The sequence below is a fragment of the Zalophus californianus genome, chromosome 14 (genome assembly GCF_009762305.2).
Source record: "Zalophus californianus isolate mZalCal1 chromosome 14, mZalCal1.pri.v2, whole genome shotgun sequence".
NCBI lineage: Eukaryota > Metazoa > Chordata > Mammalia > Carnivora > Otariidae > Zalophus > Zalophus californianus.
Genome location: NC_045608.1, coordinates 63,311,663 through 63,888,378, shown reverse-complemented (window position 1 = coordinate 63,888,378; position 576,716 = coordinate 63,311,663). Strand labels below are relative to the sequence as shown.

At 37.0% G+C, this 576,716-nt stretch overlaps 2 protein-coding genes, 1 long non-coding RNA gene and 1 pseudogene across 4 annotated transcripts; 3 read left to right on the top strand and 1 right to left on the bottom strand.

The window, feature by feature from the left end:
• Positions 1 to 12,417: 12,417 nt before the first annotated feature.
• On the bottom strand, positions 12,418 to 13,209 carry LOC113913231 (annotated as a pseudogene).
• A 33,459-nt stretch (positions 13,210 to 46,668) lies between these two features.
• Positions 46,669 to 56,659, top strand: SYT4 (synaptotagmin 4). The gene is made up of 4 exons (XM_027577617.2): positions 46,669 to 47,000; positions 49,976 to 50,790; positions 52,478 to 52,598; positions 53,912 to 56,659. The coding sequence occupies exons 1-4, from the start codon at positions 46,967 to 46,969 to the stop codon at positions 54,217 to 54,219; spliced, it is 1,278 nt and encodes a 425-aa protein (XP_027433418.1). The 5' UTR covers positions 46,669 to 46,966; the 3' UTR covers positions 54,220 to 56,659.
• A 52,823-nt stretch (positions 56,660 to 109,482) lies between these two features.
• Positions 109,483 to 150,020, top strand: LOC113912301. Its single transcript, XR_003516800.1, has 4 exons — positions 109,483 to 109,585; positions 123,775 to 123,825; positions 146,163 to 146,272; positions 149,928 to 150,020. It is a non-coding gene; the product is annotated as an uncharacterized LOC113912301 (long non-coding RNA).
• A 13,323-nt stretch (positions 150,021 to 163,343) lies between these two features.
• On the top strand, positions 163,344 to 555,010 carry RIT2 (Ras like without CAAX 2). Of its 2 annotated transcripts, XM_027576578.1 has the most exons (5): positions 163,344 to 163,665; positions 242,761 to 242,817; positions 294,544 to 294,617; positions 353,462 to 353,653; positions 554,523 to 555,010. In XM_027576578.1, the coding sequence occupies exons 1-5, from the start codon at positions 163,563 to 163,565 to the stop codon at positions 554,748 to 554,750; spliced, it is 654 nt and encodes a 217-aa protein (XP_027432379.1). In that variant the 5' UTR covers positions 163,344 to 163,562; the 3' UTR covers positions 554,751 to 555,010. The 2 variants fall into 2 exon arrangements, with proteins under 2 accessions (XP_027432379.1, XP_027432380.1); XM_027576579.1 differs by lacking the exon at positions 242,761 to 242,817.
• The last annotated feature ends 21,706 nt before the right edge of the window (positions 555,011 to 576,716 follow it).

Genomic DNA, 576,716 nt, shown 5'->3' with positions numbered 1-576,716 from the left:
TAGGAGATTAAGGGATCCCAGGCTGGAAAGCAGATTGTTCCAAAGGAATCTAACCATATCACTGGAAATGTGTGATACAAGCTCACTAAAGTGGGGAAAGGTGGAGAAATTATGGTTTAATGGGTACAGAGTTTTGTTGGAGATGATAAAATGGTTTTTTTATTGTTATGTTAATCACTATAGATTACATCATTACGTTTTGATGTAGTGTTCCATGATTCATTGTTTGTGCATAACACCCAGTGCTCCACACAGAACATGCCCTCTTTCACACCCATCACTGGGCTAACCCATCCCCCCACCCCCCTCTCCTCTACAAACCTCAGTTTGTTTTTCAGAGTCCATCGTCTCTCATGTTTCGTCTCCCCCTCCGACTTACTCCCCTTCATTCTTCCATTCCTGCTATCTTCTTCTTCTTTTTTTTTCTTAACATATATTGCATTATTTGTTTCAGAAGTACAGACCTGTGATTCAACAGTCTTGCACAATTCACAGCACTCACCATAGCACATACACTATCCAATGTCTATCACCCAGCCACCCCCTCCCTCCCACCCCCCACCACTCCAGCAACCCTCAGGTTGTTTCCTGAGGTTAAAAATTCCTCATATCAGTGAGATCATATGATACATGTCTTTCTCTGATTGACTTATTTCACTCAGCATAACACCCTCCCGTTCCATCCATGTCGTTGCAAATGGCAAGATCTCATTCCTTTTGATGGCTGCATAATATTCCATTGTGTATATATACCACTTCTTCTTTATCCATTCATCTGTCGATGGACATCTTCGCTGTTTCTACAGTTTGCCTATTGTGGACATTGCTGCTATAAACATTGGGGTGCACGTACCCCTTCGGATCCCTACATTTGTATCTTTGTGGTAAATACCCAGTAGTGCAATTGCTGAATTGTATGGTAGCTCTATTTTCAACTGTTTGAGGAACCTCCATACTGTTTTCCAGAGGGGTTGCACCAGCGTGCATTCCCACCAAAAGTGTAGGAGGGTTCCCCTTTCTCCACATCCCCACCAACATCTGTCGTTCCCTGACTTGTTAATTCTAGCCATTCTGACTGGTGTGAGGTGGTATCTCATTGAGGTTTTGATTTGGATTTCCCTGATGCCGAGCGATGTTGAGCACTTTTTCATGTGTCTGTTGGCCATTTGGATGTCTTCTTTGGAAAAATGTCTGTTCATGTCTTCTGCCCATTTCTTCATTGGATTATTTGTTCTTTGGGTGTTGAGTTTGATAAGTTCTTTATAGATTTTGGATACTAGCCCTTTATCTGATATGTCATTTGCAAATATTTTCTCCCATTCTGTCGGTTGTCTTTTGGTTTTGTGGACTGTTTCTTGTGCTGTGCAAAAGCTTTTTCTCTTGATGAAATCCCAATAGTTCATTTTTGCCCTTCCTTCCCTTGCCTTTGGCGATGTTTCTAGGAAGAAGTTGCTGCGGCTGAGATCGAAGAGGTTGCTACCTGTGTTCTCCTTTAGGATTTTGATGGACTCCCGTCTCACGTTTAGGTCTTTCAACCATTTGGAGTCTATTTTTGTGTGTGGTGTAAGGAAATGATCCAGTTTCATTCTTCTGCATGTGGCTGTCCAATTCTCCCAACACCATTTGTTGAAGAGACTGTCTTTTTTCCATTGGACATTCTTTCCTGCTTTGTCAAAGATGAGTTGACCATAGAGTTGAGGGTCCATTTCTGGGCTCTCGATTCTGTTCCACTGATCTATGTGTCTGTTTTTGTGCCAATACCATACTGTCTTGATGATGACAGCCTTGTAATAGAGCTGGAAGTCCGGAATTGTGATGCCGCCAGCTTTGCTTTTCTTTTTCAGTATTCCTCTGGCTATTTGGGGTCTCTTCTGGTTGTATACAAATTTTAGGATTATTTGTTCCATTTCTTTGAAAAAAGTGGGTGGTATTTTAATGGGGATTGCACTGAATGTGTAGATTGCTCTAGGTAGCATTGACATCTTCACAATGTTTGTTCTCCCAATCCATGAGCATGGAACGTTTTTCCATTTCTTTGTGTCTTCTTCAATTTCTTTCATGAGTATTTGATAGTTTTCTGAGTACAGATCCTTTGCCTCTTTGGTTAAATTTATTCCTAGGTATCTCATCGTTTTGGGTGCAATTGTAAATGGGATCGACTCCTTGATTTGTCTCTCTTCTGTCTTGTTCTTGGTGTATAGGAATGCCACTGATTTCCGTGCATTGATTTTATATCCTGCTACTTTACTGAATTCCTGTATGAGTTCTAGCGGTTTTGGGGTGGAGTCTTTTGGATTTTCCACATACAGTATCATATCATCTGCAAGGATTGAGAGTTTGACTTCTTCTTTGCCAATTTGGATGCCTTTGATTTCTTTTTGTTGTCTGATTGCTGTGGCTAGGACTTCTAATACTATGTTGAATAGCAGTGGTGATAGTGGACATCCCTGCCACGTTCCTGACCTTAGGGGAAAAGCTCTCAAGCTTTTCCGCATTGAGAATGATATTCGCTGTAGGTTTTTCATAGATGGCTTCTATGATATTGAGGTATGTACCCTCTAACCCTATACTCTGAAGAGTTTTGATCAAGAAAGGATGCTGTACTTTGCCAAATGCTTTTTCTGCATCTATTGAGAAGATCATATGATTCTTGTTCTCTCTTTTGTTAATGTATTGTATCACGTTGATTGATTTGCAGATGTTGAACCAGCCTTGCAGCCCAGGGATAAATCCCACTTGGTCATGGTGAATAATCCTTTTAATGTACAGTTGGATCCTATTGGCTAGTATTTTGGTGAGAATTTTTGCGCCCATGTTCATCAAGGATATTGGTCTGTAATTCTCCTTTTTGATGGGGTCTTTGTCTGGTTTTGGGACCAAGGTAATGGTGGCCTCATAAAAGGAGTTTGGAAGTTTTCCTTCCATTTCTATTTTTTGGAATAGTTTCAGAAGAATAGGTATTAATTCTTCTTTAAATGTTTGATAGAATTCCCGTGGGAAGCCATCTGGCCCTGGGCTTTTGTTTGTTGGGAGATTTTTGATGACAGCTTCAATTTCCTTTGTGGTTATAGGTCTGTTCAGGTTTTCTATTTCTTCCTGGTTCAGTTTTGGTAGTTGATACATCTCTAGGAATGCACCCATTTCTTTCAGGTTATCTAATTTGCTGGCACAGAGTTGCTCATAATATGTTCTTATAATTGTTTGTATTTCTTTGGTGTTGGTTGTGATCTCTCCTCTTTCATTCATGATTTTGTTGATTTGGGTCATTTCTCTTTTCTTTTTGATAAGTCTGGTCAGCGGTTTATCAGTCTTGTTCATTTTTCAAATATCCAGCTCCTAGTTTTGTTGATCTGTTGTACTGTTCTTTTGGTTTCTAGTTCGTTGATTTATGCTCTGATCTTTATTATTTCTCTTCTCCTTCTGGGTTTAGGCTTTATTTGCTGTTCTTTCTCTAGCTCCTTTAGGTGTCGGGTTAGGTTGTGTATTTGAGACCTTTCTTGTTTCTTGAGAAAGGCTTGTATTGCTATATACTTTCCTCTCAGGACTGCCTTTGCTGTATCCCAAAGATTTTGAACAGTTGTGTTTTCATTTTCATTGGTTTCCATGAATTTTTTTAATTCTTCTTTAATTTCCTGTTTGACCCATTCATTCTTTAGTAGGATGCTCTTTAGCCTCCATGTATTTGAGTTCTTTCTGACTTTCCTCTTGTGATTGAGTTCTAGTTTCAAAGCATGTGGTTTGAAAATATGCAGGGAAAAATCCCAATCTTTTGATATCGGTTGAGACCTGATTTGTGACCTAGGATATGATCAATTCTGGAGAATGTTCCATGGGCACTAGAGAAGAATGTATATTCCGTTGCTTTGGGATGGAATGTTCTGAATATGTCTGTGAAATCCATTTGGTCCAGTGTGTCATTTAAAGTCTTCATTTCGTTGTTGATCTTTTGCTTAGATGATCTGTCCATTTCAGTCAGGGGGGTGTTAAAGTCCCCCACTATTATTGTATTGTTGTCCATGTGTTTCTTTGCTTTTGTTATTAATTGCCTTATATAATTGGCTGCTCCCTTGTTAGGGGCATAGATATTTACAATTGTTAGATCTTCTTGTTGGGTAGACCCTTTAAGTAGGATATAGTGTCCTTCTTCATCTCTTATTACAGTCTTTGTTTTAAAATCTAATTTGTCTTATGTAAGCATTGCCACCCCAGCTTTCCTTTGGTGTCCATTAGCATGGTAAATGGTTTTCCACCCCCTCACTTTCAATCTGGGGGTGTCTTTGGGTCTAGAATGAGTCTCTTGCAGACAGCATATTGATGGGTCTTGTTTTTTAATCCAATCTGATAGCCCTTGTCTTTTGATTGGGGCATTGAGCCCATTTACATTCAGGGTAACTATTGAAAGATATGAATTTAGTGCTATTGTATTGCCTGTAAGGTGACTGTGACTGTATATTGTCTGTGTTCCTTTCTGACCTATGCTGCTTTTAGGCTCTCTCTTTGCTTAGAGGACCCTTTCAACATTTCTTGGAGGGCTGGTTTCGTGTTTGCAAATTCCTTTAATTTTTGTTTGTCCTGGAAGCTTGTTACCTCTCCTTCTATTTTCAATGACAGCCTAGCTGGATATAGTATTCTTGGCTGCATATTTTTCTCGTTTAGTGCTCTGAAGATATCTTGCCAGTTCTTTCTGGCCTGCCAGGTCTCTGTGGATACGTCTGTTGCCAATCTAATGTTTCCACCATTGTAGGTTACATATCTCTTCTCCCGAGCTGCTTTCACGATTTTCTCTTTGTCTCTGAGACTCATAAGTTTTACTATTAGATGTCGGGGTGTTGACCTATTTTTGTTGATTTTGAGAGGGGTTCTCTCTGCCTCCTGGATTTTGATGTCTGTTTCCTTCCCCACATTAGGGAAGTTCTCTGCTATAATTTGCTCCAATATACCTTCTGCCCCTCTCTCTCTTTCTTCTTCTTCTGGTATCCCAATTATTTTAATATTGTTTGGTCTTATCGAATCGCTTATCTCTCGAATTCTGCCCTCTTGATCCTGTAGTTGTTTCTCTCTCTTTTTCTCAGCCTCTTTATTTTCCATCATTTGGTCTTCTATATCACTGATTCTCTCTTCTGCCTCCTTTATCCTAGCAGTTAGTGCCCCCATTTTTGATTGCACCTCATTAATAGCCTTTTTGATTTCGACTTGGTTAGATTTTAGTTCTTTTATTTTCCAGAAAGAGTTTCTCTTAGAACTTCCACGCTTTTTTCAAGCCCAGCTAGTATCTTTAAAGTCATGATTCTGAACTCTGGTTCCGACATCATACTAATGTCCATATTGAGTAGGTTCCTGGCAGACGGTACTACCTCTTGTTTTTTTTGCTGAGTTGATTTTTTTCATCTTGTCATTTTGTCCAGAGAAGAATATATGAATAAGAGAACAAAATGCTAACAGGTTAACAACGTTCCCAGCAAATATACTCTATACAAATCAGAAAAGACCTGAAACCAGGGGAAAAGAAAGGGAAAGAAAGAAGAAAGAAAGCGAAAAAAAAAGAAAAAGAAATAGCTAAAGATAAAAACAAACAAAAACAGAACAAAACAAAAAAGAAAAACCAGAATATGATCAAATATGATCAGGCTAGTGTATAGATCAGTGCCACACACTAGATTTCGGGTGTATTTTGGTCTGTTAGAAGAAAGTGCCTCCTAAAATTTTAAAGGAAGAAAGACTTATATATGCACAAAATAAGGGTTGATACAATGAAGGGATGGAAGATGACTGTAAAGATGAAAAGTATAAAAGGTTTTATAAACGGAATTGATAAGAAGTTGTTTGAAAGAAGAAAAAAGATTAAAAAAAAAAGAAAAAAAATGGGAGAGACTGTGATCAGGCAGGAGACTAGAACAAAGCCATACACTAGTGATTTAGGGTATATTTTGATCTGTTAGAAGAAACTGTATATCAAAATTTTAAAGAGAGAAGAACTTATATATATATATATATATATATATATATATGCCAAAAATAAGGGTAACTACTATGAAGGAATAAAATATGACTGTAAAAATGAAAAATAAAAAATGTTTTTTTTAAAAAAGGGATTGATAAGATGGTTGAAAAAGGGAAAAATAAAAATTCAAAAAAATAAACAAAAACAGTTAAAAAAATTAACTTTGAAAAACTAATGTATCATGGTAAAAAAGCCATGAATTCTATGTGCAGTATTCCCCTAGCGTTGGAGTTCTCCCGTTCTCCTTGATCGGTAAACTTGGTCTTGGCTTGCTGGCTGTTGATGCTGATCTTCTGGGGCAGGGGCCTGTTGCCGTGGTTCCCAAATGTCTTTGCCGGAGGCGGAATTGCTCTGCCCTTGTCGGTCCAGGCTAAGCAAGCTGTTCGGGTTTGATCTCAGGAGCTTTTGCTCCCTGCAAGCTCTCGGTACAGCTTTGGAGGACCAGGGTGAAAATGGTGGCCTCCCACTCTCTGCCTGGAGGAGCTGAGAACTCGGGGCCCCGCTCCTCAGTGCGCGCCCAGAGAAAAGCAGTCACTCCCGTCTCCCCGGTCTCCAGCCGCACTTCGTGCTCACCTGGCCTGTGACCGAGCGTTTCTATCTCTGGCACCCGACCCCGTGTGGAGTCTCCAAACCCAGCAGATCCCTGTGGTGTGCTCCCGCGCCACTCCTCCCCGGGAAGGGAGGGGAGTCTCCCCAGCTCTGCCGCTTGTTGGGTCCCTGCTGGAGGAGCAGTGGCCCGACTCGGCCACGGATCACAGTTCATGGCAACCCCGAGCTGAGAGCCCGCGCCTCGACTCCGTCTCTGCAGCCGGCTTCCCGGCTCCGATACCTGGGAGCTCTGCCACACTCAGGCACCCCCGGTCTTTCTGTGACCCCGAGGGTCCTGAGACCACACTGTCCCGCAATGGTTCCACTCCCCGCTTAGCCACTGGAGCGACGTCCCTCAGCGGAGCCGACTTCTAAAAGTTCCGATTTTGTGCTCCACGGCTCTAGCACTTGCCAGAAGCGGGCGACAGAGGTCCCCTCCCCCGCCGTCTATCCTCCCTAATATCGCCTCGGATTCACTTCTCTGCACGTCCTACTTTCCAGTAAGTGGTTGCTTCTCTGTTCAGAGAGTTGTTGCTACTCTCTTCTTCGGTCTCCTGTTGAGTTTGTAGGTGTTCAGAATGGTTTGATCCCTATTCAGCTGAATTCCTGAGACCAGACGAAATCCAGGTCTCCTACTCCTCCACCATCTTGCTCCACCAGCGTAAAAATATTTTTTAATAAATTATTCCCATGTTATTAATAAGGAGCATGTGCGTTATATCCTACTCAAAGTCGCAGAGCTACATGGAGCTGAATTTCATTCTCAGACTGGGGGAGAAAATGTTCCTTTTGTAATACTCACAAAAAAATCCTAGGTGCTAGCAGCCCTTATACCAGAGATTCTCTGACCTGAAATGATTAGCTCAGTTTTCTTGAATTAAGGAATTGTGGAGCCAGGGGACCAAACAAGTTCTCTGACTCCAGCTATGCTTTCCTCATGATATCAAAAAAGTAGTGTTTACTTTTTGGCCAGTGGTCTATACCCATTTCAGAGGTATCGGGTACTGAGGAGGTAGAAGTTCTCTTTGAAAAACTAGTCAAATCTCTAAACTTTCTCCAGACACACACACACACACACACACACACACACACACACACACACACACACTTTTCTTTTTTTTAAAGATTGATTTATTTATTTGAAAGAGAGAGAGTGAGAGAGAGAGAGAGAGAGCACATGAGAGGGGGGAGGGTCAGAGGGAGAATCAGACTCCCTGCTGAGCAGGGAGCCCGATGCGGGACTCGATCCAGGGACTCCAGGATCATGACCTGAGCCGAAGGCAGTCGCCCAAACAACTGAGCCACCCAGACGCCCCCCACACACTTTTCTACACAATTTTTAAAAGTTCACAAGAGGACCTGAAGCAAAGATTAAGGATTCTTAACTTAGACATTGCTTTTGTATAATCATTAGTCTTGCCTACTATGAGCCAGGTTTGAAATTGTACTAGAACACCTCCTTTTCCTCATAAGCACCTATACTTGATTTTTAATGCAGAATCTGAAAACAAGTTCAATTTTTCTCACTAGCTCTGGAAACCTCATGGGTCAGTGTTCTGCTGTTCTATCCCTCCTTTGACCCCTGGTCAGCTCCTAGTACCCTACCCTCCCACAATGAGCACTGAGAAGTACACACTGCAAGGGCAAATTTTATTCATAAGAGTGCAGCTAGTTTTGAGGTGTCCCTTTTTTTGTCTTAAACGGTGTAGCCATGATGTCAGGATTGTGACAGTTCCAACCATATGCAACACAGGGAAATTCATTCATAATAAAATGGAAGATATGTACCTAATTTTAATATGTAGATTTAGCTTGAAATCTCAGTAGAGATTTTTAGTATTTGAAAATAAAATCTACTCATGAATGTAGTTCCTTTTTGGATTGAACATCCTGCTTTTATTCCTAGGAATCTAAATTAACAGAATGATAAACTTTTAAAAATCAGAAAACATTTATGAGCTGGACTTATGCTCTTAATACCTGATTTACTGACCTAATAATTGGTCAGGAGTACATTTAGCCAAGGAGCCTACTTTTGATCCAAAAAGGAAAATAAGAATATTTGTTATGGAACTTCATGGTTGCCATTGAGAAAATCTCCAAATGGTAAATGACATCACTAAAAAAGTTCTTACTTAACAACTCACTGGAATTTGGTCTAACATCTTTTTCGAACTAGTCATTATTTACAAAGAGAATTACAGAGTGATCTTCTTGCTAAGCAAGTTTTTGTTTGTTTCAAGATAAATGATTTTCATAGTGGCATTTCCTGGTAGCTTCATTATAGCCACATAAAGACTATTTCCTGGACAATAGTTACTTCATTTGCTTATATCTTAAATGGCTCATGGATTTTTCACCTCTTATTTAAATCTCTTAAATGTGAGTTGTAATAGAGCACATAAATGAGATGAGAATAACGTCTTTGCAAAGTATTTTATACTAACAAGTATAATGATCATGTGTTTTTGCTCATTTCTTATCTAAATCCTGATTGCATTTCTACCCTGAATCTTGACACAGTAATTTGTATCTCAATGAATTCCTAATTTAAGCATTAAAAATAAAGGCAAAATCTGTTTTTGGTTCTTGAATAAAAAGCACCATGGCACCATAATTGTAATTAGGGACAAACACTGCTGTGGTTTTCTTATTATAGTGATAGATAAATACTATAACTACAGTGTTGTCTCCTAAATGAAGTATAATAAATTAGCTCTGTCAGCAGAAGATGGTTCTTTTTTAGATATGAATACATTTTGCCCTGTAAAAACAAAAATACATTTTGCTGCTACTAATTTCTTATTATTTATTAGTATACATTTAAATCATATTCTGTAAGATAGCTTCACATTGTCCTGCTTCCTTTGGCCCCAAAGAATTTTCCCCCCTCCTACTAATGTATAAGAACTAGGATAACAGAAATCTAGTCAATTTGAGTATTAAAGACAAGCATAGAAGTTAATCAATTGGGAATAGCTGTTGGTCATATGCTTGAGATCATCTCACCTCATTTCATTCTTTGTTAATGTACTGATTGTTCATTGCCTGATTTGTAGGGTAGAGTGGTAACTGACCTATAGAGAAATGAAAAAATGACAAGATCAATCTCCTCTGGCTGTAGTATAAATGGTCACTAATTTAAAAGTCATATCCAAACAGGTGATTCAGTCACTGGTGTGTGGAGACTCCACCTCAAGCTGTTATGCATTCCTTGATTCTGGCTGAGAAATCTTTTCCTCTACCAGGCCTTTGGGAATATCACAGGTTCATTAATTTTCAGTTTGCTTTTACAGCAAGATTTCTCATGCTTATGAAGAGGGAACTGGACTCTGTGCCCCTTAGTAATTTGTTTTTTTGTGTTTGGGATGGAGGGCAAGGGGATACATTGGAATGCATTTATATCCAATCAATATTTATTACTTATACAATATGGTAAGGTAAAACCTGGCAGCAGTTAAGCCACGGGCTGTTATAATCTTCCCAAATTCTGTTATATGAGCAACCAGAGGAAAAATGAATAAAGGTACAACCCCACACCTTAGAGCTTCTTTATAGAAATCAAATGGGAGCTTGTAGAAAACATCTGGGGTACTGCGTTGTCTTCTTCCCTTGATTCCTCCATCCTCTATACCCACATACATGTAGGTGCAGCTTTCTGGGCAATGTGTAACACATACATCATTCCAGAGAGCACACAACTTCAGCGGAAAATTGTGGCTGCAGAGAGTACATTTTGAACTCTCCTGAAGCTGAAAAGCTGTTTACTGGAGCATTAGTTGATTTGAGCACGGGAGATTCAAGTCAGATTCATTCTTCTTCTTCGCATGCCAAGAAGGCAGAGGCCACCCAGAGCCTCCCAGCCCACAGCTGTTTCAGAGAACTACTTTTCTGCTTCTGAGTGCCGAGGTGGTGCCATCTGCACTGCTTGAGGTTTTCTTGTGGGCACATTCTGTACTCCGCTACAGGCTTTTTAATTAACTGAAAGCTAGCTAAAGGGATGCTCAGCCATTGAATCTAGAGACTAAGAAAAACAAAATCACAGAAGATGAAGAAAATGAACGTTTTTTATTATTGGGAGACTAATATTCTGCAACAGTACCTTGGACGCAGGCCCAGTGTTTTGAGCCAGCCACCAGGGAACAAGATCAATTGCATAAGGACAAAAACATTTATGCTGTGTTAAAAAGGGGAGCAAATCATCATAGTTATGCAAAGCAGACTGAGCATTATGCTATAGGGCTCCATCCATAAAACATAAGTGTTTGATAATTATCATAAAGGTAAAATGCATTTGCTAAAATAGAGTGCCCTGGAAAGTAGAATGCACCACACAGTTTACTTTTGATTTTGCTGGAGGTGTTTTCTAAATAGCTCAATTAAAATAATTTTCTCTACTTATGAGTTAAACTCACGTAAGTACAAATCTGTGCATATAATGGCATAATTCAAACCTACATCCATATCTAAGTACCGTGGAAAAAATTTCATAATTCTCTCCTTTCATACTGCTTCTGCCCACTCCCTGCCCTGTGGTCCTCCTTCACAATTTTCCCCGCCTGCTCCCACCCCAGCATACCTACCTCTCCCTGCTCTTCTGGAATTTTCGCTGCCATCTTACAGAAGGCTTTTTTAAAGCAGTAACATAAGTTATTCAAAGGTCAGTTTTGATGGAATTATAATAAAAAAGACATAGTTATTGTTATTAATACTCAATGTTTGCATACCATAAGTACTATTCATCACAATTACTCTTTTTTTTCAGACCTCCACCATGAATGACTCTGAAAAAATCTATGCCTGGTCTGATACAGCTTTGAGGTAACCAAGCTGTATTTTCCTTTTGATTTTTAAAAAAGAGGGGAAAAAATGGACCACTGCTGTCAGATTTAGTCTGTGTAAATAATCCTCACTGTTGATAAGAAAAGATTCCATAAAAAGACAGGATTTGTTAGTCCAACAATTTCAATCAATAGTCTTGGACAATGTATATTCCTGGAATTAACCAGTATTTACTGAACATATTGAATCAAATAAATTACTACTTCTTCATGGGTTTTCATCTTGAATCTCAGTTTCAACTCTAAGCTTCTACCCTGCCTTTCTAGAGGCTTGTTGGATGTTTCTGTTTGCAGTCAGCTCTGCTCTCTCACTTAGCAACACTTTTACCACTAAACGGACTTCCCCATGACTACCTTTGATCCAGTTTGGCATCATTAATGGGATGAATCTACCAGCAGCCAACATTCACAAGTTTGGTGATTCTCCCATCTCCCTCTGATCGTGTGTCTCATTTGGGTTACTGTCAGCTGGGGTCCTTGAGAGAATGCAATGAGCACTTCTCTGCTCTCCCTTATTAGACAGGTAGTGTGAATAAAATATAAGTTCTTGTTTTTTAAGCTTCTGAAATTTTGTGGCTTTTTATCACAGAATAATCTAGTCACTCCAACTAATATAATCCTACTGAAGTTCTAGATAAATAATTTATCTCTCAAGAATAGTAACAATTTAATGTCTTCCTTTTAATTAACCATATTTTATAGGTTTTTTTCTTGCCCTAGAGCACTAGCCAAAACCTGTGCTATATTATTGTAAGAGTGAGGATATGGTACAATGGTACTGGTATGGTACTGGTCTTGTTCCTAATCATAAAGAAAATACCATTTACTATGTGGTTTACCTTGAGCAATTTTGTCCATACTGTAAGATGAAAATAATTTTCTCTTCCACTCCTAGTTTGCTGAAAAAGAGTTTAGATTTAAAAAAAAATTTTTTTTGAAAGAGAATTCTTTCTCACTTTCATGTACAGAAAATTCAACAGTGTACACTTAGCCCAATTTAGTGGCCAGTACTTTAGCCTTTGCCTTTTCCAATTTGGCGATGTGAGCTACCAACTTTGGACCCAGGATGTTGCCTCCCTGGTGACGGCAGGTCCTGCCTCTGTCATTGTAATTGGTCCCGATACATTCCACCAGCTTAGCCAGAGCTCCTTTTTCTTCCGAGTTAACCTGTGTGAAGGCAACAGTGGTGCAGGTCTTCCTGTGGACCATATATTCCAGCCTTGTCTTCCCCCTTGATAATACAGTAGGGAAGCCCCATCTTGTGACACAGAGCAGGCAGGAAGACAACCAGCTCAATGAGATCCACATCATGTATAATCATTACCAGCTGAGCCTTCTTGTTTTCCACCATGGTGGTGACAGGAAAATCCCCAGCTCAAAGGACAGGCACCCTCTTAGTGGGGACACCCTCTTTCCCAGCAGCTTTCTTCTCAGCTGGGGCCAACAATCTCTGCTGCTTCTCTTGCTGTATTTGTGGGCCAGCTTAAGCATTTGAGGAGCTGTTTGGTGTTCCAAGGCCTGGGTGAACTGGGTAGTCAGGGGAGGCACTTTTAGATGCTTAGAGAGAATAGCCCTTCTGCATTGCAGCCAGATATAGCAAAGCCATTTGACAAAGTGGGTAAGGTCCCCTTTGGGCTGGATGTCCTGTCTGATGCCAAAATTCTTGGGCCTTTTCTCAAACAGGGCACTGACCACCTTCTTGGTCTCCTGCTTCTTGATGACAGCAGGGGCCAGGGCTGCGTTCTTCCCCTTCACCTTCTTTATTTTAGGCATCTTGGGTGGCTGGAGGAGAGTGCTAGATTTTATTTTTAAATCATCAGTGGGTTGTTGAATTTTATCAAATGATTTTTCTACATCTATTGGCAGGCAGATACAGTTTTTCCTCTTTTAATTTTTTAACGTGGTAACTTTATTACTTGATTTTTCTAATGTTAAAAGAACTTAAATTTCTAGGTTTACTTTAACTTTACTATCCTTTAAAATGTATTGCTGGATTCAGTTCATTAACATACTTTTTAAATTTTTGTCATTTAGAGTCTTGATCAAGATTGGTCTGTAGTTTTCCTTGCTCATATTTTCCTTGAGAGGTTTAGGAATCAAGATTATAAAATGAGCTGGAAACTATTCTCTGTGTATCTAGACCCTAGAGAAGTATATATAAGATTGAATGTATTCCATGTTTGTACAATTCATAAATGAATAAATATTCACATAGTGGGGTTGTACTAAACTTTTTTAATGATGAAGGGATGTTGAAACTCTTCGGTGACCAGTGATACATATAAAAGGTATAAATTCCCTAGTTTAGCATTGGAGGTACTCTACAGTCTAGCTTTGATCAGATCTTAAGACTCAGGGAAAATATTATTCTTGATTTCCATTAGCTATATTACTTTTCTTTTCATAAATTAGTACAATTGATATTTTTAAATCCACAAGAGAAATTGTATGGTCTCTGGCAAAATCTTATCCATTTTCAGATGAATTTATCTGGACTCAAGAAGGTTGAATTAGTTCTCCAAAGTCATATAACTAAGGAGTCACCCTTTAAGTTCTAACCTCCCCTGTGAGGTTGTCTCTTGTTTTTCTTGCCACTTTCCTGCACCACTGCAGTTACAATACACTACACCAAACTCATCGTCTCTCATAATACATGACCTCCTCAGAACACTTATAGTACTTAAGACAGTTCATTATTTATGTGGGTAGAAATGGCAAGGTATACTATAAGCATACAATAAATACTTGTGGATTGGATGCACAGTTGAATGAAGGAGTATGTCTCTGTGTTCCATTACATTGTAAACTTCCTGAAGACAAGTTCGATGCACAGAAGGTGCTCAGAACATGTACATTAAGTAAGGAATGCATGGAATAAACCATATAGTTTGGAATAAACCATAAAGTGCTAGAACCAACCCAGTGATTTTTTTCTACTCTCTCTTCCTACCCTGTAGACAAAAGGCATAAATTCACAAACAGTATATGTTTGAAACACCTTTCTTTATTTTCTGAAAGAGAACTGATTATTCAGAAAGAGTTAATAGGAGAAGGGATTCCCTAAGGAGATTTTTTTTTTCTTTCTAAAAACAGCCTGTTTTGAAAGGCTGCCTCAGGGATTGTTTTGCTAAATGCTCACAGCAAAATGCAGACTAACAGGCATCCATGTGTTCTTCATGTAACCAAAAGGACTATGCTGTTCATGTGTGTGAGTTTATGTGGAACAAGGTAGGATATAAATAAATATTTACAAAATATAATCAAAAGTGACGTGTGCTTCCACAGTTAGAAATCCTAAGTTGTGCAAAAAGACTAAAAGTGTGGTCTTTTCTTTAATTAAGTATTTACAAATTAACAGCACAACCTAACATATTCTATGTAAAGCTAAGATTTTAAATAACTAAAGTTTATAATGGGCTCTTTGTTTTTATTTATCTGTGCATTTCCAGAGTGCCTATCAGTTATGGAAAATGAAAATGTAATTGAGACACCATCCTAAAAAGTTGAGTCATTCGTGTTTTATAGAGGACACAAATGCAGACAAATTTCATGTATTTGGGTGTGATCCTCATTATCACCTGGTTGTGAATCAACTCATGTAGAGATTCTCTAGGGCCATGAAAGCAGCATGTACCAAGGCCCAGTCAGAACCTTTAGAAGGGCTGGAGAGAAAATGTGATGCAGAAGTATTTGGACTTTATTTATATTCTGAGATGACAAGTTTGGATGTTATTCAAGAAATTATGGAGTGGCAGGAATAATATCAATTTATATTGTTTATATGTTTCTCAGTATAGTATATGGTTATGAAAAGCTGTACTGAGTAGTAGATAAGATCATGGACCCTGAAGTCAGATCGTGTGGGTACACACCAAGCTCTACTTTTTTTTTTAAATTTTTTATTAACATGTAATGTATTATTTATTTCAGGGGTATAGGTCTGTGATTCATCAGTCTTAGACAATTCACAGCGCTCACCATAGTACCTACCCTCCCCAATGTCTATCACCCAGCCACCCATCCCTCCCACCCCCCTCCACTCCAGCAACCCTCAGTTTGTTTCCTGAGATTAAGAGTCTTTTATGGCTTGTCTCCCTCTCCAGTTTCATCTTGTTTCATTTTTCCCTCCCTTCGCCTATGATCCTCTGTTTTGTTTCTCAAATTCCTCATATCAGTGAGATCATATGATACTTGTCTTTCTCTGATTGACTTATTTCACTTAGCATAATACCCTCTAGTTCCATCCATGTCATTGCAAATGGCAAGATTTCATTTTTTGATGGCTGCATAATATTCCATTATATATATATACCACATTTTTTCTTTTCTTTACTTTTTAAATTTAATTTTATTATGTTAATCACCATACATTACACCATGAGTTTTTGATGTAGTGTTCCATGATTCATTGTTTGCATATAACACCCAGTGCTCAATTCAGTACGTGCCCTCTTTAATACCCATCACCAGGCTAACCCATCCCCCCCACCGCCTCCCCTCCAGAACCTTCAGTTTGTTTCTGAGTCCATAGTCTCTCATGGTTCATCTCCCCCTCTGATTTCTCCCCTTTCATTTTTTCCTTCCTATTATCTTCTTCTTCTTCTTTTTTTTTAATATATAATGTATTATGTTTCAGAGGTACAGGTCTGTGATTCATCAGTCTTACACAATTCAAAGCGCTCATCATAGCACATACCCTTCCCAATGTCTATCACCCAGACACCCCATCCCTACCACCCCCCACCACTCCAGCAACCCTCAGTTTGTTTCCTGAGATTAAGAATTCCTCATTATCAGTGAGATCATATGATACATGTCTTTCTCTGATTGACTTATTTTGCTTAGCATAATACCCTCTAGTTCCATCCATGTCGTTGCAAATGGCAAGATTTCGTTTTATTTTTTTTAATGGCTGCATAATATTCCATGGAATATTCCATAATATTCCATAAATATACAAATATCCATTGTGCATTTATCCATTCATCTGTTGATGGACATCTTGGCTCTTTCCATAGTTTGGCTATTGTGGACATTGCTGCTATAAACATTGGGGTGCACATACCCCTTCATATCGCTACATTTGTATCTTTGGGATAAATACCCAGTAGTGCAATTGCTGGATCATATGGTAGCTCTATTTTCAACTTTTTGAGGAACCTCCATACTGTTTTCCAGAATGGCTGCACCAGCTTGCATTCCCGCCAACAGCGTAGGAGGGTTCCCTTTCTCTGCATCCTCGCCAACATCTGTCATTTCCTGACTTGTTAATTTTAGCCATTCTGACTGGTGTGAGGTGGTATCTCATTGAGGTTTTGATTTGGATTTCCCTGATGCCGAGTGATGTTGAGCACTTTTTCATGTGTCTGTTGGCCATTTGGTTGTCGTCTTTGCAGAAATGTCTGTTCATGTCTTCTGCCCATTTCTTGATTGGATCATTTGTTCTTTGGGTGTATTTCATAAGTTCTTTATAGATTTTGGATACTAGCCCTTTATCTGATATGTCATTTGCAAATATCTCCTCCCATTCTGTCAGTTGTCTTTTGGTTTTGTTGACTGTTTCTTTTGCTATGCAAAAGCTTTTATCTTGATGAAGTCCCAATAGTTCATTTTTGCCCTTGCATCCCTTTTCTTTGCCGATATTTCTAGGAAGAAGTTGCTGCGGCTGAGGTCGAAGAGGTTGCTGCCTGTGTTCTCCTTTAGGATTTTCATGAATTCCTGTCTCACATTTGGATCTTTCAACCATTTGGAGTCTATTTTTGTGTGTGGTGTAAGGAAATGGTCCAGTTTCATTCTTCTGCATGTGGCTGTCCAATTTTCCCAACACCGTTTGTTGAAGAGACTGTCTTTTTTCTATTGGACATTCTTTCCTGCTTTGTCAAAGATGAGTTGACCATAGAGTTGAGGGTCCATTTCTGGGCTCTCTGTTCTGCTCCATTTATCTATGTGTCTGTTTTTGTGCCAGTACCATACTGTCTTGATGATGACAGCTTTGTAATAGAGCTTGAAGTCCAGAATTGTGATGCCACTGGCTTTGCTCTTCTTTTTCAACATTCCTCTGGCTATTCGGGGTCTCTTCTGGTTCCATACAAATTTTAGGATTTTTTTGTCCCATTTCTTTGAAAAAAGTTGATGGTATTTTGATAGGGATTGCATTAAATGTGTAGATTGCTCTAGGTAGCATCCAGCTCTACTTCTTATAAACTGTGTGACCTTTAGCAAGTTTCACAACTTCTCACTTTCTTCATCTCCAAACAAGGACAATAATTTTAACTACCTCCTTGGGTGGTTTGGGCATTGATGAGTTAATAAATGTAAAGCACTTAAGACAATGCCAAGCATACTGAAGCAGCATATATGCTAAGTTGATGATGATGATGATGATGATATAATATTAAAATAGAATTAATAGTGAGCTCCATAGTTGGGAGTGGGGAAAGTATTTAAAGAAGCAAGATTTCACCTTAAAGAAAATGACTTTGAATAATTACCAGATATGTTATATTAGTCCTTCTCTCTTCTCTTCTGGTCAAACTGGGATCAGACATAAGTCTTGTTAAACAAAGGTGTTGGAAAGAAATGTGACTGGAATATAAATCTGGAATTCAGATAACTGATATTTGGAATGGACAAGAAAATGTGACCTTACAGTAGCAACTTCTCCTAAAAAGTTCTTTTTATTTCTTCCTATCAAATAGATGAAAGGATTATAAGATATGCTAAGAGGAGAATAACATTGAAGAGAGAAGATTTGGGAAATTTACCTGAGGAAATCTTTGTGAAAGGTTCTCTTTCAGTCAGCTTCCATCTTAATTAACTCTCTTGGAATGGCAGTCAACACAGTTCTTCAAATAGGCCCTAAACACTTGCTGTTAAATATTATGCTACACATGACTGCTAGGGGTGGGGTGTTGAGAGATAAATAGTTCTAAATGTTCAAAACAAATAGATCCCTTTTTAGTAAGATCACTCTGGAACAGTGTGAAACATGGTCTGAAATTGGAAAGCACTGGGACTATGTAGTCCAGATACATGCTCAATAGTCCAAGGCAAGAAATGGTGAAGTTAGAGACCATGTCAGTAGAGAGGGAGACAAATCTGAGGACCAGTGCTCCATGTTCATTGACAGCATGTGAGAATGAGAGAAGTATTTTGGGTAGATGTGGAGAGTGTTCATTTTCCTTGAGAGCACAGAAGTTGAGGCTGTTGCTTGGGCAAAATAATTAAGTGAGAGGCATATTAAGTTTATGTTGTCTGGAGCTGGTCCTATTTATGATCAATTGGAAATATATTAGAATTTCCGAAAAGAATGTGTCTGGAAATTTCATCAACCTGGAGCCAAAGGCAAAAATGGATAAAATCACCAAGAGAAAAGCACGTGCAAAGAGGGGAACAATAGCATAACCCTGGAAAACCTCAACATTCAAAAGGAAGTTGAAAAAGTAATACAAAAGGAAAGATATGCAAGCCTTCCTTCAATGATCTCTTTCTTCCTCATTCTCTTATATATTGATGTTCCCAGGGTTCCATCTCAACCCGTCCTTTAATGTGTACACCTATCTCTTCAGCTCAGAAGCCAAAGAGCCAACTACCTACTAGACATTTCCACTTTAACATCCCCCAGGCAATTTAAGCTTCTCCACAGAGCCCTTCATCTGACCCTATTGAATCAGAAAACTCCTTTTATGACCCCTCTTTTAGTGAAGGGCACTATCATTCACCTTGTGGCTCAAGTCTAAACAATGCTCTGGATCATTCTATGGTACTTTCCCTTCCACATATTCTACATTTAAGTTTACCACATTCCGAGAATTCTATACCCTTCAGAGCTTTCTAACCCACTCCTTGCTCTTTTTTTTTTTTAAGATTTTATTTATTCATTTGAGACAGAGAGATACAGAGAGAGAAAGAGCATGAGCAGGGGAAAGGCAGAGGGAGAGGGAGAAGCAGGCACCCCACTGAGCCAGGAGCCAGACGTGGGGCTGGATCCCAGGACCCCGGGATCATGACCTGAGCTGAAGACAGATGCTTAACCATCTGAGCCATCCAGGTGCCCCTACTTGCTCTTAATAACCATAGTAACTCCCCTTTGAGTGAGGCTTTCATATTTTGTTACTCTGGTTGCTGTGCAATTTCTTAATTGTGTGTTCTGCAGGCTCATCTCCTTCTGTACTGCCCCTATGACTGTTTATGTCATTTCCCTGCATTAAACATAGTACTGATTTACCGTGGATAAAATTCAAATTCCTTGGAATTGGATATAATGATACTTTGAGCCTTGGCTACCTATTGAGCTTTATCTTTCACAATTTTGTAAGTGTGAAACCCCTAATATTTATACCATGCTGGCTTGAATTTCAGAATGATCTGATATAACTGACTATGCATATGTATTTGATTGCTTGAAATGTCTAAATCAGTGGTCATCAACTATGGCCTATGGGCCAAATCCGGGCAGGCATCTGCTTTTATAAGTAAAGTTTTATTGGAATACAGCCATGCCTCTTCCTTTACATGTTATCTGTGGATGCTCTCTCACAGAGTTGAGCAATTATGATAGACATTATCTGGCTCCCCAAATCTACAGTGGTTACTCTCTGGCCTTGTACAGAAAAAGCTTTACTAACTTGGGTCTAAGCTGATGTTGTAAATACTAAGGAAACTTGATCCAAAACAGGATTTCAGAAGTCAAGGGATGTTGTTTTGGCAGGGAACTATTCATCAACTTAATACAAGTGCATACGTTTAAAACAACAACAACAACACTTTAGTTTTCATTTATTACAGGTAGAACATATGTTTATTTTGTCCTCTTTATACACAAGAACTGAGATTCTTATGTCATCTTCCAATTCTGCACTCCATTCTGACCACAGTACTGTCCTCATTAATGGCCAGAAATCTGAAAATCAAATACTTCCAGGCTTGTGGGAGCTATAGGAAAAGGCTTCACAGACCTCCAATCAAGGCTGAATGTGCTGAGCCCTGATATCCATGGCTGCTTTTACAGAGAGGCCATGCCTCCCCTGGCCTGCTGATAGCTGATGAGTTCAGTATCAACTCTAAGGGAGACTGTTCCTGGAAAACACATGCTCCTTTGATGCTGGCATTGGCCTGAGAATATCTTGAAGGCTTGTCAAACATTCCTTGGCTTGCATGGTGGTCTAGGATACTTATACCCAATCTTCCTTTTTCCTTCATTCAGAGACAGACTTGCCTCACTACTTGACAGGTCTGCCAGCCTTCCATTGCTCCCACTCCATTTTTCTCTCATGGGTCTTTTCCTATTAAATATTTGCATCTTCGGGTGCCTAGGTGAGTCAGTTGGTTAAGCATCTGCCTTTGGCTCAGGTCATGATCCCAGGGTACTAGAATCGAGCCCAGCATCAAGCTCCCTGCTCAGAGGGGAGTCTGCTTCTCTCTCCCTCTGCCTCTGCTGCCCACTCATGCTTGTGCCCTCTCTCAAAATAAGTAAATAAAGTCTTTAAATACATACATACATACATACATACATATTTGCATCTTTGCTCTCTTTTAGTATCTTCTGCTCAGGGGACCTAGACTCTTTCCCCTTCTCCACAGAGCTGGTTGTACATTTTAACTTCCCCTCCTTTCCTCATTTCCATCTCCCCCTCTCCCCACACTATTTCAAAAAAGAATTTTTTTTTTTTTTGCCAAAATGGTTAAAAGTGCATAGTGGTACATTCTCAGTTAAACAATATAATGGAGACATTCTGGACCTTATTACCTCCTTAAAAGCATCACAGTCTGCAGAATCTCAGAGTGAGGTGAGCATTATTCTCTGTGACCTATCCATACAGCGTTACAAATAGTAGGCTAATGGAACACATGTGTTTCTTTTTCATCTGGGGGTTTTCTACTCTGATTAATGAAAGAAGTGGAGAGAACTAAACTGGGTTATTCTTACGTGGTGCCCATTCATTGATTTATTAAGCAAATATTTATTGACTGCCTGCTATGTGGAAGTTAGGCACTCTTCTAGGTCTGTGAATCAGGCCCTTCATTCCCAGCTTTTGAGAAGTTAGGGCCAAATATATCATGCTATGCTCTGCCTCTTAAGAATAGCTTTGATGGCTCAGAGATTAGTCAAGAAATTATAAAGTACCCTTTGCCAAAATCTACTAGCCCATAATCTACAAATTAGAAGTTAATTTGTGTCTTACTTTTAAATTGCAGATTAGTCAAGAAATTATAAAAGTACCCTTTGCCAAAATCTACTAGCCCATAATCTATAAATTAGAAGTTAATTTGTGTCTTACTTTTAAATTGCAGATATATCTTTGAAGATTTAAGGCTAAAATTGGACCACAACCTGAAATATTTTGATTCAATCGAACAATTATATTTCAGCTAGTGACTTGGGAAATCTGCCAGTGTGAAGTTTAGCAATGTAAAGTAAACTCAAGAAATTATAGAAGAACCAGACATATGAAAACTATAATAACTAAAATACATTTTTAAAAAGAAAAGATTAAATACACCTGAGGAATGAATTAGCAAACTGGAAGAGTAGATTGAAAAAATGCATCACCCTCCCCACCAAAAACAGAGAGAAAAAAGGAAACAGGTAGAAAAAAATACAGCAATGAGAGACAGAAAATAGACATAAATGTGATGGCATACATGAGGTCCAAGAAAGGGTGAAAACTAAAATTAAGAGGAAGAAACACCCAAGCAAATGATGGAAATCCATTTCTAAAATTAAAAAAAAAAATGATGACAGATCTCAGATTAAAAGTACCTATAAAGTGCCAATGAGGAGAGACACTTAGACATCATGAAATGTAAGAATACTACAGATGCCAAAAACATTCCAAAAGCTTAGAGAAATAACAGATCATATTCAAAGGGAAAGACATTTTTAAGATTGCACTAAATGTAGCATGGAAATAGTTTTCAAGATATTGAAGGAAAAGATCTGAGAACATAGAATTTTTATCCAACAATACTGTCATACTAAAATAGTCTGTCATATAAGTCCTTAGAAATTTTAGTCCACATCACTGACTATTAGTATAAAAATGTATATAAATTCTAACAAATAAAAGTACCAGTAACCTAATTTTAAAATAGGCGAAACAAACAAACATTTCTAGAAGATGGAACAACATATGACCAGTAAACAAACTAAGACATGATCGAGATCTCTCATAATCAGGGAATTGCAAATCAAGATTGCAATGAGATAGGATTTTAAACCCATTCAATAAGAAAAAAAAGAAGATTTAACAAATGCCAAGAGGATGTAGAACTACATAATTTGTTATACACTGTTGGTAAGAATGAAAATTTTTGCAACCAATTGGATAAGAGTTTGAATATACCTTTTACATTCGACCATTCTTACATCCACTGATGCAGCAATTTCATGTCTAAGTAAATATCTGTGAGAAAAGTGATCATGTATGCAAAAAGAGATGTGTACAAGAATGTTTTCAGAATCACTGTTCACAGGAACAACAGCATGGAGACAGCATAAGCATCCCTCAGTGGGAGAGTGGCAGAGTAAACAATGGTATATTCACTCCATTAAACAGTATATGAATTAGTTTCCCATTGCTGATATAAGAAATTACCAAAAACTTTGACTTAAAAAAACACAAATGTATTATATTACTGTTCTGGAGGTCAGAAGTCTGAAACAGTCTTACCGGGCTAAAGTCAACGTGTCAGCAGGGCTGTTTCTTTCTAGGGAAAAAATCCATTTTCTTGCCTTTTCTAGCTTCTAGAGGTTTCCTACATTCCTTGACTCATTGCCCCCTTCCCTCTTAAAGCCATCAATACCTGCTGGCATCTTTCTCACGTGATATAATTCTGATATGCCTTCTCCAGCCTCCTTCTTACAGTTAGAAGCATGTGATTACATTGACCCATTCTAATAGTTCAGAATAATCTCAACATCTCAAGGCCCTTAGCAACTTTATTTTCACCTACAATCATAGTTCTCCTTTGTCACATAATTTAACATATTCCCAGGTTCTGGGATTAGGACAGGGACATTTTTGGTTGCCACTATTCTACCTGCCACATATACAACCATCAAAATAAATAAACTACAGTGATGTAACATCACAGAATGAACCCTAAGAATATAATATTAAGTAGAAACAGTCATTCTCAAAAGATTATATATAGCAATATTCCTTTTTAAAAATAAATAATAATAATAATAATAATTTTTAAAATGTATATTCTTGAAAAGCGTTGCCAAAGGAGATAGATGGTGAATGGGGACTGGGATGAAGGAGATGACATTTTGGGACATCTACAGTGATGCCCTCAGGTACAGCTTAGTTTGTCTTACTCCATCAGCAAATTTTTAACAGTGTGGATTTTAAATCTACTGGTTATTTGTGATCGGAAAAATTTCCTACAACCTACAGAAAAATTTAGATCAATATTGCTGCTCTTTAGGTAAAAAAGAAAAGAATGTGTATATTCACTTTTACATATACAACTCTATATGTGCAAACAATTATAATGAAAGAAGTAGAAAAGTGGATTAGTGAATTTGAAAGCACTGCTGTGTTTTCAGAGTCAGGCCATCAGCATCATCTTACTGAGTACTTATATCACACGTTGGTGTTTTTCTCATTTGCATGTCTACTACAGTGAGATTAATCTTATTTAGGCCTGACTGAAGTTGTAGATTAGATTACGATTGACTTTAGTTTTTAATTTAGTGTTTTCCCTTTGAACAAGCATGCACAGGGGAGTATCTTGATACTGTGGTGTGAAAGGCAGGGATATATGGAACCAGGTGCTAACTCTCTCTTCAGAACATCATGATGCTTCATCTCTAATATTTAGAATTTCAGAAGCTGAGCAGGAAATCATTCATATGTAGAAGAAGCAAGATCAGTTAGTCACAGAGTGGATGTATTAATTCAATTTATTGGTCACTTAAGAGACCTGGACACCCTAAATTATTTTATAATTCCCTGCACACATATCATATGTCATGCTTTTCAGTGTTCTCTCAGATCCATTATCTTATTATGGCTCTCCCGTGACCCTATATGATGGGTTGAAAAAGCATAATTAGTGCCATTCTACAGATGAGGATGCCAAAATATGGCAAGAGTAAATACTTCATCTGAGTTTAAATCTCATCACCATCTGATGATCAAACTCAATCCAGAATTCAAGTCTTCAAAATCCTAGCTGTATCAATTAAAGTAATGTTGTTTTGTTTCAACAAATACCAAAATGCGTAACAGCTAATATATGATAGAAGTTTCCCATTCAGGTCAAGTACAAAGTAGGTGCTCGTAGGCAATTTTTTCAAAGTGTGAATAAAGGACACAGACTTCACCAGTGGCTTCCAAAGCCACTGTCGCCATCTGTACAAGCTAGTGTAGGAGGAAAAAATACAGAAGATTTATACAAAGTCAGGCCCAGAAGTGGCATGCCTTACTTCTACTCACATTACATGGGTAAAACTCTGTTTAATGTCAAGCAAAGCCAGGGAATGTCAGTCATCTTGTTGTTTCCTGGGAGAAGAAACTGTTCACAAGTATGGTGGACACATAATCTCTTTCTGCCATACTAGCCAAGTACCAAGTTACTGCAAAGGTTAAGTATATCCATTTCCCCAACCCCTGCAAAGTCATAAAACGCTGAAGAAGTTATTCCTTGTTAGAATCTGTAACAGAGTAAGTGAGTTAACATGTTCAATGAGTGTCATGAATGTGTTTGTTGACACAGTTCCAAAAGGAGTTTTCTAATAAGGAGACACAGGGTTTTCATGGTTAACATTGCAATAGGGACTTAAATAAAGATATAGATAACAAATTGATCTATTTCTACTTAAAACACTTCTGACACAAAATGTGTGTAGAATTTTTTCCACACCAAGTTCTGCAACTCTCTGGACACCAGCTGGATGACCTACAATTCAATTCAATTCTGGCACTAACTACCCAGAGCAAGAGATGCGTGCAGCAAGGTACAGAGGAAGAGGTGGAGGCCTCCCTGCCCTCTCTGAGTGTGTTAGCCTCCAGCACTCATGTTCACCACTGCAGAAGCTATCTGAGCCCTTTGTTTAGGGTTTTGATGGAGGTCCCATTACATAGGCATAGTGGATTAAATCACTGGTCATTAGTGACTGAACTCACTGCCCACCCTGGAGGTCCAAGGATAGGGCTGAAAGTTCCAACCCTCTAATCACTTGGTTGGATTTTCTGGTGAATAGTTCCCATCCTGAAGCAGTGCTAGTCATCATGCTGTACATTAGCTCCCCAATATTTATTTATCCTCTAACTGGAACTTTGTACCTTTTGATTGCCTTCCTCCAATTCCCCCTTCCCCCTACCTCCACATCTGGTAACCACAAGTCTGGTCTCTTTTTCTGCAGTTTTTATTTGTGTGTTTGTTTTTGAATTCCACGTATAAGTGAGATCATATAGTATTGTCTTTCTCTGTTTGACTTATTTCACTTAATGCCTTCACGGTTCATGTTGTTACAAATGGTAGGATTTCCTCATTTTTTATGGCTGAATAATATTCCATTGTGTGTGAATATAATTAATGTAATATGATATAAATGGGTAAGGAAATTGTGGTATATATTGTATATGTATGTATATGTGTGTGGGGGGATGTATATATCATAACTCCTTTATCCGTTCACCCATAGATGGACACAGGTTGTTTCCATACCTTGTCTATTGTAAGTAATGTTTCTATGAATATGGGGATACAGATATCTTTTTGAGGAAGTTATTTCATTACCTTTGGATATATTCGCAGGAGGGGAATTGTCGGACCACGTGGTAGTTCTATTTTTAATTTTTTAAGGATCCTCCATACTGTTTTTCATAGTGATTGTACCAAATTAGAATCTCACCAACAATGCACAAGGGTTACCTTTTCTTCATATCTATATCAGCATTTGTTATCTCTTGTCCTTTAGATGATAGACATTCTAGCAGGCATGAGTAACAACTTGTTGTGGTTTTATGTGCATTTCCCTAATAATTAGTGGAGTGAGGCAACTCTTTGAGCTCTGAGGATGGGAATGGGGTGTGCCACTGGCTGTAGCCCACAATGCTGGGGAGATCTGGCTATACCCTCTAGGGTTCTTTTTTCCCACTGGAGGAACTGAAGGCTCAGGAAAGACCTCTCTGTGTGGTGCTGCACTGATCTGGGGGAGGGGCAGTCATACAGTGTGATGCTTCAGCCTTACCTTTGTGTTCTAGGACTCTCTCAGTGGTGTCTTATTGTTGAATAGTTGTTAGTTGCTTTTCTTGTGAGGGGGAGTGAAGTCAGGAGGAACCGGTGTTGCCATCTTGGTGGTTTACCTAAATCCACTTAGAGTGCTTCCAAATTTGTATCACTCAGGAAAGGCAGGAGGCTGCTGTGTACAACTGTGGTGCTGGAAAATCCCAATTCCATAAGGTAGGCTGACAGTCTAGAAACTCGCACATGTTTTTATATTACTGTTTGGAGGTGGAATTCTTCTTCCTGTAATTTCTAACTTTAATTGCTTGTATAAATTACCATACTTCTAATTGGATAAATCACCCTTTTACTTTCCATCAACCTGCTTATGAACCCCCTTCCTGATGCAATTAGAACTTCAAAGGAACCTTCCTGAGTCAGGAGGAAAGGGCCAGGAATTGAATGAGAAACCTGATACAATCTCAAAAAGATATTTCCTGGACATTAACACAAATCTTCCAAATCCCCACTCCTACATGATTATTGCAGTAGGAATTTGTGCAAATTATTTTAGTAGGGGGGGTTTTGCCATGAAATGCAAAGTTTACCAAAAAGGACTTGTTTTTACAATACAAGAATACATCCATTTTTTGGGCATCTTTTTGGAAAAAATATAATTAGAATTTCTTCTTAGCAGCAAAGATCTGGCTCAACTTGTTTTTCTATGATAAAAATTATTATCTCTTTAGATCCTCTGCCAGGTTATTTTTTGGGGGACACTATGTGGGTGACCTTTTGAACATATTTGCCCCATTGCAAATATGTCATTTGTCTTGACTTTTCTTAAGCCCTGTTTGAATAAATGAATATTTCATGAACAGCTGCAGCTACAATTATCTATAGTTCAGGGACGATGTATAAAGAAAATTGTACAGTGATCTGTGATGCTTTTAACCTCTTCATGGAAATTGAATTAAGTCAGTAGATTGGATAAAGAACCCATGTACTTTTACTTGTAGAATTAGAGTCTGATCAAATCCCCAGCCTTAGTCCCTGAGAGCACAGCATACACCAGCCCGTGTACCCAACCCACTCATTATTCCTCACGGCCTCTAGGAGTACCCGTTTATCTCAGCAGCCCCTGCCTGTCCCCTTGCTCTTGTCTTTCCCAGAGAGCCACCTCTGCAGAGGCTACCTCCGTTCCTGAACCTGTCACAAGAGCAGCAGAAGCCTACATGTCATGTTTGGAGGTGAATCATGTTGCTCACCAGAACAGTGTCCAGGTCTGGTTTCTGAGATGCTGCATTCCCATCACCTTTGTGGACTAGTCAAGTATTTTTTAGAGGCTTTTTTAATGATTGAGCTCTTTTTTCAAATGAAATCTTTCATGAACATGTACTCTGCGTAATAGATAAAAGGTACCTGCTAGGCAGAGTAGATAAAATAGGTAATAGCTGGCTTGGGGTGCCCAGATTTTCCTTCCTTAACTACTGCCCTTACAAATGGCCCCTGAGACATTGACATAGGACCCCATGGCTTTGTGGTGTATGGTCTAAATCTGCTGGACTAGGCCAGAAACCTCATTGGGCCTTGATTTCTTACCATCTCTGAAAATTCTCAAGCACTCTTCCTGCTGTGCCAGACGTCTTTTCAGACCAGTGTCTTATACCAATCCCTCAATAACGTGGGTAGGGCTTTTGGACCTCCTGCAATACCTCTTCCCATGAGACTGGGGCCCCCTTGTGAATGCACAAATTGCCTGGAACTCTAATACAGCTTGAAACTTCCTGCTTCCACACTCTCCTCCACCTCACTAGACCTTGGAAAGTGACTCTTGTTTGCTTTTATTGATTTGATCCTCCAGCTTGGACTCTAGCTGAGGACATATAAGCTCCAAATGGCTAGAAGCAGCCAATATATGTGAAGACAGATCCAAATTAGGGATAGTCAGAGATTTAAGATCTCAGCCTGGGACTCCTCCCAAGCCTTCATCCTCCATCCCAGTTGCACTTTGACCTGGGTATAGTGCTCTTTACACCTGGCTCACAAGTTCTTCCAACAGTTCGTTAGGCCACCCTTCCCATGAAAGATTGTTAAACACCTTGTCACTTTGTCACTGGCCCCAGAAGTGGGTGTTTGTGTGACAGCACTTCCTCCTGGCTGCACTCTGCTCAGTGAGATGGAATATCAAGTCTGATTTTACTCAGTACACCTGTTACAGTGGGGACCTTGTAGCGAATCATGAAATCTGGGCTAAAGAGTCCTAGATGAAGCTACTTGTTGCTGGAGGGGTTACCCAGAAGATTGGGCTGCCTTGGATCCAGCATGGCTGCCCTAGGGGCTGATAGGATTAAGATCTTTATACACATAGAGCTCAGTTCTGCCCAGTGTGCATCACAGGGTCCACAAGTTGGATTTAATGGTAAGAAAAAGGAAGAAAGAAGAGTCAACTCTGGGACCCTGGTGGCATCTTCTCATAAGAGGTTTAATCAGTTGTGCTGAAGGATCAGAAGGTACAAAGGTGAGATGACAATGGTGGATCCCTTTAAGAGCAGACATGGTAGTTTACCCTCATTTTAAACACTTTCTTAAATTTCATTAGATAGAAGTCCATCTACCCAAGCCATACAGCAGCAGACACACACAGGCTCACATACATGCATACACATGTATACCTGCTCTTGTCTGAGCAAAATAACACCTCATTAGTTAATTTGGCATTTTCTGTGGTTTTATTTGAGCATTGCTTTTTGTTCTGAATGTTTGACCTTGAGGTTCAACCATTTTAACATCACTCTTATTATTATTCATGAGATGCATACAGAATGAGGAATTCTTACTGAAAATTTTCACTGAGGTCTGATTAGGACAACCAAACCCAGTTGACCACCCCCATAGTTTTGATAGTTTTGTATTAGCTCAGAGAACAATGGCTGTTGATACCATGGGGCTTAAAGGGATAGAAATTCTAGTAGTTGGGGTATAGAAAGAAAACCAATTTTCTCATCTTGGTGAACATAATCAACAATGCATTACTTTAAAACCAAGAGTGAAAGGGGTACAGCTGCAGAACCATTTCTACCACCAGATGGTGTTTGTCTGCTTCTGTGTACGAATTGCTCTCAATAATTAAACACAGGTCTCTGATTCATATGCACAGAGGCAGTGATTCTTAAATTAAACATTTTAGAATCATTAGAGTACATTTTATAGGTTCAGCTAAACACAGCACTCTGGCTGATTATGATTAAACATACTGATATTAAATTACATATTGATCCATAAATATCAATGCATGCAGAGAAGCAATGAGAATAATGCTTGTAACTAGAAGGAACATTTTAATTTTAAATGATAATGGGGACAGTTTTTAATGGAACATCAGGCAGAGGTTTGGGTTCTTCCAGTTGACTTTCATCATGTAGGAAATAGATTTAATTTTTCCTTTTGTAATATTAAACATTAATTATAGACTATATCTACTTTTCTGAAGTACATAGCCAGCAAAAGTAGACTCAAGTATCTTAAAAATGAAGAAAAGAAATAATTTGTGTTTTTTCAGCATTTTCTTAGAACTTTAAATAGAATAACATAAACTTGTTTCTACTTCCTTGAATGTTTATCAATAAAAGAGACAGATGTATTGAATTTATCAAACACAGAAACTGAAAAAGTCATTTTGAAAGGAGATAACATGGGTTGGTTAAAAAAGAATGTTGTTCAAACTGGATGCTATGCTCTGTGACCTTTTACCCAAACTCTTTATGATCCTGAGTGTGTTTGTCCTAAGATTTTATTTTATTTTATTCTATTTTTTAAAAAAATTATTTATTTTAGAGAGAGAGCACATGAGTGGGGGGGACAGGGAGAGAGAATCTTGAGCAGACTTCCTGCTGAGTGTGGAGCCCCACATCGGGCTCAATGCCACAACCTGGAGATCACCACCTGAGCCAAAACCAAGAGTCAGTCACTCAACCAACTCAGCCATCCAGGCACCTCTGTCCTCACCAAGATTTTAAAAAAGATCTCTGAAGTCTCTTACAGCTCTAAAATTGTATGATTCTATTATCTTAATAAAATCCACAGCTATTTGAGAGGAAGTTGCATTAATCCAAATGGAAACTGAAGTTGCTCATAGAAGCCAGAAGTTGCACTTGATGATTCATTCATTTCCAGTCATTTCTCCTGCAGATCCATTGACTAATGCAGATACTTTACACATTCTGCATCATCATCCTCAATCAAAGCCATCAGATGATGCCACATGTCTAAAGAACTATCTCTCAATTATGAGTCATGTTTTCAACTCACTTGAGCAGACAATAAATAATAAAAACATTTATATTAGTAGTGGAAGGACACTGTTCTTTACAAAAATAGATAAATGAAGCAATATTCTTATTGCTAAATTGTTAACTGTTTTGAAAACTATTGTGTCCCAGTGTTACTCAGGTGATTAAAAATCTGTGGGAAATTATAGTGTATGAGGTACATAAAAAACAGATAATCCTTTCTTAGAGCCTCAGATACTTTTATAGAGTTTTTGTCTTCAAGGGGTTCCAAACACTTTGCAGTAAGTTTTAAGTGTCACAGTTGGTTTATTTTCCTTTCTTCTCCATCACTTTGGTTTGCGACCAGAGTGCCTGCGCCAGGTTGGAGAGGAGACGGGCAGTACAGCAACAAGGCACATTGTCTCAACAAGGCCAAAAGATGAACAAAAATGTATGCAGTGTAAACAAAGTCCAATTTACTCAATTTTATCAGGTTTTTTTTAGTATGGTTTCAGGGGCTTATCAGTTCCATCAGCATCTGTGGGATTCATTTTCTAGGGGTATATTTATAAAGGTAGGTAGGCTACAAAAAGGAAAACCCCTATACTTTTCATGCTGTGCCTTAAAAATCTTATCTGTAAAATAGGTCTATTAATATTCTCACAAAAATATTAAATATATTCAGTAGTAAGGTTTATAAAGGAATGGAACTATATCAACTTCATGTTGTAGCCCACCCTAACCATTGTACTTTAATCCCCTTTCTGCTTTATTTAGAGGTAAACATTATGCCCACTGTCCTCTGTAGCCTTTTCAAACTCTTCCCACCCAAGAGTTATAATGACAATTCTCCGGTTTTGTTTTTTGGGAAATTTTCACTGATGTTCATGAAATAATGTTAATGATGTTGTTATTTTAGGTTGATATAGTCATCACAAATAAGCATGTTAGGTTTCAACATAAATGTAGGATCATTTTAGATTACTTGCCCAGGGTTTTGAAGTAGCCAAGAGCAATGGCCATGTGAAATTTTTAATATAATGATAGGTATTTTATGAGTTATAAAAAGACACATTGCCTAATAAAACAAAAAAAATAACAAGAATGGGCAAGAAACACAGTAGGTTGTACATGTTACAGAGAGGTCAAATATGGTATGGAAGTGCCCATCCATGCCAAGTTTGGTGATGTAGAAAAATAAGAGAACATACTTGTATTTTTCTAACACTGTGCTTCAGAGTGAAACCCCAATAAATACTGACACAAAGTAGACTAAAGCAAACATCACAACATCACAAGGAACCATAAAAATGATACAGAGATTGGATGATTGTAACTAAAGCTACAGAGACCTGAGAAGAGAAAATGCCACTTGTGGTACATGCACAGATAAAAAGAACCACATTATACATATAAGCTGCGGCCCAGGCAGATAAGGAAACATTATTTATTATCAGTTATCTATTCTTAGGTTTTAGTTTTGACTCCAGAGTTGCTGAAGATATTGCAAAAGCAACAAAGGAAAATTACTTTTATCCTTGCCTCCTTGAATAAACCTGTGTTTTCAAGATTCATCTGAGTTTTTCCTAGCTGCTCAATGACTTCAAAATGTCATGACATAGAGAAAACATATATCCTCTCCTCTGATCACAGAGAAAAGTCAACTGAAAGAGAGATTTGGGGAATTATCAAGACAGGGACAATCCTTACAGCAAAGACTCACCAGTGTGATGTTGTATGTTGTATGTAGTGTCCCCCACCATAGCACTCAAAAGGTTTTCCAGCTTTTCCTTACAAGGTTCATGTCGCTTATTTTACATGGTTTTGCAAATACAGTAGCTATTAAATTATAAATAGTACCTAAGGGGAATAACTACAGAAGGCCATTATGACTCAATACTGAGTTGAATCTAATCAATCAGATAAGTCCTAGGAAGGTTGGGGAAAGCCCAGAAAGATTAAAATAAAGGTGAGAAAAGTGAAGGGGAAGCCAAGTTTGGGTTGTAGGTAAATTCTTTTTCTAGTATGGGTGCTATGTGGTAAATTCTGAGAGTTTCTGATGCTTGAAAGATGAAGAGGAAAGAGGAAAGGTCAAAAGTAAATAGGAAAATGCTAAAGATGAATTTTTCTTTCTTCATTTTTATACCAAGGACCACCTTTAATTAATCACTGCCTTAATCTGATTATCTGGCAGAGGGATGTTGCCGCCAAAACAGGTCTCAGAGTTAGAAATACCCTTAATACCTTTTAACTCTCTGTCACTCATTTTTTGAGGATAGCAGCAAAAGGGAAACCTTAGAAAAAGTTTAGTAGAAGATGATATTAAGTATTAAAAGATCAAAATACAAAACCAGAATGAGAAGCTTACAGAACTGGATTCCTTCTGGTAGCACTTTTGTTAGAATGTGGTAATAAAATCTGTTTATCCAATAGAATATCAGTTCCTCAAAGGCAAACCATCATTATGCTTCTCATCTATTAACCCACACTTCCTAAAACATATCTTTGTCTCTGTGGATGCTGAATAGATGTATGTTGTTCTCTTTGTTAACTCCATAAATGGAGCTGAGAGGAGTCTAACAAAGGCTTACAATTCTAGAAGTAAGCATGGATTGTAAATTCATACAGCATGAAGTTTGGTGAAGACAACCCAGATTTAAGACCACCCCAAGTGCTGTTAGTAATAACCTGAAGACTAGCTGGTAGAGGTTGATAATTTCTGAGTAGGAAAGGCATAATTCATGAGTGACTGAGTTTGGGGAATAGACTAAAATAAAATTCGCTTACTCTTATGAAGGAGTTGGAGTCATTTAAAGTTACTTTAGACAGACACTTTTTACCCCTTGAAAGCATACAATATTTTCAAATAATCACTGGGTTAGAATGAATAAATGCTCGTGTCCATTTATTTAACACTTATTGCATATTACTGTGACTCTTTGATGATGTTTATAACCTTATCTTCCTCACTGGAATATATACTTCCTTAGTATAAACTCAGTTTAATTCATCCTTTTAGCTTCAGTTCTTACAGGGGCCCATAGGTAGACACATACTCAATAAATGTTTATTGAATGGACAACTCAAAAAAGTAAAAGTCTCTTAAGTTGGTGGTTAAGCTGTACCACAGACTCTTACCAAGCCATTCCCAATACTTTAACCATTTCTGTCCTGTATAAACACCACTAAAAACTAATTTTTATATGCAATAAGCCTGTTTAAACCCTTCCATTTCAGGGAAACATTTGTTGGTACAGATATTTATATACATACACACACACACACACACATATATATACACATACATATAATACAATTATTTGTACACATTTCCTTTGCTGTATCATGGTTAAACCAGATGACCGATGACAGTTTACATTTGGGACTAATATTCCAAAATGGACTTTGTCCTACCTAACAACAAAAAAATCCAAAAACTGGTGTGTGACATTGGTATGTGTACCTCCTATTAATTTTTCCCCCAACATTGCCATGTAAAACATCATTGAAATATTTTTATTATTATGTTCAGTTAGCCACTGTATAGTACATCATTAGTTTCTGACATAGTGTTCAATGATTCATTAGTTGTGTATAACACCCAGTGCTCATCACAACTAGAGAAATGTAAGTTAAAACCAAGATGCAGGATCTCTACATACCTTGCACACCTAATAGAAAAACTAAAATTTAAAAATGCTAACACTAGCAACTGTTGGTGAGGATGCAGAGCAACTGAAACACATGTGTTACTGATAGAAATGCAAAAATGGAACATTTAACTTTGGAAAATGGTTTGGCAGCTTCCTATCAAATGAAACAAACTTACCACAGGACCCACCTATCCAACTCGTGGGTATTTACTCTAGAGAAATAAAAAATATTTACCAAAATCCTAAACATGACTGTTTCTAGCGGTGTTCTTTATGTTCGGGATTTTGGAGCTGTTACCTCTGAGGTAGTGGATTGTTTCTTGGCATTAAATAATTGGAAGGACGTTTAAGGTCATAGAATTCCAAACCGTCCCATTCCTATCCCTCCAGTCTGATGCTAGATAATGGTTCCAGCTCCCTGAACTTTACCCCCAACTGAATTATATACATAATCAAACTTCTCACATGCTATGGGGCTTCTAGGATTGCCAGGTGAAATATATGACTTTTATCTTGTTCATTTCTTTTGGTAATGTTGAGACCATGGGAAGAACATTTAAAATGCATATTCATTTTATGTAGAAGTTCAAGAAGTTCACATTTCATATACATTTTCTTTATGCAGAGCTGATTCCTAGTACTTTCAGTTTTCATACCATCTATGTTTATAACATCTGCACCTGGGTAAGGAAATAGCATAGAACTGATATGTTACTGTAACTCCACAGGGGAAGAAGTGAAGATCTTTGTGAGATAGGATCCAGACTGAGTAGATACTTGGACAGTGAAAGTTCAGAAGAATACTCGACTTGGGGGGAAAAAAGCATAATTGCATAATAAATTATGCACTGTCCATCTCTAATTTAATTTATTTTTCTGCCCTTTGTCCAATTACCAGTGATATCTTCTTCCCTTACATGCATTTACTTTAATATCTACCCTAATGTGTTTGTATATGTCCTTGATAATACATTTACCCTTGTAAAATATGTAGCAAACTTAAGGCAGACACAGCATATATATAGAAGAGTACACAAACTTACTGAACAACTCAATGAAATAAAAAAACCCAAAAAACTAAAAATGTAGTAACTACTGTCCAGATCAAGATAGGGAATATTAACCCCACAGAAATCTGTGCTCCATCTCAGTTATTACCTCCTACAGAGATAATCACCAAACAACTTCTATTAACACTGATAGGTTTTTCTTAACTTTTTTGAAATTTAAATAAGTGGATCTTATAGTGCCTAATCTTTCTTGTCCGGTTTCTCTCATTCAACATTATATTTATGAGATTCATCTTTGTTGCCTATAGCAGCATTTTGTTCTTTTTCATTTCTGAATAGTGTTCTAACATACAGATTTATTTATTGAATCTAGTTGTTTCAGTTTTTGGCTACTGCAAATAATGCTGCTATGAACATTCTTGTATTTGGATGTAGTCACTTCAGTTTAAAATTTAGCAATGGTTGAAATTGCAGGGCCATAGCTTATGTCTATGTCCTGCTTTATTAGATACTGTCAAATAGTTTTTCAAAATGTTTGTACCAATATAAGGCCCAAAAGCAGTGCCTCCACGTTCTTACCAACATTTGGTATTGTAAAAAAAAAAAAAAAAAAAAAAAAAAAAAAAAATTGGTATTGTTTCCCCCACCCCTGACCCTTTTAAGCCTTTCAGTGGGTGTGTGGAACTGTCCTGTGGGTGGTTTTAATTTGCATTTTCCAAAGACTACTGCTGCTAAGCTTAAGCTCCTTTCATATGATCATTAGCCATTGGAATATTGTATCTTTCTTAGTGAAGTGTCTATACAATCCTTTTGCCTATTTTAAATTGGAATGTGTCTTTTAAAAATTGATTTTTCTTCACATATTTCTGGATACAATTCCTATGTCAGAAATAAGTATTGCAACTATATTATTCTCTAACTCCTGTTCTGTGGTGTGCCTTTTTTACTCTCTTGAGTCATTTGTGATTTGTATTTTTCTTTCTTCTTTCTTTTCTTGTCATTGTTGTCAGAAATTATCAGTAACATTAATCTTATCAAAGAAGTTATTTTAGATTTGTTACGTTTTCTTACTGCAGTGTTTTTTTTTAATTGTATTAATTTATTTTTCTGTCATTTTTTTCCTTGTCAGCATTCTTTGGGTTGAGTTTCCTTTTTATTTTCTAACATTTTGCAGTAAATAGTTAGATCACTGTTTTCCACATTCTTTTCTATTCTATTTTCTATTCTAGTATGTGCACAGAAGTCCGTTACTTTCTAAGCACATTTTAAGCTGTATTTCATAGTTTTTATCTCCGCTTTATAATGTTATCATTATCATTCAGTTCACATTTTTTTTCCTAATTTCTATTGAGGTTTCTCCTGTGACCCATGGGCTATTTATATGGGGTTTGCTTAGTTTTCAAACAGTAGAGCTTTTTCCAGATAGTTTTTTCTACTGATTTCTTTTTTCTTTTCTTTTGTTTTTTAATTCTTTATTTGAGAAAAAGAGTGAACATGAGCAGGGGGAAGGGGCAGAGGTAGAGGGAGAAGCAGACTCCCCGCTGAGCAGGGAGCCAGACGTGGAACTCTATCCCAGGACCCTGGGATCATGACCTGAGCTGAAGGCAGACACTTAACCAACTGAGCCACCCAGGCACCCCTCTACTGATTTCTTATTTAATTCCTCTATGGTTAGAGAGCAAACTGAATTATTTCTGTCCTTTGAGGTGTTTTGAAACTTGTTTTATGGCCATCTCATGGTCAATTTTGCTAAATGTTTTATATTAACTTGTAAAGAATGCTCTGTGTGGCATTTGATAATTAATTCAGATTTATTAATTCATTTAGATACTGTGTTTCTGTATTGATCTGTGTCTACTTCTATCCAATATGAGAAGGACTTGGAAAAATTTCTCTATTTCTCATCTAGTGCTTTCAATTTGAAGCTATATTAATGAGCACATATGAATTTAGAAGTTTATCTTCCTGATAAAATTATAAATTTCTCATTTTAAAATATCCTTTATTATCTTTCCTAATGCCTCTTTGTCTGACTTAAAAATCTACTTATCTAATATATGTATATCAGAAAAATAAATGTTACAGCTTTCTTTTGGTTGGTGTACAGGAGGTATATTTACTATTCTTTTGCTTTGATGCTTTCTGTCTTTTAAAATTTTGTCTCTTGTAAAGTGCCATAGAGTTGGTGCACTGGGTTTGTATCTTTTCCTCCAGTCTGACAATCCTTTATCCCCATTTAAATGGTATATTTAGTTCATTTTAGTTAATGTAATTACAATATCTTTGAGTTACTATCCTCCAAAATATAATTTGTATCCTATTGGACCACTTGTTTCTTTTATCTACTTTTTCTTTTTCCTTTTAGCTTTCACTAGCTTTTTGGCATTTGCTAACTTCTTAGATACACATTTCCCCCTGCTACTTGTTCAGAGCTTTCCTGGATAACAAATTATTCCTTTTACCATTTCCCAGATTTTAAAACAATGGAACTCAATTTACTTCCTCTTATCCTCTGAATTGTTGTTAGCCCTACATTCAATTCTACAATATTTTAGATACCACAGTACATTTTTACTGTTTTAAGCTGCTAATATTCATTTACATTTAGACATGTATTGACATTTTTCCATGTCCTTTAATTTGCTTAACATTTCTGTTTTGGTCAGTGATCATTTTCTCTCTTTTAGTTAACATTTGCTGTCAATGAATTATCTCAGCTTCTGCTTTTCTAGAAATTTTTTTCATTCACCTGGAGTTTTGCTGATACAAAATTCTAGATTGACAACTGTTCTCTTTCATCATTTCAGAGTTATTGTCTTCAGACTTGTCATCTCTAATGAGGCATTAGATGAGTCTTGCTGCTGCTTTTTGAAGGTAATATATTGTATTTTCTGATTGGCTTTCAAATTTTCTCTTTTTCTTTTGTTTTTAGTCATTTAACCATGATGCACTATGTGGTTTTCTTCCTATTACCTTTGCTTGGATTTCTCAGTACTTTTTGAATATATGAATTGATATTTTTGGGGGGGTTGGGAAATTCCATTATTTTTTCTTCAAATATTACTTCTGCCTAAGTTGCCAGATTACAAGTATGTTATTACCTTTTATCATGTCCCATTTATCTCTGAAGTGGTTTTTTGAATTTTCATTACTTTTAGTGCTCTGTGCTTTAGTCTGGATATTATCTATTGACTGTTCTTCTGGTTCATTAATATTCTCTATTACTTTATTTAGTCATTTGTTCATTATATCCATTAATTTCTTAATTTCAAAAGCTCTATTTTTCAATTCTAGAATGTTAGTCTGAGTTTTATAAATTCTAGTTCTCTAGTAAATATCATTTCTTTTATCAAAATATTAATGACCATTATCTCTGTCACTAATCTATGGACCATTTTTTAATTATGCATTTTCTCCTTGGTTCACTTTCTCATTAGATCTGATTTTTTTTATTAAATGATGGACATTGTATATGAAAAGTTATAGCCACTCCATATGATACGATCTTCTTCAGCCTGGGTTCAAAGATCCTCTGATAGGCTACCTTTGTGTGGAAATACATCACATTAATCCTTTTAGGAATTAAGCTAAATGGGTTCTAGTTTGGTCGGGCTCATTCTACTGCTGACTTGTCCTCTCTTCTTGATGTTTTTCAGTGCTTCCGACTGAAGCCTGAGGTGATTACTAAGGAACTTTCACATTGATGAATAATAAGGCATAATTTTGGTCTCCTCAGCCTCATGAGTCAACTAAAACCATAATTTTGTTTTTCAGCAGTTTTCTGCTTAGCTTTTGAGCCTTTTGCCCGCAAAGTTGAAGAGCTGTGCATGTGTCTTGGGTGTAAAATCACTCAGTGCAGGAGCTATCTCTGTACCTCCTTCCTTTCTAGGATCCCAGCCACTTTTCTCCTCACTGTCTAGACTTTCCCTAACTATAATTATTGCCTCTCCAGTCCTGTGAGATTGCCAAAAAATCTGTTTGTTTTTCTATTTCTTAGCACAGTTTCTTACCGATTTTTAAAGAATCAGCCAATTTCCTGAGAGGAAAAGTGACTTGCAGAATATCAGCTCATCTCTCTGCTGTTTCACTTATATCTTGGCCCTTGAAGCTTTAGTTGCTTCATCAATTCGTAAATGCTTTAAAACAAACTTTTTAAAACAGATTTTATGTGGATTTTCTAATTATTCCTGGCAGGTCTGCCACAAATGAATCCACTAGAACCTGAAGAAAAGTCTGTGTTTGTTTTTTATTTATGAAAATGTGTAGTGATATTTGTGTGTTTATTTTGCATAAATGATATTTTTATGTAACTCTATGTAATATTTTATAAGATATATGTATGTATATATATAGTTTGTATATGTAGGAATATGTGTGTGTGTATATATGTATATATGTGTACATATAGTTAGTATGGTTTGTTGCTTTTAACTCCGGGATATTATCATATAATTTGCTTTCAACACAATTTACATATTCATTCACATTGTGATGGACATTCACATGTTGCCTTCAACTCCCCGCTACCACAAACGGTGTATAATAACATACATATTGCCTCATGGTCCTGTGTGAAAATTTCTTTGTGATATATATGTGCTAATGAAGGGATGATTGAATGATTGTATATACACATATAATTATTTACTTCTTTAAATGGTGTTCTAATATATCATCTTTGAAAATCACTTTGTATTGATGTTTAAGTCCCCTTTTTAATGAAATATATATTTTAGTACTGTCTCACTTTTAAAAAAATTCTTAATAATCCTGCATTACATATTTGAGAAATTTTCCCTGCTTTCCAAGAATTTGTATGCTTTAAAAATTACTTGTTTATGGTTTAAAAGGCACTGTCAGTAAAACTGATCCACCTTAGATAAATGGTCTAAGCCTGAAATTATGATGATCTGTAAGTGGCTGAAAGAAATGATTATAATGTCTACTAAAAAGTTATGTTTTTGTTTATTTTTCTTCAGCATTTATTACAGTTTTGCTTTATGTGTTTGATGGTAAGTTATTTGGAACATAAGCCTTAAAAACTGTTGCCTTTTTGTCAGTATATACTTTTATCAATATAAGTTGCATATTTTCTTCCTTTTGATGTTTTTTTCTTGACTTTTTAACTTAAATTTAATTTTTTCATCTCCATATTTTTTAAAGATTTATTTATTTATTTGAGAGAGTACATGAGCAGGGGGAGGTGGAGAGGGAGAAGGAGAGAAAGAATCCTCAAGCAGACTCCCCACTGAGCATGGAGCCAATGTGGGGTTCGATCCAAAGACCCTGAAATCATGACCTGACCCCAAATCAGTAGTTGGCCACTTAACCAACTGAACCACCGAGACGCCCATCATCTCCATATTTTTAAAAAATCATGATACATTCTATTATTTTAATTTTATAGTCATTGTCTGGTACTTTTCTGTGAACAGTATATTGTTCAATTTTATTTTTTAACTTATTTTGAAACCATTTATCTTGGAGTTTGTAAATCTATGCTTACTTAAATTACAGTTTACTTATTTTGTCTTTTTTTATCTTGTTGATAATCATTTTAATTTTGTCCTTGCTTCCTGTTGTATTTTATAGCTATTTTATGCTAGAATATATACTATTCAATGATTTATTAGACATTAATCTTTATTAGTTGTACCAGTGTTTATTTTTATATTTTGAAAATAAATATATATTTCATTAATTATTAAGTAATAAAATATTTGTTAAATCGCCACTATTTCAGTTGAAAATTTTAGTATAATTTTGCTGATCCCACACTTCCCAAAAACATAAAATATTCCAATTTTTATTGTTAATGGAAGGCTAAGAGAAGTCTGACTTAAGAATAATAGATTGGAGGAGCTCCTGGGTGGCTCAGTCAGTTGAGCGACCAGCTCTTGGTTTCAGCTCAGGTCATGATTTCATGGGTCATGGGATAGCGCTCCACATCAGCTCCATGCTTAGAGGGGAGTCTGCTTGAAGATTCTCTCCCTCTGCCCCTCCCCCCACTCACTCTTTCTCTCTCAAATAAAAATAAATAAATCTTAAGAAAAAAGAATAATAGATTGGAAATGGGAGGATAGATGTGTTTTGAGGAGCTAACAAGAAATATCTTCAAGGTAAACTGAAACAGGACAAGCTTCTAAAATGGCTCAAATTCTTTTTTTTTAAAGATTTTCTTTATTTATTTGACAGAGAGAGACACAGCAAGAGAAGGAAAACAAGCAGGGGGAGTGGGAGAGGGAGAAGCAGGCTTCCTGCTGAGCAGGGGGCTTGTTCCCAGAACCCTGGCATCATGACCTAAACTGAAGGCAGAAGCTTAATGACTGAGCCACCTAGGTGCCCCTCCAGGTCAAATTCTTTTTAGAGGACCAAGATCGAAAAATTAGAGAAGTCACTTCAAAGACCACAACTTAAAAACAGGCCTGGAATGTAAAAATAAAATGAGGTCAGGAATCATGAAAAAAATTGGTGCAAAGAAGATCATGAACAAATGGGAACCTTGTAGATTATTTGGAATGAGCATTGATGGAGGCCTTTGATTTATCTTTTTGGCAGTTGTTGGTATATAGCTAATAATATGTCAAGCTGACTTAAAGGATTTCAGTAGAGCTAGTGCTATAAGAATTTAACTCAGAATGAATTCTTGAGGACTGGTAAGTCAGAAACTTCATAGTATAATGAAACTTTGACTCTTAAAGGAGAGAAAAGATGTGGGCAAACAGAAAATGGAAGAATGCAATCTGACTGTAACAATAATAATGAATCTACAATTATGAAGAAAGGGGTCAATAAGGACAGACTGAATAGCTATGGTATATTGCTGATCAATCTTTTTCTTTTTTTAAGTTTTTATATTAATTCCAGTTAGTTAACATACAGTGTTATATTAGTTCCAGGTGGACAATATAGTGATTCAACAATTCCATAGAACACCCGGTGCTCACTCATCACAACAGGTGCCCTCCTTAATCCCCGTCACCTATTTAACACATCCTCCCACCCACTTCCCCTCTGGCAATCATCAGTTTGTTTTCTATAGTTAAGAGTCTGTTTCTTGCTTTCTCTCTCTTTCTCTCTTTTTTCCCTTTGCTCATTTGTTTTGTTTTCTAAATTCCACATTTGAGTGAAATCATAGATACTTGTCTTTCTCTGGCTGATTTATTTTGCTTACCATTTTACTCTCTAGCTCCATCCCTGTCGTTGCAAATGGCAAGATTTCATTCTCTTCCATGGGTGAATAATATTGCATTGTATGTATATACCACTTCTTCTTTATCCATTCATCAATCCTGGGCTGCTTCCATATCTTGGCTATTTAAATAATGCTGTTATAAACATAAGGGTGCATGTATCCCTTTGAATTAGTGTTTTTGTATTCTTTGGGTAAATACCTAGTAGTGTGATTGTTGGATCATGGGGTAATTCTATTTTTAACTTTTTGAGTAATCTCCATATTATTTTCCACAGTGGCTGCACCAGTTTGCATTCTCACCAACAGGGCAAAAGGATTCCTTTTTCCCCATATCCTTACCAACACCTGTTGTTTCTTGTGTTTTTGATTTTAGACATTCTGAGAGATGTGAGGTGATATGGCATTGTAGTTTTGATTTGCATTTCCCTAATGGTAAGTGATGATGAGCAACTTTTCATACGTCTGTTGGCCATCTGTATGTCTTCTCTGCAGAAATGACTGTTCATGTATTCTGCCCATTTTTAATTTGATTATTTGGTTTTGGGGTGTTGAATTTTATAAGTTTTTATATATTTTGGATACTAACTCTTTGTCAGATATGTCATTTGCAAATATCTCCAATATCTCCTCCTATACTGTAGGTTGCCTTAGTTTTGTGGATTGTTTCTTTCACTGTGCGGAAACTTTTTATTTGATGTACTCCCAATACTTGATTTTTGCTTTTGTTTCCCTTGCCTCAGAAAACAAGTTGCTATGGCTAATGTCAGAGAAGTTAATGCCCTGTGCTCTCTTCTAGGATTTTTATGGTTTCAGGTCTCACATTTAGGTCTTTAATCCATTTGGGGTTTATTTTTGCATATGGTGTAAGAAAATGGTACTGCTGACCAATCTTGATAGGAAATACCAGACAAAAGAAATATAAATGCAATTATCATCTATTTTTCCCAGTTCTAGAGGAAAAGCTGTCCAATCCTCCTTTAGGCAGTAAGCTCCATTAAGACAAGGATCATTTTTATCATCTTGACCAATATAAATCCCCTACTTACCAAAAACCTAAGAGTTAGTACATGTTTAATAATTGTGTGTTGAAAGAAAGAAGAAAAGAAGGAAGATGATAAGCTTTTTCGTGGTTTGGGCTAATGAATTTTTCACTCATGAGCCATCAAATCTTAATTTAGGTTGTCACAGAGTTAATACTGAATATGTTGAAGAAAAACAAATGTAGAAATGGTTCATAGTGGAAGGATTTTTGTGATATCAGTTGGGAAAGCATTTGTCTTGCAGGATTTGGAGTTGGGTGTGCTTGTAATATAAATCTTTTCCTTTAACATCAGAGCCAGCATTCTTAATAGAATGATTGGAACATTAAAACAATTATCCATTATCAGATACTTCATTCTACTCCACCCACATACCAGTAAAATGCCTTTGTATTACTAATCTGGGCATTACTAAAGATTACTGAAGATCACCACAACATTCTCAAAACCTTTTGAAATTTTCTTTTGCCTGGCAGAAGATCCTAAACACATCCAACAACACTGTTTTTAAGTAAGAGACCAGAGAAAATACAGACTAAACTATATTAATTAATAAACTATATAAGCTTTATCAATCAAACTATATATTAAGTTAAAAAATTTTTAATGGATGGAAAAATGATATAATGAATCACCAATAGTCTTAAATTCAACTGGATTTCTTAAAACCAAACAGAACTCAAGTGTTCTGTTCATTGTTTCGCAAAGTATGTATAGATGTTTGTAATCGGAATCCAAAATAAAGTAGGGTAAATACTGAACCATTTCAACAGTTGAAGAATCATTCTGAAGTAAACACTGCCACTTGTACAGAATGGTCTGTTTCCCAGGGCGGGAACTTGTTTGAGGCTGTGTGTTTTGGGTGGCAAAAAGGTGGTTACCTAGCAACAACCCCTCCTCCCAAGTCTCTGCCGCTAGAATGGTATTGTTCACGTCAGCGAATTGATTACTTGTTTGCTGACTCGAAAGAGAACAATGTAATAATGTGGTAGGGTATAAATCTCAAACATAAGAAACTTACAGGTTTTTCCTCTGTGTTGGATCATCTTCCCACTCCTCATCTGGTGCTGGTAGAAGCTTGTCTAAAGAGATTGGATAATAAATAATACGCTATTCATCAAATGAAAATGAGGGAAACCTCTGACATTTTAATTAATAACATTTATTTCAGTTTGCTTTTAAAGCAAGCAATGAAACAGTTACTATATTCACAATAGCATTAGCTCTGGGCAAGAGGTAATTTTATCACAATGTGTCCTTAGAAATGAGACAGTCCAGGGTGGGATGGGGTTCTGTAGAAACAGAGTTTAAACATTCTAGACAGGTTTTAGATGACAGCATTTTGCCACCTTAAGGTAAAATTAATGAGATACTAATTTATATAAAACATACAAATAAGGTACTTACATTTACAACAAATGAGTTTGACCATATGTTAGCAATAACTTAGCCAGGAAACACACATTCTGGTAAGCCTCATACCATATATTTTGTTTACCTCTGGTATATGCATAACAAATAAATGCCACTTTCATCTAATGAATGTCTATTCCTAGGGACAATCCCACTATGTTCATGCATAACTGAGGAAGCAAGTAATCTGAATGAAGTGAAAAGATAAGGACACAAAACACAGGTTCTGCCAATGGAAAAAAAATAAATACAGTAAATTAGTTTGTGTGTTTTCATAGCATGACAATATAAGGTTTTTAAAAATCTGTTAGAAAAATGTTAAAATGCCAAGTATGTGGGAGCAAGTAGAAAGGGAAAGAAAAGGACTTTGGTTTATAAAATTTTCCATGATGCAAAAGACTGAAGCTAATTTTTCCCCAGACACGGTCGCTCAGAGCGACTGCCTGCCAATGTGCAGGAACCTGTCACTTGTACAGTAGCTTTCTGAGAGCCACCCAGTGCCCCCTCCTCCCCCATCCCAACACACACTGAATGTCATTTTCTCACTGAGCTCCAGAGCAAAGGAATTCTTTGCGGAGCACTAATTGACAGTTGGAGTTACAACCTGAGTTCTCTCCTTTGGAAAATTGCTAAACATTTGTTTTAAAAGACACAGTCTTCAGATTAAAATTAATCAGAATCTGACACCATATATTCTCCAGTTCCTCAACCCCAGAAATATCATCGGTTCAGGAAAAAAAATATTTTCCTATGAAAATAACCAATAATTATCAATTTCATTCATTTTCAGTTTTGGTCTGATTCTTGTAACTAGTTTGCACAATCCTATTAGAAGTCAGGGCTTTTAAACAGAAATGTCATTCCAGGAGCAGTCTCATTATATGCAAAAGTCATAACTGAGAGTGAGTCTGAATACAGAAGGGATTATTCCCATCTGTTCCTAAGTACTTTAACTGGTCAAATGTCAGATATTAAAGGGAAGAGAGCTGATAGACAGATGGAGCAACAGCATAAGCAAAATGTTTAGACTATTTATTAGAAAATAAGTGATTATAGTGGGAAAATTGTCTTATTTCAAATGGATCAATGTGCAGTGGATTCTTTTCTAACATAGGTATAACATATCCAAGAAAAATTTAGAGAGCGAGAAACATATTCCTTCATGTTACAATGTTCGTTTGATGCAGAAATTTCTCTCTTCTCACTCTTACCCTAAATCGTCTCTGTAAATTGCATTATTCTGATAACTCACAGACAGGCTTTTACTGAGCTTGATGATCAGAAGATTTTATATTAGAAACTGACAGGAATGAGTTTGGGGGCTCATCTCCATGTGCCTCTGAGCCCCCACAGACTAGCAAAGCTAATCTCCAGTAGTCCAACAGTTAAAATAATTGATGAGTATGTGTTGAATCCTCAGGAGAGAAGGGAGGAATTAAAAAGGAGAGGAGAGGCTTGGAGGGCGGAGGGGAGGAGGGCAGGTGCTGATTTCAACCCTGTAGCGTCAGGATTGCGTCAATTCGGGCTTCAGCCACGTCTAGAGTCTCCGAGACGAGCTTCTCAGAAGAGCCAAAACAGGAACAGGGGTGGCAAATCACTGTGCGAAGGCGAGTGGACCTCCCTCTTTGCCTCCTCCCGTTCCAGGCGCAGGTCCCCTGAGCTCTGCGCTGTTGTTTTCAGCACTCGGGAAAGCCGGCGCTTCAGATCCAGGCAAGTGAATCAAGCCAGGGAGTTTTCCGTTCAGCACCTCGGACAGAACACGCAGCAAAAAATGGCTCCGATCACTACCAGCCGGGAAGAATTTGGTAAGCAAGTTACTCAACTTAAAACGGCGGTTGTTTTTTGAATACTCCAGGGTGGGCTGTGATGTTGTGGTTGTTGTTCTTGTTGTTCTTCCAGAGGTTGTTGAATATGGATTTCCTAGGTAGTTAATCTGAAAAGAAAATGAGAACTGTAAAGAGGCAGTCGTGGCTTATCTCTCTGTTGTTTCTCCCTTCCTTGCTATCTTTCTCCTTAAAATTGCCTTCTGCTAGGGAGATTTTACATCCAAGAAGTTTCTAAACGTTCAGGTAGCTCTGTAAATTGCAGCACGCGCTAAGTAAAGGAAGAGGAGTCTGCTGTTTGTTGTTGGTTTCATTAATTCTGTAGGTAATTTTTATTTGTGGGTAAATCTGTTTTTAACTTACCAGGAGAAACCAATGTTTCTGTGATTACATAAGGGTTTGATCTCGGTATAAAATAACTTGTGTGTTGGGGGTTTGGGATGTATATTTTATTATAGAGTGTACCATAAGGTGGTTTTTCTCTGCTATGTTTTTCTTGTATCCTTGAAATATGTTGCTAGTGGAAGACACAGAATCCTATGACGCTAGGATTAAAGCGATATTTGAAATGAACTGGCTTGGTCCATTGCATTTCGCAGGTGAGGTAACCAAAGCCCAGAGATATGAGGGAAGTGTTGCAGGTCAAACAGTTAACTAAAAGATACTGGAAAGTAGAATTAGGAATCCTGTTTTCCAGTTCAATTTCCCTTTTCCTATACCAAATTTTTGGCACTATTGATCTCCTTCTCTCAGTAAATAAAATCAGATGTACTTCAAATTAAAAAGTAGTATTTTTAGGTCCCATTATATTCCAAAGATAAGAGATGGAGTTTTACTTACTTTACAAGTATTCAAAAAAAAAAAATCAGGGAATTTTATGGAAGTTTGTGAATAAGGAATGATATCTATGAGTACATGATAATTGTTACTAAACTGAGTGAAATGACTGAGGTCTTTACTCTCAAAAGCTTAAGACCTTATCAGTAGAGAATACACAGGGAGTACGTGCGTCTTTCCGTGATATATTGAATATTTTGCCTTGTGACATAAGTATTGGATAGAGACAATCTGTGACATTATATTCAGAAATGAGTTTCCTTTACAGCCTTCCATTTGGGTGATTGAGTTTATATTGTTGTGATGTTTATTCCCGATTTCTGATTTGAAAATAAGAAATTTTCTAATACTGAGGCATTTTCAGAGATGGTGCTAGGGAAAAATATGTCCTAGCTTGGGCTATCCATCTACTTAGGAAAAAAAAAAAGGATCATTTTTCTATTGTTTTTATTGTTCTCCTAGCACTGGCTAAGAATTGGATTAGTTCATGATTTTGGTTTTGCTTCCTGGCCTTGGATTATTAGAGAGTCCAAGAGTGGATTTTTTTTTCCCCCCACAAAGACTTGAATAGGAGGAAAAACTGAAAAGCTGATACTAAGTTTAGCTGATTATCTTTAGCTCTCGCCTCATTCTTTCTCTGTAGCATTTGCTGCTTTTTCTACTTGGGGAATTCGAAGGTTTATTTTTCATCTTTACATGATCAATTTCTTGATCTAATTAAACTATGGAATTTTTTATTGTTACTTTTTAATTTTCTTATATATGTCTGCTCTTGTTTGTCGTTACTGATTCTTATATTGAGTTCAGTTTTGAAATTATGAAGTAGATAGGCAGAAGATTTGGGGGGAGGGGAAGGGGAGTAACAAAAGATTGTTCTTTCAGGGGTTATTCAAACTAGCCTTAACCCTTTCCTGACTGGGACTTCTAACTTTACTATTCACTATTTGGGATAAAAATAGATAAGAATGAAACTAAATGCAGATAATATTACATTAGTTATATTCACTATGATTATATTGAACATTGACTCAACTGATGCACTGTGTCCAGATATAGCAATACTGCTTTTACTTACACAGTGTTACTGATCATTTGTTGGAGGGCTATGCTTACATATGGGACATGATAAGCTTCATGCATAATCGATGTTACCTAATGTCAGTAATTTAATGTGCCCTCATTCAAGGAAAGAATGCCAAATTCAATTTTATTATCATTTGCCATGTGGAAAAATGCTAGACAAAAATCAGTTATGGATAAAATTGAACTCTAAATTATCTAAACTCACTTTTCTCAATACATGTTAAGGAATGATGATTCATTTGTAGCCATTGTTTTATTTTTATCCCACTTAGGTATAATTAATTTGTACTTTGGATAATTCAGTGTTTGAGAAATTTTGGGTCTGTATACAAGGAGTTTGCAGTGGTATAAGTTACATAATATCAATACCCTGTTGTTCATCTTTTTTTTTTCTTTTTTCCCTAATATATGTAACATTTCTCTTACCAGTGTTCCATAATTGGGATGGGAATTATTGACAAGTTTGTGATAATAGCAGATAATGTTCCTTCATTTCTTAAAATTCCTGGAACCACTAGCCCCTAGATGTTTCCTGCTTGAATCCAGGATAAATAATGAACTATTAAGAATACAAAATTTCTCAGTATTTGAAGAATGTGCATTTAGAGTTTCATAGTCAGTAAAAATTGATGCTTCTGGAAAGCCTCCAAATGTCAAGAAGGCATAATGAAATTAGTACTGACCTATCATGCTATAGTTGACTCATGTTATCTGAGAAAACAAAGGTAGGTCAGGGTCATTTAGCATCCCTCATCCCTGACCTAAGCCCAGTTTCATCTTTTTATTTTATTTATGAAAAAACTACTGAAATGAAGAAGTTTCTATCATAGTGTATTTTTTTTCTGTATGTCACACAGTGTATGTGTTTATTCCTGAAGGTGATATGAAATGTGTACATAACTCATACCCAGAACAGTCAGAAAGTAATCCAATCTGTGCAACCTACAGCAATTGCCAGCTCCAGCATACTTTTCAAATAGGCTCATATCTCCAACTCCGCTCCTTTAATATATATTATTGGTCATTTGATTTTTCAGATGAAATCCCCACAGTGGTGGGGATCTTCAGTGCATTTGGCCTGGTCTTCACAGTCTCTCTGTTTGCATGGATCTGCTGTCAGAGAAAATCATCCAAGTCTACCAAGACTCCTCCATATAAGTTTGTGCACGTCCTAAAAGGAGTTGATATTTATCCTGAAAATCTAAGTAGCAAGAAGAAGTTTGGAGCAGATGACAAAAATGAAGTAAAGAATAAACCAGCTGTGCCAAAGAATTCATTACATCTTGACCTTGAGAAGAGAGATCTCAATGGCAATTTTCCCAAAACAAACCTCAAAGCGAGTAGCCCTTCTGATCTGGAGAATGTGACCCCAAAGCTCTTTTCAGAAGGGGAGAAAGAGGCTCTTTCCCCTGATAGCTTAAAGTCCAGCACTTCCCTTACTTCAGAAGAGAAGCAGGAGAAGCTGGGAACCCTCTTCTTCTCCTTAGAGTACAACTTTGAGAAGAAAGCATTTGTGGTGAACATCAAGGAAGCCCGTGGCTTGCCGGCCATGGATGAGCAGTCGATGACCTCTGACCCATACATCAAAATGACAATCCTGCCAGAGAAGAAGCATAAAGTGAAAACCAGAGTTCTTAGAAAGACCTTGGACCCAGCTTTTGATGAGACCTTTACATTCTATGGGATCCTCTACACCCAGATTCAAGAGTTGGCCTTGCACTTCACAATTTTGAGTTTTGACAGGTTTTCAAGAGATGATATCATTGGAGAAGTCCTTATTCCTCTTGCAGGAATTGAGTTATCTGATGGAAAAATGTTAATGAACAGAGAGATTATCAAGAGAAATGTTAGGGTAATTCATTTTTAGTGCTTAAAGTATTTATAAACAATCTTTTATGTAGCTTTTTCTTATCTAGGGGATTTTCATTAAACTGATAAGTTTTATACATATCATCTTTACTATGTTTAATTATTATTAATCATAATCAAATGGGGAGCAAGGGACTAGAGTAGATGAAAGAAAATTTAATCTACAACTGAAATGCTTAAAGTATTTTAATTATATAAAATAAATAGGCATCCTTTTTGGATATTTAAATAACACTTATATAAATATTTCTGTTAATTTCTATCATAAGTATTTTGACTGGGACTGTCACTTAACCTAAAATTCAGGCAAATATTTCTTATTCATAAACAAGTTAACAAAGATGTCTCAAGGTCAGCATAATTGAATTTAAAATTGATATTTAAAATTGAGTCAGTTTATACTGAGGATTTGGAAGTTGTATTGACTTTTCATGGAATTGCTTTTCAAGGAGGAGACATCACATCATATTGAGTTATAAATGTTCATTACTATGTTGTATGACAAGAAGTGAGTTACTCTGCCTTTGTAGTTATACTGCTTTGGTAGTTCTGAGATTATTGGACAATGATAAGATACCAAATTTAATCCTATTTCCCCTTTAAATATAGAACCCAATTGATTTAAACTGTAGTACTTCAGAATAATTTGTTTCTATAAGGCATGATTTTATAGAATACCATAAAGTTCACCTTTGTTTCTTTGTTGAAATTAATGAAAAGTCAAGGTTCAGAAAAATCAGTAGCTTGTTTGAGACACTGAGCTGTTTAGCGGCACAGTAGGAATAAAGATCTATTCCCTACTCTTATTCTTCTTGGACTGCTTATTCATATAATGACCCCATGTCCGTTTTTGTACATAGATTGAAGTTTTAGGAGCTCTGGCCAGCCATCATTCTTAGTTATAATCTAGCCCTGAGTTTACATTTTATTAGTATCGGGTAAAACTTGTAATTTGAGTTATTGGTCTTCTTACCTAATGTCTTTAAAGTACAAATAAAATCTAAGTAGCATACAAAGAAGGATGTTGTGATGCTTTCCAAAAACAGAGTATTAAAAATTGGGTCAGTTCCTTCCAATATTTAATTCATTTCTTGGATTTGAATGAGGACTTCGAGTCGGGACTGGGGACAGAGAATTTTAACGCCCTCTGGGGCAGGAGATGGTAGCAGTCAGAATAAATTTCTGTTGGTCTGAATTCGAATTCCAATAATATCAGTACTTTTTTAAAAAATTGAAATCAAGTCAAACTTAACATGAATCATTTTGCCCTACACAGATCCATTCAAATGATTAGACAATTTTTATTACTATTAATAACTTCAAAAAGTAGTTATTTAATTAAAAATCAAAAGTAAAGAACAACACCACCTCTGTATAGGCTGTCCTCTACCCTTTTATAGATTTCAGTAATGGGTGTGGCTCACTCATTACATATTTTAACATCCTGTAGTACCTAAAACCATCACAAGATGGCAGCCAGTTGTTTTTAGAAGGTGATAGTACTGTACAAGATTGTAGTTACTCTTGAATTCCTTAGCATATTAAAATAAAAATAAGTAGGAAAATTACACTTAAATAACAATGTTATATTGCTTTAAAATGTTTCTATAAGTACACATTTCAAAACAAAAAATAATAAGAGTACTTACACCACATCTCTCTTTGTTTAGAAGTCTTCAGGACGGGGTGAGTTACTGATCTCTCTCTGCTATCAGTCCACTACAAATACTCTCACTGTGGTTGTTTTAAAAGCTCGACACCTGCCTAAATCTGATGTGTCTGGACTTTCAGGTAAGAATGCTTCTGAAAGATTCAGTCTCAGGTATAAGTGAGTAATACATTGGCAAAATAGTTAGCAAGGAACATGATTTTAATTTACCTTTTACTCACAAGCACAAGTGATGTGATTGTTTTTCTGTTTTGCATTTAATGAAATAACAATGTGAGCCAATGCCATTAGCAAGAAAAAGAAAACTACATACTCCTAAGATCTAAGCCGTTGCTAATCCATGGTAGATGTCTGACTGTGTGGGTTTGAAGCAGAAAGCAGTGATAAATGCAGAGGTGAGAGGTCATTGCCAAAAATATAGCAATGGTTTGGGAGAAGAGTTCTTAATTTTAGTATTTTTGTGAGCCTGCCTACACTTACACTTCTATTGTTTTTTATTATTTTTCCTTTAATTCCTTATGTATCTGCTTTAAGCACTAGCTTTTAGTTTTGTGACTAATTAAAAAAAAATTCCTTGTTGTATCACACAGTGAAAAGAATACATGACCTATGGGTTAAAATGATGAGTTCAAATTCTAACCCTTCCATTTTAGCATATAATCTTGGCTATGTTTCATAATCTCTATACAAACTAGATGTACTAATACCTTGAGGGGGATTGTGAAGACTGGAAGGATATACTTCATTAAATAACATCTAGTTCTATTATTATTACTACTGTTGTTCATTAATGGTAATTGAACACATGATCTTGAAGGTTTAGATTAGGAAGCTAAAATGAACTCACATGCTTCAACCAGAAAAAGCCAAAAGTAATATAATTAAATGTATGATAAGGTATTATGATCCTACAATTCACACATTAAGGATGACACAGGGAAGATCAACACCGGAAAACAGGAAGCAAACCCAGCTGGTGATTAAAGCACAAAAGGACATTGCCATTGTGAATTCTAAATGCCTGTACAACGGAAAAGCAGAGGGTAGAAAGACTCACCCAAAGTCATACAACTCAGTTAGGTTAGGTCTTGTCCAATATTTTTTTCTTCCATCTTATTTTCTGGACTGAGTTATACGTAATCAGAATGAACCATTAGAACTTTTTTGTATATATTATCTCTTCTTCTTGCCATTATACTTCATTTCCCATCCTGTGGTTTAAAACTGTTTTCTCTTCACATTGCACATTCCTCCTTGTTTTCAATTTGTTGATAATAGAGAGGCCAAGCTTGATCCATATTTTCACTTTGTTCTGACTCATTTTCATTGCAATCTCACTTTATTGGCAGGCAGTGATCTCTAAGGGCACCATTATGTTGAGACCAACTCTCCAGCCAGGTTCTGCCAGTATAACGTCTGTCATTTACCATTGCAGATCCCTATGTGAAAGTGAACCTGTACCATGCCAAAAAGAGAATCTCGAAAAAGAAGACTCATGTGAAGAAATGCACCCCCAATGCAGTGTTCAATGAACTGTTTGTCTTTGATATTCCTTGTGAGGGTCTTGAAGAGATAAGTGTTGAATTTCTGGTTTTGGATTCTGAAAGGGGGTCCAGAAATGAGGTAATAGGGCGGTTGGTCCTGGGAGCAGCAGCGGAAGGAACCGGTGGAGAGCACTGGAAAGAGATCTGTGACTATCCCAGGAGACAAATTGCCAAGTGGCATATGCTCTGTGATGGGTAGCGTCCTAGCCATGATGAGTTGGAACAATGATTTTTACTAGGCAAGGAACAATTTTCTTTCTCTTTTTTTCCTGATAACGTGATTGCAAGCTTGTGACAACAAGCTGCCCTTTTTTTGTTGTTGTTAGAAATGGATTGAATTAGCAGACCAGAAAGTAACTGTAAATGTGTATCATGATATTTTCCCCCAATATTCGAGAAGTTGGATAAATTTTCATGAGGTATTCAGTCTCTTCTGCAGGTTACCAGAGTAGCCAAGCATTTTATGAATCCTGCGGTGCAATCCCAAGCTATGGATGTGGTTTAGAAGGTGATGATCTCATGGGAACATGTCACTGGAAACAATGTGATTTTTTTGGATTTAGAAATGAAAAGCATGCTTTCTCTTATGAAAATTCATCCATTTTTTCTTCAGACGGGGAAATCAATTTTTCTTTAAATCCAAAGATATTAAAGAAACGTTCTCTAGTTTGTTTTTATTCATTATGTCATGTGCAAATGGTTGTCTTGCATATAAAAGTATATGGTCGTTTCTCTTTAGTTTTAATTATTTGATATAATTTTATTATACAAGGAGTAACTTGGTTTTGTTTCAAAAGGACAGTGAACAAGCTGAGAAACCATTTTATTAAAGGGCTGAGTTGAGAACACTGTGGCTGAAATATTATTTTCTCCCTCCTAAGGTTATATGTGAGTCAAATTGTTGGAAAATATGATCTCACATAAGAACCACGGCCTTGAATTATTCACTGCCCTTCACAAACATCAGTGTGGTCTAAGAAAGCCCTGTTTACCTTTGTGAAATTGTGGAATTAGTTAGTGGGTAAAGAAATAAACTTCAGCTAGAAATCCAGTTAGAAATGCAGTTTTCTGAAAGGAAATATGTATAGTACACAAGTGTGCATTCAAGGCCATCCCTCGTCCACAGAAAGGGCATGACTAAGTCTGCACGTAGCTTGTCCTCCCCCAGAAAGGACTAAGCTACTATTTGGAAAGAAACAGACAGGACTGAAGTTTTAACCACTGCCAGATAGAAAGCATCACTTAAACCAACAAACTAAGGAATGCCTGAAAAATAGCTATACAGCAAAGCCTAATATAATTTACACGTTTTCACACAAAATCTCTTTAGGCTGTCAAATTAGCACAACAAAGTATGTTTCACTATCTTTCCTAGGCTAATTTGTCTTGAGCTGTTGTCTGTGGAGCAGTTTATAGACTAGTGTCTCACATGGTTTGCCAGTACCAGGTCTCTGAAATTCAATGAAAACCTGCTTGAGCAAAGCAGCACCCTGGGATTCCTTGAAAGGATGAACTTGAGGTCATATCACCATATTTGAGTTTTTAGAGCGTATCAGTGAAACTGGATACAGTCGAATTATTAAATATGCAAGTTAGAAATAAAGTCTACTGAAAAATTTACATTTTGAGTCAGGTTTTGTGTCAGTACCTTAGCCGTTTTCGAGAATGTGTTTGATATCACAGTGTTTGTAAATTCTATGACAAATGCATTTTCAAAACAACATACATGCTCTTTATGACTCTGCCTAATGTAAAGAAAATGTTTTACATTCTATATGTACAAAGATTGAAGTCAGCCTCTTTTTTGTGCTTTAAGATGACTTTGGGATTAAAAAAGAATATTCCCTAATCATTGTCTTTATCCACCAGAATGTCACCTCATGGCATTTCTATGAAAGCAACACAAAATGAGTCGTAGTCAGTGTGTGGTTTGGGGAAGTTAGAGGGCCCTTTTATTGTATGTATATTTGGTATCATGGGCCATGGAATAGAATATATTTTGGAGCTCTGCAAAGTTGTGAGGAGTCGATTTGAAGTATCCTTCACAGCAGCCGGAAGGTAACGGTGGTACCGAGTAAAGTATGGTTGTTGGAGGGTGATTTCTTTTTTAAGTGGAACAGCAAAACCAACAATGAATACTTTTAAAATTACAATGAATAATTTGTAAATAGTTTTTAGTTTTTAAATTTTAAAGTGTTTCTGAGTGTGAAAAGTTGAGTAAAACTCTTTGTAATTGCTTTTAAGAAAAGAAAGAAGGAAAACTAGAATCGAAAACAGGCAGGGACATCTGCGATCCCATCATCTTCCGAAAATTATACTGTTTTATAACGTATTATAATATCAATGTGAATATCTTGAATTCTGTTGCAAATCCTGCACTGTATGAAACATGTAAATTAACTGTTCGTCCGATTAGCCAATCCAGCCACCCTCATGGGGGGGGTCTCTATGTTTGAAGAACCGTGTAACTCAGTAACTGACTTGTTCTGATGTCGTAACTCAATAGAAGTGACTTGGAAGGAAGCATGGCGTATGAGATGGTGTCTGTTCTTTCGTGCCAGCTCTGTATGATGTTTGTAAGACCATGTTTGTAAGACATGAATAAACTGCTGCTTTTGCCCAACCCATTTCAACTCAAACTTTTTGCCAATAGACTCTGTACTAAGAATTTTCTTCTTTCTTTCTAAGCTTTAAGTTTCCTGAATGGATCTCATGGCATAGAATAGGGATCATTAGTGATACAGCACCAAGGTCTTCCATATATCTTATTTTGTTTAATCCTCATAACAATCATCTGAGACAATTATTATTATCCCTATGATACAGAAGCAAAAACCAAGACTTGAGGAGCTTAGGCAATTGACTCAAATTCTTGGCTGACCATGCTCTTCCTTCCATAGCATACCACTCTCCTGAAGAAGTCCTCATCAACTGGATTGCTAGACCCTTAAAGGGGATAATGCCCAAATTTTTTGACTTTCCCGTTCTTCTTTTTTTAAAAGATTTTATTTATTTATTTGACAGACAGAGAGAGAGAGAACATGAGCGGGGGCAGGGGTAGGGGCAGAGGGAGAGGGACACACAGACTCACTGCTGAGCAGGGCTTGATCCCAGGACCCTGAGACCATGACCTGAGCCGAAGTCAGATGCTTAACGACTGAGCCCCCCACATACCCCAAGACTTTTCCTTTCTACAGTATACTCACTTTTCCATATTTTATTTACTTTTTCACTATTTTCTAGCACCATTCTTACTCTATTTTTTTCTCTTTGGTCATCTTATTTCTCATCTTAGTCTCTTTCATTACCTATTTTCTATTACTAGCTTTTCTTTTCTTTTTCATTTTGCCCATGTCCTTGCACCAGATAGACCTGGTTAGAAAAATGGTGTGGAAATGGAAGTCTTATTTCTTCTTAGAAAGGGGGAGAAAAAACTCTCAGGACATCTGCAGTGTTCCCATCAAACATGAGCTAAGGTGAATGGGAACTATGGGGCCCACAACAGGCGGATCAGCCACTGTTTATAACCTCAATCTATATGGAGGTGTTCCATGTTAACACACTTGGAAAAACAGTCCTATAAATGGCATGCAGCCAGAATCTGTTGCCATTATATTTTTGCTGCAAATCATATTAACTGTAAGGAGAGTGCACAGGTATGTCGAAAGAGTTGGCCATTATATTTAAGTGTTCAAATATATTTTAGTTGCCAAAAGCAACCAGAGACACTGAGGAGATTTTCCAAGGGCATTAGTCATCAGGGAAATGCTAAGTAAGACCACAGTGAGATACGCCTGCATATTGATGACAGTGGTTGAAATTTAGAGTTTGAACATGTCAAGTGTTGGTGAATATTTAGAAGAACAAGGTCTCTCCCACACTCCTGGTGGGGATGTAAAATGCAGATGGAGAGAGAGAGACAACTGGTTTGGGGAACAAGCGGTCAGTTTTTGGTTTTTTTTTTTTTAAGATTTATTTATTTATTTATTTATTTGAGAGAAAGAGAATGAGAGACAGAGAGCACGAGAGGGAAGAGGGTCAGAGGGAGAAGCAGACTCCCTGCTGAGCAGGGAGCCCGATGTGGGACTCGATCCCAGGACCCCAGGATCATGACCTGAGCCGAAGGCAGTTGCTTAACCAACTGAGCCACCCAGGGGCCCCAAGCAGTCAGTTTTTAACAAATTAAACATACACCTACCATATGACCCAGTCATTCCACTTCTAGGTATTTACAAAGAGAAATTAAAGCATATGTTTACATAAACACTTGTACATGAATTTCCATAGCAGCTTTATATGTCATAGCCAAAAACTGTACTCAACCTAAATGTTCATCAACAGGTGAAAGGGTAAATGAATTGTGGTCTGTCTACACAGTGGAATACTACTGAACAATGAAATTAAATGAACTATTGAAAGATGCAACAACATATATGAGTCTTAACTCAGGAAGCCAGATAATCTCCCCTACCCCCCAATGTAGAATATATAATGTAGATTTCATTTATAGAAAATATTTGAAAATGCAAACTAATCTGTAGTGATAAAAAAGCAGATCAGTGTTTACTTGGAATTGAAGGGGTTGTACGGAGAGGTGTGACTGAGAGAGATTAAAAAGGAAGAGGAGGAAACTTTTGGGATGATGGGTATGTTCATTTTCGTGATGGTGATTATGGTTTCATGGTTATATACACGTATCCAAATTTATCAAATCCTACACTTTAAATATGTGCAGTTTATTATATATAAATTATACCTAAATAAAACTGTTAAGACAAAAAAGCATAAGATAGAAGCCACTTATAACAACTTTTTAACAAAAAGGGTTAATACTAACATTACTACCAGCAATATGATTTCTGAATTTTAGTAATATTTAACACACTTTGGGGGCAATTCATTTTTCTTAACATATATCTCCCTAGGGATATATAGTTAGGTGACTGCTTTGTAAGGTCTTTTGGGATGGTTCCTATGTAAGTATGCCACCGACTCATTCATTAAAGCAAATTGTTTGTTTGCTTTTATTTCTGCTTTTAAGAAATTGATTTCTAAATTCAATTTTGTTTTATAGTTCTATGAAATATATACATATTTTTATTTATTTATTTTTATTATGTTCATTTAGCCAGCATAGAGCACATCATAAGTTTGTGATCTGTTCAATTCATTAGTTGCATATAACACCCAGTACTCATCACAACACGTGCCCTCCATATTTAATATTTACAGTTTTCTAAAGATCCATTTACAAAACAAAGTACATTAACAGAAGCCCACCTTCTTTTTCCACAGTCAACCATTTCTCCTTTCCCATACATAATGACTTTTAAAGGTTATAATTTAATCCTTCTAATTTTTAATATAAACAGATGTGTACATTTATTCATATTTCTCTGTTAGTTGAATAAAAGCATGCTATACAATATATCATGGAGATCATTCCCTGACTACATATAGAGCAATTCCTTATTCCTCTTTATGGCTGTATAGTAATATTCACAGCATCAATTTTAAATGGCTATTTAGGAACATGTATTTATTCTTCCATTATAACATAAGGCCTTCATGTATTTTATTGATCTTTACATATCTAAAGTAGCTAGAATTGCATATAGAAGTTCAATGAATATTTAATTAAGGGTAAGCCACCATAAGTGTCAGATTTTAATCAAATTTGTTTATTATATGGGAAAAATTATAAAAACCACTATTGTTAAGGAATAATAGTAGAAAAAAAGCCACTACAAGAGATAAAAGGGTTTTTTCGTCCTTCTGATGTAATTAATTATATATGAGAAGGAATATGAATATAATAGACATCCCAGACATTTTCAAATTAGTTTTGGGATGAACTCTGTTTTATTGTTTATTTCTTAGAACTGGATTTATACTCGCAATTTCTAGTATTAAGCTAGTACTAAAGTGATTCTGTATTCCCTGATAGGACATCATCTGAGCTCAAGGAAAGACAATTTAAAATCAAGTAGGATATGGATTTCACTTGAAAATTTACTGTGGATGATAAAAAAAAAAAGAAAAAAGAATATTTCCTGTGAATGATTTGAAATCCCAACTTTGAGGTTGTATAGCACACATGAGAGATAGCCCAGTGAAATACCAAAGCTCATCTAAGGGAAAGATTTTAAGATCAGGGAATTCCTGAAGGACCTACTTAGGTGGCCTGTGCAAGGTCATGCAGAAGCAGTTGGGAAATCGGAGCAAGCAAGTAGATGCCCAGGTCCGCACCTCGAATGTCCACACGGCACAGGCGGAGAAGGCAGGAGCACCGAAAGTACTGTCTCGGGCTCTGCTACAATGATAAGTCATTCATTCAATGGAGAACTCATAGAGACACATGACCTTTGGATGGGAAATACATCTAATTCTCAGCCCCAAATTGCCACCCTGACCCAGGTCGCAAAGAACACTGATGACACTAGTAAAGCTTCTGTGTTACCTCTAGTGCTAACCTTGCACTTAGAAATACTTGTCTGAAGTTTGTATTCTTGTCTGATGGGGAGTCTCTCTGTGATATGCATTCCTGCATCCCCCATATCTGTTCGTGGTAGTAGGTAATGCAAACATTTATTGGATTGAAATTTAAAACAACAATACAATGCATTTTCTAATTTATATCATCTCATTTAGTGTACAGCACAAGATGTAGGTAATATTCCTTTAGTTCTACTGATGACGAAGATAAATCTCAGAATCTCATCTAATTTTGAACCACAGTGGCAAAGATGGGATGGAACCTAGGGTTTCCTGATTACCAAGTCCTCATTGTGTGTACAAGCATCACACTGACCTGCTTTTAAGCTGGCAGAGAATCATGTGTTTTGCTTCTTTCCCAGTTCTTGTGATAATGTCAGATATATGGCAAACACTGAAAACACTGTGAAATTATCGTTGCATTAATTCCCTAGGTTCGTTCATTCATTCTTCCTTCCTACCTTCCTTCCTTCCTTCCTTCCTTCCTTCCTTCCTTCCTTCCTTCCTTCCTTCCTTCCTTCCTTCCTTCCTTCCTTCCTTTCTCCCTTCCTTAACACAGATCATACAACAAAGACTCTTTTTGACCAAACTTTAGTCAGGCTTCCACAAGCCCTCTTCTTGTTATGCCTCAACCTTAGCCTGTTGGAACCAAGTTTTAGCAAAGAATCCTACTAAGCCAGTTTATTGAAAATCCCCTCCCCCACTCTTGATATCTGATCATGTTTCTCATCCCCATCTTTGATATCTAAGTCCTTGACCTGCCTTTAGCAAGAATTCTGTCAAGCCAATTAACTAAGAATCCCTCTACTCTCGATAACTAATGAAGTTCCTCTTAGTAATCTTATATCCACTGACCCTGCACTCTGCTCATTGATTATAAATCCCCAGTTATCTTTCCTGTATTCTGATTAGAGTTCAATCTCTCTCTCTTATTACAATAATCTTGAATAAAGTCTGCCTTGCTATGTTTAACAAGCATCATAACTTTTTAACGGTGATAGAAAATGAAACTGAGTATGTGTGGGTTTTCCACTAAAAGTTTTTAAGAACTTCGTTTACTTCTCTGAACATTCATGTTTGAAAGTTTGACACAGAGGTGACAACTCAACATCATTGTGAATACCACTGCTAATCCAGGAGTCATGCCTATGTGGAAAACTGTGCTGAGGTAGATTATGAGGCCAAATCAGGTCTGTAACAGAAACCTGATGGGCTTAATTATCTATGTACTAGGGAGTGTTTTTCTTAGTTTAATGGAAACATTTCCTTTCAGTCTCTAGTAAGTAAAATTCCATAGTTCTTGATTTTATGTTAGTAAAATGTGAATTGGTTAAATTGCTTTATTAGGTCAACCTCTCTTTCATATAAAATATTTTCATTATCTCTTTGTCTTAATGGATAAAAAAGAAAAAAGCACAAGTTCCAAATTAGTTACCCTTGGTCTGAATCTTGACTTCATTTCTTATTAGCTGTGTGAGGACCATTTGTTATTGAACACTTTTGTGTCTCCATTTCTCCCTCTCTAAAAAAGGGCTGATAACAATTCCATCATAAGACAATGTCCAGATTGCATAGAAGGATAGTGGTGAGAATGATTAATTCTGTGTGGAGATGGGTTTTAGAAAATGTGTATTGAATTTCTTTGGATCCAAAGAAGCAAAAAAAGAAAATCTAGTAAATTAAACTGTAAGTCTTTTAAAATAGGTATTGATATCTGTTAGTAGTTCATCTGCTTCTATAAACTTAGTTCTATTTTACATCATATTGTTATTTAATATTTAATATTTAATAACATATTTAATATTTAATCCTTACAATGAATTCATGAAGATGGTAAGAAAGATATTGTTTTTCTATTGTTTGCAAGTTTGGTGATTTATCAGAGATTAACTTTTTTATTTCACCAATGGAGGCAAATGGGGGAATGGAAAAAGTCGTAGGACTAGAGGGACAGAGCATTTCAGAGTTTAGGTTTAAGGTAGGACAGAGCCAAAACACACAGAAAACAGAGAAAAAGAATTATGATTTAGATAAACTCCAAACCATCATGATGAGGACATGGCATGAAAGATGGGGAGAGCAGATGGGGTCAAGGGAACAAGATAATACTACCTTTATGAAAAAATATTTTATTTAAAATAAATTAGAAAAATGCTTTATTTTGGAAAAATTGAAACATCACTTATTGGTCAACCTACTTTATTGCTATGTTAATGCAGCTCTGCCTTCATCCATGCATATTACCATATACCTGCAGAACCCTGGGGGCTTTGTATCAAACGGGTTACTAGGAACAAAAGCAAAATTTTTGACTTTCTTAAGTTTCCAACACTGTAAAAGGAATTATACTAAGGCAGATGTTTCTGGGGTATTTGTAAAGATGAACATCATTAAGTATCATTAGTTTTATGTAATAATTTTATTTAAACAGTTATAATGGAAGCAAACAATCCAACTTAATTATACAGTGACAGTGTATAGATTTGCACTCTGTGGAATGTAAAAAAGATAGATGGTATATTAGTTTGTTAGGGCTGCTGTAACAAATAGCACAGATCGGGTGCTTAAACAACAGATAATTATTTTCTCACAATTGTAGAGGCTAGAGGTCCAAGATTAAGGTGTTCACAGGGCTGGTTTCTTCAGAGGTCTCTCTTGGCTTGTAAATGGTCGTCTTCTTCCAGTACCTTCACCTGGTCTTTGTGTATGTTCTGACTCTCTCTTCTTATAAGCAGACCAGTCATATTGAATTAGGGCTCACCCATGTGACCTCATTTACCTTAATTACCTCTTTAAAGGCCCTATCTCCAAATACCATCACATTCTGAGATACAGGGGGCTAGAATTTCAGTATATGAATTTGGGGGAAGGGGCGTAATTCAGCCCAATAGAGAAAAAGAAATTTATTCCCCCAAATGTATACTGAAATGTTTATTTTATATCCACTGTAGAACTTCTGGATACCATACTGATATCAAGACTTTCCTTATTCTATTTTCCCTCCCCTTGAAGTATGTGGGCAACAGGGTCTGTTTAATTATTCCCAAAAGCCAGTCACAAGGACAATCACTTTGTCCAGAGAGAGTTAGTGTAAACACTGTAACCTTTTTCTGAAGATATATTTTGTGGGAATAAGCTAGTAACAAGCATTTCACTGTTACTAATACTTATAATAATATTTTTAGTAAAATAAAAAAGGAGAGGCAGATATCATGCTGGTTGGCTTTTTCACTACCAAGAGAAAAACTAGTCATTCCATGAGCCACAGGCCAGATTTTTTGCTAAGAATAATAATGAATTTGCTATAAAATATGAAAAATTATTTTCATAATTTTATCATGTTAATTATCATAGAAATGTGTATATTAAATTAAAAAATCATAAAGAGGTAGTGTGAAACAGTGCTGCATTGAATAGGACTGGAGGTTTCAATATCATTTTAATCCAATCTCTATTATTAGCATAGGGAATCCATTTCATTCTAATATTTTAAGGTCCTATGATTATGTATGACCCAAGATAATTTAGTTCTATTGTGATACCATTTAGTCCCTTAACAGCTCTGGTCAATTCAATTCTTCCACATTTTCATGAAGGACAGTCCAGAAAAAAACAAAAGACAGGAGAGAAATTTCAAGCAACGATGTTGAAATCAAGACTTACATTTGGTCCACGTGGGCCTTTTTTTCTTCCTGTAGTGGTTTCTTCCCAGCTGCTCCTTCATCGTCCTCACACAGATATGACCAATGAGAAATAAAAGAATCCGGTGACTTCAGAGACAGACCTGGGGCCTCAGACTGATTGAGATCTATTTTCTCTGCAGGTAAAAGAGACTACTTCCCAAACAATATGGTATAAAAAGTTAAAAAATAGTGCCTTCCTGTAAATAACTACCTATTGGAAATACTTTGTTTTTTTGTTTGTTTGTTTTGTTTTGTTTTGTTTCTGTTTCTTCCTTAGGACTCAATATTAACTCTTGCAGATGCTCACTGTGGAATATGCTGACCTATTACTCAACAGTACTTAAGATACACAAGATGTTCGGAGCTGGCGTGAATGAGGGTAAATCACTCAGGTTACGTGGACAAGAGTTCCTGGGCTTCTCTCTGTGAAAGAAAGATGTCAAATGAAAAGGGAAGGAATGTGTGAAAGAAGGGTAGATTCTGAAGGGAAACTTGATACTCTTCAAAAGTGTCCTGTAGGTTTGGCCATAGAGTTGTTACAGAATTGTGTTATCCAAAGAACATGCCCATAGGAAAACTTTTAACAAAACAAAGTTTTGTGTATAAATCCTATTTAATACTGACTTGTTTGGAGTGCCTGGGTGGCTCAGTTAAGCGTCTGCCTTCGGCTCAGATCATGATCCCAGGGTCCTGGGATCGAGCCCCGCATGGGGCTCCCTGCTCAGCGGGGAGCCTGCTGCTCCACCTGCTTGTGCTCTCTCTCTCTCTCTCTTTCTCTCTCTGCCAAATAAATAAATAAAAATTTCTTTAAAAAAAAGGAAAACGTACAAATAAACAACAGACCAGAACCGAATGAAACCTCAGCAGGCACTTTTTACTGCCAACAACTTTTAAGCAACACTGATTTATAAAGTACCCTGATACACTTTTAACTCATCCAATATTCAATAAAAAGGTCATGTGAATAATTTAGGATAGTTTTTTTTGTGCCCATTTTACAGTTGGGGACACTGAGGCTCAGGGGGCATTATATAGCATATTGTCCAAAGTGGAAGAAAGGAGGATTTGAGCTTAAGTCTTCTATTTTTAAGTTTCATATCCATTCTTCAGTATCATGCTACAGAGACTATTTTTAAAAGTATGTCCTTTTGAGATTGAAGAATTTCCTTCTGCATAAAAATCAGAGATTTTTTTTTTCAGTTCGCATTTCCTTCTGTCTGCTTTCTATAGGAATTCTACCTGGATGTTTAAATTTGGTGTCTCAAATTTAGCACACCCCAAAACAGAACTCACAGTGAGTCTGCTCCCTGCCAGTGGCAAACCTCTTCCCATAGTCTTCCTCTTCTCAGAAGTGGCCCTTCCTCGCTTCCAGTTACTCAGTCCCCAACCATAGAGTCATTTTAATTCCTTTCCCTCTTTCATACCCACAAATGCAGCCTGTAGCTCATCTGGCCACTGAAAACACCTCACCCTCACCGTCTCCACCACCACCACGCTACTCCGTGTGTTGGAAGCACTTCAGACCCCTGCTCTCTCAGAACCCCAGCCCCGGAAATTCCAAGGTGCCTTGTTCCTTCATTGCCTCCAGAGGTAAACTCCATGTCCCTTCATCAGGGGAGCTTGCTGTGAATTCCATCTCCTGCCCCCACCTCCGCCTTCACAGTTCTTTCTCTGTAGCTCTTATTTCCTCCTGAGTAAGCATTTCTGTGTTGATTTTCTGTCTCCAGTCACCAGAATGGAGGCCCCACCTTAGAGTAATGGCACAGTTTCTTCATTGCCACGTCTTATGTCTTCTGAGCACTTGAGTCAACATTCGTTAAATAGATGCATACATGAGAGAAACCAGGCCCACAAATGTGAAAAGCAACCTTTTTGAACTTGCACTTGATATTTATGAGTCATGCCTCTTTCCTCCAAACCCCCTCCTTTGTGTGGCAGTTCTGGAGCCCATGGAGTGCAAAGAAAGAGACCCAGAGGTTAGAATTCCCTGGGATTCTTTAGGAAGTGATTTGTATTTTCTGATGTCTAAGAGTGGATGAGAAGAGCCAGTCCCCTCATTGTTTTCTCAATACGGATTTTATTCCCCACCTCCTTCTAGGATGCCTTTTAAAGATGTATTTAGCAATTTGCAATTTAACAATATTTGGGCATCTTTGGAGCCTAAGTCCCTAATTAGTAACCATGTAAGCAAGTAGGTGAAAGGAATGTCAGCAAAGTAGCTGAAAACAAAGGAATGTAAGCAAGTAGCTGAAATCAAAATTTGGACTCTTCAATTTTCACTTCTACCCAATTTCTTAATTTAGGAAGTCCAAAAGAGGAAAAAAAAAAAAGTTGAAAGGCAACTGCATGCAGGACCTTCTCTCCTGAATCTTAAGCAGAAAATACTCTCAGAAATTGTGCCTGACCTTTGGAACATGACTGTCATCTGCTTTCAATTGACAACTCCCGTGTTGCAATGAAGGTGAAAAGGCTCAATCTGTCATGGGCATTCTAGAAGCAAAGTGGGATGCAATGCAATTCCATCCGGTGACAGGAGACTGCCCTTCTGTTGGGTTGTGATTTGAAATAACTTCCAAGAGATGAAAATATTACCCACTACCATGCTATGTTATATAAGACTTACAGATCAACAGAAGGGGTTTAGGTCTGTGAGCTGAAAGGTGGCTGAAGGCAGATAGCTCCGCTCTCCTGTGTGAGATGCCCCATCCTGCAGCATCCTGCAGCCCTGAAATTTCCGTGAGTGGCAACAAACATGCAGGGCTCTCTTACAAAATCTCAAGCTTGAATCAGAATACAAGTGATAGAAATTGAGGACTTGCAGATAAGCTAGAGATCTAGCTAACCTAACATCCTCAACTAATAGGTAACGGGACTTCAGTGAGGTGCCTGATAAACAACATTGTCACCGGGGAAACCTACGGACATGCAGATCGGGGCATTATATACGACTTCACAGGGCTGGGTGTACACACAGGCAAGGCACTGTCCTTTTCCAGTCCCTCATGTTTCAGACTTTCTGAAGAGCTTATGCATTGCCCTTTGCATTATCACAAAGGAAGAGCCTGATTTGGTGAATAGTTTAGTTGGATGTGGAGTCAGAGGTTTGGAAATAAATGCATTATGGAGAATGGGAAGTCAGATCCCTTGGCCAGATGAAGAGCAGCATGAGGGTGTTTGATTCTCTGTGTAAGTGAGGGTGGGGAAAAAGAGCTCTAGAATCCACTGCAGAAAGATTAGGAAATGAAATGTCAGCTTTCACTCACTGGTTGTATAAAAATTCATTTTCCTTGGCCTGAGTTTGCTGATCTCCAAGATGCTCTTATTTTTCTGGCCATACCCGTTAGGGATGGCGATAACCATCACACCCACAGCCAGAAGCAGTAGCTGTTGAGATCCTCCCTCAAATGCTTCTTGGCTCATCTCCCATCTCTCCTTCCCAGCCCCACACGATCTTCTGTTTGTGAGAGCTCCCGGGGAACATCAGCCAGATGCACACAAATGCTCTATTCTCAACACTGGCCATTTGCTCCCACTCACTGGACAGGTGCTCTTTCTGTGGTGACATTCTGGAAGCATCAGGCTCTCTAGGGATTCTTCCCTAAAAGTTAAAGCAAGTTTCCTCAGCTCTGCTGACAGTGCTCACAGAGCAAACAAATGCTTCCTGTTTGAAGCTGCTTCATCGGGCCGGACGACCATTACTGCCAGGGCGAGTAGTGTGGTACTTTCCAGAGCCTGGAGGTCAGACTGGAATCCGATCTTCCACGGACATGTGGAAAATTCCTCGCCTCTTAATTTTGTGTCAATTTAGGTGAGTCCTAGAGATTCTCCCTCTCCTATAGCCAGATTCAGATAGTCCATTTCAGAGGTCTCCTGGTTTTCACTCTGCCAGTTAGCTGTGGCCATAATTTGTATGTGCAGTTGCCCAGGGATAATCCCAAAGGGGCTGAGGTGGAAATGAAGCTGAATGAGTTCTTCTTGTGGTACTAACAATCTTCCTGCAATGACCCCCGTTTCTGACACACTACCTTTGGATTTAATTTATAGGTCTGATTTTTTTCTCTCTTTGGATTCTACGGCATCATGTAAAAAGAACCCTAGCAGGACCCTTTTAAGACCCCTATGTGTTTTCCAACCATCCCTGAATCCCAGGGTAAGCAGAGGCCAGCTTTGTGCTGGGTAGACTCCTGTTGCTTATAAATTGGGACAGTGTGTCAGATGACCTCTATTGTTCTCCCAGCACTAAAGTGCTGACCTCGAGTTAAGTATTTGGCAACATTATCATGGTGATATCACGAGTCATCAAATTCTTATCTCTGAGAAGCTAAACCAGGGCTCTGAGATTTTAAAATTGCTCAGTTACCTAGATCTAAAAATTCTGGTCTTAAAAAGATCCAGGAATGTTTCAAAAGTAGCAAATGATACTTGTGGAGTGGCAGGGTACTTTGGAGCCAAGTGGTATACTGGGCACGCAATGGGAATTTCTTTCAAGTCAAGGAAAGTGTTAGGCACACCAATGCTTGTAGAATTGTAAGTGATGGGATTAAGAGATCAATAAAACATGGTTCTTGCCCTCAAGGCCTCCACAAAAAGAAAGTAGACATATGTACAAGACTTAAAGTACAGGGAGAATGTGTCCCATGCTGTAATAATGATATAAAGGAAGGCGAGATTGTAGGAAATGGACAGGGTAATTATAACACAAAAACTACCGGCATTGCAGAAGTAACTTTAAGCTGAAACTTTAAAGTTTGGTATCAATGGGCATTTATACAAGGAAAAATAAGGGTAAAAAAAAAAGAGAGGGCATGGCTTGTCAAAAATTATCGAGTAATCCATTGTGCTCAGGGGTTAAGTGTGGTTGGGAGAGAGAATTAAAATGTATGTTTTGATCAGATTTTGGAAGGCTATGAATGATCTGCTAAGGCATTTGAATATTATTCTGTATATACTGAGTAAATGGAAAGTTGTTTGTTATTATTTCCCTATGCCTTAGGGTTTGGTCTTTAACCAAAAAATGAAGGAAACAGATGTAGAGTTTCACATATCAGGTGTTTTGATGTGTTTATTTTTTATTTCTTCCCAATAAAATATAATCTCAGTAAGTGGCTGAAAAATTATCTTTCTCTTTAAATATGTATCTCTGATTCTAGTTGAAACTGAAAGTTAAATTTCACGTCATGTATTTTTTCCCAGGGTTGCCTATAAATTGGGAGGGGTGCAGTGACAGTGTATCTGGATGAGTAGTTGCTATGAAATCATAGAATTCCTTTCCTTCCATCTTCTGCCTGCCAAGTGGACGTCTCAGTTCTTGGTTTTCTTTCTGTATGAAATGTATCATTTCTTGGGACTGTATTGTACGTTAATCAAATGGGCCTGGTTTAACCTCTCTAAGAGTTCCAAAGAAAGTCACTTCTGTCTCTCATAGTTTCTTACCAGATCAAGTGTGATAATAATGTAAATGTATAGAACTTCCAGATATAAAATTATAACTACCATCATGATTACAAACACCAACAATAAGAAGAAGAATTATTAATTTCAGGAAATGTCCTGCCTCATTCCTCTTTCCTCAAACTCCAGAATTTTAGACTATTTATTCACTACCCTCTATCACATGGAACCCCCTGACACTTTAGCTCCCAGGACTGGAACTTCCCTCCCTCTTACAAAAATAGACTTTGTCCATTTCTTATTATGACCAGGCTCTGTTTTTGGTGTGGGAGAAATAGGTATTTATGAGTTGATCGGGTAAGCCAACCTACTCAATTGTTTTGGCTTGTTTGTGCTACCATCCTAGGATCTGGAAGGATTGATTAAGTGAAAACCAACCCATTTCCTGAAGGCTTCTGGGAGATAACTCTACTTTCTGGCAGCGATGGTAGCTGATGCCACGGCTCCTTTTGGCTGGGTGGGACGCATGTAGATCATTGCCTCTTCACGCTCCATCTGCAGTCTCAGGAATAGGGTTCCCAGGGTGTGGTAGGAGATAACCGATAACTCTTCCCAGCTTCCAGTCTCCCACTTCTTTGCCAGCATAAAAAGATTATACTTATCCCACATACCTAAAGACGGGTGAGGCCATATGATTTATTTGGGCCAATTAAATGTCTAAAATAATTGTTATCATTTGATGTGGAATTCTGAAGAGGCTGGAATGCTCTGCTGGGTTCCTTTTCCTTCTGCCCTGGTTGGTATGCAGTGATATTTCAGATGGAGCTAGTGCTCTGTGCTCCTGGCTCCTAGGAGGCAGAGTTGAGCCCAGGGATCCTCTGCTGTGGTTAAAGCCACTGAGATTTGGGAGTTGTGTGCTATTGAGATTATTCCCCAAGTTTCAAAACTGCTCATCTAAGAAGGAACATGACTTCCCCAAGGTCAGCCTAGGATGAAGCAAAGTTCTCTAGAATCCTACGATCAGTTTTGGGATTTTCTCACTCTGCTCTTCTTCCAGACTTAAATTCTAACCTTTCCTTGGCAACTCTGTTCATCTAACCTGTCCTTTTGGAACCATCCTAAGTTCAGCCTTTCTCAAGGCCAATGTCACTATAGAAGGGCCTTCCTTGAATGCTACTAAATTTGCTCCCTTCAAGCCTAATTTTAACACACCATAGATGTGTTTGAAGAGTGCAGCATTCCAACACGAGTGGAGGACCCAAATACTATTTTTAAACCATGAATTTAGGACAATTTACTTGTGTGAGATGAAAGGAGAAGCAGGCAGTGCTGAAGGCATATGTTAAAAGTACAACTGGCGACAGAGCTCAGGTCGTCCCCTGCCAAGCCCATTTATTTTCAGATCAGATAGCATGCAATTCCAATTATGCATATTTCGTTGAGATGTATTCCAGAGAATAGAAAGATAGGCATAATTCTCTTCAAATACTAAGGAATCTGGAAAAGAATGAAATCAGTCAATCATTTCATCATAGTGGGGGGAGAAATTTATGTTGCATTTATTAAAATGTTTACTCACATATTTCTGGTTATGTTTGTTGAGAAGATGTTGTTTCTCAGTATTTTAGAGCAGAATTTCTTTATTATTAATCCTGAGTGTCACACTTTGTCATCAGCATCACAGCTTTCCAAAACATTTATTATTATTATTTATTATTATTATATGTTGTTGTCTTTTGAGGGGGTTAAATTTGCTGTATTGGCAGTCCCCTTATTACATGTAAGCATGTTATAAAGTTATAAAGCTTTTATTTTCCTTATTCCCAGTCCTCATCGACTTCAGATAACAACCCCCTGATCATGTAGCTAGGACTCTGACTGACCAAGAGGCAGCTTGGCATGGCTGAAAATTGTATAGACTATGCCAATAGACTGATCATGTTTTGAAAATTATCTTTCTCAGTTATTGGCTCTGTGACTTTGAGGAACTTATTCTGAGAACTGTTTCTTTCAGCTGTAAAATGGTGCAATGAATACCTACCCTGCAGGCCTTCATGAGAAAATGCATGTAAAATGCTTGACAAATTATAGATGACCAATGATTGGAAGCAATTAAAATTTCAGCTCCAGATTTGAATTTGCTCTCTGTTCTACTGCAGTCATCAGGCCTAGCTGGTAGAATACTGGCTACCTTGCAGAATATTCACGCTTGTCAGCTACTCTTTCATTTTCCTCATACAGCAAGGCTGCATGACACCAAGGTCAAGAAGAGATAACACCTGGCTAGAGTCATGTTTCCTTGACATAGAGATGTTTTTATGTGCACCTGCACATGTGAATCACCGGGGATCAGCAATACTTAACCAAGTCTCCCAGTCTTATCTTCTTTTCCTAATTTTTTCCTCTCCATATTTTGGACACAGATTCCTTCCAAACTTTATAAATGACATTTTACCATCCTTGCATTATTTTTCTCTTGACTCAACATCAGCACACCTAATAGATACACACATTGTATCTTATCATTTCTTCTGCATGGGCCTTCTCAGATACCAATATAGAATCTCCAGAATCAAATGCAACCTTAAGTTCTTACCTGATATTTACCCGCTGAAGTCAAGTTGGCTTCACATGCATTCTTTTTTTTTTTTTTTACTAACTCTCCCCAGAAGCCCTTGTACACTGTATCTCAGCCACAGAGCCATGTCTAGTCCATCCTGCATTTGTTTGCTTACTGCTATCAATAGCAGTGCTGATACTGAGAAATACAAAATGTGGGCTAAAATCACAGGCACTCAACTGTCGATTATAAGCACATAAGTATGTAAGCACAAGAAATGGACCCAGAGAATTAAATCATGACCTCATTTCTTTTTACTTTATATATTCCCACTCTCCATATGTTTACATCTTTCAACATAACTTAAGTCCTATTTCCATCTGGAAACTGACCTAAATGGCATGTAGGTTCTGCAAGCTGAGCACGTCTGCACACTTTTCCATCCAGGCTGAGAAGCCCAGGGAGTATTCACAGAGAGGCTGAGTTCTATCTCTCAGCAGCCTTAGGATTGCAGATCCCATTTAAATAAGCAATTTTTCCAAGGTTGAGATCCTGACCCTGGAGGGCTCATCGATATCCATAATGTCAAAAAAGACACTACATTTGTGGAATGCCTAGCATAAAGACATTGGATCTAGTTTCTATTGAGAATCAGTGAAAATTCTCTGGCTTTGTGTTAAACTTTCATTCATTGATTGCTTCTCTTTTAGTCAAATCCAACTACTGAATTTATGTGCTTTAAAGCCATTAGATTAATTTCCATGCAAGCAGAGATTATGTTTAATGTGACATCAAACATTTGCAGGTAAATTTAAAAATGAAGAAGTCTAATTCTTGGATGTTTGAGAAGCATCCAGATGACTGGAGCATTCACTATTTCTCTCCCATCCCCCAGAGTCATGGGAAGCTCCAGATGGACTGTGGAGCTCCAGTAATTATGAGGATCCTAGTGACTGTGTGTGTGTGTGTGTGCGCGTGCACGTGCGCGCACGTGTGCGCACACATGAACATACATGCATGGTGGGGCAATGAACAAATATTTGTTAGATACATGGGTCTGATTTTACTGGTTTATAGAAGAAGTAGAGAGATAGGTTATAGCCATCCCATTGTACATGTATCCCCTATTTACCATGATCTGATGTGCATGTTTCATAATGGTTTATTAGAAACTCAAGTCTTGAATCTGAGGACTTTGATTTCTAAGCTTAGCTTTGGAATTTCCTAATTGCAAGACTTTCTTTTTCTTTTTTTTTTAGTATTATTTTATTATGTTATGTTAGTCACCATACATTATATCATTAGTTTTTGATGTAGTGTTCCATGATTCATTGTTAATTGCAAGACTTTCAACAAAGCATTTACCTTCTCTGAGTTTCAGTTTTCTTATCTATAAAGTAGGGTAATAACATTCTACCTTTCCAGTCTGTTGAGAAATTCATGGCAGAATATATTAAAGTGCATTTTCAAGTCATTGTTGGGATTAAGGAAAATTCTTCTGTAAAATTAGCAATTATCCTCACAATTTCCTTTTGCAGATAAATGGATCCCACAGGCCATGACATTTGCTCATGCATAATATATTCTATTTGATTCAGTTAAATTCACATCCATTTGCTCAGCAATAACTAAATGTTTGGTCCTGGGCTATTTGTGATGTATGGTTCCTACCTGAACCAGAGGGGAAGTTAAGATATATAGAATTAGCTGGAGTGTAGTATACAAACATAACATTTTAGAGCAATGCAATAAATAAATGTAGGCACACTGAAGAGTGAGCCATTATTTCCATCTGGATTATTTAAAGAATGGAGCAGAGGAAACCAAAGTCAGTGTTAAGTCACTGGAGGAATTTTGAAGACTTGGATATAGGAGACACACTCTAAGCGAAGGCCTCAAACCAAATATGTTCTAGTAAAAGCAAAATCAGATTGGACTAAGGTCCAGGACACATCTGGGGAAAAGTGAGAGATATTCTGGGAAAGGTAGATTACAGCTACATCACTGGAGGGCCTGATTGCAAAGACTAGAACTGTGGACATCATTCGCCAGGAAATACTTAAGAGTTTAAGCAGGGAGCTGACAGAGTCTAAGCAGTGCTAGGTTAAGCAAATTAGCAGTAGTCTATAGGAAAGACAGATGAGTCACTAGGATGCAGACAATGGGGTAATTTTTTCTCTTCCCATTGTTATAGTCAGTAGTCAAAACAACGTCATGTTATACAGTGTGAGAAAAAAGCCACAGGTGGAGAGCTGGGCTTTGTGTCTGTATTAATATATGCCTTGTTACATTATTACTTCATGACACCTATCTCCTCCTTTGACATAAGATTTCAGTTTGTTTTATTTGTGTTTGTGTCCTGCCCACTAGTCTCTACCATTGTTCCTCTTCCTTTCTAAATTTAGCTCATCGCTTTGATGTCAGATAGAGACCCGCCATTTCTGCGAAGCCACTCTTTGCTCTTCTAGCTCTTTGTTATTCTTCTGCTTCTTTGAATACATTCTTAATTTATAATCTAAGACACATAAGTAAATATCTAGCTGTGCTTATATGTTGCATGGTTAACTAATTTATTGTGTATTCATCTTGAATCTCTGATTTATCTCTCACACCTTTGTATGTGTTGTTCTGTAATTTACACTTACTGTTTTGAGCGTGTCACAGATACCTGGGGAATTGTGCAGAGAAATTATTTGATAGAGTTATGGTAATCCCATTACTGTAATATCACTTATTCTCCTTCTCCAGCACTTCGAAATTAATCTGCACAGATAGAAATTTCAATCTGAATAGAGACAAAGAGATATTCAACTTTCAAGTCTCTGGTTTTGTAGGAGAAACAAAAGAGGGACTAGAAAATAAGGACAGATCAGGGAAAGTACTTCAACCTCTGCTGATACTTGAAATCAAATCTTCAGATGCTGGAGAAAACTGGATCTATGGATGTGTGTTTAACCACTTATATTCTTACTTTTGGGGTACACAAGCATATGGATATTTCTTCTCAGGGGCAGAGAAGAGGAAAAAGTTATTCCTTTACAAATTTCACCTTATATGAAAGGTGAAATTTATTTGTTGCTACATTTATATTCATAACTTGAAAGATCTAAACAGAAATTCATCTGAGTTTATAATTGCTCCTGCCTGCTTCATGGCTTAGAGAAGTAAGCTGATTTTAATTAAAGGACATCTTACATCTTATAAACTATAGGAGAAGGAAAAATGGAAAACTTCCAGATGAAGTCAATTAGGTCTAAATTATCCAGATAATTTGTATAAAAACACACACTATAAAAAGTATTAATGAGGAAATAGAAGCTTGAAGAGATTATGTGACTGGTCTATGGTCATTCTTTAAAATATGAAAAAAAAAACAAAGCTATCAAATACGTTTAAATTCATGACATGAAATTCATGACATGATAGCTTCTTTCCACCTCATTTTGTACTTATTTTATATGGCATCATCACTCCAAGATTTAAGACATTTAAAAGAATTCTGAGGGGCACCTGGGTGGCTCAGTTGATAAGTATCTGCCTTTGAGGTCCTGGGACCAAGTCCCGCATTAGGCTCTCTCAGGGTCCTGGGATCAAGTCCTGTATCAGGCTCCCTGCTCAGCGGGGAGTCTGCTTTTCCCTCTGCCCCTCACCCTGCTCTCATGTTCTCTCTCTCTCTCTCAAATAAATAAATAAATAAAATCTTTGAAAAAATAAAAGAATGTGAGCCTGTAAGTGGATCTAGGAGGAAATTTTATGGGGCATATACAGATGAAGGAAGTAAAAAAATCCAACTTTCTCATGCTTTTCTCTATAAAAACAAGAAATATATGGTTTCTACATCACAAAATTTGGGATGATGATTGAGTACAATCATTTCTTGCATTGATGGTGGTGGGGTGGATACACAAACAAACCAGTGTAGGACTTTAATAGTAAAGGCGGCAAAATATTTTTCAAGTTTCTTTAATTTAATCTAAATTCTAAATTTATTTAAAATTTATTAGTTTTCTGAAGATAAAAAGCAAATTGAATATCTGAATTTAGTGATAATGTTCAAGCTCCAGATGTATTCAAAACACAAAATTTGACCAGGTCAACATGGGACTACTTAGATCAGTCTTTTACTCCAAAGTAGTGCATATGTTTTCTTGAGAAACTGACAATGAAAATCAAAAAGATCAAAGAGTAGAAGTAACTGAGTTGGAATTTTATTTATTTATTTATTTATTTTTAAGATTTTATTTATTTATTTGAGAGAGAGAGAGAGAATGAGAGATAGAAAGCACGAGAGGGAAGAGGGTCAGAGGGAGAAGCAGACTCCCTGCTGAGCAGGGAGCCCGATGTGGGACTCGATCCCAGGACTCCGGGATCATGACCTGAGCCGAAGGCAGTCGCTTAACCAACTGAGCCACCCAGGCGCCCCTGAGTTGGAATTTTAAAAAGAATTTGAGGGGCCCCTGGCTGGCTCAGTCACTAAAGCATGCAACTCTTGATCTCAGGGTTATGAGTTCGATCCCCATCTTGGGTGTAGAAATTACTAAAAAAAAGCATTTAATACAGTGTGATATAAAAGAATAACATGTAAGTCTGGCAGGTGCGTGACCTTGATGAAATAGTGAATTGGCTGGGATACAGAAGCCAGACTCTGTCGGTAAGCAGCCCTCCTAATGGAATTAGCAAAAATTCTGTTGCTAGGGTCATTTACAATTGAGTTGATCAAAGTATTAGAAAATATTTTTCTGATAACAATTATCAAAGAGATGTAGTAGACATTCTAGTAGGTTTTTCTTTTCTCTACTTAGGACTACAAGTGGCTAAGAATCAAGTAAGAAGTTCACAGGTAGAATATTCAAGAGAATAATTTACAGCCCGTTAATGTGAGACAGTGTGAGAGTAAGAGAAAAATAGTGTTGAACTGCCTCATGAAGGAGGTAATGACACCATATTACCTAAGAAATAATACCTACACCATTTAAACCTAAGAAGACCAGGGTAATTCAGTAAATCTAATTCAGTAACTAAAAGTAAGTAAGTAAATAAAAAAATAAATCTCTTCCTCCAAGTTTGTCTCAATTAAATATATAGAACCAGATTAAGCTCACAACAATTTATAATCTGCTTCATAATAAGAACTGTTTTCTTATTAGGCTTTGCATTTCCAGTCTCTAGCATAGTGTCAGACATGGAGTAGACATTAATGATTTAATGTTCATTCATTAATGAACTGATAATTGATATACCACACTGTAGAAACTATATAAACTGTATGAAACTATAGATGTGATGAAGTTGTGAGAGGGCTAAAAAAATGCACATAGATATGACAATAATGCTATTTACACTATAGTAAGGACTAAAAGCATTCATTCAAATGAGCTTCGAAGGGGAGAAATTAACATCTGGCTAGAGAATTTGGAAAGTCTTCATGGAGGGCTGTGTTTGTGATGGACAGGACATTAATAGCTTGGGATAGAGAAGTTGTCTATAAAAAGAGACAAATGAGAACAGGAAAGAAGTAAATAGTATGTGTATGGACAATACTAAGCGGTTGAATTTCATTAGCTTATAGATATGTTTAGAGAAATTAGAGGAGACAAAGTGACAGAAGAAACTTTGGAGTACAGTATTCTTGTGGCTTTTCTCCCTTCCCCCTCATGTGCTTTCAAAGATCACCTTTCAGATAAATTAATTGATTTCAGGAGAACTTAAATAAAATCATGTGGAAACACAATAATAAAATAAACATCTACATTTTTATCATATCAGTTGTCAATGTTTTGTTACATTTCATCCAGATGTATTTATATTTGTATATGTATGATATAAAACACTATCTCTTGTAATTCCATTATTATTTCCAGATATAACCTAGATAGATAATTTCAGGGATAGTCTCCCAATCTGATTTTAATTTTTACAATCATATATATGAGAATATAAATAATATATTGGATTTTCTTGTACATTTTGTAAAATACATATGCAATATTATAACACCATGTATAATTTTTCATTTTGCTTTTTTTCATCCAACATTGGGTTTTTTAAATTGCATCATATGTATAGTTTTCCACTGTGTGAATATAGCACCATTTGTGTATCTGCTCCTTGCTATAGGTCATTCAATTTGTTTTCTTTTTTTCCTAAACTTTGTGTGGTTTCCTTTTTTTTTTTAAGATTTTATTTATTTGAGAGAGAGAGAGAATGAGAGATAGAGAGCACGAGAGGGAAGAGGGTCAGAGGGAGAAGCAGACTCCCTGCCAAGCAGGGAGCCCGATGCGGGACTCGATCCTGGGACTCCGGGATCATGACCTGAGCTGAAGGCAGTCGCTTAATCAACTGAGCCACCCAGGCGCCCCTTTGTGTTGTTTCAAACAATGCTGCAATCAGTATTCTTGTAAACATCCTGCTGTCCTCAATTTAGAAGTTCCTCTAAAGCAATGGTTCTTAAACTCCAACATGAATCAGAATCACCTAGAGGACCTGATAAAACAGATTTCTGGCCCCACCCTTGGACTTAAGTAGAAAAAGAGTGGAACTCAGAATTTGCATTCTAACAAGTCCTTGTTGATGCTTATTCTGCTGACCTTGGGGACCAAACTTTGAGAATGACTTCTCTAGAGAATAAAACTAGAAGAATTTCTGCAATGTAGGATAAGTATATCTCCAGTATCACTAGGTACTGCCAAAGTGCTCCTAAAATTGGCTCTTCCCTTATATACAACAATAGAGTATTAAAAAATTATGGTTTTCCTCATCTTGGCCAATTATTGATATTATCGATATTATTGTCAGTGCTTTGAGTGAAATTATAACATAACTGCTGTTTTTGTTTGTGTTTAGATGGTGCTGGTGAAGATATATAATTTGCCATATATTTTGGGCTCATCGGTTTACCTCTTTTAGTGAGTCTCTTATTCACATCTTTTGTTTATCTTTCCCATTAAATTTTCCTTCAATAATTTATGTGATTTTTTATTGAAGATAGAGTGTTTTCTGTTATATATGTCGCAGGTAACTTTGACCAGTTTCTATCTTATTTTTATCATTTCACATTTAATCTTGCTGCTTACTTGGTAGCTGGAATGTTTTCCCCATTTTACAGGTGATGACACACACGTCCATGTGTATGAGAGTATGGTCACAAGGTGGGCGTAAGGGCAGGGTCCAAGGCGAGTCTTGTCTTTTCTGCCCTTCTTAGACTTCTGCCATGCCTTTCTAGCATATTTATTCTGCTCATCTGAGATCCCAATTAGTACACCTGGATTCTTTTGAATGTTCTCGAGTATGTGTCCACATTTTGGCATTTTCCTTTGGATAGTTTCTGTGAAGGGTATCAAAATGGTACAGTATCAAAATGGTACAGGCTCAGCATAAATAATAAAACTCATGTGCATAAGCTAGAAATCTCAAGCCTGCATTACACCATGAAGTAGGCAGCAGTGACATTTAAATGGGTAAAATGTATAAATTGAAATGTATATAAGGTTTAATTGTTCTACATTATGTTTGCTTAGCAGAGTGGTTTGTTAGACATCCCTTAATTAAATTAAGGGAATGCATTCTCCAATACAAAAGTAGTTTTAGGCAATTGTTCAGAGACAGGCTACCTTAAAATTTCTTTTTTGACGATTTTAGTTAAAGTAAAGATTCACTCTATGCTAATTACCTAATTATCTCACTTAATCCTCTCAAAACAATCCTGTATTTCTCACTAAAGTGTTTCATTAAATAAGTAATATAAATGTGGCTCAAAAATGTTAAGCAACCTGACTAATGCACAGAGCTAGTAAGAGTGTGAAGCTGGGATTAAATCTTGGTCTCTTCCATTTTGTTTTTTTTTAAGCCTGTATTCTAGTAATACCAAAACTGCTTCGGAGAAGAGAACACTATTTTAGTTTCCAAAGGGAGAACTAGACTCCTTGAATTGAGGACATGCAAGTTCCATTGTTCTTTTCCTTGGTTTGAATCACATCCTGAGCACTGAATTAACTGGAGGAGAGGAGAAGCCTGTCCAGGAAAGAACTCAGCTGGTGAAGTTACAAAAAAACCATATCATGGAGGGAAGAAGGAACTAAAGGTGTTCAGCTACAAGAGGAATTTTGTCTTAAATTTATTCCAAATCTTTGGAAGCCTGCAGTCTTGAAGGGAGGTTCATTTTATCTTGTGAAGTAATTAAACAAAGAAAAGAAGTTATGGAAATTATTTCAATATATGAAAGGGTTTTTCTCTTCTAGAAAAGTTATCTGGACATATATTCTATCCATGGCTTTATTGCTTTGTTCCAGACAAGTATAGTAGAATGGGGTATTATACCGACTTCTCACAAGATCAAATGTAAACCATCAAGAGAAGTTTTCTCTCTGACCAAAGGTTATTTAAAAACTTATTTTCAGCAAGAGATGGCTTTCATCAAGGAAGTTACCACCAAAACACATGCAAAGAATACTGATGTAGACTATCTACATTTCCATTTTTCCTAGGTACACAGTCAAAATGGACCCAGGGATGATTATATTCTTACATGACTTGCTTTAATGCTTATTTCTATATTATCAGATATGCCCATTCTTAAAGAAGTCTATGCCGTCCAAAGTTCAGTGAAGTTTCATCACTTAGAAATCCACTTTAAGAGCAAAATTCTTAACATGGAAATAAAACAAGGTAATAATCTCAAATACAGATTAGTGTGAATGACTTAAATAAGCAAAATATTAACTCTGGAGTGATAAACTGTCAATCTCAGATCTGCTCAGCTAAATTTGGATTTTGCCTTTGACTTTCTAATTTCCTTTTTTAAAAAAAATCAAGCATGATTAACATACAGTGTTAATTTCGGGTGTACAATAAAATGATTCAACAATTATATACATTTCTCAGTGTTCATCAGGATAAGTGTACTCTTTTTTTAAAAAGATTTTATTTTATTTATTTGACAGAGAGAGAGCACAAGTAGGCAGAGTGGCAGGCGGAGGGAGAGGGAGAAGCAGACCCCCCTCTGAGCAGGGAGCCTGATGTGGGGCTCCATCCCACGACCCTCTGGGATCACGACCTGAGCTGAAGGCAGATGTTTAACCCACTGAGCCACCCAGGAGCCCCAGGATAAGTGTATTCTTAATCCCCCTTATCTATTTCACCCATCCCCTCACCCATCTCCCCTCTGGCAACCATGAATTTTGTTTTCTGTATTTAAGAGTCTGCTTTTTTGTCTCTTTTTTTTTCTTTGTTTGTTTGTTTTGTGTCTTAAATTATACATCAGTGAAATTATATGGTATTTGTCTTTTCTCTGACTGACTTACTTCACTTAGCTTTATACCTTCTAGGTCCGTCCACGTTGTTGTAGATGACAAGGCTTCATTCATTTTTTTATTTATTGTATATATATATCAATGCTCATTGATTTCTTGACCACCACCTATTCTTATCCTCCATGTTCTCTACCTATACTTAATCTCTGATTCCCCTGGCCAACCTCTCAACCCCTTCTATTTTTCAGTCTATTTCTGTCAACTGTAAGATTTATAAGTGGGGAGACTTCAGACATGTGCATGAAATCTGATTAATCTAATGAACCAAAATATCCTCTTCTAATAGTTCTCAAATGTTAGTATACGTAAAAATCAGGTGGATGGAGAGAGAATGTACAAATGCAGATTCTGTGGACCATCCTTCTAAAATTGACTCAGTAGATACAGGATGGGGAACAGAAATTTGCATTTTATCAAGTATTCCAGGTGAACCTGATGCAGGAGCCCCATACCAGTTACCTTATCATTGAATTTGGTAATATAGTAATAACATCGCTTCTGCTTATCTCAAGGGTTTTTGTGAGGCTTTAAATGAGATAATATTTGGGCTGATGTCTATATTTATTATGATTATAATTATTAGAAATAATTAGAAATTATTAGAAGGGTTTCCTACCAGTAGCTGGATAATGTCAAGAATTGTAGAACTTTAGAGATGCAAGTCATTGTGCAGATTCTGTACACCAAACCTTTTCATTCATTAATTCATCCATCTGCTCATTTGTTTACTCAGTTACTGTTCTGGAGGCAGGTGCAGCATTTACAGAAAAAAAACATGGAAAAGAGTTACCAGCTTCTAGGTGAAGCCAAGAGAGGATTTTCTAAAGCAAACCTTTGGTCTGGGTCTTGAATGAAAAGTGAAATCTTGGCAAACAATTAAATGTGGTATAAGCATAAGGAATGACTTGAACAAAAGGCATCTTAATAGAGAAATATTATCCTGTCATGCTGTTGGGTGGGTTTGGACTTTGTCCAGGAGGCAACAGAGAATCATTGGAAGCTGCTTCTATTGCACGCGCGTGCACACACACACACACACACACACACACACACACTGTGTGATAATTATGTTCATGTGAAGAACTGAGTGGAATGTGGAGGTGAGGAGATGAGTTAGGAGTTTATTATAGTAGTCTAGGTAAAGAGTACAGAAACCTAAATTAGATCTGTAGGAGTAAAATGGGAGGAATATGACTCAGGAAACACTAAATTAAAATGAACATATTTGTCAATGATAGTCCCTAACAGGGGATAGAATCCGGAGCTTCCTGGTATCTGCTATACTTCATGGTGAGAACTGAGCCAAAGTCTGAGAAGATGGAATAAGTTGGGGAAACTAGGGAAAGTCAAGAAAAATAGGTGGCAGTTAAGCTCTTGAGAGAAGGTACCATTTATCTAATGAGGGTAGTACTGGGTCTGTGGCTAAGCTGGATTAGATTCTGAGGTACAAGCTCAGGAAAATCAATTTACCAAAGCAAAACTAGCAAACAAAGAAGCATGGCCATAATATGGATCTTTTGTCCCTAAATTATATACAATATTGTTTTCTTTCTTGTGCCTACTTTTTTTAAATGCAAATTGGTCATAGATCAGTAGATTTAAAATGGTACTCTTTCACATCTCCCTGTAGCAGGGGTTTTAATTATATTTAAATTATAAATTAAATATAAAAATATTTAATTAATTTAACTATAATTAAATAGTTGTTAAGGTGAAAGGAAATTGAAACAAAACAAAATGAAAAGGAACTCTTAGTTGTTAAGGACACCAAATTATTCTTTAATTCTTTCCTTGTTATTCCACTTGTTTTTTTATATTTTTTAAAATTTTATTATGTTATGTTAATCACCATACATTACATCATTAGTTTTTGATGTAGTGTTCCATGATTCATAGTTTGCATATAACACCCAGTGCTCCATTCAATACGTGCCCTCTTTTAAGTGTCAACCTGACTTGAATTATTTACATTCTGGACTGGGCCTGATGGTGAATATGTTCTTGTTTGTCCAGGGAAGAAAGACCAATGGACTTAGAGATAAGATAACCATCTACAGGTCCATACAGATGTAAATATCAGGGGAAAATGCTGAATTACTTGTGATACAAAAGGGTATAATTAACTCTCTGGGTAATGTGAGGAAACTGCAAAAGGGTAAATTGAAGGAACTGTCAGGGAACTTGTCCCTAAGGGTGAGATATTGTAGAGTCTGATGCAGAAACTTCCAATGTATCATAGAAGCTCTGGCATTTTAACTACTTCATCCATACCAGGCAGAGGCTGACAATATTTGTCAGAGAAAAATGATGCCTTAAAAAAGGAAGAGACCAAGAAAAAGTTAAAATCCAATCATGTTGTGATCCTTGGAATCATCACATTCTTTTTCCATTACTTTTGGAAAAGAGAGACAAGATTGAGGTGATTAGGGCTACACATATCATTACAGTAGAGGGTCCAACAAATGTCTAGAAAATTGAACTGAATAAAGCAGTGGGTATATTGTCAAAGCCATTGAAGGAACTTGGCAATTTGTGACTCTTCTCTATATCTCTGTATCTCATTTTTTTGGGGGGGGAATTTTTACCTTGAACTGTGCCTCCATCATTTCTACACACACACACACACACACACACACACACACACACACACACACACCCTACATATTTCCTTCTCTGGGATAGCACTGAGAGTTATTGTAAGCATAATGAGGAAAAATAAATGGGAAAGCTGTTTGCAAACAATACATGGCACTATAGAGAAGCTTGCTAATAATTGAGGGTAATTAACTATTTCACAATAAAACCACATGCCTATAAGTTAGTAATTGCACTTTTTTTTTTTTTTACCCTTAACCTAAATCCAATTAGGTGAATTTGCTAGCAGTTGCCATTGCAATCTTGGTATCTATGGTAACCCCTGAGAAGGGAAAAAAAGGGGGGGTAGGCTTTGTGTTGTTCTGTCTTCATATTTAAGGAGTTCTTGGAATGTGTATGTTTTAAGCTATAAGAACTACGATAAATCACAGAGTGTTTTTGTTTAGCAGAGAACCATGTCTCTTAGGGATAAAGTATCATGTTGAAAGCAAGCGCTACTGAAATTAGTGGTACCAAAGAGAGAGGTGATACGATGTACTGCAGATGCCATGATGCCCTGCTTTCTGACATACAGGATGAACGAGACAGAGAGAAGGAAGGTGGGCTCAGACATCTCCAAACATTCAACAAACTCTGCCCCATGGAGTTTGAATAGCCTTCATTTCTTCAGTGCTCCGTTGGATGTTTTCCCTGTCTCATAAAGGGTGGTAGAAAGGGCTTCCATGTATTCAGCCATTTCTTTCCATTGTTTAGAATAAAGGAGAACATGCTTCTGATGTCCCTATCCGTTCACTCTGATCACGGTTTCCGTTCACACCAGAGTAGCAGAGTCTGTTTCAAGGTGACAGCAAGAAGGAACTTTGGAGATCTGATTTGGATTTTAATGTGGCTACTGAGTAAAGTGTGAATGGTAGTGTGTAAGATGTGAGCCCCAGAGAGGGAAAACAGCTGTCCCACGATTTATGGAACTAGTCCATGGGAAAGCTCTTTCAGCTGGTCCTCATATTGCCCCACTCCAATATCCTTATAATGAGAGAGGATATAAATATATGTCATGGAAGGCCTTGCAGGAGCAAAATAACATCCTCTTGAATAAATTGTTTTCCTCACAGTTCAGCAGGAACATGCTTGGGTTCATATCTGATTAGAATTTCTGGTTCAATTGCATTTTAATTCTCTAACAATTATTTGGAATTCAATTTTATCCTGAACTGCATCATTTAATTTTCCACCTGCAAATTACTTTGAAGTCCCCAGAGATAATGCTAACTAAGCAGAGGACATCATTACAATGTTCCTATTACTTGATAGCCACAGGTACTAATGAATAACTTCAAGCATGGCGGTATTTATTTTTCCGTGAGGCCAGATGTCGGCAGTTCTCCAATGGTCTGACTAAGGTCAGAAGTTCCCCCTCAGTGATGTAAGAGAGAGGGGAGCATATGTTCTGGTTTTCTGTCTAGATTGAAATATTATTGAAAGGATCATCTCTTACGTACTTATAATTCTTCAATTCCTAGTATTAATAGCTATCATTTATTGAATCATGACTCTGTGTTAGGGACTTTACAAACATTGCTAATCCCCATACCAATGCTACAGAGATGATATTAGCCATCTATCTTCCCCTTTTTTATTACAGATAAAGATACTAATGAACATAACAGTTAAATAATTTATTCAAAATCTCACAGCTAATGTGGGGCAGAGCAGAATAAAAACTACTGGAATCGATGAGTCCGGGTCTTCCAATGTTTTCCCATTATATCACACACAGAGTATCTCATCCCACATAGTATAATTTCAACATTTCTGCAACGTGTAGTGTACTGTATGAGAGCTAGGGCTTAGGGGCATGGAGGGGCTCTACAAGGAAACAGATGTCATGATCAATTCCAGAAAGAATTTTGCAATAATAATACCACATTGCATTCGTCAACATTTCCAATGCATTCTTTGAATTCACAGTAATTTCTTTTTTTTTTTCTTTGTTCATAAATGTTGTTATCTGTGTTTTTACATAAAATGGTCCTGAGGCACAGAAAAAAAATAAATAAATAACATGGGATCCATGACTGCCAGCCCTGAAAAGGAGACTTTTGGGATTATTAGGTACAGGTATATCATTTCACAGGTAATAAAAATGGAGAACATTTGCTAATTGTCTCCACTGTGCCCACTACCGTGTTAAGCATGGTAAACGTTTTATTACATCTAATCCTCACCTGCCCCTGTGAGGTTGAGGATCCAGGAGGTTACAGAGGTTAAGCATCTTACCCACGATTCCTAACTAGTTAGAGACAGAGTAAGTATGAGGATTTCTCATGAGGCTTGGATTCAAACCTCCCAAAATTTGTTTGAGTTTTTCCCTGGATACATAGTTACCACACAAGATACGGCCACTTCACTCATTCTGTGGCCCCATGGTTTAGAATGATAAAGAAAAAAACAAAAAGCTCTCCTGTAACCTCAGCTACATTCTCACAGCCTTTAGGTCACATGGAAAGCTTTCTCCTACAGACTGAGTAGCCAAAGAATAATCTCAAATCATATGTCCAAATATTTTGGGTATCAAGGATGATTTGCTTGTGAAAGTAGGGGGCTTCACTGCCTTCTACATGGTTGCAGTGATGGAAATTATACTTTACGGCAATCCATGGCACAGAAGTCACCCTCCTCTGAAATCTTTTTCCCAGAACCAGTGAACCAAATTTGAAAACATGATTTTCAAAATGACATTTCCCTGCTTAAAACCATTCTATGTCTCTCCCTCTCATTACAATGCAATCCAATCTCCTTCCTGTAATGTGAACATCTGCTACAGTTTCAGTGATTTTTTTTTTTTTTTTTTTTTTTTTTGGTCTCTTGCTGGGAATTTACCTCAGCCCACATGATTGGAGCAGGGCGGACTTTATGCCCGGTACTGTTTGAGTCATGTGTGCTCCATCAGCACACACCAGTTTCATAGCCTCAATACATGTTTATGGACATGCATGTGACCAAAGCTTGACCAGTGAGAATCTTCACAGGGGAGAATGGAAAGAGGATCAATTTCTCTTCTGAGGATGTGCAGAAGAAGGAAGAGGAGAATTGCTGATGGCTATCTTTCCCAGGACATATGAATGGAGAATGTGGTTGAGAAGAAAGGAAACAGTAAAATTCACCTGAGAGAGAGACACAGAGAGAGAGAGAAATAAAGAGAGAGACAGAGACAGAGAGAGAGTCTCCTGGCCGCTTGCTTTCATTCCTACCTCATGCTGCACTTTTAAGCCAGCCCCACATTGGAATTTGCAGCGATTTAAGTTAATACATTCCCTTTTATCACTTTGCTTAGTTTAGGTTGGGCTTCTAACACTTGAATCTACAAGAGTTACATCCAACCCACATGGACTATAAATTCCTCCTTGATCTTGATGCTGCCTACTTGTCAGTCTTCCTTGACGTCACTCTCCTATTTGCTTACTGTACTTGAACCATATTGACCTTTCATTTCCAGTGTGTCAGTGGCTTTCCCAACTTTACACATGCAGTCCCTCTGCCTGGAATTCCCTCTCCCTGATGCTTTACATGGTCGGGCCCTCTCAATATTTAGGTCTCAGCTCAAATTTTACCTACTCAGACATTCCCTGACCTCTCTCTAAATAGACTTGTCCCACATATTGTCAGCTATAGGTTTTCTGTCTGTTACTTTGGTACACATTCCTAATTTTAGTTTCATAGACATTATTTGTGCATCTGAGTTTGCCTTGCTTCCTCATCTCTAAAAGCCTGTGCCCTCTATGATAGTTAGAACCACATGTGATTTATTCACTACTTTGTCAGAACATAACAGTTTCTGGTGCATGGTAGCCATTCATTTTTGAATGGATGAATAAAAAACATTATCCTCCTAAACATAGGCTGAAACTATCTGAAGGAAATTAAAGATAGAGAGAGATGGAGACTGCGACAGAAAATGTCAAAGTTTTCCTATAAGCAAATCAGATAGCAATCATAAGACTTCAAGAAAAATTAAAAAAAAACTTCACACATGATTATTTAATTTTAAGATTTATTTATTTATTTGAGAGAGAGAGAGCAAGAGCAGGGGGGAGAGGCAGAGGAAGAGCCTACAGATGAATGATAGAGAAATGCTTTTTCTCTATCTCTACAGTGGTTTTTCCTCAGAACTATTGCACGTGAGCATCTTTTCCAATCATTTTAGCAACGATGTAGGCCTTGCCCTTAAGTAGCCTCCTATTCTTACAGATCTCCTCAAATTAGGTGAATGATTTTTCCTTCCATGGAAGTTTCCACAATGCTGAGCATATCCACCCTTAACTATTTGGGGGGGGAACATCAACTGATTTATTGGCCTTGCAATAAACCTAGTCATGCCAACTAAGTTTAAGCAGTTTGTAGTAAAATTCAGGAAAAATCTCTAAGCCCGTATTAGAATGTTTAGTCTTATCCATAAAAAGAAATATTGGTAAAATCATCATATCAAATAAATTTCAAATCAATTAAATTTCTTTCTTGTAAGGACCTGATCAGAGACTATAAAAGGAGACAAAAACAATTTTCTACAGAGTTCAGATGCATTACAATGCCAGTGTTGGGGGGGGGGCGTGATTGAAAAGAGGTGACCTGCAATTGGCCCCTGAGCTGAACCCAGGCACTCAGAGGCTCCTCACCCCTCCCTGTGGGAACCCCTCTCCACCCCTCCCCTGTGAGAACCCTCAGACTATGAGTTCTGCTTGCCTTTCCTGCTCCCAGAGGCTGCTGCAAGGACACAGCCGTGAGATGGTGATGTGATATTGAAAACACCTACATGGTATACATGCCTGAACCCACTTGGACCTCTTGAAAAGCTTTTAAGTTTTAGAGGATGGGTCCATGGGTCCATTTGTCTTGCTGCCACAGAAGACAAGCTTTGTAAGTAAGTTCCCTCTTCTGTCATTAGAATTGCCATCTGCCAACCTGGAGTGCCTGCCTCTTTGGTCTCTCCCTGCCCTCTACATTGGGAGCTGGTTTCAGATGACACCAGGAAAGCTCCCAGAAGATTGTGAACCTACAGCCAGGAAAGGAGTTTATAGATCAAGGTCTAGTCAACTGTGATTATTTGTGGTGCTAGAGTTTTATGTTATACACCCCTATCACGTTTCAAATCTAGTGACTTTTCTTCTGGTATGAGACATAATTGACAATGCTCAATTTTGTAAGAGACAGACTAAAACAATTGCAAAAAACAAAACCCACCACGGTTGGAGATTAAGGAGGACCTGCCAACAACCACAATACTAAAATAATCATCCTTCAATCAGTAAGAATGATTTTACTTGGGGACCTATTATTCAATAGTCACTGTTCAGAATCAGAGTTTTATTGGGGCAGAAGGGAAAAAAACTAAGCAATAAACAGACTGTAAGAAACACTGTAGTCTGTCTGATTAGTGCCGTTTTGTGAGAAAATCATGACACAAAGAGCAATCTTTGAGAAATTTCCTCCATGACTTATAAAAGCATTTGCTTCTGATTGTCTTCTCTTATTTTTATATACACAATATTGAAGGATGAATTATTTATTAAATATAAGAGGCAAAAAGACTAATGAGCAGTTTCTGGGTACCTTGTTAAAAAAATAACTCCGTAAACTCTTCCTGCTGCAACAGGGAACATGGGCCTTCCTGGGAAAGAAATGCCCATTAACTTCTGTGTGAACTTAGAATTCCACTCATTTCTGGAGTTTTACATCAGAAAAGAAAGGGAGTTCATCCTTGCCACGTGTCTATATGACCTTTTTTGACCTATGTCTTCCATAGTCAGAGTGGGTGACTTAGCTGAATAAAGATCTTATGTCCCCAAAATGGTCTAATTGCATTGAACAAGAGATGACCATTTAAACCACATTTGGTGGCCAGCTTCTTCTGCTCAGGGCTCACCAAGAATCGTAATATACACTGCCCCCCCCCACTCTGTGTTTCAGTCGATTCCTGATCCTTCCTGCTATCCATCCATCACCTGATACCCTCTTCTGATGCTCCTTTCATTCTCTTCAGTTATTACAGAAATAGAATTCTAGAACTTAAAATCTCACCACCATTGCTACTGCTTCCCCCTCCTTCTCATAAATCATAGAATAACAGAACTGTGTATTTGGAAGAAAAATTTTAGGTATGCAGTCAACTGATAATGTCTTCATTACTTCTCCTTGGGAAGAAAATAAGGAGAGAGAGAATATTTTTACAGGAAACCAGAGAATCCAAAACAGACTTTTAGGATTGACGGAAGAGTCATTGTGTACATCCAAGAGAGATTTTAATAAAGGGGAAAGAAGGGAAGATGTCTGAAAGTCCCAAGGAGAGTTTAGGGAATGAACACTACCTTTGGAGGAATTAGGCATTTTATTATAAAAGAGGCACAGATGAGCAGAGATATTAAATCTCTTTGATTTTGATTGGATGCGTGCATATTTAGAATATTAAGCTTCTGTGAGATGGTGAAAAAAGCTAACCATTGAGTAATTGTTAGAGTGAAGTGATCAGAACACGTTTGTCACTGCCTGCCCTCGCTGTTGAGTGGGGCGGGCTCTGGACGTGGAAACCATTCTCTGCACGTGTCCCGCTCGGCTACAGAGCTGGAGATCAGGAAGGAAAGGGGTAGGGTAAGGGACCGAGCCAGAGCTTCTGTGCGAGTTTTAGTACAGCTGCAGGTCTGGGCAATTCTAAGCCAGTCCTCAAAAATGAAAACCTTCTCTTCTGTGTCCACAATCTGCTAGGGGAAGCTGTGCAGGGAGAGAGTGTTCAGAGGTGGGGCAGCAGCATGTCCTCAAGTGAAGAGCTACTGAATTGAAGGTAAGAAAACAAGGTTCGCTCCATAGCTGCATGATCTCGCAAACGATTTAAACTTGCCTAGCTCTGGGATCACATCTGTAGGTAATGATAACTGCGTTTTATTCACACCAGACTTAATTAACTTGAAGTCGGGTGGGTAGCAATAACTAGCACTTCTCTGGTTTGTGCCTGTTGTCTACTGAGGGAATTCCTGCTTGCTGCCTGTCCGCCAGTCTCTTCATCATTTGAGAGGGGCTTTTTTGTAGAAGGCGCACATGTGTATCCATTCTCTCTCTCTCTTTTTTTTTTTTTTTGCCTCTCCCTATTCCGCATCTATCATGCTTCCCATGAAGCCATGAAAAATGGGAGCTACTGGTTTCTCCTCTTACAGATGTCCACATACATGAAAAAGATGCTTACCCACTTGTACCTTTGAGGCCCTTACAAATCTTTTCTCACAGATTGAACTGTTCTATTACTAGATTTTACTAAATTCCCTGAGGGGGTGTGTGTGTGTGTGTGTGTGTGTGTGTGTGTGTGTGAGAGAGAGAGAGAGAGAGAGAGAGAGAGAGAGAGAGAACATCTGTAGAAGCATGGTAGGATGAGGTGGTCTCTACCCTCTCTCTGCAATCTATTTTTAAAAACAGACCACACCTGGAATAATTTACCAACAAGAGCCTTGCAGAAAAACATAAGCCAGTTACAAATGACTATTTGGAGTCAAAACCCTGCTGGAGGTAAGTCACAGCCCGGCTGGTGAAAGGAATTGAGCACATTACCTGCAAGAAGTCAAACAAGAGGAAATAGAAAATACAGACTGTGGCTAAGGAAATACAGGATACTGCGTTTGGATACTGAGTAGAATCTTGCTTTACTTCATGATCTGACCTGAACAGCCCCCCAAAATTGAAAGGTCTTCATGGACTGCAAATTGGAGTTCAAGGAATTTGAAAGATTATGAACACTAAGGGGTGATGAGAGAGAAATTTCAATATGTACCTGTGCCATGACATCAACACCGCAGGGGCCGTGGAACAGAAAGCCGTTAACAGGCTGAGGGAAGGCCAGAGAATGTGTAGGCTGAAGGGAAGAGAAAACAGGAAAGACTGAAAAAAGTGAGTCACAAACTAATGAAGGAGATCCTGGGGGAAAATGTACTGTGAATAGTAGCCAATATTCAAATGACCACAGAGAAAGCAACCCTGCTAAGAAGGGGATACATTCACATTTCTTTTGAGAGAAAAATGACTTTAATGGAATACGATAGTACATCATAAGCTTCTGAGTGGGGAAAATGGGAATGTTGAAGAAAGGATCAGCCAAACCCCAGAGCAACTGGAGAAATAATTGTTACCCAAGTCAGCTGAAGAAATCTCCGTGATACCAGGTTAGTAAAAGGTCTCTTAGAGAAGTCTCATAGGGAGTGCTATAAGTAAAACAAAGTGATGAATTTGTGCAGTGGACAATCCCCAACCTAACCAGCCGAAAAACAGTACAAGTCAGTTTGTGGCAGCTCTATGTATTCATAAATGGCTTAAGGGCATTTTTGAAACGCCAACATAATAACAGTGTAATTGTGAAGATAATTGAGATCACATACAAATGAAAGTTTTTGAAAGTCGTATACATTATTAACATAAATATTGTGATATCGATGAATGGGATTTTAAAAATAGAAACCAATTACTGTATGAAGCCAAACTATTATAAAAATAAGTTGTTTACCAAGGAAAATGGTGGATAGAGGTGTCTACAGCAGACAAAAATGCTCTATTTTTACCAACCCATGTCACTGATTTCCTGAGCACATGGGGAAATTCCATTTCCCACTCCCACTCAGTTACACTGATGTATAACTCATTCTGGCCAATGGATTGTGGAGAGCAGTGATATAAGTCACTTCTAGGTCTTTAGCTGTAAAACTTCTCTTGGTTGCTTTCACTTCTTTCATGCTGGAGGCAAAGAACTGTGGATGGCAGTCCTCTCTCTGCCAGAGGAAGTCAGAATCCATGAAACAGCACATGGAGGATAATGGCCCTGGAGAACACGACCTGTAGCATCCAAGTTGGATATTACAAGCTGATGATAAAAACCTTTGTTATGCTCGGTAACTCTGGGGATTTATGTATTATCACTGAACACTATCCTACTTGGAATAACATATCGCTAATTACATACACTTTCCAAGACTTAGAATTGTCTTTTGTCCCAGGAAACACTTCCGGTTTTCTTTTTTTCTGACAATGGAAAATGCCTTTGGTGACGCAAAATTTAAAATGTCAACTCTACCCAAGAATTTTATAATTAACTTTGTCTCTTTCTCTCACTCTGATATCATCCCCTTGGCATATTCATGTGGCAATGTGGAAACAAGCTCAAAGTGACACACTTCTAATGTGGTTTGTGTAGCACAGACTACATTGTAATTTTATCTACTTTTATTCTGAACAAACATCATCAATGAAGGGAATCTAAGATGTGCTTAGACATTTTTAGTAGCTGCTGCTACATTTTTTCCATTTGACTCCTGTAATATTGTGCATTATAAATATATATTTGGTCTTCAATTCCTTTCCTGGCAAGTGGCTCTTAAAACCCTTGGAAACTCTTGTTAGGTTAATAAGGTGACTTTTGAAAAGCGTCTAAGGATGGGGGCTGGTTGCAATGGAGCCAACCATGTGATTAGAGGATTGAGATTTAAGTACCACTCTGACCTTTCGGGAAGATAGAGGGGCTGGGGTTTGAATTTGATCACCAATGGCCCATGCCTGTGTCATGCCTGAGGAATGAAGTCTCCCCATAAACCCAAAAGGACAGTGTTTGGAAAATAGTGTTTGGAAAACTTCTGGGTTGGTGATAATGTGGTGATCTGGGGAGAGTGGTGCTCTTTTGGAGAGCGTATGGGAGCCTCTTGCCCTTTTCCCATACCTTGCCCGATGCATCTCTTCCATCTGGCTGTTCTGAGTTACAACTTTTTGTAATAAACTAATAATCTAGTAATTAAAATATGTCTCTGAGTTCTGCTCACTAGCAAATTAAACACAAAATGGGGTTTTAGGAACCTTGGATCTATAGCCAGTTGGTGAGAAGCACAAGTGATGACCTGGACTTGCTATTTTCTCTTTCTTTCTTTCTTTCTTTCTTTCTTTCTTTCTTTCTTTCTTTCTTTCTTTCTTTCTTTCTTTCTTCTTTCAAGATTTTATTTATTTATTTGACAGAGAGAGAGAGAGAGAGAGTACAAGCAGGGAGAGAAGTAGAGGGAGAGGGAGAAGCAGACTCTCCGTTGAGCAGGGAGCAGGATGTGGGGCTTGATCCTAGGACCCAGGGATCATGACCTGAGTTGAAGGCAGATGGTTAACCAACTGAGCCACCCAGGTGCCCCTGGACTTGAAATTTTCTTAAGTGTCTGTATGGCAGTCAGTCTTGTAGGACTGAGCCCTTAGGCCTATGGCATCTGATGCTATCTCCTGGTAAACTGTGACAGAATTGAGTTACATTATAGGATAACAGCTAGGGTCTGAGAATTGCTTGATGTGGGGGGGAAACCCAAACATTATAAATGGGTGCAAAATTGTAATTCAGATAGGTTTGTAGTCCTAGCATATTACTTATACGAATTGTAGTTAAGACAGATTTTTCATAATTATCTTTCAGTGTGTATTTTTACTCATTTCTTTTGAAGTTAATATAGGTTCACTTTTTTTAAAAAGACTTCATTTTTAGAGAAGTTTCAGGTTTGCAGGAAAATTGAGCAGAAAGTGCCTATTTCCTAAGTAACTCTATACCCCCACCTGTACAGCCTCCGCCACTAGCAACATCCTGCACCAGAGTGACACATTTGTTGCAATCAATGAACCTACACTGAACAGTATCATCATCCAAATCTGTAGTTTATGGTAGGGTTCAATCTTGGTGTTGTACATTCTGTGGATTTTGAGAAATGTATAATGAAGTGTATCCATCATGATAGTACCATATATGGTGGCTTCACTGACCTAAAAATCTTTTGTGGGCTATCATTCATCCTTCCCTCTCCTCTACATCTTATCACCCGCTGATATTTTTGCTGTCTTCATGGTTTCACCTTTTCCAGAATGTCATAAAATTGGAATCATATAGTATGCATTCTTATTTCATTTAGTATTATGCATTTAAGATTCCTCTATGTCTTTTCACAGTTTGATATCTCATTTCTTTTCAGCACTGAATAATAATCCATTGTCTGGATGTACCACAGTTGATATATCTATTCACCTACTAAAAGATGTCTTGGTTATTTACACATTTTGGCAATTATCAATAGAGCTACTATAAACATCACATGTAGGTTTTTGTGTGGACATAAGTTTTTAACTAATTTGGGGAAATACCAAGGAGTATGTTTGTATATGGTGAGGATATGTTTAATTTTGTTAAGAAACTGCTAGATTGTCTTCCAAAGTGGCTGTACCCTTTTGCATTCCCATTAGGAATGAAAGAGTTCCCCTTGCTTCATATATTTGCTAACATTTGATTTCTGTGTTTTGGATTTTGACTATTCTAATTGATGTGTAGGGTACCTCCTTGTTTTAATTTGCAATTCCTTAGTAACATATGATGTTGGGCATCTCTTCCAATATTCATATCTTCTTTGGTAAGATTTCTGTTCAGATCTCTTATTTCTTAAAGGATTATTTTCTTATTCTTGAGTTTAAAGAATTCCTCATGCATTTTAGATAACAGTCCTTTTATCAGATGTCTCATGTAAGTATTTTCTCTCAGTTTGTTGCTTGTCTTCTGATTCTCTTGACAATGTCTTTTGCAGAACGAAGTTTTTATTTCATGAATTTCAATTTATCAATTACCTTTTAAGTGGATAATTAATGTTATCTAAAAGTCATTGTCAAACCCAATGATATCTAGGTTTTCTCCTGTGTTATTTGCTAGGAATTTTATAGTATTGTGCTTTACATTTAGGTCTGTGATATACTTTGAGTTAACATTTTTCTGTGTCTAGGTTATTTTATTTTTTTTCCCCCACATGTGGATGTCCAGTTGTTCCAGGACCATTTATTGAAAGAACTATCTTGTCTCCATTGTATTTTCTTTCTGCATTTGTCAAAGATCAGCTGACCTTATTTGTGTGTGCCTACTCTGGGCTTTCTACTCTGTTACATCAATCTCTTTTTCTATCCTTTTGGTTAGTCCAGGTTTTGAACATTGCTGCTGATTTCTATTACAGATAAGAAAGGGCTTTAAATTTTGTAAGAGGAGAGTAGGCTGATTTTTAAGTCTTCCAAGACTTACTATCTTTTGAAAGCCATCCCAGTTTTCCACCCTTGGCAACTTCATTCAAATAGTATGCACACACTAGCATATAGGACAAGGTAATCCAGTTTATTTCATCCAGTCTTCTAGTGAATAAATATATAGTTAATTGCTCTTAACAATATACATAGAAGTCTTTAAATCTAGAACTGAATCATAGAAAAGAGTAATATTTTACTTAAATATTATGGTTAATAAAAAATTAAGTATGAAGTGGAGATTGACCAAAATGCTAATTTGCCAATTTTCTTCAGTGTTAGAGCATTTTTTTTTATTATCCAAGTTGAAATACAGCCATTTTAACCTTTCCTTTCAAATCTATTTTTAATTTAATCACGAATGTGCTAAGAAATTGCTAATATTTTCTCCCACATTCAACACACTTTCAGTTGTTTGCAGAACTTGATTATTGCTATTTCATAAAGTATTTATTTTAAGATATAGGAGTGAATCGATTCTAAGTATACTTAAAATTGATTAGATTTGTTTCATTGAAATAGTATTTAAGAAAGGCTTTTTATTTTAGCTTTTTAATCTAGAAAGAAACAGAAAAATTTCCTTATAAGGTGCTTTTTGACCTCATTGGTTAATTCATTAATTTGAATAATTTAGATAGTGTTTTCTTCATTGTGAGCCCAATACTAGGTATGAATCCAGGTGCAAAACCACCTCTGATAATTATACTCTTGGATAAATGAGACTGAATTGCTATGATTATGAGGAGATTCTTCTGCTTTCCCTTCTAAGGGCAATCAAGTAGCTGGAGAAGTAGATTCTTCAGCCTCTTAGATGTAATGCTTTTTGAATACTTGGCTGAAATACAGTTATTGCTAACAGAAATGATTTATAAATCTAAATGTAACTTATACTTCAATATTAGTTTTAGACAAATTTCAAGAAATTCCAATGTATTATTTTTGTTTATATAAGTTGATTATATATCTTTGGTTTATCATTATAAAAATATATCAATGTTTCTTTACAAACCCTTTAGCACCTGATAAACACGGAAAACAAAAATTACATTGCAAAGAAAGTAACTTCTATATTCCAGATTAGAACTGGGAAAGAACTTAGAAATCAATCAATATTACAATTTTAATTTTCTAGGTTAGAAAACCAGGAATCAGAGAAGAAAAGGCAAAGTCACAGGCAACAGGCAGAGCAAGATTGCAAGTCCAGAGAGGTGGGAAACTCAAGAGATAAGTTCCCAAATTATTCCAATTCTTTGCTTGGAGAAATAACTGACTACAGCATGATGAGCTAGAATGTAATCAGAACCCAGCAGATCTGCTGAGAGGAGGAGACACAGACGTGTGGGAAGGGAGGCTGAAGCAAGTCGGTATCTACAATGCAGATTGTAGAGGGGGAATTGAGGAAGAAGGTAATTTCCAGAAAACTATTTGGGTCTCAGGTGAGTCTTCAGCTGAGGATGGGGCAGCACATGAACAGAATAAGGCTACTTGAGGGTCCCCAAGAATAGGCGTCATGTAGCTGAGAACAGAACAGAGATACCAAAAGGTCTAGTGATGGTGGGGGGCATTATATTTTCAAAGAGAGGCAGAAATACCTAGACTTCATTCTCCGATATCCTGCTGAGACTTCAGAAAATTCTCCTGTAAGAAGCAACCACACCCTAAAATAGGACCTATTCTAGGTCCACTCTAAATCAAATCCTTACAAGATAGGCAAGAAAGACAGACTTTGAATACCATCTAGTTAGAGGGGTTTGAGAAACATTTTAGGTTTTCCAGAGACCTGTCCTAACAATGCATGAAAGCAAGCCTACAGTAAGATAGGGTAGTCACTCAGTAATTTTACTGCCTACTACCAAAATCAGCAGTCTTCAGAGAAAGATAACCCAAAATTTTTACAACATACTATCTACATTGTCCAGGATGCAACAAAGAATTTGCTACATAAGCAAAAAAACTGGAAACTCATACCCATAGTTCAGGAAAAAAGGCACTTAATAAAAACTGACATTGAAATAATCTGGATACTAGATTTAGCAAACATGTTAAAGAAGCTATTATAAAATATACTCACATAATTAAAGAAAAATATGATTTTAATGAGGAAACAGGAAACAACAGAGGAAATAAAATTATAAATAAGGAAAATGGATGTTTTATAATGAATTTGGTCTAAATAAAATAATAATAAACTTAAGTGGACATAATAACAGAAATTTTATGATCTATAAAGTTACAGATGTTTAATAATAGTCATATTCATATAGAAATATATATATATGTCAATGGAACAAAATAACAATCCAGAAATAATTCACATGTATATGTTCAATTGTTTTTTTAATCATGGCAATATGGTAATTCAGTGGGAGAATTGATACATTCTTTTAAAAGACATGGGACTGGCATAACTGAATATATTAAAAATGTGAATATTGAATCTTATCACATACCATAAACAAAAATTATTTCAAAATGGGTATTAGACCTAAATATAAAAGTTGAAATATAAGAATACTGGTAGAAAAAATAAGCACAAAAAAGTTGGTAGGTTGAAATTTACCAAAATAAAAAAAAGTCTTCTCTTTAAAATGAATTATCATGAAGGAGTCTGGGTGGATCAGTCATTAAGCGTCTGCCTTCAGCTCAGGTCAGGATCCCAGGTCCTGGGATCGAGCCCCACGTCGGGTTCCCTGCTCCACGGGAAGCCTGCTTCTCCCTCTCCCACTCCCCCTACTTGTGTTCCCTCTTTCGCTGTGTCTCTCACTGTCAAATAAATAAAATCTTATATATATATATATATATATATACCTTTAGAACTCAATAAAAACAACTGATTTAAAAATGTGCTGATGAATGGGTAAAGAAGAGTAATATATTATTACTCAGCCATCAAAAAGCATGAAATCTTGCCATTTGCAATGATGTGGATGGAACTAGAGTGTATTATGCTAAGTGAAATCAGTCAGGCAGAGAAAGACAAATACCATATGATTTCACTCATATGTGGAATTTAAGAAAGAAAACAGATGAACATAAGGAAAGGGAAGGAAAAATACAGTAAGACAAAAACAGAGAGGGAAGCAAACTATAAGAAACTCTTAACTATGGGGAACAAACTGAGGGTTGCTGGAGGGGAGGGATGTGGGGGGAGTGGGGTAATTCGGTGATGGGCATTTAGGAGGGCACTTGATGTAATGAGCACTGGATGTTATATGCAACTGATGACTCACTAAATTCTACCCCTTAAACTAAAAATATATGTTAACTAACTTGAATTTAAATACAATCTTTAAAAAAGTAGGCTGAAAAGAAGACATAAGAAAAGTCATTCGAAGGTACGTAGTACCATTATTCATCTGTTAATTTCATATTCAAATGCAACAAGATACTACTAGATACCATTAGAGTGGCTAACATAAAAAAAGAAAAAGCTTGACATAAATATCAGTGAGAGTTTGGAGCAACTAGAACTCATATATTGCTTGTGTTTTGTAAAATTGTAAAATTAACCAATGTAGAAAACATTTTGGCAAGTCTTGATAGAGTTAAACATGCATTTAGCATATAAGCCAGCAATTTTTCTCCTAGGTATTTATCCCCAAATGAAAATATTTTTTTACAAAAAAGACTCGTTTGGGAGTATTCATAGTAAATTTATTCATAACATCCAAACCTAGAAAAATGTCAAATGTCCATTGATAGGTAAATAGATAAGTTAATTGTGATATTGCTAGACAATAGAATATTATTCCATAATATAAAATAACAATCCACAGATACATACAGAAACCTGAGTGGTAGTCAAAAACATTAAAATAAGTGAAAATAATTCAGTCGCAAAGGAGTATATGATTCTATTTATATTGTTTTTCTAAGTCAGGTTAACCTAATAAATAGTCACAGAAAATGATCAGTGGTTATCTAGAGCCAGTGAGTTTGGATGAGTGAAGGAATTGGGTTAAAAGTCATTTCGGAAATTTTTTGGTTGATGAAAATGTGGAAAGTTGTATATCTTGATGAGCGGTGGTTACTGGGTAATAAACATTTAATAAAACTCATCAAACCTAGTCTAGCTAAAGGTTTGTCGATTTTGCTTATCTTAAAAAAAAAAACAACTCTTGGTTTGTTGATCTTTTCTATTGTGTTTACTAGTCATTACTTCATTTACTTCTGCTCTGCTCTTTAGTGTTTCCTTTCTTCTGCTAATTTTAGGCTCAATTTATTTTTCTTACTTTTCTATGCTCTTTCTCTTCTATCTCATTTGTTCTAGTTCCTTGAGGCGTAAAGTTAGGTTGCTTATATGAGATCTTTCTTCCTTCTTAAAGTAGGCATTTATCACTAAATGTCCCTCTTAGTATTGCTCTTGCTGCATATGGAATGTTTTGGTATGCTGTGTTTGTACCTTTCAAATGTGTAATTTTATGTAAATTATATCTAAATGAATTTGATTAAAAACAAAAATACCATGTATGAATGAAGCAATCGAACAAAGAAAGCCAGATTGAACCTACTCTTCATTATTCATTTACTTACACAGTAAGTTCTGTGAAAAGCTCAAATCTAAGAAGGGAATAAAAATAAATATACAGAGGAAAAAGAAACATTAATCACCGGAAATGTAAGTCTGTAAAATTTGACTATCAAAAGGATAGCACTTTGAACAAAAGCTTGTAAGTGGTAGGTAAGATGTCTAAAGTCACCTTTTAATCTCTGGAGTAATATGATTAAGAAAAAATTATCATAAAAGTTAGAGTTGTATTTATATAAGGCTCCAGTATGGGAGTACAGGCTGTGAAGACTGTTTTATGTCTTCTCATTTCTAAGATAAATAATGAAAAATCTACTTTCATTAGGTAAAAAAAATCATTACAGTGAGAAGGAGAATGGAGATTTGAAATAGTACACTAAGATACCGAAACGATTTTGTTCAATGGAAAATCAAATGGTGAATGGCAAGGATTTTGTGGTTTGAAGGGATATTTAAAACTATGTATTTACAAAGTGCATTAATGCAAAGATATCACTGATCATTGTCTTATAAGACCTAGAAACATAAACTAATAAATTAAAAAGTAAATTAATAAGCAAATTAAGTACTTTATTAATAATAAACTACCTGATACATTGATTAACCTTTTGACAGCAAAAAGACTTCATAACTCAATTGAAGAGCTAGTTCTTTGAATAGATAAAAATATAGAAGTGGCCAATACATTTTTTAATTGAGAAAAACACAACAGTAAATGAAGAAAAATTAATAGCATATCAATGTAGCAAAGATGGAAAATTTTTAAGCGATTATCGCATTCGAATCTATGTAATAAATTTGGAAGTATTGATATAGTTAAGAATTGTATGGAAATAGATAAATGATTAACCTTGATTCAAGAATGAGTTACCAAAACCAAAATGAATAGACCAAGTAATTAAAAAAAAAAAGAGGAATTTTTTTAAGTTCTTTTTTTTAAACTTTTTTTTTAAAGGTTTTATTTATTTACTTGACAGTGAGAGAGAGAGTGTGAGAGAGAGAGAGTGTGTACACACAGGCAGAGGGAGGGGGAGAAGCAGGCTCCTGCCGAGCAGAGAGCCTAGGACCCTGAGATCATGATCTGAGCCAAAGGCAGACAGACACTTTAACCAACTGAGCCACCCAGGTGCCCTTTTATTAACTTCTTTAAAGACCAAATCATTTATTCACTTCTTATACTGTTTAAAAGCCTGGAGAATAAGAAAAAAAATGCATATTCATTTTAAAATATATCTGATTCCAATATTGTATGTTGAGATGCAAATTTCATTAAAAAATTAGTATATTCAGTCAGAATACTGTTACAAGATCAGTTAAGTCTTATTACAAAAATAAAGACTAGGATATTAGGAAATATAATTCATTATATTAAAACTTCAGAAGAGAAAAGTCATAAGGATAATGGATGCTAGAAAAGTATTTAATAAAATCGATACCCATACCAAATCTAATAATAAAAGAATGTCTTCTTAATATGAATAAAATATCTAAATCAAACCAATGATTAGATTCATGTGAACAGGTGAAACCCTAAAATCATAGAAAAAAAATATTTCATCTATTTTTCAGCTTCTAGTGGAAGATAGGAGCAATGTGAGTAGACATGAAAAAATAAAGAAAATATGATAAAAATATCATTATTCTAGATTGATATAATTGTTCACCTAAAAACCTTTTTAAAACTCAATGAGGGGCACCTGGGTAGCTCAGTCAGTTAAGCTTCTTACTTCAGCTCAGGTCCTGATCTCAGCATCCTGGGGTTAAGCCCTGCATCTTGCTGTGCTCAGTGGGGAGTCTGCTTCTCCATTTCCTCTCCTTCTGCCCCTCCCCCTGCTTTTGCCCTCTCTCAAATAAATAAATGAAATCTTTAAAAGAAGAACCACTGAAAAAGTTGAAATAATATAAATGTTTAGTAATCAAATGGTCAATAAATGTGCAAACATCAAAATCATTATTTTTTCGTTTATCAATAATAAGCTATAGGAAAAAATATATAAACAGATAATTTGCTATTTCAATATGATATATGTATTTTTGAATAGCATACAATTATATATTACATACATAAATTGTATATACATAAAAATATACATTATTATATACATTATATATGTATTATATACATTATGAATGTATATATACATACAATTATATAAATGATTAATATTCACAGCATCTTTTTATTTAAATTGTTCTATATATATGAAGAAAATTATACTGTATCCAGGAATATAAAATAATACTTGAATAAATAAAGTTGCTGTTTCCAAGATAGTAATACAGACTATTATAGAGATAAAATTATTTTAAAATTAATCTAAATAATATCATTAAATGTCAGTAAAAGCTTTTTTTAAGTTAATAAACCTAAATTTCATGGGAAATAATATATATATTTCATGGGAAATAATATAAATTTAATAATATTTCATGGGAATAATATAACTTCTAGAAGTTTTTGAACAAGAATATTACCAGGCATATTAAAATATATACATTAAGTACAGTAAAATTGATGCCACAGTATTTAACATGATGTGATGGTAGAATCATAATGTGCTATCTATAAGACGTTACAAAATATTCAACATTTTAGTAAGTTATAAAAGTGGCATTTAAAATAATTGGAAAAATAATTGGTCTCAAGATGACTGCCTAATGATTTGATTTTATAGGTCTTATGTTACATATGTTTTACATCTCAAAAAAGCAAGATACATAAAGAGGCATATAAAGATGAACTATGAAAATCTTGAGTTTGCTTCTGTCTTAGCCACTAAGGAAAATACTTCAAATTGGAAAGAGTAAATAAATCCACTAACATCACATTTAAACTAAATTGGAGCTTGCTTTAATTTAACCAATTCCTGATAATATGTCAGATTTTTATCTATTTGACCTCTCCAATTTTTATTCCATATCTTCAACCTGTTACATTCTGATGAAATGAACATCTCTCTGTTAGTCCTTAAGTAACACTTTTCAAATAGTGCTCCTTCATATGTTTATACACAAGTGCTTACTTAACAATCAGTTTTTAATGTATTCCTAATAATTTAGGGAATTAACAAGATCACTTTACAAATGTTATGTATTAAATTTAACAAACAGGAAATGACTGACAAATTGGTTTGGCATGCCAAGTTTCATTTGTTTCCATGAAGTTTAAAGAATAAAACTTCCCCTAGTGCTGTACATACAGTTAAGTTTCTTGGAAATATTTCATTGTGCAAGTTTTCAGCTCTTTAATGGGTCTTTTTCTTTGGACTCTTTGTTTTGTTTGTCAGTTGTGCTTATTCAGGCCAACTAACTGAAGAAAACCGAGACCACATGGACAGCTTACTTACACTGAACATGGGAAAGGACTCAGATGAGCCTTCTAGTCTCAAACACTCTTGTTTTGGTGTGATTGTTGTGCAACAACTGGTGAACATGGAACCAGCTTCCTTTTCATAATAGTGCATTATAACTCATTAACTTCCTGATTATAATTGAGTAGGATAAAGAATCACCATTCAGATGTGCTGGGTCTTAAAGTCAGCCTGTTTAAAATTAGCCTCAGTCGGGTGTCTGGGTGGCTCAGGTCAGTTAAGTGTCTGCCTTTGGATCAGGTCATGATCCCAGGGTCCTGGGATTGAGTCCCGTATCAGGCTCCCCATTCAGCGGGGAGTGTGCTTCTCCCTCTACCTCTTCCCCGTGCTCATGATCTCTCTCTCTCACACTCTCTCCCTCTCTCTCAAATAAAATCTTTAAAAAATAAAATTAGCCTCAACATGCAACACTAAATAAAATTTATTCCTTGGAAATTTTGGATGAACATCTGATAGTTATGAGCACGGAGATACCTGACCTTTCAAAATACTACATTTTTCATTTATTGATGAGAATATGGAATGAACTTTGACAAAGTGATATCAATTCTAGAATTTATCTGTGATAGAGATGCCTATTGCCCCCACACATCCACCTCTTTCCTTCTGGATAAATGAGAGAGCTATCATTTTACATCCCTTGGCAGTTAGATTCCTATAACTAATTCTGGCCAAAGGGTTGCAGAAGTGATGAGTATCATTTACATTTACACACTGAAGCATTTAGTTACTGCTGTGATTCTTCAGTCTTTCTTCTCTTGCTGTGGTGATCATGGAGTTAGCCACTAGTTGAGATAACAGAACAAAAGTTCAAAGTAACATAAACACTGTGTCACTGCTTGGAGGATTGTTCCTTAGGAGATTCCTTGAAACCACAGCAGACTTTGTGGATGAGAAATAAGCCGGTTGAATCACCGAGGAGTTGATATTGTAGCACAACATACTTCACAAAAACACTCACCCATGCGCTCTAAAATATATGTACAAGGATATTGATTGCAACATGGATATCATAAAAAACTGGGGAAAAACTAGTATCATAAATAGGAAACAGATTAAATAAATTATAGTATATCTCTACATGTGTATGGAAGAATACACAATACATTTTTGACAATAGTAATTTGTGATGAGTCAGGATTTGTGTCAAGGTGGAGTGAGACTCATTTTACACAATATTTTCATTTTTTGAATTGTGTAATGTGCTATGTTATTTCTATAATGATTCTTTTTTAAAAGTTTATATTGACAGCCTGCTATGTATCTGACATTTTCAAACCTTAAAACTTTAGATGTTAGAAAACTCTTTTGGCTAAACATTGTATATTTATAAATGTCTGACTAAATTACTCAATAATCTCATTAGAAATTAGCAAATATGTAACAAATTAAAATTAAAAATAAAACATTAAATTTGAAAATTCAAAAGAGTGTTCAAAACTAAAAGAAAATTCCATTTTTTATAAAGTTCATTCATTTACTTAACACCTGACATATTAAGTGTACCTCTTCAAAAGAGCTTAAATCTGAAAATTATTACCTTTTTTGGCCTGGAAAACTAACATACATGATGCACAAATTGCTTAGTGCTTTCATAATTCTCTCAGTGAGGAAAATGGAGTTAAAGAACATTTGACAGGTTTTGAAAGAGTGGTCTTCAGGGGCAGTACCCTGTTTATATTCATTTGTGAGGCTCCTAGTAATAAAAGCTTTCCTTAAAATACTACCAATTGTTTAACAAGGGAATCATTACTGAAATGCACACAGCCTTAAGTTAAAATAACTTTTTGTAACTATTCTTGAAGCATTATGTTCATTTTACACAGCTTTTATTGGATCCTAATTTCAAAGAAACTTAAACATAAAAAAGCCCCAATTTACAGACTCAAAGCACTCATCTCTAAGCTTTTAAAGTGCTTTTTATTGGACAACAAAAACATGCTAAGATGTGATTCCCCATGGTAAGTTACTGACCCAACAATGTCTCTGTTCTCTCATAAATTACCTATGGCCGGTCATTTCAACCATATTTTATTTAAAAATTTTCCTAAGTGCCAAGCACAGTGCTTGGCTTGAAAACATGATTGTGGTAGGCCTCTGCCATTGAAACTAACTTCCTGCCTATGTGTTATTCTGGTCTCTAATGCTTTCTGTTTGTCTGTCCTATACAGACATACACAAATTCATGCACACAAATAAACACACTCAGACTCTTGCCTAAAAGACTGCACACCCACTCCACCCCCACTAGAGCTTTTTACTAGTTTTTGCTGAAGTTCTTTCTTGCATCATTAATTTTCAGCGTTATAATAGTTGTGCACAAGTAGAGTACTTGGATGCCACTCAGGAGAGGCATGGTTTCCCGTCACATTGCATATTAGTTTATCATTCTGTTCCTCAATCTAGAGGATGGGTTGCTTATAGGAGGATAAATGGCTCATAGAGTTCTCAACGAACAAATAGTCCAACTATCTGTGGAAGACGTTGTTGCAAGTGTTGGCAGGGGGGAGATTTCAACTAATCCTGCCTTCTTGTGATCAGCAAGGTACCTCTGGAATGAGTAAAGCTGATTATGATGAGTTTTCAGGAAGTGTATGTCTTCTCTCTTTTTTTATAGTCAGCTTCTGTTCATTTTATGTGGCCAATAGTTACATTATCAGCCTCTTCTGTCCATTTATATTGATTATCCCAATTATCAAAAGTCAAGGGTGAGGGTATGGGTAATAAGTTGAATACTATTACCTGGTATGATGAATTATACTGACTAGTTCTCATCAAAACGTTCATATTTCTCTTATTTTTGCCTCATCTGTTTTGCTGTTAGCCATGATTTGGAAGCAGAAGACAGAAAGATGCAACTCTGAGAGCAACAAGGAACATTTGAGAATTATGCAAAAACGTCATCCAAAAGTTTTACCAGGGATTTGAGTTAAAAACAGAGTGAAATTCTAGCCTGGGATGCTGACTGAATTTTAATGATATCATTTGGTTCCTAACTTATGTCTCAGGCAGTCAAGTTTAGAAAAATGTAAAATATCTTGGGAACTGAAGATGACAAAGTTTGACAACACCTGTCTCCTCACTTCATTCTGAACGTTTGTCAGCTTTACCTGCACGTGGCATCTTTTTGTCATCAGCTCATAGTAGCTAGGGTTTCTAGTTCCAGTTGCATGAAGTTTTGCTCAAATTAGTCTTTTCATTAGAAGAAATCACTGGTGAAGTAGGGTAATCCAAAATGCATAAATAAGCACCACTGAAGTTCAGGTCTCCGGTGTAATAAAATTTAAAATTAGCTCAAATGTAAAAACAAAACCACAACTTTTTATTTACTGTTATGAGAGTATAAACTATGGACACTGAGAAACAAACTGAGGGTTCTAGAAGGGAGTGGGTGAGGGGAGGGTTAGTCTGGTGATGGGTATTAAAGAGGGCATGTATTGAATGGAGCACTGGGTGTTATACGCAAACAATGAATCATGGAACACTACATCAAAAACTAATGATGTATGGTGATTAACATAACATAATAAAATAAAAAATTCACAGTAAAAAAAAAAGAATCCCTGATATCTTTTGAGTTAATAGAGTTAAAAAATATTTTTAAATAGACATGCCAGCATTAAACTAAGATAAGTGTAAGCCTTCATAAAGCTCCCTTTGAGAGGTGTATACTCATTCTATCAGTGCTGCTTTTCCTAAACCCATCTGAGAGATATCCTTGGAGTTTATCTTTAAAATATAATTACAGGGGCGCTTGGGTGGCTCAGTTGGTTAAGAGTCTGCCTTCAGGTCAGGGTCTTGGGATCGAGCTGCGTGTCAGGCTCCCTGCTCAGTGGGGAGTCTGCTTTTCCCTCTGCCCCTAACCCCTGCTTGTGCACTCTCACTCTCTCAAATAAATAAAATCTTTAAAAAAATAAAATTAAAATTAAATTATAAATTGTATAAGAATATTAGACTAATTTATCTGGGTTCCTATTTTTGTCAGGCTCAAAAGAAATCCAACTCCGCTTATACTGGTATGCATGTGCCATGCACCAATCTTAAGTGTAGGGGATATAAAAACAAAATTGTCCACTGATGAACATTCTGGATGTTATTGTTCTCATCATAAATAATGCTGCAATAAAATTTACATGCTATTGGCAGACATGGATATTAATTAACTAAAAAAATAGGCCCCAAGCTTCCTTTGAGATAAATGCTTTAAAGGACAGAACATAGTGATAATGAAGATGTGTAACAGGTGGACCTAATTTAGAATGAAGAAAGTGATATTTTATCTGGGATATAGAAGATAAGTTTGTAATGTTGGAGGATATTGGAGTTAAACAAATTGCACTGGAAGGTAAATCATGTAAAAAGTGTCTAAACCTTGAAAAGAAATGTATGTACAAGGAACTAAAATGTGTCCTGGGGCTAACTTGTGAGCCACATGAGGGTAGTGGTTTTTTTTCCTAAAAGCAGTTATGTTCCACTGAAGTATGTTAAGACAGGAATGACATGTAAATGACAAGGAGAAAACAAAAGCTTACTGACTTGGTAGGCTTGACCCCACCTGACAATGGTTTTATTTCTATACTTCCATATCTCTTCCTCATTGAGAAGAAATTTCACCCGCTTCTGTGGGTATTGGTCCAAAATTTCAGTAGGTTGAATCTTGGTAGGAAGTTTTGGCTTCAACAATGGGTGAGGCTGAGGTGCAATGGGGTCCCCCTAAAGATGAGTCAAATGTGTATTCTGTTCCTAAACTAATTATGGTTTGAGATGGAAATGCCATGGTCATCATTGGTAAAATTTGTACAATAAGTGCTTGCTGTTCTTTGAGAGTATTTTATTCAGCTCTAGTAGGGAAGAAACAATGGGACGGATGAAACTCACGAGAAGAGATAAATATACATAATGATTAGTAACTTGTGAGACATATTAGTCACAGAATAAAAGGAACACATGCGTTTTGAATGTAGATAAGAAGGATGGAGCAATCAAAAAGTGTCTTAGGAAAGGATAGAGCCACCAAGTAAATCTTAACTATAGGGAATAAGTCATGACAGCTCCTGATGGACAACATCATTAAACCTAAATAGACATCCATGGATGTCGGATTGCCAAATTTAGCAAATGAAAATATAGAACACCCAAATAGATTTGAGTTTCAGATAAACAATGCAGTGTTTTTTTCTGTTTTACTTTAAGAATGACTCAGGCAATATTTGGGACATACTTCTACTCAAAATAAAGATTGTTTACCCAAAATTTAAATATAACTTGGGGCCTGTGTTGGCAAACTTGGGCCAGTTGGGCCTGCCTTATTTGGCAAAACTATACTTGTGACACCCATTATGACCCAGTTCTGGCCTCATGCAGATAAAACCTAGAGCGGCTAAGCATCTTAGCTAGTAAGCTACAGCTGTAGCAGGTGTCAACACCCTTCCATTCTTTAACCGAGCAAGTATGACTTGTTGGTTCTTAGCACCTTCCATCTGTCAGCCTCTTGTCTCAGATCTCAACTCTGGTCCTTGTCACCACACCACCAGTAAGGTAAGCTGAGAGTTAAAAGACATATGACCATTTAAGACAGAGGATTCAGGCAGTGTATTAGTCCACTTGGGTTGCTCTAACAAAATACCACAGACTGGGTGGCTGAAACAATACACATGTATTTATCAGAGGTCTAGAGACTTAGAAGTCCAATATCAAGGTGCTAGATGATTTAGTTCCTGGTGATGACCCCCTCCCATGTTTGTAGATGGCGGCCTTCTTGCTGTGTGCTCATGTGATTTTTTTTCCTTGGTTCCTGAGCTTTGTGGTGTTTCTTCTTATAAGTATGATAATTCTATCAGATCAGGGTCCCACTTCTATGTACTCATTTAACCTCAATTACTTCTGTAGAGGTCCTAGCTCCAATTGCAGTCACTCTGGGGGTTAGGGTTTCAACATAGGAATTTGGTGGGGGACACAGTTTGGCCCACAATAGACATAGTAGTATTTCAATCATATGTATACTCCACTCCAAGGGTGTTAGCTTACCCCATCTCCTTTTCCTTGATTCCTGTTGTATATTTTAAACTGGTATAATAAACACATGTGCTTTGAGCATCTTAATTTGTTCTTCCAGGCTTTCTGTCCTGTTATACTGAATAGTTTTCTAGAAGATGAACCAACTATCATTTAAAAAGTATGTCCCAGATACTAGACTATTGACAGACAGAAGCTGTAGATTGTTTTTTAATGTACTATCTTGTGTTGTCTAACAGGAAAAGGACTTCATAAAAGGAAAAAAAGTCACTTCCATAAATCTTTACCTGGAATGGTGATTTTCAAACATTATCCTGCATCAGAATCACTTGTTAAAACAGCTTGTTAAAACATGGATTTTAGGACCCCACCCCCAAGTTTCTCATTCAGCAGGTGTTTGGTGGGGACTGGGGTTTCGCATTTCTTACAAGTTTGCAGGTGATGCTGATGGTGTAGATTTGGGAACACACTTTAAGAACCAGAAGCCTAGGAGATATGCAAATTGAATATTGTTCATTACAATTATTTTTAACAAGATGGGATTAATAAAAGACCATGAACTATAAGTGATTCCAGGACACTAGACCTTTATTGGACCTAACATATTTTTCCTTCCAATTCTTTTTGTGTATGTGTGTGTACAGTTGCACAATGTTACATATATGTAGTCACTCACCTCTCCGGATATGTCAACATGGCACAGTCACTCTCTAATTATTATATATTTTAGTAATTTGACAGATTTATACATTATGCCATGTTCACTAAAATTGTAGCTACCATCTGTCTCATTACCTCGCTATTACAATATCACTGACTGTATTCTTTATTCTGTGCCTTTTACTTCCATGACTTAGTCATTCCATCTCTGGAAGTCTGTATCTCCCTCTCCCCTTCACCCATTTTACTCAACCTTTCAGTCCCCTCCCCTCTAGCAACCTTCGGTTTGTCCTCTGTATTTATAGGTCTGATTTTGCTTTTATTTGTTTATTCACTGTTTCTGTTTTTTAGATTCCACTTTTGAATGGAATCATATGGTATTTGTCTTTCTCAGTCTGACTTACTTCAATTAGCATAATACTCTCTAGGTCCATCCATGTTGTCTCAAATGGCAAATATTATTCTTTTTATGGGTGTATAATATTCTAGTGTGTGTGTGTGTGTGTGTGTGTACATGTGCGCATGTGTGTATACTTCACATTTTTCTTATCTTTGGGTAAATATTATTGGACCATATGGTATTTCTATTTTTAATTTTTTGAGGAACTTCAATACTGTTTCCATGGTGGCTGTACCAATTTTTATTCCCACCAAACAGTGCATAGGTTTCCTTTTTCATATCCTTGCCAACACTTGTTATTTCTTGTCATTTTGATTTTAAGCATTCTAACTGGTATAAGATGGTATCTCATTGTTGTTTTGATTTGCATTTCCCTGTTGATTAGTGATGCTGAACATATTTTAATGTTCTGTTGGCCATCTGTGTATCTTCTTTGGAAAAGTGTCTATTCAGGTCCTCTGCCCATTTTTTAATTGGATTGTTTAATTTTTTAGGGTTAAGTTGTGTAAGTTCTTTAAATATTTTGGATATTAACCCCTTATTGGATATATCATTTGCAAATATCTTCTTTCATTCAGTAGGTTGTCTTTTTTGTTGTTGATTGTTACCTTTGCTGTGCAAAAGCTTTTTATTTTGACATAGTCCTAATAGTTTAGTTTTGCTTTTTTTCACCCTTGCCTCATGAGAGATATCTGGAAAAATATTGCTATGGCCCATGTCAAAGAAATTACTCCCTGTGCTCTCTTCTAGGATTTTTGTGGTTTCAGATCTCATATTTAGGTCTTTAATCCATTTTGAGTTTATTTTTGTGTATAATGTAAGCAAGTGGTCCAGTTTTATTTTTTTGCATGTAGCACTATTTATTAAAAAGACAGTATTCCCCATTGTATATTCTTGCCTCCTTTATCATAGATTAATTGACCATATAATCATGGGTTTATTTCTGGGATCTCACTCTGTTCCATTGATCTGTGTGTCTATTTTGTGCCAGTATTATACTGTTTTGATTACTACAGATTTTTAGTATATTTTAAAATCTGGTATTGTGATACCTCCAACTTTGTTCTTCTCAGGATTGCTTTGGCTATTTGCGAGGGTCTTCTGTAGTTTCATTCAAATTTTAGTATTTTTTGTTCAAGTTTTGTGAAAAGTGCTGTTGGTATTTTGATAGGGATTGCGTTGAATCTATAGATTGCTTTGGGTACTATGGACATTTTAACAATATTAATTCTTCCAATCCATAAGCATGGAATATCTTTCCATTTGTTTGTGTTATCTTCAATTTCTTTTATCAGTGTTTTATAGTTTTCGGAGTATACAGCGTTCACTTCTTTCGTTAAGTTTATTCCTAGGTATTTTATTCTTTCTCATTCAGTTGTAAATTTTTTTTTTAATTTCTCTTTCTGCTACTGGACCTAACTTTTAACCAACTGTGGGCAAATCTGTGGACTCATTCTTTCCTATCCAGTGTGCTAATATGTATGACAACCATGAACTCCCACTTTTTAGCACTTACAGAAATTATGACTTCTTTTCCCCTCAATGGGCTACTGGATGAACTATTTCTTTGTTAGTATGTATTTCCTTCCTGGTAAATTAATAGACTCAAGTTGAAATGTTTTATCTCTGGTTGTCCTTCCTATGTGATAAATTCATGATCATTTTAGAAATCTTGTAATCTTGGAGGTTCTTCAGAGGAGCCCATTTGGATGTATATTACCAAGTAAAACCTTCTTAATATCTAGTCACTCACCTCTCCCAATATGTCAACATGGCACAGTCACTCTCCAATTATTATATATTTTAGTGTAATTATATGATTAATATTTTTGTTCTTTAAATAAACAAGGAAATAGGAGTCTGGTAGTGCTTATTTAGTCATTGATACTCATGTGTATTTTTCTGTCTTCTCCCGCTAGAAAGAACCTAACATGCACCACCCCCTTTGAAAGATGAGATGTCCAGAAGTTGAAAAGATGAATATAACTAAGATCACAGAAAAATCAAGTGGCACAGAGAAAACATAAACTTTAAAATTTGACTCTTAACAACATTTACCAGTCAGCAACAGAATTACTTTTTCTTTATCTTTTTCAAATACTCTATAAGAACAATAATTCAATTTAGGTATCTCATCACTAGAGTTCATATAAATTTGGAATTCTAACCCATAATTCAATATCAAAATAATAGCTTTTATTATTTAGCATTTATAAAAAAACAATGTTTTAGAACAATGTGCCAAGCTTATTCTATGGCTTCATGGGATCCTTCATACTTCTGTCTATGACCAGATGTATTTTTATTATATTTGGAAAGTATAGCCATATGGGAATTTAATAATCTGTTTGTGCTTAAAACATTACATCCTCCTTCTAGAAAAAATGAACTCAGAAGACAAATCAACTATAATTAATAAGCAATAAGTGGAATGATGTACATTATATCAAAAGGTGATATTTGAGCAAAGTTCTATTTATTAAGGTTCCCCTTAACTGGATCTGGTAACACTACATTCTTGTGCTCGATATTTGTCTTTTAAACCAGAATTTGGATGAGATTTAAATGTGCAATTGGGTAACAAAGTTTGGGGTTTTGTTCACTGAGTGTGTTAATTTTCCTGAGTGTTGAAATAATATCTGAAAAATATTAATAATGATGACAATGGTGATGAAGATGATAATACTAGTGTGTGTAATAATGTCCAAATCTTTCATAGCCCCCACCTAAATTGATGGTCTTTTCTTTATTGCCAGATGATTATTTTGTTTCCATTCAACTCAAAGAGTTTGGTTCTCTGATTCAGAAATTGACTTACCCATGAGCTTAGGCATACAAACTGGTCATTTTAGAGACTTTACACAGATAATCTTACTGAACATTTTCTTTGGAATTTTACTTTATCTCTTTATTTATGGAGCAACTTGACTTTGACCCTTGTAGATTATTAATGAGGTGTGTAAGCTTATTTTTAGAAGAGAAGACACAAATTCACACAGATATTTTATTCTTTCAGACTGTATAATGAGCTGTTATAAGACCTGTTTTAATTCTTTGGACATGAGATAAAACTCCATTGTGAAGAAACCCATTTCCAAGGAAAGCAGGCGTTTTAATGATGTTGATTTGTTGATTCTACTTCCAGGGGCCTATTACAAACTAAATGCTTATCTCACCTATTTACATTAATCATAATCCTATCCACTTACGTACCTGAGTAAAACAAACAAGCAAATATGAGCCTGTTTTTAATTCAAGTATATAAATAAAAGACACTAAATAAATTAATAAAAAGGAGAAACCAGCCTGAGTTAGTTTGAACTCCTTTGAAGGACATTGAGTTTATATGCTTTAGGAAACCAGACTTTATTAGGTTAATCAATAAACCTTTAATTCCAATTAATTAGCTTATATGTACGTATCTGCATCTCCGTGTGCATTTAAGAAAGTAGCTCCTTTTCAGTCAAGTTCTTTTCAGACTTAAATTGTGCCTAATTTAAATTGAACTTCAGGGACTCCTGGGTGGCTCAGATGGTTAAGCATCTGCCTTCGGCTCAGGTCATGATCCCAGGGTCCTGGGATCGAGTCCCGCATCGGGCTCCCTGCTCCTTGGGAGCCTGCTTCTCCCTCTGCCTCTCTCTCTGTCTCTCTGTCTCTCATGAATAAATAAATAAAATCTTAAAATAAATAAAGAAATAAATAATCTTAAAAAAAAAAATAAATTGAACTTCACTCCCAATGGTCTCAAATGTGTTGGATATGAGTTGAGTTCCACATGCTGACAGATGTGGAAATTGATCCAAGAGAAGAATGTCATTTTAAGCTCTCCCAGCATATCTACACTGTAACTTAAAAATGAATTCTCAGAATAGTAATATCTGTTAATATTTGGCCCATGGTCCTACAGTAATCCGATTTGCTTGTTTAGAAGGCAGTATGACTAATGAACTGAACAAATGATGAGAACCAGCCCTTGGAAAGTCCATATTGAAAGTAGCATGCAGCTTTGTGGATAACCATTCCTTGGGGCTCCTCTTTCGCAGACACTTACTGAACTGTGATGGGTTTAATTCAGAGCCCACCTACAGTGGAAATGGTGCTCATAAATTACTGCTGGGATTCATTTTTATTGGCTTTGAAAGTAAAATCTACAGACACTCAAGTAAAAACTCTGTAATAACAGTTATAATTAAAAAATATGGGCCAAGTTAAGTTCATCATGTATGCTATCTTGTCAAAGCAAAATAGGGACATATTGCAATGTTACCAGCCAAATTAATATTTTAGTTCAATTGATTTTACTAGTGATATATAGACATAATTCTCCAAAGTTTCCGTAAAAACAGTGTAGGAAAATGAGCCTTAGTTCAAACTCAGAACAAAGAATCATTTTCCCTGAGAAAAGTTATAAAAAGAAAGATAAAGTTGTCTACAATGAAACTAACATTCGTTCATAAAGAATCTGATATTATTAGTTCTTAGGTTGATTTTTTATTCCACAAATTTGAACTGAGTGTCTGTTGTGTTCCTGACACCATTCTAGGTCATGGGGAGAAATCAGGGGAGGTTATAGAGAATCTACAACCTGGGGGGAAAGAGATCTGTGTCTGTGGCCAGGTTCCCTACATATCAGTTCTTTAGCATTAAAGGACTTATGGCTCAGTAAGAGTTACCAACACTTAAGATATCTGGAAAATGTTTAATGGAATGTATGACACATAGTAGATGCTCCCTTAATACTGATTTATTCTACTGTTGACCTTATTTTGGTGAGTTAAGTATGAATAACACATGATCTTCATCCACAAGGAGCTCATAACCTACCTATAAGAGACTTACTCCAGTTTTTTAGCTCCTTGTGGGTCAAGATCATGTATTATGGTCCAACATAATCTAAACCTACAGGAGATGATGGTGATGATGATGGTAACAAAGAAAATACCATGCCTAACAGTGCATTAAATGCTTTATGTTATTTTAAGTATCTTTAAAATGGCAGAATTAAATTTAAATTATTAAGATTATTGTCATATATAGAAATTGAATATTATAAATGTAAAATGACTTTCCCCATATCACACAGCTAGTGAATGCAGAAGGGATTAAACTCAGCTCATGTTCATAAAAGACTAATCTTTTATTAACCTTCCAGCTTAGCCCTACAAACTCTGATGTCACGTTCTCAACATCATTTATTATCTAAAATGAAAAGAAAAATATATTTTAATGTTTGTAATATTAAAATATAGTCAGTGCAAACCCAGATTATAACTAGACATTGTCAATATTATTCACTTGTAATTTTTTTAAGAAAGACAATTTCAGGGGCATCTGAGTGGCTCAGTTGGTTAAGCTTCTGCCTTTGGCTCAGGTCAGGATCCAAGGTTCCTGGGTAGAGCCTCAGGTCTGGCTTCCTGCTCAGCAGGGGGCCTGTTTCTTTCTCTCCCTCTGGCACTCCCCCTGCCTGTGCTCTCCTGCTCCCTCTCTGTCAAATAAATAAATAAAATCTTTAAACAAAGAAAGAAATTTCATATTCAGAAATTAATATAACCTTTCTAATTTTAAATACATTTATTGCACACAACGTTGTCTTAATTGTGAGACATCTTAAAAACAACCTAAAATACACATACATCTCTACATTGGAATAACCTAGAAATTACTGAATTCAGCCAACTAGGGGCTTTCCAGCTGTTTTTATATATAAACTAATCTGACTTTCATTTCTTTCCCACTGACTTTCTTCTCTGAGGTGAATTTTTTCATGATATTATATTGTTTTTTTCCTCCTGAGGTGCCAACAATAATATATTTTTTATACTGCAAAAGCATGCATTTCAAGTGATATCTTCTTGAAATTACTTTTGTTTTATTAATTTAACAAATTTAGAGACTATCAGTAACCTAAAATATTTTAAATAATATATGTACATAATTTCTCTATATAATGCTTGTTATCAATATCATATAGCTTTTTCCTGTATAGAGATATTGCATACTGTTATAAGATTGTCTGTATAAGAACTCCCAGTGGTTTATTGCTGTGAGAAATAAGTGTGGCAAAAAATAATTGAAATACACTGATAATCCTGGGGGGAATATATATATATATATATATATATATAAATTTTTAGGGAGTTTTATAATAATAGAAATAAGAAATAAAGTGGACATGAATAGCACAGTGGATGTGGAATTGAAAGAGTGTACAAATTGAGAAACATTGTGGACTTTACTAAATTTTTAGAAATGGTTGGACATCCGTGTAAGGAAGGAGATTAAAATTATTTTTGAATTTTGAACTGACTTGGGACATTATGAAATCATTCCAACACAAAAACAAAAAGAACCTTAGAGTTCATCTAGTTCTGGGATTTGGCTGTTGACTGAGCTAAGGTTTCCAATTTGTCAAAAAAAAAAAAAGAAAGAAAGAGAGAATCAGGATATTGGAGTGAGAACCCCAAGCTGCCAAAAGTTCAGTCAAGTGTGCTTTAAGGTATTTTTTATTCATAAACAAAAATGGGACAAGGGGCACTTGGATGGCTCAGTCAGTTGAGCGTCTGACTCTTGATTTCAGCTCAGGTCATGATCTCGGGGTGGTGGGATTGAGCCCCGTGTCAGGCTCCACACTGAGTGGGGAATCTGCTTGGAATTCTCTCTTCCTCTCCCTGTGCCCCTTCCACCTCCCATCTCTCACATAAATAAATAAATCTTTAAAAAAATGAGACAATCAGGGACACCCGGGTGGCACAGTTGGTTAAGTGGCAGACTTGATTTCAGCTCAGGTCATGATCTCGGGGTTCTGGGACCCAGCCTCATGTTAGACTCTGGGCTCAGCGGGGCATCTGCTTGAGGATTTTCTCTTTCTCTCTCTTCCTCTGCCCCTCCCCTCACTCAGAGTTTCTCTCTCTCTCTCTAATAAATAAATAAATCTCTTAAAAAATGGGACCGTCAGCAGGTAGAGGTGACAATGTGTGTGTGTGTGTGGTGGGAGCTGCAGGTCATGATTTTTATTTGAATCAACAGATTGTAATCAGAAAATTTAAATCTTTTCCAGTCTACTCTGATTCAGAAGCAGTGAAAGGTATAATATTATTTGTTTCTAATCGGATTTACCATTATGTTACTTTATTTTTAGAACTTTGACATGTGAAGGTATACTGTGTAGTTTAAAGAGACTCTTTCCTTTAAATATCTGATAAATATGATGGTGATGGTTTGTCCCGTGTGTGTGTGTGTGTGTGTGTGTGTGTGTGTGTATAGAGAGAGAGAGAATTTAGAAATCTGACTTAAATTTCAGTGTTCAGCTCTCCCACTTGCTGATTAGAGTATCAATATACAACTTCTGCTGAGGACAATGTGGGCAGCATACACCGACAGAGCAGTTCCAGGCCTCAGAATGTTGTTTCTTCTATACCTCTAAAGGTGAAAAAGAGTAGGGATATGTGACTATTGATTTCAGCATTGATTGAAGGAATGAAAGGTTGGAATCTTTCCAATGTCTTAAGGCAGAGTTTTAAAAGTATAGAAGAGGGTGCCTGCGTGGCTCAGTTGTTGGGCGTCTGCCTTCGGCTCAGGTCATGATCCCGCGGTCCTGGGATCGAGCCCCGCATCGGGCTCCCCGCTCCGCGGGAGGCCTGCTCCTCCCTCTCCCACTGTGTTCCTGCTCTCGCTGTGTCTCTCTGTCAAATAAATAAATAAAATCTTTAAAAAAATATATAGAAGAAACAGAATCTCTTTTTTACTGTGGAATGCTACCCAAGATGCATTGTCAAATAAAAAAAGCAAACCACAGCAAAGTATTTGAGCATTTTTCTAAGACTAAAGGAGATAAAAGCATACAGTTCATGCACAGGCATGTGTGTACACACACACACTTGCATGTGTATAAAAACTCTGGAGTTATAAACAAACAAAAATAATAATAGATTATATGTTCGGGAACGGGAAGTGGGGTGGATAGCAAAAATTATGGGTGTGAAAGTTTTTACTGAAATCTTTTAATATTTTCAAGGGTTTGGTAAATGTGAATCTATTAGCTATTCAAGAAATAAATTTAGTTCTCTACTTAAAGTTTTTTTTAATTTTGAGATAAAATCTTCATCTGGTTAATTTTTTCTTTTTTCTTAGAAGTCTTTATACGTCCAAATTTTACAACTTGGTATTTAAGATCTTCTGTTATCTCCTGACAACTTAACTTTGTAACATAGGCTTTTCATCTTCACGCACCCTATACTCCAAGTAAACAGAACAATACAACTACTGTGGTAAAGATGCTGTCCATGCCAGCCTGCATTTCATCTCATGTATTACCTCTATAGGGATTGTTGTGTTCCTTGTTTTAATTTATTCACGTTCTATCTTTAGATATCCCTTATGGACCAGTGAGGCCTGGTATATAAGAATAGCCAGGTTAGGAATAATACCTTTGCCTGTGGTTGTGGTGTATCATACTGAGAATAAAGTATTGGAAGAAGTCATGAAAGAGGGAAATCAGGAAAGAATAAGAGATATCCTAATAATATTGGTTACTGAATTCAAACCATATTGGGTAGTGTTAAACAAATTGGGTTCCCCATAAAAGAAAGACATTTGAAAAGATTAAAGAAAGGCTGGTGAGGGCAAATGCCCTGATCACAAACATGGATTGTTCTTGGTGTCTTAATTTAGGCTGCTCAAAGACAACCTGTGAACAGCCAGAACTCTTGAGCAGCTAAAATGCAGTATACTCTCATCATGTATGAGTCCCAGGACCAATGTTAGAACTTCTATGGAAATTTCCTTGATTACTTCCTTTAAAAGTTAAGCTTTCTTAAAAAAAAAAAAAAGTTAAGCTTTCTTTTTCTGAACTCCCGTTTACCAAATAACTCCTATATATGATTTAATGTGTATTATATTTTTTGTAATATTCTTATTTATATACGTATTGTAACTCTTTCTATAAGTCATTTACATACCAGAGTTTAAAAAAAATAAATAATATATCTAAAGCATCAATGTAATACTGAGTATACAGTAGTAGCTCAAAAATACACACCCCGGAGGATCCCAAACTCCCTGCCTTCTTTGTTCCTTACAAAAGAGTCATTCAAAAAATATTTTTAAAGAACAAATCAAAGTAATGCAGTAGGTAAGATTAGGAGACTAGTATGTAATAGTAATGACAGAGCCACTTATAAACTATGACCTTGGGTGAGTCACTTTCCTCATGAGTTAATGAGTGTTGAACAAGAAGCTCTATAGGATCTTGTATACTTGTACTGTGTATTGTTTTCTATTGCTTTTTTATTAAGTAACTCAAATTTAGTGACTTGAAGCACCACCTATTTATTATCTCACAGTTCTGTGGGTCAGAAATCTAGGCATAGCGTGGCTCAACTGGGTTCCTTGCTCAGGGTCTCACGAGTTTGAAATCACCACATCAACTGAGCTGGGATCTTATATGGAGGCCCTGGAGAGGAATTTGCTTCGTGCTTTTTCAGATCGTTGGCAGAATTTCACTCCTCAGAGTTGAAGAACTGAAGTCTGTGTCCTTGAATGGCACATTGAATTTTTCTCATGCTTTTGATCTCTGACTTCCTCTTTTGCTTTCAATTACATCTGCAAAGTTCATTTGCCATGTAACATAATATAAGCCATGGGAGTAAAACCAAGGACTGAAGCTAATGAAGACCAAAATTCTACCTACCATAGATATTATGGTAGTCAAAGAATCTCTAGGGCTGTACAAAGCCAGAATGAATAGCTTCAGAAGTAATGATGGTTCACTGATTGGAAAGTTTCAAATAGACACATTTGAGAGACAAGGGATAAAACATGAGGTTTGGTGTTGTTTTGTCTTAGGAGGGGCCCTTTCCAACCCTGACAGTAAATGATTATCTTCTATAATTGTGACTTAAAATATTGGCAAATTCAATTTTCTGTTTACTGAAGTCCACTAGCAATTTTTTTTAACCATCATGTGCAGTCTAAGGATGGTACAAAAAGGTACTCTAAGGCATAGCAGGGTTGATAGGAAAGGATTTCTCAGGCTCCTTTGTCTCCTTTCCAAAGCTATGAGCCACAATAACATGTCTTCCACAGAATATTATATAAATGTGCTCTTAATTTATGCCTCCTAGTTAATTCATATATCTAAGCCTGCCTGACATAAGCTTAAATATTAATGTACATATTGCAATACAGCTAGTAAACTTGCAAAAGTATGTGAAATGTATTTAGAAATAATGCAAATTGGAAAAAGAAATTCTTCAAAAATATCTGGAATGCTTCTGAATGCAGAATGAGCATCCTCTGGGAATATTCCAATTTCACCTGCTGTCATCTCTCTCCAAATTATTTCAGAAATGCCATGCTTGGTTGAGTGCTGTATACACAGGTGTCTCTGTATCAATGGTGTTTAATGATGGCATGCATGGGGAAGAGAGAGGAGGAGTAAAATACCATTTTAGAATATGTGACTTTTAGAACTACATTAGCAAATGTAAAGCACATTATAATAAAACCTCCATCATCTGGAAAGCTATCAAACGAGGAAAAGTGTTCTAGCCACCTGAATTTCCTGGTCTGCAGATGATTACCCTGAATCACCTCCCCTCTCTCACACTTGTTGAAATACTTTGTAAAATGCATATATTTACTTTCTCAGATTAAAACGTTGGCATTAAGAATATTATTGAATTGGACTTATAGATCATATTTTTGCCAAATGTTGAGAGTAGACACTAGATGAGCTATAGGGATTGAACTGAACTGCCCTGAGCCTAACACACGCCTAGATATGGTGTGCGCAAGTGATATGCATGAGGCATCAAATATGTTTATAATTCTGACCTGTGTTGTTGCCATTCACCACCACACACTGTAATGTGGCAAATTCAATTAGTTAAGGATATTGGTGAGTAGAAGTGTATTTTGCTGTATGTATATACTAACTTGCAGAGTGGAAAATCAGTGCTGGGTCCTGTACTCTATTTTTTTTAAGCCTTCCTGGCTCTGTGGCCAGGCCAGCTGGAATTTGGTAACAGATATGCATTGTAGTTATTTGGAAATCCTTTTTATAATTCTATATGTAACCAGGGGCATCAAAGGAATAATTTCGGAAATCATAAGGTAAAGTGTCAGCCTAGCCATTAACAAGTCATGTGACTTTGAGTGCCAGTTTTTCATTGTGAAAACATTTGGATTAAATCAATAATTTCCAAATTTGAGTCATGTATATTAAATGACCCTACATCTCAGTTTGCCCAGAAAAGATATGATTTATGCCAGGCCTCACCAAGTAATTATTATTTGTGTTCCCTTTCACTTCCAGAAGTATCCCAGTGGGACAGTAAAGTATATACGTGCCATATTTATGGTCATTGTTGAGGGGGAAAAACTTATTCCTGGATCCTTGGTGTGTAAAAATAAAGCTAACTAAAATCTACATGATTATAATTCTTATATAACCTTATGAGCAAAAAGATTTACAAATGAGATAAAGACCAATCTATAAAACTCATAAATTCTAATAACCAATGTTAAAATTTTGTCATTATGTTTTTTTCTCTGAAAGTAAATCACTAATGTTAGGTATAATGCTATGAAAATGTAGTTTGGGAAGAGGTTCTACATTTAATCTTGGGGTTGTTACATTTTTAAATATATCAATAATATTTATTCTGAGAATAACTATTCTTCTAAGATTTTTCATACAGATGTTACCAATAATTTCAAAACTTTTTTGTTAGGGGAAATCAGATTTCAGGTTTTACTAAACTCTTCATTTTAAATGAAGTTTACTTGATAACTCTATGAAATTTTTCCAGTAATATTGCAACTATACTGAAATCTGTAGTAGTCCTCTAATAAAATTTGCTAACATTGGAAAGACAATACACTTAAGTATTCGTAACTTATCGCCAAGAACTGTCACATATTGACCTTCCTAAAAGACGCTGTGGTTCCGTGACCTCTGTATGCCTTCCCATCACTGTCACCACCGTGAGCTACACCACCACACGCACCAAAATTCTTTCTTCGCTCAGTGGACTCATCAGATGCTAGATGTACTGAGAGATGATTGGGCCTTCACTTGGTGGCAATAATATCTCAGGCCCAGATGCAAAAGTGGGCAATAAAGCTAAGTGGCTGTACTGGGTTACAAATATAACTGGACAAGACAGAATATGCTCAGACTATATGCTATCATGACAAATAAAAGCTCTCAATTAAAACTTTTTACAAAGACCTCAATAACCTCTCAATTTGCTTGAGCACTTCCTTGAATGCTGGACTGAGAAGGAATTCAATTGGAAATTCCAGTTATAATTGGTGAATCTAGTTGTAATTTGGCCCTTGGGAACTGAGTTACAGCACATTTCTCCCACATATTTAAGTTACCTGCTTTAAAATGTTTTGAAAATGATTTGGAGATCAGGTTACATTTTTATTTTATTTTTTTTAAGAGGGAGGGAGGGCCAGAGAGCCCTGACTTGGGGCTCAATTTCACGACCCTGAGATCACGACCCCAGCCGAAACCAAGAGTCAGATGCTCAACCAACTGCACCACCCACATGCCCCTTAAAGTTACATTTTAAAAAAATAGTTTGTAGGTTTCATCATATCCTAAAATAATGTGAATTTTTAAATTTTCTCAATTTTTTTTCAGTTAAATGAGACTTTGGGAGGATTGAACAAAAATCACAGAACAATTTTAAAGGTAATTCTATGAATTCTTGTTGACGATATATTGGGAAATCGAAGTTGTTAAGAATTATGAAAAAAAACCCACCTATAATTCAGAGGCCCTTAGTCTCCCATGTCCTTGTTTTCTATTTGTGATATTGCTTTTGACATGTCATATTGTGTGGTGTCAAACACACCATGCAGTACAAGAAAAGATACAATCAAGAAAAGACAGTTTGAAATGTCTGCAGAAAGATTTGCCAACTAAAATTTTTCCAATGAGTCTCACTCCCTTTTGTTTTTTCCCTCCTATACATTTTCCCTATTCAGCTTTTCAAAAGTAAATCAATGCTTTGAATTATAAGTAGGATTTCTGTTTCATTCCAATAAGCATTCATAAAATTCTCAGTCCCTGCCAGGTAGCTATTCTCACCTACTGGGATTTGGAATGGAACATGGTATAATCACTTCTCTTATTTATAAAATAATTATGACCACAGTGCTTTCCTCAAACTAAAACCAGAGGGCCTGTTTCTTGTAAAAAGATTGTAGGCATCCCTGAGTTGCTGAACACAACTTGGTTTTTAGATTATTTTGAATAAACCTGGAAACAAGGAGGAACATACAAGTGTTTTAAAACTAGAGATATTCTCCCCTGCATTTTGAGAAGGAAGATCCTAAAACATAATATTCCTAAGAGGCAATATAGGCTGAAAAACATACAGTCTCAGATGCTTAACCACTGTGGGAAATTAGGGGGAAAATGAATGATTTTGACCCATTATTGGCTAATAAAAATACCAACACTTTTATAATATCACATTAAATTATAAACTGCTGTCAACCTAAAACCAAGAAACCAGTTCAAGAAGCAAGGTGTTTATTTGGGAATTAAATAATTGCAATTCAGAGAACACAGATGTGGGTAGAAACCCAAATAGTGTCCCATTTACAGGAGGTGAACTTGGGGCTTTTATGGATTTTCTTGTTCTTGCTGACATGGAATGTTGGCGGTTTGCCCCAGTTTAGAGGTTTAGAAAACAGGACATGCAAGGCAGTTCCTCCAAAATGGAATGGCTGCCCTGTATCTATTTTAAAAAATGGCTCAACTTAAATCATTTTTCACACTTCATAGAACCAAAGAATCTCTGTCTTGTTCACTTACGTATCCACAGCGCCTGCACAGATCCTTGACACAGAAGGAACTTAACACCGTTTTTGAATGACCCAGAGTCAGTGAGTGGCGTAATGCTCTGTGCTGGAAATCCAGAGTCCTAACCAGATTATCTAGTTGGGAAGACACAGAGACAGTTAAATGTTCTGGATACAAATGTTCAAGCCATCTTAAATAAGCATGCTGTTAATTTTCATATTTTTAATAACTGCATACTGATTTCTTACTGAGTTTCACCCTCTTTTGTACTGCACTAAAATTCTATCATGGGGAACATTACAAGTCTTCTAGACAAAAACAAATGGGATCATATGATACATGTCTTTCTCTGATTGACTTATTTCACTAAGCATAACACCCTCCAGTTCCATCCACGTCGTATCATATGACCTCACTGATATGAGGAATTCTTAATCTCAGGAACAAACTGAGTGTTACTGGAGTGGTTGGGGGTGGGAGGGATGGGGTGGCTGGGTGATAGACATTGGGGAGGGTATGTGCTACGGTGAGCGCTGTGAATTGTGCAAGACTGTTGAATCACAGATCTGTACTTCTGAAACAAATAACGCAACATATTTTAAGAAAAAAGAAAAAGAAGAAGATAGCAGGAGAGGAAGAATGAAGGGGAGTAAGTCAGAGGGGGAGACGAACCAGGAGAGATGATGGACTCTGAAAAACAAACTGAGGTTTCTAGAGGGGAGGAGGGTAGGGGGATGGGTTAGCCTGGTGATGGGTATTAAAGAGGGCACATTCTGCGTGGAGCACTGGGTGTTATGCACAAACAATGAATCATGGAACACTACACCAAAACAAATGATGTAATATATGGTGATTAACATAACAATAAAAAATTAAAAAAAAAACAAATGGGAAATGATACCCAGGCACTTTAAATTTTTTGATGAGTCACTTAAAAAATAAGTATTAGAGAGGAGACTACCATTGACTCCCAGTACATGATGCCGTGTGTGGCCAGGGCAGTCCCAAGCTGTCGATTCTTGCAGATCATCCAAATTATGACTTGTTTGAGCTGCAAACTGATTGAGGAAAGGGATTTTCCGGGACTAGTCCTCTATATGGATGTCCGAATGACCCAGTGCCATTTACTGATAAAACTGTCCTTTCTTCACTGCTCCGAAGTAATATCTTTTTTGTAATTCTTATTTTCATATCTGCATGGAACCATTTTGTACTAATGGTGATACTGGTGTATTGATGTCTCATTACCACATTATTTTTATTACCATTTTATTTTAATCCTTGTTGATAGCATACCAAAGTCTTCCAGTGTTGTTCTTCTTCAACACTAATTAAGTTTTCTTGATCTTTTGTGTTTTCTTATGGATTTTAGAGTCAGCCTGTCAATATCTACAACAAATTTCTGCAGGGATTATGATTAAAATGGCAGTGAATTTAAAGATCTATTTAGTAAGATTGACAATTTTGTAATATCGAGTGTTTTATACGTAATTTGAATTTAGTTCAGGATTTTATATTTCCCTAGTGAAAGCTTTCCACATCTTTCATTGGATTTATTCCAATGAATTGTTTTTATTTCACATTTATTTTTAACATTTTAAAAAGGCATCCACTTACTAATTTCATTTTTAATTATTTATTATTTGTGTATGGGAAAAGTCTATTATTCATACTGGCCTTATATCAGATAATAAAAATTTCCCCAAGCATCCCTTAAGTTGCACTTCAAAAGTTGGGTATATATTTCCAGTATCATTTTTTAAATTGTATCTTATTTCAAGTGTGGTTTCTTCTTTGACCCGTGGGTTATTTAATTCTCTTTTGCTTAATACCCAAGCTGTTTTTGGTTTTATATTTCTAGTTTAATTCTCTTGTGTTCAGATAATATCTTCTGAATTATTTCAGTCTTTTATTTTTTTAAAGATTTTATTTATTTATTTGACAGAGGGAACGCAAGCAGGGGGAGTGGCAGAGGGAGAGGGAGAAGCAGACTCCCTGCTGAGCAGGGAGACCAATGTGGGACTTGATCCTAGGACCCTGGGATCATGACCTGAGCTGCAGGCAGATGCTTAACAACTGAGCCACACAGGTGCCCTATTTCAGTCTTTTAAAATAGAAGACCAACTTCGCTAAAGTTAATTTTAGTAATTTTTCCATGTAAATTTTAAAGAAATACATATATTGAAAATATTAGATCAATTAGTTCACATCTATGTAACATGTTTTTCGGGTCTTCAATATCTTTGCATTCCCACCAGCTGTGTATATCTCCAGCTCCTTGACAACACTTACTATTTTCTATCTTTTGATTATAGCCCTTCCACTAAGTGTGGAATGGTATCTCACTGTGGTTTTGATTTGAATTTCTCTGGTGATTAACAATGTTGAGCATCTTTTCTTGTGCTTGTTAGCCATTTGTATATGTTCTTTGGACAAATATATTTTCAAACCCATTGACCTTTTCAATTGGGCTCTCTTTTTGTTGAATTGTGGAGTCCTTTATGTATTCTAGATATGAATCTTTTATCAGATATATGATTTACAAATACTGTTTCCCATTCTGTGCGTTCTCTTTTCATTGACAGTGTTTTGGAAGCACAAAAGTTTTTAATTTTGATGAAGCCCAATTTATCTTTTGGTTATTGTTGTTGGTTGTAGTTTTGATGTTATGTCTAAGAATGCCTTGCCAAATCCAGGGTCATGAAGATTTATTCCTATGTTTTCTTCTAGGAGTTAAATCATTGTTACATTTATGTTTCTGATCTATTTTGAGTTAATTTTTGTATATGGAATTCAACTATATTCTTCCGCATGTGGATATTAAGTTGTTTTAGCTCCATTTGTTGAAAAGAATAGTCTTTCCCTGAATTGAATTGTTTTGGGACCCTTGTCAAAAAACAATTGACCATGAATCTGATGGTTTATTTTTGGATTCTTTATATTCCATTGGTCTATATGTTTGTGCTTATACCACACTGTCTTGATTGCTGTCCTTGTAGGAATTTGTTTTTTGAATATATTTGGATAAGGGACAGTTTGCCATAATTTATATCAGGGATTTAATTAATTCAATATTGAATGTACGCTTTTGAGGAATGCTGCTTTACATTTAACCCAAGGACATAGGCCTTAGAGTCACCCTATGAAACTTTGGGTGTTTAAGTTGGCTACTCCATTTTGTGGAGTCTGAACTCCATCCCTCCTTCATCCTGTCAGACTGCCCCAGAGTTCTGTCCAGCTCCTGAGACACTGCTCTTGAATTTGAAAATGCTATGAGGAAAAATGGAGCACCAAGTGTCAGGCTTACCTATCTGTATTTCCATAATGTCAAAGAAGTTAGCGCTTCAGATCTTGGAGGCATGGTAGCTTTCTAAATCCTTCAAAAAGTTTTTTTCTCCCCAAAAATATTTTATCCAGTTCTTCCAGTTCTCCCCAGTGGGGGCATCAGTCAGATATGACCTTCTGCCAAAGCCAGAAGCAAAAGTCAGAATCACCTTTAATGCATTAATAAGAATAGAACAATCTTGCTTGAGAACAATTAACAGATTCAATCTTTGAAAGATATTAGGTAAGTAATTTTGAGGCCTATCATAGAACTATTCTCAAAATTTAAAAGGAAAAAAAAATTGGATTACGTAGGGGGGTCTTCCCTGAGAATGTGGGAACTGAGTTGATCCTAGAAGAAAAATAAAACTCTCAATAGGCAAAGAACTCTGTGGAACAAATTATTCCATAATAGCTTTTTTTTAAAAGATTTTATTTATTTATTTGACAGAGAGAGAGACACAGTGAGAGAGGGAACACAAGCAGGGGGAGTGGGAGAGGGAGAAGCAGGCTTCCCGCTGAGCAGGGAGCCCGATGCGGGGCTCGATCCCAGGACCCTGGGATCATGACCCGAGCTGAAGGCAGACGCTTAACGACTGAGCCACCCAGGCGCCCCTCCATAACAGCTTTTTGATAAACAGCGTAATGAAATAAAATGTCAAACTACAGAGGGGACCTTGGGAAAAAAAGTATACCTAGCAAAAAAAAAAAAAAATCTGATTCATATTATAAATCCTGCAATTATTCTGCTATTGCAATTATATCAAATACTTTATATCAATTATATCTGATGAATTCTGTTATCAGAATTAATGATGGGACCTACAAAAATAAAATGTATCAACTGGGGGAAAATAAAATTCACTAACACAAAATAAGAAGAATAATAATACTAACCTTTCAATCAGTAACTAATGCTAAGTCAATTAATGCAAATAAAGGTCCCTCAGATGCTTTGATGGAAACATCTTTGAACTATCAACCTATTATTATTATGTATTAAAAGAGAGCTTATTTAAGTCGTTGTGCTCTCATCTGGAGGTGGCATATATTGTAATATAAACGGGGGTTTAGTGATTTGTAATACACAGTTTTCTTTTCTATAAAACAACTGCAGTGTTCTTTGGATGAATTCCTGGCAAACCACAGAGCGCTGTTCTTTTCTTTCTATGCCCTTGTCAGAGCATTTGAATCACTCTATATTCTATTGAGTTGCCAAGTGCTCTTCACCAGCCTGCCTGAAGCCAGTGTAGCCCATATTACAAAGCAAAGCCAACCTTTCCTCCAGCATTTCAGGAAGAAATTTCTCTCTCTTTTTGAATGGTTGCAAAGAAGGAGTAAAGAGGAGAGGAGAAAGATGAAGAAAAGCCTTGCTTAAAATTGTACAGACCTGTTAAGGTCACAGTGGCAGAAGCAATGGCTTTTCTAATTGACAATTGTACTATCAAACTTAATGGTGAGGTTATATGCCTCAGGTCTCAGTTCACAGCAGCCTACTTTCAGAATTAGCTTATAGTTCTTTGCCAGGTAAAGGCCAAATTGGCATTATTAACAAATTCTCCCAAAAAGATGTACTAGATCGAAAAACCTGTAAGCCCAACTCAATTGTTGAAAGTCTGATCATCTTCCAAGTCAGATTCATATCTCCTCTTCTTTAAATGTTCCCCGATGTCCTCTCTCCCTCCCTGGCTAGAATTCATTACTTCTTCCTTGGTGCCCTCATGCAATTGTATCTTCCACTTAAAATGCAGCATGTACTTAGAACTTTGCATGAGGTGTCTCCTTTAATGTTCATGACACTGTGATGAAGCAGGTGTTGCTTTCCCTATTTTCCAGATGAGGTAACAGAGACTCAGAGAAGGCTAGTGACTCCCCTGTTGTCCTTTGTGAACTTTCTTCTGACTGACTCAAAACCAGAGGCTCAGTCTACTCTACCATTCTTCTCCTTGGCTTTTGTTATTTCATCAAAGATTTATGTACAATACCCTTTGAAATGATCTAAAGGCCTTCAGCTTTACCACCCACAACCTTTCAGAATACCCATACCAGATAAAAGTTGTGTGGATGATTTTTTTAAGCTTATCAAAATCTGGCATCAGTTGCTCTTAACAAGCCACAAGAAAGTACACACATTTGTCCACCTGATTTTGGGAGCCTGCATGCTTTAGTCCTAAGATTGCCTGTTAGCTTTCTTGATCAATGAGCGCTTATCCTGTCTGATCCTGACTTCTTGTGTCCCTAAAACACTTTGTGTGTTCCTGCCTCCCTGGTTTTGTAAAATTATATTATTATATGATATATATATACACACAATACATATGTGGTACATTATATCTATATATAATGTGTACATATTTATAAACATACATATATATATAGAGAGAGAGTCACATGTAAATCAGTAACATATAGTACCTAAGAACTGTGCATTTCGGGTATTGCAAATTATACTTCAGTAAAAAAAAAAATAACCTAAAAACTAAAAACAGCAAAAATCCCACTGTGGTTTATACTTCTGTGTCCCCTGCATAGTGGTGTGACTGCTTTTCCAAACTGTAGGTGTAGAGGTAGAAATGGATAAAATACCTCCATAGTTATTTCAGTGCATTCCTTGGATATTATCTCTTAAAATATAAAACTAGCACCAAAGCCTCAACTCCTCCATCCTCTAGAATACACAAAGCACAGATAATAGAATTCAGACTCCATTAAAATAAGGGCCCAATTGCGTGAACCCCAATAAACTGAGGATCTTGCCACGAGGAAGAAGGGCTGCTGAGCACTTTCCCAGTCTGTGATGCTGCCTCCTGATCAGCTTAACCTTTCCATCCCTTGTGTTCTAACTCGTGAAGAAGAAGATAACCCTAAAATCGTGGCAAAGTTTTTTTGAAGCCATGGGATAGAGTCAGTAGAAAAGTGAAAATCATATCTGGTAGTAACAGATTTGGAAATCATGTGGTATTTAAATAAGATGTAATAGTAAATTGTTCTAATAATAATGTTCTAACACGTAGATTTCTGAATGCCAGATATGTTGATAGTCTTTTCTTATCTCCCTTTATGTTACATTATTTCGTTGTGAAGTGGTTTTATTATTCTTCATACATTAAGTTTAAACCAGTAACCATATTTCAAGCCTTATCGTTGTGAAGCAGCAATCTTCAGTACATTTCAGATGGTATTAAGACACCAGACTGAAGTTCCCCTGATTTCAGTTATGCAAAATTTCCTGAGAGAGCCTGTCTTATTGCTGTTCAAAAGTAAAATTGGGATATAAAGTATGAATTCTGATTAGTCTTCCCTGCAGTCAGCCCCTTTATGGTGAGGAGTGTGACATTGCGGACATAGCTGCTCAGAATACCTCATTGTTCCCTATTACAAACCCACTGACACCAATACCCTTGCTTGAATTTGCCAAAAGAATTAAGAATAAAAATATAGAGAGCTTTGTTTAATTCACAGGGTATTCTAACACCAAAAATATAATGCTATTAGATTTCTGCTTTTTATAGGAGAATGGCATGTGACAGAGTAAAGAAATTTCCTCTTCTATGACCTAATAATAATGTCAGATAAAAACAAATCTTGACTTAGGTAAGGAGAAACTTCATTTTTAAAAGGCTATTACAATAATGTCCCCACCACAGGATTTGCAAATGTCTCAGAATCAAGCAGAAAAAGACTTTTCTCTGCAGGGTAGGGCAAGCAGGGCTAGTGGGAACTTTTGAGGGAAAAATGGATGAGAGAGTGGAGGTGATAGTGTGATCACGGTGGTCTGATGGGAAATATTTTTAGCTCTGGTCAGTTGATCCTCTAAATGAGCTATTAAGAGGGGATGTTCTGTGCTTTGGGGTTGCTTAGACTCAGAGGCAAGCCAGAGTTCAGGGACCTATGGGGAAAGCGAGAAGTCCGCCTGAAGTTTGGCCAAGTTAAATCAGTGGGTAAGTGATGGGCAATTGTGAAGAGCTGGTCAATGTTTTGCTAGAAATCCTATTTTTAAATCAAAATGAAACCAAATCAACAAACATATTTGAATGCCTACCATCTATGGGACACCATGTTCTGTGGAGAATGATAAACTCTGAGGTAATCTTATTGGCCATGACTTTCTCTTCCTCCTTGGAATTGACCATGGGGAATTTTGTGTCCTACTACCCCTTGATCACACTTGTTCCCTGATGCTTGAAATGCTTTAGTGAATGAGGGATGACAAAGCAATAGAAGTAAAACAAAGTTATGATTTGTGAGTTCACAGAAGTGCCCAAAGACAGTAGTAGGCAAATTGTGCCAGTGAGTGCATTTTTCTAGGCTGAACTTACAAATAATTTATGCCAGTTAAATGTCATGGTATGTGTTTGTGTGTGTGTGTGTGTGTGTGTGAGAGAGAGAGAGAGAGAGAGAGAGAGAGATGTTGAGATGGCACCAAAAGAGACAAAGAGGCAAGATACAAAGTTTCTGGCAGGGCAAGTGGTCTATGGTTGGAATTAGTGTCTTTTCTTTAGAACATAAACTGAGGACTCCCTAAGTAGAATGAACCATATGTATTACCAAAGAGATGATGGGAAGGAGCATCAGGCAAGAAGCTAGATATTCATTTTCTTCCTGGAATTGCCAGTAATAATTAGGATGATGTTGTGCAAGTCACTTACACTCTTTGAACCTCACTGCTAATATCTACAGAATGAAGGTATTTGATAAACTTTAGGGTTGTTGCCCCCCAGGCTTAACAAACTGTGATCATCATTAATGATTATACAGTTGCATGAGAAATTGTACTTACATTCGTAGTGGTATGAGAAAAGTTAACGAGCAACATTGATTTGCTTAGAGACAACAGAACAGATGTCAAATAGTACCTGTGATTAGTTATAAAATAAATGCTACAGATATTCATGTATTAGCAATTCATAGAAGAGTGAGAACACTTTCAAAATACATCATAAAAAATGAAAAGAGGTATTAGAATTTTCGATTTAGTAGTTCTTTTATTTTTGTTTTATTTTATTTTATTATTTTTTTGAAACACATTAGGCAATCTTATAAGCTGTGTGTTTGGAAGCCAGTATTTCAGAAAAAAAATGCACAAGGCTTATGATTTCTCTGTTTTGAGAACCACTTGTGAAAATATTTTCTTAAGCTAATCCATGTTTATTTATGACAATTGGGTCTGAAATGTGTAGATCCCCCTATATGCCTGTATGGCTGAAGTTTTAATCAACATGTATAATATTTATATTTACTAGCAGGGTGATATAATGTCTAACCATAAAATACCGCTTATAGGTAATAATAACATCAACTTTCAAAATCTAAGAAAATGAAAAATGAATCTTGATAGCTTTTTGATGTTATCAACCTAGAGAAAAATAGGGGTTAATAATTAATTGTTTAGCCTCATATTGGGCTGAATTTTTAGCAGTTTTAATAGAATCTCTTCAAATATATCAGATGAAAAAATAAATTTCTAACAACACACATGTAAGCTATAAATACAATTCACTTAAATGTACTGACGTCTAATACAAGCAGTCCCCTTAAAGAGGCCTTAAACATGACATATTCAAAATAGGATGTGGTTATTATAGCTGAAATAAGAATGAGCTTATGAGTAGCCATAGAAGGTGGGAGAATATTAATCTATGTTTGAAGAGACTATCTGACATTTGGGCAGTAGTAGTTTGGTGCACGAGAAGATCAGCATTACATGATTTGCTATGGGCCAGAAAACAAGATTAATCTGTACCCATCTATCAGGAAGACTGATGGCCCCCTTTTGCTGGTTAATGCAGGGTCCTTTTTCAAGTATCGGATGTCTTTGTGATGTGAATTTTATGGCTCAACAATTTTCCAAGGTTACTCTCTTTATGGTGGAGAGTAATTTGCCAATTCAACCACAGTTGCTTGGAATAACATTCATTCTGATCTTCAACTCTAAGTTTATATTTATTGTGATATATGATGAATTGCCTGTCACTGCTCAGTAAGGCCCAGAAAGTTTACTGTGATCACTCAAAAGCAGTCAAAACTCACCACAAATTGTTCTTTGGATATAAAACATAAATGAGCTTACTTTCACATTCATTGTTAACTAATTCTCACCCTTACCTGTTGATGCTGCATGATTTCCAAGATCTTTGTTCTGTTCTTTGTTACAGTTCCTGCAAATAGGGCCAGTACTTTTCAAAACTTTTGGAAATTTATGTCAAAATTCAATGAATTTAAATTATGCTTTATAAAATACACAGGTAGAGAAACATATAGATAACATAGAGCTAACATCATTTGAGAGCTTCCTGTATAATGCGCACTGTGTAACAGAGTATTTCATTTAAATCACAAAACTTCAGGGCACCTTGGGTGGCTCAGTCAGTTAAGCATTGGGACTCTTGATTTCAGCTCAGGTCATGATCTCAGGGTCATGGGATGGAGCCCTGCCATAGCATCGGACTCCCGTCTCAATAGGGAGTCGGCTTGTCGCTCTCCCTCTATACCCTGCTCTCTCTCTCAAATAGATAAACAAAATCTTTAAAAAAATAATAAAACTCATTACTGTGAATATTCTATGAGTGGCATAATCCTGGCCAATCCAGAAATATGGAAGACCATCCAGAGAAGTTTCTGAACTCAACAATTTTTTACAAAATGCTGCTGAGTATCCAGCACCATCAAAGTGTGGGTGGGTATCAAGTGACGATTGAAGAAAATTTCAATGTAAGAAATTTTAAAAGGAAGAATCCTTAGTAAAAAAAAAAAAAAAGAGGAAGAAGGTATTAAGGAAGGTTATCACTAAATAATCAATCTCTAATCTTCATCACCTCTAATTTTCCTATTTCCATGGTTGTATAGTCATTGTAATCATATTTTACTGTCTCTTCTGGTGAGAGATTGATTTATGTTTTTCACATTGAAAATGATAACCTAGGGTGCCTGGGTGGCTCAGTTGGTTAAGCGACTGCCTTCGGCTCAGGTCATGATCCTGGAGTCCTGGGATCGAGTCCCGCATCGGGCTCCCTGCTTGGCAGGGAGTCTGCTTCTCCCTCTGACCCTCTTCCCTCTCGTGCTGCTCTCTATCTCTCTCATTCTCTCTCTCCCAAATAAATAAATAAATCTTTAAAAAAAAAAAAGAAAATGATAACCTAGTTAATCATGTATAATAGTGATTTGACTGTTTATAAATAGTAAATATATAAAAGACTGGAAAAAGAAAGGCCATGTAGATTAGATGAATGAGAAATTAGCCAATGGGCGAAGACAATATATACACAGAGCTGAAACACAGTAGCCTATGATTATTGTTGTCAGTAATTAAAACGAAGACCAGGTGAATTAATGTTAGGCCAAGATCAGACCCAGAAATTTGTAGATCAAATCAAGTTTTCTGTATTTTCATCATAATGACCTTGACTGCTGGACAAAAAGTACAGTGTGGGCACAGAGTTGAGGTGTTGTCACATCGAAGATAAAAGAGATTATTTTAGTAAAGATAGGAAGGAGCAGCTTTAGGGGATTTTGTGGGGGGAGAAGGGGCTGGTAAGTATATCTGACTGTGAGGTTTCAGGAGGTCTGAAATGGCTATGTAAGGTCCCATGAGATTGTTTCTAAAGCTGAACTGAATACTGGAAGAAGGGCTCGTTTGGAAGTTGTGTTCACTCTGTTACTCCAGATACCTAAAGAGATGTCAGTGATTGTCTGGACAGAGTCTCAGAGATTAAAATTCTCTCTGGATTTTAAAATCCTCTGTGGAAGGAATTTTTAGATGTTTTAGCTACTGTTTATCTCTAGAACTCTAGTAACTAATTTAGAACTTCCCGAGTGAATTTGTAAGGAGTTCAAGAAAATTTCCAGGGAAAGAAAAGTAGTGAAAATATTTCTCAATAAAACAACCGTTAATAAGTCCTAGATCCAAATGAACCTGACTATCAAGCCCTAAATTTGGTTACTCTATTGCAGGGGAAATTAGATGGTCCATATACTTCTCAAAACTCAAACTACAAATGATTTAGATTTCTTGACTGGTTTAGACAAAAGGAATCTAATGTTTTGGACATCTTAGAATATTTTATGCCTTTCTCCTCTAGTGGTCGTAATTCTTACAGATCGCTTATTGCTAATGTTATAAGCCAGAGGCAAAATTGAAATAGTAAAAAGTAATTTGTGAAAGTCAGGCCTGTTTCACAAGGGCCCTGGGTTAATGTGAACCATTAAGCACGGGCATGTGAAATATTCACTTGCATTTTTTTCTATGTTTTATGGGTTTTTTTTAACTTTATCATCTTAATTTAGCTTAAAATCCTTTTGTACACGGTATAAGATACGATCATTTATTTCCCTAAATAATGTGTTATGTAATAAGTATTATGATGCTTTGCTTTTTGTGTATGTATTTTATAATTTCATATGTATTCATAATTTTATATACATACATAACACGTATGCTTGGTATAGGATTACATGTTTTTTTATTAATCTATCAATTCTTACAAAAGTACCACATCGTTATTTGAATATTGAGTAAAAATGCCACTGTTGATTAATTTTTATTTTTTCAAAATATTTTACCTGTCCATTGTTTTGGACTAATGCATTTTCTTTATTTTATCTAAAGCAAATGGTTACTGAGAATCTAACGAGTTGCTAGGTAGGTGCAATAAAACAAGACCTAAGTGGTCTCATTTCTCAGGAAGCTCACAGTGTAGTACAAGTGTATGTCCCTGGCTAAAGCTTCTGTCCAAATTCTCCTTTGTGTTTCTCCTGAGATGCGCTAAGCCAGACTTTGAAGAAGACTCATAAATATTATTTTATCTTCCTCCCTTCATGTCTTAATCAGAGTGAGAATTTATCAGCCTGCTTCATTCTTGTCCACTCATCGGGAACTTGCAGCTCCTGAGTTGAGGCACTTGCAAAAATAAGTTGAATCTCTGCAGCCCCAGATCCCTGAGGGCAGGAATTCAGGCTTCCTTATTCATATAGTCTCCCCAGCTCATGACACTCTCCCTGGCACAGAGCAGACTGTAAGTATTTGTTTAACATAGCAGACTTGCTGCTGCTATCTTGACATCTCTTACAAATATATAACATTTGCTGCCCGATCGATACTCTTTTAAGCTTCCTCAATTCAGAACCCATTTATTCATTCACTCCTTCACTTGCCAACAAGTAGTTTGGTTCTTCCAACCCACAGGTGTTTTCACACCTCCCCCGAACATTCTATTCCTTAATTGAGATGCAGGGAAAGTCGGTCTTATTCTACAATGGCTTCACACTGAGTGTGCTCTCCTTGTAGACATGTAGTCCTTGGCAGACCTTTCACCCCTCTCTTGAGGAGTTTTGCATGAGAATAAGAGGAAGAGGGTGAATGCAGATATTGATGTCTATCAACAAATAGGTAAATCTATTTTGGATTTCTGTCCATCTAAGAATCCTTTGCCAGCTCTTTCTGTGAATATCATAAAATGGGAATGGATGAGGGTAGCATCAAGCTGTGGTTGTCCCCAAATAACTCAGCTCCTGTCCTGCAGAGGACTCCTTTCCCTCTTCATTGTGCCCCCTTCCTGACCCTGCCTCCTAAGTGTAAGTATTTTCCAACTTTTCTCCCTTCATCAGCTTCTGTGTCCATGAAATCACCAAATCCTGTTTTCCTTTAACACATCACTGGACCTGGCACCTGTTTCTCCCCTGCCCCGATGCTCCTGCAGATCTGTTACCCCACCCTCCCCTCCCTGGCCAAGTGGTCTTCCTGCTCTCCTGTCTCCTCTCCTTAATCTAAACATTCCTACCCAGGTGCTCTTCTAAATCATTGCTCTGATCTTGCTCCTGATTAAAAATCACAAGACAAAAGGCTGTTTCTCCTGACAAACAAATTCTCTTATTATAATATGAGATCAATAACTCATCAGAAATCTAGGTTTCCAGGATGCCTTGAACTAAAATTTATGCCCAATTTCAACAATTGTCCCTGGCTGGGATTTTCATTTGGAATTACCACACCCATTTCAGTTTTGGCTCTCCTCTTTTGTCCTTTTGCAAGAACGTGCAATTAAATACCAGACAGATTTTAAAAATAATAATAAAAATAGCTGTAATTAAAAATTATAAGCATCTCTGTTCCCTTCAGAAAACTACATTAAGTATAAAATAGAATTTACCTTTAAGATAAATTATTGCCTTTTTATTCTCAGAAAAAGTCTTAACAGAGCCAAGTCTCTATGGTCTTTTATTCTGTTTGGGAATAGGAGGCTACATCTGTATAGATTTATACTTTCTTTATATTATAAAGTATCTACTGCCCACACTGAGTTATGTGTTTTAGTGAACATTCTCTGTTGGCTGTTCCAGACCCAGGCTTCAGCCTTCTGTTAGTGCTGACCTTTATAGACTTCCTCAAGGAGGCCCCTTGCCCTTTGCTTCTGGTTTGGTTTAGCAAAGGGCACACGCCAGCAAGAGATCAGAAGAAGAGAGAGGAAAGAATTGGGGTATTTCCTTCCTTACTGATGGGTGGTTGTGCAGTACTGGCTGAGGTTCTTTCTTCTGTGGGGTGAGCATCTCTTATATCTACAGGTCTCACTGGGTCCATAATAGCTTTCTCCACTTATAATGGGTCTCCCTTGCTGTTATTAGCTTTACCATTCCTTGTTGGCCTCCTTTAGTACTGGTCAACTTTGTAAACAGTCTATATTAAACACTCTTTAATTACCTCTTTTGAGTTGCTGTATCTTTCTTATCTGTTTATCATCAATACATGTGAGTTCTTAGTTGCTTGAGCAGGAAAACAGATTTAATATCTGCCCATTTACCCAATCCACCCAAGCTGCAGAAAGTCATGAGCTTCACCTCACATGGGAGAAGTCAGAAAAGAGTAGCTGGATTGGACCAATGATGTGATTGTTTATGAAACTGACTAATTTATAATGTCCTGAACATAACAGATTAGTCCATTATATTTTGATGTCATTGCATTGTCCAGATGAAGGTTCTAGGCCAATGCAAGAACCCATAGGAGTGGAAGCTTTTACTTTGCATCATCAGTGGAAGGAGTTGACTCTATGAAAGGACATGAGAATGTGGATGATGGGTTCTAGACAAGAATAAATAAGAAACATTTTCTTCTCTCTGAGACATATGTAAATTGGGCTTAGAGTATAGGGCATGATAGGTTCTGGGCATTTCTAGTGGGTGTAAGCTGAGCTTGTATGGAATGAGTACTAGATAGCCTTAGAAAGGCTTAGGAAGGCAGCCTTAGAAAGTCCAAATACTGTTATTTCAATTAGTAATGGTTTTCTATGTTATCCTGCTTCCTTGGTGAGATTTTACCAAAAACTTTTGGATTTTTGGAACCATCGGGTCTACTGGTGAATTAAGGTATGGGTGGCCCAGTGGTGATAACTGAAAGAGAGTTGTATCCAGGAGAAAGTAATTTTTGGAGGGACATCATCAAAAGAGGCAGCAACTAAAACACATAGACTCCAGGAGGCTGAGCTCGAGCCTACATGTAGTAGCAACTGTGGGTACTTTCAGAAACCAGGGGAACATTTGAGGTAGGCTAATTTCTGGCAATCAAGTTAGCAAGAGCTCATGCATACAAACCACGGTTCCTAGAACCCTTGACTATTTTCTATTTAGTCATTGATGAGACCAGACCATTTGTATTATAATTGCTTAATGTCTATCTATACTCAAGTTCACTGTAAGCTAGCCTTTTTAAGATTTTATTTATTTGAGAGAGAGAGAGAGTGAGTGAGCAAGAGAGAGCACAAGCAGGGCAAGGGTCAGAAGGAGAGGGAGAAGCAGGCTCTCCACTGAGCAGGGAGCCCGACATGGGGCTCCATCCCAGGACCCTGGGATCATGACCTGAGCCGAAAGCAGACGCTTAACCAAGTGAGCCACCCAGGTGCCCCTGTAAGCTAGCCTTTTACTTTCCTCCAATTCCTTTTGGCTGTCAAGATTCGAGTAAAATTAAATCCTTAGGTACACACGCAATAAATGTGTATAAAAAGGGGAAATGTTGGATAGCTAAAAGAGGCAATATTGTATCGTGGATGAGACTGATGAGTTCCAGTAGCTGTGCGACCATAGGCACGTTGCTTAGCTCCTCCTTGCCTCAATTTTCTCATCTGTAAATGGGCCCAATAAAAGTACTTAGTACAAAGAATTGTTGTGAAGAATTAAATTTTTTAATATATGTAAAATCCTGGGGTGCCTGGGTGGCTCAGTTGTTAAACGTCTGCCTTTGGCTCAGGTCATGATCTCAGGGTCCTGGGATCGAGTCCCGCATCAGGCTCCCTGCTCCGCAGGAAGCCTGCTTCTCCCTCTCCCACTCCCCCTGCTTGTGTTCCCTCTCTCGCTGTGTCTCTCTCTGTCAAATAAATAAATAAAATCTTTAAAAAATATGTATGTAAAATCCTGAGATCAGTGCTAGTCATATAGTAAACTCTCAGCATGTCCGCTATTAATATTATAACTACCTAATTGTTCTTATTGCCATTATGACCAATATTAAGAAAATGACTACAGAATGTAGTTGGATAGAAACTGGTCAGTTGCAACAGCTGAAACCCTTCTGAGACATGGTTCTAATAACTGTCACAAACTGTTTTAGGTCACAGTCATCTCTCCTGTGTTTGAGCCACTCTGATTTTATTATACATACAAACAATTGTGTAGGGAGTGATATGTCCTCTTTTCTTTTTTCTTCACTTGTCTCATGTTTATTGTCATAAAATTTCCTCAAATTCATCATTTCCTTAAAGATGGGGCATTTTCTCGTGCTCCCTTTGCATTCCTCCTTGTTTCTCTTACTTTGCTGACTGAGAGCTCGGGCACAAATTGTACTTACAAAACCACAGAAAGTGATAGACAGGAAATCATTATGAACATTTTTATCATTACTACATATCTCCACACCCTTAACTTAGGTTTAGTAATTGGAAATTACATCTTTTGCGTTAATAATTGTTAATGGACAAACAATTTGATTATTTTTCTCTTTATGTTTATAGTTTCTTTTACTATCTTACATCAGATAAAGCCAAAATGCCGGGGTTAGAAAGCCAGAATGTACCTGTGAGCTTTGGGAGAAATAATGGTGAACATGACATAGATGACACACATTTGTGTCCAAGTACGGCTACCCTGAGGACAGAAGAGCCCGGTTTGCTTGGACTATAGCATTATCACTATACCAGAACGCTCCCTGGATTTAAATAAGCAGAATTGACAGTGGTCTATATTGTTATGCAACTTATGATATTTCAGAGGCCCTACTTAATCAAAACCACCCCCCTCCAATTACTGTAACACCTGGCATTTCATCAATGACTCTCCCTTACCTCCTTAATTAAGGCATCATATAGATTAAATAGTTCTTCGGGCTTTCTCCATAGTGACGAATACTTTGGAGTGAGATGCAACAGATACAGGTGATGAAGGAGAAAGACTCTGGCCTTTTGAGTCAGGCAACCTGCATTCTAATTCCAAGTCTCCCACTACGTGGGCAGACAAACTTCTGCAGATACGTTCATTGATTTTAGTGTTCTTTGTTCACTCATAAAGCACCTCTGGGTGCAAAACTGGGGTAACATGGTTTCCAGTTTTGAGAATATTACAGTCCATTCCAGGAAACAGGATGGCCTATGTCAAAAGTTAAATACCAGAGCAGTGCAATATATGGTTCTCAAATGACTACAACAAAAAAATAAAAATAAAAGGGTAGGGGGTCACTGTGAACCAAGGGGTCGGGGGATGGGATCAGAACAGTCTGAAAAGGGTGAGGTTGGGCGAAGTCTGGGAGAGAATACAATGGGAGTTAGTAAAGTGCATTATATTAGGTAAGACTTTGGGTATAAACTAGGGATACAAACATTTTATGACTCATTTAAAATAATTATAATGAGAGAATTTAGTTTTATGGTCTCATTAAAATTCCTGATAGCTTATGTAAAATCTACACTTCCATTTTCATTCAGTTTGTTAGCCAAGAGTTAGCATTCACTGTTTAACTCAGGATTTATATGAGAAGGGAAATAATTGGAAGATCTAGTTGTTTTTCTCTGCTTTAATAAAATTAAAAAAACCACGATTTTTTAAAAACAATGCCAAATGGAGCCATCGATTTTTATTTCAAACTAAGCAAATGCAGTCTATTCTCTGATAAAAATGAAGAATTCCCTTTTCAGCTGATAAGGCACAGAGTGTTTATCTTTGGCTGATCATAGAAAGAAGTTGGCCTGGGCTATCCATCTGCTTTTATGAGGCTTTGTTAACACAAAGAGACAATGAGGCCAAAAGTGGCTTTTGACTTATTGGGTCCTTATCATATCTGGCATCCCTTCATGAAGGAAAATAAAAGTCAGGTGGCAGTGAAATTAGGTGAACTTTTCTAAAATAAAAACAAATGTGGGAAACGGTAGATTTCTTCCCCCCATTCTCAGGAGCTATGTAAGAATTAATGTTGCTTGTGATCCTGAAGGATGAAGTGCAGTTTATTTCCCCGGCCTTGATGACATGTGCTTAGCATAGCTTATGAACAAGGAAAAAAAAACCATAGGCATTAATTGCACACCAATCTATTTTAAACTCCTCCTTGACAAATACCTCTATGGTCCAGGTTGTCCCGTGTAGCCAAAGGTTGTGATATAGTTACTGCACAGTGAGGCCAAACATACCATGGGAAGACAATGTTGTTTTTGCTCTGATATTGTAAAGTTTGCTCTGTGTTGTATGTAGACCTCAACAAACGTTTTTTTTTTTAACATATTCAATTAGAAAGTCTTTTTTTTTAAAGATTTTATTTTTTTTTATTTATTTGAGAGAGAGAGAGAATGAGAGAGAGAAAGCACGAGAGGGAAGAGGGTCAGAGGGAGAAGGAGACTCCCCGCTGAGCAGGGAGCCCGATGCGGGACCCAATCCCGGGACTCCAGGATCATGACCCGAGCCGAAGGCAGTCGCCTAACCAACTGAGCCAATTAGAAAGTCTCAAAAGCATTGAGTATTTTAATGGTAACTTTGAATTTTATGATGGAAGTGAAGTCCTTCTGGTTCTTTATTTTTTGCATCTGTATTCAGGATGCAGAGAAACAACCTCAAGGGCCATCTTGTCTGTAGAATTCGATACCTTCTTAGGATGTTGAACTGGTGCTTCTTCAATATCTAGTGAGCAGTTCCACCATGAGAAGCTCCTGTCCATGGAGCCATCTGGTCCCACTGTACACAGCTCCACTTGTCAGACAACCTCTCTTTGGCTGAACTTTCTCTTAATATACAGGGATTACAATAGTTTTTACAACACAAACAGCGCTCTGTACCCATATTAGTGCTTCAAATACTTGAAGAACTCCTCTTTATCTTATTTTTCTTAGCTTTCTCTTTTATTGACATCCTTACCTCCTGTAGCTCTTACTCATATAACTTTGTTTCTAAGGCCAGTCTGCTGTACATTTGCCTTAGTGTATCAATAACTCTCTTAAATATCTTATCCAGAACAGAAGACTGTACTCAGATGTGAGTGATGAGTGTAGGATATAGGAAAGTATGATTTAGACTATATTTTTGTTAATGTAAGCTATTATTGATTTTCAGAGAGGTCAGATCTGTAACTTGTAGTCAACCAAAATCTGGAGATTGTTTTTTTCCAGTCTCATCTGCTGATAGATACTTTCTGAAAGATACTTTAGAACACCCACACGTGTGCATGCATGCACACACACACACACACACACACACAATCTAAGTATAAAGGGGCGCCTGGGTGGCTCAGTCAGTTAAGCGTCTTCCTTTAGCTCAGGTCATGATCTCAGGGTCCTGGGATTGAGCCCCACATTGAGCTCCTTGCTCAGTGGGGAGTCTGCTTCTCCCTCTCCCTCTGCCTGCCAGTCCCGCCTGCTTATGCGCTCTCTCTCTCTCAAATAAATAAAATCTTTTTAAAAAATCTAGATGTAAGAGTTAACATTATTTCTGTTAAATTTCAGCTTGTCGTTTGGACCCTTGAATTTGCCACATATTGATTTTGCACATTTATGATTCTAAGGACTTCTGGGACTTTATCTAAAACAATAATTACAAACATCATAGGCAATTGTCATAGAGAGAATTCTCAAATAAAATGAAGCCCTTCAGTATATTCTGGTCACTACTCCTAGCAGAATATTCCTCTCTCAAGGCTTCTTCTGTTATTCCGTAACTCTGCTTAAATTTGGCAGGCCTTAGCAGTCATGTTTCAGTTCAAGTCCAGTGCACACTACAGGGGGAACCTCAGGAACTAAGGCCTGTCTCTTTCTCCCAAACCCAGAGATTTTTGTCCACAATTTCAAGTGTCCAAAAAGAAAAAGAAACAGGAAATATTAATAAAATTGCAGCACTTTCAGAAATAGAATCTTCACACCTACAAGATAAGCAAGTCCATGCAAGGAATCCTCATCGAATTATCAATTAACAAGTAACATTAAACCTATTCATGGTATAGGGCAGATAAAGGAGGGCTAGACAACATGGGCACTCTAGAGGAGCATACATTCTATTCAGGGGATTCAGGGAGACATACCAGCAAGTCAAGAAATTAATATTAAAGGTTTTAAATAGTTATTTTAAACAAAACATAGCAGAAGTTACAAGCAAGTGGATGAGTGATTGTGAAGTGATGTAATAGATAGTGAAAAGACGCAGTTTTATAGTAACATGGTCCAAGGACGCTCTAACAGGAGGGACCACTTGAATGGGGCTTTTAAGGGGAGAATTGGAGACAGCATTCTAAGCAGAAGAGCAACATGGATTATCTTCACTGGCACCTGCTTGGTTCATATCCTGGCATATTTCACTGTTGTTCATAGGATCGGCACCATATTTATTTTGGAAAATGAATTTAATTCCACTCCCATTCTTGAGACAAGTAATTATTAATTATTGGTTCCAAGTAATGTGACTGAGTTTTAAACAAACACTGGGATTACATATTCCATTAAAAATTATTTTTACTTGCTTTCCAAATGAGGATCTTGGGAAGTGACACATCACTTCTGGAATCCTGAGAGAATAATCGGAACCAGGGGCCTGAGCAGGACCAGCCTATGCAGTCATAGAGGCCAGATCTGCAGAGGGCCACGAGTCCCAGTAACAAAAATTCAATGATGCCCACAGAATTTTTCTAGAGAGCTTTGAACCACAAAGTCCAGGAATAAGACTAAACTCAGGAATATTCTACTTTGTCAGGGGTTATGCATCTAAATTCAGTCTTAAATGAAGTTCAGAATTTCTTCAGCTCTCCTTCCTCTGAACTGTTTTTATACAACTCCTCATCTTAGAATGCTGCTAATGGGTACCAATGGGCCCATTATACTATATACTTAGACCAAAGATGCTGTTTTGCTGAAAATAATCTTAGATAGTCTCTTTGGGAATTTCCTTAAGAGTATAAGGTAAATTTTTTGGATATAGTTTTTGGATAGGATAATTAGTAATTCCAAACACAATAAACTTATGAGGCTTTGGCATTCTGCATTGTGTGAGCTGAACCTGCAGATAAGATGAGAAGAATTGCTGAAATATTTAGGCATCTCGAAAATAGCTGCAATAACTATAATAACTATAATAATATTATACAGGGACTACTTTAGAGTAACTACGACTTTAATCTACTTATAAAAATATCAGTCCCATTAATTTAGGATCACATCCAGTATTGTAATTATGAGCCTATAGAATTGAGAGGCAGGTCATTATATGTTTTTGAAAAAAAATTATATTTTCAATTTAGAAATTGTTTTTCCTCATATTAAAAGACAAAAGTTGTAGTAGCCTTCTTATGGCTAAGGCAATGGCAATTTTGAAAAGTGTGGATGATTTTAAATTTGGATGCAATGTTCAAAATTCTATCCATTAAAAATAGTCTCTGGAAACTCCCACAGGGTGTTACACTAAATAATGCTGATGGAGAAGGAGGGTGAAGCAGGCAATGGAAAAACCGTGGGGTATCACATGGATTACGTACCCTTCACCTTGGTACTTTTAAAGTTCAGTAAGTATCACTTCTGTCTCTATCAACAGGGTAATAAAGAATGGAATATGGCAAAATGGGATGGAATTTGATCATCCGGAGGCTTCCTCTGCTTGGGATATTCTTCCTTTGCATGACTTTTCAGTCTCAACACTGACATTTTTTGACCATCTCAAGCTCAAAAGCAATTATCATGGGATTTCCGATCTTTAAATTCCTAGCAAACTATATATGATGCCCAGCAGCTTTTTCCCTTAGTACACTGACATGATGTATAACTTTTGAATTTATGGGCATTTTACTTAGGATCAAAGAGAGAGATAGTATGGAAAAGTAGGCTGTCTTCTACAGAAGAGCAAGTGTATTGAAGAGTTCAAACATAAGTTTTCTGTTGGTTAAAGAAGTGGGAGTCCTTGTGGCCTACAGGAACCAGTGCCAGACTCATGGGAAGGATTGTGTCCGAGGAAGTATAGAGAGATCCTGGGAATGCAGCGGTACTGATTTCTCCTCCAAGTTCCGGGCAAAGTGCCTGCAGGAACTTACCCCTATAAGGTGGTATCTACTCTTACTATTTCATAGCACATAGAAAAATCCTCAGAAAATGTTCTTACATATTTTTTATTTGCTTTACTTGCTCTTTATAATATGCCTATGTAGGAGGAGCCGTGAGGCATCATGGAAAGGCTACAGTCCAACTTTTGTATTCTCTTCCCACCATGGTGGTCTTGGGTGCGTTATTCAGGTCTGTGGACCTCTCTTTCCTCATTGACAAATGGTGATATTAATCCTTACCTCATGCCCACTTAATTGAGGATTAAATGAAAGGGTAGATGCAGTATCTGCCTAAGAGCTAGGTGTGCATCCTATCAGCATTCTGTCAAAGTTCTTTGTCTGGACTAACTCTCCTTTAGTCTCTCCCAGTGCACATGCCCCAGTGAAATGTGTCACCCTCAGTGAGGACATTCTTTCTTTCCCCAAAGTCTAAGGGGTTCTGTCTTAGGAAACAAATCAATGGTCTTCTCACAGCATTGTCAGCATTTACTTTCCCTTGAATTATCTATTTGTTTGGCCATCTTCCCCTGTAAGGCGTTAACACTGAGGCGACAGGACCCGTGCCTGTTACACATACTTGCAGCCCAGGTCCTCCTCCCGCGAACACCACACACAGCTGGGCCGCAGTCACTTCACCTTCCAGCCTGGGTTCCTCCGTGGTGAAATGAGAAGGTTGCACAGGTGCATATTAATAGAGGGAAAAGCTAGCTCCTGCCCAGTTGATTTAAATCCCCTCTGGTGTTTTTCTTTTTCTATTTTCCAGCTGAGTTCCTCAGTCCTTCCTGCCATTTTTAGACTTTTGCCCTCTGGCCACATCCAGTGCATTTGTCAGCCAGTTTATCACTCTGTCTCTAATCAATCCACTTCTGACCCAACAAAAATGAGCTAGTTTTTGCTCCCATTTACATGGATCAGGCATGTGATATTTTATATTAAATACCAACAGAGGCACAGTTATAATGCACTTAATAAAATGAGATGGTGGGGGTGGATCTCTTCATTAACAAAAAGAAAGGGAAGCGTAAGTGCTTGCACACCTTGTAGGAAGCCTCCAGGGCCTGCCTGTGCCATCTCCCTCCGGACTACCTTTCTGCATGCAGGAAACTCACTTCCACCCTGGAAATGACATGTGAAGGTCACTGGCTTCTGCACCTTGGCATTCATGTTCATTACAGCATTTTCTTCCTAGGGGCTGAGGAGTAAGGAATGGGTTAGGGATGATCAAATAGAAAGGGCATCGTCAGAGAATCCTGTCTTGAGAGAGCTACTGTGGTTTGATGTAATATTTCTCAAATGTGGCAGTTTCTCTAAAATAATGTGTTTAGATGGTTCAACCCAATTTGTCTGAGTATCTTTTCACCCTCCTTTTCCAAGTGGGCTGTCTTGCAATTCCCCACCTTTCCCTGCCTTTCATGGGCCCCAAGAGCAAACCCACATTTAGGAAAGTAATAAAGGGAAAAACTCTGGGCTAGTGTCTGAACCTAACTTGTCTTAGGAAAACTCAGATTTTAAAAGTAGAACTTAGGAAGAAGAAGCGGAGTGTGTAGTCCCATCATGAGACTGGGAATCAAGGTACCTGGATTTAAGGTCTTCACCCAGCTACTAACAAGATAGATGAGGAGCCTGGCTAAATCACCAAGTCTTTCTAGATTTCGGATTTTTAATGTGTAAAATGAGGAGATGTAAACAAATCATCTCTAAAAATGCCTCTCAGCTCAAACATGTTGTATCTAAATCACTAGACTTTGTAACACAAGGACATTTGTGTGATGTAGACATTTGAAGGTTAGATTCTAAATCCCTCATAAAGGTGACCATATACTCTGCTTACATGTAAGACCAACTGATACAAGATTCCCACACAATCTCAACTCATAGGCAGTCCTGAGCAAAGTGTGCAAACTCATACACTGATATATGAGTGGATAAGAGGCTGGACCAGGTTGCCATCTCAAGCGATATCACAGAAAACTGCTGTACACATTCCAAATAATTGAGAAGTGTCTTTAAGATGATTTTTAAGTAAAATCAGAAAAAGTACCTGAATTATTTTCCATCTGCAAATTGATCTAATTTTAGCATATTTTGTACATCACAGTAAAATTTTATTTTCCCTTCAAAATGTCCTATTTCCCATTCAAACGAAAATGCATATTTCATCAGGTTGTTATTTAGAAATGGTAATCAAACATTTAAATTAAAAACAGATCATTCACCTGTAGCATGTGCTACTAGGAAGTGTGAGGCAGACTTTTTCCAGTCTCATTGTCAGCTTACTTCATATACAGCTTCACGAAAAATAAGGCCATATCTGGTGGTATTAATTCCCAAATTCACCCTCAAAATGTAAATTTTTCTTTGAGTTTTAATTTTTATTCTAGCCTTCCTGGGCTTTTTTATATCTGTAAACTGTGTACAAATATGATTTTGATTAGTTTTTAAAAGAGCTAATATTTTTATTTAGAGGGGAAAATGACAGGGAACCAAAACTCTTCCCAAAACTCAAAATTAGGCCTGCTTGCATGTAGGGTTGATTTCTGTCCTTTATAAGTATAGGAATAGCAAGAGATGCATGCAAATTTTGGTCATTTTATGAAAATCAATTTTTTTCAACTCAAAATGTGAACACATTTTAGTTCTGAATCTTCCCCCATAGCGGTGTGCCATGCGCTGGACGTGACAGGATGTTTTCTTACACAGGCAGCTTGGTATGGAGACACCTTGCTCAAAGAGGCTTGGCTTCCCTATTTGAAAACTTTTATTTCTCTAAAACCCTCTCCAGTGGAGCTCCCTGGGGGGCTCATTAATCTCAATATCACAATCTGGAGAATCCAACCTGACCTTTTGCCTCAGAAAGCCCTGTGTTCCCTCAGCTGCAAAGTCAGCTTGATACTCCACTGAGGGGGAAATCCCAAGTGCTATCCTTCCCACCACGGGTGCAAGGGGGCAGCTGGGTTATTTCTTGGATTTCTTATAGCCGACCGACTCAGACTTCCCTCTCTGGGACTCCCCTCCCAATCTAAGGCATGTGACAGGAGTCTTCAACTGTCTAAAAACACATGCCTGATCTGAGAAAAATGTCAGAATTTCTGCTACGTAAAAGTTGTTCATTTTCCCAAAACAGCTAAAATGAAGGAAGAAGAAGGAGAAGAAAGGAAAAAGAAGAGCAGAAAAAGAAAATGCTCACAATTTGGAATGTATTGACTTAAGAAGCCTGAGAGGAAAATAAAAGGATGGAAAAAATATAAGAATGAAGCTATAATTCATGTAATACAGATACACACACACACACACACACACACACACACACACACACACACACGAGAAGTTAGAGCAAAAAAGCTATCATTTGTGAAAAGAATGAGCCAGGATCCAGAAGAGCCGGCTGAATGGCAGAGGCATAGTCAGTCTCTGAAACTTCTGAGGAGCAGCCCTGCACAGTGGTGGCCTCGGGGCAGGGCGGGGGTGGGGGGAGCTGGGTGAAGGTTCAGCATCTCCACCCCAGGCAATCATTTCCCCCGCCCAATGCTCCAGGAAGATGACACAGCCTTTACAAGTAAAATCCTTGCTTGCTTTTGACTTAGATCTTCATTCCCAGATGCTCAGTAGTTTTCGGGTGCATGCAAAAGAGAAATTTGCATGCATCTCTTGCTAGTCCTATACCTTCAGTTAGGAGTGGCTCCAAACCTTTAGCTTTAAATTCCACTTCCCCTTCTCCCTATGCCCCATGGTCTCTCAATCAAATAGTTAATGATCTGGAAATAATTAAACATACTGGGAGACTGGGATGCTATTCAGGAATGCAAAGAATGGGATGCAAAGTGGGCTGTTTAAAGGAAATTGTCACTAACATATTAGCAAGTTCTGATCAAGGTGTACCCATTTTCTTAAAGAAGCTAGCCTGTCCTAAGCCTTGACGGGATGCCTTGGCAATGCTATTGTGTGACTTACATATGGACACTGTGAACATTCACAGTGAAGGCTTTCAGGGAACAGAGGTTAATTGCAATCGGAGGCAGGGGGTCTTTGCCAGCTCCTTTTTTCCTTCCTGAGATTCTAATTTTCTTACCTTGTGTGAGAAGAATATTTAAAGGATATTCCTTTAGGAGGCTGCTGGGACATTAGCGAGGCTGCTGGGACATTAGCTAGGCTGCTGTCTGTTGAAATTTCAAGTACAGTTCAATTAGGCTCAATTTAACATATAATCTCTCTGGGGACCCACTCTGAGCCCAGAACTATGCCAGGTAGTATTACAGTTTCAAAGGAGTGATCTCCACTCTTAAAAAGTTTGAGCATCTGTTTAGTGAAGTAACAGTTACAAAATACCCAGTAAAGGGAAGAGGAATTGAATGAACATTCATATGCAAAAATAAAACAAAAATTATTTTAATAAATGCACAGATAACTAGGCTAAAAGATGCCTAAACAAAAGCATAGAATTTTGGTTCTTATTTATCCCACTGTACCCAGGAGCACTCAGTGATACCAGAAGGGTTACGCTCACTTCTAGCCCACCTTTCTAAGCAGCACTGAGAAACCAGATATGATATGCTCAGAGGAAGGTAAGCAGTATAATGGAGAGTGTGTTGAAAGGGAAACCCTGGCAGTAACTTAGGGTACTTTCCTCCAAAAGACAAATCTAAGCTGGAGAAAAATAACTTCTTCCAAACATTTGAACATTTATTTTCGAGAAGGATTGTATTTGCACTCTGAAGCTGTACACAGTAAAACTCAAGCAAATGGGAAGAAATTATGAAGAAACCATTTTTACTTCAATATATTATAGTCCTCAACAAATTAATAATGAAAGAACTATATACCATATGTTTGTTTTACATTTTAGGATAAACAAAACCCACTAATATTTGTATAGTCTATGGGAGATGCTATTCCTAATTTTATTTTTTGTTTGTTTTGTTTTATATATAATGAAAATGTGAAGCATCTTGCTTCATCCTTGGAGTAAATGGCAGAGCTGAGAATTAAATCGTCTTCTGGTGCTGGGTCCCTAACTGAGCCATCGCTGGTACCTTGGATTCATGCTGGAGACTGGTTTGCTGTCTGTTACTGAAAGGATTCAAGAAGACACAGCAGGACCATCTGTGGGGGTCCCTAATTACCTGGCAAATTTCTCTGGGACACACTCTCAAAATTTTTGCTGCTCTGAGACTCTTTTTTTTATTATTAATTGTAGAGTCTTCAAACTAATTCATAAGACAATTTCTGCTAAACTTGTTCATGGCTAAGAACGGTTTAGATAAATTATTTTCAACCAATCCTTCTCTTGTTTGAAAATCTAAGTTTCCTAGTGCTACTGTCTCTAGAAAGCCCAGCAGTGTTTCAGTTTGGGAGACTCTTACTTTCTACTTTAAGCATCTAACGGATATCTAATGATATTTCTGCCTCAGTCCTTAGCCAACTTCATTCCGTTCACAGCCTGCAGAGAACTGAGGGCTGTAATTCTTGGTGAATAGAAATTTTTTCCATCAGGTATCCTGATCTTTCTTCTGCAAACCCAGTAATAACTCAGTAGCATTTTTTGATGCTTTAAGAGCCTTAATGTGTATACTTAGTCTCACAATGAATCAATACCTACCAATCTCAATAAGGATTTTGTCTTACTTTTTAATTTGTCTAACATTTAATCCACATTATTTCTTTGGAGTTGCCAATGTCTTCTCCCATTGGAGATTGAGATTAACCACCAAAATCCACTACACTTTACATTCCTGGTCTATTTTGGGGTATTTATGAGAGGCACTAAGTGCCTCAGCAAGCAAGGAGAAATGCACAGCTAGTGAATATTTCATGGCTTCTGCTGTCTCGGATGTTGATCGAGGCATTTCTGCATCCAAGCGCAAACCCACATTTGGGGGAAAAGAAATGGAGACCATTCTCACACATACATAAGGCAGCAATTAAACCCAAGAATTACTTCAGTTGGGCTTTGGGGCCACAAAGAACAGTGCAGGATGTTTGTTGGATACTACAATTGCAGGTGATTTTTTATCAGTTTCTCCAGTCTCACTGTGAGGAGTGTCATGTTTAGATTAGCTGTCTGGGTGGACAGATATTATGAGCTTTTGGAGCTACAGCAACAGGAAGAATTTAGAAGAGGACCTTTATACGGGGGTTATTAGGATACTAAAAAGTCTTAATCTGTGCCACAAAACTGTCATGGAAATGCTGTGCCTAGAAAGAAGAGCAGAAGGGATAAAATAATTGTGCTAAAGGATGCAAAGGTCTTTCTCATCAAAGTGGGACCAGACTGTTTCCACCTCGCTTCTGAGGACAGAAATAAGATAAGCAGAAGAAAAGAGAAAGATTTCATCTCAATATAAATAAATGAGTTGTAATAATCACAATGATAAAACACTGAATTAGTTCATCTTGAGTTCTCAGTCTCTGAGGTATCAAGCCAAAGCTGGATGAATGAACTCTGGGATATAAAAGATATTGCAGAGATGGAGAAGTAGGTCTAGGTGACTGACAAAGTCTTTCTGGAATTCAGAACCCACATTATCTTCTTCAAAGGGCAAATTGATACCAGAATTCTGCTTGATGTGTGCAGAACTAACATGATCCAAGGCTTAAGGCGGTGGCAGGCTCTGTTGGCTCCTAGAACTCTCCCAATCACAGACAGGGGCTCCTGATCTGACCTAAGGTACATGGGTTGAGGCCCTGGTAACTCTTTCTCCACTGACTTCCATTTCATTTTTTAGGTTTCTTGCTGGCCATCCATCTTCATTTGGACCAACACACTCTTTCTTATGCATCTTAATGAACTATGCTCAGTAACAAAATAAGACCTCTTATGGGGACTCAAAACCTAACTGACACATGAATGAGTTCTTTGGATTTAAATAATTAACTGATATTTTCTGGAAATCAGATTCTCTCTAGGCAAAGTTCACTCCTGGAAGAGCTGTTCCCCATATAATACATGAAGGCACTTAATTTAACATGGATTTATCAGTTCAGGAAATTTCTCCTGGCTGGATCCCACAGTGTCTGATTTGGGTTCTTTTGTTTTTGCTGGAATTCCATTGTTTCCACATTGGTGTTATGTTGAACATCCTCCTCAGAGTAGCTTCTTTTAGCTTCTGTTTGGTATCTTTCCAAGATGCCGTTCCTTATATTTCTTGCCTAAGAAACACACATAGCAGTTAAATGGAGAAAAACAAACATCTATTTCTTCCCTGCCCTTCACTAGCTCCTGCAGGCTTCTGACCTTATGGTTTAACTGGTGCTTTGCATCAAACCCAGCACTGTTCCTAGTGCACTCACCCTTCCTTCTCTAAGAAGAATGAGGAGAAGAAGAATGAGTAGGGTGACAGTTCAATGTCCTCCAACTCATTATTTCTGTCATCATTGTCATCAACTTCCTTTCTTCTGCATCCTAGGAAGAATTCTTAAGCTTCTCCTCCACTTTCACAGATTTAAGTTTTAATAATGTCAAATCTGTTTTTACCATCTTTGGTTTGGGGTTAAACTCCATTATTGAAACAAGTTTCTTTACATTTTCAATATTATTTTCTATTATTATTATTTTTAATCAGTCTGTTGTATATAGGAACTGATATTTAATGAGAACCTACTATGTGCCAATACTGGTACCTGGTACTAAAGTAACATGCATTACTTTACAGCTGCTATGTTGTGTCCCCGGCTACTCTACTTTACTCTGAGATCCTTATCTTTAGACAGTGTTCTACTTTTGTGTAGAGACTCTTCTCATTTTAGAGCTTTCTACTTTTTTATAGAGGCCATATTCTGGCATACTCCTAAGAATTTGTAAATATTCTTTTGGAGCAAAAATCAAAGAGCTTAAGATTTTCAGAGGCCTTAGTTTTCTCTTTGTCATCACAGTAACTTTTATTTCTGGTGCCACAGTATTTTTCAGGAACTCCTTTTTTGGTTACTCATCCATCCTCAGATGTATGGATCTATTTGAACTTGTTTGACCAGACTAATGGTCCTCACTCTTACTTTCTTGAACAGGAGTGCTTAGATAATCCACAGTATCTAGTATGCATTCCTTCTAGGGCTATTCATTTCTCTGGTTTTGGTGAGACTAATTTTCCAGGGTGCAATACTTAAATATCCATACCCCTCTCATGTGCCTGGCATACTGCCATTTCTGTGAGTTGCAGTTATGAATAGATTTTCTTAGAAGATGGTAGGAAGGTGGGCTTCTGACCATCTCAAAATCAGCATTTGGAAAGTGGAATAATCCATGTCTCATTCGTGTTTGGTGCTAACCCCCATCTCTAAGTTGGGGGTGGATGCAGAGAGTATATAGGTTTCACAAATTTCCCTATTAATTTTTGGGACAGCAGACTGATTTCATTAAGCCAAGTCCAGAAATGTCAGTGATATTGTTTTCTCTAGTTAGCCTTATTGTTCCCTGGCTTTGTCTATTTTAATTAGAATGTTAGAAAAGCTATAACTTGGCTCTTTACTAGATATCATTTCAAATTATTAGCTTTCCACCACAATTTCTTCTTGCAATACTGACAAGCTATAGAGATGAGTTGAGAAAAAAAATCAGAAAGTCAACAAAATATATCCCAGGATTAGAGGACAAGACATATGAGTTTAGACATAAGGGACTACATTTACACAGTCTACAAAAGAGAGGTCTCCAAGGGAGGATCTCTATGACATGATCTATAAATATCGTCAAGGTAACAAAATAAACAAAGCAAATTATTTATAGTCACAAAAGATAATAGGACAAGAATGATTGTCTGGAGTTAAGTGAGGGAAAGTTTATAATAGGTTATAAAAAGAGAAAGTTCTTAGCTGAAAGCAAAACTAAACAATATAACTAACACAAAAAAGTCAAAACCTATCACAGAGCTGTAATAAAATGTTGTTTAAAAAATTGACAGGAACAGAAAAAGTGTATTTTTAAAAACTAAAGATGAATGATTATTAAGTATTCATTGTTAAAATTAAGATCAAGTCCCAATATTTCCTGTTCCCTAGTTGTAACATCTTTGACAAGCTATTTTTAAATATGCATAATGAGAAGAACATTAATTGCTACATATGACTATTGTGTCCACTATATTTTAGGAATTATTTCCCATCAATTTTATAACCATTCCAAGTCATATCTTAAACAAGGACAATATGTGATCTTATCACCCTTTTCTGTCACTACCAAATATTTGAAAAGTATATATGTGCTTAATTCCTCAAGTCCTACTCATTTTGTCTTTTGCTATTTCCCTTCCATGCTCACTTTTCTACCAAGATTGCTCTCTTCATGAATGAGCTCTCATTTCCTAAATGGAATGGCACTTCTATTCTTACATGACCAAGAGGATTCACCAACTCTCCTTGCTTGCATTCTATTCTTCTGGTGGCTTTCCTACGTCTCTGTATATTTCTTTTTTATCCTCTTGGCAATATGGATCTACATCTCATAGTATTCTTGTGCAGATTCAATAAGAAAATGATGAAAAAATTCTTACCCAAGTACCTTGCACAGAGAACTCAGCAAATATTATCTTGATTGATTATAGTCCATTCATAAAGATACCCTTTATTCTCTCCTCTTTCTAGCAAGAGATTGGAGAATCTCATCCCTTGCTGTGTTTTCATTTCCCACCAATAAACTGAAGATTTCTTAATCCGTAATCCATATCTCTAAACCTCTGCCTTTCCTCTGAACTCCAAACCTATCTTTTGAAACTGTCCTCCTTATATATCTAACCAGATATTCCAAAAGTACCTTAAACTTAATGCAATAGAAATTTGACTCATTATTCACATCTCTCTCTCTTTGACTTCAGCCCTGCCCACTCTTTCTAGATTCTGTATGTCAAGCAGTGATACTGTTAACTTTCTGGTGTAACCAGTGATCTAAGCAAAACACCTCAGTTAGTTTTGGTTCCTGTCTGTTTCTTATTCCCACAGGCCCATGGAGCACTAATATCTGCCACGTTTCCTCTAGTAATGTGATGTGGATCACATTCCTCTTTCCCAGTTTCTCAGCTCTGAACCTACTGCATCTAGTTCAAATTATTATCTACTCTCTACTGGATGACTGAAAGAGCCACCCAAGCCATTTTATTGATCTCTAGCTTATTCTGATCGTAATCCATTCTCCACACTACCTTTAGAGAGAGCTTTGCAAGTTTTGGAAATAATACACTCATTCATATTACATCTCTGCTTAAACACTATCCCTGGTTTCACATCACCTGCTGGGTAAGTCCAAACTTCTCAGAACTGAAAAAAAAAAAAAAAAAAAAGGCCGTCAGTTTACTTCCAAACTATGTTTCCTAGATTTCTCTTCTGCTACCTCCTACTCATGCATGCCCTCCTATATAGCACACACAAGACAGAGCAATGGCCTCAAGCATTAAATGCTGTTTCCTCCATGATCTGGCACAAACCGTGCACCTCTCCTGCTGATCTGTCCTTGCTTCAACTCAGTACTCATTTGCATGGGACTGAAATGACCAAGACCCACAGACCATTTCTCTCTTTCTTGGATGGTGTTTGATAAATGAGTTTGATAAAAAAAAATCAAATATTCTGATTTTACACCATAAATGAGTGTTCCCAGGCACTGAATTTATGTCATCTCATTTGAACTTCACAAATACCACATATTTTAGGTTTTTGTTTTGCAGATGAGAAACTAAAGTTCTGAGAGGTGAGAAGATTTGTCCACTTTCACACTGTTGCTAAGTTGGTGAAAGAAGTGGGATCAATAATGAGGCCTCTCTTACTCCAAAATCTGTTTTTCCACTATCATAGGTGGTCATAATGGGATACTTTGTAAAGTATTAAACTCTCTGCTACTCTTTATTCAAAGAATTGATCAATAATCAGTGAGTATGAGATCTCTTCCCAGATGGAAGGTTATCCAAAATGTATTCAAGGCACCTCCCCAATTCTAATTTCTTTGCTCTTAGGGGAAACTGAGACAGTTACACAACTAACTCCTGGTAGAATCATAATAATATTTCAATTTTTAAGTGCCAGAGAACTACTATCTTAATGTTAATAACAAGGCTGTGCGGTTGTATTTGTAACAGAATATAAATTATCTGAGTACAATATTAAAAAGCTTGATTATCTATTCAGTCTTATATAGTCCCATTTTTTGTTTTTGATATAGCACCATTTTGTACATTAATGCAGTTTTTAGTAGCCTCTTATTTATCCAGAATTTGAACACAATATATTCTGGATATTCAACAATTCAAACTAATAATAAATTGATTAGCATCTATTATAAGATAAAATCATAGCAAGTAGAATGTATCAAAATTATACTGAATAAAATTAAATATTTCTTGAACATCACATTATCTCACATAGCCTCACAGTTATCATTGCATATATTAGTATAATTGTACCATAGACATATAAAAGTAAAAGACAACTGAAATCTCTGGTCAACAAAATGCTGTTAGAAAATTTGGATATTTCTCTGAAATTTATTAGTATACAATTTTTTTTGTTTTTCTATGGTTTAAATATTCACTCCATTATCTTGTCTATGTATTTAAATAGGCTCAGCCCTAGTATTTTGCTTTTACAAGGTAAAAGTCAGTTTTGATGACTGAATAGTAAAAATTGCAATCTGTAGTAACCATATCAGATTTTACTATGAAGTTTATTGGTCAAAAAAGTCTTAACATTTTTTTTTTTATTGATCTTTTCTGATATGTCAGCACCTGGGCCCAGAACCATGGAAGATAAAAAAATAATAAAAAAAAGGTAAGGGGCTCCCTTCTCAAGTAGATCACAATTCAACAAATAATGGAATGCTAAGTGAAATAAGTGACTACAATGATAGTAAATATATAGAAATTGAGCTTATTTCAAATCACTGGGATTTGAAAAATTCACAAAAGCTTGGTTAAAGAAAAGTAACTCGAGCAAGACCTTGATTTTCTTCTAATCAGAAGCTTGTATTATTTACTGTTCAAAGTTGGGCACCATCCTTTGTTTAAAGATAGAGGTTAAAAAAGAAAGAAAAGAAATCCAAACTCTGCTGCAATTTAAAGCTCGCGGTGATTCATTTACCATCCAAACTTTGGACTATACTCCTATGTTCTTCTGCATCAACAATGTAGTATTAATTTGCAATTCACCAAACACTCTATTCACTAATCTTTGAATACCCCTGTTTTTGTCATATCTTCTATTTGAAGTCCTGTCTTAAATCTAGTCCAAGATATTCCCCTTTCCTAGACACCTCACCTTTTCTTTTTATTTGAATCAGTCTCTCCTCCCCTCATATTGCTGTCAGACTCTGCTTGTTCATCTATTCAATTACCTGCCACATGCTGGCTTATTCCAGAAACTGGTATATAAGTGTCTTTCTCCCACATGAGGACATAATCACTTTGAACTCAGGGACTGTATTGTGTTTTCCTTTATTTTTTGAAAAACGCTAACACGGTTGAATGAATGATTTTGAGAATAAGCAAGTTAATCCATATTTAAAGAATGAATCCATGTTAGAATGAACAAATGAATGAATGCAGGCTATTTGGATCATGTATAAGAGCCCTGTTTTCAGGTATTTCAACCTTAGTAACCCTTCAGGAAAAATGTTAATAATTCCACAAGAATTATTAACACCTAATGTGAATTTTACTGAGTATTATCATGAGGAGGTCAATGCGATACAGAAGTCTGTGCTGTGCAGATGGAACTCTGTCTCCCATTTGCAAAATTAGCTCTTTTCCACTTGACGTTTCTAGTTTTGTTTGTTTATCCTGAGCAGCTGTGCTTTCTTCTGGTTTACAATGGTCTTACATTTCATGGTGAGAATGTGCATGTCAAACATGAATTTACCCAGAGGTTATCAACTAAGTTGTTAACTGTTTCTTCCCTCCATGATTTATCTTTTCATTAGGATACAAATAGTAAATAATACATTTAGAAAGGTTAATTTAATTAATAGTGCAACAGACAGTCACCCACTTGGTACAGTTAATTCCCTCATTAAATAAAAATGGCTTCATCATATAGTATACACCAGGCACCGTGCTAAACTCTGTAGAGATAAAGATGAATATGGTGGCAGGTTCACCACTTTTGAGTGAAGTGAAATGGAAGGTAAATAAATCATTGTAAGAAATATCGTAAATACTCTAATAAAGGGAAGAGTGGCTTATGCTGACAAGGGTGTCAGGAGGTCCGCCTGTAGGTGACAAGGTAAGTAAGAGAAGAACTCTGGATATGCCTAACCTTCCCCTAGAGTATGTTGGCTTCCACAGTGACCGGATACTTTAGCTGAAGAACTTCAGAAAGATATCCATGTAAATAGGTTAATGTATTCCTTTTGAAGGAATTGCTTGTCCTCTAAGTACTGGAAAGGTGAGCAGCAGCTGACAGAAATGAGGTGGAATTTACTTGGATCTTGCTCAGGGAGCTGAGTGGCTCTGAAACAACGGGGAACACCTAGGCCTTCATCTGATGGACACGAGCACTCAAAGGGAATCACATGACATTCAAAAAGGATGGCAAGTGCCAAGGTAGGTTAGAGGAAGCAAATATAAACTTCAATCATTTAATGATTTTCCTAAGAGTTTAGTAATCTGCCATGTAATGACTTTAGTTACTTAACTATTGCATTTCAATTTCATGTATACACCTGGAAGATACCTTTCTCTCTTCACCCCTCCTTCCTTTCCTTTTCCCTTTCTCTCCCTCCCTCTTCCCCATCATTTCTGACATGCAAACACACATGCACACATGTGAACATACACCCCCTTAGACTTCTGGGTGCACAGGTTAAGGAACCAGGCATGCAAATTCACAAAAGTTCACTAACCAAAACTGAAGATCAGTAGCATTAGAATGCTTCAAAGTTCAAACGTCAGGAGTTTTGTGGCCCTTAGTAACTCAAGAGAAGGGATTAGAGTGGAGTACCTTAGAATTTCAAAAAAGAGGTAGACAAAGAAAGCTTTATACTGGGAAAGTACCCCCTGCCCTTCATGTTTTTCATCTTCCATGTAAATAGGGAAAAATCTTGCTGACTTCCATTTGAGGAGTATGGACAGATGCATTAAACATTGAGGAGAAGGCTAACTCACTAAATTTCCCTCTCACAATGCCCGCTGATATTTGACAAGCCATTCATCTATTTACCGTTAAAAGACATTTCCATGGGCTCTTTACTCTTAACCAATATTAAAATAATTGTAAAAAAGAACACCAAGGACACAGCTGGCATGACAATCCCTGTGTTTTACCACCAAATCAGAATGGCTGACATGGAAAACAGAGTAACAGATGGTGGAACAGATAGCCAGAGGCACAAGTGATTTGCTCAAGGTCATAAGAATTTTGCACCAGAAGTAGAAACAAAACCCAGAAAGACCTTGAATCAAAATGCTACTGTTTACATATCTCTTTTCATTGAGGAATAAAGTTTCAATGAATCAGTTAAAGGATAATTATACCACAGCTACAGTTCTTTATTAGATCCAATTATGGAAATGACAGTTTTGTTGGAAGAAAGGCAAGTAGCCCACTTTGCCTGACTCTGTTCTATGGAGTGTAAGGACACAAGACAGGAATAAATGCTTTGTGTTCCTATGTGCCATTTTAGGCTATTAGATTGTGTTATTTAGGCATTTGATTCATGAATATGTGTACAATAGGATTGGTCAGGTTGACATTTTCGGTAGATTTCCCTGACATTAGTATACAGAATGAATTGAGTAGTGTAAAAGGGGAAAGGACAGGGAGACTGTCCTCAGGGAGGATAAGTTGTAGGACTCTTCAGGCACAGAGGTTAAACACAAGAAGAGGCTGAACTAAAGCTAGAACTTGGAGGGTGACATTCTCCCTGCAGAGACCGAGAATGATATTGACCTTGTTGAGGATAAGAGTGATACAAGCAGGGTGTCTGATGGGAGTGTCCGGGAGGAAGGTTCATTTTTAAAGCTTGGAGGGAAAACACAAATTGGGCTCCATCAAAATTTAAAACTTTTGCCCTTTGAAAGACGCTGTAGAAGAGCCACAGACCAGGGGGAAATATTTGCAGAACATATATCTGATAAAACACTTATATAGAATATATAAAGAACTATCAAAACTCAGTAATGAAGAAACAAACATCTTGATATATCTATTTTGAACAGACACTTTAGCAAAGAAGGCATGTAGATGGCAAGTAAACACTTGAGATAATTTTCTCTTCTGGTGAGTGCTTATAAACAGTGGGCCGGGAGCACCATTAACTCAAAATAATCATAATCATATCATACAATTAAATAGTGCTTACAATTTGCCAGACACCGTTTAAAGCACTGTGCAAACATTCAGCTCACTTAATGAGTTAATAGAGTAGGGTTTAATAAACCATTTTATAGATGAAGAAACTGAGGCACAGAGAGGTGAAGTCATTTACCCAAGGTCACACAGCTATTAAGTGGCTGAGTCCAGACCTGAACACAAGCATCAGGTTCCAGAACCTGTGCTCTTGGCTATGACTATTTGTTACCTCTCCAATTACCAACAAAAATATGTTGAGCATCTCCTCTGTGTCCAGTACTTGCTCATACACTCTAGAGTCATAAGGAACTGATTAAATACAGTTCCTTTCCTAGAAGATCTTAACATCTAAATAGAAAGATAAGTCTATGTATACCAAACACTTGACTGCATCTAATCATGATACAATTTCACAGTCAGAAAATAGACAATAAACCTACAGAACATCATAATCACTTGTTTGAAAGACAGGGTCTGACTATGACAATTAGTGATTACTGAAAGCATTATAAGACCTCTATAATTTAATAATTTTTCAAAGAAAAACAGATTAAGTAGAGAAGAGCAGAATTTGAAAGAATTCAAATAAGAGGTAGGAGTTTGAACATTTGAAAAAGAATCTTCTCGGATCTTTAATACTGCGATAATTGTCAGCAAAAATATTTATTAAGTATCTCTTTCATGCTTGGCAGAATCCTTTTGTTTTAGATTATCCTTAACTACTGTAAACAAGGATGATCCCTGTCCAAACATGACAATGACCTAATACAAATACCTCCTTATGTTAGAACTGCAGCTGTCAAGTGAGCTGAAACAATTTCTGGTAGCCAGCTATTATTTCAACAACACTAAAGACCCATCTTTAAGAGCCCTGAGTTACTGGGGTTTTTTTCTTCTCAGTTGGTAACATCTCTTTTCCCAGAATGAAAACCGTGCAAGAAGATGGAAGCAAGGAGATAAGCAACAGACATCTTTCTTAATTAATTGACTCTGATTAAAAGAAAATAGTGTTTTTGAAGCTGTAGCTACAGAAGTCAGCCTGTGAGACATAGCATCTTCTAAGTCTCAGATTCGAGCAGCCTGGAAAGTAGCCAAATGCGTGCTTCTAACAACAGCGACCATGCAGGGGGCAGGAGAGAGAAAGGAGAGAGAGAGTGAGGAAGGGGAATGAAGAAAGAAACGGAGGAGGAAAAGGGGGAGAAAAAACCAACAAACAGAGACAGAGACAGAGAATGAGAGAAATCGTGGGAGACGCCAGAATGAAGGATAGGAAGGAGGAGGGGATGTAAAAGGCAGATTTTTATTGGAGGCAATTGAAGTGGTTGCTATGAGACCCGTTCGAACAAGAGGACCAGCAGCGAGCCCGACGCTGATGGTTCTTACCTCGTACTAAACCTTTCTTTTGACACAGTTTTAGAGTTGCTTAGTATCTGAGCGAGCACCTGACACGGGCGGGCGACTTTTTCTTTCTTTTTTCTCCTCCCGTCTCTCGGGTAAGATGGAGGTAGAAAACGAAGCCAGCTGCTCCCCCAGCCGTGCATCAGGAGGGTCCAGAGAGTACAAGGTGGTAATGCTGGGAGCTGGGGGAGTTGGTAAAAGCGGTAAGTTTTAATTCCAAATGCTGGGGAAGGAGGGAGCTCTGGAGAGGCAACTCTATAGAGTGAATACTGATAATAATGATAATAATAACGTCGTGGGGGGCTAGCTAGCTGTAGCAGTTAAACACAAGTATCTGACAGGATGTTTAAAAGTAATAAGGACTGCTGAAGAGATGTAGACGAGTCAGAATGAAAAGACAGCCAGTGATAATGTATAGAACTTAAAGAACATTTTTTTTCCTTTGATTTCTTGCTGGGTGATATTTGATCATAATTTATATGTCCTTTTTAAAGTTAATAACATGATATTTATGAAATAGCCATGGTATCGGGAAAATATGCTCCTGTTCTCAAAAATACTCACATGAAGCAAGAGGTGCTATGATAGTCAATGAAACACACATACGCAAACACAGACACACAGGAAGGATTATTAGTGCTGATTGTTGTGTTTGTTTCTTGGATTGGGATATTCCTGTCCCCTTTTCCTTGTCTCTGATCTAACATAGTATGGTGTGGTCTTTGAAAGCCTCATGAGGAAAGTTGGTTTTTGAAAGTGACAGGGGTTGAAGGAATGGTATTCTTTGTGGGACCTGTGCAGGGTGATCAAACCAAATTTTGTGGTTAACAGGTTTAGAAGAGAAAGCTACATGCTTAAAGGGATATGGGATGCTAATGGAGGTAAAGACTGGTAAATTTGTTTTGCTACATTTAAAAAAAAAAAACACAGCAGAAGTTGTCAGTGGTCAGGTTTCTTGAGGGGCTCAAAAGGCCAAATATAACAAATTCAAACAATAGATAGGTAACAGTGTTTGAGGCTGATCAAAAGGTGACTATCTTGGGGCTATGGTTATCACTAGAAAATAAAAAAGTAAATATAACTTTTTATATAAATTCAAAAAGATCCCCATGAGGGATACATCTGTGGGGATGCCAGAAGAAATATTAGAGTTAACATGGACAAAATATGTATATATAGTATATATATGTATATATATACCTTTATATATACATATATATAATATATATATATCTTCCATAGTTTTGTGCTTGACAAAAAGATTCAAAGTTGAGGCCAACATTCTTGGTGTAAGAAATATCCCCACCCCAAAAAAGTTGCTAGGTTTGGTAGTGAGTCCACAGGTGGTAAGAAAGTTGATCAGTAAAGAAAGGAGAATAGGGAGTGAGACTCTAGGAAACAACAAAGGTAAAGAGGTTAGAAAAAGAGGAAGAGACATAAAATTGAATGCCCCCCCACATCACCCCCCTAAAAAAAAAACACCATGAGGGATTACTATAAAAAGAAAAGAAATAGGTGAATCTGAATTTGGTCAATCACTAAATGCTTGGTCTAAGTGAGAAAAATAACTCATCTCTTCTCATAAGGAAATGTGAAGTAAAAAACTTTGCAGCTGGGTAAGAATGAGGAATTTTCCTTTTCTTCTTCTTTTTTTTAATGTAATGCTTTGAAGGGGGAAGAATCACACTTGATCTTAGCAAAAGGCCGAGAAGCGATGAAGGGGAAGAATCAAAATAGGTGAGGATTAGGGAGGGAGGGAAAGAAGGAGGAAGGATAAAGAGAAAATAATCCATGCAAAATAAAAGTAGCTTTTGAAAGAATATAGTCAGATACAAGGAGGAAGAACAATGTGAGAAGAAAATAGGAGAGAAACAGGTCTAAGAAGAAGGCAGGAGAGGAGTTAAAGGAAATGCTACCAGCAGTCTGTGAGGTCAGAGAGATGCTGCAAAAGCCCCACAGCGTGCCTGTGGATTACCTTTGCTTGCTGCCTGGGTATTTTCCCGTTTCACCAGGAACTTGGGGGATGTGGGAATAGAGTGACTGGTTTTTAGTCATCTATTCCATGGAGCTGGACTGCGGAGAGAGAAGCTGTAGGATAGGGTATCCTTAAGCAATATACTTATCCTGGAGGTGGTATTATGTCTAGTGTTTTGACCTTCCCCATATACTATTTGTACTGACTAATCATTGTCACCTTCCCAATAACCAGACATTTTTGACATAATGAAATGTTGGCAGAAATTGTTGACATAACAAAATTCTGGGTTGCTCTCACCTTCACTGTGTATATTAAATAGTTGAGCAAAACTTTTTCAGTGTGATTAACACAGGACTAGTCAGCTCACCTCTGAGATGGTTAAGAATAAAAGAGGGTTAATAGTTCTGTTGTGCTGTTACTTTAGAGAGAATATAATTCATAGGACAATTCCAGGTCCAAAAAATGCCGTCTTTGTGGCTAAACGTTGGGAATCAGGGTGATGGAGTCACATCTTCCTCTTGAGCTTTGCCCCTGTGATTCATTTGGTGTTAACAGTATATAAATATTCAGGCACTGATTCTCAACATTAACCTCTTTTGAAAGTTAAAATGTTTTTTTTCAAATGAACTAATTTTTTTAAATAAAAAAGCCACTTTTTGTATTGCTGAATATCTGGAACAACAGAGCCCCAAATTACTTTTCTTCCCACAATTTCAATGGTTTATGTGAAAGAATTGTACAAACCTATTAAGATGGGTTGTATGAAGGGATTTCAAGGAGATATCTGCTGTTCTGAAGAAACGAAAGAAGATGTATCAAGCTATCATCTGTTTCTAATTCTGAGTCATTCTGAGTCTGCCTTGAACATAAATGAGAAACTCAATTTACTAGAACCATAATTTTTAAATGAACAGAATCTTGGAGATTGTCTATGCTTACTGTGAAATTAGTTTTTTTTTTTTTTTCCCCCGTATCCATATTTTACTAAGACATCCTTTGGTGAGTAGGAAATTTTGGAAGGATTTGCAACTTCACTGAAACAGGAATTCCCACAAGATTTAAAATGTATGGGCAAATAACTGTACTGTGCTTGAGAAATATCAAACCACCAATCAACAAGTTATTGAGCAAGTACTATGCATGGGCCCTGTGCTAGTTCCCATAGAGAGGAAGCAAGAAGGAAGTGAACATTCCTGTGGCAGATATGGAAACATGGTTTTCATGCTCATCTCCAATCTCCACAATCTAAATAGCTGTGGCCAATTTGCAAACAGAAAAACTGAGTCCCAGGGTGACCACTTGTGCTTGGTCATGGAGGTAATAATAGATTTCTGTGACGTTTTACCTGACTCTTCTACATTCTATTTAACGCCCTAGAAGGAAGAGCAAAGAGTTCTACCACTTACTATCAAGAAGAAAATAGGGCGCCTGGGTGGCTCAGTTGGTTAAGTATCTGACTCTTGGTTTTAGCTCAGGTCATGATCTCAGGGTCTTGAGGTGGCACCCCACGTGTGGCTCTACGCTGAGCATAGAGCTTGCTTGGGACCCTCTCTCTCCCTCTCCCTCTGCTCCTCCCTAACCCCCATGCTCTCGCTCTCTCTAAAAAAAAAAACAAAACGAGAAAGAGAGAAAGAAAATAGGCCTGTTGGTAATGCATTCTCTACCTCTTGAATGTTATATCTAAAAGAAATTTCTACCATCTAGACTAACATTCTTATTTATGTATCTATACCTTTTTTATCTTTAAATAAAAGTACACAAACATATCTTTAAATAAAAGTACACAAACACATTATTTATAAATAAAATATCTTTATCACATTTACATTTATGTAATTTAAAGTTATACCTAATATTATCCAAGAGTGTTATAAATACTGAGAAAACAGGATAAACACGAAAGAGTCCCCACCCTATTTGAAAGATGGAGGAACCCAGACCCGGGAAGTTGAAGGGACTTGCCAAATTCATGCCACAATTGTGGCAGAGTCACATCTGCAATACAACCCTCCTGAACCCCTTGAATCTGTTTTTACTCCATATCCAAGTTTTTACACAGGGTATTGTAAATAAAAATTGGATCAATTACCCAATGAATTTGGTGTGAATTAGGCACATTCAAGCCTCCATCTTTTTGTTCCATTGCCTACCATCCCCTCCCCTCCCTCAAAACAAAGAAAAATAATAAAATCTCACAGCTGTGGTTTAAGAATTTAATGGAGTCGAAGCAATCCTTGTAGCTGTTTTAAACATGAACATTTCGCTGTCTCTGTAGTTTGAAACATAAGGGCTTTTGCTCCATGACAGAGCATGGCTAGTGTCTGCTTTCTTCCCCTGCATTCCCGTCTGGTTCTTCCAGCTCAGACTCAAATTATTCATCAGATCTTATCCAATAATAATAAGATCTTACTTTCCAAGATAGATTTTTCCTCCTCTGTTTTATGACCTGAATTGAGGATAAAATAATTTGAGGCTAGCAGGTCATCTATTCCCTGTGTTCAGACAAGGCATCCGAGGCACAGAATTATTGATTTTTGTCCAAGAGGATACAGAAGGAAGTAAGAAACAGGAAAGTAACTCACGTTTTCTAACTCGAAATTGTTATCCATCAGATTTCGTGAGAAAAGTAGATAACGTGTTCGAATATCAGATGAGATTGACATGGACTTCTCCACTCCCTAGGACACATTTTGGAATTACCTTGGTGAAATTTTGTCAGGGGTGAAATATGTTTGAAATAGTTGAGAGAGGGTGGTGTTCCTCACTGCTATTCCAGCCATGACCCCTGCCCTCTGGGACCTTACCCTCTCATGGGGGGAAATATATTGTATACTACAAACTGATGTTTATAGTAGGCCTCTGACTAAGAACTCTGGAAGCTCAGGGTAAGCGATGGCTAAATCTGCATGTAAAATCTAAGAAGGAATCTCAGCAGAGGTGATACTTGAATTGTGTATTAAGGGATGAACAGGATTTCTTGAAGTTGAGAAGGAAAAGTACAGAGAAAGTGGGGGGTGGAGAGGAAGAGAATTTAACAGGAACAGGGCACGCAAAGAGAAAAAGCCATGTGAGGGCTATCACAATAATGGAGGGCTCTTGATAACTTGGTATCTTTGGGGACATTTGGAAAAATCTCCCCTGAGTCACGCTTTCAAACTGTCTCAGAAAACTGTGAAAACTAAGACCAAACAAAGCAAATAAGCTGAAAGCATAAAAAGTTTTAGGGGGCTCAGAATTCATTAGAATGCATCCGTTGTGAATTTTTTTATTAAGAGGAAACTCATTTGTAAAATAGGCAATCCTACTCTGCCCCACACTCTCCAGCAATTTGTCTCTTTTATAGATTGAGTTTTGTGAAGCAGGATTTTATAAAATGAAAGCAATAACAATATTTTCTGAGGTAAACAGGAAGCAGCACAAAACCAATTCCTTCAACCACAATGAACTGGTATAAGCAGGTAGAAAATCGAGCCTTTATCTGATGAATTAAATCAAGGCAAACAATCAAGTGCATCATCCCTGTCCCTAAGGCTCTGTGTTTTACCTCATTAGCAGAACTTTGGATCTGACAAAGCTGAATAATTGCCATGTCATGACCATGTGTTATTTGAACCCTCTGAATTGCAAAAGCAAAAGAAAAAATAAACAGGGAAAAATTAAAAGATTTCAAGACTTGGCAGCCCTCTGCTCTCACCCTTAATTGTCAAAACCCTAATCATACTGCACATCATCACTCACCACAATCCTGTCAGCAAGAATTGGCCAAGAGGTCCAAGTAAGTTTCAGTAGAAAAGTAAATTGGGAGCCACTGGCTCAAATAACGAGTGAAAGTGTAATTCGGGTAAAAGATGTTGATGAACAATATTTCCACGATTATAAGCACTCTATAGATTTTAAACTGATAAAAAAAAAAGACTTAGTACCATCCTATGTCCTTATCAGAAAAAGGGCCTGGAGATTAATGAACTTGTATTGATCCCTGACTACCCCTATGCTGCTGGGTGCCTTACACGTACCCATTCACTTTGGAGCCTCAATGGCCAATGATCTGTTGCATTCACCTGACCCCATTTACTCCTCATCTCAGCCTTGTGAGGTAGACATTAGTGTCTGCACTTCATACATGAGAAAACTGGGCCCACAGAAAAAAGTAATGTGCCCAGAGACACAGAGATACGAAATGATGAGCCCGAGGCCCCCACACATCTTTCAGTTCAGTGCTCACACTATTTTCATTTTCCCACGCTGAGAGTTTTCATTGTATTTCTTGAGGAGATGGTACAATGAACCTGAGTTCTGACTTCAGCTGAATCTTTATAGATATATTTCAGACATCAGACAAAATCATAGACACCAAAGTACATGGCAAATTTTAATTTTATATAGAAACTATAGAGAGTGTTACCCTGATGAGGTACAGCCGGGGGAGGATGGGATGTTCTGACCCAACAAGGTTTAGGCACCAAGGACATCTTGCGTTCTGGTTCATTCTGAGACCTGTGGGGGCCTCAACCACATAGGGAAGTGATGACAAGCCCCTCAGCTTGACAAAATCAAGTAACACAGTAATAAGAAATCATTAAAAACTGGAATTATGTTAATGAAGAAAGTAAATGGGGTGCTGGATATATCAGGTGGATTTTTGAAATCTCTTGGGTGCTGATCTGTTTTAGGGAGAATATTTTCTCTATATGTGTATATTACAGAGTAATTCAAAGAAACTCCAGGTCACAAATGGGAAATAACCTTCTCTGTCTTTTATTTAATAAGAATGGAGGGTGTGTGTGTGTATGTCTGTGTGTGTCTGTGTGTGTCTTGCATGTGTGTGGTCTGTGTGCCTAGACCTATGAAAGGCCCAGAACTATTACCAAGAATGACAACCCTCACCCTGTCTAGCAGTGTGAAAGGGATGTGAGAACAGAGAACTGTCGTGCAATGGGGTAGGTGCAAAGGGAGAGATGCACACATGGTATTTTGAAAACAATGTGCACTGTGGCTCAAGAAGTGAGAGGAACCTCCTATAGGTGGCTTAGCTGCTCAGCTATAGCACTGGAACCAGAAGCCTCCTGACTTCAAGGATGATGGGTTTTCCCATTGAACCATGCTGCCTCTTATAAACCAGCATAAATTCTGCTTCTCTTAATTGGAAGCTAGGCTGCTGAGGGTGATTATTTTGTGTGTGTGTGTGTGTGTGTGTGTGTGTGTGTGTGTGTGTGTGTGTGTGTCTTTGCAATGTGGTGGCATCATGAGTGTATGTTCTCTGATGGAGGGCCATCCTCTGCATTGCTTACAAGCATGTCTGAAAGTCTCTGATCCCTGAATCTGGCTATTATTTACAAGGTCCAGCAATGTTCTCAACTCAACCCCTTGGGTTTTGCTCATAAATGGCAGCTCTCTGAGGACCATCCCCGAGCAGTGCCATCTGCTCTTCTGGTTCATCAGTGGGCACCAGTTAAGTGTCACTACTGACAATTGTGCTAGGTAATCCGTCCTGCCCTTTCTGTCTGCTCTGCCAACAGCATCACATTAGCATTGGAATAGGAGCTGTTCTGGTTTCCACACTTGCAGGTACTTGAGCCTCCCGTCACTGCCAAATGTATCAGAGAGAGAGCAGTATGTGCCAGATTCTCCCTGGAGTGTGCATGAAGCATGGAGCAGGCTGGAGGACGTTGGAGGAAGCTAAGGATGTTGTATTGAGAAGGGAATCGGAGATGCACAAGGTTGAGAATCCCAGGGAAAAAAATCTTGACTTGAACTAGAACAAGATTGTAGAGAAAATTGGTGGACTCAAAATGAGACACCATACAAGGATTTTTAAGTGGTTTGATGAGTTATGTGGTAGGCGAAGGTCTTTGTTCAGAAGATGGCTTGTACAGGGAAGGCATTGCTTGGGTGTTTGGGTAGTTACTTACTGAAGGGAGAAGGAAACCTTAGAGCGTTGATCACTCCATACTTTCTCTTCACACGCTTTAAAATGAGAAACATGTCAGTGTTGCCTGTCCTGAAGCCTGTGGACACGCACCAGGAGGGATGATTTTCGTTCTGTCCAAACTATGTCTCTTTCAGTTTCTTACCCCCAATGAAAATAATGTAAATTTTCGAGTCTTTAATGTGCCTGATTCTGTTCTAAGTGCTTTCTGCACATTATTTCATGGGATCCTCCAAGACACTGCAGTGTAGCTGGGATGATTTTCCTTAGATTACAGAGGAGAGAAGCGAGTCTTGGGGAGGCTGAGTAACTCGTGCAGGAACCCAGAACCTGTGGTTGCCCTGCAGGAGTCAGCCTCCACCACATCCTGTGCTTTGAACCATCGTACACTAGACCGCTCACATCCCATGTTCTCCACCTGCCCTGGATCTGTAAGATGACGCCTCAGCGTAGAAATTATGAGAACAATGTGAACCAGAGGCTTGGGCATGCAGAAACCCAGACTTGTGTTTTCTCATCTGTAAATAAGGATAACACCAATACTAACTGCAACGACTCATACTTGAGTATGTATGTATAACAAAACCTCGCACATGATAAGTGCCAGATAATGCATGTAACATAAATGGATAATTTATCTTTAACTACTTGTCCTTAATAGCATTTGAACTTGCAGGGGCCACTCAAACTCTGAGTCTCTGTTTTCCCCATCCAAAAATAAAATGACATTATTTAAAATTACCTCAGAGGGCTGTTACATGGATATTAGAAAATATTAAATACCGTGAATTATAGTGCCCAAGATATTCCAATGTCATTAAATCCCTTGCTTGCTGTCCTCCTTCCTTCCCTCCTTCCCTTCCCCCTCTCCCACAGCTCCACCTAAGGCAGTTCACCTTAGTAGTGTAGGGGAGAGTTAATGGCAGATCTTTCAATGGGTTATAGGAAAATGTGATTTGGGTTGAATATTGTAAATGTGTCATTGTCTCTCCACTTACTCTATGCCTACTCTTGCTCTCTGTATCCTTATATGGATTAGTTGCAGCTTTAGTCTCTTGAGTAGCAATTTCACTGACAATAATAATGGCGCTTTGCTAGCTACCCTAGTAAACAATCCCTGTATTCATCCTAACTGACGCATCACAGGCACAGACGCACCTCGCACCGCCTCAGAGAAAAACGATTTGAGGATTTGAGGACGATAGCCTGGCCTGCTATACTAGCCACAAGAGGTCTGCTTGTAGGGGCTACAGTTCATAACAGAGCAGACCTGTGCTTGAATTTGGACTGAAATTTGTTTCGTTAATACATGTGTTGTTTTAATACATTTTGAATAGCGAGATGTTCCCTTTGTTCTCCACAGTAGCAGCTTTGCTACATTGAAATGGAGAGCCCTCTTTAATGGTTGTAGGAACAGCTAATAATAAGCTACACATATAGATTTTTGTTAAATGGAAGAAATCAGACTATTTAGAAGTACAAGGGGCACACCTGTTATTTGAAATTGAATTGTACTTTAACTAATTGGTCTCCTCCCATCATCTTTTAACCCATGTGGACAGCCCACTGCTTTCTGCTCCCCATTTCACCATCAGGGCAAATTGTCCATTTTGGTTTTCTCTTCTCCTGCTCAAACGTCTTCAGTGGCTTGCCCATTGCCAACAGGCTGACATCCAAAGTCCACAGGACTCCTGATGTGTGAGACCATGTGGGCCTGTCCATCAACTAATCATCAAGGAGGCATCCCCAAGGCTCGTCACATAGGGAGTGGTGTTGTGTTGGATGGCGCAGAGGAATCAATCCAGATAGGGCAGAAATTTGGGAACAGAGACAAATGTCGGAAGTCAGGAAGAATCAATGAGGGGCTGAAGTAGAAAATCAAGAATACCTTGTTAATGGAGTCCAGTGAAGTACAAGCATGAAGATCCAGAACCAAAGTTACAAAAGCCAAGGTGATGCAGAACTGCTATTTTATGTTCGTCCTGGTATGAGAGGATTTGTTGCCCTGAATCTCTCATTTCTCTCTTGGTCTCTCTGTCTCTGTGTCTCTGTCTGTCTCTCCCCCTCTATCAGTGTGAGCTATGCCCTGATCTAAAAAGACCCATACCTACCAGAATGATCTGTCTTCTAGACAAAGTATTCTACTTCTACCTCTCAAATTCTTGAGGCTTCTTCCCTATAGTGTTCATATAATTATTCCAACATAAGCTCTCTCTTCTTTTCTCTCAATTTCTCCAGTTTTATCTTTACTTCCAGATTCTGCAGAAGTATTGTCTGCTCCTTCATATCTTCCCAGTCTCCTTCAGTCTAACATTTGTCCCCTTACACTTAAAATTCTTTCTGACTCTTCATTTCATCACTGCTCACAACTCTACAGGTTCTTCTAGTGTCTGGTTTATGGTCTTAAAATGTTATTTAAATCTTGCATTTTTATGTAACTTGCAGTCTTTTTATACTTGATCTCCCCATCGTGAATGCAAATTCCTGCAGGATAGGAAATAGATTTTATATGGTCTTTTCTCTCCCGTGAAGCCTATTTATAAATTCAATTTCCTTCTTTCATCTTTGAGAAAGGACAGGGAGTAAGACACCACGCTTATATAGTGAAATAAAACTAAGCAGTATTCTAAAATTCTGTGATGTGAAGAACCCTGGATATAGAGAAAGAAACTGGAACCAATAGTAGGTATGTGAACAGAGGGGAGACTGTGGCTTGGGAGGAAGCTAGGCTCAGGCTAGCATGAATACTCTTTGGTGACAATGCATTTGAAGATGAGAATAAGCCCACTCTATGTTTAGGATGCTCAGTAATACAAAGAGGTCAAAGTAAGGTTGTGGGCCAAAATTTGGCAGATAGGCAAGAATAACCAAGATGCATGTGCCATGTTGCCAGAAGTGATGGTGTGCTAGGCAGATACTGTAGAATCAGGAACAGTGCACATTCCTTGAAAGCCACATGACGGGGACAGTTGGCAGCTGAACACAGATGGAACACTGAAAATAACTCAGGTTTTATTTACAAAACCATTTTCCACCTGATACCAAGAGGAAGGTAGGGTGGAAGAAAAATATTTTATGAAATGTTCTCAGGGGCACCTGGGTGGCTCAGTCATTAAGCATCTGCCTTCCGCTCAGGTCATGATCCCAGGGTCCCAGGATGGAACCCCTCCTCAGGCTTCTCCCTCTGCACCTCCCCTTCCCCCTTCCCTTCCCCTTCTCCCTCCCCTTCCTTTCCTCTTCCCCTTTCTCCTCCCCTTCCCCTTTCCTCTCCCTTGCCCCTCCCCTTCCCCCTTCCTCCTCCCCTTCTCCCCTCTCCTTCCCTCTCTGCCTCCCCTGCTTGTGCTCTAGCTCTCCTGCAGTCACTCTCTCTCTTTCTCAAATAAATAAATAAAAATCCTAAAAGAAAAAAAGAAATATTCTTGGAAAACCTTAGTAAAGAGCCTGCAGAACTTTGTTTACTCCTGCATTTTTTAGTTCAAAATGCTTATTAACATCTTAGTGAAAAAATTTTTTCTTGATTAACACTGAGAAAAACTGAGTTAGATTGTGATTATAACTGAATTCTAAAGCAACCACAAGTTTCCACATATTTTTCCTGTGAGGGTGAAAATCATCCCAGGTCATGATTTAATTTTGACAACCTCTACTCTAAAATGAAGGGAAGGAGGAACCCTAAAGAATAGCAGAGAATCACAGGACCAGATTATAATCAAGGTATCACACTTTCTTTCTGGTTTTAGGAAGCTCTAAAATCAAGAAGGCAAGATCCATTTCATAGGTAAAATCGTTGCTGCTATTAAAAGAAAAAAATGAAAAATTTCTGTGCTAGTACTGAGTCTCCCCCCCCCATTTTTCTCCCTGTTGTTTACCTACTTACTTCTTCCTATATGTTTGGTTATAATGAAAGAGCTTAAGCAATCTAATATCAGCTTTCATAATTTCTTTAGACCCACGCCACAAACACCTTTAATATTTTTCTGTCCTTCAAAAATGTATCTCCCACTTACTTCATTCATCACACAAAAGCAAATGGAAAACATTTTTACATAGAATACTCTGCTGTGACAAGTACACAAGTTATCTGCCTCTCTGAACTTATTTGCATTTTCCTTGAGTGTAATTCTGAGACAGCCCAGCATGTTTGAAACAGTGTGGACTTTGGGGATGAATAGACTTGCTCTGAAATTCAGTTCTGCTACTTGTAAGGTGAGTAACTTTGCTGATTTTTCTTTTTCTTCTTCCTGATCTCTCCATGTTGGAGGATCCAGGGTTTATTCCTGAATCTCTTACCTCATCTTTAATTTCTTAGATTATTTCATCCAGCCCTATGGCTGTCTTTATATATCTTTGTATCTTTAGGTGAAATTAAATTAATTTTATATGTAGATTAAAACTGAAGGAGACATCACTAAAATGACTAAAATTAGAGAGTAACAATACCAAATGGAGACAAAGATGTAATAGGAGTATAAATTAATACAACCACCATGGAAAATGAGTTGGCACTATGTATTAAGTTGAAGAAATGTTTAAGTTGACCATATGATCTAGCAATTCTATTTCTAGCTACATATACCCAACAGAAACTCACATATGTGTGGACCAAGAGGCATGACCAGAGTGTTCCTAGTAGCATTATTCCTAATGTCCCCAAATTAAAAGTCTAAATCCCCAAAATGCTCATCTGTATAAGAGTGAAAAAATCAGTTGTGTTAGAATAGATTTAACATTACATATATAAGGTTTACATATATACACATGTCACAAAAGAAGGAACACCCATAAAATTTGGATACTAGTTGCCTGTTGAGGAAGGGAGGAGGCGGTTATCAAGAAGGGCATGGGGGACTCTGCAGTTCAGGAAATGCTCTTGTTTCCAGGTGGGTGGTGGTAGCATGAGTGTTCACTTTGTGATCAGTCATAGAATCGTAAAATTTTCTTTTGTGCACCTTCTTAAAGTATACTAAATTTCACAGAAGAAAAGATTTATGATGGTTTAAAACATTATAGCTCCATTCCAGACTTCTTTCCTGAACTCCAGTCGTGTATTCAACTCTCTCCTTGACATCTCCACTTAAATAGCTAATAGTAATTTCAAACTAAATCGGTCCAAAACTAAACCACTGATCTTCTTCCTAAACTTGTTTCATTTACAACTTCCCTCATATCGGTTGATGCCACCTCCATCTTTCCAGTTGCTCAGGCCCCAAATCTTAGGCTGCCATTGCTCTCCTCCTTCTCTCATACTTCCACATCCAAGTCAAAAGCCCTTCTGACTTTATCTTTTACATGTATCCAGAAGTCTCCTTTTCTCAAAACTCGGCTGTTACCACCTTGGTCCCAGGGACCATCTACGATCTGTCACCACCCTGGTCCCAGGTACCAATCTATAATCTGCAGGATTGCCCTAACTCTTCTTCATGCTTCTTCATTACCCCCTGTCATTTATTCTCAACACAGCACTTACAGTGGTCCTTTTCTTCACATTCCATATATAAGTCATATCATATAGTATTTGTCTTTTTCTCTGTGACTTATTTCACTTAGCTTAATACCCTTAATAAGGTCCATCCATATTGTCTCAAATGGCGAGATTGCTTTCTTTATGGCTGAATAATTTTCTGTTGTGTGTGTGCATATGTACACACACACACACGCACACACACACACACACACACACACCAGTTTATCCATTCATCCACTGATGGACACTTAGGTTGTTTCCACATCTTGGCTGTTGTGAGTATTGTTGTAACACACCTGAAAGTACTTTCATTGAGATTCATTAATTTTCTTTGAGAGTGATTTAATCTCAAAGATAAATACCCAGAGGTGAGAGGGCTGGGTCATCTGGTGGTTCTATTTTTAATTTTTTGAGGAACCTCCACACTGTTTTCTGTAGTGGCCGCACCAATTTACATTTCTACCAACAGTGTAAAGAGATGCCTCTTCTCAGAGTGGTCCTTTTAAACTAAAATTCAGATTTTATTTTTCCTGTGCTTACAACACTGCCATGGGCCATGTTTCACGCACAGTGCTCTTAGTGGCCCTTGTCACTTCTCTGATCTGCCTACCATCTCTCTTGCTTTCTGCCACAGCAACACCAGCTTCCTTGCTGTTCCTAAAATATGCCAGACATGCACACTTTCCCCTTAAGGCCTCTTTCTAGCTTTTTCCTCTTCCTAGAATAATTTTCCCCAGATATCTGCTCGACTTGCTCTATTTCTTTCAAGATTGTTCTATTGTTTTTGTCTCAATGAGCTTATCCTGACTAGCTTATTTTGTCGAAAATCTAACCTGCGTATAACACCTCCTTATAATATCCTTTTCTTGGGTCCATTTTTTTCTTCATATAGCACCTATTATTTTCTAACTCAATTATTTATTATGTTATTGGTTATTGTTAGCTTTCCCCAACCAGGATGTCTTTGTTCTCTCAAGTTCCCTGTGCATCCATGAAATAAAATTACCTAAACTTGAGAGGACTCCATTTATCTCTAATGCACGGATAATAATGCCACCCTTGCCGGGGAATTGTAAGATTCAAGGTAGTTGCAACGGAGATGAGAAGTAATAAGATTCTGGGTAGTTTTTGAAAGAAATGTCAAAAGGAAAGGAAAGAATTGATAGGAAACGGTTGTTGGCCCAAGCAATTAGAAGGGTGTTTTTTGCCATTGAGTGAAATAAGATTATTATATATAAAGTTCTTGGCACTAAAAACCCAGAAGCTTATTTTCTCTCTCCTTTTTAAAAAAGTTTTATTTAAAATCTCTAAGTAAACTCTACACCCAACACGGGGCTCGAACTCACTACCCTGAGATGGAGTTGCATGCCCTTCTGACTGAGCCAGCCTGGTGCCCTTCTCTTAATCTTATGTAGCAAAAGAAAGTATACATAGCTCTTGACATTGTAAAGAGACACAACATAGACCCATTTATAATCACTAGATGCTTATATTCCAGTTGGGTTGGAGACCTTTTCAAACAGAACTTATATTGTAGGTCTGATACGAAGATTAAATCCAAATAAAGCAGTGGTCATCCTTAGAGTAGGTGTTTGATAAATGTGTGAAATTCTTCTTTATATTAATAAAATGGCTCATAGTTGAGGTAAGAAAGAGAAACATTAATAGGTATAAGGTAAATATGCAAATTTACCTTTACACATTCTACTGGAAACAGAGTAAATAAAAACATATTTATAGGTTATAGTAATCTTGGGGATTTTTCTCTCTTAAGGAGGTTTTTGAACCAAACTATTCATGCATTTAATATGCGGTTTAGATGTATTGAGCTCTTGCTTTCCAGCCATTGTTCTGGGAACTGAGAAACACAGTTTCCACCCCTCCCTTCACAAAAGCTAGCATAATGGTAAAGAGAGACTGGAAAAATCACCATCACCAAAGCTTTAAAGCTGATATTGGTGTTCACTTTTCCGCTTATCTTTTCCACACAAATGTGCGTTAGGTGAGTGAGACAGAACCGAAATAGAAAATCAGAAATCTCCATCCTCAGCTGTCCTTTTTGGATCCTTTCTTGTCACAGTCTTTCCCAATAGCATGGAGGTTTCTCCCAGGGGCATGGCCCACCTGTCACCTTCTTTCTTCCTATTTCACCTTCTCTCTTTCATCCCAAACACCCATGCAACTGTTCACTCATCCAAGGCTAGGTTTGTTTTGTACAGTGCTAAAGAGCACATTTCTGAAATCCTGTTCCAACATTTGAACGCTGGGTCATTCACTTAGTAGTGCTGCAATCTTGGGCACATTCCTTGGTGGGTCTGTATCTCACTTTCCTTCACTGTCAAATAGGAAGGATGATACACTGGTCTTGCAAGGAATTAATGCATGTACTTCCAATGAATTAATGAGCATGAAGTGCTTAGAGCAGTACCTGGCACTTCTACGTAAGTGCTAGCTACTTTGTGATCGCTGTCACTCTTCTCACCATTATTATTATGTCTTTCCAAGAACCTATTCCATCTAGTTCAGGCTGAGGACTGGGTTTCTACTTTTTGTCCAGTGCTGAGATGACTTCCATTTCTCCTTATTCCCAGAAAAGCATTTCTCATTTACTTCCCTACCCATAACAACTGCTATTTGAGGTTTAAGGTAAACATTTTGTGTAACCCTGAGCAAATGGGCTAGAGTGATGGGGAGCCAGGGCCAGATTTTCTAACCAGTTTCTAGGGAAGCAGGTGGCTGCTGAATCCCAAGCCTCCAGTACTTTTCAGAAAGCAAGAGACATATTTCTACCCTTTTTGAAAACTCTCTGTTTGACCGTAAAGAGTCGCTGCCTGGAATCATCCCGAACACTCAAAGAAGAACTTTCTAATACCTTTTCCAACACTGCAAGCTTTTGTCTATCATTTTAAGTAAAAAACCCCATGTACAATGAGATTTTAGAATCAAATGAGTTCAAAGGAGAAGTAGAAAAGCAAGGGTAGCTTCAATAGTCTGTTCAGTTTGAGCTTATCATGGAAGGTCACAGCTCGTACGTGTCTCTGGGTTGCTCTCCATCACTTCTGGCATGTGCAATTATTTTTAATTTTCACATTTTATAGCTAGCACTTGAGCTATACCAGCTAATCCCTATCTAACTAATAAGGTCCTCTGCTTCCACCTTTATTGATTAATTATCTGTTGGAGTTTTTAATATCCATTTGTGTTTAATTTGCTGATATTAAAAATGCCTCATTCCTGAAAGTGATGAATGGTCTTCCAAAGGATAGGACTCTGGTTTTGATTTATGTAATATTGAGTTCACTGGAGTCTAGCTGGAAACCTGCCATGGGAGATCATTGTAATAAAGAGCCCAATAAGGGATACTCTTCAGGTCTTTGAGAGCTTGCCTACTGCCAGTGGATAAACTGTTTTGCTTTGGTTTGGTTTTTTACCCAGATTTCCATGTAGATCCTTTAGCACCAACTTCCAGAAGATGCCCCCAGTGGGACCTGTCTCCTAAACAAATTTTATGCATCCCTACCTAACTTTTGCATAAGTAGTCATCCTCAGTGACCCAGGTTCAATGACCTTCTAGAATTTTCTCTGCCTATTTAAAATCCATTTGTTCTTGAAGAACCAGGAGGTGAACATCCAGACCTACTATAATTTATAAACTTGTAATTTGTCTTCCTCTCAATATTCCTAACTTTACTAGAATAGCTATACTGTTCATTTAACACTTAACATATTCGGATTTATATGTTTAACTTTCTCTGTGTATGTCCTACCCATTCATTATACTACAAATTCCTTAAGTTAAAGTCTAGTTTAATATTTTAACTATGCCAATAGTTCTTGAAATGTGGTCTCCTGGTCCTTAGTGGCTGTAGTATCTGAGTACTTGTGAGAAATGCAAATTCCCTCCCGTCCCAGGTCTACAGAATTAGAAGGAAGCTCTGAGGTTGGGACCCAGGAATTTGTACTTTATTTTTTTTTTAAGATTTTATTTCTTTATTTGAGAGAGAGAGAGCGTGAGAGAGAGCATGAGAGGAGAGACAGTCAGAGGGAGAAGCCAACTCCCTGCTGAACAGGGAGCTAGATGTAGGACTCGATCCAGGGACTCCGGGATCATGACCTGAGCCCAAGGCAGTCGCTTAACCAACCGAGCCACCCAGGCGCCCAGGAATTTGTATTTTAACAAGCTGTTTTGGTAATACTGTTATAAACTCAAGTGTGAACACCAAACTTGTCCTGAAATTGGCTGCACATAAGAATCACCTGGGAGAGTTTTTAAAATGCATACCATTCCCAGCGATTTGGATTTTACTTGGTCTGGGGTGCAGCCTGGACATTGGGATGTTTTCAAAGCCCCCCACATGGTTATATTGTGCAATATTTGGGAATCAGTATTCTGTATCACATTTCTTTTTTTTTTTTCCCCATATCTTCTTGATTGTCTTGGTAGGTCATGTGTTTCTAAGAATGTATCCATTTCTTCTAGGTTATCTAATTGGTTGGCATCTAATTGTTCATAGTAGTCTCTTAGGATTCTATACGTTTCTGTAGTATCAGTTGTAATGTTACCACAAGGCTTTTTTTCTCTCCCAGAATGGCCAAGGTTAAGCATGTACTAGAGACTCATATATTTGTTAGTTAAAGCAGTTAAAATTACCCATTTTAACTAACTTAATAAAGATTTTAAATATCTTTAATGACCAAACCAACATGATTTTCAAACCATTTTAGATATTATTATAGTCTGACAAAAGAGAGAGAGAAAGGCAGGAGTATATCTCCAGCAGTCACCAAAACATAATACATATAACATGTTTTCCTGGTAGCACATATCTTTGAATGGAACAAAAATGAGTACACATTATTGTTACTTGAACAGGAATTTGGCATGTTATGAAATAATCTTTACAATCCTATGATATGATGAACATGCTTTGCTTTTCTTAAAAATGTGGATTCATTTTTAGGTTTAGGAGCACTGTCCCCCTTCTAAATCTCAAAGGATAGTGTTTAATAACCTGACAAGGGTGAACATGATCTGTGCCTCAGTTTTATGAATTACTAACATATGGACCATGAAAATTCAAATAGGCCAAATTTTATACTTCTCTTTAATTCTTCTTTGTCTGTTTGGGGAGGGCTGATCCAGACAGTCTTAATTAGAAAATGTTCTTTCCTGGACCTCCCGACAGACTGTAGGTACATACTTGTTGATGCATAGGTGTCTATATTCATTCCTTTGTTTTCTTCTTCCCATACTTTTTTCCAATGTGAAATGTTCTCCCTGCTCTGCTTATTCTGGTTTTTGAACGCATAGCCCATAAGAGACTTTTCTTGATTATTGATATCTCTGCAAAGTTTTGATTATTGTAAATGTAGATGTTGTGTATAAATATTCACTGTGTCTTGTAAATCAGAATCTCTCAACTGAGAGTCAAGGGAACAAACATCTCCTAATTTTAAATTCCTTACCTTTGACATTAGAGGGAAAGAAGCGGAGTAAATAATATCCAAATTCTGTATACCTTTTTTTCAGAAATAATAATGTTAGCTATCTTGTCCAATCAAACTGTCTTGGCAATTGAGTTAAATACTTAGAATCTACATCTTTGAAGTATTACTCAATCAGCCAGTGCATGAAGTTATACTGCAGATAAATGCATAAATATTAGATATTAGAGATATAATTTTCCTTATGCCATTTTGGTTTAGATAATATGATTACATTAAATTTTAAATGAAGTTTGTCTTTTTACATATGAGCTGGTGGTTTGAATACATTTTCTCCAAAGCAATAAGCTTTAAATTTATTTGTGTCTTTGTCTATGTTTTCATACTAGATCTACCACCTCAGTTTTTCTAATTGATGGGAACCATAACTTGTTAATTTATGTCTGTTATTTTGAGTTATTTTTAACCCCTCATTTCTTGGAGCTATCTCTCCATATGCCATTCCAAAGATCTATATTAATTAATTAACTGTGAAGCTTTTATACCAACAGTATGGGCATTTCTCAACACGGTTTCCCCAAACATATTTCCATGTGAAACTCGCTGTCATTTCCTGTGTCATCAAACCCCTCTTGTCCTGAATGTCTTCTTCAGTCCTTTGAATGACATTCAATTCAACCCTAAGTAATTAAAAATTCATAGTGCTACCAAGAACCAGTTAAAGAGGAAATATATTATACATTATATGACCACTGATACATACACAGTAGAGAATGACTGGAAGCAAGAGGGAGATAAATATAAAGCCAATCTATATGCAGACATTTCATATCCAGCTCCAACCAAAATTCTGTAAATACTCCGTCTCTGTAGTCCCAGTGCTATGGTAGTCAATGCCTTGAAAATATATAATCTCTCAATTTCCCTCCAGCTTCCCTTAATCTTCCATGCTCTCTATCAGAGCCATGAGGCATAGGAGCCTGAGGCAAAAATGAAAAAAAAAAAAACACTAATAATGATTTGGTGGGTTTTTTGCATTAATTTTAAAATTTAAAACATTGCATTAAAAAAGTTTTTTGATTATTGAATTTTTTGCCTGTCCTCCTAAATTTTGTGCTTGCCTCACCTTATTCCCATCTTGGCTTTTAATTTTGCCCCACATATACATTATTGCCTATGTAGCCCAAAACTTGATCGCTCATCTTGCATAAAGTCTTTTGATATACTATAAAAATGAAGATTGTGTGAAAGTAAAATTTAGTTTTCCAAGAGACAATGTCAGTAGTGACGTGAGCGGCAACTAGATCCCACAGTCTGCATGGCCTTCATCGGTTCCCATAAATGGCCCTGCCTCGAATTTCTCTCAACCAAAGTGCTAGAAGTAAATCATGCAGAAACCAAGTTTTCTTTCCTTTTTCACTGAGCTACCACAGAAATGACTTCTTTGGAAATTTCAGTTCTGAGGAAGGCATTGTCTTCTCCATGCTGACAGGTTCTATCACCCGTATGATACTCACTCTTTATGCCCTCGTCATGTATTTAAATGTGTCTGCTTCTGAGAAACACATCTCCCACCAGTTCTCAGGTACTAGAAACAGAGAGGGGGGATCAATAGAAGAGCAGGGTCTATAACACTAAATTGGTGGTGGTAACAAACAGTTTAAAAAACATCTTTCTCTGAGATATAACCAAAGTAAGGGTGTTTTATTGCTACAGAAAATCGGGGAAGCACATTTTCATCTTTTCAGTGAAAACCAGTTGTTCGGCTTTGCCATTGTTAGTAGACTGTGAAATATAGCAAACTCTGATGGACTCAGGAAGATAAGCATTTTTCCTTGATTGACAGTGATGCAATTTAATAAGGAATACCACAGTAACCTTCACTCCTGTGGGGCTCACTTCTCTCATTTAAAAAATGAAAGCACTGAATTAGTTTAACTCAAGATGCTTTCCAGCACTTAAAAAAATTCCCCCACCTGCTCCCATGATGCTTAAGAAGTTTCTCTGTTCCACTTAAGCTAATAAAATAAAGGTTATTAGGATTACACTGTAATTTCATTCTTTGTTAAAATTATGATAGCCATTGTGTAGAAAATGTGTAGAAATAACCCTGCTTCCATATAAAAATGCACCATGTCTTTGTCAAATCTTCCATTAGCTAATGTTTGGTGATGAAAATCACATCATTTAAATTGTCTCTTTCACTAACAGAAAGACTGAATCTTCCCCTCGCCATTCCAGACTGGCCCAACACAAAGGCAAAATAAGAGACCTATATCATAAGACCTAAGTTCCAGCCAAAAGTCCTTGCTTTAATAATCCCATATTGTTTGCAGTTATATAATGCCATCTTGCCTCCCTATCAGTTCTTGGGCATTTGCTTGATAATAAGCTGTTTTGAGCACAAAATGTTTCTTGCCTGCTGAGCTTCTATCCTTACAAGTCAGTATGGAGCTTATATATGAAACCATTATCTTCTCAGTTTGCAATCACATTGGTCTCTCATCCAAAAAGTTGTCTAAAATGCTCCCAGAATGCCCCGAGTTAATCTTGAGATGATATTTAAGTTATAGAAACTCAAATATATATTCCACATTCAGTGAGATACCATTTTCATATGGTGAGATAACAAACATTTAATTTTAATTAAATAGATTTCAGAGAATAAAAGCACTTTTAAATATAAAGTATCTCAAGGCATCTCATTCAAATATCATAATAGTGTGAGCTGGTCAGGCAGGTATGATTTCTTCATTTTAAGCATGAAGAAATAGGTCCTGGGTTGTGGTTCTTGAAAATACATGGGACCTCGAGTCTTCTAAATCCAAGAGCCTTAATCTGGGGATTAAGGACTTAGATATCTATGGAGTTCTTGCTACAAAAAGTATATATTCCGAACTGCATGTGCATCTTCAGGCCAAAGACTCTGTTTCTGTGCCCTCTAACAATTTTCCAAAGGTGGTGGATATCCTGCTAGCTTGGTAAGCAGGCATTAAAAAAAAAATATTGTGTTTGCATGCGATGTCATAGATAGAAGAGGGCCATGACCTGTTCTAACTGTAACTATCACTAAAATTATCTGTGAGGTAATGCATATGGAGTGACAAAGGATTCAGGGTATCAATGTTTGGAATTATTTCAATGCTTGGAATTGTTTCATTTAGATACATATGGCTAGTGCTTAGCTAGATGTAGCTAAGATCCAAGGAAGAATGGACTCAGATGTTTTTAAAATAATGCTAAAGAAGGAAAGGTTAAATAAAACAGATGATACCTCCTTTCAGTTATCACAGGCAGGGATGGAACCAGGAGCATTAAGAATGCTAAATAACAGATATCCAAAGGTCATCTTTGTCTTTGGAGCATATAATGTAATTTCTTTTGTAGCACATCTTCTTCCTGCTGTGTAACTGAACAGCCAATTTTGTTTTTATTTCTGGAGAATGATCAGTTTAAGGTGAAGGACTCAGAGGCACATTTGGCTCCCCAGCAATTGGGCTCACAGTCCCAGCCACAGGAGAGGGTCCAAATGAAGATAATCATGAACTATTGCATATAGCCACATTTACAGAAGCAAGGGATTTCCCAGCAGGGCCACAGGAAAGGTTGCATTATTCAGCATTTTGTTTCCTTAACATGTTTCATACCCTCATTTGTTATATCACCAAAGCAAATGCCCAATATAAGTGCCAAGACAGATGTTCAAACTTCAAACAAGTTTGGTCACGGCGAGAAGAAAATAAAAGCATAAAAACAAAGCATGCCTCTGTCTCAAGATTTGTATGAATAATCTGGTCTTCCCTATGTGTTAGCATAAAAACATTTTAAGGGCAACAATTATATTGTTTTATCTTGTAGTACAGCACAAAGGCCAGGGCCTTGAACAGAGTAAACATTCAATGTATGTATGTTAAAAGAAATAATGAACAAAACATAATTCTCTTTATTTACTTTTAAATTTAGGAGAGGGGAGCCTTGGTGTTACAGTCAGTTAAGTGTCCAATACTTGGTTTTTGGCTCAGGTCTTGATCTAAGTGTTGTGAGACTGAGCTCTGCATGGGGATCCATGCTCAGCACAGAGTCTGCTTAGAGTTTCTTTCTCCCTCTGCCCCTCCCACCCTCTCTAGCTCTCTAAAGTAATTAAGCAAATCTTTAATTAATTAATTAACTAATTAAGTTGAAAAAATTGGGAACTTGATTAAAAAAAAAAAACTACTTGTAGAAGTATAGCTTGAGGGGCACCTGGGTGGCTCAGTCCTTAAGCGTCTGCCTTCGGCTCAGGTCATGATCTCAGGGTCCTGGGATCGAGCCCTGCATCGGGCTCCCTGCTCCGCGGGAAGCCTGCTTCTCCCTCTCCCACTCCCCCTGCTTGTGTTCCCTCTCTCGCTGTGTCTCTCTCTGTCAAATAAATAAATAAAACCTTAAAAAGAAAAAAAGAAATATAGCTTGACTTTCAATTAACTTTATTTTCAATGAACCTTGATTCTATATTTTCCCCCAATAATTGATGACAAAACCTTTAGTTGTAAAGGTCTTTTCCCCCACAATTAACACTTTCATATAAACCTTAGATTGCCTCTGTCAGTGACAAATATTATGTGAAGAATATTGAGCATAGGATATGTTGCAGTCGAGTTTCTCTTTGTTGGTTACTATGGATTCAGGTAATTCAATGTGGCTGTTTGATAGTGATCCAAGGAAAGTAGCATGAGAACTGTGAAAATAACCATAAATATATATATATATATATTTATATATATAAATATATATATATATATATATATATATATTTACCAAATGTGCTGTGTTCATCAAAGTTCACTTCAAATTCAAGAAAGTATTTGTGGACAAATTTCATGAATAATTCATTTTGAATTTTGCTATTAGTATTTATGATAGACTAATTTGCTATAATTTAGTATATTTCCTACTATCCTGTTTCTATTCTTGCCCTGAATTACAACAGTTGTTTTATTTTGTTTTGTTTTTTATAATAAGAGCAATTTATGTAAGAGAGGCATCATAAAAGTCTACCTCCTATGTTCTCACAATATAGGGGCTAGGCAACTTTTCATGCTGTTTCATTTTGCTGATTAACTACTCTTACTGTACTGCCTACAAATAAAACACCATTTCTTAGAAATACTTCAACACTGAGGAATTGTAATTGGGCATCATTGTTTCATACATCATCATTTAAAAAAAATGTTAGGTAGCTCAAAACATCTCCAGAAAGACTGCTTCAAATAATATACCATTAATAATCTTTTAATAATATTTGGATGTCTACAAAGTTTTTGCTCTGTTTTTGCAGTCCCTCTAAGAGCCAGTAAAAAGTTGGTATAGAGAGTAACGTGACTATTTCAAAGATGGCAAATCAGAGATACTGTTTTGCTCAAGACTATGCAGCTATTACATGGCTGAGATTGAACTAGATCCCATCCCTTCTGATTGTTGGTTATTAGTTTGTAACTGTTCCTAGATGAGTAACAAAATTTGAGTATGTAAAATTGAAATGCAATATAATTATTAAGACACAAGAGACTAATGTGTGTTTAACTTGAGGCAACTTTGACTTTTGGATGTTTCTCCGATACCATTTTCACTTGGTGTGTTTCCGGAAAGAGATTGTGATATCTGTACATGTCACTGAAACAGCACATGGTTGTTCAAGAGGTGAGGTGTCTCTCCTTCCTCTCTCCACATCTATTTGCTTCTCTACTCCAGCCCTTCTGTGTGTACTTGAACAGTGGTATTTGGACTGGTGAGCAGCCCAATGGCAACAGGCCCCCAGCACTACCCCACTGAGAACCACTGAAGGACTACAGCAACTCTATTGTAGGAATGATAAAGAGCAAGTGCCACTCAATAATCCTATCAGTGGTCTCTGTGCTGGTGGGGTAGGTAGACAAATTCCCTCAGTCTCATTGCTGAAACTAAGAGGACTAAGTGGGTACAAAAAATATATCCTCTGAAGGGCACGTGGTTTTCAGGGCATGGTATTCCTGATCCCCGTTACTGGAATCAGAGATAAGAAAGAACTACTACTTTGCTAAGATAAAATAAGATAAGACCTGCCCCTTTTGGGTGGGTTGGAGTAAGATCAACTCACAATTAATTAAAATTAATTGAAAATCAAAGAGTTGTTTGGGGCTCAAAGGGTACTTAAGTGATTCATAGGGCTGTTTTAAAGATTAGCTACATTAATATGCATAAAATACTCAGAATAGTACCTGCCGCATAGTAAGAGCAGTGTGTTATTATTTATAGCACATACTGAAACATACCCAAGAATTCCCAGGCATGGGCTTCTCACCCAAAGGTCTGGAGTCCATCGGCTTCCTATAGTGTGTTGCAGCCCCCGGGGTGGCTCCCTCTCACCAGCTTTACTTGACTGGTCAGTGTAGCTGCTGAGCCCCGGTTCTGGGCAGCTCTTGAGTGCCTTTGGTGGACTGAGGTGTGGTGTCACCATTCCCAGCTTTCACATTAGAGTGGGCATCGTATAGTGGGTCATTCAAGGTCATTCAAGATCTCCTTTTGCCCCACTAGCCACTTGTAAGTCCTGCAACAGCTCCCTTCATGTAAACTCTCTTCCCTCCTTCTTCAGTTGATCTCCTCCTGCCTGCCTACCCTGCCACTATGGCACTTCCTCAAAGAATTTGCCTTTCCTTTCCTTTCCTTTCCCTCCTTCCTTCTCTTTTTTCTGCCTTCCCCCTCATCCTGCTTCCATCCATAAGTGATAAGGAGCTACCACTGCTCCTCACACGTCACTATGACACAGGCCACAGTAACTCTTGTCTAATAGCTTTCAAACCCCTCATAGAGCACAGGGGTCCCCTCCCCCACATCGGTGCTTTCACTTTCTGCATTTCCGTTATGTGCTGATGTGCAGTCAACCCTGGCCAGCCCAACACAGATCTTCCCGAGGAACCATCAGCAGGTGAATCGTTGCCTAACACTACCTCACAATGCCTGGGTCATTCCGCTCACTTCCTCTCCTCACGTAGGCATCCTCATCTAACACCATCACAGGAAGAGGGGATGAGTATAGTACAGCGAGGTATTTTGAGAGAGAGGCCACATTCCCATAACTTTTGTTATAGTATATTTTATAATGTCTGTAATTTATTAGTTATTGTTGTTAATCCCTTACTGTGCCTAATTTATAAATTAAACTTTTAGCATAACATAAAAAAGTATATGCAGGGTTCACAACCATTTCAGGTATCCAGGGGATATCAGTATAAGAATGTCCATTTCAGGTATTCTTAGCCTATGCTAAGAATAAAGCAGGTCCTCAAAGATGTTGGATGATAGAACACAGGAAAGAAGAAAGGAAGAAAAATGGGAAAGAGGGAGGGAGGGAGGAAAGAAGGAAAGCTCAGGAGTGTAAGAGGAAATGCGGTTGGTGTAGGCCTTGAAGCACACATTAAAGGATCAGAGCATGATTCAGTGAGCTATCGTGTTGATTAAAAATGAATTCACTATTCATAAAGTACTACTTGGCAAAAGGGGGGAAATAGGAAAGAAAAATACCTGAGTTTAGGGGAACCTGGGCGGCTCAGTTGGTTGAGCATCGGAGTCTCGATTTAGGGTCCTGGTCATGATCTCAGGGTCATGAGATCAAGTTCTGCTTGGGGCTCCTCGCTGGGCATGGAGCCTGCTTGGGATTCTTTCTTTCCCTTTGCCCCCCACCTCTCTCACTCTCTCTCTAAAAGGGGAAAGAAAAAAAAATGCCTGAGTTTAAACAGTGCTCTCCCATGTAGTAATCAGTGACAGTTACAAAGGACTTGGCCTCTCTGTGCTTTAATTTGTTCATCTGTAAAGGAAGCAGGAAAGATGATGCGGGCCCTTTTTCTCAGGGTGGAGAAACTAATGGCACATCGTAGTTAAGAATACATGTCTAAGCCCGGTGATGGGTATTAAGGAGGGCATGTATTGCATGGAGCACTGGGTGTTATACGCAAACAATGAATCATGGAACACTACATCAAAAATTAATGATGTAAGGTATGGTAGCTAACATAATGTAATAAGATAGAATTAATAAAAAAAGAATACATGTCTAAGAATCAGACTTAACCAGCAGTTTGACAATGAGGTTACCATACCTCTCTGTCCCTCAGATTCTATCTCCATAATAGAGAGAAAACAATAATACTCACTCCTTAGTTTACTGAGAAAGTTGATTGAGAGAATGCATTTAAAGCAGTTAGAACATAACAATTGCTCAGTAAACATGAATCATCATTACTATGATCAGCATGATAATTATTATATACTTTATAAAATAATTATATTAGCTGCTTACAAGACCAGTATATAAACCACAAAAGTTGTGACATGAGCAGTGCTATAATTATTATTCTAAGTATTTCTGTGTAAAAAAAAATTTCAAAAGCCCAAAGAATAAAATATTTTGAAGTCTTCTGACTAGTGTTTGTACATGTCCATTAATAGATGTATAGATGATGACTGTCATATCCATTATGGAGAAAACTAAGTTAGTTTTCTTACGTAATAGAAACCATCACATGTCACTTGAACTTCTGGCAGTTTGCTTTTAAGCATCATGACTTTTAAAGAGAACTGCAAGTTCCTTACAACTAGGGTGACCATCTGCTCAGGTTTGCCCAGGGATCCTGGTTTATTCCTGTTGTACTGGCTTAATTACTAACAGAAGGCTCTTTGATTTTCAAAAGTGTCCTGGCTTTGGCAATAAATTATATGGGCATCCTTCTTAAGAAAAAGAAACCCCAGGAAAGTACACAGGTCATGATAGGAATAAGGGTCCTGTCCTTAGAGTAAGTGGGTGGCAGCAGGTGACATTAAGCCAGTCACTGAACTGCTTCCTTGGGTTTCAGTTTCTTCCACAGTATATTGGAAGACTCAGTTTCCCTCCCTTCCTTGCTTTTTGAGAGTATCAAATGAAATAAGCACATACTGGGTTTTGAAAAGCAAAATGAGTTCTTTAATGTCCATGCAAATTTTTTAATCTAGGGGCAGAACAAACAAAGGGGGAGAAGGGGAAACTAGGGGCAGTGAGGTAGGCAGGTAGGTTATTTTGTCATTTAGCTTGGGGTTACTCTGGGCTGGATGTCTGGGTCAATGTGATCAAACATCCAAATGTGCAAAAGCCCCACTCAGTGGCATAATTCACAAGCAATAAATAAGGGACAGAAGGGCATGAGGTATCAGAAAGCTGTGTGTTCAGATCCCATAGCTATCACTTACGAGGTGTGTGGCCTTGGGCAAAACACTTGGACCATCTATGGACCTCATTGTTCTTGTCAGTAGAATGGAACAATAATATTTGCCTTTTCAGAGTCAAGGTGAGGAATTAGGGCAATGTGTACACATTCTCTAACAGAGCACAGTGTTCTGCATAGGGTAGGAACTGAGTAAAAACTGGGGTCTAAAAGTCAGTGAGACCCAGAGATTTTAGTTCCTAATAAATACCTAGAAAGGTAAGAACTGAGTGTAGTGAATACAGTACTGAGTGAAATTTAAAGCTTTGGTGCCTCAGTTCATTGATTATCTTTTGAAGTTGGAAATTAGCCAAAATCTTAATGAAATCACAAGTGTCTAATAGCATTTTTCCTCGCATGTGATGACAGTGAGTGAGTTTTGCAGTCTTTGTGACAAGACTCAGGCATATGACAGAAGGCAATTTTTGCCAGCAGCAGCAGTATCCTGATGCTCAGGAGTCTCTCGTATTCTAATTTGACAAGAGCTCAGAACTTTGGAGACAAGAGAGACCTCGTTTTCTTTTTAGGTGAGGAGTCCGATAATGATGAACTCATGGGCCTATAGGGAGCCTGACGAGACCAGAATTAGAGACTCCGAACTTACTTTTACAGGGAGTGTGTTTCTAGTTTGCTTGGACATGGTGCTAGAGCTGAGAACACAAAAGAAAAATAACACTGACTTCAGATATGAGCAAGGAAAAACATTTTGGGGGCTCACCTGTCATAAATCAGATCATCATTTTCAATGACTGCATGGCACCCACTTGATGGCTTTAGTTGTTATCACAGCTCCACTTTAGGACGACTCATGGGGATGCTGCCAGTTCTATAGAAAAAAAAATGGAAATTTTCCACTGGGAAATTAGTTATATCTGAATTCAGATGAAAATGTCAGAATGATAAACATTTTCTTAAAGTCTGGTCACTTGGCCACCAAATTTTCCTAATGAGTTAAAAATAGATTAATTATATTGCATCCAATAAATCCTTTCTTATTTTTCAGTTCAATCTTTGCCCCCCATCCTATTAGTCAAAAATGAACAAAACAAAAATGAAAGAAAGCAAATCCACGCACACACCAGTCTTCTTAGCTCCAGCATTCACTGATGGATGGTCCTGAGTGAGTTTTAAATGTGATGTTGCTTTGTTGTTAGCAGTAGTGCTTTTGTTTTGTTTTGTTGGTTCTTCATTTTGAAAAATTAAAAGATTGAATTAGGTGGTTTGTAAGGCTCTCTACTTCTGTAAACAATCTGGATACCCTTTGGAACAATACTTATAAAGCAACTGCGAGATACTCTTTTTCTTTTTAGATGAAACAAATTATCTTTAGTGTTTGCTTAAGTGAGAGAGGACTCAGTATCCAAACAGAATCTAATGGATCTGAGTGGGTTCTGCTCTGTCACTGGAATGATATTTCACTGCAGAGTAGATCCTACAGTACAGCCAGGGTACAGCCTTTAAGTTGACCATGTCCCCTGGTCTCTCCACTGAGCTATTCACTGGTCCCTCTCAGTTCAAACATAGACAGGTACAGCTCAGAGGAAGGGATGCAGTTATAGAGAAACAGATAAGAAGAATAATTAAGAAAGAAACTCTGAGATATTGCCGCTAGCTCTCCTGAGTCCAAAGCTCCATTGCCAAGGCCAGGAATGTCTGGAGGAACAGGAGTCTGGGCTGCCCTTCACTCTTCTCCTTGGTTTGCCTCAACTCTGTATCCATATGGTATTCCCCGCCTCCTGCTGGAGGAAATCAGGGAATGCTAGTGAGGCCAGAAATATTTAATATGCTTACAATCCAAGGATCGATGTGGTTTAAAGGAATTTACAGACTCTTTGAGGAGGTTGGACTTACCCATAACAATAGATTCTAGCATTTCTGGAATTCAAAGGTTATTGATTTAAAGAGGTTGCACTGATGGGGAAGGGCTTTCTTGTGAAGGTGGGAAGTTAGCTCTATATGGAAGGCAGACTTGCTGAAGGAAAGGAGCAGACACTTCCAGTCAGGCTTGCCCAAAGTTTCGGAGGCCAGAGTGCCACTGGCATGCACACAGGTCTGGCAGAGGTCTGGCTCAGTACATGGAGGGCTCAGGTTTGTGCAGAAAGGGACCTGTAGTTACAGGAGTAAGATGGGGACAGACTATAGAGAGATTTGAAATATCAGCCGAGGAGATTCCAATTAGCAAAGCAGTATTAACAACACAAAATAAGTATTCATGGTCATAACTTAAAAAGTGGAAAGCTTAACTGTCCATGACATGCAATTTTCTGGGGTTGAGGATAAGACGGGGCCTCAACAGGGAAAGACTCTCCTTCATTGGCATCCCTTCAGGAAGAAATGTCTTTGGAGGAAGCAGGGACTGTCTGTTTAAAAATACAAATGTTTTAGTAAATACAAGGGTTTGATGGCAATATTAGGCTGGATTTGCTGGTGAGAAGTTAATACCTAGGTAACTTTTGGCTCACGTTACACAGAAAACAGAAATATAATGCCATTTTTAAAAAATTCATTGTCCTAGGGGAAAATGCTATATACCATCTGCTCTGGACACTATTGTTTTAATCTCCAGTCCAGTCTAGTAAAGACTACCTAGGTAAATGCACGCAGACTTTGTGTAGGCTGTAGAAATAGATAGGATGATAGCATAAGGGACACAATAGCTGTCAGATCAAAAAGGACTTATTATGTTGCTCATGTTACAGTTTAAATCCAAAGATGTTACATGAATCATCACAGCCATAAAGCTAGTTAGTGTTCAATACTGGACTAGAACTTGAGTCTCCTGACAATACACTATTCTCACGAAAAATGTAATAGAGATAAAACAGATAGGATCTCAAGTTACAAAAGACCAGACTTAAACTCAACATGAAGAAGTATTTCCCTGGGATAGAAGCTATCCATCTACAAAATGTCACAGAGGGAATTGTTCAAGGAGATGCTTCAGCCATCTGGTCAGGGACACGAGCAAAGAATTTTTGCCCCAACTGTGAGTTTGCTTGCCCTCAATATTATGAGCTCCTGATAGATTGCTACTTTGGGGATATGATTCTATGATACACATGTACATATGCCCAAGCAGAATTTTGCTTTCTCCATAGCTACCTATAGAAAGGTCTCTTATGGGTCATTACCCCCCAACTCTTCATCCCATACCTGAGCTTGCTCTGAGAGGGTTTGTGAAGAAACAGAAAGTATAGGTCATAGCAGTATTTGAAGATTTTGGACATGAGCCTCTTAAAAAGAAACAGCTAAATCTTTGACATTGTTATCTCAAGACAAAACAAACCCCTCTGTGTCTTACTAGATGATGCCCTGGTAGGGAGGAAATCAGCCATGCTGACTGCAGGAGGCAGTCCTGCTCAGTGGGTAATAATATAGCTCTAGAGGTGGATGCCCCTCAAAACCAGGCTCTGAGATTCATACGTGCTGTTACTGCAGCAACTTAGCTAATGGCTCTATGTCTCTCTTTCCTCTTCTGTAAGACAAGGTTAGTATGTGTACCTACTTCATTGCTATTCAGGCTAAACAAATGAGTTAATGATGTGAAGTACTTAAGTATTAGCTGTTATAATATTCATTATGGTTGTCATTACTATGGTCCCCCCCCCTTTTTTTGGCCTGAAATAAACCAGTTACCTTTTTTATACTTTGCGTATTTCATGGTTTGCTTGCAGAAAAATTGTTACAGGAATTCCATATTTCACTGTTTGGAATATATGTGGGTTGTGTGTATGTGTTCATGTGTCTGTATGTTGTTAAAATTTTCATGGAGGCCATTTTAAGGACTGCTTTATATATAATAACAAGAGTTTAAATACGGAAATGTATTGGTGACTGTCAGTTATGCCCACTCTTTCTGAAATTTTAGAAATGACCTTTAGGACTAGTGGAAAGAGTTGTGGACTCCCTGTCAAAGACCAGGATTCAAACCAGATGCCATTAATTATTAGGCATGAAACTTTGAGAAGATATTTTCATAATCCTGAGCCTACTCTTCCCTTGGAAAATAAAGATAACACAAATTTATCGATGTGATGAGGCGGTTATGAGAGACAAATGAGAAATGAGGGTAAGATTATTTTGAAAATTGAAGGTCCCGTACATATGCTATTTCTTCTGTATGTGCATATGTCCACATGTCCACACATGCATCTCAGGAAATGTAGATATTTGTATGGCAGAGCAGGCAGGAGCTCACAGCATGGAGGCAGATGGACACCTGGCTTTGGATCTGGGGTTTTCTCTGGCTCTGCTCTTCATGAGCTGAGTGCAGATTTCAGTGCCCTCCCTTGCTAAATAAGCTGCCTTAGTTTGTCCCAAGGAATTGATGGGAGGATTAAAATAAACACTGTAGGTAAAGAACTGAAAATGCCTGGCAAGCATTAAGGACTTAAGTGGTTATAATAATTTCTATTATGACTCAAGAGAAAAAAAAGTGATAAAAATCCAGCTGAGCCTCCACATGATGTCTAGTAGCTCAGCAAGTTACTCAGAGTTGTAGCAAGACAGAATGAGAGTCTACAGTGTAAACTGAAATTCCCTGAGGATTTAATTCATGCCCAGTCCATTCTGGTTCCAGGAATCTTCTCTGCCTTCCTCAGAATCATGGTATAGAGACATCCTTCCACATAGCTTCAAGGCTTGTCCCTTTATCTCTTATAGGGCTTTAAGCAAATGTTACCTTCTCTAGGAAACTGCCCCATCCCCAACACCTGTATATACTTTTTTTAATTTTTAACTTTATTTTTTTATTATTATGTTATGTTAATCACCATACATTACATCATTAGTTTTTGATGTAGTGTTCTATGATTCATTATTTGCATATAACACCCAGTGCTCCATGCAGAACGTGCCCTCTTTAATACCCATCACCAGGCTAACCCATCCCCCCACCCCCCTCCCCTCTAGACTGTTGAATCACAGATCTGTACCCCTGTATATACTTTAGGTGTCTTCTTGGCACTTCCCATATCCAGTAGAATTCATATTATACCTTTTGTTTTCCTATTGTCTACTTCTTATCACTATCTGGGTTAGGAATTTTTTTTTTTAATTCTGTTCACTGCTGCTGTATCCCAGGCTTCACATATAGTAGATGCTCAAGAAATAGTTGTTGACTGAAAAAAAACATAAACATATCAATTTCAGGAAAAGAAGTTTGTAACTGTGCAGCTCTACTAGAGGGACATTTTATAAGCACTGAAGGAACTGCAGAAATCAGTCAACACATTTTAGGGACTGTCCTGTTTCTGCCAATATCCTATATATCTAGATTTCACTCCTATTTTAAGCTCTTTAGTAGGAAGAAATAATATAGTCTCAGAATTCAAATAGTGTGAAGTAAGTACCCCATTATAAAGCAGAGGAAATTGAATAGAACTTAGATATTATCACAAAAAAGGAACCTTTCTAGGAATGCCAACAACACTCTAAAACCAGGCCTATGTGTTACTGTCCTTCATCTCAGCTTGTTTCTATTGAATTAGCTCCCCACGTTAAAATGATAAAAAATGATACTTGGTATTGCAGGACTTTGCAAATATCCTTTTATTCACTAAAGCCAGAAAGGAAATGAGCTTTGGATTCATACAAAATTCAATCATCTTCAAAAAGCCCATTTTTCTCTCCTTTCCTTTTTGTCTAGTGCAGCTTGAAAAAAGCTAGGACATTTCTGCTCATTTGATGAGGCTGACAGAGTTCTTAGACAAAGTGGAAGGCGGGGCAGAAGGAACCTTTGTGCCAACATGCAAAATGGCAGCAATTTTGAGTGATGGTTGCAACTACAATTCCAATTATGATTAAATTATGCTGAAAATAATAGGCATGTACATTTAGGCTGAGAAACAAGTAACATATTTAAGCAAAGTCCACAGGACCTGCATGTTTTAAATTGTACGCCTTAAGACAGAATTCAATTTAATTTTCTATAAAAGGCCAATCTGTAAAAGAAATATAAAATATGTATATATTGAGTATGCTCAGGACTGGCTATATCTAAGCCTCTGACAGTTTCTGAACTAATTAAACATTAACATTTACAAAGGATTCACTTTCTTTTTAAGAAATTCATTCATGGACACACCAAAGAAGAACATGCCAGCAAACTTCTGTCACCTTAATCTCTGTTCATAGCCCTTCATGAGAGGACAAGCTAGTATTTTTTTTTTTTTTTTTTTGCTTGTATCATACATAGATTGGTGTGAAAGAATGGATTTTTTATTGGTAACATGGGCATATTAGAAATAAAAGAGGCAGAGATATTTTTTAAAAAAGATTTTATTTATTTGAAAGAAGACAGCACAAGCAGGGGGAGGGGCAGAGAGGGCGAGAAGCAGACCCCCTGATGAGCAGGGAGCCAGATGTGGGGCTCAATCCCAGGACCCTGAGATCATCACTTGAGCCGAAGGCGAAGGCGGATGCTTAACTGTCTGAACCACCCAGGCGCCTAAGGCAGAGCTATTTTTATAAAAAATAAATATATATATTTGGCTTTAAATAACAACCACAAAACTAAGAATGACAAATAATTTAAGACACATTTTGGTACTATATCTTTAAAAAGGAACTTAAGACACAAAACAAATGGGAACAATGCACAGTCTGGATGGAATCCTCCTTTAGAGAAATGATCTATGAAGGATATCTGATGAATTATTGGGGAAATTTTGAATAGAGTCTGAATTTTAGAAAAAAATCAACATTTATTCAAGTGGAAATATGGAAATTATTAGCTGAAAAGGGCAAGTTATGAAACAGTATGCACATGTGATCTTATTTTGGCTTAAAAATACATAAACAAGTTGGAGCAAGGTTTACTGGGTCCACCAGGACTGACACTAAGCAAAGGGATGCTGGACTGTCATCTGTCTGGGGAGATGGGGACACTAAATTCTCCCAAGTATGCCCCCCTCCCCTTTCTCCTCAGACAGCTGGGATATAGCCCCATTGGACAGTCCTGTAGTTAAGTTGCACTTCTAGTTAGAAATAGCAGTTTACTTAGAGGTCACTTTTAAAATTCAGGTACTACTGGTATCTGTTGAAACACACCAAAGGGATGTGTGGGTGGCATACTGCAGAGAGAAGCGGGAACTGGGGAGCCTAAGAGGCCTTGAGGAGAGGCACCCAGCTTTATTCTCCCTGCTCCCCACAGCAACAAACTCCTAGCAGGTGCTTAGCAAAGGCTAAATGAAAGAATAAGTGGATGCAGAGTTCCACCCAGGTTTTTTTTTTTTTTTTTTCCTATCTGTGTCAATTCCTTTAAGAGATTACTTAGTTACTACCTTGCAAGGTATACGAAGTTGCAAAAAGCCAGAGCAAATGAGATTCAGAATATGCAGATACAATGTAGAATAGAGACTTTTAAAAAGGGAAAGATTTGTGGAAGAAAACCAGCATAGGGGGAAAATCCCCACTGTTCTGTGACCAAAAACTAGAACAGCAATTCATCCTAGCTGCTTGGCTGGAGTTGATGACTAACTTGTTAACTGATTGTTTTGCTTTTCACTGTAGTATTAGGATTGTAATTTCCCGAGGATTTGAAGGGCTTCTTTCCATTTATCTCGAAGAGTGACATTTTATTTCCTTTATGCAATTCTGTATAGTCATTAAAAAGCTCAAAAGAACTCTGAGCCCTAAATGACTGACTGAATTTTTAACTCTGCCAACAATCTTAGGAGCAGATTGATCCAGAAAAAGATTTAGAAAATAGATTCCACCTCTGGAATTTTCTTGGTGAACTGCACAGGAATATAAACACCCACAGTTAGAGCACATAGAGGTATGAAGGAATATTCTGAAAACTGATAATTCTTTTGTTAATTGTCTGATTCAAGGGAGAGTAAGTTTGTGAACAAAAAGGGAACAGGCTACACCAACCTGTTGGATTTTAAGTCCTAGACACATTTGACAGTCTGGGAAGCCTATAGTGCTCCTCTTCGGAACAATGCTTTCAAACACAGAAAATAAAGGGCAAAGGATTATAAAAGAAACCAATTTTATTGAAATTCACTTATCACAGTATTAATAACTGTGAGACAGTAATGTAAATGCTTGTCTAAGAGCACATTAGACAAGATCAACCAGAAGGGAAAATAACTGATCCACTCAAGTGAGCCTCTGGATTAGAAATTCTCATTCTTCACAGATTCAATGGAATAAATCTCCATGATTTCTATCATTCACATGGAGGAATCCAGAAAATGATAGGGAAAAATAAACATTTCTCTATGAAGTAATAAAAGTCACAGAGAAGCTACTATTCTTGTGTGTTTCTATGCTAGGTTGTTTCAGAGGCACGTTTTATACACATGTAACAAGAAAAGGTTAATTACCAGCTCCTTTACAGGGATGAGGGTTGATAAAACTGGTTGTATATGGAAAATATGCTGATAAATATAGATCTGGCTTAGAATTGCAGGAAGCATGTGGACTGTTAGAGCAATACACAAATCTATGGGCAGACATTTAACTGACTGGATTACTGTTGTATTTCTCCCAGGCATCATCATTCTATAAAAGGGTTGCACTGGTAATTTTCAACGGAATATACTCATTGTGTTGGAGAAATTCATTACATAATAGCTGATGCACTTAATGAACACTGTGGTAAACAGGCAAGTTGTGTTTTCATATAAATAACAAGATCAATAAAAGCTGCTTCTCCTTTCCCCTGCTGCATTCACGTTAAAAATACACCCTGTATGACCTGACAACAAATGAGCTTTTTTGGCCAGATCATATTTTTTTTTCTTTCTAAAATGGCACATTATTGTTTACCTAGCGCAGACTGTGGCACTCAGGAACTCTCTGTAGCTTTACTGAGTTGAACCCAAATCATCACTCTTTTAATTATAGTCTTCATAGATATGAAGGAAGAATTTAGAGAGCCATAGCAGGATTTGCCTCTTGAAATGTTTCCAGGTGAAGAAAGAGACATCATGCTTATAGCTTTCCTTAGTGTTCTCAAGCTTTCAGATCCCAGTGAAGTGATTGTAATCTATTGATTATCAATTTCTGCTACCTCATATTGTCTTCTTGACAGGGCAGCATTATGCCTTCTTAAATATAGCCATGGGAAATTATTTCCCAAAGAAAACTTCTTTCTTTTTTCCCCTCAGAGAAAACTTCTGAAGGAAATAATTACCCTCCTTCTTTTCCAGGAACAACAACAATGCTATAAACATTCTTTCTTTGTCTAATCATCTAGCACCTATTTTTGAATGTTACTCTGTACAAGACTTTGTTCTAGCTGCAGGGACCTATGGAATTAACATTGTAGAAGATACAAAGACATATTTACATATACTTATATATAAGCTTATACATACATAAGCATAAGTGTATAAATATACTTCTTTATTTATAATGATGGTAATGGGAAGTGCTATGACAAATATAAGACAAGAAACGAGGGGTAGAGAGTCATGGGAGGGTTATTATCCTACTGTGTTCAAATATGTCCTCTCTGAGGCTGTGTCACCTTGGGCAGAGGCCAGAAGGAAATGACTAGGGAAATATGTATGAATATCTGGGGAAAGAATCCTCCAGAAAGAGGCCCATTAAAGTATAAGGTCACAGAGTTAGCAGGGGGCAGATCAAGAAGGCCATGAAGCTCTTGGTGAGGATTTTAGATTTTATATTAAGTGTACTAAGAAGGCACTGGGGGATTTTGAGTAGGAGATATTATATGATTTATATTTCCAAGTATTACTCTAATTGTTCCATGAACGATAGACTTAGGTGGGCAAGGACAAAAGCAAGGAGGATGCTTAGATGGTGGAGACAAGTTGAATCCAGCTGGGATTAAAGAGGAAGTGATATAAATGGTTGAATTTCCAAGTTAACAGAAATAACACTAAGGAGTATCTAGAACAAGCTGAATTTAGGGAAAGTTTGAAAGTTACATAATCATGCAGATTGGCACTGACACAAACCAAAGCTTCTGGTCTTCCTCCTTGAATCTCTCACTTTTCTCTTCTGAACTTTCAAAATAGGAGCTATAGTCACATTAATCAGTTACTACCTTACCTATTGTAATACCCCTTATATTCCAAAATTCTACTGAAGCCACTTTCACAGATGTCCATTCATAATTGCCAAAACAAATGATGACTTTTTCATGGCTTCTCAAGTGCAGTCATTCAACTGGCCACTGCTTTCTTCTCCAGCCTCTTGACTACCGTGACACTGTGCAGCCTGGTTCTCCATGAATCTCTCTGATCTCGGTCTCACTCATAGGCTCTATCTTCTAACAAGATAATAAATATGAAACACAAATGCTGGTGCTCCCCAGGGTTCTACCATTGCCTGTAGCTCCTCCTAATACACATTTTCCCAGCAAAATGTGGGGATATATTTCCCATATAATGGAGGGGTTACAGGTGGATTCCATGGAGTCAGATTTCCTGAGCTTCACTCTGAGCACCAACTCTTCCTAGCTGTGTGACCCTGGGCCAATTCACTTTTAAAAACCAATCCTTAATTTACTCATCTGTAAAATGTGCATTTTACTAGCACTTACTCCATGGATTTGTTGTGAGTTATAATGAAATAATTCATTTAAAGGACTTTGGAAAGAGTCCAACCCCTCCTGTAATTGCTCAATAAGTTGTCTCTCTCAACAAATTGTTCTACTATTAACTTGTTGAATCTTAAAACTATATTTCTAGGCCATACCATTTCAGGCTTATATATTTGTCTGCCAATAGAGTCTTTAATTAGTTATCCCATAGGTTTTATACTCTCAACATGTCAAAAACTAAATTCATCATTTTCTCTTCAATGTTTTTTCTTCTTATTATATTTTCATTCTTAGTTGATAGGTATCTCTAAGCTGGAAAACTGGTATATCCTTGATTTATCCTTTTTTTTTAAATGCTCCCACCCCTGCACCTACACATACACACATGCTCACACTCAAACACAGTTTCAATTCACTATGAAACACTCAGCCTAATCATTTAATTTCCCTTTGCCTCAAAGCTGCGTTAAATGGCACTTCTCTGTCAACCTCTCTACCATTGCATCTCCTTATTTTATTACTCTTATATGTCAAGAGGACTATTTCCTCAACTAGACCATGAGCTTTATGGCAGAACCAGGTATTTATCTTCGTTTCTTTAGCACCTAACACCTAGGTGGAATCGTGGGGCTTAGCTAAATGTTAGTTGACAGAATACTTCAATGAACGAGTTATTTCACAAGTTCCCCAGTGTCTCGTAAGATGAAATTCTCTGAAATATTTCTTCTAAAGTGCCAATTTGATTGTACTTTTAAACTCTAATGGGTCTACATTGACTATAAAACAGTGCCTCTTACATTGGGGTTTTCAGATCTTTACTAACAGGGTATAGAATTTCTCTATGGATTTTCTTTTTAATTGTGTGAATTCATTTAAATAGCCATTTATAAATCAATATAAGCATATTCTGGATCATTCTGGGTGGCCACTTTGTAATTCAGACTTCCACTTGCTTTCAGTACATTTGCTTACATTTTAATACAATGATGATGCATCTAGTGCTCACTTAGTTGCCACTCAAATTTAGCCCACCTAGAATCCATGTCTGTCATACCATCAAAATGCTTTTTTTTTTTTTGGAGATCCACAAGGTTTTAAACTTGAGAAATATTGCTGTAAGTTAAAATCTACTGTCTTACAATATGAGCACTCTATGGATCTGAACATAATTTTATAGTCTAAACATAAATGCTACTCACTAAACCATGTTTCTTTGCTTTTCCTCAGCTCCATGCTTTGGACTAGGCCATTATCTACATGTATGAAAGATTTTTCCACCTGCCATTTCTACCTCTCTGAATTCTATTTATTGCTCATCTTCTCACTCAAATGCTCTGTTCTCTATAAAACCCTCCATGACTGTAGTGAGTTCAAGTTACCTAGTTCTACTTTCTGTCCCTCTTTTTTGTTGCTTCCCACACAATTCCTAATGGCATGTATATGTACCTAATACTTTCCACTTTTTAAGCCAAAGGTTGGGTGGGTGGGAATAGAAGTATTATTCATTTGAGTGAATAAAGAAAATAAAACACTTTGATCACTGTTAAAGGACCCATGTCTGTACCAGTGATTGAAGATGTTTACCCTATATCCCAGAAAGTTGTACTGATTAGCATTAACTGAAGGAAAGCATAGAGAAATAAAAGCAAAACCAGAAATGTATCAATTTAAAATGAAATAAGTTGCCATCCTGTGATTTATTTTACATGCTTAGGAAAGGTAAAAATGGGGGAGGACAGAGCTCATGATGAAGAAACTCATAAAACCTAATACCTCTCAATAAAATAAAGCTATTTGAATTTTTATTGTGAAGATTATGGAATATAAACATTTTGGTAAAATTGTAGTTAGAGTGACGTGGCCAATTAGCTCATTTAACATTAGATTTTGGTGCTCTGATTTCTAGAAAAGGATCCTTATTGGGACCATTGTTATTTCAAAACTTCATTGTAAAAGACATTTCTGTTAAAGTACATCTTATGAACACAGAAGAAAAAATGCTTCAGAAATCATCTTGCTCTGGTGTTCCTTAAATGTTTTATGGAGACCTGCCTGGCATCTACTGATCCCAAGTCCTGTGTTCTATCTGAAATTGCATCTCTTTATTTAATTCCCATGTTATCCTGAGGAAATGTGCATAGCTTAGTAACAGGATATAAAAGGAGATTTCTCCCCTCCAAAATGTATATCACTTAGAGGTAATGCAGTCAGGGGAATAAGCTATTTACCACTAATAAATGCACTTAACTCTCTCCAGAAAAGGCCATGCTTTGCTCTAACTTTGAAACCAATGCTTAACAAATGTTTCGTTAGGTTATTATATATTCTGGTATGTGACTTCATGGTGACTTGGGATTTCTGGAGTTGGGAAGATGCCAGCATTATCCTTGACTTAATCTAGTTTCCTTCAACAAAATTTAAGAATGGATTCCACTCATTTCTCTCCTGAAATTTGTGACCACTTTTTGAGGGCATCCATCCATTAAGTTAACACTCTTTATTGATTGAATGTTAGGGAAGTCGTGAAATCTTATGTCTGCATCCAGTATTGCCACTGATTAGCTTATATGTCCCTAACCAAATCTCTTAGCCATTCTGGACATAAGTGTTCTCATACACACACACACACACACACACACACACACACACACACACACACACATATGTATATAAACTGGTTGAAGTTTTAAGATGCTTTTCATTTTAAGACACTGGAATTCTGTACTGAGGACTTGGCACCTGGGTGAGGCCTCACTCCTTCCTGTGATTTCCATGAATCACAACTCCCCCAGCTCTTGTGGGCCCCTAATGGACATTTCCATCATCATTCTCATGGCCCACTTTTCATCTGTAGGCTAACATGCCTGGTTGTCTGTTTAGTAAGAAAATGAAAGAAGTCTGTAATCCTTGATTTTGATAAAAATGTTTCAGTTCTCACTATTTTCTTAATTTTCTAAGCTGTCATTCAAGAATTGTATTATTTTCCTTTTCATAGTGACAGAAAAATCTATACCCTAAACAAAGGAAAATAACTTTGAATCAACATTGAAATTTAAAGCCCTTGAATTGGATTCTTGATTGGAGCATATTACTAAAAGAGGGGGTCATAAAACTTCTCCAATAAAGTTTAAAATCAATTTTTAAAAAAGGTAAAATAAGTGACTTTTATCAAATGTGCTAGTGGCTTAGAGTTAGCAGTGCCCCATTTCTTACAGAAATGAAAAGGTCTTGGTTGGGTCTTGTGTTTTAATTCCTGCACATAAACCAGAGGGTGGCTACGTCTTCAACTCCAAGGATCACCCAAGAACCAAGGAAATCAGTCCATATTGGTCAACACTTCTCAAGCTGCAGTTGTAGATGTTTTTTAATGCTGGCTGGGAATAAAAGTTCTAGACACACATATGGTGACTCTTATTTTAAACCACTCTCTTTTCCAATAGATTGATTGTATAATATAATGATTTCATACTAAAACTTATAAAACATATTATCTCTTTTTTACTCAAATCTAATATATACTGAAAAACAATTTAAAAGAAAGGCATGATTCCAGCCATAGTCTAATCTTTATGGTTTTACTTAAATCTGCTGTTTTGTGACTTTAGCTTCTTGCTCTTGTTTTTACCCTTAACGTAAATCTGTAACCGCTGCCCGGGCCATCTCTTTAGTATGTCCTTAGCTTCAATGTGTCCCCAGCCTTTCCCTTTTAAAAATAACCACACGTGTCTATTTTTTTCCCTTAATAAAGTTCATTTATCTTGGCTGCCACACACTCTCTAAGTTATCCACATCCTGCTCGACTTAGGAAGACTTCGTCTAATCAGTGCTTTATATGCCACTCTGAATGCCTATTTGCATGTCAGAATTGCTTTTTCCTTTTCATGCACTGAGATGATACTGCATCACTAACACATAGTCATTCCACTCTGTCAAGTAAGATGAATATTTATCAAAATTGTATTAACTTTTTTCAGTACTGTTCTAGAAAGTGGAAGCTGTTGGAGAGGATATAGAAACTAATGATAGTGTTGTGGAGCTTGTCGATTTACTGGTTCTCATGGGGACAAAGGGTGGCTTATCAAATCTCTGGGAGTAGTATGCAATTTGAAAATGCATATTCAATATTATAATCCAATTTTGTTTTCAATAGACTATTAGGATTCATAATTCCCATATTATAAACTGTGAAAAATAAGGCTCAGCAAAACCTCTTCAGACTGAGGATTGTAGACAATACTCTATTATATTAGAGGTATATAGAACATATAGAGGGAAAGGGGATGTGATAGTCTTATTTGTAATTGGCCATCTTGAGGAATTTCCTCTTTTTTTAAATTTAAATTCAATTATTTAACATGTAGTGTATTATAAGCTTCAGAGGTAGAGTTCAGTGATTCATCAGTTGTGTATAACACCTAGTGCTCATTACATTACATGCTTTCTTAATACCCATCACCCAGTTACCCCCTCCAGCAACCCTCAGTTTGTTTCTTATAAGAGTCTCTTATGAGTTGTCTCCCTCTCTGATTTCGTCTTGCTTTATTTTTTCCTCCCTTTCTCTATACTCCTTTGTTTTGTTTGTTAAATCCCAGATATGAGTGAAATTATATGGTAGTTATCTTTCTCCGACTGACTTATTTCACTTAGCATAATACCCTGTAGTTCCAACTACATTGTTGCAAATGGCAAGATTTCATTTATTTGATGGCTGTGTGATATTCCACTGTGTGTGTATATATATATATATATATACCACATCTACTTTATCCATTCATCTGTCAACGGACATCTGGGCTCTTTCCATAGTTTGGCTATTGTGGACATTGTTGCTATAAACATTGGGGTGCAGGATGCCCCTTTGGATCACTACATTTGTATCTTTGGGGTAAATGCCTAGCAGTGCAATTGCTGGGTCATAGGGTAGCTCTATTTTTAACTTTTTGAGGAACCTCCATACTGTTTTCCAGAGTGGCTTCACCAGCTTACAGAGGAATTTCCTCTTCTATGTGTTGAAATACAATGTATATATTCACTCTCAACTTTTCCTGAAGGGATATTGAGTAAGTTTCCACAATATATTACACAGCAAAATTAATTTTTAATTCTTATCAATCCATAATGGTAACAAATAACAAATATAACCATAAACCTAAAATAATTTTTATCTAACCATATCCTCAATATGTGAATAGTAATTTGTATAAAACAGTAAGACACATTACCTTCCCTGTAGCATACAGGACCCTGACAAAAGAGTCTGGTCTCCCATGTTTATAATTTCTCTGTCATGGACAAGAAAGTCCTAGATTTTCTGTGAATAATTTTATATATGGAACAAAAACATTTGAGAGTTCAAGAAGATTGAGAAACAGCAGTCTATTTTGTGGAATATTCTTTTGTGTGAGTTTAATTAATAGAGTTGCAAAGTTATTATTGTGAAAAAATAATTTTAAAAAAAGCCAAAATATCTCAGGGAGTCAGGAAATAATCCATCATAAATGGTTGTGAGTACCGGTTTTGGAATCTGGCAAATCTGAGGTCAAATTCTGTCTCAGTTATTTATCAGTTATGTGATGCTGTGCTGGTGACAGTATTTTGGATCCTCATTTTCCTTATATGTAAAGTGAGGGTTATGATATCTGGTCATAGGGATTGCTATAATAATTTAAATGAGTGTGTGGTAAGCATGTGCCATAGAGTATGCCATGCTCAACTATTTAGTTGCTGTGATAATGATTTAGAAAGTCTTAGGCATTTGTTCTCTACCATGTTCATCCGTGGCCTGTGTGAGGAATCAAGATACTTTCCTCACATTGGAGTGGTTTGGGCACTTGGTCTTATATAAGGATGGAGCTGAATAAGGACTGATTTTGGTTGACAATCTAACATGAGATTCTTTTCTTATCATATACAAGAGACATTCTGTGATAATTTTTTAGTTCATTTGCTTATTTTCCGCTGAATTACCGTGGGTGCATTTTATCCGGTTAATATATTGACCATATTTTTAAAGCTCCCATGCTTATTAATCCTTTCCTCCATAGAGTTAGTATCCTTGGCATCAACCAAATTATTGGATGTAGCTTTGTCAGTGGAAGCTGTATCAAATGCCCTCTAGAATAATACTAATGGGTTGCCATTTCTCTCAGAGCCTCTCGGATCCCTTTGCCAACCACTTGGGCACTCAAGTACAAGCACAATATTATCTGCTGGATTATTTTGGCATTATTATAACTATATTGTGGGATTTGGAATCAAGTGCCTCATTGAAAGAGATTAATGGCATTCAGCATCCTCTCTGACCGGGGAGTTGTATCAATCAAAAGAGTCAATGTGTTTGACTGTGGATACAGCACCCAAGAAGAGGGATAATATTGGACAGGCTATCAGGGTATGACTTGATTCTCGTCTGTTTTTCTTTGCTACCTTGGGCAATTCACTTATTCTCTATGAACTCTGATTTCAGATTCAGGGAGTTGGAATGATGTTCTCTGTATTCTCCAGCTTTAAAATTTTATTGTTGTCTGTAAAGGACCTCTCAGTACTTGCTTTCAAATGACTCATTTATTTAAAACTCTATGTTGTCATGGATAAAGTTCAGTTATCAAAGGGAATAAAGACTGTGCCTTATGCCTGTCCCTGATGCAAATAACCTAGAACTTGCCTCAGAGGCAGACGACCTGTAATTTACTTCCCACTTGGTGTAAATATCTAAATTCCTGGACCTACTCTAGGGTATTTCTTAAAATCAGAGGTTGTCCAGAGCCGGGTAGTCAATTAATCTATGAACTTGTTAAAAGCTAAAGACAGGACACAGTGCCATCCCGTCTCTGGGATAAAAGACAAAGGTATGTGTTGTCTCCATCTCCATAAGAAGCTCACAGTATCGCTGGAGAAATGACACATGTCTCATGGCAATAGAGCAATTCAAGCTAATAAGTAGTCCAGGTGATTTGAGTCCAATACGTTTTTACAGAAGTTCAAAAGGGGTTGGAATAGCTGTGTATCAGTTTCAAAAATCTCATATAGGTATAAAAATTGGAATGATTTAGTTAAGATGAGAGGACAGTAGACTCACTTAATTCTGTTTATCTTCTTATTTCTAACCCAGCGATACTTTGTTAGTCAAATTTCTGATCTATATCTAGTCTGTGATAATTCCTATTAAATCCCGATATGACTCAAATTTGAACTAGTCCTAAATCCTTGTAATTTGGTGGCATGACTCAAAATGAGACTAACACAGTGCTTATGTTGAATGGCTATTATGAATATGAATATGAGTAGACTCTTCCACATGCTAACCTGTTTGATCTTAGGTAATTCACTTCAAGGTTTTGAAACTCACTATCAACATCTATAAAACAGGGGAATAATCATACCCACATTATAGTGCCATTAGGAGCATAAATGGGATGATACATATGAAATCCTTGTGAGACAAGTTTGCACATTATGTGTGCTCAATAAATGCTAGCAATTATTCTTATTATCTTAAAAAATTTCATGGCATCCTCCATTGGAGAAATATGAGGATTTTTTATTCCCTCATTCCTCAAGATTATAGCCTCTGTGAAAGCTGTCCTTGGTGTGAGGTCAGTAGGGATGGGAAACCATGTTGAATATTGGGAGTAAGTGATTTCTGAGGAGCAAAGGACAGGAAAACACTGTTAGTTATCGGCTCAAGACTGTAGTATATTTAAAATGAAAGAGCATCTTTTATAAACTGATTTTCAACAACAGCGTGATTCTTATGTTTGTGTCCTGCACACTCACATACACAAACAACAGACACATCACATATTTTTAGTTTAATTGAGCAGTGCATTCACACTTCAATGTCCATATAGATCACCCAGGGATCTTGTTAAAATGTGATCTAATCCAGTGGATGTGGGGTGTAGCCTTATGTCTGCATTTCTAACAAGGTCCCTGAAGAATCCAAAGTCGAACCACTGTTTGAACAGCAAGGTAAAATAGAATCTTAATTTCTGAGTCATAATTCACAGCTGAGCCACATATTTGACTCCTCCTTCTATGGATCCAAAGGTAATTTTTGGGTCACTGTATATTCAAGTAGTTATTTTTATCTAATATGTATATTCACATATATATGAGTGCCTCACTGTGACTATAAACAGAGTTACAGCCGGACTGTGATTCTAAACAATCTAGCATGGCAGTGAAGTACTTGGCTTCTAAGCCACTGCCCACTTCATTTTTTTTTCATTTTAATTACCACTTTTACTTAGATATAATAAACTGACCAGATGCCATGCTAAAAAGGAAATCTTCCTGACACAGTTCCAATTAGCTTTGTTTGTTCATTGTATGTTGCCTCTTCTCATAGAGATCCAGAAAGTCCAATATTGTATTGTATGTTGCCCAGCAGGACACACCAAAATCTTCCTAAGGATATTTGGCTTCTGATCTAATTTTAATTTCTTGGCCAAAGCCATTTGCTGCATCTAGCCCTGCTTTAGATGATATACAAAAAAGGAAGTGTCAGTCCTTTGGAGGTTAGCTCCTTTGCTAGAGAAAATATCAACATCTGCTGCTCCATGATTGTTTGATGTTCTTGGATGGAGTGTGGCAAATTGAAGAATGCTATCACCAAATCTTAAACCCAAACTAAAATGCCTTTTGTTTTTCGCGCTAACTAAATATTGAGACTACTGCAAGGGAAGGGTTTAATGCACACACATGTGATGAATCCCCACCAAAAGCCATTCAAAATGATCCATGCTTAATACTTCCATATCCTTTACATTACTGAAAATGTGTTGAAACATGGGATTCATAAATGCCTAACTTTAATAGAGGCTTGCCCTTTTTCAATGAGAGGTAATATCAAGAAAGTGTGTGGTGCTATTTGGAAAGAAAATCCTGGAGATGAGGTTGACAGGTTTATGGCACTGGCCTTGTCTTATTTGCAGTAACTCATTTTATATATAGTGCTTCACATTGGAGAAGCCAAGGGCTAGAGCCTTCTGTGATTTAACTGAAACAATAAGTAAGATCGTGGTATCAAAGAAGGCAGAAAATAGGTCTGCTGATTAGAACAATATATTAGGGGACAAGAAGAGGCAAAAAAAAAATCAAGATACGACAAATATGAATAAGCATTTCATTCTGTTAGTGATCCTCCCTACCTTAATAAATGGATAATACAATGTACTATATCCAGAAATAGTCTTTACTGGCACCCCACATTTATATAACACTCTGGGATGGTTAAATTTGTTTATCTAACTTACATCATAAGAACAAGAACAAAGAACTTTCTTTGTTGCTTGCTTGCTTTCCTCTTTCTTCCTGAACTCAGACCATGGAAAAGCAAAACTCCATGCATATATTTAAATAAAAGTTTATTTTGACATTTAGTATCAGAAGGCAAAAATAAGGAAAGAGGGAGTTTGGTTTGCTGAAGGTAACACAAAGATTATAACAGTTTTGTTCAGTGAAAAGCTATTGTCCCAGGTCATTCCTCCTGGCGAGGCCTGGGGGACCCGTGATGGCAGAGGTCCTTACTGATGCTGAGGGCCATTTGCATGTGTTCAGTGCCTACAATCCATCTTCTGAGACTCCACAGGGTTTGAGTTCCCAAGCGGAGGGGTTCAGAAATCCAAATTCTTTACTACCTTCCTGATTTATTTCTTCAATATGTTCAAAGTGTAATAAAACGGCTGTCAAGCGCCGATTTCTAGTTTCGTAAGTGCTACCGCTTACACTGTCCCCTAGTGGTGATTTCTCAACCTAAAATATGTTGGGGGATTGAGTTGCCTTTAAACCACGGCTTCTGTAAGTACGTATTTCCCTGGGAGGAAACAGCTCTGGGAAGCTTCCCAATAATCTTTTGCAATCAATGTTTATTAACTTTGATGACAGTGTCTGCACAGTCTTGGGAGGAATATTATTTTGTTGGTTTTCACATTCAGTGTGCTCAGGTATTGATGGGTTTTGCCGTGATGGTTTAGCTTTCCCGAGAGCTCGAGTCATCCTTTAAGCATCCTGGACTTGGTCTTTACCAGGAACTTTTAAAAGTGTAAATACTACTTGTACCATTCAGTATATCATCATGCAAGACACTCCTGGTCAGCTCAGGCTTCTGTAGGTGTGATACTAACGACCAGTTGTTGAGCGTCCACTGTGAGCAAATGCAGACAAGTTATTGAGAATGACCTCATATAATTTTGACTTTTGCAAACAGGATGGGACTCTGCCTCTGCACGAACATAACTCAAGGAAGCCAATTCAATTCAAAGAACATCTGAGGGCTAAGTACAGAATTCACCTAATTGGATCCTAACGTTTAGGTTGATATCGATAAGCCATAACATTTAAAGACCTGTTTGCCACACCTGCAGAATCTGCCTGCCCCTGGCTCATTTGTTTTCCTTCTCTGCACTTATATCCTTGCTTAGTAGACCCATAGTTTCCCATAGTTTGAACTTTTTATGTTCCTTTGTATGCAAATTTTTCCCTCCAAGGCCAACAGTGTGCACAAAACCTCAAAGTCAGTCCTAGCCCCTGTTACTAGACAAGGTTATCTATTCCGTGTGAGAACTGGATTTTCACTTTGTGCCATATTTTACATTACATCATTTTCCTCTGACACAATGAAGAACCATTTTTTTGTCTGTGGCTTTAAGGAGTTACTAAGGGAAATACCCACCCCCCCAAAAAAGATAGCATCCTCCCTGTTGTGGATAAGTTTGTTTCTATTACTTAATCATTTTTTATTCTTTTCTGGAGAACTTAAATAACATCATGTTCTGACTTTGAGGTAGATACACTTGAAGTTGAGAGACTGATCTAACTTATCTGCTTCTAATTCAGCCTCTGACACAGACTTGTCAAGACCCACATAATTTCTGTCTTGGTTTCTTGCTGCCATTTCATCATTGTTTTTGTCATCAGGCATCCATCAAGCACTACCAGAGGACATGGCCCTGGATGAGGGCCCATACAAAGGGAATTATGCTGCTTGCCCAGCTTTTCTCCATAAGGAGAAGATGCCTATGTCTTTCTATTTTTGAGTTTATTTGCATGAACAATTGAGAAGCTATTCTAATTTGTCAAGCTGCCCCTTTCTCATAAGTAAGGCACAGCAAATGTACCATCAGAATCAGCTGAAGAAATTTTTACAATAACGATATATCAGCCCCTGGCTGATTCCACAGGTCTGGAGGAATAACCATGAACTGATGCATTTAACAGCAACCAGGGTGAATTCAATGCACAGCTAGATTTGATAACCAGAGGTAGATGAAAAATATCAGCAGATCGAAAACCACAAATAGCACCATGGGAGCATCTCTACACAATCAAGATCTTCTTTGTTTTTCAGATTTGAAAACAAACTTGTATGAGCACACCATGGGATTAATAAATCCTGGGACTGATTCACTCTAATCAATTTTTTTTATAAAATAAGGAGTAATTTAAGAACCAGAATAGCTAATTTACAATGAGAATTATTCTTTCTCAAATGACCAGAAACATATTTTCTGTTATTCCAGGAAGCCCTTCTATTATCAAGATACCAAGCAAATAGAATAGGAAAGCAAACAGTTTTTAAAAATTGAAACAGAGTATAAGAAATTGGAGAGGGCTGTGGAAAATTTTACCCGGATTATTCTAAGTCTGTCTTCCTGATGATTAAAATACTCATTTTCCAGATATCATTTATATCTCCTTGGACATTATTGGAGCCCTGGAATGTGATTACACTTCAATTAATTTTCTTGATTCCATATGGACCCCCCTTTTTTTATTACAGATCGTCCTTGATTATGATGGTCTGACTTACGATTTCTTGACTTTACAGTGTACCAAAGTGATATTCATTCAGTAGAAACTGTATTTTGGATTTGGATCTTTTCCTGCACTAGCAATGTGTAGTATGATACCCCAGTGATACTGGGCACAGGCAGCGAACCATAGCTCCCAGGGAGTCAGGCAAACACAAGGGTAAACAATCTATACACTTACAACCATTCTGTACCCAAACAGCCATTCTGTTTTATTTTCACACTCAGTATAGTACTTAATAAATTACATGAGATAGTCAGCAATTTTATTATAAAATAGGCTTTGTGTTAGATGGCTTTACCCAAGTGCAGGTTAATGTAAGTGTTCTGAGGTCTTTTAAGGTAGGCGAGGCTAAACTATGATGGTTAGTAGGTTAGGTGTATTGAATACATTTTCAATTTTTCTTTACAACTTACAGTGGGTTATCAGACTGTAATACCTTTGCAAGTTGAGGAAGATCTGTGTACTTTTTTTTTTTTTAAGATGTTACTTGACATCATCCAATTTAGTTCCCAGGAGTTACAGATTAGCCTTCTTTCTGAGATACAGCAATCTTTCTAATCTTATTTATAACACATTTATAAATTGCCTCAAAGGGACAATTTTGGATCTCATCCTGGAATTCTGTGTCCTCCATGTCTTCATCTGGGTGATGTCATTATCCTGTCTACCGTCAGGTCATCCATTTTTCTCCAGGGGGCATATTTGAATACTGACCTAGCCTTGTCATTGTTGCCATCATGGACAGATATTTAGAGGTAGACTGGCTAGAATTTGGAGGTGGGGACACAGTAAAACTAACTTTCAACCAAGGACTGACCATAACGTTTCCTCTCCTGGTATAGAATTGTGAATAGTGAATTCCACATACCTGATGCATGCCAGGTGGTCTGCTGAGGGCACTTTTAAATATCAGAGTATCCTAAATGGAGTAATGATAGAAAATGATGGAACAAAGTCCAAAATACATTTATATCACTGTATTATAGACAAATATGAGTAAAGGAGGTACTCAGATTCTGAGGTAGATTATATTGATGATTTCTTCTATTAAATAGATGTCAGATCCAATGAGGAAATTTCTCCCACAAGAAGCTCCTTTCTATATGGTCACATAAAACGAGGCTCGATTATTTACTATGGTTTAAACCTAAAATAGTTTAGTACTATACAAATGCATCTGTCAATATTTGGTAACACCCTTTTTTTCTCCTCACCGTCTTTCAAAACAGCTAATATATTAAATAATAAAATCAATAAGTATTTATGAGGCAGTAACTATATGCCCAGGACTACTTTTTGATAAAAAGAGCGAGATAAGAAGATTGAATTGCTGCCCCCTCCCATCCTTCAGCCAAATAATGAAGAAAACAACAAATATTATATATCTAGTTACTCCTATGTGCAAGCTATTAAGCTTAGTTTTTCCCTATCATCCCATCTAATCCTCAAAACAATTCTATATCCATTTTATACATAAGGACACTTTTGCTGTTTAAAGAAGTTATGGTGTTTCCCATAGATGCATAATGATGAACAGAGTGATTCAGGGTGTGGGCTCAGACTGCCTGGGATTCAAGTCCAAATGTGGCTCCCATTCCATGACCTTGGATACGTTACCCAACCTCCCAGGGTTTCAATGTCCTTATTCATAAAGTGAGGATAATTTTACTACCAGAGCTTAGGGATTTGCTCACAATCCTACCTGTAATAAGGTGTGTGAAATCCTTGGCAGAGAACACAAAAAGTATTTAATGAGCGAGTGCCCACAGTTAAGGAGCAGCAGCATCGTTAATGCCTTGACTTCAAAGCCCACACCCCCACTACACTCCGGCCATGGGTAAGAGGAAGAACACAACAGGCAGCATCGGATTCAAATCCAGCTCCCCACTGAAAGATCAGGGGGCCTTGGCAAGTCATTTGAACCTCTCTGGGTCTCATTTAATTATCCACAAATACTAATATTTACCTAATAGCACTATTGAGAGTTGAGAAATCATGCAATGTTCCTGCAACTACCAAGTAAGGTGTAACTTATCTTCTGTTCACTCCTAAAGCCACTTCCCCACCCTCTCTGTCCTTCATAGGCTAGTCGGGGAAAGCGATATGAGTAAATGAAGAAAGTGGGAAAGGAGACAGAGAATAAATGCTTATGGTATTTAGAATCACTGAAGATTGGAAGGATCAAGGAAGTTCACAGAGAATAAGAACTGAGCTAAATGTTGCTGAGTTTAGACAGAGAAGGAAACAGGCACAAAAGTGACTTGGCTGGAGTCAAACCACAGGTATGGAGTTCACAGTTTTATGTTCAAATTTAATCTATCACATTAGGAAGGATTTTTGAGCATCAAACCAGAGTTTGGAATTAATTCAATACGCAATGAGAGTCTAACACGGAGGATTATATGATATATTCCATGGATGATTCAGGAAGTTAGAGTTCAGAAATATTATCATCTGTTTTCAAATTAGATTTTATATCATATGAATCCATTGTAATAGAAACAAATAAGTCCAATTAATAAATCACTCCTATACAGAGCTCTTCATTCTTTATACATTCCTAATTAAGTATCTTAGAGCATCCATATTTTTGTCATGATTTAAGTTCATATCTTTTTCATATATATCAATGGTACTATTTAACTTTTTAATTACATATGTAATAAAAGTTAATGCAATAATTAAAGGTTGACATAATGAGAAGGAAAAAGGACTTGACTGTTATTTATTAGCTATTGTTGAACAGAAGGACAATGGCAGTGAAAGGAGAAAAAGCTTAGGACAAATTCATGCCTGGAGTGTCATCATTCAGGAGGCTATTGTCTGGCAATACTTGGTTTGTAAAACTTGGGTAGAGCCCCAAGTCCCCTGTCTGTCTCTAGGTCATATAGGATATGAGTAGTCTTGTGATCATCCAAAATGCCACATAGAAAGATCAGGAAAGAGTGGGAAGGAAACAAAGAAAGTTCAAAGGAAGCTCTAGTTTGAAAAAGTACCAATTTTATCTGGGTAAAGGTGACGGAGGGGTATCCTAAAATACATTAAAGACTTAAAAATTGAACATTTCTGAGTTCTTATTTTGTGGGTTAATTATTAGACAAGGGATATCACATATCCCTTTGAGTTAATGAGCTACTTCAAAGCAAGAGCAATACATATAACGATATTTGTTCAATTATTCATATTTAGACTAGTGACTAGCATATAGTTAACACTAAAATTTTTCTCTTAGTTAAGTTTTTTTTGGTAAATTGAGTTATAATATTATTTGAAAAGATATTTGAGGGGGTCATCTGATTTCTAGACTCATGTCCAACTTTTTGATGGATGTCTTCCATTATAAATGCAAAGGAACCTTAAACTGAACTTATCCTATATGGAAATTCATCCTCTCTTTTGACCTTTTCCCATTCCAGTGACCTCCCAGCAAAGGATACCACCTCATACACCCCCCCCAAAAATAAACCTCTTTCACATCTCATACATTTTTTACTATGTTATGTTAGTCTTATAAATTTAATCAGTCTCTAATTCCAGCAAATTATCTTCCTATAATATTTATCAATTCTATTCCTCCCTTCCCAACTCTGCTGCTGGAGTCTTGTGTCAAGACATTTTTTTCTTACCTAGCTTTCTCACAGCAGTTTCCTTACAGGTATCCCTGCACCCAGTAAGACTGCTTCATATCTATTGCTTCATTTTTGCTCTGGATTTTGTTTTCAATATGCAATTCTGAATATGTCACTTCCCTCTAAAAAAATCATTTCATGATTACCCATTGCTTTCTAATGTTTAGCATGGCATCATGGGCCCTTTGGTAATGTGACCTTGGCTTCTTTCTCTATTCTTCATCTGGCCCTTTCACACCCTGGGCTCCATCTATACTGAATTACTAGAAATTCCTAAATGTAGCATGTTGCCTGAGCCTTTGGGACTGCTGAGCCTGCTGTTTCCTTTGCCTGGAAGTCTCCACTAGTCCCACTCTATGCACATTATTAACACATATTCCCCATTCAAGATTCAGGGCTGCCCCCTCCCATTCAGAAAAGTAATTACTCACCTATGAGATTAGATTGCATTTCTCTCCTCTTCACCTAAATAAGAACCTGTGATTGGGGCGCCTGGGTGGCTCAGTCGTTAAGCGTCTGCCTTCGGCTCAGGTCATGATCCCAGGGTCCTGGGATCGAGCCCCACATCGGGCTCCCGGCTCAGCAGGGAGCCTGCTTCTCCCTCTCCCACTCCGCCTGCTTGTGTTCCCTCTCTCACTGTGTCTCTTTCTGTCAAATAAATAAATAAAATCTTTAAAAAAAAAAAAAAGAACCTGTGATTAACTGTCATAACATTTTAGTGTCCTGTACTCTATTCTGAGTTCCTTGAAGACAGGGTTTTACCTATTTCAACTTTGTCTCCCAAAACTTAACAGAGTGCCTAAGTGTAGTGCAATTCTTTGTTAAATATGAGTACAGAAGAATAAAAATTAGTAATATATCTAGGACGACACTTGTGGATTAGCACTAAGGAAACTGAACTAGAGTTTTACTGTGATTTGTCTGTACTAACTTAATGAGCTAGCATTAGCCATTTTGAGAACTCAGCTCTCTTGACACCATTGCTCAATGATCTTTCTATCAAAACCTGGACAAATTCCAGGTAGTTCTTACTGTGTCATTGTTTATAAAGGGAAGTACAGCCTGTCTTTGAGATTTCACATGCCAGTGTTCACTCTCATCATGAATATTAATGCTGGTTTGCTGGTTATTTCTTCATAATTCACCTAACTTTTGCTCCAGAGAGTTGGATGCTGTATTAGTGGTGTTGCAATTTACATACAAAGAAGAGCAAATAACAGAAAACAACCCTAACCAAGTAAGCAGGGTACATATTCTAAAGGCAAACAATTCTTTTCATTTTAGTGTAACACGGTTGAAACAATTTTAGAAACCAGTACATTGATTATGTTCTTTTCTCTACTAACTCATTAATTTAACAAAAAAATAAATGAACAACTGGCATTCCCAGGATAATACAAGGACTATCAAACATAGTGTACTCATAAAAGCAAAACGCCACTTGATTGAAATGTTATATTTCAAACAGATGGGATAGCATTATATGAACATATGTGAGTCATGGTTTACAAAAACGTCATATTCTAATTTGACCCTGAGACCACAATGCAATATTGGAAAAGAGAAATCATATAAATCATCCAAATAAAAGAGTTCTAAAAATCTTGATAAATAATGGCCACTGAGGGCTTACAATTGCCCACTCACTAGTTTAAGTTCTTTTTATGTATTACTTACTTTTTTATGACAACCCATTATACATATTATTACTAACCCCACTTTACAAATGAGACAACTGAGAGACAAAAAAAAAGTGTTTCTTGACTCTCTCAAAGACACAAACATGTAAGTATCAGAGTCAAGATTCAAATACAGAAAATGTCTTAATCCTATAATACGTCTTTTCTTAACTATTTCACCAGACTGACAGTTGAGTGTAATCTTACAACCTAAACATCCATCTCTTTGAAATATTGGTTTCAAAAAATTTGATGTATTCATCTATTATCAGTGGCAAATCAGTCACCACTCTTTACTGAATACCTACTACATTTAGTATCATGTTTGATAATGGATAATACCAATACGGTTACAAAAGAAAAACAGGACTCTTGTCCCTGATCTCAGTTAGCTTTGAATCTAACTTGACATCTAGGCAAAAATGACACTGATTAATGTAATGCGATGTTAGTTAAAAATAACTGGCTTAGAAGTCAGAAAATCTCTGTTTCATGGTTCAAGCCCCAGCACAACACACTGTGGGAAGGCCAGATCCTTTGGTGATTCCAAAGGTGACTAAAATTCCCCTGGGTCAAACTCCATCAGCAGCCACTTCACTGGTCTCACGTGCTTTTAGTTTCACTGTCAGTTCCTAAGGCTGCCACCATCCATAGCCGACCAGCTTCCACCCCAGGCTGGGTCTAAATTATAGACTGCCTCAGTGTTCTCTGTGTCACATAGTTTCAGTAAAGAAAAGGAACAAGAGAATGGAATTTCAACACAAAGAGAAAACAAACTTCAAATTTAACATTGGTCAATAAATTGCCTCAAATTTCCTAGCCATAAGCCATTGCAGTGTTTCTCCCTGGCATATCCCTTCTCTCTAGGAGAAATCATAAAAGTCATTCCAGAAGAAGACTTTTAAAAACAAATCTTGATATATAATAAGCCCCTGGCTTTAGACTTTGTCATAGTAATTTCTTCGTTTTTTTCTTCACATTTCATTTATTCTTCTCACATAAACTCCTCACTTCCCATTTCATAGATAATTATATATTTTTAAATGGTTATTTTCTCAGGGTGCCTGGGTGACTCAGTCAGTTAAGCATCAGACTCTTGATTTCCATTCAGGTCATGATCTCAGGGTTGTGTGATCCAGTCCCATGTCAGGCCACTCCACACAGTGGGTGTGGAGCCTGTGGAGCCTGCTTGGGATTCCCTCTCCCTCTCCCACAGCTCCTCCTCACTGCCCCCATCTCTCTCCCTCTCTAAAATAAACAAACAAACAAACAAATAAATAAATAAATAAATGCTTGTTTTCTCTTTACATTTTTTCTAGAAATGTTAAAAATGTTTCTAAAGAAAAACTCAAACATTACATTAAAATGTAAATTAGAAATTTAGTTTTTGGTGGGTTTGTTTTTTGGTTTTCAGAAATATGAAAATTTAGTTTTAGAGAGATTTTATAGAAATATACTAAAACTTTATTTATTAAACAAAGAATTTATTTTTAATTCCATAATTTGATATTATGTGCATTTGCGGTAGTGGTAAAGTCTACTTCTGGCAGCAGCTTCTGGGAAGAAAGAAAGACAGGAATGGGGAGAAACAGGTGTGTGTGGGAAGAGAGACAAAGTGAGGGGAAAGGGAAAGATGAAAATGAGAAAGGAAAACACATCAGCACAATAGCCATGAATATATGACATAGAGACACGGAGAAGAGAAGGCAGAAGAAAGGAAATGAGAAAGAAGAAAAACAGAGAGATCTGGAGTTATTGTTAGGTATCTTGACCAAGCCGGCTGTTTTATCTTTAATTACAGGCTTTTAAAATGTGTTTACTTGATGTATGAATAATCATAGTTCTTTTCACCTGCCTTTATTTAACCAGGGCAGAGGTTTTACCCTAGATCAGTGGTACTCAAACATTTTGGTCTTAAAATCATTTAATTCACTTGACAGTTATTGAGGACCTCAGAAAACTTTTGATTAAATGGGTTATTTCTATTGCTATGTACCATATTATAAACTAAAATTTTATAAAACTGAATCAATTAATTAAAAAGTTATAATAAATATTAATTTAAAAATTTATATTGCAAGAAGTAATATTTTTTAAAAGATTTTATTTATTTATTTGAGAAAGAGAGAGCACAGAAGGAGAGTGAGAGGGAGAAGCAGACGCCTCTCTGAGCAGAGTCCATTGTGGGGCTGAGATCATGCCCTGAGCCAAAGTCAGACACTTAACCAACTGAGCCACCCAGGTGCCCTAAGAAATAACATTTTATATCTGCATTTTCCAAAACAACAAAAAAATTGAAAAGAATGACATTATTTTACATATTTTAAAATCTCTGAAGATACCTAGCTTTACAGACAGTTGGAGACACCTGCGTGCTTCTCTATTCAATACGCTGCAGTATGTTGTTTTGGTTGTTTATGAAAAAAATCCAGTTTCATACAGATATGAAGGTGGAAGACATAGAACTTCATTAACCCTTGTGAAAAGGCCTCTCAGATCCCTCAGAGCTATTTGACTGCATTTTGAGAACTGCTGTCCTAGACGGAATAAGCACTATTCAGTTCTGTGAATGTGGACAAAGCTAGCACCTGTGCTGTCCACCAGCACTGCACTTTCAGTCTCTGGGTGGCCAAGACCCTGACCCATCAGGTGTTTGAAAGCCCCTGGAAGAAGCCCAGTTGCAGGCAGACTTCATTCCAGAGTTGTGTTGGGGTGGAAGCATGTTTGTCATGAAGGCTGGATGAATGCTGAATCCAGCCAGTAGATTTGTTCATGTCACCGTAACAAATCCAGTATAAAGAACCAACTGGCAATATGTTGAGATTTAATAATGTAGTCACAATCTGCCCTAAACTGTGCATCTCCTTTAAATTTTATCTGGAGTCATCATTAGGTAGACCTAATCCTAACCTCCATGTCATTTTTCATTTGAACAGATGTTGTACCAGGTCCAACTCATTCTATGCTTTTGTAACTGTAAAATTGATTATTCTAACTAAAATGTAAGACTTTTGCATTAATCTGTTACTTTTCAGATTTGGGTTTGTTCCATCATTCCATCCTGTCAGGATTGCCCTAACTCTCCCTTCTGATACCTGGTCTATTAGCCTTTACTTTTTAGATTTATGTCATTTCATATATGTTGTGAAAAGAAGCATAGTTTAAAATACTATATAAACCAAAATATGTCCTTAAAAGTATATAGCATTATATGTTAAAAAAAAGCGTAGTGTTATAAAGGTTATTATAGGAGCACCTGGGTGGGTTAGTTGGTTAAGTAAGTGTCTGCCTTCGGCTCAAGTCATGATCTCGGGGTCCTGGGATTGAGCCCATGTTGGGCTCCCTGCTCAGTGGGGAGTCTGCTTGTCCCTCTGCCCTTCTCCTTGCTCGTGTGCTCACTCTTTCTCTCTGTCTCTCTCTCTCTCTCAAATAAAAATATTTAAAAAAATAAAGGTTATTACAATTATTAGTATGGATCTTCTGGGTGAGGCCACAGAAAAAGTGTGCCTTTTATTCAGGGGACCACACATCTTCCCTTTCCAGAGCTTTTCTCCCTGGCTGAAGCATCTATCTGTTAGAAACTAATGATGTTTTAAGAAGAGAGTCCTGGAATCCAGAATCATTTAAGGCATTAGAAGGGAACTTTCAGTTAGGAAGAAGGGAGCTAAATGGGGCAGGAGAAAATAATCCATGCACGCCAATGTCCTTCTGGTAAAGTAAGCAGCTGACTAGCATAGGAGAGGACAAATCTCTTCATCTAGCCATCTTAGGTTCTCAAGCTGGAGCCCTGTAAGTTGGACTGGCAACAGATTCACAAGAGAAAGCGAGAAAGCGTACAAATTTATTTCAGTTCTACATGACACGAGACTCTTCATTAGGAAATAAAGACCTGAAGAAGTGGTTTTATAGGTTGGAGGAAGAGTGGAAAGTTATAAAAAATGTGATTGGACAAAAGGGTATGACCTAAGGGTGGTAAAGGGGGGGATACTTACCAAGGCCAGTTTGTTCGGCTTTTCTCAGCATCTCTGTATCTTCAGAGATAAGGATGTTCTTTTTCTCCAAGTATAGGAGAGCAGCCTTCACATGAAGGTTTTACGACCTGCTTCCAGGGAAACTGAGAATCTTTCCTACACCTATTTCTCAAATTCCTTCACTTTAAAATATTCAATATGCCAACATGCCATATTTTGGGGTAGCCTGTCATGAACTTCCTCACTAGCCTATGACCTTGTCTAGAGAGTATTACAAAATTCCTAGAAATAAGATGGAGATTCTCAAATAAAGAAAAATTCTTAGCAAATATGCAAATATTATAGTACTATAAATCACAGGTGTTTTATGCCTTGGGAATCTTCTTCCAAAGCTATGAAAGAAAAACCTTCAGCCCCAAGACGTATGATATCTATCAGTTACTAACGTAATGAAATGCCAGGAAATGCTTTGACTGCAGGATCAAGGTGTCAAGACAGAGTAAATTCTTATTGTAGCAAACGATGAGAATGTAAATTCAGATACAGACTAGATACTAATGTCTATTATAACTCCCATGACAAACCAAATATATTCTAAAATCTAAGCACTTTAAGACTTTCGGTTACTATCACCCATTTATCACATGAATCAGACTCCAATAATTGTCTCCATTAAATATTATACTCTAATAATATAGTTAGGGAGAAAGATATATTTACCTATGTAAGTACATGTGTGCAGGGCATCAGTAGGATTTCATTTACCTAAAGAGATGAGGTTTATCCTAAGTGATAAAATACTTGGGAAATGATTGGTGAAAATGTCTATTTTTCTTCTTTGTTTCATTGAGTACAAAATAAACTGTCAGAATAGAGCAAAAAGGAATGACTGGTAATACTGAGTTTTAATATCCATCACTTCTTTTTGTGTCCCATCAATCATCCTTGAAAATCAGCGAAGATAAATAGAATTTTTAATGTCCTGGAAACCACCATTTCTCTCTGTTGGCAGAGAGTTTATGGGGAGAGGAAGAAAAAGGGAAGTGAAAGGGAGTACTCCATGGAAGGGGAAACCCTCAGGGAGATGGAGACTGCAAGGATTGCCTCTCCCATCCATCTCCCTGGTTTAGTGCCATTCCCCTAACCAAATGGTGACCTTTTCTTTTCCTTTTTGTTTTCTGAAGTAGGCTCCATGCCCAGCATGGAACCCAGTGTGGGGCTTGAACTCATGACCCTGAGATCAAGACCTGAGCTGAGATCAAGAGTCAGATACTTACATGACTGAGTCACCCAGGCACCTCCAAATGGTGCCATTTTTTAATCTACCCCTTAACCTCAAGATCTTAAGCCCTTCTCTCTCAACCATCCTTATCCTATATCCACAGATATATGGGCACAGGGAAATATACCAGATGTGCCATAAATGTTTTATAACTAAATGAAAAATTACATTCTCAGATTACCTCTCTGCCTTTGAACCATGATGGTTCTATTCTAAGAAAATAATTATTGGTGGAGAAAATGCAGATCTTACAGGCATAGGTTTGGCATTCGTCTGGGTTACTGAGCTTCCTACATCCTGATATAAATACATTAAATTATAGTTTTGATTTAGAAGGCACTAAACTCCCATTGCTGAATTCCTCTTTCTAAATGTTGATTCTGTAAAAATTTAGAAACTTTAGTAGCCCTAGAGGGAACAGGAAAATCCCATTCATGTTAGAGATGTATGAATTAGTGAAAAAGAACAGTGGCATCAGAGTGGAGATGATTGCTCTCACCTAATTTCTGAGTCAGTATTCTTTATGGTCTACCCACAGTTTAAACCCTTCAGTATTAAAAGCCACAAAGAAGTAAGGAGGAATCTTTGTATGTCTTTGCCAAACTCCATGAAGATCCTTTTATATCTTTATTGTTATTACCTCCATATTACCTTGACTTTGAAAGGATCCTGTCATTCCTGTTTGGGAGCATTCCAGGTTGAAAGCTACCTCATCTGATTCAAGTACTCAACAGGGTGGCCTGTCCTCCTTGGGAAATACCCCATGCTGCAGTTTCTCATGACGCTGTTTTGTTTTTGTTTTTTTTTTGACACCTTGACTCAATGCATTTTAGAAAATGTTTGTAACTGAGTGCTGGTGGAAAAATAAGAGAATTATCAACCATTTTCACCTGGTTTTAACTGTAGGTCAGCAGATAATTTTAGAATTATTCACTTATTTATTCATTCAAAAAAATAAGATTTCTCATATATCCATGCTATTATTCAGCAAATGACTCACTCATGAGAGAGCACAAGTTTTCACTTAAGAGAGAGGAATTAGGGGTGTCTTGGTGGCTCAGTCGGTTAAGTGCCGACTCTTGATTTCAGCTCAGGTCATGATCTCCGGGTGAGGAGAACAAGCCTTGCGTGGAGCTCCAAGCTGGGCATGGATCTCCTTGAGATTCTCTCTCTCCCTCTCCCACTGCCCCTCCCCCACCTCTCTCTCTCAAAAAAAAAAAAAAAAAGAGAGAGAGAGAGGGAATAAGAAGCAATTAGCACAGTAGAAAGTGTGTGGCTTTGGAGTGAGTTCTACGGCCCAACCAACTTTATTCTGTGATAGATCTGTGACCCTGATCAAGTTAATGAATAGATTTTAAAACATTTTTGTTACATTATTCCTTAAAGGAGTCTTGAAAGATTAGGTACCCAACTTATACGCTGTCTGTTTTAAGATTTTATTTATTTATTTATTTAGAGTGCATGAGCTGGAGGAGGGGCAGAGGGAGAGGGAGAGAATCTCAAGCAGACTCCCCACTGAGTGCGGAGCTGGACATGGGACTCCATCTCATAATCCTGAGACTATACCTGAGGAGAAATCAAGAGTTCGATGCTTAACCAACTGAGCCGCCCATGTGCCCTCAACTTACACACTTTTAGATTGATACCTAAAAATTTCGTCCTAAATTTAAATTGTTTTAAAGGATATAATTCTTAGTTTATTTTAAATAATGATGTTTTAAATAATGATACATTTCTTTTTTTTTAAGATTTTATTTGTTTATTTGACACACAGAGAGAGAGATAGCGAGAGCAGGAACACAAGCAGAGGGGAGTGGGAGAGGGAGAAGCATGCTTCCCGCGGAGCAGGGAGCCTGATGCGGGGCTCGATCCCAGCACCCTGGGATCATGACCTGAGCCGAAGGCAGTCGCTTAATGACTGAGCCATCCAGGTGCCCAATAATGATACATTTCTTATAAATATATCCATTGAGGCATGAAAGATATATTCTCTTTTTAAAAACTACATGAATAAGTTCTCTAACAATGAGAACTGTGATATTGTTCCTATTCTTCCTGGAACTTGTATATACATTAAATTGTTTCCCCACAGAAACCCATCCTAGTGTAATATATCTTTATATTTTAGCAATGATCCTATAATAATTTTACTTTTTTCTATAGTAGTAGTTGTCACCATCTAACAGACTATTTTTTTTTTAAAGATTTTATTTATTTGACAGAAAGAGACACAGTGAGAGAGGGAACACAAGCAGGGGGAGTGGGAGAGGGAGAAGCAGGCTTCCCACCAAGCAGGGAGCCCGATGTGGGGCTTGAACCCAGGACCCTGGGATCATGACCTGAGCCAAAGGCAGACACTAACGACTGAGCCACCCAGGTGCCCCATCTAACAGACTATTGATGTATATGCAAATGTATGCTATTTTTATTTTTGTCTCCCCCTCCATTTCCCCACCTTCTAGAATATAAGACCCTAAAGAGCAGGGGCCCATTTTCCTCAATTCTGTGTCAGAACTACTTAAAGGCAGGGTGTGGCCCATTATATAAAGCAGTGTCTAACACATAATAAATATTTTTGAATAGAATAAATGAATGAGTGTGTATCAGGAAGGGAGCCTACGGAGTTCCAGTGAGGAGGAATGGGTTTTGATTTAAATTCACTGGTGAGAGAACACCTCCCAGAGAGGTCACATGTGAATCATAATCTGAGACAGCCAAACCAAGCAGTTATCTGGGCGTAGATCATTTCAGTAAAGGAAATAGCACCAGCAAAGACCTCCCTGGAAAGGGTCATGGCTAGAAATGTTTGAATAACCCCCAAGAAGCCAGTATGGCTGGAACAGAATGACTCGATAGGAAACAGAATTAGAATAGAGATAACAGAACGAGATCCTAAATGGATGAAGAACAAAGGATGGTAGCGAGAACAATTTGAAAAATAAGTATTGCAGAATGCTTAATCTGGGTGCATTTTTAAGTTGTCTTTTCTTCTTCCTCTCATTTTGCAGATAAGAAAAATGACATAGAGATTTTAAGTAATTATATCAAGGTACCACAACAGACCAAGAGACAAATGGAAGTATGTCTTAGTGATCAGATCCCCATCATCTTTCCCACTCTTCTGACAGGACTGAATAACCCAAAGGGAAAGCAATGACTTGTCAACCTCTATCTCTGTGTAATTAGATTATATCACTCTCCAAAGTTTCAGTTCAGTACTTTTCATAAATATTAAACTCCTTTGGGGGTCAGGGAGCTGGGGAGAGTAATAATAAAGTAGTGTGATTTTATGCAATATTTTAATCTTTTGAAAAATTTGTAGAAAATTACTCCCTTCTTTCTATAAACTTCCTTTTTCACAACTCTCAGTCTCTGCCTCTGGGCAAATACCACTGACATTCCAAGCAAAGTGATATATAATATTGTCAGGTTTTTCATGTAGGTAAATTTGATGGTTTAATACTGAATTATGCAAAACAAGGAGCAGTTGATTTAAATTTAACTTTAAAATGAAATAGTAAATTATTGGAATATCTGAATAATAAAATGGAAATTTAAATAAAGAACATATGCATGAAAAGGGGAGTCCAATCAAAATGGGTTTGTTTTTAAAAAAATGATATTTAATTTCTCACCACTACTTTCTATGAACATTGAAGATGCAATTGTCCATTATTTATTGTATGTATTTAATGAATATTTTATAAAGTCCAGGCAAGCACTGCATTTACATAACATATGTTAATGGGATGGCCACTAGTAATGGAAAAGGGTCTTTTTCATTTCATACAAAATCCATCAGGTACTTCCTGATCTGCAGTTTAATATTAAGTAAATGCCCATTTCAATGGGAGGGGAGAGGGGAAGTATCTTGTTTGCTAACAAAGGTCATCCTCTAACTGTAATAAAGACAGAGTATGAGTCCACTAAATATACTTTATTTCTATCCCTAATTAACTAAGATTACAATGGATGACTCAACTTTTCTGATCTTTAAATGTCTTCTCTATCTGTATGCACTCTGCTCTTTCTTTGTGTTCATAAAGCCAGTGAAAGACAGACTGACTTAAGGAGAAGTGTTTATGTGCATGAGTGTGACAAACTTCCCATCACTATTTCCTGTCCCAAATTTTTCATTATGACCACAGAGTTGAGCTGAAAAACAAAGCAAAACAAAACAACAGCAACAAAAACTTTGCCCATCATTTCAAATATACCCCTATCTAGAGAATTAATTTTTAAATCTACAAAATTATACATAGATTCCTGCCATGTAGATTACTTCAACTTGTAAGAATTTAAACAGGTGTGTTTTTTTTTTTTTGTCGTAATTCCTTGAGCTGTTCATCTTTAAATAAAGATGCTTTTTTAAAAAAATGTAGAGCATCCCTCATGAAAATTAGTAAGAAAAATAGTAACATTAAGACCTTAGTTTTTCAGGGAATGATTATTCTTTTGGGGATGAAAAGGGTGACATTTTATTTTTCTTCATTTGATATTTCACATTTCCTTCTGATGGTCCTTTCCCTCATATACTAGAGACTACTATGTGTTCACCAAAATCCATTTCCTTTCCTTTCTGACATACATCTCAGCCTCACAGCCCCATAAATATAACAAACTGATCTTTGACAAAGGAGTAAAGACAATATAATGGAGCAAAGATAGTCTCTTTAATAAATAGTGCTGGAAAAAACTGGACATTCACATGCAAAAAAAGTGATTCTTGACATAGACCTTATACAGGTCAAAAATTAACCCAAAATAAATCATAGACCTAAATGTAAAATGCAAACTTATAAAACTCCTAGAGGATAATATAAGAGAAAACAGAGGACCTTGGGTATGGAAGTGTCTTTTGAGAAACAATATCTTTGCATAATCAATGGAAAAAATAATAAGCTGGACTTTATTAAAATTAAAAAACTTCCCTCCCAAAGATGATATTAAGAGAATTAGAAGATAAGTCACAGACTAGGAGAAACTATTTCCAACAGACACATCGATAAAAGACTTATTCAGGGACACCTAAGTGGCTCAATCAGTTAAACATTTGACTCTTAATTTTGGCTCAGGTCATGATCTCAGGGTTGTGAGATTGAGCCCTGTGTGGGGCTATGCACTGGGTGTGGAGCCTGTTTAAGATGCTCTTTCTCTTTCCCTCTGTCCCTCCCCCCGTGTCCCACTTATGTGCTCTCTCTCTTTTAAAAAAGGACTGTTATTCAAAATATATAAAGAACTCATACAATTCAACAATAGGAAAAAAAATAACATGACTAAAAATGGCTAAAGACCTTAACAGACACCTTGCTGAAGAAAAAAATATATATGGCAAATAAGCATATAAAAAGATGTGCCACATGGTATGTCATCAGGGAACTATGAATTGAAACAACAAAGCACCACTAGATACCAATTAGAATGGTCAAAATCAAGAACAATTATGATACCAAATGCTCCTAAAGATGTGGAGCTAAAATTCAAACAAATGAACGTTCATTCATTTCTGGTGGGATTGCAAAGTGGTACAGGCAGTTTGGAAGACAGTTTGGCAGTTTCTTAGAAAACTAAAACACATCTGATATAAACTTATCTAGCAATCATACTCCTTGGTATCTATCCAAAGGTGTTGAAAACTTATAGCCACATAAAAACCTGCAAATGATTTTTATAGTAGCTTTGTTCATAATTGCCAAAATTTGGAAGCAATGAAGATGTCCTTCAGTAGGTGAATAAATAAGTAAACTGTGGTATATCCAGACAATGGAATATTACTTGGTGCTAAAATGAAATGAGCTATCAAGCCATGCAAAGACATTGAGGAACATAAGAGTAGGTTAGTGTGAATAAAATAAACTTGCCTATTAGAAGAAAACAATTTCCAAATTGACTCCTTAAACAATATCCAACACTATGTAGAATATAGTAGACCCACCTAAAATACAACAATTTAAAAGCAAAGCCTTGGCAAAGATAAACTAAGCAAATTAAAAATAAAGCACTGATTACAATGTTGGTGTCAGACAAAAAAGACAAAAATAATTACACTTTTTAATAATAAAAGCCACAAACCACAACAAAGATACTACTGGTAACAACACTTATACACCAAATAACACAACAATTATCTATAATTTGTAAACATATACCCATTCTCAACACAAGACAGAGCAGTGGACAAAATATAAGAATATAAAACAGTTAAAAAATAATAAAGTAAATCTTATTGTTGCATATATCAAATACTACCTTCTTGTCAATATACTTTGATTTACTAAACACATTAATTACATATTAAGACACCAAAAATATCAGCAAGTTACATAAAGTGGAGTTATTATAAATAATGCTGCCTGATCACAAGGCAATAAAACTGAAATTAAAAATAAAATAAGCAAAAAATCTCCTTCAGCTGGAAATTGAAAAGAGCTTTCTACTTACTGACTCATACATGAAAGGAAAAATATGGATAAAGTCATAAATTTCTTAAAAGTAATATCAAACTATATAGGGGATAGAAAGTAGAGATCAAAGGATAATTCATGTCTACAAAAAGTTTACCAACAAAATTAAAAAAATAAAAATAAATGAACTGAGTTAACAAAAAAAAGTAAACCAAAGAAACACAAGCAGGGAAATAATACAGACAAAAGCAACAAAGGGAATAAAATAAAATCAATGGATATTATTATTAACAGTAATCACAATGAAATAAACATTAAAATTTTTTGAAAAAATCAAAATAGACAAACTAACAGCTAATTTAAGCAAATAAATAATGGAGACAGCAAACAAAAAATTATAAGGAGGAAATTGCTACTTATACAAAGGAAATTGAAAACATCACAAGGCACACTTCTTTGGGAAGACTGAAAACCTAGATGGATAAGTTCTTGGGATAATACAGTTTCCTAAAACTGTCCCCAGGAGTGTTAGAAAACTTGAACAGATAAATATACACAGAATAAATAGAGAAAGTTTATCAAGGAAATTCCTGTATTAGAAAGACAGGTGGCCCAGATGGTTTCACAGGAGATTCTACTAAACCTTTAAAAACCATACAATTCCAATGCTATATTAACCGTTTTAGAGCAGAGAAAATGAATGAAAATCTCCCAAATTATCTTATCATGGAAACATAGGATTGATACTAATCCAAATAAAGATAACCCAACAAAGAAAACAAACATTACTTGTGGATAGTAACCTGAAAATCCTAAATAACTTATTAGTAGATTCTAATACCACATTAAGGAAAATAAGACATCATGACCAAATAGACTTCAATCCTGGATGCAAAGTTGGTTTAATATTTGGATGGCTATTAAAATAAGTTATTCCCCCAAAATGTTACCACATTAATGGTCTTCAGGAGAAAAATCATATGATTATATCTACATTGTACTGAAAAAGCTTTTGAAGAAATATAACTCTGATTCCTTATTAATTTCAAAAAAGCAGAAATCAATGACTACTTCCATAATATGATGAAATGTGTAATATATCACAATACTAATGCCAGTATCTTACTGTGTAAATAAGTTATTCCTGAAGGTGGGGGGAAAGATGACGGAGGGGACCCTATTCCAACTGGTCCCTGGAATTGAGCTGGATAGCTACCAGACCACTCTGAACACCCATGAAATCAGCCTGAGATGTAAGAAGATAGATCTGGATCTCTACAGACAGAATATCACAGGCAGTTGGTTTCGAGGTATGAAGTGGGGAGCCGTGAATCTGTGGGCAGATATCAGAGGATAAATGGCAGCAGGAGGGAACCTGGCTCACTGCCGGTGAATGATAGCCTCCCGTGCTGGGGCCAGGGCACAGACTTGCAGACCAGTAGTGGTGGGAAAAGGACTTTAGGGCAGCCCCCCAGATGGAAGCCGGAGTGGCAAGGCCGTGGGAGCAAACTGGGGGCAGCTGGTGGTTTCAGAAGCACAAAGGGCAGAGATGTACCCAACCTGGAGGTGAGGACTGGGAGCCCTGCTGGGGGGCGCACAACCCAGGACGCTGCAGTTTATAGCAGCACAGACAGAAATGGAAATAGTGTGGCCTGGAGAGCTCACTGAAGGACAGACTGCGATCTCTCTGCTCTGAGGCAGAGGGTTGGAAACAGTCTCTTCTGCTCTGATTCTCAGAAGAGATGCAAAATGCCACCAGAGAAAGCTGCCAGAGAACAAAAGCCCAAAAAAAACAGTTTTCACTGAGCCCATCCCCCACCACAGGGGGGCAGGGCAACTCTGCCCAAACAGGGTTGCCTGAGTAACAGCGTGGCAGGCCCCAGAAGACAGACTGGGAAAACAAGAGGCCAGCAACCCTAAGGTCCCTAGAAAACAGGTGCATCTTGCTTGGGTTGTGGTCAATAATCTGGACTCTATACATTCCCTCAACCACCCCTCAACAGAATGACTAGGAGGAGGAACCCCCAAAATAGGAAAGACTCAGAGATTATGATTTATGCCACAGATTTACAAATGGATTCAGATATAACCAAGATGTCGGAGATGGAATTCAGGCTAGCAATTGTGAAGACAATAGCTAGAATGGAGAAATCAATTAATGGCAACATAGAGTCTCTAAGTGCAGAAATGAAAGCTGAATTGGCAGAACTTAAAAATGCTATCAGTGAGATCCAATCTAATCTAGATAATCTAACAGCTATGGTAAATGAGGGAGAAGAACGAATTAGTGACCTAGAAGACCATTTAATAGATAAAAAGGGAAAAGAGGATGCCAGGGAAAAACAACTCAGAATCCATGAAAATAGAATCAGAGAATAAGTGACACCATGAAACGTTCCAATGTCAGAATTATTGGAATCCCTGAGGGGGTGGAGAGAGAGAGAGAGAGAGGACTAGAATATATATTTGAGCAAATCGTAGCTGAAAACTTCCCTAATCTGGGGAATGAAACAAACAGTCGTGTCCTAGAGGCAGAGAGGATCCCTCCCAAGATCAAGGAAAACAGGCCAACACCCCAGGACGTAATAGTAAAACTCGCAAATCTTAGAAGCAAGGAAACCATCTTAAGGGCAGTTAAGGGGAAGAGATTCCTTACGTACAGAGGGAGGAACATCAGAATAATATCAGACCTATCCACAGAGACCTGGAAAGCCAGAAAGGCCTGGCAAGACATATTCAGGGTACTAAATGAGAAGAACATGCAGCCAAGAATACTTTTTCTGGTAAGGCTGTCATTTAGAATGGATGGAGAGATGCAGAGCTTCCAAGACTGGCAGAAACTGAAAGAACATGTGACCACTAAGCTGGCCCAGCAAGAAATATTAAGGGGGGTTCTATAAAAGGAGAAAGACCCCAAGAGTGATATAGAAAAGAAATTTACAGGGACAATCTATAAAAATAAGGTCTTCACAGGCAACATGATGACAATAAATTCATATCTTTCAATAATCACTCTCAACATAAATGGCCTAAATGCTCCCATAAAATGGCACAGGGTTGCAGATTGGATAAAAAGACAGGACCCATCCATATGCTGTCTACAGGAGACTCATTTTGAACCTAAAGATACATCCAGACTGAAAGTGAAGGGATGGAGATCCATCTTCCATGCCAACGGACAAATTAGATTTTAAACTAAAGACTGTAGTTAGAGACACAGAAGGACACTATATCCTTCTTAAAGTGTCTATCCAACAAGAAGATCTAACAATTGTAAATATCTGTGCCCCAACATGGGAGCAGACATCTACATAAGCCAACTGTTAACCAAAATAAAGAGTCATATTGATAACAATATGTTAATTTTAGGAGACGTCAATACTCCACTTTCAGCAATAGACAGATCATCTAAGCAGAAAATCAACAAAGAAACAAGGGCTTTGAATGACACACTGGACCACATGGACCTCATAGATATATACAGAACACTCCACCCTAAAACAACAGAATACTCATTCTTCTCAAGAGCACATGGAACTTTCTCCAGAATAGACCACATACTGGGTCACAAATCACGTCTCAACTGATACCGAAAGATTGAGATTATTCCCTGCATATTCTCAGACCATGATGCTTTAAAACTGAAACTCAATCAAAAGAAAAAATTTGGAAGAAATTCAAACACTTGGAAGCTAAAGACCACTCTGCTCAAGAATGTTTGGGTCAACCAGGAAATCAAAGAAGAACTTAAGGAATTCATGGAAACCAATGGGAACGAAAATACATTGGCCCAAAATCTATGGGATACTGCAAAGGCGGTCCTAAGGGGGAAATACATAGCCATCCAAGCCTCACTCAAAAAAATAGAAAAACCCTGAATTCACCAACTAACTCTACACCTTAAAGAACTAGAGAAAAAGCAACAAACGATGCCTAAGCCACACATTAGAAGAGTAATAATTAAGATTAGAGTAAAGATCAATGAATTAGAAACCAGAAACACAATATCAGATCACCGAAACTAGAAGCTGGTTCTTTGAAAGAATTAATAAGATCGATAAACCACTGGCCAGACTTATCCAAAAGAAAAGAGAAAGGACCCAAATCAATAAAATTATGAATGAAAGGGGAGAGATCATGACTAACACCAAGGAAATAGAAACAATTATTAGAAATTATTATCAACAACTATATGCCAATAAACTGAGAAACTTGGAAGAAATGGATGTCTTTCTGGAAACCTATAAACTCCCAAGACTGAAACAGGAAGAAATTGACAACCTGAATAGGCCAATAACCAGTAACGAGATTGAAGCAGTGATCAAAAACCTCCCAAAATCCAGAGTCCAGGGCCTGATGGATTCCCTGGGGAATTCTACCAAACTTTCAAAGAAGAAATAATACCTATTCTCCTGAAGCTGTTTCAAAAAATAGAAACAGAAGGAAAGCTTCCAGTCTCATTCTATGAGGCCAACATTACCTTAATCCCCAAACCAGATAAAGACCCCATCAAAAAGGAGAATTTCAGACCGATATTCCTGATGAATATGGATTCCAAAATCCTCAACAAAATCCTAGCTAATAGGATCCAACAATACATTAAAAGGATCATCCACCACTATCAAGCGGGATTTATCCCTGGGATGCAAGGGTAGTTCAACATTCACTAATCAATCAATGTGATAGGACACATTAATAAGAGGAGAGAGAAGAAACATATGGTCCTCTCAATTGATGCAGAAAAAGCATTTGACAAAATACAGCATCCTTTCCTGATTAAAACTCTTCAGAGTATAGGGTTAGAGGGAACATTCCTCAAGTTCATAAAATCCATCTATGAAAAGCCCACTGCAAATATCATCCTCAATGGGGAAAAGCTGAGAGCATTCCCTTAAGGGAACACGTCAAGGATGCCCACTCTCACCACTATTGTTCAACACAGTACTAGAAGTCCTAGCAACAGCAATCAGACAACAAAAAGAAATAAAAGATATTCAAATTGGCAAAGAAGAAGTCAAATTCTCTCTCTTTGCAGATAACATGATACTTTATGTGGAAAACCCAAAAGACTCCACCCCCAAATTACTAGAACTCATACAGCAATTCAGTAATGTGGCAGGATACAAAATCAATGCACAGAAATCGGTAGCAATGCAACTATAGAAAGAGAAATTAGAGAATCAATTCCATTTACAATAGCACCAAAAACCATAAGATACCTCGGAATAAACCTAACCAAAGAGGTAAAGGATCTATACTCTAGGAAGTACAGAACACTTATGAAAGAAATTGAAGAAGACACAAAAATATGGAAAAATATTCCATGCTCATGGATCGGAAGAATAAACATTGTTAAAATGTCTATGCTACCCAGAGCAATCTATACCTTCAATGCCATCCCAATCAAAATTCCAATGACATTTTTCAAAGTGCTGGAACAAACAATCCTAAAATTTATATGGAATCAGAAAAGACCCCAAATCACCAAAGAAATACTGAAAAAGAAAAACAAAGCTGGGGGCATCACATTGCCTGATTTCAAGCTATATTACAAAGCAGTGATCACCAAGACAGATACTAGCACAAAAACAGATATATAGACCAATGGAACAGAATAGAGAGTCCAGATATGGACCCTCAACTCTACGGTCAAATAATCTTTGACAAAGCAGGAAAAAAACATGCAATGGAAAAAAGGCAGTCTCTTCAATAAATGGTGCTGGGAAAATTGGACAGCTATATACAGAAGAATGACACTTGACCATTCTCTAACACCATACACAAAGATAAACTCAAAATGGATGAAAGACCTCAATGTGAGACAGGAATCCATCAAAATCCTAGAGGAGAACATAGGCAGTAACCTCTTTGACATCAGCCACAGCAACTTCTTTCAAGATACAGCAACAGCTAGTGAAACAAAAGCAAAAATGAACTTTTGGGACTTCATCAAGATAAAAGCTTCTGCACAGCAAAGGAGACAGTCAACAAAGCAAAGAGGCAACCCAAAGTGTCATTTGCAAATGACACTACAGATAAAGGGCTGATATCCAAGATCTATAAAGAACTTCTCAAACTCAACACCCAAAAAACAAAACATCAAGTCAAAAAATGGGCAGAAGACATGAACACACTTCTCCAAAGAAGACATAAAAATGGCTAACAAACACATGAAAAAATGTTCATCATTAGCCATCAGAGAAATTCAAATCAAAACCACATTGAGATACCACCTTACACCAATTAGAATGGCAAAAATTGACAAGGCAAGAAACAACAAATGTTGGAGTGGTTGTGGAGAAAGGGGAAGCCTCTTATACTGTTGGTGGGAATGCAAGTTGGTACAGTCACTTTGGAAAACAGTGTGGTGATTCCTCAAAGAATTAAAAATAGAGCTACCCTATGACCCAGCAATTGTACTCCTGGGTATTTACCCCAAAGACACAGATTTAGTGAAAAGAAGGGCCTCATGCATCCCAATGTTCATAGCAGCAATGTCCACCATAGCCAAACTGTGGAAAGAGCCGAGATGCCCTTCAACAGATGAATGAATAAAGAAGATGTCATCCATATATACAATAGAATATTACTCAGCCATCAGAAAGGATGAATACCCAACTTTTATATGAACATGGATGGGACTGGAGGAGATTATGGTAAGTGAAATAAGTCAAGCAGAAAAAGTCAATTATGATATGGTTTCACGTATTTGTGGAACGTAAGGAATAGCGTGGAGGAAATTAGGAGAAGGAAGGGAAAAAGGAAGGGGGTGGAAATCAGAAGGAGAGATGAACCATGAGAGGCTATGGACCTTGAGAAACAAACTGAGGGTTCTAGAGGGGAGGGGGGTGGGGGGATGGGTTAGCCTGGTGATGGGTATTAAGGAGGGCATGTACTGCATGGAGGACTGGGGGTTGTATGAAAACAATGAATCATGGATCTCTGCATCAAAAACTGGTGATGTATTGTATGGTGACTAACATAACATAATAAAATAAAATTTAAAAAAAATAAAAAATAAAAGTTATTCCCACTGAGATCAAGAAAAAGTCAAAGATGATCCCTGTCTGCACTGTTATCTAAAACTATCATGGATGGATGAATTAACCAGTGAGTATTAACAAGATAAATTATGAAACAAAAATTGGAAACTGTTTCTATTTGTAGATGATATGATAGAAACTCCTAAAATGTCATGATAAAAATAGCTCAAATAATAAAATACTTTAGGAAGGCAGAGAGTTTAAAATTAGCATATACAAATCAATAGCCTTCATAAAAAGAAATGATAAACACCCTGATGGCTCCCTTTGATACAGAGATTCTGTAGTCCAATATCAGTATTTACTTGATTCATACACATAAGTCTCTTTGGATCAAGGGCTCTAAGTTACCTAATGGGATCCAACCAATTTTTGTGCTTGCTTGCCTCCCATCATCCCTTCTCATTTCTTCCTCAGCATTCTTATTCCTGGCTAATATCCACATACTGCTGAGTTCAGTAATACTGTCTCTGAGACAAGAACTGCTAAATGTGCACTGGCAAGGATTTTGACTCTGAGTGAATCTCTGAATACAATACACCCATCCTTATATCATCCAGAGTTTCAGTACTTTGTAGAACATTCCTTAACTATTTCAAATACATACATACATTACATACCCCCCCAAAAAAGCCAACAAACCTCTCTCATTATTGAAAGACTATATATTTTTTTTGTAAACCCTGAAAAATATTCTGAATCTATTGATGTAGCAGCTTTTCTAAAGTGTACGGAAAATGTGAGCTTGCTCCTCTTCAAAATTTTCCAAAATGACTCTTGTTATTTTTTACAGAACAGGAAAGCCACAGACAGAATAAGTCCAGGATAATATTTGTGAAATTTATGTCTAGTAATATCTTGCCCTCCTTTCCTGTGTCTTCCTGAATATCCTGACTATAATTAGTTCATGATTGCCAGGTAGATTTTGTTAACTGATCCATCAAGCTGGTTCACACTCAAGTTTAGGAATTTTGTATACTACTCATCAAGGAATACTTAAAACAAACAAACAAACAAAAATGCAGAGTAAGATATGGATATCTACGTTGAATATTAGGAATTCTGGAGAGGCAGATTTGAGTTTGGGGTTCGCAGAAGCTCTTAAATCACAGTTTTTATGATTGTCCTCTTTTTAAGCAAAAGACTGATTTCTGACATTTATGGTTATTTGCTAGGACAATATCTCTCAATATTGTGTACATGTGTGTATAAGAATTTGTATTTTGGGAAGGAGACATACCTTCATTTTCATTAGATACTTAAAAACCAATGAATTCAGATATTATAAAATCAATACAATGAAACCTCCAAAGAGAAAGGGGGAGCTATTACTGGGTTTCTGACAGAATGGTTCTTTGACAAAACAAAGTAGAATCCTCAGATTTTAAGGGAGTTAACCTGTATATCATAAAATAAATAAAATTTAGTCCCCAGTACAATCGATAGATATTTAGCAGATTAGTTATCTCCAACATTGAATTTGACATGTATTTAGGAGAGATTTTTCAAAAATTGTTTGTTTTACATATCATCTCTGCAAGGGGAACTGGCTCTCAGATATCTCATCAGGCATCCACTTTGTAAAACACAAAAGAAACTTTTACAAATCAATCTTTCTAAAATTATCTTTTGAAGTTCTGGAACAAAGCTCAGCTGGCTCTCTCTTCTTTGGTTCTGTCTCAGTGGTAGGTCAAAGGATTTGAGAATTGAAGGGCTTTTTCAATTATACAAGGAGCAGCAGATTTCCCTGAAAGCACAAACTCCATCATCTAAATATATGCTAAATATATATGTGTAAGAAGTAAATCTTTGACTGATTTATTTATTTCTGATACTGGTTTTGTGATTCTCAAGTGTTGTATCAAATATATCTATCAGTTCTTAAAATGCTTATATATTCTTCCTTAAATTTGTTCCAAACTTCTTCACCTACAGAATTCTTTCCTAGGTTTACAGAAATTAACCCAGCCCCTTGTTATACACAGTGTTTTCTAATGCTTCTTGCAAACTTCTAGGACTATCATGTACTGGCTCCTTGTCGGTGAAGAATTTAAATGTGTTGATGGAATAGTATGACATTTGAGTGGGGATATTATTAACATTGTTAAAGAAAAACAAAGCTGGATAGTAAAGTGGTAAAAATAGATTTTACTCAGGAAATACTGCAGTAGGGGAAAGAGAACTCCCACAGTCTAGAACTGGGCTCAATTCCAAATACAGGGACAAGTGGGAATGTATAGCCAAGGAGCAAGTTGGGGGTCAGTGGATGGAAAAGCACTAAAAGGGTAAGAAGGATTCTGGTGGAATAAACTTAATAGAATTCTTGCTGAAGGTAGTCCAAAGTAATCGTGGGGCTTGGAGATGAGGAACTTGATCAGATATCAAGGTGACCATATATGAAGTGTGGAGAATTCTCTCCAAACTGACTTAGTAGGATTCCTGCTAAAACTTGGCAAAGCAGAGATGAGCACGGATGCCTGAAGTTCATGGCCTGGTTTAGAAGGAGGCTTCAGAGAAGCCTGATGAAGATTTCGTCAAGGAGAGCCTTTGTTAGTATGATATAAAAATGAAGGAGAAGCTGAAGCTGTGCTATGCTACAGGATAAAGGCATGCCCATGGGTAGAAAGTCGTTCCTTCCATAATTCTGAGAACACAGTGTAGCTAGTTGGGCAGTGGTGGAAGTCAAGCCTGAAGAGATATGATGGGCCCATGAAGGACACATTACTCTTTATCCTAATAGTTGCTGACATATGAATAACCAGATTTTTTAAAAAAAAGATGACTGGTGTCATGTGAAAGTTAATGGAAAGTAAAGGAAATAGCTACAGAGAAATCAATTTTGAGTCTAAGGCAATAGGGATTTAAAATATAAGATTCTAAACTACAGTAATATCAGAAAGAATTAAGACATATTTGAAAGATATTTTGGAGGTAAAATGAAAATTCACGAAGACTAGATGGAAGATATGAGACGGAAAATGTCCAAAGACATCTTTAAGATTTTAGCCTAGATAACTGATTATCATAAGATGGATGATGAGGCTCTTGTCACATAGTGAATAGGTGTATATCTTTTTGCCTTGAGTAGAGTGGAGAATCTCCTCATTTTAGTTCTAAAGTTACCAAGTCTGAGTTGTCGTTGAAATTTAGTTGACTGATTAGCCACACCAAGTATTCAATGGGAGGCCAGGCCCCCAACCTCTGTACTCTAGCTGGAACTAAACCAGACAGGCAGTAAGAGACAGAGGAGAATGTTCTTTTAAAAACTCACAAAAAACGTTTTCCAAATTCTCCTTGATATCTACTTAATAAACATGTTGCTTTCAGTTTGTTTACCTGAAATATTCTAACTCCTAAAGCCCTCTGTAAGAAATGTTAATTTGCATCTCAAAAATTTGCCCTAAACTGTCAAATTGAGTAATACTTTCATACGGAGGCTTCCTTTGTCAATGCAAAGACAGGAAGTAAACACTATCAAAGTGTAAACAGAAATTCTTTTTCACTGGGTCAGGTTCTGTTTCTTTGCATTTCTCATCAGGGTTAGACTAGTGCCTTGTACAGGTTTGTTGAATTTAACTGTCTTCCCTGTTTCAAACATTTGCTGAAACATGAACACATTGTTAAAGGAGGCCAGAGCTGGACAGTAAAAAGGTAAAAATAGATTTTATTCAGGAACTGTTGCAGTGAGGTAAAAGAGAATTCATTATAGACCTGGACTCAACTGTAAATACAACAAGGAAAAGTGGGAATTTATAGGCTAGGAGTGGGGACGGGCATTGGGGGATGGAAAATTACTAACAGGAGCCATCAGGAGTAAGGGAATTCTTGTCAGACTTAAAAGGCAGGCCAAGGGGATCGGCTACCAAGGGTGGGAGATTCTCACCAACCTGACTTAGCAGGATTCTTGCTACCACTGGGCTAGGCGGGTGTAGCAAGGGCAGGGACCTAGGTGAGGATTTGGTTGAGAGGAAGACTCAGGGGAGGCTAACTAAAGTATGATCAGGGAGTCTTTGTCTGTCTGTCTGTCTGTCTCTCCACACATGCACACGCACACGCACACGCACACGCACACGCACAGAGAGAAGGAGGGAGGAAAGGAAGAGAACTACTATGTACAAATTCTTTTTCCAAGTTTTGTTGCTTTACTTCAGCATTCCATTTGTCTCCTAATAATGGACATTTATATGAAGAAACGATAACAGAAACATTATAAATGTTTTATAAAATTATTGATTTGAAAAGAATGTGGAGAATTTGGAGAGATACCCCCCAAAAGTAATGAAAACTAATAAAAGGACCTGAATAGCATGGATCAGGCAAAATAAAAGTGACAAATTATTTTAACTAAAAAGCTGGCTGACGATAAAAACTCATATAATCATGTACCTTTATAAATAATAGAGACCTCAGAGATTATCTCCTTATTTTAAAGATGAGGAAGATAAGTAAGTCCCAGAATACGTATAGGACCTTTAGTTAAAAGATCTTCCCAACCAATACCAACTGTTACACCACCGCAAGCCAAGAAGGATCCTACAGCTACTTTATATTCTCATTATGTCTAGAGCTTTATTTTTACTACAATGCAATTTTTATTAAAATACACTAAAAATTTTGACATATTTATTCCAGAGAAGTATCTGACATTATTGTCCTTCTAGTTAACACTTTTTCTCCTCTAGAATTTTCTCTATCATTTGGTGGTTCATGTTGCATAATTAAATTAGTCACTCAGAGAAATAAGTCACTAGATCTTATTGAGAGACCGATGAATTACATTGGAGAATAACTTATTGATGAATCAGTGTATTTTTATTAAATTAAATTTATTTTTTTCAGCAATGACAATGCAGTTTATTATTAAATTAAATTTATTTTTTTTTTCAGCAATGACAATGCAGTTTATTAGTCATCAGTTCCCTGATTATCATGATCCCACTATTGGTGAGTATAAGCCTCTTTTCTCCTTTAGCCCAAATAAAGACACTTCAAATAAGTGGCTGATAAATACTGTTGATGTCTATGGAGAATAAGAAATATATCTTACTATGACCCAGTACACATACAAATAAATATAGAATATATAAGCCACCATAATACAAGCTTCAAGAAACAATATTTGCCCTTACTTCTTGTTGTGCATTCTCATATTTTCCATTCTACTCTATTTCTTCCTGATAAATAATGGTTGGAATACATTAAGTTGATTTCAGGATCCACTAATGGATATCTACCTGCATTTGAAAAGCTCTGGTCTGGATAATGTAACTGATGTGATTGCATGCTTATTTGGTCATTTGTTCACTTAGTGTCTGGATCCAGCGTCTGGATCTTCTATTGCAGAATTAGTTAACCATGTTAATGGTGCATCTGGAAAAGACTTTAGATATAGATATAATTTTGTTCACCATTCTCATCTGGTAGATGAGGAAACTGAGATTCAAAGAGTCAAAATATTGTTAGAGCCAAATATTCAGCCATGTTTCATTCTTCCTATATGATTTTCTTTTTATTGTACTTAATGCAAAAACACTGCAATTGGGAACAAGTTTTCTTCCTCTTTCAAAGCAGAAAAGATGTCTTTCACATTGCTTTACTCCTGCAAAAGAACTATTCTAAAGAATCAGTTGGAAATTCCGAGTCTGCTACAGCACTCTTTGTCTAGAAACAAATTAGCATTGAGGGAAACACATAGTTCTGGACCCCTCATGGTTGCCTGGTTGCCCAGACTGTGAGAAATTTTGACTATATACCTCATCCCTGACCCTCTATTCCTTTGTCTGAGTATCTCCTACCATCACTTCCAATGCGTATGATCCTCTAATTCTTATTTTGCTCATCAGACAATTTTAATTCAAGGCCCTACTCTGTATATAAAATGTTATATGGAATAGGATATTTGCTTGAATACTTACGCTGAAATGAGTAAAATGTACTCATTTTTAAATGTCCCACAATTCAGTAAGACTTCTTCATCAGTTGAACTGATTAGTAAGATTTCACTGCAGGAAATTTATGCATTGTTAATCAGAAAGCACTTCCTGAAGAGGTTGAGTTTTGCTTCTGAAGAGAAAATAATCACTTTGTAAAGTTTTAGAAGCAATCATTTAAATCCATTTCCCAAATATCTTGCTTCTGGAATGCTGGTGACTTTGCATAACCCACTATGAATTACAGAAAAGGAGAAATCTCTAGGCAAAAGCTCTGAATCTTTTATCTTGTTGGAAAATTTAACAGTACAATATATCATTTATGATATCACAAATTCACTCTGTTTTTCATTACTTTTCATCATCGTTTAAGCTTTATATGGGTTTGTGTTTGAAAAAGCTACCGTTGCTTATCAGCCTTTCCCATCTAATGGCTTGAATAGGGCAATATGTGTGAATAAATTATAAATGGCTCATTCAAGAGGAAGAAATAAGAAGAATATGATGATGATTTCTTTAGATTTCCATGAAGTACATCCATCATTGGAAATTAAGCTAACTGGACATTCTGTACTAACAGACAGCTAAAATCCTACCTTTATCTGGCTATAAATAAAATAGCTTTAGAGGAAGAAGTTTGAAAGTGGAAACACAGAGCACTTCATTACTATCAATTCGATTTTCCCATCATTTCATTTCTTGTCTTCTCTAATGAAAATATTGGTTCATAATTTTCCATTGGTATCCTGTTTGAGGAAGGTAAAAGTCTCAATAATTTACTTTTCATCTGCTCAAGCTATGTAACTATAACTCCATCTGGCTGATTTAATGACCCCTCAAGAGGAAATTCATATTACTACATTTTGAAAATCATATAAATTAGAGAAGAATATGCCTATTAAGGAAACTTATTTCACAATTTATATAAGAAATGAATATTTTTTCAATTCTGTGCAGATTTGTTTGTCATCCTACTGACTGAGGTTTTGGAAGAGTTTTTCTTTGAAATATTTGAAGGATTTGCATAGTTTTATTTCCTTCCTTATGTTCATCTTAAAATTATTTTTCTTTCAAATCTACATCAATTCTGGAACTTTAGATTCCCTTTATTACTGACAAGAATTAGGGATATTATCTGGTACCAATGAATGTTCTACCCAGAGGACTAATTGCTTTCCTTATTAACTGACAACATTTTCAATGTCAGGAACCAATGCGTCTAGCATCTGCAAATCCACAGAAGATACCTATGAAAGGGATACTGAAAGGTATTGATTCTATTCTTTCATGAGAAGACCTCACTCAAAAATTAAATTAAGTTCCTTAATTTAATTTAATCAGGTGCCAAATATGGATAAATTGAAGCTTTAATTTAATCTTTAAAATGAGTATCTCTAAGCATTAAACATTAAGTATGGTTTGATTTTTCCATGGTAAAGTAATTATGGAATAATAAGAAGAAACGTTTTGACCAAAGTCCTGATGTTCAACCCTTTGTAATAAACACACATGCTATTTTCTAATTAGCAGTAAATCATTAGAGATAACCATTGCATGTAATTCAATCGGCAAAAAATGTAAATGCCTACTCTTTGCCAAGCAATCTGCTTGTCCTCTAGAAAGAAAAGATTAATATAGCACATTTCAAGCCCTTAAGGAATTTTCAACTCAAGAAGAATTCAGACAAATACACAAATATTTATACTACCTATGAAGTCAGTTATTACTATAAAAAAGAAGCAAAGTGCTGAGGGGTTTTGAAAGAATGGTAAGGGAGTTCAGTGACACTATCTTAAAGTTATATTCACTGTGATTCTGGATCACAGTTTCTTATATGTTTTAAAAGCCCTCTAAAAAAAAAAAAAGAAGATAGCAGGAAAGGAAAATGAAGGGGGGGAAATCGGAGTGGGAGATGAACCATGAGAGACTATGGACTCTGAGAAACAAACTGAGGGTTCTAGAGGGGAGGTGGGTGGAGGATGAGTTAGCCTGGTGATGGGTATTAAAGAGGGCACGTGCTGAATGGAGCACTGGGTGTTATACGCAAACGATGAATCATGGAACACTACATCAAAAACTAATGATGTAATGTATGGTGATTAACATAACATAATAAAATTAAAAAAAAAAAAGCCTTCTTGGCTTTCCTGCTGTCCATTCTAAAATTCAGGATCCGTTGAGGAGACTTTTCAGAGAAGTCTGGATTTCTCAAAGACTTGAGACAATGACCTAGGATGGTTTGGGTTTTGCCATATCATTTAAATTTTACTGTAACTTGCTCAAAATTAAAAAGCTTATTGTATATAATTTTAACTTAATATCAATTAGGTATCAAGTTGTTGATTTTTTTTTGAAATAGAATATGGTGTTCCTTTCCTCAAAACCAACAATGTAAATATCAGGTTCTCATTTGTGGACTGTGTATTTAGTCCAAATTATTTATCAATATCTTTATATGTTGAGAATTGTTTCTGTTTATGCTTTTACTGATGATCAGATGAAGGCAAACATATGAGCAGCGAAAACCAGGTAACTTCACTTGGCAAATTATACAGATGGAAACAAGATATAGTATCAAATAGATTGCTCCAAATAAGACATTTGATACTGGATGGAAAATTCTAAACCAGGAAGGATTTGTGTTCCCTCTCAGTTACAGAGTATCATAACTTTGATCAAGTCATACACATAATTAGTAATTATCTCTCACTGTCCTCAAAGACTATTGTTTTGGCCTCCTTTTTCTGCAAACCTGTAAAATTTTGTCATACATATATATTTAGCACCTATTATGTGCCAGGTACCATGCTATGCATGGATATATCGAGATAAAAACACAAGCTGTGCTTCCAAAGCACTCCCAGTTAGGTGGAGAAGATAAATCAGTAAACAAGATCATGCAATGAGTTCATGAAAGAGAATACCACAAGGTGCAGAAGAAGAACACTGTGGGAACATCTCACTTGACCTGAAGGGACACAAATAACGTGTAGAGCAACTCTTCTCCATACTTTGAAGAGTGCATAGGAGTTAGGCAAGTGAAGAGGAAAGAAGAATGGATATTCCCAGAAGAACAAAAAAATACAGGCATGCAAGCAAGATAGTACAACATGTGACTGAGATGGGGCATGTCTGGAACCAGAAGTCCTAAAGATGAAATAAATGATATAATGTGCAGAGTGGCAAGAAGGAGGTAAAAGATTCATCAGAGATCAGGTCTTTAAAGATCTTGTAGGACGGACTAAAGGTTTAAATATCTACAGTCTTGTGCTCTTGCCTGAGATAAAAACAAATATTATTGACAGGCCACTGAACTTTTACATTTAGATAGCTCCAAGGAAGATAAAAGTAAACATGCCCCAACTTTAGCTAATAACTGATTATCCTTAGTAGACTTTTACTTCTTTCAGGATTATTTATCATGGTACTCTCCTTTATCCACTAGGATCACATGCCAAAAAACTCAGCAGGAATCCTTGATACCTATCTCAACTTGTCTATATTAATCATTCACTGAACTCTGTTGTTGCTACCTCCTAAAAATATCTTGAACCTGTCCTCATCTCTCCATAACTTCTGTTGCCTTCTTATTCTAAGCTACACCCCATTTCCAATTTAGGCTAGTTCTTCCAGTTGTTAAGCATAAAGACTCTCATGATCTTGCTACTGTTGGTTACAGACTTGTCACACTCCATCCCCTTTTGAGTTTCAACTACACCTACCTTACTTTAAATTAACAAATTCCCAAGCCCCTTTCTACCTTGGAATACTTATGCATATATTTTAACCCTGAATGTTCTTTACCTCTCCACTCTCCATCTTTGCTTGGGTAAGTCATACCTTGGTCAAGCTTCAGCTTAAATATTGCTTCCTCAAGAGAGCCCCCTTTGAATACCCAAAATAAAATACATTCTACTTTCATACATTCATTCAGAACCTTGACTATTGCCTTAATATCATTTGTAGATATATAATTAAATAAATTTTTAAATTATTTGTTTAATTAAGGTGTCATAAGGATAGGAACTTCAATATATTATTCACTAGTGTTTCATTAGACATCAGTAGAATGCCAGACATATAGTAGATGCTCAATAAATATTTATTGAATAAAAAAATGGATGAATGAATACATTTCTAGAAAAGGATTAATCACTTTTACATTTTGCTATAGTTAACTTTAGAGTCCTCGGGAGCAATTAGACTAATAATTAATCAAAAGTGTGTTAGTGTCTTTACTAGAAATCCCTTATGTATGTTAATGGCTATTTCTTGACCTAAAATGGTTACCAGAAGAACATTTCTTTGAACAATTAAAAGCATATGCTAATGTTAATTATTATTTCTTCTGCTTTCTCTTTTTACCCTTTCTCCTCTTCTTCTTCTCCATTCAATGTTAATTTATTAACAAATATTTGTTGGGTAGCTACCATGATCTGGGCATTGTACAAGGCATGGGAGTGAATGGTGCACAAAAATAAGCAGGAATGCGTTCCCTATTGAGCTTCACTGCCTAATTTTATTTCATTATCTGTAAGAGTTGATCATATCTCTTTATCCAGAGTCAAATTATCCTTTTTTCCTCATTGATTTAGGATGACTTGAGGTCATTGTGTATTACAGCCCACAATTTGATTAGAGGAAACTGGCCTTAAGGACCTATCCAATTGTTTCATTGGATTTCTTTTCCTGCAGAAGGAAAACAACTTTAACAACCCAGGAATCAGTTATCACTTTATTAATCTACCTGTCTATGCATTTATTCAGTTCTCATAGTGTCCAGAAATTCATATGACCAACAGGTTTCGAGGTATACTTACATATGCTATCTTTAAGGAACACATACTTTGGTAATTGACTCAGCTGGTGAATGCTTTTTCTCTCTTAGTGTTTTTAGACCTCCAATTTCACTTACAGGCCATGAATACTGCATAATACACTCATCTGAAAGATTTATATTCTTTCTGAACAATTGGTAAGGACTGTAACAAGCTCTACAAGGAAAAAATAAAATGTCATACGGAGATTTAAGTCTTCCTGAATGATTTAGGATGTTCAAAAAAACAAGGGCTTCACCTAAGTGGCGAAGTACATCAACAATATGGACAGGCCATCTGTGGACAGCACCACATCTAATGATTGTGATCACACCACAATGTCTGAGCATGAAAAATATCGATGTGATTAGACTGGTGTAGGAGAAAGGTACCACATTAAGTATACATTTCTCAGTATCTCTGGTGAAATACAAAATTCCTAAGCTAAGGATTTTAAAGAAATAGTGTGTTTGAATCACACTGAAATGGCCTGCTCAGTGTCTAAAATGTGCACTAATAGAGTCACTTCTTTGTGCCATTAGAAAATCCCTGTTAAAATGTAAATGCTCAGGGGGGAGGTAATGCCCAGAACCATTAGGAGTCATTTATACATTAGCATAGATTAATGTGTCCAATTATTCTAGTGAGCAATCCACAAGACTATGGTCTACAGAGCAGCACTGAAGGGATAGTGTGAGATTTGGAGAAGGGGGGGGGTGGTTTATTACCAGGTAGAATAAGTGCCAGAGTATAATTCTTGAAGGAAATCAAGGCTTGAAAAAACTGAAATTGAAGAATTAAATTTATTAGTGACTCTGGAATGCCAAACATGTTAGAATAGTAAGGAAATTACTATGGAATCAGATAGATTCGAAATTGAATTCTGCCTTCATGCTGATTTTCTTCCCACTCAGCCTGCTACACCCTCTTGTTCACTGTGCTCCAGCCACACGAGTCTTCTTTAGGTTCCTGAAATCTTCCAAGCAAGCTCTTCCTGGCTTTTCAGCTTTTGCCAATATGCCATTGTCTACCTTGAACAACTTTCCTCTGCTTTTCACCTAGCAGTTCCTTTTTTATCCTTTAGGTCTCTGCTTGCCTATCACTTCCTCAAAGAGGTCTTCTTTTCCCACCTTACCTGAATTAACTGCTCAACACATAAACCCACACACAGGCATGTGCATGTGTAACATACAGATTTATTCTCAACATCACCACGTGGCTTTTCTCCTTAATGATATTTATCAAATTCTGCATTGAAAACTGTGCTATTTTTTGTCTGTCTCTACGTGTGGGGTGTAGGCTGAATGATGGTAGGGACCATGTCTGCCTTGCCCACACAGGACCTAGCACAGTGCATGGTTTACAGGGAATGCTCAAAATACTTGTTGAATTAGAGAATGTGTGAGTGACTTTGGTGTCCTTTTTCTCTCTTACCTAAATTATATTCCATAATCACAGAATTTCAAATCTCTTTCCTCTCTCATGTTTGATGTAGTAAGCTAAGCACCACCCAGGTTAAACCCAAATGTTTGCTTGTTCTCACTGCATTGGGTCAACTGAACATGACCATGCTCCCTGGTCTCACTTTAAATGTATTATCTCAAATGTGCTTTGAGTTAAGCCCAGCACATACATGCAGGTCATTGTCTACTCATTCTCTCACTCCTGGTGTTAGACCAGCAACTTCTCCCCCCTTCACACTCTCCCAATGACCTTGCTTGTTTCTTTACTGAGAAAAATTGAAGCAATCAGAAGATAAATTTCCAAAGAATCTCATTCTGAAGAATCTTCCAAAGCTACCCACCTCTCTACACCCATACTTGGCCCTCCTACTAATTTTATTACTTAGATATTCCTTAGATGAACTATCCATTCTCCTGTATAAGCCAGTGCCACACTTTCCACTCAGTAGATCCCATTCTCCTCTCCTGTTGAAGAATCCCACTCAAACAATTGTTTTCTCTTTCATGGAGCATTTCTGATTATCATAAAAACATGCTGCTATTTCATGCATCCTAAATATAAAAATTTTTTTTTAAATTCTTGACTGATTTTTCTTTACCACTTTCTGCCTCATTTCCCCACTGCCTTACCTATGAAGCCCCTTAAAGCGTTGTTTGCACCACCAGTTCTAATTCCTCTTCTCTTACTTTCTGCAGTCAACTCTCGCCAGATTCTCAATCCCATCACTCCACTGAAATTGCTTTTATCAAAGTCGCTTTGACTCTCTAGGGGCTAATCCAATGGTTGATTTTCATTCTATCCATTTTGATCTACCAGCAGCATTGGATATGGTCGACCACTCTCAGATTTCATCCACTTGTTTTTTTCACTTGGCATCCACTTTTGGTTTTCCTCTAACTACTGTGTCAGTTTCTCTGACTCTTGGCCTGGCTCTGGCTCATCCTCTTCTCCTGGATATTGGAGAGACCCTAAGACTCAGTGCTTGGTCCTGTTACTGTCTCTATTCACTTATTCTTCCCTGATGATTCCCTTTAGTGTCACGGCCTCAGGTGTTATTTATGTGCCACAACTCAAAAATCTGTATCTCCACCTCCTATTTCTTTCCTGAATTCCAGATTTGTATATCTAGCTCCCTCTCAACTCTGCCATTTGGATGCCTAATAGACATCCCAAAGTACCCTGTCCAAAACTGATTTCTGTTTTCTTTCCCACAAAAAAAAAGAAATTTTCTATTTATAGCCTTTCTCATCTCTATGGCAATCCCATCCTTCGGGGTGCTCATGCCTAAAACTTGCCAATCTTCCTTGAATCTTTTCATTGTCCATACAACATGCCCTCAGGAAATACTGTGGGCTTTACTCTCAAAATATATCCCAATTCTGCTTGTTTCTCACTACTGTACTGCTACTCTCTTGACATGCACCAGCAGAATCTCCAGGCTGGATTATTACTCTAGCTTCTAAGAGGTCTCTCTGCTTCTATTTTCCTGCTCCCCAGTCTATTTTCACCACAGCAGACAAGATAATCTTTACAAAAAAAAATCTACATTATGTCACTCTATTCAAAACCCTTCAGTAGTTCCCTATTTCACTCAGAGGAAAAGCTAACATATTGACAAAGGCCTAAAAAGTCCCCAGAAACAACATACCTTGCCCCTCTGACTTTATTTCTTACCATTTTTCCCCATTCATTTGATTTCGGCTACATGAATCCCCTTGTTGTTTCTGGAACATGCCAGATAATTTCTCCTCTTGGCCTCTTTGCACTTGATTTTCCCTTTCTGGGAACATTCTTTCCCTGGGATACTCACAGAGCTAACTTCATTACCTACTTCAAGTCTTTCCTTTGGGTTCAGATGCCTCTTCTTAGTCGGGCTTATACTAACCACCACCAGAACTCCTGATTATACTCACTCTCTCCTGTTTTTCTCACAACATATATTACCTTTTAATTCACCATATAGTTACATTTGTATTCCTTAGCTAGAACATAAACTGATTTGGTCACAAAAGTCTCCCAAGAATCTAGATCAGTGCCTGGTTCATAGCAGCTGATCAATAAGTTGAAGGAATGAATGTTTAAAGTACTTACTGACCTTTCAACCCTGAATAAATTAGCATATGTTGCTGACCTTTCCTCCGCTATAAAAATGAGGTGATGACACAATTTCTCATAATTGTTCTGTGAGAGAATATAGATATGACTGCTTCATACTCTGCTCAAGACAAAATGAATATTATAATTTCCTCGGCAGGAGTCAATTGAACTGTAAGGTAAAAATGGTAATAAGGAAAGCTGTCAGGAAAAGACCACCTAGATTATGTGCTCTTTTTTGAAGGCCCAGAGAATCCATCCCAGAAAGATGGCAAAGTAACCAGAATGACAATTTATTAACTTGCAATGATATTACTATCACTGTGCCTGGAATTACTCAAAGCATGTATGATTATAGACATTTTTCTTGTGGCCAAACTATATAAAGGAGAACAAATCATGATTACAAATCCCTGATTCAATTTACCATGTAAAGTCTCTATCAAAAAAACTAGATATGAGCAGCATATCATCTCCATGACGGCTACCTTACATGGAAATACAAAAGTTGCCTGTTAGGCATTGAATCAGTCCAAAGGGAGTTAATAGAACTGGAAGTTTAATGATGTCAGGCTAAGAACAAGGGAACACATCCACCAGGACCACACTGGTTTTGAGCTGTAGCCTATGGCACCTCCTTCCTGACTCCAGAGTAGACTAAACTTAGATCATTCCTGGAAATAACTGGAATAACATTTGCTGTTTTCTCTGTATATATGATAAACTAATCCCCTTCCGAATGAGACACTCATTGTTTATATAAGTTAATATAGTTATTTTTTTCTGTTGAGTTCTGTGGTTTAGGAGTAATTCCAACTCTTTTAGGTTGCGTTGCCTATTAATATTCTCATTATGTCCATTCATTCTTTATAAATAATTAATAAGCCTTTATTGTGTACCAGACACTCTTTTTGGACCTGGGCTATAGCCATGGGCAAGACAAAGTTTCTGTCCTCATGGAGATTACAAGGCAGGGGAGGAGACAGATCACACAAACTTACAAATAAATACACAATGTCAGGAGGATAATTTGGGGACATTTTATTTGAGTGTAATCACACATATTTATTTGATTGGCAGTCACTTCCAGGTACAGTCAAGTTCTTGCGAGCTCACTTGGTATGGCATCCAGAAATACTCCTACCTCTTTAGGAAAAACACTAATAAAATTTTGAGTAGGAAATTAGGAATAGGCCTTTGGAAGGGACACTGGCAAGTGAGCAGCCCTGAAGAGTCTGTTTTCTTTATTTATGTCACAGTCTATTGGCCTGAACCAAGTGTTGTCACTTTGACAAATTTTATAAAACTATTTGACCTTGTGCTCCCATTGCTAGAGTACCTTCCTACCAAATCTTGAAGAGGTTAAAAAAAAAAAAAAAGCGAGGTGGGCAGGGAGAACGTTCACATTGGCACAAACCAAGCAACACTGCAGCAACTGCAATTCTGAACCCTGTGTGTGTGTGTGTGTGTGTGTGTGTGTGTGTGTGTGTGTGTGTGTGTGGTTGCAGAGAGAATTATCTTCCTTTAGTTACCCAAATAAATAATATTAATTCATAGTATATAAGGTGAAACTTCTACCACTAAAAGCTAGTCACACCACCTCATATATGAAGCACTAATTTATCTGGCTTTAAATACCATGTGATTCCCACCTGTTTGACCTAGGGAAGATGCGTACATTCCCACATCCGACTCTATTTCTTCACCTGAAGAATGAAAATAATAATTGTCCCTACATAAACCTGCTATGACGATTAGTTGAGATAATAGATGTGAACTGCTCAGCATAGAACATAGCATACTATAATCATACCATAAATCTAAGTACTGTTAGTACTTAAGTAAATCTTAGTATTAAGTACTGCTGTTGGAGGAGGTCATCCAGAGGACATGACCTCTGGTTGACCTGAAAACTTGCCTGGGGCAGTAAGGGGCTCCTCACCCTCGCCCCTCTCCTTGGAATGTTTTACCCACCATTCCCACAGCTGGAGACATTTCAAGGACGCAGCCTTGAGAGAGAAATGTATTATTGACACCATCTGCATGGTACCCGTGAATGAGCCTAGTTAAGGCTTCTATATAAACTCTCAAGATGCTGGCCAGCAGGTGCAGGAAGTCATTCATCTTACCGCAGCCTAACCTCAGTCTCAGTAAGTTCCCTTGCCTGTTAAAATTGCCACATACAAATCTGGAATACTCTGACTCTTTCCTCGGTTTCTCCATGCTCTCCAATGACAAGGGTCATTTTTTGGACCAACAACTGGGGGGGCCAGCCAGGAGATCAAAAAATTGGGTTTTTGGAAAGAGGTAGCGCTGGGGGAGATCCCAAATTGGCCATAAGCCTCTATGTGGGGAGGGGTGGTCCATGTAGATGCTTGAGGACACTTCCCCATGCATATGCGGATGCCCCCCAAACCCCAGCTGCTCTGATGCTCTTGTTTGAGGAACTGTGCATAGTGTACTATGGCAAAGAGGGGAAATGCATGGCTGTGCAGTGGGATGGCCTCTTTTGTGGGCACTTCGGGTGGCTACTGATGCCCGACTAGAGGCTGAAGCTATAGTTGGAAGGTTGGAAGAAGGGCTAAGATCAGAGGAGGACGTAGGGTTTTTACTACTCTGCTAGCCTCAGGCCTGGCAGGCAAGGTGGGAGAGCAGGAGAATAATGCGGAGACCCTAAGAGTGGGATTTTGTAAAGCTAGGAGGACACAAACTGTGGCAGATTAAGGTCTGAGAGCTTGTGACAAAGCCTGATTGAATCTAAGAGGTTGAATCACTGTGGAAATGAGGAACCCAAAGGGAAGAAGGTTCTAGTGATTAACAAACAGATGAAGCATTCCATGCAGTCTGACCCCCTCATACAAAGAAAAACTTTAATGATTATCCTAAACTTCTGATAATCGAGAAATATGCCCCTAATCTTCTAGGAGAAAAAAAAATGCGTTCTTTATCTGTTCCTGGAAGATGTAAAGCTCCTCGTCGTTGAAATATAAGCACCCCACAAGATCACTAAAACTGCCCCAAATTTCTTGAGACTGAAGGGGAAGAGGTGGGGGGAAGAGGGGAGGGAGAGGCTTTTAAAAACAGACCAATACAGAACTCTTTGGCCCAAAATCTAGTCCATAACTATGTTATGTAACAACAATGTTCTTATTACTCTCAATACAGTTGTGAGATAGTGCCATAACCATGGAAACTTCTAGTTAACCATCTGTGATGACTATATTCAGCTGATGAAATTGATCTGTGGTCAACCGAAGCAACGAGACATGCACCAATTCTGTTATTTTGTGTAGATATAGATGCCCTTGAGGAAAATCATTTGCCTACAACAGAAACACTTTTCAACATTTCTTTTGCTTACCCAGTGGTTATAAGTGGAAATCTAGTATGAAGTCAAATGACTTGTTTTAATACTGTCTTTTTTTCAGAAGTTTATTTTTAAAGACTTTAGTATTCTGTGGGCTCCTAATGAGTACACTTCCATAAGCAATTATAATATAAAAGGGGAACCTGGGTGGCTCAGTCAACTAAGCATCTGCCTTTGGCTTAGGTCATGATACTGGGGTCCTGGGATGGCCCCTTGTCTCCCTGCTCAGCAGGGAGTCTGCTTCTCCCTCTCTCTCCTTCTGCCCCTCCCCCCTGCTCTTGGGCTCTCTCTCAAATAAGTGGAATCTTCAAAAAAAATAGTCATACTAGTATGACCTAAAAATTGGCTGATGGTTGCAACTTGTGACTGAAAAAATTATTTTAAGCATATCTTAGAAGAGCTAACACAACTTAATCTTACCTTCCCCAATTCATGCAATTAAAAAAAAATGGCAAGTGTAAAATATTCTCAGAAAAACTTTCAGAAGTGTAGTCTACCTCTTGGTAGGTATTTCCAATCTTTTAGTGTTGTGTAGATCTACTTACCCAGTACCATATGTTTAGAAATTTGTAGAACTAGAATTCAAACCTATATTTGACTCCAAAGTCACAACATTTATGTTGTGACTCCTAATTTATGCTCTCTTCAAAGAGAATCTTTATTATTAGCCAATGCTCATTCTACTTAAGGCTTTTAATTTAACTAGTGTAATTTTACTATGTTAAGATGATTCCTCGAGAATAAAGAGATCAATACTTCGACATTTCACATCAAAGTTGTCCATATCAGCATGTATTTACTCAGCATGAAATGAGGACATGGGGAGAGACCTTTAGAAATATTTCGTTTGTCAGATTCATGTAAAAAATCAAATTGAACATGTCCTACATCTGTCCATGTTCTACAATTTTCTTTGATTAAAGATTGCCTCATAGTGTGCATCCTCACTAGGACAAAGATAATACTCTTTTAACATGGAATGTTTCCCTGACTCGGCAATTTAAGCTGGGGGCGTGTGTGTGTGTGTAAGAGAGAGAGAGACTGATCTAGGGAAAAAATACAACCTTTTATAACTTCACGTTACAGTATGTCCTGCACAGATAGAAATTGTATGCTGGGAAGGGACTAGATTAGATGTCAGAAGCAAAGAGACCAGATTAGTCATGTTTTATAGTGAGTCTTTGTTTTCTTAGTGGCAGACATTATTTTACAGATTTTTCTTTAAAAAGGAAACACCTGTTTTGAAGCAAAATTAGCTATGTGGAAAATCAGTTTGAAAACTATGAAGTACCACACCAATGGAAGCAACTGTTTGTATAATGGACCATTTGAACTTCTTTATCTTCTTATTGGTCATGGGAAATGACAGGATCAATTTTCCAGACACGCATTCTATCTATGAAGCTCATACATATTTGCCAAGTTGTTAGGGGTTATAGGCGGGAATCACACCCGCCATAAGGGAAAGTGACTCCTCATGCTTCCTTGGCTGTCTGAATATTTCACGTATTTAAAAAAAACCCTCATTGTTTTTATTTAGAAGCTAGATAGTAGCCCTTTTTTTTAAAAAAAATCCATGTTCCTTTTTCTAAGGTCCTATATGTCCTGCATCTAGGAATAGTAAAACCTCCCTTTATTAGAACGAAGTCAACTAAAGGAAGCTGCCCAACAATGGATATGTGGGAACATAACAGACTAAGAAGGGCAAGGGCTCCGATTATCAGCATGAGGTCAGCGGCGCAGTTACCTTACACTTCCATATATTTTCCCATCTATGTTAATTTTTCAAGTTTTATATTTCCAGTGAGCTTCTCCTTTGTCCTCTTTGCTATCACCCTTTTGGGAGTTGTCTATTAGTTGTTTCCACTTTCTAAATTCCTATTAGCTCTTCAAGCTACTTTAACCTGGCTTCCACAACTAATATTTGCCTGCGGGGGTGGGGGGGGACAAAACACTAAGTACTCATCATGCTCTAAATCCAAAAAACATTTGGTCTAAGGGCAACCAATACTGTTGATGACCTTGGGGAAGCTTTGGTTTTCTTCAATGTCCTAATCTCCTCGTTCTTTACTTATTTTCAGGCAGTCCTCTGCTGCTTTTGAAAACTTCCTAAACAGTCTCACCCTTTATCATGGTGTTTATTAGCATTAATATGTCTGATGTCCAAATTTGTATATCAACATATATACAAAGAATTATATCCAACTTGTTTCCTGACCTCTAGACCTGCACATCCAACTGCTAGCTTGACCTTCCTATTGGGATGTCCTGATATATCTCAATTTTGACCTTTTCAGGTTAAACTCATGATCTGACCTCTATCAAAATTGTTGTTCTTGCAGTATTCTGTGTCAGTGAATGACCCTGCTATCCATCTAGTAATTCAAACTCCAAAACTAGGAGTAGTCCTACTTAACTCTTCTTATTCCTCATAGCCATATTATCCTTGACCTAATATATTTTCACTGTCCTTAAGTCTTACAGCTCCTCTCTCTTGAATTACTGTAACTGCTTTCTCAGTGAGGGCACTGTATCCATTCAGCCCTTGCTCCAGTCTTTCTTTATCCCTGCCCTGTAGCTAAAATAATAGGGGAAAAGTTTATAATTGTATAATGCATATCTATATCAGCTTATTTTATATATCATATATATATAATATATAAAATCTTTAACCATCCACTTGGAATATCCCCTTGCCTCCAGAAATAATGATTAATATTCGTTAGGAAAAGCTGCTATGCCTTCACATAATTGCAGATTTGGAGAAAAGATATAATATGCTTTTTAGTTATTTTTTTATTTTTTTAAGGTTATATTTGTCAGAGAGTGCAAGAGCGTGTGCACACAAGTGGGGGGAGAAGCAGGCATTGTGAAAAAGCAGACTGTCTGCCGAGCAAGGAGCCCAATGTGGGACTCAATCCCAGGACCCTGGGATCATGACCTGAGCTGAAGATAGACGCTTAACGACTGAGCCACCCAGGTGCCCCTATCCTAGTTGTCTTAGTATACAGTTACAGATGATGAAATTCTAAGTGAAAATTTTTAACTACTTCCTAAAGATGGGCAACTTATTTCTAACTTTTCTCCGATATAAACAATAATGCAATAAACCCCCTCCTTGGCACACATGTGAGTGTTTCTGTAGGCTACATACTCATTTATAGAAATTGCTAGGTCATAATGCATATGAATTCTACATTTTTAAAGAAAATCACAAAATTACCCTTGGGGCAAGCATATTAAACCCCGCATTGGTGTATGTCACCTCTCAATTTTTATAGCTTGCCCAATACTTAAAATTCACTTTTCACTTTGGGCCAAATGAGTGAAATATATCGTTGTTTTTTAGTTCCTTTAAACTTTTTTTTAATTCAAAGCCTAACATACCCACAAAATCCCCAATGACTAACTTATCAACACAGTAGGCACTCAAATGTCATACATAGCTGAGATGGCAGCATCTTGGAAACACTGTCATTCCACCTTCCAATAACTGTCCGCTCTAGAACCTAAAATTTGTCCTTCGTTTTCTTCAGTCTTGAATACAAGCAAACACTGATGAACGTTTGAGTCGATTTTGACCATCTTGTAATACTTCTACAAATGGAACTATATAATCTGTACTACTTTGCATCTGGCTTAACATTCAACATTTTCTGTGAAATTCATACTTGTTATTGCACATAGCTGTAAAAATTAATTTTTGCTTCTCTGATATGGCCCTGTACAGATTCCCAAATGTTCCATTGCTATTTACATATGTGGTTTACAGGAGAGTTTTTGCTTTTTAATAGAACAGTCTGGTCATTCACTTTTCTGAATTTACTGGTATACTTGGATACATTCTTGCCCTGTTTTGTTTTCTATTCACTGTTTGTTTTTCCTTTGCTTTTATTCCAACTTTTCCTTCCTCTTCAAGTATTGCTCAGTTTTTAATCCACTAAGTGTCTTTCTTGGCAAAGTTAGGGATTATTATAATTCTTAAAAACTATTTCTAAATGTTTAAATCAGGAATAAAGGTCTCCATCTTAAAATGAAAGTCTCCAAATCTGATAACTTCACATATATTCACACAACACAAATGCACATGTATGTATACACACATACATGCCCTTCTTTCTGCTGAAGATTCTTCAATGACTGTATTAGTCAGTTTGGGCCACTAGAACAAATTACCACTGACTAGGTGGCTTTAAATAACAGACATGTTTCTGGACTCTGGGCATCTGAGGTCAAGGTACCAGTATCATCAGTTTCTTGGTAAATTGCACTCTTACTGGTTTATAGGTGGCCATTTTTTGCTGTCCTCACATTGTAGAAAGAGAGCTAGCCCCCGACCCCTTCTAAGGGCACTGATTCCACTCATGAGGGATACACCTTCATGACATATTACCTCCAAAAAATAAATACTTCTAAATACCATCACATTGGGGTTTAGGGGTTCAACATATGAATTTGGGGAGACACTAACATACAGTTTATCGTAAAGACTCTTCCTGGCATTTAGGAGAATAGATCCTTTTAAGCCGTAGGTGGGCTGCTCTTTGTTAACCTTTTAAGCCTTTTTGGGTTTTACTCTCTCCCCTTTCTCTTTGCCCTTAATTCTACTAATTTGTACTAAATCCAATGCCTTTCCTCCATGCACAGTGCTCCTTCACAAAATGATCTAGGAGTTTAAAATATTATGCCTGGCTCCACCTCCACATTTACCTCGATTTTTGATTTTGCTTAGTTAACACATGTTCTTGCTTCAGAACTCATTGCAAGTATCACCTCTTCAAGGGTAAGTTAGGGGCCCCCATCCCTTCACCATGAGACCCCATGTTTTCATGAATGTCACCACTGGTTTTATGATCATCTTTGCCTTTGAAATCCCAGAGCCTTGCCCAATAATGGAACTTTGAAGAGATTTGATTTGTATTTGTGGAGTCAGTTTAGATCTCTTTAGTCCACAAGAGAAGCTTAGTGACTCAATTATGGCAGCATTTCATATACCCAGCCTAGAGCTGATGAACCTTAAACCCAAAAGGACCCTATTTATGAAAGGTATTCAAAAGAGAATCTTGTATCTCTTGTCAAAGTCCATGTACATTTTCCTTTACCCATCCATAGTTGTACTGCACTTACCTAGTTTCCTAGACCATAGCATTAGGTACCAGAAATTTTAGTGGAGTAATGGATCATACTGGTAGTCACTCTTGCAGTACTAAAGTTCTAGCCATGAAAGAGCCAATGAGTCCAAAAAGCCCAAAGCTTTGGGTCCATATAATACAGAACAGAACAGTTATGTTACAGGAATAGTTAAAAAAAAAAAAAAATTGGCAGTGTTAACAAATATCCCTGCTGTCTTGGCCCCAAATGATAGTGTGCTCTTCTGCTAGAGTTGTATTTTCTTTTTCTAAGCTCATCTACAAGTACTAGGAGGAATAAACTTTGTCAGTGGATAATGAAAGTTTGACGTTCTCCCCATTAGGAATCAAACTGTGAGAGCAGTAATTCTTAGTCCTGGTCCCCAGACACTATAATATCACTAAATAGCATTAAGAAAAGTGAAAATGACACATATTTATATTCACTACACACATGCACACTAGTTAGCTATATCGCATATTCAATTTGCTCTTAAAACAATAAAACACCTGGTTGATCATAATAGTGTAACAGTTTGTAAACAAAAGTACCAGAATCAGTGGTTCACATGTTTCCTTCAAAACCATCACTTAGAATAGCCCTCATTTTAATGGTGTAATGTTGGAAAGTAGGACTATTGTACACAGTACTCACATGTACACACAAATGTTCACTTCTAAAGAGGATTGGACAACTGGAAAAACAAGGTGATTGGTTTGGAGAAGTGCATTTTATATACAAAAAGGGTGCTAATGCTTTTTTTCCTTTATATGGCTTACTACCAAGTCACATTGGAATTTATGTGATAGAAGAATAAGATATTTGTAAAATCAGTTTTGATAAGTTTGTAGCACCTTTCTGTGATGCATTGCTTTTTTTCCCCCCCAAATTACCTGTCTTTAGCAGGTTACTTAATCTTTTGGGACCAAAGCCTCTTCAATCATGAAATATGGTGAATATCTATCTGCCTTATCAAAATATAGGGGTATGATGAGGACTGAGTCAACATAGTGTGTGATTAAATAAACCATCAAAAGTCCTGATTTAAAAATAATCTCTATAATCATACCCTGTAAATATATGCTAACTCTTATCTATATATAAACATAAAATATATTTAGCTGAATTATCCTTGGCATGGAGTATAAAAAGTTAAACCAAAAAAATGAGTGGGGATAACACTTAAAGTCAGGAATGGGGAAAAGATGCTAGAATAAAGTTACAACCATTTTTATTTCCATAAGCTTAACTGAAATCAATTTATTTTTTTTCTTGTATCAGAAGTATGATACACAAATCTCCCAAAATAAATGATCTGTACTATATTTTAAATAAGACTGCTCTATTGTACATCAGTTTGAGTTTAGAATGCAGCTCTGGAGAGGTCACATATAGATATTACTTTTCCCATTTGAAAAACACTAATTTTGATTTATAGAAGCAAAGAAAAAGAGCAGAAAAGGCAATAAGGTACTTTTCCACTGCTTGGCAATCCAGTAAATTTTAAACAAATAGTCTTGACCTTTACAGAATAATGCTCAGTCCCCAGTAATTTATACTTCAGGGTCACACCGTATGTAAAAGAAATGAGATAAGCATTAACGTTAAATTTTAATATTAACACTTTTCAAAATTGGTGTTACTCACAGCTCTACTCTTTTTAATGCTGTCCAAGGTTATGGACTGAATTAAACAGACCTAAGAATAGACACTGGAGTAATATCAGAGACCCCAGAAATCTCTTCTGACCCTAATATCTTACCATGTATAACTTATACAGGTTTTGACTTAATATCAGAATATTGAGGACACCTATTAAAACATAAAAGTACGGGTGATCTTTGAACAATATGCATCCAAACTGCATGGGTCCATTTATATGGTGAATTTTTCAATAAATCAATTTTTTGGAGACTTAAAAAGGTTTGAGAACTGACAGATAAAGCACATGGATTAGAAATAACAAAAATAACAAATTGGATATTACTGAAAAAACAACACCTACAAAATATGTATTGTAAGAATACAGTATATAGTACATATAAAATGCATTTTTAAAATTTGTTTAAAAGATTTTTATTTGCTAGAGAGAGAACGCTTGAGCACGAGCACACAAGCTGGGGGGTGGCAGACAGAGGGAGAAGCAGGCTCCCCACTGAGCAAGGAGCCTGATGCGGAACTCGAATTCAGGACCCTGGGATCATGACCTGAGCTGAAGGCAGAAGCTTAACTGAGCCACCCAGGTGTTCCTAAGATGTGTTTTTAAAAGATTTTATTTTTAAGAAATCTCTATGCCCAACATGGGGTTCAAACTCACAACCCCGAGATCAAGAGTTGCATGCTATGTTGACTGAGCCAGCCAGGCGCCCCTAACATAAAATGTATTAATCGATTGTTATTGGTAAGATTTCTGGTCAATAGGCTACTAGTAGTTTTGGAGGGAGTTAAATTTCTAAGCCAGTTTTCAATTACACAGGGGGCATTTGGTACCCCTCACCCCCATGTTGTTCCAGGGTCAATGTCTATGAAACCATTAACACTCTGAATATTTCAAGGAAATGGTTATAATTGTTCAGAAGTTGCAGAAAGCAAAAATGATCTCTTGGAGGTAGCAAGGTTTCAAAGTGGTAGGAACACACAAAACTGGGGACAAGCCTGAAATGACTGTGGGATTAGTAGGAAGGAAGGAGTATTTATGGAAGTGAGGTGGAGAGTGAACAGAGATAAAAGGATCAAATTCCTATCAGTGGCGCTTCATGTAAATTTCTTCAATCAGGCCTAGAAATAGTTCATTTTCAGGATAGAAACGATTTGCTGGATTTTAATTTCTGATCCCTTTACCAAAGTCCTCCTTAATCTAAATTTGAGCTAAAAGAAGTGGGGAAAGATGGTGATTTATGCTAGAGAGGACAGCTCCCCTGGCTCCCCCTGATTCTTCTCTCGCCCCACTCTGGTCTGTCATCTTCCACCCAGCAGCCCGGGAGGCTTCTCCATCCCCTGCTTTGTATTGAACTTAGTGACACTGCTGTCTGGCCCCTTTAGGTGGGTGGTGTGACTCTGATCTGCATCCTGTCCCACACTACCCCTTGCCTATCATTCTCTAGTCCTATAGCATCAACTTGAGGCTATACCTTGAACACCCCAAACTTGATCCTGATTCTGGTGACTGTCCCCACTAGCTGTTTGTTCTACCCAAAGACCTTTCCACCTACTCCCCCAGCTGAATTCTTCTTGTCATCCAAGTATCCTCATAAATGTTTTCTCTTTAAAATCTATCCCTCTATTATACCACCTTTATAAAATTCTTTAGCACACTTATCAATATCTGCTATTTTTCTTGGCTATAGATTTGTTTCGTTGTCTTATCACAGAAACAGAAACATAGTCTACCTCCATGCTGTGTCCCCAGCCCCCAGAATTGTATCTTGGGGACTGCTATCTCTTGGAAAGCAATATCCTCCCATCTTTCTCACCAAATTATGTAAAGCTGAGCATGTGGAAACTTCCCAATCACAACACAATTACCTCTGCATTTTTTTTCTATTCCCATAAAACTTAATCACAGCCTAGAGCTCTGGTTATACGTGCATGTGGGTGCATTTTCAAATTAAAAAAATCTAAAGTTTTTTTAAGATTTTTATTTATTTGACAGAGAAACAGCGAGAGAGGAACACAAGCCAGGGGAGTGGGAGAGGGAGAAGCAGGCTTCCTTAGGAGCAGGGAGCCCGATGCGGGGCTCGATCCCAGGACCCTGGGATCATGACCTGAGCCATAAGGCAGATGCTTAACGACTGAGACACCCAGGCACCCCCCCAAAATCTAAAGTTTTTCAATTAAACTGTTATTTTGGAGCGCCTGGGTGGCTCAGTTGGTTAAACATCTGCCTTCGGCTCAGGTCATGATCCCAGGGTCCTGGGATCGAGTCCCTAGTCGGGCGCCTTGCTCCACAAGGAGCCTGCTTCTCCCTCTGCCTGCCATCCCCCCTGCTTGTGTGCTTGCTCGCTCGCTCGCTCGCTCTCTCTCTCTCTGATAAATAAATAAAACCTTAAAAAAAACAAAAACAAAAAAACCCTATTACTTTACCGACAAGTAACACAGAACCAAGGTGCCCTGATGGCTAGTCTTCCTTTGTGAAACAGAAATACAGCCTGGAACTTCCACTGAAAATGAAACCATCTTAAAAATACACTATTTTATTTTCAAGAGTTTGTAATTATTATTAATGTTAGAGAAGGAATAGGATAGAGTAGAAATAGGGTAGTTTCTTTTTTGAATATGTATGAATTGGAAAAACTGTCAAAAGGAAAGGATGTGGAGGGCCAAAAGAGAACTTGATTTTCATATTGTGACTGAATGTTCAAGGAATAAAAGTTGGCAAAGTTCAGTAGAGTTGTGAGAGAAAAAACGATAGTGAGAAAACAATAACTTATCTCTTCAGTTTCTTCAGTACAAAGCCATTTGTACATTAATCCCCTTTTAGTAGAGTCTTGAAGCCTCGACAGCAATGGCTCGTTATGAGAATTTGCCTAAAAACCTACAGTGTTTTATTCAGAGAGCAGATTTGAAGGTTGTGGAGTACAAGTTTGGAGTGTGATAAATATTGAATATTGAATAGTTGGAAGGTTTGGTCTTTGCAGTGAGGGGAAATACTTGCTGAAACACATTTTAACAATTAATTATCCTCACCAATGGAAAACAATTTTTAAATTGCAGTGGATGTGATTGTTTTCTGGAACAAATGAACAAGCATAATTTATACTGAGTGCAACCACTTGGCAACAGCTGGGAGAGTTAATTGAGTCTGGTGATGGGAATAAGGCGTACATGACAGAGTGGATAAAACTGGACACTCTCCAAGAAGCTCATTAATCACGTGACTGATCTGAAAATGAATGCATCATGCAAATTAGAGGTGAAAGTGGCTTCCTGGTTTGGAGAGATACCAGCATGGGAAATCGTGTGGATTCTGAACACTGTATCAGGCGGGGGCATGGGATGTGTCAATGTCATGCTTTAATTGGAATAGGGTGGTGGGTGGAACATGTCTTAGAATTAAACATAAATTTCCATAAGATTTAGTCTGGCTAAAATGGTATCCAGTGATGCAGAAAAACATTTCTGAAATTGTCTTTAGTAAGACCATGGAAATATTCAAGCTGTTGAAAGAAGATGGGTTATGAAAATATTCCAGCTGCCAAATTTCTCTAAACTCCACCAATAACAAACTTTCTGTTGCCTGACACTTCTTTTTCTGCTCCATTTGTAATCAGAGTAGAAGCATTTTAACTCTTTAAGGAAGTCTGCTGCTTCCTATCCCTGCAAAAATGGCATCAAAGTACCCTAGAAAAACTAAGTACAAATTCTATTTGGGCCATTTTCTCTTAAATGACCCACCCATACAGTTAGATCAACTTACTGAAAAATAGAACCAAAGTTTCTCCCGTTTTCCTTCTTTGGAAAACAACAATATTACATTTTCTAAATATTTTTATGATGTTTGACTGGGTTGTGTATGTTTAACCAAAAACTTTGAGTTTGACACGGGGAATTGAAATGCCTTAGATTATGTTTAGACAAGTTTGAGGTTGACATTCCTATTGACTGACTGGTGTTGAATTCATATTTCAGAACAAATACTAAATCTTTAAAATTAAAATTTAAAGATTACTTGGAATGGTGGAAGGTTAGCACATTTCCTATTGATGAATAATGCTTCATTGTTCTTTCATTTCAACTGAACCTTATCTGATCCCCACACAATTCTAATAGGATAGACCTAATCCCTACATATTTTAACCAATTAGGAAATTGAGCTCCACAGAGACCTGATTGCTCAGGTTTATAGTTAGAAAATTTTCTGAATCCTTTCTTCATTTGCTATAACAAATATTTCTCTGCTGTTTTTTTAAAAGAAATTAAGAACATGTTTATAGAAAGAAATTTGTATACAACTATCCAAACTTTGTGTCTTAAGTTCGTGGAAATATAAGATGTGCTCAAGAGGTTCATATTGAATGGTATAAGGTTTATTTCATAAATAAATGATCTAGATGAATGACCAACTTTAGGGTTTTTTTTAAACTCTTTACTGCTGTATATTAAAGGTAAATCATGGAACAGCTGAATGAATTATAAGGAAAACATCCTTGTAATTCTTGTAACCACCACCCATGAAAGAAAACTGAACTTTGCCAGTCACCCTAAAAGCTCTTCCTATACCCTCTCTACTATATGCAATCTCACGTTTAATGAAATTATTTCTGAACTTGCCTTTATTTTATCATCCAATTCACTATAGTTTATTCTTTCCCCAGCTTCCCCAAATATATATCTATATGTAGACTTTATGATTTTATATGCAAGGATTTATAATCCCATAATCTATAGATCTCCCCTTTATCACTTTGTTTCCAAGGAATTTATTGCTTTAAATGTACAATGATCCTCTAATGTTATGCATTGTGTAGTTACATGAATTAAGCTACTTGGTTGCTCAGTGACTTGGTTTGTACAGGGATGGCAAAATATTTTGAGTCTTTTCCTTTATTTACTAGTATTCAAAGAAATGAGTTGATTCTCTAGCATCCTCTAAAAGTGATCAATTAGATTTTTTACAACGTTATAGATTTAAACATATTTGGGTTTTATTTCATTGCAATCATTTTTCTTAATGATGCTTATATTACACCATCTTTTTTTTTTTTTTTGGCCAGTGGCAGCCTTTCCAAGTTGACTCCTGAGCCTTTTGAACACCCCTCCAGTAATCATTGATACCTTTCTTATCTGCTAGGACAAGATGTTCTATGGCTGTGTTGTTCATTTCTCACCACACAACTGGATACAGCTATTTCTCTAAGAAGCCATGGTTTATTGTAATGCAAAATGGTGATTCAAGACCTCAACCTATGTGCTAGGAATAATCATTGCTATTGAGCTATCAGTGATCCTAGACCTTTACAGTTAACAGAGCTGGGAAATGATTGCTGAAACTTAAAATTTCACACGTACTGGCCCCATTATCTTCATCTTTTGTATAGTTGTGGTGTGTCTCTATTGTCTGAGCATATGGCCATTACATAAGCTCCCTCATGTAGTCATAATCCCCCCAAAAATATAACCTAAAAATAATGCTTATTACCATGTACCTCCATGTCTCCCATTTTGGTAACACCCTGAAGGTCCTTCTTGGGTATACTCTTAAGATAGGGTTTATCAAAATAACATTCTTAAGTTTTGGTACCTTGATGATAGTGTGTCTAATGCTGTTACACTTGAAAGTCTGGTTCACATTCTTAAGTACCTGAAAATATAATACTGTCTTCTCATGAGTATGATGACAATCGATTATCTTTTTATTTTTTATTACTGTTTGCCTGGATGCCCAGGAACTTTTTGTTTGTTTTAAGTAAAATCTAATGATCTTATGAGGCTTTCTTTGTCTTAGTGATAATTCTGGGTTGACTTCTCAGGTACACTATCTTTTTAATAGAGACTACTATTAATATTTTGGAAATTCTTTGCCTGTTTTATATATATTTGTACTTGAATCGTTTTCATTTTTAATACTTTCCTTTAAAATATTTTCTAATCCTCTATTTTTAGGGCATTACATTTATTGCTTACTTTTGTGTACTTTCCTCCGTAGCCTTTATTTCTGACATTTATTTTCTATCCTGTTACTTTGAGTTCTCCTAATTTTGATGTGTTAGATACTTTGTATTTTCTTAATGCATTCGAACTCAAATATTTAGTAACATTTCCAAATGTTGGTGGGTCTTCTTTCCAGCCTGCTTTTCTTGTCTACAGGGATGTTACTTTTTTTGTTGTTGTATAGAAATTGACTTCAATCTTGCTAGACAATTTCACAGGAAATGTTTTCCCAAACTTTCAGAAAGAAGTACCATTTTTAGTAGCTGCTGCTTTTACAGCTATAAAGAACAATTTTTCTGTTTGAGGCTTATTTTCTGGGTGCTTCTTTGTTCTCTTCCCCTACTTTTACCTAAAACTTTCCCCCCCTTAGTCTCTCTTAAGTCTGTCATGCTTAATGTTTTTTTTCCCAAAAAAATTTCTTCCCAGTGTAGAACTTGTTCATGGAAGAAAGTTGCTTAGTTTTCTAAGTATTTGGGGAGAATAGATGCTTCCTGAGCATTCCTTGCCCTCTTTGACTACTGAAGTCTGCAAATCCCTCCCACTCCCAGCTACTATTCTCCAGTTGGATGCCTGACCTTTTGAGTGTGTACCAGTTGGCATTACTAGACTTCTCAGATTGAGGAAGATTCAAAACTTATGCCACCGCTTTCCGCCCAGAATCCAACTTTAACTTCTTGAGAAACTTAACACTAATTGTTCTGTTGTACATCACTGAGATAGAGTTGGGCAGTGCCATCCCTGCCAACATGGGACTTCAGGGTAACACAGGGAACCCCTCATAATGGGAAAATACTTGTGTGTTTGTTACACTGTTTTCTCACTATCCTTTCAGACCTGGATCTCCTAACCTCAAAACATGTTCTTCTAATCTCAGATGACAAAAACCTTTATCATGGATATTTAAAATATTGTGAACTATTGCTTCTGTATATAGAAATAGACATCAATTATTTATTGTATATTGATTATTGTAAATTAGCCAATTTGCACCCCAATTTTGTAAATCAACTTTAGAATAACTTGCAAAACATCTCCTTTTTACAATCAAATTTCATAGTCTCAATATCTGGTTACCAAGAGTTAATCACAGCAGGCTTTGAAACCAGATTGAATAAAATGAGACCGAATTATCTCAATCATTGGTTGTAAAGCACTGAAGACTGGAAACAAAATAATCTAGTAATTCTATGTGATTGTCCCTGTTTCCTTTCCCCTTCTTACTTACTATCCTGCATTGTGCTCCCCCCACCCATAGAAAGGTTATACAATATTTGCTTAAAAGCATCAGATTTTTATTTCTCTAAAGCCTTAGGAAGTGCATGAGGGAACTTACATTCTTTGTACTATTTGAAGTGACCTGTGTTGGGAAGAAGGATTGCTAATGGTAACATTTCCTAGCACTGCTGCAGGGGGAGGCTACTCATGATTGTGTTACCAGTTCTAGTTTATTTAGCTATGATAATAGAGACTTAGAGGGTTTAATCAGAAAATAACTTGTTCTCATATAAAAGGTACTGGAGGCAAGGAATCCAGATATGGTGACAGCAAAGGGGACTCTGAGCTCAATATTCTCATGAATTTCTATTCTACCTTCCTGTTTGTTACAATTCTTATGAACAAAAAGGTAGCTCCAGGAAATCTAGACATGTGTACATTCAAGACAAAAAAGGTATACATCAAAGGACAAAACAGACACAAGACCATTCTTCCCCTTTTAAGATGCTTTCCTGGAAATTGACATAAATCAGTCCTTTTGTTGTCCCTACCTGCAAGAAAGTATTGGGGGCTAGTAAGTATTAGGGGGCTAATAAGGTTTAGAACACTGCTGCTCTGAATAGAACTGGAGTTTCCCTTATGCTAAGCAGAATTGTAAAATGACATCAGTGACTGACGTCTTCGTGTAATCCACTCAACTTGTGCATGGGAGGGACCTGTAACTTCTAATGACTAGATTATGGCAAAGATGATAGGATGTCATTGCTATGAAATGTTACATGACTTGACAAATATGAAGGTATGTCTAAAATGTCTAAGTTTCCTAATCAATTGAGTTTAGGTCCCATTTATTATAAAGTCTGTCAATCAAAAGGGAGATAAACCTTTAAAGTTTAGAGGTCAGAGACTAAGGAACTCAGAAATTCTCTTGTTGGCATTGCAAAAGGCACTGTGTTGAGAGGACCATGTGGCTAGGCTGAGGGGGTGGGGTGGGTATGGGTGGGTGACTTCTGGAAGCTGAGAATGACCTCTGGTCAGCAGCCAACAAGAAAATGCGGATCTCCATCCAAGAACTGCAAGGAACTGAATTCTGTCAAGGACCCGAAGCAACTTGCAAGAGGATCCACAGTTGTGGATTATAACCTAACTTTTCTCATCCCTTGATTCTAGCCATATGAGACTGGGATAAAAGAAAGTGTGCTATACCCAGACTTCTGACCAATAGGAACTGTGACTTAATAAATGGACGTTTATATTTGCCTGCTTGCTACCGTAACAGAATACCACAGACTAGGTGTCTTAAACAACAAAGTTTATTTATTTTCTCTCTCTATCGAAGGCTGGAATTCCAATTTCAAGGTGGTGACAGGGCTCGTTTCTGGTGAGGCCACTTTTTCTGATGGCTACCTCCTCACTGCGTCCTCACAGGCCTTTCTTGTGTGTGTGTGTGTGCGCGCACGCACGCACGCGCGGGAAAAGAGCTCTGGTGTCCCTTCTTAAGGAGCCTCAGTCCTATCTGAGTAGGTCCTTACCCTTATCTCACTTAATCTTAATTATCTCCTTAAAAGGCTTTATTTTCAAATATAGTCACATGGAGGGTTAGGGCTTCAACATAAGAATATTGAAGGAACACATCTCTGTCCATAACAGCATTGTTTGAAGCTGCTAAGTTTGTGGTAACTGCTTAATAGCAATAGAGAATGGATATAGGAATAGGAAGGACAGAGATCGAGCAAACACCTTACAGAATCTACCACAAATAATGGCAGTTACCAATTCAGCCAAGCATGGGAAAGGGAGAGCATAAATTATTAGCACCACGCTCTAACCAACTGAGCTAACCGGCCAGTTGGGAGAGCATATATTAGCAAGAGCCTGTAATTCTGACATTTCAAAGCACTTTGATATTACATAAGCATACAACAATAATAAGTATGAGGTAGGGAGGTTACATAAATTTCTACTGCCATTTTACATACAGTCCTTATTAAGATTTTAGAGCATGCGTGTAAGGCGGGGGAGGGGCAGAGAGAGAGAGAATCTCCAGCAGACTCCCCACCAAGCGCAGAGCCAGATGCAGGGCTCTATCTCATGACCCTGAGATCATGACTTGAGCCGAAATCAGGAGTCTGATGCTTAACCTACCGAGCTACCCAGATGTCCCCAAATAGTTCTAAATAAAACACATTCCTAAAAATCACTATGCTGTGTAAAATTACACTAATTGGGGAAAAAAGAGTTTACGGGAAAAATGGATAGGCTCAATACTCAAACTTCATCAGTGACCTATTGAAACTAAAAAGATAGGAATGTAATATGAGTTTCAGAAGTGTTAAATAGTTAAAACATAAGGGCTATGATAATTCTCTTTTCTTTGAAAAAGATCCAAAGGTACTTGTGGAAGTGGGTGTTGGAAGAGTTGTAGCTGGTAAGTTACTGTGAAGTTTTGGGAGAAAAGTGATCTGAAATTGGACAGAAAGTTGTAATGACCCAATGTGTAGGAAGGAGGCTCATAATACATGGTGAGTTGAGGTGTAGATTACTGAGAGGTGTGTGTGTGTTGTGTGTAAACATGGGTATTGTATTTTTACTCAGTTCATGCAGGTCAAGTTTTTTCACCTGTTTCTCAAGGACCAAATTCTATTAAGGTATCAATTGCTTTGAAACAAATTTGCATTTATAAAACAAATGTTAAAGCAGAAATTGCTATATAAGGAAACTGAGTCTCAAGAGGAATGCAGTGATTTGTTTACAGGCACACAGTTAAGGATTGTTAGGGCTTACCCATGACGATTTTTCTAGATTCTGGTACAGTGGTCTTTTCTCTGCCTCACCCCTCTCTTGGTAGTTTGATTCCCATTCTGTCACCCAGTTAGTATGGTCAATGCTCTGCAGACAGGCAAACATGAAGACCATCACTGAGCCTGCAGATCTAATGATCTAATAGATAATAGACAACATAAATAATTACAGTAGTGCAATGTGGAAAACCTTACAATAAAGAGTAATCAGTGAATGAGAGCAGCAAAGGGTAATTATTACTTCGATCTAGTGAGTGGGCTCATGAAAAAGGAGGAAATACTTAGCCAGAGTCCATGAGGTTGAGTTGTGAAGGAGAGGTGGTACAAGGGCATTCCAGAGGGAAGATCCGTGTAAGAGCAGAGCCCAGAGTCAGCACAATGGACTAATTGTACTTCCCAGAAAGCTCAGGGCACACGGGTGGGGGGGCATTTGATGTCTCCCAGTAGTTTTAAATCAGCTTTTTGGGAAGTCTTGCTACATGGCTTATGCTAACATTAAAAACAAAAAGCTCTTGAAAAGCCTTAAATGCTTATAGCACTCGTTGAGATACTGGAAATATTATAATGCACAGCAAGGATTGTAGGTCACTTTTCCATGAAACCTGTCTAGCCACAATTCTGAACAAGCTAAACTTTAAGCAGGGCAGGGGAAACCTGACCTGTTGGAGTGTGCCTCCCTGTGATAGGCATGTTGAGTCAGGTTTAGGTCACAGGAATGGGAAAGTTTTAGTAATTGGATCTATTATAGACCCTATTCTTCAGAGTTCTCCAACTTCAAAGGTGTGCTTATAAATAGCATGAAATGAAAGTGCTTTTCATAAATGCACAGTGTTTTAAGCAGAAAAGTTCTTAAGACTAAGCAAAATAGTCCTCACTACTGATCATTAAAGGACCTCTGTACTGCTCTTGGCAGTTGAAAGAGGTATCTTGGCAGCAGCGGGGGGAAGCAATCTATATCATACCCAGATCTTTCTCCTAATGTGCTGAATGGGACACAGAAGCATCAGGGAAAGAAAATCTGTTGCCACAAAAGGAGATTATGCTGAGTATCTTGGTAAGTGGGGTGAGTGTGAGAGATATTTCAAATTGGAGTATAAGACACACTAGACTATAATGAACATTTTTTAAAATATTGGTTAAGTCCATAGGAACATCAAAATAGGTCTCTGTATAGATCACTGAGGAGAAAAAAAATTGAAAATGATAGAGTGGAGAGAATTAGAATTCTAGCATCAGGAAGACAAAAGTGTTAATCTCCAGTCTTTAATTTACTAGCTGGCTAAGCAGAATAAGCCCCCAAAGAATTGGTGCTTCTTTCCATTCAGATTATTAAAGATCTTGGCATCAGGGTCAACTAAATGGAAGTCAAAGTAGGTGTGAGTAGCCTGGAAGAAAGTCCTTTTGATTCAGTGAATTTTTGCAAGGGGAAAACTGAGGCTTATCCTTAATATATTAAGAGGTTTCCTTCTGAAGGGATAAAACAAATGAACTCTATTATTCTTAAGGTATTCCAAGGTCCTAGTGTTTTCACTCAATGATAAGTTACATTTATGCAAATGAGGGGAAATCTAGCATTGGCAAATGTTATTTAAAACTGCATTGAAGTGAAATCCTATTTGCTTGTTTAGATATGTTCCTTTGTTTCCTGAATAAAGGTTATGATGGGATGTTCCAGTTTTCTATTTCTGCTAATAACAAATTATAAGTATAATGGCTTGAAACAACACAAATTTGTTGTAAATTTCTGGAGGTCAGGACTTTGATGTAAGTCTCACTGGACTAAAATCCAGGCATCAGCATAGCTGCATCTCTTTCTGGAGTCTCCAGGAAAGAATCTGTTTCCTTGCCTTTTTCAGCTCCTACAGATTGCCTACATTGGTTGGCTTGGGGCATTCCTCAATCCTCAAATCTGGCAACATGGCTTCTCTCCAGCCCCGCTTCCTCAGTCATGTCTTTCTCTGACTCTCCCCTTTGGCCTCTCTTTTTCTTTAAAGGCCCTTGTGATTACCCTGGGCACATAATCCAGGATAATGGGTCTATCTTGGGGTCGGTTTATTAGCAATGTTAAATCTATCTGTAACCTTAATGTTCCCTTGCCAAATAGTGCATTTATAGGTTCTGAGAATCAAGAGCTATGCAGCTGTATGGGGGGGATATTATTCTGCCTACCACAGATACCATAATGGACCATGATTTCTTGTGGCTCAGAATACTCCCTCCATGGTTCAATGATACAGTAGTCCGTCCCTACAAGGGCTCAGCTGGAAGTTGAAGCCAATTTGTTCTATTATAAGTGCCTTGAGGTCCATCTTTAGGAAGAGGGTGATACTTCGTCAGTAACATTTGGGTATTTCTAAAAATTACCTTTGATATGAAGGAATCCTTCTTGAATTGTTTCTTCCTACTAAAGTTCTGAAACTTCAGTCCTATTGTATGTGTACACACACAGCAGGAGAGGTAGGGATTCTTTGCTTTCTTAATTTTGCCAGACCTAAAATAGAATTTAAAAAAAAATATTCAATCCTCTGGTAACTGAAGAATGGACCTTTGATAAAAGATTAAAAGAAAATGCAGTGAGAAGATGTGTAACATAAAGAGAAACAAAATAAAGTTTAAAAGGCATGAGAATAAAAATTTAAGCCTCCAGATAAAATCCCAAATGCCCTATGGGGTAAGTACTATTGTTCAATTTCAATTCCCAAATGTCCTTATGGCCATTTCACTCATCTGTTTCTGTGGTTCCTCCTCAAGAAGATGGAGAAGTCTTAATTAAGCCGGACAGTTAGACTGGATCTCTTGTTTGGACTTGATGTGACAAATCTTTGACTACAACCCATGTTTTCCTGTACATATTTTCTTTCAAGAAAATTCATCCTATTTTTTGGCAATTACTTTTTTCTTATATCGTTAATATATTTTTCCTTGTTCTTTAAACACTTTGTCTTCCTTCCTCTCCTTTAAAGCCATATACACACACAAGTCTAACTCTTGTCCACATGAAAACCCTTAAAATATTCAAAGGTATTATACGTCTACTGCATGACCTTTCTCTTCTCTAGGCCGAACATCCTCTATTCCTTAATCTCTTCTATAGAAAGATCTCAAATTCAGACACTCATCCTGCCCCTCTCTGTGTACATCAGTCTATCAGTATCTCACGTGGAACGGCCTCCCATTGCAATGAATAAAATAGTTGACTTATGGCCTGACCAGTAGAGAATATGGTGGTTTCTTCATTCCTAAATAAATGGAGATATTCGCACCTTTCCAATCCCAACTTGCCATAACCCAAGAGATTTTGCCCAATTTTTGTAAATATCTTATTTCCTTGACTCAGGATCCTTATCAATAGAAGAATCTTCAGATGATACTGAATTCAAATCTCATGATGCCCATAGACATTAAGGGAGGTAGGAAATATACTCAAAAAATTACATTCATCCCCAGTGAATGTTGTCCTATTATAAACTATTTTTCAACCCTGTCAAGGACCTTTTGCATACCTATTCTATCATTTAAAGTATTTGCTATCTCTATTTTTAACCATCTCTCCATGTGAATATGTATCATTTTGTACCTTCATCAAAACTATTAATAAAAATGGAAAATGCATTGTGGCAAATGACAGGGTATAGAACAGACTACTAGAAAACTTCATACATACTGAAACAGTTTACCATTTATCATTGTGGAGAGAGTAATTTGAACATTTACTAATCCCTTCAATCATATTTGGTCCCAGTCTATTCTTCTCCATTTTATCAACTGAGATTGCAAGTCCAACACCCATTGGAATCCCATTTCCCTGCACAGCAATGGTTCAAAATGCCATTCGTATACTTTGTAGGAGACTAAAATGCCATTAATCTAAAACAGATTTGCGCTCCATTGGAGTAGCTACATACTCCTCTAAAATCTGATCACAATCTTAGGATTTCATTCTCTTTACAAATGCTAGTTTTATCTTTTGATTCTCAATAGAGTTCTAAAAGGGGGGGGGCGGAATTCTGATGTTTTTGCCATTCATCAGCATTACATATTCCTTTTGTGATCTTTCTGGATATATTGTCTTTTGTATCTTTTGCAAATATTCTCTAAAGTTTGAAAGAAGTGAAATGAAAACCTTCTTGTCTCCTGATAAAATCCCCAATATCCCTATGGGCCAAGTACTCTTTCTCATCCAATTTATTCTCCTAAATCACTTCATAATTATCTGGGCCATCTCTGGTTTTGAAACATGTCCTTAATTTGCCAAGTTGGACTGCTTGACTTTATCTCTCCGGTAGAAACATCCTCTCCTGACCCACAGATACCCCAACACCACCTCTAACTCCGAATGAGTGGGAAGTGCACATAATCACCTAAATATATTATCTGTCCTCCCTTTTCCTCCTATCTAGGCCTTTGTTTTTTCACAACTCCAGGTGGTTTCTTTCACATTGGAGTTTAAGGGAATGGGACCATCTGGAAGTGTACCATATATAATTTATGGTATTTTCTTTCAAAAATGTGATCCTGCATTTTGAATTTCAGATTAATATGAACTGATCAAAGTAGTGAAGAGTGTTATTGTTTAGTGTCTGTTGTTCAGTTGTGAAAAATCATATAGCAAAAGGAAAAGTTAAGTGTTCTTAGAGAGGTGTGGTAAATTGGTTTGGAGTAGTTGAAAAGAGATAGGTTAATTATTCAGAAAAGGACAGGTAAGGCAAACACTTACAAAGCAGATAATATTTGGGCTGGGCCTTAAAGCGTGAGCAGCATTTTTCATAATAGAGACGTGGAAGAAGGCTTTTCTTAGCAAAAAATAGCCCATTGTTCTTAGAACGCAGGATGCATAGCAGTGAGTGGAAGCAAGTTTGGAAAATGAAATTGAGCCTTCAGCTCAAAATAATCCACATACCAAAGTGGCACCCTCTTGGGGGGAGGGAGGCTATCCTGAACCTCTTCGAAATCATTGGCTATTTTTCAAGAGTTGGTGAGAACACCTTGACTTAATAAAACTGTACTTGAGTATTTAATTTTCTGCCTTTAGGTTAAAAAAACATGTGAGCATGTGAGGGCAGTGAGAATATCTGTTTTGTTAACATTATGCCCCAGAACAAAATATGTAGAAAGTGGCCAAAATATTTTTTGAGTAAATGAAATCCCTGATGACACACATGGTTTACATGATTATCATCACCAGCCATGTCTGGCATAAACACGTGGATCAAAGTGAACTTTTAGACAGGTAACAACTCCAGGTTAGTTTGCTTCTCAAATACTGTTTTTCCAAAATTCAAACCATGACCTGGGACCTAAGAGGGGGGAAGAGGAGGTGGGAAAAGACACACATCTGTAAGCACCTAACCAAATAGGGAGGGATAGGTGCCAGTCACACAGCCTCCAGACTTGGCATATATCGTCTACATTTTTTGTCTGAGAAGGGAGGGAGAAACTGAAGTGTAAATTATGCATTATAAAAATCAACCAGCAGCTGTGTGCCCTTGCCTTCTGCTCTAATGCATAGCTCTGAGGCTGCTCTCACTGAGTGGTAGAAAGGTAAATGGAGACCAGATGTTTGAAGGTGACACACAGACTCTAAATGAGAACTGCTGCTGTGGACAAGATGAGAAAACTAAATCTTGCCTGGTGTAGAATTCTCTGAGAAGGAGGGGGGTTCAGTGCTGGGTCATCTCACTAGAATAGCCAGGCTGGTGGGTAGCCAAGCTCAAGTCCTCTTGAAAGAGGAGTAGGTAGTCCCTTCTCTAGAATGATTTGAAGGTGCCCCAAACTGGAACGAACTTAGGCATACATCATTCACATAACCACCAAGGGGATACAGGGCAGTTAATTCCAAGGATATGCATCCTGAATGAAGTCTAAATTTATACTGTGGTTGTGCCAATTAAGCAATGAGGCTGCCATTGTTGTCTCTGTGCATGGGGGTGGTGTTTGCCAAGCTCTATCATCCTCCCAGAAATTCAAATACCTGTGGCACAGGCATCCTCCTATGGCTCATATTTGAATCAAGGGTTTAATTGGACACCTCTGCTTGGCAGAACCTAGGTGATCTGTCTGTAGCCTTGTTGCAAAGGCAGCTGGGAATGTGGATTGCTGCTTCTATTTCACTCATGGAACGTAGGGCCTAAAAGATGCAGTGTGACCACAAACTTAACAATTGTTCACTATGCTGTGGTGGTTGTGTGTTTTGTTGTGGTTGTTGTCATTTTTCTTTTACTATACGTAGTTTCATCAAAGATTCAGCACTCCATATTTGAATCTTAAGATTGGACCAGCTTTCGAAGTTATGTATTCACTCAATTCATTTAATAAACAGCACTTAATTGTCAAAGTAAAACCCTTTATGCATTTGATTAATATTTGACAAACAACCAGTGTGGCAAAATAAAAACAGCTTCTGCTGTCTAACAGAACAAGTTTAGTCTCCAACCACCTCTTACTAGCTTTGTGAGCTTTGTAAAGTTTAATTACCTGTTCTTTTTTTATATATTTAAATTGGGCATATTGCTATATATACAATGTGATGTCCAAGTTAAGCTACACATCTGAGAGAATTGAGCAGTGTGCTAGACACAGAAGGTAGACTGAATTTATTGACCACTTGTGCCTGTCCCAATTATGGAAAATGCATATACAAAGATAAACAAGCCATGTTCTATGCTTTCAAATAGCTAAGATTAACAAAGCTATTTAGAACAGAATGTTTAAAGTTCTTTAATAGAGCTATTTACAAGGTATTATAAAAGTATGGGATGAGGTGTAAGGTTTCTCACTGGACAAGTACAGGATGGCTTCAAAGGAAAATGTGATGGTTAATTTTGTGTCAGCTTGACTGGGCCATCAGGTGCCCAGGCATTTGATTAAATGTTCTGGGTGTGTCTGCAAGGATGTTTCTGCATGAGATTAACATCTGAAGTCCTAGACTTCAGAGCAGACTGCCCTTCCCAACATGGGTGGGCCTCTTCCAAACAGTTAAATATCTGAATAGAACACAAAGATGGAGTAAAAGGGAATTTTTCCTGCCTAACTGAGCAGAAGAAATGGTCCTTTCAGGCCCTTGAGCTGTAACTTACACTGTGGGCTGTCTTATTTCTCAAGCCGTTGAACTTGGACTACAATCTACACTATCAGTTTCCAGCTTACCAATTGCAGATCTTGGGACTTCTCAGTCTCTATGAATGGGCCAATTCTTGAAAATTAATGACATGTTAAGATACAACTTAAAGATGTAATTAGATGTCATTTAAAGATATTATATACCGTGGCACCTGGGTGGTTCAGTCAGTTAAGCACCCGACTCTTGGTGTTGGCTCAGGTCATGATCTCAGGGTTGTGAGATGGAGCCCCCTACATCAGGCTCCATGCTCGGCAAGGAATCTGCTTCAGATTCTCTCTCCCTCTGCCTGCTGGTGCTCTCACTTTCTTGCTCTAAAATAAGTAAAGAAAATCTTAAAAAAAATAAAGATATTACATACTGTATTTCCCTGGAGAACACTGACAAAGGAAATTATAAAATATCACTTGAAGGATGGTAGGAGTTTGTAGCATAATTAGGGGCATCATTCACTTGTATTTTATTTTACTTTATTTTAAATTCCACTGTAGTTAACATACAGTCACTTGTATTTTAAATTCATACCTGTTCTTCTATAATTAAAAAAGGCCACCAATGACTGACAGAATATTCCATATTTGTATTATGAGTCTGTAAACATACCTGCTTTTGTGACAATTGCACTTTTCTCTAGATTTGCCATGGCCACTGCAGTAGCTGTGAGCTAATGGCACTGTGAGGCACTTGCCACGTGACTGACCCAAACTGAGTTCTACTGTATCTTCCTGTGTAAAATACACAGTGGCTTTCAAAAACTTACTACAAGGAAAAGATGTAAGATCTCTCATATTTTTCTATATTGCTTACATAGTTAAATAGCTTAGATAAAGTCAGTTAAATAACACATTAAATTTTTTTTCCATTTCTGTTTTCCTGTGGCTGCCAGAAAATTTAAATTGCGTAGGTGGCTCATACTATATTTCTGTTGCGCACTACTGCTATTCATCCTGGACCCGCTGCATGGGTATGACATGGTTATTTACTAGAAATACAGAATCTTGGCCCCAGACCCACTGAACCATAATGTGCCCTTCAACTAGATACCCAGGAGACTTGTCAATACAGGAGAGTTTGTGAAGTACTGCTGTAGCCCATTGTCCTAAAAATACCCCTCTTAATTCTCCATCTGTAGTAGAAGTTTCCTTTCTGAAGCTCTGATTCCTAGAGAGGCTGACAGAATAAAGATGATCCAACTTCACAAGGGGCAAGATTAGAATTCTGAATATGATTCTGTCTGTATGTAGGGTCCGATTGTTAAAACACCATGCTTAGCAAGCTTGGGGCACAGAGCAACTTCCTTTTGTCATCAGTTTTGGGAAGGCGGGAGAATGAATTGTTTCCTCTTCTGTACCCATTTGTCTTCAATGGGCTGCTGCCCCAGCCTGGGGTCCTTGATGGTCCTCTAGTGCTTGCAAGCCTGCTGCAAGTCCTTTGTTCACCCGATGTTGCCAGTCCCTCTGCCCAAAGCTGTTAGCAGTTTTCCCTTCCCATCCTGCCCCTTTATCATCCCTCCTGATCATCCCCCAAGGCCCTGCTTTTCTGCTTTCTCTCATGACAGCTAATTTTGTGCAAAAGTAATCTCAGAGTAAGGTGTTTGTGCTTGATAATAGCTTAATATTTTACCTCTCCTGTAGTTTTATTGCATTTTAATAGAGAGTTCCTGGAAATAAAATGGCTTATCTTAACTAGAGAGAATGAAGCAGAAGGGGTGGAATTTGGGGCATCATGCCAGGCCAGTGAGACAGATAGTGTGGAAAGAAAGATCCTTTGGCACCATTTCTGGTTTCCATCTCTATAATAAATATTTGTTGGCATTGTCAGAATTTATTCAATATGAAGGTTACATATCTTAGAAGTCATTTCAATACGAGATAGAATTGATACAGATTAAAGGAAAAAGAATCATTAGAAAAAAATTAAGTCATTTAATTTTGTGCAAATATCGTGTTACTGGGTCTGCCTCTTGGTGGGTGTCAAGCCAAAAGACACAACCAAGACAACAGAAAAAGGAAGGATTTTACTTGTAACAAGTAAAGGACAACATCAGGGATATTTCCCAAAGCAGCCTCTTCTTGAACAACAACAACTGGGGCAGTTTTAAGCTAAAGGTGTGTACATATTCATGAAGGGGCTTGCCCAAGGTGGGAGTTCAGCATAGAATTGGGGGAAAAGTCGTCTCAAGGTGATAGTCCAGGTCAAAGTCACGATGCCCAGCAAGGGTCAACATCATCAATTCTGTCTTGAGTTGGTCTGGTATTTGAGTGCTCTAAGGGGTTTAAATTCTGCAAAGGTAACTCAAGCATGTGTGCCAGGTGAGTCTTCACTTTGAACCAGCACTGGGAGTTTGACCACTGATTTATTGTCCCTGTTATGACTAGGCTATCTCCTGGCCTGATAGTGGCTGTTTGTCCTTACTTTCTTTTCCCTTAAAATCATTATCCACTGGGGTCTATTTTGTATATCTCAGGAAGTTCTGCAATAAATGTTCTTAGGGCAACTAGTACTGGCCATGCATAGATCACAAGATGGTTAGGGGTCTAAAATGAATTTTATGTCAAGAAAGTTATATCTTCAGGGGCCCCTAACTCTTACATTATCTTAAAATGAACAATCAGGACTGGAACTGAATATTTTCTCCCTTTTTACACTTGAGCTCAAAATACTCCCTTTTCAAAACCTTTTTTTAAAGTATAATAAAAATACAGAAAAAACAATTTATCACAAAGTGACTATCCAAATGGTATCCACCTTGGTTAAGAAAAGATGTTCCAATAAATATAGCTTAGTTTAGATGTTTATTTTTCCATTTTATAGAAATGGAGACATGTCTAGCTTTTTCAAAATGGTTTTTAAAAGATTCAATCATGTATGCTGTAGTTGTCTAAATTTCCTACAAAAATAATCCACTGTATGAGTGAACTAGAATTAATGTGCATATTATAACACTGATGAAGTCTGGGTTGTTTGTAGTTTAGAGATAGTATGAATAAAGCTGATACAAATATTTTCATTCATGTCTTTTGTGCACAGGTGCATATATTCCTGATGAATGCAATTGCTTATAACAGACTGCCCCAAATCTGGTAAAAATGTATTTTTCCCTCACACACCTCTACGTTAGTTGAAATGTCTTGTCTTCAGACTGGTATCTAGGTTCTGAAACCAGCAGGTATCTCAGGGCATATTCGTATAGTGATAAAAGAATCAAAAGAGCATGAGCCCCACTGCACGTGTATATTTCGTGCCTCTACTAGCATCACATCCATTGGCATCCCATTGGCCAAAGTAAGTCACATGATCAAGCCTAAACTCAAAGAATGGGTAAATACACTCCACCCGGTACCATCCCATGGTAAGGGGATACAGATGTAATATCTGTACAGAGAAGAACTGACACCAACAATTCCATGTAGCACATGTTATAGGTATGATGAACTTTAGTAGATAGTCCCAGGTAGTTTTCTGTTTATGCACCCCCTGTAGTAGATGACCATTCTCCATGGCTCCACTAGTGAACTATTTATGGTATTTATGGTATTACGGTTTTTAAATTTGCTATTCTGTTGTGAGAACACTTGCATCCTATAGTTTTCACTTGCTTTTTACTGATCATTAATAAGGCTGTACAGCTTTAAATGTATTGGCTATCTGAAAGGTGCTCACTTTACATTTACTAAAATTGGAACAGTCTTAAAATTTAAAATTGAATTTAAAATTTTGAAGTGGAAGGTTTGAGAAAATTTGTGAAGCATCCCATATTTTTTTACCCTGTTATCTCCTCAACCCCTGGTGTCACTATCAAAGCCTCCTATCCCCAAGGAAGGGAAGGAAGAGACGTCGTACTCTTTTTGATACTCTTCCCTCTACCTAGGATACTCTTTTTTTCCTTACCCTTCTCAGTGAGATAACTTCTAAGATAGTCCAAGGGTCAGCTCTCCTATGAAGTCTTTGCCTATTCACCAACTCCAACTCCAAATGGACTTTGTTATACCTCCATTGTGCCCTCATTAAGGACAAGGGCCATGTATTACTGATCTTCGTATCCCTAGTACCTAGTATCCATAAATGGATAAGTGAAAATTTTTCTACAATAGCATGCTTTTTACAAGTTGTGTGATGGGCAAATGACGTAACTTCTATGACCTTTGACTTTGTATCTGTAATTGGAGGTGAGAATAGTTCCTCATATAGTTATTATAAGATTTAAATGACATAATGAAAATATATATTTTACCATGCTAGCACAATTTCAGTGCTTAATGAATGATAGTAATATTATCACTTAAAAACTCTCAATGCCTTGCCCACTTTTCACTGGAGAAGATTGCCTCTTTGAGGGATTTGTAGAAATTCTTTATACATTCTGGATATGAGCCTTTTGTTGATATATATACTTTATTCCACACTACGGCTTATATTTTCCTTCTCTTAATAGTGCCTTTGATAAACCAATCTGTTGTTTTAATGTAGTCACAATTTTAATAAATGTATTCTAATTTGTCAGCCTTCTACTTTATAGTTAGTGTTTATATTAGTTTTTAAGAAGTCTTGCCAGGGGTGCCTGGGTGGTTGGTTGGGTATCTGCCTTCAACCCAAACATAAAGTAAATAAAAGTATTTATAATGAAAATTATCATCTTGTATCCAACCTGAGTCAATGGTTTTAGTATTTGTCCATTAATCATAATGTTTGCTTTAAGTTTTGTTTAGCTACTCAGTACTAGAGATAAAACAAGCTGCTTCTATGCCTATCTTGCTAAAAAGTTTTTGAGATTTCAGAATTTTTTAATAAGCAGATATTGATATATCTATTTTATTTTAATTCATGTGGCACTGTAAGATACAGAGAGATTCTATGTCCCTTTATCCAGTTCCCCTCCATGGTAGCACTTCTCAAACTTAGTATAATATCACAATCAGGATACAGATAGTCAAGATACAGAACATTTTCATGACAACAAGGATCCTTTATGTAGATTTTGAAAACAACACCCACTTCCTCCATAACGCCTGGCAACCATTAACCTGTCATCCATATCTATAATTGTGTCACTTCATGAATATTATATAAACAGAATCATAGAATATGTAACCTTTTGGAATTGGCTTGTTTCAATTAGCATAATTCTGTGGAGATTCATCAAGGCTGTTGCATGTATCAACATTCCATTCTTTTTTAAATTGTTAAATAGTATTCCATGATATGTGTGTACCACACACAAGATCGTATAATTATTCATGCATTGAAAGATATTTGACATGTTTCCCATTTTCAGCTATTATGAATAAAGCTACTACAAACAACTTAGGGGAAAAAATTAGTGTGTCTTTATGAGAATGTAAGTCTTCATTTCTCTGTAATAAATGCCTAAGAATGTAATTGCTGCTTTAAATATTCCATGTGGAATATATATATATTAAATATTTTTATTTTAGAGAGCATGCATATGCATGCAAACACACATGTAGGGGGAGGGGCAGAAGGAGAGAATCTTTGCTGAGCAAGGATCCCAAGGTGGGGCTCGATCTCATGACCCATGAGATCATGACTGAGCTAAAACCAAGAGTCAGACACTTAACCAACTGAGCCACCCATGTGCCCCAATGTGTGGAATATATTTTTTAAAATATACATTGCAAAAGATCTTTTTAAAAGATTTTATTTGAGAAAAAGAAAGCAAGAGAGCATAAGCAGGAAGGACAAGCAGGCCTCCTGCTGGGCAGGGAAACCAACATGGGCCTCAATCCCAGGACCCTGGGATCATGACCCGAGCTGAAGGCAGACGCTAAACTGACTGAGCCACCCAGGCATTCCCCCCAAATTTCTTATTAGTCATCTCATGTTTCCACATCCTTACCAGCCTTAAGAGTCATCGCTTTTTTATAAGCCATTCTGATAGGTATGTAGTAATAACTCATTGTGATTTTATTTAAGATTTTGTTCAGTAGAATGAGAGAGAAAGAGCATGAACAGGAGGTGAGGGGGGAGGGAGAGGGAGAAGCAGACTCCCTGCTGAGCAGGGAGCCCGAAGCTGGGCTCTCTCTGACTCTGGGATCATGACCTGAGCCAAAGGCAGATGTTTAACCAACTGAGCCACCCAGGCACCCCCGTTCATTGTGGTTTTCATTTGTACTTACCTAAGACTAATAATTTTTTTTAACAAGGGACTTCTATTTCCATTATCTTGAGATGGTATCTCCAGGTCAAATCAGATTCTATCGTGAAACAACTAAGAGACTAGTCTGTGGGGTCTTGTCTTCCAATTATGTATTCACATTTGGAAGTCATTCACTTGGTATTCATTTTTCTACCATCTGTGTCACTGTGTCCTGGTGCCTCTAATTTGAATTTCAAGCTCTTAAAAGATTTCTTTAACTTACCCAATTTAGTTTGGATTCTTATTTCAATCTGATAGCTACTGACCACTTTCCCCATATGATTGTAATCAGGATCGACCGTTTAATTTTGGGGGTCCAAGACAAGAAGAGATTTCTTGTTCTAAAATGAAGAATTACAGTGACAGGAAAGCATCCAACCAAACACCCTTCTAAGCATAGAGTACTGCATGACTGGACAGGTGGCATGCCCGTGATGCCAGCTAAGGCTGATGATGTTGAACAGGTTTGTGTTTATTGGCTGTGTATGTATCCTATTTCATGGAATGTCTCTTCATTTCTTTTGTTTGATCTCTAAATAGATTGTTCTTGAGACTTAAGAGTTCTTTGTACATGCTAAGTAGTAGTCCTTGGTCAGATATTTGGTTTGCAAATATTTTCTCCCATTTTAGCTTTTTTTTTTTTTTTTTTAAATCTTAATGGGGTCTCTTATAGAGCAAAGTCTGTTTTAAAATTTTGAAGTCCAATTTATAAACTTTTCCTTTTATGGACTTTTTATGTGAAGTCTAAGATTTTACATAACACTGGATTGTAAAGATTTTTTCCTATGTTTCTTCTAAAAGTTTGATAGTTGAGGCTTATAATCCATTTTTAGATTAATTGGTGTATAAAGTGTGATACTTAGCTGGAGGTTTGCTTGTTTTTGCCAATGGATATTTAATTTTTCCTACACCATTTGTTGAAAAGCCTCTTCACTAAATTACTCTTGCACTTTTGTTAAAATGTAGTTATATTTTTGAGGGTTTATTTCTGAATTCTCCGTTCTGTTTTATTGAGCTATGTGTCAATACTAGGTAGTCTTGATTACTATAGTTACACAGTAAGTTGTGAATTCAGGAAAACGAATTTCTCCTACTTTGCTTTTCAAAATTTTTTAGCTTCTCTAGTACCTTTTTCTTTTCATAAAAGACTTAAAATTTGTGCCTGTATCCACATATATACATAAGTTTTCAAGATTTTGATAGAAACTGTGTTAAATCTTTACATCAGTTTGTGGAGAATCCACATATTTACCACATTGAGTCTTCTAAGCATGAAAATGGCATGCCTCTGCATTTAGATTGTTTAAAATTTCTTTCATCAGTGTTACATGGCTTTTAGCATATAAGGTCTGTACACGTTTTGTTCTATTTACAGCTAAGTATTTAATTTGTCAAACAATTCTAAATTGGTTCACTGTTAGATTGGTTATAGTCTAAATGTGTTCTGTCTTGCTAGGCTCTGCTTCGTTTCTCCTGGGCTTTGTTTTGGCTGTACACATTGGTGTTTCCAGGCTGCCAGCTTTTTTACTTCCAAGTCTGTGAGGCAAAAAGAAAACCCAGAGACTCCACCACCAGGTTATTCCTTGGATCCTGAAGTTTTTAGCCAGGTTGCCTTTTCCTCTCCACCTTTCAGTCATCTTAAAATAGTTCTAGAAATAATTTTCGTGGTCTTATGTTGTATGTAGCAGGAGGCATAGGGAAAAGTACATCTATTTCATCTTCCTGGAAGCCATGGTCTTGTTATAAATCAAACCTCTGCCACCAGCTGTTCTCATATTGGATCTGTGGGCTGTAGAAGTTCATGGAACCCTTCTGGAGGTATCCATCAAGGGAGGGTGATGAGCTGATAGAATTGTGGCACTCCCAACATTGCCCTAACCATAAAAGCTAGTTATTTCTGTGAAGAGATAGTCTCTATGTAAATGCATTCTACTGTAAAGTCTGGGAGACCACCATTTCACAGATCATGGCCTTAGGATCATGCAGCCATTCATCATGATGATGGTGAATGGGGGCAAGAAAGATAAAAATGAGATGTTGTCATTTCTTGCTAAAAGAGCTGGTGAGAGGAGAACATCTACTCTTTTCTTTTTCTCACCCCAAAAGAAGTGAGGTAGAGACAAAGGACTTGAAACTTTCGATGTCTGTGTAGCCCAATCCTGTTACCTCTCATTTTTTTTAACAGAAAACAGACAAGGAATCAGGTTTCCCATGAACCTCTCTATCTGGCTGAAAGGAGAGGGTTAGAAGGCTCTAACATTGAAAGGATTTGGATGTCCTGAAATATTTTCTATAGATGACAGTTTTGGGGAAGAACGTTGATCTTGCTGCTGTCTCAGCAAGCTCTTGCCAGGCTACAGGTCTACTCACTAAAGAGGACTATTACCTCTTTTCAAAGACCTCTCTGTTGGCTTATCCTTCCTATGTAGAAGCCATTGTTTGGAATGTCCTTCGCCCTCTTTAGGTGCAAATCCCCAGGTGGTATCCTCTGATTCCAAAGGAAACACGCCAACTTGCACCACCTCAAAAGGTCTGATGTGGAAAATCTACCTGAGGGCCCTACAGAATGCATGTTGTATTGTCCCCCTTGGAGTTAAATTTCCCAGAGCAGTGACATTGGGCATTTCCCTGGGAGCAGCAGGGAAATGCTGACTGGTACGAAATACCCCAGTAGAATCTGTTTCTATGTCTATAGGAAAGATTTCAATTGCTGTATAACTCCAATATCATCACAGAGCGCTTATCCCTCCCAGATGTAAATAAACATGGCTCAGTCCTCAGTTTTATAGCATGAGAAAAAAATCTAAATTCTGCCTTACAAGTCCCATGAATTTCCAGGACTTAGTTTTTAATGACACCCCTATCTTCAGCTCTTATTCCATGGTAGGGAAGTGTGTTCTCATTCACTGTGAGTTCTCTCTGAAGCTAAATTCAGCCAGTTTTGCAAAACCTTCTTCAAATACAGCAGGCATATATACCCTTAATGTATTTCACTGAATGTTTACGTTCAAGAGGAGGGGCTGTGCTAGAATCCATGCAATTCCCTGTCTTTCTTGGCCTCTTACCAGGCCTCCCCATTGCAAACCCTGTTGTCTATCTGCTTCTTTTGAGGACTGACCTCAGCTCAACTTCAGCTGGGTGTCTTCTGCTGTCTTTCTAAATAAGCACATTTCAAACTCTTCTAATGTTAACACTCATTACAATGCAGTGCAATTGACTGTTGATGTATTCTTCCAGGATTACAAACTGTTGAGAGAAATCAACTGTCTTTGTCAACATGGTAGATTCTGTGCCTATCAGCATGGGCAGCACAGATTATATACTCATGTACATATTGATACATTTGGTTTGTATCAGTACTGATACAGCCATGATTTCTCTTTCTGTTCGAGAGAAAGTTTCTAGTGCACTTTGTTCCAAGATGTTTCTGCTTTATACACATACAAACACACAATTAGGATGATTTATTTAAGAAATTCTTTGAGGGTGCCTGGGTGGCTCAGATGGTTAAGCGTCTGCCTTCGGCTCGGGTCATGATCCCAGGGTCCTGGGATCGAGTCCCGCATCGGGCTCCCTGCTTCTTGGGAGCCTGCTTCTCCCTCTGCTTCTCTCTCTCTCTCTTCCTCTCTCTCTCTCTCCTCCTCTGTCTCTCATGAATAAATAAATAAAATCTTTAAAAAAAAAAAAAATTCTTTGAGAAAGTTATAAATGATCTGAACCTGGACCTTCATATTTTTTAAAGAATTGGGTTAATGATTAATATCTTAGAGATGTATACTACCTCAGAGTTACAGAAGCATATCTTCAGTGTAATACCAGTTATCATACATTTCAGGTTTTCAGGTAAACCATATAAGAATGATTCAAGTATCTTAAGATTTTTTAAAAAGTCTTCTAGTGAAAATTCAACAATACCCTAATATTTTCTCTCAGTTACATATTGTGGTTTTAAAATATCCCAATTTCATATTTACAACAACATATTTTAAAGATATTTAAATATATTCTATAAAGGAATTAAATGAATTTTTTGTATAGATTATTCAGAACATCTTAAGGCTTTTTAATTATACACTTTTATTTTTTGTAAAATTATTATAAACCTATCTTACCTCTGATTAACTTGGGGGGGGAACATTCCCATATGGATAAATATAAATGGCAGAAGTAGAAGTGGTTTAGTTTTAATATGATTTTATGGTTAACTTGAAGCATTTTTTTTAAAGTTATTACATAACATGCCTTGAGTTTGAATTGTGGTTAAAAGAAGCACCATTTTATATTCCACTTTAGTTGATCCTTCTAGAACTCCTATGCGCTGACTAGCATGTACTATTAACTCCATCTTACAAGTAAGATTAAGTGGTTGGCGACTTATAACACCAAAATTTAGTGATGGATGTGAGGCTTTAATACAGGTCTTTGGTGATTTCCTCCTGTAAAATTCTAGAGAAGGAAAGCGAAGACCTAAGAGAAGCAAGGGTTTCAAACACCAGTGTTTTCAAACGAATTTTGAAGTAGCATTTTAAGGTAGAATTTTAGAATTTAAGGTGGAATTTAGAGATGTCTCTAAGAATCTAGCTCCATTGTGCTTTTCAGTGCAAACAACATAGCAGGCAGTTGCTACTATTTCTGCCTGATAAAGCTTTGTATACATTTGGCCTCTTGCTTTGGAAGATAAATGAGCTCACTTCAGGGTTCCATCTATAGGCAGATGATTGAAATTCAGGGAGGTGTTTTTATGTATTCAAGAGAGTATTTCTGTCACTGCATTTCTACATGGGAGGTCTCAAAGGGAGTGGATGGATGGAAACAGGAGGGAAGATTGTTTATTGGAAGGAAATGAAAGGGATTAGTTTCTATGGAGGCCAGGGAGGTGACCTAGATTCACAACACTGGAATGTGTACTGTGATAGACACTTCTTAAAAGAGAGAAAGAGATCTTGGATAGAAGGCCTGGCTTAATTTCCAGCCAATTCACATCAAGTCTCTTTGAAGGGGTTTTCTGATCCCAGGAGAAGCTTTTATTTGATATATGTTTCATGTGCTGGGTTTATCTAGGGCTCCAATAATCACACAGAGCAGTTCTCCTCTGGATTACTCAGCATGCTCCTGGCCTCAGCAGGCTCCTTTTGGGGCTTTAGAGTTAAATAAACAAACAGGAATTCTGAAAGACTCACATGTGATTCTTAGGTCACAGTGTCCTTTTCAGAGTAACTATTCTTATTTCCCTATGAAATTGAAGAACAACTCTATGCATTAAAAAAAAAAAATTCCACAAAGATTTCTATTGTGTAAGAGGAGGATCAGTGAACGTACAAAGAGCAGTAGAATGGAAAATAGACTGTGTGGTTGCCTGTGTACTAAATGGTGTTATAGAATGGCCGGTAGTTGTTCAAACCACCAGATTGACCACCCCGGTAGTTAGACTTCCTCCAACTTTATTTCTGCAGCAAAGTTATAAAGAATGAATTTCCTGGAAAGGGGTAGGCTATATGCCCTATAAATTTTTAGGTCTTAACATCTCAGTGCACGTTTGTGTGTCTTCCACCATGACTGTTTAAGTTCTTGGGGGTAGAGACCATGACGGTGTGCGTGCATGTGTGGGTCTATCTTCCTATCTCCAGCAGCTAGCAAAAACCTAATTTGGGGGAGGTGCTCAGGGTGTGTGTTTAAAAAGCTCCCCTTTGGTTGACCATTACTACTTTGCAAACCGAAAGGTTCTTAAAATAACTCCTTTGTGGTTCAAAATCAACAGTATGAATAAGTATTGAAATGGCGCCAAAATTCAATGCTGTTCTAGATGCTTTTGGTAGTGATTCAGTTTGCTCTTTACTTACAATATAAATGGCAGATCACACAGAAGCTATAGCCAGATTCCAGGGGTTTGAGTTCCAGGCTCAGGAGGCCCAACCATGTTTCCAATTATGATTGGAAGAAATGCGGAAATCATTGGATATAATGAAGTAACCCTCAGATCTCTCCCCAGAGCTTCAGACCCAGATGCTCACGGTTGCCACGTGCACAGTACAGACCCGGCAAAGTCCTTCTCTAAGTTGCATCCGTGGCGGCCCTCCTTTCCTCCCTCTCTGAGTAGACATCCTAGGCACCTGCCCATCCGCAAGTGCCAGAAATTGGAGAGCTACTCTTGCGTCCTCCTCCTTCCTTGTCCCCTATATAGTACTAAGCGCTATAGGTTCAACTTTCTAAATATCTTGCAAATCTGCCTGCTCTTTTTCCACCCTAGTGCCATTGTCAGAATATAGTTTCCTACCTTAGAATCTATTTACCGCATTTCAGCCCAAGTGAGAATTCCAAAATACATATCTGATAGTGGCATTATGATAGAGTCCAGATTTCTTAAAAACAAAAGCCATAAATAAGCATTATTAAGTATGTTCTATACACAAGGCACTGTGCTGGATGCCTTTCGCACATTATCTTCCTGAATCCTCTGAGCAACTCCATGAGTTAAATAGAAATATTATAACTTTCAAATGAGTAATATGCATTTTAGAGAGACCAAGTGATTCCGCCCCCCCCCACCCCAAATCAGACAACGGGTAGTGGTAGAGTCAGGATTTAAACCCCAACAGTCTTACTGCTTCATTCAAAAATATGATTCCATTTATTATATTCATAGACAAGTCTGATTTACCTTGTGAATTTCAAATTCTCTTCCCAAAACTCTAGGATTTAATTACACTGAAATTATTTGGTTACTTTTGTTTCATCATTTTTTAAAAAAGATTTAAGAGAGAGCATGAGCAGGGTAGGGGCACAGTGAGAGGGAGACTAGCAGACTCCCCTGCTGAGTCTGGAAGCCTGACACTAGGCTTGATCCCAGGACCCTGAAATCATGACCTGAGCCAAAAGCAAGAGTTGGATGCTTAACTCTCTGAGCCATCCAGGTGCCCCTTGTCTCAATTTTTATAACCTCTGGGATTCTGGCTTTCAGTTTGCCTTTCCTCTGTCTTGACTTTATCCTAACTCCTACTCAGGTTAGGTGCTACTTCTTCCAGGAAGCATTCCTTGATTTTCCAAGTGTATATCAGAAGATTGAAATCATACAGATTATCTTTTCCAGTCACAATAGAATGTTTTTCTTCTGTAGATTTCTAGTTTCAAAGATACACAAAAATGAGGAAATTAAACAACCAATGGGTAAAAGAAGAAATTGGAGGGCATTAGAAAATACTTAGAGATTAATGAAAATGAAACACAACATTCCAAAATTTATAGGATGCAGCAAAAGCAGTGCTGAAAGAAAAATGTATAACTGTAAATACTCATATTAAAAAAGATCTCAAATTAATAACCTTACTTTAAACCTTAAGAAATGGGGGGAGGGTAACTAAACCCAAAGCAAATAGAAGGAAGGAAATACTAAAGGTTAAAAGAGAGGTAAATAGAGAATGAAGGAGAAAAAAAGAAAATGATACTAAATTACTTTAAAAGATGAACAAAATTGAGAAAGCTTTAGCTAGATTGATTAAGAATGTTTACTCAAATAAATTGGGGACATCAATCAGTACCAACATTACAGAAATAAAGGATAATAAGAGTATTGTATGTAGAAGAAGAATTTGTATCCTTACCAAACAACATATTAAAAAACACACAACTGGGACACCTGGTGATTCAGTTGGTTAAGCATCTGCCTTAGGCTCAGGTCATGATCCCAGGGTCCTGGGATCAAGTCCAGCATGGGTTCCTTGTTCAGCGGGGAGCCTGCTTCTCCCTCTGCCTGCCACTCCCCCTGCTTATGCTCTCTTGCTCACGTGCTCACTCTCCCTCTGAAAAATAAATAAAATCTTTAAAGTAAATAAATATGCAACTGATGAATCATTGAATACATCTGAAACTAATGATGTACTACTATATGTCAGCTAGTTGAATTTAAATTAAAAATTTTTTTATAAAGCTGCTAAACAAAAAAAAAACTGAAAATGGATCAATGACTTAAAGGCAAAGGCTAAAATTATAAAACTCTTAAAAGAAAACATAGCGTTAAATATTCATGACCTTGAATTTTAGAATAGATCCTTAGGACACTAAAAACATGAACAAAAGAAACTATACTTCATAAAAATTAACTTTCATGCATCAAATGCCATTATTAAAGTTAAAAAGCCTACAGAATAGGAAAAAGTATTTACAAATCCTATCTGATAAATGTTTAGAATCCAGAATATATAAATTTGTGCAAGTACACAAACAAATTACAACTTTATAGTTTTTGGTAGACAATTCTTTGCCGCCTTGGTTAAGTTTATTACTATTTGATTCCTTTTGATGCTTTTAAATTGTTTATCAGTGTATGGAAAGACAATTGACTTTTGTGTGTTTGATTTTGTATCCTGCAACTGCTGAATTTTTTAGAAGTCCCAAAAGCACCCCCACCTCACTCCCACCCCGCGAAATCATTGGAGCTTTCTATTTATAGGATCGTGTTATCTATAAACAAAATTTTACTGCTTCTCTTCCAGTTTGGATGACTTTATTTTTCTTATCTCATTGCTCTGGCTGGGACTTTAGTACTATGTTAAATAAAAGCTAAAGCAGGCCTACTTGTCCCTGATCTTAGAGGAAAAGCTTTCAGTCTTTCATTGAATATGATGTTAGGATGCACATTTGCAGTGCAAGAGGAAAACAAGAACTGATGAATTTGTTTCAAGATTTGTTCTGTAGGTAATATGACAAAGGTACTTCAAATCATAATCTCCTGATGTAGAAATAAACCTGACTTCACTTTAAGCAGAAACACTCTCCTATATTTCCCTGGGTTATATCCTTCTTACTTTGTGTATTTGACTAGAATATCTCGTTCTCTTAAACTATTTAGAAATTCTTGGTTATGAAATCTAAAAATGAATCATGCCTCTTCAGCTGAATGTACCTGAATGTAAACTGTTTTGTGTTTTTCAGAAGATGCCTATAAGACCCAGGTTAGGATCGACAATGAGCCAGCTTATTTGGACATTTTGGACACTGCTGGTCAGGTAGGTAATTTTCTTAGATCTCTTCAATTTCTGAGGCCTAAATTTAGGCTTTAATCTCAAATACAGTTACCACAAAGAAGAGTTTAACAATTCAAACAGGACAAGAGCAAATTTGCAATAGTGATGAGAAATTAAATAAAAGAATTGGCAGGAAAATGTGACTCATTGCCAGCCAGAATATGTTAACATTACTTTAATTTTTTAAATATAAAAATATAAGTGTAGATATAATATTGCCATCTAAGGTTATAAAATTAACGGAATAGTTTATTCTTCCTCAGATATATGCAAAACTTATCTTAGACCCTAATCTGGTGATAGCTTTTTTTTTTTAATTTTTTTATTGTTATGTTAATCACCATATATTACATCATTAGTTTATGGTGCAGTGTTCCATGATTCATTGTTTGTTCATAACACCCAGTGCTCCATGCAGAACGTGCCCTCCTCAATACCCATCACCAGGCTAACCCATCCCCCTACCCCCCTCCCCTCTAGAACCCTCAGTTTGTTTTTCAGAGTCCATCATCTCTCATGGTTCGTCTCCCCCTCTGACATACTCCCCTTTTCTTCCTCTCCTGTTATCTTCTTCTTTTTCTTTTTTCTTAAAATATGTTGCATTATTTGTTTCAGAAGTACAGATCTGTGATTCAACAGTCTTGCACAATTCACAGCGCTCACCGTAGCACATACCCTCCCCAATATCTATCACCCAGCCACCCCATCCCTCCCACCCCCAACCACTCCAGTAACACTCAGTTTCTTTCCTGAGATTAAGAATTCCTCATATCAGTGAGGTCATGTGATACATGTCTTTCTCTGATTGACTTATTTCACTCAGCATAACACCCTCCAGTTCCATCCACGTCGTTGCAAATGGCAAGATATCATTCCTTTTGATGGCTGCATAATATTCCATTGTGTATATATACCACATCTTCTTTATCCATTCATCTGTCGATGGGCATCTTGGCTCTTTCCACAGTTTGGCTATGGTGGACATTGCTGCTATAAACATTGGGGTACACGTACCCCTTCGGGTCCCTACATTTGTATCTTTGGGGTAAATACCCAGTAGCGCAATTGCTGGATCGAACGGTAGCTCTAATTTCAACTGTTTGAGGAACCTCCATACTGTTTTCCAGAGGGGTTGCACCAGCTTGCATTCCCACCAACAGTGTAGGAGGGTTCCCCTTTCTCCACATCCCCGCCAACATCTGTCGTTCCCTGACTTGTTAATTTTAGCCATTCTGACGGGTGTGAGGTGGTATCTCATTGAGGTTTTGATTTGGATTTCCCTGATGCCAAGCGATGTTGAGCACTTTTTCATGTGCCTGTTGGCCATTTGGTTGTCTTCTTTGGAGAAATGTCTATTCATGTCTTCTGCCCATTTCTTGATTGGATTATTTGTTCTTTGGGTGTTGAGTTTGATAAGTTCTTTATAGATTTTGGATACTAGCCCTTTATCTGATATGTCATTTGCAAATATTTTCTCCCATTCTGTCGGTTGTCTTTTGGTTTTGTGGACTGTTTCTTTTGCTGTGCAGAAGCTTTTTATCTTGATGAAATCCCAATAGTTCATTTTTGCCCTGGCTTCCCGTGCCTTTGGCGATGTTTCTAGGAAGAAGTTGCTGCGGCTAAGGTCGAAAAGGTTGCTACCTGTGTTCTCCTTTAGGATTTGGATGGACTCCTGTCTCACGTTTAGGTCTTTCAACCATTTGGAGTCTATTTTTGTGTGTGGTGTAAGGAAATGGTCCAGTTTCATTCTTCTGCATGTGGCTGTCCAATTTTCCCAACACCATTTGTTGAAGAGACTGTCTTTTTGCCATTGGACATTCTTTCCTGCTTTGTCAAAAATAAGTTGACCATAGAGTTGAGGGTCCATTTCTGGGCTCTCAATTCTGTTCCATTGATCTATGTGTCTGTTTTTGTGCCAGTACCATACTGTCTTGATGATGACAGCTTTGTAATAGAGCTGGAAGTCCGGAATTGTGATGCCGCCAGCTTTGCTTTTCTTTTTCAGTATTCCTCTGGCTATTCTGGGTCTCTTCTGGTTCCATACAAATTTTAGGATTATTTGTTCCATTTCTTTGAAAAAAGTGGATGGTATTTTGATGGGGATTGCATTGAATGTGTAGATTGCTCTAGGTAGCATGGACATCTTCACAATGTTGATTCTCCCAATCCATGAGCATGGAACGTTTTTCCATTTCTTTGTGTCTTCTTCAATTTCTTTCCTGAGTATTTTATAGTTTTCTGAGTACAGATCCTTTGCCTCTTTGGTGATAGCTTTTATTTAAAAAAATTTAGTGACATAAAGAAGGGAAGTCTACTTAGCATATATGCTCATGGAACCAAGGCTAGAGACAGTTAGGTGGAATGGATGACCTAACCAAGATGTAGTGTAATCTAGTACATTAATTTACAAATGTATAGATAGGAAAAAGGAGAAGGAAGACTAGGAGGTGGAGAGCATTGTTGGTGTATATAAAACTATGGGACCAAAATACTATGTGGCAGTTACAAGTAAAATGGGCAAAGGAGTCAGAGTAAAAATCTTTAAAAGCCTTGCTGTATTTGGGGGGAGGATGGAAATTTTATTTCATTTCATACCTTAAATATAATCATGTTAAAATATAAACATATCAAATGCCAGACATAAAACATCTCTCGATTGTAAACCTAAAACTGTTCTTAAAAAAAAAAAAAAGTCTTAGAAATATAACTTAAAAACTAGCAGAGGGGAAAGGGAAAATAAATAAAAAATGAATACATTTTGAAGTTGAAAAGAAAGAAGAAAGAGGAAACACAATAAATCTATCAGGAATCAAAATAAATGGAAATGGAGATATTATCTCTCCCAGAATAGTCAAGTAAATTGTTGGCATTATATTGAATAAAAGAACAAAACTAACCTGTACTTCTTTGGTTTAAAAGAGACATAGAGTACAGAGAGTTAGCAAATCAAAGAATGATTGGGGAAAAAAATAGTCAAAAGGTAACCAAACCCAAAGTGGGTACATCTGTATTAAAATCAGACAAAATAGATTTTATTGCAAAAAGCATTATTAAGGTGTAAAAATGTCAGATTGCAATAGGAAAAAAAATCAAAGATAAATTCTGGTCTATAATATTCAAGACAAATGTATAAATCTAAAAAGCATAAATCTAAAAGCCTGTATAGTGGGAAACTTTAATGCGCCTCTGTCAGTAAGTGCTACATCAAAAGGTAGTGCAATTGTAGATTTAAGAACACATTCGACTTAAATGGAATGCTGCAGTCAGGATGTAAGCAGGTATTCTCATCACATAAACTTTTAGCCTTTTATTGATTTTTAATCTCATTGCAAAAAATGGTCTATAGGAGATTATTTGATATATATAATTTTACTTTGTGGCTTAAGATGTGATAAATTTTTGGGATATGTTTAAGCTAGTGGCTACTTCTCCAGCAGGAAGGAGAGAGATACAAATTGGACTTCAGCTGTATATGTAATGATTCATGTTTCATAAAGTTCTGATTAAAGAAGAATGTTAACAGTTGAAAACCTAGGTCATAGGTACACAGACCTTCATTACATTGTTTTCCTTTTGTACTTAAAGAATGTATATGTTGAAATGTTTATTATTTCATCTATTTGATGTAACTATTTAAAAAAAAACTGCATTAACTGGCTTATTGGTATAAGCCACTGGAAATACATGGTTTCTTTCTATATTTATGAGATATATTAAGACTTTGAAATTCATATATTAACAAACTCATTTATTTCGAGAGACATTTGGATAATGGGCTTATGGTGGGGGAGGAGGGCTGAAGCCATTGGGGCTATTTAGAATGGAGAAATTATTTCAGTTACTTGAAAGAGCTGTGTTATGCAAGGGAAAATATACTTCTTTCCAGGGGACCTTTAAGCCTAATTGGAAGAAGATTGAGTATGTTAAATTTCACTTAATATAATATATCTGTAATAACTGAAATACTAAAACCAAAATAGTCCTCTAGAATTATGCTTTGGTAGAAGGTGAAATCCTTTGTATTTCTAATAGCCATGCAGTCTACAAGTATGTATGAGCACTTACCTGGTCACATTTGGTACTAATGTAACCACAGATATCTGGATGTTTCTCCTCCCCATTGGTGTAGGTTTGGCCATGTCAATGAAATGTAGGCAGATGACTTAACCTGCTAGTTCTGAGTCAAGATCTTAAGAGGCACTGCTATGCACAAAGATGAGGCAGGTAACCCTTGGTCTCAGGAGAAGGAGAGAAACACATGGAACAGACCTGAACTCAAATCAAAGACTAGAGCAAAGCCCAGCCAACTCGTAGCGTGAAGCACATGTGCTCCAGCCACCACACAGACTGGTGAAGTAGGAAAACCACGAACACTAGTTGCTTCAAGCTCCTAAATTTGAGTGGATTTGTCATGTAGCATTATCATGGCAATAGCTGAACAATGCAGCATATTAAAGAAGCATTCATTAGTTCAGTGTGCCTAAAGATGAATAATAATACATGTTTGTAGATGAAATGGTAAGTGATGAGAGAGAAATCTGCATACATTGACTCAAGTGCTTTCTAATTCTGTGATTCTTTGCTCTGGAATCAATGAAAAACTTGTAAATAAACAACTTATAAAATTATTACATGTGTATACCCTTATTTTTCTGAGCAAGCTTGAATTGCAGCCAAACATAGGAATGCATCAGGCTCAAAAGATGGTGACTTGTTGGCTTCCAAATTATTAATCTCTCACATGCAAGAGATAATCTATACAGTTGAGTTAGTAAGACATATCACAGGGGCTAGTAGAGAACACCATTGAAACACATTTAATAAAGCATTTTGTTTTCTTTTGTAACTATTCCTGTTCAACATTTGTTGAAATTTATTATCCTTACAACAAATCCAGGAAGTAGATAGAAAAGTTGTTGTTGCCACCTAGAATTGGAGTAAAATGGTATACAAAGAAATTACCCCTTGGAGGCAATACTGGTAGTAGGGCCAATTACCAAAGTGTTTGTGTTTGTGCTATGCACAAAGCCTTGCAGTACTACAGTAATCCCATGGAAGAATCGTTGGCTATCACCAAATGCCATGTTGGAAAGGACTTCTACCTTAACCATTCTTCCATTGTTTAAATTCTCTTTTCAATGCTCAATGCTCCTGCCAAATGCTCTTTAAGCCTGTGTTTGACCACTTCAATTGATTAGGTACTCTGCTTCTAGAAACAGAGCTTTTAGGAAACTTAAATTGTTTGTAAGGATTTTCTTACAATGCAATTAATTTTTCCTCTTTATAGTTCCTAACTATTGGTCTCAGATCCCTTGAAAAAAATTCTATTACTCATTTTATAAATAGAAAATTTAAATCTTATAGAGGTTAAATGATTTAATTAAAACAACAGCAAGCTATTGAGCCATCTATTACCAAAGTCTGTCTGTACTCTTATTCAAGCTCTTTCTTACTTTGTTTCTAATCCCTTAGTATCTATGAAGTACACTCCTACATCAAGAAAATGCAGTTGGTTGAGTGTCTGACTCAATTTAAGCTCAGGGGGGAGTCTGCTTGTCTCACTCTCCTCTGTCTCCCTCTGCCTCTCCCCCACATGCATGCTCTCTTTTTCTCTCTCTAAAATAAATAAATAAAATCCTGAAAAGAAGATAGAACAGAATAAAATTGGGCCTCTTCTTAAAATGCTTGAGGTTTAGGGCAATGGGAAAATACTAAATGTGCAGCAAATTGTGATAAGCAGTATAGCAGAAGTGTAGAAATTGTGGTAGTGGGTTATCTCAGATGTCTAAATTATTTCTGGTTCTAACCTAAATAAAAAAAATCAGTCAAAAATAGAAGGGCTTAAAAATAGTTTTTACATGGATTTAAGTGAAACTAACAAAATAAATTCAATTTAATTATAAATGTATTGCATCTCCCTCTTCCTTATTAGAAATAATAAAAGTAATTGTTCTCCAAACACTTCAAATTATATTTTTTTGGTATGCTAATATATCCAGTCACTACAACTTCCTAGACTGATGCATTCCCCCATTACCTGGCTTCCTCCTATATTAATATATTCTGAAGCAATGGGAAATGTCATTGCAGTCTTGTCTTTGGTTTAGCCGCTAACCAACTCTGTGGTCAGCCAACCTGGAACTAAGGAAGTCTAGAGATTTCTGCTGTCCTTCTAATACCCCCTCTTGCGTCCTCCTCCTCACTACTGCTGACTCACAGGCAAGCCCAATAGACAAATGTTATTTTATAGAGAAGAAGGAAGCTGGGAGGGGTGTTTTGAATGAAAGCCCTTTGTTAAAAAGCAAGAGTTCGGGGGGATGATAGTTTCTCATTGGCTGAGTTGCAGGGGTAGTCAATTTCTTAGAGATTCAATATATATATTGTTGAGGTCTGTAATTGATAATTAGTGTTTGGCTGTATAATTGACAGCTCTTCCTGTAACTGATGTTGAGTGGTATGGGTCGTCCTTCTAGTCTCCTGACTCTGCGTAAGTGAGGTTTCTCCTTAATTTTCACATTCCCCCCTTTTGATCAAGATTTTTCTCTGGGAACATCACCGATCAAAAGGCAGGTTTTCTACCACATTAGTGGTTTTGTGCCTCAGTGCCAGGAAGGATCTTTTCTGGTTGTCATGTTCTACATAACAAGGTAAATGCATAAGCAGTTGGAAACCACTTATGGCCATGTTTGGGTGACAAGGGAGGTGAGGAGGAAAAACGTTCAGGTACTTCTCATCTATAGTCCATATTAAGATCATAAACACTGAAGATCATCTTATTGGGTATAGCATTTTTACAAAAGTTTGACAGGCAACAAAATATAAAATTTAAAGTAATGATACAGAACAGAAGTAATAAAACAATTTCAAATTGTCTGATGGTTCTTAACTGGGATCTGAAGGTAGCCAACTGAAAATATTTAATGGCACTTATTCCAACTTAGGGGAGAAAAGTTCTTATGGAGGCAAGCCTAGAGTCATGTATGTCTCCTAGAAGTCCCAGAGTAAAGCAGGCACTGAAAGCAAAATAGTAACTACTACAAGGGTACACTGAAAGAATCAACCAAGTGCATTTGGGAAGATAGAGTGCAGGTATAAACAATGGAACAATAACTAATGAACTTTTTACAAAAATAGCAAAAATCAAGGATATATTAGTATCTCAAAAAGTGTTGGAAACAAATGTTTACCAATAATACAGCCTATAAGTTTGTAAATTTGGATTAAAAATCCAGTCAGATAATAGTTCAGATCAAAGACTTTTGTGGGCGCCTGGGTGGCTCAGTTGGTTAAGCGACTGCCTTCAGCTCAGGTCATGATCCCGGAGTCCCCGGATCAAGTCCCACACTGGGCTCCCTGCTCCACAGGAAGCCTGCTTCTCCCTCTGACCCTCTTCCCTCTCGTGCTCTCTCTCATTCTCTCTCTCTCAAATAAATAAATAAAATCTTAAAAAAAAAAAAGACTTGTGAATTCTGAGCCTTCTAACCCTTCAGAAAAAGCAAGTGAAAAATTACGTTGTCACAGGGTCACGGTGCGGTTTCTGAAAGGCTATCACTAGGGAAAAAAAAGATTCCCCCTTTCTCAAGGATTTGGGAAATGTGAAAAAGAGCATTTTCTTTCCACAAAACAGTAGAAGCAAACAGTGAGGAAAAGGTAGACAGGCCTGGTTTGGACATCTTGGGAAAGTGGTATCATCAGATGTTGTCTGCTGCTTCAATTCTGGGAAATCTTTACTTTCACCAGATGGTACGTAGGTCTAGTCAGAGTTTGGTGCTTTCTTTAGATGGATCACAAGAATCCAAGAGTCTATTCCTTGGAGTTTGGCAGGAAAGGATCCATTAGCAATACATGATAAGGGCCCTTCTCGTGAGGTTCAAAAGAATCATCCTGGAGGTGTCTTTTCAATGGACAAGATCTCCAGGTTGCAAGGTGTGACGTTTAAAGTCCTCTCCCAGGAGTGCACTGTGAAAAGATTGCTCAGCTAAAGCGTGGTTGGTTTTTCTTCACAGAAGCGATTAGACCTTTACAATGTTTAAGTATACCTGTTTTTATTAACTGTGTGTCAAAGGAATTGGGAGTCTAGTACATTGGACATCTTGTGACTATCTCAAAGGATGAGGGTCTGAGTTTCAGAGTGAATCTGAGATTTAGAAAGATCAACGGCAATGCTTTCGGCCAAGGTATTTAAAGAGGTCTACAAATTTTACCATTTGAGTCTTGGTAGTGCCATTAGTGCATTTGACTCGGAGGATTGAAGACGATATGCACAATGAAAGTGTTGTAAAACCACCCAAACAGCACAGACTTGTTGAAGCACCTGACCAGTAAAATGGGTTCGCTGATCACTATAGAGTTTAAGAGGGATCCCCTGGTGGGGTTCATCTTTTCTAAAAGAATTTTAGCCACAGAAGAAGCAGTGGCCGGTCTACAAGGGAAAATTTCAGTCCAGTGGAGGAAAAAAAAAAAAAAACCCATGCAAGCCATTACTAAAGCATATTAATATCCATGAGATGGGGGAAACTGTATGAAACCCATTTGTGTGAACAGGATTTCCTTGATTATAATTTAAACAGATGGGACAAATGAGGGATTTTTTGTGGCCTCATTAATATTTTCCCACCAATATTGGTTCAAGAATGCTATCATTGTCAGTAAGCTAATGGCTTAATGCCAATGGTATAGTAGTAAGTAGTGAGAATTTTAAAATTTCTCATAGGGCCAAATTGTTAGGTCCAAACCACAGTTCTCTTTTTATTGAATTACAATTACTAGATTGCCAATATTGTTATTCCTTCTCTGGGGCCAATTGTTGGATATTTCTTGTCAATTTTTCCAAGTTATCATTTGGGAGAACATCCTTTTGAACCACAACAGAGGTTTGGCTATTAGTTTCCTTGAGTGCATGCTTTTTGGTGGAAATAAACCAGTGAGATGGTTTCCTTTGGTCTCCAGAGAGTTGAGTCTGGAATGCCCAGAACCCTTAATAGACAGAGCAACCAGCAAAAGTATGGCATCTAGTAAATTTTGGATAGAGGAGCCATCTTTAATTTTATCCCCACTGTAGGTAAGAAAATGTTAATGCTTCCTAGCATTCCAAAGTTCTGAGCTATCCCAAAGGCATAGTGACTATTGGTATAAATGTTTATGGTTTTACCCTTCGTGAAAATACAAGGCTGGTTAAAGGGGACCCCATGATTATTCAGTGACCTTAAATAAAAGGGGAGTGTCAGGAATGGCTCTGAGGCAAGGGGGACAGCCCTGTGCTACAATGTTCTGTGGGTGAATGACAGTCCACATGTTCTTGGGTGAGTACTCCAAAGCATTCCCTTTCTTCACATACAAGAGGAAAAGGGACAGTTGATAATTAAGATGTCTGAGGGAGCTTTATTAGGCTTTTCTTTGAAGTCCCAAAAGCTGTCTTCCTGATCTTTCCATATCATAGGATCTGATATGTCATTTCTTTTAGTACAGCAGACAGAGGTTGAGCCATAAGAGAGAAGCCTGGAATCCAATTTTGACAGCTAACCACTACAAGGAAACCTCATTAATTTGCACTTAGTTTTAAGTTTTGGGAAGTTCAGGATGCTATGAAGCCAACCTGGGTCCAAATGTAGTCCTTGTTCTGAGATCAGGCACCTTAAGCATTGAACCTGAGTTTGAGCAAACTAATTTTTTTGCCGGAACCCATGTCTCTTTAAGGCCAAATTTTTAATAGGTAGACGCTGCCTTTCTTTGAAGAGGTTTCAGAAGGACAGCAGGGAGAATCAAATAATCTATTTACTATAACAAAATAGAGCCTGCAGAAATCTCGATATCTTCCAAATCTGCTTTTAAGGTTTCTGAAAAGGAGATTCTGTGAAATCTTGAGGCATTACTGTCCAGGTGTATTCCCATTATTCCCAAATGAAAGCAAAGAGATACTATCTTTATCAACTAGAATACTAAAATGCACTGTATAAATCAATTATATGAAAATTTTTCTTTCAGTGGAAATGGATTCTGATAGCAAATCGGAGTTAGGAGCAACAGGGTGTCAAGGGATAACAATGTTACTTATTTCCCAGAGGTCCTGGACAAACCTCCATCCTTGGCTGTTGGGTTTTCTCACAGGTACGAGTGGTATTGCAGCCATGAGTACAGGACATAATGAAGTCCTGAGCCTTGTAATCTTCTATTATGGGCTTGATGCCTTAAAGAGTTTCTTTATTTATAGGTTATTTATTAATTCTGGGAAGAGATTTTGAGGGATCTATCTGAATCTTGATGGAAGGCGCTCTATGAATTCTGTCAATACCAGTTAAAGATCTGGTCTATATAGAGGATGGTAGCTGATCCCATAAGGACAAATGATCAGTATCCCCAGACTCAGCTACAGTACTGTCAGACTGAGCAAGTAAAAGATGTTGAAAGTTCATTTAATTCACCTGGTTGGCTATTTTGATTACTATTGTCAAATTGTAGAATTATTTCCCCCATTGTGAGAGAAAGGAATTCTGGCATATTTTTCTAAGAAATCTCTAACCCCTGAATGAATTAGGGGTAGACGAAGTAAGGACAGAAGAGTGTGTATCTCTCAAACGGCCTTGATGGGAATAGGTTCAGAGACAGGAACCTGTTGAGATTTACTAGAGACCCCCCCCCCCCCATGATTTAAACTGTTTTAGTACTCTGAGGCAGGGGCTACTTTATAACGGTGGGGTTGAGCACTGAGAATGTAGCTCTAGTGTCAATAAGGACAGAGATTCATTCCTGGAGAGTGGTTTCTTGGAACAAATTAAGAGGGAGGATTGGGAAGAGCCCCTGTAATTCCTTAGAATCCCCTCATTGAGAATCAGTTGGTTAGGTGTCTGCCTTCAGCTCAAGTCATGATCCCAAGGTGCTTGGATTGAGCTCCGCATCAGGTTTCCTGCTCATCAGGGAGTCTCCTTCTCCCTCTGCCCCTCCCCCGGCTCTCTCTCTTTCTCTCTCTCTCTCACAAATAAATTCTTAAAAAAAAAGAGAATCGGGAAGACATAAGAAAGGCTGGCTAGAGGGCTGAAGGGGCATGAAGCACTTAAGATGGTTAACAGTCTTTTTTCCAACATCCTGGCTCCTGGCAATAACAGCAGAAGCTAGGAGGTTTTGGTTTTGTGTAGGCGTCTTCTTTTGCCAAAGTTGAAAATTATGAATTTTAGAGGTCTCTCTTTTAGGTGACTTATCTAGGATGCAAGTGTGCTGTTTTGCCAAATTAACTAAATCTGGAGTGGACATAGTTTTCCATTCCATCCTGGTCCTTTTAACTAAAAGAGATCAGGGTTCAGCTCATTAATAAAGTTAAAACCACTTAGGTGGATTCAACATCTAAAGAAAGATCAGCATTTTCCTTAAAGACAATTTGGGGTGGATTGTAATTGTAATAAACCGTTTCATCGGGCTTTTGTGTACAAGCCTGAATTTTATTTCAATCAACAGGCTTAGGAAAGACTACCGTAATTGCTCTGTGGAGATATCTATCCAGTGAGTGTTCTAGAATTTTGCCAAAAGTTAGGGGTCAGTTTCTCTAAATCCCTTTCAAAATGTTCCTGTCAGGCTAGTTTCATCCAATGTTTGGCCAACTTAGATGTAAATCCAAGAAACCAGGTTGGTAAGTTTGAATAATTATACCAAATTCTTCAGCAAATGTATGAGAGGCTCCTGAGTCACTTCAGGAAACTCTGTGTGGATCACAAGTCCCCTTTAATCCAGGGAACAGAATAAATTTGGGGTTGATTTGAATCATCCGAAGACTTAACTCTAAAAGGGCCAGTTTAAATTGGTTGCAGAGGAAGAAGACAGGGGAGAGATGAGGAAGAAAAGGGGAGTTTGGTGAGATCATTAAAATAGGGAAACTGAGGGGTAGAGAGAGGTAGACCCAGTGCAGATGGGGAGGGTGATGTCAATGAAAGGTAGGACCTCAGCATAAGGTGGCTGCCATGTGTCCTTAGACAAAGAAGATGGGGAAGGAAAAAGCCTCAGAGCCTTTGTCATTCTTTGTTTGCTTGTTTCAGTTAGTCTAGCAATTGAATTTTGCACAGAGGCAATTTGAGACTTATGATGTCCTGATGTTTCAAAATGCCAATCAAAATATACATTCCATTCATTGACAATTTATAACCATGCCGTCTGACTCAGTTTTGAGAAAAGTAGGTTTGAGGAGATCAAAAAGTCCCCATAATGGTCACTGATGCTCTAGTTTACTTTTGGTTGGGCTGGTCCATTTAGTTAGAAATGAATATCAGGGGCTACCTGGGTGGCTCAGTCAGTTAAGCATCTGAATCTTGGTTTAGGCTCAGGTCATGATCTCATGGTCACGGTTGTGGGATCAAGCCCCGCATTAGGCTCCATGCTCAATGGGGAGTCTGCTTGAGATTCTCTCTCAAAAACTTAGAGGTTTTTCTCTAGAGGGAAAAAAAAAGTCCTAAACAACACAGTTTCAACAGGAACAGCTCAGTTCCAAAGGAATTGAACCAAAGGCCAGTACAAACAGGAATAGTGCAGTCCCAAATAGGAGACCAAAGGTAAAAGGTGTATTCTCAGGAAGGGTAAAGCCTTAAAACAGATGCTGAGTAAAGCCTGGACAGCTCAGAATGCACAGAGTGGAGCTCAAAATCCAGGAGAAAACTTAACTTCAAACTGCAGGGTTGGCAGGAAGGAATGAGCTCAATCAGCTCTGTGGGTACCAAAACCTGTTTGCTAACTAGGTTCAGTTTTTAGGGGTCATCTCTGGATCCCACCTCTATCATTAAATAATGTTAGCATTAAAAATAAAAACTTATTTTACCACCAGAAATGAGTTTATTCAGGAAAGCAGAGAATTGCAAGTCAGGACATGCAAGTTATGGCAAAACCATAGACAAGTCCAACAAAGGAGAGGAATGTTATTTTTATGGAGAAGAATGAAGCTGAGAGATTTTTTTGAATGCAAGTTGATTGGAGAAAAGCAAGAGTTCAGGGTGATGATGGTTTGTCATTGGCTGAATTGCAGTGGTAGTTGATTTCTTGTAGAAGATTCAGTGTCCATCTTCCCCTGTTGAAGCCTATAATTGATGATTCTTTCCTGTTGATTCTTCTGTTGGGGTCTAGAATTGACAATTCTTCCTGTAATTGACATTGGTGATATGGCTCCCCCTTTTAGCTTCCTGACTGCACTTTAGTGGAGTTTCCCTTTATTAATTTTTATACAAACTATTTTAACTCTAGAAATAAGGCTTAATCTTAAGGGGTTACCATAATAGTCAAAAATACATGAGGAAAAAGTAAAAGAAATATTTTAAAATACATTAAAAATATAGACAGAAATTAAAGTACAAACTGATATTATCAGCATTGGCAGTAAGAGAATGAACAAAGGTCAATCCAGTTTTAAATATAAAAGAAAGCATGTTCACAACCAGACTTATGTCCTGAATTGTTACAGCTCAATCATAGATTTTGATTTTGGGAAAACAGGCCCATGTCATGGTGACTGATTGTGTTGGGTCTGAGACACTTGAAAACAATTCACTATTAGCATTACTACAAATGGGAAAGCCCTGAATCCTAATTTTCCAAGGACATTCCTAGTTGGTAGCTGGTATAGATGAATCAGTTGCTTGTTAATTCTTTTTTAGCATTGCCCTTCCCTCAAAAATGCTCTGTTTGAACGATAATTTATGTATTCATCCAAACTATAAACTATTAGCTTCCTTCTCCAGTAAAATGGCTCTAAAAAGTGATGACAAAACCACTTGTTGGGGAGGTGGGTGGAGGGACGGGGGAAATAGGGGGTGGAAGATTAAAGAGTGTACTTAATCATGGTGAGAAAAACAAAACAACAACCCACTTGTGATGTCAATATGCAAGCCAGGAAAGCAAACCCCTATGCAAATAAAACTGTAAATCAGAAACAAAACAACTTGTAATAGCCAAACCAAATGTCAAAAAAAAAAAAAAAAATCCATGGAATAAATTTCCTGTATTCTTTCAGAACTTTCTTATGATGTAGGAGATTCTCAGTTCTCAGTCTCCATCTATTTGTTGTTGGAGGCGGATATAATACATGCTGGTTGCTTTTTTTCCTCCAGTACTTTTAGAAGCAAAATTTCAGAAGTGGGTTTCTGGAAGTAAATATTTTTATAGTTAAAAAAGAAAAACTAACAACCTATAATTTAGAAGCAAGAGAAAATTATTTTAAAACACAAGATGAAATGTAATATTTTAGAGGCATATAAATCTGGGATCATTTGATGTAAAGGCAAGCATTTCTATGGCTAGGTGCAATGATATTCATAAATAACATTAAACTATCAAAATTATAAATTATATTTTGGATTTTCTACTAAAGAAGAGAAAATATACAAAAAGCTTCTACAAGATGACCATTTTTAAGAGTTGTTCTAAATATAAATTTCTATCGACATGGGGGAAAATAGCCAAACCATGAGTTGTATAAAAATCTATAAAAGATACAGAGGCACATCACAAACTCCTTAGTAATTCAGTATATGTGAAATGTAATGATGAGACTGTATATATCTATGTACATATCTCATTCTTAACATGATTAATTGGGCATCCAGAGGTTTACAACACTGAATTAATCATTTTGTAAGGACAAAAGAAACATCACTATAGTCCCTGGCCTTGAAGAGCACTTTTAGTTTTGCACATATTTAAAAAAGAATCTAGACTCAGAACTGAGGAAAGACATGTTAAATTTTATCACCGTGTCTTTAATCATATCACCTCTTTAGCTTTCTCTTATAAGCAGTGAGTGTTCCTTATTAAACCATGTTTTAAGCATCTAATTACTCACCAATGTGATATGTGGAACATTAAGATTTATATTTATATTTATCATTTATATTTTTAGCTGAAACTTGGCAATTTCAAATCCAAACCTGCCAAATTAAAAAAAAAATTGATATATACTTAGCCTAAATGTACTAAGTAAAATGACTACCAAGACTCTTGAAAGTATACTTTTGATAAAAATAGCTGAAAAAGCAGGCTGTCACTCAATGACCTCATCATTCAAAGCATTCCTTTAGTATCCTACTTTTGTGGTGGACAATGTGGAGCTTTGCATCCTATAATTACTGCTGAGCTCCTGTGCAAACAGAACTTGCACAAAGAATAGTCCTTAGTAGAATCTCTAGTTAATTCCTAAATGTTTATTCTTAATACCTATGTAAATGACTATAATCGTGAACATTTAAAATTAAAAGGGGGTTTAGAGGTCACATGTCTTAGTGTTCAGAAAAGGTAATTGGCTTATCCAAGGTTATGTGGCTTTTAACTGCCGCCATTAAAGTGAACCTCATGCTATGCCCATGAGTCGTTTGGAAATCCTGCAGTGATGTGGCTGCATTGCCTCCTCTAAAAGCCATTTCTGCGGACAGTATTAAACTGTTCATGACTGGTAATGTTTGCTATTAGTGTATCACTTTTTTGACAGTACTAATGATATTTTGATTAAAAGAATCTTAGTTGAAAACTACCAGTATAGGAAACTGACAAGAACAATGAATCAAAAACTCAACATTGTAAAACCAAGGAAGAATCTAAGGAAAAAGAATGCCATAGTACTATTATAGCAACAATGTCCACAAAGCTGAACTATGGAAAGAGCCCAGATGTCCATTGACAGATGAATGGATAAAGAAGATGTGATACACACACACACACACACACACACACACACACACACAATGGAATATTATGCAGCCATCAAAAGGAATGAAATCTTGCCATTTGCAACAACGTGGATGGAACTGGAGGGTGTTATGCTGAACAAAATCAATCAGAGAAAGACATGTATCATATGACCTCATTGATATGAGGAATTCTTAGTCTCAGGAAACAAACTGAGGGTTGCTGGAATGGTGGGGGTTGGGAGGGGTGGGGTGGCTGGGTGATAGACATTGGGGAGGGTATGTGCTATGGTGAGTGCTGTGAATTGTGTAACACAGACCTGTACCTCTGAAACAAGTAATACATTATACGTTAAAAAAAAAAAAAAGGAAAAATGAAGTGGGGGAAATCGGAGGGGAAGATGAACCATGAGAAACTATGGACTCTGAGAAACAAACTGAGAGTTCTAGAGGGGAGGGGTGTGGGAGATGGGTTAGCCTGGTGATGGGTATTAAGGAGGGCACATACTGAATGGAGCACTGGGTGTTATACACAAACAATCATAGAACACTACATCAAAAACTAATGATGTATGGTGATTAGCATAAAAAAAAGAATGTCATAGTATAAGTTTGTTTGCCACACTTTTTTCCCCTTATATATTTTGTAACATTTGGCATAAAGAGTTTATTTTCCCTAATTCTAAATGTTAAGGGTATTTGTTTGCAGTTTTTTTTTTCCTTGAGTCACAGTCAGTATATTGGTCCATGAGGAAAAGATTTAGATGATATAAATTAAAAACGATATTACATCCGATTGACATCTCTATGAATGAACAAATTAGCAAGAATAATAGGGTCAGCCCATACCACTTGCTAAAACTCCTGTACATCTATATCTTGAAGGAGGGACCTAGTTAAGAATAAGTAGTCCAAAAAAGTGAATGAAACATTTGGGCATATGACCTGTATATTTCCCATTCCAGCATAAGTGGGATATGTAGAATCAGACAAATACTGTCTCTGAATCACTCTCTTCGCATTCTTAAAATAGCTTAGATTAGGCTTTTTTTTTTAATATTTGTGCTCTATCTGTTCTCAAAACTGTTTCATTCATTCAACAGTGAATTATGTACAGAACACTGCTCATGCTCTCAACAGTGTTAGTAGCTATGACAGATTGGAGCAAGTTTCAGAAATGTTTCCTGTGTTTAAGAAATTTGCAATTTGGTAGCAGAGGCAAGAGATACCTGATTTGTTAAGAGAAAATATCACTAATGTGTCGTAAAAGTACTTCTCAATTAAGTTTAAGAATGAAAAGCAACTGGTTTTGCTCAGGCAAAAGGACAAGCAGAGGAAGATAACACGAGAGGGCTTCTCCCAATAAACTGTTAATTTCACTGAGAGGTGTATTTACACATGTAACTTCTAACAACCGAGTTTGTTAAAAACAAGTGGGTGGGGGTGCCTGGGTGGCTCAGTTGTTAAGTGTCTGTCTTCAGCTCGGGTCATGATCCCAGGGTCCTGGGATGGTGCCCCACATCGGGCTCCCTGCTCAGCGGGAAGCCTGCTTGTCCCTCTCCCACTCCCCCTGCTTGTGTTCCCTCTCTCGCTGTGTCTTTCTCTGTCAAATAAATAAATAAAATCTTTAAATAAAAATAAAAACAAGTGGGTGATAATGCCTATCATCATAAACCTCTAGGAGTAGATAATTTTGATGATAAAACTAAAGGTATTAGAGAAACTTTTCCCTTGATTTGATTTTTTTTTCCCCCTCAGGGATATAGCAAAATTATGCTAAACTTTTTTTCTGTATTCTTTTGGGGGAGATAGTGTGAGCGACTCTGGGTGTGTTTGGAGCATCGTGTAAAATCAGGAAAGCTACAAGGGGGCAGGAATCAGAGGACAGTTGTCAAAAATCAACCTCTGTGCTTAGGAGCCAAAATAGAACAGGAAGACAGAGTTTAGGATAAAGAGAAACAATAGCTTTATTGCTCTGTGGGGCAAAGGAGGCTGCAGCAGGCTCTGGCCTTCAAAAACTGTGAGCTTGCCAGGAGGAAAGGGCTGGGGAGTTTTATAGGGAAATATAAGATCTAGCTGGTTGGGACAGGAATTATCTGTGCTGCCAGCCTAGTTAGTCCTTTTCAGGGTGGTAGGTACCAGGTTCCTGAAACAAAAGGCTGAGGAGGGGAGGTTTGTGAAAGAGAAATGAAAAGTTAACGTCCATGCATATTATGCTAATGTCATTTTAATGTTAATAAAGGTAACTTTGCTATAGAAGAAAATTACTTTAAAATCGAGCTTCATTGAAGCATTACTGCAGCCATTTGGATTTTTGTTCAACTTGATGCTTTTAAAAGCAGTTTCCAAAGGAAATAGAAAACTGGGTTTTTGAAACTAAATCAAGGCTTTTAAGGGACTAAGCTTGATGTTTCCTTGTAGATCGTATTTTTATACTCGACGGCCCAGGTTGCCGCATTGGGAACATATAATAAGGGGAAGAAAACTTATCCCGAAATACAGACGTGAGTTTGGCTAGTGTGACTATGGATTCTGAGTATGGTAAACAGAATAGTGTAGAAAATCACTTGGGAAATGCCAGTAGCCCTTATATACTTCATAGTTAATGTATCAAAATTAGGCCAGTTTCCTCTGTAAGATTAAAAAATCCTTTAAGTAGGGACTATGTCTTAGGTCACTGTCTAGTGTCGCATTCATTTTGTTTTTAATCAAGTAGGGAAGAAAAGAACCAATCCAGCTTTGTTTTTTGGTTCAAGACTCCTGGTGAACTTATTTTCTGTTAAACCTATTCTTATGCCTGAGAATCTTTAAAAGCCCTGGAAAATAAGTGTGTTGCATTTCATTTGAAATTCAGAAACAGATGGAGTTTGGGGAACCAAACTTCTCCATTAGAAATCAATTCTGCAATTAGGCAGCAGAGCTGCTCTCATTCAAGGAACTTGGGTTATTCTTAGGACCAACTACTGGTAAATAGCATGCTGATTTTGGCTTCAGTGAGCAACGGGAGACAAACTGTGACCAAAAGAATTAGAAAGTATGTTGCCCCAGAGCCATTAAATGCCTTCAAAGTAAGAAACTTCTAATCAATGGAATTTGATGAGCCACTTGATAGAATTATCCTGGAGACTCTTTACGTTTATCTATATTCCAAACATCCTCTAAATTCTGAATTCTTTTTAATACAAACGAAAATGATAATGAACTCCTCATTTAGTGATTACTCAAAGTTATAGGGGGTCTCTGTTAGACTGACAATTTGAAACTAAATGATGAGTTCACCCACTAAGTATCTTTAGTATCACTAAGAAATCAAAAGACATGTTTTTCCTGCCAGGCTCCTAAACCAAAAATTTTGCACCCTGCTTTCATCTTTGAAGCAAAGCTTTCAACTCCCAAAGGCTCTTGAGCTAAATTCACTTTCATACCTAAACATAATACTTCTGTGAGTTGCTCTGACAGTTATCTAGGTTCTTGCAGCTTATTATCCAAAAGTGCTGTTCTCTCATCCTGAATCAATTCAAGTTTCAAATGAAAGCTAAACTATCTAATGGAAATTCAAAGTGCATTTTATCAGTAATATTTTTAATGGCTCATAAGCTGAGTTCCTCGAAGGATAGAAATAGTTTTAAAACCATTTTAAATGGGTTCCCCTTCCCACTTTTTTTTTTTTTTTTTTGTAGCGGAAAGCCCCATTACAATAAAATGCTATTACGTTTCTTTGCAAATGTTCAGCTTTGATTTCAAAACCAAGTTGCTGTTCTGGGAAAGCCAAAATGCTTCCTTGTAGAATGACTATTTTATTTGGGGCAGGTTTCATGTATAAATGTGGTATAGGTCTGCCTTTATAGCTACCCATGCTCACTCCTGAACGTTTCTCTCCTTTAGTCTTGTACCTAAAGAGAAAGAAAAAAAATACTGAGTTATAGAGCAATAAAAAATAGACATGACATAAGTGAGACAGTAATTTTTATCTAAAAAAAACTATAATGAGCTAAATTTGGTTGAACATCTTTTCATTAAACTATAGAAAGTCAATGGAACCAATACATTTACAGGAAGTCTGGTGCCAGTGCTATGTGAAAGGACTATCATCTCTCCGCTCTGAGAGAATACTGTATTAATTAGGGTTTTCCAGAGAAACAGAACCAATAAAAATATCAATATTGATATGGGTAAGAGGAAATTGATTACAGTAATTGGCTCACACAGTTACGGAGGCCAAGAAATCCCACAATATGCTATCTGCAGGCTGGAGAATCCAGAAAGTCTATGGTGTAAGTTCAAATCCAAAAGTCTAAGAACTGGGGTCCTCCTAATGGTGTAAATTCCAATATGAGTCAAGCCCAAGAACCAAGATCTCCAGTGTCTGAGAGCAGAAGATGAATGTCTCAGCTCAAGCAGAATGAATTCATCCTTTCTCCACTTTTGTGTTCTATTTGGACCCTCAACAGGTTGGATGATGCCAATCACATTGGGGAATGCCATCTGCTTTACTCAGTTTAGCAATTCAAATGCTAACCTTTCTGGAAGCACCTGCAAAGATAGATCCAGGTATCTAGGTATCCCTTAGCCCAGTCAAGTTGACAACTAAAACTAATCATCACGAATACCATTTGGAGAAGCTCTTCCATTAATTGGTATCAAACTATTAGATGACTTCATTCTAGTAGTTGTGGTGGTTAAAGAAGAATTTATTGCTGCTTTCACTTGGTGGCTCTGGTGAGACCATAGGAAATGTAGCCAAATAGTGATATGGGCGGTGGTTCCAGGGATATGCTTATAAAACTTGGGGTCAAATCACTCATGTGGTCAAAAATCTTGACAATTGGAGGGGGAGACGAACCATGACAGACTATGGACTCTGAGAAACAAACTGAGGGTTCTAGAGGGGAGGGGGGGTGGGGGGATGGGTTAGCCTGGTGATGGGTATTAAAGGAGGCACGTATTGAATGGAACACTGGGTGTTATATGCAAACAATGAATCATAGAACACTACATCAAAAACTAATGATGTAATGTATGGTGATTAACATAAAATAAAATAAAAATCTTTACAATAGATTTGATGATGCCACAACTGTTCTCTTGACTCAGTCACAGGTGCCATGTCTGCTCTGATGTTGATCTTGTACTGGACTACAAATGTGTGGCTACAATTGAGAGACAGACAACAGGGCAGTGGTGGGGGGAGTAGTATTAAATAAGCTTGCTCGTGTCTTGAATAGCTTTAGCTAGGTCTTGATGAGAAATCTCAGTATGTGAATATCATTTTAGGGATTCAGAATTCCTGTGTTGAACCTGTGTTTATATATCCAGCAATAAACTGTGTAGTCATTTCCAAAATCCCACTTCTTCAGTCACTGGTAACAACTTTAACAATATTTCTAACCAGGCATGTATTCATCTTTTCAAAAAAGATTTTATTTATTGGAGAGAGAGAGGGAGAGAGAGAAGGAGCAAGCACAAGCAGGAGGGAGGGGCAGAGGACCCCCAGGACCCTGGGATCATGACCTGACCTGAAGGCAGATGCTTAACTGACTGAGCCACCCAGGTGCCCCATTTGTTCATCTTTGAAGGAAGAAAGGCCATGCAGATTGGGGTCACCAGAAAGAACACATTCTTGAATTGCTTTTATAGTAGAGAATTGGAGTAAATGCTAGGTGGGTATATAGTGACTATAACATTTATGCTTTTTCATTGTTTTGCATAAACCTCATAAACCAGAATGACTTTTAAAATAATCCCCAAAGCTATATCAGCTGTGCAACCCATGAATAACATAGTTTTGAAATATGGCACTGCATCTGGAATCCTACAAATCAGACTCTCTAAGATACACTGAGAAACTTCAGGAGCATAAATAAAGAAACAAACAAAAACTAAGAAGTAATTTTAAATGTTAAAAAAAAAACTTTAGGAGAAAGGTGATTCATTAAAAATATATGAATATGATATTTTGAGAAGCATGTTCAATAACACAAAGATTTTTCTATACTCAGGGCATGATGAGCAATGCATTGTCTGGAAAAAAACACAGTCAACATATTTGCTGGTAATAGTAAACTGTATATAATCTTATATGTGCTAGCTTATTCCACAGGTATAGGATCTGTTAAGAAAATTGGGAAATACCTTCATAGCTTATTAATATTATAGAGCTGGTATTAACCATCAGCTTGGACTCTTGATCATTTATGAGTACTACTGCATACATTGGCAATAACTCAAAGAACTTGCCCCAAATCTGAATTTCACATGCCTTCTAAGGATTTTTCCCTATGTAAGTTTGTTCATGATTTTGGGTAATACAGACTTCTGTGACAATTCTTAATTTCCTTCTGAGGTGATCCTCAGAATAGTGAACTCTTATGAAGATCCTGTGTTTTTTAGAAATCTCCCACAGAAGAGCAAAGCTTGAACAGGGTTTGGGAACCATTCTGATTAATCGATAGACAAGAACTTGCTAATTATTTGTTGATAACATTTACTTTTTAAAAATACTTTTTTTAAAGATTTTATTTATTTGACAGATAGCAAGAGCAGGAACACAAGCAGGGGGAGTGGGAGAGGGAGAAGCAGGCTTCCTGCTGAGCAGGGAGCCCAATGTGGGACTTGATCCCAGGACCCTGGGATCATGAACTGAGGCGAAGGCAGACGCTTAACGACTGAGCCACCCAGGCACCCCTAAAAATATTTTTTATCTCATCTGGTTGGTAATGTGCATGGTCTCATTCTCATTGGAAATTGACTTTTGATAAATTTACGTTAGTGAAGAGGTACTAGCTGATTGCTTCAAGGGGTCCACATGCTTAGTCATCATCTCAGAAATTTCTTAGAAATCCATGTAGGCATAAGATAAATGACTCAGTTATTCTCTAAAAGCTATAATGTCTTGACTAGGCTATTGATTCCCTTCAGAACAGGTAAACCTCTAAGCCGTGGTTCACAGTAAAAGTAAATTATAAACTTTATTAGTGCAACAATTTCATCACATGGTTTAATCTTAAACAGAGTGCAGTGACCTAAATCTGACAAATGATGCGTCCTTATAGCCTATTAGGAAAATAGCAACATTCTAGCCTGGGCCTTCAGTTCTGCTGGCTTCAAAATAGAATAAACTGCCTCTTAACATGTAAATCCCAGAAAGTAGAGTGATGTATGAAAATTTTCAATAAGCCACAAAGTTGTCATCTTAAATTTAGTGTCTGTTGAGGATCTACAGTGAAGGCTGTTCAACTGTGGAGTTTAAGAGCAATGATGTAGTACTTGTCATATTCTCATTTTATATACATATTACATATGAAAAACGTACACATCTTAGAATATATGGTATATATGTATATTTTAATCCTTGCAGTGTTACTTTAATTATTTTTAAAGTTTAAAAACGATTATGGTAATGGTTTTATTGGAAAAGGATAAAGATGGATTAGGTAAGAATGTTTACAAAGGAAAATATTTTTTGGATGGAAGAGGGAAAACTCATGGAAGAACTACCAATTATATGATGACACATTGTGATGGGATTGGGGTTCATCACCAAGTCGTGAACATGTGAGGGACATGGTGATATTTATGCTTTAGAAGGAGCACAAGGATGGAAGAATGTGTGACAACATTGAAGCACATCAAATATTCATGAGCTGTTCTACACTTCCTAGCCTTCTGTGAAGTTAGGTTGGGGCCGTATAATGGGCTTCTGGCTAAAAAGATGTGGGCAGAGTGTAAGCCACTTCCTTTTTTTAAAAATTTTATTATGTTAATCACCATACATTACATCATTAGTTTTTGATGTAGTCTTCCGTGATTCATTCTTTGCATATAACACCCAGTGCTCCATTCAATACGTGCCCTCTTTAATACCCATCACCAGGCTAACCCATCCCCTCACCCCCTCCCCTCTAGAACCCTCAGTTTGTTTCTCAGCATCCATAGTCTCTCATGGTTCATCTCCCCCTCCGATTCTCCCCTTCATTTCTCCCTTCCTACTATCTTCTTTTTCTTTTTTAACATATGTATTATTTGTTTCAGAGGTACAGGTCTGTGATTCAACAGTCTTACACAATTCACAGCACTCACCATAGCACATACCCTCCCCAGTGTCTATCACCCAGCCACCCCATCCCTCCCACCCCCCACCACTCCAGCAACCCTCAGTTTGTTTCCTGAGATTAAGAATTCCTCATATCAGGTCATATGATACATGTCTTTCTCTGACTTATTTTGCTCAGCATAATATCCTCCAGTTCCATCCACGTCATTGCAAATGGTAAGATTTCATTCCTTTTGATGGCTACATAATATTCCATTGTGTGTGTGTGTGTGTGTGTGTGTGTGTGTGTGTGTGTATATATATATATATATATACACATATATATATATACATTTGATGCAATCCCTATCAAAATACCATCCACTTTTTTCAAAGAAATGGAACAAATAATCCTAAAATTTGTATGGAACCAGAAAAGACCCGGAATAACCAGAAGAATGTTGAAACAGAAAAGCAAAGCTGATGGCATCACAATTCCAGACTTCAAGCTCTATTACAAAGTGGATGGTATTTTGATAGGGATTGCATTTAATGTGTAGATTGCTCTAGGTAGCATTGACATCTTCACAATATTTGTTCTTCCAATCCATGAACATGGAATGTTTTTCCATTCCTTTGTATCTTCCTCAATTTCTTTCATGAGTATTTTATAGTTTTCTGAGTACAGATTCTTTGCCTCTTTGATTAGATTTATTCCTAGGTATCTTATGGTTTTGGGTGTGACTGTAAATGGGATCAACTCCTTAATTTCTCTTTCTTCTGTCTTGTTGTTGGTGTATAGGAATGCTACTGATTTCTGTGCATTGATTTTATATCCTGCCACTTTACTGAATTCCTATATGAGTTCTAGAAGTTTTGGGGTGGAGTCTTTTGGGTTTTCCAAATAAAGTATTATATCATCTGCAGAGAGTGAGAGTTTGACTTCTTCTTTGCCAATTTGGATGCCTTTTATTTCTTTCTGTTGTCTGATTGCTGTGGCTAGGACTTCTAGTAGTATATTGAATAGCAGTGGTGATAGTGGACATCCCTGCCACGTTCCTAACCTCAGGGGGAAAGCTCTGAGTTTTTCCCCATTGAGAATGATATTCACTGTGGGTTTTTCATAGATGGCTTTTATGATATTGAGGTATGTACCCTCTATCCGTATCCTCTGAAGAGTTTTGATCAAGAAAGGATGTTGTACTTTGTCAAAGGCTTTTTCTGCATCTATTGAGAGGATCATATGGTTCTTGTTCTTTCTTTCATTAATATATTGTATCACGTTGATTGATTTGCAGATGTTGAACCAACCTTGAAGCCCAGGGATAAATCCCACTTGGTCGTGGTGAATAATCCTTTTCATGTACTGTTGGATCCTATTGGCTAGTATTTTGGTGAGAATTTTTGCATCCATGTTCATCAAGGATATTGGTCTGGAATTCTCCTTTTTGATGGGGTCTTTGGTTTTGGGATCAAGGTAATGGTGGCCTCATAAAAGGAGTTTGGAAGTTTTCCTTCCAATTCTATTTTTTGGAACAGTTTCAGAAGAAAAGGTATTAATGCTTCTTGAAATGTTTGGTAGAATTCCCCTGGGAAGTCATCTGGCCCTGGGCTCTTGTATGTTGGGAGATTTTTGATGACTGCTTCAATTTCCTTAGTGGTTCTAGGTCTGTTCAGGTTTTCTATTTCTTCCTAGTTCAGTTTTGGTAGTTGATACATCTCTAGGAATGCATCCATTTCTTCCAGATTATCTAATTTGCTGGAATATAGTTGCTCATAATATGTTCTTATAATTGTTTGTATTTCTTTGGTGTTGGTTGTGATCTCTCCTCTTTCATGATTTTATTTATTTGGGTCATTTATCTTTTCTTTTTGATAAATCTGGCCAGGGGTTTATCAATCATGTTAATTCTTTCACAGAACAAGCTCCTAGTTTCGTTGATCTGTTCTGCTGTTCTTTTGTTTTCTGTATCATTGATTTCTGATCTGATCTTTATGATTTCTCTTCTCCTGCTGGGTTTAGGCTTTATTTGCTGTTTTTTCTCCAGCTCCTTTAGGTGTAGGGTTAGGTTGTGTATTTGAGACTTTTCTTGTTTCTTGGGAAAGGCTTATATTGCTATATGAGGAAAGTATGTTACTTTAATTTTTTAAAATGCTATAAAAGTATTTTATTGGTCGTCTCAAAATGACAATGTCCAAATATTAACAAATTTCCTGCAGTTTTTAATTCTAGCAGTTACACAAACAATAAGACTCCAAATTATCTTGTAAACAATACAAGTAATAGATTTAGTCAGAAAATGTTAATTAGTAGACTACATTGTCAACATATGCACCTGGACTGAAGAAGTGGATGAGCAAAGCAGAGATGGGTTCTTATTTCATGGAGCCTGGTTCTGTGCAGAAGACAGATGAAAAACTGCAAACTAAAGGACCTGCAACTATGCAGAGAAAACCTGGCCTAATGTGGAGGGTTGAGTGAAGGCTTTAAGTTGAGATGTGAGTTTGAGTCCACAAGGCAGATAGAAAGGGATAAAACATACTATTCCAGGCATGGGAATTGGTTTGTTGGAGGTATCTGTAGCAACAGAGATGATGGTAGGTTTGCAAACTGAGAGGTCCAGTACTTGCCAGAGAGGTCACATGTGAGAGGACCCATGTTACAAGGTGGGGCTAATGAGGTTGGTCTGCTCATACCAAGGCAAATTAATCATTCACAATTTTATTCCAAGGGTACTGGAAGTTGTTGGTGAAGAGTAACAAAGTCAGGATTGTATTTATTTTTAAGCCAGTCACATTTAGCAGTTGTAATCAGGGTTGTACAAATTTTTTTCTATTTCACCCATCCCCTCATCCACCTATCGCCCACCCCCACCCCCGGCAACCACCAGTTCTCTGTATTTGAGTCTGTCCCCTTTTTTCTTTTTACTTTGATTTTTTGAGTGAAATCATATGGTATTTGGGTTTCTCTGACTTATTTCATGTAGGGTTACACCCTCTAGGACTATCCATGTTGTTGCAAATGACAAGACTTCATTCTTTTTTATGTCTGAGTAATATTCCATCATGAGGGGGGAGAGAGAGTGTGTGGGGGCTGTGTGAGAGAGAGAGAGAAAAAGAGACATGACATCTTTATCCATTCATCTATCGATGGACATTTGGGTTGCTTCCATATCATGACAATTGCAAACAATGCTGCAATAACCATATAGGTGCATGTATCTTTTCAAATTAGTGTATTCTCATTGTTTGGGTAAATATCCAGTGGTTCAATTACTGAATCATATTGTAATTTTATTTTTAATATTTAGAAGAACCTCCATACAACTGTATGCACCAATTTGTATTCTCATCAACAGTGCATAAGGGTACCTTTTCCTCTACATCCCTGTCAACACTTATTTCTTGTGTTTTTTATTTTAGCCACTCTAACGGGTGCAAAGTGATATTTCATTGTGGTTTTAATTTGCATTTCTGTGATGATTAGTGATATTGAGCATCTTTTCTTGTGTGTTGGCCATCTGTTTGTCTTCTTTGGAAAAATGTCTATTTGGCCCTCTATCCATTTTTTAATTAAATTACTCTTTTTTTGGTATTGAGTTATTTATATATTTTGGATATTAACCCCTTATTGGACATATCACTTGCAAACATCTTTCATTCAGTAGGTTGCCTTTTTGTGCAAAACCTTTATGTTTTGGTGTAGTCCTAATAGTTTATTTTTGCTTTTGTTTCCCTTGCCCAAGATGACATATGTAGAAAAATGTTTGTATGGCCAATGTCCAAAACAATTTCCCTATGTTTTCTTGTAGGAGTTTTATGGTTTCAGGTCTCATATTTAAATCTTTAATCCATTTTGAGTTTATTTTTGGGTGTGTTATAAGAATGTGGTCCAGTTTCATTCTTTTGCATGTAGCTGTCCAGTTTTCCCAACACTATTTGTTGAAGAGAGTGTATTCTTGTCTCCTTCATCATTGATTAATTGACCATATGAGCATGGGTTTATTTCTGGACTCTCTAGTCTGTTCCACTGGTCTTTGTGTCTATTTTTGTTCCAGTGACATCCTGTTCCAGTAGTAGCTATAGCCTAGTACCATAGCTTTGTAGTGTATCTTAAAATCTGAGATTGTGATATTTCCCGCTTTTTTCTTTGTCAAGATTGCTTTGGCTATCCAGGATCTTTTGTGGTTTCGTGCATATTTTAGAATTATTCTAGATTTGTTAAAAAAAAAAAAGTTGGTATTTTGATAGGGATTGCATCAGGGTTGTATTTTTAAATGTTCACTTTGGTATAGTGAAGAGAAAGAACTGTAAGGAGACATAGTAAATGTAGAAAGATCATTAAGAGGCCTTTACAGAATTCTAGGCGAAGAATATAGTCTGGCTGGCTAGACGGAAAAAAGTGGCAAATTCTAGAGTTATTTTAGATGTAGAAATAAAATGTAGAAATAAGTTTCAGGGAAATGTTTCAGAGTTAAAAACAAAAACACCTGACCATATCATGGCATTCTAGTCATGGTCTGACATTCAATATTTTTCATGAGCAAATTATATATTATTCTGAAAGATAATCTTGTTATAAAAACACTTCTTCCATAATTTTGATGACAAATACTCTTGGTTTATTTAGGTACTCTGAGCATAGGGTGTATTATTCTATTAACTCATTCCTGTCTTGCTGATACTACTATGCTGATCAGAAACTATACTTAATCCAGCAGCTGGAACCATCTAAAAGGTCATTTCTTGTCTCTGAATGCACATTTAGGCATTGGAATGCTAATACCTTGGTCAATAAGTTTCTATATATTTTGTAACATAACAGATCTAGACTTTATGCCCTATGTAGAATGACAGATGAAAATCACTAAAATGCTATTGCAAAATTACATTTAAAAACAAAAATGTAGATCTAAGTTTATAAAACTGCAAAAATCTCCAAATTGCTGCTCTTGAAATAGAATGTTTATAAAAAATTCATTTTTATAGACCATTTTTTTGTCTTGTAAAAATGGGCAGTCCCTTGGCTCCCAAAGCCTATGACAGAATACCTCACCCTGTTATTGCTACCTGTTACAATAGGAACTCTTATACAGACCTCTCTTTAATTCACCCACCAGGCTAACCAGTGTTCCCTACTTCTTCTCTAAATTATCTGATGAATCCCGGCAAATGATTCTCCACTTCAGCTCTCCCCACTAAGCTTATCAGGATTTGGGGATGTTGGCTCCTCAACCAGTTTATCCCAGTTGTACATAATTTTGTAATGATATAATTTAAGTTACATGGACTGATAAAATATTGTGGGAGGACAGTCAGTATTTAAGCAAAATTGAGTGTTTTAAAATATTGTGTTAATGGTGAATCTCAGCTCCCCTGCCTCTCAAATGGTCACTGAAACAGGGGTAGGCAAGATGATTTTAAAATGTGGCATTAAAAATCTAGGATTCTGAACTCTGAATTCATATGTGTCTTAAATTTTTGCTCCACATTAAAGATATCAAAACTAAAGCATGAACGATGCATTATGGATGTTTTGTGCAAAAATATAACTCCATTTGGCAGACTTATTTTAAAAAAGGGGTGTGTTGGCTCACCATCAAAGATTGGAGGATGAATACACATTTGTATGTTTAAGATGAATATAAAATGTTTATCATCTAAAATTACTACACTTTTTAACTGATGCCATTTAGAGGGGTGAGGCCAACTCAGGTCTTTACTGTCCCTAAGAGTCCCTGGCCATCGGACAGCCCAGACACCAAATACTGTTTGCCCAAATCATCAGTAAATAGTGTCCTCTAGATCTTTACTTTCCTGGGTGAGAATATGGCTTCCCTGATTCACAACAGTCTACCTCCTGCCAAAGGCATATGTAGCTTGCTCTCATCTCCTCTCTCTGTTGCCTTTTCTGACACCTGGATTCCATGGCAATTTGTGACACATATCTGGATCAAAACTTTCACCTCTGCCATAGACTGCGTGTTTTAAGTAGAGAGAAATTAAGTACATCTGAGCTTTTTGGCTGTTTTTCCTCTGCTAGATACCAGGAGAATAATAATGGAGATAACACCAGGTGTAAGCAAATGCTCATCCAAGAGCCTGCTGCCCGTTGATGGTACAGCTCCTCGGAATAATTAAAACAGGCAATTTGACTACAGATGTATTTCTCTTGTTAATCATTAGGCCATTAGCCTTAATAAGATCAATCTGTGATTAGATTCACCGTATCTCAAACCAGTGAAATGGGGCAGAGAGGAAATCCAATTTCAGTACATTTCATTTATCTCTAACCTTCATCTTATGCCACAAAATCTGAATAGTCTGTGGAGGTTATAGATGCACTACTTTGATACCTAAGTGATCAAAGATTCTGTAGAAAGACCACAAAAGGGGGACACATAGAGGAATAAAAAGTGATCTCCTATTTCTGGGACACTGAGTCAGGGTTGGCTGGATTAGTAGGGATTTGATGTATTTCTTTTAATCATTAGTGTCCCCCAGCAGGGATGTGGGGTGTGGGTAGAAACTAGCATTGCTCTCATGATGCTAAGGGAAGTCAGTCTCTCCTGAAGGCCGAGGATTGTCTCAACACCCCCAGTAAACCTAGACTCATTGATCTTCCAGTGATTCAGTTGTATGTGAATCTTGCGGTATAGGCAAATCCATAGAGACAGAAAGTAATCCATTGGTTCATTGGTTGGCAAGATCTGGGGGTAAGGTATGACTGCTAATGATTTGGGGATTTTGTGTGTGTGTGTGTGTGTGTGTATGTGTGGTGATGACAGTATTCTACACACAGTGATGACAGTTACGCAGCTTTGTCAATATACTAAAACACTGAATTGTATACTTTAAAATGATAAATTTTATAGTATAAGAATTAAATATCTAACAATAAAAATTTTAAAGTATCCTGAGGATCAGGCTACACCAGACCAATTAGATCAGAACATCTGACTCAGAGACTCGGGCATATAACTAGGGAATAGAGATCTTTGTCTCTGTTCTAACATTGACTAGCTATCTCACGTGGAAAAACCATGAAATCATACAAGGTGAGAAATGGAAGGATTTTGTGACCCTTACGTTAAGCTTTCACCGATAGTACCCCCTTTAAAACTTTCCTGGAGCAACTTTTGGAGCAACTTGAATACCAAAGAAAGGTTAGGTCATAATCAAGTCATTATAGTACATGTGCAATCATGGTCATCTGGCCTCTGTCTTTACATCAACCTAGTATCTTTGGGTATTTGTTTTCTTACTCATTTGTCACAAATTTTATCTGAATTCTTGGGTATTTCCAGGCTCTCCCTTTCGTCATACAGTTTGGGCTCCAACAGCAGTAACTCTTGGCTGACTTAACAATAGTACTACTGAACCATTTCAACCTGTGGATATGGCTCTTGTGGTTTCTGTGTTGAAACAGCTTGAACTCTCATACACAATTTTTTTTTTTCCTGATAATTTGATCACTGTTTATATGACTTCCTCAGAAATGTGTTAAAATATGACATTATGTGATCTTTTAGTCTCTTCATCTCTAACATGGAAACAATAGGGTGCCTGGCTGGCCTTCTAGAGCTCCACATGTAATAAGCTGCCTGGTGTAAAATGTGTTGATAGACTCCCTAACACAAGTATTATTAAGAAAAATACAACCTCTTGCTTACTCACTGTGACCTAATGCTGCTATACAGACAGGGAAAAGAGGGGTGAAGATGGTAATGAAGATCAATCTGTGATTAGATTCACTGTATCTCAAGTAATGAAGGTGGTAAAGCAGGAATGCAAAATGATTTATATTTTTGAGAAGGTAAAGCTGAGAATGAAGATAGAAGTTTTTAATGGAGAGAATAGAAACAGGGAAGGATAGGCTCTATTTGATAATTGAAAGAGGTGCAGGTCAGTCTCCCCAAAAGTTGTTTCATACAGTTTTATACTTCAGGGATTAAACTAATGAAAAATACATTTCTAAAATAGTTTAGTTGTATCCAGTTCACGAATATATTTATTCAGAATTCTACCCGTATTTAAGCAACTGTTTTACACTTACTAGTATGCTTGCTTTTGGCCATTCCTCTCTATCCCACGTAAGTTCCCAAACTTCTCTGCATGATTCTGAGAGAAGGGCAGGAAAGAGTGGGGACAATTTCTTGTATATTGATTGTTTGCATAATCCTGAGCCACATTTTAATTGACTGTGTTGTCAATAATTAGAACAATTCCTTAACAATGGTTTTGCCAACAATAGGGGTGAGATGATAAGTTTTTTATATTTGTTCACTAGAATTGAAAACTCAGTATCAGTATTAGAAAAAAAAATGCAGTTTCATATCTGTCCTTTTAAACCAAAGGACATGATGAGAATAATTGCTCCATCCTACCATAAGCCAGGTTTTATTCTAGAAAGGCCTTTCTGGTAGAAAATGGAGAAAGCACTGACTCACCGGATGGGCTGGATATCAGAGACTGAAAATGCACTGAGAAAATCCATTAAAAGGCTATGAAGTTACATACCTCATTAAGACCTTAAAATGTTATTTTAAAACAATGAAAATTCAAAATATATTCAGCTTCAAGCTAGTAGGAAACTCAAAAAACTGAATTCTACATAACATGGAACTTGGTGGGGAGTCTACATTTTGAATAAGAAGGAACATGATTCATAAAAAAAAAAAAAAATCCTATACGAGACCAAATTTGTACCCTAGATCTATCTGGTTTCTTTTTGAAATTGATACCCCCTAGAAATTTTATTTATTTAAAGTATGTAATACCACTCCCGCTGACTCTTCTCTGAGACATTTTTTCTTATGATTTAAGAAACTTGAGTAACATAAACCCTGTAGTTTGCAAGGGAGTAGTATTCTAACTTGAGAGCCTTTCTTTTCAAATCTCAGGTGAGAAATAAAATGCCTTTGGAAGATAAAGAAAGAATGGTATCAGTGCTCAGCCTGGAACATTGTAGCTGGAAGGACTTCCAGATATCATCTGGTATCCAGTGTTCACTTTAGTACTTTATTCTTTAAATCCCACTCTTCTGATACTTCTTTTAAACCTTTATTTATAAAGATAATAATTTTTAAAAGGATGACATTGGGAATCGCAACAAAATTGGGAAGAACTTGGTATATTATGGGAAAAGAGACTGTGTGGAATATTCCAAGCCTTTAAAGTTGTCATTTACAAGGATAGCAAGACCCTTCCATGGCACATGTTTCGATGACTCTGTAAGAAGCAAAAAGTCTTAACCAAGTGTTGAGCTCTGGACACCTTTTGAGCATTGCTGCCCCTGATAGACCAGAATCAGAGGGCCATGGGAGTCAAAGCAACACTGGTTCCTCTGCATATACCTCCCACACTCTGATGATGTCCTCTTTGTCTTCCTCCCATACTTCCAAAGAAACTGTCTGGCCTTTGTGTGGAGTATGCAGTTTTAAGAAATGCTGAGGTGTCTCACTCTTCCATAAAACGTCTTGTCCTTCTAATTGTTGATTCTTGGAATCCCTATGTCATGAGTCAATACCATAATAAAGGATAAGGCTTTGGGATAGTTTTAAATTTATATTTAAATGATGTATTGTGACATACAGAGAAACATGACAGACTGTTAACGTGTCTATTTTCACTCTTTCAAAACATTAAAATTGAAAGACTGAAACTTGATATTAAAAGACTAAAATTATACTCATGAGAGAAGACCATGGAAAAGAGAAGACAATAGATGAGAGATTGCAGCACATTTTTGGAAGAAACAAAGCAGATAAATGGGGCTGATTTTGTAGATTATTGGAAACTACAACCTAGGTGTCTGTGGACAAAGATAACAGTGAAAAATAACGTGATTTATTCTGTAGACTCCTGGAAAAGCTAAGAAGTGGAGGTATGATGTACTAAAAAAAACAGAAACATAAAACTATAAAGAAAGGGAGGATAAAAAAGCAGGATAATGTTTACCTGGAAGAAGAACTTTGTTCTCAAAGAGACATATAGGAAATTTCAATAGTAAGAATATTGTATTCCTTAAGCTGGATGGTGCCTATATTATTCCTTACCCATTAGAGATACTATATATATAATTGTATATCTGTGTTTTTCTGTATATACATATATCAAATTTTGTATTTAATAAAATTGTAAGAATATCTTTTATTAGCTAAAAAATGATAAGGCTTGAAGTTAAATATAGAGGAATTAGCTGAAAATTTATTCAGAAGGATAAAGTATTAGGAGTAGAATAGTTAACTGGTATTTTCTGGTGTATGTCTTGAAATACTCAATTTTTTTCTGTCTTGTACTTGAGTTGTTTTAATTTTAAAAACTTAAAACTGCTAAGAAATGCTTCTCTATGACATGGATATAACTGAGAAGCAGATATTGATTCTGCTCTAAGAGAGCCCCTTTGGGGAACAGATTGGAATGCAGATCAATTGGGTTGGAGATTCAGTGTGATTTTTTTCCTTTTGTATTCAACCAAATTGATTCTACAAATATTCTCCCCACTGGTGGGACAGCTCTCAGGCTGTTAAATCCAAAGGTTGTCCTGTTCTTCTACAGGCTCTTCATTCCCAGTTTCCTACCACCCTCAAATCAAAGGGGATGGATTGCCACTTCATAGGGTTCCACCTCTCGACCCCCACACACATTTTTTGGAACAGGAAGATGAGTGGTGTAGTTCTTTTTGATTTGGAAACTCTGGTCTATGTCACAGGACATCTAATTAGAGCTCCTAGTTGAGAGTATTGCTTCTGCAATCTCTATTTTAATTTCTCCCCAGCTGTGCAACTGGCTGAAACACAGATGGGAAGTAGAGCTGTGGGAAATCAGAAGAACTGAAAAGTGAGTTGAAAAACCAATGAAGCTTTAACAAGAGCAGAGTTGCTCTGAGAGTTCCAAGCTCTCAGGGTGGGCAGGATTCTCTGATTTTCTCATTTTTCTTCCTGTGCTTTAGGGTGCAGCTGTATCTTGAGGTGAATTGGAGAAGAAAGTGGGTGGCTAGAGGGGTACTTGGGAGAAGGGTCCTGGTAGTAGAATGTTTTGCTTGCTTTAGCTGACAGAGCAATCCCCTTTTAAATGAAATGTTTTTCTCTTGATGTTTCCCTGATTAAGACGACCATGTAATTTACCACCCAGAGCAGACACTTTTCAGCATACAAGGAATGTATTAGTAAAGAATCAAGAAAAGTCAGGCATAATCCAGGACTCCTTGGGCAAACAGGGATATTCCCTAGTTTGCATTCTGTCCAGGGCCATTAGCTAGAACACATGTTACTTCCTGAACTTAGATTTTGTGTTCTGATTGTCATTCTTATCCTCTCATCTGATGTGGCTCATTATTAGACTCACAATTCAATAATAAGATGCCTGTTGGTCATGGCCCTAGAACTTGTCACACTGGTACTTCAGTTTAAATAGCCAACCCTCCTTTGCTTCTAAAGATCTCAGACTGTTGCCAAGGAAGATCAAATATCAAAGAACTGGCACTGGGGGTAAACTTGGAATGACCAAACCAACCCCTCTCCTCTGAGCTTGCTAATGCCTTTGAACATTTGAACAATATATGAAACCATTGTATTTATAAGAAAATTATTCGCAAACCTTGTTTCCCATCTTTATGCTTTAAAGATATCACAAATGCTTCAATATTCTCTGCATAAAATTAAATTTAATTCATTCCAATTAAAAACATTATATGTGCCACATTTAGAACGGTAGGAGGTATGATGTATCACAGAGAGACAGAAATAAGTCTCTTGAAAACTGCATTCTGTAAGTAGTTCTGCTAACTTTTTTTAATTAGGTACAATCCATCTAATTTGTATAGGTACAGACAGATATAAATATATACAAATTATACCTGGAGGTATTTTTAGTTCAGATATTTAGGCATAAGACAAAAAATATGGAAAAATAGCACCTACCCTCTAGGATAAGAACTATATACATTTTATTTGGTTTACTTATATTTTCCATACAGTTACATGAACATTAAATAGTGGTATTGTGTATCAATTTCAGTTCTTCATTTCTCTGCTCTGATCGAGTTTGAGCTATACTCATTCAGGTGCTACTGACCCTCTTTTCTATGTGTTAACTCCTTTGCCTCATGCTTAGTATACTTTGCTGGAATAATAATAATAATAATTCATGACCTCATTCTCTGTACAGAAAATCTTTCATTTTGGGGTCTGTACCTTTTAAAGTTCCTATTAAGTGCAGTAATTTTTAATCAAGTAATTTTTAAGGGGCTCTTCTGTGTAATATGCTGTGCAAAATCAGTGTGAAATGGCACCGGAAGTAAAAAGATCAATATAAGAAATGCAAAACAAACCACTGGAGAAACTCAATTCCATTTCCTTACTGTGCTCAGCCACAGGCAATGAAATGCTTGTCCCCATTGAATTGTAAAGACTCAACTGATCACAACATTCATGAAAAATTTGACCTGAACTCCACAAATGAATTAATCAATCTGTCAACCTTGTTTCAAGACAAAGAAATTCAGTTTGCTCTCATTTAAGCTTCCTCTCCAAATAGAACCACTAATCATTCACCATTTACGTACCTCAATTTTCAACCTCCTTGGCTTTGTGAATATCCTTATGCTCCTATAGGGTGAGGTTGCCCTTTATCTGCAATATCTAAATTCTATCCCTGGGTCAAGGACTAACATAAACCTAGCTCTTTGAATCACTCACTCATCTCAGCTGGAAGTTCAGAAATGCCTCCTCATATTCTTAGTCATACTTTTTATATACGAGTGAGAAAGAGAGGTGAGAGAGATTCCCTTAATTGACCCATATCTCTTCTGCCCAACATAACTCTTGACAGGCAAAGAAAGTCTAGAACCAACCAAAATGGAGTTTTAAAAAAAGCAAAAAGGACCATCTTTTGAGCTTCTAAAAACATATTTGGTCAGGAAACTCAAGGCTACTAAGGGATTTTCAGGGCTATCTTTGGTGCTGATTTTTAATTTTCTTTACTATCTTTGGATCCTACTGATGGACTGAAGGTACTTTTATTTACATCTCTTTGGACTGGTAGAGGACTTTATCTTAAACCTTCTGTAACAGGAATGACATTTTTGAGATTTTTAGGTCAGAACATTATCCTTGGTCATTCTTAGTTCCTAGTTGTTTTACAACTCGCTTGGTAAGAACGATGTTGGAAAGATTTAGATTATAAAGCTGCTTAAACAGTTTAGCGAGACTACTCTGTTCTGTCTCTAAAATAATATCCCCATTAGCAAATAAAAAAATATGAATAGGGTGTCTGGGTGGCTCAGTCAGTTAAGCATCTGCCATCAGCTCAGGTCATATTCTCAGGGATCAAGCCAAGCCTCAGGTTCCCTGCTAAGCAGGGAGCCTACTTCTCCCTCTCCCTCTGCCCCGTCCCCTGCTTGTACTTTCTCTTTCTCAGATAAATAAATAAAATCTTTTTAAACAATATGAACAGTTGTAATCCATCTGAATTATAGCATACATTAGTAAATATAGAATGTTTAAAAAATATACCCTCTAAATTTCAAAACTGATAGCGATTCACTTTGGTTTAAAAGAGCATAGACTACCTCCTGAACACAAGAATTTTGTTTTGTGTTGTGTTTAATACAGTTGTAACAGACTGTAGAGAGCAAAATGGAGTCTTTCTTGTCAAGCAGGAGCCTGTGTCAAGCAATGACCCAAGCAGTTAAGGTACTGCAGTTAGGAGATCTCACTGGGACCAACGTCAGCAGACACCCCAGAACTGATAATGAACAGAACCAAAGGAGGTCTAGAGGGACTGAAAACTGATTACATCCCTTTAAAAAGGGAAGGATTTTGGCAGCAAACTGTCAGACTCTTCAAACCTGACCCCTCTATGTCGGACCACTTAGAAAAAGGCAAATGCCACCAAAGGCTCTGCCCCAATGGATCTCTGAACAGAAGTGAGAGCCTTCCCTGCCTGAACATCAGAAGCAGTCAGTGCCCAGAGCTGACCTGGACAAGACTGAGGCCTTATCTCAACTGTGTGCCCACAGGCCGACTTCATGTTTGGTTGGTTAACTTCCTGCACCCTTCTATTATCTTGTTTGCTATGTGGCTTGTCTTCTGTCCTGCTTTGTGTGCTGTGTCAGAAGCCAAGTTGAATCACATGGTGAATTGTCATTGAGTAAACAAAATATTTTGTAAAATATATCTTGTAAACAAAACCCCAAAACTAATGCTTGAGCTTTACAGTTTGCAATAATTAAAACAATCCCTCTCAAAACTCCTTTAGTCATTGTGACTGCCTTCTTATCTCTCCTAGAAGGTTAAATGGAGAAAGACTTTCCAGAAGTGATATAATCCCTCTCCTGCGTTGGTTGAAAATATTGGCTCTAACAGATTACACATTTTCATGGAAATGAGTGTGATCCAGTAAACAGGACCTAGGTAAAATCTTTTGAGTGTTAGATCGGAAAGGATTCTTAGCATCTCAGAGGCTCAGAGTAGAGCCCCCTAAGTGGTGACTTGTGGGCATAACTGTTTTTGTCTATATAGGATTTGTTTGGTTTGAAGAGCTAAACAACTTTTTTTAAAAAAAAAAATCCTTTCTCAGTCTTGAAATCGGGAGATACATTACAAAAATCTAGATTTCTGGCAGTTGCTACCATGTGAAAACAGTACTCTAGAGCTAAGCAGAGGCTGTCTCATTAAGATATACACCTGCTCTCCAAATCACAAATGCCCACCTGGCCGATCACCCCTTCCTCAGACTGTGTGATCACTTGCTCTGTGCTAGGCATAGCCTAGGGAAATACAAGGGACACAAATCTTTGACCTTCCTAAGTTTACACTGTAGTAGGGGAGACCTATAAACAAACTCAATGGTCTGTTATATGGACTATGAAATGTGCAGAAAAAATGAGCAGGGAGTGTAGAGGGGGTGAGAGGGGCTCTTTTTGGAAGGTAACATTCAAGTAAAGCCCTGAAAGAGATGAGGGAGAATGACATGTGGACATGTGAGGGCCAGCTGATGTTACAGTCTTAAGACAGGAGCATAATCAGCATGTTTGAAGTGTAGAGAAGAGACCAGCATGACTGGTATGTGAAGTGCAAAGGGAATGTATTAAGAGACATGATTAGAGAGGCAAGGGGTGAGGGGCAGTCTGCATAAGGCCTTGTGGACCATTGTCATGACTTTGTTTTTTCCACTGAATAACATGGGGAGACATTAGCCTGTTCTGAACTGAACTGGAAAAGGACCTGATCTAACATATTTAAGAGGCTCATTCTGAATGTTGTGTTGATACAGACCTGGGAGGAGCACGTGTAGGAGCAGGAAGAGCAGCTGAGAAGCTATTATAATAAAGTGAATGAGAGGTGATGGTGACCTGCGACAAGGTGATGTCGTTGGTGAAACAAAAGTAGCTAGAGTCTGGATGTATCTTGACAGTGAACTGACAAAATATGCTGATTTAATCTAAGGCACAGAAAACTAGAGAAAAGTCAAGGATGATTCCATAATTGAGGACCAAAGCAATGGAAAGCTAGAGTGACCCTTAACTAAGAAGGAAAGACTGCATGTAGCAGTGAAATTCAATTGCATATTAAGTATATGAGAAGGCAACTTATGGGATCCCTGAGCAGAAAGAGGGTTCAGATGTGGAGAATCCACTCTTCCTCTACTGCCCCAATGGTGGAGGGACATGCATATTGCCTAATTATAGAGGTTGAGACCTTGTAACAGTATCCTCCAGGCTCTGCCTGAGATGAAAACAGTCCATATGCCAATCCAGACTGAGAAGTTTTAGTGTGTTCAATTGTTATTTCTAGGTTCTAAGGGAGTGTTTCTACCTTGAAAGGCAAATAGTAAATCAGTGTAGATATTTGGCATACTATTTTGTTAACTTGAACAATTCAGATGACAGCTCTAAAATGGCATGTCTAAGGATTTAAACGTAAATGATCCCTTGAGGATTTGAGTACCAGTAAGAAAATAGCTTATTCTTTTATAAACTGGCACAGTGGAAATGAGAAAAATAAAAATACCTATCACAATAATCCTACTTCTACCACTTAACTAGCTATGGGATTTTGAACAAATTACTTAACCTCTTGGTTCCTTAGTTTCTCTTCTCTTAGTTCCTTAGCTTCTTCATCAGATTATTAAAATTAAGTGAAATTTGGGGGCGTCTGGGTGGCACAGTCAGTTAAGTGTCTGACTCTTGGTTTTGGCCCAGGTTGTGATTGATCTCAGGGTTGAGATCGAGCCCTGTGTTGGGCTCCCCACTCAACACAGAGTGTTTGAGATTCTCTTGTCCTTTCTCTCTGAAACTCCTGCTCATGCATGCTCTCTCTCGCTCGCTCTAAAATAAATCTTTAAAAAAATAAGTGAAATTTTGTATATAATATGTCCCCGAATAACACCTGACCGATAATAACTGTGATATCAATGTTAGTTCTTAATTCTATTTAAATGTATCAGATATTAGTATTTTAAAGCAAATCTATTACATTTCTCTAGCGTTTTTTCTCCAGAAGGAAATTGATGTGACTCATTCACAAAAGTCCTGTTGGTTAAGAAGAATAGGGATTATCATTACCTTTTCTAAAAATGAAGAACCTGAGCCTGTGAGGACTGTATGACTTACTTACTGAAGATCACATAATGAGTTGGTGGCAGTGTTTCTCTTCTTTCAAGGACATCCTATTTCCTATGGAATGTTATGCATGTAGTATCCTGAGAATATTCACATTCTGATTATTTATCCCTGATTGCTCTGGCCAACATTGTAAATGGGTAGGTGAGTAACAAGAGTAATGAATTCAAGGATGGTGTTTTTAGAAACATTTGTCTATGTGCCTTATTCTGGATTTACTTGCACTTTCCTAAGAATTAATTACCCCCTTTGCCTTACTGTTTGTTAATCAACTACTTCATATTATGCCTATGAGCAGCAAACAATGGAAGTTTCATCTCTCCCGGAAAACGAATATGTCTGTAAACAGAAACTTTTGATGCTTTAACTCAGAAAAATAAGTAATACTGGGTGGGAGGGAGGTCAGTAGGGAAAGTATTTTTAGGCAAGGGAATGGCTTTTAGTATCCCTCAAATCATACCATCTTGACAGTTTCCTATCCCGATTCTGTGTACAACCAGTCTATTTTCTTCCCTGACAGAAGCTCTTGGCTCCAGTCATGCAAATCTGCTTAAAATGATATACACCACTTGCTCATTTCTCTTTTGCTTCTATAAAATCTCAGTCTGGATATCCCTTTCCCACATTCATGATTAAACTATTCCTTCTCTCCCTTAGATGTGGTTTAAAACTCCCCTTCTGCTGAATGTCAGTAAGCCAAATATATGTATTAGAAGAAGCCTGAGTGTCAAACCTGAATGAATGGATGCAATTTTCCAAGATAAACTAGGAATAAATGGGGCCCTGGTTTACGCTATCAGCGGTTACATTTAAAGTCCTAGACTACTGGGATTTTGTACAAGGAAACAAATGGCATCGTTGCTGTAAAAGTTAGCAAATTTACCAGCATGGAATTGTGGGAAGAAAGAATTAGCGTCAGGTGGAGTTCAATTCAAATCCTCATCATTCTACTCATTAACTCTGACTTTTGTCCAAGTACTGAAAATTTCGGAGCTTTGTTTTCCTAATCTGTTAAGCAAAACTCAATACTCTTCAATACCATTGTATCAAAGAAACCACGCTTATGAAAGAGTCCTCTAAACTGTATAAAGTGTGATTCTTCATTCCCTTAACAAATACTTATGGAGGGCCTACTAAGTGCAGTGCCCAGGCACCTTATCAGGTATTTTGTATCTCTACTGCCATGCAGTAGAGAATGTACAACAGGGGTATATATAGAATACACTGTGAGACATTGAAAATCTAAGAGAGAATTTCTACTTTAAGTAGAAGCTCAAGAAGATCTGACCTGACCTGCAACATTTAAACTGAACTTTGAGGAATGAAAAGGGAATTTAAGGCAAGGGAACTGCATCAGAAAATGCACAGGGACATTAAAATATATCTTTCCTGAGGCATTGTTATTCAGCTTCAGTTACATTAACATGCACAAATGCGTTAAAACACCAGTGTTGGCTGCTTTTCAGAGTGTTAATCTATATGATTTGTACCTACAAGACCTTCGTTCAGGTAGACAGACAATAGAGAAACGGCCAGATTAATGCAAATTGCCATGAATTTGTATTTAATCTTCTCAAGCAAATCCTCCTGGCTTGAGTCCTATATTCAAACTCTGGTACTTATGGAAATTAAAAAACTGAAGTATTTTTGTTTTCTATATTATATGATGTGCCAAGAACTATCAAAAGTCACGTTATTTTCTAGCAAAGTGCTGAAAAGGAGAATGAGGTTTGTAACCAGAATTGCAATTCAGTTTTTGGAAATAAAAACTAATGCTGAAGAACTAAAACTAAAGAACACACATTTGAAATCAATATGAAATAAAACAAATGTTAAATTTAAAGGTTATTTTCTTTTAGTAGTTAGACAGGGTTAAGCATCAGTATATCATTTTAGGGGATAATTAAGATTTCCTTCTGTAGGAAATTATCTGTGGCTTTAGACTCATTTGTAACCCTGTGAGTCTAAAAGAGGTGATTAAAAAGGACAAGTCCAAATTGTAACTTCCACATCTGTTTTTTGACCATTTATGACAAGTAGAGCTATTGGGTCTATCTTGGGTTGAACAGAGGAAACCAAGCTAGCAGGACAGGGATAGGCAGTATTGGGTCTTATCGTGTCACAGAAACTCTTAGAAGTGCTTTACAAAGAGAAATCTTCACAAAGCCATGGTTGTATTAATTCACTTAATTATAAAAACCTTGTGAGGTAAATACTCTTATTAACCTCATCGCACAGATGAAAAAGCAGAGTCCCCGGGAGTCCCAGAATTCAAACCCAAGCAGGGTGGCTCTGGAGCAGTGTTCTATTCTCTCCTCCTCCTCCTCCTCCTCATTTTCTGACATTTTTCAGACTTCAAACCCTCTGTTTTATGTGCTGAATGACTCTATTCAAAAATTTCTAAGTCAGTTGTATTGAATCTCTTCTAAGCAAATCAGATGTAATCTATTGTGTGTGTGACTAATCTTTTGTCAGAGTAGGTTAATGTTTCTGTTGATTTTTTTTTTTTTTGCCTAATATAAAAAGAACAGTTTCCATATTTGAATCATTCTTCAGTTAATGCTAAATTCTAACACTGGAGTAGACAGTTTGCTATTTGCGGAGGCAATAGCCTCTTTAGGGTGAGTTTTAAAGTTGAAACTTGTCACCTCATCAAATTTTCCTTCAGCAGCTTTGGAGGATGGTATTTTTAAGGGAGAGGAGGAAAAAAACTTGGAAACTTCAGAAGTGCCTACCGTGTGTGCTCACCTTTCCTCAATCCTGAAGACCAGATACCATCTTTTTCTCCATGTGGGACAGAAATCTCATGAAATTCGTGGGTTCAAGCTTGTACAGTCTCACTGCAAATATCTCCTAGATGGGACTTTTTAACATAAGGTTTTCTACATGTGTTGATTAAAAGTGTCTTGTTTTCATTTTCTTTCATTCTGTTATTTTACCCTGTCAACCAAACTCCACACACTATTTCTTGTCTCATTTATAACCTTCACATGCTAAATTTTAAGCATTCATTGTGTCAAGAGCACAGTGGTAATTTTTCTTCTTTTGCCTTTCTCCCCCACATCAATCCCATTACCTCTGTGTTAAATACCGAACTCTTGGACTACCTTGAAGTCCCATATTTGAACAATCTTCCATTTGTACTTTCTGCCTGATTCTGAGATTTTGTTAACATGAGGCAATCTTGTACAGCCATTGGAGTCCTCTATCAGAGGTAGAGAACTCTTAGGCCTTGGCCCCTATCCTACATTTGCCTCTCAAATAACTATGGCCAATCGCTTGCCTCTTGAAGGGTTTTATTTATCCCATTACCTCCCTAAATAGTCACAATTACCATTTTCTGGGTTCTTTGATAAGATTGGGAAGGCTTTTATTTTTCCCCAATGCATTTCTATCTCTATTTGTAAATATATGTAAGTCCCGGAAATATTCCATCCTTGTCTTATTTGCTCTTTTTTATTCAATCTAGATTTGAGAAAATTGGATTCAACTCTGAAATATGTAGAGCAGGAAGCTTTGTGGTTAGTTGATAACTAAATCAGTTTTGCAGAAGGATTTGATGTTCTCCAGAGCACATCTCTTACATATCTTTTTTTCCCCTCTTCTGCTTACCTCTAAAAACATGCAAGACCGGCTACTTGCCACCATATTTCTGGGATGTCAAACTCTTACTATTCCCTTTTTCAGCTTCTCTAATGTACCTCTGAAGTCCAAGTAGCATGAAACATAATTTTAGACTCATTCTGATAACAGTACTCTCCACATAGGCACTGCACAGAAAGGCAGACGTGTTTTCAAAGACTTTGCAAACTAAATTGGTGACTAAATTATTCAGTAATCAAACATTGAAATTAGGGTTTGTTACTTTGATTTCCAAGAGGATGGATAAAAATGATAGGGATATAACTGGTGTTTTTCAGTGGCAAACATTTTCGAACCAAACATAGTATGTCATTTTTATATATAATGACACGTTATATCACTTAATCTCCATATTGGTGGTAATAGAGAAGCACTGATTTTTCATATTCCAGATGAGGAAATAGATGGTCAACAAAGTGAAGAAACGTGCCTAGCAAAATCATGTTTATGGGACTCTTATGTCATATTTTCATTATATCACCTTGATGATCTGTAATCTGACCTTGATATAGAATAAGACCATCACATATAACAGAAGAATATCTATTTCAGGATTATATTGATGTTGTAAGTATGATAGCTCCTAAAAGATGGGTATCACAGAGTGACCAGGACTGAGAAAAAGTGTTGAGAAGGTTAGAAAAATGTATAGTATCTCTGATTTTTTTCACCTCAGACATCTAAAATTTCTGAGAATGGTTCTTATTTATGAGTTTCTCCTATTATGAGAATTTCCTCAATATCTGCTTTACCTCCCTCCACCCTCCTCAAATCCACACCAAGATAGTCCCCAGCTAGATTGTCCACTCTCTTTAATACCATCACCTGGGCTTTTCACAGGGGACAAAAGCCATAGCTGCTGAAGTGGGGTAAAGAGGTGTCATTTGTCCCAGCTATTCCTTTAGTGACCATTATAATTGCCCCCGACCCTCTCTTTTTCTATGTGTTTGTGACTCAGTGACATGCCCAAGATTTCATTAGGAAGCCCTTCCAATGATCTTGTTTCTCCTTTCACCTTGAATATACTAGAAATTTTGCCATCATTTCGTTTCCAATGATAATATTGCTATTTTATTTTTTATTTTTATTTTTTTTAAAGATTTTTATTTATTTATTTGTCAGAGAGAGAGAGAAAGAGAGCACAAGCAGGGGGAGCAGAAGGGGGAGAGGGAGAAGCAGGCTCCTCACTGAGCAAGGAGCCCGATGTGGGACTCAATCCCAGGACCCTGGGATCATGACCTGAGCTGAAGGCAGACGTTCAACAACTGAGCCACCCAGGCATCCCAATATTGCTATTTTAAAAATTTGACATGACAATTGCATTTTTTAGCAGCAAAAGACAGAGAAATTGTCAACCATTTTGAACAGCAAATTTCCAAATTTTAAATACCACTGCAATAGAGATGGATTCTGAGAATGCCTCAAATATTTTAATTTTTTTTATTAACATATTTTTTGTTTCAGGGGTACAGGTCTGTGATTCATCAGTCTTACACAATTCACAGCACTCACCATTAGTACATACCCTCCCCAATGTCCATCCCCCAGCCACCCCATCCCTCCCACCACCGTCCACTCCAGCAACCCTCAGTTTGTTTCCTGAGATTAAGAGTCTCTTATGGTTTGTCTCCCTCTCTGGTTTCATCTTGTTTCATTTTTCCATCCCTTCCCCTATGATCTTCTGTCTTGTTTCTCAAATTCCTCATATCAGTGAGATCATACGATACTTGTCTTTCTCTGATTGACTTACTTCGCTTAGAATGCCTCAAATTTTTATATGGACTAGGCACCAAAGTCCATTTTTTAAAATAATAAAGCCTATATGTTATATAAGCATATATTAATATCTATGCTTTTTTATTCAACTTAAATTCACAAGACCTGTCATCTTCCTCACTAAATTCATTTTGAGGCATCTCACAAACAACACAATGAAAGTAACACATGTTAATAGATTTAAATCTCAGTTCTCATTATCTTTTTTCATTATATCATTTTCCTTGGCTTATAGTTAAATGTGTAATTTTGAAATTACTGCATTTTAAATAGCTCAATGAAATTGATTCTGAAATTATCAAAGTAAAATTACAAAGTTATTTTGTTTTTAGAAACACATTGAGGAACTCACCGAATTAAAAATGGAATGAAGCACAATTATGTTCATGTAACCAAATTATTTGGAAAGCACAGTTACTGTAGGAAGTTGAAATAATTTGGGGCAAATAATTGTTTTTATGTATTCAAAGTTGTTTTTATAATTGGTATACAAGGTGTCAAACTTATTTTTGAAAGAGGAATACTGGCTGACATGAACAAAAATTCTGATTTTGCTTATGCAGACATGTCCTTTAGAAGTGTAAGTTTTTAAAACTTTTTCCTCCAGAATTTAAGATTGATCAAGGAAAATGTGTCTTAAGTCTTTTGCATACTCTTGTAGTTCTAGAAGCTTGATTATCTCCTTTCTAGAACATACACATTCTATATAGAACAAGCATAATTTATCTGAAATGGCATTATCCATTCAAATAGCAGCAATTTAATTGAAGTTTTCATATACCCAAAGTATGGTCAGTATAAACATTAAAAATAGTTTAAGCCTTGATGTTGACCCCCGGAATCTACTTGATGACACAAATCTAACTCCAATAGGGGTACTTGGGTGGCTCAGTGAGTTAAGAGTCAACTTCAGCTCAGGTAATGATCCCGGGGTCCTGGGATCAAGCCTTGCATTCGGCTCTTTGCTCAGCAGGGAGTCTGCTTCTCCCTCTCACTCTCTCTCTGCTCTCTCTCTCTCTCAAATAAAATCTTAAAAACAAATCTAACTCAGTAATAAGAGAAATAATTGCTAATTTTTGAAGTTCATTAGTGAGGAAAATGTACAAAACAGAATAATTCTCAGTAAGGGCTGGGTTTGTTACCATAGATGCATAAAAGAAGAAAAAATAATTGACCATGAAGAGTATGCACTGAGGTCACTGAAGATGAAAATTGGCTTTCCAACAATATAAAAGAGATTAGAAGACTAGTTTTTCTGTCCTGGCATGAGAAAACGATAGCATTGCTTTTCTGGGCCTAGATTTTCTCATCTGCAGAGTAAGAATTATAGTCAATCATCACTGAAATCTCCATTAGCTAGAAAAAGTTCAAGTTGGGGAACAGTGTACATGAAGGCACAATTGGGAGAGGAAACAGCTAATATGATCAAACCATTGAAGGAAGTGACCCCATTAAAACAGAGAGTGCATATGCAGGATTAATTGGAGATAAAGGTGGATATGCAGCATGATATCAGATTATATAAAGTCTTAAAATCAGGCAGATGAGTATAGATTTGATGTGAAAGCAAATGGGTAACCACTGGACCTCTGGAGGCAGATGAGCTACATAATGAATCTGTAGTGCTTAAAGAAGATTAGTTGGACAGAGAAATAAATGAATGATGGATTGATTGGAAAAGAGAGTCTGAGGTTACAGCAGCAACACAGGAGGCTGCAACTAAATTGGAAGGTGAGGTATAGCTAGCACTTGACAAGGGTCAGGAACCCCGCAATTTCTGCCTGGTTGTTGAAGGAAAATCAGAACTGGACAGTTAAAGTAGTAAAAAGCAGGTTGTAGTCAGGAATATTGCAAAAGGGGAACAGAATCAGGCTAAATTGTGAATACAGCATGAACAAGTGGGAATTTATAGCTAAGGAGCAGAGTGGGCAATCAGTGGATGGGAAATTGCTGAGAAGAAACCTTAGGGGATGGGGGGAATTCTGGCTAAAATGACAAAGTAAGATTCTTACTGAAGGCAGGCCAGGATGATCAGACATCACCTGGAGGATGGTAGAGGTTGAGGACCCTAATTAGATATTGAGGATGATGAGATAGGGTGATGGAAAATTCTAACTAAATCAATTTAGGAGTTTTGCTAAAAGTTGACAATGTAGAGACACAGAAGCTTAAAAGTTGATTCCTAGTTGACAGGTTCAGGGGAGCTGAAGCAGAATTTGATCAAAGAGAGAAATTTTGTCACTGTAATTCTGATATTAAGGAGGACAAACACATCTTCTCCAGGCACCTTTTCCTCATTTATATGGTGAGAATGTGCCACCCTCTCAATACAACTCTAAAATTTTCAGGTTATCTAGAGACAAATTACTGTATTACAAAACAAGATGATTTCCTTTTTACCTTGGAAGGAACCAAAGAGTAATTTATTTTTACCATTCAGCTATAGAAACACAAATTACTTTGTGTGATAAGATTTTTAGAACATGTGACATGTATTTGCCATATTTTTCTTAGATACTATATATTTCATTATGTGTATATATAAAACATACCATTTCTTCTTTAGAGTATCCTATCATGTTCTAAGTCAATTAGCAAATGCAACTTTGGCACATGGGTTTTCTTATTCACTGTATTTTTGTTGGGATCATCCTTTCAGTATCATATTGAGAATGACTAAAATGCAGTGGACAAAATCCTTTCATGACACCGTTATGCTGCCTTCTTCCAAGATGCATTCCTGCAGGTTTTATCAGCAGGAAAGCAGCTCCCAGTGTGAGTGACCTCCAACATAAACAGGAAACCAGCTGTGATGAGAAATATCTTTTAGTGGATTTGTACCACCAAAGGCAGTCATGAAACTCTAAGTCTTTGAGGAAATACAAATCAGATGGGGAAAGGCAGACTTCTGATGCATCCAAAGACAAGAAGATTCCTCCCCTCTTAGAATAAGACAAATGATTAAAAGTAGAGAATGAAAGGAGCATTCAATTACTTTATAACTGATACAGAATTCAGTGGAATATACATTTATATAAAAGTTAAACTAGACCTGTCCTTACCTGTATAGGGTTGAGTAACTAAATTGTCTTATCAATTTAGTTTAGAGATTTGATTCATTTTCCTTTTGTCTTCATCCTCTAGCCTCTCCTTAAATGTACACCATCCAGGGAATAGCAGCATCTCTTAAAAACATTTAGCTTAAAGTAAGTAACCAAATGATAATATAATTATCTATTGGGCTCTGATCCAGGCATGGTCCCTTAGTGCTTTGGAAACTGCAATGCTGAATAGTCCTCAGGTAGCTTAATCTAGTGTTGGGAATGAGAGCGAAGCATATGAGTTACAATACGTAGAGTTACAAATGCAAAACCCTGGAAACTGAAGTACTGAGCGTGGTTGGCAAGAAGAAACAAAAAGAAAAATAGTTGTCAAAAACTGTTTTCGTAAAATTTCCTTTAAAATTGAAAGACACTCTCAATGGGACAAAGCTTCAGATTTTTTAAAGAAAAAGTGATTAAAACAATCCCTGCCCAGCGGCCCCCCCCCCCCCCCAGCCCCACACAAACTGATCCAGATGAAACTGCTTTACATCTAATCCCTGTCCCTCTGGTCAATCCAAAAGATGTGTTCCCTGATCGTGGCTTTCCACTCTCCCCCCTTCAGTTGTTATTGCCCATAAACCAGATTTCCAGTTTCTGTGGACAGTTCCTTTCAGGTGTCTAGGGTCAACTCTAACTAGACAAGGGCAAATCTGTGTGAGAAAAAATGGGCCTTAAATTATGGACTTTCTCAATCCACTTTTTTCTGTTACTGCTTCTGTAGTCTCCCAGGCTCCAGAGCTACAAAACCTGGTGCTAGGTTTAATTTAATTCTTGTCTTTAGAGCGGAAGTGTGATATGGTAAGTCTTTGATTTCCTAATTGGCAGCTCTTGGACTTAGGCCATATCATTTAGTATCTTTCCTTTGCTCTTTTTCTTTCCCCCTAACTAATGTGGGAGCTAATAATGAGTAAGGGCATGTGCAAAAGCCCAATCTATTGCCTGGTATTATTGATAGAACCATGAATAGCATGTTTCCATTTCTTCTCTCTCATGCCCAAGCTGGTAGGCATCAAGTCTTTCCTTTTTATTCCTTGAAATGTCAGAAATAGTTCTCTTCTCTCCATTTCTCTGTTTTGTTACCTCTCATTCAAATATTTTCCCTTTTATTTTTCCCTCATGGAAATTCACTTCAGGATTACTGTAAAAGTCTTCATTTTTTCCCCCTGCCTTTAACTTCTCTTCTCCCCATTACTCCTGTTGCCAAATCAATCCTACTGAAATAGGGCTGCAGGTTACTTTCCTCTAAAAAAAAAAAAATTCTCTTGAGTTTTTGTTTTCCTATCCCATCAAATCTGAAACCTGGTTGTCAGGACTTTCCAGAATGTGACTTCACTCAACACCAGGAACATGCCAGCCCTTTACATATGCCATACTCCTGTCTTTTTCAGTAATAACATTTCCCTTATGAAGTATATATTTCAGTCCCCTACCACATATCCCTCATTGTCTCCCTAATCCCACACTTCTTCTAGCCCTGTACATCTATCATTGTCCTGTCTTATGTTCCTTACTAGGGTCAGCAAGCTTCAGGAGTGACTTAATGTCAGAGTAGAATTATCACTGCCCCTTTTGCTGAGAGACCTGCTCAGAGACTGTCTCTTTGGAGTTCTTCTCACATACACTCTTGGATGCTCTTTTGTGATTCTACCATGCCAATAGGGCTGGTTTCATGGGCCAGGAATTGTGCAATCACCCACGGCTCCATGCTGAGAAGGGTCTTGTTCTTGCTTTAATGCTCTGCTGTTGCTGTCTTGAAGTGCTTAATTTTTGAACAAGTGTCCCCACATTTTAATTTTGCACTGGGCCCCATGAATTATGTAGCCTGGCAACCTCTGCATTTATTTTGAGTGGCATTGAGGTAAGAGCCTTACATATAGGAGTAATCTTCACTATAGCCAGATTTTAGGCACTATGAATCCACCACTATTCAATGACATATCTAGGCATTAAATCTAGGGCTTCCTACTTTTTCCAGCATTAAAATCAAAATATTTTAACTATCATCCACAATCTTAACATGTATTTTCTACAAAACAGCTTTTCTGTTACCCTGCTTGAGTGTTGCAGCAGTATCATTGAGTAAATCTATAAAATGTTTGGTGAAATTTAAGTTGAAAAACACAATTTGAGACTTAGAAAACCTGCTACTGCAGATCCTGTTTGACATTGAGGGCATTGTACCCTATTTGAAATCTCATAAGAGAAAATGCATTCAGCTCTAAGTGCTCAGGGAGAGACTCATGTCACCTGACACATTAGTATGTTGTTGTTATTGACCACAAAAGTGATGGAATTGATCATGTTCCTAGTGTAGCTTTGATTGTCTACAAGTTGAGTCAAATTTGCAGATCAAGCCGCTTTATCTTGATTTCAATGTTCTAATTTCTATTCGTTTCCACATTTGCTCATATTTTTGTTTCATTATATGTATTAAGCCATCTCAAATCTGACATATCTGTCACATAAGTGCTCAATAAGTATTTGATGAATGAGTTAGGCAGTATTCCATGATTTAATGCATTCCTGAAAATACAGGAGTGCCAAATATTGAAAGGCAATGATAGACAAATGTATAGTGGACATGGTTATGTTCTCTGAAAACTACAAAATAGTATAAATTCATTAATTATATTTGGCCTTTTAGATACCTTCTTTGACCATTTATTACCAGCATTTATAAAAGTTCTTCATCCATTTCCATTTTAATTGAACATTCTCAACTGCTTCAGTTTGAGGCTGAAGAACCACCACTACTATTGATTTCAGTCTTGGTACTTTGCATCAATTACAGCAAATTTATGAATCCTACATTTTCATCACTTTGATAATTTCATATTTTTATTCCTTCTTTAAAAACATGCAAACAAAAGCAACAACCACCGTTTTGCTCCTCTGACCACCTCCAAAAACTGAATTGTGAACTGGTATGCAGATGTTTAAGTGCCATGCAAATGCTGAATTCGGATCATGAAAGGTGATTTAAGGGTAACAATACATAATCTTTGGAAGTAAGATTGCGTGAAAGTTGAGGAGCCCTTTATGGTTGGCAAATTAAGAAAAAATAACACATCTCATTTCTTCCACCAAGTCCTCTTTGCTTTCTTCCTGCAAACTGCTCTTGCCATTTTCTAAGTCCCCATGGTTCATGTAGTACTTCATTGCCCTTCATTTGTTTCCTCCTGGCCTATTTATGCTTGGTCAACCAGGACAGGGTCAGACTTTTTTGGTAGTTTACGTATCTGACCACTTGGCATAGTGTCAGCTGCATGAGTGGATTATCTTTTCATTTACTTTTTGAGTACTAGGGATATAAGTGTGGTATGGAGATGTGACTGTCATGAGTATGGCAACCATAGACAATGGTAAATGTGTGTGTTGTGCTAGAAAGCATTTGGGGGTTGGCTTGACCGTAGTGCTAGTGCATTTTGTAAACAGTGTGGCACTCATACATTGTAGTAGCATTCATTGAATACAACGGGGAGCTGGTTCAGTCCCTATATTTCTGAAAGCCTGCTTAAAATACTCTGATAATTAAGAGACTCTGATATGAGATTAATCAGGATATTTTGTGTTCAGAATTAAGAGTATTCTCACCTTATTTTAATACAAGAAAACCTTTCAAAGGGAACTGATGAAGCTACAGCATTGTACTCGGAACAGCTTAGATAATCTTAGAGAAAGGGGCACCTGGGTGGGTCAGTTGGTTAAGCATCTGACTCTTGATTTCAGCTCAGACCATGATCTCAGGGTTGTGAGATCGAGCCCAGCGTCAGGCTCTATGCTGGGTGTGGAGCCTGCTTGGATCTCTCTCTCCCCTCCTCCCTTGCCCCATGGCCCCCAATCCCTCATTCCCTCTCTAAAAACAAATATATATATATATATTAGAAATGGTTATGTTTGTAGTATTTTACACAGATCTCTTTCATAGATATTTTGTTACTTTTGGATAGCAAGTGGAATCTAGTCATGTTCCTGAATAATTAACCAAGTTTCATTTATAACAAGCAAATGAAGAAGAGATTAACATTCAGGATACACAGAACATAAAGATCTTTAATTCGTGGGTGAACAAAGACAGAAGCAACATGTTGAACATAGCATTTTTCTTATAAAGTGATTTCAGTGTCATATTATTAAGCTGATACTAGCTGCAGAGATTCTGCTCAACTATCTGTGTCACACCAGCTTCCAGTGCATCTTTTTTTTAATTTTACTATGTTACATTAGTCACCATACAATGCATCATTAGTTTTTGATGTGGTGAACCACGATCCATTGTTTTCGTATAACACCCAGTGCTCCATGTAGTACGTGCCCTCCTTAATACCCATCACCATAACCAGTCCCCCTCCACCCTCCCCTCTAAAATCCTGTTTGTTTCTCAGAGTCCATAGCCTCTCATGGTGCATCTCTCCCTCCGATTCCCCCCCTTCATGTTTCTCTTCCTTCTCCTAATGTCCTCCATGCTGTTCCTTATGTTCCACAAATAAGTGAAACCATATGATAATTGACCTTCTCTGCTTGACTTATTTCACTTAGCATCATCTCCTCCAGTCCCAACCATGTTGATGTAAAAGTTGGGTATTCATCCTTTCTGATGGCTGAGTAATATTCCATTGTATATATGGATGACATCTTCTTTATCCATTCATCTGTTGAAGGGCATCTCGGCTCTTTCCACAGTTTGGCTATTGTGGACATTGCTGCTATGAACACTGGGGTGCATGTGGCCCTTCTTTTCACTACATCTGTGTCTTTGGGGGTAAACACCCAGGAGTGCAATTGCTGGGTCATAGTGTAGCTCTATTTTTAAATTTTTGAGGGACCTCCACACTGTTTTCCAAAGTGTACCAACTTGCATTCCCACCAACAATGTAAGAGGGTTCCCCTTTCTCCACAACCTCTCCAACATTTGTTGTTTCTTTCCCTGTCCGTTTTTGCCATTCTAACTGGTATAAGGTGGTATCTCAATGTGGTTTTGATTTGAATTTCCCTGATGGCTAATGATGATGAACATTTTTTCATGTGTCTGTTAGCCATTTGTATGGTCTTCTTCAGAGAAGTGTCTTTTCATATCTTCTGCCCATTTTTGGTTCTTTAAAAGAATAAGATCGATAAGCCACTGGCCAGACTTATCCAAAAGAAAAGAGAAGGGACCCAAATTAATGAAATTATGAATGAAAGTGGAGAGATCACGACTAACACCAAGGTAATAGAAACAATTATTAGAAATTATTATCAACAACTATATGCCAATAAACTGAGCAATCTGGATGAAATGGATGCCTTCCTAGAAACCTATAAGCTGCCAAGACTGAAACAGGAAGAAACTGACAACCTGAATAGGCCAATAACCAGTAACGAGATTGAAGCAGTGATCAAAAACCTCCCAAAATCCAGAGTCCAGGGCCTGATGGATTCCCTGGGGAATTCTACCAAACTTTCAAAGAAGAAATAATACCTATTCTACTGAAGCTGTTTCAAAAAAATAGAAACAGAAGGAAAACTTCCAAACTCATTCTATGAGGCCAGCATTACCTTAATCCCCAAACCAGGCAAAGACCTCATCAAAAAGGAGAATTTCAGACTGATATTCCTGATGAATATGGATTCCAAAATCCTCAACAAAATCCTAGCTAATAGGATCCAACAATACATTAGAAGGATCATCCACCACGACCAAGTGGGATTTATCCCCGGGATGCAAGGGTGGTTCAACATTTGCAAATGAGTTGATGTGATAGAACACATTAATAAGAGGAGGGAGAAGAACCATATGGTCCTCTCAATTGATGCAGAAAAAGCATTTGACAAAATACAGCATCCTCTCCTGATTAAAACTCTTCAGAGTATAGGGTTAGAGGGAACATTCCTCAAGTTCATAAAATCCATGTATGAAAAACCCACAGCGAATATCATCCTCAATGGGGAAAAGCTGAGAGCCTTTCCATTAAGATCAGGAACACGTCAAGGATGCCCACTCTCACCACTATTGTTCAACACAGTACTAGAAGTCCTAGCAACAGCAATCAGACAACAAAAAGAAATAAAAGGTTTTCAAATTGGCAAAGAAGAAGTCAAACTCTCTCTTTTCGCAGATGACAGGGTACTTTATGTGGAAAACCCAAAAGACTCCACCCCCAAATTACTAGAACTCATACAGCAATTCAGTAATGTGGTAGGATACAAAAATCAATGCACAGAAATCGGTTTCTTTCTTATACACTAACAATGCAACTGTAGAAAGAGAAATTAGAGAAGTGATTCCATTTACAATAGCACCAAAAACCGTAAGATACCTTGGAATAAACCTAACCAAAGAGGTAAAGGATCTATACTCTAGGAACTACAGAACATTCATGAAAGAAATTGAAGAAAATACAAAAAGATGGAAAAATATTCCATGCTCATGGATCAGAAGAATAAGCATTGTTAAAATGTCTATGCTATCCAGAGCAATCTATTCCTTCAGTGTCATCCCGATCAAAATTCCAATGACATTTTTCAAACTGCTGGAATAAACAGTCCTAAAATTTGTATGGAATCAGAAAAGACCCCGAATTGCCAAGGAAATGTTGAAGAAGAAAAACAAAGCTGGGAGCGTCACCTTACCCCATTTCGACCTATATTACAAAGCTGTGATCACCAAGACAGCATCGTACTGGCACAAAAACAGACATATAGACCAATGGAAGAGAATAGAGAACCCAGATATGGACCTTCAACTCTATGGTCAAATAATCTTTGACAAAGCAGGAAAAAACATGCAATGGAAAAAAGACAGTCTCTTCAATAAATGGTGCTGGGAAAATTGGACAGCCACATGCAGAAGAATGAAACTCGACCATTCTCTAATATCATATACAAAGATTAAACTCAAAATGGATGAAAGACCTCAATGTGAGACAGGAATCCATCAAAATCCTAGAGGAGAACATAGGCAGTAACCTCTTTGACATCGGCCACAGCAACTTCTTTCAAGATACATCTCCAAAAGCTAGTGAAACAAAAGCAAAAATGAACTTTTGGGACTTCATCAAGATAAAAACCTTCTGCACAGCAAAGGAAACAGTCCACAAAACAAAGAAGCAACCCACAGAATGGGAGAAGATATTTGCAAATGACACTACAGATAAAGGGCTGATATCCAAGATCTATAAAGAACTTCTCAAATCCAACCCCCAAAAAACAAATAAGTCAAAGAATGGGCTTCCAGTGCATCTTTAAGAAAAACCTATATATGCTTTGAAAAGTGTTAGTATGGATAAAGTCAGCTAAGAGGAAGTATCCTCCCCTTTCATTGGGATAGCTTAATTATATCTGTTTTATTGGTGGAGAGTGTCTCCTATTTGGAGGGGAAAAAAAACACCTTAATTTTCTGATTAAGCATATTTGAGAAATACTTCTACATTTATATTTAATGCAGCTCAAAGAGAATTTTATGCCTGTACTCCCAGTGACAGCTTCTATTCTGCAGGATTTGTACCAGAGATGATAATAGGCTTAATTTGTACTGTATTTTAAAAATCGATCAAAGCATTTTTATATCTGTTCTTTCACTTGATCCTTTCTACAGCCCTGTAAGATGGGTTAAGTGTGTGTCCTAATCCCTTTTGACAAAGAGGGGTATTGAGGCACTGAGGGGTTAGGTGATTTTTTAGAGGACATATTCTGAGTAATGGAACTAGAAGTCATGTACTGTGCTTCCCATGTTCTGTGCTCAGATCGTAAAGACCACTTTTGAACACAAACACAGTTATATACCCCAACATCTAGGTGCAAAGCAAAATCAAACAAGGAACTCTAAAATACTAATGCTAGAACCTCATACTTGGAGACTTCAATTCAGAGCAGATGGGAGGACTGGTAGATCTATTAATATAACATATATGTGACTTGGAGTCTAGTTAACCAGCACAATTAGATATTCACTCATTCATTCATCTAATATTGTTCTCTGTGAATTTTACTTTCCTGTACCTTGCCTGTCTTCCTAATAGGTGTTGGACTTCTTCAAATTTATTAGTCTTTTCTCTACGATGTAGTTATTGTTAATGTACTCAAATGTATTTTGTTTCTTATGTCTCACATAGAACCTTCTCCAGTGAGAATTTTTTTTCCAAATCCCCAAATCAAAGAATAAAAAACATTTCAGTTTTTAAAATAAAACCATATCTAGGAGAGAATTTGTAAATGGGTAAGAACCATAGGAGATGCTCAATATGACTCTCATATAAATACAGATGAAAGAAACAAGATTCTATTTTTTACCCTAAAACTTATAAAACGTAGAAAAATTCGATAAGTGTCATGAGTGAGAATGAGGGGAACAGGTACATTTACATAATGTTGGAAAGAGTTATTGGTACGATATCTTTGGTGAGATCACTATTTTTCAAAAGTAAAAATGTGTGTTCTCTCTCATCTAGCAATACTATATTGCTCAGATATACACCTGTGCAATGTGGATGTTTAGGAATCTATACTGCAGTATAGTTGATAATAGGAATAAAAGGAAGACCTCTAAATATCTGTTTATAGGCAACTAGTTACATAAATTGTGGTACATGCGTTAAAGGAATTATGATGCATTCATGGCAAACAATACTCCTTTGCATTTATATGGAATGATCTCCAAGGGATATTAGGGGTATTAAATCTTAATTAAGGTTAAAAGTAAAAATTGTATACACTATGCCCATTTGAGTATAAAAAGTATGTAGGTGTCTTTGCTTATGTGTACATAAACTATTTCTGTAAGGGTAAAGAATCTATTAACTGTCATGCATTTGGAAAAAACTGATGTTGAGATAATAAAATTAATTTTATATACTTCTGTACCTCTTGAATATTTTGCAATGTGTATATTTTTCAATAGACAATAGACAATAAGAATTTTAATGCTTAAGATAGTAATTGACAAATACAGTGAGCTGTAAATTGTAAAATAAATTTTCTCCAGTTTAGTTTGCACTTTTATGGTTTTGATCATTTCTATTGATGTAATATATCATTTATATTTTCTTAAATATCACACATATTTCTACAGTGATTCTACCATTTCTATTTGAAAAATGTAATTATTAGTTGGAGAAACCTCACTGAGCAATTTCAATCCGTACGGCTCTAGTCAGTCCACATCAGCTAGTCCACATCTTGCTTGTATCTGACCAGCGCTTGTGATTTTAACAATGGATTCAACAGAGTAACAGTGAATGAAAACTTCCGACTAAAAGGAATGTTTCAGATTGCAACTCAGACCAAATACTGAATTTTGAGTTGCCAGGAAATTGTAGGTCAGTTGGGCTGCAACATGAAAAGCTGGTACAGCAGTGTCTCCCAGGTTGGGACATCGGTACCTTCGGAAGGTGATCCTGTCCTCCTCTGCAAAGAGAAGAGAGGACTTAAGAGTGAACAGAACGTGGAAAGTAGTACCCCATGACTCCGCCGTCAAGTTCCCTCTGTTTATGCCCCATGGGGAGACGAATCTAAGAAAGCTCAAGCACATAACTGGGTTTGGGATTATCTATGCTAATAACTTCCTCTGTTCACAGGGATAATCAAGGTTAAACTCGTGTTTCTTTTCATCTTTTTGAGGAGAAAATTAGTTCCTCTAGGTTTTAAAGTTTAGAGTATACAAATTTAGATTCCCTTTCCTAAAACTAGACCATTAGGTAGAAAGCTATTAAAAGGATATATATAATCCCTAAGAGTTCATTAGTTAACCTGCTATTTAACATATCTCCCTCAAGATCTCTCAAATCAAATTTTCTATGATTAAAGATCAACACTCGGAACACTTTAAAGCATTCAGATTTCATAATGGTACAGTTAGACCTCCTTCTGCTTTCCTGTATGCAAAGCCCAGAAATAAACTTTGATGAAATTTCTACCCAAACTACCTTGTCTCATAATTTATCTACTTTTGACCTCTTATTTTATTGACATGTTGGCTTCACTGTTTTAAATTACGTAACAATTTTGCTCTTTTCCTGCAGGCAGAGTTCACAGCCATGCGGGAGCAGTACATGCGAGGTGGGGAGGGATTCATCATCTGCTACTCTGTCACTGACCGCCAGTCATTCCAGGAAGCTGCCAAGTTTAAAGAGCTCATTTTTCAAGTCCGCCACACCTATGAAATTCCCCTGGTGCTGGTGGGTAACAAAATTGACCTAGACCGGTTCCGCCAGGTGAGTGCCAAATTTGGTTTGTTTGTTGTTAACTCCCAGGGTACCTAGTACGTGGTCAAGTCTGGCTGCTCTCCAAGGTTCATACTGAGAGTTATGAGAAAGAAATGATGCATGTGATTTTCCTGAGAAATCTTTGAAGTCCTGGTAGATTGTGTGAGCTGCCACTATATATCCCATCCCACATGCTATTCGGCAGTGTCCTCACCACTCCAACAGGAGACATAGTCCGTCTCTCCCGTCTCCTTGGATCTGGGCTGGCCCTATGATTGGTTGTGGGCAGTAGAGTTTAGTAGAGGTGAGGCTGTATACTTTCAGAGTTTGAGCCGTTAGAGTTCTGCAGCTTCTGCATTTGCCGCTTAAAAGGCTTGTTCTTGGGATCCAGCTACCATGTAAAGACCAAACTAACCATTAGAGTTCCAGAATCAGAACAAGCTTCACTTGTCAGGTTAAGAAAGGCCTTCCATATACCATCAACCTGCTTCAAGCTGCCTCTGCTATATCATTGTGATCCTCAGTTCATTTCTCTAGACAAACAAAATTGATAATGCAGAAACAATGGCTAGTTTCTAATAATGCAGAAACCGTGGATTGTGATCCACTACCAGATTTCATGTAGTTCATTATAGTTTATTCTTCTCTGATCAGACACTATCAGGGCCTGATGGGCAAGCTGTGATGGCTTCATCTCCACAGGGTAATAATACTTGTCTTCCTTGTACTCCTTAGTACTCTTAAAGAGATTAAATAAACAAAACCTAGTTCAGGGACCAGGCGAATCATCTCACAGTTCTGTTGCCATGACTTACTTTGTACAAAATTAAATTACTAAGAAATTGCATGCAAATCAAATTTTTATAAATCAAATTCTCTAAATTGAATGGTGTAATTCTAATTTTAGATGCTTTATCCTTATTTGCATTGACCTTAAATTTGAGCTGGATTTTAATAGTTTGTATGTTTCCAGTTCATGATTTTTAGACTTAAAATAGCCCGCTAATAAATCCTTTTGCTAAGGTTAAGAATCTTCACTAAAACAGTTCTTTCCTATTTTAAGTGCTTTATATATTTGGATTTTTGTATCTAATGCATCTTAAGTTTTCTTAAAGTGAGAATATCATATAGAGTCAATGCTTATAAATCTATGCTTAATACAGAAATATTTCTATGACTTAGTGTAGTGGCATTTTTTTCTATATTTTACTTGAAAATCTAAGGATCTTAAAGTGGCAACTGAATTCTTTTAGAAGCTATAATACTTGTCTCCTCTGCACCTGTTCTCCTGCCTTCCATTGTTGTTTCTCTTTCTCCAAAGCAATGTTTAGTATGATATGGTTACATGGCTATGAGAAAGGAATTCAAGTTTATCTCATCAGCTAAATATGAATCTATTCTGTGATACTTGACAAAAATGAAGAAGGGAAGTATAGGTCTAGTGGTGAACCTTTCAGATACTCCTCCACTTTTTTTTTAAGGACTTCCAGGAAGTGACATGAGGGAGCACCCTGAGATGGAAGTATACCATCAGTGATTACATGACGGCCTTTATTGCACTTCTCAGAATTCTTAGAGAACATAAACCTTATGCCTGAATGCCAGTCAAGAGCTACAAGTGGCTCTTGTAAGCTAGTGGATTTGAGAACATTAGGGAAACTTCTTCAGGCAAAAGTTAATCAGATTGTCTCTAGAATGATGGCTCTCCATGATTCCAACACTGGCTGGCATTTGCTTTCCCCTCACCATCCTGGCTCTGCTTCTGCTTCCCTAGGCTCAAAAGGGGTTCAACGGAATCTCTGTCTTAGCCTGGGTAATTGAAGATTAGCAGTGATGAGACTCAGAAACATCACATACATCGCCGAAACAAATAAGAAAAATGACAGTAAGCTGAGTAATTTAGCAGATTTGACAGACTTTTCCTTTCAAATAAAAGCAAGTAAACAAGATAGTCACAGAAAGTGCAAAACCCATGAAAACTCAAATTACAATTTGTTTTAAAATTGCTCATGTACCAACGTCTCCAATAATGAAGTGTTGATATGCAAATTTGGCTTCTGGCTGTGGTGTTTGTGATGGGAATAATTGTTCCTATAATTGTAGAGTGGTTGTTTCTTTTCAAAATGCCTTCAATTCACAATTTATTTTAATCCTATAGCTGCCCTGTGTAGTTGTAAGGCAAGCAGTTGATGGATGAGGATATTTGAGAAGTAAATATACTGATAGAAATTGATTTTAATAAAATAATGCTGTTAGTGTCAAATTTAAGACTAAAACCCTGATCACATGTACTCTTTTCCTTATGTTAGTCTTCAAAGGTTAGGTCTCCATTTTAGGGTTCATTATTTTTTCCATGTAAAACAGAAAGATGCTGACACCTGCATCATCTCTAGCTCAAAGGAGTTTTGAAGAGTCCTAGAGTAATAATGTTAAACTCTGGAAGCTTCTGAAGGAAATCATGCTGGTGCTTATGTTCAGTGCTAAGAGGCAGAGAAAGTAGGGTTTTTACTTGGTGGCTCTTCTTCCTCCTCATAAAAAGTGACTGAAAGGAAAGTGCTGATGATGACAGATGTTTATTGTCATGCTTGTTTGGTGGAGGGGGTAGCTGCCTTCTGAATCCATCTTGGTGAATCCCAAGTCCCTCTATACCAAAAAAAAGAAACGAGTTTTAGTGCCTGACGTCCTTCATCATTAATGACATCTTTAAGCAAAAATATTGAAGGGTTCTGTTTAGGATTGAGTATTTTCTCTGAGAACAATATTCATTTTGATACTGATGATGCATTTAGTATTGTAAGGCTCCGTAGCAGGCACTTAGCACACATAATTTTACTTCATCTTCACCACAAGGCCACGAAATAGGCTCCTTTATGATCCTATTTACCTATGAGTCATCTGAAGCTTTAAAGATTCAGTGACTTGCTCAAGGTCACATAGCTAGTTAGGGCTATGAGAACATGTCCAGCGTTTCTGATTTGAAATCTCACTTTTGGCCTCCAAACCATTGTTTTTCTTGATTTTTTTAAATATCAGCTTCAGGATCTTAGCATGCTCCTCAGAGGATAGAACATAAGCAATTGGATTGTATTGGAGCAGAAAGGAGCAAAATGCTAACTCTTTGGAGGTGGAGTGAGGAGCTCCAGGTGCTGGACAAGCCAGTAATAGCCAGAACTTGGGAAGAATGTGAAGAAAAGTAAGGACAAGGAAATGATGCTCAAAACTACTGAAAGGCACTGTTTTATGATCAGTAGCACAATTTTATCCAGAGTCCATCCAGACTATTATAAAGCCCTTTTTTAGATTCCCAGACTACATTATGTCCCTGAGCTTGCATGGTCTTTGTCCCTACTATGACTTCAGCTATCACACTGGGGAGTGGAAGGCAATAATTTCTGGGATCATGAAGTACTCCTTGTTTCTTCTTCAGTGATCTATCTAATGAAAATGGTTCAATTCCTTTACTGAGAGGGGGCCTATAAAAGCTGCAGAGATCAGAAATTGCTGAGTTAAGAAAAATAACATCTATTTAGAGTTCTGCCAAGCCTCTGCTTATCTTTGCAGAGCAGTGGCAGGTTTGCAGCGCAGTAGAGGAATGAGCAACCCAATCTCTGTTCTCTGCATGTGATGTAGAACATTATATTAAACAACAGACCTAAATATTGAACAGTATGACACCACGCATAAGTGCAATTGTTGCTGAAAACCAGGAAAGTCAATGTGGGCAGCATTTTTGAGGAAGGAAGATGCAGAATGGAGAAGCATCCTGACCAGGTAGGAAGGAGCAGGTAAATGATGACAATTTTGGGGGGAAGGGCCAACAAGAGTAGCTAGAGGAGGAAATGAATGGTGGGGCTGTGAGTACGCACAAGCCATGGAGTGTTGAGGAGGAGGAGTTGGGAAGACCAGCCTGCCCAGGACATACATATCAAGTAGCCTCAGAATAATTTCATAGATAAGGCCTGCCTTGAAGACATACTTTGTCAAACACAAAGCATAAATATGTACCAGAGTGTCTTGGATATGCTGCAATTGCAAATACCACTCAAATTTTAAAAAGTGAAAAACAAAGGAGTAGTAATTCATCTTTTATCAATACATTAGATAATCCATATCAACACATTTTTCCAATGACGAGGGTTTATATTTTTTATAGGAAAAGAGTTGTGGTAATTTATGCAATATTATAGGGATACACATTTAAATTTAACAATTTTATAGCCCTATTTGTCCTTTTCCATAACATTTTCTTTATCTGCGATTTCATTTCATTAAAAATGCCAATGTATTAACTCCAATTAAGATGGAAAAAAAGCAAAACAAAGCTTAGAGTTTGATGTAATTTATCTAGATTGAATAGGTTTTGAAACTAGAATTTGAAACCAAATCAGTTTTCTGATCCTTGCATAACTTTCTTTTTTGCTAACACCATTTTATCATACAATTTATTTACCAAATATTTAGTAATGGGTAGCAAGCACTTTTTTAAAATCTTGTTGTTTGGGAATGAACATGATGGATAAAAATTTTAGAAGAATCTGAAATTAGAGTAGGGGAGATAAATAATGATCAGTTTGAGTGTGAATGTATCAACTGCACACTGCAAAAATGGTGTCCTGAGTAAAACTATACGCACGTAGAATACATCTGTATATATACACACATATATAGGAAGAGAAATAACTTCAAATACTTGAGCAGAGTTGTGGCATGAAAGCGTTTTCATTATCCATCTAGTTATTGAAGGGGGGCAAGAATGGAAGCAGGAAGACCAGTCAAGAGATTGAGTCATCAGGATAAAGAATGATGGCAGCTTGTGTGAAAGCAATAGACTATTCATGGATTCTGTACTGTTCAGCTCCCTGACAGGATGACAGGTGACAAAATTACAGTGAGGTTTGGAGACCTTGCATGTAGGGACAAACTGCTACATTGTTCAGTGGCACCTGAGGACATTGTTACATTGTCACACAAGACAGTTAATGTCCATGATGGACTCCTCAAGACAAGGTTAAGGCATAAACTTAGCAAATATTTTTTAGAAAATAACGAAGTATATCATCAAAAGAATCAGATAGTCCTGAATTTGAATTTTCACTGAGACAATTACTGTGTCCTTGGACAAATCAGTGGCAAACTCAGTGAACACCCAAATTCTCCTTCAAAGAAGTACATCCAGCATAGAGATAGGAGGCATAGTCTGTATGTAGACCACTTCAGGGCCATCCCCAGCTACACAAAGCCTCCTTGTCTGAGGTCATACTCTTCCCAGGGATACCCATTTCCAGTGAAGTGTGGACATAAATACCTAGCCACTGCAACCCAATGGGACACCATGACAAGCAAATCTTGCTCCAGATTCCCATGTTGGTCTGTCAAAGACTCGTTGGGTTTGCATTGTCATTCAGCTTCTCCCTTGACCCAATCCAGCTTCCTACTCCTTCCTTCACAAGTGTTGATCCCTAACCAATATCATGCACTCCAAAATCTGTCTCAGTGTCTGCTTCTATAGAATAGGGATAATACCACTTTCATAGGTTTTTGGGTAGAGTAAATGAGATAATGTCATTAGATTATCTAGTACAGTGCTTAGTACAAACTAGGGACTCAATAAATACTATGCACTACCATCCTCATCCCTCATCTGGATTATTTAAATACTCTTTGGGTTACTATGTTCTAGTCTGCTGTTTCACAAGTTAGACACTAGCAAATGAAATATGTAAGGTTTGCGTCAAGAGGAAGAGTAATTAAAACTGGATGAAGGCCCAGCAAGTTTTCTGACAATCAAAGTGCATGGGCTTTGGTACACAGACTTTGTAAAATCAATTTTGGAATTATTTTCCTAATTTTCAGATATGAAACAGTAGCAATCCTGGAGTAAATGAATTTTGAACAAAGCTTTGGAGGAAATCAGTGCTTTATTTCTGTTAGATCATGAAGGAAATCTAACTGAGTAAAAACCGGTAATAAATGAGAAAGACATGAAAAAGATTATTGGCCACTCCAGAAAAGCTAATTTTTCCATGTATGGACAAACTCATCCTGGATGAGACCTGTGGTTCTCAAATTATAGTTTCCTAAACAGAAGAACCTGTATTAACTAGAAACATTATTGGAAACACACATTCTCAGGCTCTATCTTAGTCCTCATAAATCAGAAACAATGGAAGTAGGCACAAAAGTCTAATTGAACAAATGGGGTGATTTTGTAGCAAGCTAGAAGGGCTAGAAGGCATATAGATGAAAAGACATGAGGTCATTTATACTTTAGACTCCATAAGAGAGAATCTAGACCCCATGAGCATTTTCAAAGTCTTAAATGAGATATTGGAAACCTAAAAGAAAAATACACATGCACCTCACACACACACACAGGCACCTACATACATAAAAAATGCTTATATCAAAAGAACAGTGATGAAAATAACATGAATTAAATCCACTTCTCCAGGCAAATGTGTCATAAAAAATCTAAATTTTGCTGCATATATTGGGCACCTACATCTAAGTGGCATTCCATTTGGCAGTTTCATGTTTCATTGGAACAGAGGTTGTGTCTATTCAGTTTGAACTGACATAACTGTTTGCTTACCTTCCTTATTTAAACGGTGTTACAGTGAATTGTTTGGTTTTCATGGATCGTTGGCCACATTTGTAAAATTGACAAGTCAGTAGAAGCGTCTAGAAATAAGCTTCTTTTTAAGGAAAAGAGGAAAGGAAAGCTGCATGGGGAATCAGATTGGAGCTCTGAAATGAAATCCAAGATTACAAAGTTGCTCTGATCACTTATAATTTTTCAAAGCAATCACTTAAAAGAGCTGCCTGAAAAGAAATACCAAGTAAGTGAAGCTTTAAAATTCGAGATTTCAGCTTTCCGTGCCCTTCCCTAGGTATCCTGGTGTAGCCAAACTCTGACATTTGTGATAATTTTCAATTCTCAGGCTTCTGGCTTTATCCAAAAAAGCAAAACAAAACAAAATGAAACATCGTGTGTGTGCAGGTATACGTATAAATATAGGTATCATAGAGACCAAGACAATCCTGTAAATCCAAAAGAATGATACTGATGTGTTGAATTACAAATACAGGTTTTCCTTGCTATCTGCAAGTAGAGTTCCTATGAAACCTTTCATGAGCCAGAAGGACGTAAAGCAAAGAAGTAAATAGCATTCTGTAAAAGTGAAAAACCATTTTCAGATTTCATCCCAATAGGAAAAACAGATACTAATGTAGGTCTTAGCAAAAGCGAGGTTTCTAAAGTGAACTTTATGGTAGTGAAGGAAACCTATTTTCTGAGAGAGGAACACTTCCTGTTTGCATACTGGAAACTTTTTAACTTCATTCAACCATATGTTTAGGAAATTACATAAACATCTTGATTTTAAATTTATTTAAAAATAATTGTACAGGCACAGGGGATTACAAACAAATGGGTAGAGATGCCCTGTGCACCCTTCTCTTAGCCTCCCCAGTATTATTATGTTACATAACTATAAAATATCAAAACCAAGAAATTGATATTAGTTCAATCCATAAAGCTTATTGAATTTCACCAGTTACACATACTCATTTGTGGGTATATGTGTGTAATTCTATGCAGTTCTATCATCAATGTGGCTTGCATAACCACCACTACAATCAAGATACCCAGTTGTACCATTACCATAAGACTCCCTTATTTTATTCCTTATAGCCACATGCATTCCCTACCTACCCCAATCCCTAACTCCTGGCAACCATCAGTCCACCAGTCCATTCTCCATCTGTACACAGTTTATTTCATGATTGTTACATACATGGAATCATCCAATACACATGCTTTTGAGATTGGCTTTTTTCATTCAACATTATATCCTGAGGCACATCCAAGTTTTGTTTATCAGTAATGTGTTCCTTTTTATTACCGAATAACATTAAGTTCAGATGTAACCACAGTTTATCCATTCACCCTTTAAAGACATTTGGATAGTTTCCAGTTTTCATTTCTTATAAATAAGACTGCTGTGAACACTTATATACAAATTCCTGCATGAACTCTAGTCTATAATTCTCTGGGATAAAGGCCCAAGAGTGAAATTGCTGGGTCTTATGATATGTCCATTTTTAGTTTTGAAAGGAGATACCAATGTATTTTCCAGAGTGTCTGTACTTACTTTACATTCTCACCCTTGCCAGCATTAGACGTTATCACTATTTTTCATTTTAGACATTCTGTTGGCTATATAGTGATATCCCATTATGGTTTTAATTTGCATTTCTCCAATGACTAATAATATTGGACATCTTTTCATGTGTTTATTTGCCATCTGTATAGCCCTCTTCAGTGAAATGTCTGTGCAAGTCTTTTGACTATTGTGTAATTAGATTATTCCAGTTATTTATTAATTGTTTTTTAGTATTAGGGTTTGAGAGTTCTTCATTTACTTGAGATTCAAGGCCTTTGTCAGATATATGATTTGCAAATATTTTTTTCCCAGTCTGTAATTTGCCTTTTCATCCTTTTAACAGGATTTTTGGCAGGAAAAACTTTCATTTTGATGAAGTCAATTTTTTCTATTTCTTGAATAAATCATGATTTTGGTATAAAATCAAAGACTACCACTTAGTCCTAGGTCCCAAAGATTTTCATCTATGTTCTTTTCTTGAAGTTTTATGTTTTACAATTAAGAACACAATCCATCTTGAATTATTTTTTGTATAAAGTGTTTGGATTTTTTTGCTTTGTTGTTTTAGAGTTTTTTGATGGTGGATGTTTAATTGCTCCACACCATTTATTGAAAAGGCTATCCCTTCTCTACTGAAATGCTTCAGCGGAGGAGTCCATTTTTTCTTTTGGTCTGTTTTTTGTTTTCTCTCTGTTTTTCTTTTGGTCTGTTTTCTCTCTGTTCAGATTCCATTGATCTGTCTTTAATTTACTAATTCTGTCCTTTGTTTTCTCCACTATATAGACCATCCAGTGAGGGTTTTTTTTTTTCCATTGAGTAATTTTTTAAGTTTTTTTTCCTACTTTGTCAAATTTGCAAGTTTATTGGCATAAAATTGTTATAATAGGTTCTTATCATTTTCCTGTCTGTAGAAACTGAAATGATAACCCCTTTAATTTCCTGATAGTGTTAATTTGTGCTTCTCTTTTTACTGAACAGCATTGGCATGCATTTATCAATGTTGTTAATCTTTTCAAAGCACCAACTTTGGGCTTTATTTTATTAATGGTGAATTTTATTCATTTTTAATTGTAAAACATACCATATAGTTCTGGAATAAACCCATGCCTCAGTATATTATCCTTTATATATCTCACTATTTTTATTAGATTATCTTAGAATTTTCCTATTTTATAATTGCCAGGTTTTTATTTTGTTTTTTTCCTAATTTTTTGGAGTTTTATTTATCTGTTTGTGAATGCTTAAGATGGATACTTAGCTCATTGATTTTCTTCTGTTCTTTTATGATTTATGCATTTAAGGTTGTAACTGTCCCTCTACTGAAGGCTTTGGTATAGCTATCCCTTAAGTTCTTGTGTCCTATTTTATCATTAAGTTCAAAATATTTTCTAATTTTGCTTGTGATTTCTGCTTTAACTAATGGGTTTTTCAGAAGTACAGCCCTTAATTTCTGGGCATATGGTGACTTATGAGGTATTTTTTATTGAACTTCTTATTTTCCACTATTTTTCATATATGCTGTATAATTTTAGTCCTTTGAAATTTGTAAAGTGTTGATTTTTAACATGCCATATGATCACTTTTGGTAAATGTCCCATATATATTTGATAAGAATATATACTTTTGCATGGCAGTTCATGTATGTGCAGATTTGCAGTAATTTTCTTTCAATAGTTTGAAGATAGAATTCCATTTCTTCTGGTATCTTTTGTGTTGGAAAAATCCGATACCCATCCAATTGTTAATTGAAGGTACTCTGCACCACACCTCCTTTACCATATCTCCTACCCCTGATGATTTTAAGATATTTCTTATTGTCTTTAATTTTCAAGATGTTTACTCTGATGTACCTATGTGGCTTTCTCTCTCTTGTTTACTTGCTCTCTCTCTGGATGTGTGTTACTTGTTAAAGTCTGTGCTTTTTGAGTTATGGCTTATTTTTTTTTTTTAAAATCAGATTGGTAACATTTTTAGTCATTACCTCTTCAAATATTATTTTGTATTATTTTGCATTCCCTTCTAGGATTCCAATTAGACATATGTTAGTCCTTTTCACCTTATCCTGTGTTTGAATTATACTTTATTTTCTGTTTTCCATCATTTTATCTCCCTGTGTTTCATTCTAGATATTTTCTTCTGAATGTTCTTTCTGTTTACTCTTTCTCCTATACCTAATTTGATTTAAGCTTATCCACTGAGTTCTTAATTTCAATTGCTGTTTTTAAATTCTAGTAATTCCCCTTTTAAAATTTCATCTCACCCCTTTAAGCCGTGTGTTTGTTTTTCTATAAATATGTATGTATCTGATCATTTTTTCCTTTGTACACAACCATTCTCATCTGCAGAGTAAATTCCGATGCCTGACCCCATCTAAACACAGGCCTTGTGTACCTCTGTCATGCCAACTTCCCATGCCTTGAATTTTAAACCATCAGCACATTAAACCAATTACTCACTGAACACCACACACTGGGGTGCCCTTCCTGTTGTGACCTCTACACTTGCTATGCCTTTGTATTTTTCACACTGTATCCATTTATGTACATCTGCCTACACAGATTGTGCACTAAATGGAAAAGGGAACTAGTTTATACTAAACTAAAAAGTCAGAAGAAAGACTTTAAACAAAGGTCAAAAAAATATTGGTTTTTGTTCTTTTTGTTAGACACAAAGTGAGGAAAAATGGAGAGAAACAGAAGGTTTGAGATAATAATTCCATGGAACATCACCATGCTAAGGAAATATGTGTACATCCTTTAAAGTACCAACACTATGTATAATAATGGAAATGATGAGAGAGACCAGAAAGGAAGCTAGGCTAGTCTGAGCCTTGAGTATAGTGTAAGGAAACGGAATAATTGGAAAAGCTTCATTGTTTTTCGGTAGTGATTGTCCTAATGGAGGAAACAAAGCCATTTCCTAATTTCAAACAAAATCTCAGGCAAAAAAGACAGGTTTTGAAATGCAGTGTTCTATACACAGCAATTAATGAGGTATGTCATCTGTTTCCAATCTATCAGTAATGCTACAGAAATGAGAATAATCTGCAATTAAAATTACCATAAGGAGCAGCAGGGGAGAGGTTGGGTAGAAGATGGTTTTTCTCTAAGAAACCAGTAATGTCAGAAGCATTGTTGGAATATCTTAAGTATATCATGCTATTATTTAAATTAAGATTTATCTTTTTCTTATAAAATTTGCTTTATATAGAAAAGATCAAGGAATAAATACATAATCAAGGAAGACACTTCTTATAAAGAAATTCATGCAGTAATGACAGTAATATGATTTTAGCACTTTTTTGATTATATTTTGCTGTATATGTGTCTATAAAAATGAGACACTAGGAGAGAAAACAGATTGGATTTTGTTTTGAGAATAAAAGAAAACTTGGTTCTTGCCTCATGGCAAATAGAGTCATAATAATGGGCAGAGTGTAAACTGAACATGTAATGTGAATTCAGGCTGGCGGGCGACTCTCGACCACAGAACACATCTCTCTCGGCATATTGAAACTTGCTCTTCAATATTGGGGAGTACAAATTTCATTCCAAGGGAGAGACAAGGCTTAAAATGAAAATACTCTTAGAAGAGGCAGATACACACACACACACACACACACACACACACTCACATCACACATATATGTGTATGTGTGTGTATATGTTTACCTCAGTTACTTTAATAAAAGGAAAAATATTGCTTATAAATTTAAATTCCTCTTTTCCTCCTCAGTCTTTATCCCTAGTTGTGGGTTCTAGAGCAAGCCTCCTTACCTTATCTGCTCTCTAATCATAAATACATGTTTCTCTACATTTATAAATCATATGTAGTTAGAAATAATAGGTATTACAATTTTGCCTATTGTAAAATTTGAATATATTTAAATACATCATATGGGATAGACACATATTCATATATATTAGGTATACAGGTCTACCTATCTATGTATCTATGCATGCACCTTGCTCTTGTTTCACACAAGGTTATTATTTTGATCTATATGTTGACATATATAAACCTAGTTCTTTCATTTTAAAAATGGTTGCATAATATTTCGATCAATTAATATATTGCAATTTATATTGACCTGTTGTAAAATGTTTCCACATCAGGTTTTTCACATTACCAGCAATGCTGCCATGAACATTTCTTTGCCCATCTCCTCAAACACATGTGCAAAAACAGCCTTAGCAGAAATGGTTTGAAGTGAAATAGAACTGGGTGAAGGCATGCAAATTTTCACTTTACTGGGTATTGACAAATTGCTTTCCAAAATGATTGTACCAATTTATGCACCCTCTAGAATGTGTTAAAAAAATCCTCTTTCTAACAGCCTAATTATTATATTTTACACTTTTGTCTGTCTAATGTGAGAATTTATCATTCCTTTGCTTTGATTTCTGTTCTCCTGGTTACCAGTTAAGTTGGACACTTTTTCATACACCTTTGTTGTACCCTTCCACGAACTATCTTTTTACTCTATGCCCACATTTTTCTTGTTACCCACCTTTTGTATATGAATTAATAGGAGTTTCTTACATATTCTGATGAATTCTTTCTTATGCTTTATACACACACACACACCCAAATGTACCAATATATCACTTTTTTCACATTATCTTGTTTCCTTTGTGAGTTGTATTTCAATATTTGACTAAAAATTTCTTTAGCAAGATAGGACTGGTATTGCTGGTCAATCTATTATATAAATTTCATAATTGTTTTCTTTACTATATCAAATTCTGAAAGGTCTAAGAGGTACATATTGAGACTGAAGATTTGTCTACTTTTTTCTTATTTTGTTAGATTGAGTCATATACAAGATGATTTTCTTAAAAGCACATGGGTATATGTGGCATCTTCTAGATTACTTCTTTTTTAATGAACAACATAATAACGACATTGTTTTTATAAATTCACCAAAATGGATTGTAAATTTTAGTCCTGCTCTGGTCTAAATTACTTGTTTAAAAATTTCAATTCTAGTACAGAATGTTAGTTCTAGTGCAGAATGTTAATGTATAGTATTATATCAGTTTCAAGTATACAGTCTAGTAATTCAACAATTCTATACATTACTCAGTGCTCATCAGGGCTATCATCAGGATAAGAGTATTCCAATCCCCTTTACCTATTTCACCCATCCCCCACCGACCTCCCCTCTGGTGACCATCAGTTTTTTCTCTGTAGTTACGCTTCTGTTTTTTGTTGTGTCTTTTTTTCTTTACCCATTTGTTTTGTTTCTTAAGTCCATGTATGAGTGAAATCATGTGGTATTGGTCTTTGACCAACTTATTTCACTTAGTATTATACCTTCTCATTCTATCCATGTCATTGCAAATGGCAAGATTTCATTTCATTCTTTTTATAGCTGAGTAATATTCCACTGTATGTATGTGTGTGTATGTATATGTATACATCAGCTTCTTTATCCATTCATCTATCAATGGACACTTGGGCTGCTTCCATAATTTGGCTATTGTGAATAATGCTGCAATTAACATAGGGGTGCATATATCTTTTTTAATTAGTGTTTTTGTATTCTTTGTGTAAATACCTGGTAGTGGAATTACTGGATCATAGGGTAGTTCTATTCTTAATTTTTTGAGGGACCTCAATACTGTTTTACATTGTGGCTGCACCTGTTTGCATTCCCACCAATGATGCACATGGGTTGTTTTTTCTCCACATCCTCACCAACATTTGTTTGTTGTGTTTTTTATTTTAGCCATTATGACAGGTGTGAGGTGATAGCTCATTGTGGTTTTGATGTAATGATGAGTAATGTGAGCATCTTTTCATTTGTCTGTTGGCCATCTGTCTCTTCTTTGGAGAAATGGGTGTTCATGTTTTCTTTTTAATTGGATTATTGGGTGTTTTTGTGTGTGTGCATGCTGAGTTGTGTAAATTCTTTATATATTTTGAATACTAACCCTTTATTGGGTATGTCATTTGCAAATATATTTCCCCATTCAGTAGGTTGTCTTTAGTTTTGTTGATTGTTTCCTTTGCTGTGCCGAAGTGTTTTTATTTTGATGTAGTCCCAATAGTTTATTTTTGCTTTTGTTTCCCTTGCCTCAGGAGACACATCTAGAAAAATGTTGGGCAATGTCAGAGGAGTTATTACCTGTGCCCTCTTGTAGGAGTTTTATGGTTTCAGGTATCAGATTTAGGTCTTTAATCCATTTTGAGTTTTTTTGTGTATAGTTTGAAAAGGTAGTCCAGTTTTACTCTTTTGCATGTGGCTGTCCAGTTTTCCCAACTCCATTTGCTGAAGAGACTTTTTCTCATTGCATATTCTTTCCTCCTTTGTCAGACTAATTGACCATATAGTCATGAATTTATCTCTGGGCTCTCTGTTCTGTTCCACTGATCTATGTGTCTATTTTTGTACCAGTACCATATAGTTTTGATTATTACAACTTTGTAGTGTATCTTGATAGCTGGGATTGTTGATACTTCATTTTGTTTTTCAAGATTGCTTTGGCTATTCAGGGACTTTTGTGGTTCCATACGTATTTTAGGATTGTTTGTTCTAGTTCTGTGAAAAATATTGTTGGTATTTTGATAGGGATTGCATTCAATCTGCAGATTGCTTTGGATAATATAGACATTTTAACAATATTTTTTCCTGTAATTCATGAACATGCAATGTGTTTACATTTCTTTGTGTCATCTTCAATTTCTTTTATCAATGTTTTATAGTTTTCAGAGTACAGGTCTTTCACCTCCTTGGTTAAGTTCATTTCTAAGTATTTTATTATTTTGGGTGCAGTTGTGAATGGAATTGTTTTCTTAATTTCTCTTTCAGTTCCTGCATTTTTAGTGTATAGGAATGCAACACATTTCTATACATTGATTTTGTATCCTGTGACCTTACTGAATTCATTTATCATTTCAAACAGATTTTTGGTGCAGTCTTTTGGGCTTTCTATATATAGTATCAGGTCTTCTGCAAATAGTGAAAGTTTTACTTCTTCCTTATCTATTTGGATGCCTTTTATTTCTTTTTGTTGTCTGATTGCAGTGGCTAAGATTTCCAGTACTGTGTTGAATAAGAGTGGGTAAGAGTGGTCATCTTTGTCTTGTTCCTGACCTTAGGGAAAATGTTCTCAGCTTTCCCCATTGTATGCTGTTTGCTATGGGTTTTTCTTATGTGGTCTTAATTATGTTGAGGTATGTTCTCTCTAAATCTACTCTGTTGAGGGTTTTTATCATGAATGGGTGTTGTACTTTGTCAAATGTTTTTGTGCATTTATTGAAATGGTCATAAGGTTTTTTACCCTTGTTGATGTGATGTATCACATTGATTGATTTGCATATATTCAACCACCACCCTTGCATCCTTGAAATCAGTCTCATTTGATCATAATGAATGATTTTCTTTATTGTTGGATTTGGTTTGCTAATATTTTGTTGAGAAATTTTGCATCTATGTTCATCAGAGATATTGGCCTGTAGCTCCCTTTTCTTTTGTAGGGTCTTTATTTGGTATTGGTTTGAGGGTAATGCTGACCTCATAGAATGAACTTGGAAGTTTTCCTTCCTCTTCTATTTTTTGGAATTATTTGAGAAGAACAGGTATGAACTCTTTAAATATTGATAGAATTTTTTTATCTCTGAAGCCATCTGATCCTGGACTTTTGTTTTTTGGGAGTTGTTTGATTATGGATTCAATTTCCTTGCTGGTAATTGGTCTGTTCAAGTTTTCTATTCCTTCCTGTTTCAGTGTTGGTAGATTATATGTTTCTACGCATTTATCTATTTTAGATTGTCTAAATTGCTGGCATATAATTTCTCATATTCTCTTATTATGCTTATAAATACAAAATTTATGTGTCAGTTATTTCTCCTCTTTCATTTGTGGTTTATTTATTTGAGTCCTCTGTTTTTTTGATTGATGAGTCTGGCTAAAGGTTTGTCAATTTTCTTGATCTTTTCAGAGAACTAGATCCTGGCATCATTGATCTGTTCTATTGTTTTTTGAGTTTCTATTTCATTTATTTCTTCTCTAGTCTTTATTATTTCCTTCCTTCTACTGGTTTGGGGTTTTGTTTGTCCTTTTCTTTCTTTTTTTTTTTTTTTAGCTTCTTTAGGAGTAAGATTAGGTTGTTTGAGGTTTTTCTTGCTTCTTGAGGTAGGCCTGTATTGCTATAAACTTCCCTATTAAAACAGCTTTTGCTGCATCCCAAAGATTTTGCACCAATATGTTTTTGTTTTCATTTGTCTCCATGTAATTTTTTTATTTCCTCTGATTTCCTGGTTGATCCATTCATTGTTAATAGCATGTATTTGTGCACTTCCCAGTATTTTTGTTGTGGCTGATTTCTAGTTTCATATTGTGGTTGGAAAAGATGTACGGTATGATTTTAATATTTTTCTATTTGTTGAGACTTGTTTTGTGACCTCATATGTGATCTATTCTGGAAAATTCCATGTGCACTTTTAAAAAATGTGTATTCTACTGTTTTAGGATGGAATGTGCTGAATAATACATCTGTTAGATATATAGTGTTGAATGTGTCATTCAAAGCCATTATTTACATGTTGATTTTCTGGTTTTTTTTTTTTTTTTGATCTATCCGTTGATTTAAGTGGGATGTTAAAATCTATACTATTAATGTATTGCTATTGATTATATTTGTTATTAGCTGCTTTATGTATTTGGGTGCTCCCATGTTGGGTGCATAAATATTTACAATTGTTATATGTTCTTGTGGATCGTTCCGTTTATGATTCTATAGTGTCTTTCTTTGTCTCTTGTTACAGTCTTTATTCTAAAGTTCATTTTGTCTATTATAAGTATTACTACACTGGCTTTCTTTTTACTTCCATTTGCATGATAAATACTTTTCCATACCTTAACTTTCAATCTGCATGTGTCTTTAGGTCTGAAATGAATCTCTTGTAAGCAGCCTATTGATGGGTCTTGCTTTTCTATCCATTCTGTCACCCTATGTCTTTTGTTAGGTATATTTAGTCCATTTATATTCAGAGTAATTATAGGTATATAGTTACTTCCATTTTATTACTTGTTTAATGGTTGTTTTTGTAGTTCTCTGTTTGTTTCTTGTCTTGCTCTCTCACAATTTGCTGGATTTCTTTAGTGATAAACTTGGATTCTTTTATCTTTATTTCCTGCATATCTGTTACCAGTTTTGATTTGTGTTTACCATTAGGTTTGTATATAATATGTGTGTATATAGCAGTCTATATTAAGTTGATCATTTAAGAATGAACCCATTCTTTACTCCTCTGTCCCCAATGTTTTTAGGTATATGGTGTCATAGTTCACTTTCTTGTATTTGTGAATCATTTAACTGATTTTTAAAAATTTATTTATTTGAGAGAGTGGGGGGGCAGAGGTTGAGGGAGAAGATGGGAGAGAATCTTAAGCAGACTCCCTGCTGAGTACAGGAGCCCAATGTCGGACCCAATCCCATGACCCTGAGATCATGATCTGAGTTGAAATCAAGTCAGACACTTAACCAACTAAGCCACCCATGCACCCCCTATAGATATACTTAATTTTACTGCTTTTGTGCTTCCTACTTTTCTTACTCTTACTTATGGTCTTTCCTTTCCACTCAGAGTCCCCTGTAATATTTCTTGCAGAGCTAGTTTAGTGGTCGTGAACTCCTTTAGTTTTTGTTTGTCTGAGAAATGCTTTATTTCTGATAGCCTTACTGGATAAAGTATTCTTGGATGCTGGTTTTTTTTTCCCCCCAGCATTTTGAATATATCATGCCACTTTCTATTGGCCTGCAAAATTTCTGCTGAAAAATCAACTGATGGCCAGTGGGATTTCCCTTATATGTAACTGTTTTGTTCTCTCTTGCTGCTTTTAAAATTCTGTTTCAATACTTTTTGCCATTTTAATGACTGTGTGTCTTGGAGAGGACCTCCTTGTTTGTTGTTTTTCTGGTGGTGGTGGGCTCTCTGTGTCTCCTGGATCTGGTTTTCTGTTTCCTTCCCCAGATTCAGAAAGTTTTCAGCTATTATTTCTTCAAATAAATTTTCTGTCTCCTTTTCTCTCTCTTCTCCTTCTGGGATCCCTATAAGGCAAATGTTGTTATGCTTAATGGTACTGCTGAGTTCCCCTAGTCTTTTCATTTTATCATTTTTTTCTCTTTTGTTCGGCTTGATGTCTTTCCATTACTGTCTTCCAAGTCATTGATCCATTCTTCTGCTTCCCCTCGTCTACAACTTATTCTATCTAGCATATTAATTCCAGTTACTGAGTTCTTTATCTCTCACTGATGCCCTCCACTCTTTTCCCAATTTCAATGAGTATCAATTGATGACCGTTACTTTAAATTCTCTATCAGGCATATACTTATCTCCATTTACTTTCATTCTCTTGCGATGATTTTGTCCTGTTTTTTTTTTTTTTTTTTCATTTGGACACATTCCTCTGTTTCCTCATTTTGTCTAACTCTCTGTGTCTGTTTCTATGTGTTAGGAAAGTCAGCTATGTCTCCTGCTCTTGAAAATAGTGGCCTTATGAAGAAGAGGTTCTGTAGTTCCCTGCAGTGCAATGTCTCCTGTTCATCAGAACTTGTCACTCCAAGGGTGTTTCCTGTGTGTGCTGCATATACCATACTATTATGGCTGAGCTGTATTTGACATCAGTCCAGTCATCTGCAACAGCTCTATTTGCCTATTGAGGGTAAGGTTTAGTCCCTGTGTTGTTAGGGGGCCAGTCTGGGGCTGCCTTGGGCTTGAATGAAGTCTTATGAGGCATTTAGCAGAGATGTTGTCTCTCGAGTTTTCATTACTGGATGGGGCCTGCAGTCAGACCTGGTGTCTGCCCCCTGTTCACTGCTAGGGCCATAATCAGACTGATGGCTATCTCTCTCTCTCCCTGGGGCAGGAGTCACTTTGGAGTGGTGCTTGCCTGTCATGGCTGCTTGCACACTTCCAGGCTTGTGGCACCTATTTGGATGGGCTCTGGCCAAGGGCACATTGGAGGGAGTAGGTCTGCAGAAGAACGCAGTGGTAGGGTATGTGGTGCCATCAAGGTCTGCACTGGACCACTGCGGGAGGGTCGCTATAACTCCCTAGGAAAACTGATGAGGCCTGCTGAGTAAGAGAGGGTGGGTCCACAGGAGATTAAGGGTGTGGTGGTGGCAGCTAAATTCCTGCTGGTCTGCTGCAGGAGGGAAACTGTTAGCTGCCTGAGAAAACTCCTGCCCGGGCTGGCCAGGTTGGAGGGTATGGATCTGCAAAAGTGCATGCAAGCAGGGTACTGGAAGCAAGTTAGATGGAGAGTGTTGATGCTGTGCTGGTTCCTGCAGGTGTTTGTGTATCTAGACTGGGGGATGGGAGGGAAATGGTGCCTTCTAGCTCTTTTGTTCTTGGAGGTGTCTCCCAAAGATCCTCACTCCTCCAGCACATGCTCTCCTCCCCATAGACCTCAGGTGTTTTTCAAACTGCTGCTTCTATTCTGTGTCTCAGTGGGGTTTTTTGTTGTTGTTGTTGTGCTATCTTTTCAAGGGCAGAGATTCTGCACTTCCATCTCTCCCAGAGCTGAGCCTGCTGAACTTTAAGTTTCCAGGTGTTAAACCCCACTGATTTTTTAGACCCCTCTGGTTTTCAAAGTCAAATGTTATAGGGATTTATCTTCTTCATGTGGGTCCCCTGTGCCTGCGGTGCCTCTTGTGGGGGTTCTGCTCCTCTCCCTTCTCTGCACCTGCTGTGTCCCTACATCCACCAGGTAGCCCTGTGGGTCTCTGTGGTCCCAGACTGCATTCCTGCCCTTCCTACCCTCTTTAGTGTGGCCCCTTCTCTAAATTTAGCTGTGGAAGGTTTGTTCTTCTGTTCTTCAGATCATTTTCTGGATTACTGACACTGACATAGGTGCTATCCAGCTGTATCCATGAGTTGAGGTGAGCCTAGGAGACTTTATTCCACCATCCTCCCTGGAAGTCTCCAGATTGCTTCTCTTACTATTTTTTCTCCATCTCTTTTTAAACTGCTTTATATCCCTCATTCTATTACTATACCTTTTTTTGAGTTCTCTATTCCTTTATCTTATGTCATATTGTTTAAATTGTCTTTCTTGTAACTAATATGTAAAAATATTGTATCAATTTTAAATCCAGTATTATAGACTGAAAAACAATGTAAACTATTTGCATATTTTATAACTATTAATTATATTAAGATTTATATAATGTTTCCCCATTTGTGATATTTCTCTTTATTTCATTGTTTGGGCAGTCCAGTTTACACCTCATATGTTATCCTCCAGTTTTCCATAAACATATTTATCTTTTTCCCTAAAAGAAACCAAATTTAGGTGTTTTTATTTTTTGAGAAAAAAAGCATTAGCATGCTTCAACTGTCCTCCAATTTTTCCCATTCCTATCCTCTGTTATTTAGAATCCTACTTTTAACTTTAAAGTCTTGAAATAGTTGATGTAACAGAATATATGTAAATTATGAAATACATAATAATGCACATGAATAAACTCTACACCCAACTTGAGAATCAGAACATTCTTGTAGTATTTGAGACTCCCTATGGGCCTTTAAATGATTTCAATTTCCTCTTGTCCTCTTTTGAATTTATATTCATAATAATTTGTTTTAACTTAAACTTTTACTACATATCTATGTACTAGTCATTGTCATGACATTTATACACATTTTGTAAGTGAGAAAACATAAAGGCTTGTGGTTTTCAAGGGCCCCTTTACATTCTTACAATTATTGAAGACACCCAAAGACCTTCTGTTTATCTGAGCTTTATCTATTGATATTTACCATATTAAAAATGAAAACAACTTTTAAATGTATTAGTATACATGATTCGAATTGATAGTAAGCTGATTACATGTTAGGATCAATAATATATTTTTTAAATGAAATTAACCTATATTTTCCCCCCAAAGTTACTGATAGTGACATTATTGTATACTATTTGCAAATCTCTTTAATGTCTGGCCTAAAAGAAGGCAGCTAATTCTCATATCTGCTTTTTTATTCAATCTGCAATGAATATGTTTTGGTTCAGTATATGAAAAGAATTTAAGCTTAGAAAAGGGAAGACATTTTCATAGCTCTTCCAGATATCCATGGTTATTCTTCTTTGACAGTATAGGAAATTCAGCAAGGGGTATTTTCTTAAAAATTCGTTGCCTAGTAAAATCTAAAGCCATGTCAATGGAATTTCATACTCTTATACCTTAAAATTCATTGGTTTACCTTGCATTATTGAATAGACATTTTATGAAAATACACATGGTTTTGTGATATACACTGGTCTCTTAGAAAATATTGGTTCACTAAGGTATGCAGATCTTCCAAATGGTAACACATTTTGTTATATAATATAACAATATCATGTTCATTAATTTTACTTACCAGTTTCATTTTTTTTAAAGATTTTATTTATTTATTTGAGAGAGAGAGAGAATGAGAGATAGAGAGCATAAGAGGCAAGAGGTTCAGAGGGAGAAGCAGACTCCCTGCTCAGCAGGGAGCCCGATGTGGGACTCGATCCCGGGACTCCAGGATCATGACCTGAGCCGAAGGCAGTCGATTAACCAACTGAGCCACCCAGGCGCCCCACCAGTTTCATTTTAAAAGTCTTCTAGAATTGGGAAGTTATGATTGAGGATATAAGGTTTCCAAAATTCTTATTTTTGCTTGAATGCTTAAGTTTTCTTATTGGCCACAAATATTGTCAGTAGTACTCCTTGAAATGGAAGTTTCATTTCCTTAATTGTCAAGAAAATGTATGCCAGATATTTAAGCCTGAATAACTATGGTTTATCTGTTAATCATTCTTTCAGGCAAAAATTGTGTTTTCTAAAATTGTGGCTGGCTCAGTGCATAACTCAAGCCAATTGTGTAAGTGCTTTAACTCCAGAAAACCATTGTATATTGGCAGCAGAGAGCTGCTTTATGCACCTTTCACCTTTCATTAAAAATATGTTAATTCAAAGGTCAATATTTAATGAAATTAATTTTGACTCCATCAATTTTATTCTTAAACTGCTATTCTTTATGAGTATGTGGCAGTAAAGAATACAAAGTACTAGTTCAATTTGGTGTCACTACCTTGATTCATGCTAAAGCCCCAACCCTTTTACCCAATATTGTTTTTGTACACATCAGTACAAATGCACAGTATGAAAAGAGCCAAATAAAATCTTAACAATAGTATGAAGATAGTTTTGACCTCTTAGATCTGCTGAAAGAGTCTTGAGAATGCCCAAAATTCTGTTTCACATTCTTAGAATCACTGTTAATGATAAACCTTCTTTACTTTCTGATTGCCTTGCTTGATATGTTTTTCTGGTATATCATTACATAATTTTTTTGCATTTAATATCCTTCAAATTTTTTCTTTCCTGTTGAGCCCTTCTGCCTCAGCCTACAAAGTCGAATCTCTATTATCCTCATATACCTTGTTCACTGAAATACTATCTACATTGATCTTAAAAAAAGGGAATGCTGTTTAATAGAATATTTATCCTTTTATGAAAGCCTGTGGTAAAAGTTTGAACCAGGGAGATAATGGCATGATATTTAGATATAGCCAGTACCATCAAAAGAAATTCTTTAACTAAAGGGTATTCACGGTGTGCTTTTTAGCTTCTTTCTCACTGAAAGCTATGGTACAATGAATGCAATAGCCATGCACATCCAAAACCTAATCATCTGGATCTGGGGATTAGCTTAATTTCAACAGGTGCTTATGCTCGCTTCAACAGCACGTATCCAACAGGGGCTTGCCTGCCTCTGTCATGACATGGACTACTAATCTCACTTTCCCACATAAAATCTTGACTCCAAGGTAGGTTTTGTGAAAAACCACAGAGATGTGTAATTTTAAAACTCATTACGTGACTGTGCAGTATCTGTCACATGTGAGGTATTGTAATATCTTCCCCCTGAGAAGAGAAACAGAACTTTCACCCAAATTATACAGCATTAAATTTTATAGAATGAAAAGCACATCATTAAAGATAAATTTTTTTAATCACACACTTAAGAAATATAATGCATGTTCTGTATGTACTGATTATTAATTATTATTTAATATATATAAATGTATAAAATATATTTAAAAATAAAAATATATTTAATATAACAATTAGAACTTCAGTGCTACCCAGGGATGACTCGTCCTCTTCATTTTGCCCAGGCTAGTAACCTGTGTCTCCCATTACATCATTTGGTCCTTTCTTATTCACTCTCTGCTCACTCACCTGCTTATTTTTTTTCCCACTGTCTTCACAGGCTAACAGGGACTCAATAATTAATTAGTTTCTGATTATTCATTTTCATTAATTTCATTCAATTCCATTAATTGCTTTGAGATTGTATAGTTTCATATTTTTAGTCTAACTTGCTTGATTTAATATATGAAATTATATATATGTGTGTATATGTAGCACATGTTGAAGAAATATGTACCTTCACTGAGGTGTTTTTTAAAGATTTTATTTATTTTAGAGAGAGAGAAAAAGAAAGCAAGAGAGCACAAGCAGGGGGGAAGGGACAAGCAGAAGCAAGGCTAAGCACAGAACCTGATGCAGGGCTTGATCCCAGGACCCTGAGATCCTGACCTGAGCCAAAATCAAGAGTCAGATGCTCAACCAACCAAGCCACCCAGGCGTCCCTTTACTAAGATTCTTTTTAAATGTAAACTGTTGTAAAATGGTGCTACATATTTTAATGACATAAAGTAATCCAGATGTGTTATGCAAATTTCTTAAATGCTTTTTAAATGCTGTCCTTTGAATTAAATACAGTAATCATTTGGAGAAAAATACTCTTTCCTGATGTGTTTACACAAATGTCTTGGGTCATATTTTCTTAGCTATTTTATAAACAACTCATCTGAATGAGTAATGTGTATAGAAAAATTGCCTTGCAATTCTCCCATTAGAAAAAGAAATGCTGTCAAGATAGGCTTTTGCTTTGAACATTAGAATATCCAAATTCCAGAGCATGTTCAAACACTTATATCTTAAGTGCTCTTTCAAGAAGGAAATGAATGCCTCAAAGTTGAGCTTTTAATGCACCTCAGGTTTGCATTACCTCATGCCTTTGACCGTGCATCAAAATAAAGGTGATTATCTTAGAACTCATGTAAAAAAAACCCATATGAATGGAGTCTTGAAGATTGAGGAGCCTTTTTTTTAATAGATACTAGAGGAAAAGATTTTTAGGTGTAGAATAAATGAGCAAATATACTGAGGACGAACAGAGATCGGGGGCACAGAAGAGGCAGAGGTGGGCATCACAGATAACACAGCCTTGTTCTCTATCCTGGGAAACTCAACTCTCTTGATCTCTCTCACCAGTCTGCATCTCTATCTCACCCAGCAAACCCCATAATGGAAGCATCTTAACTTACAACTACCTCAAAAGTTCTGACATTTCTGTGGGCATAAAATAATTCAGCATCAGTTTTGAAGCTTCCTATTCCTTATCTGCAGATTCAGATTCATTGTGGCCATGATGGGGCAGCAGAAGCTCCATGATGACCAGGACTCAAGGTGATTCTAATGTAGACGGTCTATGGACCACTATGTGAGAAACAGCCCAACTCAGCCTTCCTATGGAGCCCACATTATATCTCCCAATCTCCAGGTATCATGTCAGACTCACTGTTGTGATGTTTTGACAGCTCTGATCTAGAACTCAGTTCCACCCAGGGATGACTCATCCTCTTCATTTTGCCCAGGCTATTAATATATGTCTCCTATTCCATCATTTGGTCCTTTCTTATTCACCCTCTGCTCACTCACCTGCTTATTCTTTTTCACTATCTGGATGTGCTTACAGGGACTCAAATTCCCTTTTACCATCTGAACTTGGTTTCTTGTTGGTCAGATGTCTTACACCTTGTAGTGGGTTGTATATTGTGCCTGCAAAAGATATGTCTTTTTTTTTATGTTATGTTAATCACCATATGTTACATCATTAGTTTTTGATGTAGTGTTCCATGATTCATTGTTTGTGCATAACACCCAGTGTATGTCTGTATTTTAATCCTCAATAACTGTGAATGTGATCTATAAAAGGGAATATTTTATTTTTAACAAATTGGAATTATAGTTTTGAATAGTTACTTTTTCAACTTTAATGAGGTTTAGTTGTCAAATAATATTGTAATATATTTAACATTCACAACATGATGATTTGATTTCTACCCTGGAGGTAATTAAAATATCCATTGCTTCACATATTTACTTTTTATAGAACCCTTAAGTTTTACCCTTTTAGCAAATTTCAACGATATAATACAGTATTATCAACTGTAATCACCATGTTAGACATTAGATCCTCAGATCTTCTTATTCATCTTGTAACTGAAGTTTGTACCCTTGTACCAACCTCTGCCTGCTGCTTACTTGAGATAAGTTTTTCTTCCCTGGAGATTGAAATCTCTCCAGAGATCTTGCTGATGATTGGTTCCCATTGGTTTTCTGTTGATTTCTGCTAAAATTTGGGTCCAAGAAATTCATAGTCTGTGACATCTATGTCTTTTTGATAGACAATCTTTTTGTTTTGCCAGCTACCTTACAAAGTACTCACTGCTTTGACTATAGCAATGTCCCGTCTCCACATTTTTCTATGTCGCTGATACCACCGGGTACATTGGGATCAGAGAGTAGTGATGTACAGCTGCAAGGGCTCAGCTGAGCTGTGCTGTTGCCACTGAATGCTGTCAGCCTTCTGACACAGATGAAGAGCTCTATCAGGCTTGTTATCCTGGACACAGCTCACAATCTCTCCATTGGTAAATTACTATTACTAAAATTTGATCTTTTAGATGCAAAGATTTCTTGAAGAGATGAATCCTATAGCTTAGTCATATTCCAGTGTCAACTGTTTGAAACTGATGAGCTAAAAACACTTCCATGAATATGAGTTTTGACTAAGAGCCAAAAAAATCTGAGGAATAAAAATGAAAGTGATAAAGCAGCCCATGATAAAATGAAGATGATGGATCTTTCTATCTTTGGCTCCCTTTTTCTTTTTTCTCTTCCATCTTTGTTACAGATATTTGTAACCCTCCTACTAACAAGAACATATAGGAACCAATTTCAAAGGTGGTGGTTCATTTCTTAATATAACCAACTCCACGTTTTTCAGATCCTACAATCGGAGTTAGGTTTAAAGAGCTTGGTGTAAATCTGATGTCTTGAAATGCCCTGGACTTTGGATTTTAGGGTTAACTGATTATGTATACATAATAAAAATTCAATAAAGTCTATTATACTATAGTAATGACTTTTTTCCTCAAAGTCTGGTAAAGGTTAAAGCAGTAAGCAGAGATAAGCAGCATTAGTTCTCACACTTCAAGGAACATAACTTAGACCACTTTGAGAATGGACCAATCAGCGACCTGTTAATGCTACATTGTGGCTTCAGTATGCAAACGTTTTCCCAAGCAGAGTAGAAGGAGTTAGACAATGTTTTTATAAGACAACAAAATTGCAAGTGATTTTACTTAGCCATTTTTCTCTGAAGAAAAAAGTAGATGTTCTTAGTTTTCTCATAAGCATTTTGTCACTAATGCATAATTCTAGTCACTTTATTTCCCAAACAGCTTTGGTGTTTTATCCAACCACATTTTCAAATGGTGTGTTTTGTTTAGATTCAAAGCAACTCCAGATTCGGAACATTTAAGGTTCAGAAAGCACAATGGCAGATAAGATTTAATATGGGCAAAATCTTTTAGGAATTCAGATCTCAATTTCTTAAGCAGGATTATTTTCTCTGAAGCAGCAAGATATTCTGAGAACAGAGATTTTTCTTTTTTAATAGCTTAAGGATCTGTATAATTCATTGGGTTCCAATTAAGTTAGTATTAAATACATTAATTTATGAGGATTTTGCGATCATAATAAGTCCAACACTGGGTTAAATTTTACAGAAGAAAATGTTCACTTGATGGAAAATGTGGCCTACACCTATAAAAGAGTTTTTAACACTGCAAGCTAGAATATATGCCAAGGTCTGAATTAGTGTTCCAAGTGAGAAGTTCTTGGAGTTCAGAAGTGAACACACAGAGTGTAGATCACAGAAGGCAAGCTTGAAATTTGGCAGGAGGTAACACTGATCTGGGCCTTTGACCCTGAATTAGGTTCATTGCTATTTTTATTATTTTTGATAGATTTCATTATTTTAGACAAGATTCATGTTTATAGTAAGATTGAGCACAAAGTAGAGTTCTCATACACCCTCCATCCCTGTACACTCATAGCCTCCCCAACTATCAAACCTACCTCCCCAGAGTGGTACATTTGTCACCATCAATGAATCTACACCAATATATCATGATCACTCGAAGTCTATAGTTTACATTGGTGTTCTACCTTCTATGACGTGTATCCACAAGCGCAGTATCAGAGTCGTTTTACTGCCCTAAAAATCCTCTGCTTCTTCATTCCTCCCTCCTCCCAACCTCTGGCGAACACTTAATTTTTCTGTCTCCATAGTTTTGCCTTCTCCAGAATGTCATATGGTTGGAATCATACAGTAGGTAGCCTTTTTAAGATTGGCTTCTTTCACTTGGTAATATGTAATTTATTTCCTCCAAGTCCTTTCATAGCTTGATAGTTCATTTCTTTTTGGCACTAAATAATATTCCATGGTCTGGATGTACCACAGTTGATTCATTCACCTACTGAAAGACATCTTGGGTGCTTCCAAGTTTTTGTAATTATGAATAAAGCTGCTATACACATCCATGTGCAGGTTTTTGTGTGGACATTTGATAAGGTTTTTATGACCTATGTAGATAAGATGCAGAGAAAATATTTTAATAGATCGAGTAACTTATTTTGAGATCATCATAATCATTTGTTTTTTTTAATATGGAGATAGAGGACTATATAACAAAAGCATGTAAATATCTGGTATGTTTGATGTACTTTCAAGCAGCTATTTTAAAAATGAGTAAAATGTTTAAGATCAAAGCTGAATGGAGCATTAGAGAAGGGCAAGGAAGAAAAGCTGATGGTGCTAGTGACCATCTTGGCTTTATCACTTTGCCCTGTTCCCGTACTCTGGAGGTTGCCAAATACAAGCTTTGCTGTTACCTAAATCTTTCCATTTTTAAGCCATTGAATAATCTCTTTTGAGTTGAGTGTGTCCGTCAAAGGGCTCAAACTTCCCATTCACCCAAAAAGGATTACCAAGATCTTCCAACTACAAGCTGAAAATAACTTTTGGTAGATATACATTTCTTCTTATTTCTATTTCCAGTGATATTTTAGATTCCCTCCTACAGTTATGCCCCAGGTAGCTGTCCTATTCCTTAACATAGCTCTCTGTTTATGGAACCTTAAGAAGGCAGAGGTGAGATGACTTATTTTTATGATTTTTTAATTTGATGTTTGTCTTTTCAGACTTGGCAACCTAGCTAAGGGAACATGGAACCAAACTGAGTCTCAATACAGGCGTATTAATGACCTTGGCCATTATATAGCGAATGCCTAAGATGATGGCAAATATTCTGGACCTTTTTATTGACTGTTCAGTCCTTTTTCCCCTCTTTCCCTTTCTTCATGTTTAAAGAATTACAAAAACTAAGTTTGTTTTGCAAAATGGCTCTCACGCTGTCTAGGAAATAGTATTAAAAAGAACAGTTCTCAATGTTAAGTACATTTTTCTATGCTTTTTTTGCTATGGGGAGCTCTGAAATTTTCTGCTTACACTTGCTTAAAATAGGATGATAATGAGTAGTAAAAATAAAGAATAACTGTGTTTTCTTCATAAAGAAATAGACACTTAGAACTGGAAGGCAATATAATGACAAACTACCATAAAACTTGCATCTTATAAGTTGAAAACACTCAAGTCAAATGATTTTCTTAAGGTCATCTCAGTGGTAGGCAGAAATGGTGCCCAAATCACCCAGCTTCTTGCAAGATAGCATAATGCTTAATATCTAATACCATAATGCCTAAACATGTAAATATATTTAATGATAATTAAATAACTCAAAAGGATCTGATTATTTGGAGGAAATGAGAGGAGGTTTCATCTATATAGTTGTATGTCCTTAGAAGAAAACAAAAGAAATTTATAACACAAGAGCAAATCTGGTTAAACAAGTGGTGATTCTGATCCCTACTTGAGAGTATTCAAAGTAAAAGGGTATAAATATCAATACAACCTAGTGTTCTTTCTGCATTTCTCTGTCCCTTTGTTGTCAACACACATGCCTGCTTATGTTACATGAGATACAGTGTGTGTGTTTATCTTCTGTAATTATATGTATAAATGTTTGATAGCGGTATGCATTTTTAAAAGGAAGCTTGTCAATAATGTGTCCATCACAAAATGACTTTTCTCCTTAGCTCTCAGGCATATTTGCCATTCATCATCCCATTCTAAAGCAGAGAACTGACTTAACCAGTTGGAACGTTGTAAAAACACCTTTCTTCTAGTAACAACCCTTTTGAATTAACATGTTCAAGATCATAAGTCTCCCACCATGGCAGGGATATTAAGGAATTAGATATCCATGGTGTTGTATGGTCAATGGTGAGTCTACTTTATTTCCTTGCAAGAAAGCAATGCAACTAGCCACATATAGTTATAATGACAGAAATAATATAATCTAAGGTGAAGTGAAATTGAAAATTTCATGTGGTGAAGGCAAGGAATCCTAGTTAAAGAGAAGTTATTTAAATTAATTACATACTCTAACTCTACCTTGGCAAATACATTGATTAATGTTGAGTCAGTAGAATCTCTTCATGTATCAGTATACCTAAGGGGAGCTGGATACATAGATGTTTTATAAAAGGTATATAACATTCATTTTTGGAACATATATAACAGATACAATTGATGGAATTACTGTCCATTATATTAAAATGTATTTTTATTTTTATATCTTTTTAAATTAACAGACTTTATTTTTTTAGAGCAGTTTTAGGTTTATAGCAAAATTGAGTGGAAAATACAAAGAGCTTCTATATGGCCTCTATTTCAAACATGTACAATCTTCCCTACTATCACATTCCACATCTCGGTGGTATATTTGTCAAAATGGATGAATCTAAGTTGAAACATTATTTTCTCTCAAAGTCCATTGTGTACATTAGGGTTCATTCTTGGTATACATTCTGCGGATTTTGACAAATGCATAATGACATGTATTCACCATCATGGTATCATACAAAATAGCTTCACTGCCCTAAAATTCCTCTGTACTTTATCTATTTACCTGTCCCCAGGCCCCACAATGTCAGACAACCATTTAACCTTTTACTGTCTCCATAGTTTTGCCTTTCCCAGAGTGTCATACAATGGGGTCATACATTATGTAGCTTTTTCAGATTGTCTTCATTCACTTTGTAATATGCATTTAAGGTTCCTCCAAGTCTTTTCATGGCTTGATAATTCATTTCTTTTTAGTGTTGAACAATATTCCATTGTTTCGACATACCACAGTTTATCCATTCACCTACTGAAAAGCATTTTGGTTGCTTCCAAATGTTGAAAATTATTAGTAAAGCTGCTATAAATATCCATGTGCAGGCTTTTGTGTGAACATATATTTTCAACTCTTTTGGGTAAATATCAAGGAGCATGATTGCTGTTTGGTATAATAAGGATAATATTAAATTTTTAGGAAATTGCCAAATTGTCTTCTAAAGTGACTCTACCATTTTGCAGTCCCACCAGCAATGAATGAGAATTTCTGTTGCTCCACATTCTCACCAGCATTTGGTGAGGTCACTGTTGTGGAGGTTACCCATTGTGATATGTATACAGTGACATCTCATTTCTCTCATTGTTTTAATTTGCATTTTTCTAGTGACACATGATGTTGAGCATCTTTTCATATGCTTATATGCCTTTGTATATCCTCTTTGTGAAGTATCTGATAAGATCTTTGGTCCATTTTTTAATTGGGTTGTTTATTTTCTTGTCAAGTTTTAAAGGTTCTTTGCATATTTGGGGTAACAGCTTTCATCAGATGTTTTTTGCAAATTTTTTTTTCAGTCTGTAGTTTGTCTTTTCATTCTCTTGACATTGCTTTTCACAGAGTAGACATTTTTAATTTTAGTGAACTCCAGCTTACCAATAAATTTTTCATGGATTATGAGAAAAATTCTATCTAAAAAGCATTTTCTTCTAAAAAATCATTGCCATATCCAAGGTCATCTTGGTTTTCTCCTATGTTAACTTCTAGATGTTTTAGAGTTTTGCATTTTACATTTAAATCTATCATTTTTTAATCATCAATTTTGAGTTAAATTTTGTGGAGGTCAAAAAGTCTGCATGTAGATTTTTTTTTTTTTTGCACGTGAATATATAGTTGTTCCAGTAACGTTTGTTGAAGATTTTTTGCTCTGTTGTATTGTCTTTGTTATTTTGGCAAATATCAGTTGATTGCATTTATGGGGATCTATTTTTGGGCTCTGTATTCTGTTCTATTGATCTATTTGCCTATTCTTTCACCTATACTGCATTCCCTTAATTACTACTACTTTATAGGAAATCTTGAACTCAAGTAGTGTTAGTCCTTTGGTTTTGTTCTTGTCTTTCAATATTATGTTGGCTATTTTGGGTCTTTTGCCTCTCCATATAAACTTTAGAATCTGCTTGTCAATATCCATAAAATAATTTGCTGGGATTTTGATTGGGATTGTATTGAATCTATAGATCAAATTTGGAGAAACTGTTATCTTGACAATACTGAGTCTTTCTAACCATGAAGATGGTGTATCTCCATTTATTTAGCTCTTTGATATCTCTCATTAGAGTTTTATAGTTTTTATCATGAGAATCTTGTACATATTTTGTTTATAAGTATTTCATTTTGAGGGTGCTAATGTAAATGGTATTTTTTAAATTATAATTGACATACAATATTTCAGATGCACAAGGTAGGGATTAGATATCTTTATACATTACAAGACGATCACTATGATAATTTCAAATTCCACTTGTTCATTGCTAGTATCTAGAAAAGCAAGTGATTTTTGTACATTAACCTTGTTTTGGGTTTTTGGTATCAATTTTTTATTTACATTCTAGGTAGTTAACATATAGTGTAATATTGGTTTCAGGAGTAGAATTTAGTGATTCCTCACTTATATGTAACACCCAGTGCTTATCACAACAAGTTCCCACCTTAATACCCATCACCCATTTAGCCCACCCTGCCCACACCTCCCCTCCAGCAACCTTCAGTTCTCCATATTTAAGAGTGTCTTAATGCTTTGCCTCCTCTCTTTTTTAACCTTATATTGTGCAGCTTTGCTATTGTGGCTTTACCTCTAGGAATTTGTTTTGTTTTTTCATTTAGATTTTCTACATAGGTGGGGTCATGTGACCTGTGAAAAAAGTCTTACTTATTTCTTCCCAATCTGTATACGTTTTATCCCCACCACCACCACATACACACACACACACACACACACACACACTTTTTTCATATTAGCTAGGACTACTGCAATGTTGAGAATAAGTGGTGAGAGGAGACATCCTTGCCTTGTTCCTGATCTTAGCAGGAAAGCTTCAGGTTTCTTACCATTATGTGTGATGTTAGTTGTAGAATTTTTTTTTTGTAGATTTTTAAAAAATTCAAACTGAGGAGGTTCCTCTCTATTTCTAGTGTGCTGAGAGCTTCTTTCATTAATGGGTATTGAATTTCATCGAATGTTTCTTTTGTATTGATATGATCACATATTTTCCTTTTTCAGTCTTTTGATGTAATCGATTGTATTAATTGGTTTTTGACTACTGAACCAGTCTTGAACCCTGGGTTAAATCCCACTTGGTGTATAATTCTTTATACATTGTTGGATTTGATTCGCTAATATTTTGCTGAAGATTTTTGCACCTTTGCTTATGGGAGATAGTGGTCTGGAGTTTTCTTGAAATGTCTTTGGTTTTGGTATTCAGGTAATGCTGCTGTCATAGAATGATCCAGGAAGGATTTCCTCTGCTTTTAACTTCTGGAAGAGATCATAGAGAATGATATAATTTGGTAAAATTCTACAGTGAATCCATCTGGGCCTGGTGCTTTCTAGCTATCACTTACTGAAATATTATTTCTTTAATAAATATAGATCTATTCAGGTTATCTGATTATTTGTGTGTTTAGGCAAATTGTGTTTTCCAAGAAATTGCTTGATTTCATCTAGGTTAAACTTTATAGGAACAGAGTTTCTAAGATTCTTTTATGTTTCTTTTAATGTTCATGGGATCTGTAATGATCTCTTCTGTTTTTGCTATTAGTGATGTGTTTTCTGTCTTTCTTTTTCTTAGTTATTTTCACTAGCAATTGATTTTATTGATCTTTTCAAAGAGCAAGCTTTTTGTTTATTGATCTCTTGATTTCCTGTTTTCAATTTCATTGATTTCTACTCTAAGTTTTTTTTTTCTTCTGCTTACTTGGATTTAATTTGCTCTTTTTCTAGTTTTATAAAGTAAAGGATCAGATGATTTTAGATCTTCTTTTCTAATAAATGTATTCAATACTATAAATTTCCCTCTAAGTCCTACTTTTGCTGCATCCCATAAATTTTGAAAGATTGTGATTTCATTTTCACTTAGTTAAAAGTGTACGTATTTTAAAATTCTCTTGAGACTTTCCTCTATGACCCATATGTTATTTAGAAGTGTGTTTAATCTCCAAGTATTTGGGGATTTTTCCAGCTTTTTTTTTTTTTGATAATTGATTTCTAATTTAATTTCACTGTGGTCTGAGAACAGACATTGTATGATTTCTATTTTTTAAACTTAAGGTGTGCTTTATGGCTCAGGATGTGGTCCATCTTGGTGAATGTTCCATGTAAGCTTGAGAAGAATGCATATTCTGCTGTTGCTTATAGATGCCAATTATATCCAGCTGATGATAGTGCTGTTGAATTCTATTATGAACTTACCAATTTTCTGTTTGTTGGATCTATCCATTTCTGTTAGGGTGTTAAAATCTCCAACTAGGTTAATGGATTCATCTACTTCTTACAGTTCTACCAGTTTTCTATTGGTTATGTCTCAGAACACATTGCAACAACAAAGTTAATACACATTTAACACCAATTATCAGCGTAGTGGTAGACATTCAAGTGTACACTGGTATAGAGAGGATGCTAAAATGATTAAGTTATAGATCCTTTTAATTTATTAATAGCTAACATACTGAGTAAAGTATTCATTAAAGGAAAATATCCTGTCTGATTTGATATGTTTTGGACAAGGCAGATGGATCTGGAAGAGAATATAAAAGAAAAATATTATTTCCCTGCACTATTATAAAATAGAGCAGCCACTCTTTTGATAGTGATAGTATATCCAGATCTACAAATTAAGGACAGATGAAATAATAGTATCACAGAACAGGCTGTTTTTCATTTTGAAAGAAATTGAGTCCATTAATTAGTTCATTATTAAAATCAAATATTATGGGGGCGGAGCAAGATGGCAGAGGAGTAGGGGACCTGGATTTCGTCTGGTCTCTGGAATTCAGCTGAATAGGGATCAAACCATTCTGAACACCTACAAACTCAACAGGAGATTGAGGAAGAGAGTAGCAACAACTCTCTGAACAGAAAAGTGACCACTTACTGGAAAGTAGGACGTGCGGAGAAGTGAATCTGAGGCAATATTCGGGAGGATAGATGGCGGGGGAGGGGGCCTCCGTCGGCCACTTCTGGCAAGTGATAGAGCCGCGGAGCACAAAATCGGAACTTTTAGAAGTTGGCTCCGCTGAGGGACATCGCTCCAGTGGCTAAGCGGGGGGTGGAAACCTTGCGGGACAGTGTGGCCTCAGGACCCTCGGGGTCACAGAAAGACCGGGGGTGCCTGAGTGCGGCAGAACTCCCACGTATCGGAGCGGGGAAGCCGGCTGCAGAGACGGAGCTGAGGCGCGGGCTCTCAGCTCGGGGTTGCCATAAACTGTGATCCGCGGCCCAGTCGGGCCACTGCTCCTCCAGCAGGGACCCAACAAGCGGCAGAGCTGGGGAGACTCCCCTTCCTCCCCCAGGGAGAAGTGGCGCGGAAGCGCACCACAGGGATCTGCTGGGTTTGGAGACTCCACACGGGGTCGGGTGCCAGAGATAGAAACACTCGGTCGGTCACAGGCCAGGTGAGCACGGAGTGCGGTCGGAGACCAGGGACACGGGAGTGACTGCTTTTCTCTGGGGGCGTACTGAGGAGCGGGGCCCCGAGTTCTCGGCTCCTCCTGGGCAGAGATTGGGGAGCCACCATTTTCACTCTTGTCCTCCAAAGCTGTACCAAAAGCTTGCAGGGAACAAAAGCTCCTGAGAGCAAACCCGAGCAGCTTGCTTAGCCCAGGCTTACAAGGGCAGGGCAATTCCGCCTCGGCAAAGACATTTGGAAACCACAGCAACAGGCCCCTCCCCCAGAAGATCAGCACGAACAGCCAGCAAGCCAAGACCAAGTTTACCGATCAAGGAGAATGGGAGAAATCCAGCGCTAGGGGAATCCTGCACATAGAATTCATGGCTTTTTTTTACCATGATTCATTAGTTTTTCAAAGTTAATTTTTTTAACTTTTTGAATTTTTCTTTTTCCCTTTTTCAACCAACATCAATCCCTTTTTAAAAAAAAAATTTTTATTTTTCATTTTTAGAGTCATATTTTATCCCTTCATAGTAGTTACCCTTATTTTATATATATATATATATATAAGTTGTTCTCTCTTTAAAATTTTGAGATACAGTTTCTTCTAACAGATCAAAATATACCCTAAATCACTAGTGTATGGCTTTGTTCTAGTCTCCTGCCTGATCACATTCTCTCCCTTTTTTTTTCTTTTCTTTTTTTTTAATCTTCTTCTTTCTTTTTTCAATCAACTTCTTATCAATTCCCTTTATAAAATCTTTTATAATTTTCATCTTTACAGTCATCTTCCATCCCTTCATTGTATCAACCCTTATTTTGTACATATATAAGTCTTTCTTCCTTTAAAATTTTAGGAGGCACTTTCTTCTAACAGACCAAAATACACCCAAAATCTAGTGTGTGGCACTGATCTATGCACTAGCCTGATGATATTTGATCATAATCTGTTTTGTTGTTTTGTTCTGTTCTGTTTTTCTTTGTTCTTATCTTTTTCTTTTTCTTTTTTCTCTTTCTTTTTTCTTTCTTTCCCTTTCTTTTCCCCTGGTTTCAGGTCTTTTCTGATTTGTATAGAGTATATTTGCTGGGGACGTTGTTAACCTGTTAGCATTTTGTTCTCTCATTCATCTATTCACCTCTGGACAAAATGAAAAGATGGAAAAAATCACCTCAGCAAAAAGAACAAGAGGTAGTACCATCTGCCAGGAACCTACTCAATATGGACATTAGTACGATGTCAGAACCAGAGTTCAGAATCATGACTTTAAAGATACTAGCTGGGCTTGAAAAAAGAGTGGAAGTTATTAGAGAAACCCGTTCTGGAGAAATAAAAGAACTAAAATCTAACCAAGTCGAAATCAAAAAGGCTATTAATGAGGTGCAATCAAAAATGGGGGCACTAACTGCTAGGATAAATGAGGCAGAAGAGAGAATCAGCGATATAGAAGACCAAATCATGGAAAATAAAGAGGCTGAGAAAAAGAGAGAGAAACAACTACAGGATCACGAGGGCAGAATTCGAGAGATAAGTGATACGATAAGACGAAACAACATTAGAATAATTGGGATCCCAGAAGAAGAAGAAAGAGGGGCAGAAGGTATATTGTAGCAAATAATAGCAGAGAACTTCCCTAATGTGAGGAAGGAAGCAGGCATCAAAATCCAGGAGGCACAGAGAACCCCTCTCAAAATCAATAAAAATAGGTCAACACCCCGACATCTAATAGTAAAACTTACGAGTCTCAGAGACAAAGAGAAAATCCTGAAAGCAGCTCGGGAGAAGAGATATGTAACCTATAATGGTAGAAACATTAGATTGGCAACAGACTTATCCACAGAGACCTGGCAGGCCAGAAAGGACTGGCATGAGCTCTTCAGAGCACTAAATGAGAAAAATATGCAGCCAAGAATACTATATCCAGCTAGGCTGTCATTGAAAATAGAAGGAGAGATCAAAAGCTTCCAGGACAAACAAAAACTAAAGGAATTTGAAAACACGAAACCAGCCCTCCAAGAAATATTGAAAGGGGTCCTCTAAGCAAAGAGAGAGCCTAAAAGCAGCATAGATCAGAAAGGAACACAGACAATATACAGTAACAGTCACCTTACAGGCAATACAATGGCACTAAATTCATATCTTTCAATAGTTACCCTGAATGTAAATGGGCTAAATGTCCCAATCAAAAGACACAGATTGGATTAAAAGATTGGATTAAAAAACAAGACCCATCAATATGCTGTCTGCAAGAGACTCATTTTAGACCCAAAGGCACCCCACATTGAAAATGAGGGGGTGGAAAACCGTTTACCATGCTAATGGACAACAAAAGAAAGCTGGGGTGGCAATCCTTATATCAGACAAATTAGATTTTAAAACAAAGACTGTAATAAGAGTTGAAGAAGGACACTATATCCTACTTAAAGTGTCTATCCAAAAAGAAGATCTAACAATTGTAAATATCTATGCCCCTAACATGGGAGCAGCCAATTATATAAGGCGATTAATAACAAAAAGAAAGAAACACATTGACAACAATACAATAATAGTGGGGGACTTGAACACACCCCTGACTGAAATGGACAGATCCTCTAAGCAAAAGATCAACAAGGAAGTAAAGACTTTATTTTTTTTAAAGATTTTATTTATTTATTTGAGAGAGAGAGAGCACGAAAGGGAAGTGGGTCAGAGGGAGAAGCAGGCTCCCTGCTCAGCAGGGAGCCTGATGCAGGACTCGATCCCAGGACTCCAGGATCATGACCTGAGCCAAAGGCAGTCGCTTAACCAACAGAGCCACCCAGGCACCCAGAAGTAAAGACTTTAAATGAAACACTGGAGCAAATGGACTTCACAGACATATTCAGAACATTCCATCCCAAAGCAACGGAATACACATTCTTCTCTAGTGCCCATGGAACGTTCTCCAGAATTGATCACATCCTAGGTCACAAATCAGGTCTCAACAGGTACCAAAACATTGGCATTATTCCCTGCATATTTTCAGACCACAACGCTTTGAAACTGGAACTCAGTCACAAGAGGAAAGTTGGAAAGAATTCAAATACATGGAGGCTAAAGAGCATCCTACTAAAGAATGAACGGGTCAACCAGGAAATTAAAGAAGAATTAAAAAAATTCATGGAAACCAATGAACATGAAAACACAACTGTTCAAAATCTTTGGGATACAGCAAAGGCAGTCCTAAGAGGAAAGTATATAGCAACACAAGCCTTTCTCAAGAAACAAGAAAGGTCTCAAATACACAACCTAACCCTACAACTAAAGGAGCTAGAGAAAAAACAGCAAATAAAGCCTAAACCCAGCAGGAGAAAAATAATAAAGATCAGAACAGAAATCAATGAAATAGAAACCAAAAGAACAGTAGAACAGATCAACGAAACTAGGAGCTGGTTCTTTGAAAGAATGAACAAGATTGATAAACCCCTGGCCAGACTTATCAAAAAGAAAAGAGAAATGACCCAAATCAACAAAATCATGAATGAAAGAGGAGAGATCACAACCAACACCAAAGAAATACAAACAATTATAAGAACATAGTATGAGCAACTCTATGCCAGCAAATTAGATAACCTGGAAGAAATGGGTGCGTTCCTAGAGTTGTATCAACTACCAAAATTGAACCAGGAAGAAATAGAAAATCTGAACAGACCTATAACCACTAAGGAAATTGAAGCTGTCATCAAAAATCTCCCACCAGACAACAGCCCAGGGCCAGATGGCTTCCCAGGGGAATTCTATCAGACATTTCAAGAAGAATTAATACCTATTCTCCTGAAACTGTTCCATAAAATAGAAGTGGAAGGAAAACTTCCAAACTCATTTTATGAGGCCACCATTACCTTGATCCCAAAACCAGAGAAATACCCCATCAAAAAGGAGAATTACAGACCAATATCCTTGATGAACATGGATGCAAAAATTCTCACCAAAATACTAGCCAATAGGATCCAACAGTACGTTAAGAGGATTATTCACCATGAGCAACTGGGATTTATCCCTGGGCTTCAAGGTTGGTTCAACATCCGCAAATCAATCAACGTGATACAATACATTAACAAAAGAAAGAACAAGAGTCATATGATCCTCTCAATAGATGCAGAAAAAGCATTTGACAAAGTACAGCATCCTTTCTTGATCAAAACTCTTCAGAGTATAGGGATAGAGGGGACATACCTCAATATTATAAAAGCCATCTATGAAAAACCTACAGAGAATATCATTCTCAATGGGGAAAAGCTGAGAACTTTCCCCCTCAGGTCAGGAACGCGGCAGGGATGTCAACTATCACCACTGCTGTTCAACATCGCATTAGAAGTCCTAGCCACAGCAATCAGACAACAAAAAGAAATCAAAGGCGTCCAAATCGGTAAAGAGGAAGTCAAACTCTCACTCTTTGCAGACGATATGATACTTTATGTGGAAAACCCAAAAGACTCCACCCCAAAACTGCTAGAACTCATACAGGAATTCAGTAAAGTAGCAGGATATAAAATCAATGCACAGAAATCAGTGGCATTCCTATACACCATGAAGAAGACAGAAGAGAGACAAATCAAGGAGTCGATCCCATTTACAACTGCACCCAAAACCGTAAGATACCTAGGAATAAATTTAACCAAAGAGGCAAAGGATCTGTACTCAGAAAACTACAAAATACTCATGAAAGAAACTGAAGAAGACACAAAGAAATGGAAAAACGTTCCATGCTCATGGATTGGGAGAACCAACATTGTGAAGATGTCAATGCTACCTAGAGCAATCTACACATTCATTGCAATCCCCATCAAAACACCATCCACTTTTTTCAAAGAATTGGAACAAATAATCCTAAAATTTGTATGGAACCAGAAGAGACCCCGAATAGCCAGAGGAATATTGAAAAAGAAAAGCAAAACTGGCGGCATCACAATTCCGGACTCCCAGCTGTATTACAAAGCTGTCATCATCAAGACAGCATGGTACTGGCATAAAAACAGACACACAGATCAATGGAACACAATAGAGAGTCCAGAAATTGACCCTCAACTCTATGGTCAACTAATCTTTGACAAAGCAGGAAAGAATGTCCAATGGAAAAAAAGTCTCTTCATCAAATGGTGTTGGGAAAATTGGACAGCCACATGCAGAAGAATGAAACTGGACCATTTCCTTACACCACATACAAAAATAGACTCCAAATGGTTGAAAGACCTACACGTGAGACAGGAGTCCATCAAAATCCTACAGGTAGCAAGCTCTTTGACCTCAGCCACAGCAACTTCTTCCTAGAAACATCGCCAAAGGCAAGGGAAGCCAGGGCAAAAATGAACTATTGGGATTTCATCAAGATAAAAAGCTTTTGCAGAGCAAAAGAAACAGTCCAGAAAACCAAAAGACAACCGACAGAATGGGAGAAAATATTTGCAAATGACATATCAGATAAAGGGCTAGTATCCAAAATCTATAAAGAAGTTATCAAACTCAACACCCAAAGAACAAATAATCCAATCAAGAAATGGGCAGAAGACATGAACATTTTTTCAAAGAAGACATCCAAATGGCCAACAGACACATGAAAAAGTGCTCAACATCGCTCGGCATCAGGGAAATCCAAATCAAAATCTCAATGAGATACCACCTCACACCTGTCAGAATGGCTAAAATTAACAAGTCAGGAAACGACAGATGTTGGTGGGGATGTGGAGAAAGGGGAACCCTCCTACAGTGTTGGTGGGAATGCAAGCTGGTGCAACCACTCTGGAAAACAGTATGGAGGTTCCTCAAACAGTTGAAAATAGAGCTACCATACAATCCAGTAATTGCACTACTGGGTATTTACCACAAAGATACAAATGTAGGGATCTGAAGGGGTACGTCCACCCCAATGCTTATAGCAGGAATGTCCACAATAGCCAAACTGTGGAGAGAGCCAAGATGTCCTTCGACAGGTGAATGGATAAAGAAGAGGTGGTATATATACACAATGGAATATTATGCAGCCATCAAAAGGAATGAGATCTTGCCATTTGCAATGAGGTGGATGGAACTGGAGGGTGTTATACTGAGTGAAATAAGTCAATCAGAGAAAGACATGTATCACATGACTTCACTGATATGAGGAATTTTTAATCTCAGGAAACAAACTGAGTTTTGCTGGAGTGGTGGGGGGTGGGAGGGCTGGGGTGGCTGGGTGATAGACATTGGGTAGGGTATGTGCTATGGTGAGTGCTGTGAATTGTGCAAGACTGTTGAATCACAGATCTGTACTTCTGAAACAAATAATGCAACATATGTTAAGAAAAAAGAAGATAGCAGGAGGGGAAGAATGAAGGGGTGTAAGTCGGAGGGGGAGACAAACCATGAGAGACGATGGACTCTGAGAAACCAACTGAGAGTTCTAGAGGGGAGGCGGGTGGGGGGATGGGTTAGCCTGGTGATGGGTATTAAAGAGGGCACTCTCTGCGTGGAGCACTGGGTGTTATGCACAAACAATGAATCATGGAACACTACATCAAAAACTAATGATGTGATGTATGGTGATTAACATAATAATAAAAAATAAAAAAATCAAATATGACAATGTGAGATTGAGATCAACAATCTTCTTGGCAATTGTCTAAAAAGGGATTAACCTAAGTATTATATCTCTCACCCCATTTTAATCCATACATGTGAACATGTGGTTCAATTCCTTTCCCAAAATTCATGCTTTGAGACAAAGTAAATCACTACTATATAATATGATGAGGATATTAGAAATATTGATCAGTCTCCAAATCTTACCCTTTCATCAGCTGGCAAATTACTGGGGAAACTAAGGTTAGCTTGGGACCATTGGCTGGGGACTCCAGGTTGGAGGCTACATTACAGTATATGAAAAGGAAGAGAAGAGACTCTTTAGTACATTGCAGAAAAAACACAATACCTTATTACACAATACAAAGAAAAAACATTAGCACCTTATTATGTGACTCATTCTTAGTCTTTTGCTTTCTAACTATCCATTTCCTCTATGTTAACTGACAAGAAAATAAATTGGATTTTTTCAGTGATTTGGCTGGCTCCTGATGGTATCTTTGGAAGTTCTTTATTATTCTGATATATTTAAATAAACCGTCCCTGGGTTATAGGGCCCAGAGCAGATGCATGATTTGTTTTCTCTCATTCTGTATGATTAAATCCTGCTTGGAAAGAAAAACTTTTCTTATGTCAAAGACTATAGACATCAAGAAGGATCCTGTTTCTATTGTCCAATATGATAGTATCTTAGTAAATAAGATCCTGAAGCTGCGAATTCCTTTACATCAAGGTTGGTAGCAGGTCTGGAACTAAGATGTTTAAAAAAAAATCACTATGTTAAACAATGAGACATCTATTTAAAAAAAAAAAACACCCAGGAATCTACATATTTATGCATTGTTATTTGTAAGATGTGTTGATGATGGTAGTTTCTCAGGAGAGTTGTTCTGTGCCACACAATTATGAATCAGTTATCACAAGGGTACAGAATAAGTTGGGTGTTCTGAACTTTGAGCATATTTGAATCTCTGCTGTTGCTTCTGAACAGCTTTTCATATTAAAGGTAAAGCTCCAAATAGCCTTACATTGGTTGTTATGACCAGTACCATATAGCATATCTTTGTTAGCTCACCTGAACTGTCTTAACTCCCAAGGAGAGAGGAACTAAAAAAAAGTAAAAACTTTAGAGACACAGCTTACTGATTAACTTGGAGCAAACTTAATAGCAGAAATACTAATAGAAGCTATTACTACTGATTGTGCACACATTGAATGCCAAGCATTGCTATGGGTAAATATGAATAAACATACAAATAATATAAATACAACATACTACTAATACTTACTAAATCTGTAATAAATTAGTTTTTCAGATGAGGAACCTAAAGCTTAGAGATAATTCAATATCTTTCCCAAGTTTTACAGGTAGTATTGGCATCCTTGATTCTGATAAAGGTCAGCCTGACTCCAAAACCCATGCTTTTCTTTACTTTGCACTTTTTTTAATATCTGGACTCTAGAACATTCTCCCATTATCAAGTTTGATTTCTAAAATTCAAGTTTGATTTTTAAAACTATAGTTTCCTCCCTTTGCTTGACTCAGTTGTACCGTTTTACCTCCTCCCCATGTCTTTAATTTATACTTCTGGGTACTAGGGATTTCTTGCATGTGCATGTCCATAAATAACCTTCTGAGGGCAAAAGCAGAAAGAATACTACTTGATTAGGGTACAGTGGACCCATCGGAGATCACATGTGGGGGTAGTTTTTGGAGAGTGCACCCTTGGGCCAGATAGATTACTTCATAAACTGGACTGAGTCAGATGCCCCAATAAGTGGGTATTCTTGAGTTAAGAACAAATAGATGGGGAGAGTGAGGTTTAGATGCACTGAAGGATGGCTTGAAATTTGACTACATGATTCTGTATCTTATTTAATATGCAACTTGGCACTCTCCAATGAGGATAGAGTATTAAATTTCTCTACATTGAATTGCATGCTCCCTATTTGAGTCCCTGTAGCATGTCGCCAGTACTCCCACCTTTCCATGACATTATGTGTCAGCCACCTCTGAACCTTTCTGAACTTGGCCATCTGTTTCCCTGGATTTCTGGAAGCTCTATTTGACCAGGTTTTTACATCATCAACTAAACCTAAATTCTGAAACTTCCTATTTCATACTGCTTGTCAAACTCAAGGAGAGGGTACCATGGAATCAAATATGCACATCATCTGGTATAAAATTTTAGTTAAGATTTTTTTTCCATCTAGAAATTATATTTTTCTTTAAGGAAAACCCCTGTTTTCTATCTTCATGTTTGTGCAATATTTACCATTTATATTGTATATATTTTATCTACATAGTAACTCCTCTAACAAATCTTTTAGGTTCTTGGTGCTTTTATTTAGCCTTGTATCTGATTAGGTATGATTAGTCTCAGTAGCATTACATCTATTTTTCTCCCAAATCCCATTTTAAAATGAACAAAATGGAGCAAAACATTATTCTTAAACAGATGTAGACAAATTTTAGTAACAAAATCATTTTATATAACATCATAATTTTATAGCACACAAGCCCTGTCAACTTCTACCTTTCCTTTCTAGAAACAACCCTAAATGACATAAGATTTCAACTCTAATTCTTTGGTTGTGAATGTGTCACTGAGGTCTTGCAAAGAGAAAATATTAGACCTCTCTTGTGTGCTTTTCTAGATAAACTGTATCTAATCCAAAGAAATTTGGGGACAGCCAGGCATCCCTCACATTATCTCATAATTAGAGAATAGCCAATCTTACTACTGTGATTATTTGTAGTTTAATTTACACATTCCCCTCCAATTACTCTCTATATTGGTTCATTTCATTTGTTGTATTAATGCTCTGCACCAGAAATTATGTTAGCATTCATTATGTGGTACAAAATAATCTGCCAATCCACTCACAGGCTGTATAGATTTCATTAAATCAAGAAAGGGCAATAAAACTTAAGTGCCCAGTTACCTTCCCTTTTCTAAAATTCACAACAATGTACATAATTTCCCAAATGTTGCTGCAGACCTATTTGACCATGAAAGACTGTGAGAGGCTGGCATTGGAATCTCTCTGTTCATAATAGAGGCAAAATAGCTAGGATATAGGTTCATAAAATCCAGACAGCTCAATTTATTAATGGCCTATCTTTTCCTATTTTAGTATCTAGCATACTATCATTTTTGTATTAGAATCTATTTATAACCCACCATTTGTTATTAAGCTCATTGTATTATTCTGTTCACAAAGCAATTATTAAAATCTGTTTAAAATATTCATCCCTCTGTTGTCTGATGACGTTTTCATGATTTTTAGATGGGAAGCAAATACTGTAACTGACAGAAATAGAAATATATTTCAAAATTTATACTTTCAAAATGTGTGCTTCATTCAGCAGCCTATCATGGAAAAACCATAGGCAGCAATAAATCAAAGATGACCACTTTGCCTTTATTTCCCAGTTTCATTTAAAGAATAACTTGAATTCATTTTGAAGGAAAAGGAAAAACACACTAATTTAATCACACATTCTTGTTGCTAATAAAACACTTCCTGAGTAGGAGGCAGTGTTATTTTTAGACTTAGATGCTTTAATTGTCATGTGAGAGAACTAATGTAATAAGTTCACTTCCATGTCTGGTCCCTTGCTGATTGATGAGGTTTGTAAAATATTGGAGCATTGGAAGTATAAAGCTGTGAAGCAAGAATCCCAGAAATTGTATATGCAAATAAGTTTTGAATCTTTCCAAAAAGTCTTCTGTTTAAAGTAACTTTGATTGTTGGTCTTTAATATCTCCATAGGAACTCTTACAACATGAAGACTGCTGGGATATTACCGCTATCCCACTAGCCTTCTCTTGTAATAGTAAACATTCATGAAAATGTATTTATGTTTCCTATATCTCTCCCTATTGGATTCCAATTGACCGTTCTCTAATTGGCAATAAAGTGCTCTTCCCATCTTGTTTCCGTTAGTGATTGGTGTTTTTATTAGAGGTATAAGTGAGTCCAATTTGTCACCTCTGAAATGAATGTTACTCATAAGAGGAGCACCTAAAGTTTTTGTGTTGTCTGTGTGCTTTCTGCTTCCATTTTGATGCTCTCTTTTTAGCTTGCTTCTAGCCACACCTCTTTTAACCAATTGTTAACATGACTGAAGATGAAGTAGCAAAAGAAGCAGTTCAATATGACACCTGACTTGAGAGTCAGTCCAATGGAATGATCTAATGGCTACCAAGCCATTCACTTTGATAACCTTGGTGGGAACAGTTTCAATGGGACTCTGTAGTAGAAGCTTCTGGCAACTGAGTAAAGAGTGGACTAGAGCCTGTTAGATGACATTTTGCTCATCTGACAAATCTGTGATCTATGGACGAGAGAGATTACAGGATTAGTATTCCAGGTAACATAAATATGCACTGACAGGACTCTCAATGCAGATCAAATGAACGTCTGTAATAATTGGTGGGATTGGGGAATGAATATTGAGAAGTAGGCATCCAGCATGTCTGGAATGACACAACTTAAGAGGTCAACATAACATCAACAACCTTGATGAAGAAAATACGTGATAGAAACTTATCAACATGACAAAAGTTAGACTTTAAGTTCCTTTAGTTTATTTCAGGGTTATATACGGAGTTCTTCAAGGGGAACTTTTCTCAGATGACTAGAATTGCCTTTGGGTTCTCATAGTTATAATCATAACTGTTAACATTAGGGAAGTGTGAGAGGTTGATTTCCTTTGAGAGTCTGTACCCTTTGTGCTTCGAAAATTCAACTGACAGTCCATGGGGAAAGTCAGCCTCAGAAGATATATAAAGTTCAAGAGCTGTCAGCTCCCAGGAGGGACTGCTTTAGATCCTGGGTTACCCTTGTCTTCTTAGAAAAGCCTTTGAGATTCACTGCTACGCTCTGTCTTTAAACTGGCAGGAGTTTTAAGAACATATTTCTAAACTATTAAGTCTCAAGAATTAGAACTCTTAATGTTGTGACACTTATAATTTACATTTATTTGTATGACTACATATAATTTTATTGTCTTGGAAACTTTTAAAGATTTTTTTTAAGGCTGAATGATCCTTAAGCTTATATAGTGTACAGTATGGTAGAAAAGACACTGATCTGTTACTAATGAGCCACATCCTTTTAGGGATACCATTTAACCCTACTGGGATTCTGATCAGAAAATGAGGACAGTTGGACTCATGACCTAGTCCTCTTTTTTAGAAGTAATAGTTTTACTGAAGAGTCATCTGAACAGAGGATCCACTGGGGAGTCAAACATCCCAAACATTTGGGATCCCCCAACATATGAATAAAACTTTGCTCTTTTTATATGCCCAGAATCATAAAATGCTACTTCAGAGGATTATTTACATATTCACATTTCAACTATTTCTGAAAATAGCACTGGGGCTTCCCACTGAGAGAGAAGATTTGCTTTTCCTCACAAATGTTGGACAAAGCAAAAGGAAATCTGAGAAACCTCAAGCGTTCACCTATAGTACCCAATTTGCAAAAGTGTTATTTGGAATCTGTCTCCTGCTGAGGCTCTAATGTCCAATTTCTTCGACAGAGGATTTACACATGAAGTACGATAATGTTTGGCAAGGAAATTAACATAGTCATAGATGGAACAAATACAGAGAGTACCTCAAATTAACTATAGAGCAATTACAATGACATTGTGCACTGTGCAGTAGTCCATTAAGCAATATTAGGTCACCAGCTTCCTGTGTTACTGGCTTTATAGTCAGGAACAAAACTAACTTAGCTTATTAGTATTTTGTGTAGCACTCAGGATTTTACATATGCTAACACAGTAGGTCTACCCAGGGTTCTGAAATGCATTTTTAGAAACACACATATACATCACTTCATTCTTTCTTTAGTTGCAATTCAAAAGTGCTCTTATTTTGTAACTTGTAGACAAATAGTGGTGTGTGTTGTGTGGTGAGAATATTATTTTAATTCTTAAATGATTCTGTTAATATAAATATATCATTTTTGTTATAGTTTCATATATGATAATTTCATAAGTGTATGTCATGTGTGAATTTTTTAAATATCATAGAGGAATTTTATCAAGGAAGAAATTATTTCACCATCAGATTCCCTGCTATTATTACTGTTTCCAAATAGTTTATCCAGATCCTCCTGTATGCTATCTTTATTTGGTTTGAAAATGTTCTAGGCAAAACAAACTTAGAACCCTCCTCTATGTACAATTCCAGAGTAAAAATTTTCCTGGAAGAAAATGTCCTCACATAGTAATATAAATATAACCTCTTAAGGTTTTGTTTTTTGTTTTTTCCCATCTACTTCTTTTTTGTGTGGAGAAAATCACTACTCATATACATACATATCCACACCCACATATGCAATTATTGTGAGCTTATGAAGGACTTTTGACTATTTATCACAGTGACATTAGCACATAGAATAGTGTCTGGCACACAAGGAATATTCAATAAACATGGGATTTTTATTGGAGTAAGATGCTTATTTGGAAAAGGAAGGATATAGGTAGGTGCTGTCAGTAAAGTCCCTATCTGTAAAACGTATGTTGGTCCTACAATGACCCCCTTGGATATCAACCCTCCTACCCACTATAAAAAATTAAGTTTGGGGGAAGACATATTAAAAATCTAAAAATGTTCTTAGTTCTCCATAATTTACTAAAATTACAAGCAGCATATCCATAGTCTGCAAGAGGTGTCCCAGGACCAGAATTAATTATCCAAGTAGAGCTTTATGCTTGGCAGTAGAGTGTGATCCTCCACTCACCTAAGCACCTCATTTACCAGAAGCAAAAATCAAAGCTTAGAGTTTCACTCATTGACCCAAGTCAAGCTAGCTAACAGTGTTGGTGACTAGACTTTGTGATCTTGATACCAACTTTTAGTCTTTTTTCATGCTGACATGAAAAACTCATCCCCTTTGACTGAATTACCTAGTCAGTTCCACCAGCCACTATTAGTACATGCAGTATAAAGCATCAGTGTGAATTAACTGGCTATTTAACCAGACTGATGACTCATTACAGGTCAAAGTACTTAAAGTATATAGCCAGAGTCCCAGTTATAAGTAATTGGTCATCAATGAATTTAACAAACATTGCTACAAGAAAGAAAAAAAATCTATTTCATTTTTAAATAGAAATGGAAGAATGGAAAATTCTCACCCTTATAATAAATAGCACACCACAGTCTGAGATCCAGCCTACATTCTGGCCGACAAATATTTGCAGACAGATGTCAAGTGTGGAGACAATGGATTAGCATTGCCTCTAATTTGATATCTTCAATGCCTCAGTAGCTGGATGATTTCCCATCCTTGAATACTGGCCCATTAAGCTTGTCTTTTACTGCTCAGCAATAAACTTGAATGGCAGAAAATAAATAGTTAAAAACTAATCAAATGGAAGGCAAGGGCCCAACATGATCTCATTCATCTGAAATGGGGAGGTGTAAATAGCAACCAGAGGCTAATTTGGAAAAGAGCATGAAATGCTTATTTTCTGTAGCAAGGAGAAAATAAGATCCTTACAATCATGTGGGGGAAAAAAATTAAATGAACAATGAGCTCTGGAATGATCCATTCCTATGCCCAGAATATAATTAGAAGTTTAAGATACATGCTTCCATTATAAAACATTCAGATGGTGTGATTCAGAGCATAAACTGAGTAGAGGAAAGCAGAATGGAAACTCAAAGTGAACTTGGACAATAGTATATGGAGAGTCTTGGCTGACTGGTTGTTTTAAATTTGCCATGCTGCATGGCAAGTCCAATAAACTGCCTCAGTACTTACTATAAAGCATGGCTGAATATAGTAAATCAACTGTTCTCTGTTCAAGAGTGGTCATGCCATAATCTGAATTAGGAATAAGCCCTCTTTTGTTCCACACAGGCTGATGGACATAGACAGGAATAGATCTGAGTAAAATTATGAATAATTCAAGTTTGGTCTTCTCCCTCCCAACTCCTTCCTGTCTCCAAATATGTCTCTTTGGATATTCAGCTCTCTCTACCCATTGCCTATATATACACAACAGGTGGTGCTCATAACTAGAGTCAGTTTTACTCATTCAACCTTGCTTTTGTTCATTCAGCCAATACACCTTCCTTACCCACTACCTAAGTAATCAGTTATTGGACATAAATAAGATACAATCTTCACCCTTGAGCTAATGGACCATCGAACTCTTGACTTAATGGGCCATAATGAGCATAATGTTGAATATTTCTGGAGAAACATGATCACATTAACTTCGTGTGTATGTATGTCCTAATCGTATATTTTTTATTAACATATAATGTATTATTTGTTTCAGGGGTACAGGTCTGTGATTCATCAGTCTTACACAATTCATAGCGCTCACCATAGCACATACCCTCCCCAATGTCCATCACCCAGCCACCCCATTCCATCCCTCCCACCCCCCTCCGCTCCAGCAACCCTCAGTATATATTTTCTACCTATATCTGAGCTGCCTTGATCCTTTTAATAATTTGGTAGTTTTCTTGTTTTGCTTTAAGAATGCCTTTCTCTGTCACAGAAAGTGAAACTCTAAAACTGATACCTCCCATGGGTCGTGGGAGGTGAAAGAAAGGCAGAATTATTCTTTACTCCTTGGGTGCACTGGAAATACGGAGCTCTTAAGACAATCTGTAAAGGAAAAAGGTTTTGAAAACTAGGAAAAATTTCCTCCATGACTAATGATCCATGCCATTTTTCAGTAAAGAAAGTAGTCCATCTAGTGAAAGTAGATTTTAAAATTTTGAGAGGTATATCTCAAAGGGCTTAGATTTTCCATTGTACTTGCCAGGACTGGCAGGAATTATAAAAATCTAGATCTCTGAATTTTGTAAGAATTGACCTTCAAATATCTTCATGCATGTGATAGCAGTTAATTTTCATGAAGTATTAATTTGTGTAAGAACAAAAAAACTGAATGTACCCATAAAAAAAAAAAACATAAGAGTACAAATGCTATCACTTAACAATTTGCTTTCCAGACCATTATGTTACTTATTAGAAAAAAATACTAAAATAAATATGGAATTCTAAATAAATGAACATGAAGAATGACTTTCTCAAAATTACTTAGAAATGTATTTTCTAGTGTTATTTATTAACTTTACAATATTCAGTAATAATGTTATTTAACGTTTTTACTTCTTCCACCCCTTGTAATTACTTTTCTCACAAGTGGTGGGTACCAAGGAGAGCAAAGAGGCATGAAATTGAAAACAAAGTTAATTTAATACCTCATTCCTTTTTTGCATCATCCTAGATACTCCCTCTTTCTCTACTCCCTTAGAAGTAATAACTCATATGAACAATCTTTCTGAACAAGTCAGTATATTTTCTTGAAAAAAATTTCATAGACAATTCAATTAATGTTTGATTTCAAAATGCATTATGAGTATTTGAATATGTAATGAAAATAAGCTGAACTGTGATCCAGAAGGTCTGAGTTATATAATCTTGGCTATCCTAATGAGAGATGTGTTCATCACCTCACTTCTCTGAGACCTAATTTTTATACCAAAAAGCCAGAATATTGAACTCATAAATGGTCTGTGAAGACCTTTCCAGCTCCAAACTTTTTTACTCTAATATAAGTCAGTGACTAATTGAGTTTTTTTGTGTGTGTGTTAGTGAATTGACATTTAGTCATTAGGTTGATGCCTTAGGAGGGATCCTAGTTTAAGACAACCCGTTGCTAAACCATCTCCTTCCTAAGCTCCATACTAAGAATGACATCACCTAAGGTTAAATCCTTGGTATAAAGCATCCTTTCCCCTTTTGTGCTCTTCTCAAATGCAAATAGCAGAGTTAGGCAATGCATTGTGTCCCTAGAAGTCCAATTAGATCACTCTCTACCCCTGAGACAAGACTGGAAAAAAAAGAATCTTTGGGTGGAGCTGGATAAAGGAAACTAAGAGGGGTTGTATTAGTAAAAGGGTCTATTCCATCTTTTTTTCTATTTTTCCTGAAGCTATCTGTAATGGTAATAAAAATCATCCTGGTTTCTAAATGTACTTTTTACAAATCTAAAATAGGTTTTAAACAATAGTGGCTGCATGAAATCAACATATTGAATAAAGAGTACAGAATTGGCATCAACTAAAGGTTTTGCCTGCATACCGCCAATCATCTCTGTGTTTCTACATCTTGAAAACTTTGTTATTCATTCAGAAATAAAAGCATCAGTAACAACGGGACCCTTCCTAGTACATTATAGTATGTGAAGTGCTATATTCTACATACTCTCTCATTCAAGCCTCACAACAGTGCAATGAAGTAGGTAGCTTGCTTCCTTGCTTTTTCTTTCTCTTTATCTCTCTTCTCTTTCTATTTCAAGTAGATTCCATGTCCGCCATGTGGCTTGAACTCTTGACCCTGAGGTTAAGAGTAGTGCGCTCTGCTCTACAGACTGAACTAGCCAGGAACTTCCCCTAACCACCCACCCACCCCCCCCCTTTTTTTTAAAGGAGAGAAGGCAAAGCTTCCAACTGGGACTTGGAAAGAGTAAATTAATATGCCCAAGGGGGAGAACCAAAATTTGAATCAAAGTGAGACCATATCCATTGTCATTTGCCTGAAAGAACAAGAATACCATACTAAAGGAACAGAAAGAATATAAAACATGGGAAGAAAGAGAAGACTGAGTGGAAGGGGCTGCAGAACAGAGGTGGCAGCTAGTGCTGTAGGGAGAGTGGAGAGAGGAAGCGGCAATATTCAGGAGCGATCTACTAGAGGCCATGGCTCTTCACGGTGCCAGTCACAGTGACATGTTGAATATGCTGCTTCTGAATTTTTCTACCTGCTTCAATCCCAAGTATGGGAGTATACTATGAAACCACAGGCTTCATGTGAGTGATCAGTTCAAACTTAGGAGGAATAGATTCTGGGCTCCTAGGAGGTATGATTCTCCAGGCAACCCTGAATGAGCCTTCTCTGCAGTCTATGGAAACTGTCCCTTATGTGGATTTCACTTCTTTCCTTCCACTGTGGATGGTAGGCAAAATCATTATAACTACAGCTTTACATTTTGGTCCCTAAGAAACTTTTAATTCTCCACTAAAGGAGAAAAAACATTTTTAAATTGTTTTTGTATGATAAAGTTTCTGTAACTGGAATTTTATTACAGAGAGAAGTGCACTGTGTACCAGGAAGTCACACGGTGGGTTCACAGTGGCAAGACCAGGGAAAGACAAGATAGGTTCTTGGTTCTGTACATGTGTGAATAAAAATTAAGCATTTAGCCAACTATTACTTTTTCTGTTAAAATCTAGTATCTTCAAATCTAAGGATTCAACAATGCAGAAGAGAATGAGGCTCCATCTATTGTAAAGATCCCCATTTCAGTCACATATAAATATTAGTTGTGTTTATGCAAAACAGTTTGAGGAAAACATGTATCTCAACAAATTTGCAAGTATAAATATGAAAAAATCTCTTTTACATAGACCTCAATTAAATTACAATATTAAGAAGGCTGCAGCAGGAGTCCATTAAAGATTTAGTTACCTTCTGTGGTGAACATTAAGAAGCTATTACTCAAATTCTATTTAAACTGTTAAAGGAATTAAAATGTATAAGAAAGACCATTACATATCACGAGCTAATTTTCTAACGAAAGCTTAGCAGCTGATAGATTGTTTAAGCCTCTCCAAGGTTTTAGTTTTATACTCAATAATTCAGAGGCGAGAGCAGGGTTATGTTGATTCATAATTTGCTCCCGTCCATCTCTCAACGGAATGATGCTGTGATGGAGAATCAGCTTTCATTTCCCATCCTGTATCTAAAGTTGCACTCCCTGAGTTAAACTCAGCAATTATCAGCAAGAAAGTGACATTGTGTTCTCCCAGGGACCACAGATCATTCACCGTTGCGTTTTCTGATTCCCAAGTCTGTATTCTCTGCATTATGCCATCTAGCCTCCTCCTGCTTCAAAATCATTGCCAAGGACAGAGAAGTTAATTTTCTTTTATTAGCTTAGAAATGCGCCCCCCTTTCCTGCAGGGAAATTACTTTTTCAGGAATGTAGGGTTCTTGCCTTTTAATTGTATTTTTGAGGAAGAATTGCTTTAAAAATTTTCCTATATCTGCTTTCATCATCTTGAATATTCTTTCTGTCCAGCCTAAGAAAAATGTTCTTTCTCCCTAATATGCTTTAACATTTTTAAAAATTAAAACATCAAGGAGCAGCTAGGAGAACAAAACATTTAAGAACTATAAAATCACTGCAAAATAAAACTAAAATTAATGTAGGGAACATTATTTAGAATGAAAATGTTCCTTGGTTTACTTCCTTGTTTCCACTCATGAGAGTTCGCCACACTCATGGTCAGCCAGTAAATCAGTTCTTGAATACCACCTATTATCAGATCAGCATTGCTCTACTCACAGAGGGGAATCTAGTAATATGAATTGTAAGGACTTTAATGTAGGAAAAGTATAGACTTTAAATGTAACTGTTTCAACTACAGAAAAGTTTCTTCCTTTGGGGATCCTAAAGTTTCATTCAATAGATAAAACACAAGAAGCAAATAATGGTTACATTTCAGTCATAAGGAAAACAGATTGGATATAATGAGCATCTTACTGCCCAGCAACACTCTGAATAGTTTTAACAAACAGCACCTTGAATTATTCCCCTTCATGAAGCACCTGTCCCCAATCTCAGTCATGTGGAGTCAACCTCACCTTGTGGTCAGGGACTGAGTTATGACCAGCTAAACCTAAGTAGTATATTCTGTCATTCTGATGACATTCAAACTGTGGGCCATGGGATATTCTAAAATCTCATGAGAAACAAAGTGATCCATGTCATCTTCTCTTGGACATTACAAACAACATGGGACTGTAAAGCCTTACTTTCCATGGCATTATGTTTGTGAAATTGGTTCTTCAGTAGTGGTGGTGATAAAAAATAATCTGTGCTGAGTGAAAAATTGAAGTGGAACAGGAAACAAGGTTGGAGGTGTCCCATCTGACCCCAAGTTTTGAGAAATGCGGGGCCCGTGCATCCGATTAGTAATTGTGATTATTTAAAAATAAAAATAATTTTAACTTAGGAACATTATATTTTTGAATAGCTACTATGCTGTTAAAACATACTTATTAAGATGTTTGGACCTAATTAATAAACAGAAGTGTTTTGTATTTTGTTTAGCCTGGGGCATAAAAAAAACAAAAACTATTGACACATAGGGTGATGTGCACAGAAAAAGTCTGGGCTCTACAGTTATGGATTCAGGGTGGGGCACAAAATGCAAATCTAGCCAATGAGTTCTAGGATGAGACCGCTAATCAGCTGCTATTGTAAAGAGGAGCCTCCTTTCCTTGGCAATGATTTTGTGATCATAGGGGTGGAGGGTATCTGAGTTTGTATAGGTCCACAATGGAGACCTTGAAGATGAAGCCAAATACAATGGACCAAGAGGAAGAAAGAGAGAAATTGGGGTTTTTGTGACAGTTGAACGACTAATGCAAGACACATCTGAATCCAGTTCTGTCTGGACTTTTAAACTGTATGAGCCAAGCAATTCCCTTTATTGTCTTAGCCATTTTGAGAACCAGTTTGTTAACTAAAATAACTTAAAATGTTACACTGAAAGATAAAAATCTGTAAAATCCTAGTTTTTTTTATTTTAATATCAAATTTAGATATAAAGGGATCACTTTTTACAGTACTTTGATGAGAGACAAATGGGAATAGCCTTGGATGCTCATTCCTTTCCTTCATTTGGCAACCTAGCAAGGAGCCAGTTCCCTGGATTGAGCAAGCCTGGGACAAAGCCATTGGATGACGTCTATATTCTTGACACATAAGGGTGTTTTCAGGACCCTTGTATACATTCCCTACTGTGGTTCCTGGATTCACAGATCATTTGAAATAGCTCCTTATTTAGAAAAACTAAGTTATTTAGCAGCTCTTGGGCTGACCTATACAGTTTTTGCCCGTGAGGGGATGGAGTTAACGGTTTCTCTGAAATGCTTCCATTTGCAACTCTTCTTCCTGCTGGCCAAGGCAAGTCCCCCATCTACGCACCACCGCAGACTCTCTCTCTCTCTCTCTATACACACACACACACACACACACACACACACACACACACACACACACACACATCTTCACATCATACATATTTTTATGACTTCCAGGAAGAACTTAAATATTTTTAATATAGTTTCTTAGATGAAAGATCAAATAGAGGAATATTAAAGGATAATTATAAAATGTGTTATTGCTTATTAGTACAACAGCATTAAGAGGGTTTGGTAAATATTGACTGGGACAATTATAGAAGACTTACTCTTAGAAGTGCTTTACAAACATGAACTGAATAATTATCTCCCTTCATGAGGTAGTTATTGCAAGAGTGGTCCATTGTGTGATATAGGTCATCATAAGGAACTTGTTAATTAATAGCTTAATAGTAGTCCACATTATAACAATGATAATAACAGACCTGTTTCTATTGATGAGAAAGTTAATCCTGAAAATGAAATACTCAGTCTTTTGGAAGAAAATTAAGTCATTAAGTGGTTGTTTGTGTACTATAAAACTATTAAGTGGGATATTGGCAAAAGAGCTGAGATTAAAGTTCCCAGGATTTAAGGTAAAACTTCTATCTTGAATGTTATCAATGAGTTTCTTTTTTGATCCTCTCAGCAGAGCTGTCATATTACCCAACTTGATAGGGAATGAGTCACATGGAATACAATGAGTGAGGTCTTGTTGATTGGCTTCCTGCTCAGATTTCCCTTAAGTATGCCATCTTCATTAGTGATACTTTAAAGATGAGTCCTTGTTTCTAAAGTGATTCTTTTTAGAATGTTGTTTAATAATTAAGTAACAAAATACAATCCTAGGAAAGAAGGACTTTAGAAGGTAGAACATCCTCAGAATATTAACTAGGTATACCTCACTTGATTCTATTACTACAAAGAGTTCTGATTATCAATATTTACTTTGTATGTAAATTTGAACCAGATAACAAAGTCATCAGAAGACAAACTATACTTTCTAATGCTCAGCAAAGTATTGAGACAAATGGCCCCTAAATAATCATTTAAGAAACCAAAATTGAAAGACTATCATGTGGAAAAAAGTATATTTGTCCCACAAATGATGTTATGACTTAAACCAAAGGGAAGATGTACATGTAAACATATTTGCAACAGAATTTACCAATTAGAGCTTCTATCAATGTGACAGGCTATCTAGCAAAGAACTGAGAGCCCCTTCTTTCTGTGTTCAAGCCAGGACTAGACCATCATCTGTCAAAGATGTTTTATGATAGGTATACTAAATTGGGAGAAGACTGGAAAAAAAGATGGCCATTGAGATTCTTGATTCTACAGTGATTCTATGATATTCTAATTTCCAACAGAATTCTACCTGAAATAAATTGTAGCATCCTGGTACATGGTTACCTCTAAGTCATTGGTGAGTCACACTGCACAAATCCTTTTGTTTCGATGCTAACAGAGATGGAGCTATATCCTCATGAGGTCTCTCTATATTGAACCTTCATATAGTTGAGCATTACTCAACAAGTATTTATTGACTTCTTACAGAGTAGAAGTTAAAAACATACGCAGTGCCTATAGGTTGCCTAGTAAATAATCACTCATTTAATAGTTTTTCAATGAACGAATGTGTGAAATTAAAAATATTGTCTGTTCTACTTCAACTTGCTAGTCATAAGACCTTGAGAAAAGTATGGAATATCTTTAATCCAGCCTCGGTTTTTTCAGTTTAAAATTGGGTTTTCAAAGTAGAACCTAGCACCTTTTTCTTCCCCAAAAGGCCAGCATAATGTTGGCTCTCATTATTCATAAGTTATTGAATATGGACATGGAAATGAAGGGACATGTATGAGATCTTCTGGGGAAGAAAACGCAGGAATACACAAGTGAAGGACAATTGATCTAAATCTCTTTTCTTTTTAATGTATGTGTGATTGGGCAGGGAAGTAGATAAATACACTTAGTGACTTAGAATTATGGGAAAATCTGCTTGTGTCCTTTTTGTAAATTGGTAAATCATATAGTGTAAATTGATAAGACAAATTTTGTCTTCTCAGCTTTCAGATTTACTGATTTTGACTGACCTTGTGAAAGATACTCCTTAAAGTAAAATGATGGTTCTCAAGGTTGGCTATACCTTGGAATGACCTCTGGAAACTACTATGCCTGAAATCCAACCCCAGAAATTCTACTTTAATTGACCTGGGGTTCCAGAAATTTAAGAATCGCTCCTCCCCCCTGGATAATTTTAGCAGACAGCCATTGCTGAGAACCACATGGGCAGGAAGAGCACTTTTTTTAATCACCTACTCTAGGATATTGATTGCCTGTTGGACTAAGTGCTTATAGAGTACAATGAGACTAAATTCTATAGGACTGTGGTTCTCAAAGCATGGCCCTTAGACCAGTTGCATCTGTTGGGCACTTGTTAGAAATACACATTTTTTTTTTTATCAACCCCAGGTTTTCTGAGAACTAAATCTAGGATTAGGGTCGAAAAACTATGTTTTGTTCAGGAGATTTTAATACATTCTCACTTGGAAATCACTGCCATTGGAAATACGAAATTTAAAGAATCCCTGCAAAGCCTCTTGTTACCAGTCACATTTAATTTATGTTCTCAGGTTAGCAGAATTGGCAGTACTAAAAAAAGTAAGAATTTAAAGTGAAAGCAAATCAGGAGGAGGTCATAAAGAAGCTTCCCTCCCAGTTAAGGTAAAGAACAGTCTTCTGAGGAGCATTAAATAATATTTCAAGTTGAATAAATAATGGCTCTGTTTTGACAAAATAGAGATTTTCAAACTTAAAATGTGAAGGTATTAAACCCAGGGCAGGAGATTAAATGAGTAAGTGCCCTTGGTGACCTAGAACTAGGTACAATCAAGCAAAACAAGGCAAAAGAAATACATACAATGAATATAAGTAGTAAGATTCTACAGTAAGGAATTTTGAAATGTCTCAAGATGTTTAAATCCAAAAGATAATGCTTTAAATATATGTATCAATTTATTATTCATCTGAGCTAAATAATACCATATTTTATATTTATAATAAATATATATTATAAAAATGTATAAATATATATTATAAATACATATATTTATAATAATTATTTAGAATAAAGGGTTGTAGATATTTTCTAAAGATTATAAAACTACATACATTATCTGAAAAGAGAATGACCCCAGAAGACCATGTCTTCATTATCCTTTTTTTACCAGCACAAAATACGTACTGAAAAAAAAAAAAATACGTACTGAAACAATTGTCCTCTTGAATAGCACTAAGGCCCATTCCCAAGGGAATGTAACCTTAGAACATGGAGAAGAAACATGCCATTCTCAATATGAGTAACGGGGTGTACCTGCTTGATTTGGGGATAAAACAGAGATACAAGAGCAAGGGGAAGGTAGTTTAATGGAGAATTTAGGGGCTGGAAGGGACAGGAATGTAATCTTTTCTTCAGAGTTTTGCCCAGTGTTGACTCTGTCCACAGATTACTTGTCTATGAATGGGTATATTTTGTTTTACAAATATTAGCCAATATTATGGGTATCTTAATCTAGATGTATATTTGTTCATTTTAAACATTAAATATTTTCTGGGCAAGGACTGATAAGACACGTGCATTATTTTAGGAAGAAATAACCCATGAGTTTCCCATGCCAACTGTTTCAAAACCATAATCTCTTCTTGGCATTTTAATGTCTTATTTCTTTTTTAAAAAGAAATAAGATACTGCAGATCAGAAAGAAATCAGATACTGCAAAATATTGTACTAGATTATTTTGCTGCTTATAATCCTGCAAAAGGATCTAGAAATATGTTCTTAAATGAATGAGTGAGTGATATCTAGAATGTATTACAATTTTGGGGAAGATCTCCTATGCTAAATTTCATGGTAATAGACTTAAACATTTTCATCTGCCCATTTTTTAGAAATACCATCATATACCATGTGAAAGTCATAGAGAAAGCTTCTATCAAATAATTAAATTCAACCTTTGTATGCTGGTAACCACAATAAGAGAGATACTTGGGTCTAAGTTGCACAGGGACTTCAACAGCTGTAGACTGAGAAGAACAGTAGACTGAGACCCAGAAGACCATGGTCTAGGGAGACATAGGGGTGACAGCTAACCCACTCAATCCTCAAATCTTATGCTGGATTAAGATTAGCATTATTATGCTGAGGTCTAACATGAAGGGTCATCAGGAAAATAGATAACAATGTTTGTGGTTCAGATTCAGTTAGTTCAGTTAGTAACTGGCCTGTAAGCAGCTCTGGATATGAAGTACTGAGGCAATCTTCTTAGTAATGAGAGCTGAGAAGAAGGAGTCACAAAGTCTGGGCTCTAGTCAATCAAACTGAAGTTCATCAGGATAGTCAGGTACCAGAAGAATAGTTGGCAGTCCATGTAGTAAGTGAAGGAGGTGTTTTGGGGTTTATACCAAGCAAAAATTTTCATAGATAAGCAAAGACCATAGGCACATAGGTCATATAGTGAGCTGGGTCTAAGGCAACCCTCACCTGCCAATGTGTATGGAGGCTCCTAAAAATAACCTATCTTGGCAAGGCTTAGTGGGGGACTGGGCAGGGTTGAACCTGTAGGCTGGAATTCCTGGAATTTCTAGCTGGATGGGAATGAGGGAAGTAGTATAGAATTAGGCCTAGGGAAAAAAGGATCATGGTTCTTCCAATGCATAGAGGGAATGGCAGATTAAGTGCTATGATTCTAATAGCACAGAATTTCTTACAAAAAAGACCGGTAATTTCAGTATGAGTGAGTCTCTTTGAAGTGTCTAACAAAAGAAGGCGCTCTTAGTTTCTTTCCTGTGCTTCTCTCATTCTGAGTCAGGGCCCAGACTTCTGCTAATTTCTGTGTACCCTGTTTCCATTCAGTGTAGCAGGTACAGAGTGTGAAGTGGGAATGCCAATTTCTCTATTAATGATAACAGTAGAAAGGACTGAATAATTAAATGACTATTGTACACAGAGGTTTCATGGGGATTTGTAATTTATAATTTTTTTTCCAATTATTCAGGGGCATAATGTGGAAAAAGATGAAATTGAAAAGCAAATTGAAAATCTCATTAGTGATGTAGGTATCTCAAGGGCTGATACCAGGTCCTACTTCTGTGGTGGTTTAGACTTTTCAAGTAAAAGACAAACAGGCATGAGTGATTGATGAAAAAGTGTTATTTAGTGTGTTCTGGTTCAGGAAGTTATTGAAAGGATTGATTGATTCTATTTAACATTATTACCTTCCTATAGTTTTTCTCCATTTCTTTAGTCTTTTTATTCAATTTATGGATAGGGTTGCTAGTTCCCCAAATCAATGTCTTATGGTATTTCTTTATTTGTTCATTTTCTATGAAACTAATAGCTAATTCAATTAGTTTTTTCAGTCTCCCAATTCTAGATATCAATTATTTATTTCTGCTTTTCTCTAGAGTTATTCTTGAAATACACATCCTTTTGTAGTTATTTGAAAATAATTAGATAACATGAGCTGGGATTAGCAGTGCGGTATTTTGCAGACCTATTCCAAGTTTATGCAATGGGAGAATAACTCAGTAAGCAGTAGTGGAAACAAGGCTGGAGAAATGGGGGAAGTTTCCATAAATATGCTAGGAGTTAATATAGAGGAGTAATTGGGAAGTCCATTTCCTGGAATTTCTGAGGGAGCGTGTTTGGCTTTCAACTCTAACTTGGACAGTATTTGCTTTACTCTTTTATAAGAGGTCCAGCTAAATTCCTTGTTACTCCAACCAGAGAATTTTTATCTAGCTGAACTACAGAAACTAGGAAAAGCATAGAAGCATAAAGAAAATTTTCTTCTCATTTTTAAAAACATCAAAAGGAAAATCAAGAATGGTTAAATATTGGAATATTTAATGGGAAAATAATGGTATAAACTATGACAGTTTCAAATAAGACTCCCTTGATTTTTGTCAAGCTTCACTGAAGGAAGATTTTAATTCCTCCTACTCTGTGCTATGGCCAACCTTAGACTGATGTGTCATACACTCTTGTATTTCACTGAACCCACAACAGCCTGAATTGATGCCCAAGGATCCACAATGGGTTTAAATTAGTGATCCACAAACTTCCAGAAAGCATTTTTGTTTGAGTTTCCTATTCCCTAGTCTGATTCAGTATATCTGGGATAGGATCTAAGATTTTGTATTTTAAAACAAGTACTCCTGAGGATTATGAAGGAGTATATGCATGAACGGAAAACTTTTTGGCCATTACTGAGTCAAAACATGTATTCTTCAAAGTGGCCTTTTGAATGATGAGAAGTCCAAAATATTTAAACATGCACACACACCCTTGAATGTCAAAAATCAACAAGAGGAAGTTCTTTTTTTAATTTTTAAAAACATTTTATTTATTTGACAGAATATGTATATGCAGGGGAGGTGGCAGGCAGAGAGAGATGGAAAAGCAGGCTCCCCGCAGAGCAGGGAGTCCGATATGGGACTCCATCCCAGAACCCTGAGACCTGACCCGAGCTGAAGGCAGATGCTCAACCCACTGAGCCACCCAAGCGCCCCAAGGAAATTCTGCCAAACTATATTTCTGTGAAAATTCTCATCTATAATGGAGTTTATTTCATTGACATGTTAACATAGTAAATTCTATGAGTATGATCATGATTTATAAGTATTAGTCTACAGTGACCTGGACTGAGGCTTTTGTTAAATTCATTGCATTGAAAATACTTGATCTTGGAATGCCTGGGTGGCTCAGTTAGTTGAGCTTCTGCCTTCAGGTTGGGTCATGATCCCAGAGTCCTGGGATCAAGTCCCACATTGGGCTCCTTGCTCAGTGGGGAGCTGGCTTCTCCCTCTGCCTGCTCTGTCTGCAGCTCTCCCTGCTTGTACTCTCTCTCTCTCTCTCTGACAAATAAATAAATAAAATCCCTTAAAAAAATGAAAATACTTGATCTTTTTGATACCTCTCTCCCCCAAATATAAGTAACAAAATAAAACAGGGAACATGCAAATCCAAAATTGGTATCTTTGTGGGGGTTTAAAGATTCTAAGTATTAATAGATGTATGTATTTATTATGTACCTTATGTATGTATGTATTAGTATGTATTTTATGCTCTCCAACATTATGGGCAACCTAATCATAGGTGTTAGTGAAAATATAAAGAATTAAGACATTTGTATATGCTCTACAACCCAAATTCAACCTGTCTGAACCCACATCTGTGCTGGTCAACACCAGTGACAGCCTCCTGAGAAGGTGTTGCTTTTCACTGCAACTTAACTTTATTGTGGGCATATGTAATCTTCCTGGTTAAGACTCTGAAACCTCTGACAACAGAGGACAAACGTCTTAATTCTTTATATTTTCACTAACACCTATGATTAGGTTGGCCATAATGTTGGAGAGCATAAAATACATACTAATACGTACATGCATAAGGTACATAATAAATACATGCATCTATTAATATGTAGAATCTTTAAACCCCCACAAAGATATCAATTTTGATTATACACAATGAATCATGGAACACTACATCAAAAACTAATGTTGTAATGTATGGTGATTAACATAACAATAAAAATTATAAAAAAAAGAATTAGGTTTCAATGAACTCAAAACATATGGAATTTACATGACAAAATCACAAGTTATAATTTGGAAAATGTGGCCTCAAATTATTGATTCCTACTCTTTGATTAAGGCAACCCTATTAAGTGCTATGGTAAAATATGGCTTCTTAAATTAGAGCACCTCTCTGAATCACATTACGGATGTATGAAATGGTAGTATTCTTTTTAAAAGAAAAACAGTAATGTGTTTTTCTCTTTTGCCTTTCAATATGCCTGACCTTCTCCCCCATTCCCCCATAAAGTGTAAAAATCCAACTTCCAGAGTAGAAGGTGGGATTAAGATGTGGTAGCAGGAATACAGAGAAAGCTAGAACTTCTAGAATTCAAAATAATAGTATGCTTTGAGATGACAGGATCAAAAGCCAGCTATTACTGAGAGAGAATTTTCTAATCTCCTTTAGGCCCTGTTTAGCATCCAATGAAGAAGATAAATTGACAGAAATAGAATACAGATTATTGACACACTTTTAGAAACCATAGAAGAACCCTTTTCTGCAGGCTCTCTCTACAAAATGAATGATCCCAAACCAACATAAAAAAATGTCAAATTATTAATAGGGGTGGAACAGCTTTGTCAGACAAACAGGACTCTTTGTATTTCTGAGCCTTACTTTGTTCTCCTGTTCTGTGAATGTTCCATTGAGAGAGAGTATGCCTGCTATCGGTCATACTGTGTCAGAGTACCTAGTGGTGTCACCACAGAGACGTGGATTGGAGAGTCTGAAATAAGTAATCAAACACATGGCAGAGATGTTGAGGCATGAGAGACAAGAGGAAGTTGAAGCAGTTGGCAGACCCTGTCAGAGTCCCAAAAATGGATAGGTTCAGATATCCAAATCATAGTCCTTTAATGGTAGCATCCAGAGGTAGAACTGGGTCAGATACATCTCAGATGATGCCACCCAGGAAAGGAATGATAAATCTCCTTGCCTAGTCACTGGGTTACTCAAATACTTTCTCCATACTCACATGCCATTTGAGAGTGTCTGGCAGCAGAGGAGATGAATGTGGAATATTGAGTAAATCATCCAATGTAAATCAAAATGGATCAATTGCATTATTAAGTCTTAACAGACTTAAAAGCAGATGGCCCCAAATACAGTTGTTTTATTTCCTCACTATGCATAGGCATAAGTCTTATAAGAAAGATCAGATCAGTTAGAGACAAGAAATGTTATTACATCTTTGTACATTTAGGTACAATATGAATAGACTTGTGACCCAGACACACACATACACACACCCTTCATAAAGATGAAGATTAATTCTCAGAGGTAGGTAATAAGGAAGAAAAATCATTTCCTTACATGAAGTGTAACCCTCAGAGACCCTTGACATCCTGAGAGTATATGAACGTGGCTGGACAGAGTGATGCCATTTTTCTCTTTGGTTCATCTCTTTCAGGCTTTACCTAAAGGCTTGCCCCCTGGAATAAAAAAAATGCATAACCAGCAGGTTTATTACATTTATACATTACATTATTTATTCCTGCTCCTCCTTACTGAGTGCTTCAGCCCCTTGCCACTCCCCAGGGACATCACTGGAACCCACACCAAGCAAGACCCGGTGAGAGGTCCTGTTCCCTCATGACCCCAAGTGAAGACTGAGTCCAGGGTTGATCAAGGACTTCATATGACAGCAACAGCATTGTGGAATGGACAGGGGTCCATCATCCTTGAGCTGTGGCTTGGGCATCTTATTTTTGTTCATTTGATTTTTTTTTTTTTTTTTGAGTGCAGTATCAGAGTTTAGAGGGATTTTTTATTTCCTTGATTAACATGATTTCCCAGGTTGTTGCATCCAGGACATAGCGGCAACCTCAGCCTTAAACTTTGTTTCTGCTCCTACCCTGGAGCCCCAGGCAGCATGGAGAGGGTCTAACCCCTGCCCAACCACCCTATTGTAAGGAAACTCCAGAAATTCAACTGGCTTCCAAACTGGAAGGAAAAAAAAAAAGGCCTCAACAGCCTACTGAGAGCTATTCAGGGACTGGCAGAAATGTTTCTGTATTCAGCCTAGAGAGTACTCCTCCTAGGAAGGGTATTCCCACTGAATCAACCCCATCCTCTCCCTGGCTAGTGATAAAAATAATAATAATTTTTGTTCAAATTATGATGGAACAGGAGAGCACTTCTGAAATGGTGAAGGGCTTCCAAAACTCTTCACCATAAACCTAATGAGAATGCTTTCAAAAAATGTCAAAATCAACTTTTTCAAACCTCTGAACAATAACCATATGCTTGCAGCAGTCAATGGAGTATTTGTTAAAGAAAAATGTCTGACTCTCCCAAGCTTTGCAGCATTTTAACATGCCCCATTCACTGTCTCTCTCTCTCCCTAGCTCTAGTGCTTATACTCCTGAAAGCTCTCAAGTTCCAGAGCAGCATGTGTGTTGATCCAGAAGCAGAGTAATGCACTCTCCCCATAACTATGTCATATTTTGTTGCCTAGACGCCAAAGGAAGTTCTACCTGACCCCAAAATCATAGTCTTTAATAAATGTTACTCCATCAGCTTTTACTCTTACCTTTCTATCCAGAGGCTCTTGCCCAGATACCATGCAATTCCTTCCATAGAGCTTTCTTTAGCCTACTACCTACTCCTTAACAAAGCATCCTATGTGCCTCAGTTGCAAAATTAAGGATCCCTTTAGATCAATGGATGCAAAACCATTCTGGGGCATGTCCACTTCATTGTACAATTCTAATATTGTGAGTTATGGAGGCCCTTTCCAGGCATTGGCTGTGATGTGTATGGGATGTCATTGTACAAATACACCAGCAAGGCTGAGCTCTTTGATCTACAGTGTCTGTTCTATAAATATGTATCCTTTTCTCTAGTAATTCATTTCTATTTTATTTTGTATGTATAATTATAACTTTATGTGCTAAGGATCTGACTAGGTCAGAAAAAAACACTATAATAAAAAATAACATAAGTGTATTTCATAACAATTCAGTGCTATTGTACATATGTGTAGTTTGATGTAAAAAAATAGCTGAAAAGAGTCTCATGGGTAAAGGAGTTAGACAGGAATTATAGAATTTGAAGGGGTCTCTGAGTACTTTAGGCCAGGTTCGCAACTGTGAAACTATTAACATTTTGGGATGGATAATGCTCTGTTGCATTGTAGGATGCTTAGCATCACCAGCCTCTCCCCACTAGGTGCTAATAGCTCCCCTACCCAGGTTATGACAATCAGAAATATTTCTTTGAGGGGAGAGGGCAAAAATGCCTCTCCCCCCACCAACTGAGAACCACTTTTTAGTCAAACCCCTTTATGTTTAGAAGGGAAATTGCTTAGTGATTTCAAATGAATTGATTTTAGTGACATACAAGTCAAAGCAAAATCTGGTTAGAGGACTTTTGTGACTACTTGTCCAGTGTTCCTCTTGATATTACTCTCAATAAAGGCAGTGAAGACAGAATAGATCTTAAAATACTGAAATTTTACTAATTTTATGATTCAACTGAACTAGTGACAGGTATATAGTTCAATATTTATCAAATGTTTGCCTATCTTCCTTTTTTATTGCCTTCAGTATAATGTCTGAAACAAGGTAGTACTACAGACGATAGAAAGAACTGGATTCAGTGTGTTCTTTTAGGTTGAACTCTATAACTATTGTCCATAATGCTGACTAGACTTTCTGAACTTTTTTAAATGGGAGAGAGGTAAGATTTATAAAAGATATATTGCTAAGTAATCTAAGGAAAACCATGAGATTACAGCTGAATGGTGACTTTTAGAAGGTGTAATTCTGTGGCATTTCCCCCTTTCTACTTATATGTTGGGTCAAGCGAATAGATGAATTTATTCCATTTTCTGTTCTCATTACAGATTTTGTTAGGAAAAGTGAGTTATCACAGAATTTTATTGTGTGATACATTTGGTGAATTATAGCCATGAGCAGAAGATGGTTAACCTCTCTTATAATTGTATATCTTGGTTGACTATTCTGCCCTTTCCAAGTGCTTCTGGAATAAAAATTTACCTCTTAATCTCTATATAAATTTCAGATGATAATGCTTAAATGAAACGCTTAGAAGGGTTAAGAGTATTTCCCTGATGAACAAAAGTGTCTACTGATAAGCTGATTTCAAACAAAAGCAAGTTTCCAACAAGCTTTGTTATGTGAGGAATGTAAAAATATTTCAGATCTCCTAAAATAACATTTGATGTAGGACATAAGCTGTGCAAAACATTGTGCTGGTTTTCAGAAATGAGAACGCTTATAATGAGTAATTCACCTGATTTCCTACTTGCCCTAAAAGTTTTACTGTTGACTCTCTCAAAGGATCACCATAAAAAGTTGTAAAACACTTAAGTTTATTTTATTAACATCAAATGCAGTAAGAGAGAGCACCACCTTTAGAGGCTCTTAGTTATGTCTCAGAGCGGGGAGATCAGAGGAGGTTATGATTTTTGAATTGGGATGTGTAATTTTTAGGTGGGTCTTGCAAAGAGAGTAAATGGTTGAGATAGAATAGAATTTATGACATACTGGCTTTGGATTGGTGGATACAGTAAGGTCTTAATGCAAATTTGATAAGCAAGTTGTAAGCCTTCATACAAAACTATTTTAGTTGGGTTATAGTCTTACATTCTAGAAGTAATATTTCCTGGAGGAAATAATTTATTTTGCTCATTCTCAGCATTGTTAACTGTATGCCTGGCCCCATTATTGTTTAACACATAGACAGGAAAATATGCCTGATTCCAATAAGGCAGGGAAGGAAAATTATGTCCATTTCTGTTCCAAAGGTCAATTTAAATTCACAGTTACTATTAAGATACTAAACAAAATGAGACTAATATTAAAAACAGAGCATCCTGGGTAAGACAGATGGCCCAAAACAACCCCACATAAGAATTTCCTAACCCTGTGTTTATTGGGAATATACGGTGGGATTTTTTTCTCAGATCTTTCACTTGCCAGTTAGTTATTATATGCTCACTGGATTAAAGATCCTTGGCAAGGAGCTATAGAGATATAATACAAACAATACATTGGCCCCTGCCAATCAAGCAAAAGTTATATTATCTTTCTCTGACTTATTGGTTGGGGAATTGGGATCCTTATTAACCAAGAAAGCAATAAAGGTATATATAGTGTAATCACTTTGGGCAAAGTTCTGGGCTATAGAATATGGAAACCAAAGATGTATAAGATGTGGCTCTTAACCTCAAGGAGTTCACAACCTAATTGTAGAGATAGCAAATTTGTAAAGAATAATTTTTTATGTTAAAAATTGCTAAATTGTATGATATAGTTAAAGAATCAGCAATGTAATAAACTGTGCCAGTCATGTGAAATAAGAGAAGGCAGAGAAGGATATTCTATGAAGTTCAATAGAACTTCCAAGTGGAAGATAAGGTTTTTTGCATAGATCTAAATTTAATCCTTTGATCAGTGTATGAACCCAGAATTTCTCTGTAAGCATTTATTTCAACCTGTTTTTAAACACACAGATGAGAGGTTTAGGAAGAAATATTTGAGTTGCATTTTTTGCAGAGCCAAAACTAGCTTGAAAACTGATATAATTAGTTAAAACTATTGAGCATGTACACAGGACTTTAGTAGCTTCTGTAAGATCTATAAGAAAGGGACCTCAGATTTTCAGAAATTCTACGGAAACAGAATTAAAACAATAATAATGGTTTAAGGTCTGAGAACAGGAGCCTAAAATACAGTCATAGGTGAGAAAGTGGATCCCACAGTACTGGCAACCTGTTCAAGTATAAGATTCTCTGTTTCCTTCAAATTTTGTGCTTTTAACATGTAAATGTTAGAAAATAAATACTTATGATGAGGTAATAGGAATTCAGAGAACAGAGACTTTATCCATTTACTCTAAATGATGGATTTAGTTGCTTTCCTTAGACATAGCCTGAGTTTATGCTCGTGATTCATTTGGATTCTGACTTGTACATGATCAAGGTTTATGAGAATATAAGAGCTTGTCACATGCAGCAAAACAGTCTCAATTGTGACAATCGTACAACTCATTAAGTAGCCCAAATGTCCTAGCAGATAGATCAATCTTTTTAATCACTTTATCAATAGTAAAGGCATAAGGAGCTAACATTAAGCATACATACGAGAAAGGTATCACAAATTTATCTCGTTATTACAGAATCCTTAAAAGAAAATTTCAAAAGAGAATTAAATTGAATCCACTTAATTTTACAGAGACATGTAAATTATAAGCTGTATAGGCAGAAGCAATATAGTTGTAGAGGACATGTGATCACAAAAGAGGGTGAGTCTTTGAAAAGGAGAATGTTTGGAAAGGGATTTCATTGTCATTTAGCTTTGACTCTGTTGCTCAACAATATCTCTGAGTAGCAAATACATTGTGCAAGTGAGTGAGGAAGGAGCTCCTATCTTAATACTGTGTGATAAAAACATTACTTCAGACTCAGGTCAGTTGTTCAGGGCCTTATTGGTATTTTCTCATAACCTCTAATTCAGAAGAATTTTTATCTATGATCCTTTATACTCCAAATTCAGGATAGCCTTTTTTTTTTTTTACAACCTTCAATTTCTATCAAAACTGATCTTTCCTAAGTTTTAGAGCCATATTCATGGATTTTAAAGCAACAGCTAGGAGCCTGACTAATTCATCTAGATGTTTTAAACTTTAAATGAGAGTGAGCTGTATCATAATCTATCACTTTACTATCTTAAGGTACACTTTGTATGTGAATCGATGTCTTGAGGAATTAATGACTTAATTTAGAGGTGACAAATCCATGGTGAAGAGTTGAGAGTGATGGTGTGTGGAGGTTAGCACCGTTACATACTTGGGCTGGACTTCTAACTGGAGTCAGATGCAAGCCTAGTGTCTGCCAGCAGGCAGAGATCAGGGATGACTTTGCATGCATACAGTCTCCTGTATTCTGTGGTCCATCTCAGCTCTACAGTCCCTCATAGAGCAAACATTCCCCGTAAGTGTTAGTTTCCTGCTATGAGAACCTTACCTGTCTTTCAAGAGTTCAGAGGTAGAAAGGAGGAAGGAAAGGAAGAAAATGTTGAAAACAACTGCCTTTCAACTGTTCTACCAGTGTCTGATTCTATAAATAAGATGTGATAGGCACTATTGAGCACAATCCTGAAGAATCTCTCACCTTTTGTTTCTGCTTTGTTATGGTTGTTGTTGCTGTTATTTTATATTTCCAAAACACATTACTTCCCAATGTCTTATTCTATAATACTAAGATTCTAAGACAATTTACAGGCAAAATTAGGAGTTTCACATCTGCCTCTAGCTTACTGTCAAGATTAAACAAGACCCTATATTAGAAAGTAAATTATAAATGATAAGCATGTCACAAATGTAAAGTATCCAGTGGCTCCGCAGAGGCAGGAAAGAGAATGACCACCTCATATGGTCGAGGACGTCTGAATAATAGCAGTCTCATTTTTGCTGGATTTTTGGCATTATCTGAGTAAAATAGTGGAATCAATTGAACAAAATTAGGCAAAGTTGTTTTTGTTTTGTTTTGTTTTTTGGTCATTAGCATTACCACTTAGTTCGTGAATTCATGAATTCATTTATTTTCTTCATTTCTTCACTCATGACTGCCTCTTATATGTACAGTACTGTGGGAGGCAATGTGAAGGATATAAAAAAATATAACCTCTGGTTCCTGACTTGTGAGAATCAGAGAGTAGTTGGACAAAAGATGCATATAACAGTGACAGACATGGTAGTTGAGAGAATGCCTAATGAGCTGTCAAGATGGTAATTTCAGAAGTGGATGACATCACCGGGTATGGGAGCAGGGAGTTAAGGCAGCATCCTGGACAAAGTGGGACTTGCAACCAGGAAGAAAGAATAGGTAGGGACCCAAACTTCTCTGTCAAAGGACAACTTTAATTGATCTCCTATGAAGGCCAAAGGAACATCAAAGGGTAAATTTGAGTCTTCTACACCTGGCTTCTATGGACATTTTTTCTTTCCATTCATCCATTCTCAATTATCTGCCCCAGCCTTTGAAATCACTCAATCTTCTAGGAATATCTGTGCCTGTGATTCTGCTTGACTTGTAAAAGGAATTCATGCGTAAAGGCTATTAACACATTCATCATCAAATGAGGTCTGCCACCAGATTTATGTCCAGACCAACCTTACTCTTTACAATACAATCCATTAACTGTGCATAAACATGTTCAAGCAATTTAGATAATGTGGGTAATGGTGAAACTGAGTGATAGCCATGCCCCAGGGTGAAATGATTCAAAACTGGTGGCATTTTAAATTTCCTGGCCAGATGTTAACTGATTGTTTTGATAGCAAATTAAACAGAGAGAGGTAAAAGGGGCAGAACTCCAAAGAATTATCATTGCCAGATATCTTTCTTCCCTAGATATCCCTGTGTGGCCCCAAAATGGATTTATTCACATTTTATTCACCTTCTTACTTTATTCATACACACACACACAAACACACACACACTGTTTTTGCTTAAATACAAATTTGGCTCCCCAGAATATTTTAGAGCTGGGAGGGAAGTGTACTTTGGCCTTGGTTTTAGAATACTTAGCATGAAAATTATGTATTATTACATTTCAAAGGAAACTTGGAATTTATTTTATACAGTCCTAATTATATAGATGAGAAATTGAGGTCCAAGAGGCTTAAATGGCTTACCCCAGGTTAGATCATTATTGGCTGTTGAGCTAAGAACCTGGTATATTTCATGCTTCCCTAGAATTTCCCAGCTCATCATGCTGGGCTAGGTTAGAGGTAGATAACTCATGGACGTTATCCTGCTAGGCTTCTATGAGGTGATTCCCTGATGATATATTCCCATGATTCCCTGTATGATTTAGAGAGTTCTGTGTTGAAGAGGGTTTTTCCTGTTTCTCTTCTTGACAAAGCCCACTCTCAAAAATAATTTGGTGCTTCAGTAGTATTAATATCAATATTAATAATTGTATTGGGTGCTTACCACATGCCACACACATGATAAACACTTAACATACATCATCTCAGTTAATCCTCACAGCCTGAGAAATATTGTGAGTCCACTTTTACCCATGGGAGACCTGAGGCTCAAATGAGTTACAACTTGCCTAAGGTCTTAAGGCTGGTAAGTGGGGGTGTAGGGATTTGAATTTGGGTAGCCTGACTAAAATATGTTTAAATGTACTGGGAAACACAGACATCAAATCAAGAGTCATCCCTCTGGTTTCTCATAATTTGATTTAATAATTGCAAAAGGTTAGGAGGACTGGACAGAGTGATCTACATACTTACAGACTTATCTTAGAAAAATCACAATAATCAGTGATTTTGTTTTTCTTAAAATTAGGTCAACAATTGTAAGCACCAAAATAGTTGTTTCAGTCAAGTTTTTCCAATTACTAGCTCCTAAAATGGAATGATCTAATAACCCCTTTAGAACTATACTTTGAAACTATTTATCCCTATTTAACAAAACTTTACAAAATGCTTTTGTGAATGATAAGCAGTTCAGCCTAATAGATGAAAGCACTCGGTGGCCACAAAGCCTATTTGAATTTTGGCTCAGCTACTTTCTATCTTTATGACCTGGGCTAGCTCTTTAGTATGTTTGTCATCCATTTTCTCATCTGTTAAAAAAAAATGGTTAGAATAATAATTCCTACCTCACAAGACTGTTGTAAGGGATAAATATATAAACAAATATGCAGCAACTTGCCAAAGGATAAGTACTGTATAAATATTAGCCATATTATTATTCTATGCTAAGTGCCAGGTTCTAATTGCTGCTACTTAGACCTGTGATTATAGGAAGATCTTTATGTGATGAGATATATACCCGTTTAACTTAAATTGAAAAAGACCTCTCAGGCTTCACATTCCTGGACTTGTTATACTACTGTAACACTTTTAAAACCATAGGACTTTTTATAGGTTTGATTTTGTAGGAAACAGACTCTGAGATGAAACTTTAGCATGTATGATGTTTATTAAAGGGTACTCCTGGGATCCCACACCTGTGAAAGGGAAGAGAAGAAAGGAGAAGGGAACAGAGGGAGAATTTATGTTGCAATCAATTCCCAAGGACAGTCTCAGCCAACACGATTTGAGAGAGTTAGAATTGCCTTTTTGGATTGTCCTCAATTGTGTCAAGATGGCCAGACCTTTATCTTTCAACATGGGTTCAGACTTTGTATCACCCTGGAATCACACTGGAATGGCACTTGGGCTAGGCAATTTGGAGGAATCCAATTCCCAAAGGAGCTAATATGGAAGACTGTTCAGTGACCACCATCCTCCTGGAAGCTGGGCAATAAGGTCTTCATTGTAGGGGCACTTAAGTGGAATATCACAGTGTCTATGACAAAACTTTATAAATTCATGAAAAGTTAGGTTTATAAATCTGACAGCCAGCCTGATAACATTTTTAGTTATCTGTCTTACCTAGGTTCTGCTGACTGACTGCCCAGAACATACTCTGTTAAGTTCTAATGCTCATTTCCTTTGTTTTTATAAAATGTTTGTGTATAGTGTGTATGTGTGTGTGTATGTGTATATATATAAATAATGTGTATATTATATATGTAAATAATGTGTGTGTGTGTGTATAATGTCTTCATTCTTGGAACCCTAAAAATTATAATATTTCAGACTATAATTATTACTCCCCAAAGGCCTACATAGAACACAGTTAATAATTTCAGCTATCTGCTCAGCAAGGAAAATATGAAGTAAAAGTTAAATTTCTTTGATAAAAATATAAGTATTTTTAAAGATTAGAAATTATGGTTATATAGACTGGAAAAATGGCAAGTGTTGTGGAGCAAGAAAAAATTCTCTACCCTTTTAAATTCTTCTGGCTGGTATAAGAATCAAACTGAAATGAGACAGGTGAACAGGAGAAAAATAAAATTTAATGGCTTACATACATCCTGTATACATGAGAGAGACCCAGGAAAACTGAGTAACTCCCCCAGATGATTGAAGCCATCACCATAAATACCATCTTCACCCAAACAGAAGATGATGTTGAGAGTGCGGTGTCAGTGCTGAGAACTTACTAGGAGTAGCACAGTAAAGAACAGTAAGTTTGTTATACAGATTTAAATCCATGCCTTCTCCATTGATCAAAGGTTTCTAGAGATTGAGTTATCTCCCTTTTCCTGGTAGAGCAAGAGAGATATTTTAACTAATGGAAATTTCCCTTATAAATATTTCTTACAAAAGGGTAACTTCTACTAGGTTTTCAGAACTTAAATTCTTGTACCTGCAAATAATACGTCAAAGAGGCATAGCCTGGTGATAAAATTTGCTCCCTTACACAGGTTTGACCATCTAGATTGGGGTACATTCTATTTATTAAAAGAATTACCTATAATTTATATAGAACAGAAAAATATCTTCAAGGACAATTTGCTACTTTTTTCCTTTTAACTTAAAACTACTTCCAGTGGAGTCTGATAGAATACAGAAAAACAGTCACGGCTTATTCATGGAATTTTTCCAAACTCAAAGGAAAACTCAAGCTCAACTCAAAGGAGAAGTTTCAACATATACATTTGAGTATGATGTTTGTTCTGGATTTTTTCTAGTTACTTCTTATGAGTTTGAAAAAATTCCCATTTTTTACTCCTAGTAAAATCTGTCGATGAGGTGAATTACATTGTTTGACTTTTTAAAATATTTTGAATTCCTAGAATAAACTCAACTTGTGATGTATTGCCTTTTCTATATTGATGGATTTAGTTTGCTAATATTTAGCTTAGGATTTTGGCATCTGTGTTTGTAAGATTGGTCTTTGATTTTCCACTGTTGTAACTTTATTATCAAAGCCGACACCATACCAAGCTAGAAGAATTTGTATAAGATCATTTTTTCCCTAAATATGTGGTAAAATTCATGGTGAAATTTACCATTTCTTTTGGTAGTTTCTTAGTTATGGACACATCTTCTTTCATCATTGTAAGACTATTCTGATTTTTTGTCAGTTTTAAGTATTTTTCTGGGAATTTGTCAATTTAAAATAAATTATCAGAGTTATCTTCCTTGTCATTTTTTCAGTGTCTAATATAGGAGGTATATATGCTACCTTTCTTCCCACTGATTTTGCTTACTTTCCATTTTTCTCTTTGTTCAGTATGTCCAGGAGTTATTTCAACTTTATTAGTTTTTTCAGGGGTTTTTTTCAGCCATTTTTTTTATTAGATTAATTTATGCTCCTATGCTTCTTGTTTTCTTCTTATTGTCTACTATGTCTTTGAGTTTAATTTTCTTATTAATTGCTTAATTCTTATGATTAATATTTATCTTTGTAATATTTATACTTTATTTCTCATATATGCATAAAAAGAAAAAGTTTGAATTTCCCTCAAAACACAGCTCTAGCTATATTTCCCAAGTTTGAAACATTGATGCTTTCTTCATAATTTATTTCAAAGTATTTACTTATTTCCATAGTGACTTATTCTTTGATGCATTAATTGTTTTTTTTTTATTCAAGTATAGTTGACATACAATGTTATATTAGTTTCAGGATAGCACATAGCACAGTGATTTGAAAATTCTATACATTAGTTAGTATTCACCATGATAAGTGTAGTCACCATCTGTTACCATACAATGCTATTACAATATTTTAACCATATTCTCTATGCTGTACTTTTTATCTCCATGATTATTTATTTTATATCTGGATTTCCACCCCCTCTTAATCCCCTTCACCTGTTTCACCTATCTCTCCACCCACCTCCCCTCTGGCAACTACCAATTTGTTCTCTTCATTTATAAGTCTTTTTCTGTTTTTCTGTTATTTTTATTCATTTGTTTTATTTTTTTAGACTCCACATATAAGTGAAATCGTATGATATTTGTCTTTATCTTATTTCACTTAGCATACTGCCTTGTAAGTCTATTCATATTTTCCCAAATGGAAAGATCTCACTCTTTTTTATGGCCAAGTAATATTCTTGTGTGTGTGTGTGTGTGTGTGTGTGTGTGTGTGTGTGTGTGTGTGTGAGAGAGAGAGAGAGAGAGAGAGAGAGAGAGAGAGATGGAGAGAGAGAGACAGAGGGATCACATCTTCATTCCTCTTTCAATAGACACTCAGGTTGCTTCCATATCTTGGCTATTGTAAATAATGTTACAATATACATAGAGGGGCATATATCTTTTTGAATTAATGTTTTTATTTTCTTTAGGTAAATATCTGGTAGTGGAATTACTATATTACATGGTATTTCTATTTTTAATTTTTTGAGGAATCTCCATACTGTTTTCCACAGTGGTTGTACCAATTTACATTCTCACTAACAGTATGCAAGGGTTTTCTTTTTTCCACATCTGTACCAACACTTGTTATTTCTCACCTTTTTGATATTTGTCATTCTGAGTGGTGTGAGGTGATACTTCACTGTGGTTTTAATTTGCATTTTCCTGATGATTAGTGATGTTGAGCATTTTTCATGTGTCTGTTGGCCAGCTAAATGTCATCTTTGGAAAAATGTCTATTCAGGTCCTCTTCTCATTTAAATGAGATTATTTTTGGTACTATAGGAGTTCTTTATATACTTTGCATATTAACCCCTTATTAGATATACCTTCTCCCATTTAATAGGTTGCCTTTTTGTTCTGTTGATGGGTTTCTTTGCTGGGCAGAAACTTTTTATTTTGGTGTTGTTCAGGCCTTGGTTATTCATATATTTATTAATATCTAATATAAAAATATCCTTCTATTTTTTATACTATGAATAATAGAAATAAAAATAAACACTCTGAATGATTTTTATAGTAATTGTTTATTTTTATTCCTATTATTCATAGTATAAATTTATGCTCAATTTGTACTTTAGATGTGCTCTTACATATATATACACACATATATAAAATACGAAGACTTTATAGTTATTATAATTGTTTAGACTATATACAAAAAATGTGACAATTCTAGTAAAATTTCTATTCTCCTGAGAAAAAGAGGGGAGGGAATTGTATTAGATAGGATGACCCTAAATGACCCTTGGTATTATATAATGCCCTCTACTTGTGCATGAATATGATGAGATCTCACTTCTGTGATTATGATACATTATTTGAAGAAAGGAAGATTCTCCAGATGGGCTCAGTCTAATCACATAAACTCTTGAGCAGAGTTTTTCCCAGTTGGTGGCAGAAGGAAGGGAAGTCAAAGACATTGTCAGCCTTGATGCTTTTAGGATGGAGATGGCCATAAGAGAAGGAATGTGGGCAGAGAACACCTCTAGGCTCATAACCACTAAGGAAACAAGACATCCTATCTGTAGACTACAAAGAACTGAATTCTACCAATAAGCTGAATGAGTTAAAAATGGTCTCTTTCCCCTGAACATCTACATGAGAGTCTAGCCCACTTGACATTTTTATTTTGGCCTCGTGAGATCTTAAGGAGAGACCTTGGTGTCATCCCAAATATTTGACTTACAGTACTGTGAGATAATGAATAGGTGTTTTATTAACCCAGTAAATGTGTGGCAATTTGTTATACAGCAAACAAAATAATGCAGGCTACATCTGATAGTCATCACATAGACAAGAGATTGGGGAATCTTTGTGAAAGATTGTCGAAGGATGTTGACTTAGCCCCTGCTAATTATCAAAGAGACCATGGTGATTACCTGTTTCATTCTTCTTAATTCTCAATGCATTCATCCCTCTTTTCCAAATACCATATTGGGATTACCCTAGTCAAGCTTACCGATAATTTATTTGTTGTCTTATTTGATGGACTGTCTTCATTTAGTATCTTATTTGAACTTTTCACACTATTGAAAAGGTTAACTACTGCCTAGGCTCTAATCCCTTTTCCTTTTAGCCTTTAATTTTTACTGCCCCATGGAGTTCTGTCTTCAACTCTTTTTCTCTAAATAAACATCTCAGCAATCTCTTCCATTCTCACAGTTCTACTGGTCTTCAATATGCTAATGATATTAAATCTATATTATCAAAAATTTATACTGATTATATATAGGATATATAATCCTATATATCCAACTTCTCGATTTTTATATCCTATAGGTTTCTCAAATTCAAGGCATTCAAAATTGAACTCCTAATCTTCCTGCAAACATTCTTAGGTTTTTGTGGCAATTAATGGCAGCAATGTGCACTAAGATGCCCTATACAAAAACCTTAATATTACCCTTAATAACTTCACCATCCTTCTATACAATTAATAATCACATATTTTCAAATGGTTTTTAGCATGTATGGCACTGTTTTAGTTATCAATTAGATTCTGTATTTTTAATAATTCTTAAATCATTCTAGTCCTATCTCTGCTGCAAGTAACATATATCCTCTTCTAAGAATATTTTTATCCCTTTTCTTAACCAGAGTAACTCAAATTATCTTTCAGAGGCTGTCTTTTACATCACTTCCTTTGGAAAACTTAATCTGTGTTCTGAGCCCTCTCTTAAGCTGAGAGACCCTGTTTCATCACTGTCTCTGTGGTCATTGCTACAAATCTCAACAATTTTCCGATATCCAGTCTCAGTTGTATACCTGCCAAAGTTCTATAGAAATAGGTCACAATGACTTTCTAAATTGGGAAACCCCTGAGCTTGCTTGCTTTATTCCAATGTCACTGAGGACAATATAATGATAAATGAACAGAGTAATGCTTTAAATCTGGATCTCTAAATGTGTGTGTGTGTGTGTATGTATTCCTACTTTAGTTCTTTTCCTTTGTGACTCTGTGTCTGAATTCTGTGCACCAAGTTTTCAGACAGGTAGTCATGCCCTTGAAGGGATGTTAGAGCATCAAAGAGTTTCATAAAACTTTATCTGATAATCTCAAAATTATTATCCTGAGATTAATATTTTGTTGCTTCCTTTTGGTATCTTATTAGTGGGGACACAAGAGAAGTTCACAGAAGAGACCTATATATAGCTAAAGATTTTTGAAAGGCAGAGATGGCAGATTTTAAAGTTCATGGGTTTTAGGCATTAATCATTAATATAAGAAGTCTTCATGGATGGTGGTTTTAGTTGAACATGTTGTCCCCTTCTCATTCTCTCCTATCCTAAGTGTGGTGTCTCTCTTTGGAGCTCCCATACCACTGTGCTTACCCCTATTACGGCATTCATTACACTCTATGTGATTGCCTGTTTACTGCCTTGACAAGAAGGCAATAGCTATTTGATGACAAGATACTTAACATTATTCCCCATTATATCCCTAATGCTTAAAATGATATCTACTGTACAGTAGTTGCTAGGTAAATATGGTGAATTTAACTGATTCCAACAAAGACATGATATTAAAAATATCACTGGCTTAGAGATTGATGGAGACCTGATATTCACTGAACTTTCTTGGGCCTCAGTTTTCTATACCTTAAAATGATATTAGAAGAGATTATCTCCAAGTTTTCTTTCCACTCTAACAGATTATAATTCTAAGGGGCTGAAGTCACCAGGACCTGGTCATCTTCATTTCTTGAGCACATTTTCTTTTAAATGACTTCATTCCTAAATAGTCATTCTTCATGCTTGCACGATGGTTGCCAATAGTACATCTCAAGGACTATACAAGCAGGGAAGAGATTTTCTGTTCCCTAATAGCTTGAATGAAAGTCTTATACCTGATTCTCATTGACCTGAAAAATGTGTTCCTATGCCCATCATCACTGTTGTGAGAGGGGATATAATTCACTAATTGATTAGGCCTGGGTTGTGTACTCACATCTGGGTTGGGAGCTTGAGTCAGCCTCTTTTAAACCATATAAATGTTAAAAAGATAATTACCGTATGGAGAATTTGATGTTGTTAACCTAGGTAAGGAGAAAACATGGTGAGTATTCAAAAAAACAATTTCACAAATACCCAGTACAATGAATGAATGACATAAATATTAACACTAAGTACCCCAAATGTATTAAGTGAAAATTTAACATCTGGAGAGAAAGCATCCCCTCCTAATATATGTCCTTTGGAAATTTCATTAGGTTAAAAAGAATATGGACCCTACCCAGTATTGTAATTTGTATTTTCAAGTTGTACCTTATTTGACATACATCTGTTATTGGTATATATCATTAAAAATAGTTTCACAAGTTTATACTTCCTTACATCTATCCTAGCTTAAGGCCAACACTAGATATTCACTCCATGCTAACTACATGGGCATTGACTTCTTTATTGATTAAGCTAAGTGATTTGGTGGAAAGTTAGTTTTGCTATAGCGGAAACTATTAGGACTGAGTATTTTCTTTATCAAGCTGTAATACATTTCTTCTTAATTAAAGTGAGGGATTGAAATTTTATCTCAGCTTGAGGTAGGAAGGTAAAATAAATGAGTTTTCTCTTAAAGTTCCAGGTCTGCCTATATGTTTGATAAACATCTGAGGAGCAGATTTATAAGATTCTAGTCACTCCACCTCCTATAATATAGATGTACATAAATTAACTTTTATACAGAGTTATTTTCAATAAAATGGTTTGAGGGAAATCAAATATTTTACATCAGTAATTTATATTTGCATCTTCAATTTCAGCCTCTTTCTGACTAGGTAATTTATACACTTTTGTTAGAGGATGACAGACATCGATGATAAGAGACCCAAGGCGATTTTATTTCCTAGACAATTTGATAACATCCCTGTACCCTTTCCACCAGATGGAAACTAAGTTAAGTTGTGGGTGTGATATATATTAATGGATCAATGAACACAAATAGAATTAACAAATGACAGTCAGACGTGCATCACAGCAGAAGGTGAATCTGGCAAAGATCCTGAAGGAATACTTTCCCCGGGAGGAAAATGTCATTAATAGACAAATTAGTTGCATATCATCCCAGAGCAAATACTTTTTTACTTCCTCAATTGATTGGAAGCTGCCTGAAACAATGGGGAAACACAGCAGAAGTGAATATTAGTAGGAATAAATGTGAAGCTCTGACTTTGTTTAAAAGCATTCATTATATGACTCTGAGAAACAAACTGAGAGTTCTAGAGGGGAGGAGTTAGCCTGGTGATGGGTATTAAAGAGGGCACCTACTGAATGGAGCACTGGGTGTTATACGCAAACAACGAATCATGGAACACTACATCAAAAACTAATGATGTATGGTGATTAACATAACAACAAAAAATTATTAAAAAAACTAATCATGTAATGTATGGTGATTAACATAACATAATAAAAACATTAAAAAAGAAAAAAACATCCATTATATGAATACAGGATGCAGGATATACAAGACTTAGGTGGCATGAGCTATCTGACAAAGCTCTGGAAGGCTGAGTGAAAATAGAGACTCAGTGTGCCCTCATGGCAAGAATCAACTACCTTAAAAGCTTGAGAATCTTAGGCTTAACTAATAAAAATAAATTACCAAGGTTGCTCTCTTGTATAATCATGGAAGTATTTACATATTTTATAATTTTAAAAGAGAAAATTAAAATCTGTAAATGTAAAGGGAAATAACTGACACAATCTAAATTAATATACTGAGTCCATTGGTGTTTTATAATAAAATTATTGAACGGTAGATATCAAAATATATAGAGAAGGTAAGATCTTAAAGGAAGCATAGGGTGTACAATCTGAAATGCATGTTTAGATTAGAATTTAGATTAGTCCTAAATTAGACTCTAATTTTGGGTTGCCAGGATATAAAGAGGAAAAATTATGGGTTATATACTTTTATTGTTACACGAAAGAAGCAAACTATCAGGAGCAAGAAATATTTTTTTTGTAGAAACCACATTTCCCCTAAATTTATCATATAGCTCTCTAGAGAAGGTAAATTAGAAAACAACATTTTATCATTCCATAATTTAAAAACTGCACAATTTCCTTCAAGGAAACTGATGGTGTATTTAGTTTAGGCTGTATGAATGAGAAGCTATTAGAATGCCAACTGAAGGCTGTTTTTTTTTCCCCTCCAACTTTAAGGTGAGCAAGGCATAGAGAGAAAGGAAAATAGGTGTGAGTTTCTCTGATATGTCTATCATAATTATTATGCTTGTTATTTGGAATTTTTTAAATGGGATTTTCATCAGAGCATTTACAGAAACATGCCATTCACATCATTCACTTATTCTCATTTCCTTCCTCTCCCTGATCTAGCACATCAACTGTGTTTCCTCTACTTAGGATCTTTATGTCCCAATTTCTGCCTCCTCTCTGGATCATAGATCAGCATCCAGGTGCTCCTAAGTAGGAATTCTGTGCAAATTTTGTGGTGGAAATGTCAGACTTCGAATGTTGAGTAGTAAAGGGCATGGGCCGTGTTGTCTGACAGATGTAGTCCTTACTCCCTCATTCTAGCTAGCACTGGGGCATATTGCTACCTGTCACTAAAACACCATCGCCCCATTTAGGAATGACAATATCTACTTGAGAATATTGTGAGTTAAAAGCAATATATGTCAAGTTCTCACAGCAGTTCTTCGTATATAGTAAATAGGGTTGCCAGATTTAGCAGATACAAAAAAACAAAACAAAACCCAGGGGTGCCTGGGTGGCTCAGTCAGTTAAGCATCTGCCTTTGGCTCAGGTCATGATCCCGGGGTCCTGGGACCCACATCAGGCTCCCTGCTCAGAGAGGGGGAACCTGCTTCTTCCTCTCCCTCTGCCCCTCCCTCCACTCATGTTCTCTCTGTCTCTCACTCTCTCACTCAAATAAATAAATAAAATAAAATAAAAAACATAATGCCCAGTTAACCTTGAATTTCAGATAAACTATTTTTTTTTTTTTTAGTGTAAGTAGTTTCTGTGAAAATAAATGAAGACCAATGCATGAGAACAAGCAAAGTCTATTCATAGCAAGGGAATCAGCCACTGTCACTTGCATTTTGGCAGAGATTCAAATGCAGGCAAATGAGTGAGAAAGCTTTGTAGTAAAAAAAAAAAAAAAAGCCAAAAAATAGCAAAAAACAAACAAAAAAAGAAACACTGGAAGCTTTCGGGTATAACCTGATGGAGGGAGGCTATCCATTAAAAATAAAATGGCAGCATGTATGCTAACTGGAAATGGGCATCCTGTGTAATTGGTTAGGGGTATATGGTTTGCTTCTTTTGGGTGGTCCTAAATTCTAAGCAGGGACAAAAATGAGGGAAGCTTAATAGTTATTAATCAAGCCCTAGCCATTTTGGGCCAGTGGATAAGAAAGTGTGTTTGGCTTCCTGGATTGTCACTGGAGAGAGCAGTCCAACTTTCTATAAGTCTGATTTATAGCAGTCTGGCTTCTTGGGCTGGTTACTGTAGAAAAGGGGTTGGTTTCTTTGACAGGTTGCTGAATGTTATGGGTCAGAGTTCTATGAATATATATAAAGAATATTATATATAAAAATATGTATATATAAAAAATCAGGCTCTTGTCCATTCATATATTCAGTTTCTTAGCCCTGAATATTGCTTGGTGTTGTGAATTCTATCCGGCAACACTAATATTAAGTACTTGCTAAGTAGTTGATGCTGTATAACTAATATTTCAGTGGTAATGACATGGCATATTAATCTTCCAGGAGTGCTTGCATTTTATAAGAAGGCCAATGAGAACAGAACACTTTAATGTGAGAGAGTGAGTCTCTCATGGTGTAATTCCAAACCATGGAATTTTCTTGAGGAGACTTTTTAGATCAATGAAGTCCTCAAGTCACACTGCTATTAACCATCTGCTCATAAAGTCAACTGAGGCCAAAACATAAGCTTTTTTAGGTGGAAGGAAATAGTTTAGACTAGTGAGAAAACAGGTGGTTCTCAAGCATCCCCATAACTCTCATTTCAACAATGTACAGTACTGTACTTTTTTTTTTCTTTCTTCACTCTCTCTAGCCCCTCTAATGTTTATTGATTCTGCTTCCTTTATCACTTTCCATTGATTGGTTGTGTCTATAGTTATGCATTAGGGGTATTGATTCTGAAGGAATGGCCCTCTAATGGGGGTCAGCTAAAGTCAGACATGGAGCTTGGCCCTTTCTTGATTTTTGTTATTGGTTTATTGGGATTTTGCTCTTCTCATTTTCCAGTGCACAATGGATTGTTTTGGATGAAGGAAGATTTTTAACATGTTTACTAGCTGGGCTGGTTTCTGTCATGTTCGCATCACCCTGTCATTCTGGGCTGGGTGTTGTGATGCATACTGCCAAGACCCATCTGGGCTTGGGTGGTTGTTGCCGGAATTTGCTCTGCAAGCTGAGGTGTGCACTAACTCTGGCAAGCTCCTTCTCAAGTGGGGGAAAGTTGTGGATGCCAGTTTCAATAACATATGTGGCTGTTTCTGATGCTTGTTCTTTTTGGTTGTAAATAACAGCTGAAGCAAGCTATCTAGTGCTTATTCAGAACCCATGGGCTTTAGGGTATCTAAAAGTTGAAACTTCCGGTTTACAAATTCTGAAGCCTTCAGACAAAAAGATACTGGGAATTTAAAAAAGATAATGTGCTCTATAGGAAAAAATAAGCACTATGAAGAAGTAAGTAGTAGTTTTGGATCCAGACAGAGCTGTTTTAATACTTCATAATAACACTGCCACTTAGGGGCGCGTGGGTGGCTCAGTTGGTTAAGCGACTGCCTTCGGCTCAGGTCATGATCCTGGAGTCCCGGGATCGAGTCCCACATCAGGCTTCCTGCTCAATAGGGAGTCTGCTTCTCCCTCTGACCCTCTTCCCTCTCGTGCTCTCTATCTCTCATTCTCTCTCTCCCAAATAAATAAATAAAATCTTAAAAAAAATTATTAAAAAAAAATAACACTGCCACTTAGTAGCTATGTGAAGAGGGACAAGTCGTGTGACCTCTCTGAATTTCAGTGTTCTCATCTATGAAGTTGGGCATAATACCCAGTTGCTGTGGAAGATTAAAGGTAATATTATAAAACATAACATTGAGTTTTGGTATCAGCATGTACCAATGATGATTAATAATAATAATTAGAAGATGAAGAAGGACTTCTAGAAGTTATTTTTTTTTTAAGAAAGAACAGGGCTCCCATCCATCATATTTTCTAATTAAAAAACGCTATTGGAGAGGAAACTTTTGGAAGAACATTTCTAAAAGGGCTGAAAAAAAGTGGAAAGAGCTATTCCCTGGAACCTTACTCTGCCCTGTACAGCAGAAAGCAACATCAGTTCTATGAAGTCAAAGAAAAAGGACAGCATGACATGAAACTGGCCTTTGATGAGCTCTTAGTCTGCTTGGATAAAAGTCTCTAAAACATATAAAACAATGAGCAGTACGGTGGAATATATAATCAAGGATCAGATTGCATGTGCCACCTAGGATTTCTAATACTTCAGAAAAGAAATTTGTCATCCTTAAATTGGTGAAGTTTTTATATTGCCCTGACATCTGCACTCACTTCTTCCATAACCCACCCTCCCTCCTCCTGCCCTCTACCCCCCACCAAAAAAAATCGCTCAAGTGTTTTCCTTCCTGAATTATACTTGGTAACATGCTTTACTTATTTTCCTGTGCACTATTTCACTGTTGCTTATCTACATTTACCTAATATCCTTGGTACTATGTAGACACAAACCTCAAGTATGCAGGTTTTTGAAATGCCTAATTTCAATTAAAGGAATATTTTTAAAAATGTAATTTAATAAACAAAAAGTTTTGCTCTAGTTTTATTTAATGGCTCAAACCAGGACTAGAAAAAGACCATGATTTGTTCTAAATTCTAGTATTTTCTTTATTCATCTTCCTTTCATGTAGTTGTGCTCCCCTCATGTAGAGAATCTTGTTATTGGAGAAGGTTTTTCAAATTCTTATTCAAATCAACTAACAGCTTTGAATAGCATTTCTGTTCGAAGTATTCCTCTGAACATATGCCAGCCCATGAACTGTGTATTAATAGTATAAGATGAAATAATACAACACTGAAAAGTATTTCAAAAATTTTAGAGCATTTTAACATTGCCATGGTATTCAAGGGCATAATGAGTTAACTGTCTCATTGAAGAAGGTATAGGCCATTTCCAATGTGATTGAATTCACATGGTTATTTACATATAGCTTGAGCTACACAGGAAACCAGCATAGTAGGACTGTGTATCTACCTGTGATGGCTGGAAAAAGAAAAAAAAAGTGAGCCTTATCCACAGAAAGTTTGAAAAACACTGCATCAGTGAAGTTAGTGGGTCTGTCTGAGTTTTTCTCTTGCTCCAGGCCTGCACTACACATAGCCACAGTCCATACCATCAAGCATTCTTGAGGTTCTAGATATTAGGGAAAGGCATGATTAAATCCTTATGCAAATGACAAAACATTAAAAAAAAATCTGTGAGGTACTCAACTTCTAATTCTGTCCCTTTTGAAGGATGGCATGGAGGATGATCTATCCTCTCAGAATAATTTGGAAATCTCAAAGGAAAGTGAACATTAACAGGACATAGCTATTCCTCACAACACTAAACAGCCTGGTGGCATTTTTGTTCTCTATTATTGTTCATACCAGTTTTTTTTTTTTTTTTTTTTTTTTTTTTTTTTTAAGAGTGAGAGAGAGCAGGAGAACATGGGGAGGGTCAGAGAGAGAGGGAAAGAGAGAATGTCAAGCAGATTCCATGCTCAGCTCGGAGCTTGCCGCAGATCTCCATTTCACCACCCTGAGATCCTGACCTGAGCCAAACTCAAGAGTTAGACACTTAACCAACTGAGCCACCCAGGTGTCCCCATATCATTTCTATGGGCTTAATTTTCCTTTGTGATTATTAATCCGGCATGGGAGAAAGTTGAGTTGTTATCCCCAGAAGTCTCTCCTTAGTACCATTTTGAGGTAAAACTCTAAAGTGAGGTTTGCCTACTCCACCTTCTCATCACTCTTTTTTTCTTTTGTGTTACGACTTTCTGGTGTCCAGCACCCAGGACTGTCATGCTGCCTCCTGGTCTCCAACTATTCCACAGGCCCAAATTCCCAAGACAGAGCCGGAGACTTCTGCTGTGCCCCCAGTCCCCACCCATCCCACTCTGAGTCATCTCCTGGAGCCTCTATCAGACACTGATAAGTCTAAATCTAAAACGGTGGCTGTGTAAATCATTGCTTTCAGGGAGGCATTAACCTTGCAGTGAGCTGAAAATCAAAGAAGTATAGACACATTCTTGAAAAAAAGAAGATGATTAAATATGAAATGAAGGTTTATTTATTTTGGTCTGGTTAAAGTTTGTTACCATATACCTTTATGGATTATTACTGTCCCAATTTCTTTTCTATCCACAACTCATAGGAAGTATGTAAGAAATAAGTTCTTAGGTGAGAAATAAGCATATTATACCCAGGAAGAGAACTTAATGATTAGCTAGTTCTCTGTCATCATTTTACAAAGTAGAAAAATGAATCTCTAAAAAGTGAAATGATTTGGATACTTTCATACAAACAAATGCATTATTGATAATGAAACAATTTCATATTTGGATGAATACAAATTTATTAATTTTATGTAAGTAATTCCATTTTGAGCAAATAAAATATTCTGGCCAGAGCAATGTGGTACCCATTCATTTAAGACTCTTCATTAATTTTGATTCATTTTGGAAGTGTCTGGTCCCCATGTTATCTAAAGTTGGTTTCAATATTTGCAAACATTATTTCCTTCATATTGAAAACCCTCTTTTCAAAGGTTGCCATTCTAAGGTACAATTCTAATTTCATGTGTGTTTTTCTGCACATGTTTGTACATGACCTGTCATATCTATTGAATCTTGGGTAGAAACCTTTGAATCAACAAATAGAAGTGGAAGTTTTTAAAAGAGAATGTCTAATGAATAGAGTGGACTAATGTAAGCTTAGGAGAAATAATGTCCTTACAAGTGCATTGAGTATGGCCAAAGTAGAACATGGATTTCCAGAACATTTGATCTGAAATTTTCCTCTGGTTAGAAATAAAGTGAGGGATCTTAACTGGGAGAGTCATGAGTTATAACTGCATGTGGACCTCAAGTAGAATCATTTGTCTCCTTATTTAAACTGTAGAGTGAGGACAGTTCGAGGACTCCTGCTTGACCAGTTCATTCAGCAAAATTTAATGAATTTTGTTTTGTGCTTAGATAGTTTAGCAATCATGTCTGTTATGGGACTAATTTATGTCAAGCATGTCAAAAGCATTCTGAAAGATGCAATGAATTCACTGTGGCATCAGCCTCTTTTAGCTTAATTTTTAGGTATGTACTGAGGAGAATACCTGTTCTTATGACTTTGTAAGTGGGTGGAGAAGTGACTATGTATTTATTGCACCGATGCTTTCCACTTGGCATTTGCATTATTTGGAAAATGCTTGACTGCATATTTATTTAAAATACTGGACTATTTGCTGCTGTTTCAATCTCAAGATGTAAGCCTGATGGTTGGGTTCATTCTTACCTGAACCAAACAGTGAATGATTAAGGGCCAAATCTCGTGGCACACACTGTACCACTTGCTGCCTCCTCACCAACCTCCTCCCTGATTCCTCTTTTCCAACCCATTTCCAGAATTTCCTATAAAACTTCTCCTCTGGTGGTAGCCTGTCCCGAAGCCTTCTCCTCTGAGTCTGCACCTGACCTAGGAAAAGAAACTCAGCTATGAAAACAAGAGACATGATCTGCTGTGGCTTGGGTTTGCCCAAGCTCTTGTAGGCTCTAAAGAAGATCAGGTGGGTTTCAAGTCTTGTCATCCAAATTAGTGTTCTAGAAGCCAGGTGATCCCTGCAGAATCTCAGCTTTGTGGGGAAGGGAAGAGGCAGCAAAGAGCAGAAGCAGGGTTGATCATTCAGACGATCTTCCCAACCAGTATTCCTACTTGACACAAGGGAATGGAGGAGAAACAGCAGTGAACTATCCTTGGACATCCCTTTCCCAGTTTAGTTTGTGTTTTGTCTATCTTGTGTTCCAGACCGGCAGGAAGTGGATCAAACGTAAGACACCTTAACATTCACAGATGTAAACTTAACTTTCTGCTTCTTTTAATCTTCTTTTTCCCAAGAGGGAACATCCTTTGACCCTGTCAGTTTCTGCTCTTTGGAGGCCTTTCTTTAGGACCTCAAACAAACTGCACCTCCACCCTCATACTGAGCGTATATACCCTTGTCCTCTTGTCACTTGAAATGAGCACTGGGTGTTATATGCAATTGATGAATCACTGAATACTACCTCTGAAACTAATAACCATATGTTAATTAAATTGAATTTAAATTAAAAAAAATTAAAAAGAAGAGAGGGTAGGATAAACTTCGAGAACTATTAGTGGATTTATATTTAAAAAAAAAAAATCAATGAGGGCAATTCTTACCCCAAAAGGAAAAATCTGAGAAAAAAGCAAAAACAAAAACAAGAGCTAGTTTTGTGGAGAATGGGAGCTTCCCGCTGTCCTTCAAATCAATCTTCCTCTGAAGCATTTGCTTGTTTAGATATAAAAACAGCTTTATGAGAAAACAAGCATTTTAGCACTGAGATGATCCTAAGCACAGATGTTTAATTCATTTTATTTGAGAAACCATTCCTGCCTTTCATAGTATACACAAAGAAAAGAATAAACTATCAAGCACACTCATTTACATAATCTGTTCAGTTTAAAATGATAATTAGTTAGTCCCAGGCTAGAATGTACAACTCAGCAGGCAAAAGTAATTTTAAAATCATTAGACTTATATATCACGGTCAAGAGGTCAGCACACTAGAATTTCATTATGCAATAAGGAAAAGCACTTCCAGTTCCTACATCTTTGTTCTGTGCCCTTCTTCAGAAGAGTAACTTAGAAAATACTATGGGAGGAAGAATCCATTTCTACCAATTACTTTTGGAAAGAAAGTAAAATTGGTGACCCAGTGATTCTGGTTTTAAGTTGAGACCTTGATCAGCTTCAATTCATTTAATGGTCCTGGTAAGGAAAAAACTCCAGCAGACTCTCATCAAAAAAATTTATTATAAGCTTATCTATGATTGGATCAGGGTTTGTTCCCTATCTCACCTCAAATTCTTAGATCATCTATTGTTTTATACTTTTGGGCATTCAGCCAAGATGTACAGAGTGATGGGGAAAACCCCTGACTTTTACTTTCTAATAGGAGCTCTGTTTCCTGCTCCAGATGATTAGCAAATTCCTGTCTTGAGTTCCGATAAACTTTGAGTCTATACATTTTATATAGCCAAAGTTTAATTTTCTTCCACTAGTCTATCAAGTTCAATGAATGAGCACTATATAATTCCCCCTCAGCCATTTATAGAGGCTCTTTGTCCTGGAATATTCCTCAGCAACTGAGTAAAGGTTTTATTGAGAGTTCTCACTGGCATCCATTTATGTGAATCATGTGAACCCATTACAGGGTTGACCACATTATTGTGGAAGAGTAGTAGAAGCTGCTATTCCTAACAATTGCTGAGAATAGAAAACAATTGACCAGGCAGCACGAAATGAAGATGTTTTATCAGCCTACACTGGCAGTTGCTTTTGTAATTCAGAAACTATACCAATAGCTCTGTGATATAAACTCATGTTTTTACCTATACAGAGAGTGACTTTATCAGCTTACTCCTTAAGGAAGTGATGGCTGAGTAGGTACAGCTGGCAAATCAGTGTCTCTGGGTTCCACCCATGAGTATCCCAAGATGGGGCATTGTAGAATATCAAGAAGTAAAGCTGGACAGCTCTGAGGCCTCTTACAAATTCCCACTCTTTGGTTGTTTCTAGAAATTTTAATTTCTCCCCCTTTCCTCATGGGTCACTCTTCTCACTTTTTTTTTTGTCATTTAAATATGGCTTTACTCCATCTTAATTTTTATGCTATATTCATATATTTTTATTTTTAAATTCCTACCACTGGTTTTTAAACCCATCTAATTTTATATTTTTTCATCTCAATTTTGCAATAGATTTATTTTCTGGTCCTTTAATTCTTTATACCATATATATATTTTTTTGTTTTTACTACTTCTATTTATTTTAGTTTTAATTACTTTTTAATTCACATCTCCTCACCTCCCACAGCATTTACATTCTGTTTCTTATAGTTTTCCTTGTTTCCTTACGCTTGATTGCTCCTTCTGCTGATTTTTAGGAAGCATATATAGATAGAAGGTTTTGGTTTGAAAAAGTCCAGTCCAACAACAGAGTGTTAGGGGGTTTTCTCCTTGACCTTTAGCTGCTACCATAAGCTGCCCAGTACTAGAAGCCATACCTGAGCTCTTCTCTTCTTCCTCAGAATATCTCCCTGCTAGGCTCTGCCTAGCAACACAAGAAGCACACAATTAGTCCTTCCAACAGGGACTAATTACCCTGTATAGGTACATAATTTGACTTCTGTGAAGGTATTACTTCCTGGCAGCTTATATGGTCTAGACTTGATATGAGGGGATGTGTGTTTTCTAATATTAAGGTTACTTTTTACTTCTATAATCTTAGTTTTTAAAACTGTGTTTTAAGAGCTGTGATCTCCCAAAATATATTACTCATTATTCAATTCTAAGTGCAGCCAGAAACACAAAGATTTAAAAAAAGAAAAAAGGCAAGTCTTCCTCAGAGAAGTTCCTTCTTTGCTCTCTCCCACCCTCTTCTGCCAGGACTGATTTTGCTAAAGAATCCAATAGAATTGGAGCTCCAGGGGAAGGGCTGGGTAAGGAAAACAGTCAAGTTGCTGGCGCTGACCTGTCTCTAGTAAACTTAGTTCCATGTCACTAAAGATCTCCTCCAACCATCCAGGCAGGGTCTCAGGGTAGTTCTCTGTGCTCACTGCCAATAGACCATGGTTAAAGGTGTACTCAAAATAGGCAAAAGCTGTTGGCAGAACCCCATTTTCCCAGGACTTAACTTACTATACTCTTCCTGCACTGGATAGCAGAGCCTAAGGAGGAGGATGTTCATTGTAATTTGAGAACATAGATTTAGTTTTTGGGAAACATGACAAGACTGAGGCAAGGTTTTTTTCAGTGTTCTGTTTGTTTTCCATGGAAGAGCAGGATTCTATGAAGCTTCAGGCTCCAGGACATGAGGACAATTACCTTGACTTTCCACATTTCTCTCCTTGGGTTTGATGTTAAGTCTCCTTTCAAGATACCACCATGGGTCAGTTCTCATTCTGTGAAGGGTCTTGACCGATTATTGTCTAAGCTGGCTGATTGATTGTCTTACATTAACTTGACAAATTAAATTGTTTTAATAGCCAAATGATCTTGTTAATTTCTGCCAAAATGAAGGGCTACATGTCAACTCTTCTAAAACTCGGGTTACCACTTTATTTTTTTTAAAGATTTTATTTATTTATTTGACAGAGAGAGAGCACAAGTAGGCAGAGTGGCAGGCAGAGGGAGAGGGAGAAGCAGGCTCTCCACTGAGCAGGGAGCTGGATGTGGGGCTCGATCCCAGGACCCCAGGATTATGACCTGAGCCAAAGGCAGATGCTTAACCAACTGAGCCACCCAGGCGCCCCAAGGGTTACCACTTTAAATGGAAGGCTCTAATCATGTAATTGGATGGTAGCTGAGAAATCCACTGGCAAATTAAACAAGTCACCTTAAGTAGATATTTTGCAAATATATGATTTTTAAGGATGCTTCAAGTAATGTTCAAGATAATATATTTATTCTATTGGCATTAAAACTGTAAGGTTTATTTTAATGACTACTGTAAATGTTGTATAATAATTGCACTAAACATTTCCTAAGCTATTTTTAGGATTGATGAACATACATATAAAATATATTAAATATTGACAAACCACTCTCCAGAGTGGCTGTAATAATTTATGATATTGCTAGCAGTCTCAGAGTTCCTCATCAACATATATCCTTATCAACATTTGGCATTGTCAAACTTCTTCCCTTTTTTTCCCTTAATCTGTGGAGATAAAATGGTATTTCATCATTGTTTTATTTTACATTTTTCCGACTACTTATGGATCAAATATCTTCATATGTTGAGTGACCATTACATTTCTCTTCTGTGACTTGCCTGTTCATAGCCTATACCTAATTTCTATTGTGTTCTATTTTGTTTGCTTTCCACATTGTGTCGAAATTCTTTTTATATTTTTTCCAAAAATGGATCCCTTATTTACTTTATGCTTCAAATATTACTACCTAGTTTTTTACTTATCTTTTGATTTTTACCTTGTTGGAGCCCTTTGTTATAAAGAGGTGTTTGATTTTTATACAAAAATGTCTCTTATTTTATATATGATTTTTGCCTTTTAAGTCTGATTTGAGATCTTTTATTACCATGAGGTCTTAAAGTCAGCCTCTTATAATTTCTGTGTTTTAGAGTTTTTCTTCTTGAGTCTTTAATCCATTTGATGTTTGTTTTATATGTGATTCAGTGAAGGAATCTCATGCTATTTTTTTTTCAAATGGGAAGTCAATTGTCTCAAGACTCTGTTAAAACTTTGTTCTTTTTCTAATTTTTTTATTGTTACGTTAATCACCATACATTACATCATTAGTTTTTGATGTAGTGTTCCATGATTCATTGTTTGTGTATAACACCCAGTGCTCCATGCAGAACGTGCCCTCTTTAATACCCATCACCAGGCTAACCCATCCCCCCACACCCCTCCCCTCTAGAACCCTCAGTTTGTTTTTCAGAGTCCATCGTCTCTCATGGTTTGTCTCCCCCTCCAATTTCCCCCCCTTCATTCTTCCCCTCCTGCTATCTTCTTTTTTTTTAAACATAGATTGTATTATTTGTTTCAGAGGTACAGATCTGTGATTCAACAGTCTTATACAATTCACAGTGCTCACCATAGCACATACCCTCCCCAGTGTCTATCACCCAGCCACCCCACCACTCCAGCAACCCTCAGTTTGTTTCCTGAGATTAAGAATTCCTCATATCACTGAGGTAATATGACACATGTCTTTCTCTGATTGACTTATTTCGCTCGGCATAACACCCTCTAGTTCCATCCATGTCATTGCAAATGGCAAGATCTCATTCCTTTTGATGGCTGCATAATATCCCACTGTATATATATACCACCACTTCTTTATCCATTCATCTGTCGATGGACATCTTGGCTCTTTCCACAGTTTGGCTATTGTGGACATTGCTGCTATAAACATTGGGGTGCACGTACCCCTTCAGGTCCCTACATTTGTATCTTTGGGGTAAATACCCAGTAGTGCAATTGCTGGGTCATAGGGTAGCTCTATTTTCAACTTTTTGAGGAACCTCCATACTGTTTTCCAGAGTGGCTGCACCAGCTTGCATTCCCACCAACAGTGTAGGAGGGTTCCCCTTTCTCTGCATCGCCACCAATATCTGTCATTTCCTGACTTGTTAATTTTAGCCATTCTGACTGGTGTGAGGTGATATCTCATTGAGGTTTTGATTTGGATTTCCCTGATGCCGAGCGATGTTGAGCACTGTTTCATGTGTCTGTTGGCCATTTGGATGTCTTTTTTGGAAAAATGTCTGTTCATGTCTTCTGCCCATTTTTTGATTGGATCATTCATTCTTTGGGTGTTGAGTTTGATAAGTTCTTTATAGATTTTGGATACTAGCCCTTTATCTGATATGTCATTTGCAAATATTTTCTCCCATTCTGTCGGCTGTCTTTTGGTTTTATGGACTGTTTCTTTTGCTGTGCAAAAGCTTTTTATCTTGATGAAGATCCCAATAGTTCATTTTTGCCTTTGCTTCCCTTGCCTTTGGTGATGTTTCTAGGAAGAAGTTGCTGTGGCTAAGGTCGAAGAGGTTGCTGCCTGTGTTCTCCTTTAGGATTTTGATGGACTCCTGTCTCACGTGTAGGTCTTTCAACAATTTTGAGTCTATTTTTGTGTTTGGTGTAAGGAAATGCAGAAGAATGAAACTGGACCATTTTGTTCTTTTCCCCAATTTTTAATACCACTTCTAAAAGTCTCAATCTCATGACCCTGAGATCATGACCTGAGCCAAAACCAAGAGTCAAAGGCTTAACTGACTGTGCCACCCAAGCACCCCTGTTCCTGTATTCTATTACAGTAACAGATATCCTAATGTTGGGACAAACCTAACTATTCTTGTGTTTCAATTTTGGCCATATTGCTTCTATATGAGTAGCCTCAGAGAAGCTACTTTATATCTCTACATTTTAGCTTTTTCCTTTGTAAAATGGATATAAAAGAGTGCCTACCTCATTGTGTGTATCTGTGTGTATAAATAACTTTTTTGAGAAAAATATAAAATCCTGACTTTCATACAAATATGAAATGAACAGGTATCAATAATTTAATTAATAAGGGACTCAGCAAGGTGTCACAACTGATTCAAAGGAGAATTAAAAGTATCACACATACAGTCAATAGGCAATATTGAAATAAATTTATGAAGATATGCCAACTTGGTCAATCCACAGGGCAATAATAAATTGTATTCCACAACACACAAATATTTGCATTTCTATACTCAAGAATTATTTGCATAAAATCAGTTTTCTATAATTTTCAGAGTTGTGAAATAGCTCAAAGACAATGAAAGACACAGAGACTCTATAGAATCAGATAAGCCCAGAGGATGTGCTGGATAGTCCCTAGTTTTCAACCAAAAATATCTTTTTGTTTCATTTAAAAATTCTAAGTTTCCCTAGAGATTGTTGTGAATTTGTACATACACACACACACACACACACATACACACATACACATATATAAAATACATACTGTTGTACATAAAATTCACACTGTCATAGCTGTTACTGTCATTGATATTATTTTATATACTAGTCAAGTTGGTTTATTCATACCTTAGCATTTTTATATCTATATGCTTAAGTAAATGGGGCTATAATTTTCTATGGAATGCCGTATTTATATATTTTTAATCAAATATATTCTAGCTGATGTTATATGTTAATATACCAGTGGTGTATACTTGGAGAATGTTTTAAGGGACATTTATTCAATGAATTACTCCTTTAAGAAAAATTTCTATTTGCTCCTAATACTAGAAATATTTGGTATTCATTGAGCAATCATTTAATATCTATCTTGAAGACACTCATGTGGCCACGTCTCCCTGCTTTCACTGTCAACTAAAAGGTTAAGGCTCAATTCATAATCCACCTCTAGCTTATATTTAAGACACTATGGCAAGAATTTGTCTTCCTGCACTTTTCTTACTATTATCTCTTCTTTGCCCCATTTTCTTCATATAATTAATATTTGTTTTGTCTTGAAGAATTATGTATACTTATAGAAATTGCTTTGACCAATTAAAAAAAAAACTAAGTGACCATTATTTTTCATTAAATTGAGAAACATAAGTTTAACTAAATCATCAAGCTATTTGACTAAACAGAATTATGAATTCAGTCAAAATTGTAGAACTGGTTATGTGTGCAAAATGTCAAATTCCTGCAATTATTGGAATTGATGAGAATGGTCCAATCCAATAGTTTTTCTTTTAGACTGTAAATGGAAGTTAATTCAGCTTCATGTACATGGCCCTCTGAATGTGACCTATCAGACGCAGACATAACTTGTTGAAATTTTACAAATAAAGCAGTGATATTATGTGGTCTATATTTTTCTTCTTTCTCACAATTTTTCTCCTTAGTTCTTTCTCCCTGTAATGAAAAAGAAAAAAAAACAGGATTTAAACTAGCTTTAGCAAGAGGTTCGCCTAGGAGAATAATTTGATATGAATATCATTATTAAAATCCCACTGCTTCAAATGGATTTTTAGATTAATATATCTGCAGAGATATAAAATTATCTGATTTATAACTATGCATTATTAGATCTGAAATGTCAGTTATTAACTCCTCAGCTTAATACTTAGATTACCATATAATTTTATGCATCTTTGAGAAAAAAGGTTGAAAAGTAGCATGGATATGAATCTTCTGTCTACTGTTACAGTTGGAAATGTAGTGTCAAGAATAGCTGTGAATATCGTCCCGTTGTATTGACTTAATTCCAAGCAAGAAGAGACAATGGAGTGAAAGTAGCACATATCTTCATAAGTCATTCCTTGTTGATGACTATTCTTTGTTACAGTCTAATTGACTTCCTGTGTTATGACCTCATACCCATTCTTTTACTTTTAAATAGTGAATGTACGAAATTAAACGAAGAGGATTTATCCAATTCCACTTTCACTTCCTTCAGTGTGTAGCATTCAAAATTAACAAGGTGCTACATGTTGAAAGAGAGAATTGAAAGTTCAAATTTTTCTTCCAAAGTCCTAAACTTGTGAATCCAGAAGCCATAGGTAATAGTAAAATGGATCTTTTCTTGTGATTTATTAACAACAGTTATTTTGATATAAACAAAGAAGTGAATGGAAGCTATATGAAGATGAACCAAAAGACCTCACCTGAAAGACAAAGACTGATGTTATTATCAAATCTTACAAAACGGTAGTTAGATGGAACACATGCTTGTTCACCAACCCCATGCAGCATGTTCATCCTAGAATGGGAAAGAGCTAAGGCCAAGAATAGGCTTCAATCCCGGTCTGTCTCTTGTCCACTTTGTGAATTTGGCTCTGTGAAATCACCTTCAGTTTCCCTCCTCATTAAACATGGGTATCTACCTCAAACATTTGCTGTGAATATTAAATAAGTTATAGATGTAAAAAGTCCTGGTATAGTACCCATGCATAATAGGCAATAAATTATACACATTGTGTTTACTATTATTTTTTTTCCAATCCACTTCTTTTTTTGCTATTAGGGAACTGAAGTCTACACAGGTAAGTTGCCAGCCTCATGCATGAGTATATTAGGTAGATCTTAGAAGAAGCTTACTCATTTGACTCTCCTGCGATGCTATTTCCACCAAATATGCTTTTTATCCTAGCAATGATTTAATTACCTAATATTTGTTCCTACAGTCTTACCACAGTGTTTCACACAAAGTAAGTATTTGATAAATGCCTGTGAAATTTAAATGTGTGGATAACAAGTTCATTTTTCTCTTGCTGATTTTTCATCCAAGCTGTGTAAGGGGAAAGCCTAAATATCTGTCAGGGATGAGTTATTTGCCATATCCATCTCCATAATTATGAAGCAAATATGGGAGACATTTTTTTGATACATGCCCTTACAGTTGAATTTGACTAGTTCTACAGTTTTATTTTGTAAAGTAGTACAATTGAGGGAGCGCTCCTAGAACTTTTTGTGATGAATGATCGAAGTATTGTTTGTCCTTACCTGTCTCAAAGCAGACTTCAGAGTTGTCTGATTTGAAGTTATCAATACATCTGGCCTAGCAGCACCTTTACAGGATCTAGATGCGATATTGTAGCCATTCTGATGTGGATTTCTTTGCCACAACAGTCTTCTCTGGCAGTCTCAACAGTGGTTATCAATCAGCTTCTTCCCTGTGTTTGAACTGTGCTTCCAAGGGTAAATGGCTGCTTTGCCAATTTTATTGTGGTGGTTATTCTCTTTGGATGTTGGCCAATGTTTTGCATTTTGAATTTCATGTGTTCATGTGGATGCTTTTTAAGCTGTGAATTCCCAATTCTTTCTCTCAAATTGCTGCATATGCCCTTACATATGCATAGTACTTTATGCTTTTTACTATGGTCTCAAGGACATGGTATCATTGTTGCCTTAAAAATGCAGAATGAAAATTTTATTAGTACACCTCCTTAGCAAGAGAGTAACAGACCTACACAGTATAAGGAAGTTTCTGTGGATCACAGTTGTTAGAACAGAGCAGGAGGTAGGTGCCAGGTCTTCTCAGTTTTCCTGTGCTTTTAACCAGTGCTCCAGATTGGAGTAAGTTGTTCTGGAGTCTTTATTGATGTTGTACTTACAGCATACTGGAACCAAGCATGACAGATGAAACAGTCTAGAATATAAGGTCTAAGGACATTTGGGACAGCTCCTTTTCAAACTGCCACCCTCATCTCTCCATCAATATGCATTCAAGTTTTCCTTAATATGAGTGACATTGCCAAAAATTTTGGATCTAAGAGTTTTGCACATGATTAGCCATTGAACCAATTCTAATTAGTACCATTTATAGAATATTCCTTATAGGTAAGGAAGCCTTGAAAGGAATGGGAAACAGCTCTTAGTTCTGGTGACTTTATTCCCTAGGTGGAGCTAAAACAGTTTCAAACACAAATGCAACCATGAAATAAAAATACATTAATTTTTTAAAGATTTTATTTACTTGAGAGAGAGAAAGAGAGAGAGCATGAGTGGGGGTGGGCAGGATCCAGAGGGAGAGGGAGAAGCAGACTCCCCACTGAGCAGGCAGCCTGATGTGGGGCTCTATCCCAGGATCCCGGGATCATGATCTGAGCTGAAGGCAGATGCTTAACTGACTGAGCCACACAGGTGCCCCCAAATAAAAATACTTTAACAAGAAAACAATATACTCTACAATTTAAGTACACACACACACACACACACACATACACATACACATATATGGATGGTGTTGGCCAATTGTTCATATCACCAATGGCTGTACATGCTGTCTCCTCTGGATTTAGCTTTCTTCCCTGCCTTACTTCCTACTGAATTTCTTCTCACAAGTCTTTTTTGACCTCATTGATTAGACCAACCCTTCCTACTGCCTATTTTAAGTTGCTATATTTTCAGTGGCCACACTTAACATAGCTTCTTCTATTTCACATTTATTTGTATAATTACTTGACAAATGTCTTCTTTCTCCATAGGATTCAAAGCTCTGGGAGGTTAGGGACTGTGTTCTTTCTGTCCACTCTTGTAATACAATGCTTTTCACAGTATTGTGCACAAAATATATAATCAGTATTTGCTGAAGTAATTCATGAATCTTCCCTGCCCAGCTGAATTTTTCTGGAAGGACAAGTAGTGAAGGGATACTGAATGAGTTCCACAACTGGCTGTGAAGTAAGGTTTTGTAACCTTGGCACTACTGACATTATAAACTAGATCATTTTTTGTTTTGCTCCCCTGTGTCTGGTAAGATGCTTAGCATCATCCCTGGGATCTAGCCACTAGAAGTCAGTAGCATTTCCCTCACTGCCCACTGCCCCCTGTCCTGGCCCCGCTACCTCCGCCCAGTCCTGAGAGCCATAAATGTCTCCAGATGTAGCCAAATATCTCCTGGGGGGAAAATCCTCTCTGGTTGACAACCAGTGTTTTAAAGTAATAATTACAGCCTATTTCCCCCATTTTCACAGCATGCATTTTCTTTTTTTTTCCTTTAAATTTTTATTGTTATGTCAATCACCATACATTACATCATTCGTTTTTGATGTAGTGTTCCATGATTCATTGTTTGTGCATAACACCCAGTGCTCCACGCAGAACATACCCTCTTTAATACCCATCACCAGGCTAACCCATCCTCCCACCCTCCTCCCCTCTAGAACCCTCAGTTTGTTTTTCAGAGTCCATTGTCTCTCATGATTTGTCTCCCACTCCATTTCCCCCCTTCATTCTTCCCCTCCTGCTATCTTCTTTTTTTTTTTTCTTAACATATATTACATTAGCTGTTTCATAGGTACAGATCTGTGATTCAACAGTCTTGCACAATTCACAGTGCTCACAACAGCACATACCCTCCCCAATGTCTATCACCAAGCCACTGCATCCCTCCCACCCCCCACCACTCCAGCAACCCTCAGTTTGTTTCCTGAGATTAAGAATTCCTCATATCAGTGAGGTCATATGATACATGTTTTCTTTGATTGACTTATTTCACTCAGCATAACACCCTCCAGTTCCATCCACGTCGTTGCAAATGGCAAGATCTCATTCCTTTCGACAGCTGCATAATATTCCATTGTGTATATATACCACCTCTTCTTTATCCATTCATCTGTCGATGGACATCTTGGCTCTTTCCACAGTTTGGCTATCGTGGATATTGCTGCTATAAACATAGAGGTGCATGTACCCCTTTGGATCCCTACATTTGTATCTTTGTGGTAAATACCCAGTAGTGCAATTGCTGGATTATATGGTACCTCTATTTTCAACTTTTTGAGGAACCTCAATACTGTTTTCCAGAGTGGTTGCACCACCTTGCATTCCCACCAACAGTGTAGGAGGGTTCCCCTTTCTCCGCATTCCCATCAACATCTGTCGTTTCCTGACTTGTTAATTTTAGCCATTGTGACTGGTGTGAGGTGGTATCTCATTGAGGCTTTGATTTGGATTTCCTGATGCCGAGCGATGTTGAGCACTTTTTCATGTGTCTACTGACCATTTGGATGTCTTCCTCGGAAGAATGTCTGTTCATGTCTTCTGCCCATTTCTTGATTGGATTATTTGTTCTTTGGGTGCTGAGTTTGATAAGTTCTTTATAGATTTTGGATACTAGCCCTTTATCTGATATGTCATTTGCAAATATCTACTCCCATTCTGTTGGTTGTCTTTTGGTTTTCTAGACTGTTTCTTTTGCTGTGCAAAAGCTTTTTATCTTGATGAAATCCCATTGAGTTTTGTCCTTACTTCGCTTGCCTTTGGTGATGTTTCTAGGAAGCAGTTGCTGCGGCTAAGGTCGAAGAGGTTGTTGCCTGTGTTCTCCTTTAGGATTTTGATGGACTCCTGTCTCACGTTTAGGTCTTTTAACCATTTGGAGTTTATTTTTGTGTGTGGTGTAAGGAAATGGTCCAGTTTCATTCTTCTGCATGTGGCTGTCCAATTTTCCCAACACCATTTGTTGAAGAGACTGTCTTTTTTCCATTGGACATTTTTTCCTGCTTTGTCAAAGATGAGTTGACCATAGAGATGAGGGTCCATTTCTGGACTCTCTATTGTGTTCCATTGATCTGTGTGTCTGTTTTTGTGTCAGTACCATGCTGTCTTGATGATGACAGCTTTGTAATAGAGCTGGAAGTCCGGAATTGTGATGCTGCCAGCTTTGCTTTTCTTTTTCAACATTCCTCTGGTTATTCGGGGCCTTTTCTTGTTCCATACAAATTTTCCGATTATTTGTTCCATTTCTTTGAAAAAAGTGGATGGTATTTTGATGAGAATTGCATTGAATGTGTAGATTGCTCTAGGTAGCATTGACATCTTCACAATATTTTTTCTTCCAATCCATGAGCATAGAACGTTTTTTCCATTTCTTTGTGTCTTCCTCAATTTCTTTCATGAGTATTTTATAGTTTTCTGAGTACAGATCCTTTGTCTCTTTGGTTGGATTTATTCCAAGGTATCTTATGGTTTTGGGTGCAATTGTAAATGGGATCAACTCCTTAATTTCTCTCTCTTCTGTCTTTTTGGTTATAGGAATGCCACTGATTTCTGTGCATTGATTTTATATCCTGCCACTTTACTGAATTCCTGGATGAGTTCTAGCAGTTTTGGGGTGGAGTCTTTCGGGTTTTCCACATAAAGTATCATATCATCTTCAAACAGTGAGAGTTTGACTTCTTTGCCAATTTGGATGCCTTTGATTTCTTTTTGTTGTCTGATTGCTGTGGCTAGGACTTCTAGTACTATGTTGAATAGCAGTGGTGAGAGTGGACATCCCTGCCGCGTTCCTGACCTCAGGGGGAAAGCTCTCAGTTTTTCCCCATTGAGAATGATATTCACTGTAGGTTTTTCATAGATGGCTTTTATCCTATTGAGGTATGTACCCTCTATCCCTATCCTTTGAAGAGTTTTGATCAAGAAAGGATGCTGTACTTTGTCAAAGGCTTTTTCTGCATCTATTGAGAGGATCATATGGTTCTTGTTCTTGCTTTTGTTAATGTACTGTATCATGTTGATTGATTTGCAGATGTTGAACCAGCCTTGCAGCCCAGGGATAAAGCCCACTTGGTCGTGGTGAATAATCCTTTTCATGTACTGTTGGATCCTATTGGCTAGTATTTTGGTGAGAGTTTTTACATCCATGTCCATCAAGGATATTGGTCTGTAATTCTCCTTTTTGATGGGGTCTTTGTCTGGTTTTGGGATCAGGGTAATGGTGGCCTCATGAAATGAATTTGGAAGTTTTCCTTCCATTTCTATTTTTTGGAACAGTTTCAGGAGAATAGGTATTAATTCTTCTTGAAATGTGTGGTAGAATTCCCCTGGGAAGCCATCTGGCCCTGGGCTTTTGTTTCTTGGGAGATTGTTGATGACTGCTTCAATTTCCTTAGTGGTTATAGGTCTGTTCAGCTTTTCTATTTCTTCCTGGTTCAGTTTTGGTAGTTGATACATCTCTAGGAATTCATCCATTTTCTCCAGGTTATCTAATTTGCTGGCATAGAGTTGCTCATAATATGTTCTTATAAGTGTTTGTATTTCTTTGGTGTTGGTTGTGATCTCTGCTCTTTCATCCATGATTTTGTTGATTTGGGTCATTTCTCTTTTCTTTTTGATAAGTCTGGCCAGGGGTTTATCAATCTTGTTCATTCTTTCAAAGAACCAGCTCCTAGGTTCGTTGATCTGTTCTACTGTTCTTTTGGTTTCTATTTCATTGATTTCTGCTCTGATCTTTATTATTTCTCTTCTCCTGCTGGGTTTAGGCTTTATTTGCCGTTTTTTTCTCTAGTTCTTTTAGGTGTAGGGTTAGGTTGTGTATTTGAGACCTTTCTCGTTTCTTGAAAAAGTCTTGTATTGCTATATACTTACCTCTTAGGACTGCCTTTGCTGTATCCCAAAGATTTTGAACAGTTGTGTTTTCGTGTTCATTTGTTTCCATGAATTTTTTTAATTCTTCTTTAATTTTCTGGTTGAATCATTCATTCTTTGTAGGATGCTCTTTAGCCTCCATGTATTTGAGTTTTTTCTGACTTCCTCTTGTGATTGAGTTCTAGTTTCAAAGCGTTGTTGTCTGAATATATGCAGGGAATAAGCCCAATCTTTTGGTATTGGTTGAGACCTGATTTGTGGACCTAGGATGTGATCTATTCTGGAGAATGTTCCATGGGCACTGGAGAAGAATGTGTATTCCATTGCTTTGGGATGAAATGTTCTGAATATATCTGTGAAGTCCATTTGGTCCAGTGTGTCATTTAAAGTCTATTTCCTTGTTGATCTTTTGCTTAGATGATCTGTCCATTTCAGTCAGGGGGGTGTTCAAGTCCCCCACTATTATTGTATTGTTGTCAATGTGTTTCTTTGCTTTTGTTATTAATTGCCTTATATAATTGGCCACTCCCACATTAGGGGCATAGATATTTACAATTGTTAGATCTTCTTGTTGGATAGACCCTTTAAGTAGGGTATAGTGTCCTTCCTCATCTCTTATTATCGTCTTTGGTTTAAAATCTAATTTGTCTGATATAAGGATTGCCACCTCAGATTTCTTTTGGTGTCCATTAGCATGGTATATGGTTTTCCACCCCCTCAATTTCAATGTGGGGGTGTCTTTGGGTCTAAAATGAGTCTCTTGCAGACAGCATATTGATGGGTCTTGTTTTTTAATCCAATCTGATAGCCTGTGTCTTTTGAATAGGGCATTTAACCCATTTACATTCAGGCTAACTATTGAAAGATAGGAATTTAGTGCCATTGTATTGCCTGTAAGGTGACTGTTACTGTATATTGTCTGTGTTCCTTTCTGGTCTATGCTGTTTTTAGGCTCTCTCTTTGCTTAGAGGACCCCTTTCAACATTTCTTGGAGGGCTGGTTTCGTGTTTGCAAATTCCTTTAGTTTTTGTTTGTCCTGGAAGGTTTTATCTCTCCTTCTATTTTCAATGATAACCTAGCTGGATATAGTATTCTTGGCTGCATATTTTTCTTGTTTAGTGCTCTGAAGATATCATACCAGTCCTTTCTGGCCTGCTAGGGCTCTGTGGATAGGTCTGTTGCCAGTCTAATGTTTCTACCATTATAGGTTACATATCTCTTTTCCCGAGCTGCTTTCAGGATTTTCTCCTTGTCTCTGAGACTCGTAAGTTTTACTATTAGATGTCGGGGTGTCGACGTATTTTTATTTTTGAGAGGGGTTCTCTGTGCCTCCTGGATTTTGAGACCTGTTTCCTTCCCCAAATTAGGAAAGTTCTCTGTTATAATTTGCTCCAATATACCTTCTGCCCCTCTCTCTTTCTTCTTTTTCTGGGATCCCAATTCTGATGTTGTTTCATCATATGGTATGGTTTATCTCTCGAATTCTGCCCTCGTGATCCAGTAGTTGTTTCTCTCTCTTTTTCTCAGCTTCTTTATTTTCCATCATTTGGTCTTCTATATTGCTGATTCTCTCTTCTGCCTCATTTATCCTAGCAGTTAGTGCCCCCATTTTTTATTACACCTCATTGATAGCCTTTTTGATTTCAACTTGTTTAGATTTTAGTTCTTTTATTTCTCCAGAAAGGGTTTCTCTAATAACTTCCATGCTTTTTTCAAGCCCAGCTAGTATCTTTAAAATCATGATTCTGAACTCCTGGTCCGACATCGTACTAATGTCCTTATTGAGTAGGTCCCTAGCAGACGGTACTACCTCTTATTGTTTTTGTTGAGGTGATTTTTTCCATCTTTTCATTTTGTACAGAGGAGAAGAGATGAATGAGAGTACAAAATGCTAATAGGGTAACAATGTTCCCAGAAAATATACTCTAAACAAATCAGAAAAGACCAGAAACCAGTGGAAAAGAAAGGGAAAGAAAGAAAAGAGGAAATAAAGAAAAAGAAAAAGATAAAAACAAAAACAGAACAAAAAAAAAAAACAGAATATGATCAAATATGATCAGGCTGGTGTATAGATCAGTGCCACACACTAGATTTTGGGTGTATTTTGGTTTCCTAGAAGAAATTGCCTCCCAAAATATTAAAGAAAGACAGACTTATATATGTACAAAATAAGGGTTCATATGATGAAGAGATGGAATATGACTGTAAAGATGAAAATTATAAACAATTTTATAAAAGGAGTTGATAAGATAAGAAGTTGTTTGAAAAAAGAAAGAAGAGGATTTAAAAAAAAAAGAAAAAAAAAGGGGGAGAGAATGTGATCAGGCAAGAGACTAGGAGAAAGCCATACACTAGAGATTTAGGGTATATTTTGATCTGTTAGAAGAAACTGTATCTCAAAATTTTAAAGAGAGAACAACTTATATATATATATCTGCCAAAAATAAGGGTAACTACTCTGAAGGGATAGAATATGACTCTAAAATTGAAAAATTAAAATGTTTTTCTAAAAAAGGGTTTGATAAGATGTTGGTTGAAAAGGGGAAAAAGAAAAATTAAAAAAAAAAACAGTTAAAAAATTAACTTTGAAAGACTAAAGAATCATGGTAAAAAAGCCATGAATTCTATGTGCAGGATTCCCCTAGCACTGGAGTTCTGCAGTTCTCATTGATCGGTAAACTTGGTCTTGGCGGGCTGTTCTTGCTAATCTCCTGGGGGAGGGGCCTGTTGCCGTGGTTCCCAAATGCGTTTGCCAAAGGCAGAATTGCCCCGCCCTTGCTGGTCCGGGCTAAGTAATCTGCTCGGGTTTGCTCTCAGGAGCTTTTGTTCCCTGCAAGCTTTTGGTACAGCTTTGGAGGACAAGAGTGAAAATGGTGGCCTACCAATTTCTGCCCGGTAGGAGCCGAGAACTCGCGGCCCTGCTCCTCAGTGTGCCCCCAGAGAAAAGCAGTCGTCACTCCCGTCTCCCTGGTCTCTGGCTGCACTCCGTGCTCACCCGGCCTGTGACCAAGCGTTTCTATCTCTGGCACACGATCCCATGTGGAGTCTCCAAACCCAGCCGATCCCTGCGCTGCGCTCCTGCTCTGCTCCTCCCGGGGGAGGGAGGCGAGTCTCCCTGGATCTGCCGCTTGTTGGGTCCCTGATGGAGGAGCAGTGGCCTGACTGTGCCGCGGATCATGGTTTATGGCAACCCCGAGCTGAGAGCCCACGCCTCGGCTCCGTCTCTGCAGCCGGCTTCCCCGCTCCCATACCCGGGAGCTCTGCCACACTCAGGCACCCCCCGGTCTTTCTGTGACCCCGAGGGTCCTGAGGCCACACTGTCCCGCGAGGGTTCCACCCCCCGCTTAGCCACTGCAGCGACGTCCCTCAGCGGAGCCGACTTCTAAAAGGTCCGATTTTGTGCTCCGGGGCTCTATCACTTGCCAGAAGCGGCCGACGGAGGCCCCCTCCCCTGCCATCTATCCTCCGAATATCGCCTCGGATTCACTCCTCCGCACGTCCTACCTTCCAGAAAGTGGTCGCTTTTCTGTTCAGAGAGTTGTTGCTATTCTTTTCTTCGATCTCCTGTTGAGTTTGTAGGTGTTCAGAATGGTTTGATCCCTATCCAGCTGAATTCCTGAGACCAGATGAAATCCAGGTCTCCTACTCCTCCGCCATCTTGCTCTGCCCCCCCCCCCCCCGCATGCATTTTCTACTTTATCAAAATTAACCTATTATAGTCCTGTAAATCTACCTTGTACCATCCTTAGGCTGTTGTTTAAGGTGGTATTTTTGTTCATTGCTTCTTCTTTTAAACTCTTCCACGTTGACTTCAATCCCTCAAATCCTTTTTCTACAGAGCCTGGTTCCAATTTCCATCAGTTACATGAAGCTTTCTTTATCAGTCAGGGTCCTAGCAGGAAACAGAGGACCCACTGAGAAAAGATAAAAGGACTATATACAAAGGTAGGCAAAGTGTAGTCAAGAAAAACAAATACATGTGTATGTATTATATATAATATATACATATCATACATACCATATGTATGGCATCTCATAGTTGTTAAGATCCTAATGATGTGGTTTTGGAATATAGGTGAGGTTTGGTGGGGTGGGATCTGGAGCTGATTGCCAAGAAAGAATTCTTGAGACCTCTTTGGTGCTAAAAGGTGGTTTTATTAAAGCTCGGGGACAGGACCCATGGGCAGAAAGAGCTGCTGCACCAGGGTTGTAAGGGGTGGCTGATTACCTACTTGGGAGTCTGGAGTAGGGAAAAAGGGAGGTTTTCAAAAGAACTTTCATATGCTAAAGAGATATGATACCAGATACCAGATGATACCTTATGATACCATAAGATACCAGAGGCATTGCCATTTTCAAGTTAAAGTTGTTCTTCCCTCTAGTAAGGCAATAACATTAAGATGGTTGGGAGCTTCCTGGAAGAATATCACACATATCCCACCCAGGACTGGGGGTTGGGGAGAGGTTGCAGGGTGTCAGCTTATGCTTTGTCTTCAGCTAGCCTTGTGCTCCCTCATCACTAAGACAGGATAGAGAGCTAGAGTGGTTAACAAAACCAGGAAGAAAGGGCACCATATGACAGGCTCTGTGACTCTCAGGAGAGAGTCCCAGGCAAACCATGGTGACACTTTAAGGAGGAAGCCAGGAAAGTAAATAGTCTGTTATCACCCTTCTTCACATCAGTCCCTTCCATGGTTCCCCACTGGCTGAATCCTACAGTAAATTAGAGTAAGAAAGCCTGTTGATGTAGCCCCTATGGATCAAATTTTGTAGAGATCAGAGTGCAGAAGATAGTGTGAAGCTGGAGACACAAATGGAAGACTATTCAGTCCACCTTTTCTTTCTACCTTCATAAACAAAACAGAATAGCTTTGAGCATTTATAACATGTATAATTTGTATTATTCCCGTGAAATTAACTTGTATGGTAGACAATAGCTCTTCCTTTATTGCCTTGATTTGTTTTTTAAAACAAATCCTCCCTTGTGTATGTATTAGCACACAATGAGAGTGAATCTGAACATCTTTGAAAGCAGGGATTGTGTTTAGTACCATGTCTTGGACATAGTTGATTACTAGAGACAAGTTTTAAAACTGTAATGTTGTTTACCTTAGTTTTGATTTCTAAGTGGAAAGCATGACAAATACAAACATCTCTTTCTTATTCTCTTCTGATCTTGACCAACCTCCTAAAGCAAAATGTCCCTTCCTTCTTATCACTTCTTTTTCTTCCCATATGCTTTTTTGTTGTTGTTTTTATTTACATTCCAGTTAGTTAACATACAGTATAATATTAGTTTCGGGTAGACAAATAGTGATTCAACACTTCTGTACAACACTCAGTGCCCTCCTTAATCCCTATCACCTATTTCACCCATCCTCCCCCCCACCTCCCCTCTGGTGACCATCATTGTTCTCTATAGTTAAGAGCCTGTTTCTTGGTTTGCCTCTCCTTCCCCCCCCCACTCCTTTGATCATTTGTTTTGTTTCTTAAATTCCACATATGAGTGAAATAATATGGTATTTGTCTTTCTCTGACTGATTTATGTCATTTAGCGTAATACTCTCTAGCTCCATCCACATTGTTGCAAATGGTTGTCCCTTCTTATTTACCCTATAACCCCACTGTAATTAATATGCCACTTTCTTTATGGCACTGAATTTGGTCTGATATCAGTCTACATCAGTAGATGTGCTGTTTTGTTTTCCTATCCGAACCTCCTGCATTATTTGACAATGATGACATTGTCCTTTCCTTAAAAATGTCTTATACCAGTTTCTATGACAATGAATTTTTTATACTCCTCCTAACTCTCTGACCATTTCTTCTTCTACTTTGTCCCATTTTCTCTAGGAACTCTATAAATGGTGGTGTTCTCTATATTCATTTCTCTTTTTGCTCTAAATATTCTTCCTAGGTAATACTGTGTATACTCATTGATTTAAATTATATCTGTATACTCGTAATTCCTCACTGTGTATCTTCAAGCATCATCATGTGATGTCCCAGAGGCCCTCAAACTAAATTTTTCCAAAATTAAACTTAGTCTTTCTTCTTTTCTAAAGTAGCATTTCATTCTGGTTTCTCTGTGTCAAATGATAGCAATGCTATCTACCTCAGAGTCATCAAAAACCTCAGAATAATCCTAGCTAATACCCTACCCAGCTTCCCTTTCTAATTATCCATAGTTAATCCTTTATAAATCCATGTAGTTTATTTTTAAATAACTTTCAAATCTGTTTGCTGTCTGTCATCCATCGTGTAATGTGCTTTAGATGAAACCCTAGGTCTCTGTGCATTATCTATTATCAGAATCTCCTGTCTCTTGTGTGCTCTAAGGAGGAACTGGCTTGAATCTGTCCTGTGCTTCCAAGCCCAGGGATTTGAAATAGTTCTCAAAAAGTCAACAGTACTAACAAGTTGGTCAAAAGCAGTGAGAAAATGTCAACAGCTCCAAGTTAGATCACAAAAGGTCAGTAGGTAGAGATACAAAATGCAAACATAAAGTCCAAAGAGAAACAAACAAGATGATCAACCAAGAAGAGAGCCAAGAGTCAAGAACAAGAGGGAGACTTGTATAAAATAAGAGGTAGATGATTAACAGGATTAATATTCTAAATATTTTAAAATCTATATAACTTTGGCACCCATCCACCAAAAAGGATACTGGCCGTAGTCTTAGAGCAGGATCTTAAAGATTGAGAAAGTCTTGGGATGCCCAAGGAGAGATGAGTGGAACAGCTAGTGGAGGGCCAAGGTAGTGGTTTTCTGCCATCTGGTATGGAACTAGTACAGTTTAACTGGGCTGTACATCAGCCCTGAGAGAAAGTGAAGGTGAATGGGCAAAATATCAATGGAGTGACTGTATCCCATAATGAACTACCAGGTCCATGCATATGCTGTGTTTAATAAAAACAATATGGTTGAGATAGACTATAACTTGCTAATTAACGTCTGTCTCCTAGTGGTACCTCACTTCCATTCATTCTCCATATTTCCACTTGTGATGTTTTGAAATAGATATGCTATCATGGCACTCTGTTGCTTAAACCTCTCTAGAGCTCTCTAGCTTCTCAATGATTTTGCTTTCACTAATCACATTTGTGTAATTCATTTTTTCTCAACTTGCATTCTACAGTTTGTTAATACTGCACAGTCATGAATTCTTCAAGTATATCAGGCTTACACATTCTTTTGCTCCTTTGCCTTTGCTGTTCCTGCTTCCCAGAACATCCCACAGGTGCCCATGTAGAAATACTCCTACTTGTCCTTCAAGAAGCTAAACTGTCCTCTAATCCTAACAAGGTTTCTCTGACTCCTGCATCCTTCACTCGTGAATGAATTTATGTGCCTATCTTCCCTGACCACAAAAGAATAAATGAATGAATTTGTGCCCTCTCATGCATTATTTTTGTAAGAACCCTCAGAATTTGCCATGATGTTAAATTGCCTTGTTTCTGCCTCACACTAGACTTTCAGTTTCTGTTCAAGGTCAGGGTCCTGATGATATTCATCTTTAAATCTCTAGCTTTCAGCATAGTGTCTGATGCTTAAAAGGTAGTGAATGAATGAATGAATGAATGTTTTTCAAAGCTGACCTAAAGGTGAATGCCATTGGTGGAATAAAAATGTAATTGAATACTCAGGTTGGAATCACATAGAACCCCCAATTTCACTAAACTGTTCAAGTAATCTGGGTAAAAAATTAGTGACCCAAATAGTCATGTGTGTGTGTGTGTGTGTGTGTGTGTGTGTGTGTGTGTGTGTGTGTACACATGTTGGTTTGTATTTTGTACCTATTGCTTTTTGTTGGTGGTATTTTACTGAATTCTCTGTTGACTTGAATGAATTTAACTGATAGATGGAATTGGGCAATGGGTTCAGGCACGTCAGTGGTACATGTTAGCAAAATCAATGCTTTCCTATGTAATATAAAATAGGAATTACATCTTTTAAGACCTGGGGATAACATGAACATGACGAATTAATTCATATATGTAGAGTACAATGAGTTATGCATAAGGGTGTGCATTATTTAAGTATAAAAACAGTTAATAAAAGCCCACTGTGCTAGAGAATACAACATCATAAAGACAGGCTAATTTTAGAAGAAGAAAGACAAAATCATATCTAAATAAAGATTTAACAAGATATTCTTTGGAAATAAACACTTTATGAATTGCATATTTTCTATGTTTGACATATTGCTTCCATGCTAGTCCAAATATCTGGTGATTTCTAATGAAATGGAACTAAGGGGCTTCAGCATCAAGTGTTAGAATACAAATGCAAGGATTGTAGAATTTATGTTGTTTTTGCATAATCCTATGACATGCTGAATACAAATTTGGTAACTCACGATTTTGGACGCTACCAGTTCCTTTTTAGTTTATCATCTTATCATATAATGCAGAAAGAGAAACACTTGTTTTGGGTAAAAATATCCCACTTTTGCTCACAAACTGAGTCTCTTACCATCTCTGTCTTCATTTGTAATTTGTTTTCTTGAACAAATTAATTTTTGATCTACCATTTGTATAGCAGTGATATGGCTCTTTGTCCTCTTCTCAATTCTGTACAGTATTTTCATCACATTTAACACTTGAAATATAAATGAGAAATGGGAAAGTACTTTAAATATTCAATATTTGTGAGCCTTTTGGTGACTTTTTCTCCATTCCAATTCTTCTGATGCAGAACACCCCCTAATTGTTGACTGAGTGTGTTGCCTTTATTGTGTCACTTAACACATTGTTCCCAAATACTGCTGTATTTTAGTCCAGATGCTCCATAATTTGCCCCATCCCATCTACCCAACTATATTGACCATGTCTTCCACAGATCCACTTTTCACTACAATTAGTGATGTGCTTACAGTGTTCTTTGCTTATTCATTATTCTTTGCCTGTGCTCCTTGACATCCTCAGCTCAATGAATGTGATCTATTGCTGCTTGCAGCAACCATTCCAAATCCAACCTAACCCTCAAAGTCAAACGTTAGATACCAAGACCTCCACACAGACTTATTTAATGATTGTGTTATCCAAAGAGTTCACTCTTTTCTCAATATTTACATATACAAAAATATAACATCATACATTCTACCATTTAAGAGTCTAATTGCTTCATATGTGAATTCTGTCCTCAAATTTCTCAGGAGAAAAGGATCACATTTTACACTTTAAAAATTTTCTCATAGTACCAGTTGTAATGCATAGTAGAAACAGGCAAAAGTAGAATTATGAAGTTCCCTTATGGATTTAGCTTGCCTAATTTTGCCCATTCTGGGCATCAGTATCCTGACTATGTATATCTGGTAATGTGTGGCCAATTCATTCTACTTGACAAGCTAACTCATATGTACATCATACTTTATAGTTTTTAAAAGAAGTTTCACATATAGTATATATTTTTTCTTTAAATGTTTTTATTGTTATGTTAATCACCATACATTAGATCATTAGTTTTTGGTGTAGTGTTCCATGATTCATTGTTTGTGCATTATTTTATCTTAACAGCTGAGCATTTTAAGCAGGCTTTTCATTAATAATAGTGATTACTACTTTCAATAAAAACTCATCTTATGAAATATCAAAATAACATGACTAACATATTACTTTAATAATATGTACTCTGGTATAAATGTAAGCTTTAATTTAAATTTATTCATGTTATTTAATAAAAAAAGTGGCACAGGAAATAATATAAAAATTACCATATGAACCATGATAATGGTTATTATAAATGGCTAATTATTGCATGCTTGCTTTGTGGTATGCACTCCACTAGATACTTTATTATATCTTATACTCACAACAGTCCTGAAAGATAGGTATTCTTACTATTTTATCTATAAATAAATTGAGGTTCAGACAACCTGGCTTTTCTCCGGTCACACAATTATTACTTGGCCAATGAAAATTTCAAGCCCAGATATCATTGGTTCCACAATCTTTCCTCTTTCCCCTGGACTAAGCTCCATCTCTCAATCCCCCTTTAAAGATAAGTAACATCAAAAAAAACAATGCAAACAGATTTTGAATTTCAACGAGTTTTACTTCCATTATAATATAATTGCTTTCAAATCTATGCTAATCTGTTATTTTAAATTCCTTTAGTACATATCATAATTATGACATCTAATAAATGTTAACCTTTTGATGGAAGCAATTTCAAACCTACATGAACATTATCCAATTAATTATTCAAAGACATTGTTGGATAATAATTGCGAAACTAATTATTACAGATCAAACTGGTCACAAAATGGATTTTCTTTTCCATTATGCCAACAAAACTCTGCAAATCTAATCCATTGTCTTTCATTCTGTGAAACCACTTAAGTAGATGAAAAGTATTAAAAGAGAATAAACTTTGAGAACACCATGATCAAATGGTCAATTTAGCTTCAACTGAATTGTGGATGTTTTACCTACCAAGTAAGTTCAGACCTGTTAAAAAAGCTGATGTGATTCAAACACATTTTCTCTCCCTCCACCAAGCCTACATGCTTCCTGTGTGAGTCTAAAAATGCCATTTTCTGAGACAATCAGGAGTTGTGTTCAGGCTGTATCTGGGTTCTGATTTCAGCTTGACCAAGTTTGAATAAGAAGTTCAATCTAGCTCTTTCTTTTACTTCAGAGACAGATTGTAGTCTGAGGAAACTAAACAAATGTTTTACTAAACTCTAGATTTTTGCTATTTGAAGCATGGTCATCAGACAAGCAGCATAGCACCCTCTGGGAGTTTGTTGGCAATGAAAAAAAGACAACTCGTTAAATACCTCCAAAACAAAATATTGAGTATATAAAAATAACCTTCAGTAAAAACTCTTCATTTACTCTTACTACTCAATTAACTGCTGTTGAATTCTTAGAAGTTTGTATATGCAAAATGAGAGTTGCTCATTATGTTCTTTTATACCTTCTCTTTTACTCCTTGCCATAAAATCACTTAGCTTTTAAGTGGGCCCAAATCGACTGTAACATGAACCTAACCTCAGGATCCACTATTCATTGAGATGGTCATGCAAATAAAACAACATCCTTTAAAAACAATAGGGATATCCATTGGGAACTTAAATTTTAAAATTTCTTACATAACTTGTGAACAAACTAAAAGGTTTCCAGACTCCACTTTTTGAGAAATAGTGTATGATTGCAGTATTACAGCTATTTGAAGGTTTTTTAGAATGGATTCATCTCTAGGAGGGATAAATGTAAGTCACAAACTCTCTGGAATTAGATACACAATCAGCATGAAAAGCCCAAGAGACTTGCATCAGTCCTTCCTTTCTTCATTTCTTTTCCTCTCTCCCTCCTTCCATAAAAATGCATTAGAGATCTTGTTAAAAGTCAGGTATTTTGGTAGGCCCTAGGGATGCAAAATAAGGAAGATACACATCCTGTCTTTGAGAAGGTAAAGAGTTTAGGCATGGAATAGTCACAATTAAACATTCACCGTGTTATATGATAAATATAACAAATACAGTAAAGAGATAGATGTATTCTAACAGTTCTCCCCAAGGCAAATATATCATTCAAGATGACATAGTTTATGCTGAAAATGTTCCTTTAATTTCAATGAGTTAAAACAACAAAACTTTACTTTTATTCACACTCTCGTCAATTTGGGGTTGCTTGGCAGAAAGTTCTACTTCATGTGATCCTCACTAAGGGACCCAAGTTAGGGAAGCTCCTTATCTTGATGTCTGTAGTTCTCAAGGCAGGAATATGGGAATATGAAGACTTGTGCACTAGTTCTTAAAACTTCTCACATCTTATTGGTCAAACCCTGTCACATGGCCACAACTAATTTTAAAGGTGATCTATATATACAATCCTACTGTGTCCTAGAAAACAGAAATAGTTGATGAACAGCATTAATAATGTCCACACCGAGAGACTTATTTTACTCCTATTTCATGTAATGCACTACTCTGCATACTTCTAAGTCTCTGGGTTTTCTTCTGCTTGCAAGTATCTTTATGTACTTACAGGTCCAGGACTTCCATATTTGTGTAGAAATGTTCAGTACTGGGGCGCCTGGGTCATTCAGTCAGTTAAGCATCTAATTTCATCTCAGGTCATGATATCAGGGTCCTGGGATCTAGCCCCCTGTAGGGCTCCCTGCTCAGCAGGGAGCCTGCTGCTTCTCACCCTCTGCCCCTCCCCGCCTCATGTTCTCTCTCTCAAATAAATAAAACCTTTAAAAAAATGTTCAGTATGTACAAGTACCTCATACTTTATTTACCTTATGCTTGCTTGCCATTAAATTGGGTAATTATTTTTCTATAACCTTTGATTTTTTTTCCTCACCATTGTATATATGTTCTCTTGATATTTTGTGCCTTTTTGTCAGTGATCATATATCCAAAAGTTCTAGTACCTTACCATGTGTTTCAAATGAATCATTCAATTCTCATTATATTGTTCAACTAAAAATGGCGATTTAGATTTCTAGATAGTATTTATTTTTATCTATTGGCTATTTATGACTTTACCTGTTTTAAAATTTATCTTTTACCAAAAAAAAAAATTTCAGGCCCAATTATTAAGGAGATTAAACACAAAGTTTAATTATTTGATTGTATATAACTTTTCAATTCTTGCTAGATCTTTATAGCCTGGGTTACATTCCTGGATTGTTACCCCGTCCTTTGTGGCCTCAAATATTTGTAGGATCCTCCAATTTTAGTCCAGCTCTTTATTTTCTGTCTGTGGCCCTGCTTAACAATTTCTGCTTTATATATCCTTGCACATAATTGTCTTCTACAAATATGCCTTCAATGTGAACAGTTTGTAACCTCTGAGAAATGTTTTCTGTTACTGGTGATATGGTCCTATCAATTAACATTCACTGGGAAACCATAGATAATGCTGCAACTGGTCAGGAATCAAGGCAGCATTTGAGTTTGTTTTTTTTCATATCTGTGCTAATCATCCCATTCTAGACTTTCTATTTTGTCTGTATGGTCTATATGATCTGAATGACAGATGACATCTCAGGGATTGATAAAAAATAAAATAATAATATCTGACTGTTGGAAGAAGGTTTGGGGTCATCTACTCTAACTTCCTAGCCAAAGTCTAAAGTTTCCTGCATATTCGTGAAGTTGAGAGGAATGAGTCTGGCCTTCCAAACTGGGAGAATGGCACAGACTAAAGCAAAGCTAGAGAAAACTATAAAACCTCGCCAAACACTCGGGAAGACTTATCTGAAGCTTGAGGATTCAATTAAGAGAACAGGCAATACTAGGAAGCTGAAACTGGAGAGCTAGTGTGGGTCACACTGTTTAAAGGCCCTGCAAAGGGAGTAGTTTTAGATTTCATATCTTAAGATTTGAGAGCTTCACACTGGAGTTAGTGAGAAGGCATTAAAAGTTTCATGTGGAGAAGGTGCTCTGAAATTTAGCTTCTGGTCTCCTCTTAAAGAAATAAAGGGATTTTCTCAGGAGTAAAGAGACTTAATGTCATAGGTAAGGCTTTTTAAGGGAAAGCTGTTATTTATGGTAGAGTCTATGAGGTTCTTTGCTTGAGATTAATGGACTGGTCATTGCAGAGAACAGCCTCTCCATTTCCAGGTAGTTGAATGCAGATGACCTAACAGTTCTCCTTCATCTTGGATTTTTTATGGTACTGATTACATTAATTAGGAGAAGATACTGTATAATGAAGCTCGTCAGGAAAAAAATTAATAGGTTACTTTAATAAGTTTTTTCTGTGATTTGTGTTGCTGATATGAACAGCAATTATCCAGCTAAGTAATGAGCCACTAATGAGCATGTCTTTCTTAGATTGTGTTGCAAGTTCACTGGAGGAGTTTAACTATAAAGGCAAGCAATGATTTCTTTTCCATAGGTAAGTAATTTTGACAGCAGTATTTGTAATAACCCACAACAATGAATCCCATTATTTATTAGTATGACCCCAAATCATACCTTCTTAAATATTACCCTACAATTCTTTAATTCCCTGCCTTTCTCTTTAGACGTTACTTTATTACATGCAGATTCATGTAAAACATTTTTCAAGGCTGGTAATCATTAGTTGTATAAAGTAGACACAGGTGAGATTGAAAAGGTTGAACATTTATCCCAATGGATGAGATATACAAGATTTCATTTAGAACTGTCTCTTAATAACTAAGTAAATAATTCAATATGGCTTTTAAAATTCATTTGAATTTTTGTAGTTTCATGGCTCAAAATGAAGCTTTGTTTGATGAAAATCCACATAACATATGAGTGAGCAGCTTAGTGTGATGAAGAGAAAATAACACAGGGATTTAGGAGATTTTAATTTAAGTAATTTCAGTCTACCTCTAGTTACAGAAGTCTGGTCAAGTCTTTTAATCTTGTCATGTCTACTTTTTTCATTTGAATAATTTGCTTAATTTTCTCAAAATTTCTTTCTAGTACTAAAATATTATGACCCAGATTATTTTTGTAGCATAATTAATAAAAATTTTTTAAAATTGAATTTCATGTTTCTGCTACCTTTGTCACTAATTATATAATGTGATGAGTACATATGACCTTAACTTTATTTTACCTATCCTATTTCAACAGTATTGTAAAATCCTTGAAAACAGGGTCATCTAAATAAAGTCATCTTATCGCAATGGTACTAACATAAAGTTTGGGAAAGCCAGATCTTTTTTGTAAACCTTAAGAGGCTAACATTTCTGGTAGTATCCATATCATCTTACGTTTAGTAATTAGTACTGGTAGAGAACTAGTCTAAAATGAGGGTTCTAGGGGGGAGGGGGTGGGGGGATGGGTTAGCCTGGTGATGGGTATTAAAGAGGGCACGTACTGAATGGAGCACTGGGTGTTATACACAAACAATGAATCATGGAACACTACATCAAAAACTAATGATGTAATGTATGGTGATTAACATAACATAATAAAAAAATTTTTTAAAAAGAGTAGAATTATACTTTGGTTATTGCTAGAGTTGTTCACATTTATTAAGTCCATTCTTTGGTGAATTTTTACACATAGTGATGATTTATATGTTCTACATTCTTTCACGTATTTATAAAATAAGGCCAAAGTAGTTTTATGAGGGAACTATACTAAGCACAGATGATTTAATTTTCAGTTTAATCCAACTTTCAGTTGGTCACACCATTTTCTTCTTGCTCCCCAAGTAAAGATACTGAATCCTCTTCTTTCCTTTTTAGCCAACTTTTTGATTCATGTGATGTGTACTTACATTTATTTAAACATAGATTTTTTTTTTACCATGGAACCTATATTGGAAAAGGATATAGAACTATCTTCTCCCTATAGAGAGGAAACAATAGCTCTTCTCTTTAGTGATTATGTCCTACAAAATCATGACTTTACATGTCCTTTACATATGTTCTTTGCATGACTGCATAATTTCTTTCCTATGAAGTACATCATTTTCCAGATTCTCTTGATGTGTTGTTAACAGAATGCAGACCCCAAAGCATGCTAAATAGCCAGCATCTATGATGTAGAACTTTGCGTTGATAGTTTACTTCTTCCCGGCAGTAACTCAGTGTTTTCAGTTAGCTCATTCAACACTGCGGTGAGAGAATAGAGGCTAAATGATTTTGCTTTTGCTCCATTGAGCAAAACAACCTTGAGAGATGCCATGCTAAGCCTTCCAGATATTCATTAAGCCTTTGTTCGTATTTATTCCGGCATACTGAAAATTCTATCTGGTCACCTGACAGCTCATTAGAGCCTGCTAGGTTCTTCCTAAGACATTAGCCACATATGTTAAAAGAACCAGTCCTGAGTCTTTTTTCATTTCTCTGTAAGCCAGTATAATCAAAAATCCTACTTTAACATCTTTAGCATTGATCCTTCTACCAATACCTGCTGAAGCTCCCAAGCAAACTCACATCTAATTTATTTTATTGCAGATGAGATATGTACTCGTTTTGTATTAAAATAATCTTGTCTCTCTAGCCTTTGTGCTTTTAAGGGACAGTAGTTTCTGTAATAGCAAAAGCACAAGGACTGGAAATGTTTATTTTATTCTGACTTAGTATCTGTGATACAGTTTTCAGACACCATGGTTTTCTTTTTTTTCAGATACCATGTTTTAAAGTAGCAGCAGTGTTCTCAGAACATGAATGCTTTATTCAAAGCTGTCTAAAACTATAAAATGTCATAACCCATTCTAAAATTAGACAATTGTCTAAGGACTGTGTCTTATCAAGAAAATTCTAGGGGAGATACTCTGGTTTCTCTTCAGATCGTATAAATCTTTCGCCTTTTACTAAAGAAAATTCTAAGGGAGAAATGACCTACCCAGAATAAAAGTGTCTTATGTTTGTTTTTTTTTTATTTAAGGTAACAAACTTATAAATTGAAAACTTGGAGACACATAATTTGAAAGATCAATACCATGAGGATAATAAATCAACACAAAAATGTAAGAAAATAGGAATAATTGTGACCAATAAATTTTTAAAGCCATACCCTCCTGATAAACATATCAAACGAATCATCCTTCAAAATTATTGTGATAAAAAGTTATTTCCTTCAAAAGAAAAATAATTCTTTTCACATGCTGAGCCTAGAAATTCCTATTTACAATGAAGGGTTTTGTATTTCCTCAGTATTGCTTAATTATGGCCTCCTCTATTAGAGGAGTACTAAACATTTTATAATATTACATTTGCAAATTCAGTAGTCATTTACTTAAATCAAGTAAATTTAGGGTTAATTTCTTTGCAAAATGTTAATCTAGAATAGTTGCAGTCAAAACACAAACCACAGACCCCTGAGACCCTCTGACACCAAAACAGTTTTCATAATAATACTAAGTTGCTACTAGCCTCTTTACTATGAAGCTGCTGGCTCTTTAGCAAAAATCAAAGTAGTGGTACTAAATGGCATTAGTAGTCATTGTATTCTTCATGGCCATGTGGTCCAAAAAAGAAAGAAAAGAAAGCCAGTTTCACTTAAAAATGCCCTTGATAAATCAGTAAAAATTATGAATTTCTTTGAATCTCTACCCTTGAGTACGTCTTTTTTAAGTATTTTATCGATGAAATGGGGAAAAGTCCACAAAAGACACTTCTGCAGCATAGAGAAGCTCAGTAATAGTCCCAGCTTCTCTACATAAAGATTTCTCTTATGAGCTTGGCCGTGATATTAATAAATGTGATTTGTTTGATATTATATAATCAATGTGTTAACATTTGGAAGATCAGCATTGCTCAGTGAACCGATATTTTCCAAATGATCAATACATGAGGTTACAAAATCAGGCATGAGTAAAAAATCCATTCAAAATATAAGATAGAAAAAAAATGTAAGATAGACAAATAGATTTAAACATAAGAGGCACAGGTGCCTGGGTAGCTCAGTTGGTTAAGCGACTGCCTTCGGCTCAGGTCATGATCCCGGAGTCCCCGGGATCGAGTCCCACATCGGGCTCCCTGCTGAGCAGGGAGTATGCCTCTCCCTCTGACCCTACCCCGTCTTGGGCTCTCACTCTCTCTCTCTCTCATATAAATAAATAAAATATTTAAAAAAAAATGCAAGAGGCACAAGCTATTCATTCAGATAGTTTCAGTTTTTACAACACAACAAACCATCAGTCATGTTTTTGGTACAATAGCAAAGAACAATATCCACCATTATCCAGAAAGTCTATTCAAATACTTCTTCCTTTTACAACTTCATAAGCCCAGACTGCATGTACTATGGAAAACAATATATTCCACCATATTAAATGAAAAACCAAATATCATAATCCAACTTTCTTATATTTGTCTAGACATTAACAAGATTTGTAGAAAGGTAACACAGTACCATTTGTCTCACAAATCTGTTTTGGAAAAGGCACTTTTAATAAAACGTTATGGTAACAAAGATTTATCATCGTTACTTTTAAATGAATTAATAAATATAATTAAAATTCTTTTAATTTCAAACAGTATATATCAGCAGGTGTAATTCATATAAACATTAGAAGCCACTGATCTAGAACTTTAGTCTCATATTTTGATATACGAAGAAAGATAGGTGTTTTCTTTTGTTCTCGGGTTTGCTTTTGCTGTTAAAAACAGTGCTGGTGAAGATTGCCTTAATAACCTTCAAGCCTCTCCATTAAGAACCCTCCATCTCGGGGCGCCCGGGTGGCTCAGATGGTTAAGCGTCTGCCTTCAGCTCAGGTCATAATCCCGGGCTCCTGGGATCGAGCCCCGCATCGGTGGGAAGCCTGCTTCTCCCCCTCTCACTCCCCCAGCTTGTGTTCCCTCTCTCGCTGTGTGTCTCTCTGTCAAATAAATAAATAAAATCTTAAAAAAAAAAAAAAAAAAAAAAAAACCCTCTGTCTCCTATGTCCTCAAACTGCAAACCCTACCTCACATTCCCTTTTCCTGATTAGGACACAGTTAGGAAAACAGAAAATGACAGAGTACAGGTTTTCAAATCCATCCTACCTGGAAATTAAAACAGGAGTTAGAGACTATCAGCTTTGGTAAGTTGGTGATGATAAGGAGTCTCAAACAAGTGGAGACAGTTGGCTTGGGTCACAGTGGGCTGGGATAGTTAACACCAACTTTGAGGACCAAGGCCATAAGTTAATCAAATGAATTTTGTTAGATACAGGTGAAAGCTTGGGGATGTAGAGAGGATATTTATCTTAAATTTCCTAAGAATATAAATCTTAATCCACGTTGGGATGAATCTTCCTTCTTGTCCAATTTATATTTGATAGGTATATTATTGGCCTAGAAATGCTGATGTAGTTGTAAAAAGTTCCCTTGGGACATTCTGTCTTTAAAAGTTTATTTTCATATTTTTTGATATCTAACCCACCATCTGTGACTCCATTCTTCAATTATTACTGTAATTCTTCACTTACAACTGGCTTGATTCACTTGCTGGTCAGAATGCCTTAAGCCTCTTTGGCTCATGGTTTCCTTTTAGATCTGAATGTGATAAAAATTGTGACATTAGCAGACTGTTTTAAAGCAGCATGATGCCTCAAAACTTACCTGTGCTCTGTCCTCTTCAGGGTCCAGTCTTATGCTAGCTAATAATCAGATTCTATTTCTTAAAATAGAAACATCTCTGAAAAGTAATTAAAACAGAGTTCCTGCTGAAATTGAATTTTTTAAAATTAATGCTTCCATTTTTATCAGAGCAATGCTGTTTGCAAAACGCTTTATAGAACTATTAATAAGCACCTTGGGCAGCAAATAACATCAGGTTGAAATGTACCAAAACATGTGTTAATTGCCCCATATAACATGCTCTGTTGTGTCTTATTGCTTAAATCAGGTGGAGTTGCCAAGGCAACCCTTGCATCCTTACAATGCCACTCTGGCTAAAAGAGGGCATACGAAATTCCATTCTCCACTTACAGTAAGGCTAACAGAAAAGCTGCACAGAAATGAAGAGTTCTCATTGTTTACACTCAACTGCAAACACACTCACACTGACACAAAGTGTTCAGTTACAACAACGATAGATGGAGATCAAAACAGGTCAAATACCAGCTATTTTCAACGAACCCTTGAAACAGCAAAGGCTTTCCAGATGGGCACTAAAGTCACAATACATGAGCATGAAGGTATTCTTTTAACTTTCCAGCTTTACATTCCCAGTGCATGATAAAAGCAGTTGATCCTTTGTTTCAAGTGAGAGTCTAAGCATGATCCACCTTAGAGTATTTGAACTATTGCCTCATTATTTATTCATGCATTGTTTTTCTTTGGTCTATTAAGTGCAAAGTGCCTTGATGGTGGCTGAAGGTGGCTACTTTTTTTTTATGCTAAAGTCTAGAAGCTTTACTAGAGAAGGGGGTTCCTGAGGGTCATGCTTGCTAACTCCTGTAACAACCAGCAAGAAAAATCTTGTGACTGAACAGCATGGGGATTTATTCTAGTTCATGCCATGATCTGATGTAGGTTGAGCAACTCTGTTGGGTGGCTTTTTTCCAAAGTAGTGACTCAGGGACTAGGCTCCTTCCATCTTGTGAAGCTGTCATCTTCAACACAGTATCTATAGTTGCTATAGAGAGTAAAAAAATGTGTGATTACACCAGGTGGTTTTATGGTAGAAGGACAATCATTTTCACCATTTTCTTTGTGATTCTTCATCCAGTGACCTATGCATCAAAAAAGACGTTATATGCCTCTTGTCACATCCCATATAGTGACAGAATAGAAACTGAATAATCCAATAGAATTTACCATTCAGAAAATGGAACAAATGAGAAATATAGCAGTCACCAATCCTTAGTAATTCTGAAACTCAGCTTGACAGTTATCTTAAAAGTCTCCCTACCAGGAGTCAAGGTGGGTTACCTGATTAGGGTGTTTTTCTTCTCTTGCCCATCTATCTCTATACTACCTGATCTTAATCTCTGATTTGAGCATTGGGAAACATACTGTCTTAAGGGCCTATATAGACCTAAAAGCTGATTCTTGTCCATGGAAAGTTAGGAACTGAAAGTTCGATTTTAAATCTTCAGTAGTCAGCTATGTTTAAATTGAACATACGATTTCTTTGGCAATGAATTTCCCAGAAAAAGCTATTAAACTTCTGATCAATGTGCTTTAGCGACTACTCTCAATATTCTTTGCAAGATACAACTTTTAAATCTAATTTAGTTGCTTTTTTACACTATGTGTCTCTTTCTATGATGGCAGCCTCCTTAGAGATGTCCTCAATAATAGAGATAGCTGTACCCTAATCTGGTCTCTCCTGAATCACTTCACACAAGTGAGAATTTTAATTGGCCCATTGTTACACAGAACCTTTATAAAATTCTCTATTTAGATAGGTAGTACTGTCTGACGTTGTACTTACCAGTCACATATGGCTCCTGAACATTTAGGTATAGCTAGTCCAAGTTGAGATGTGATGTAAGTGTAAAGTACATATTGGATTTTGAAGTCTTAGTATGAAAAAAGTGTAAAATACTTAAGATTTTTATATTGAATGCATGTTGAAATAATATTTCATAAAAAATTTTAAAAGACATTATTAAATTTTATTTCACCAGGTTCTTTTTACCTTTTAAATATGTCTTGGTAGCCATACTTTCTAGTGAAAATTTTAAATTACCTGTGTTACTCATATTTCTATTTGAAAATACTGGTCTAGAAGCAATTGTCCAAGTAAGGTACTACTTTTCTGGATTCTTTCTGTTCTCTTTCATATCTTTTTGAAACTAGCCAATTATTTCTTTAACTTATCTCTGTCTTACAACCCCTCAGCAAGCACAGACAATAAAACCAAACACATAGAGCTAACATTTTTGTTTTCCAAATCTTGCCTTAGTGCCATAATCTCATTAGGCAAATGCATTGCCTTCTAGGATCAACTGAGTAACAATTTTACTAATATTTTTTTCCTCTGTATATCACTGAATCCCATCTTTCTAGCATCTGATATCAATTTTTAGCTTGCATGCCCCCCAATTGTTAAACCAATTTCATGAACCTAATTTGGGGTTACAACAGCACCTCACTTCAGGCATCAATCCCTCAGCAAACTGAAGGAGGTTAGACTCTTATAGTAAAAGAGAAACAAACTCTCAGGGATTTAATGTAGGCTACTCATATTAGAATCTGAGGTCATTTGAACAGCTTTTGTCCAGAGGATGACTCAGGGGTCCAAGCTTCTCTCAGGCTTGTGACATTTCCATTGTGGTTTGGAAATAAAAAGTGACAATGACACAGAGGTCTATGCCAGACCTGGAAGTACCTTACATCACTTTGACCACCCTACATTTGTCAGCTTCCTGTTACATCGCCCCTGTATAAGTACTGGTCTTCCTACGTGTCCAAAAAGAGGAAAGGGAATTGGTGAGTATTTAGCCTGTGTCTACCACAGTAATGAATTCAGATACCACAAAAGGATTTTATAGTAAAAGACATGTGATTACAGAGCTTTTGTCTGTGTGTCATGTACTCCTAATATATGATGTGAGTGGGATATATGTTTGTTGATATTTGAATCCCTGAGCGGAACCTCGTGAGAACAGTGGTGATCCGATCCCCAGAGCAAATCATAAGATGAAGACTGAAGAAACTTGTGATGGCTAGCATATTGCCCATAAAACTATAGGCACTCAGTAAGTGACTGTCACTGGGGTGAGGTGAGGCCTATATTTAAATAATGAGAGAAGTGCCAGTGAAACAGAAATTAGACTTACTGATATACAGGTCTATAGGAGGAATGGAGACAATTTGGTGGAGAATGGTAGCGGGAAATATTGTTCAGTAGAATAAATTCTTTGATAGATACTGGAATCTTCTAACTACTTCAAGAGTTGCCTTATGAGGTGCTGAGGTTCTTAGTATCAAGAGGCCAACTATCTCTGGAAATAATCTATCAGGATCATTTCTGAGAACTTTACTGGATACAGTAGTTGGCCTCTGATTTCCCTTCCAGTTCTAAAAGCCTAAGTTAAGATATTGAGGATTCAAATACATATATGTGACAAATAAAATAAAGTTTTGCCAAAGACAGTTATATCTACAGTGGGGACATACGCTAGAAAACTTGTTAATGAAACAAACAAAAAAAAAACCACACCATTATCTGGAGACTTAATATCTTACCAGCAGAGATTCTAAAACTGATACTAGAATTTATTATAATTGTGGGACATTATAGTTAGGTATTGTCCAGTTCCCAACTGTAATCCTTGACCAACTTATTCCTCAACAATCAGCCAGATAATTTTCCCAAGCTGTTATAATGAATAAAATAATTTCAATATTTAATCAGAACAGGAGACAAGATCTGGATCTTGGTCTAATTGTCTCCTTTACAACCCCATAATGTTGTCTGCTCACCAATCAGATCACTGGCTCAAAGACTGGCATAAGTTAAAGACTAAAAAAGGTAATTGATCTTCATGATGTTATATTGTATAAAATACAATGGTTCTATATAGGCCTTTCTTTAAAAATGTTTTCCTAGGTTGGGAGATTATTTTAATGTTATGTAGAAATTCTCAATAGCTCGTCCAGAATTTATATCCATTTTACCTATGGTTTATGTCAAAAAAAGATCCAAATCCAGACTGCTCCTCAAAGCATTCAGTTTAACAAAGAAAAAGTCTATGATAACACATGTGAAATAAACTCAACAAAGAGTAATTAACTTCCCTTGACAACTTCCCTGAGCAGTCTTCTTTCACCTTCTTTCTACTTTTCTGCATTTCTTCAGAAAGTATAAATTCTTAAAATTCTGAATTTACATGTACCTCATTTTCAATTAATTTTATGTGTGTCACTTGTGAAAATCTTGTCTCTTTGTGGTATTAGGGCTTTGAAGAATCTCTTGTACCAAAATACCTAATAACCAATTATTAAAAAATAATCAATTGATAATTTCTTATTTGTTTATTAAAATATATCCTAGCATGTGAATTATATGAAAACACAAAGTCTTGGTGCAATATTAAAATACCAAATTTGAAAAAAAATTCTTCCCCATCTGATATCTTTACTAGCAATAACCAACACTGACTGCCTCTTATACATTGAAAAAAACATTTAGAGGAGACACAATGATCGTGATCAGGATAGTCATTATATTTCTCTTTGAGAAAAATTAATATATGATATATAACTGCTTAGGTCAAGATTTTTTTTACTCCATTATTTTAACATTCAGAGAAAGGAATCGAGCAACTTTGAATTTTTATAAGGATTTGAGTTAGTCAATACCTTCAGTAACTACAGAAGGGCATAAGAATTTTTTTTAGCAGAGTGCTCGCTTCGGCAGCACATATACTAAAATTGGAAAGAATTTTTTTTTAGCAGGGCACCTGGGTGGCTCAGTTGGTTAAGCATCTGCCTTCAGCTCAGGTCATGCTTCAGCCGACATCGGGCTCCCTGCTCATCGGAGAGTCAGCTTCTTCCTCGCCCTCTGCCTCTCTCCCCAGCTTGTACTCTCTCTCTCAAATAAATAAAATCTTTAAAAAAAAAGAGAATTTTTTAAGCTTTATCGTGGTATAATTGGCATATAATATCATATAAGTTTAAGGTGTACAATGTGTTAATTTGATAAACACTTATGTATTGTGTAATGATTACCATGATAGGGATAAGTAACATCCCTATCACCTCACAGAATTACCATTTGAGGGGTGATTCACTCTTAGTAACTACCAAGTATATAATACAGTATTGTTAATTATAGTCACCATGTTATACCTTAGATTTCCAGATCTTATTCATCTTATAACTGGAAGTTTGTACTCTTTGACCAACATCTCATCATTTCTTCCGCCCCCAGCCCTGGGCAACAATCATTCTACTCTCTGTTCACATGAATTTAGTTTGTTTAAATTCCACATATAAGTGAGGTCTTTCTCTTCTCACTTATTTTATTTAGCATGATGCCCTCAGGGTCCATCCATGCTGTCACAAATGGCAGGAATTTCTCTTTTTATGGTTTAATAATAATCCATTGTATATCTATACCACATCTTCATTATGCATTTGTTCATCAACAGACACTTAGATTATTTCCATATCTTGGTTATTGTGAATAATGCTGCACTGAACATAGGAATACAAATCTCTTCAAGCTCCTGATTTCATTTCTTTTGATATATACTGAGAATTAAGATTATTGTTTTCCATAGTGGCTGTAACAACTTATATTCTCACCAACAGTGCACAAGGATTCCCTTTCTCTACATCCTTGCTAATGCTTGTCTTTTGTATTTTTGATAGCAGGCATTTTAACAGGTGTGAGGTGATATCTGATGGTGGTTTTTATTTGCATTTTTCTGGTGATTAGTGATAGTGAACATCTTTTTACGCACCTGTTGGCAATTTGTATATGTTCTTTGGAAAAATGTCTGTTCAGGTCCTCTGTCCATTTTTTAATTGGATTGTTTTGGGTTTTTTGTTTTTAGATATAGAATTATATGAGTTCCTTTTATATTTTGCATATGAGCCCATTATCATATACATGGTTTGCAAATATTTTCTCCCATTCTCTAGGTTGCTTTTTCATTTTGTTGATTGCTCTTTTTGCTGGGCAGAAGCTTTTTAATTTAATGTAGTCCTGCTTATTTATTTTGCTTTTGTTGCATGTGATTTTGGTTATCATATTGAAAAAAATCATTGTTAAGATCAATGTCAAGAAGCATTTCTCCAATGTTTTCTTCCAGGAGTTTATGGTTTCAGGTTTATATTGAAGTTTTTAATCCATTCCAGGTTAATTTTTTTTCCAGGTTTATTTTTGTAACTGGTATAAGATAGGGGTCAATTTCATTCTTTTGGATGTGATTATCCAGTATTCCCAATATCATTTATTGAAGAGACGATCCTGTCCTCATTTTATTGGTACCTTGCCAAATGATAGTTGTATGTAAGGGTTTATTTCTGGGCTCTCTATTATGTTCCATTGGTTATGTCTGTTTTATGTTAGTGCCATGCTGTATTCATTACTGTAACTTTGTAATATAGTTTGAAATCGGAACTAGCCTCCAGCTTTGTTCTTTTTCAAGATTGCTTTGGTTATTTAGTGTCTTTTGGGTTTCTATATAAATTGTAAGTTTTTTTTTCTATTTGTATGAAAAATTCCATTGGAATTTTGATTGGGATTGAATCTATAGACAGCTTTGAAGAGTACTGACATTTTAACAATATGAATTCTTCAGATCCATGAACATGGGATGTCTTTATATTGTGTTGTCTTCAATTTCTTTCATCACAGTCATATACTTTTCAGTGTACAGATTTTTACCTCCTAAAGTTAATCTTAAGTATTTTGTTGTTTTTGATGCTATTACAAATTTGGAATTTTTAAATTTCTTTTTTAGGTTGTTATTTGTGTATAGAATTGCAATTGATTTCTACATGTTGATTTTGCATGCTGCAACTTTACTGAATTTTTTGATTAGTTTCAGTAGTTTTTTTTTTTTTTTGGTGGAGTCTGTAGGATTTTCTATATATATGATCATACAGAGACAACTTTAGTTTTCCCTTTCCAATTTGGATGCCTTTTATTTCTTTTTCTTGCCTAATTGCTCTGGTTAATACTTCCAGTATTATGTTGAATAAAAGTGGTCAGAATGGATCACTTGTCTTGTTCCTAATCTTAGAGGGAAAGCTTTCAACCTTTTACTGTTGAGTATGATGATAGCTGTGGGTTTGTCATATATGACCTTTATTAAGTTAAGGTACACTCCTTCTATACCCAGTTTGTTGAGCACTTTTCATCATGAACGGATGCTGTATTTTGTCAAATGCTTTTTCTGCATCAACTGAGATAATCATAGAATTTTGATCTCTCATTCTATTAATGTATCATATTTATTGATTTGTACATATTGGACCATTCTTGCATCCCAGGGGTAATGGTGTATGATCTTTTTACTGTGCTGTTGAGTTCTGTTTGCTAATACTGTGTTGAGAAGTTTTACATCTATATTCATCAGAAATATTGGCCTGTACTTTTCTTATAGTGTCCTTATCTGGCTTGGGTTTGAGGGTAATGCTGGCCTTATAAAATTAGTTTGGGAATGTTCTCTCTTTGATTTTTTGGAAGAGCTTGAAAAGGATTGACACTAATTCTTTATGAATTTGGTAGAATTTTGGTGGAATTCACCCATGAAACCATCTGTTTCTGGGTTTTTATTTGTTGGGAGGTTTTTGATTTAACCTTTTAACTCATTATTAGTCTGCTTAGATTTTCTAGATCCTCATGATTCAGTCTTGGTGGGTCATGCATTTCTAGGAATTTTTTTTAGATTATTCAATTTGTTGGTATATAATTGTTTATAGTAGTCTCTTATGATTCTTTGCTTTTCTTTTGTAGTTATCAGTTGTAATGTTTCCTCTTTCATTTCTGATTTTATTTAAATGTTCTCTTTCTTAGTTTAGCTAAAGGTTTATAAGTTTTGGTAATCTTTTCAAAAAACCAGCTCTTAGTTTCATTAATCTTTTGTTTGCCTGATCCCTATTTAATTTATTTCTGCTTTACATTTTTCATTTCATTCATTGTATTCTTCAGCTCCTGAATTTCCTTTTTTCTTTTTTATGATTTCCATCTCTTCATTAAACTTCTCATTTTTTATGTGTATTGTTTTCCTGGTTTCATTGAATTCTCTGTTTTCTTATAGCTCATTGAACTTCCTTGAAACAGCTATTTTGAATTCTTTATTGGGTAAATAGCACGTCCCCATTTCTTTGGGGTTAGTTACTGAAACAATACTTTGATGCTTTGTTGGTGTCATGTTTCATTGATTTTTCATGTTCCTTAAAGTCTTGCATTGTTATTTTCACATTTGAAGTAGCAGTCACCTCCTCTAGTTATTATTGACTCCTTCCAGAGAGAAAAACCTCTGTTAGCCCTGCTAGGGATTCTGAGATTGTCTCAGACCCCCTTATAGATGCATCTACCCTGCATTTATTGCTCCCTCCCGTGGCAGAATTCTTAAGATTGTATGCTTTCTTGTAATACACCATGCCAGGTGCCAACACCCTCCCTTTTGCTTCTCCAAGGCAGTGTAAAGGCTCAAATTTGTGGTCTTTCCTACCGACAGATTTAGCTGGCTTTCTGTACATATTCACTAGCCATTTGTGAAAGCTTGCTTTCACAGCCACTGGGGAGTACTCACAGGGAGCTGCCCATGGGGTGGGGAGGTGTATGGGTAAGTCATGTGGAATGCTGGGGTGCGTATGGGCCATCTGGGGAAATGCACAGGTAAGGCACCTCTGTGGCTCAGGGGTGGGTCTCCCAAAGGAGTCTATGACACTGCTTGTAGGATCTACGTACTTTTAGATATACTCAGAGCCCTGGGTGCTGTTCTCCCATCAGCTCACTTCTCCCTGGTTGTACAGCTCATGACTCAGTACTCTGGATGAGACAAGAGAGACAATGGACCTCTTTGGCAGTGTCCTGCACAGCTAGGGAAGTTGGGCACTCACTTGCATGTTCTCACTTTCTTACACTGAAGAAATCATGGCTGAAAAGGTTCTTTTGACACTGAGCTATGCCACATTATGAGACGGGTGATGTGGGAAAAGTCAAATGGTTTCTCTTCTCTTATCCAATGTGTCCAAACTTGGATGTTGTTTTTTCTCTAATGGTGTGCAGGAATTCCTTCATTGGACTTCTGGACTCCACAAAGACTCTCTCCACCATGGGCAAATTATCTAAGTCAGAGTTCTCCAGAGGCTACTGGACTATAGTTGAGAGGGACTAGAGCCATTTTATGAGCCACCTTAGGGCTCCAGGTGGGACTGAGCTCTACATGCCCATTTCACAAGGCAGAGTTCAATAGGACTCCCACTGAGTCCCTTGGTGTATTGGCGCTGGATCCCACAGCTCCCACAAAGGCACTTTGTCTGTGGATGAATGCCAAATTATTGTTGAGGGAGAAAGGATACAGACAAGGGGCATCTTATTTGGCCATCTTGCTGATGTCACTCATCTGCATAGGAATTTTTTATGCTTGCTTTATTACACTAGAAACTTATTGTTTATCAACTAATGCATCATAGAAAGATTAGCTTATTGAGATAGTTCACCATTTCCTTCTCTAATTGGTGAATAATTTAAATTATCTCAGATATTATTTTATCAATGAGTGATTTTTAGATAATAAAAACCCTTACCAATGTAAGAACTCTAAGTTATCAGAATACCAAATTTCTATATCAAGTGAAATGTGCCATTTTTAAGTTTAACTTAAAATATAAGTGTTTTTTAATCAGTTGAAAAAAGAAGATAGCTATATCAAAACATTGAGAATTAACATATTTGTATTTTATTTGTTTAATTTAATTTTATTATGTTATGTTAGTCACCATACAATACATTATTAATTTTTGATGTAGTGATCCATGATTCATTGTTTTCATATAACACCCAGTGCTCCATGCAGTATGTGCCCTCCTTAATACCCATCACTGGCTAACCCATCCCCCACCCCCCTCCCCTCTAAAACCCTCAGTTTGTTTCTTGGAGTCCATAGTCTCTCATGGTTCATCTCCCCTCTGATTTCCACCCCCTTCCTTTTTCCCTTACTTCTCCTAATGTCCTCCATGCTATTCCTTATGTTCCACAAGTAAGTGAAACCATATGATAATTGACTTTCTCTGCTTGACTTATTTCACTTAGCATCATCTCCTCCAGTCCCATCCTGTTGATGTAAAAGTTGGATATTCATCCTTTCTGATGGCTGAGTAATAGTCCATTGTATATATGAACCATTCATCTGTTGAAGGGCAGCTCGGCTCTTTCCACAGTTTGGCTATTGCGGACATTGTGCTATGAACATTGGGGTACATGAGGCCCTTCTTTTCACTAAATCTGTGTCTTTGGGGTAAAAACCCAGTAGTGCAATTGAACATATTTCTATTTTATTTTTTTTTAAAGATTTTTTTTTAAGATTTTATTTATTTATTTGACAGAGAGAGAATGAGAGAGAGAGAGCACGAGAAGGAAGAGGGTCAGAGGGAGAAGCAGACTCCCTGCTGAGCAGGGAGCCCGATGTGGGACTTGATCCCGGGACTCCAGGATCATGACCTGAGCCGAAGGCAGTTGCTTAACCAACTGAGCCACCCAGGCGCCCCGAACATATTTCTATTTTAAACCAAATGTTTATTTTTTACATTTCTTAACTTGTTTTACATTTTAAAAAAACATTGCCTTGCCTTAATAACATCATATGCAGTTACCTACAAAACTCTTTTTAGATTATTTTTAATATGTACAGACTAATAATTTACTTTCTAGCTCTGCTGATCACCACTAATCTATTTGACCAAAATTACTACCCAAACCTGTTTGAATATGTCTTTTGAGTCCATATTGCAGTCATCTTGCCAGATAAGGGAGACATAATTCTTGATAACTTGAGGGAAAATTTCAATAAAGAGGTAAATAGAATAGAAAGATAATTAACTCCACCATCTAAAATATCACTTCTGCTATATTATTCATAAGTAAAAACAATGAATAATTAATAAATGGCCATTTGAGAGGTAGTTGGTTCCTGTAAATAAGATAGAGACATTAGTAAATTCAAAAGGTAACAAGCTACTTCTTTTCTTCTCCTAATTTATTTTAGTATTAAATAATGTGGCTTAGTTCTTTTATTTGGATAATGTAAGACGAAAAATTTGGTACAATCAGTATACCCAAAGAAACAAACAAAACTTGAATGAAGCTTAGGTTGAGATGATGAAGTCATTGGAATTTACTGTTGAAATGGAGAACAGTGAATCTGTATCGAATCAGTGAATAAAGGGATTAATGCCACTGTTATCTCCATCTTACAGATGAGGAAACTAGACTTAGTAAGGTTATGTATCTTGCCCAGGTCATAATGCTGGTAGGTAACAGAGCCACAATTCCCTGAGGGTTATCTAATTCTCAAACCCATAGTTTACTGCCACTTAAAGAAGCTTAAAATGAAATGTTAGAGGTTTGTTTTGCTGTGTTTTGTACGTAGATAGGACATAAGCTTTCAAATTGCCTGACATCAATATAGTTTTGGAATTCTAGGACACCCACATAAAGAGAAAATGAGAGAGAATATAAACATCTATGTAATCAGCAATACCAAGTTATCAGTACAATCAATCCTAACCATGAATAGAGGGGGGAGAAAAAGATCCCTGTATGTAGTTTAAAGTGTCACTTTATGATAAAACATACTATCAATCCCAAGAGGGATTTACAAAAGAAATAATGCCTCCATCCTTTTAGCCTTTATTCTTTTTAGCAGTGTTTCCTATTTTTATCTTGTCAGTGTGCAAACAGGAAATGATATTAGACATTGTTGCTCATCAGTCTTCGATGTTAGTGCATACTTCGATAAATATTTTCCTCAAAACACGATGCCCAAAACTGCAGACAACAGATGTTTTCTGACCTGTGCCTAAAGCAATACAATTGCTCAATTTCTTATTTTTAGTATATTTAAATTTATATATATTTGTATATATTTTTATATTTATTCAGCCTAAAATTGCATCTCCTTTTTGTAACTACACCATACCCCTGGTTCATTATATTGAACATGCAGCCTAATAAAATGCTCTCATTCTGCATGAACTGGTTTTTAAATAAGATCTCAAGCATCTCTGCATTTTTTATGATTTTTGAACCCAAGTATAAGACTATTAGGGTAAATAACATTTATCCTAATTATAATCCTAATTAAAATTCATGCTTTCAATTTTTACCCTATTTTTAATTATATCCAGTTTTGATTCTTCTATCGCCTATATTTTGCATTTGAGCTTTGCAGTTTGTGTTTCTTGCATTATTTACATGCCTGCTTTATCAGTCACTTTTATGTCAAATAAAAATTGATAAATAAAATAAGCTACAGACAGGACTGCAGGCAAAGCCCTGTAGTTCTTCAAATCTGATGTCCAAAGTGACACTTAGCAGAGGGCCAATGTCATAAGCTGTGAGTACATTGTTCAACAAACTGCAACTGTATCTACTAGCACTAACATCCAATTAATATTTTTGCACATTAAACAAAAGACTGTCTTGAGAAACATTTTCAAATAGCTGTTTAACCTTCTTCCTCGTAACTCAGAAACTCAATAAGAGAAAGAGATAAAGAATGACAGTCACCAATCATTGGTGCTAGTGAAGCCTATGGGAGAAGATGAAATTGCCAAGGGAATGCATGCAGAATTGATAGAATGGAGTAGAGGATATGATTGTTAATTCAAAGAAGTAGAAGCTGCTCAGAGGGAAAGGGTAACTAAGAGGAAAATGTAAGGGACGTTGAAGAACCAATCAGTGTTCTTAGAACAAAAGGAGGGACAATTACCTTAAGGATTCAGCTCTGAAGTTTACCTCTGAGCAATTTAAGCAGGTTAAAGTGAGTGAGAATAATGGTTTAAATATAAATTCCTGAAGTAACATAGAAATCAAGATCCTGAGGAGAGCAGCTAGCAGTTGAAAACTAATGCTATGTAAAGTGGATAATGTTACAGTAAAAGTCATCCTAAAAAATAGCAGTAAGTGCATAAGGAAATATACTATCTCAAAATCCATACAGGACCAATTGTGTGTAGCTCAAGAACCAGACTAAGAATGGATGGAATTTATTGTGCAATTTGTGTGATGGTCCATCTCACAAAGGAGTAGTTGGAAATGCTGTTTTTTTTAATGAATGTCATTTATTCAGTTACTCTCTTGATTAACCAATGCTTATTGAGCCAGACCATACGTCAGACACTTTTTAAAATGCCAAGGATAAAATGGAGACTGACGTAGGAACATACCTTACTTCATGGAGCCGATAGCCTGGTTGAGGAGGGGAGATATAAAACCTATAAACAAATACCTAAATTTCAATTATGATAAACTCAATGAAATACAAGTACAAGATCTATAATAACTTGTAGTGGTGTTGTGGTTTTGGAATATATGTGAGGTCGGGGTGAGGTCCAGAGCCAATGGCCAAGAAAGAATTCTTGAGACTTGAAACGTCTTTGGTATAAAAAGGTGGTTTTATTAAAGCATGGGGAAAGGACCCATGGGCAGAAAGAGCTGCACTGGGGTTGTGAGGAGCAACTGATTATATACTATGGGGTTGGGGGAGGTAAGGAAAAAGGGACATTTTCAAAAGAACTTTCATATGCTAAAGAGGACCTACATGATACTGGAGGCCTTGCCATTGTCAAGTTAAGGTTGTTTTTCCCTCTAGTAAAGCAATAACCGTAAGATAGTTGGGAGCTCTCCTGGAAGAATATCACACATAACCCACCTAGGAGTGGGGGGGCTGGGGGGAGGTTGCAGGGTGTCAGTTTATGCTTTGTCTTCTGCTAGCCTTCTGCTTCCTCATTGGTGGGAGAATTAGGCTAGTCTGAGAGACTCTGGGAAGGCTGCTCTGTATGGATGCCAAATGGAGAGGCACAGGAAGCACATAAACAGGAGACAGAAAGTTGCTCATGGCAAATAAACAAAAAGAAAGCCAGTACAGATGGAGAGGTGTCATCATGGGGAGGGGTATTCTGAGATGGGACCAGAAGGTTATGCAGAATCCAGATCTTGCAGGGTTCTTGAGATGTTAGTCTTTATTTTAACATGAAGAAGTAACCATCCAAGAAAATAAATGACATGGATTAGTTTCAAGAGATCATTCCAGCTGCTGAGAGGAAAATAGGTTAAGTGAGGCCTGAGAATAAGGAATAATTCAGTGGATATTGCAATAGTTTAATCAGGGAACAGTGTTAGCTTGGGCTATAGTAGTGGCAGTTAAGATGAACAAGCACATTCAGTATAGTTTTACACATTTATCTTGGTGTTTGAATGGATACGAAAGATGAATATTTAATGAAAATTCCAGGAGTGAGAAATTGTGTTTTGGATAAAGGGTGTGACTTGGTTATCTCTCAGGTCCATTCCAGGAAATTCTATAATCTTACTCTGCTGTAACACCTTAATACCTACTCATATTGGAATTTCATGAAAAGAGAACAAACTTTGAACCCACTGTCACAGCTTCACTAGGGGCGGGGAGGGCAAGGAGGTAGAGTTTCATGTGATTCACTGTATTCTTATTTCTTCAACCTCTGAAGGCCTGACAGAGGTGCCCTGTTTATTTATTTTTCAGAATACTTAATTCCCTCCTGATCACTGCTGAAGTTAATATGTTGACAATGTGACAAAAGTGGAGAATAATATGTAATTTCAAACACTAAAACTAAAATAAACAGTTTATGCAGTAAGATTGGGTGCATTTCCTTGGGTTGATCATGATTAAAGACCTGTGAAAATCCTCTTTCCAGCATGCTGAGATCCTGAGGGGAGGGTTCTTTATGGCTCCATCTGCATCCGAGTTATCACTAGCCTTTCTCTAGCAGAGGGACAGGAGGTTTCCAATTAAGCCTTTGTGAAGAAAGACAAAACCCTTTTCTGTGGCAACCCAATTTTCAACAAGCAGTGTAGCCATTAATTGGCTAGGTGCCAATAGTAGAGGGAAGGGGTTAGGGAGAGACTAGGTCAGAACTGAACATAAAGTACAATTTAATGTCCTTTTAACAAGTTGGCTTTCCTATAGCCCCATTAGACGGGACAGTCTGAAGATCTGTAATTATCTTTCCAATTTAATATCTATTGGTTATGTGCCCCATTCTATTTATTTTTGTAATACTTAATTTTGGCTCAATAGACTTTATTAGGAGGGAAAGCCAATATTATAATAAACTATTGGAAACTGAATTAAAGCAAATTAGTTTTCATCAATTATACATAATCTCAATGCTTAAAAAATAAGAAAGGGACTGTTGTTTCCTGGAAGTGATTTCAGTTTTAACTTCGTATGACTGTAGAGTAAAATTTTCCATAATATGAGGTTCACAAATCCTAGGCTGTTCTGTTTCCTTCAGAATTAATAATAATGAATCCAAAGGGAAATTTCTTGAGACAGTTGTTTAAGGTTTTCTGAACTCAGAATGGTTCTTCACACCTGGGTATTCAATGATGAGTAATAAATGATGGAAGACAGAACATCAATCTCAAATACATATGCTGAATGAAACATAGGCTAAAGTTCTGTAGGGGTAATGGCTCCAAAGATCAGATCATTAAAATCATACGTTCCATGGAACTATGTAACAGCCTACATATCTTTACAGGAGTTAAGAATTATGATCTAGAATAACAGAATATGCGGACATGAAAGCAAATAAAGAACATGGCCAAGTAAGTGTCGAAGTTATGTAAAATCAAAATCCTAGTCAAAATGATGGAGGCAGAATTTTAATTGAGGTCTTAACTTCTCTTCTACCGTAGTGACCCTTATTTGGCTACTGTATTCTAGGGGAGCATACCTTGTCATTTTAGTGTTCTCTGAGACATTTGAATTTGCCTTTTAAATAAGTAAATTCCTGGGCGCCTGGGTGGCTCAGTTGGTTAAGCGACTGCCTTCAGCTCAGGTCATGGTCCTGGAGTCCCGGGATCAAGTCCCACATCGGGCTCCCTGCTCAGCAGGGAGTCTGCTTCTCCCTCTGACCCTCTTCCCTCTCATGCTTCCTATCTCTCATTCTCTCTCTCTCTCAAATAAATAAATAAAATCTTTAAAAAAATAAGTAAATTCCTTAGTTCTTCCCACTAGTGACAACTATGTTTTTTCCCATGCGTTCTTCCCATGTAAATCCAGTTTATAGCAAGGCAATGTTTTTGGACCTCAGCTGAAGAGGCAAATGTATTCTGAAAGCCTCCGGGGCAGTCCTGCCTGCTTCAAAGCCAAATAGTGACCCAGAGCCATAGTCAAAACCAAGTCTTGATTGTCTTAGATCTGCCTGTGCTGAGGCGGGTTGTGAGAGCTCTTTCTCATGATTTGTAATAAACAAAATATAAAATGCCCAATTTTTCAAATCAATTACTTGTAACAAAATAAAACAGCTGTGAACTAATCTCCATAATAGTTCAAACTTACTCACTTGCGGGTTTTTGTAATTATTTTTAACCTTGTGGGATAGAAAAAGATGAAATTTTGGCTATAGATTCCAGGATTTCACATAGAAGTATGTTCTCTTCCTGAGTTTTGAGTGAAGAAAAGATACACCGCTAAAGTAAATCCATTTTCTCTATCTTCTCAGTACTGCAATTCCCAACCATGAAGTTTTCTAATTTTCTAAGTGACCCCTCCTTGAGATCTTGAGTTCTTTTTTAGATTATGTACCTGGTTTCCTATCCTTTCCATTCCTTCTACATGGTTACAAAGTAAGCAAAGGAGTAGAGAAGGAGATTAATATGTACTGAGCACCTAATGTGTAGATGCCTCTGTAGAACACGTGTTTATGTTCCTTAAATCTCTCAGTCGCCTATGAGGTTCTGTTAGTTCTTGTTACAAATGGGCAAATAGGAGTTTGGGGATATCTAAGATTAGGTAGCAGATGAGTGCAGAAAAAATGGGATTTTAACTTATTTGTAATGCTATCACCAAAAGTCTACTTATTCCACTACCCTGATGCTCCAAGCTAATTCCTCTCTTTGCTTAAGGAGGCAGGAACCATAGCTGGATGATTTATAAGACAGGTGTCAAAAAATCTTTGCAATTCATTCCATTTTGACCTTACATTGCAGTTCTTGTAACTGAACTCTAGAAGAACCCAGAATATACATATGAGGAAAAAGTTGTTGAAGAGGATTTTAAAGAGACACAAAGGATACTGTTGACTAAGGAAATAGGAAGAGGAGCAGATTCTGAAGAGCTATGATGAGTTCAGTTTAGAGGAGGTTGGATGAAGGTCTCAATGTGAAAGGAAAAAAATATTGAAACATGTGGTAATAACATTCGAAGGTTTAAAAAAAACAAAAAATAAAAGATGGACATCTTTTAGAAATATATTTAAATCCTGTCACATACTACATGAACTGTCCCATTTTTTTTAAATAAACCAGCATAATAGTGTCCACCTCACAAAAATGCCTAATGAAAGACAACCCAGTGAGAAAACTCCCATAAGCCCCTGCACCTAACACCCAGGTCACTGTGTTCAGGAGCAGATGTGGGTGCTCTTGCCTGTCCCCCTGCCTAGTTTCAAGGGAGAGGAACAATTTAAATGTTCAAGACAATTTTTTTACAGCCTTTGACATAGTCAAGATTTTTCTGTGGAAGATGCCATAGGTAAACAGTGTATACCTCTCACCAGTGTCAACTTACTTGACAGTTATTTTCATCATTTTTATTATGTATTATTTCTCATAATGTTGAAAGAAAAATTGCATCCTCCCCAGTTAGCAAGGCAGGACTTGAAGATTTTTCATTCCTCTTTTGATAAATGGCATGATATGAATCAGCTTTTACTGTAAGTATGAACTATTTCCTATAATAAAAGTGTACCATACAACAATTCCATTGCCTTTATTGGATTTGGAGTTTATTTTAGTTGTTTGAACTGAGACATCCATGTAAGCCATTTTTAAAATCAGAAGTAGAAATCAGAGGTATAACCTGTGTCTCTAAGACCTCACTATCTATTTTAACATTAAAAAGAAAAGCCAACCCTTGTTACTTGTATTTCTAACCCTCCTAACCCAGAGAATTTTTACAAGAATTTTGGAAGAATAATGTAGAAGCAAGCATTATAACTAATGCAGAACTGACCAGTTAATTAACTAAGTCCATTATTTTCATATAGTAAATTATTCAATAGTTTATACTATTCAATGTGATACCATATAAATGACTTACTTGATATGGCCCAGGTCGATACTTGTGCTTTAAAAATGAGGACTCCAGTGATTGAAAAGACAAGTGACTTGACTGATAGTACTGAGTCATTGTTAAAGCCTGAACTAGTACATTCTATTCCTTACACTTGGTGCAGTTCTTACTGTGAGTGGTAATGTGTGGCCCAGATCCCTGATGTAGAAGGTGGAGGAGGAGGAGGGCCTGGCCCTCTTGGGGGTAAATAAGATACATGTTTATGAAATTACTGTGTTCTTTGATATACATAGTTAAGTGCTAAACTTGGTAGTGTAGAAAATAGAAGTATTAGAAAAAGTGCTTATTGTGTAGTGCTAATGGGAAATACAAAAAGGCTTGGAGATGAGAGAAGCCATTCCCAAAAGTTATCAGGCTGTCTTAGGAAAAACATGAAAAAGAAAAAGAAACTTTTTAGTTTCTCTCTAACACTTAATGAAAAGAATATGGGAGTAAAATGACTCATGATTTATCAGTATTTGACAGAGTAGATCGACTCTCTCCTCCTTGAAATACTGTCTTCTTTTGCATGATTTTTTTTTTTAACTTTAGATTTCCTGTCTGCTGCTTCTTAGTTGTTTTTCCTTTGGTTCCTCCTTACATTACCAGTGTTCAGATCTTATTTTTTTAACTGCACTCAATTGCTATGTGATCTCATTCCACTTCAAGACATTATTTAGCATCATTATGTTGAAGTCCTCCATTCTCTAGGTAAGACCATGCCCTTAAATAAGAGTCCAGATAAGAAAGATGACTGGATTTTAAGAAGCAGGGATGGGCTTGTTGGTGGTTTTAAATGATGGAGTAGGTTTCTAGACAGAGAAGAAGGATATGTGAAGTTTATAGGAATTGGTTAAAAATGCCCGTGTCCTGTCCAAGGGGCCCAGAAGTAAAATAGTTCAGTTTAAATGGAGAATTGATGTTGGGCAGCATGGAGAAAAGTACTTAGAAAATTTGATTAGGATCATTTTATGGATAAAATTAAACTCAAGAGATGAATTTTATTTTACAAGTAGCTGCCCCCTCCTGTAACCTACACATTTAAAGGAACCACTAATAGTACACCAGGTTGGCTTACTACTAAAGTCAATTCAAACCATTCTAATGAGGAGTTGGAAACTAATGAAAACATGAGTGTTAAAACACATATTCTTTTTGAGGGCTCAAAGTTTACAGTGAGGATGCTCATGGGAAAGGAGAGGTTCCCAAACTTCCCCTGCTGTTTGGATAAGAATACTCAATAATCAGCTATTACTTTGGAGGAGGAAAATGTGGTTAACAAAACATGACTTTTACTACAGTTTTGCATAGGAGGGCAGAAAGAGTAGAATTAGACCTTTGAATAAAAGCTGACATTATGGGCGCCTGGGTGGCTCAGTCGTTAGGCGTCTGCCTTCAGCTCAGGTCATGATCCCAGGGTCCTGGGATCAAGACCCGCATCAGGCTCTCTCCTCCAGGGGAAGCCTGCTTCTCTCTCTCCACTCCTCCTGCTTGTGTTAACGTCTCTCGCTGTGTCTCTGTCAAATAAATAAATAAAATCTTTAAAAAAATAAAAGCTGACATTAATAAGGCAATTTTTATGTCCTATTATTAACAAGAAAATCTGGGGTTCAGGTTTTTCTCCCTTTTAATTCAGTTTTTCGCCCTTTTAACTATCTTCTAATGTGATAAGCAGAATTACATTTTACTAGAAAATGTTAAATATCTCAATATTATGGCTCATAAACCCAATAAACCTTTGGAGCCATATTTGCCCTATTCATGTGGCATATGACAACTGTCTCTTGGAATCTCAAAGGAAACAGAAAAATATTTCATTAAAAAGAAAACGTGTTCAATAGTAAAACTCACACACAAAAATATGTAAGACAAGGCAATGGAAAAATTCCCAATAAGACATTGAAGACTGATACAATTTTCCTGATTATTTTTTGTTTTTTTGAACTATAGTCCCCCAGGCAAGAACATGCAGGGAGTGAAGAAACATGTGGGGGCTCCCGGGAGGACTCATGTCAGGTCATGTATGTCAAACACTCCATGCAGCTTCCTGAACTACCTGACAAATGGGTCTACTTCTTTCCTTCTCATCTCAGGAAATACTGCCTTTCTTATAGTCACCATTAAGCTGACAGCCCATACACAATAAAGTGAGGCATAGGTAGAGCTATCTGATCATTAGGCTACTTTAGGTGGTAACACAATAAGCTATTTTCCCAATATGTTGAGCTTACTGAGCATTGGGGTTTCACTTTTGTTTATTTTTTCATCTTAAACACAATTAAAAACAAGCACTCCTTTCCCTCACATAGGTTGTCCTCCATATCTCCACTCTTAAAATATTTTTACTTATCTTTGTATAGGTATTTGGAATGCATTACTATCAATTATCGGGTAGATATATGTTCACTCTTCATTATATTGTTCTTCTCTTTTCCTTTTTCTGGTGTTCTGCTTCTCTTTTGAAAGCTTCCTGGTGTTGTGCAAAAGAATGCCATGCTTCATAAATAAATAACCTTAAGAGGAAAGATGGAAAAAACAGTGTTTTAAAAAAAATGTATTTATAATACACACCCCCATGTATTTCCAAAACTGATAATATAAAGTGCTTTGGGGCAGCGATTTGATAGTTGAGAGTCAAAGTGATTCTGCAGAATGGAGGGTCACAGTCAAGACAATAATAGTCATTAGCTGCTCATCAATTTATGAGTCTGTGCTTGATCTTAACTGAGTTGGTAGCTCAGAGTGATTAACAGTTGTAGACTAGAAAGCAAACACTAGGGAAACTCCTGCTACTTGGAGACGTTATAAATAGCATTCCTGGGTTTAAGAGGAGGGGATAATTATTTTCTGAGAGTATCAAATTGCTGGCATTGCTGTTGGCTTTGGAAAACGTAATTTGGCCAAAGTGTGCCATTGGTGTGTATCTGTCTCTCTGTGTCTCCATATATATATATATATATATATATATATATATATATATATATATAAACTTTAAATCAGGTGTTCTCAAAGCATGGTACATTGACCACTGGGGATCCCCAACACCTATTCAGAGAATCCTTACTGTCAAAATTCTTTTTATAATAATACTAAAACAGTGTGTTGTAATATTTTCAGTTTGTCATTTTCCCAGTACGCTGACATTTGCGCTGACAGTACTAAAATTATAAAACTGCTGGTGCCTTAGAATGAGTCAATGAGGTGGTACCAAATTATACTAGTAATTGTTTTTATTCTTGATCACCACACACTTGAAGTAAAAGTATACCAGTTTCATTTAAGAATGCCTTTGGTGAAATATGTCTTTGATATTCTAAATGAAAAAATGGTAGGTGCACATAAAGTACTTCTGTCCCATAGTGATGTTAGATGGTTATCTCCAGGAAAAGCACTTGGGCAATCCAGTGGCATGCTAAAGTTGCCACTCTGTTCATAGAAAAATCAATTTTTACTAGCAATAATGACTGACAAAATATAGTTATTCAGACTTAGGTATTTTCTCAAAAGCAAATGAATGAGCGTGTTACTTCAAGGAAAACAAATGACAGTATTATCAAACTTTCAAATAAAAATTAGTATTTTGGAAAATCTGTATGGACCACATGAACCTGGATAGTTGTCCAACAATTAAAAATTTTCTAATGAAATCAATGGCAATGTTAATGAATCTGACTTCTTCACAGCTTATAATGAAATGTGTCAACATTTAGAAATTCAGCTTGGTCATAAACCAGTGTTTTCCAAATGAAAGTTTTAAGAGATTTTTTTTCCCTTTAAAATTTTTTGTTATCTTAATCACCATACATTACATCATTAGTTTTTGATGTAGTGTTCCATGATTCATTGTTTGTGCATAACACACAGTGCTCTACACAGAATGTGCCCTCTTTAATACCCATCACCAAGCTAAACCATCCCCCCACCCCCTCCCCTCTAGAACCCTCAGTTTGTTTTTCAGAGTCCATTGTCTCTCATGGTTCATCTCCCCCTCCGATTTACCCCCCTACAAACTTCCCCTCCAGCTGTCTTCTTCTTTTCTTTTTCTTAACATATATTGCATTATTTGTTTCAGAGGTGCAGGTCGGTGATTCAACAGCCTTGCACAATTCACAACGCTCACCATAGCACATACCCACCCCAATGTCTATCACCCAGCCACCCCATCCCTCCCACCCCCCACCACTCCAGCAACCCTCAGTTTGTTTCCTGATATTAAGAATTCCTCATGGGCGCCTGGGTGGCTCAGTTGGTTAAGCGATTGCCTTTGGCTCAGGTCATGATCCTGGAGTCCCGGGATCGAGTCCTGCATCAGGCTCCCTGCTCGGCAGGGAGTCTGCTTCTCCCTCTGACCCTCCTCCCTCTCATGCTCTCTATCTCTCATTGTCTCTGTCTCAAATAAATAAATAAAATCTTTAAAAAAAAAAAAGAATTCCTCATATCAGTGAGGTCGTATGATACATGTCTTTCTCTGATTGACTTATTTCACTCAGCATAATACCCTCCAGTTCCATCCACATCGTTGCAAATGGCAGGCTCTCATTCTTTTTCATGGCTGCATAATATTCCATTATGTGTATATACCACATCTTCTTTTTCCATTCATCTGTCGATAGACATCTTGGCTATTTCCACAGTTCGGCCATTGTGGACATTGCTGCTATAAACATTGAGGTGCACGTACCCCTTCAGATCCCTATATTTGTATCATGGTGGTGAATACTCTGTAGTGCAATTGCTGAATCATATGGTAGCTCAATTTTCAACTGTTTGAGGAACCTTCATACTGTTTTCCAGAGTAGTTGCAACAGCTTGCATTCCCACCAACAGTGTAGGAGGCTTCCCCTTTCTCCGCATCCCCACCAACATCTGTCGTTTCCTGACTTGTTAATTTTAGCCATTCTGACTGGTCTGAGGAGGTATCTCACTGAGGTATTCATTTGGATTTCCCTAATGCCGAGCGATGTTGAGCACTGTTTCATGTGTCTGTTGGCCATTTGGATGTCTTCTTTGGAAAAATGTCTGTTCATGTCTTCTGCCCATTTCTTCATTGGATTATTTGTTCTTTGGGTGTTGAGTTTGATAACTTCTTTATAGATTTTGGATACTAGCCCTTTATCTGATATGTCATTTGCAAATATTTTCTCCCATTCTGTCGGCTGTCTTTTGGTTTTGTGGACTGTTTCTTTTGCTGTGCAAAAGCTTTTTATCTTGATGAAATCCCAATAGTTCATTTTTGCCCTGGCTTCCCTTGCCTTTGGCGATGTTTCTCGGAAGAAGTTGCTGCGGCTGAGGTCGAAGAGGTTGCTGCCTGTGTTCTCCTTTAGGATTTTGATGGACTCCTGTCTCACGTGTAGGTCTTTCAACCATTTGGAGTCTATTTTTGTGTGTGGTATAAGGAAATGGTCCAGTTTCATTCTTCTGCATGTGGCTGTCCAATTTTCCCAACACCATTTGTTGAAGAGACTGTCTTTTTTCCATTGGACATTCTTTCCTGCTTTCTCAAAGATTAGTTGACCATAGAGTTGAGGGTCCATTTCTGGGCTCTCTATTCTGTTCCATTGATCTATGTGTCTGTTTTTACACATTCTTCCCTAGTGCCCATGGAAAAATCTCCAGAGTAGAACACATCCAAGGTCACAAATCAGGTCTCAGCCAAGACCAAAAGATTGGGATTATTCCCTGCATATTTTCAGACCACAATGCTTTGAAACTAGAACTCAATCACAAGAGGAAAGTCGGAAAGAACTCAAATACATGGAGGCTAACGAGCATCCTACTAAAGAATGAATGGGTCAACCAGGAAATTAAAGAAGAATTAAAAAAATTCATGGAAACAAATGAACATGAAAACACAACTGTTCAAAATCTTTGGGATGCAGCAAAGGCAGTCCTAAGTGGAAAGTATATAGCAATACAAGACTTTCTCAAGAAACAAGAAAGGTCTCAAATACACAACCTAACCCTACACCTAAAGGAGCTAGAGAAAAAACAACAAATAAAGCCTAAACGCAGCAGGAAAAGAGAAATAATAAAGATCAGAGCAGAAATCAATGAAATAGAAACCAAAAGAACAGTAGAACAGATCAACGAAACTAGAAGCTGGTTCTTTGAAAGAATTAACAAGACTGATAAACCCCTAGCCAGACTTATCAAAAAGAAAAGAGAAATGACCCAAATCAACAAAATCATGAGTGAAAGAGGAGAGATCACAACCAACACCAAAGAAATACAAACACTTATAAGAACATATTATGAGCAACTCTATGCCAGCAAATTAGATAACCTGGAGAAAATGGATGAATTCCTAGAGATGTATCAACTACCAAAACTGAACCAGGAAGAAATAGAAAACCTGAGCAGACCCATAACCACTAAGGAAATTGAAGCAGTCATCAACAATCTCCCAAAAAACAAAAGCCCAGGGCCAGATGGCTTCCCAGGGGAATTCTACCAAACATTTTGAGAAGAATTAATACCTATTCTCCTGAAACTGTTCCAAAAAATAGAAATGGAAGGAAAACTTCCAAACTCCTTTTATGAGGCCACCATTACCTTGATCCCCAAACCAGACAAAGACCCCATCAAAAAGGAGAATTACAGACCAATATCCTTGATGAACATGGATGCAAAAATTATCACCAAAATACTAGCCAATAGGATCCAACAGTATATTAAAAGGATTATTCACCATGACCAAGTGGGCTTTATCCCTGGGCTGCAAGGCTGGTTCAACATCCGCAAATCAATCAACGTGATACAATATATTAACAAAAGAAAGAACAAGAATCATATCCTCTCAATAGATGCAGAAAAAGCCTTTGACAAAGTACAGCATCCTTTCTTGATCAAAACGCTTCAGGGTATAGGGATAGAGGGTACATACCTCAGTATCATAAAAGCCATCTATGAAAAACCCACAGCAAATATCATTCTCAATGGGGAAAAACTGAGAGCTTTCCCCCTGAGGTCAGGAACGTGGCAGGGATGTCCACTACCACCACTGCTATTCAACATAGTACTAGAAGTCCTAGCCACAGCAATCAGACAACAAAAAGAAATCAAAGGCATCCAAATCGGCAAAGAAGAAGTCAAACTCTCACTGTTTGCAGATGATATGATACTTTATGTGGAAAACCCAAAAGACTCCACTCCAAAACTGCTAGAACTCATACAGGAATTCAGTAAAGTAGCAGGATATAAAATCAATGCACAGAAATCAGTGGCATTCCCATACATCAACAGCAAGATAGAAGAGAGAGAAATGAAGGAGTCAATCCCATTTACAATTGCACCCAAAACCATAAGATACCTAGGAATAAATCTAACCAAAGAGGCATAGAACCTGTGGTCAGAAAGCTATAAAATACTCATGAAAGAAATTGAGGAAGACACAAAGAAATAGAAAAACGTTCCATGCTCATGGGTTGGAAGAACAAATATTGTGAAGATGTCAATGCTACCTAGAGCAATCTACACATTCAATGCAATCCCCATCAAAACACCATCCACTTTTTTCAAAGAAATGGAACAAATAATCCTAAAATTTGTATGGAACCAGAAAAGACCCTGAATAGGCAGAGGAATGTTGAAAAAGAAAAGCAAAGCTGGCGGAATCACAATTCTGGACTTTCAGCTCTATTACAAAGCTGTCATCATCAAGACAGCATGGTACTGGCACAAAAACAGTTGTAAGAGATTTTAAAAATATATGGATACAGATTCATTCAGGGGCGCCTGGGTGGCTCAGTCAGTTAAGCATCTGCCTATGACTCCATTCATGAACCTGGGATCTCCTGGGATTGAGCCCCACATTCTGCTCCCTGCTTAGCTGGAAGTCTGCTTCTCCCTCTGCCCCTCCCCCGACTCGTGTGCGTACTATCATAGATGAATAAATCGTAAAAAAAAAAAAAAATCCCTCAAAATTCAAGATTGACCAATGGATTTTAGGTGTAACAATGTTTAAAGAGTTTATTGATGTGGTCTTAAATTTCCACATTGCAACTAGCCTTTAAGAAACTACTCCTTCCAAGTTCTGGTGTAGTATCAAAAGGGAATATGTGCAAATATCTAGGGGAAAAAAATACTTTTTTTTCTCCCAACTATATATCTGTGTGAGCCCAGATTTTCATTATATACTTTTTTTACTGTGTTATGTTAATCACCATACATCATTAGTTTTTGATGTAGTGTTCCATGATTCATTGTTTGCGTATAACACCCAGTGCTCCATTCAATACATGCCCTCTTTAATACCTATCACCCGGCTAACCCATCCCCCCATCCCCCTCCCCTCTAGAACCCTCAGTTTGTTTCTCAGAGTCCATAGTGTCTCATGGTTCTTCTCCCCCTCCGATTTTCCCCCCTTCATTTTTCCCTTCCTGCTATCTTCTTCTTCTTTTTTTAACATATAATGTATTATTTGTTTCAGATGTACAGGTCTGTGATTCAACAGTCTTACATAATTCACAGTGCTCAATTTTGCTCAAACAAACAAAAGGATTTTTTTTCTTTGTTAACAGTGAAGGATAAAGGTGAAGTTGATTGTTCGGTAAAATAAATTCAGGGAATCAAATTGCCAAAAGAGCTGCCTCTTCATCTTGTTCATCTTGCTCCACTGAGTCTCAGCTTCGTTTTGTTTGTTTGTTTCTTTTTTGTTTGTTTGTTTTTCCTACTGTGCAGACTAGTTTCTTCTCTTTGTTGGGAGACACAACGCAGGTTCTTCTAGAGTTCATCTTGCCTTTCAGTGTCCATGGTTAGGAGTGGGTTTACATGTCCCTACTTCAGCAGTATACAGATCTCTGAAAGGATTTTATTTCTCTAACCTTGGACCACAAGTCCACACTTGTAGCTGTGGGATGGGGGATTTTAGACTGGTATCCCTAGCAGAACCACATAGTTGGAGTACGGGAAGAACAGTGGTCCCCAGGAGGAGCAGGGAGGTATAGTCATAGGAGAAGAAAGCAGCCACATTAGGGAGTGATATAAAGTGTCACTGGAAGGTGAATGTTAACTAGATGTCAAGTTGTGTCTGTTTTTGTGCCAGTACTATGCTGTCTTGATGATTACAACTTTGTAATAGAGCTTGAAGTCTGGAATTGTGATGCTACCAGCTTTGCTTTTCTTTTTCAGCATTCCTCTGCCTATTCAGGGTCGTTTCTGGTTCCATACAAATTTTCAAATTATTTGTTCCATTTCTTTGAAAAAAGTTGATGGTATTTTGATGGGGATTGCACTGAATGTGTAGATTGCTCTAGGTAGCATTGACATCTTCACAATATTTGTTCTTCCAACCCATGAACATGGAACGTTTTTCCATTTCTTTGTGTCTTCCTCAATTTCTTTCATGAATATTTTGTAGCTTTCTGACCACAGGTTCTTTGCCTCTTTGGTTAGATTTATTCCGAGGTATCTTATGGTTTTGGGTGCAATTGTAAATGGGATTGACTCCTTCATTTCTCTCTCTTCTATCTGCTGTTGATGTATGGGAATGCCACTGATTTCTGTGCATTGATTTTATATCCTGCTACTTTACTGAATTCCTGTATGAGTTCTAGCAGTTTTGGAGTGGAGTCTTTTGGGTTTTCCACATAAAGTATCATATCATCTGCAAACAGTGAGAGTTTGACTTCTTCTTTGCCGATTTGGATGCCTTTGATTTCTTTTTGTTGTCTGATTGCTGTGGCTAGGACTTCTAGTACTATGTTGAATAGCAGTGGTGGTAGTGGACATCCCTGCCACGTTCCTGACCTCAGGGGGAAAGCTCTCAGTTTTTCCCCATTGAGAATGATATTTGCTGTGGGTTTTTCATAGATGGCTTTTATGATACTGAGGTATGTACCCTCTATCCCTATACCCTGAAGCGTTTTGATCAAGAAAGATGCTGTACTTTGTCAAAGGCTTTTTCTGCATCTATTGAGAGGATCATATGGTTCTTGTTCTTTCTTTCATTAATGTATTGTATCACATTGATAGATTTGCGAATGTTGAACCAACCTTGCAGCCCAGGGATATATCCCACTTGGTCGAGGTGAATAATCCTTTGAAGGTACTGTTGGATCATATTGGCTAGTATTTTGGTGAGAATTTTTGCATCCATGTTCATCAAGGATGTTGGTTTGTAATTCTCCTTTTTGATGGGGTCTTTGTCTGGTTTAGAGATCAAGGTAATGGTGGCTTTATAAAACTAGTTTGGACGTTTTCCTTCATTTCTATTTTTTGGAACAGTTTCAGGAGAATAGGTATTAATTCTTCTCAAAATGTTTAGTAGAATTCTCCTGGGAAGCCATCTGGCCCTGGGCTTTTGTTTTTTTGGGAGATTTTTGATAACTGCTTCAATTTCCTTAGTGGTTATGGGTCTGGTCAGGTTTTCTATTTCTTCCTGGTTCAGTTCTGATAGTTGATACATCTCTAGGAATGCATCCATTTCTTTCAGATTATCTAATTGCTGACATATATTTGCTCAAAATATATTCTTAAAATTGTTTGTATTTCTTTGGTGTTGTTTGTGATCTCTCCTCTTTCATTCATGATTTTATTTATTTGGGTCATTTCTCTTTTTGATAAGTCTGGCCAGGGGCTTATCAATCTTTTTTTTTTTTTTTTAAAGATTTTATTTATTTATTTGAGAGAGAGAGAGAGAATGAGAGATAGCGCGAGAGGGAAGAGGGTCAGAGGGAGAAGCGGACTCCCTGCTGAGCAGGGAGCCCGATGCGGGACTCGATCCCGGGACTCCAGGATCATGACCTGAGCCGAAGGCAGTCGCTTAACCAACTGAGCCACCCAGGCGCCCCAAGGGGGCTTATCAATCTTGTTAATTCTTTCAAAGAACCAGCTCCTAGTTTCGTTGATCTGTCCTGCTGTTCTTTTGGTTTCTATTTCATTGATTTCTGCTCTGATCTTTATTATTTCTCTTCTCTTGCTGGGTTAGGCTTTATTTGCTGTTTTCTCCAGCTCCTTTAGGTGTAGTGTTAGGTTGTGTATTTGAGACATTTCTTGTTTCTTGAGAAGGGCTTGTATTGTTATATACTTTCCTCTTAGGACTGCCTTTGCTGCATCCAAAAGATTTTGAACAGTTGTGTTTTCATGTTCATTTGTTTCCATGAATTTTTTTTAATTCTTCTTTAATTTCCTGGTTGACCCATTTATTCTTTATAGGATGCTCATTAGCCTCCATGTATTTGAGTTCTTTCCAACTTTCGTCTTATGACTGAGTTCTAGTTTCAAAGCATTGTGGTCTGAAAATATGCAGGGAATGATCACAGTCTTTTGGTATCGGTTGAGACCTGATTTGTGACCTAAGATTTGATCTATTCTGGAGAATGTTCCATGGGCACTAGAGAAGAATGTGTATTCCATTGCTTTGGGATGAAATGTTCTGAATATATCTGTGAAGTCCATTTAGTCCAGTGTGTCATTTAAAGTCTCTATTTCCTTGTAGATCTTCTGCTTAGATGATCTCTCCATTTCAGTCAGGGGGCTTTTAAAGTCCCCTACTATTATTGTATTGTTGTCGATGTGTTTCTTTCCTTTGGTTATTAATTGCCTTATATATTTGGTTGCTCCCATGTTAGGGGCATAGATATTTACAACTGTTAGATCTTCTTGTTGGATAGACCCTTTAAGTAGGATATAGTGTCCTTCCTCATCTCTTCTTATCGTCTTTGGTTTAAAATCTAATTTGTCTTATATAAGGATTGCCACCCCAGCTTTCTTTTGGTGGCCTTTAGCATGGTAAAAGGTTTTCCACCCCCTCACTTTCAATCTGGGGGTGTCTTTGGGTCTAAAATGAGTCTCTTGCAGAGAGCGTATCAATGGGTCTTGTTTTTTAATCCAATTTGATAGCCTGTGTCTTTTGGTTGGGGCATTCAGCCCATTTACATTCAAGGTAACTATTGAAAGATATGAATTTAGTGCCATTGTATTGCATGTAAGATGACTGTTACTGTATATTGTCTGTGTTCCTTTCTGGTCTATGCTGCTTTTAGGCTCTCTCTTTGCTTAGAGGACCCCTTTCAATATTTCTTATAGGGCTACTTTTGTGTTTGCAAATTCCTTTAGTTTTTGTTTCTCCTGGAAGCTTTTTATCTCTCCTTCTATTTTCAATGACAGTTTAGCTGGTTATCGTATTCTTGGCTGCATATTTTTCTTATTTAGTGCTCTGAATATATCATGCCAGTCCTTTCTGGCCTGCTAGGGCTCTGTGGATAGGTCTGTTGCCAGTCTAATGTTTCTACCATTGTAGGTTACAGATCTCTTATCCCAAGCGGCTTTCAGGATTTTGTCTTTGTCTCTGAGACTCATAAGTTTTATGATTAGATGTTGGGGTGTTGACCTATTTTTATTGATTTTTGAGGGGGGTTCTCTGTGTCTCCTGGATTTTGATGTCTGTTTCCTTCCCCAGATTAGGGAAGGGCTCTGCTATAATTTGCTCCAATATACCTTCTGCCCCTCTCTCTCTTTCTTCTTCTTCTGGAATCCCAATTATTCTAATATTGTTTCATCTTATGGTATCGCTTATCTCTCGAATTCTGCCCTCGTGATCCAGTAGTTTTTTCTTTTTCTCAGCTTTTTTTATTCTCCATCATTTGGTCTTCTATATCACTAATTCTCTGTTCTGCCTCATTTATCCTAGCAGTTAGAGCCTCCATTTTCTATTGTACCTCATTAATAGCCTTTTTGATTTTGACTTGGTTAGATTTTAGTTTTTATTTCTCCAGAAAGGGTTTCTCTAATATCTTCCATGCTTTTTTCAAGCCCAGCTAGTATCTTTAAAATCATCATTCTGAACTCTTGTTCCGACATCTTACTAATGTCCGTATTGATTAGGTCCCTGGCAGTCAGTGCTGCCTCTTGTTCTTTTTTTTGAGGTGATTTTTTCCGTCTTTTCATTTCGTCCAGAGAGGAATAGATGAATGAGAGAACAAAATGGGTAACAACATCCCCAGCAAATGTACACTAAACAAATCTGAAGAGACCTGAAACTGGGGGAAAAGAAAGGGAGAGAAAGAAAAAAAGAAAAAAAAAGTAAAAGAGAAAAACAAACAAAAACAAAATAAAACAGTATGATCAAATATGATCAGGCTGGTGCATAGATCAGTGCCACACACTAGATTTTGGGCGTATTTTGGTCTGTTAGAATAAAGTGCCTCCCAAAATTTTAAAGAAAAAAAAACATATATGTACAAAAATAAGGGTTAATATGAGTAAGTGATCGAATATGACTATAAAGATGAAAATTATAAAAGATTTTATAAAAGGAATTGATTAGTTGGTTGAAAAAAGAAAGAGGAGGATTTAAACAAAAAAGGGGGGGAGAGAATGTGATCAGGCAGGAGAGAAGAACAAAGCCATACACTAGAGATTTAGGGTATATTTTGGTCTGTTAGAAGAAACTGTATCCCAAATTTTAAAGAGAGAACAACTTACATATACTTATATATATATATACACCAAAAATAAGGTTAACTACTATGAAGGGATAGAATATGACTCTAAAAATGAAAAATAAAAAAGATTTTTTAAAAAAAGTTATTGCTAAGATGTTGGCTGAAAAAAGGAAAAAGAAAAATTAAAAAAAAAGACAGTTAAAAATAAATTAACTTTGAAAGACTAAAGAATCATGGTAAAAAAGCCAAAAAAGCCATGTACAGTATTCCCCTAGGTCTGGAGTTCTGCCGTTCTCATTGATCGGTAAACTTGGTCTTGGCTGGCTGTTTGTGCTGAACTTCTGGGGGAGGGGCTTGTTGCTGTGGTTCCCAAATGTCTTTGCTGGGGGCAGAATTGCCCCGCCCTTGCCTGGTCCCGGCTAAGTAATCTGCTTGGGTTTGCTCTCAGGAGGTTTTTCTTCCCTGCATGCTTTCTTTCCAGCTTTGGAGGACGAGAGTGAAAATGGCGGCCTCCCAATCTCCGGCCTGGAGGAGTCGAGAACTTGGGGTCCCACTCCACAGTGAGCCCCAGAGAAAAGCAATCACTCCTGTGTCCCCGGTCTCCGACCACATTCCATGTTCACCCGGCCTGTGACCGAGCGTTTCTATCTCTGGCACCCGACCCCGTGTGGAGTCTCCAAACCCAGCAGATCCCTGCAGTGCGCTCCCGCGCCACTCCTCCCGGGGGAGGAAGGGGAGTCTCCCCAGATCTACCGCTCGTTGGGTCCCTGCTGGAGGAGCAGTGGCCCCACTGTGCCGCAGATCACAGTTTATGGCCACCCCGAGCTGAGAGCCCACTCCTTGGCTCCATCTCTGAAGCCGGCTTCCCCGCTCCGATACCTGGGAGCTCTGCCGCACTCAGGCAGCCCCGGTCTTTCTGTGACCCCGAGGGTCCTGAGGCCACACTGTCCCCAAGAGAGTTCCACCCCCCGCTTAGCCACTGGAGCGACGTCCCTCAGCGGACCTGACTTCTAAAAGTTCCGATTTTGTGCTCCACGGCTCTATCACTTCCCAGTAGCGCTGATGGAGGCCCCCTTCCCCTCCATATATCTTCCCGAATATCGCCTCAGATTCACTTCTCTGCACATCCTACCTTCCAGAAAGTGGTCGCTTTTCTGTTCAGAGAATTGCTGCTATTCTTTTCTTCGATCTCCTGTTGAGTTCGTAGGTGTTCAGAATTGGTTTGATCCCTATTCAGCTGAATTCCTGGGACCAGACGAAATTTAGCTCTCCTACTCCTCTGCCATCTTGCTCCTCCTCATTATATACCTTAACCAAATAATTTATTGGCAAATATGGAATTAAGGAGCTGTACCAGTCAGGGTTTTATCTGCTATTTGAAAGCTGGAGAACCAGGGAAGTGGTCAGTATAACCTGGTTTGAGTCTGAAGGCCTGAGAACCAGGGGATCCTACGGTACAAGTCCCAGTCCAATGTCTGAGTGCAGAAGATGGATGTCCCAGCTCAAGTGAAAAGAACAACTTCACCCGTCCTCTTCCTTTGAGTTCTACCAGTCTCCCAAGGAACTGGATTGGATGGTGCTCAGCTGATGTGGTGAGGGTGGATCTTCTTTACTCAGTCTACTAATGTAAATGCTAATCTTTTTCAGAAACACCCTCACAGACACACCCAGATCTAATGTTTCCCAACACATTCCTTAGCCCAGTCTACACATAAAATTAACCATAGAAGAAGCAGACATGAAAACCTTTCATTAAGCCACATGGATTTTCAAAAAATATAGAACAATACTATTCTCACCAAATATTGTTTTGTAAATTAGTCATTTTGTTTCATAGAAGTTATTTATGTCAACAGAGAATGGGGTTTATTATTTTTTAAAATGTATTAAGATTTTATTTATTTTTTAAAAAGACTTTATTTATTTATTTGACAGAAACACAGCGAGAGAGGGAACACAAGCAGGGGGAGTGGGAGAGGGAGAAGCAGGCTTCCCACGGAGCAGGGAGCCCGATGCGGGGCTTGATCCCAGGGCCCTGGGATCATGATCTGAGCCGAAGGCAGATGCTTAACGACTGAGCCACCCAGGTGCCCCAAAATGTATTAAGATGTTAAAGTCTGTTTTAATTTATAATATGGAAATATTAATATATAACCCTTCTGAATAAAAGAGCTATAGGAATGGGGCACCTGGGTGGCTCAGTCGTTAAGCATCTGCCTTCTGCTCAGGTCATGATCCCGGGGTCCTGTGATTGAGCCCCGCTTCGGGCTCCCTGCTCAGTGGGGAGTCTGCTTCCTGTCCCACTCCCCCTGCTTGTGTTCCCTCTCTGTCTCTCTCTTTGTCAAATAAATAAATAAAATCTTAAAAAAAAAAAAGCTATAGGATTTTCAATAATTTTTAAGTGTGGAGTCCTGATGCTTATCTTACACCGCTCACAAAAATTAACTCAAAATAAAGACTTAGATGTAAGACCTGAAACTATAATATAACCCCTACAAGAAAATAGGAAAAAAGCTCATTGACATTGATTATGGCAATGATTTCTTAGAGGAAACACCAAAAGCACAGGCAACACAGGCTAAAATGAACATATTCCCTTTATCTGGAAATTTCATTTTGCCCTTTGGGGCTCCAGTCTTCTTACTGATAATTTTCGTGACCTCTCAGGTTTCCTCCTGCTTGGAAACTCTGCATGGACTAGTATGACAATAAAAGCTATATGAACTCTGAACAAGATGGGGGTAAGACAATACTGGGTCATAGGAAAGTTCTCTGGAGTGATAAGAGTGGATCTGAAAAATCAGCAACGTTGATAGATGGAAAGAAAAGTGATAGTGTTTTCAGGTGTAACACAATGTCATAATATTGAGAATTTTTACAAGAATATATGAATGAAAATGAGGAGTTCTATCTGACTACAGCAAAGAGTTCACATAAAAGACCAGTGATAGGGGCACCTGGGTGGCTCAGTCGTTTAGCATCTGCCTTCGGCTCAGGTCATGATCCCGGGGTCCTGGGATTGAGCCCTGCATTGGGCTCCCTGCTCCTCAGGAAGCCTGCTCTCCTTCTCCCACTCTCCCTGCTCATATTCCCTCTCTCGCTCTGTCTCTGTCAAATAAATAAATAAAATCTTAAAAAAAAAAAAAACAGTGATAATTGCCACCAGTGATGAAACAGGATGATCGGCAGTCCTGAGACTTAGGACTCAGGACTCTAATTGCCAAACATGTGCTCCCAAACTACTGTGTGAACTAGCAGACAAAGGCAAGCACATTTAAGTAAACATCCATTTACATTATAATATCTGTATGTTTTGATAGTTGTGTATGTATTTTAATGAGTAAATTTAATTTCTATTAGTAGCAAATATACCCAACTAGTTACAAAGACATAATTGTAGTGCTATAAAATTCTTCTATAAATATATTTACTTCTGGAATAGTGAATCAATTTTTAAATGCCTTAAGTAAATAATAGTACATATGAAAGGCAGATATCTAATTAAACAATTTTGATTAGAAATCTCTTCTTACTTGAAAGGTCAAACGTGATCAGAATAAATTCAGGTATTTTGTGTACGGGAAAACTAAAACTTACACTAGCAGGAATCAAGCAACTATCAAATAAGAAGTCCTAACAGAAAACATAATTGTCAATGTATTGTTTCCTTGCCAGTTACATTTCTGTGACAGTGACAAAAGTCATTGACCTTTTTTTTTTATAACCCCCATATGCCAGAGATTGGGGCCACTCACCTCTCTTGTTCATCTTTTAAAAATCTGCTACAAATTAGTATTCCACTAATTTAGTTCTGAAATGATTTACTTTCATCCATAGTATATTCAATTTAAAAAAGGCATTTTAAAAGCTTACCCAAGGGTGAGCTGAGTATAGATTTGGGAAACTTGGCTTCTCATTTTAGCTGCATTGCTTTGGGCAAATTATCTGGGCATCTGTATTCTTTGATGATAATTGTGATTCCTTATAATTCTAAAATGTATAAAAAATGCAAAATGTGCTAGACACAATACCAGGTGTTCTACATGCCATCTCATTTAGTTAATGATCTAACAGTTCTGTAACTGTAGATACAGACAGCACCATTTTAGAAGATGGCTGATGCTCAAAGAAGGTAAGTTCCACATATGCTCAGATAGGAAACTATCCCTTAAAAAAGGGATAGCCTTATGGTTGAATTCTTCAGTTGTGCTCAAAATTTGGAGTACTCTCTCAAATTACCTTACTTCCCACAAGAAAATGGCATATGAGGAAGACACCCTAGCTTGAAAAACCTCAGTCACAGCTGTGTTAAACATTTATAGAAAGAGAATTGGGGGAAAAAAACACTTAATGCCAAGAAATTTAATAATGGATAATTTAATAATGGTTTAATGATTCCAAATAATGGGGATGAGTATAAATGAGACTTCTGAAAATCATTTAGAAAACCAATACAACAAATCATTAGGATCCTTGTTATTCCTACAAAACAAATGGAAACAAAATTCTGTGCCAAAGCTTTGCAAATAAAACCTGAGATGTGAAGTAAAATTTCCACTGACTGCATTTTTCAGAAATTTCAAAAGGGCAGTGTCTCAACCACATCAGGAAAATAGTATTTGATGACCTTACAAATGCTTCTATTTATAAGATACCGATGTCAAAAATGATTATAAAGAGTTTAGATACATATTTATAAAATGAGAAAAGAATGCCTTAAGTACGTTATTTTATTTAATAATTCCTTTGACTCTATTACTAAATTTAGAATTAAATGTTAAAAGCAAATATGTAATTCACTTTACAAACTTAAAACTTCTTTTGGATCCTCTCATTTGGAACTTGGAAAGTCCCTTGTATTTGATCAATTATAGATACTGGTCTAATGATACATGGCTAGGAAATTACAGAGAAGGCTTTCAAGCAGAGGTGTGTTGGAATTAAAGGCACATTCTGTATTCAATAAATCATGTTAAAATTTTGTGTAACTTCCTCTGAATAGTAGGAGATTTCAAAGGAGAATAATGGTTACTGAGGTATCTGAGAGAGTCTTAATGATAGATGTAAGATTTGAACAGAGTATTAAAAGATAACTAGGGTTTTTATTGACAGAAAAAGCATTGTAGTCACAGTGAGTATCAAAAATTGTTATTCCATTTTTTAAAGAGTCCTCTGTTTTGGTTGACTAATAGTAATATCATTATCATTATTACCGAAGATGCCTTATATTTATCGAGAGTTTACAGTCAAGCACCATGCAGAGCATATTGGAAAATGTCTCATTCAATTCATGTAACATTCCTGAAAATTGCTGGTGTTCTCATTCTAACAAAGAGAAAATTGAGGCTAAGGCAAGATTAAGTAATCGCCTGATAGCATAAAGAAAATAGCAGAACAGTGGTCCATACTCAAGTATATCTAAATCCATTACCTGAGCTCATAAACCATAATGCTCTGTTGCCTTAATCTTTCATTCTATTTTAAGGTTAAAAAAAATAGTCTAGAGATTAGTGAAGACGGGAATTGGCAAGGAAGGTTGTATGCTGGGACTATATATTGAGTTTGGCCTGAAGAGACTTAGATACACACTGTACAATTTAGATATGCAAAAGGTGTCTGGGAAGATATAATGTGAATAAGAGTTTATAACAATGGATGCACTGTGTATGTATGACTACATTCATCCCAATTGACTAGTGAGCAAGGAAAATATGGCTTTGCCAGTGTTAATTCTTTGAAATTTTCTTCCACTGAAAGTTTTACTTAAACAGCTAGGAGTACATGGATGTTGAGTCATGACTGAATGAAGGTTCAAGGAACAAATATCCATAATGTATTACCCAAAAGGGAATAATAAATGACCTTGCTAGAACTGAATTACCACCTTCCATTGGATGTCAAGTTATGATCTGACACTTTTGTCTCTGTCCACTTAATGTTCACACATAAACTGTTCCTAATGTGAAGTCAGCCTTGGCAATACAGTGTCACATTCTGTGAGACTTGCCTGATATTTGAGAAAACCTAGGGAAAAACGAGTGTTCCCTTCTCCCTCTTTGGACTCATTCTTCTCCTCACAATTGCCCATGGAAGGCTTGAAGCAGAACTAAATAGTGCTTGATGTAACTCTGACCATATACATTTCAGTGCAGGCCTCACTCAGGCTGTGTACTCCATCATCCACTGCAAAATTAAAAAAAAAAAAACTGTAAACTAAAAAGTCAACATTTTTACTGCAACTAGCATAAATTTTGTCATTTGAGTTGAGCAAATTATATAATTTTGTAACTCTTGAAGTTAGTGTTCAGGAGTGCATTTAAAATTGCACAGGCCAACTATAATTTGGATCAATTCACGTGAAAAGCCTCATTTCCTTCTGCTTATCTTGACATTGCCTCATTGCTGCTTCCATTCTTTCCCTCCTAAAATTTTTCTTGCCCTAATTTCTCCCTCACCACTCTCTGCCAGTCCATTTCCGCCCATTCATCAATGTCCAGTTCAGGTTGTTTCATTCATGAAGCCTCCCCTAGCCACTCCAGCCCTCACTAATCTTCACATTCCTCTTCATTTCTTGGGGTATTCTGAGTGACATGTATACATGTCACACAATTAATTCCACTTAGAGTGTTAGAATCTGCAGAAGCATTCATTTGGTAAAGCACTAATATTTAGAGCTAAAGGAATGGGACTTAAACACATTCCGAATACTAGACCCTATAGACTTCATAAGTCCCAGCTTTGTTCCTGGAATAATCTGGCTGTTGTACTAGTTGGTGATTGATCATGTGTGACTGTATGCATTGGTGATTGCCCTCTGTTTCTCACCTTCTGTCTTCGGCTCCTTATGATCATTCATTTTCCCAGCTTCCTGGAAATACTCTTCCTTATTCTGTGTCTATCTTTGACATTTTACTTTTCCCCAGGAGAAGAGAGAAGATTCCACTTCCCCCCAGGCCTTACATTTAAGGCTTTCTGTCTTATCACTGAAGCGTTTAGATTCTCTTGGGGGTCATATTGTGCTTGGGCTTAAAAGCAAAATTGCTAGACCTTATCTACTTTTTGGTTTCCTTGATTCACCCTATGGATATTGACCTCCAGAAATCTTCTTAGAACATTCATTTTATAGCTTGTATGTTGTTTTATGTGTTATTCTTTTTTTAAAATCTGAATCATCTTATATTTATACAATACTATTGCCTTATATCATATACATGTATCCTCTACCTACCTATCAATCATCTTGCTAGCTAGGCAGCAAAATATATGAAGAAGTAAGAATTTATATAGGATAAATATCTACATTGAAAAGACGGATCATCTTGCTGCTTGTTTGGTGTAACAATTTAGTTTGAGTAAGTCGAGTACCACATCATGTAACACTCATAACTTGGAGCATATTAGGTGCTCAATAAGTTTGTACTCAATAATACACGAGCAGTAATTCTTGTTAATGCTACTAATAATTTATAGGAGCAAGAGACAATTTTTGAGCAGCCCAACAGTCTGTTGAATCGATGGTTAAATGGTTTTCTTCTAGACTTCTAGGGTTGATCCCATACTTGGCATCCAGATAAAATCAATTTTGAACATACAAAGAAACTGCACCTTTTGCTTATGTTTTCAAAGATATTGAACAGTTAATGCTTTTCTGAAAAATGAAGCTAACATTTAATGTATTTGCAAAGTGTCATGTTTATTTTATTCACAATTATGAAAAATATGCCAGAAAAGAACAATGCAAAAAAGGAAAATTCCTAATTGCCCCACAACCAAAAGTCAAACAGTAGAAGTCTGTCATTTCTAGCTTGGTCCTGTCAGACCCTGACTTACAACTCTACCTGAATGGTTTCATTTAAGTTTACATAGCTCTCCTTGCCCTTGCTTGTCCTACAGGATGTGTGTTAACAAGTATGCAAATAACTGAAAAGCAAAGAGCAAAAGAGAGGAGAGTCAAGAGAACAGAAATCCCTCCCACATCAGAACAAGATCATATGCACTAGTACGTTTTCATATACAACTATCAATATTTATCAATAACCTAGCTCAATTCTACCAGTCTTCTGCCTGAAAATCATAAGGAATATAGTGACAGATGTGTGGAGCACAGACATGACCTTCAGAATAGCTGACATCAAAGCTCTCAGGGAGAGATCCAAGTGGCTGCTATGGGCGGGTGGCCAGGCAGAGTAAACAAAAGGAAGGGTTCACAGCTCCAAGGCTTTCTCCCTGTTGCCTTCAGTGGAGAGAAGGCACAAATTCCCATCTGTCCTTCTCAGTATTATGAAGAAAAACATTCACGAGAGATGATGCTTCTGATCCAAGAGTATAGATATTTAAGCAGTGTTTTAAATAAGAAAAAGAGAGACAGATTTGTGTTCTTTTAGAATGTAGAAACTGGAAGGTGTAACAGGAAATTATAATTTACAGAGTTTATGTTTATTATTTCCCCACATACCAGAATGCATAAAATCAAAGAAATTTCAGAAATCAACTAAGCTTTCCCTTTTTCTGAGTGGACATTCATTTCTTTTTATATTTATTTTTTATTTCCTTTTATTATTTATTTTCCATGTGTTTGGTTTTTGTGGTTTGAAAGCACTTTCACAGATTTAAGCAAGTAGTAGGGTATAATGCTTGGATTTTTGTTGTAGGACAGTCATTTATGAGATACTTTTGATCAAGATATTTACTATCTTTGTGCCTCAGTTTCCTCCCCTGTAAAATAAGGATGAAAACAGTTATACCTAAATTTGTGAGAATCAAATGATTTGTACAGGTAAAGCATTTTAGAATATAACACCTGCCCCATCCTAAGTGCTCAATAATTATTAGCTATTTTTAAGTCTCATAACATAGGTAAATCAGCTACTCTCCCTATTTCATAAATAAAGAATGCACAGATATTATTTTTAAAGATTTATTTATTTAGAGTGTGCAAGTGGGGGGAGGGGCAAAGGGAGAGGGAGACAGAAAATCCTCAGCCAGACTCTCCACTGAGCATGGAGCCCAATGCGGGGCTTTATCGCAGGACCCTGAGATCACAACCTGAGATAAAACCAAGAGTTGGCAACTCAACCGACTGAGCTACCCAGGCACCACAAGAATGCACAGATATTATTAAGTAACCTGCTTAAGTTAAAGAGTAGTCGATGGCAAAGTCAGAGATGATGCCCTTTGGGCAATACTACCTTTGGGTTCACATAGGTGTTAGCTAATGATTTCATTTACAGACTATTTTCAAATCACATTGACTTCTCTCATAGAACCTCTATTCCTCTTTTTCATTAATTCTTTGTGTTTTTATTTATTAAACAGATTATAAACTCTATAGGTTGATAATAGTATTTATATTTCTTCCACATCTTTCTCAGCCCCTGCTATAATACTATAAAAGAAAAATTGCACTGGATACTTGTTAAAAATAGAAAGGAAGATTTTATCCAAGACCATTGCAATAGGGATCAAGATGTTGCAATAAGGTAGAGAGACCGAACTCAGTTCCCTGGAAACAAAAGGTGGGATGATTTTTAGACATGAGGGTGAGGTAATGGGGAAAAAACAAAACAAAACAAAAACATAACAACCAACCTAGAGTATGGTGGGGGGAATCTGTTTGGTGTGGTTAGGCCATCTGTGTTTGCTATTTGTCTACTTATTGAAGTCAGGTTCATACCCTTCCACTGAGACTGGAGACAGGGGTCCTATCCTTTTTAGTGATTATGTTTCAAAAGGATGGCTCCCAGGACCTTAAGGAAAACATTCCTGGGTTGTATAAGATTTGCATCTCAAAAAGGTAGAGAATGAATTTACAATTGGAAATTTTCAAAAGTAAATGCTCTAATACTTTATCAGTTTATTCTTTAATTTGTTCTTTGGAATCCAAAAAGATCTTAGTCAAACTTCTTATTTTTACAATGTGTATGGGTTGTGTTTAATATTTTTTGAAGGAGTTACACAGAGAAGTCAAATGAATCAGTCAGGGAGTTTAATGAATCATAACGAATGTCTCATCCCAGGCAATTTTTTTTTTCAGTGCTCTGACTTACAAATACATTGCCTCTTTATGTGCATGCGCTGTCTTTGCCCATTTTCTGGTGGAAGTGCTCAAAAGCTTTAAGATGCTCAAGAAATAATTAAGGAAAATGCATGAAATGAGAAATTGGCTATTCAGATGTAGACATTTGGAATATTTACATGCAGGCTATAGCCTCTAGGACTCAAGGGAAAGGGATGTAGACATCAAGTGGAAGATAAAAAAGTTGGGGATGGTGACTGGAGAGTCACTGACATGGTGTGGTGAGGGAAGCCTTGCAAGAAGAACGGCTTCTGCAAATGTGAGCTAACTCCATGTATGTGTGTTGTCATTTTTACTTCTAAATATATTTAAAGTGTTCACCAGGAAAATATATTGGTCTTTCATAAGTGTCATTTTTAATCTATGTCCATATATTTTAGAAAAAGATCCTTGCGGAAAATCCAGTAGATACTTGTGTACAAGTAATCATTAGTGATCACACGTGAGGACATTTTACAGAGTTTATAGACGAAAAGGAGAGCAGAAATGACTGTTAGTGAGATTTCCAAGGGTTAACTAAAATTATCTGTTCTCTTAATTGACAGAAACTCACCATCTGGAGCTGCCATATTTTCTGTAAAGATTTTTTTTTTTTTTTTTTTTTTGGTGACACTACGAGAGAGAAAATGAGCATATAATTCCTGCTTTGACTGCTGAAGGGAGCAGTCCAGACCTAATTAACTAAGGGACTTCATGATAGGATTTTAGAATACATGTACATATCAGTCCCTCTCTGTGCCTTTGCTCTTAAAATCACAGCAGACAGCCCAGACAACATGAGGCCTTTGAATAGCAAAGTTCCTGATGGTAGTTATAGGACAGACCAAAAAAAGTTTTCTTGAAAATCAATTTGTAAATTAAGATCAATAAGAGAAATAATGAAGTTGGAGTTAGAATGGTGCCACTGTTCTTTATGTACTGGTGATCATTTTATAGAATATATTTTGCTTATCTATGATTATTTTGTAGATAAAGAGGATATAGTTTATGCTTCCTATAATTGTTCTATTTTAATGCCTGAATACTACACTAGAACTTGGTATTGTTTCTATATTCTAGCTTTCATTACATGTTTGTAATGAACTTAATCTTACAGTGTTCACATAATAACCAGACACTCCTTTTGGCAAGGATATAATTCTAGGAGAAGGTAGCCAGCCTCTTTGATGAGGTAAACTGTGAAAATTCAATATTTTGTTAATATTACATTCCACAGATAGAATAAAACTTTGCTTCTGAAATCTCCAACAAATCAGAAATGATGGATGACCTCTAACTAAATGATAATATGAATATTGCTGATGAATTCCATCATAACTGAATTGAATTCCATGCTTAGTTCTCAATACTATCTTACTTGACCAATAAGCGACATGTGCCAATGATCATGGTTTTTGTTTTTTCCTTGGAATTTGAAGCATCCCTCATTTGGCTTCTAGGTTTCCACATTCCCCAGGTTATCTTATTTTATTGGCTGCTGCTGACAAGTCTCCTTTACTGGTTCTTTTCCCTTTCCTGATGTGCAAATGTGCAAAGTCGCAGGGATTTATTTAGACTCAAACACGCAGGACCATGGTTTAAATACTATCTATCTACCTTTGAATCCTAAATTTTTGTCTCCAGCCTTATTTTTCTTTACTTTGAAATCCAGACTATGTTTTCAACTGCCAGACTAAAATCTCTTCTCCATTGGTATAATTAATAAGGCATCTCAAACTTAAAGATTTACAAACAACATTCTTTATTTTTCCTACCCCTAAAGCTTTTCCTTCCATGCTTTTTCATTTCAGTAAATAATACTGGGTAAATAGTATATTGTTCATCCAATTTAACCAGACCACAAAATTAGGAACAATCCCTAGTTTTTCTTTAAACCCACATGCAACCCAGAGGCAATAACTTCAAAGTCAAATCTGACCATTTTCCACCACCTTTTCTACCATCTTCCTGAACTGCTATCATATATTTTAGATATACTTAATAGATTGCTTCTTTTTTTTTCTACTGTAGACTCTCTGTGGTCTATTTGCATACCTATTGATCTTTCTGAAAATGTGACTCTGATAATGTCACTTCTCTTCTTAATCTCCTCCCTGTGGCTTCTCATCACACTTAACTCCTGCATAGGGCTTTATGTGTGCTATCTTTTTTTTTTTTTTTGTAATCAATAATTGAGAGTGTGGGATATAGGGTCAAAATCCTTAGATTTTAATCTAGACTCTATTCTGGAACTTTCATCAAATTACTAATGCTCTCTGAGCTTTCAACATCCTTATCTATAAATGGGCATGATAATAGTACTACCCCATAAGGTTGTTTTGAGAACTAAATATTTGATAAGAATCACTTAAAACTGGAATTTTCTAGTTCTTGTACAATTTTCAACAAACACAGAGAATGAGTCTGTAGTAAGTACTCAAGGTTAAAGATTATCATGATGATGTTGGTATCTCTTCCATGAACCAGTGAGTTCCATGAAGACAAGACTGGGTTTATCCTATATATTACACATCCAGAGCCAACTATGGGGTTAGCACATATCAGCAGACCAGTAAGTTATTGTTGAATGAATGAAATAATGAAATAATCTAATAAAAATTGTCTATCTTAATCCTCAGTTCCTTTTGATTTTCTCTTTTCCAACTGTTCATGTGCTTACATTTTCCTAAGACCTGGAAAAACCTTTCTTCAGAATCCATCCTTTCTCTGTTCACTCTCTCTTCTACTCTGCTTTACAATATACCCAAAAGTCAGTGCACTGGCAGCTGTCCATTTTTCTTACCAAAGCAAGCTGAACCTGCCTTTGAGCCTTTAAAGCATCTCTCATGTTCTTATCACATCAATTTATTGCCTTAAATGTTATACTTATTTCTCCACTGAGTAGTATTAGGAAGAAGAAAAGAAAGGATAAACGTGTGTGTGTGCACGTGTATTAGGTTTCTTCTGTCTGGAAACTAGTTTTGGGCAATTGAGCAAAGAGGAAATTCATGGATGCCTATCAGAAATCTATCAGTTTCCTCTTAAGAGAGTATGGCAGTCATTAATACTGTATGCAAATTATACTTGGATCTCTGCCTTTTGGACAGTTTCCTTATGCTTGCATGGAGCCATATGATTGATTCTGACCAGTGAATTCTAAATGGGATGGTATGTGTCACTTCTAGTCCAGAGCATTTAATTGCTACTGTTAGGCTTTCCAGAGCTCTTTTTTTTCTTGAGCATGGTGACTGACCTTATTAAAGATGGTGGCTATTCCAGTAGGTGGTGTCTCTAAGTGACTACAATGAGCAGAGTCCTCAGGCAATCTGTGATAAACACTTGATGTAGGTAACAAATTTTCGTCCTTTTGTACCACTGAGATTTACAGTGTGTGTCGTAACATAACCTTGCCTACTCTGACTTACCATAGTTGATCTTCTCAACAAAAATGTCATTTTCTATTTATTTCTTTTGCAATGAGAAAAATATAAATAAGGGGCATGCTAAGTACTCAAAAACATAATACAATTTTAAGTCTCAGTCTCTGCTGTCATACTTTTGCTTCTAAAGTTAGAAGAAAAACATACATATGGTCATGGCCTCTATGTTCTTGTGCTTCTATCACTACAGGTCAAAGACCATGAAATTTCAGAATCTACTCTGAGAATCTCATTTACAAAATGTTTGCTTGTGGGAAAATGACACCTAGTTAGAAATCTTATTTTCCTTCTATTTTATACTAATATCAATATTAAAAAAATGAACAAATGGAATAAGGCTGTATCTCCATGGTGTCCAATTAGTTGTTTGGTTAATAAAAAAAAAAAATCTTAGTCACTTTGAGCATTTGATTCTATGTAGAGAAAATGTCTTGTTAACTGATTGACCATATGTCTGTACCACATAGTTACTGTCTAGGGAAAAGATAGAATTATGCTTTGTCTTTTGGGCTCAGGCCCAGGCTTTCACAGACAGTGGAATGATGTTGTCAATTTTTAGGGCAGGGAGAGAGCATGCTACTCTCCAAGGAAAAGGGGGAAAAAATCCCCTTTCTGGCCTCTTAGTGATTTCTGCCTTAGCGTCAAATTATTAGATAGTGTCTGAGAAAATGACCCAGCTAAGTCACCCATACAGTTAGAAAAAGGAGTAAAATAAAATCAATCCCATTGAGTCTACCATATAAATATGTAGACATTGAAACAGAATTAGTCCTGAATTGAAACTTCTAGGAGAGAAAATATTTTGTAAATGGCCTGAATTACTTTCCTTCTCTTAAGTTCTATGGGCTTGGAAATATCTTTTTTAACTTTGTTTAAAGGAAGTGCTAACTTAGTGCTCCTAATAACACTGATTAATTGCTTTTCACAGCATTGGTAAAATTTTCAATTCCATTACTTTCTCATGCCTTCCAGGTCCAAGATTTTCTACAAACTTTTTTTTTTAAAGATTTTATTTATTTATTTGACAGAGAGATAGTGAGAGCCGGAACACAAGCAGGGGGAGTGGGAAAGGGAGAAGCAGGCTTCCCGATGAGCAGGAGCCCGATGTGGGACTCGATCCCAGGATCCTGGGATCATGACCTGAGCCAAAGACGATGCTAAACAAATGAGCTACCCAGGCGCCCCTCTACAAACTCTTTTATGTAACATTTAGAACTTACAGAAAAATCAAATAAAATGAAAGGATGTATTTTCCTGTATTTTAAAATAATTATTTAAGAATATAATAGAGGACTAATCCAGCTTTCATGTGACAGAGATAGACATGGGAAATCTAGTTAATGCCAACCGTTCTGTCCTCATCTACTCAATTATTACTTCTTCAGGCTCATTTCTCTGCCTTAATTGACAGGATATATTCAAATGTTTGTATTCATTAAAGCTTCAATCAATTATCTTTCATAGCAGTTATTGTTATTTTATTGAATAATTAATCACTGTGTTCTACACAGTGAATATAGATTCATTGAGGGCAGGGACTGTATCTGATTTTGTTCATCAAGATATAGCACAGACCTCGCACTAATTTGCTTAAAAAAGGACCTAACTCTTTATGGGCTAACTACAGAAGCCCGCCATTGTTAATACCTTAGCTTGCCATGCCTAAGATCTAGAAAACAAACTATTTTCTCATCCATCAGTTTATATCCCTGATATTCATGCCTTAAATTGTTTGTCAATGCTATTGCTCTGCTTCTCTCATTTATTCCAAGCATATACAAAGAGCTACCTTCCATTACTTTGGTTTGAATTGATTTCCTTTCGATCTGTTTTTCTCAGTGAGTCAGAGATGTCAGTTCTGCCTCAAACTTTATGATCAGTTCATAAATATCAGGAGTTTTAAAGACTTTTACTTATTTACACGCACATAAATATTTATTAAGAAAACACCAATATTTACTCTTTGCCTTGCACAGAAGGGGTCTAAAAAACAATTTTGCTACTCCTTGGATGAGTAGATATTTAAAGTGTATTAAAAAACAGGACTTCTTTATGCTGCGTACAGATGTGGCTCTTTTCAGAGGATAAGTCATGTAAAACCGGAGGAGAATTTTAAATATACACATCTGCTCTCTTCTCCTGACCCTTTACCCAGACCCACAGCTCTCCAAGACGACCCTAGTCTTGGTGTGTGGCAGCAGCATATATAAAGAGTATCCCAAAGGTAAAGACAAACGTCCTTCCACTTTTGTTGAAGGCCAATGTTTATGAATTAATATAAGCAAATTTAGTGTTAGGTTCTGTAGGGAAGGAAAAAATATCCTTTGGCCCTCCTAGGTCTCTGCCTTAGTCTGAAAATTAAACTGACAAAGACAATAGGAAAAAAGCATAAAAACTTATTTAATATAAGTTTTGCATGACATAGGAGACTTCCTAAGGAAAATAAGACCAGAAGAAACAGACCTGACGGTTTTTATGCTGGGTTTGATGAGAAGTGGAAAGTCATGGAGGAATAGGATGGGCTGAGGACTCTGAAGTGAGCTGGGGAGAACACGGCAAGCCCTGTTCGTTTGGATTCTTCTCAGTGTCCCTTTGTCTTTGAAGCTCAGAATGTTGCTTTCCTCCAGATAGAGGGAGGGTAATTTTTTGTTAAGATTTTATTTATTTATTTGACAGAGACACAGCGAGAGCGGGAACACAAGCAGGGGGAGTGGGAGAGGGAGAAGCAGGCTTCCCGCCGAGCAGGGAGCCCGATGCGGGGCTCGATCCCAGGACCCTGGGATCATGACCTGAGCTGAAGGCAGATGTCTAATGACTGAGCCACCCAGGCACCCCAAGGGAGGGCACTTTTCACACAAGGGTATTAGATCTATGTCAGGGGATAGAGGTGGGAGAAATGTTGGAATGGCCTTCCTGCTTCTACTATTTTCTGAAATACCTTCAGCTTCAAATATATATTTTGGGGTAGCATGACCTAATCTACCCCATTAGTTCTGATGGACATCTCCAATGGGAAAATTTTATGTAGCTTTTCGGTTTTTCCTGAATGCTGATTGTTTTTTTGGTGGCTATAAACACTTTTTTTATACTATACATGTTGTGCCTCAATAGCCCATGTAGAAGGGTAAACATTCAGCTGGCCTCTAAAATCCATCATTATCTCCTGTTCCTGGAGGTATCACAATAGTTCTTGAACCTTGCATTTGAGATTCCTGGGATATAATAGGACATTATTAGTAACTGATTTGCTTGTTGGGGGTGAAGGAGAAATAGGGATTTACAATGAATCACTAGGAAGTTGGTTTGCTATTAATAAGGTAAAGTAGCACAAGGGAGTGGGAAATGTGTTTATGAGAAAGGGGTATGCTGAATTTATTTTTAGACATTTTGAGAGTAGGGGAAATCCAGGTGGTTATATTCAGGGGGGGCAATGAGAAATTCACGTCTGAATTTAGCAGAGGGAATATTGTTCAAGGCAACAGACGTAGGAATCCATTGCAAGCAGGTGGGATTTTAAAATATGGGAGTGAATAAATGTGTCTAGGGAATGTATACAGTCAGGTCTGCAGTAGTAATCTTGACCTTGCCTGGTCAAGAGTAAAAATGAATGCCCCTGGAGGTTCCAAGGTCAAGCTCCATATTTTTTTTTTTTCATCTAGGACTTTGTACTATATCTCAAGGGAACTTCTACCCATATATCTAAACTCTATATACCCCCTCGCACTCAGAGAACCACGAACTGACCACCTCTCTCTTCAGGGGTATGCTTACTAGTAAAGGTAAGACTTCCATTGGGAGAATGGATCTAGAGATGAGGCCCATGAAGTAGGTTTATGACCATCTGGGCAGGTAATTCTGAGGTCCCAGATATGAAGTTGTAGAAAGATACGGAATCAAGGTTAGTAACTAATCTTAACCTATTCACCCTATGTGGATGGGTATCAACAGAGGAGGGCCAGAGAGGACCCTTTTGTAGGGCAGGGACTACCTGGCAAAGGCCTTGGTCACTCAAGCCCAAGACAGTCTTACTAGTATTAAGAGGTTGAGTTCAAATTTCTGGGCAATAACTACCCTTAGTGTATGGATAGAAGACAAAGGGCCAGCAGGAGAGAGAGAAAGAGAATCATATTTCACAAAACCCAGTGGAGGATAGAATTTATAAGAAGAGTACTCACCATAATACCTCAGAGAATTTTTTTAGAAGCTAAGACTACAAAACAGCACTGGGTTTGGAGATGATAATAAGGTTTTTGTTTTTAAGAATAAACACTACATGAATCTTTAATCCATTTTTTCCTAGTAACATGGGGTAGGATTTTTATTTTAAAACATTTTTAAGAATTATAAACAGCATAACATTTACCAACTTAACCATTTTTAAGTATATAATTTAGTGTTGTTAAGTACATTTACACTGTTCAACTAATTTCCAGAAGTCTTTGTATATTACAAAACTAAAACTATACCCATTAAACAACTTCCCCTTTCTTCCTTTATCCAGCCCTTGGAAACAATCATTCTGCTTTCTGCCTCTATAAATTTGACTACTATAAGTACCTCATATAAGTGAAATCAGACGGTATTTGTCATTTTGTGACTGGTTTATTTCATTTAGCATAATGTTCTTTCATTCATGTTGTAGCATGTGTCAAAATTCTTTCTAAGACTGAATAACATTCCATTGTGTGTATACACCACACATTGCTTATCCATTCATTTGTCCATGGACACTTGGGTTGCTTCCACCTTTTAGTTATTGTGAATAATGCTGCTATAAACAGAGTATACAGATATTTCTTCAAGATCCTGTTTTCAATTATTTTGTGTATATACTCAAAAGACAGATTGCTGGATCATATGTTAATTTTTTGAGGAACTGCTGTATTATTTTCCATAGTGGCTGAACCACTTTAATTCCTACCAACAATGTACAAGAGTTGCAGTTTTCCCAAATCCTTGACAACACTTTTTTTGTTAGTAGCCATCCTAATAGGTATGAGGTGGTGTCTCATTGTGGTTTTGATTTACATTTCCCTAAAGATAAGTGATGTTGAGTAACTATGTTCTTATTAGGCATGTCTATTCAAGTCATTTGCCCATCTTCTAATCAGGTTGTTTCCTTGTCTTGTTATTGAATTGAATGAGTTCTTTACATGTTCTGGATGTTATCAGATACATAATTTCCAAATATTTTATCCTATGGGTTGTATTTTCATGCTGTTGATTATGTCTTTGATGCACAGAATTTTAAAATTTTGATACAGTCCAATTTATTTTCTTCTATTACCTGTGCTTTTGATGTTATATATAAGAAATTGCGAAATCCAATGTCATGAAGTTTTTCCTCCTGTGTTTGTCTAAGGGTTTTATAGTTTTAGCTCCTACATTTAGGTCTTTGTTTCATTGTGAGATAAATTTTGTGTATGTGTAAGGTAAGGGTCCATCTTTGTTTTGCATATGAACATCCAGTTTCCCAACATCTTTTGTTTCAATGACTACCCTTTCCTATTGAAAGATCTTGCAACTCTTGTCAAAAATCATTTGACCATTTATGTGAGGGTTTATTTCTGGAAACTCTATTCTATTCCATTGGTCTATATGTCTGTCTTTATGCCAGTACTATACTGTTGGGATGACTGTAGCTCTGTAATAAGTTTTGAAATCTGGAAGTATGAGACCTCCAACTTCGTTGTTTTTTTTTTTCAAGATTGTTTTGGCTACTTGGCATCTCTTGAGATTCCACATACATTTTAGGACGGATTTTTCTTTTTCTGTAAAACACTAGTATTGGTAAATTTAATTGGATCTATAGATTAGCAAGTATTAACATCTTAACAGTATTAAGCTTTCCAATCCATTTACATGAGATGCCTTTCCATTTATTTGTGAGTATTTATTTCTGTTGGAAGAGTTTCAGTGGGAAGGCAAAGCAGATGCCTAATTTTAGCGAGTTGATTTATGGATAGTATATGAGCATGGAGTGTTGAGTAAATCAAACTGGGAGAGAAGCTAGATAGTGACCAGAAGAAATAAAAATCATCCAGGGAAAAAAAATTTCAAATATAGAAGACACAGTGACACTTATTTGGTGAAGGAAAGAAGCTGTGAGGAAGAAAAAGTTGAGGGCAAGAGGTAATGGGAGAAGAAATAATTTCTGAAGGAAGTGAAAAGGAGTAAAATCCATAGGTCAAGTGTGAAAATCGGCCTTGAAAAAAAAAATGAGCATTTAGATAGGGCTAAAAAGGAAACAATGGAGTCCAAACTCAGACGTTTGATGATAGAAAATAGACAGCTTTTGTCCAGTCCACTTACATTCTTTGGGAAGTCGAGGGGCAGGTCACCTGCTGGGGTGGATGTTGGAAGCAGCTGGCTCTGGGACAGGAAGAATGTGTCAAATAGTTACATAAAATACAAGGGGTGATGGCCGCAGAAAAACAAAAGAATGGTTGCCAAGGATTGAGGATCCAGCTGAAATTGTCAAGAATCAACTTGGAGGTTTGAACAATTTTATCTGGCAGGAATTGAATACTTAAAGGAGGCTTAGAAGTTTGTAAGATTTCTGTATCAAAGAATAAAAGGTTGGAGACTTGAGGGTGCCGCTGAAAGAGGCCTTCATATGGTTAAGCAAGAAGTGAATATATGGGAAGTAAAAACTAAAATTCAGGAGGAAGATGCTTGTTTTGGAAAAACAAAACAAAACAAAACTAAAAGCTCAGAAAACTCTGCCATTGAGAACAGTGAGGTTTGTGTCAATGCCAGGTATTTTCTGCCTCCAAAGAAATTGATTTCCAAGGAGCAATCTGAGGCAAGTGAAAGCACTCAATATGTCCTGCTAATGTCATTAAGCACTGAACATGGTGTCAGAAGATATGGGGACTTGGGTTAGCTCTGTCCTTAATTTGCTGTGTGACCTAGGATGAGTCACTTAATTTCTGGAGATTCCAAGTCCTATAAATGGGTAACTTCCAAGTTCCCTTCAGTTTATAGTTCTTTGACTAACCTCAAGGGAATTTCTTCTGCCATCATCATCCAATGACCCTATTTTTATTATTTTATATTTCTTTAGGCTTAGGATAAATGCCATGTTAACATGTCATACATGGATTGACAGTCATTAAAAAGGTTGCAAAGGGAAATGTGTCAATATTTCTAATTCCTACCTTAACGTGAAAGGTCAATGTAATTCCTTTCACTACAATATAGCTCACATTTGAGGGCTAAATATACCCCTAATCACATTGCTACCAGTTAATAAGCACCAAACTCAATTACTTAGGCTATATTCTATCAGCTATAACATAATTCCACTTAGAAAAGAAACAAAATTTTACAATTTAGGGACATTTCCCCTTATTCAAGTTGAAGGTTGTCTTAATATCTTCAATGTATTTGTTCAAATAAATTCACCCATAGTTTTAATAATCTATACATATGCACATACAATATGGTAAGCACTATATACTGAATTCTGGGTAAAAATGAATAACAGATAAACTGAGGCTCAGAGAGGTAAAATAGACTGCCTAATGCTACTAACAGCAAGTGCCTGAGCAAGGATCTGAACAATATTTATAACATTTCATTTGAACTCTAAGAATTCATGCTTGTATGGTGACTAACATAATAAAATAAAATTTAAAAAATATTCATACTTATAACCACTATATTAGGCTACTCCCTTTCTTCAAAGAGCTTAATTTCAAGTTAAGGTGAAAACAAATATGGAAAGAAATGTGATAAATACTTTGTAGAAGAATGCACAAAGTATATAAGAGAAAACTAACTCATCTTGGAGGGGTCAAGAATGGCATCACAATGTAACTGACATTTCATTTCTGTCTTGATATACAATTATTGGTTGTTAAGGCCAACAAGTAAGGAAAGACAATTCCAGTTAAAGGAAGAGCAGGCACAAAAATAATGAAGGGAAGACAAATCACATTCAAGAAAATCTATATTATTTGGCATGATTTGAGCCAAGAGTCCAGGGGCAAAGTGAGAGCAAAAAAGGACCATGCAGGTGATTTTTCACATTTACCCTATATGAAATTACATCGTTTATTTTCATATTAGTTCTTTGCACCTCATTTGATATTTTGCTTTGGAAATGAACTTCTTGGGGCACCTGGGTGGCTCAGTCGGTTAAGCGGCTGCCTTCGGCTCAGGTCATGATCCCAGGGTCCTGGGATCAAGCCCCGCATCGGGCTCCCTGCTCAGCAGACAGCCTACTTCTCCCTCGGCCCTCTGCCTGCTGCTCTGCCTTCTTGTGCTCTCTCTCTCTCTCTCTCTCTCTCTGTCAAAAAGACAAAGAATAGGATTGATATATTTTTTTAAAGATTTTGTCTTTTTAATCAGTTCTAGTTTAAGGCTATCCTACTTTAGGTAAATATTTAACCAAGTCTAGGTGTTATGATTTGCCACTGTCTGGTTCAGAGTTTCATCTTCAAAAGTCTGGGCTGAGGTTTCACAAATCCAGAATGAGTCTCATGCCAAAGGAAGAGAATGCTAATTTGCCTTACTCTCTCCCTTCCCATTCCATCAACCTTAAGAAAGCAAGTTACAGAGAAGGGACTGGTATCTGGTTCTAGGTCACTATGATTTCTCTTTTGCCTATAGATACTAGGGACTACCCTATAGGTTGGTCTTTGACGTTAACAAGGACCCAAATTTTCTCTGCTATAGTAGCTTGTCGTTCAGTGCCCAGGTGATCTGAAGTAATTCTGACATTGGAGATCCCATGTTGCAGTTGCACTTCTTTCCTTTCCTCATACAGTCATCTCTGCTTTGTCTCCCAGACACCAAGTCTTGGTTCTCTAGGATAGTCTCTGGCCAACTAGAAACTGAAATCTCTTCTCAAACCTAATCTAGGCCACAGGATAGTCTAGGAAGTTCAGCCATGACTGCCTTGGATCTGTGGAAATTAGGACTGGAGTTCCCAATGTATTATACTGTTCTGCCCTTTCCATAAGTTTCAATTCCCATAGTCCAATAGCTCTGAGCATGTTGGCATATTCTACAGTTCAGAAAACATCGTGTCCAGCTAGAAAATGGGATAGATACATATTTTACAAGCAATCACAGATAGAGTAGCCCCCTAAGACACATGAGATGGAAAACTGAAGAGTGTCCCGCTCATTGTTTTCTTGGCACACCTAAAATTAATTTCCTTTTTTCTTTTTAGTCTCTTTAAAAATATTTCTGGAAGCAAATAATACCTAGTCTGAAATATGATGCAAAATATGAATGTCTGGCACCAGGAATCAGGCTCTCATTAAACCTGGCCATTTGAAATTTATCTTTGTTTCCAACTGTGGGTTCTTTCCAGAGTAATTTCTATAGTTGTGGATAACCGCAGGGGACCAGAAAGGAGTCTCAGTAACACTTTACATCATTTTATAATATTTGCTGAAATAAAAACTTGACAAGTATATTAGTCAGAACCCATTCAGTTCTTAAATAACTCCATATATACTAGTTAAAACAACAACAACAAAACACACAAAAATGAATTTATTAGGTCCTTTAACTGGAAAACCCAGTTCAGTTTGCTTCAGGCGTAACTAGAGTCAGAGCCCCTAAAAATATCATCAGAATCTTTCCATTTTTGTTTTTCTTAGTTTTTTATTGACTTTGTTCTGAGGTAGGCACTTGCACTTCACAAACTTATCTATTGCTATCTATTATTTCTGAATAGTGCTAGTGAAATTCTAAGGAAGGAGAGTGGCTAGCCTTGTTTAGGTCATACTAAATTTTAGGTAGGGAGATGCAGTTCTCTGAATACCCAAGCCTGGGTTATTTGCTTACCCTTGGAGCTGGAAGTAGGGTTAATCCCATCAAAATTATTGGGCTGATAAATAGAAAAAGGATAGCTGTCCCAAGGAATATTGGGATACTATTTCAAAAAGGGGGAGAAGGTCATCTGGGCAGGCAAAAATAGATGTCTATCACTGAATGTGCCTACATCCTGTAGATGTCTACAGAAGCCCACCTTACTCCTAATTAAAAAAAAAAAAAATACCTGTCTGTGAAAAACAGAAACCTGGGGATTTTTGTCTTAGGTAACATGGAATCACTTGACAGTATTAGAGGAGCAATACAATCAGATCTGAGTTTTGTGGGGTTTATTTTTAAATTTTATTTATTTGTTAGAGAGAGAACACAAGCAGAGGGAGAAGCAGCTCCCCACTGAGCAAGGAGCAAGGATCCCGATGCAGGACTTAATCCCAGGACCCTGGAATCATGACCTGAGGCTAAGGCAGATGCTTAACCAACTGAGCCACCCAGGCATCCCATCAGACCTGAGTTTTAAAATTTTCCTTTATTGCCTTCTACAATTTCACTTCTCCTCCCTTTCTGACCTTTAATTAAAGTGGGCTTTGGAAGCCATTCATAGAAACCTGCTTCCCTCTGGTAACTAATTAGGCTAACCTCCACTTAACTCTAAGCCATCCTGTTTGTGCAAAGGGCTTATGAAGAGTTATCATTTCCAGGATGAGGTATCCATGGAAACCTTGAACTTCTAATGACTGGTGGTTGGCAGGTTTAGGCACCCAGAAGGGCAATTTATTGCTAGACTGCCTCAAGACCAGCACTTGGGCCTGCCATCTTGATTTAGATGGTTTTTGTTAATGGTGTAACTCCCCACCAAAATCTATCCTGGGCTGATCCCAGTATCATTCTGACAAACTCATTCAGAAAGGTAAATGTACAAACTCAACTACATCAGGATGTGGGGCAGAAATCTCCTATAAGGATAAGTCAAGGACATGGAAAAATCACTGCATTTTGTTTTTTATCCCCATGTGGATCCACACACAAACGATATACTATACATTAAATCATGCATAAATTTATATATATATATATATATAATTATGTGCCTGTATAAAAAATATGCAGGTAAACATTTAAGTGTGTGTGTATATATATATATATATATATATATATATATATAAACATACATAAAAGAATAGTCTTTCCCCTTAGGCCAGGACTAGATCACTGATGTCAACACACTTTGTTCTTTCAACCTCCTGGCTCTCCCTGGACCTCGTGTTTTGCTTTTGTCCTCTCGGTATGTGAGGGCTGACCTTAGCAGAGAGCCGGCTGTCTTAAATATGGCAGGTCATCTATCAATTCCTCCCCAGGCTGTCAGAGTTCCTTTTAATCTCACTTGTAATTTTCCAGGGGAGGTTTACAAAAGCCACAAACAGAATTTTAATGTTGTAAAATACCTCATGGAGACAGTAAATATTTCCTTTTTCATGAGGACAAGCTGTACGGCAACTGGCCTTAGAAAAGATGAAGACATTTTCCATTAGTTTACTGTACTTAAATTGTCCATGAATTGGATCATTTACATTAATCTTCTGAAATGATTCTCTTTACATATAGTTATATAGGCATAGGCAACATTTCTTGTTATTGAATGCCTGATTATGGAAAGATTTTTTTTTTCTTCTGACACAAAATATTAATTGCCTTCATAATTGCAAAATATTCACTCCACTAATTTGTAAATTCATTCATTATGCATTCCAAACATCAGATCCAGAAACTAATGGCAAAATTAATGGATATTCCAAGCCCCCATTGAGAGGAAAACATAGGCTCAGGGAAGCTTTCTGATGACGGATAGATTGAGTGCCCCTAAATATTAAGGCAGTAAGAACGTCTCAAGATAGCTAGATAAATGAACTCTGAAATTTCTCAGATCAGCAAGTAAATAGTATAAACTAAGGCTGCATCAAAAATTAGTTTAGTAAGTGATCCTTTGTTTTAATTATTTATGCTAATACTTCATAGCTTTCTTTTTTTTTTTTTTTTTTTTTTTTTAAAGATTTTTTATTTTATTTATTTGAGAGAGAGAGAATGAGAGATAGAGAGCACGAGAGGGAGGAGGGTCAGAGGGAGAAGCAGACTCCCCGCTGAGCAGGGAGCCCGATGCGGGACTCGATCCCGGGACTCCAGGATCATGACCTGAGCCGAAGGCAGTCGCTTAACCAACTGAGCCACCCAGGCGCCCCACTTCATAGCTTTCTCAGAGATGGCACAGACTTAGTGAAATAAGGTCAATCAGAAATTTTCCCATAGCAATCTCTTGTACAAATCTGAAGAAAAGAAGATAGCATTAGTGATGCTGTGACTTTATTTGTGAATCCAATTCATTCAACAAATATTTATCAAATCCCTGCTATGGTTAAATTCTGAGAGAACAAAATGAACTTGATAGTTTCTACCCTCAAGAAGTGCCGTTTATGAGGTCAAAAGGGCATCTAGCCCATAAGGTACCTGGGAAGATATACAGGGTGGAGCGTGAAGCTAATGTTTTACTACAAAGACAGTTGTGGTTAAACTTTTAACAGATGTGGTACATTCCTTGCAAATGTATCTAGGCAGAGGGAATGATGCATTCAGGAAAGTGCAAAGACTTTTAAATGGGTAGAGTATGGAGGATGGGGAATGATTAGCAATTGGGTGAACATTGGTAATACTCTTGGAAATGGGACATTAAAAAAGACTGATTCAAAAAAAAAGTGGGCAGGCACAGCAAGAGAAGGGGAAAAAATTAGCAAGGAGTTTGAGAAATCATTGGGGTGGAAGTAACTGTAGATATCATTTCCCTTGATTTTATAGATAAGAACATTGCTGTCCAAATCAGTGTGGTCAATATGCTATCTTGCAGAGCACAAATGTAGTGCACTTCCACAGACTGAAACTCATGAGTAGATGTCATTTCTAAATTCCACTGGTTTCCTCTTGAGCACTATTTGATCCAGATCACCTTCTTCTTTTTCTGTCAATTTAGGGTTGCCCACCTTAGATACACAAAAAACAGATATTTTATTGGGACTCTTCTTGCTAATGTTCCCCTTAGCTATTCTAGTTTAGTAAATATGTACTGAGGATCTACAGTATACAAATTCAGTATGTTGATTAATTTTATGTTGGTTAATTTGAGATGAATAAATGCACTGCAACTATCCATAAGAGGCTAAATGGTAGGGAAGATGTATGTATTTTTGAATGAGTCACCAAAGGAAGCTATTTCCTAGGAAGTAGACAGTGCTAATAATGCCATTGCAGAGGGCATATTTCAGGCTCTTATATTTTTGCTTGTCTATCAAAGATATTAAAATGTAGTGGCCCAACTATCTGCCCTTATCCTAGCGGAGTGAGTAACAAGTAGAGTTAAAACAAAACAAAAACCGTGAATGTCTGGTGTGGTTAAGCAGCTATTCATCCTCTGTGATTAGAAAAGTAATGATCTTACAACCAAAGTTTCATTGTTGTTGCTGCTATTTATCTGTTTTATAGATACTTTTTTGGGTCACACATTATTCTGTAAGAACAAAGCAAAATGGAACCATCTGCTCATTTTTCTTCTGATTTTTTTTTAAGTTTAAGATTCTGGAAGATGACCATCTTCTGAAAATAAGGCAGCACCATCTTCTGAATATAATCAGTGGTAAAGCCATGAATGGAAGACATCATTTATGTTTTCCAGTATTAAAAGAGCTGTCACATGGAAGAAAAGGCGGTGGAGGGGAGGTGGTATTCTGAATGTCTCTACAAGGCCAGAAATAGGGTAAAAGATAGGAAATCTAGGGAGGACATCTTCTTCTTATTATGGATTTTTAGCCAGTGAGAGATACACATTATAGCCTGGGATTCTCTGATATGTGAATAAACTCATCCCTGGAAGTGTATATAAAAAGGTCTCTGTGCCCCATCTCACAGGAGTGCTATAAAAGCAATGATGTCTGACTTCCTTAACACTAATTGTCTCTAATGTCTATGTATCCATGATTTCATGGTCTACCTCTCAGCATGGCTTGCACTTAGACAAATCACGACTGGTTAAGGGAATTGGGAATTTTGCTGAATTAGATGTAACTGTGAAAGACCAAGATCTGACCACAAGACCAAATTTAGGTTGTGTTGAGAGTCACATCCTATGAGAGAGGGGAAAAACTGAATCCCTAAGGCAAATACTGCATTAATTGGGAGGGAGGGAGAATTTCATAAACAGTTTTAGGAAATAACAGGAGTCAGTTTTGGAGCCAATCTCATGATGATTCCAAGTGTTGAAAGGAGCACTATTTGTGTGCCCATGAAACTTATCCTTGGTATAGAGTAAGAAAAATGTTAACTGTAATGAAAGACTGAGTGACAAAAACCAAATGCTTAGGGACTTAAAAAGAGGGAGAAATCATACTCAGTCTTGGGGATCAACAAACAGTTCATGGAACAAAATCTGGGAATTACTTTAAAAAAACCTAAGGGATTAGTAGAATGTTGGCTGGTGAAGATCTAAAGAAGGACAAGAAGGATGAGAAGAAAAGGTAAAGGTAGAAAATAGGGAAATGGAGGAAAACAAGAAATTTAAGAGGCTATGCAGGAGAAAGGTGAAGAAAACAACAGAGGGAGTGAAACAGCATTCATGGTTTTTAGTAAATTGAGGAGAGACAATAACCCCACCCCCTACTGATTAAACATAACTATGGTGGCTGAGGGGAAGACCTGTGGTCTGAACAAAATGCTTTTATGACACATTCAGTAAAATATGCCCAAAGGAAAATCGAACCCTTCTGAGGACAGATATGGCAACGGAGTCAAGTGTATCAGAGTCACTCTGACAGTAAAAGCTCCCCTCCCCCACTCTGGTAGTTGTTGTAAAGACAGGAGTCAAACTGCTCATTCATCAGCATTGCATGATTTCTGACTGGAGACAAGCCAGTTCTATGTACTAAATGAATAAACAAAAAAAGTCCAAATTATAGTACATTTAACATGTCATAAGTATGAGGCATTCTGTTATCTCCTTTCTATCTCTTACTAACCCCATTTTAAGATGAGGACACTGAGTTTTAGAAAGGTAAGTAACTCATTACAGTCGCTCAACTAGGAAGCAGCAGAGATGTGATTAGAATGCAGGCCCTTTGGTTTCACAAACCATCCTCTCAAGCAGAATACTCTTCTCCCTGTATCTTAGTAAGACCTGCTGTTTTGACAAACACAGACTATGTTCTCAGCTGCTGCTTTGGAGGATGGAGCACAGATAATGTCAGTGAGCTGACAAGTCATTGCCGTGATAGTGTTGTTTGCTCTGTACTCTGACATGACCAGAATCTGGAAGAGAAAGCAGGTGTCACTGGCTTGGAGATGCAGTCTCAGGCCGCTGCTTCCTAACAGACTCGTCAAGTTTACTTTCCTTTCTCTGGCATGCTGTGTGCACGGCCATTGGGGAGCAGGTCGTTTTGTCCACCTGGGGAGGCACTGGGCAACTGGGCTTGAGAAGCAACAAATGGAAAGAGTTGCTAAGGCCACAGAGGGGTTTCTTGTAACAGTTAAAAGCTGTCATCTGTGCAGGCGCTTGAATCTATATTTATCGTCCAGATTCGAAGGGATAGAACTCACAGATACATATTCTATTATATAAAAAAATTATAGAATATACATTTTAAAAATAAAGAATTAAATTTAGTAAAGTGAACGCCCCAGATCCAGATGCTCAGAGTCCTCAGCTGCTGATAGGGGAAAGTCTCTAGTCTCTGTCTTCTCCCCTACTCCATGCAAGCCTGCTTGCTTCAGGAAGTTTCTTCTCTGCACTTTTACAACCTGTGTGCTTTACTTGTCCCCTGCACCGTTTCTTCAGGCCAGAGTCTTTGTCTTATAGACAAAGGGGCATCTGTGGTGGTAAAAAAAAAGTCTTGGGTTTTAGTGCCAACTCCAGCATCGAAGAACTGTGGTAGCTAAAAAAATTAAGAAATTCTCAAAATGTTTAGGATTTGGAGTATAGGATGCCTTGGGGCAATTTCAGCTCTATAATTCAAATTCTCTTCTGACTAAATATAAGAACCTTTGATAAAAAGGGGTCATTTTACAGAGGACTGTGCAATTAGTGTGTCCCTACAAAAAGTAGTCATTGACAGAGTTGTTGTGGAATGACATGTAATGACTTGATGGCTTAAAGATGACCCTAAAGTCCATTGCAATCCTGAACTCTTTTGTTTTGAGGATATTCCATATTCTTTTAATTCTGGTAGCCCATATGATGCCCTTGATTCTTCTAAGGGCCCATACATATTAATAAGTACCCTCTATGTGCTAGGAGGTTATGGACCATATTACTATATAATCTTTAATCTGCATGGGAGCCTTCTGAAGGAGATGGTATTATCCTTTTTATCTTGAGGAGGAAATTGGGGTTTGAGAGGCAGAATTATTTATCCAAACAAGAGGTGAGCCTGACTTTTGAGCACTTATTATGTGCTACCCACTGTGTTACTGATGATGGGGGAATCACAAAAATAAATTGGAGAGCTAAATACTTTTATGTTATGGAAGTTTCTCTCTGGTTAGAGTAGGCAGGATAGATTTGAGGGGGTCAAGCCTGAAGGTATAAAAATCATCTAGGGGATAAATTAACAAGAGCCCCGGATTAAGGCACTGGCCATGAAAATGGAGAAGGAAGATGTCAGCATACAATAATAAAAAGATGGAAATGAAATGGCTTGATTATCAGTTAGATTTAAGGATATGGGAGACAGAGGAATCGGGAAGGATTTTAAAGATCTTGCCTAGATTACTGGGAATATTGGTGCCATTAGCCAAGATGGAACATGTGGCAAGGAAAAATAATTAATTTGACCACAAATTCGAAGTGCCCATGGGACATTTCAAAGAAACTGCCCGGCAGAGACTTGTACATGTGATTCTGGACTTAAACCGAGAGATGATCCTTGGAGACATTAATCAGGGCTCATGAGAACTCTAATGATGACTAAAACTATGGACTTGAATAAGAGTATATAAGGAACAAATGCCAAATAAGAATAGAAGCAAAGTAAAGGTCAGAATCCATGGGCATATAGTTATGGGAAAAGAGAGCAAAGAGTAGTATTTTTAAGATACTGAAAATATTCAGATATTCAGAAAGAGCTTAGAAAAATCAGGAAAGAAGGAGGTCACCAAATCAAATGAGAAGTTTAAAGAAGAAAGTAGTCAATTTGTTAAATATTGCAGATGCTGAAAGATCACTGGAAGCACTTATTGGGTTTGGCAGCAAAGGTCATATTTATATGTTTGAAAACCATTTTAAGAGAATGGGTGGGGAGAGGAGCAGAATCCAGATTGTGAATGTTGATGTGCAAATCAGAAGTTATTAAATCAGCACCTAAACCTCTGATATCTTTTTTGAATTGTAGTTGAAACACAATGTTGCATTAGTTCCAGGTATACAACATAGAAATTCAACAATTCTATATGCTATGCTCACAAGTGTAGCTACAATCTGTCACCATACAATGCCAGGACAATACCATTGACTATATTCTGTACCTTTCATCCCCATGACTTATTCATTCCATAACTGGAAACCTATACCTTTTACTTCCCTTTACCCCTTTACCCACCCTCTCCCTTCTGGCAACCACTAGTTTTCTGTGTTTATGGGTCTGTTTCTTTTTTTTTCTTTTAGATTCCACATATAAGTGAAATCAAATGGTATTTGTCTTTCTCTGTCAGACTTATTTCACTTAGCATAATACCCTCTAGGTCCATCCATGGTGTTGCAAATGGCCAGATTTCATTTATTCTTTTTTATGGCTGAGTTATTATGAGCAATAGTGTGTCTGTGTGTGTGTGTGTGTGTGTGTGTGTGTGCGCGCGCACTCCCACAGTTTCTTTATCTATTCATCTATCAGTGGACACTTAGGTTGCTTTCGTATCTTGACTATTGTAAATAATGCTGAACTAAAGACATTCAAAAATGTCTTTTTGAATTCATGTTTTTGTTTTCTTTGGGTATATACCCAGTAGTAGAATTACTGGATCATATTGTATTTATATTGTTCATTTTTTTAAGGAAACTCCATACTGCCTTCCACAGTGGCCATACCAATTTACCTTCCCACCAACAGTACATGAGGGTTCCTTTTGCTCCACATCCTCACCGACACTTGTCATTTTTGTCTTTTTGATACTAGCCATTCTGACAGGTGTGATCTCATTGTGGTTTTGGTTTGCAATTCCCTGATGATTAGTGATGTTGAGCATCTTTTTATGTGTCTGTTGGCCATTTGTATGACTTCATTAGAGAAATGTCTATTCAGGTTCTCTACCCGTTTTTTAATCAGATTGTTTTTTGGATGTTGAGTTGTGTAAATTCTTCATGTATATTGAATATTAACCCCTTAACGAATATCATTTTTTAAATATCCTCTCCCATCTAGTAGGGTGCTTTAAGACTGTGCATCCTTCTCCTAATCACTTTCATACCTCAGCCCCATTCTTCATCTTTTTAACCTTATACAAGGGCTTTCCTAAATAATCTACAGTTAATGGTGAACAAAAGGACAGATATAAGAAGGTAACTAGAATTGGACTCAAAATAGGTGACTTGAATATTTTTCTGGAAAGAAAAGGACTATTAGAAAGGCTTAAAACAGAACAGAGAGGGGTACAACTCATGCTGCTGGGCTGAAACAGATATTGAAGAGGACAGAGCCCAGATGGAGGTGTTTGACTTGACAGAATCAGTAACCTACCTATCTTCATTTGAGACTGGGAGAGTAAGATACGGTAGCTAATGACACAGGTGAGTGTCTAGGTGCTAGTCTTGAATGTTTTACTCATTATTTTTGGATACTTTTATTTTCTCATTGAGGTGAAATAAGAGGGCAAGAACATCTGCTGAAAATGAGAAGTGAGGATTTTAAAAACTAAATGAGGAATAGGAAAGGGCACTAGCTAATAATAAGTGAAATGATTGACAAGGGCACTGATGGCTCTGTGAAAATGGAAAACTAAATTTATAATAGTGCCAATAAGCACAGGCTTATAAATTTTTCAAAAAAATGCCCAGCTCCCTGGAACACTGGTTCAGTTTTATATTCTGTAGATCCCAGAGTTAGAACTTGTATCAAACTTACTTTGTTCAGGTTCTTTCTTCTCTGCAAGGCATTCCTTTTCTGAATATAATCCGAAAGGATACATGTGTTGACCATAAACTTGGAGGAACCCTGATACCACCTCTGGCTTTGCTTTGGGCCACATCAGAGTTATCTACCACTGTGATCCCTAGATTCCATTCAAGAAAGCATGACCCAGGCCTCTTTTTTTTTCCTGTTTAGAGATTCTGCAGTGCACATCTCTTATACAGACAGTATACATATATTATACATATATACATATAAAAGAGGGCATTTGGGGGACTCAAAAACCTTTGGCAGTTCAAATGAGATTTGGGCTTATGAGCTCTCTAGTTAATTTATGGAGAGTTTTTGCTGTAGTAGTTGGTTGCTTCCTCCTTGGTTGCCTTTCTATCCCTTTATTCACCCACCCATTCAAGGAAGAGATATGAAAGATGGTTATTGAGCTTGTTTCATGTGCAAAACACTGAAGTGTTTTTGGGAAAGCAATGTTCCTTGCCCTCATGGTCTTATAGTCTGCAGGGGATCCAGATATTACACAGCTATATAATTTACTGCTTAATTATAATTGTTATATGTGTTACAAATATAATACATAAGTTCCTTCTATTTTTTACCTAATATAAATTTATTAATGTAATAAATGCTGAAATATTTTTTGACACTTAAGTTCTCCAAGTGGCCGAAATTTTACTCTTTATTCATAAAGTAATTTAATATACATCAAATACACACATTTATTTATTAGTGCAAATATATGAAGATATCCTAAGGCATGGAGATACATATATGTATACTTATATATATTCTGACATATATATTTAATATACTGCCTAATTTTATTGATTTATAATTTTCACAAGATATTTTAAAAGTAGTCCTTAGGAGAAAAATTCAAAGAAGCAGCCAGATATTGCTGTTAGCAAAATATTTAGCATTAACCTTCTCTTTTTTCCTTTCCTAGCAACTACTGGCTGCCATGGCAACATTTCCCCCCAGCATACCAGGGTTTCTTGGATGAAAAGCACAAGGCCTTGGAGATTTCAAATGTCTCTTGTACAAAGCAGTCTAAACCCTTTACCCTAGAGCCATTACCATCCTGTACCTCAGAAGGAGTGGCTATACCATTTATTATGTCCTGCTTTTCTCTCTATTCAATCAATATCTCTCCAGCAAGAGAGAGAAAACCTTTTACATTTTTTTTTTTTTTGGCACAGAGTAGGCACTCAAGAAAGAGGCTTTTTAAAAAATTACTTAATTGATGGGTTTCAAACAAATTTCATATGAATCTACATAAATTAGGCATTTAAGCTCACTAAATTTCTTCTGATAGTGCTGCTGTTCATTTTCTCCTTCCTCCTTTCTTCTAAACCACATTAACTGCTGATGATCCCACAAAAGCACCATTATCACCTCTCCCTTAGGCCATTGTTAGTTCTTCCATCTGAGACTACTTCCAGTTCCCCTGCCCCTCCTCCCACCAACCTATGTAATTCCTGCTTATCATTTAGGTCTCCTACAAAGATATCCTCCCTGAGGAAGCCCAGAACCACTAATAAGGGTCTGGGCACTACTTATAAATGTCACCACAGTGTTCTGTGCTGGCCGCTGTCATGGCACTGATTATAATTATTTGGAATTTCCTTTTTATTTTCCTATTGCCCTGACAACGAGCTCCTCTGTTTATCATAACCCCAGCACTGTATTCCTATGGCCAGGCATCCAGTAGTGTCATTCTAAGTGCTGGCTACTATGCTGAGAGTCCAGGTACAGCAGTGAACAAGAATGACAGATTCCTGCTATAACAAAGCTTTCACTATACTGAAGGAAGACAGAAAATAAACAGAGGAATAAATTAGTAAAATGACTTGAGAGAGTAATTGAGTGCCAAGAAAGAAATAAGGCAGAACAATGGAACGGAATCACTGGCAATGTGCAGAATATTTTCTGGAGAATAGTTAGGCAAGGTGTCTCAGTGGAGATGATATTTAAGCTGTGACATGACTGATAAGAAGAAAAAAGCCACAAAAAGTGCTGGTAGCACATTCCAAGCAAAGGAAATGTACAAATACTCAAAGGCCAGAATATTGCAGTGGGCATGTGAGGAAGTACGTCTCAGGGCAGGTTGGAGCATATCCCAGAGGGGCAGGGATTGCTGAAGGAATTCTAAGGGAACCAGCACTGTGCTGACATTCACTATTAAGCCCTGCCCTCCCCACTTCAGCAGATCTACCCTCCCCAGTCACATTTGCCTCAGTCCTTGGGCGAGGGGTCCCTTCCCTCAGAAGACTGGTGACAGCACCTTGTCTCCCCACTTGTGTATTTTGAACAGCGTGGGCCCCAACAGTGGCAGGCCCTGAGATAGCCCAGGTGCACCTTGTTGTTACAACTGTGCACCCCACCCATTTTGCTTACTTTGTGGATCTGCCCAGGCCAGACCCAGTCCCAGAGGTGACCACAGGTCTCATTTTGCAAGCAGACCTGTACACACTTTGGACCCCTGCCAGGGTGGGGCTCACAGTTTTAACAAACACTGCCCACAACAGCAGGGTGCATGCAACACACAATGGAGACACCCCCTGAAGCACCAGATTCTGGTGAACAGGAACATTAGTGGACTTCTTCATAAGGCCATTATTTTCAAGAGCAGGAGACATAGCAGACTTTCCTAACACAGAAAGAGTTAGACAAAATGAGACAGAGGAATATGTCCCAAACAAAAGAATAGGACAAAACCACAGCAAGAGAGCAAAATAAAACAGAGATAATATGCCTGATAAAGAATCGAAAGTAATGATCATAAAGATACTCATTGGACTTGAGGAAAGAGTGGCGGACATCAGTGAGACCCTTAACAAAGAGATAAGAACCAACTGGAGATAAAGAGCACAATAAATTAAAAATTCACTAAAGGGAATACACAGCAGGCTAGAGGAAGCAGAGGAGCAAATCCACAATCTGGAAGACAGAGTAAAGGAAAGTAATCAAGCTGAGCAGGTAAGAGGAAAAAAATTATGCCAAATGAAAATAGACTTAGGGAACTCAGTGACTCCATCAAGCGTAATAACATTTGCATTAATGGATCCCCAAAGGAGAAGAGAGAAAAAAAGGGGCAGAACATTTATAAGAAGAAATAATAGCTGAAAAGTTCCCTAATTGGGGGAGGGAACAAATATCCAGATCCAGGAGGAACAGAGAATCCCCCAACAAAATCAACCTAAGGAAGTCCACACCAAGACACATAGTAATTAAACTGGCAAAAAATACTGATGAAGAGAAAATTATAAAAGCGGCAAAAGAATACCATTACATATAAGGGAAATCCCATATGGCTACCAGCTGATTTTTCAGCAGAAACTCTGTAGACCAGAAGGGAGTAGCATGATATATCTGCAACCAAGAATACTCTCTCTAGCAAGGCTGTCATTCAGAATAGAAGGAGAGATAGAGTTTCTCAAAGAAATGAAAGCTAAAGAGGTTCATGACCACTAAACCAGCAATGTTAAAGGGGACTCTTTGAGTGGAAAGGAATAGGAATAAGAAAAGTGGAAAACACAAAAGCAGTGAAAATAAGCATATCTGTAAAGATTAGTCAGTGGACTCACAGAAGAAAAGGGCACGAAATATACCATATGCCTAAAACATGACAGGGAGAGAAGAATGAGTTAAAACTTAAGTGACCATCAACTTAATACAGACTGCTATATGCAAAAGATGTTATATACACACCTGATGATAACCACAAATCAAGAACCAGTAATAGATATACAAAAAATAAAGAGAAAGGAATCCAAGTATATCACTAAAGAAAGCCAGCAAACCATGAAAGACAGCAAGAAAGGGTCAGAGAAGAACTACACAAACAACCACAAAACAAGTACCAAAATGGCAATACATAGCAATAATTACTTCGAGATGTACACCCAAAACTATAATGATGTATGGTGATTAACATAATGAAAAAAACAAAAACATAACACTGTATGTTAAGAAAACTTAAAAAAATATAAAAGCAATAAAAGGGGAAAAATTACTTTGAATGTAATGGTCCAAATGCTCCAATCAAAAGAAATAAGGTGACAGAATGGATTAAAAAAAAGAAGACCCATTTATACGCTATCTACAAGAGACTGACTTCAGAGCTAAAGACACCTGCATATTGAAAGTGAGGGGATGGAGAAACACCTATCATGCAAACATATGTCAAAAGAAAGCTGGGGTAACAATACTTACATTGGACAAAGAAGGACACTATATAAGTATAAAGGGGACAATCCACTAAGACAACATAACAATTATAAATATTTATGCACCCAACATGGAAGCACACGAATACTTAAAGCAGCTAATGACAAATGTAAAGGAACTAATTGATAGCAATACAATTATGGTAGGTGGCTTTAATACCTCACTTATATCTACGGGCAGATCATCCAAACAAGAAATCAACAAGGAAACGGTGGCTTTGAGTGACACATGGGATCAGATAGATTTAACAGACTTATTCAGAAAATTCCATCCTAAAACAGCAGGATACACATTCAAGTGCACAGAAAACATTATCCAGAATAGATCACATATTAGGCTGAAAAACAATTCTCAACAAATTCAAAAAGACTGAAGTCATACCATGCATCTTTTCTGATCACAACATTATGATCCTAGAAATCTATCATAAGAAAAAATCGGGAATGAGCATAAATACATGGAGGTTAAAAACATGCTACTCAACAATGAATGGATCAACCTGGAAATCAAAATTGGATATCAAAAAATACATGGAGACAAATGAAAATAAAACAACAATCCACAGTCTTTAGGATACAGCAAAAGCGTTTCTAAGAGGAAAGTTTAAATGGCTACCTCAAGAAGCAGAAAAATCTCAAACAACCTAACCTTACACCTAAAGGAGCTAGCAAAAGAACAAAAAAAATCTAAAAGTAGCAGAAGGAATGACATAATAAAGATTAGAGTAGAAACAAGTGATAAAGAAACTAAAAACAAAACAATAGAACACATCAATAAAACCAGTACCTGGTACTTGGAAAAGATCAACAAAATTGTTAAAGATCTAGCCAGACTCATCAAACAAAAAAACACAGAAAGGACTCAACCAACACCACAAATGAAAGAGGAGAGAGGTAGCAACCAACAGCAGAGAAATACAATTGTAAGAGAATATTATAAAAAATTTATGGCAATAAATTGAACAACCTAGAAGAAATGGATTAAATCCTAGAAACATATAACCTACCAAAACTGAAGCAGGAAGAAGTAGAAAATTTGAACAGACTGGTTACCAGCAATGGTAATCAAAAAACTCTCAACAAACAAAAGTCCATGACCAGATAGCTTCCCAGGGGAATTCTACCAAGCATTTCAAGAAGAGTTAATACCTATTCTTCTCAAACCATTCCAAAAAATAGAAGAGGAAGGAAAATTTTCAAATCTATTCCATGAGGCCAGCATTACTCCGATACCAAAACCAGATTAAGGTACCACCAAAAATGATCAACTATGATGAACATAGATGCAGAAATCCTCAACAAAATATTAGCAAACCAAATCCAAAAATACATTTAAAAAAGTGATTCATCATGATCAAGAGGGATTACTCCTGGGATACAAGGTGTGGTTCAATATTTGCATATCAAACAACATGATATGTCAATAAGAGAAAGGATAAAAACCCTATGATCATTTCAGTAGATGCAGAAAAAGCATTCGACAGAGTACAACATCCACTCATGATAAAAAACCCTCAAAAATGTAGGTTTAGAGAGAACGTAACTCAACACAATGAAGGCCATACATGAAAAACCCACAGCTAACATCATATTCAATGGCGAAAAACAGAGCTTTTCCCCTAAGGTCAGAAAAAAGACAGGGTGTCCACTCTCACCACTTTTATTCAACATCATACTAGAATTCCTAGCCACACGAATTAAACAACAAAAAGAAATAAATGTATCCAAATTCGTAAAGAAGTAAAACTTCCACTTTTTGCAGATGACATGATACTGTATGTAGAAAACCTGAAAGACTCAACCAAAAACCTACTAGAACAGATAAATGAATTTGGTAAACTTGCAGCATACAAAATCAATGTACAGATATCTTATGCATTTCTGTACACCAATAATGAAACAACAGAAAGAGAAAATAAGAAAGCAATCCCATTTACAGTTGCACCAAAAATAATAAAGTGTACCTAGAAATAAACTTAACCAAGGAGGTGAAAGACCTGTACTCTGCAACTATAAAACACTGATGAAAGAAATTGAAGACAACACAAAGAAATGGAAAGGCATTCTATGCTTATGGATTGGAAGAATATTTTTAAAACGACTATACTACCCAAAGCAATCTACCTTTTTAATGCAATCCCTATCAAAATACCAACAGCATTTTTCACAGAACAAGAACAAACAATTCTAAAATTTATATGGAACCACAAAAGACCCAGAATAGGCAAAGCAATATTGAGGAAGAACAAAACTGGAGATATCACAATTCCAAATTTCTAGTTACATTACAAAGCTGTGGTAATCAAAACAATATGGTACTGGCACAAAAACAGACACATCAGTCAATGGAACAGGATAGAAAGCCCAGAAATAAACACACATTTATATGGCCAATTAATCTTTGACAAAGGAGGCAAGAATATATAATGGGAAAAAGTCTCTTCAACAAATGGTGTTGGGGAAAACTGGACAGCAATAGGCAAGAGAATGAAACTGGACCACTTTCTTATACCATATACAAAAATGAACTAAAAATGAATTAAAGACCTAAATCTGAGACCTGAAACCTTAAAAATCATAGAAGAGAACACAGACACTAATTTCTCTGACACCGGCTGCAGTACACCTGATGAGAACTGAGTAATATTCGGAACTGTCAAATCATTATACCTGAAATGAATGTAACACTGTACACTGGAATGAAAATTAAAAATAAAATAAAAAGAATGAGTTTCTCGTATGTCAGTGACTGCAACTGAAGGTGGGAAATTCTTGCTAGTGCTTTGCTGTGTTTTGGTTTTCCCTGCAAGGAGTCTAAGATGATATCTATGCACTTACCTTTACATGGAATATATGGGTAAATAAAATAACTTGTAGGGGTGCCTGGGTGGTGGAGTCAGTTAAGCATCTGACTCTTGGTTTTAGCTCATGTTGTGATCTCATGGTTGTGAGTTTGAGCCCCGAGTCATGCTCCACACGCAGCCCAGAATCTGCTTGGGATTCTCTCTCCTTCTCCCTCTACCCTCCCACTCGTGTTCACTCTCTCTAAAATAAACAAATCTTTAAAAAAATAACTTGCAGATTTAAAAAGCAAACAAATCAAAAGCACTTTCATTGGAGCTAGTCAAGGAAACTGTTAAGGCTACTCATATTGTTAAAATTGATCAAAATCAATTACACAATGAAACAAAATGAAAACTGAACAATCTAAGTTTGGGCAATTTTCCTTCTTATTTTCTTATTAACAAATAAAATGTTTTGGTCCCAAATCTCCAAGAACCTGATTCCTGTTACCTTGATGATGTAGGCTCTATAATGAAAATTACTATCTTAATGGGTAAGAATGAAGTGAAACACAGGAAGACATTAAAAAATATATACAAATCCCAAAGAGTTTGTTCTGTACACTGAATGTTTTAGCAGTACCCAGTAGGCTGAACCACAAAGATATTACACTGGCAAAGCTTCTCTTTGAAGAGCCAGACCCATCTCTCTGCCAATCTCTCCTCATTCAAGGTTAGCAAATACAGCAAAGCAGTATCAGAGTTTCCTTTTATGTTACTAAGAATTATATAGGTTACTAGATGACCACCATTACCCTGAGTACCTTTACAATAAAGAGCAATGAAGCTCCTGAAGTCAGCAGATTGCTGGGACTGGAACTCTAATTGACCAGCATGCTTGCCACTTCCCACCAGCAGCTGGGCCAGGACTAGAACAGGCTGTGCTTGCCATCATGCCCCAGTGGTCTCTTCATCCCCCCATGCAGCTGTGGCTAGTGCTCTAATGTCTCCTTGGGCAGATGGGAAATGGCATTTCAGGGAGTTCTTGGCACATTACACAGTGATCTTCCTCAGTGAAAAAGGTCACATCTATTAAAACGATGGCTCCCCTGGGTTATTGAAATTTTCTATTGTATAAAACATTTTTCTTTATTCCTTTTTTTTTTCTGCCAATGCTTTCTAAGGCCTGCAGGTGGCACATTTAATCACAAACTCTCCATCCTTGCAATTGAGGGGCATGGTGGCGCAATGGAATCTGCATCAATGGTTCCTTCCCTGACCCCCAAATAATCTTTCTACAATATTTTTTTCCCTATATATTTAAAATTTTCTTTTTCTGTAAATGCAATGTTAAATGTTCTATGCCATTTGTTTGTAATTTAAGAATAATCTCAAGTTATAAAGCCTCAGATCAGAATAATCAAATATATATATGTGGAATATTGGCAGAGGGACCTGGAAAGACCCCATGAGAAACAGCAAGGATTGGAAACAATACTTGATGGAACAGAGTAGAACTTGATGGTTGTTTTACTTAATTAGGTATGTGACCTTGAACCATTTGCTTAACCAGTTTTGGACCTGAAACTCCTAATTTGGGAAAAAAATATATTAATTCCCTTCTAACACTGTGCTTCTTTCTTAGCAGTTACTATATGGCATGGATGAATATTTGTCATTTAAAATATTTAATTTTACTTAAAATTTCGATAGCTAAGATAATATATTGGATGAATATGTTACATACCCTGGTTTTGAAGCCTAATATAGAAACCGTTACTTGTTATGTTACTTTGATTCTGAACTACTCAAAACCATTAGTGGACAAAGACTATTCCCAGAGATATTGTTGAAATATCTATAGCCTTTGAGCAGACCAAAATTATTAAGCATAAAGCCCAAAATCTGTAAAAATTAAAGTTCTTCTATTGAATATACAGTATATTGATCTCAATGTCTAATGCAGGGATGACAAATTATGGTTTGTCAATATTGGTGTGAGATAAAATTTATTGGAACATGGGAGTTTTAAAGTATGCTTTCACCTTAATGTTTTTCTTAAAAAATAAAAACTTTAGGTGATTGATCTAGTAAGCGTTTTTCAGGAGTTATAGAAGAGATCGAGTATTTTACTAAGTTTAATTTCCTTTTGGATTTTATAATGAATGTGAAAATTACTGAGTTGTAACATGGAATATTCTGATAATGAATCTAAGAATATATGCAACTACACTTCATGCTTTGAAATAGAAGGTTCATGATTACTACTTTACTTACCAAAGCAATGGGGAGCTACAGAGTTAAAAATACTTCATCCTGCTACAATAATAAGCAGTTATGTCATCTATTACTTGCTTATATGACTTCAGTATGAATCTTTGGATCGAATTTTTCTAAATTTTTTCAGATTCAGATTATTACATTGGACTTTTAACTGAATTTTGATGTTTCCAACGATGTGTAATACATTTTTATAATTAGGAAACATTTCATAAACATGTTTGTATAAAGAGATTTTTCAAATGTGTAAGAAAGAAATATATGTTTAAAGACTTCAAGCCCCTTCTGTTTCTATTCTTCCCAAAGAAAAATTACCTTCCTGTGCTGGTAGAAATAATCTCCATACATCAAGAATAATCCAAAACGATGATGACTCAATATCAGGGCACCACTGAATGCATCTTCACTTCCAAACCTTGATTTAGAATGCTACTCAATAGTATATCAAGCTCCCATATATTTCATCATCTTGTTTTTAGATTCCCCATTGCATTGTATTGGTCTGTCTGTCTAGCCCTTAACTAATACCCCACTATCTGGACTGCTATAGATATAGAGAGAGAGAGAACTATAGTAGGATGAGTCCAATGCCATTGTTATTGTTCTTCTCTCTGCCTCCGCCTTACTAGAATTGAAATATTTCTTTCCCATTATTTCCTTTATTCTTCCCTATGAATTTTACTATCTCTCTGTAACAGTCTATGTTTCAAAAGATTTCAGGATTTGAATGTATTTTTTATTGAAATTACACACTATTTTGAGATGATTTGTAATCTTTATGGTATTGAACCTTCCCGCTAGAAACCTAAGTCCATAATGTTATCTGATTTCAGAAATCTAAAATATAAAATTTTTAATGTATTTGCAAAATCGTACCAGAACTGATTCATTTTGTGGCAAAGCATGATCTGATGTGATCTGAGACTTTACCTATCCTATTTACTGTGAATGTTGAAACGTTTAGCTATAGAAATACTACTGAACTTGAGGAAATGGTGATGCTCCAAATTCAGAGGGGGTACTTCCTATTATATAGTACATTTGTTTGAGTTTTTCACTGATGCACCATATACAAAAGTATACAAATTATAGGTATGCAATTTGTAAATTATCACAAAGTGAACCCATTTGAAACGACCATATAGATCAAGGAAGATAATAAAAAGCACCCAGAAGACTCCCTTGTGTCACCTCCCAAAGGAAATACATATTGACTCCTAACACTAGTTTTCTTGTGTTTCAACTTTCTAAAAGTGTAATTTGTACCATATTAATATAACAAGCAGAGCAATTAGACGTTGGGTATATGAGAACTCTGTACCATCTTTGCCACATTTTTATAAATCTAAAACTAAATGTTTATAAAATGTTTATTAAAAATGTTTCATAGGTTTGATTTCTGTCACTAAACACTATTATGTTTGGAAGATTTATCTAAGTCACATATAACTATTTGATTCATTTGCATTGAACGGCATTCCATTCTGTTCATATACAACAAATTATCAAATTCACTTCTTTGTGTTGCTTTTAATTTTTTGTTATCTGTGATAATGCTGCTAAGAACTGTTTTGTACAAGTCTTTTGGTAAATATATCCACACATATTCAGCAAAGAAGGTTTTTGGTTATAGAGACTTAATTGTGGAAAAGTCTTAATTGCATATTTAATTCCTGTCTAAGATATAGGATAATATAGATTTTCTGTTTCTTCTTGGGTAAAGTTCTGGTAAATTTTGTTTTAGGAATTTGTCCTTCATCTAACTTGTCAGATTTCTTGACACAAATATAATATTCCCTAATTACCTTTTCTGTGTTTATAGGATCTGTACTTATGTCTACTTTGTCATTCTTGATACTGTTTATTTGTAACCCTTTTCCACCTTTAACCTTGTCTTGCCTGGGCTCTATCAATTTAACATCTTCAGATTTAGTCTTCTCCACTGCATGATTATTTTCTACTTCATTATTTCTGTCTTTATCATTCTTTCCCTCTGCTCCCTTTTGGTCTAATTTGCTGATTTTTTTGGGTAACCTCTTGAGGTTGCTACTTTGATCCTTTGTAGTGTTTTGAAACTTGCTTTATAGCTTAGCATGAAGTCAATCTCTATAAATGCTTCAAGTTCATTTGAAGAAAACGTGAATTTTTCAGTTATTGGGTACAGCATATTATCTATATAAATTAGATCAAATGTGTTTTGTTCAAACCTTGTACATCCTTATTGACTTATCTATGTATTCTTTCAACTGCTGAGGGAAAATGGTTAAAATTTCTCACTATGATTTTGGATTTTAGTTCTGTTGCCTTATAAATGAGGCTATGATTTTTGGTACATACAAATGTGTATCATCATGATAGATTCACCTGTTTAAGCAATAATTTTTAACTATCTACTTTGTCTGATACTGTATCAATATAACACCTTTTGGTATTAATTTCCATTCAAATTTCACTCTTTCTATATCCTTACCTGTATGGTGTTTCAACTACAAGTGTTTAAAAAAAAATTGGTCTCACAATGTTTGTCTTTAACTGGATAGTGTGCTGCACTTACATATAAATGGTTTTGGTAGATTCTATTTCTTTACAATTCTTTGTGAGCTGAGTATACAACCTGCTTCATTGACTTAAGGTTTTCTCCATTTGTCTTTTGACCTTTGAGACGTAGGTAAAATTATCTCTGCCTCTTGCCCACTGCTCTGTCTTGGAACATCATATCTCAGATAAGACGAGCTCTTTGAACCTGAGTCTCAGAGTAAGAAGACAGGAGGGACAAACCAGATCCCAACCCATAGCCGCCTGGAGCTGAACTGACACAGTCTGCCCTCTAGTTGCTAATAAGCAGTGAGAGCAAGAAACACTTTTGCAAGCCACAGGGATTTTGAGGCTGTGTGTGTGTGTGTGTGTGTGTGTGTGTGTGTGTGTGTGTATCCTAATGGAAGGGGATTAATCTAGAAAATCATACCAGAAATGTGGTGTTGCTATAAAAAATAGCAAATATGTGTCTGTTACCTTATGAGTTGGGAAAATTGTTACAGGAGCCTGAAAAATAAATGGCAACACATGGTATGCAGTGTCAAAGCATTTGGTAAGACTGTCACCTGTGATTCCTTGGAAATCAGACAAGTTAATAAATGTATGACTTTGTCTAATTGCTGGTAAGACAGAATCTTAATAACTTTAGTTGGTTGCTTTTATCTGAATTTCTTTAGTTACTAAAAGATAGAAATGAGCTTGAAAAAGGATTGGTGTGTTTGCCAGCAGGAATGAAAGCCCTTAGTGAGGCGGATCTTTCAAAGAAAGACTAGAAAGGACCTGACTTTGAAATCAGACACCTTTTTATATCCCAGCTCAACCATTTATTACAGCATGGTGTATCAGTTAAGAAAAAGTGGTTTATGTTCTGGTTACAAACAACTCCAAAATGTCATCAGCTTTAAGCTGATGTTTAAGCTTTAAGCTGATGAACTTTAACAAAGTTCCTTAGTTATGCCTGGTGAATATACCCACTCTAATGAACTGGGTGCTCTACTCCCCATAGTCCTGGTCACAGTCACTCAGGGGTACAGGCTGATGGAGTCTCCAATTCACCATACACTTCCATTTGGCAGGAAATATGAACATATCAATATATACACATGTGAGTAACTTTAATAAATAGACCAAGTATGGACAAAGAGGCCATCAGAACATATTGAGTCAGAGCAGCCTTATCCTGCTTTCTTCAAGCCAATGTGAATAATCTAGTGGAGCTTAATGGGAATGCTAAAGTTTGAGCAGGATTATTAGCACCCAGCTACAGTGTCATATAATCTCCTGTTTAAACATTTGTACATCACTTACATTTGCATCTTAATTCATACTTTTTAAATCCAGGTATTTTTTATTAATCATCCTTTCTCCTCTAGTGGTGACTTAGGTACCAGGCACTGTAGTAGACATTAAAGAGATGTTAAGGCATAGTTCCTGACCTCAGTTTATCATCCCTAGAGGGGATGATAAAATCCATTGCAATAACATGCACCGCAGCCTGGTTTAGTGCCACACAACCTGGGTAGACCTCTAACCATGCTCTGAAGTGTTTAGCTAGAGACTTACAATGGTGGTGTTTGGCTTTTGTTTTCTTTTGTCAGAAGATCATTTCTCAAGTTCATGGCAACTTCATTCTGGCTTATTCTTAACTGAAAGCTCTGGACTATAATTAACAACAGTAGTTATAAAGCTTTTTATAAATGTACTCAGCAACATTATCTGTAAAAGGCGCATTAGACACACTAACAAAAAGCCTTGGAGGCAGGTGTCATTATTCTAGATTACAAATGAGAAAACTGAGGCCAAAAAGGTTAAGAAATTCACCCAAGTTTGCAAAACTCAAATGTGGGAGAGCTGAGACTCAGAAACCAAGCAATTTTACTCTAAAGCCATGGTTTTGACCACTGTGCTATGTTACCTTTTTTGAAGTCTGGAGAATTGATTTTTAATAAATTCTAATCAGTTGCCCTTTTAGAGATTCTGATTTCTCATTTGTCCTTCAAATTAAGAAATTCTAGAAATCGTCCTTTACAACAAATTGTATTTTCATGTAACATGCCCACAGTCCTGATAGAGAACATAATTTTTGACTTAAGCATCTCTCCCTTTCTCTCTTTTTACTATCATTTATTTTTCCCTTAGGTCTCTACAGAAGAAGGCTTGAGTCTGGCCAGGGAATATAACTGTGCTTTTTTTGAGACCTCTGCGGCCCTCAGATTCTGCATTGATGATGCCTTTCACGGTCTAGTGAGGGAAATCCGCAAGAAAGAGTCCATGCCATCCTTGATGGAAAAGAAACTGAAGAGAAAAGACAGCCTGTGGAAGAAGTTAAAAGGCTCATTGAAGAAGAAGAAAGAAAACATGACATGATATCCTTGCTTCTAACTCCCTTATTCTCTCTCTGAATTTTATCAGTCGGACAATTCTAGATGTTGCATTCTGCTTCAATATTTTCTGTGTCTCTCTCCCTTTCTCTTTAAATATCTGCCTATAGGTAAAAGCAAGATCTGCATAACTGTACCTCTTGAGATAGTTTTCTTTTGCCCTTAACAGTTGGATGGATTTTGTCAATCAGCTGGATATGCTGTTTAAGTTTTTACAATATATTACTAAATAAAATTGACATTCCAATTGCCTCATTTCCCTTTAAAGAGTCTGGCTTCATTTAGTATGCTGTCTGGTTATAGAGGAAATTCAAAATTGCAGACAGAATGATAAAAGGCTCAGGGGATCTGCCTTTGCCTGATAAGACTCTGATTGTTTGCATTTCAGGAATCTCAGTAAATAATGAAGCTAGGGAAACAATTCAGAGCAGGAGTCTGCAGCCCTGTCTTTCCTTAACTGTAGAAGTCTTGGTGCTTTTTTGTGAAGATAAACCTTAGAGGAATTATTAATAATAGGAACCAGTTGTGGGTTGTTGGAGGGCTGAAAGGAAATATCCCCGTATTTGCAATGCTTTGCCCTGTTTCGCTTTGGCAAAATTATCACAGTGAAGTTGCTGAGCTGTGGTAAAAGGACACTGTCTTTGTAGCAGGCAGAGAGAGGCTAATAGGAACTTGGTGGCTCTGATACTCATAAAAAGATAGCCGGCTTCCTCACAGTGGGAGTCCCTCCTAGGACTGCTTCACCTATGCTGGGACCAACCACCCGTAGGGCAAGAACATTGTTGATCCAGAGACCCTATAGCCTCCTTATGTTGCCATAATTTCCTATCTCTTCTTACTCAAACCATGAAACACCAGCAGTTAGAGGGCTCTTTTTCTGATTTGTTTACAAAAGATCATCATGGAAAATGAAATTATCTATTCCTTCATTGATCCCACTGTGTGATTTGGTTTATTCGAATTCAAGCTTAGAAAGCACCTTACCTGAACAGTTCTGAATGTTTAACAGACAAGTATTAAATAATAAATATGAGATGGAATCCATCCAACCAGTCTTCATGGGTTGGGGACAGTTTTTATCATAAATCAGAGAAAAGGAAGGATGAGGGCATAGTTATACAACATGTAAACACTTATTCTTTTATTCACAATGCCCCTAGAACTTGTTAATCTCTGAAAATGCAGGAATGACTCAAGGCAGCTTAACATAAAGTTGGAAAACTCACTTGGCTGAAGAACAGCGGGATTATACATTATGAGATGAGAGGACACATTTTACACAGTAACATAGATACAACTGGAAGGAATTAAGAGATCATAAATTTTCAGCTGATGGACTAAAATTTCAGCCTTTCAGAATAGTGTACTTGTGGGTCCTTTTACTGCTTGGAACCAAGGCCTTTGTCAAAACCACAGGGACTTCATTGCTTTTGCTCCTATGCACTAGGCATGCAATTAAATGCTGCCAAGTCTCTCTCTTTGAAATTTTCTCAACCCTCATATTCTATGGTGAAGGACAAAAAGTAATCAGTTTTTCCCATTCCATATCACCCTAAAACCAAATTCACTTCATCTTTTCATTCTCAGGCATTCCTAATTAGGGGAAAAAAAACAAATTTTAAAAAAGAATACATGGAGATGATATTAACCTATTCTTATGGTTACAGAATTGATCTTTGCTTCCTCCTGTCCTTGGTTCTGAATGTTTAATACTCTGTTTTTGTCCCGTTAAAAAGGGGTTAGTACGTTCTTTGTTTCCTGTACATTCTTTTAGTCCTGGAGCCCCTGACCTTCTGGAACCTTTCCATGTCTGAGAAGACCCTGTGAATACTATATTCCATCAGACTCTTCTGTTTGCTAGAAGATGCAATCTAGGAAACATAGTACTTGACACTTAGTTTTATATGATGGAACTACATCGTTGAAAACCTGATGAGTGCCCAATCTATGAATACTAATAGTGTTTGGTTCATTTCCTAATACAACTGTCTTTGTACATTTTATTATTGTAAGCTCCACTGCCTTTGGCTCTAGAGTTTTGTATCTCTCTTTTACTCCTTTTCTTTCTTTATACTCGAGTGCTAATAAATTATTTATTTATTTTAGAAATTTTAGTGAGGTTTGAATTGGGTAACACTTGCCAAGTCCTACCATTTCACTCTATAGAAGGAAGGAGGGTCTGTAATTTATCACGTGAAGGCTACATGAATTTGAGATAGTTATTACAAGCAGAGATTAAGGCAGACTTCAAGCATTGTTTTAAACCAGTCTTCCTCCTGGCAGACTGGGCAGAAGGAAATGTTCCAGAAGAATAAAACCTAAATATTTCTGCCCAAGGGCTATTGATTCACTCTCTTGGCATAAGACCGAAATGCCAAGATCTTGTTTTTGATCATTATCCCTGAAAACTTCCAACCAGACCTAGAATATCTAAGTCAATCTCAAAAGCTCAGAGAAGAAAACCACAAAGTACACATGCCTGCATTGTTAAGGGAGTGTCAAGAAACTTTTGAAAATAAGCATCCATGTCCATTGTAGATGAATGTGTAATCACCCAACACAATTTATCAAATAGTGACTAAATGCCTAGTATGTACCAAGCACTTTTCTAGATACCACACTCGTGTGTGTGTGTGTGTGTGTTTAACAAGGCACTTAGGAAATTCTAAATACAATTTCCTACCATCCAGAAATGTATCATCTATCTATTTTTAGGGGTTTTTCATTATCTTGTGGGTCCCCATGATAAAATAATTTCTCAAATCAGAGACAATAGCAGTCTAAAATACTATATTTTGTGTTCAGTAGGTACAGGTTGAGCTTGAGAACATTCACAGAAAATGCCAGTGAGGAAAAAACATGGGAACTTGGGTCAAACATTACTCATATCATACTCCAATGTGCAAAGAACAAATAGCTACTTTATTTCTAACTCATCTGTTCTTTCTCACAAGCCTCTGACTAATGGGTAACTGGGGCAGGAGGTACTAAACTTTAATTCAGTGAAGTAATTTAGTGCTAATATGAGGTAATAATTTAAGAAATATCTTTAAATAATAAAACCTCTGCCTCATGTATTTAGGTTAGTGTTTGATCATTCAAATTTCTGCTCTGTTTCCTTTCCTTTCTAAAACTGTATGTGGGTACAGGGAAAAGGCATGGCTTACATGATCTCATGGCAGTAGAATTCCTTCCTCACCTTCTAAGTCCTATAGTATCCTCATCATCCTCTTTAATCTTTTTAACCAAGGGCCTGCCAACAAATTGGATAACTTAGAAGAAATGGATGTCCCTGGAAACATATAACCTACCAAAACTAAATTAGGAAGAAATAGAAAATTTGAACAGATTGATTACCAGCATTGAAATTAAATCAGTATTCAAAAAACTCCCAACAAACAAAAATCCAGGACCAGCTGCCTTCACAGGGGAATTCAACCAAACATTTCAAGAAGAGTTAATACCTATTCTTCTCAAACTATTCCAAAAAATAGAAGAGGAAGGAAAACTTCCAAGTTCATTCTATGAGGCCAGCATTACCCCGACACCAAAACCAGATAAGGGTACCATAAAAAAAAAAAAAAAAACAACAACACTACAGGCCAATATATTTGATGAACATAGATGCAAAAATCCTCAACAAAATACTAGCAAACTGAATCCAATGACACGTTTAAAAAAATCGTACATCACGGTCAAGTGGGATTTATTCCTGGGATGCAAGGATGGTTCAATATTCACAAAACAACATGATACGTCACATCAATAAAAGAAAGGATAAAAACTTCATGATCATTTCAATAGATACAGAAAAAGCACTGGATAAAGTACAACATCCATTCATGATAAAAACCCTCAACAACACAGGTTTAGAGAGAACATAGCTCAATGAAATAAAGGCCTTATATGAAAAACCCATAGCTAACATCATACTCAGTGGTGAAAAACTAAGAGCTTTTCCCCTAGGGTCAGGAATAAGACAAGGATGTCCACTCTCACCACTTTTACTCAACATAGTACTGGAAGTCCCAGCCACAACAATCAGACAACATAAAGAAATAAAAATTATAGAATTGGTAAGGAAAAAGTAGAACTCTATTTGCAGATGACATGATACTATGTATAGAAAACCCTAAAGACCATCAAAAAACTACTAGAACTGATAAATGAATTCAGTAAAGTGACAGATACAAAATCATTGTATAAGGGTCTGGCCTGATTCTTTTCTTTTTTTAACTTTATTGTTATAATACCACTTGACACTGACATCTACCTTCTCAATAAATTTTTAATATATATATACAATATATTACTGCCAACCAGAGGTAAAATGTTGTACATCAGATCTCTAGAGCTTATTCATCTTGCTTGAAACCTTATGGCCTTTGATTAGTAACTCACTTCCTCATCCCTGCAGTCCCTGGCAACCACATGATTCTGTTACCAGACTGGTTAACTCTGAGGTATGCTGAAGGTAGTCAGGTTGGGCCATGGTAAATAGGTACTTTCTACTGGTGTTCATGAAATTGCTCTTTGCCTTTGGATCTCAAGGTCCTTCCCAACACAGTGTCTTTACTCTGACTCCAGGTCTTTTCCAGGCACGTCTACCAGCCCCTGTGCCTCTTTGGGATCCCTCTCATGCCACACACAGGCCATGGGGATTCCTGAACACTGCCTCAGTAAAGCTTTGCAGCTCTGCCCCCAACCTCTACTGAGCTCATATGGGGCTGCCCCAAGGAATCTAGCTTACTCCTAGTATTAATTAGCAAAAGTGATATACAAGCATAGATCAATTAGAATGCACCATATGAGCTATAAACACTAGGTGTGTCCACGACCATGGGAAACTTGGTGACTAGCCCAAGTTCTCAAACTTCCCTGTCATTGGTCGTAAGGAACCTCCCGCCATTTGTCAGTCAGAGGGACCTGGGGTGTAGGATTAGGAAGAGCATCCTGATGTATAGTCCATTTGCTTTTCTGTGTCTCTCTTCCACAAGCCATCTGCTGGAAGGGAGTAGGCTGCATGCTTTTCTTTTCTCTAAGTTATCCTTTAACAACATGCTGGCATGCAAAATAAATAAGAAGACAGAATTTAATAGTCCAAGATGATAAATGTCTTGCTTGTTATAGGGGGCTTCTATTCTTCTTCTGAAGCACCAAAATCTACTGCTTCAAAATATGGAAACCTATCTCAAAAAAGATGTTATATACCTTTTTAAGAAAGCCATGGATCAAGAAAAATTTCAAGAAGGATTTATTTTAAAATATTTCAAAACATAATGATCCCCATCACACATGTAATATCTAAGTCTTATGACATTTATAAAAACTGAAGTTGTAGTTCTTCTGGTTTGGGTCTTTACATGATACTAGGAGATGCCCTAAAACCAAACTAGCCTAAATCCTCTACTGCCAGCTTGCATTTGAACACTCGTGCTTTGCTTGAGGTTTGCCCATTAGAGTTTCTATATGGGGTTTGATGGCAAAATGTCATCAATTTTTCAGGCCATCTATCCACTAGAAATGTAAGTGTAAGAAAGTAGAAAATTTCTTGGGCGCCTGGGTGGCTCAGTTGGTTAGGCGACTGCCTTAGGCTCAGGTCATGATCCTGGAGTCCTGGGATGGAGTCCCACATTGGGCTCCCTGCTCAGCAGGGAGTCTGCTTCTCCCTCTGACCCTCCCCCCTCTCATGCTCTCTCTCTATCTCATTCTATCTCTCAAATAAATAAAATCTTTAAAAAAAAAGAAAGTAGAAAATTTCTCATTAAAATGTCAACAACATAAAAATATTTGTCATATGGGGGCGCCTGGGTGGCTCAGTTGGTTAAGCGACTGCCTTCAGCTCAGGTCATGATCCTGGAGTCCCAGGATCGAGTCCTGCATCGGGCTCCCGGCTCAGCAGGGAGTCTGCTTCTCCCTCGGACGCTCCCCCCTCTCATGCTCTCTCTCTCTATCTCATTCTCTCTCTCAAATAAATAAATAAAATCTTTAAAAAAAATATTTGTCATATGATTAGTTGCTATTTTTAAAAGCAGAGCAGATGGGCCTATAATGGAAGGGACAAAGAACATGTGAATTTTTATAAGTGAGGAAGAGCCCCCAGACCATGCATCATTTAGGGGATAACAGGTCTTTGGAGCCTTCTGTACCTGGGAATGAGGGACATATAGGAGAGAACAATGAAAACAGAGGCCACAAGGTGAGAGGACTATACACGGACAAAGGGATGCTGACCACCAAAGCTAGGCAGGGAGTAAGCATGTACACAAAATTCACACGGAGAGACTATATTCTACTTCCTTCACCCTTTTTGCTTCAAGTCCCACTCTGCCTCTAATATTCCATTACATATTGAGATAACTCGATGTAACTCTCTCCCTTCAAAATACTGGTATAAATAATTAAATTTTATGGCTAAGAAAGCGTATCAATCAATCAATCAATCAACATTTCAGCTCTGTAATATGGGTGCAAAGTAATTATCAAAGTAATGATAATATCAATGTGGTATGTATCCAATTCATTTAAAAAATATATGCCATACTGGGGTGCCTGGGGGACTCACTTGGTTAAGCATCTAACTCTTGATTTCGCCTCAGGTCATGATCTCAGGGTCATGAGATTGAGTCTCACATTGGGTTCCTAGCTCAGCGGGGAGTCTCCTTGGGATTCTCTCTCCCTCTGCCCCTCCCCCACTCATGTTCACTCTCTTTCTCTCAAATAAATATTAAAAAAATAAAAATATACTCCATAGTAATTAGCCTTTGTATCTTAAAAAAAAAGTTCATAAATTAAATACTAGTGCTTCGAGCAACCATAAAAATCATGATAAGCCGGTTCCCTCCTATAAGTGAGGAAACCGAGGTTCAGAGCAAAGAGAGTCTTCCAGCCATGTCTCCTCACCCTCATTCTGGTTCTCCATTTTGTACCCCTTACTGCCTGTTATGGGCCTAAGAGGCCAAAAACCACTTTGAAAATGCCTGTCCCTTTAACGTTTTCTTATCTCTTGAGAAGGAGGCTGAGAGGGAAGAGAGATGTGACAACTTCAGGCTCGTGAGGTGTCAGCAACTCCAGACAACAATTTCTGCTAGAATAACTTTAGGTTTTTATAGCTTCCACTTTTAGTAAAAATTATCTCAAATGAAGGGAAAACATTTTTTTATGATGTGCCTAGCAGGCCACTAAGATCACAACGATAATTTATTCTGTGGACTATATTGCAAATTTGGTTATCATTCAGCTTTCTCTAGAGGTGTAATTAAAACCAGTAATAAAGGAACCAAAAAAATATGGTTTCTAGAATAGATCCATAGTGTCTCTTTAAAATCTATGAAATATGAGGACTGTTTACCTCCATTTTTAGCTTAGGCCAATAGGACACTGAGAACAATGCTATTGTAAGTCATTTCCCCTGGTAATGCATCCAACAAGGGGGCGAGCTCGTCAATTAATGGGAATTCACCCAAGATTTAAAATGTATCACTACTGAGAAGTGCTGGGCTTACAGCAATTCAAGTGTATAGTGATGTGCAGAAGAGGTAAAGAGAAGAATAAAGGCACTATCTGTGTGCCACTGCCCTGGAGACACATGACAAACCAAAAAACTCTGAATCACAGATGCAAAAGTTCACATCATGCCTAAATCACACAGACTGTGATTTTGGCTCACTCAAGTCCTTCACCTTTCTGAGTGCTAATCAGTTTCCATATAAAATGGATGGGACCAGGACACAAAAAGATGGATATTCTTTGAATGGTTTATCTTGGTCTTTGGCACACACTGCATAATTTTATAACATATCCTATGAATTGATTAGTTTTTTAAATAGGTTAATAGAAATTATCTGTATCCTTCCTCCCGTTTGAGAACAAAGAGGAACTCTACAGATGTAAATAAAGGGCAAAAAAGTTAAACTAAAATGACAGATGATCTACTAATTCACAAGTAGTTAATTCACTCACATATACTCATTCATGTTAACTTGCTCGACATTCATTTATTCCTGTATTCATTCACTTAATATTTTTGAGCTTGTGTTGTATACAGCACACCTTGCTTGACATTTATTAACATCTCAGTAATCACATAATAAACCGAACAACTCATATATACATTGAAAAATATTTTCTGAGTACCTACTCTGTCAAGTACTGCACTAAACTCTGGGGATAGAACTATACAAAAACAGTGATGGCCCTTGGACTCTTGGAGCATACAGTCTAACCAGGAAGAAAGAGAGCAATAAAATACTTATGTTTGTAATTTTATTTTTTTTAAGATTTTATTTATTTGACAGAGAGAGATATAGCAAGAGAGGGAACACAAGCAGGGGGAGTGGGAGAGGGAGAAGCAGGTTTCCCATGGAGCAGGGAGCCCGATGCGGGGCTCCATCCCAGAACCCCAGGACCACGACCTGAGCCGAAGGCAGACGCTTAATGACTGAGCCACCCAGGCACCCCTATGTTTGTAATTTTAAAATTGGGACTAAAACCAATACTATAATGGAGTGTTACAGCGTGTAAATATCGTCCATAATAGGAGAATTTAAGGAGGTGAGGACTTCCCTGGAGACATGAACATTGTTTGGGATATGAAGGAGAAGCACCATTTATTTAGCCCAAGAGGAGAGGGAGGATGTTAAGGTGTTCCAGGCATAAAGAACAACATGCACAACATCAGCCCCAACACAAGTGGATGCACAGTAAGTAGGGATGATTGGGAGAGTAGGGATGGAAAAGAGAAAAGAGGTCTATGACATGAGGAGACAGGAGGAGAAATTGGAAACAAGACCATGTAGGTCTGTTCAGGTGAGAGTTATGAGTTTGGTCTTTATCCTGAGAAAAATGAGAGGCTGTTAAAGGGATTTAAATGGATGAATTATAAATTATTTGCCTTTTAAAATGGTAATTCTGGCTCTGGAGAATAGACTGGAAGGAAAATAGAATAAAATACCATAACTCTATTTTATCAGAAATTGTATAATTTAATACCTATAATTTACTCAGGGCTAAATAAAAATTTGAGAAAATGGGTCACTCTGGAAAATGTGATGCTGTCATTTTCATAGCAATGACTATATATTCTTTCTTCCTCCTCACATCAAATTTTACAAAACCCTTCTCTGAACAGACTAAGGAGTTTATTGAAAATAATAAACTGAGTAAACTATATCTTTTCAATTAAATCTAGGAAAGGATCCTTTCAACTATATCTAGGAAAGTTTGGCTATAGCATGTTACAATTTCACCGAACATCCTTAGAGTGTCCCCTAATATGCTGTTATTCCACACATCAGTCCTTTGCCTATTATAACATCTTGATTTCTGCAACCCATCCCAATTCATTAAGGTCACTTCTTGGAGACTCAGAACACAATTTATAGAAATTGAGTGAAACACAAATTTTGTTGTGTTGTGTTTTATTGTAATTGAGAAGCTAATCAAGCTTGTAGAGATGAAGGAAGGAAGGAAGATGAAGATATCAAACCTCATTAGTAGAAAACAGGATGTGTTTGCTCAATACCTGGAGACTCTTGCTATAAAGAAAGAAGATCAGGAGGAGGAGCAAGATGCCAGAGGAGTAGGAGACCTACAGTTAGATAACTATCAAACCGTTCTCAACACATATGAACTCAACAGGAGATCGAAGAAAAGAATAGCAGCAACTCTCTGAACAGAAAAGCAACCACTTTCTGGAAGGTAGGACGTGCGGAGAAGTGAATCTGAGGCGATATTCGGGAAGATAGATGATGGGGGAGGGGGCCTCCATCGGCCGATACTGGAAAGTGATAGAGAAGCAGAGCACAAAATTGGAACTTTTAGAAGTCAGCTCTGCTGAGGGACGTCGCTCCAGTGGCTAAGTGGCGGGTGGAACCCTTGCGGGGACAGTGTGGTCCCAGGACCCTCAGGGTCACAGAAAGACCAGGGGTGGTTGGGCGCCTGGGTGGCTCCGTTGGTTAAGCGACTGCCTTCGGCTCAGGTCATGATCTTGGAGTCCCGGGATCGAGTCCCGCATTGGGCTCCCTGCTCAGCGAGGAGCCTGCTTCTCCCTCTAACCCTACCCCCTCTCATGTACTCTCTCTCATTCTCACTCTCTCAAATAAATAAATAAATCTTAAAAAAAGAAAGAAAGAAAGACCAGGGGTGCTTGAGTACAGAGGAGCTCCCAGGTTTCGGAGCGGAGAATCCACCTGCAGAGACAGAGTCGAGGAGTGAGCTCTCAGCCTGGGGCTGCCATAAACCGTGATCCGTGGCACAGTCGGGCCACTGCTCTTCCAGCAGGGATCCAACAAGTGGCAGATCAGGGGAGACTCCCCTTCCTCCGCCGGGAGTGCACTGCAGGAATCTGCTGGGATTGGAGACTCCAAATGGGGTCTGGTGCCAGAGATAGAAACACTCAGTCACAGGCTGGGTAAGCACAGAGAGCATCCGGAGATCAGGGAGCCAGGAGTGATTGACTGCTTTTCTCTGGGGGCACACTGAGGAGTGGGGCCCTGAGTTCTTGGCTCCTCTGGGGTGGAGATTGGGAGGCCGCAATTTTCACTCTTGCCTTCCAAAGCTATACGGAAAACTTGCAGGGAACAAAAAAAAACTCCTGAGAGCAAACCCGAGCAGATTACTTAGCCTGGCCCGGGCAAGAGTGGTGCAATTCCACCTCCGGCAAAGACATTTGAGAATCACTGCAACAGGCCCCTCCCCCAGAAGATCAGCAAGAACAGCCAGCCAAGACCAAGTTTACAGATCAATGAGAACGGCAGAACTCCAGCACTAGGGGAATACTGCACATAGAATTCATGGCTTTTTCCCCCTGATTCTTTAGTCTTTCAAAGCTAATTTTTTAAATTTTCTTTTTCTGTTGAATTTTTCTTTTTCCCTTTTTCAACCAACACCTTATCAATCCCTTCTTTAAAAATCTTCTTTATTTTTTATTTTTAGAGTCATATTCTATCCCTTCATTGTAATTAACCTTATTTTTGGTATATATATAAGTTGTTCTCTCTTTAAAATTTTGGGAGGCAGTATCTTCTAACAGACCAAAACATACCCTAATTCACTAGTATATGGCTTTGTTCTAGTCTCCTGCCTGATTACATTCTCTCCTTTTTTTTTTAATTTCTCCTCTTTCTTTTTTCAACCAACTTATCAATTCCTTTTATAAGATCTTTTATAATTTTCATCTTTACAGTCATATTCCATCCCTTCATCATATTTACCCTTATTTTTGTACACATATAAGTTTTCTTTCTTTAAAATTTTGGGAGGCAGTTTCTTTTAACAGACCAAAATGTGTCCAGAATCTAGTGTGTGGCACTGATCTATTCACCAGCCAGATCATATTTGATATCCTTTTTTTCTTTTTCTTTTTTTTCTTTTTTCTTTCTTTCCCTTTGTTTTCCCCCGGTTTTGGGTCTCTTCTGATTTGTTTAGTGTACATTTTTCAGGGGTTGTTGTTACCCTGTTAGCATTGTGTTCTCTCTTTCATCTATTCTCCTCTGGACAAGATGACAAGACAGAAACACTAACCTCAAAAAAAAAGAACAAGAGGTAGAACCATCTGCCAGGGACCTACTCAATACAGACATGAGTACGATGTTGGACCTAGAGTTCAGAATGACGATTTTAAAGATAGTAGCTGGGCTTGAAAAAAGCATGGAAGATCCTAGAGAAACCTTTTCTGGAGAAATAAAAGAACTAAAATCTAACCAAGTTGAAATCAAAAAGGCTATTAATAAGGTGCAATAAAAAATGGATGCTCTAACTGCCACAATAAATGAGGCGGAAGAGAGAATTAGTGATAGAGAAAACCAAATGATGGAGAATAAAGAAGCTGAGAAAAAGAGAAACAACTACAGGATCACGAGGGCAGAATTCGAGAGATAAGTGATCCATAAGATGAAACAACATTAGAATAATTGGGGTCCCAGAAGAAGAAGAAAGAGAGAGAGGGGCAGATGGTATAATGGAACAAATTATAGCAGAGAACTTCCCTAATGTGGGGAAGGAAAAAGGCAACAAAATCCAGGAGGCACAGAGAACCCCCCCAAAATTAATTAAAAATAGGTCAACACCCCGACATCTAAGAAAAACTTACAAGTCTCAGAGACAAAGAGAATAATGTGAAAGCAGCTCGGGACAAGAGGTCTAAAAACTATAATGGTATAAACATTAGATTGGCAACAGACCTATCCACAGAGACCTGGCAGGCCAGAAAGGACTGGCATGATATCTTCAGAGCACTAAATGAGAAAAATATGCAGCCAAGAATACTATATCCAGCTAGGCTGCAATTGAAAATAGAAGGAGACATAAAAGTTTCTAGGACAAACAAAAACTAAAAGAATTTGCAAACACAAAAGCAGCCCTACAAGAAATATTGAAAGGGGTCCTCTAAGCAAAGAGAGAGCCTAAAAGTAACATAGACCAGAAAGCAACACAGACAATATACAGTAACAGTCACCTTACAGGCAATACAATGGCACTAAATTCATATCTTTCAATAGTTACCCTGAAAGTAAATGGGCTAAATGTCCCAATCAAAAGACACAGGCTATCAGATTGGATAAAAAAACAAGACCTATCGATATGCTATCTGCAAGATACTCATTTCAGACCCAAAGACACCCCCAGATTGAAAGTGAGGGGGTGGAAAACTTTTACCATACTAACAGACACCAAAAGAAAGCTGAGGTGGCAAACCTTAAAACAGACAAATTAGATTTTAAACCAAAGACTACAATAAGAGATGAGGAAGAACACTATATCCTAATTAAAGGGTCTATCCAACCAGAAGATCTAACAATTGTAAATATCTATGCCCCTAACATGGGGGCAGCCAATTATATAAGCCAATTAATAACAGAAGGAAAGAAACACATCGACAACAACACAATAATACTAGGGGACTTTAACAGCCCACTCACTGAAATGGACAGATCATCTCAGCAAAAGATCAACAAGGAAATAAAGACTTTAAATGACACACTGGACTAAATGGACTTCACAGATATATTCAGAACATTCCATTCCAAAGCAAAAGAATACACATTCTTCTCTAGTGCCCATGGAACATTCTCCAGAATAGATCATATCCTAGGTCACAAATCAGGTCTCAGCCAGGACCAAAAGATTGGGATCTTTCCCTGCATATTTTCAGACCCGAATGCTTTGAAACTAGAATTCAATCACAAGAGGAAAGTTGGAAGGAACTCAAATACATGGAGGCTAAAGAGCATCCTACTAAAGAATGAGTGGGTCAACCAGGAGACTAAAGAGGAATTAAAAATATTCATGGAAACTAATGAAAATGAAAACACAACTGTTCAAAATCTTTGGGATGCAGCAAAGGCAGTCCTAATAGGCAAGTATATAGCAATACAAGCCTTTCTCAAGAAACAAGAAAGATCTCAAATACACAACCTAACCCTACACATAAAGGAGTTGGAGAAAGAACAGCAAATAAAGCCTAAACCCAGCAGGAGAAGAGAAATAGTAAAGATCAGAGCAGAAATCAATGAAATAGAAAACCAAAAGAAGAGTAGAACATATTAACGAAACTAGGAGCTTGTTCTTTAAAAGAGTTAATAAGATTGATAAACCCCTGGCCAGACTTATCAAAAAAAAAGAGAGAGAGAGAGAGAAATGACCCAAATCAACAAAATCATGAATGAAAGAGGAGAGATCATAACCACCACCAAAGAAATATAAACAATTATAAGAACATATTATGAGCAACTCTATGCCAGCAAATTAGATAATCTGGAAGAAATGGATGCATTCCTAGAGATGTATCAACTACCAGAACTGAACCAGGAAGAAATAGAAAACCTGAACAGACCCATAACCACTAAGGAAATTGAAGCAGGGTCAACATCCACAAATCAATCAAAGTGATACATTAATAAAAGAAAGAACAAGAACCATAAGATCCTCTCAATAGATGCAGAAAAAGCATTTGACAGAGTATAGAATCCTTTCTTGATCAAACTCTTCAGAGTATAAGGATAGAGGATACATACCTCAACATCATAAAAGTCATTTATGAAAAACCCACAGTGAATATTATTCTCAATGGGGAAAAACTAAGAACTTTCCTCCTAAGGTCAGGAACACGACAGGGATGTCAACTATCACCACTGCTATTGAACATCATATTAGAAGTCCTAGCCACAGAAATCAGACAACAAAAAGAAATCAAAGGCATTCAAATCAGCAAAGAAGAAGTCAAACCCTCACTCTTTGCAGATGATATGACACTTTATGTGGAAAACCCAGAAGACTCCACCCCAAAACTGCTGGAACTCATACAGGAATTCAGTAAAGTGGCAGGATATAAAATCAATGCACAGCAATCAGTGGCATTCCCATACATCAACAACAAGACAGAAGAGAGAGAAATAAAGGAGTTGATCCCATTTACAATTGCACACAAAACCATAAGATACATAGGAATAAATCTAACCAAAGAGGCAAAGAATCTGTACTCAGAAAACTATAAAATACGCATGAAAGAAATTGAGGAAGACACAAAGAAATGGAAAAACGTTCCATGCTCATGGATTGGAAGAACAAATATTCTGAAGACGTCAAGGCTACCTAGAGCAATCAACACATTTAATGCCATCGCTATCAAAATACCATCCACTTTTTTCAAAGAAATGGAACGAATAATCCTAACATTTGTATGGAACCAGAAGAGACCCCGAATAGCCAGAGGAATGTTGAAAAAGAAAAGCAAAACTGGTGGCATCACAATTCTGGACTTCAAGCTCTATTACAAAGCTGTCATCATCAAGACAGCATGGTACTGGCACAAAAACAGACACATAGACCAATGGAACAGAATAGAGAACCCAGAAATGGACCCTCAATTCTATGGTCAACTAATCTTCGACAAAGCAGGAAAGAATATCCAATGAATAAAAGACAGTCTCTTCAACATATGGTGTTGGGGAAATTGGACAGCCACATGCAGAAGAATGAAACTGGACCATTTTCTTACACCACACACAAAAATAGACTCAAAATGGTTGAAAGACCTCAATGTGAGACAGGAATCCATCAAAATCCTAGAGGAGAACACCGGCAGCAACCTTTCGACCTCAGCCACAGCAACTTCTTCCTAGAAACATCGCCAAAGGCAAGGGAAGGGCATAAATGAACTATTGGGACTTCATCAAGATCAAAAGCTTTTGCACAGCAAAAGAAACAGTCTAGAAAACCAAAAGACAACTGATAGAATGGGAGAAAATATTTGCAAATGACATATTAGATAAAGGCTAGTGTCCGAAATCTATAAAGAACTTATCAAACTCAATACCCAAAGAACAAATGATCCAATCAAGAAATGGGCAGAAGACATGAACAGACATTTTTCCAAAGAAGACATCCAAATGGCCAACAGACACATGAAAAATTGCTCAATATCGCTCGGCATCAGGGCAATCCAAATCAAAACCTCAATGAGATGCCACCTCACACCAGTCAGAATGGCTAAAATCAACAAGTCAGGAAATGACAGATGTTGGCGGGGATGCGGAGAAAGGGGAAGCCTCCTACACTGTTGGTGGGAATGCCAGCTGGTGCAGCCACTCTGGAAAACAGTATGGAGGTTCCTCAAAAAGCTGAAAATAGAGTTTACCTTACAACCCAGCAATTGCACTACTGGATATTTACCCTAAAGATACAAATGTAGGGATCTGAGGGGGTACGTGCACCCCGATGTTTAAAGCAGCAATGTGCACAATAGCCAAACTACGGAAAGAGCCAATATGTCCGTCCACAGATGACTGGATAAAGAAGAGGTGGTATATATATACAATGGAATATTATGCAGCCATCAAAAGGAATGAAATCGTGCCATTTGCAACGATGTGGTCGGAACTGGAGGGTATTATGCTGAGCGAAATAAGTCAATCAGAGAAAGACATGTATCATATGATCTCACTGATATGAGGAATTCTTAATCTCAGGAAATAAACTGAGGGTTGCTGGAGTGGTGGGGGGTGGGAGGGATGGGTTTGCTGGGTGATAAACATTGGTATGTGCTATGGTGAGCGCTGTGAATTGTGTAAGACTGTTGAATCACAGACCTATACCTCTGAAACAAATAATACATTATATGGTAAAAAAAAAAAAAAAAAGATAAGAAGATAGCAGGAAGGGAGAAATGAAGGGGGGGAAATTGGAGGTAGAGGTGAACCATGAGAGACTATCGACTCTGAGAAACAAACTGAGGGTTCTAGAGGGGAGGGGGGTGGCGGGATGGGTTAGCCTGGTAATGGGTATTAAACAGGGTATATACTGAATGGAGCACTGGGTGGTATAAGCAAACAATGAATCATGGAATACTACATCAAAAACTAATGATGTAATGTATGGTGATTAACATAACCTAATAAAATAAATAAAAAACATAAAAAAAACTGCCTATCACTGAATCCTCACTGATTTCACACAAATGGTCTTAAACAATTAAATAAGCAGTATAGTATTAGGCAAGTTATAATCTTTTCATCCTCAATTTCTTAATCTGTAAAATGGGAATAATGGAAATGCTATTTCACAGAAGTCTGTGAATAATAAATGAGGTTACATACATTAAGAAACATTGTAGAGTTTCTTACACAGTGGGTATTAAATAAGTAAGTAAGTGAATAAATGTAGCTAGTGTTGGTGAAGTAACACATTTGTGCTCTGGGCTTTCTGTAGAAAAGATGACACAGTGTTGCCTTAATGTACTTTGTCAGAGAGTACATGAGTCCATTGGAAAATAATATTAGCCTTCTTTTAGAAGTGAATCAGCTGGCATGCTTGCAGTGAAACAAAATAATTTATGATTCTTAAAAGACAGAAGTGAGGGGAATTTTTATTTTTGCTTTTACACTCTACAAAGAAAGGTCAAATAGGACGGTTCTCCCACTACAACTTGAGCCTGGTAGGTACCACTGCTAAAATGCTCAGAAAGTAGGGAATGAAGTCTCAAAAGGATGTAAGGTCCATCCAACTCTGTTGAAAGGCAGGTCACTGCTGCCTATGTCTCATTTCTTAATCAAGTCACCGATCTTTAAGTAAATCAAGGCTTTAAAAAAAAAAAAGAAACTTTTCCACTGATGTCATAACATCAGTAAACTTATCAAATGCTCTATAATTAAACTGTTGTTCAACATGCAATTTCCCCAGTGTAGTAGAACAGCCAACAGCCTTGAAACCAATGCCCTTGTGATGCACAGATCTGTTTAGTTCTATTTTAATTATTCAAGGAAATAAAATCTAAAAGGTCTTTGATGAATATTGCTTAAATGTTTAAACAGGCATATTCCAGAGGATATGTAACAGAACACAACATAATTGCAGGGAAGAGGAAAAGGAAAAGCCATCTCAATTTTAAATACATTGTATTTCACTCAAGCCCTGAATTCCACAGAAATATGAGTAGCAAGTTTATGTCTTCAGAGAGAATCTAAGGACTTTACATTATGAAAAAGATGAAGAATTCAAAATGGGAAAAAAATATTCATTTGTAGGTTGGCCTTTCTAAAAAATCAATCCTTAGCATGGAAATTCAATTTAAAAGAAAAATTCATTCAAGACTAATTATTTAGTTTGCAAAGAGATTCTTCAATTACGTTGGTATTCGCTTTAGTAAATGCAGTCCTCACCCTGACCTTGTGCATTTAAAAGACTTTTATACTTGGAGAGACTAAAAGCCCTGAAAACCATACCCAGAGCCAAGGGCCAAATAGAAGAGAGAACAGAAGAGAAATACGGTCAAAAGTCATGAGCTGGATTAATAGCATTAGGGTTAAGTTCGTAAGACTTATAAAAGATCAATGAAAAGGCAAATGGCTAAGGGAAAAGATGGGAAGCATAGAAGCAAACAGCTTTATTATATTTGAAGAATTAACTCCAAATAGGGTAGAGGAAACAATTGAGGACACACAGAAATACATTAAAAATAGCAAAATCAAATCTTATCACTTTCTTGTTCAGAAATACTAAGGGCTTCTCATCACAGCAAAGCTTTAATGCAGATCCTAAACTCCTATATGAACAGGACTCTCTCTTTCTCCCAGCACTTTGAGTCTACTGATGGAACCCAGACCTCACACAATACTTATAACTGAATTCAACTCAACACTTTCTTTACCTTCAATATCAGTTCGAATTATTTGAGTAACAGAATATCCAACTTAGAAGAACTTAAATCATAGAAGAGCTTTGTTGCTTCACATAAAAAGAAGGTTAAAAAAAAGAAAGAAAAAAGAGCTAAGAACTCTTTCCAGAAGCAACATCTGCAGACTTCTCCTAACATCTCATTGATGAGCAGACATCACATATCAGTGGTATGGGGAATGTTGCTACCATGATTGATTTAGACACAGCAAGATTTGCCTTCTGATCCAGCCTTTCTTGAAATGCACAGCCTTTTGTTACATGACAAAATCAGAGTTATCATAGCAAGGAAAAGTTGCTAATTGGGAGGAGAGGAGAGAGTAGGCTTCTGAGTAGTTCACAACAGCTGCAACCTTTATATGCAAGGGACTTCTCTGTTAGCCAGGGAGTATCCATGAGGAAGTAAAGATGTCAATCATTATTTGAAATGGAGGGAATTTTAATGTTGGCAATTCTATTTATAAATCTTTCCTGTTTTTACTTTGTGTGTGTGTTAAGACATGCTTCTAAGGAGTTCATCAGCTATGGAGATTTTGTATTTCATATTTTGTCTCTTCTAGGACCTAGAACTATGAAGGACTCTTCTAGCATTAATAGAATTTACCTATAAATGATAACTTGCTAAAACACAGAGGAAATGAGTGAATTCTATCAATATATGCCATTCTTTTAAAATAAAGAAGGAAGGAAATTTGTTATTTTGATGTTTTCTCCATTTTTCCAATTAGTCTGTATCTTTATCTTTAATATTTTGGAACTTCTGATATAGAAAAAATAAGATATTCATTACTTTGCAGAGAGAAAGATCAATACGACATTAAATATTTTGCAGCATCCAGTAGATAGATTCTTGCAAAGTGGTATGCATAAGTTCATTTTTTATAAATTTATTAAATGAAAGTTACCCTCCAAAGCACTTTGTGTATGGATGTGTGTATATATACATATATATGTGTGTGTGGGTGTATATATATATATACACCCACACACACATGCAAATTATGTGAGGTTAGTATAAAGTTTTATGTATAATAACTTGCTTTTTTCACTAATTTATAAACAAAATTCTTAATGACACAATAGTCCATCATATTTATCTATCATATAATACTTAATCATTCATCTAACATTGAATATGTAATTTGTTTAGGTTTTCAATATTATGAACATCACAGTGATGGCATATTTATATACGATTTTTGTCTGCTTTTCAAATTATGTCCTCAAGATTTTGGACAAATTGCTAAATGTGCCAAACTGTTCCCCAGTAAGAGTATGTCATCAATTTACAATCCCCAAAAGATGCTATGAATAACAATTTATTTCAGGTATAAGTACAGCTAGAACCTGCTATGGGGCAAGATACAAAACACCAGTAATTCTTTTTTAAAGATTTACTTTTCTTATCACTCTAGTTTCAGGTGGGAGTGTTCTTGATTCTCTCTTCTGCCCTGTTCAAAAGTCAACTCTCAATGAAAAATTAATTTCACTAAATTCCTAAGACCAGCAAGATAGCATAAGGGCAGAAGGTCACATGAATACAGACATAAATCTGTGTACACTTTTGCTCCTTGACTAAATTCTCTCCTGTTCTCAGGTCAAGGCACCCCCAAATCTTCCCTGCCATCACTAGGCATCCTCTCCCTGGTCAGGCTGACTTCAGCAGACTCCCATCTTCATGGAAGGTGAATCTCCACGCCATTCAGACTGGTGCCTAGATGTTCCATAGACTGCCTTGTCTGAGATTGGACTTAGAGAAAAACTTTGGGTCTTCAAAGTAATCTATTTGTTGGAATTGACAAGGGCAACATAAAACAGGATATATAACTAGCTGACTGGAAAAACATCAAGGCCCATGCACAAACTTGCCACCTTCTAGCCTGTGTATCTGCTCCCCTTTTTCTACATCTGTCAACCATATTTATTCTCACTTCTTTGCTGTTCATTCTTACTTTATCTCCTGCCTTATACTAACCCTGAATCCCACCCCCCAACCTAATCCTCAGATGAAATATAGATATCTATATCTGGTCTCCAGAGCAGCACCTGAGGGACAGACATACAATGAGAATTCTTTGAAACTTAAGAATAAAAACCTTTTTATTATAAAATCAATATATATTTATTATAGAGAAATGATAAAAATAAAAATAAAAGCCATCTCTAATCCTTGTGATCACAGAGAACAGTAACACTTTGGTATATAGCCTTTCAAATCTATATTTTGAAGTATCTTTTATGATTTCTTTATAAAAATAAGATTGTGCTCAGAATTCTTCTGTGTGAATTTCTTTTTTTCCCTAAAAATATACTGTGAATTCACTTCCCTGTACATTCTTAAAATTTTATAGTATCTATTTCAATGACTAGAATATTTTTAATGACTTCCCAGTATCCTAACAATGATATCCTATAGGTCAATTAATTTAATTTAAATTTAAAAATTTTTTAAATTTGATTTTGAAAGGTATAGCATACAGAATATAGTCCATTATATTGTAGTAGCATTGTATGGTGGCAGATTTTAGCTTACTTGTGGTGAGTGTAGCATAACATATAAAGAGGTTGAACCACTGTGCTGTACACCCAAAACTAATGTAACATTGTGTGCCAACTATACTCAAATTAAAAACGTTAAAATAAAAAATAATAGAGCGCCTAAGTGGCTCAGTTGGTTAAGCGACTGCCTTCGGCTCGGGTCATGATCCTGGAGTCCTGGGATGGAGTCTCACGTCGGGCTCCCTGCTCAGCGGGGAGTCTGCTTCTCCCTCTGACCCTTCCCCCTCTCAGGCTCTCTCTCTCTCATTCTCTCTCTCAAATAAATAAAATAATCTTTAAAAAAATAAATAAAAAATAATAAAGGTAACATAATTTAGCTAAAGCAATTTTCTATTGTTAGAGACTTAGCCATATTTCAACATTTTACAATTAGAAGTAGAATTACAATGAACAGTGTGCCATTTTTAACTGAGTGCCTGTGAGGGCTGAAAAAGAGAGCCTTGGGATCTTTAGGAGACCTGAACTCTTGCCACAGTTCTGCCACTCACCACACACGCACAGCTTTGGGAAGCCAATGAACCTCAGTGATCTTGAGCCTTCCTGTCAAATAAAATGTACAGTGAAATGATCTCTAAGTTACCTTTGGTGTGAGGATGATGATTTGGCATTGGGCAAACCATTTATATGCTTTTAGAAGCCTTCAGTTAATCCTTCTGCTTGATTCTATGCTTCCTAGTTACCTATGTTTCTCACTAAAATGCTTGTTATCAGTTTCCTGTGGCTGCTGTAACCAATTATAACAAACTCAATGGCTTAAAACAATAGAAATATATTCTCTCATAGTTCTAGAGGTTATAAATTCCAAAATCAAGGTGTTGGCAGACTCATGCTCACTCCAAAGCCTCTAGAAAAGAATTCCTCATTGTCTCTCTTAGCTTCTGGTGGCTCTAGGAATTCTTTGGCTTGTCACATCATTCCAATCTCTGCCTCCCTGGTCACAATGCTCTCTCCTCTTCTGTCTTAAGACTCCCTGGGCCACTCTCCTACAAGGACACATGTGACTGCAGTTAGAGCCAACCCAGATCATCCAGGATAAGCACTTCCTCTCAAGATCCTTAACTATATCTTTTATCACATGTGGTATTATGGACTAAATATTTGGGTCCCTCTAAAATTTGTATGTGGAAATCCTAATTCCCCAGTGTGATGGTATTAGCAAGTGAGGCCTTTGAGAGGTGATTAGGTCATTAGGGTAAAGCCCTCATGAATAGGATTAGTGTCC

Bases quoted from the DNA above. Each gene is read 5' to 3' on its own strand.
- RIT2 (XM_027576578.1), top strand. From the start codon at position 163,563: ATGGAGGTAGAAAACGAAGCCAGCTGCTCCCCCAGCCGTGCATCAGGA. The intron at 294,618-353,461 runs GTAGGTAATTTT...CTTTTCCTGCAG, and splicing joins TTTTGGACACTGCTGGTCAG to GCAGAGTTCACAGCCATGCG. The intron at 353,654-554,522 runs GTGAGTGCCAAA...TTTTTCCCTTAG, and splicing joins ACCTAGACCGGTTCCGCCAG to GTCTCTACAGAAGAAGGCTT.
- SYT4 (XM_027577617.2), top strand. From the start codon at position 46,967: ATGGCTCCGATCACTACCAGCCGGGAAGAATTTG. The intron at 47,001-49,975 runs GTAAGCAAGTTA...TTGATTTTTCAG, and splicing joins TACCAGCCGGGAAGAATTTG to ATGAAATCCCCACAGTGGTG. The intron at 50,791-52,477 runs GTAATTCATTTT...CTCTTTGTTTAG, and splicing joins TTATCAAGAGAAATGTTAGG to AAGTCTTCAGGACGGGGTGA.